Raw genomic sequence first — 544335 nt, forward strand, 5'->3', positions numbered from 1 at the left:
CCGAATCCTATCACATCCTCTGGGATGTTCCCTTTTTCCCAAATCCTCTGGGATGTTCCTTATCCCCAGTCCTCGGGAATGTTCCTTTTCCCCCAAATCCTGTGGGATGTTCCTTATCCCACATCCTCTGGGATGTTCCCTTCATCCCGAATTCTCCAGGATGTTCCTGAATCCTGAATCCTCTGGGATGTTCCCTTTTCCCCAAATCCTGTGGGACGTTCCCTTCATCCCTCTTGGATGTTCCTTTTCCCTGCACTGTCTGGGATATTCCCTTTCCCCTGCATCCTGTGGGGGATCCCTTTCCCCCCTTCTCCTCTGGGATGTTTCCGAATCTTCTGGCATGTTCCTTATCCGGAATCCTCTGGGATATTTCCCTTTTCCCATATCCTGTGGGATGTTCCCTTTTTTCTGGGATGTTCATTTCCCCCCGCATCCTGTAGGATATTCCCTATATCCCACAGCCCGGCCCTTCCTGCACCTTGTGGGATGTTCCCTTCATCCCGCATCCTCTGGGCTGCTCCCTTTTCCCCAAATCCTGTGGGATGTTCCCTTTTCCCACATCCTCTGGGATGTTCCTTATCCCCAGTCCTCAGGAATGTTCCTTTTTCCCCAAATCCTCTGGATATTCCTTATCCCACATCCTCTGAGATGTTCCCTTCATCCTGAATCCTCTGGGGTGTTCCCTTTTTCCCAATCCTCTGGGATGTTCATTTTCCCTGCACCCCGGCCCTTCCCCAAATCCTCTGGATGTTCCCTTTTCCCCAAATCCTGTGGGACGTTCCCTTCATCCCTCTTGGATGTTCCTTTTCCCCTGCATTGTCTTGGATATTCCCTTTCCCCCCTTATCCTCTGGCATGTTTCCTTCATCCCGAATCTTCTGGCATGTTCCTCATCCGGAATCCTCTGGGATACTTCCCTTTCCCCCATATCCTGTGGGATGTTCCCTTTTTTCTGGGGTGTTCATTTTCCCCCCATCCTGTGGAATATTCCCTATATCCCACAGCCCGGCCCTTCCTGCACCTTGTGGGATGTTCCCTTCATCCCGCATCCTCTGGGCTGCTCCCTTTTCCCCAAATCCTCTGGGATGTTCCCTTTTCCCACATCCTCTGGGATGTTCCTTATCCCCAGTCCTCGGGAATGTTCCTTTTTCCCCAAATCCTGTGGGACGTTCCCTTCATCCTGCATTTCCCTGCATTGTCTGGGATATTCCTTTTCCCCTGCATCCTCTGTGGGTTATCCCTTTTTCCCCTCCATCCTCTGGGATGTTCCCTTCATCCCGAATCTTCTGGATGTTCCTCATCCGGAATCCTCTGGGATACTTCCCTTTCCCCATATCCTGTGGATGTTCCCTTTTTTCTGGGGTGTTCATTTTCCCCCCCATCCTGTGGAATATTCCCTATATCCCACAGCCCGGCCCCCTCCCGCATCTTCTGGGATGTTCCTTATCCCAAATCCTGGCGGTTGCCCCTTTTTCCTGCACCCTCTGGGATATTCCCTTTCCCCCCCCCCCCCCCCCATCCTGTGGGATGCCCCTTTTTCCCGAACCCACCCCAGAACCCCGGATTTGGGGTTTTTAGGAGGAAATCAGGCAGGGTGGGAGATGAGGGAGTCCGGAGGGTCCCCCAGAGCAGTTTGTGGGGCTGCAGGGGGGGGGGAGCTCTGCAGGGACCCCGACCTGCCCCCGGGGCACAGAAAGCAAAAAATTTCCCAGAAAAAAAAACCCCAAATTTGGTGCCAGCTCCCATCTGGGGGCCTCTGCTGGCAGGGCAGGGATTGAGAGCTCATTTAGTGACCCCTCAGGGTCTCTGACACCCCATCGGGGACCCCCTTTGTCCATTGGAGGCACCCCTGCCCCACTGGGGACCTCCCTGACACATCAAGGACATCCCATCCTGCCCCCATCGGGGACCCCTCTGCCTCACTGGGGACACCCCCTGCCCCATCAGGAACATCTCCTGTCCCATCAGGGACACCCCTGTCCTGTTGGGGACACTCCTGACCCCCCCTGCCCCCATTGGGAACACCTCTACCCCCATCAGGGACCCCTCTGTCCTATTGGGGACCCACTTGCCCCATCGGGGATCCCTCTTATCACATTGGGGACCCCCTGTGTCCCATCGAGGACCCCTCTGCCCCATTGGGGACCCCTCTGTCCTGTTGGGGACACCCCCCTGCACCATCGAGGTCACCCTTTGCTCCATCAGGGACCCCTCTGCCCCATTGGGGACCTCCGTGTCCCTCTGGGGACACTCCTGCTCCATCGGGGAGATCTCTGTCCCACTGGGGACACCCCTGCCCAATCGGGGACCCCCGGTCACATTGGGACCCACTCTGTCCCACCAAGGACCCCCCCCCATGCCCCCCCTGGTGACCCTCCTGCCCATTGGGGACACCCCCTACCCCCATTAGGGACCCTCCTGTCCCATCGAGGTCACTCCCTGCCCTCTTGTCCCATCAGGGACTCCCCTGTCCCACTGGTGACCCCCCCTGCCCATTGGGGTCACCCTTTGCTCCATCAGGGACACCCCCTGTCCCATTGGGGGACCCCCCCCTGTCCTATTGGTGACACCCCTGTCCCATTGGGGACCCCCCCCCGTCCCATCGAGGACACCCCTGTCCCATTGGGGACACTCCTGTCCCATTGGGGACCCCCCCTGTCCTATTGGGGACACCCCTGTCCCATTGGGGACCCCCCCTGTCCTATTGGTGACACCCCTGTCCCATTGGGGACCCCCCTGTCCCATTGGGGACACCCCTGTCCCATTGGGGACCCCCCCTGCCCTATTGGTGACACCCCTGTCCCATTGGGGACACTCCTGCTCCGTCAGGGACATCTCCTGTCCCATTGGGGACCCCCCCTGTCCTACTGGTGACATCCCTGCTCCATCAGGGACATCTCTTGTCCCATCAGGGACCCCCCTGTCCCATTGGGGATCCCCTATCTCCTTGGGGACACCCCTGTCCCATTGGGTGACACCCCTGCCCATTGGGGTCACCCTTTGCTCCATCAGGGACATCTCCTGCCCCATTGGGGACCCCCCCCTGTCCCATCGAGGACACCCCTGTCCATTGGTGACACCCCCTGCTCCATCAGGGACACCCCTGTCCCATCAGGGACACCCCCTGCCCCATTGGGGACCCCCCCTGTCCCCATTGGGGACACTCCTGCTCCATTGGGGACCCCCTGTCCTATTGGTGACACCCCTGTCCCATCAGGGACATCTCTTGTCCCATCAGGGACCCCCCTGCCCCATTGGGGATCCCCCATCTCGTTGGGGACCCCCCTGTCCCATCAGGGACCCCCCCCTGCCCTATTGGGGATCCCCCATCTCGTTGGGGACACCCCTGTCCCATCAGGGACACCATTGCCCCATTGGGGATGCCCAATGGGGGTCACCTGTCCCATTTGGGACCCCCCCTGTCCCACTGGGGACACTTCCTCCCCTATTGGGGACCCCCTGTCCCCTCGGGGACCCCCCCCTGTCCCATCGAGGACACCCCTGTCCCATTGGGGACCCCCCCTGTCCTATTGGTGACACCCCTGTCCCATTGGGGACACTCCTGCTCCATTGGGGACCCCCCCTGTCCCATCGGGGACCCCCCTGTCCCCCCCCCTGCTTTGGTGTCCCTGTCCTGTGCCCAGGGTTGTCCCCACACCCAGGGGGTTCCTGCCTCATGGCCTGGCCTGAGCTGCAGGAATTGCCCTTGAAGTGAAGAATTTCCCTTAAAAAAAAAAAAAAAAAAAAAAAAATTAAATTAAAATTTAGGAAATTTTAAAATGAAAAATTTGAAAATGTAAAAATTAAATTAAAAAAAATAATTCCAGGGAAAATCTGCCACTTTTCCGGGGGAAAAGTTGCCAGTTTTCCTGGGAAAATCGGCCCCCTCATACATGGAAAATCTGCCCTTTGTCCCAAGAAAAAACCTGGCACTTACCCAGGAAAAAAATTAACACATCCAGGGGAAAATCTGCCAGGTTTTGAGGGAAAATCTGCCACTTCCCAGGGGAAAATCTGCTGCTTATCCAGGGAAAATCTGCCATTTACCCAGAGTAAATTTGCCACTTTTCCAGGGAAAATTTGCCAGTTTTCCTGGGAAAACCTGCCATTCATCCGGGGAAAATCTGCCCTTTATCCCAGGAAAAAAACTGGCACTTACCCAGGGAAAAATCTGCCAGTTTTTGAGGGAAAATCTGCCACTCATACATGGAAAATTTGCCCTTTATCCCAGGAAAAAACCTGGCACTTACCCAGGGAAAACCCAACACATCCAGGGAAATTCTGCCACTTCCCAGGGAAAATCTGTTGCTTATCCAGGGAAAATCTGCCATTTATCCAGGGTAATTTTGCCACTTTTCCAGGGAAAATTTGCCAGTTTTTCTGGGAAAACCTGCCATTCATCCAGGGAAAACCTGCCCTTTAATCCAGGGAAAATCTGCTCCTTATCCAGGGAAAATCTGACACTTCCAGGGGAAACCTGACACTTTTCCAGGGAAACCTTGCCCTTTATCCTGGGAAAAATCTATCACTTATCCAGGGAAAAACCTGCCCTTTATCCAGGGAAAATCTGCCACTCATACACAGAAATTTTGCCATTTTTCCACAGAAAATCTGCCACTTTTCCAGGGAAAATCTGTTCTTTATCCCAGGAAAAAGCCTGGCACTTTTCCAGGGAAAACCCAACACATCCAGGGAAATCTGCCACTTTTCCCAGGAAAAATCTGTTGCTTATCCAGGGAAAATCTGCCAGTTTTCCTGGGACAATCTGCCACTTCCCCCGGGAAAACTTGACACTTTTCCAGGGAAAACCTGCCACTTATCTGGGGGAAATCTGCTGCTTATCCAGGGAAAATGGGCCACTCATACATGGAAAATTCTCCACTTACCCAGGGAGAAATCTGCCAATTTTTGAAGGAAAATCTGCCACTCATCCAGGGAAAATCTGCCACTTTTCCAGGGAAAACCTGACACTTTTCTGGGGAAAATCTTCCATTTCCCAGGGAAAATCTGCTGCTTATCCAGGGAAAATCTGCCACTCATCCAGGGAAAATTTGCCCTTTATCCCAGGAAAAAACCTGGAACTTACCCAGGGAAAACCCAACACATCCAGGGTAATTCGGCCACTTCCCAGGGAAAATCTGTTGCTTATCCAGGGAAAATCTGCCATTTATCCAGGGTAATTCTGCCACTTTTCCAGGGAAAACCTACCACTCATCTGGGGGAAATCTGCTGCTCATCCAGGGAAAATGTGCCACTCATACATGGAAAATTCTCCGCTTACCCAGGGAAAATCTGTTGCTTATCCAGGGAAAATTTGCCAGTTTTCCTGTGAAAATCTGCCACTTCCCAGGGAAAACCTGACAGTTTTCCATGGAAAATCTGCCACTGATCCAGGGAAAACCTGACACTTTTCCAGAGAAAACCTGCCATTTATCCAGGGACCATCTGCCTCTCATGCATGAAAAATTTGTCACTTTTCCAGGGAAAACCTGCCACTTATCCCAGGGTAAATTTGCCACTTTTCCAGGGAAATTCTGCCCCTTCCCATCCAAGCCTGGCTCAGCCTCCTGCCCTCTCCCAGCTCTGGGATGTGCCTGGGAATGCTGAGAGCCAGGGAATGGGGCTGGAGCCCGGCTGGGCACCCCAACCCTGCTCCTGATGATTTTCGGGGTCCCTGGAGCCCCCCAAGCCCCCCCAGGCCCGCAGGATGCTCCCCTGTCCCCACACCCACCCTGGCGTGGAAAAGCCAAGCTCTGAACGGCACCAGGGGCCGATGTGGAGCCACAAAAGCCGTGAAATTCAGAGTTCAGGCTCAAAAATCCGCTTGACACCCGGGCGTGAGGCGTGAAAGGAGCTGAGGCTGGGAAGGGCTGGTCCCGAACTGGGGGACAGGAGGGGACAGGGCTGGGACCCCACCTGGGTGATGGTCTGGGGACAATCCCGGCAGCCAGGGCAGGGCTCTGCCCTCCCTGCTGGGGTTTGGGGTTCTCTCCTCCCTCCCAGGGCTTTGGGGTAGGTTTGGGGCTCTCTCTCCACCCTCCTGGGGCTTTGGGGTGGGTTTGGGGTTCTCCTTTCCAGGGTTTGGGGTGGATTTGGGGCACTCTCTCCTCCCTGACAGGGTTTGGGGCAGGTTTGGGGCTCTCTCCTGCCTGCTGAGGATTTGGGGTGTTCTTCTCCCTCCCGGGGTGTGGGGTTCACTCTCCCTCCCTGCCATGGTTTGGGGTGGGTTTGGGGTTCTCCCTCTCCTCTCTGCCAGGGTTTGGGGTGGATTTGGGGCTCTCTCCTCCCTCCTGTGGCTTTGTGGGAGGGGAAGTCTGGAATTCTCTCTTCCAGTGTTTAGGGTGGATTTGGGGTTCTCTCTCCAGGGGTTAGGGTGGATTTAGGGCTCTCTCTCCTCCCTGACAGGTTTTGGAGTGGATTTGGGGTTCTGTCCTCCTTCCTGGGGCTTTGGGGTGGGCTTGGGGTGGGTTTGGGGCTCTCTCCTGCCTGCTGAGTATTTGGGGTGTTCTCCTCCCTCTCAGGGTGTGGGATTCTCTCTCCCTGCCTGGAGTTTGGGGTTCTCTCCTCCCTGACAGGGTTCAGGGTGGATTTGAGGTTCTCTCTCCCCCCTTCTGGGGGTTTAGGGTAGATTTGGCACTCTCTCTCCTCTCTGACAGGGTTTGGGGCTCTCTCTCCACCCTGCTGTGCTTTGGGGCAGGTTTGGGGCTCTCTCCTCCCTGCCAAGTTTTTGGGTGCATTTGGGGTGGGTTTGGGGCTCTCTTGTGCCCAGATTGGGAGCGACACCAATGAGAACAAAGGGGGGTTGGTTAAAGCTGAAAGGGGCAGGGGGGGGTGGAATGGGATTTGGGGCAGGGTGGGACAGGATTTTGGGAATTAGGAATTGTTCCCTGTGAGGGTGGGCAGGCCCTGGCACAGGGTGCCCACAGCAGCTGGGTCTCCCCTGGATCCCTGGCAGTGCCCAAGGCCGGGCTGGATGGGGCTGGGAGCAGCCTGGCACAGTGGAAGGTGTCCCTGCCACGGCAGGGGTGGCACTGGATGGGCTTTAAGGTCCCTCCCACCCAAACCATCCCGGATTCTGAACGAGGCCCCTCCTTTTCCTGCCTCTCTCCCCAGGCAGGGGAGCCCCATTTCTGCAGAAATGCAAAGCTGGGTTGGTTTTACTGAAAGGTCCCAAATCCTGACCCCCCCCCCGCCTCGCTCTTTATCTGACAGCAACCTGCAGAAATCACTCATAAATCAGCACAAAGAGCCTTGAAAATGAATTTATTGCACGTTGTTGCAGCTGAGCCAGGACGCAGAGCAGCCCCAGCCGCTCCTGCAGCCCTGCACAGCCAGGGCTCACCTGCCAGGGGCCGCTAATTGGGCGGTTAATTGGGCAGTAATTAATGCTGGGGTTAGAAACAAACAGGTCTGGGAATTAGGGCTGAGCTGGAGGAGCAGGACCGGGTCCAGAGCCTTCTGCTCACACTGCAGCTCCCAGCCGAGCCGGGTCAGGCCTGGTCCAACTCCACATTTAGGCCTGGTTTAATTTTAAATCCTCATTTAAGGCCTTGTTTAATTTTAACTCCTCATTTAAGGCCTGGTTTAACTCCTCATTTAAGGCCTGGTTTATCTCCTCATTTAAGGCCTGCTCATTTGAGGCCTGGTTTAACTCCTGATTTTAGGCCTGATTTAAGGACTGGTTTAATTTCTACTCCTGGTTTAAGTCCTGGTTTATCTCCTGGTTTAACACCTCATTTATCTATGGGTTTATCTCCTGGTTTAAGTCCTGATTTTAGGCCTGATTTAACTCTTGTTTAAGGCCCGATTTAATTTTAACTCCTAGTTAAACACCTGGTTTATATCCTGGTTTAAGTCCTGATTTAAAGACTGGTTTAATTTTATCTCCTGGTTTATCTATTGGCTTATCTCCTGGTTTAATTTTAAGTCCTGAGTTTAGGCCTGATTTAAAGACTGGTTTAACTTTAACTCCTGGTTTATGTATTGGTTTATCTCCTGGCTTAAGGCCTAGTTTAAATCCTGATTTTAGGTGTGACTTAAGGACTGGTTTAACTCCTCATTTAAGGCCTGGTTTATCCACTGGTTTAATTTTAAGTCCTGACTTTAGGCCTGGTTTAAGGCCAGGAGATAAACCAGGAGACCTAATCAGGTTTAAGTCCTGATGTTAGGCCTGATTTAAGGCCTCCTTTAATTTTAACTCCTGATTTATCTCCTGGTTTAACACCTGGTTTATCTCCTGGTTTAATTTTAACTCCTGGTTTAATTTTAACTCCTGGTTTAAGGCCTGGTATGAGGGCTGGTTTAAGGCTTGGTCTTGGCAGCTGGCAGAGCCCTGGGGCTGGGCTGGGGTGGGACGGCAGCTCCCAGGGTGGGAGGGCTGTAGCCCTTGCATTTCCTGCAAGCCTCTGCATTTCCTGCAGCCCCAGCCTCTCACAGGGGGGCAGTGAAGATTCCCCCTCCCCAGCAGCTGGAGCAGGACATTCCCTGCACATTCCCTGCACATTCCCTGATGCCCCAGTGCCAGCAGCTCTCCCCTCCTGCCAGGGCACACCCAGGGATGGGAGAGCAGGGCCAGCCTGGCCTTGGCACCAGGGGCAAAGCTGGGCACAAAGAAAAGGAGGGTGAGACTGCCCTGGGCCAGCCTGAGCCAAGCTGGGAGGGCTGAGGGCTGGGATGGGGCTGGGATGGGAATGGGGATGGGAATGGGGATGGGGCTGGGATGGGAATGGGGATGGGATGGGATTGGATAAGGCTGGGATGGGGCTGGGGATGGAATGGGGATGGGATAAGGCTGAGATAAGGCTGGGGATGGGGCTGGGATGGGAACTGGCAATGGCATAAGGCTGAGATGGGGATGAAAATGGGGCTGGGATGGGAATGGGGCTGGGATGGGAACTGGGATAAGGCACTGGGGCTCGCTCCAGGCAGCTCCAGAGCTGCTCTCTCCAGAGCTGCCCTCTCCTGGCTCGAGGTTCCTGCCCAGCCCAGGGGCCTCAGGCTGGGGACAAAGCCCAGCCCAGGGGACAGAACCAGCCTGGCTGCCCTGCACACCCAGGGATTGGGGCTGCTGGGGACAGGGAGGGACACGGCTGGGGACAGGTGACAGGGACAGTCCCAGCTCCTGCTCAGCCCCTTGGAGAGGGAACTGCCCCAGGGATGGCAGACCAGGAGGAAAAGGCAGGAAAAGGGAGCCGGGTCCAGCTGTGCCTCTGCAACCACCCCTTAATTAATTAATGACCTAATTAAGCATACTCACACAGAACCACTGAGGTTGGACAAGACCTTTAAAGCCCCCAAACCCAACCAGTGCCACACTCACCCTCATGTCCCCAAGTGCCACCCGACCCAGGACACACAGGAGCTCGGAGCTTCACCATTGAACAACGCTTTGTTTTTTTTTTTTTTTCTTTTTTTCCTTTTTTAAAGACCTCTCAGGAGGGGAGGGGGGGTCGGGGTCAGTAGTGTGAGTGCTGTGGAGGGTGGCAGTGTCCCCAGGCTGTCCCCAGGCTGTCCCCAGGTCACTGCATGTAGGCGTAGCGCCAGTCCCCCAGCGGCACGTGCGTCTCCTTGATGGCCTGGGGGGACGTCCAGCGCAGCAGGTAATGGGGACCCCCGGGCTTGTCATTGGTGCCTGTGGGGACACACAGAGGGTGGTGACACCAGGGGGGTGGCAGGGACATGGAGGGACACGGGGGACGAGAGGACATGCGGTACAGGAGGGACACAAAGGATGGGGACACGGAAGGACATAGGGCACAGGAGGGACAAGGAGGGACAGGGAGGGACACAGAGGATGGGGACATGGGACACAAGAGGGACACAGAGGGACAGGAGGGACACAGGAGAGACAGAGAAGGACAGGAGGTCCAGGAGGGACATGGAGGGACTCAGAAGGATGGGGACATGGAGGGACATGGGGTACAGGAGGGACACAGAGGGACAAAAGGTGCAGGAGGGACAGGAGGGACACAGAGAACAAGGGGTACAGAGCACAGGAGGGATACAGAGAGATGGGAAGGACACAGAGGGACACAGGGACACGGGAGGGATGGGAGGGACACAGAGGGACACAGGGACATGGGAGGGACACCGACACAGAGGAGGGGGACATGGAGGATGGGAGGGACACAGGACACAAGGAACGGGAGGGTCACGGAGGGAAGGGAAGGACACAGAGCACAGGAGGGATGGAGAGAGATGGGAGGGACATGGAGGGATGGGAAGGACACGGGACAAGGGACACGGAGCACAGGAGGGATGTGGAGGGGTGGAAGGGACACGGGATAGGAGGGACATGGTGGGACACAAGGCATGGGAGGGACAGGCAGGGATGGGGACACGGAGGGATGCAGAGCAACAGAAGGGACACACAGGGATGTGGAGGAAAGGAAGGACATGGAAGGACACAGGGATGGGAGGGATATGGGACAGGATGGACAGGGAAGGACATGGAGGATGACAGGGACAGGACACAGAGGACAGAAGGGATATGGAGGGACAGGATGGACACAGAGGATGGGGACAAGGAAGGACATGGAGGGACAGGAGGGACATGGAGAGACAAGGAGGATGGGAGGAACAGGAGGGACACACAAGGATGGGGACAAGGAAGGACATGGAGGAACAGGAGGACAAGGGACACAGAGCACAGGAGGGACACAGGGGGGACACAGGGGGGCTGTCCAGCAGCGCTGGTGTCACCTGAGATGCGGGCACCCCCAAAGGGCTGCTGGGCCACCACGGCCCCCGTGGATTTGTCGTTGATGTAGACGTTGCCGGCGGCGTGGCGCAGCAGCCTCAGGGACTCCTCGATGGCAGCCCTGCCAGGGACAGGGACAGGCTGAGTGTCACACACATCTTTTTATGAAAAAGCCTTTCCTTAGGTTTTTCCTCCTGAGAAGCTGGAAGGCCTCAGGAACAAAAAGTAAACAATGGTTATCTGCTGCTGTGGAATGTAACAGGTGCATCTGGGATTGGTCTCGTGTGATTGTTTGTAATTAATGGCCAATCACTGTCAGCTGGCTCAGACTCTCTGAGCCACAAACCTTTGTTATCATTCTTCTTTTTCTATTCTTAGCCAGCCTTCTGCTGAATCCTTTCTTCTATTCTTTTAGTATAGTTTTAATGTAATATATATCATAAAATAATAAATCAAGCCTTCTGAAACATGGAGTCAGATCCTCGTCTCTCCCCTCACCCTCAAACCCCTGTGACACCGTCACACCTGAGCACAGCCCAGGGGCTGCAGAGCTACCAGACTGCACAAAGAGGGGCTTGGGTCCCCTCCAGAAGGGTTTGAGTCTCCTCAAGAGGAGTTTGTGTTCCCTCCACGGGGGTTTGTGCCCCCTCCAAAGGGGTTGGTGTCCCCTCCATCAGGGTTTGTGCCCCCTCCGGAGGGGTCTGGGTCCCCTCATGCTCAGTTCCTGCCCTCAGGGGTTTCACACACACACAGCCCCTGCATTTTCCCTCCTTTGAGGTTTTTTTACAGTTTCTTTCTCTGTTTACATTTCATGGGTTGTTCTCCCTCACTGTCCAGAGCAGCTGTGGCTGTCCCACCCCTGGCAGTGCCCCAGGCCAGGCTGGAGGGGCTTGGAGCTCCCTGGGACAGTGGGAGGTGGCCCTGGATCAGCTCTAAGGCCCCTCCAGCCCAGAATTCTGTGACAATTTTGGGTGATTCTCTCTGAGGTGACACCAGGGGTTCACCCCCACGTGCTCCAAATGTTCCTTTGGGATAATTCCTCACTGAAAAAAAAAAAAAAAAAAACTTATTTGGGCTAAGAAACCCCAAAAAAACTAACTAAGCTAAATTTCCAAACCATCCCTTTCCCTTCTTGCAGGAGGAGCAGAAGGAAAGGAAAGGAGTGAAGGAAAGGAGTGAAGGAAAGGAGTGAAGGAAAGGAGTGAAGGAAAGGAGAGGAGAGGAAAGTGAAGGAAAGTGAAGGAAAGGAAAGGAAAGGAAAGGAAAGGAAAGGAAAGGAAAGGAAAGGAAAGGAAAGGAAAGGAAAGGAAAGGAAAGGAAAGGAAAGGAAAGGAAAGGAAAGGAAAGGAAAGGAAAGGAAAGGAAAGGAAAGGAAAGGAAAGGAAAGGAAAGGAAAGGAAAGGAAAGGAAAGGAAAGGAGTGAAGGAAAAGGAGAGAGGGAAAGGAAAAGGAAAAGGGAAGGAAAAGGAAAAAGGGAAGGAAGGGAAAGGAGAAGGAAAAGGAAAGAATGGAAGGAAAAGGAGACAAGGAAGGAAGGAAAAGGAGAAGGAAGGAAAAGAGAGAGGGGCAAAGGAAAAGGGGGAAGGAAAAGCAGGGAGGAAAAGGAAAGAAGGGAAAGAAAATGAGAGAAGGGGAGGGATGGAAAAGGAGAAAAGGAAGGAATGAAGGGAAGGAAAATGAAGGGAAGGAAAAGAAGGAAGGAAGGAAGGAAAGGAAGGAAGGAAGGAAGGAAGGAAGGAAGGAAGGAAGGAAGGAAGGAAGGAAGGAAGGAAGGAAGGAAGGAAGGAAGGAAGGAAGGAAGGAAGGAAGGAAGGAAGGAAGGAAGGAAGGAAGGAAGGAAGGAAGGAAGGAAGGAAGGAAGGAAGGAAGGAAGGAAGGAAGGAAGGAAGGAAGGAAGGAAGATTGATATGATATGATATAGGAAGATAAGAAGGAAGATCCGTGGCTCAATGCAGATGGGTAAAGCACCCCCAGCCGCTTTTTGGGGGAATTTTCGGCAGTTTTGGGACTCACTTATCCTGAGCAAAGATCGCCCCCGTGAGGCCGTAGGGGGTGGAGCTGTCGATGAGCTCCAGCACCTCCCGGTACTGATACTCGGGGTACACGAACACCGTCAGGATGGGCCCGAAGATCTCCTGGGGAGGCAGGAAACGCCACAAAACGTCAGCACTGACCCCAAAAACCCCATACACACTGTCAGGGTTGGCCTGAAAATCTCCTGGGAATGCAGAAAGTACCAAAAACCATCAGGATTGGCCCCAAAAATCCCATTAAAAACATCAGGATTGGCCCCAAAATAAAATCCCATAAAAAACATCAGGATTGGCCCCAAAATCTCCTGGGAATGCAGAAAGTACCAAAACCCGTCAGGATTGGCCCCAAAAATCCCATAAAACCCTCTGGATTGGCCCCAAAAAACCCATACACACTGTCAGGATCAGCCCCAAACCTACACACCCTGTCAGGATCAGCCTGAAAATCTCCTGGGAATGCAGGAAACACCACAAACTGTCAGGATTGGCCCCAAAAACCCCATAAAAAACATCAGGATTGGTCCCAAAATCTCTTGGAGGCCGAAAAACCCATATAAACCATCAGGACTGGCCCCAAAAATCCACACATCCCATAAGGATTGGCCCAAAATTTCCTGGGAGTTCAGAAAATCCCACAAATTGTCAGGATCGGCCCCAAAATCTCCTGGAGCCCAAAGGATGACACAAACCAGCAGGATCAACCCCAAAAAACCCCACACACACTGTCAGGATCAGCCCCAAATCTACACACCCTGTCAGGATTGGCCTGAAAATCTCCTGGGAATGCAGAAAGTACCAAAAACTGTCAGGATTGACCCCAAAAAACCCACTCACACTGTCAGGATTGGTCCCAAAATCTCCTGGAGCCAGAAAATGCCACAAACCATCAGGATCAGCCTCAAAAACCCCACACACACCCTGTCAGGATTGGACCCAAAAATCCTACACAAGCCATCAGGATTGGCCCCAAAAACCCACACACCTCATAAGGAGGGCTCAAAAATATTTCCTGGGTTTCCAGAAAACACCATGAACCATCAGGATCAGCCCAAAAAAACCAAAACACCCCATGAGGATCAACCAACCCCAAAATCTCAGCCCAAAGTCTGGGATCAGCCCCAGGAAGGAGCAGGAGCTGCCCCACCCCAAAGAGCCCGACCCCAATGCAGGAACCCATTCTTGGGGAGCCCCCCCAGAGCAGGGATTGGGGCTGGGGATCCCACAGGGATTTGGGATGGGATCCCCCACACCTCCCTCATTTGGGGTCCCACAGGGATTTGGGGTGGGATCCCACACCTCCCTCATTTGGGGTCCCACAGGGATTTGGGGGTGGGATCCCCACGTCTCATGTGATGAGATCTGGGATTTGGGATGGGGTCCCAGGATGCCCCACAGGGGATTTGGGATGGGGATCCCCCCTCACCTCTCTCATGATGGGGTCCTGGGGGTCCTCACAGGGATTTGGGATGTGATCCTGCAGGGATTTGGGATGGGGATCCCCCCTCACCTCTCTCATGATGGGGTCCTGGGGGTCCCACAAGGATTTGGGATGGGGTCCCTGCAGGGATTTGGGATGGGGTCCTGGGGCTCCCACAGAAACTTGGAATTGGGATCCCCCACACCTCTCTCATGATGGGGTCCTGGGGGTCCTCACAGGGATTTGAGATGGGGTCCCACAGGACTTGGGATGAGGTCCAGGGGTCCTCACAGGGATTTAGGATGGGGTCCCAGGGGTCCCACAGGGACTTGGGATGAGGTCCCAGGTTTCTCCACAGGGATTTAGGATGGGGTCCCAGGGGGTCCCACAGGGATTTAGGATGGGGTCCCAGGTTTCTCCACAGGGATTTAGGATGGGGTCCCAGGTTTCCCCACAGGGATTTACCTCTCTCATGATGGGGTCCCAGGGATCCCTGCAGGGATTTGGATGTTGTCCCACCCAGGATGGGGTCCCCCTCACCTCTCTCATGATGGGGGTCCTGGGGGTCCCACAAGGATTTGGGATGGGGTCCCACAGGGATTTGGGTGGGGATCCCCTACACCTCTCTCATGATGGGGTCCCGAGGGATTCCTATAAGGATTTGGGATGGGGTCCCTGCAGGGATCTGGGGTGGGGTCCCAGGTTTCTCACAGGGATTTAGGATGGGGTCCCAGGGGTCCCACAGGATTTGGGATGGGGTCCCACAGGGATTTGGGATGGGTTAGGGTCAGGTGCCCACCTCTCTCACAATGGGGTCCCAGGGGGGATTTGGGGTGGGTCCCCCTCACCTTTCTCATGATGGGGTCCCTGCAGGGATTTGGGATGGGATCCCAGGTTTCCCCACAGGGATCTGGGACAGGGATCCCCCTCACCTCTCTCATGGTGGGGTCCTGGGGGTCCCACAGGGATTTGGGACGGGGTTAGGGTCAGGGTCAGGTGCCCACCTCTCTCATGATGGGGTCCCTGCAGGGATTTGGGGGTGGGGTCCCAGGTTTCCCCACAGGGATTGGGATGTGGTTGGTGTTAGGGTCATGGTTAGGCCCCACCTCTCTCATGATGGGGTCCTGGGGGTCCCTGCAGGGATTTGGGATGGGGTCCAGGGGGATTTGGGATGGGGTTAGGGTTAGGTCCCACCTCTCCCATGATGGAGTCCCGGGGGTCCCTGCAGGGATTTGGGGTGGGTCCCCCTCACCTCTCTCATGATGGGGGTCCCAGGGGGATTTGGGGTGGGGTCCCAGGTTTCCCCACAGGGATTGGGATGTGGTTGGTGTTAGGGTCATGGTTAGGCCCCACCTCTCTCATTATGGGGTCCTGGGGGGTCCCACAGAGATCTGAGGTGAGGTTAGGGGTTGGGGTCAGTTGCCCACCTCTCTCATGATGGGGTCCCAGGTTTCCCCACAGGGATTTGGGACAGGGATCCCCCTCACCTCTCTCACGATGGGGTCCCGGGGGTCCCTGCAGGGATTTGAGGTGGGCTCCCAGGTTTCCCCACAGGGATTTGGGGTGGGTCCCCTCACCTCTCTCATGATGGGGTCCCGGGGGTCCCTGCTCTCCACGATGCAGGGCTCCACGTAGAAGCCCACGCTGTCGTCGCAGCCGCCGCCCGCCAGCACCGTCAGGTTGGGGAGCTGTGGGCGTGCTGGAGCCAGCTCTTGATCCTGGCAAAGGGACTAGGGACAGACAGGACAGGGTTGGGGGGCTTAAAAGGGGGGTTTGGGGGCTTAAAAGGGGGATTTGGGGTCTGCAAGGGGGGTTTGGGGGCTTGAAATGAGGGTTTGGGGGTTTAAAAGGGAGGTCTGGGGTTTGGGAGGTGGGTCTGGGGGTGTAAAAGGGGGGGTTCGGGCTCTGCAAGGGGGGGTTTTGGGGGTTTTAAAGGGGGGTCTGGGATTGTAAAAGGGGGATTTAGGGGTTGTAAAGGGGAGTCTTGGGTCTGCAACGGGGGTTTGGGGGTTTAAAGGGGGTTTGGGGTCTGCAAGGGGGGGGGGGCTGGAGGTTTTAAAGGGGGTTTGGGGGTCTGGAAGAGGGGCCTTGGGGTTTAGAAGGGTGGGTTTGGGGTCTGTAAGGGGGGGCTGGGGGATTAAAAGGGGAGTCTGGGGGTTTTAAAGGGGGGTTTGGGGTCTGGAAGAGGGGTTGGTGTCATGCAGGGCAGTTTTAGGATATAAAAGGGAGTTTGGGGTCTGGAAGGGGGTTTGGGTTAGGAACAACAGGAAATGAGGGGTTTGGGGGTCTGGGGGTTTAAAAGGGGGGTTTGGGACCTTAAAAGGGAGGTTTGGGGTCTGGGGGCTAATAACAGGGGTTTTGGGGGTTTTAAAGGGGGTTTGGGGTCTGCAAGGGGGGGGCTGGAGGTTTTAAAGGGGGTTTGGGGGTCTGGAAGAGGGGTCTTGGGGTTTAGAAGGGGGATTTGGGGTCTGCAAGTGGGGGGTCTGGGAGCTTAAAAGGGGGGTTGGGGGATTAAAAGGGGAGTTTGGGGGTTTTAAAGGGGGGGTTTGGGTCTGGAAGGGGCATCTGGGGGTTTTAAAAGGGTGGTTTGGGGGTCTGGAAGTGGGGTTTGGGTCTGCAAGGCGGTTTTAGGGTTTTAAAGGGGGTTTGGGGTCTGGGTTGGGACTGACAGGAAATGAGGGGGTTTGGGGGTCTGCAAGGAGGTTTGGGGGTTTTAAAAGGGAGTTTGGGGATCTGGAAGGGGGGGTTTGGGGGTCTGGAAGACAGGATGACAGGAAAAGAGTGGGTTTTGAGGTTGGGAAGGTGGTTTGGGGGGCTGAAAGGGTCTTTGTGGGTCTGGAAGGGGGTCTGGGTAAGGAATTACAGGTAAAGAACGTATTTTGGGGGTCTGGGAGGGGGTTTAGGGATTTAAAAGGGGTGTTTTGGGGTCTGTCAGGGGGTCTGGGTCACTCCTCTCAGTGCCCACCTGGCTCGGAGGAGGAGCAGGAGCAGGGAATGCACACAAAACCCTCAGACAATTTCTGGGGAAACTCCCAGAATTTTCACCAGCAGGGCACACAACACTCAGCCACAGGGCAGCTCCAGCTGATCCCTGTCCTCATCTGTGCAGCAAACCCCACCTGGGGCTGCTCTGGCTCACCCTGATCCCCATTTCTGCAGCAAACCCCACCTGGGGCTGCTCTGGGCTCACCTGATCCCCATTTTCTGCAGCAAACCCCCACCTGGGGCTGCTCACGCCCTGATCCCTGTCCCTACTTTTGCCCCCACCTGGAGCTGCTTTGGGCTCACCTTGATCCCCATCCCCACCTGTGCAGCAATCCCACCTGGGGCTGCTCTGGGCTCACCCTGTCCCCACTTCTGCCCCCAAGCTGGGGCTGCTCTGGGCTCACCCCTGTCCCCCATTTCTGGACCAAACCCCACCTGGGGGCTGTTCTGGGCTCACCTTGATCCCCATTTCTGCAGCAAACCCCACCTGGGGCTGCTCTGGGCTCATCCTGTCCCCATTTCTGGACCAAACCACCACCTGGGCTGCTCTGGGCTCATCCTGTCCCCATTTCTGGACCAAACCCCACCTGGGGCTGCTCTGAGCTCACCTTGTCATCGATCACGGCGGCCGAGAGAAAGTGCCAAAGTCCTGGGTGGGCTGTAGGAGGCAGAAAGGAGGGGATGAGAGCTCACCCCAGCACCCAGAGCTCTCTCAGCACCAGGGCCAGGCAGAGAGGAGGGGATGAGAGCTCACCCAGCACTCCCAGAGCACCAGGAGCAGGCAGAGGAAAGGGATGAGAGCTCACCCAGCACCCCCAGAGCACCAGGAGCAGGCAGAAAGGAGGAAAGGGGATGAGAGCTCACCCTGCACCCCAGAGCAAAAGAAGCAGGCAGAGGAAAGGAGGAGGAAAGGGATGAGAGCTCACCCAGCACCCCAGCGCTCCCTCAGCTCCCCAAACCCGTCCCGGGAGCTCGGGCAGAGCCGGCCCAGCCCTCCCCTAGGAGCGGCTACAAGTTAATTTCTAATCAGGGCCCAGGAGCTGCGGGGCGGAGGGGGGGATGAAAAGCCGGCTTCAATGGGAATTAGCAGCCGGTCCCCGCAGCCCCTAATCCCATCAGGCTCCCGCTGAGCCGCAAAGCCCTTCAGCAGCCCGGGCAGCTCGGCCTCACATCTCCCACTTTGATCTTGCCGTGCTCCTCCAGCAGCTTCTCTTTGATGTGGGGCCACAGCGAGGCGGGCGCGTAGAGCCCGCGAGCAGGCGGAGCACTTCTGCCCGCCGTACTCGAAGGCCGAGCGCAGCGTGCCGTTCACGGCGCTGCCCACGTCGGCCGAGCGGTGCAGCACGTGGAAGTTCTTCCCGCCGCACTCCTGAGGGACGGAGACGGAAACGGGAGGAGCTGCCGGGGCGGGGCACAGCCCGCAACGGGGCTGGGGGGCTGCGCCCGCCCCGGGGGGGGACGGGGGAACCGATGGCTACATAGGTGTTGGTATGTAATTAAATATGAATAAAGGACGTAAATGTTAATATAAATGTAAATAATGTAAACGTGACTATAAATATACTATAATATAATAGGGACTGATGTGTATATATGTTTATATCTAATGGTATCTGTAAATAATTATAAATAAATAATGAATATATAAATAAATAATAAATAAATATGTTTATATATATTATATATAAACATATAATTATGTTATATTATATATTCTATATATTGTAGTCATTAAATATTATATTATATTATATTATATTATATTATATTATATTATATTATATTATATTATATTTATATATTATTATATTATATTATATTATATTATATTGTATTATATTTATTACATATTAATTAATATATATTATTATATTATATATTATGTAATTAGAGGGTAACGGGTGTCTATACATATGTTTTATATCTAATGCTATCTATAAATATATAAATAAATAATGACGTCTAGATGCAATATAATATTATATATAAACATATAATTATGTTTATATTCTATTCTATATATTGTAGCTATTATTATTATATTATATTATATTATATTATATTATATTATATTATATTATATTATATTATATTATATTATATTATATTATATTATATTATACATATTAATTATATATATAATATATTATATATTATGTAATTAGAGGGTAACGGGTGTCCTATACAATATGTTTATATCTAATGCTATCTATAAATATATAAATAAATAATGACGTCTAGATGCAATATAATATTATATATAAAACATATAATTATGTTTATATTATATTCTATATATTGTAGCCATTATATTATATTATATTATATTATATTATATTATATTATATTATATTATATTATATTATATTATATTATATTATATTATATATATTATATTAATAATATATATAATATATTATATATTATGTAATATTAGAGGGTAACGGGTGTCTATACATATGTTTATATCTAATGCTATCTATAAATATATAAATAAATAATGACGTCTAGATGCAATATAATATTGTATATAAACATATAATTATGTTTATATTCTATTCTATATATTGTAAGTCATTATATTATATTATATTATATTATATTATATTATATTATATTATATTATATTTATATTATATTATATTATATTATATTATATTATATTATATATTATATTATATTATATTATACATATTAATTATATATATAATATATTATATATTATGTAATTAGAGGGTAACGGGTGTCTATACATATGTTTATATCTAATGCTATCTATAAATATATAAATAATGACGTCTATATACAATATCATATTATATATAAACATATAATTATGTTTATATTATATTCTATATATTGTAGTAATTATATTATATTATATTATATTATATTATATTATATTATATTATATTATATTATATTATATTATATTATATTATATTATATTATACATATTAATTATATATATAATATATTTATATATTATGTAATTAGAGGGTAACGGGTGTCTATACATATGTTTATATCTAATGCTTATCTATAAATATATAAATAAATAATGACGTCTAGATGCAATATAATATTATATATAAATATAATTATGTTTATATTCTATTCTATATATTGTAGCCATTATATTTATATTATATTATATATATTATATTATATTATATTATATTATATTATATTATATTATATTATATTATATATATTTATATTATATTATATTATATTATATTATATTATATTATATTATATTATATTATATTATATTTATTATATTATATTATATTTAGTATATATATTATATTAATAATATACATAATATATTATATATTATGTAATTAGAGGGTAACGGGTGTCTATACATATGTTTATATCTAATGCTATCTATAAATATATAAATAAATAATGACGTCTAGATGCAATATAATATTATATATAAACATATAATTATGTTTATATTCTATTCTATATATTGTAGCCATTATATTATATTATATTATATTATGTTATGTTATGTTATGTTATGTTATGTTATGTTATGTTATGTTATGTTATGTTATATTATGTTATATTATATTATATTATATTATATTATATTATATATATTATATATATTATATTAATAATATATATAATATATTATATATTATGTAATTAGAGGGTAACGGGTGTCTATACATATGTTTATATCTAATGCTATCTATAAATATATAAATAAATAATGACGTCTAGATACAATATAATATTATATATAAACATAATTATGTTTATATTATATTCTATATATTGTAGCCATTATATTATATTATATTATATTATATTATATTATATTAATTTAGTATATATTAATTATATATATAATATATTATATATTATATAATTAGAGGGTAACGGGTGTCTATATATATGTTTATATCTAATGCTATCTATAAATATATAAATATATAATGATGTCTATATACAATATATTATCTATAAACATATAACGATGTATATATTATATATAATATATTATATATTATATAATTAGAGGGAAACTAATGTCTATATATGTTTATATTTAATTAAATATAAATACGAATATAATATAATAGGAACTGATCTATATATATGTTTATATTATTATATATAAATATAAATATGTTATTATAACATAACCAATGTCTATATATGTTTATATATAATTAAATAAAAATCAAGAATACAAATACAAATCTAAATACAAATATAAATATGTTATTAAAATATAACATAACAGATGTCTATATATGTTTATATCTAATGCTATCTATAAATATATAAATATATAATGATGTCTATTTACAATATAATATTCTATATAAGCATATAATGATGTGTATATTATATATTACATAATTAGAGGGAAATGGATGTCTATATAGGTTTATATATAATTAAACATAAATACTAATATAATATAATAGGAACTGATGTATATATATGTTTATATAATTATATAGAAATAGAAATATGAGTATGTTATTATAACATAATGGATGTCTCTATATATGTTTATATCTAATGCTGTCTATAAATACATAAATATATCATGATGTCTATATACAATATAATATTATATATAAATATATGTAATGATGTTTATATTCTATATTCTATCTTATTAGAGGGGAACTGATGTCTATATATGTTTATATATAATTAAATAAAAATACATATAATATAATATAATATAAATATAATATAATATAATATAATATAATATAATATAATATAATATAATATAATATAATATAATATAAATATAATTAATAATATATAATAACATATAATATAATATATTTTTTATATCTATGTCTATATCTATATTTAGAGGTGAACTGATGTCTACATATGTTTATTTATATAAACATATAATTATGTTTATATATAATATAATACTTATTATATATGTAAAATATATATAATTAGAAGGGAAACTGATACCTATATGTTTTTATATAATGATATATATAAATATATATATATATACAATGATGTTTATATATTATATAATAAAATATATTCTATATTAAATATATTTTATATGTTTCATGTATTTGTGACCCTGCAGTTGTTTAGTGTGTAACTCCAAACCCACAACACGCAGTGCCAGCTGCTGTTCTCCCCGTTTGGGGCAGACACAGCAATTCCTCTCCAGGCCTGGCACTCAAGGAGCCCTCACTGCCTCAGGCCCCCAGAGATTCAACAAAAGGGAGCCAGGGGAGCAAACTTGGGGTGAATGACTTCATTAGCTGAAGCTGTAATTGGAGGATTAACCCCAATATGCAAATGGACAAAAGTTATCCCCCAAAAAAAGGGATACTCCAATGGGAAACCCTCCAAAAATGTGAAAACCTGTGAGCCGTGGTCCATTTTCGGGTACAGCCCTGCCTGGGATGTACCTGAGGGCCCTTCAATAAATAAATCCACCTGCTTTTAATTCCCTTCACTTGGTCTGGCTCTGTTTTTAGGCAGCCCCAAAAGGCATCAGGACAGGGAGAGCTGTGACCACAGGGACACAACCCTGGAGCAGGCGAATAAAACCCATGGAAAAGGGAACAAAGGGACCAACCTCAGTTCCCAAAGGGACCAACCCCAATTCCCAAACTTTGGCACCCCAAACACTGGGGTCCAACCACCACCTCCCCACCCTAAAATCCCACCCCCACAGCTCTGAATGTCCAGGGATTTCCTGCACCCCCTTGCCCTCAGGGATGGGAACGCTGCCCTCTTCCTCCCAGGCACAGGAGAGGGGCAGCATTTGAATCCTGGGGGCAGATTTGGGTGCCCCAAAAGAATATAAATCTATTAGAGAGCATCCAAAGGAGGGCTGCAAAGGTAGTGAAAGCTCTAGAGGGAAAGCTGATGAGGAGTGAAAGGTTTAGAGGGAATCTGGATGAGGAGTGAAAGGTCTGAAGGAGAATCTGGATGAGGAGAGGCTGAGGTCACCTGGATTGTTCAGCCTGCAAAGGAGGAGACTGAAGGAGACCTCACTGCAGCTTCCCCATGAGGACAAGGGGAGGGCCAGGCACTGACATTGATCCCCTCTCTGGTGACCCAAGGGAATGGCCTGGAGCTGTACCAGGGGAGGTTTGGGTTGGATTTTAAAGGTTTTTCACCCAGAGGATGGCTGGGGGCTCCCAGGGGATGGGCACAGCGCGGAGCCTGGCAGAGCTCAGGAAGGGTTTGGAGCTGCTCCCAGGCACAGGGTGGGTTCTTGGCACTGGCCTGGACAGAGACAGGACTTTGCTGATCCTTGTGGGTCCCTTCCAAAATATTCTGTGATTCTATGAAGCAAAGAAACACAAAAATAAAAAATGGGGCAGGGGGGCTGGTACCTCCAGCCAGGCGCGGGAAGTTGCGGTAGCGCTCCAGGTTCTCTGACACCTGCTTCCAGAGCCGCCGGAATGTTCTGGAACACAGCAAGAGGCTGCTCAGGGCTCTGCTGCACACAGGGTGATGGGAAACCCTCTAAAACAAATGGGAAAACCCACCCCAAAAAAAAAAAAAAAAAAAAAAAGGGATGCCCTGATGGGAAATCTCCTGAAAAAAAGGGATGGGAAATCTCCTGAAAAAAGGGATGGGAAATTCCCCAAAAAAAGGGATGGGAAATTCTCCGAAAAAAAGGGATGGGAAATTCCCCAAAAAAAGGGATGGAAAATTCCCTGAAAAAAAGGGATGGGAAATTCCCCGAAAAAAGGGATGGAAAATTCCCCGAAAAAGAGGGATGGAAATTCCCCGAAAAGAGGGATGGGAAATTCCCCGAAAAGAGGGATGGGAAATTCCCAAAAAAAGGGATGGGAAATACCTCGAAAAAAAGGGATGGGAAATTCCCCCAAAAAAGGGATGGCCCGATGGGAAAGCCCACGAGAAAAAGGGATTCCCTAATGGGAAACCCCCTAATAAAAGGGATCCCCTGATGAGAAAGCCCCCCAATAAAGGGATGCCCTGATGGGAAACTCCACAAAAAAGAGGGATGGGAAGCCCCCCAAAAAGAAGGGTGCCCTGATGGAAAATCACCCAAAAAAAGGGATGCTCTGATGGGAAACTCCATAAAAAAGAAGGATGGGACCCCCACCCACTCTAAAAAAAGGATGCCTCGATGGGAAATCACCCAAAAAAGGGATGCCCTAATGGAAACCCTCCAAAAAAACGGATGCCCTAATGGGAAATCACCCAAAAAAGGGATGCCTCGATGGGAAATCACCCAAAAAAGGGATGCCCTGATGGGGAAACCATCCAAAAGAAGTGAAGCCCTAATAGGAAACCCCCTAATAAAAGGGATGCCTTAATGGGAAACCCTCCAAAGAAACGGATGGCCCGACATTGAACACCCTAAAAAAAGGGATGCTGCGATGGAAAAATCACCCAAAAAAGGGATGCCCTCATGGGGAAACTCCCTAAAAAAGAAGGCTGGGGGAATGTTAAATCACCCAAAAAAGGGATGCCCTCATGGGAAACTCCCTAAAAAAGAAGGCTGGGGAATGTCCCCCCAACACCCCCCAAAAAAAGGGATGCCCTGATGGGAAACCCTCCAAAAAGGGATGCTCTGATGGGAAACTCCACAAAAAAGAAGGATGGAACCCCCACCCACTCTAAAAAAAGGGATGCCTCGATGGGAAATCACCCAAAAAAGGGATGCCCTAATGGGAAACCCTCCAAAAACACGGATGGCCCGACGTTGAACACCCTAAAAAAAGGGATTCTGTGATGGAAAATCACCCAAAAAAGGGATGCCCTCATGGAAACCCCCCCTGCACAGGGCAGTGGGACTGGAGCACAGTATCACACAAAGGCTGCACACAGCAGCTCCACAGCTTTAAAAATGAGCTGTTGCAGGGAAGGGCACGCAGAGAGCATCCAGAAGTTTCTGTTCCTCCCCTCTCCCCCCTTCCCTCCAGGCCTCACTGTGACAAACCCCTGGGCTGGAAAACAATCAAAATGGAAATGGGCTCGCAGCAGGAGGCTCAGCCACAACACAGCAGAGCTGTGAGCTGTGAGCCCCCACCTGGGCAGCCCCTGCTCACCCGGCCTGGGGAGGGGTCCCGGGCTCTGACAGCCCCTGCAGGGACCCCCAGCTCCTCTGAGAGCCCATGGGACACAGCAGGGCCCAGGGAGCAAAGCCAGCTCGGGGGAAACCCAGCTGGGGGCAAATCAAACATAACTGGGGTACAAACCAAACCCACCTGGGGCACAAATCAAACATAACTGGGGTACAAACCCACCAAGGGGCGCAAACCAAACCCACCTGGGGTACAAAACCCACCAAGGGGCAAACCAAACCCAGCTGGGGCACAAATCAAACATAACTGGGGTACAAACCCACCTGGGGGCAAATCAAACATAACTGGGGTACAAAACCCACCTGGGATGCAAACCAAACCCACCAAGGGGCAAACCAAACCTACCTGGGGGCAAATCAAATCCACCTGGGGGAAAAACCAAACCCACCTGGGGGGAAATCAAATCTAATGGGGGTACAAAATCCACCTGGGGCACAAACCAAACCTACCTGGGGGGAAACCAAACTCAACTGGGGTACAAAACCCAGCTGTGATGCAAACCCATCCAGGGGGCAAACCAAACCCCACCTGGGGTACAAAACCCACCCTGGGAGCAAAACAAAGCCATCTGGGGGGAAAACCAAACCCCACTGGGGTACAAAACCCACCCTGGGAGCACACCAAACCCACCCGGGGTGCAAACCCACCCACAGCACCCCCGGGAGTGTCACTGCCCCTCTGGCTGTCCCCGTGCCCCAAGCTCAGCCCCAGAGCTAAAACCACTCCTCCCCCAGCACCAAAACCCTGCTCAGCCCCTTTTTGTCACGACTTTGAACCTCCTGTTTGGATGTAACCGTGCAACCACGTCCTGCCAGCTGCTGCAGCCCTGCCCAGGGCCAGGAGGAGCCCCCAGCCCCTCCCTGTCCCTAGATCCAAGAGGAGCCCCCAGCCTCTCCCTGTCCCCAATGTCCCCATTGGAGCCCCCAGCCCCTCCCTGCCCTGTCCCCAATGGAGCCCCCAAGCCTCTCCCTGTCCCCTCCTGTCCCCAGTTCTCAGAGGAGCCCCCAGCCCCTCCCTGTCCCCAATGTCCCCAATGGAGCCCCCATCCCCATTGTAGCCCCCAGTCCCCCCCTGTCCCCAGCTCACATTGTAGCCCCCAGTCCCTCCCTGTTCCCCCTCTGTCCCCAGTTCTCAGAGGAGCCCCCACTGGAGCCCCCAGCCCCTCCCTGTCCCCAGTGTCCCCATTGTAGCCCCCAGCCCCTCCCTGCCCTGCCCCCAATGGAGCCCCCATCCCCATTGTAGCCCCCAGTCCCCCCCTGTCCCCAGCTCACGTTGTAGCCCCCAGCCCCTCCCTGTCCCCATTGGACCCCCCCAGCCCCTCCCTGTTCCCCCTCTGTCCCCATTGGAGCCCCCAGCTCCTCCCTGTCCCCACCAGTTCCCAGTGGAGCCCCCAGCCCCTCTTTGCCCTGCCCCTGTCCCCAGTGGAGTCCCCAGCCCCTCCCTCCTGTCCCCAGTTCCCATTGGAGTCCCCAGCCTCTCCCTGTCCCCAGTGTCCCCATTGGAGCCCCCAGCCCCTCCCTGCCCTGCCCCCAGTGGAGCCCCCATCCCCATTGTAGCCCCCAGCCCCTCCCTGTCCCCGTGTCCCCCCCCAGCCCCTCCCTGCCCTGCCCCTGTCCCCAATGGAGTCCCCAGCCCCTCCCTCCTGTCCCCAGTTCCCATTGGAGCCCCCAGCCCCTCCCTGTCCCCACTGGCACCCCCAGCTCCTCCCTGTCCCCCCCTGTCCCCAATGTCCCCAGTTCCCATTGGCACCCCCAGCTCCTCCCTGTCCCCCCCTGTCCCCTCCTGTCCCCAGTTCCCATTGGAGCCCCCAGCTCCTCCCTGTCCCCATTGGCACCCCCAGCTCCTCCCTGTCCCCCCCTGTCCCCAGTGTCCCCAGCTCCCATTGGAGCCCCCAGCCTCTCCCCGTCCCTGCCCTCCCCCTGACCCGCTAGCCCTTCCCTGTGTCCCCCTGTCCCCGTGTCCCCCCCAGCCCCTCCCTGTGCCCCTGTCCCCAACCTACGGCACGCTGCCGGTGAAGTTGAGGCCGCAGAAGTGCTCGGAGCTGGTGACGGTGTCCCCAAACTCGGGCCCGTCCGAGGGCACGAACTGCACCACGTTGGGCGGCAGCCCCGCCTCCAGCAGGATCTTGTACACGGCGTAGCTGGAGAGCATGGCCGTGTCACTGGGCTTCCAGAGCACCACGTTACCCTGGGGACACACAGAGCAGGGCCATGTCACTGTGTCACTGTGTCACTGGGCTTCCAGAGCACCACGTTACCCTGGGGACACACAGAGCAGGGCCGTGTCACTGTGTCACTGGGCTTCCAGAGCACCACGTTACCCTGGGGACACACAGAGCATGGCTGTGTCACTGTGTCACTGTGTCACTGGGCTTCCAGAGCACCACGTTACCCTGGGGACACACAGAGCAGGGCTGTGTCACTGTGTCACTGGGCTTCCAGAGCACCACGTTCCCCTAGGGACACACAGAACACCCCAGCTGTGTCACTGGGGACACAACACCTCACAGGGCCACATCACTGTGTCACTGGGCTTCCAGAGCACCACGTTACCCTGGGGACACACAGAATTCTGAACAGGGCCACGTCACTGGGGACACACAGCAAACACCTCACAGGGGCCATGTCACTGTGTCACTGGGCTTCCAGAGCACCACGTTCCCCTAGGGACACACACAACACCTCACAGGGCCGTGTCACTGGGGACACAACACCTCACAGGGCCATGACACTGTGTCACTGTGCTTCCAGAGCACCACGTTACCCTGGGGACACACAGCACCTCAGCAGGGACATCAGAACTCCCTGGAAGCTGTCCCAGAGCGGTGGCACCTCGGGGACACACAGCCTTTATGTCTTTCCTGTGCTCCCTATTATCCCATATATTCTCCACACACACACACACGTGTGGCTCTGTAGGATTAGTGATTGCACTTCCCAGTATTTTTCCATGGCCTTTCCTGAGGCAGAAAGACAAAAATCCCCAAACTCAAAGCCCCAGGGGTACAAGGCCCCAGAGCTGTCCTGGTTCTTTCAGGGAACCAAAGGTGAGAACAACTCCTGGGATATTTCATGGACACCCAGCCTTTATTTCTTTTCTGTGTTCCCCTATTATTCTCCAACACTCATGTGTGGCTCTGTAGGATTAGTGACTACATTTCCCAATACTTTTCCATGGCCTTTCCCAAGGCAGAAAGACAAAAATCCCAAAGCCCCAGAGGTACAAGGCCCCAGTGCTGTCCTGGTTCTTCCAGGGAACCAAAGGTGAGAACAACTCCTGGGATATTTCATGGACACCCAGCCTTTATGGTTCCCTATTATTGGTTTATATGGTACATCCCATTTTTGGGATATTATTGGTTTACATGGTATATCCCATATTATTCCTGGTTCCCTATTATTCCATATATTCTCCACACATATCTAGCCCATTGGATTAGTGACTGCACTTCCCAGTATTTTTCCATGGCCTTTCCTGAGGCAGAAAGACAAAAATCCCAAAACTCAAAGCCCCAGGGGTACAAGGCCCCAGAGCTGTCCTGGTTCTTCCAGGGAACCAAAGGTGAGAACAACTCCTGGGATATTTCATGGACTCCCAGCCTTTATTTCTTTTCTGTGCTCCCTATTATCCCATATATTCTCCACACACACACACATGTGTGGCTCTGTAGGATTAGTGACTGCACTTCCCAGTATTTTTCCATGGCCTTTCCTGAGGCAGAAAGACAAAAATCCCAAAACTCCAAGCCTCAGGGGTACAAGGCCCCAGAGCTGCCTTGGTTATTCCTGGGAACCAAAGGTGAGAACAACTCTTGGGATATTATGATGTTTATACATAAATATGATATTATTTCATGGGCAGAGCACAGCCAGTGCTGAGGGATGCTCCAGACCAGGGGGGCTGCATCACTACTTATCCTCCTAATTGGTGCTTTTTATCAATTTTGCTGATTTCCTAAAATCTGTAAAAATGTTCTCATCCCTTTGGGGTGGGCTTTTGGGGACATCTTTCCATCACTGCCCCTGAAGGCCTTCAAATAAAGATCTGCCCTTTTACTAAATCATCTCCAGTTTCATTTCCAGGGTGGCAGCACCACCTTCACCCCAGCACTGTTTAGGCAGGGCTGGGTGTGCCCTGCTCAGCTGAGGGCACAAATCCTCCCTTTTCCTCTCACCAGGTGCCTGTGCCAGCCTTCCCCAAGAGGAGCTGGACACCAGGCCCTGTTCCTGCCTCAGGACACAGGAATGTGCTCCTGATGTCACCAGCACTGCCACCAGCCCCAGGCAGGGCCAGCAGGCAGGGCAGTGAAAACAAAGATTAACCAGCACAAACAGCACAAGGAGCTGGAGAACTCCCCAGGTGCCACCCCCTTGGCCCTGTGCCACCCCAGCCCTGGGCCCTGTGACTGCCCCATGTCCCCTGTCCCTGTGTCACACGGCTCAGCCTCCCCTGCACGGGGTCACAGCCCTGCACGGGAGCTTTGTGTCACAGACATCTTTTATGAAAAATCCTTTCCTTAGGATTTTTCCTCCTGAGAAGCTGAGAAGCCTCAGGAACAAAATGTAAACATTGATTATCTGCTGCTGTGGAATGCAACAGGAGCATCTGGGATTGGTCTCATGTGGTTGTTTCTAATTAATGGCCAACCACAGTCAGCTGGCTCAGACTCTCTGTCTGAAACAGAAACTTTTGTTATCATTCTTTCTTTTTCTATTCTTAGCTTATTCTGATGAAATCCTTTCTTCTATTCTTTTAGTATAGTTTTAATGTAATATATATCATAAAATAACAAATCAAGCCTTCTGAAACATGGAGTCAGATCCTCATCTCTTCCCTCATCCTCGGATCTCTGTGATCACGGTCACAGCTTTGCACTCCTGGCTCCTGCTTCCCAGGGATTTGCTGGGCAGGAAAACTCCCCTGGGCACAGCTCATGGGCACAGCCCCTCCAATCCCCCACTCCCAACACTGCCAGAGCCCTGCAGCAGTTGGGAAATCCAGGCCAGGCTGGGCACTGCATTCCCAGCAGCCTGGATTGCTCTGATGCCAAGGAAATCCCATTGCCAGGACTGACTGCTGCACCTCTCACCCCTCCGTGGGGACAGAAACTCTGGGGCTCTCATTAACATTCCCAATTAATCAGTGTTTTCACTGGGGCTGTAATTAACACTCCCCAATTAATCAGTGTTTTCTCCTCACTGTAACTCCAGGTGCCCCCTGCTGCTGAGCTTCCCAAGGCACTGCTGGTGTCCTGCTGCCTCCTGCTCCCAGCCCAGGGCAGGGATCCATCCCCCTGCAGCATCCCGGGGGGAATTCACTGCCATGGAATGTCCCCCGTGTCACTCAGAGCTGCCAGCAGGGGTTTGTGCCATCCCAGCAGGGCTCAGCCTCTCTGGGGTGAGCTCATGCCCAAATTCCCCAAAGCCAAGGGTGTCCTTCAGGTCCCGGGCACCTCTCTGCCCAGGTTTTGGGGACCTCTCTCCCCAGAAACCCTCCAGTTCCGTGGTGCCTTCACCCTCTCCTTGTCCCTCCACCCCTTCAAATGTTTCACTCAAATACAGCTTTAAATGTGATGTTCCCAAATTAAAAGCTCCCCAGCCTCTTTGGGGCCAGCAGGAAATCTGAGCCTGATTAGCAAAGAGCTGAGGACAATTGGTTGGGGTTTTTTTTCTTTCTCAGTGCAACAATAAATTAATTATTGCTGGCCCAAATTCACCAGGTTATTACAGTCTCTCCCAAAATCCACCCTGCAGAGGCAGGAGCTGCTGTGCTCCATGGGCTGGGACACAAATGGGAATGTGCAGAAATGCTTTTTACCAATACTTTTTTTATATATATATACTTTCAGACCTTCTGTGCTCTCCTGTGTGCCAGTTCAGAGCTAAATGGCAGAGCCATGCCCCTAACACACCCACTGCACCCAGAAGTGTCATCCCAGAGGAATGTGAGCAGCTCCAAACTGGTTACAGTCATGTCCCAACAGCACCCCGAGCCCAGGTAGGAATCAAACCCTGCTGTGGTAATTCCCAGATCCCAAATCCAGCCTGGGAAGGAAAAGACCCCTTGGTCAGAGCAAAAACCCCAGGAGGGCAGGTTTGGGCAGTTTGTGCTTTTCCACCACGCTGGCAATCCAGACCCTGGGTGTTTAATTAAAGCCTGAATGCTGAGTGGGTCAAGGGGTCCAACAGCCCCAGGAGTGTCTGGGGAACAGCCCCAGGGGGGCTCAGCTCCCTCCTCACACACCCCAGCCCAGCTGAACCTGAGGGCTCGGATCCCTGTCCCAACCTTTCCTTGGACTGTCCTGCCCCCCTGCCCCTCTGTGTCCTGCTCCCTGTCCTGTCCCCCTTTCTGCCACCCTGCCCCCTTGTCCTGTCCCCCATCCTGTAACCCTGTCCTGTCCCTGTGTCCTGCCCCCCTGTCCCATCCCCCTGCTCCCCGTTCTGTCCTGCCCTCCCTGTCCCCCTGCCCTGTCCCCTTGTCCCCCTGCCCACAGTCCTGTCCCCCCATCCTGTGACCCTGCCCCCTTGTCCTGCCCCCTTGTCCCCATGTCCTGTCCCCCTGCCCTGTCCTGCCCCCATACCCTGTCCCCCTATCATGTCCCCCATCCCGTCCCCTTGTCCCCTGTCCTGTCCCCCTGTCCCACTCCCCTGCATATCCCCCTGTCCTGCCTCCCTGCCTGTCCCCCTGTCCCACCCCCTCAACCTGACCTGCTTCCATTTCCTGTCCCCCTGCCCTGTCCCCCTGTCCTACTCCCTGCATATGCCCCTGTCCCCATCCTGTCCCACCACCCCATCCTGCCCTCCTATCCTGTGACCCTGTCCTGTCCCCCTGCCCCGTCTCCTTGTCCCCCTGTCCCCATGTACTGTCCCCCTGCCCTGTCCCATCCCCTGTCCTGTGACCCTGCCCTGTCCCCCTGTCCCATCTCCATGCCCTGTACCCCTGTTCTGCCCCTTATTCCCCTGCCCTGCCCCCCTGTCCCCTACCCTGTCCCCCAGCACTCACCATCAGCGCCGGAGCCCCTGCCAGGTTGCCACCGATGGCCGTGAAGTTGAAGGGGGACACGGCAGCCACGAAGCCCTGCAGGGACACAGGGACAGGGACATGGGGACCCTGCTGTCCCCAGGGCGACCCCGAGGGGCAGGGGGCCCAGCTCACCTCCAGCCCCCATGGAGCACAGGGACATGGGGACCCTGCTGTCCCCCAGGGTGCCCAGCTCACCTCCAGCCCCCATGGAGCACAGGGACATGGGGACCCTGCTGTCCCCCAGGGTGCCCAGCTCACCTCCAGCCCCCATGGAGCACAGGGATAGGGACATGGGGACCCTGCTGTCCCCCAGGGTGCCCAGCTCACCTGCAGCCCCCATGGAGCACAGGGACATGGGGACCCTGCTGTCCCCCAGGGTGCCCAGCCCCCATGGAGCACAGGACAGGGACATGGGGACCCTGCTGTCCCCCAGGTGCCCAGCTCACCTCCAGCCCCTATGGAGCACAGGGACAGGGTGCCCAGCTCACCTGCAGCCCCCATGGAGCACAGGGACATGGGGACCCTGCTGTCCCCCAGGGTGCCCAGCTCACCTGCAGCCCCCATGGAGCACAGGGACAGGGACATGGGCACCCTGCTGTCCCCTAGGGTGCCCAGCTCACCTGCAGCCCCCATGGAGCACAGGGACATGGGCACCCTGCTGTCCCCCAGGGTGCCCAGCTCACCTGCAGCCCCCATGGAGCACAAGGACATGGGCACCCTGCTGTCCCCCAGAGCCCCAGCTCACCTGCAGCCCCCATGGAGCACAGGGACATGGGGACCCTGCTGTCCCCCAGCTCACCTCCAGCCCCCGGTAGACCATGGAGTTGGTGCTGATGTCCACGCTCAGGGGCTGGCTCTGCTCCAGCTCCAGCGCGTACTTGGCGTTGAAGCGGAAGAAGTCGATGAGCTCGCCCGCGGCGTCGATCTCGGCCTGGATCACGGTCTTGGCCTGCGGGGACAGGGAGGGGATGCAGCAATGGGTGCATGGGGGGATGCAGCAATGGGTGCATGGGGAATAGGTGCATGGGGAATGCAGCAATGGGGCATGGGGAATGCAACAATGGTGCATGAAGGAATGCAGCAATGGTGCATGGGGAATAGGTGCATGGGGAATGCAGCAATGGGGCATGGGGAATGCAGCAATGGTGCATGGGGGGGTGCAGCAATGGTGCATGGGGAATGCAGCAACAGTGCATGGGGAATAGGTGCATGGGAAATGCAGCAATGGTGCATGGGGAATGCAGCAATGGGTGCATGGGGAGTACAGCAATGTGGCATGGGGAATGCAGCAATGGGGCATGGGGGAATGGGTGCATGGGGGAATGCAGCAATGGGGCAGGGAACAACGTAGCAATGGGGCATGGAGCAATGCAGCAATAGAGCATGGGGGGTGCAGCAATGGGGCATGGGGGAATGGGTGCACGGGGAATGCAGCAATGGCACACAGGGGATGTGCAAGAGTGCATGGGGGGTGCAGCAAGGGTGAATGGGGATGCAGCAATGGGGCATGGGGGAATGGGTGCATGGGGAATGCAGCAATGGGGCATAGGGGGATGCAGCAAGGGCACATGGGGGAATGGGTGCAAGGGGAATGCAGCAATGGGGCGTGGGGAATGCAGCAATGGGGCAATGCAGCAATGTTGCTGAGGGGTGCAGCAATGGTGCATGGGGGAATGGGTGCACGGGGAATGCAGCAATGGTGCATGGAGAATGTAGCCATGGTGCATGGGGGAATGCAGCAGCGGTGGATGGGGAATGCAGCAATGGTGCATGGGGGTGCAGCAATGGCACACAGGGAATGCAGCCACAGCGCATCAGGGAATGCAGCAATGGTGCATGGGGGAGGGAATGCAGCAATGGTGCAGTGCTGGCTGTGGGTGCCCCTCTCTACCAAATCAGGACACCCCCCAAATGAGGGGAGAAGAAATTATGTATCTGACTCTACTGATATCAAAAGGCTAATTAATGACTTTATTATACTATATTATCTGTATTATATTACACTGTATTACATTACATCTAAACTGAATCAGCCCAGCACTCAACTCTGCACGCACAGCATTTTGTGACCATCCCCCAACAATCCCAACACACACACACATCTGACCCTGACAGGCCAAGGAAACAAACCACCATCACTGTGGGTGAACAATCTCCATATTGCATTCTACTTTTGCCCAAACACAGGCACAGCAAGTGATAAGAATTGCTCTGCCTTTCTCTGAGGTTCAGAGAATGTGAAACCCAGAAATATTCTTGGAAGAGCTGTGCCTTGCTCTTCTCTGTGAAGAGAAATGTGGCAGCACCTCCCGAGCTCAGTTCCCAAGGGTGGGGCCTCGGGCACTGCCTCAGGCTGATCCTGCTCCCAGGAGCTGCAAGGAGTGAGGATCAGCCTGGATCCCCCCACAGAGCACCTCCAGCCATTCCCACTGCCAAAAACCACCCTGGCAGCCCCTCCTGCCCAGCCCAGCTTCTGCAGCACCCCTGTCCTAGGCTGGAAATGGGGGTGTGTATTCTGTTCCCAACTGTCAGAGGTGGGGCAAAACCCCACAGATAACTGCCCAAGGAACAGGAGATAACAGCTCCACAGATAGGAACAGAACACACACTCCCATTTCTGACCTAAGACACGGGGATGAGCTGGGAGCATTCCCAGCTCCCTCTCCCATCCACAGGAGGTCTGAGGGATATTCAGGATATTCTGTTCACGGGGCAGTTTTCTTTATCTCTTCCACAACCAATCTTCCCTTGTTGCCTGATTGATAAATGACACAAAACTCGGATAAGTTTTGTGGGTGCTTTATTAAGGGCCCGGGGAACTGGGGGACTCAAAGTCCGAGCCCCCAAATTCACGTATGGGTGCTTCCCTCTTATCCATGCAATTCACAACAAAGTCTCCAAGAAACAGTTCCCTGTTCCCCTTGCCTGGTCACAGACCCCTTGTGATACATTCCTTGGTTCACAAACAAGATCATTAATCCTCTGCTTATCTTATTCTAAGAGCATTGTATGCTGCCTCCAGACAGGTTAGCATTCTTACTTTCCTGCACTAGTTTAATTATTTATTAAATCCCTAAGACTACCTGCTAGGTTACACACAAAACCCAACACACTTTCAACGGCTACAAAACTACTTTTTAACAAACCAGTTCACACACAACTCACTCTAATGAAATATTTTGCTAAATTTCATTTCTTTTCCAACACCCTCTAGGAAATACCTTCTGTCCATGGCCACTGAGTGTCCCTGCATGGCTGATCCAATTCCATCATCCCATGGGGAGTTGCTCTGCCCAGGGGAGGAGCCAAGCATTCCTACCTGGATCCAATCTGAGCTTTGGGACACCAGGGCAGCCTTTGCCCCCTGCATTCCCAGAGGAGCAGCTTTCTGCTGCCCTGCATGGCCAGAGGGAGCCCAGGCCCATCTGCAGCAGCCCTGGAGCTGCAGAGGAAAACTCCCCCCTTGTGCAGGATCCCTGCTGCAGCAGAGCCACAGCTGGCACTGCAGGAGGGCTGAGCCCCCATGGGATGGGGCTGGGACACCCCCTGACACACAGGGGGTCAGATCAGATTCTCACTCTGACAATAGTTTTTTGTTGGCTTTTCTTTGTTTGCGCTACTACATTTGTATTTTAATTTTCCTAGTACAGAGATGTTATTCCTACTCCCATATCTTTACCTGAGAGCCCCTTAATTTCAAAATTATAACAATTTGGAGGGAGAGGGTTCACATTTTCCATTTCAGGGGAGGCTCCTGCCTTCCTTAGCAGACACCTGGCTTGTCACCAGCCCATCCCGACCTGTCCCACCATGGTCTTGGCCAGCACTTCTGCTCTCCTCGGGCCACTCAGCATGTCAGCTGCCTTCAGGAAGATCTGGGCTCGATCCTGCACAGGCTTCAGGTCCCACTCCTTCCTGGCTGCCAGGGCAGCGTTAATGGCCTTGTTAATGAGCTCCTGTGGAGGCAAAGGGGAAAAGGCAGCAAGCAGGAGCCTCTGCAGGCTTTCACAGGGCATGAAAGAACATTGTGGTGGTGTTCACAGGGGTCTCAGGTTGAGGGAAGAGATGAGGATCTGAATCCATGTTTCAGAAGGCTTGATTTATTATTTTATGATATATATTATATTAAAACTATACTAAAAGTATAGAAGAAAAGGTTTCATCAGAAGGCTGGCTAAGCTAAGAATAGAAAGGAATGATAACAAAGGTTTGTGGCTGGGACACAGAGCTCGAGCCAGCTGACTGTGATTGGCCATTAATTAGAAACAACTTTATGAGATTAATCCCAGATGCACCTGTTGCATTCCACAGCAGCAGATAACCATTGTTTACATTTTGTTCCTGAGGCTTCTCAACTTCTCAGGAGGAAAAATCCTAAGGAAAGGATTTTTCATAAAAAGATGTCTGCAACAACAGACATTTTCATAAAAAGATGTCTGCAACAAGCTCACACTGCTGTTCTCAAGGTGAAGAAAAAAAGGGAAGTTTATTTTCTGACTCTAACATTAATAGTTTTCTAAGAGTGACAGTGGATTGGAGGGTGACAGTGCCACCTCTCCAATGACACTGGGCAGACCAACAGTCTATCAACATTTTTTCTTCTCCTGTAAAGGAATGTAAAACAATGAGTTATTTACAGGAAGTGTGTGAGAAAGTTTGCTACAAGAATGTCAACATCAGAAGGCTTAGAAAATCTTCAAAAACCAGAACAACGCTGCCCACCACCAGCTCACAGGGAAAACGAGGGGTCACCCACCCCAGGCACAGACCACTGGTGCCATCACAACCCCAAGGTGGGTTTGTTCCAGGATCCCTGGGGCTTGGAAAGGCTCTGGAGCCTCCCTGCTCACAAAATTAATTTCACTAGCTAAACCAAGGCCAAGTGCTGCTGCTTCCCAAAAAAAAACCAGCCAGGAAGAGGGGGGACAGAGAGGTGCACTCACCTTGTTGGCATAGCAGTACTTGGCCACCTTGTGTGCATGGTTGAAGGGCTGGGGAGAGAAGAAGAAGCTCTGTAGGAACCAGTCCCGGGGTTCTCCTGCAGGGCCCCCCCTGCTCTGCTCCCCCCCATTCAGTGAGACCCCCCTGACTCACCGAGACCTGGTACCTCACTGTGGGGGTCCACACCTCCTCCCCCCCAATCACACACGGGATGTCCTCGGTCTTGTCCTTCAGGTCAGCCAGGGCCTGGCAGAGAGGAGAACGTGGTGGGAGCAGCTCCCAGCCCCTCCAGCCGCCCTCCATCCCCCTTCCCACGGGCAGAGGGAACTGGGAACAGGCTCTGGGCACGGGGCAGGGCAGGATGGGGCTGTCACACCAGGGAGAGCCTGGGGTGCCCTGCAGCACCTGCAGCACAGCCCAGGGCCCCCCCAGCCCCCAAACCCCCCAAACCCTGGCAGCGGTACCTTCTGGAGCGCCTCTCGCTCGGGGCTCCCCGGCTTGAACTCCAGGATGGGCTCGTTGGTCACCTGGATGGCCGGGCCGTGCTGCCATCGCCGCCTGCGACGGGGCAGGACAGGAACCACTGCAACCCTGCTGTTCCTGCCTTCCCCAGCACCGGGGACAGCTCGGCCACGGGGACACCTCGGTCCTGGGGACACCTCCATCACGGGGAACATCTCAATCTCCAGGGAACACCTCAACCCCTGGGGACACCTTGGTCCTGGGGACACCTTGGTCCTGGGAACACTTCAATCATGGGTGACACCTCCATCCCAAGGGACACCTCGATGCCAGGGGACACCTCGGTCATGGGGACATCTCCATCACAGGGGACATCTCAATCCCCAGGGGACACCTTGGTGCTGGGGACACCTCAGTCCTGGGCGACACCTCAGTGCCAGGGACACCTTGACCCAGGGACACTTCAATCATGGGGGACATCTCAATCCCCAGGGAACACCTCAGTGCCAGGGCACACCTCCATCACAGGGAACACCTCAGTGTCGGGGGACATCTTAATCCCCAAGGGACACCTCAATCCCCGGGAGACACCTTGATGCCAGGGGACACCTCAGTGCTGGGGGACATCTCAGTCCCAGGGAACCCCTCAGTGCCGGGCGACACCTCCATCCCAAGGAACACTTCAATCACGGGAGACATCTCAATCCCCAAGGGACACCTCCATCCCGGGGAGCACCTCAGTGCTGGGGGACACCTCAACCTCTGGGGACACCTTGGTCCCAGGAACACCTCGGTCCCGGGAACACTTTGGTCCTGGGAACTCTTCAATCATGGGTGACACCTCCATCCCGAGGGACAACTCAATGCCAGGGGACACCTCGGTCGTGGGGGACACTTCAACCTCTGGGGACACCTCAGTGCCAGGGACACCTCGGTCCTGGGGAACAGCTTGATCAAGGGGACACCTCGGTCCCAGGAACATCTCAGTGCCAGGGGACATCTCGACCCGGGGACACTTCAATCACAGCGGACACCTCGACACCAGGGGGACACCTCAGACCTCAGTGCTGGGGGACACCTCGGTCCCCAGGGACACCTCCATTGCAGGAGACACCACGGTCCCAGGGACACCTTAATCCCCAGGGGACACCTCGATCCCGGGCTGCCCCCCAAACCAGCCCCTGCTCCATCCCTCCCGCTGGAGCCGGGAGCCGAGCTCGGCCCTCACCCTTAGCCCAGCACCCTTCCCTCGCTCGGCAAAAAGCGCTGGGACAGGTGTTTTAAAGGAACGAGGCACAGGATCGATTTTTAAGGAAAAAGGAACAGGATCGATTTTTCGGGAAAGAGCTGCGGATCGACCCGGGCTGCTCCAGCGCTCCGGCGGCTCCTGGCAAAGTCCAGGGGCCAAAAGCCGGACGGGCACCCTGAGCTGCCCCCGGTCACCGGACCTTGGCACTGACCAGCCACAGGAACGGGATACGCTGGCCAGATCAGAGATAATGCCCGGAAAAGGGGGGAAATGGGAGAAAAAGGAGGGGGAAATGAAGGGAAAGAGGGAGAAAACGAGAGGGAAAGGGGAGAAATGAAAGTGAAACGGGGAGGAAACGAGAGGGAAAAGGGAGAGAAACGAGAGGGGAAAGGGGGGGAAACGAGAGGGAAAGGGGAGAAACGAGAGGGAAAGGGGGAAAAACGAAGGGAAAAGGGGAGAAACGAGAGTGACAAGGGGGGAAACGAGAGGGAAAGGGGAGAAACGACGGGGAAAAGGGGAGAAACGAAGGGGACAGGGGGAAAAACGAAGAGGAAAGGGGGGAAAACGAAGGGGAAAGGGGGGAAAACGAAGGGGAAAGGGGGAAAAACGAAGGGGAAAGGGGGAAAAACGAAGGGGAAAGGGGGGAAAAACGAAGGGGAAAGGGGAAAAGCGAAGGGAAAAGGGGGAAAACGAGGGGGAAAACGAGGGGGAAAGGGGAGAAACGAAGGGGAAAGGGGGAGGAAAAAGAGCAAACAAGGAGAAAAGGAGAAGACAAGGGAGAAAAGGGGGAAAGCAAGGGGAGTAAAGGAGGAAAACCAATAGGAAGCAGCGGAAAACAGGTGGAAACAAGGGTAAAAGGGAAAACAAGGGCTAAACTGTGGAAAGCGGGTGGGAAAGGAGAAAACAAAGGGGAAAACGAGGGAAACAAGGGCAGAAAAAGGAAGAAGGAGGGAGGAACAAGGGGGACTGAGGGCTGGCAGTGCCCGCAGCTGGCAGCGGGACAGTGCCCGGGGATGGCAGGAGCGGCAGCGGAGCCCGAGCCCGCCCCACGCGTTGGAAGGGGGCAAGGGAAGGGAAGGGAAGGGAAGGGAAGGGAAGGGAAGGGAAGGCAGGAGCCCTCACTCACCCGCAGCCCCTCAGCGCCCGCAGCCGCCGCCACATCCCGGCCCCGCCGCGCTCCCGGCCCGCGGCCGCCACCACCCACCGCGCGGGGGGAGGGAGGGGCGGGGAGGAGACGCAACCATCTATTAATTAATAAATTAATAAACCCCTGAGGGCGGCGGTCTGGAGGGGCTGCCCCGCGCCCGCCGCTCGCTGTGTGTGAGGGTGCTGGCCCTGTCCCCCCTCTACCCGTGGGGTGCCCGTGGGGTGTCCCCATTGGCGTGTGTCCCCCCCCCCGCGCGGTGATGGTTGCGGCCGGAGCGGGGGGCGGTGGCGCGCGCGGCACGTGGGAGGGGGCGGGGCGCGGGAAGGAGCCAAAAATCCTTTAAAAAAGGGAAATTCGGGAAAAACAACAACAAAAGCGGCCCGAGGAGAGGCAGCGGCTGGGACTGTGCCCGGAGCTCAGCGGGTCCGAGCTGCCCGAGAACACATGGGCGGGGAGAAAGATAAAAGCAACTGAGAATCCCTTTGGGAACTGAAAATTACCGAAAATTTGATGATTTTAACCCAAAGGAGGTGCCTGGAACGGAAAATTACCGAAAATTTGATGATTTTAACCCAAAGGAGGTGCCTGGCTGGGGCGTAGGGCCAGGAGGAAGCTGAGGTGTGCAGGGGATGCTTTCGTTTCCATGCAGAGCCATGTCTCAAGAGCTGCAGCTGAAGGACGCTAATTTTGAGGGGATTTCGAGCTATTTTATGTTCCCAAATCACCTGGGCTGGGCGGATTTCCAGACCCGAGGATGCTCCTCCCTCCCCAGACCCAAATCCTTCTGCTGTGGAGACGTTCTCCACCCCAAGAATGAACACGCGGAGCCGTTCAACCAGGAGTTTGGTGTTTATTTTATAGTTTTTTGTGGTTTTTCATCGTCACCAGAGACCGACTGGGGCCTGTTCCATGGGCAGGGCAGGTACCGAGGGCTGAGCTCCGGCCCGGGCTGGACGGAGGGATGGGATGGACACCGGCTGGACATGGGATGCACCTGGGAGGGGATGGTGGGCTCGGTTTTGGCACTAAAAAAAGGAAAAATGGAGCAAATCCGCCGAGCTCAGAGGAGATTGGGATGTTCTCGGGGCTCCTGCTGCCGTGGATTGGATTCTCGAAGCGTTTCGTGGTCCCAAATCCACTGGTGGTGTGTCCCATTCCAGCCCCAGGAGAATCCTCCAGCCTTTCCCCACCCAACAGCATCATCAGTGCAGTCTTTTCTGTTCCAATGAGCTAATATACAGAATATAAAGCACGGTATTTACAGGGGACGGTAAACCAGGGGCGTTCCCACACCATCAGTAGTTCATTGTCACGGGGATAACAGAAAATCTCGGGTGACCTAAAGAGGAACCGACAAGAAGTGACACAGCAGGAGGGAAGAGGCATCAATGCCTCCCGCTCGAACACGATAAATAATAAATAATCTTTTTTTTGGCAGAAGGTCGCTACATTTGCTTTAACCACAGGAAGGTGTTTTAGGGACTGGATTGCGAGTTTTTTGGTGAAACACAAAGGAGTGTGTTTAGCGAGGTTGGACCGCCCTCAAACCCTCTCCGATAAACAGAAATTTGGGGTTTTGGGGTGGCAGTCTGGGCAGCTCCACCGGGTTGGTGGCACCGAGGTGCTCTGGGCTGTGCTGCCACAGAGACGACACCGGTCTGAAGCCACCCCGGGGGTTGTTTTAAGCTTTAACATCATTTCCCTCCAAAAAAAAAGGAGCTGGCCAGACCCACAAGCACCCCCTCACCGAGTGCTTCACTGTTGGAGTGCCTCAGAATAGGGGGGAATGCTGATTTCTGCAATCAAACACCCACATTTAAACACAACTTATTGCTCCTTCAAAAGAGAAGCTCTGAAAGGCTCCTGCAAGCACAGAAGGGTCTGAGGACGATGAATTCACCCCAGAACACACAGGAGGGAAGGCTCAGGTGTTTCCTCATGCTCTGCCAAGGGCCTGGCCCGGCCCCGAGCGTTCCCTGTGCGGGGAGAGGGGCTGGGATCCCATTCCCATGGAGAATTCCCAGCAGTGCCCCCAGCTCCCCTCTGCTGCCATCCCCACCAGGACAGCTCCTGCTGCCTCCTTGGTAATTTTATTTCTCGGTTAAAACACAAATCACATCCCACTAAAAACCTCAAAATCCAGGTTTGGGTGGCAGCCCCAGAGGCAAAGAGCTCTAAGGGCTGTGTGCTCCCCTGCAGCCCAGCAGGAGGACAAAAACCCCAAAATTCCTGAAATTTCCTGGGAAATCCTCACTGAGCGTCCCTGCCCCATGCAAGCGCTGGGATGTCTCAATTTAACCGGGATAAATCATTCCTTAAACACTCAGCTCTAAAATGAGGCACTCCAACGTGAAACCTCCCAGCTCTGCAGCTCTTCCAACACAAACATCCTTCCCCTGTTCCCAGAGCCAAGGGAAACACCAGGAACAGCTCTGGGAGCACCCACGGCCCTGCCACAGCCAGCTCCTGTTTTTGCTGGCAGGAATGACCATGGAAAGGAAAATTAATATAATCTCACTTTAGAAGCAGCTCTGGATGCGGATTCAGGCACTATTCCCATCTGTTGTTCTGTTTTGTTGAGTTAATCCCGATTTCTACAGGTACAAATTGAATTCATAATTTAATTTTTTATTACCCAGGCAGAGTTTAACCCCTGTCCTGCCACACTGCAGAGACCCAGGAGGTGCTGACCCTTTTCCAGGAGCATCCTCCCAGTGAGGGGAATGGAACAAAACCGCAGGGAAGGGAATAAAATCAATTCAGCAGCAATTCTGCAGAGGCAGAGGAGATGCTGGAGCTGCAGCCTCCCCTGCAGGAAGCCACTGTGAGTGCTCCACAGCCAAACCTGCCCTGGTTATTTCCATGTTGACTCCTGGAACCATCAGAGGATTTGGGGGTCCCATGAGAGCAGGAGAGACTTTACAAGGGAACAATTGCATCTGCCAACAGAAATCTGTTTGCACTTTAAAAACCTCTGATAAAAATAGAATATATACTGTGTTTTTATAAATAGATTACACATTTAGCTTACATGAGTTTCATTACATTCCCCCCCAAACTTTTTTTTTTTTTTAAAGAATTTTGCTTTTTTTCCTTGTGTGAACTAAGATGATCGTCACTAAATCTTTGAAAAACATGTTTGTACCACATTATTCTTTAAAACATTTGTACCACATTATTCTTTGGACATTTTTGAACAACATGCATCCACAAACTGCCATTTGTTTACTGAAAACATTTTTTTTTTGTACAAACCCAGTTTAGGAATTTGATGTATTATTACACTGCTAGCGAGCAAAAAAATTTGCTTCCTTGAAATCCCCTTTTAAAAAATGAGAAACGATGAGGAGGATTTTCTGACTGGAAATCTAAAAAAGTGTCAATATGACACCGCATTAAGAATAGAAAACGAAAATAAAGTATTTACAGCTTTACAAAGGAAAAAAGAAAGAGGTCATCAAAATCATTTCCAGCATTTTTACAATTAAATTCCTTTTTTAAATTTTTTTTTTTTTTTCCTCCTCTGGCAAGCTTTGATCTGGTGCCACACACACGGAGCAGGAGCAGCAGCACAGCTGGACTTGGACACAACGACCTCCCAAAACCCCCAAGGACCAACCCCAGCTGCCCCAAAGGGCTGGCCCAGCCTAAATGAACATAAACCCCGAGCATGAAAACACCTTTTCTGCTTCAGAAATGGATCAAATGTGGTCACAGAAAGACACCGACACCCATGGGAACCTCTACTGTCCTACACACATCACCACCGTGCACGTGAGCTCTACACCCTCTGCTACACCCACAGCCCCCTCAGCCACCCCAGTGTGGGGTCCTGCCCACCCCACACCCCAATTCCTGATAAGGGAATTCCCACTGTGGGTGCTCCTGCCCACCCCACACCCCAATTCCTGATAAGGGAATTCCCTCAGCACCCTCCCGCCCACTCCACACCCCAATTCCTGATAAGGGAATTCCCACTGTGGGTGCTGCTCCCCACCCCACACCCCAATTCCTGTTGTGGGAATTCCCTCAGCACCCTCCTGCCCATCCCACACCCCAATTCCTGATAAGGGAATTCCCACTGTGGGTGCTGCTCCCCACCCTACACCCCAATTCCTGATATGGGAATTCCTTCAGCATCCACTGTCCATCCCACACCCCAATTCCTGCTTGGGAATTCCCACTGTGGGTGCTCCTCTCACCCCACACCCCAATTCCTGCTTGGGAATTCCCTCAGCACTGACTGTGGGTGCTCCTGTCCATCCCACACCCCAATTCCTGATAAGGGAATTCCCACTGTGGGTGCCCCTTCCCCACCCTACACCCCAATTCCTGTTGTGGGAATTCCCTCAGAACCTACTGCCCACCCTACACCCCAATTCCTGATAAGGGAATTCCCACTGTGGGCGCTCCTGCCCATCCCACACCCCAATTCCTGTATGGGAATTCCCACTGTGGGTGCTCCTCTGACCCCACACCCCAATTCCCAATACGTGAATTCCCTCAGCACCCACTGCTCACCCTACACTCCAATTCCTGCTACAGGAATTCCCTCAGCACCCACTGTAGGTGCTCCTCTCACCCCACACCCCAATTCCTGACATGGGAATTCCCTCAGCACCCACTGCCCACCCCACACCCCAATTCCTGATATGAGAATTCCCTCAGCACCCACTGTAGGTGCTCCTCTCACCCCACACCCCAATTCCTGATATGGGAATTCCCACTGTGGGTGTTCCTACCCACCCCACACCCCAATTCCTGTTGTAGGAATTGCCTGCCCTCAGCACAGCAGCTCCTGCCTTTGGGAACACTCAGCCTTTTTCCCTACCAGAAAATTCAGTTTTAGAGAAAAACAACAAACTCAGAGTGGAAGGGAAGCACAACCTCAACAGCTGCTGGGGCTGTGGGGCCTGGAGCATTTTGGGGTGAGGGCAGGGCCGGGAGGGGACAGCCAGGAGCAGCTCCAGGAGCATTCATGGGGTGAGGACAGAGCCAGGAGCAGCTCCAGGAGCATTCATGGGGTGAGGACAGAGCCAGGGGCAGCTCTGGGAGTGTCCACAGGATGAGAGAAGCCAGGGGCAGCTCCAGGAGCATTCCCGGGTGAGGACAGAGCCAGGAGCAGCTCCAGGAGCATTCCTGGGGTGAGAGGTGGCAGGGGGAGCTCCAGGAGCATTCCCGGGTGAGGGCAGAGCCAGGGGCAGCTCCAGGAGCATTCCCAGCAGGAAGGGAGCCAGGAAAGGAGCCAGGAAAGGAGCTGGGGCAGGCTCCAGGAGCTGATTCACTGTGCTGAGCAATGCCTGCCCCAGCCACTGAAGCATCACAGACATCCAGACTTGGCAGGCGCTCCCTCAGCCTCGGGAGAGGCTCCTCGGGAGCAGCTGAAGTTCAAAACCCTTCAAAACCCTTTTCAAACATGCAGTCCCAGCCCAGAAAATACCCCAAATCCCCCCCCTACCCACCCCCCAGCTTGCAGCCCTAGTGAACACCACATTTACCACTTTGGCCACCTATGAAATAACAGGAATGAGCACTTTGGAATGAGGTTTCTCTTCCAGAGAAAAGTTATTTACAGGACAGACCAGGCTTTGGAAAGCCCCTCACCCCAGGAGCCAAGGAGTTGTCACCTACTCTGCACTGAGCATTGCCACCAGTAAGGACATCACAGGGATATCCCTGGATCCACCACAGGGATATCCCTGGATCCACCACAGGGATATCCCTGGATCCACCACAGGAATAACCTTGGATCCACCACAGGAATAACCTTGGATCCACCACAGGAATAACCTTGGATGCACCACAGGAATATCCTTGGATCCACCACAGGGATATCCCTGGATCCACCACAGGAATAACCTTGGATCCACCACAGGAATATCCTTGGATCCACCACAGGAATATCCTTGAATCCACCACAGGAATATCCTTGAATCCACCACAGGAATATCCCTGGATCCGCCACAGGGATATCCTTGGATCCACCACAGGAATATCCCTGGATCCACCACAGGGATATCCTTGGATCCACCACAGGAATAACCTTGGATCCACCACAGGAATAACCCTGGATGCACCACAGGAATATCCTTGGATCCACCACAGGGAAATCCTTGAATCCACCACAGGGAAATCCTTGGATCCACCACAGGGATATCCTTGGATCCACCACAGGGATATCCCTGGATCCACCACAGGAATAACCCTGGATCCACCACAGGGATATCCCTGGATCCACCACAGGGATATCCCTGGATCCACCACAGGGATATCCCTGGATCCACCACAGGAATAACCCTGGATCCACCACAGGGAAATCCTTGGATCCACCACAGGGAAATCCTTGGATCCACCACAGGAATATCCCTGGATCCACCACAACAATCATATTTATAAGGCTTTCCTGTTTCATCTCCCCCATCAGGAATATCCTTGGGCTTGGACAGAATCCGTCAGCTGTGGTCCTGCACTCTGTAGATCCTGATGGATCAGTCTGGCCTCTCCTTTCCCAGCCTGGAAACCTCAGGGAGCTCCTCTGACCCACGTGGCCTCAAAGCTGCTCCATGTCCATGTCCAGCAGCACAGGAGGGGAACATTCCTGTGCCCACATTTCCACCAGGAACACCCCAAGTCCTGCCCCACTCCATGGCCATGCCAGACTGAGGGGTTCCAGCCAGGAATGAGCCATTTTCCAGGACACCTGTGCTCTCTGGAATGGAGCAGCAGGATCTGCAGCTCCAGAGATGCAGAGGCTTGGGCACAGCACTCTGGAAGCTCACAGGATTGGCCACTTTGCCTTTCCCTAACACTGAGAGGCTGCAGAAATCAGGATTTTCCCTGTCCAGCCCCAGCATTGCTCCTGCACAGCACATCCTGGCAGGCAGAACAAACACATCTGGAATTTACTCTGAGTTCCAAGCACTGCTTAACCCCACAGCTGGCTTTGGGCAGTACCAACTACGCTCTCAATCTTGGTTTAAAAACAAACAGAAAGTTATTGGCTGAGGTTTATACCCTGTTTTTACCTGGCTGAGGTGCTACAATTCCCATTTTAACTGTGAAGAGCTCGGTGGGGCTGGAGTTTCCTCAGCCACCACTGTGTGATCCAGCTTTGATGCTGCTTCTCCTGGGTAAAAATAATGATGGGTAAAGCCAAGGTCTTGCCACTTTCTCACAGAGAAAGCACATGGCTGTTCCTCCCCAGTTCTAGGGCAGCAGCACTTTGGGGTTCAGTTTACTACACCCTAAAAAGGGTGACAGCATTTCCCAGTGCTCAGCTTTCCCCAAGAACAGTGGGCAGGAGCTCTCTCAAGTCACGTCTGCAGCCTAACCTAGGTCAGTTTATCCTGATGCTTCACCTGCACATCATGGAAGCAGCATAAAATGGAATTATCTCTCTGTCTGCAAAGGAAAATCTGCAAACACTAAAAAAAAAAAACCCTGAAAAAAAGACACAAACCAGGGCTGACTCCCCTCCTAACCCAACCACTGGAAACAAAGGCATTGTGATACAACATTCCACCTCAAAAGAAGCTCTACAGACATCTAAGTGTGCAAATGTGGGTTTAGCTTTCCTTTTCCCAAGGGATAACTGTAGCCCAGCAGGGACCAAACATTCCATATAAATAAGGCGAGCTTTTTTTTTTTGTTTTTGCATAGAAGTTACTCAGTGATAGTCCCCCCCCAGTGCCCCCTCCTGTGCCCCCCTGCTTTGCCACCGAGCTGAGTCCTGCTCCTCCAGCTCCTGGAGTCCAGAAGAAACCTTGGACACATCCCAAAGGCTCCCTCACCCCAGAAGGTGGGATGGAGAAAACCCTCTGAATTTTACTACAAGCTGTCTCCAAACCCACTGTTGTTTTTAAACATTTGCAGTTCAATTTGGAGGCAATTCTTTTTTGTTTTCTTGTGCCAGACATTTGTAATTGCACCACAATTGTCTTGGTTTTGCTGCCCTTTTTGCCAATGTTGCTTTTGCCAATCAGTGCAGCAGCTCAATAAATCCAGCAGCTTATTGAAGTACCCAGAGCCTCTGCAGCACCATCCTCTGCTGCCAACAGCTTTGGTTGTGTTTTTTGTTTTTTTTTAATAATATATTTTATAAAAACACCTGCTATTAATATTCCACTGGAGCTCAAAGTGGCTCAGCTTGGGGCAAAGGCACAATTAAAACACCGTGTTTTCCTACAGGACTCTGCATTTATGGTTTGTAGAACAATAGAAATGTACAGCACCAATCCTTGGCTGGGAGGGGATGCGTGTAGGAATGAGTCCTCAGAGTCCCCCTGCAGGGGCTCTCGAGTCTTTCACCTTTCCCCCAGCAATTGGTTTGGAATTTTTCTTCTCTCTCCATCTCCCCCTTGGCTGGAATGCTCCCACTTGCTATCAGCTGACCATGGGCTCCACGTCCGTCTCTCTGTCCAAATCATCCTGAATTTCATCTGTGTTTCCTGAGTCACTGCTGGCTACAGAGCTGGGGGATGGAGAATTCCTGCAGGGAAACACAGGGAAAGGTGCAGCAAAAAAAGTCAAATATCCATGACTGAAGGAAGAAAAAAAAGTCTTACAAGAAAACAGTCAGTTTCCCTTCCCAACACTATTGAAAAACCTCTTTATTAACATTAAACATTGGAATTTCCCCAAGCTATTCAAAAAAACCCTTTAATAACATTAAACTTTTGCTTAAACAGCAAATATCAGTACAAAAATCAAGGTGCCACCCCAGCCATGCCCAGCTCAAACACAGAGGCTGTCCCAGGTTTGCTGACGGGGAAATGGAGAGCAAAGACTCTCAGCAGCCCTAATACCCAGAGCCCTGAAAATTGAAACTTTATCATCTTGTTCTACTGGGGTTGAGCAAGAGATAAGAGAAATCCCTCATAGTGTAAGGTTCTTAACACATGAGAAGATTAAAAAACAAGTTCTTCACGTAAGTCCAGAGTCGAGATTTAATTTGGGGTTTTAAGAATTGTAAATCTGAGATGTTAAAGACTGGAAGTCCAGCTGAGCTGGAGCTCCCTGTGCTCAGGAGCAGCTGCTGAGCCCTTGGGGACCCCAAATTCCCCCTTCCAGGGCTGATGTGGGACACAAGATCTCCAAAGGACAAGGCCAGCAAGTGACAGTGCTGACTTTAGCCCAGGCTGGCAGGAATTGATGCTTTAAGTTTCAGCTTTTGTATTTCCCTGATTTTGTGCTGCATTTGTGTATAACTGAACTTCACACAGAGTGTTAGCAAGTTCTCCTCACAGTTTAGTCAGACAAAACAATTCTTTTCCAGCCCCAGAACCAAGGGGAACTTTTGCAGCTTCAGGCCCAAAAAGTGCAAACAAAAATGAATTGGGGGGAGCAAACTTGGGGTAAATTACTTCATTACCTGAAGCTGTAATTGAACAACTAACCCACAATATGCAAACGGACTAAACTTTAAAAAGTGTGAAAACTGATCCCCCATGGTCCATCCTGGATGTAGCCATGGCCAGGCCCTTGCACTGCCCAAAGTGTATCTTTGAAGGCCTTTTAATAAATCCCGACTTTATTTAAATGAAGTAGGGATTTATTAAAAGGCCTTCATATATTTAATTAATCCCTACTTTTTTATATTTTATCTTTTTTATATTTTTAATTAATCCCTATACTTTTTTATATTTTTAATAAATCCCTACTTTATTCCTGTAACAGCCTCTGCTCTAGATGCCCTCTCCAGCATCAGACCAGGAAGGCTGTGCTGGTTTTCAGCTTCTTTTTCTACCTCTGAGGTCAGGATGGAAGGCACTGGAGCTGACAGTTTTTGTGCTCAGATTTAGGTGTTTATTATTTCTCATCAGTGTTACAGTCTCACAGCAGTGAGTTCTGCAGCTCTTCACCAGCAAGGCTCTAAATGGCCAACAATCTTTTGCTACAAGGTCTTTTAAGGCTAAACTGTCCAAGTAACAAATTACACCTGAATTATTTTTACTTTTAACCCAATAATTGATCCCTCAAAGTCTGCAATGCAGGCTTTTCTGTCCAGTTAGAAAATATCACTGAAACCCATGGAGAAGAAGGAAGTAAAAGGTGAAGAAGGTGAAGAAGGTGGAGAATGTAAAGAAGGTGGAGAAGAAGGTAAAGAAGGTGAGGAAGGTGAAGGTGAAGAAGGGGAAGAAGGTGAAGAAGGTGAAGAAGGTGAGGAAGGTGAAGGTGAAGAAGGGGAAGAAGGTGAAGAAGGTGAGGAAGGTGAAGGTGAAGAAGGTGAAGAAGGTGAAGAAGGTGAAGAAGAAGGAGAGGCCTCCACCCTAAAACCTCCATCTTGCTCTATAATTATTACTATATTCCAAAACCCCAAACTCTGAGTTTTCCACCCTGTGATACTACACACTTCTAATCAACTCTAATCAACCACAATCCCAGTGTTATCGATCAATTCTGGAACCTTCCCCACGGCCTCAGGTCAATGCAGGGCTCTCCTGGGGGCAGTGCCCGGCAGCACAGAAAGGCTGAAACTCTCAGCATGCAGGAGGGAGCAGGAAGGAGCAGGAGGGAGAAGGAGGGAGCAGGAGGGAGCAGGAGGGAGCAGGAGGGAGCAGGAGGGAGCAGGAGGGAGCAGGAGGGAGCAGGAGGGAGCAGGAGGGAGAAGGAAGGAGAAGGAAGGAGAAGGAAGGAGCAGGAGGGAGAAGGAAGGAAAAGGAGGGAGCAGGAAGGAGAAGGAAGGAGCAGGAGGGAGCAGAAGGGAGCAGGAAAGAGCAGGAAGGATCAGGAGGGAGCAGGAGGGAGCAGGAGGGAGCAGGAGGGAGCAGGAGGGAGCAGGAGGGAGCAGGAGGGAGCAGGAGGGAGCAGGAGGGAGAAGGAGGGAGAAGGAGGGAGAAGGAGGGAGAAGGAGGGAGAAGGAGGGAGAAGGAGGGAGCAGGAGGGAGCAGGAGGGAGCAGGAGGGAGCAAGAAGGAGCAAGAAGGAGCAGGAGGGAGCTGCTAGGGCAGAGAGGAGCCCTCACCTGTCAGCTGAGCCCTTGATGAGCCTCCTGCAGGTTTCCATCTGCACGTCCAGGCCCCGTTTCATGCTGCACATCTCCATGTACTCGTGCAGGTGCCGGTTCATGTCGCTCTTGGCCGTGGCCAGTTCCAGCTGAAGGGCAAAGAATCGGCTTCAGGGCAGGAGCAATCCCACTTTTCCTGTCTTCCTGCACTCCTCATACTGCCTCAGCTGCCCAGAGCCCACCCACACACCCCACAGTGCCCATTTCACTCACTGCTCCTGGCTGCCAATGCACCCATGAGCCCAGGAAGGGCAATCACAGCTCCACGCTGGCTCTGAACAGCCCTGGTCTGGCTTTTTATTAAAAATTTTCTGTTTCTAACACTACCACAAAAGCCATCCTGCTGATTTTATTGCTTTTAAAGTAGCTGAACTATCTTAAGTGTAATATAAATCTCCAAGAGCTTATAAGACTAGCTCAAAAAAAAAAACATATATCACCCTGGAGGGCTTTTCCTGCACTTTGTTTGTCAACAGGCAATTAATGAAAGCAGCTCCAGGCAGGACAGAGATTTTGAGAAGCTCCAGCTGCTGTTTCTGGCCACCTGTGAGGCCACATCAGGGGAAGCATTTCCCAGAGTGAGGGTGGATATGCAGAACAAAGGAGTAAAAAGAAAAATAATGTGTTTTATTCCCTTTGTTCTGCAGGTTCTCTCTCCACCAGCCTCAGATTTACGCTCAGTGCTGAAGCACGGAGCAAAAATAACCCAGAGAATGGCATTTAGAAAAATCCCCAGGGCAAGCCAGAGGGAAATGCCTTTGCATTGCTGGATGTATGGACGTCCCTGCTTCCCTCTGGGACAGCTCTGTGCTGTGTCCATCCACCAGGAACAGCTCCCTCACCTCTATCTGCCCTATTGTCTCCTGGTATTCCTTGTCTCTCGTTTTGAAGAAAGACTCTGTCTCGTGGATCAAGTTTCCCAGGTTTTCTTCCTGCAGGGGAGAGGAGGACACAAAAAAAATCAGCAAGGAAATAAAGGAATTCAGGAATTCTCAAGTTTCCCAGGTTTTCTTCCTGCAGGGGAGAGAAGGACACAAAAATCAGCAAGGAAATAAAGGAATAATTCAGGAATAAAGGAATTCTCAAGTTTCCTTCCTGCAGGGGAGAGGAAGACACAAAAATCAGCAAGGAAATAAAGGAATAATTCAGGAATAAAGGAATTCTCAAGTTTCCTTCCTGCAGGGGAGAGGAAGACACAAAAATCAGCAAGGAAATAAAGGAATAATTCAGGAATAAAGGAATTCTCAAGTTTCCCAGGTTTTCTTCCTGCAGGGGAGAGGAGGACACAAAAAATCAGCAAGGAAATAAAGGCATTCAGGAGAGAACTGGAGATTTTATTTAACCTCTTTGGAAATGCAGGTTTATTATGTTCCTTCCTGCACTGATCTTTTAAAGACACTGTTTTCACAGACTAGGAATATTCTTCAGTCTGGAATACCAGGAAAACACATTTCTGTGCCATGAGCACAGCTCTGGACACACAAAGGCAAGGTCTGATCAAGGCTCCAGCAATTAAACCCATGCACCTGCTGCATTCCAAAGCACCAACCCCCTGGATTTTCCTGAGCCTTTCACAGCCTGATCTCACTTGGACAGACTGGATTTGCTTTCCAGCCATGAAACTTTTAATTTTCCCTGCATTGACCACGCTGTTACTCCCAGCTTTGCACTGGAATTCTCGTTTTCCAGGTCCATATCATCACTCTCCAGTGCACACAGAGATTCCCACTGGAATTCCTGCACTGCTGGATAAAGCAGGAACAGATGCTGTCCCACAGGAAAGCTCCTCCTTTGGACTGACAGCACAGCCTGGGCTCCCAAACACACAGAGCTGCTTGGTGCTGCCCAAAAAGGCACCACAATGTCACTGTTCCCTCTTTCAAGCCTCCAACCACCTCAGTTTTCCATTAAAAAACGATCCCCAATTTAGCACAACTGCAGCAATGAGTGTTACAGGGGTTTCCATGCTCTGGCCACATCTGTGGCAGATTTACAGAGCTCATTGCTGGTACCCACACCAGGCTAGCCAGCCTGGAGTTACAAGAATCATCCCTCTGATCCTTTTATATGCAGAAGAGCTTTAAGGAGGAAGGTCATAAAAGAAGGTGGTGAGGGCAGCGTGTAAGAACTTGAAAGGAATAAAACCCACGGAAGGAAGATTCAGGCATGTAAAGCACATGTTAAAGAGCAGGCACAGCCGGAGCAGCCTTTATTCTGAACCTCCATCTACAAGCCAAATCTACCCTTTCCTTGTATAATTTTCATTTAGAAGGATTTAAGCTTCTTAAAATCTTTAGAGTTTCCCCCGCGCGGGGCCCGGGCTCGGCGCTATCGCAGCGCTTAGGCAGGCACGCCCGGCTATGCAAATCAGCTGTCATTAATTCCTGCACGAGGCTGCTCGTTAGCACCCTGCCACCCTCCCTCTGCTCGTTATCGCTGCCATTCTGCTGCTCCTGCTATCCCTGTGCCACTCTGTTATCCCTATGGTGCCACTCTGTTATCCCTGTGCCACTCTGTCCCTGTTATCCCTGTGCCACTCTCTGTCCCTGTTATCCCTGTGCCACTCTGTTATCCTGTGCCACTCTGTTATCCCTGTGCCACTACTCTGTGCCCCTGTTATACCTGTGCCACTGTCCAGCCATTATCCCTGTGCCATTCTGCTCCTGTTATCCCTGTGCCACTCTCTGTTACCCCTGTGCCACTCTCTGTCCCTGTTATCCCTGTGCCACTCTGTTATCCTGTGCCACGCTGTGCCCCTGTTATCCCTGTGCCACTCTGTGCTCCTGTTATCCCTGTGCTACTGTCCAGCCATTATCCCTGTGCCATTCTGCTCCTGTTAGCCCTGTGCCACTCTGTGTTCCCATTATCCCTGTGCCACTCTCTGTTATTCCTGTGCCACTCTCTGTCCCTGTTATCCCTGTGCCACTCTCCTGCTCCTGTTATCCCTGTGCCACTCTGTTATCCTTGTGCTACTCTGTTATCCTGTGCCACTCTGTACTCCTGTTATCCCTGTGCCACTCTCTGTTATCCCTGTGCCACACTGTGCCCCTGTTATCCCTGTGCCACTGTCCAGCCATTATCCCTGTGCCATTCTGCTCCTGTTACCCCTGTGTCACTCTCTGTTATCCCTGTGTCACTCTCCTGTCCCTGTTATCCCTGTGCCATTCTGCTCCTGTTACCCCTGTGCCACTCTGTTATCCCTGTGCCACTCTCTGTCCTTGTTATCCCTGTGCCACTCTCTGTTATCCCTGTGCCACTCTCTGTTATCCCTGTGCCACTCTCTGTTATCCCTGTGCCACTCTCCTGTCCCTGCTATCCCTGTGCCACTCTGTTATCCCTGTGCCACTCTCCTGTCCCTGTTATCCCTGTGCCACTCTGTTATCCCTGTGCCACTCTCCTGTCCCTGTTATCCCTGTGCCACTCTGTTATCCCTGTGCCACTCTCCTGTCCCTGTTATCCCTGTGCCACTCTCTGTCCCTGTTATCCCTGTGCCACTCTCTGTCCCTGTTATCCCCGTGGTTTCTGCAGCCCCAGCAGTTCCCAGTAATCCCCAGAGGCTCCCTGAGCTCTGGATGGATGATCCAGGAGCAGGAGGTGGAACAGGAACACAGCCAGACATCCCCAGGCTGCTGCCTCAGCATCTTCCCTGCCTGGGAGGGATCATCTCCCATCCCCGGCCCTGTGCTGCTCAGGATGCAGTGACAGCCACTCCCTGCCATTCCCTCATTCCCAGCTATTCCCAGCCCCATTCCCAGCCATCCCCAGCCCCGTTCCCAGGCCAGTTCCAGCAATTCCCAACCCATTCCCAGCCTGTTCCCAACCTATTCCCAGCCTGTTCCCAGCCCATTCCCAGCCTGTTCGCTGCCATTCCATCATTCCCAGCTATTCCCAACCCCATCCCCAGCCATTCCCAGCCATCCCCAGCCCCGTTCCCAGGCCAGTTCCAGCAATTCCCAACCCATTGCCAGGCTGTTCCCTGCCATTCCATCATTCCCAGGCTGTTCCCTGCCATTCCCTCATTCCCAGCTATTCCCAGCCCCATCCCCAGCCCCATCTCCAGCCATTCCCAGTCCATTCCCAGCCTGCTCTCGGCCATCCCCAACCATTCCATCATTCCCAGCTACTCCCAGCCCCATTCCCTGCCACTCCCAGCCCCATTCCCATCCCTTCCCAGCTACTCCCAGACTGTTCCCTGCCAGTCCCAGTCCATTCCCAGCCCATCCCCAGTCCATTCCCAGCCCCTTCTCAGACATCCCCTGTCATTCTCATCCCATCCCCAGCCCATTCCCAACCATCCCCAGCCCATTCCCAGCCATTTCCTGTCATTCCTAACCATCCCCAGCCATTCCCAGCCCTCTCCAGGCCGGTTTCAGGAGGCTCTGCAGTGCCTGGATTAGCTGCCTTTCCCTGGGATTTCAGGATTAAAAGGAAGCTGTTCATTATCCAGCACTGCCAGCAGATCCCCACTGGCTGGGCAGAGGGAAGCCCCAAGATTTCACAGGTCCAGAGGATCCCTGGGGTTTTTTATGGCCCTGCCACCACAGGTTCTGTGTCTGGGATGGGATTTACACCTCTCAACACCTCCCCAGACCACGCTGAGGTTGCTCAGCTCCCCACAGGAACAGCTGTGCAACCCCATGCCCTGCACATGTTATCATAACCAAGTGTGAATGATAATTCAGATAGAAAGTGAGGGGCTGTGGAAAATCACAGAATCTCAGACTGGTTTGGGCTGGAAGGAACTTAAAGTTCACCTAATTCCACCCCATCAATGGGCAGGGACACCTTCCACTGTCCCAGACTGCTCCCAAGCCCATCCAGCCTGGCCTTGGGCACTGCCAGTGATGGATCAGCCACAGCTTCTCTGGGCACCCTGTGCAGAGCCTCTCACACCCTCCACCCTATTCCTTTAGGGAAGGATTTTTCCCTAAAATCAAATCTAAACCTCCCTCCTGTCATCCCAGAACTTTAGAGAAAGCTCTGAAGGGTGACAAATTCCCTGCTGGGCCTGGAACAGACACCTTGGATCCTTCACCTCTCACTCAGGATTTTAAACACTCACTCTGAAGGAGCCAAGGAAGTAAAGTTTGGCCAATAAAGTGATTGCACAGATTGCAAATCAACCACAGAGAGGAAGCACTAAGAGGACTTTAAAATCAAAGTCAGTCTGTGTGGCAAACTAGCTCACCAGTGCAACACCCACAGGCTCAAATGGTGTAAAGGAGTGGCTGAGGGGGAGTTTGTGCAGGGAAGAGTTGGAGAAAACAACGAGGATGAACTCACCTCTCCTTGGAGGTCGATGGAGGGGTTGCAGTTGGTGAAGTCCTCCCAGAGCAGCAGCGTCTCCTCGTTCTCCTCCCACGTTAAACTGTCACAGTCGTCGTCGAAATCAAAGGTCTCGCGGCTGGGAGAACAAAGAGCCATCACTGCAGCCCCACTGCCTCAGTCCTCTAATTAATTGTCTAGAAAATGGGCTATGAGAGCTGAATGGGGCACAATGCAGCCTGGAAATCCTCACAGCTTTTACCAACAGCCTGTGGCACTGCCAGGGCCTCTCTGCTGGGCTCCCTGCCACCGCAGGGCTCAATAAAAGCTCCTTGTTGGAGCACCAGCCTGGCTCTGCCCTGCGGCTGGAGCTGCACAGGAGCCTCCCCTGCCTGCAAAAGCACAGAAATGTCTGGAGCTGTTCTGTCCTCCAAAGGAAAGGAGCCCAAACACAGCTCAGGGGGTGTCACAGGGCTCAGAAGCCACAAGGATTTCACGGGGGAGCTCAGCCAAGGGCTCCCCTGCAGCCTTGGAACACAGCAGGGCTGGAAGGAACCAGGGCTGAAGGAACAAGGGATGGAAGGAATCAGGGATGGAAGGAACAAGGGGTGGATGGAACAAGGGATGGATGGAACAAGGGATGGATGGAACAAGGGATGGATGGAACAAGGGATGGAAGGAACAAGGGATGGATGGAACAAGGGGTGGATGGAACAAGGGGTGGATGGAACAAGGGATGGAAGGAACAAGGGATGGAAGGAACAAGGGATGGAAGGAACAAGGGATAGAAGAAACAAGGGCTGAAGGAAGAACAAGGGATTGAATGAATCAGGGATGGAAGAAACAAGAGATAGAAGAAACAAGGGATGGAAGAAACCAGGGCTGAAGGAAGAACAAGGGATTGAATGAATCAGGGATGGAAGAAACAAGGGATGGAAGAAACAAGGGATGGAAGAAACAAGGGATGGAAGGAACAAAAGCTGAAGGAAGCAGGGCTGGAAGGAACCAGGGATGGGATGGAAGGAACCACCAAGGCTGGAAGGAACAAGAGCAGGAAGGAACAAAAGTTGAAAGGAACCAAGGCTGGAAGGAACCAGGGATGGAAGGAACAAAAGCTGGAAGGAACAAGAGGTGGAAGGAACAAGGATGAAAAGGCTGAGCCCCTGAGATGTGCAGAGCAGCACAGACACTGCTGCAGGCACTGAGGGCAGAGCACAGGGCAGGAGTGGCCTTTCACACCCTTCTCTGCCCTAACCTTGTGCAATGAAGGAAAGCTGCAGAGCACACAGCAGCAGCTGCTCCTCATCTCTAACCCTGTGTAATGAAGGAAAGCTGCAGAGCACACAGCAGCAGCTGCTCCTCATCTCTAACCCTGTGCAATGAAGGAAAGCTGCAGACAGAGCACACAGCAGCAGCTCCTCATCTCTAACCCTGTGCAATAAAAGAAAGCTGCAGACAGAGCACACAGCAGTAGCTGCTCCCCATGGGGGTTAAGGAGCCCTGACCAAGAGCTGGAATTCCTCCCTGAGCAGCCTGGATTCCAGGCTGATGCATTTTTATGGCTTTAGCTCACTTCCTCTGAGCTGATAACATCTCAGGAAGGAGCCTGGCGCTGTCCCAAGGGCCAGGAGGTTTGTCTGGATCAGCAGCACTGTAAAAATGTCATTTTAAACACTTGGACACTCCTGATTGTGCTTTTTGCCATTCCACCTCTTCAAATTGTTCTCTTTTTCCAGGATCTGTCCTGGTCAGAGAGCACAAAGGCTCCTGAGCTGACCTCACACAAAATCCACTGCAGTTCTGATTTTGTGCTACTTATTGTTAAAAATTCAGTTCATTACAGCTAAAAGGCAACTTGGTTTGTTTCTGTTAATGATACCAGCTCCTCTATTTATTTCTAAGCTATTATTTTCTGCTTCACAAAGACCCCAGGCCCATCCCCACCAACATTTTCACCCCAGCTTGACAGAACACGGCTCCTGTAGCACTTTGTGCCACAGGTAACAGGACATGGACACAAGAATTTCATTAGCAGGACCAAAACCAACTGGGTGTCACAGGGCAAGTTTGGGAACAAAATTAAAACTTAAATGCATGACCAACCTGGCAGGTACATTTAACTTCTTGCTTTTTGAAAAAAAATCCACACACTGCCTGCTGTCACACTGAATTTAGCAGTGGAAAAGTCAAAATTCTGTATTTATGACACTGATTATTACCCTAACACCAACCCTAACCCTAAAAGGAGCCCAGACAAGGGGAATCATCAGAGCTTTGGCAAAACCCATCCCTCACACACACGGGATTCAGGCAGAAAGGAGGAAATGCTCCCCTGAACCAGAACTCCAAAAAGCCTCACCAGGCTGTATTTGTGGATATTTTGGGGTGTTTTAGGAGTGTTTTGAGGGGTTCTGGGGGTCCTCACCTGCGTTTTGAGGTTCCCTGGAGGTTTGGGGGTCTCAGGGTTTGATATGTGGATATTTTGGGGTGTTTTAGGGGTATTTTGGGGGTCCCCACCTGCATTTTGAGGCCCCCAGAGTGGAATTTGGGGATATTTGGGGGTGTTTGAGAAGGATTTTGGGGGGTCCCAGAAGATCTCAGGCTGGGGTTAGGGGATATTTGTGGATATTTTGGGGTGTTTTAGGAGTATTTTGGGGGGATTTGGGGGTCCCCACCCGCATTTTGAGGCTCCCAAGGTGGAATTTAGGAATATTTGAGGGTATTTGAAGGGATTTGAGGAGTATTTTGGGGGGGGTTGGGGGTCCCCACCTCATTTTGAGGCTTCCAGGGTGGAATTTTGGAACATTTGTGGATGTTTGAGAAGGATTTTGGGGACTTTTGGGGGTCCCAGGAGATCTCAGGCTGGGGTTAGGGGATATTTGGGGGTATTTGAGGAGTATTTTGGGGGGTTTTGGGGGTCCCCACATGCATTTTGAGGCTCCCAGGATGGAATTTGGGGATATTTGGGAGTATTTGGGAGTATTTGAGGAGTATTTTGGGGGTCCCCATATGCATTTTGAGGCTCCCAAGATGGAATTAAGAAATATTTGGGGGTATTTGACGGGATTTGAGGAGTATTTTGGGAGGGTTTGGGGGGGTCCCCACCTGCATTTTGAGGCTCCCAGGATGGAATTTGGGGATATTTGGGAGTATTTGGGAGTATTTGAGGAGTATTTTGGGGGTCCCCACCCGCATTTTGAGGCTTCCAGGGTGGAATTTTGGAACATTTGTGGACGTTTGAGAAGTATTTTGGGGACTTTTGGGGGTCCCAGGAGATCTCAGGCCGGGCTTTGGAGGTATTTGAGGAGTATTTTGGGGGTCCCCACCTGCATTTTCAGGCTCCCAGGATGGAATCTGGGGATATTTGGGAGTATTTGAGGAGTATTTTGGGGGTCCCCACCTGCATTTTGAGGCTTCCAGGAGGTTTGGGAGTTCTAGGGTGGGGTTAGGGGATATTTTGGGGGGTTTGGGGGTCCCTACCCTGGCCCTGATGGGAGAAGGGGACACAAAGCAAACCTCCAGCCACCTCCCTGAACTGCTCAGACAGCACCACGTGCTGAGAGTCCCTCCTGGGCTGCTCCAAACCTCCTTCCTGGGAGGAATGTGGTTTGGGGTAAAGCTTCAGGCAAAAATATTTAGTTCAGGGGTAAAGCTTTAAGTAAAATAAACTCCAGTTCTTCTTAGGCAAAATAAACTCCAGTGTGGGAGACTGGACTTTGCAGCAACAGCTGACAGCACCAACATTCCTGACATCTATAAATTGTTGTCCACTGATCTTTCAGACACATCCACCACTCCCTTTTGCCTGCAGCCCAACTGAAAAACCTCCCAAAAAACCTGAGAGGTTTGTACCACCCCAAGCTGAGCTTTCAGTTCAAATGCTACCCAGCCAAGCAGCAGCAACTCCAGAAACCAATTATTCAGCCCAAGATGCAGAACAGACTCCTGGTTTTGACTCTTTTTTGTTGCGATTTTTGCAACAAAAATTTTGTTGCAATTTTTGCAGATCAGCAAAACCAATTTGCATTTTTTTATATCTCCGTAGTTCCTCCCGCTCGAGGGAGGAGCAGAAATCCGATCATTTCATTTGAGCTTCCCCAAAACCTCCGTGCTGCCAGCTCAGAGATTGCAGGCTCAGGCTGCTGCCAGGAGCAGCTCTCGGGGGTACTCACAGCTGGTTGAACATCCTCTTCATCTCATCCGTGATGTTGAGGGAGCAGCTGACCTCGTCATCCGAGAAGCGCCCGTTATCGGCGTCCTGCTCCGACAGCTCCTCGTCCGACGGCAGCTTCCTCTCCTTCTTCTTGGAAGCCACCTGGGGGGCACAGACAGCACTGACTGCGGGGCTGGGGAGGGAATCGGGGTGCAGGGGGAGCAGAGGGGTGAGGGCTGAGCCTGGGGTGGGGCTGAACCCCTGCCCGGCCCGAGCAGCGCGCGCGGAGCACAGGAAGCGGCTGAAAGAGCAAAGCGAGCTGTGGGGGCTGCCAGAGCTCTGGGGGTGGCACTGAGCCAGCCTGGCACCTGCTGGCACCTGCCAGGGGCCATGCACAGCCTGGGGGCAGCCAGGGAGAGGCTGGGATGAGCCAGGGCAAAGCACGAGGGGCAGCAGCGCCCGGGGAACAGAGCAGGGACAGAGAACTCTCCCTCTCCTGCCGCCGCCACAGGGGTGGCCTCCAGAGCAGAACCCCAGCAAGGAACAGACAGGAAACCTCTCAGAGAGCCTTAATTCCAAAGAGGAACACCCAGAGAGCCTTAATTCCAGAGGGGAACACCCAGAGAGCCTTAATTCCAGAGGGGAACTCCCAGAGAGCCTTAATTCCAGGGAGGAACTTCCAGACAGGAATTTCCAGGGAGGAATTTCCATAGAGCCTTTATTCCATGGAGGAATTTCCAGAGAGGAATTTCCAGAGAGCCTCTATTCCAGGGAGGAACTCCCACAGAGGAATTTCCACAGAGCTTTTATTCCATGGAGGAATTCCCAGAGAGCCTCCATTCCAGGGAGGAACTCCCACAGAGGAATTTCCACAGAGCTTTTATTCCATGGAGGAATTCCCAGAGAGGAATTCCCAGAGAGCCTCTACTCCAGGGAGGAACTTCCACAGAGGAATTCCCAGAGAACCCTTTGTCCCAGGGAATGAATTTCCCACCCCAGCAGCAGCAGCAGCAGATTGAGGATCCTCAGCACACAAGAAGGGTTGGCTGAGCCATGGAAAAGCCTGGAGAGCCCCCAAGAAATGAAATTCAGGGAACTCGAGGGACAGCCCTGCAAGGGGCACAGAGGGAACACACAGGATGATCCCAGAGGATCCCAAAGGGATGGGAACACACAGAATAATCCCAGAGGATCCCAGAGGGTTGGGAACACACAGAATGATCCCCAATCCCAGAGGATCCCAGAGGGCTGGGAACACACAGGATGATCCCAGAGAAATGGGAACACACAGGATGATCCCAGAGGATCCCAGAGGGATGGGAACACACAGGATGCACAGCTGGTGCCAGAACCTCAAACACACAATCCACTCCCACCCTACAGCAGTTTTCCCTCTCCTTGGCACACAGACTATCCCTTGCTGGCCTTGTTCTCCTGGTCATTTTAACCCCTGCAGGCCTGAGCAGGAGTGTGCTCTGCACTCACCTCTGAGCACAAAGACTCAGCAATTCCCCTCAGAGACAAGAAAGAGGCACTGGCACCATACAGTGGCTCAACTTGCCAGAGAAATAATTCTCCTCTGAGGAGGTTTGAGTCTTTTGGGGAACACAAGGGGAAAAAACCATCAAACATTTCACAGCTTCACCAGCAGAGTCCACAAGGATCTTTTACAGTGTTTCTGACAGCACTTGGCACACTGTGTGCTATCACTGCACACAGAAAAAGCATCAGATTTACTGCAAGCCTGAGCAAGACACATTGAGATGGAAGCAGAAGGAAGGTGGGTTAGTCAGAGCTGGAACTGCAGTTGTGACAAGACCAGCTGCACTGGGAGTGACAGCCCTGATCCAGCAGAGCTGTCACTGCTCCTTTGGGAGCAAATTAAAGGACTTTCCTTTGAGCCCCAAGGAGCTCCAAGGAAAGCAACTGGAGCAGCCAGAGCTCACCATCACACAAATGTTATTTCTGGCCACAGAGCTTGAGCCAGAAATAAGAACATGCAGATGACAATTCCGTGAGCTTAAAACCTGTCACTTGTGAAGGGAACAAATGGGAGGGAGGAATTACACAAACCTAAACCTGTAACACTGCTTTTTTTCCCCTGCATTCAGTACAGACTAACATCAGGCTCACAGCACAGCTTAAAGATCACCCTGAGACTCCTTTTTATGTTCAACTCTCTGCACTTTGTGCTCCTGGTGCTGCAGCAGAGCTACCCTGACAGCCAGCGGGGGAAACACAGCCACAGAGAGAGAGAGAGTTCAAGAAAAGGCAAATGAGCTGGACCACACTGCTCAGCACTGCTCCCTCCTGCCCTGCCCTGTGGGAAATTCAGGGCCTAATCACCTGGAAAATCTTGGAAACGTCTTCCGAGTTGCGCTGCTGCGCGACATCGCACAGCTTGGCCGTGATATCGATTCGGCGGCAGATGTCCATGTCCACCTTCATGGCCTTTTCTTGGATCTTTGTGTCCAGGTCTGTCATGGGCTGCAGGAAGGACAGCAGGGATTATCTTCTATTATTAGACAGTTCAGGCAAGAGGAGATACCCCACAGTATCTCTGGAACCCCAGTGCTAAACGTCACACCCTGCTCTGGGGCACAGAGCAGGGACAGAACTCTCCCTTTCTCCTGCCACCACCACAGAGGTGGCCTCCAGAACAGAACCCCAGCAAGGAACAGACAGGAAACCTTTCCAGAGAGCCTCTATTCCATGGAGGAATTTCCAGAGCCTTTATTCCATGGAGGAATCTCCACAGAGCCTTTGTTCCATGGAGGAATTTCCACAGAGCTTTTATTCCATGGAGGAATTTACACAGAACCTTTGTTCCATGAAGGAATTTCCAGAGGGCTTTTATTCCATGAAGGAATTTCCACAGAGCCTTTATTCCATGAAGGAATTTCCACAGAGCCTTAATTCCATGGAGGAATTTCTAGAGGGCTTTTATTCCATGAAGGAATTTCCACAGAACCTTTGTTCCATGAAGGAATTTCCACAGAGCCTTTATTCCATGAAGGAATTTCCACAGAACCTTTGTTCCATGGAGGAATTTACATAGAACCTTTATTCCATGAAGGAATTTCCACAGAACCTTTGTTCCATGGAGGAATTTCCACAGAACCTTTGTTCCATGGAGGAATTTCCACAGAGCCTTTATTCCATGGAGGAATTTCCAGAGGGCTTTTATTCCATGAAGGAATTTCCACAGAGCCTTTATTCCATGGAGGAATTTCCACAGAGCCTTTGTTCCATGAAGGAATTTCCACAGAGCCTTTATTCCATGAAGGAATTTCCACAGAACCTTTGTTCCAGGGAATAAATTTCCCATTGGGGCAGTCTGAGGAAGCTCACTCCTGATTCTAACAAAGTTCCAACTCAGAGGGATTTGCCACCTAAAAAATACCTGTACCCAGCCCAAAACTGCTCAGTGTGGCAAGGGGAGCCTCAGTGGGTCAGGAACAGGGCAGGACAATGCAATGCCCAGAGAAATGAGGCTGCCCCAGCCCTGGAAATGCTCAAGGTGGGCTTGGAGCACCTGGGACAGTGGAAGGAGACCCTGCCCAGGCCAGGGGGTGAGGCTGGATTGTCCTGAAGGTCCCTTCCATCCCAAACCACTCTGGGATTCCATAAATAACCCTTTGAAAATGGAGGGCATCCCCTGTGTAGCAGAGCAGAGTGAAATGTGAATCCTGGTGAGGATGCAACGCTTCCCCTCTTGCAGACACAAAAGTTGTGCCTGCACAGAGGAGCTGCTGAAAAACCAGAATCCAGGTTCCACACAAACTGCACACAGAGCATGGGACTGCAAATCCTGAGTGGATCCAAAGAGATCCATGAAAACCTTGGCACAGAGAACACTCCTCACTGGCACTGACCTGGCTCCCAGCCCAGCTAAAGCTCTGCATGAAAATTTCTGTGTGAAAACACTGCCTGGTAGTAGCTCTAATTTCTGAGATCCTCCCACTCAGACAGAAAACGATCTGGCTCCTTGTGAAGGAAGAAACATTAAAAAAAACCCAAAGCATATTTTCCATCCTAGCTGAGACTTGCTGTCCTGGACAGCTCCACTCCTCAGCAATGCCTCCACCTGGGACACAAAAGTGCAAAAACCCTTTGCAGACCATTCTTGAACATAAATCCCCTTTCTAAGAAAAAAACTTTGGGCTTTTTGTTGGTTTGATTTGCTTTTCCCCACCATTTTTAGTTTTAAATTATTACAGACTCTTCTCCAGGCCCTGTGAACCACCTTCAAAATCTGATATTGTTGTTTTAAATTTTGACACAGAGTCCTCTCCAGGCCCTTTAGATTTTGAGATTTTTTTGGTTTAAATTTTTACACAAGTTTTCTCCAGCCCCTGTGAAGCACCTTTAGAGTTTGAGATTTTTTAGTTTAAATTTTTACACATTTCTACTTCTCCAGCCCCTGTGAATCACCTTTAGAATTTGAGATTTTTTTTGTTTAATTTTTACATAGTCTTCTCCAGCCCTTGTGAAGCACCTTTAGAATTTGAGGTTTTTAGTTTAATTTTTTACACAGACTCTTCTCCAGCCCCTGTGAAGCACCTTTAGAGTTTGAGGGTTTTTGGTTTAATTTTTTAGACATTTTTACTTCTCCAGCCCCTGTGAACCACCTTTAGAGTTTGAGATTTTTTTGATTTAATTTTTTACACAGTCTTCTCCAGCCCCTGTGAACCACCTTTACAGTCTGAGTTTTTTGGTTTAATTTTTTACATAGAGTCTTCTCCAGCCCCTGTGAACCACCATTAAAGTCTGATATTGTTGCTTTAAATTTTTACACAAGTTTTCTCCAGCCCCTTTGAAGCACCTTTAGAGTTTGAGATCTTTTGGATTAATTTTTTACACAGTCTTCTCCAGCCTCTGTGAATCACCTCTGGAGATTTGTGCTTTCCAGACACTCAGAGCAAAATAAATCTCTCAACACTGACACAATCTCACTTTGCTGAGCTGCTGATCCTTATCTGCAGGAAGGAAAGAGCCACGTGCCAACATTTTTGCACTTCTCTATTCTAAATATTTGCCCAGTGAGGCTCAGAGGAAGCGCTCCCAGTGCTTTCCCTGGGCTCCCAGATCCCTCAGAGCCTGCCCAGAGCACTTTCCCTGGCCCAGAGGATGTTTGCCTGCAGCAGCTCCTGGTGAATGGAGCCAGGCCCCAGCCCCTGCAGGCTCACACCCAGCACAGCCACCCCTGATTAACCACACAAGGACACACAGCTAATTGCCAAATTTCCCATGAGCAGATCTAGTGGCCCTGAGAGAATGGATTTGACACCTGGGAGCGGGTTCTGCAGGTTTCTGTGAAGTCAGGAGAAGGCTGTTTGTGCAAAAATTACAGAATAAATCAGCGTAGCGGGGTTTATTCCTCACACAAATGGCTTCAGTACTGCCTCACACTTACTGAGAAAGGCACTTTAATATTCACCTGGCTTATCTTTCCAGATACCTGCATGATCTCACTTCTAAATAAAAGAATTTTATGCACTCAGGGCCTAAAAGATCCTGTGGCTTTGAAGAGAGCTCAGTGTCTAATGAGACATGAGGAAATTCCTGAGAAAACAACACTTTTTTTTGTTTTTTTGGTTTTTTTTTTTTTAATAAGCCACGAGGTTGAACCAGCCCTGGAAGCAAAGCAAATACCTGAACCAGGATCTATCTTTTCATTGTTCATTAAGGGAGATGGAAACACTTATTCCTCGCTGTGAGGGTGGGCAGGCCCTGGCAGAGGTGCCCAGGGAAGCTGTGGCTGCCTGGGCCTGCCCACCCTCCCAGGGAGGAATAACTGTTTCCCATCTCCCTTAATGAACTCTGAAAAGATGAATTGGTTGAACCAGCCCTGGAAGCAAAGCCAATACCTGAAACCAGGATCTATCTTTTCATTGTTCATTAAGGGAGATGGAAACACTTATTCCTCCCTGGGAGGGTGGGCAGGCCCTGGCAGAGGTGCCCAGGGAAGCTGTGGCTGCCCCTGGAGCAGCCTGGGCCAGGGGAAGGTGTCCCTGCCATGCCAGGGCTGGAACAGGATGATCTTTAAGCTCCTTCCAACCCAAAGCAGCCCGTGACTCCATACAATGTGTTCCTTTAGGAACAGGATTTGGAGCAGAATTTGTTCCTGCATGGCTCCAGGCAAAGTCTCCATGCCAGCAGCTCCTGGAGCTGCCCAGGGCTGGGGCTGCTCCCCAGGCTGGGACTTTTCCAGCCCTTTTCTCCCAGCAGCTGTGGGGAGGGAGGGAGGGAGGGCAGAGTCCTGGTGATGGTAAGCAGCAGTTAATGCATCTCCACACAGACCAGACAGGAAGCAGGGGAGGGGGATCTGTCTGATGCATTGATCCCAGCAGCCATCGCTAATTACACAGCAGCACTCGCTAATTACACAGCAGCACTCGCTAATCACCTGGCTGGGGGTGAAGCCATGTGCAGGACACGCTCCCACAGAGGGGCCCTCTGTACTTACATCACTCATCAGACCCTTAAACACCACCAGCTCTGCCTTCAGCCTCTCGATCTTCTCGTTCAGCTCCTCCTGCAGAGCTTCTGCCTCCTGAGCCTCCTGCAAGGGAAACAGCCGGGGGTGAGAGCCCAGCCCTGCTCCCCACTCAGCTGAGCAGGCTGCTTAAAAAGGGGCTTAGAATGGAACTTCATTCTTTAATGGAATTTAATTGTTACCCTCTGTTGTAAATTCCACTCCCTCCTCCCACTTTGTGACAAACTTTGTCATTTCCTGCTCCAGCTTCCCAGCATTAGCCATGTCCTCTACAGCAGCACAGCTGCTCAAGCCAAAGGGCAAATTTTTAATTAAATGACAAATAAAATGCTGAGCAGCATGAGGAGAGCTGCACCTTTCACCCCACACTGCCCACACCTCACCTCTCTCAAGGTTTCCACCATGGATTCCAGGCTCATCCTCCTGGTCAGCTCCTCTTCCCATCTGAAAGACAAGAGGTGCAAAGGGTTAATTACAGAGAAAAGCGGCTTTTCCCCTCAGAATGACAAGTTCTGATGGCTGTGGGAGGAGATGTGACAGTTTCTGGAAATGCAGAGCAGATGGGCTCCCTCAGACAGAACAGGGAGTCTGTGAGGGAAGCAAAGCTGTCTCCACTTTTACTGGGACCAGCATTCCTCCAGCGGAGCTTTGGGCTGGGAGGGAGCTCCAAGATCCCATCCCAGGGATCCAACCCCTCAAAAATCACCTTCCACCGTCCCAGGGTGTTCCAGCCTGGCCTTGGACACTGCCAGGGACTCAGGGGCAGCCTCTGGGCAGCCTGTGCCAGCCCCACCCTCACAGGAACAATTCCTTCCTCATTTCCAACCTAAATTTCCCCTCTTTCAGTTCATTCGATATTTGGCTGCAAACGAGGTGGGAAGATTTTGGTCCAGAAAGAATCAGGGAAGTTATGTCAATCAAAAATGTTACGATTTCCCACTTCAGACCAAGCAGTCCATGTGTTTCTGTGCCTTCTGTATCCAAATCCTCACTGATCTCCATGTCCCAGCCCTCCAGCTGCCAGGAGAACACTCCAACAAGTCCCCAAGTGCTGGGGGTGCCAGGGAAGGAGACAGAGCTGAAATTGTTTAATTAAAGTGGCTGAGGTCATTATGGGGCTCTGAGCAGCCTGGTCTATGAAAGGGAGTGAAATAAAATGACTTTAAGGCTGCTTCCAACCCAAATCGTTCTGGGCTCCTACAATTATTTTTATAATTGTATTTTATATTGTATTGTATTTTATATTGTATTGTATCTTATATTGCATTTTGATATTGTATTGTATTGTTGGGGGGTTTTTTAATTCTGTTTTCAAGCACTGAAACCCTTTACAGCAAACCCCAAATCTGACAATTTTAACTGGAAACATTCTGGAAAAAAAGCTGATACACACCCACAGACATGGCCATGGTTTGAGTCTGGCAGGACTCAATCCTGAGTGGATCCAATAAACTGCATTTTGGACACAATAAACTGCATTTTGGATACAATAAACTGCATTTTGGACTGGAGTGCTGGACTCCACCTGGAGTCCCACATCTCTCATTCAGGCTCTTACACAGCAGGACTTGTTGTGCATCTTTTTACCAGCATGGATTCACTGCCAAGCAGGGGAAAATATTTAGGCTGCAATTTGCATTTGTCACCAAACGTTGCAGCTCGGATTTCCGTGCCCTCGGTGGGTTTGTGCTAATTAATGTGCATTGCTATAAAAATAGCAGCTTTGCCTTTCTAATATCAGAGGCAAGAAGGTGAAATTAATTAAAGCAGGCAATTATATTGGCAATGAGTGAGCTGCTTCTCCTGTTCCAGGGCAATCATCCCTCCTGCCTCTGCTGCCAGTGGTGGATGGGAGTGGAGCAGACACTGCAAAAATTGATCTGCTGCTTCTCAAGGGTTGAACTCCTGGCAGGAGGGAGGGAGGGATGCTGGCTGCATGCAGCCCTCCTGCTGAATTCCTGCCTTCTGCAGAGGGAGGGAGACAGGGATTTTTGGAGAACGTCACCTCTGTGTTTTCCCTGACTCTGCCAAAAGGCAGGAGAAGGGATTTGAGTTCCTCCCCAGCAGGTCAGCTGCCAGAATTACACATCCCATCCTGCTCAGACCAACCTCCCCCATCCTGCAGGCAGCCCAGCAGCTCCATTTCTTTCCTTGGTGCTTTTTGCAGATTTACAGCCCTGATTCCTGCCCAGCAAACCCAAAGCAGAGTCTTCTTCAAGGGAAGAGGAAAGGTGCCACCTTCCACACAGCCTCCCACAGTCCCTGTGTTTCTCTTAATTACAGCCAAAATAAAACCATCAGGTGATTTTTAATCAGTTCCAACCAGTTTTTAACCAGATTTTTTAAAAAGTTCTTGCCTGACTGAAGGGAATTTTCACAGGTGTGACAAGGAGAAGGGATTTGAGTTCCCCCCCAGCAGGTCAGCTGCCAGAATTACACATCCCAGCCTGCTCAGACCAACCTCCCTCATCCTGCAGGCAGCCCAGCAGCTCCATTTCTTTCCTTGGTGCTTTTTGCAGATTTACAGCCCTAATTCCTGCCCAGCAAACCCAAAGCTGTGTCTTCTTCAGGAGAGGGGGAAACTGCCACCATCCTCCCACAGTCTCTGTGTTTCTCTTAATTACAGCCAAAATAAAACCATCAGTGATTTTTAATCAGTTCCAACCAGTTTTTAACCAGATTTTTTTAAAAGTTCCTGCCTGACTGAAGGGAATTTTCACAGGTCTGACAAGGAGAAGGGATTTGAGTTTCCCCCCCCAGCAGGTCAGCTGCCAGAATTACACATCCCAGCCTGCTCAGACCAACCTCCCTCATCCTGCAGGCAGCCCAGAAGCTCCAATTCTTTGCTTGGTGCTTTTTTCAGATTTACAGCCCTAATTCCTGCCCAGCAAACCCAAAGCAGTGTCTTCTTCAGGAGAGGGGGAAAGTGCCACCATCCTCCCACAGTCCCTGTGTTTCTCTTAATTACAGCCACAATAAAACCATCAGGTGATTTTTAATCAGTTCCAACCAATTTTTAACCCAAATTTTTTAAAAGTTCCTGCCTGACTGAAGGGAATTTTCACAGGTCTGGCAAGGAGGGTCCTGCTAACCATTAACAGCAAATTCTTAACCCCAGAGCACACTCCTCCCACCCACCACCAAGCTGATTAACCTCATTTACCAGCTCCAAATGCCAATCTTACTTTCCCCTCACACTTAAACCTCAGGAGAATATTCCCAGTGAGGAGAGGACACAGCCAGGCAGGGGGTGACAATGGAGAGGAGGATTAATTGTGCATCTCAACTTCCAGGGAGGTGAGACAATAAGAAGATTGCTCATTCTGTGATCATCCTGTGTTTGCTGCAGCACAGCCGACTTTAAAGGGACCTTGGCAGCTGTGCTGCTGCACATTCCCAAAATCCAGGAGCCAGGGCACTGAGAGGATGCTAATTATGGCTCTGCTGCCTTTATTATTCACCACACTCCATTATTCCCCTGGTCATTTACATTAATCAGTATTTCTCTCCTCAGTTGCCATCTGAGGTCAGACTGTAACCCCAGCAGGCTGTGGGTGCCCCTGTGCTGCTCCCTGGCACACAGAACCAGGGCAGGCAGCCCAAAAAATGCCACAGAGGGACCCAACAGCTCAGGAGCCGCCTTCAACCCAAGGGATTGGGGAGCACCTCCAGTTCCAGGGGGGAGAGGAGCAAATCCATCCCAAAGGGAGAGGGGAGCAAATCCATCCCAAGGGAGCACCTCCAATCCCAAAGGGAGAGGGAAGCAAATCCATCCCAAGGGAGAGGGGAGCACCTCTACCCCAAGGGATTGGGGAGCACCTCCATAGCAAGGGAGAGAGGAGCACCCCCAATCCCAAAGGAGAGGGAATCACTCCAATCCCAAGGGAGAGGGGAGCACCTCCAATTCCAAGGGAGAGGGCAGCTAATCCATCCCAAGGGAGAGAGAAGCACCTCCAGTCCTAAGCAAAATGGGAGCACCTCCATCCCAAAGGAGCATCTCCATCCCAAGGGGGCACTCCCAATTCCAAAGGAGAGGGGAGCACATCCAATCCCAAAGGAGAGGGGAGCACCTCCATCCTAAGGAAAAAGGGAGCACCTCCAATTCCAAAGGAGAGGGGAGCAGCCCCAATCTCCAGGAGCTGCCTCCATCCCAAGGGAGAAGGGAGCACTTCCAGTTCCAAGGGAGAGGGGAGAACCTCCATCCCAAAGGAGCATCTCCATCCCAAGGGAGCACCCCCAATCTCAAAGGAGAGGGGAGCATCCCCAATTCCAAGAGAGAGGGGAGCACCTCAAATCCCAAGGGAGAGGGTAGCAGCCCCAATTCCAAGGAAAAAGGAGCAAATCCATCCCAAAGGACAGGGGAGCACCCCCAATCCCAAGGGAGAAGGGAGCACCCCCAATCTCAAGGGACATGAGAGCTCCTCCATCCCAAAGGAGAGGGCAGCACCTCCAATCCCAAGGGAGAGGGGAGAACCTCCATTCCAAAGGAACATCTCCATCCCAAGGGAGCACCCCCAATTCCAAAGGAGAGGGGAGCATCTCCAATTCCAGGGGAGAGGGGAGCAAATCCATCCCACAGGAGAGAGGAGCACTCTCAAGGGAGCTTCTCCAACCCAAGGGAGAGGGGAGCACCTCCAATTCCAAGAGAGAGAGGGGAGCACCTCCATCCCAAGGGAGCACCTCCAGTCCCAAAGGGAGAGGGGAGCAAATCCATCCCAAAGGAGAGGGGAGCACCCCCAATTCCAAAGGAGGGGAGCAAATCCATCCCAAAGGAGAGGGGAGCACCCCCAATTCCAAAGGAGGGGAGCATCCCAAAGGAGAGGGGAGCACCCCCAATTCCAAAGGAGGGGAGCATCTCCAACCCCAAAGGAAAGGGGAGCACCCCCAGTTCCAAGGGAGCACCTCCAGTCCCAAAGGGAAAGGGCATCACTGCCATCCCAAAGGAGAGGGGAGCATCTCCAGTTCCAAGGGAGAGGGGAGCACCTCCAGCTCCGCACAGCAGGAGCTCCCTGATCCCTGAGGGTCCCTTCCAGCCCAGGAGACCCCAGATCCCACAATTCTGCAAGAGCCAAACTGCTGGGAAGGCAGCAGCCTCCCCACGGCAGCAGGGGCTGAGCTGCTGCTGCTGCTCCCCAAGCACGCTTCATTTCTTGGCTCACATGCAGCAATTGCAATGGTTTCCAGCTGCATCCAAAAATCCTTTTCTGACTCACAAACGTTGCCTTCCAAAGCTCCCAGACTTTGAGGCTTTTTATTACATTTTTAGTTCTTTCTTCTAAAAAAAGCTCAGCGACATGAATTTGTTCATGCCTAAGCCAGGCTTTTTTATTTTTTTCCCCCCCCTTCTTTCCCACCTTCCAAGGACGTGTCAGTCCCATCCAGCCACAAATAAAGGGCAAGCCTGACTTTTCTCTGAAGCCCTTTTTTTCCCAGATGTGACACATCACATTCTCACATTCCAGGGCCATTCCGTCACTCCTTCAGCCCTGCCTGGCTGTCTGAGAGCAGAACAAAGGGAGCCCGGGAAGGACACGGGGCAAACAAACCCCCGGAGCAGCCAGGATTAGCAGGGCTCCGAGCAGTGCCCTTGTACAGCTGAGTCACAGCTCAGCTCTGCAAAGAGATGGACACACCTCGGGATAACAGCCCTGAAATCTTCCCCAGCTTTTCCAGCCTCGGTGTTCATGGAATTGCACCGAGCTCTGTGCTGGCACCAGCCCCAAAACGCTTTGCCACCGATGATGCCTCAGGTTTAGATTTTCTGGTTTTCAGATTCCGTGCTGATATCTCAGGTTCAGCTTTTCTATTTTTCACATTCCGTGCTGATATCTCAGGTTCAGCTTTTCTATTTTTCAGATTCTGTGCTGATATCTCAGGTTTAAATTTTCTGGTTTTCACATTCTGTGCTGCTTTGGTGCGTGGGTCTGGGCTTCACATCAGGGCACGGTGAGCTCTGCACAGAGCAGGGAGACAAAACAATTCCTGCTCTGCTGGCACCAAGGACAAATGAGCCAAATCTCAGCCCAGGAGCACAAACAACGTGGAATGGAGAGAGAAAAACAAGGATGGGACTGCATGGGCTAAAGCTGGAATTGGACAATGAACTGCAAGATGCAAATGGAGCAGAACTTAGAAAAGTTGAAAGACTGTGAGCGGTTGTGCATTTTGGGTTCATTTTGTGCCCATTTTGGTTCATCTTGGGTTCATTTTGTGACCATTTTGGGTTCATTTTGTGACTGTTTCGGTTCATCTTGGGTTCATTTTGTGACCATTTTGGGTTCATTTTGTGCCATTTTGGTTCATCTTGGGTTCATTTTGTGACCATTTCAGTTCATCTTGGGTTCATTTTGTGACCATTTTGGGTTCATTTTGTGCCATCTTGGTTCATCTTGGGTGCAGCCCTGGCTGGGCTCTTGTGCTGCCCAAGGTGGGTCCATTGAGGAGATCTGGGACCGTGTTCACAGGGGTCTGAGCATGAGGGAAGAGATGAGGATCTGACTCCATGTTTCAGAAAGCTTGATTTATTATTTTATTATATACATTATATTAAAACTCTACTAAAAGAATAGAAGAAAGGATTTCATCACAAGGCTAGCTAAGGATAGAATAAGAAGGAATGATAACAAAGGTTTGTGGCTCGGACTCTCTGTCCAAGCCAGCTGGGCCGTGATTGGCCATTAATTAGAAGCAATTAACATGGGCTAATCAAATATCTACCTGTTGGCATTCCACAGCAGCAGACAATCATTGCTTACATTTTGTTCCTGAGGCCTCTCAGCTTCTCAAGAGGAAAAATCCTAAAGAAAGGATTGTTCATAAAAGATGTCTGCGATAGAGATCCTTTCAATAAATCCCTATTTTATTCTTTAGCTCTGTCCAGTCTCTGTTTTAGCTCAGCCTTCCCAAGGCATCAGCACTGCCTCAAAACCCCTCTCAAGGAATGGGATCCTCTTCATTCCTTGAGACCCAGTGCCATGTGCAGCTCAGGGACACAGAGCAGGGAAGGGCAGCAGAATCCCAAAATCCCCTGTTGTCTCTTTCTCGGCTGTTTGATGGCCTGGAAAAGCCCGGGGTGGCCTTGGGCAGCCCGCGCTCCAAAGCACGAAAAGAGTCTTCAGGTTTTTTCTCGGTCTCGGTGTTTATTAATTGTTTATCTAAAAGATTTTCTCTCGGCCCGACGGAGTCTGCACAGCAGCCAGCCTTGAGCACACTGAGAGCCCCCGGGGCGGTCACCTATCTTTATACTCAAAATTACGTATACAATATTTATCATTTTTCCCCAATACCTTTCACGCTTATTGATCAGTGCACTTTTAGTAATAACCAATCCCAAAGTGCCACCACCACCACAGAAGATGGATGCCAAGAAGAAGAAGGACGGGACATGCCCTGTTGTATTGTAGTGCATATTTCTCGAGTCCCATATTCTTGTTATGATATTCTTAAAGTCCATACCTTCTTGCTGGTCCTATTATGCAGCTCCTCTCTGCTGTGCAGTCCCTCATGGCTTCACAGGAGCTCCTTCTGGGCTCTCGACCCAACCCCTTTTATCCCAGAGGCCTTCATGAGCTACAGCTGCTGCCCAACCAAGGACCCCGCAGCTGTAGCTCATCCAGAGCAACAGGACCCACCTATCCAATACACAGGACTCTCACTACATACAGATATTCACAAGGACTCCTACTATACTTCAGTTGTTGTATTCTTGTTGTTGTTATAACAATACATATATTCAGGCCCCTACAACGCCCCAATTCCTCCATCTTACTTCTTTAGACCCCCCTGTACAGAAATCTTAAACCCTGTGTTTCACACTCTAACTAACTTATCCCTTCACCATTCACCCAGTGAAATCCTCCCATCCTCATACAGGTGTCGTCTCCTGTGCAGGATCAAAGTGCAGCCACCAGACACTGCTGGCAACATTCCAGGACTCCCGAGCCCCCCAAGGGTGGTCTCGGTCACTCTGCACATCAGTCCTGAGTGCTGAGATCCCACACCCTGTGGAACAGCACATCAGCTCCAGACAAGTCTGCCTTGCCGAGAGCTGCTCTGGAATTGCCTTTTGCAGGGATTTGAGATGCCTGGCTTGATTTAACCAGGGAACAAGGTGCTCACAGGAGGCACCACGTACAAACATGCCGGGCTCAGGATGGTTTTGCTCAAGGCAGAAAGGCACAAACAGAGCAGCTGATCGTTAATGACGCCTGATGGTATCAGCTGGATTATCCCTTCATTAAAAATATCCCTCCCTCAAGGAATAAAACATTCAGCAATGAATGTTTTACTGAATGACAAAGTATTTATTCCGGAAGCAAAACTCGTCAGGAAGAGCCTTTTTGTAGGGTTGGGGAGGGAAGAAAATCCCCAAAATGAGGGATGGGATGGGATGGGGATGGGAGGGGAGGGGAGGGGAGGGGAGGGGAGGGGAGGGAAGGGAAGGGAAGGGAAGGGAAGGGAAGGGAAGGGAAGGGAAGGGAAGGGAAGGGAAGGGAAGGGAAGGGAAGGGAAGGGAAGGGAAGGGAAGGGAAGGGAAGGGAAGGGAAGGGAAGGGAAGGGAAGGGAAGGGAAGGGAAGGGAAGGGAAGGGAAGGTTTGAGAAGGGCTCCAGAGCTTTCAGGTTTAAGTCTCAAGGGGAAGCTGAAGCGCTGCTTTGAGCAGTACCCATGAAATGCCCATGGAGACAGGAACAGTTCCCAAACACCAACCCCCAGGACACTGAGCACCCCAGAACAGAACCATTGCACATCCCTGCCCACCCCAGAGTGGCACCAGCTGCCCCCAGCCCTGCTCTCCTGGGCACAGCAGCCCCTCCCCTCCCCTGGCACGGCACGGATGCCCCCGAGGCCGTGCCCCATCCCAGGGCTGGGCTGCCCCAGGGCCCAGGGGACACCCACAGGAGCTGGGCATGAGCCTGTGCCCACAATGGCACCGAGTGGCACTCACAGGATCCCTGAGCACGAGGTCATGCCTACACTGGCACCATGTGGCACACATGGCCTCAAGCACAAAGCCCTCTTTGTGCTGGCACCACGTGGCACCCACAGGAGCCTGAGCACGGGGCGGTGCCCATAATGGCACCGTCTGGCACTCACAGGAGCCTGAACATGAGGCCACGTCCATGCTGGCACCACGTGGCACTCACAGGAGCCCCATGAGGCCATGCCTGCACTGGCACTGTGTGGCACCCGCAGCAGCCTGAGCACAAAGCCCTCTTTGTGCTGGCACCACATGGCACCCACAGGAGCCCTGAGCACGGGGCTGTGCCCACATGAGGCCATGCCCACGCTGGCACTGTGTGGCCCACGCTGGCACCGTGTGACCCGAACTGGCACCGTGTGACCCACCCTGGCACTGTGTGACCCATGTTGGCACTGAGCGACCCACGCTGGCACCGTGTGACCCACCCTGGCACTGTGTGACCCACACTGGCACTGTGTGACCCATGTTGGCACTGAGCGACCCACGCTGGCACCGTGTGACCCACCCTGGCACTGTGTGACCCACCCTGGCACTGAGTGACCCACACTGGCACTGTGTGACCCACCCTGGCACTGAGTGACCCACACTGGCACTGAGCGACCCACACTGGCACTGTGTGACCCACACTGGCACCGTGTGACCCAAACTGGCACCGTGTGACCCACCCTGGCACTGTGTGACCCACCCTGGCACTGAGTGACCCACACTGGCACTGTGTGACCCACCCTGGCACTGTGTGACCCACACTGGCACCGAGTGACCCACACTGGCACTGAGTGACCCACCCTGGCACCGTGTGACCCACCCTGGCACTGAGTGACCCACCCTGGCACTGAGTGACCCACACTGGCACTGTGTGACCCACACTGGCACTGAGTGACCCACACTGGCACTGTGTGACCTGAACTGGCACCGTGTGACCCAAACTGGCACCGTGTGACCCACACTGGCACTGTGTGACCCACACTGGCACCGTGTGACCCACGCTGGCACCGAGTGACCCACGCTGGCACTGAGTGACCCACACTGGATTTCATTTTAAATAAAGAACTCTCTGAAGATTCTTTACTTTCCATGGAATCCCAGAGTGGTTTGGGTTGCAAGGAGCTCAAAGACTGTCCCACTGCCCCCCCGCCATGGCAAGGACACCTCCCACCATCCCAGTGTTGGAAAAGAAATGAAATTTAGCAAAATATTTATTTAGAGTGAGTTGTGTGTGAACTGGTTTGTTAAAAAGTAGTTTTGTAGCCGTTGAAAGTGTGTTGGGTTTTGTGTGTAACCTAGCAGGCAGTCTTAGGGATTTAATAAATAATTAAACTAGTGCAGGAAAGTAAGAATGCTAACCTGTCTGGAGGCAGCATACAATGCTCTTAGAATAAGATAAGCAGAGGATTAATGATCTTGTTTGTGAACCAAGGAATGTATCACAAGGGGTCTGTGACCAGGCAAGGGGAACGGGGAACTGTTTCTTGGAGACTTTGTTGTGAATTGCATGGATAAGAGGGAATGGGCTGGTGACAAGCCAGGTGTCTGCTGAGGAAGGCAGGAGCCTCCCCTGAAATGGAAAATGTGAACCCTCTCCCTCCGAATTGTTATAATTTTGAAATTAAGGGGCTCTCAGGTAAAGATATGGGAGTAGGAATAACATCTCTGTACTAGGAAAATTAAAAATACAAATGTAGTAGCGCAAACAAAGAAAAGCCAACAAAAAGCTATTGTCAGAGTGAGAATCTGATCTGACCCCCTGTGTGTCGGGGGGTGTCCCAGCCCCATCCCAGGGGGGCTCAGCCCTCCTGCAGTGCCAGCTGTGGCTCTGCTGCAGCAGGGATCCTGCACAAGGGGGGAGTTTTCCTCTGCAGCTCCAGGGCTGCTGCAGATGGGCCTGGGCTCCTCTGGCCGTGCAGGGCAGCAGAAAGCTGCTCCCCTGGGAATGCAGGGGGCAAAGGCTGCCCTGGTGTCCCAAAGCTCAGATTGGATCCAGGCAGGAATGCTTGGCTCCTCCCCTGGGCGGAGCAACTCCCCATGGGATGATGGAATTGGATCAGCCATGCAGGGACACTCAGTGGCCATGGACAGAAGGTATTTCCTAGAGGGTGTTGGAAAAGAAATGAAATTTAGCAAAATATTTCATTAGAGTGAGTTGTGTGTGAACTGGTTTGTTAAAAAGTAGTTTTGTAGCCGTTGAAAGTGTGTTGGGTTTTGTGTGTAACCTAGCAGGTGGTCTTAGGGATTTAATAAATAATTAAACTAGTGCAGGAAAGTAAGAATGCTAACCTGTCTGGAGGCAGCATACAATGCTCTTAGAATAAGATAAGCAGAGGATTAATGATCTTGTTTGTGAACCAAGGAATGTATCACAAGGGGTCTGTGACCAGGCAAGGGGAACGGGGAACTGTTTCTTGGAGACTTTGTTGTGAATTGCATGGATAAGAGGGAAGCAGCCATACGTGAATTTGGGGGCTCAGATTTTGGGACGTGAGTCCCCCAGTTCCCCGGGCCCTTAATAAAGCACCCACAAAACTTATCTGAGTTTTGTGTCATCTATCAATCGGGCAACACCACGGTGCTCCATGCCCTGTCCAGCTGGCATTGGACACTGCCAGGCACAGGGCAACCACAAACTCCTGGCTCTTGTTAAATAAAACAAAGGACCAAAAGAAAAAGAAAAAAAAAAAAAAAAGAACACCAAAAAAAGGCAAAAAAAACAAACTCCCAAACCAACCCAAAACAAATGAACAATTCACCATTCTCTCTGATTTTGGAATCCTTGCCCAAGAGATCATTTTCCTCCCAGTTTTCATTTTGCACTAAATTAGACAGAAAATTGCACCAACCAATTAGATCCTTCCCAATTGCTACCTCTGTCTAAATGAGCATTTTGAGCATGCTGCACAGCAAAGGGATTGCTCCTGATTATCCCAAGCACTGATCATGCTGATCCCACATGCCCAACCTCATTGAGGCAAATTAAATGTTGCTTGATGGGCTCCATGGAGAACACATTAATTTAATGGGAAGGGCTGATTCCATTAGAGCCTGGCTGCAGCAGAGGACGCAGCACTCAGGGAAGTTGTGTTGCTGCCTGTTGCAACACCCTCTCACCGAAGCTCTTTTGCCAAAAACCATTCCAAGCATCCAAATTCCCAAATATCAGAGTTATGGGGGAGTTTATCCTGAGTCTCTGTGGTGAGAAATCAAATCTCTGCAGAGCAGAACTTCCCAAACATCAGAGCCATAGGAGAGTTCATCCCTGAATCTTTAATGTGGGACATCAAATTTCTACAGAGCAGAACTTCCCAAATATCAGAGCCATGGGGGAGTCTGTCCCTGAGTTTCTTGTGAGACACCAAATCTCTGCCCAGCAGAACTTCCCAAATATCAGAGCCATGGGGGAGTTCATCCTGAGTCTGTGGTGAGACATCAAATCTCTGCAGAGCAAAAATTCCCAAACTTCAGAGCCACGGGAGAGTTCATCTCTGAGTCTTCACTGTGGGACATTAAAACTCTGCACAGCAGAACTTCCCAAATATCAGAGCCATGGGAGAGTTTATCCTGACTTTATTGTGAGAAATCAAATCTCTGCAGAGCAGAACTTAACAAATATCAGAGCCATGGGAGAGTTCATCCCTCAGTCTTTACTGTGGGACACCAAATCTCTGCAGAGCAAAAATTCCCAAACACCAGAGCCATGGTGGAGTTTATCCCTGAGTTTGTGGTGAGCCATCAAATCCCTGCACAGCAGAACTTCCCAAATATCAGAGCCATGGAGGAGTTCATCCCTGAGTCTTTACTGTGGGAGATCAAATCTCTGCAGAGGAAATTTCCCAAATACCAGAGCCATGGGGGATTTCATCCCTGAATCTTTCTTGTCAGACATCAAATCTTTGCAGAGCAAAACTTCCCAAATATCAGAGCCACAGGGGAATTTGTCCCTGAGTCTTTACTGTGGGACATTAAATCTCTGCAGAGCAGAACTTCCCAAACATCAGAGCCATGGGAGAGTTCATCCCTAAGTTTGTGGTGAGAAATCAAATCTCTGCACAGCAGAACTTATCAAACATCAGAGCCATGGGGGAGTTTGTCCCTGAGTTTATTGTGAGGCACCAAATCTCTGCAGAGCAAAAATTCTCAAAAACCAGAGCCATGGGAGAGTTCATCTCTCAGTCTTTACTGTGAGACACCAAATCTCTGCAGAGTAAAACTTCCCAAACATCAGAGCCATGGGGAAGTTTATTCTGAATTTATTGTGAGACACCAAATCTCTGCCCAGCAGAACTTCTCAAACATCACAGCCATGTGAGACTTCATCCCTGAGTCTTTACTGTGGGACACCAAATCTCTGCAGAGTAAATCTTCCCAAATATCAGAGCCATGGGGAAGTTTGTCCCTGAGTCTCTGTGGTGAGACACCAAATCTCTGCAGAGCAAAAATTCTCAAAAACCAGAGCCATGGGAGAGTTCAGCCCTCACTCTTTACTGTGGGACACCAAATCTCTGCCCAGCAGAACTTCCCAAGTATCAGAGCCATGTGAGAGTTCATCCCTGAGTCTTTACTGTGGGACACCAAATCTCTGCAGAGTAAAACTTCCCAAACATCAGAGCCATGGGGAAGTTTATCCTGAATCTATTGAATCTATCTCTGCAGAGAAATCAAATCTCTGCAGAGTAAAACTTGCCAAACACCAGAGCCATGTGAGAGCTCGTCCCTCAGTCTTTACTGTGGGGCACCAAATCTCTGCCCAGCAGAACTTCCCAAACACCAGAGCCATGGGAGAGTTCACCCCTCAGTCTTTACTGTGGGTCATTAAATCTCTGCCCAACTTCCCAAACACCAGAGCCATGAGGGAGTTTGTCCCTGACTCTCTGTGGTGAGACACCAAATCTCTGCAGAGCAGAACCTGCCCCCTTTGCACTGCTCCCGTGGGGTGTTTCCCCATAAAGCAGAGCTTTAATATTAAAGCCTTCTTCCAGAGCTGGGCTCTACTTAAAGCAGCAAGCAGACCTTTGAACAGCAATTCCTTGTGAAGAAAATTGCTAAAAGGAGTTACTCTGCAGGGAAACATCGCCTAATTACAGCCCCTGATTACAGCCAGCGAGGCAGATGCTGCAGCCTGTCAGTGGAACCACAATAAAAATCCTCTGCAGGTTCCTTTGTGTCTCCTCCTGCCCACACGGGCTGTTCAAACAAACCCACCTTTAATGACACCACAGGTCAACAACATCAAGTAAAAGCAGCAGCTGTGCCTGCATTCCTTCAAGGGAAAATTATGGGGCTCTGAGCAGAGCAGGAGGAGCCAGAGGGGCAGTGACACCCTGCAGAGTCACCGCTCCCCTGTGAGCCATCCCTGCACCACAGGGCTCTGCCAGGCTGCTGGGGAACGTGGAACAGGAAAGCCTTATAAACATGAGGGGCTGGGAAAAGAGCTTGAGAATATGGAAATTAGAAATGAGATTGAAGTGAAAGCAAGCTTTGAGATCCCTCAGTTACTGAACAACTGGAAAACAATGGTGTGGCCAGCTGAAGGTGATCCCCTTTTGATGGAACAACACCCTCTGCTTGCAGACAGGCCCAAGGGTCAGAGCAGACCCTACAGCTTGGAGAAGGGCTCAAAGAGGAGTTTTTAGGGTTTAAAATGTAACACAGTGTGGTAATGTAATGATTCTTATAGGCTGTATAGAACTGCTGTAAGATTTGTATCTTGTGCTAGATTGGTTAGTGAGAATTAGAATATTCAGCACAGAAGGAGATTTATGGTATTGGAATGGGAACTTCACTCTCTTACCCCTCTACACACACTCTTACCTTTTTTACTCTCTCACCCTCTCTGCCCCTCTCCTCTCACTCCTGCTCCAGCTGTGTTTGGCAGCTCCCAGCAGGTCCCTGCACTTGGCCCTTTGCAATAAACCTCAAGTTCCTGACCTGGCTGCAGAGATCTCTGCTCTCCATCCATCCCATAGATTTGTATATTGTACTGGTTTGGTTAGTGAGAATCAGAATATTCAACACAGGTGCTCTGGGCTGTGTGCAGGGGTCTCTGAGCCCCCCAGTGGGGTCCTGGCAGCTCTGGACACCCAGAGGGATGCACTGAGCTCTGACACCACACAAGGGAGGAAACCCCCAGGAGATCCCCTGGCCTTGCACAGAGCTGCTGATGGGGAATTGATGTTTGCCCAGTCTCACACCCAGCCAAGTGAAGGAAAATGTGATCACTGTCCTGTGTCAAAGCCATTCCACATGAGAGTCCAGAGCTTCTGCAAGTAGAAGTCTGGACAGAAAAGATTTTTACATCTCAGCTTCTTCTTTCTTCCCTTCCTAATCCCATTCCTTACTCTCCTGGAGAGAAGCTCAGGCTGAAGGCAACAGAACCCAGCCTGATTATCACCACTGATGTGCCTTTCCACAGCTGGAAATGATTTTTAACATTGTTTACCAGGTGAAACCCATGAGGATTGTCCAAAGCCACAACTCCCACCCACTATGGCCAGGAGTACACACTCCTGAGGAGAACCATGGGTATTAATTCCTTAGTTAGTTCCTTCCCAAGGTTTCATGGAAGCTCACAGCATCTGTGCACTGCAGCCTGGCCCTTCTGCTGCTCCTGAGCTCAGGAAATCAGAGCTGCTCCAGAGCAGTTTCATCCTGAGGAGCAAAACCACAAAAGGCCTCTGCCTGTGCAGTCTTTATAAATAAAATATCCACGCTCAAGAAATTGGATGTAATTAAAAGCACATTTTATCACACCTCCCACCGTTGTGCCATGGCAGGAACACAGAGTTTCCTGCAGAGAGAGGATCTGGGGTTAGTCACAAACTGCTCTGCCTGATAAGGCACCACCAGGTGTGCAGAAAGGCTCAGGCTGTAATTGGTGATGTGATAAGGGACACAGAACAGAGACACAGAACAGAGACACAGTGAGAACTGAACTCTGCTTTCTGTCCCTTCCCTGCACATCTGTGCCCAGCCTGAGCCACAAGAAGTAACAGACCAAGCTGGATTGGATTTCCCAGAATCCCAGCATGGTTTGGGCTGGGAGGGACTGGCACAGAGCTTGCAAGGGTTGCAGGATGAAGAGAGAGGTGAGAATGTTGACTTCATGTTCAGAAGGCTTGATTTATTATTTTATGATATATATTGCATTATTACTGTGCTAAAAGGAATAGAAGGAAAGCTCTCAGAAGGCTGGCTAAGCTAAGAATAGAAAAGAATGATAACAAAGATCTGTGTCTCAGCAGAGAGTGAGACCCAGCTCTGCCATGAGTGGTCAGTAAATCTAAAATTCACTCAAGACCAATCCCAGATGCACCTGCTGCATTCCACAGCAGCAGATAACCATTGTTTACACTTTGTTGCTGAGGCCACAGCTTCTCAGAAGGGGGAAAAAATCTTAAAGAAAGGATTTTAATGAAAAGATGTCTGCGACATGGGACCTGAGAGCTGATGCAGTTCCAATCCCTTTGCCACCATGCAGGGACACCTTCCACTGCCCCAGGCTGCTCCAAGCCCCGTTCAGCCCAGCCTTGGACACTTCCAGAGACCAGGAATCCTCAGCCTCTCTGGGAGTCTGTGCCAGGGCCTCCCAGGGAATGACTTTTCCCCTCTATTTTACCCCTGGCAGGCTGCAGGCAGAGCCAAGGCTGGTTTTTATTTTCCCTCTGCACCAGCGACTTAAAATTCATTTTTCACTGCTGTCAAAACCTTGCTGACAGTGTTTACAAGCCCTGAACAAATGCATGGCTCTTAAGCACGAACAAATCATTCTGCAGTGGGATCTGCTGCAGTTTCTGACAGCTGAAATGCAGGTTTGGGGGAGGCAAAGCTGCCAGGGAAGGGGAGAGGGATTTATCCAGCTCTGCCTCCCATTCCCAGCCATTTCCTGGGACTGCAGCAACCCAGAACTGCTCCCAACAAAAGAACCTGGTGGGAAACAGCAGCCTGGGAAAGGTCTGCAGCAGGGCCTGGCTTTGGGGGAGAGGGAAATCCCTGGGAAATCATGGAAAAGCAGCCGAGAGAACAAGCACAAACAAGTCCACAATGAGAAAAACATCAATGGAAACGCTGGACAAAAACATCAGTGGGGATGGGGAAAATGGGCAGCACAGAGAAGAGGAGCCTCTCCAAAGCCAGATACCCCTAAAAAGTTAAAAAAAAAAAAAGGGAAATATGGTGATGAACTTTAAACTCTAAACTCCCAATTTCTGAAACTGGCCCCCGTTTGTTTGAGACAGCCTTGGAGCAGAGGCACCCCAGGGACATGTGAGCTGCCAAAAAACTGAATTAGCCAATTATTTTTTTCCCTTTCTCTACACAGACTTTTGTTAACAGCAAAAGGCAAATTTAAAGTGGGCACATCCTGGTTTCAGTTTGAGAGGATGGCATCACATTTATCACATTTCCAAGGTTTTCTCCTGTGCTGGTGTTCCCTGAGGGGTCTCAGGGCGCTGCTGGGAACAACTGGGGAACACAGAGGGAAAGGAAAATGGTTTGGGTAGGATGGCACCTTAAAAACCCATTGATTCCAACCCTGCATGGAAGGGAGAGGGGAAGTTCCACAGAACTCAACTAAAGCTGGGAAGAAATCCCATTTTGCAGAGCCCCACCAGTCTCTGTATCACACTCTGGTCAAGCCATTTTCTCCCCAAGAAAACCCCCTGCATTAACACACATCAGCACACATTTATTTACATTTCTTTTACAGCTCTGCCTCTTGACAAGCTGCAATTCCATGGGATTTAGTGTGGGTGCATTCAGGTGTTTTGTCCCAACACTGTGGCACTGGCAAATATCAAAAACTGCTGGGAAAATCCAGCTGAATAAACTCACTGATGACCAAGCTCCTTGAAGAAAATACTACCAAACCTCAGCAGCAATGCTTTAGAATCATTAAGGGTGCAGAAGATCCTGGACTCCTACAAAACTTCAGCAAAGAAGAGAGATGCTGAGCCTGAAGAAAGCATTGATTTAAGTAAATATTTTTTAACTTCCTGCAGAATTCCCAAACCCAGCTATTCTCTGCTGAGCCTGAAGAAAGCATTGATTTAAGCCAATATTTTTTAACTTCCTGCAGAAGCTCCAAACCCAGCCATTCTCTGCTGATCCTGAAGAAAGCACTGATTTAAGTAAATATTTTTTAACTTCCTGCAGAAGTCCCAAACCCAGCTATTCTCTGCTGAGCCTGAAGAAAGCATTGATTTAAGCCAATATTTTTTAACTTCCTGCAGAATTCCCAAACCCAGTTATTCTCTGCTGAGCCTGAAGAAAGCATTGATTTAAGCCAATGTTTTTTAACTTCCTGCAGAAGCTCCAAACCCAGCTATTCCCTGCTCCTGAGAAGGTGCTCTGTGTCTCTCTCTATGGCATGCAGGGGTTAAATTTCACTGTGAGGGTCTGGCAGCCAGGCCCAGGCAGCCCTGAGCAAACCAGAGGCAGGAGCTGGATGCCTTGAAGGAGTTTTTCTGCCAACCCTGAAGAGCAGGGCAGGAAGAAGAAGCCCATCCACTGCTTTTAAATCCCATTTCACTCATGTGATCCTTGGGATGGCTGCCTAGAACAGAGGCTAAACAAGATTGAGAGAATAAAAGTGAATATTTATCAAAGGCCTTCCACAGATACACCTTGGGCAGTCAGAAGCCTCCAAGGCTACACCCAAATGGACAATGGGCACGAGTTTTTCAGACAATTATAGATTTTTAACCCAATTTGCATATCAGGAGTTAATGCTCCAATTACAGCTTCAGGTGATTAAGTCATTTACCCCAAGTTTGCTGCCCCCCAACTCATTTTGTTTATATTTTTGGGCCCTGAGGCTGGAGGGTGTCCTTGAGTTTCAGGCCCAGAGGAATTGTTGTGTCTGAATAAAACAGAGAACAGCAGCTGAGAGAGCAGGCTGTGGGGTTCAGAGCTCTGCACTGAGGCAGAGCAGGGGCTGAAACACAGAAAAGCCAAATCCTCAGGCATCCAAAGGACAATTCATCACCTGCAGCTCTCCTGCAAGTGCGATGGGAGAAACTTGTGGGGAAGGTGAAAAGCAGCTCAGAGAGCCGGGGCAGGCAAAGGGGAGGGAGGGAAGGGAAGGGAGGAAGGCATGGCACAGCACGGCATGGCACAGAATGGCACAGCACGGCATGGTACAGCACAGCAAGCATGGCACAGCACAGCATGGTACAGAATGGCACAGCCCAAAATGGCACAGAATGGCACAGCACTGAATGGCACAGCATGGCATAGAATGGCACAGCACAGCAAGGTACAGAATGGCACAGCATGGCACAGAATAGCACAGCACAGCATGGCACAGAATGGCACAGCACAGCATGGTACAGAATGGCAAAGAATGGCACAGCATGGCATAGAATGGCACAGGACAGCATGGTACAGAATGGCACAGGACAGCATGGCACAGAATGGCAAAGAATGGCACAGCATGGCATAGAATGGCACAGGACAGCAAGGTACAGAATAGCACAGCATGGCACAGCACAGCATGGCACAGAATGGCACAGCATGGCATAGAATGGCACAGGACAGCAAGGTACAGAATAGCACAGCATGGCACAGAATGGCACAGCACAGCATGGCATAGAATGGCACAGAATGGCACAGGACAGCAAGGTACAGAATAGCACAGCATGGCACAGAATGGCACAGCATGGCACAGCATGGCACAGCACCGAATGGCACAGAATGGCACAGAATGGCACAGGACAGCAAGGTACAGAATAGCACAGCATGGCACAGCATGGCACAGAATGGCACAGCATGGCACAGCATGGCACAGCACCGAATGGCACAGAATGGCACAGAATGGCACAGGACAGCAGGGTACAGAATAGCACAGCATGGCACAGCATGGCACAGAATGGCACAGCCCAGCCCAGCCCACGTTGTTTACAAGGCAGCTCCCAGCAGAACTGGAGCAGTGCTTGGAAGGGGGGATCTCTGGGAATGGGAACTCTGGGAAAGGGCCAAGCACCCCAAGAGCTTTGAAATAAAATCCAGAACACAAAACTGGACTTGATTTTCAAGGCTCTCCCTCAACTCTTTAAGCAGCATGAGAAGAACCCATATTTTTTCACATACACCTGCATTTCCCCTTCTCTCACCTTTCCTTTTTCTTTTACCCTGAATTCTCAGTTCCTTTTTCTGGTTTGTGTTTTGTTCTTGATCCCCAGACTGCAGGAGACTTCCAGAGCTGACACAAACATCAGCACAGGGGAGGAGCACAAAGAACGAGAGAAACAAAACCCACAACAAAACCAAGTTTGAAATCCTAATGAAGAACATGCTGTAACAAAACAGAATAATCCCCCCCAGCTCCAGCCTGGCAGCCACTCTGAGGAGGTGACCTCAGAGCGTGCTCCAACACACAGCATCACCCTTTTAAAAATACATTTGTGTTTTTATGGTGCTCAGGACATTTCCTTTGTCATTTCTCACCTCCTACCGCCACTGAGGCTCCCAGCACAGCACAGACTTGGCCACAGCTCTGGCAGCTCAGACGAGGAGCTCCAGCAGGGATTTCAGGCCATAATAAGGTCTAAGCTGTCGGAAAGTCCAGGCAAACTTGTGTGGCATGTTTTTTCCTTTCCCTGCCCTATAAACAGCCCGTGGAAGCTGTGCTGGAGGCTGCCAAGGCAGCACAGAGCATTCCCTCAGCTGCTGCACATGACTCTGGGCAAGGCTCCTCCGTCACAGCTCCCAGCATTGTGGCTGACAGGAAAGCTTGCCCATGTAGGGTGAGGATTATTTTGTTTCACAACTGGTTTTGTTACGCTGCCTCGTGACTGCAGGGCTGGCTGGTTGGTGGAGAGGGGAACATTTGGGGGATGTCTGAGTGGGGCTGTGGGTCTCCTGCTCTCCAGACAGAGCTGGGATTTCCCTGGAACTGGAATTGCTGCCACCAAGGTCTCTGGTGAGGAGGGTGAGCCAGGACAGGTCTCGGTGTGACCCTGGAGCAAACCAGGTCTGCCAGAGCTGGAAATCCATCCCAGGGATTGCTCTCAAGGACACACACCTGAAAGGGAGGAAAGAAATCCCTGGTGTGACCATGTTCACAGGGGTCTGAGGATGAGGCGAGAGATGAGGACCTGACTCCATGTTTCAGAAGGCTTGATTTATTATTTTATGATATATATTATATTAAAACTGTACTAAAAGAATAGAAGAAAGGATTTCCTCAGAAGGCTGGCTAAGAATAGAAAAAGAAAGAATGATAACAAAGATTTGTGACTTGGACTCTCTGTCCCAGCCAGCTGACTGTGATTGGCCATTAATTACAAACAACCACAGGAGACCAATCCCAGATGCACCTGTTGCATTCCACAGCAGCAGATAATCATTGTTTACATTTTGTTCCTGAGGCCTCTCAGCTTCTCAGGAGGAAAAATCCTAAGGAAAGGATTTTTCATAAAAGATGCCTGTGACAGCCTGGGATGGCACAAACCTGTCGAGGAAGATGAAACAGGAAAGCCTTATAATAAATATGATTGTCTGGGAAAAGAGTTTGAGAATACGGAAACTATAAGCAAAATTGAAATGAAAGCAAGCTTTGAGATCCCTCAGTTACTGAACAACTGGAAAACAATGGCATGGCCAGCTGAAGGTGATCCCCTTTTGATGGAACAACACCCTCTGCTTGCAGACAGGCCCAAGGCTCAGAGCAGACCCTACAGCTTGGCAGAAAGGGCCCAAAGAGGAGTTTTTAGGGTTTAAAATGTAACACAGTGTGGTAATGTAATGATTCTTATGGGCTGTATGGAAATGCTGTAGGATTTGTATCTTGTGCTAGATTGGTTAGTGAGAATTAGAATATTCAGCACAGAAGGAGATTTATGGTATTGGAATGGGAACCTCACTCTCTTACCCTCTTACTCTCTCACCCTCTCTCCCCCTCTCTCCTCACTCCTGCTCCAGCTGTGTTTGGCAGCTCCCAGCAGGTCCCTGCACTTGGCCCTTTGCAATGAACCCCAAGTTCCTGACCTGGCTGCAGAGATCTCTGCTCTCCATCCATCCCACCCCGCAATGCTCCCCTACCCAACCCCCCCAGGGCCAGCCCCCCTCCCACCACCTGCAGCCTCCACCAGCACCTGATGGAACACCTGAACCCAGGGATGCTCCATCTCCTGCCCCCAGCACTCAGACAATTCCCCATTTCTGGGAAAGGCTGATCCATCCTGCAGTGCAGCACTGATCTGTGCCATGAAATGTGCACGGGCTGAGCTCAGCCCTTAGAGTGGAACCTGCACAAGGCTCAGAACGCCGGGGCTCAACATCCTCTCTCATAAAAGGCTTTATTTACTTTCTGATTCCCTGAGTAAATGCTGTCTATAAATAGCCCTCCCTGCCCAGCCACAATGCTGTTATCACCTCAGTCACTGGGAAAGGCCCTGATAAGACCAGGTGATAATAGATCAGGATCACCCTTCTGTGGAAAGGAACCTGCTGGAATTCATTTTCATTCCCCTCTGCAGCTCTTCAGCCTGAAGCAGCAAAAATAATGGAGTGCTCATGCCCTCCTCACCTTGTGTTTGGGTTTATCTCCCTCTTCCACCACATCCTTTAAGAACCAGCCTCAAAACAGAGCCAAACTCAAATCTCAGAGCTCAGCTCACCCTAATCTCTGTCCCAGCCCTGAATACTTGTACAGAACCTACTAAAGAACAAAGAAAACAATGAGATAAAGCTTATCTGCTCCCAGGAGTCAGGAGCACAGGTGGAATACACACCTAGGGCACAGCAAAGCCCCCAACACTGCCCTACACATGCATTATCTCTGTGTGAAGAGCTTTATGACCTTTGGAAAAGTAAATATATTTAAGTGCAGCTTTTATGTGCATTGTGGAGGTTCTGACCTCAAAAGAAATAAACTTTTCTTCAAGGGCTCCGCTGCCACTGGAGGGAATGCACAGCACTCCTACACAGCTCCTATGGATCCATTATCTACAGTCCCAGAGTTTTACTGCCTTTGAAAATGGAAATATATTGAAGGGTAGCTTTCATGTGCAGTGTCAGGGCTGTAAGAACATGAGGATTAACCAAGGGAAGAAATAAAAAGCTCTTCAAGGGCTCCGAAGACACTTGAGGAACACACAACACTCCCAAGAGTGCTCCTGTGGATCCATTCCCTTATCTGCATTTGAGGAGCTTGATTACCTTTGAAAATGTAAAAATATTTTCTGTGCAGTGCCAAGATCGTAACAACACAAGTTAACAACACAAATGTTAACACAAGGTAAGAAATAAACTGATCTTCAAGGGCTCTGAGGGCCTTGAGGAACACCCAGGAGCTCTACAGTGCACAGCTCCTACAGATCCATCCCCATATCTGCATTTAAAGTTTTACTGCCTTCACAGAGGTAAAAACATTTCATGTGCAGTGCCACAATTGGAACAACACTAATGTTAACACAAGGTAAGAAATAAACTGTTCATCAAGGGTTCCCATGGCCTTGAGGAACACCCAGCACCCCTGCACAGCTCCTATAGATCCATTCCCATTTCTGCATTTAAAGTTTTACTGCCTTCACAGAGGTAAAAACATCGAATGTGCTGTGCCACAATTGTAAAACACAAATGTTAACACAAGGTAAGAAATAAACTCATCTTCAAGGGCTCTGATGGCCTTGAGGAACACCCAGCACCCCTGCACAGCTCCTGTAGATCCATTCCCATTTCTGCATGGGAAGAGTTGCATTTAAAGAGTTTTAAATCTGCATTTAAAGAGTTTTACTGTCTTCACAAAGGTAAAGACATTTCATGTGCAGTGCCACAATTGTAAAAACACAAATGTTAACACAAGGTAAGAAATAAACTGTTCACCAAGGGCTCTGATGGCCTTGAGGGACACCCAGCACAGCTCCTAGAGATCCATTCCCATTTCTGCATGGGAAGAGTTGCATTTAAAGAGTTTTAAATCTGCATTTAAAGAGTTTTACTGTCTTCACAAAGGTAAAAACATTCAACGTGCAGTGCCACAATTGGAACAACACAAATGTTAACACAAGGTAAGAAATAAACTGTTCACCAAGGGCTCTGATGGCCTTGAGGAACACCCAGCACAGCTCCTAGAGATCCATTCCCATTTCTGCATGGGAAGAGTTGCATTTAAAGAGTTTTAAATCTGCATTTAAAGAGTTTTACTGTCTTCACAAAGGTAAAAACATTCAACGTGCAGTGCCACAATTAGAACAAAATTAATGCTAACACAAGGTAAGAAATAAACTGTTCACCAAGGGCTCCCATGGCCTTGAGGAACACCCAGGAGCTCTACAGTGCACAGCTCCTACAGATCCATCCCCATATCTGCATTTAAAGTTTTACTGCCTTCACAGAGGTAAAAACATTGAATGTGCTGTGCCACAATTGTAAAACACAAATGTTAACACAAGGTAAGAAATAAACTCATCTTCAAGGGCTCTGATGGCCTTGAGGAACACCCAGCACCCCTGCACAGCTCCTGTAGATCCATTCCCATTTCTGCATGGGAAGAGTTGCATTTAAAGAGTTTTAAATCTGCATTTAAAGAGTTTTACTGTCTTCACAAAGGTAAAGACATTTCATGTGCAGTGCCACAATTGTAAAAACACAAATGTTAACACAAGGTAAGAAATAAACTGTTCACCAAGGGCTCTGATGGCCTTGAGGGACACCCAGCACAGCTCCTAGAGATCCATTCCCATTTCTGCATGGGAAGAGTTGCATTTAAAGAGTTTTAAATCTGCATTTAAAGAGTTTTACTGCCTTCACAAAGGTAAAGACATTTCACGTGCAGTGCCACAACTGGAACAACACAAATGTTAACACAAGGTAAGAAACAAAGTGTTCTTAGGGGCTGCAGGGGCACCTGAACACCCACCCAGGAACAGAATGTGCCCCTGCTCAGGCTGCCCTCATCACCTCCAGGGCTTCCAGTAAATCATGGGCACTACAGAATTACCATTAACCCACAGCACTCTGCCATTGAGAGGGAAGCATATGAATAAAGGTGACAGCATGGGTATAAAATTCAAGATGAGGCATTTTTAAATATTTACATAAAGGCAGAACAATCTCCAACTCACACAAACACACCAGGTGCTTTTGCTGCCCCAGTTGCACAGATCTCCAAGAACTGGAGCTGTTTAGTGCTTCAATTTTTAGCAGAGGGGGGACATAAACAGCCAGGGCAGGGGCAGCCCTGGGGTATTTGTAGAGGGGTTAGGGTATGGGATTTATAGGGTAAGGCACCTGCAGAGCAAACCCACCTGGCTTATTTGTTTATAGGCCAATCTGCAGATGGCATAAAGAATAAGCTGTCAAAGATGGGTGAGATGCATGACATAGGTAAATTGTTGAATACAGCCTGAAAGATACATCAAAATAGAGATTCAACAGACAGGAATAGATGCCAGCAGAATAGAAGGGGTGATCAGGGAAAGTCATCTAATGTGTTGAAAAGGAGTATTCCTCTAGACAAAGGGTACCCCCAGTACCTGAATTAGCTGTGAATGGGAACGGATGCAGACTGAAGGGACTATCCCGCCCAGCACAATCTTTGGTTATAGTTAAGCTGGGGAAAGAGGACGCTGAACTTTGGTAAATATAGGGGAACATATTCTGTGTTAAATGTTAAAGGGATGGGCAGCAGCAGAGTTCCAGTTCAGACTTGGTTTTCATGGAAAACCAGACTGGGACCTTAAAGCTGATCCAGTGTCACCCCTGCCATGGCAGGGACACCTCCCCTGTCCCAGGGTGTTCCAGCCTGGCCTTGGGCACTGCCAGGCATCCAGTGGCAGCCACAGCTGCTCTGGGCACTCACAGGGAAGGATTCCTGCTCAAAATCCCATCTAAACTGTCCCTCTTTGTTTAAAACCATTTCCTGCCCTGCCCCTCCATCCCTTGTAAATAATCCCTCCCCACACTTCCTGCAGCTCCCCCGGGCACTGAGAGGCCACAATTAGGTCAGTGCAGAGCTTCTCCAGGATGAACAATCCCAATTCTCCCAGCCTTTCCCACTGTACCGGGGCTGCAGTGAGCGAGGCAGTGACCTCATTCCCCTGCCCCACAATTACAGGAGCTGAGTCACGGACCCAACCCCCCCAAAGCAAAGCAAAGCAAAGCAAAGCAAAGCACAGCTCCCCCAGGGAATCAACCCCTGCAGCTCCAGCTCACTGGGGATTTCACAGGAGAAAGAGCAAACTGCAATGGATGCTCCACTGAAGGCTGGGAAAAGGAAAACCTCTGCCTTTGGAAACAGGGGAGGGCTGAGACAAACCCAGAGCAGCTCAGCGCTGCTCCACACCAGGCTCCCACCCTCCCCTCCGTTAAATAAGAAGGGGAAAACAGTGAATTCCTTCTTCCAGCCACCAAAGGAGAGCAGGGAAGGGCCTGCCTGCACTGGACATGCACTGAGAGAGGGATCCCCTGGCCCCAAGAGAAACCCCAAAGGGAAACCTCCAAGAGAAACCCCAAAGAGAGAGAAACCCCAAAGAGAGAGAAACCTCCAAGGGAAACCCCAAAGAGAAACCCCAAAGAAAGAGAAACCCCAAAGAAAGAGAAACCCCAAAGAAAGAGAAACCCCAAAGAAAGAGAAACCCCAAAGAAAGAGAAACCCCAAAGAAAGAGAAACCCCAAAGAAAGAGAAACCCCAAAGAGAAACCTCCAAGGGAAACCCCAAGGAGAAACCCCAAAGAAAGAAAAACCTCCAAGGGAAATCCCAAAGAGAAACCCCAAAGGGAAACCCCAAAGAAAAAGAAACCCCAAAGAAAGAGAAACCTCCAAGGGAAACCTCAAAGAGAAACCCCAAAGAAAGGGAAACCCCACAGAAAGAGAAACCCCACAGAAAGAGAAACCCCACAGAAAGAGAAACCCCACAGAAAGAGAAACCCCACAGAAAGAGAAACCCCACAGAAAGAGAAACCCCACAGAAAGAGAAACCCCACAGAAAGGGAAACCCCACAGAAAGGGAAACCCCACAGAAAGGGAAACCTCCAAAGAAAGAAAAACCCCAAAGGCAGTGTGTTGTTAGTTTTAAGATGTTTATAAGAAGGGTGTTGTCCTAATTAAGCAATAATATAAAAAGCAGTGATTAAACACCAATCAAGTTCACTTTTATCACAGCTATCTATAAAAGAACATGTGGTTCCTAATAAACTCAACATTTTACCTTCTGAGACTTTATAAATCACTTTTATTTATTTTTTTAGTTATCAAATTCACTCATCCTGATGCAGTAACAACAGGAAAGGGGTTTATTTGAGATTTCTCTGTGCTGCCCCCGGGGAGGCTGCATGTGGGACAGCATCCCCAGGGTGACTTTGTCCCTGGACAGGGACAGGGCAAGAAAAGCTGCTCTCCTGCTGCCAGCCAGCAGCTCTGTGCCAGGGGGGAATACAGCAGATTAACAGCAACACATTTTCCAGGGCATCAGGGAATTTTTAACTCCTCTGTTCTCTCCCATTTCTCCCTCTCTTGAAACAAAATAATTAAAAAAAGAAAGGGGAAAACATGTAAAAATAAAAAAAATACAGATTTTTAAAAAATAATAATAAATAAATAAATAAAAATTGCAGAAAGAGCCAAAGGTGAGGTGATTCTGGCATAGTTATTTGGGGAGAAAAATTGATAAAAGACTTGGGAAAATATTCCAGACTGCCCAATGCTTCGGCACAAAGAAGAGAAGGAAACGAAGATTTCTCTTCTGCCTGTGAGAGGGGGAATTTCTTACAGCAGTTTAATGACAGCAGCTGTTTGAAATATTTAATATTGATATTTAAATATCCGCATTGCTCCCCTTCTTGAAACAAAATAACAAAAAAGAGAGGGGAAAAATAAAAATAAATAAATACAAATAAATAAATAAATAAATAAAGATTGCAGAAAGAGACAAAGGTGAGGTGATTTTGGCATAGACATTTGTGGGAAACATTTGATAAAATAGTTAGGAAAATATTCCAGACTGCCCAATGCTTCAGCATATAGAAGAGAAGGAAATGAAGATTTCTCTTCTGCCTGTGAGGGGGGGAATTTCTTATAGCAGTTTAATGACAGCAGCTGTTTGAAATATTTAATATTGATATTTAAATATCCCCATTGCCTCCCTTTCTTGAAGCAAAATAACAAAAAAGAGAGGGGGAAAAATTTTTTAAAATATAAATAAATAAATAAATAAACAAACAAATAACAAATGCAGAAAGAGCCAAAGGTGAGGTGATTCTGGTATAGACATTTGGGGGAAACATTTGATAAAAGAGTTGGGAAAATATTCCAGACTGCCCAATGCTTCAGCATATAGAAGAGAAGGAAATTAAGATTTCTCTTCTGCCTGTGAGAGGGGGGATTTATTGTAGCAGTTTTAATGACAGCAGCTGTTTGAAATATTAAATATTGATATTAAAATATCCCCACTGTGATTCAATATTAATGCCCCCCCTGCCAATTTATGGAATTCAGTGAATTTCCACCAGTGCCTGGTTTTCTCTTTAGCCAGATGTGACTGGTCAGGGTCACATTCTGTGCCTGATCTGCCACGGGCCTGCTCCATTCAACTCTGTGCTCTGTGGCAGAGGGAGCTGCATTTATAAAAATAAATTAAAATGGCACAGTTGTATTTTCTCCCCTCAGAGACAGATTTCACCTGTAAGAATGCACAGGCAGAGACTCCTGCAGTGGAACCCCAGATCTGGAATAAAGGATCCCTTTGATCTCAGGTCCCAGCCTGAGTCACTGCACTGAAGGGAAGGGGGATGCTGTAAATCATCACTTCCCTCAGCATTCCCCGAGTGAGCCACTGCAAATGACCAACTTCCCTTGCCCACATGAAGAGCAGCGAGTTAATTCCTCCTCTTTTCAGTCCAGGATCGTGGAGCTGTCAGGTTTTCCAGCTCTGATGTCTGTGCACACACAGCAAACAAAGCCAGGCGCCCCTGAGTGCCCAAAGCACCAAAGAGAAAACCCGGAGAGAGAGAAACCCGGAGAGAGAGAAACCCCCAGAGAGAGAGAAACCCCCAGAGAGAGAGAAACCCCCAGAGAGAGAGAAACCCCCAGAGAGAGAGAAACCCCCAGAGAGAGAGAAACCCCCAGAGAGAGAGAAACCCCCAGAGAGAGAGAAACCCCCAGAGAGAGAGAAACCCCCAGAGAGAGAGAAACCCCCAGAGAGAGAGAAACCCTCAGAGAGAGAAACCCCCAGAGAGAGAAACACCCCAGAGAGAGAAAGCCCCAGAGAGAGAGAAACCCCAGAGAGAGAGAGAAACCCCCAGAGAGAGAGAGAAACCCCCAGAGAGAGAGAAACCCCCAGAGAGAGAGAAACCCCCAGAGAGAGAGAAACCCACAGAGAGAGAGAAACCCACAGAGAGAGAAACCCCCAGAGAGAGAAACCCACAGAGAGAGAGAAACCCACAGAGAGAGAGAAACCCACAGAGAGAGAGAAACCCACAGAGAGAGAGAAACCCCCAGAGAGAGAGAAACCCCCAGAGAGAGAGAAACCCCCAGAGAGAGAGAAACCCCCAGAGAGAGAGAAACACCCCAGAGAGAGAGAAACCCACAGAGAGAGAGAAACCCACAGAGAGAGAGAAACCCACAGAGAGAGAGAAACCCACAGAGAGAGAGAAACCCACAGAGAGAGAGAAACCCCCAGAGAGAGAGAAACCCCCAGAGAGAGAGAAACCCCCAGAGAGAGAGAAACCCCCAGAGAGAGAGAAACCCCCAGAGAGAGAGAAACCCCAGAGAGAGAGAAAACCCCAGAGAGAGAGAAACCCCCAGAGAGAGAGAAACCCCCAGAGAGAGAGAAACCCCCAGAGAGAGAGAAACCCCCAGAGAGAGAGAAACCCCCAGAGAGAAAAACCCCCAGAGAGAGAGAAACCCCCAGAGAGAGAGAAACCCCCAGAGAGAGAGAAACCCTCAGAGAGAGAAACCCCCAGAGAGAGAGAAACCCCCAGAGAAAGAGAAACCCCAGAGAAAGAGAAACCCCCAGAGAGAAAAACCCCCAGAGAGAAAAACACCCCAGAGAGAAAAACACCCCAGAGAGAAAAACACCCCAGAGAGAAAAACACCCCAGAGAGAAAAACACCCCAGAGAGAAAAACACCCCAGAGAGAAACCTCAGAGAGAGAAACCCCAGAGCTCTGGATGAAGCTCACCAAACCCTGAAGAGTGGGAAATTTTAAGTTGTCTGCCCACAGAACCCAGAAATTTGGGAAGTTACATGGAACTGAGGTGCAGGCTGGAACACCAAGCCTTGTTTTTTACTAGATTTCAGTGCAAACTCACAACAAACCCCCTGAAATGAGCAGCACGTTGAAGATTAAACCCAAGGCTCTGATCACACACAGGGCAATTCCACCTCAAAGCAAGGAATGGTGCTGCTCCCAGGCAGGAAAAGCCAGAAAAGAGACCCCTGAACCTGTCCCCAGCGAGAAGGAGCAGCACAAAGAGCTGAGGGGACGTGGTGAGTCCCAAGCCCCCTTGGGAAGGGCTCCAGAGGAGCCAGGTTTGGGGAAGTGGGGCACAGGGAGTCACATGGAGCAGGGCTGGATGCAGGGACAAAGAAAGGGCTGCAGGGACTCTGCTGGGATTGCAGCCCTGGCCTGGCTCCCTAACGAGCTGGGCACTTCGTTAGCGGGCACAGAGCCCCATTCTGTGCCAGCCTCCCCTCCTGCAGCACAGAGCCACAGCTGATGTCACCCTGATGGCACACGGAGCAGGGGCACGGGACAGGCGCCCAGGCCTTCCAAACCATGACTGACAATTCAATTTTGAACATTTTTAATTTTCCAAACACAGCACCTTGGTAATCCACTGGTGGTAAAAATGTGTGTGTGTCTGCCACAGCTCTGCAGAATGTCAGGGAACCCTTCCCAAGTTTGCTGAAAATGAAAAATTTTTCACATTTGTAATTTTCCAAACACAGCAGCTTGGTAATGCAGAGCTGGTAAAGATGTGTGTGTGCCCCAGCAGCCACAGCACTGGAGAGTGTCAGGGAACCTTTTCCAAGTTTCCTGAAAACTGGAAAATTAAAAATGTTAAAAATTTTTAAACACAGCAGCTTGGTAATGCAGTGGTGGTAAAAATGTGTGTGCGTGCCCCAGCTGCCACAGGTCTGCAGAATGTCAGGGAACCCTTCCCAAGTTTGCTGAAAATGAAAAATTTTTCACATTTTTAATTTTCCAAACACAGCACCTTGGTAATGCAGAGCTGGTAAAAAATGTGTGTGTGCCCCAGTTGCCACAGCACTGGAGAATGTCAGGGAACCCTTCCCAAGTTTCCTGAAGTCAGGTAAATCACCTGGTAAAATCCAGGTTTAATTGGAAGCACGATGATCTGATAATCAGGATAATCTGATAATCTGATGATCCAGGACCAGAAGAGCCCCTGGACAAGGTGACACCAGGGCTTAGGAAGCACCAGACAAGTTCTTGGTTTCTTTGGCATCTAAACCAGATCCCCCCACCCCACACAATCCCTTCAGCACCAGCAGGCAGCCAGAACATCCCCAGTGCCACATCCACACAATTCTGGAGCATTCCCATGGATGGTGACTCCACCATTCCTGGGCAGCCTCTGCCAGGAATTTTGGGAGCTTTCCCATGAGGAAATTTTCCCTACATCCAATCCAATCCTCTGCTGGTGCCACACAAGGCTGTTCCCTCTCCTGCCACTGCTCCCTGGGAGAAGAGCCTGACCCAAATTAAGGCGTTTTTGACAATAAATCTGAAATTCAAGAAGCTCTCAGTGTGCCCAGGCTATTGCCCTACTACAATCATATTCCAAATTTATCATCGAGTGGAGGCAAATTGCTTCCCTTTAGATGTAAGAGAGGGAGGTTCAAGGTTAGAAATGTGAGAAAAACAAACCCAGCTGTGGCTGCCCTGGATCCCTGGCAGTGCCCAGGGCCAGGCTGGACAGGGCTGGGACAGAGGGACATGTCCCTGCCATGGCACAGGGTTTGGATTGGGATCTTTAAGGGCCATTCCAACCCAAACCACCCCATGATTCCATGATTTCCCTGTTCCCCCACCCAGTCTCATGCCATTTCTTATCATTTATTGCCTTTTATTATCACTTCTCACTAATCCCTCCAGGGCTCTTGGAGCAAGGTAATTTTTTAATAGGAAGAGGTCACAAGGCTGTGCAGGAGTTTCAGCCACTCTGAACAATGCACACACACAGACACTGTGAAAGCTTTTAAACTTAAAAAAAACTGGAAGAAATCTCTTCTTTTCTCATACAACCACACACAAAAAAAAAAGAGCTGGTTTTAAAAGAGATGATTTTAAAAGGGGTTTAAAGGAGCTGGTTTTAAAGGGGCTGGTTTTAAAGGGGCTGGTTTTAAACACCAAGATGGAGATTTAGAATCAGAATATCCCAAGCTAGAAAGGACCCATAGGGCCCCTGCAGGACCAAAACACAACATCCTGTGAGTATTTCTAGCACAGGAAAAAAAAAAAAAAAAAAAAAAAGTAAATTTAGTCAGAGAAAAGCAGATGCAGGAAACCAACCCAGGAGCTGGCAGAGCAGCACCACAAAGGCTGAGCCACAAAACAGCAGCTGCTGAGCTGGAGGAGGCTCAGAGCCCTCCCTGGCCTCAAATTCAGCACTCCAGAGGCATCTCTGCCCCAAAGACCCAGGAGAAAAGCTGGAATTCACTGGTTATCACTGTTCCTGTGTTTGCTTCCACCTCAGCAGCCCCTGGGAAGATTCTTTGGGTTTAGGATCTGAGCTATGTGAGGGGTTTGCTCCCTCAGAGCTGAGCTGAAATCTGAGGTTTGATTGCCTTCAGAAAGCCCAGAGTGAGTCACAGCAGGAATCAAAAGGTAAATTCTAAATACACACACACAGTCCTGTGGTTCTCTTGCAGCAGGGGAAGCTGCTTGAGAAACAAGGAGAAGTTTTTTCCTTTAAAACTCCAACCACAACACGAGGGGGGGGGGATTTTTCTCCTCACTGAGTTCATCTACAAACTCATTATGTTAATTCTAATTTAAAGACAAAGTTCAGAATAACAGCAGCTCCTCCAAGTCACTCATAACACACTCAGCCCTCCCATCAGCTGAAGGCACACACAGAGATTTCTTTGTCTATGAAAATTTCCAAGCACAGCCCCAGCCCCACTGTGGAGAAATCAGGATCAAAGAGAAATCCTCCCCACAAACCTTCTCCTGCATCCCTACAGCCCAGAAATCCCAGTTTCCAGCTGGAAAAAAAAAGAAATAAACCTGAGATTTGTGAGACATACCGTGTGTACCCTAAATGTGTGTCTCTGCAGCAGCATTTTAGAATAAAAGATGGAATTATTTAAGGAAATTTTACTCTTATGGGGCTTCACTTGCACAGCTCCAAGCAGAGCCACTTTCCACCCAGCAATTACAGCTGGATATTTGTGCCACACAGCCAAGGGGTTTTTCACATCAGGCAGTTTTATCCCTTCTCCACAAGGAAAACTGATGTTCTCCCAGGCCAGGGAAAAAGGGGCTTTTCAAGCCTGAGTCTCAGGTTTCAGCAGAGCCAGCATTTAATATCAAACTTCACATCTTGTAAGAGGCAGCCAAAAATCCCCCAGACCAGGGATTTTCCACTACTCTGGAAGCGGCGGAAAATCCGGAATTTCTGCGAAAAGCCACATCGAAAAACAATTATGCCTCTGAAACAGAAAAAGAAAAGCAGGAATAGCAGAATTAAAGAGGTGGCTTTGCACAGAGATTGCTCCTGCCAGCCCTGTGACCAATCGAGGCAGGGACAGGTCTGCCACGCTGCTTACATTCCTCCAGGGGGATGAAAAAATTATTTGTTTTTGATTGGCTCTATGCAGAACATTTGCATCTTGTTACTGCTGATATTTTAGCCTTAAAAGTTCTCAGACATTCCTCCAGGGCTTATCTTAAGCACATTTTTATTAAGTTCCCCCTCTCTAAAAAAAAAAACAAGCTGCAGTGAGTTTTGACGCGCGCTGCCTTTGACAATGATAATCTTTGTCCTTCCCAGCTGCAGCAAATTTAAGATAATCTCTTTTCCAAGTGGACTTTATTAATCTTGCCAGTGAAATACCATCCTGAGGTAAAACAATTATTTCCAGTCCAGCTCTGAGTGCCAGCTAAGCCTGTGCTGGGAAAGACAAGCAACATCTGGCAGACTCAATATCTGCAGCAATTACAGGGAATGGTGGAACCAGAGATGTACAAATGTGTGCTGGGCTGGCCTTGGGGACAGCCACCAAAGCAGGGAATGGCTGCAGCCAGCTGGGCTGCCACACGCAGGGACACTGCCATTGTCACAGGGACACGGCCACTAGCACAGGGGCACTGTCATTGGGGCACTGCCCACTGTCATAGCAGTGCTGTCACTGGCACAGGGGCACTGTCACTGTCACACCTGTACTGTCACTGCCACTGGGGTACTGCCATACCTGCACTGGCACTGGGGCACTGCCACTGTCACACCTGTACTGTCACTGCCACTGGGGTACTGTCATTGTCACACCTGCACTACCACTGTTACTGTAACTGGGGCACTGCCACTGTCACACATGCACTGCCACTGTCACAGGGGCACTGCCACTTTCGTAGCAGTACTGTCATTGTCACACCTGCACTGCCACTGTCACACCTGCACCGCCACTCTCACAGGGGCATTGCCATTGTCACTGTCACAGGTGTCACAGGGGCATTGCCACTGTCACAGCAGCACAGCTACTGTCACACTTGCACTGTCACTGTCACACCTGCACTGCTGCTGTCACCATCACAGCAGTACTGTCACTGTCACACTTGCACTGCCACCATTACAGCAGTACTGTCACTGTCACACCTGCACTGCCACTGTCACCATCACAGCAGTACCATCACTGTGACATCTGCACTGTCACAGCGTCACCACCGCTGTCACCATCACAGCAGTACTGTCACACCTGCACTGCCACTTGTCACTGCTGCTGTCACAGATGCACCGCCACTGTCACCATCACAGCAGTACCGTCACTGTCACACCTGCACTGCCACTGCCACCATTACAGCAGTACTGTCACTGTTACACCTGCACTGCCACTGTCACCACTACAGCAGTACTGTCACTGTCACACCTGCACTGCCACTGCCACCATCACAGCAGTACTGTCACTGCCACACCTGCACTGCTGCTGTCACCACCACTGTCACAGCTACACTGCCACTGTCACCATCACAGCAGTACTGTCACTGCCACACCTGCACTGCTGCTGTCACCACCACTGTCACAGCTACACTGCCACTGTCACCATCACAGCAGTACTGTCACTGTCACCATCACAGCAGTACTGATGCTGTCACAGCTGCACCACCACTGTCACTGCCACACCTGCACTGTCCCCATCGCAGCACCACCACCACTGTCCCTGTCACCGCCGCTGTCCCCGCGCTCTCTGGGGGCTGTGCCAGCTCAGCCCAGAGGCAGGGACACATCCCAGCTATCACTGCCACACCTCGCACCGTCACAGCAGAGCCCCCTCGGCCACTGATTAACAATAATTAATTAATTAGGAGGAGAATTCCCGGGCCCTCCCTGCGGTGCCCCGGGGCTGCTGCGGCTCCCGAGTGTCCCCACATGGGGACAAAGATCCCCAAAGGAGCCGGGCCAGGCTGGGCTCACCCCAACTGCTCCCCCAAAGGCAGATCAAGATAAAACCTGAATTTTCTCCTGAATAACCTGAGGGGACCAACCCCAAACCCGGGGATACAGAGCCTGGATCCCAGCCCTGCTCGGGCTCACCTCCGAGCACCTGAAGCACCACGGCTGATTATTATCATTATTTTCATTATCACTTTTATTATCAGTATTAGTATTTTGTCTAGAAAAAAAAAATCATTTCACCTCAGTGTTTTAAATTTCAAAATGTGACTCTGCTCTGTTTTAAATTAGCTGTCCCTGGAAATGTTTTTTTTTATTGAGCTGCCTTGACTGCAAAAGTGCAATCTTGCAGAAACAGTTTTGCTTTTTCCTGCTAAAAGGGTAACAAGAGGTAAAAATTACAAAATATCCGATAGATAAACAATAAATTATCTGATTTGGAGTCAGATCTATGTCCAAAAGCTCTTCTAAATGCAAGTATAGCTGGAAAAAAAAAAAGAAAATTAATTTAACTTCCTTTTCCCTCTAAAACTCCTCCAGTTGCTGCACTGAAGTCACAATCTTGTGTAAAATCATGATCATTGCTAAAAACAATATGAGATTAAGGCATCACAATGAGTAGAAAAAGTTACACATCATTTGAGTAAAATATCATCACCTGGAGGAAAAAGCAAAAGCAGTTTTGGACTGACGTATCTGCTGGGCTCCTCATTTTGCCTCAAACACATGCCTCAAACACAAACAAAAGCCAGGGTAAAATATGATCAGCGTGCTCGACTGACTGTGCCCTCTCAGAGCTCCAGTTTGCTGTGTGACAACGTCCAAGGAAAATTATTTGAGGGAACAGAACAAAGAAATTCACCAAATTTCCCCCAAATGAAGCCATTGCTAATCCCAGAAACTGCACAGGCACAATTCCATTGGCAAGAACATCCTGGGTGATCTCCCACCGTTGTTTCACAGCAGCAAGGCTGCTTTTCCCTTAAAAGAAAGGAAACAAAAGGGATTATTTCCCCTCTGGGCTGCACCAGTTCCCAGGTGGGACGTGTGAGACATCCCAGGTGAGCCCTGCACGCCCAGCACTGCCCTGGTGTCCCTCTGATCCCCTGCCTGGCTTTTCCTCACAGCCAAACACTTCAAACCACAAACCTGTGGTGGCCACAAGCTCCTGGGCCAAGCAGCCACCCTGGAAAGGGGGGAAAAGCCTCTCTTGCCCCAGGAGATAAATGGAATTATCAATATCTGCTTAAGGGCTGGGGGCTGCTGGGTGAGGTGACAAGGCCTGGCTGCTCCACAAAGGCTGTGGGCTCTGCTGGCTCTCAGACTGAGCAACAAAAAGTTCTTTTCCTTTTCTTTCCATTTCTTTCTCCTTCCTTCTTGCCCTGCTCACACACCTGGGCTGGGGGCCTGTGCTGGTGCCCAGCTCTCCATAAACCCCAGACAGGCACAAGGCTCCTCCTGCCCCACCTGGAGCTCTTTGGGCTCCCTAAATAAACCCAGAGCATCCAAGGGATGCCAGCAGGGTGAGGGAACCCCAAAGAGGGCATTTAGTGCACACACAGAGAGAGAGGTGCCAGGGCAGCCCAGCCCTGCACAAACTCCATGCAAGCCCTGCAGCACCCAGGGAATTCTCACAGCTCACTCCTGCTCCCTGAGCCCACCCAAGGCACCTCAAAGCCCCGAGGAAAAAGCCAAACCCCCAAAAACAAGGGTGTGCTGTCCATGTGGGACTGAAGGTCACAGAACCAACTCCAGCTCCAGAGAAACGAGCACCCATCCAACGCACGCTGCAGACACAACACCACCAACGTGGGGTGGGACGTGTTGATTCCTGTTAATTACTTTTGTTTTCCCCACAAGGAAAACACCTTTCAAGGGCAGGAATAAAATCTGAGGCTCCCCTTTGCTCTGCTGAATTTATCTGGTTTATGCAACCCTTGAGTGTGTAAGAAGGACTGGTGGGAAAATGTGCTTTACACGAGTGAGTAAAAGCAGTAAACCTGAACCTCAAGGCCCACAAGTCTCCTCTTCCCCCAGAAGCAGGAATAAATGAAATATCCATGGAAAAACGAGAAGCAGCTCCAAGTTTTGCTTAGAAAACCCACACCCCACACGCTATGGGATCTCCTTTCCCCATCCAGCACCACTTTTTGTGTTCCCTGCTCCTCCCATTCCTCGGGACCGGCCACAGAAACCAAAACCAGCCCTTGCCACCACAGCAGCGGGCTGGAAAACAGAGAGCAGCTCCTTTCTCCAGCCACGGCAGGGACAGAGCACCCGAGGCACCTCCAGGGACAGGCACCAGCCCAGGACAGGGGCACAGAGCCCAGCTGGGGCACCAAACCCTCCTAGGAAATGTTATCACCTCCCTGTCCAAATGTCATCACCTCCCTGTCCAAACCCACAGCCACATCAGTCTGGAAATATTTCATACTGTTCTGATCTGACAAACCAAGCTGGAGCATTGCAAATCAAATAAAAAAGGGACAAAGGAATGATTAAATACAAAGCAGCTTCTACATTAAGACTGAATGGGATTCCTCAGTCTAGGAATCAAATGGGAGATAGATATGTGAGAGGTTTGCAACAGCGTGAATGGCCTAGGAAATGGGGGCAGGGGAAAATTTGTTTGGATTTGTCACAAAAAAGGAACTAGAGGGCCTGAAAATGTTGTTAGACAAAAACTACATCTATGTGTAAGGGCTACATAGAAAAAGGGTCTGGAGAGGCAGCATATGGGACAGAGGTGTGCAAGAAATCCATTGCATGGCATTGATGGAGACCTCACCTAGAGCTGATTCCAGGCTGTTACAAAAGCTGCCCTGAGCTCACTGCAGTCTGCAAAGCCGGGCAGGCCACGGAGCCGGGAAATAATGCGGGAAATGAGGCCGGATCCGGGGGGCTCTGCAGGGAAAACCCCGGCCCCGAGAGCAGGAAATGCATTTTGAGGCTAAACCCGCCCAAACTGCGGCCGGGAGAGCGCACGGCAGCCCCGAAGGGCAGCAGCTCCGCACACAATGCAGGAATCTCCTGCAGAAGCCCAAGTACATTTTTTTTCCCCTCTGGCCTCCATCTCTGCCACACAAACAGCGATCCAAGGGAACGCCATCCATCACCATTCCAAGCCCATCCACAGGCCAGGGGACACCCCCAGACCCGCCGGCCTTACAAAGGCTTTTGTTTTGGCCAATTCCGAGCAACCTCTCGGAGTGCAAACCCTGCCCTGCAGTATTTGCAACCCAAATATTGTAGCGCTGAGCTCATTTCAGGGAGCTGGCACACACCGGCGACTACTGGAGTAATCAGACCAAAAAAAAAAAAAAAAAAAAAAAAAAAAACATGAAGGCGAGCTAAATTTAGGAGTAACTATGCGATGCAATATTAATAATGGATTATTTCCCTTCCAAACAAAATATATATATACGTATATATGTGTGTATATATATATATATATATGTATGTATATTGTTTTTTAAGTTAAGCTGACAATTTTCCTTGCACGATCCAGGCTCTCCATCCCCGCAGGGATGCACCCCACAGTTTTCTGGGTATCAAAGGACGTTCAACCCCCAAACCCCGGGGGCGAAAAACCCCTCCAGGACCCTGGGGACGCAGCGAGCCCCGGGCAGGGGGAGCCGGTGCCCGCTGGCCCCGGGCGCTCCCGGGGAGGGCTGGCCCCGTTTCCCCGCAGTGCAGCGCGGACCGCCCGCATCCCCCATCACTCACTTCCTCTTGTACTCGTCGCGCTCCCGCTTGACTTTGGCCAGCACGTTGTAGAGGGCGCGGATCTCGGGCGTGATGGTGTCGATCTGCACCCCGACGCCGTCCGGGTGCACCCAGGACACGCCGGGGCCCTGCACGGTCTCCAGGCCGCCGCCGCCGGTGCGCCGCACCTGGGTGTAGCTCCAGATGGTGCCGGGCAGGCGCCCGTAGTGCGGCGGCGACGGCAGCGGCCCGTGCCCGGGGCCCGGCGGCGGCACCAGCGGCGGGGTCCCGCCGTCCGTCTGCACCGCCTGGTCCCGGGAGAAGGTCTTGTAGCGCAGCCGGCGGTCGCGCTCGCTCTGCTGGGCCGCCAGCTGCTTCTCCAGCAGCCGGTTCCGCCGCTCCAGCTCGTGCACCTTGGCCAGGAAGCAGCGGAACCGCACGTTCAGCCCCTTGAGCAGGTGGATGTTGGAGCCCAGGTCGTTCCGCAGCGCCGCCGTCACCGGCGGGCCCCCCCCGGCCGCCGCGGGGCCGCCGCCGCCGGGGCCCAGCGGGCAGGAGGAGGCGGCGGCGGCGGCGGCGGCGGTGGGGGAGAAGGCGCGGGCCATCTCCCCGAAGAGCAGCGAGTTCATGGCGGAGGGGCGGTGGCGGAGGGTCTGGCGGTGATGGACGGGCCGGCGGTGGCGGAGGGGCCGGCGGTGATGGACGGTCCCGGCGGTGCGGAGCGGCCGCGCTGGTGCCGCCGCTGTCTCTGCGGCCGCCGCCGCGCTCCGGGGGCTCTGAGGGCTCTGGGCGGGAGCGCGGGGCGGGACCGGCCCCGCCTCCACCGCCCGCGCCGCGGCCGAGGCCCCGCCCATACCCCCAAGCCACGCCCTCTATTTCCATATACACACCCTCATTTCCATAACCACGCCCCGTATTTCCATACGCAGCGCTTCATTTACATAACCACGCCCCGTTACCGTATCCCTGTGCAGTCCCATAGCCACGCCCCTCACCATTACAATGCAGCTCATTTGCATGGCCCCGCCCCGCGGCGCAGCAGCCGCTCCCTCCACGTGTCCGCGGGTTCGCTGAATTTTGGGGAGCCCGCGGGGTCCCCGCATTGAGCCGGAGCCGGGCGGGAGAGCGGGAATGTCCCCCCGAGAATGAATGATCCCCCCGGGGAGGAGAAGGGGTGCGGGGACACCGCAGCTCCTCCGGGGATGGAGGGAGCCCGCAGGAGGAGCTGCATCGGGAGCTGGGCTGGCCGGACAGGGGCGAACGGGTGAAAACGGAAGGAGGGAAATTTTGGGTATTGGGCAGCAATGTGATTGTGGATATCGGGCAGCAATGCCCGATATTGGATATATTGGATATATTGGATATATTGGATATATATATTGGATATATTGGATATCCAATTCTGGATATTGGGCAGCAATACAATGGTAGATATCAGGCGCCGATGTAATTTTGGATATTGGGCGCGACATAATTGTGGGTATCCAGCAGCAATATAATTGTGGATATTGGGACGCAATATAATTTTGAATATTGGGCAGCAATATGATTGTGGATATCAAGCAGCAATACAATTGTGGATATTGGGCACCAACGTAATTTTGAGTATTGGGCAGCAATATAATCGTGGATATTGGACAGCAATTCCATTTTGAATATTGGGCACAACATACTTGTGGATATCAAGCAGCAGTATAATTGTGGATATTGGGCAAAATATAATTGTGGATATTGGGAACAATATCATTGTGGATTTTGGGCACCAATATAATTTTGAGTACTGGGCAGCGATATAATTTTGGATATTGGGCAGCAATGCAATTGTGGATATTGGGCACAATATAATTGTGCATATTGAGCACAATATAATTTTGGATATCAGGTACCAATATAATTGTGGGTATTGGGCACCAATATAATTTTGGACATCGGGCACCATGCAATTGTGGATTTTGGGCACAGTACAATGAATGGTATTGGGCGGCCTGTGAGGGTGGCACAGCTGGCACAGGGGCACACAGAGCCGTGGCTGCCCCGGCTGTGGTGCCAGCTCTCAGGGCAGGCTGGGAGGGTGGGATTGGGATTGTCCCATCCGTGGCAGGGCTGGGGACAGGAGACATTTCAGGTCCATCCCAACCCCTCGGCGCTCTGTGATCCCACGGTCAGGCCAGATCAGACTCAATTATAAACCCTGGGTTTTGTTATCCCGCAGCAGGGCCCTGCCTAAGTGCTAAATAACACTGATATTATAATAATTAAGTTATTAAATGAACGTTTCCCAACTGTTGCTCCCAGACCTCTGGGCAATCAAAGGATATTGTTTAATTGAATGATGTGATCGTTGCTCTGCTGGCAATGGTGCAAGGGAAACACGGGGACAGCTCTGTCAGGATGGTGCAAAGCTGCAGGAACACCCAAATGGCATTTCTGAAATAAAACCGTGGGACTTGCTGGTTGTATTTATATTTATATATTCATATGTATATTATATATATTTATATATATTTCATTTATATAATTATTTTTATTTTTATATATTTCTATCTTATTTTTGCATTTATGTTTATATTTCTATATTTTTGATATATCTTATTCATATTTTCTTTTTTATTTTTTTATATTTTATATGTCATTTTTAATTTTTGCATTTAGATTTCTATATTTTGATATCTTTTATCCATATTTAGATTTATATTATATATTTAGATCTTATATATAGATTTAGATTTATATACATCTTGTATATATTCAGATTTATATACATCTTATATCTATTTAGAATATATTTATATATATTTAGATTTATAGTTAGATTTATAGTTAGATTTATTTAATATTTTACATTTTATATTTTATATGTCAATATTTTAATTTGTCTTTATATTTCTATGTTTTGAAATACCGTATATATTTAGATTTATATTTTAGATTTATATTTTAATATATAAATACACGTTTATAGCTTTGCATCATTTATGCTTATATTTATATTTATATTTATATTTATATTTATATTTATATTTATATTTATATTTATATTTATATTTATATTTATATTTATATTTATTTAACCCCGCTTGCTGAAACTCCCGCAGCACCTGCAGCCACGCTCAGCACCGAAACCGGGGCTCTTCAAAGGGCTCTGTTATTTCATGTGTCACTAACCTGTGTTTTGCCAGCACCTCCTGGAAAAAAAAAAAAAAATTAAATTAAAGTGCTGGGTGGAGGTGCCTCATTAAGGGAGTGACTCAGAGCAGCACCTGAAGGATTTGTCTGTGCCCTGGGCCGCCCTGCAGAGCCACAAAAACACCCAGAAAAGGCAAAAATTGGCTCAAACTGCCCAGAATGGGGGCAGAGTTTGGGGCAGCAGCCGGCCAGGGGTGGGTTTGTCCAGATTTGGGAAATTCCAAGGCTTGGAACCACCTGGGGATGGGATGGGATGGGATGGGATTCAAGGTCCCTTCCAGCCCAAACCCTGCAGGATTTTATGGATTTCCCTGGGTTTGGCACCTCACTGGTGCTGCTGGAAGGAGCTGGGGGATTGCAGAGCCCTGTAGTCAGCAGCTGAGTTTTGGTTTCATTTTTTATAATTTTTCTCCCTTCCCTTTAATTTTTTATCATTTTTTATCATTTTTTCCTTCCCCATAATTTTTAATCATTTTTTGGTTTCATTTTTTATCATTTTTTTCCCTTGAGAAAGCAGGAGAGCCCCCGAGGGGGGACAAACCAGGCAATGAAAGGTTTGGTTCCTGCCCCGTGGTCCTGCAGCTCCCTGGATCCACCAGCACCCATCCCAAGGTCATTAAATCTAATTAATCCTTTCCCTAATGAGCTCCAGCCCCTCCCTGGGGCCCCCACGGTCACCCCCAGGCTCCCCCTGTGCTGTGGCCCCACTGAATCCCCCTGAATTAATGACAGACATTAATTGATTAATTAATTAATTAACCCTGGCAGGGGGAGATGGGAATGGCCACCCTGACGATGCCAACCGTAATAACAACACATTTGTTTGTTTCTTTGGGTTTCTGTTTGTTTGTTTGATGGGTTTGCTCCCAGCTGCTCCACCCAAACCCAGGCTGGAGCAGGGATTGGGGTCTCCAGGCCCTTGGATTTGGTTTTGCACTAATTTATTTTTTGGTTTTGCACTCTTTTTTTTTTTGGTTTTGCACTCATTTTCTTTTCCCTGTGGCAGCTCCCTGCACTCCGATTTTTAATGTGAATTTTCCTGCATCCTTTGAGGCTCTGTTAGCCTGGCACTCATGGAAGGTTATTTTTTCCTGGGTAAAATCACCATTTTCCGGTCAAACTGAGTGTCCTGGGGTGACTTTAGGATGCTTGTACCCTCATTTGTCTGTTTAGCCCAGAAATGAGTTTTAAGGCTGGCTCTGAGAGCTTTTCAGAAACTGCATTTTCTCCCCCACATCCCTGTCCTGGGCTGGGCTGTCTGCAGCACAGACAGACAGACAGACAGCAGGACAGAGCTCTCCTTTGCTTTTAGTTAGTTTTCAGCTCTCTGAGGCAGAGAAGTTCCCTGGACTGTGGTTTTTTTCTTTTTCTTTGGACATTTTAAATCTGCTCTGCATTGAACGCCCCAAAGAGCACAGGGAGCTCTCCCCTGTGGCCACCTGGGCCTGGAGGGGCTGATAAGAGATTGATAAGAGACTGATAAGAGACTGAGTGAGCTGAGGCACAGCCCACTGAGGGATTTTCTGAGTTTGCCATCTCTTCAGAGCACTGAGAGGTTCTATAGTTTATTATTGTTCATTTTTATGCTGGTGAATGCTTTGCCTGTTAAATAAAAAGGGGTTTTTTTCTCTTTTCCCAAACCGGTCAGAGGAGGGGCTGCTGGAATCTGCTTTTCTAGAGGAGCCCCTTTGGAGGTTTTCCCCCAGATTTGCCCCAAACCAGGACAGCAACCCAAACCCACCCCAGGGGCTGTGGCATCACCAGGGTTGGTTTGTGTGTGTTTGCACAAACCTCCCTCTGAAACGAGCAAAATTCCTCTGGTTCAACACCCACAGAACTCCCCAGGCCCCCAAATGCCCTCAGTGACTGCAGAGGCTCCAGCTGGGCCGGGATTTTCTCATCATTTTCTCATTTCTCACATCAGGTGAGGCTGCAGCCCCTGACCCTCCCTCGGGCCTGTGGGATTGCCTGAAAACAGAGCCAGACAAAATCAAGGCAAATTATTTATTTATTGAAGGGGTTTCAGGTACATCTCAGGAAGCCCCAGGGGCTGCACCCAAAAATGAACCACGGCTCACTCACAGGTTTTCACACTTTTATAACTTTGGTTCATTTGCATATTGGGGGTGAATCCTCCAATTCCAGCTTCAGCTAATGAACTCATTCACCCCAAGTTTGCTCCCCCCAGCTCCCTTTTGTTGAATCTCTGGGGGCCTGAGGCAGTGAGGGCTCCTTGAGTGCCAGGCCTGGAGAGGAATTGCTGTGTCTGCCCCAAACGGGAGAACAGCAGCTGGCACTGCGTGTGGGGTTTGGAGTTGTACACTAAAGAACTGCAGGGTTATAGTACAAATTACAAACTGCAAATACAAATAAAAAAAAAAAAAATCTTAAATAAATATATGAAATGCTGATGCATCAGCTCCACTCAGTGCTGCTGTCTGAGGGACCAGAGGTGCACCCTTGCACCTTTCCTGGCTCAGGGTGTTTGTCTGAAAGCAGCAGAATCTTCAACAGCCCACCCCAAAATGGTTGGGTTTTAGCACAGAGCCCGTGATGGGGCACGAGCATCAGCAGGGGGTTGTCACAGACATCTTTCATGAAAAATCCTTTCCTTAGGATTTCTCCTCCTGAGAAGCTGAGAGGCCTCAGGGACAAAATGTGAACATTGATTATCTGCTGCTGTGGAATGCAACAGGTGCATCTGGGATTGGTCTCCTGTAGTTGTTTCTAATTAATGGCCAATCACAGTCAGCTGGCTCAGACTCTCCATCCAAGACACAAACCTTTGTTATCATTCTTTCTTTTTCTATTCTTAGCTTAGCCAGCCTTCTGATGAAATCCTTTCTTCTATTCTTTTAATATAGTTTTAATATAATATATATCATAAAATAATAAATCAAGCCTTCTGAAACATGGAGTCAGATCCTCATCTCTTCCCTCATCCTCAGACCCCTCTGAACGCGGTCACAGGGGGTGGCATCAGTCCCATCCCGGTTGGGATTTTGGCAGCAAAGCCTCTCCCAGCCCAGCAGCTCCGGTGGGAAGGGGGCAGGAGCTGCCCTGCCCTGCCCGGGCACGATGGGCAGAGCTGGGCACAGCCCCGGAGCCTTTGAATGGGCACAGCTCGTGGGCACAGGGGCAGGCACAGCCCCGGAGCCTCTGGGTGGGCACAGATCGAGGCACAGCCCCGGAGCTGACTCAGCACCACCGAAACCCCGATGGTGCCACCAGGGCCAGGCCCTCCGGGTGTCACCGGCCGGGAAGGGTCACCCGGGTCAGCCCCGGGCGGTGCCATTTAGGAACCTTTGGATGGTGCCAGGGTCTCCACCCGGGCTCGGAGGCGTTTGTGCCGCTGGCAGTGCGTGGGAGGGATGAGTCCCACAGGGCAGCAGCTTCTCCTCCTCCCCGCACCTTTCTGCCTTTAAAGGAGCTTTCTCCTCCCCAGGCCGTGTTTGCTCCCCGGCTTTGTCCCCTCCCTGTCCCGGCAGCTCAGGGACGGAGGAGCCGCTGCCGAAACCCAAACCCGGCACCTCCTGCCATTGTCACTGCAGGGCACGAAACAGCACCATGGGCACACACCGCTGCTCAAGGCAAAAAAGGGAAGTTTATTTTTTGACTCTAACATTTATAGTTTTCTAAGAGTGACAGTGGATTGGAGGGTGACAGTGCCACCTCTCCAATGACACTGGGCAGACCAACAGTCTATGAACTTTCTCCTCCTCTATAAAGGAATGCAAAACAATGAGTTATTTACAGAAAGTGTGTCAGAAAGTTTGTTGCACTAATGTAAACATCAGAAGGCTTAGAGAATCTTAAAAAATCAGGGCAACAGGCTCGTTCCTGCACTCACAAACCCTCATTTACCCGCATTTTTGGGTTTTGGGGGGTCAGCAGCACAAACAGACCCAGCAATAGGAGGGAGGATGCTCCGGCACAGCCCAGGGCCGGGGATGTGCGGGAGGGACCGGCCCAGCCCGGCCGGGCTGATCTCCTCCATGGAGAGCTGTCAGTGTTTAGCAAACAAAGCCGAGGGTGCAGCCGCGAAGGGAGTGAAGGAGGAGATGAAGGAGGAGGTGAAGGAGGAGATGAAGGAGGAGGTGAAGGAGGAGGTGAAGGAGGAGATGAAGGAGGAGATGGAGGGGATGAAGGAGGAGATGAAGGAGGGGATGAAGGAGGAGATGAAGGAGGGGATGAAGGAGGAGATGGAGGGGATGAAGGAGGAGGTGAAGGAGGGGGTGAAGGAGGGGATGAAGGAGGAGGTGAAGGAGGAGATGAAGGAGGGGATGAAGGAGGAGATGAAGGAGGGGATGAAGGAGGAGGTGAAGGAGGAGATGAAGGAGGAGATGAAGGTGCCGCGGAGCATCCGCGCTCGGGGCGCGCCGCAGTGTCCCTGGAGACGCTCTCTGCTTCCTTAGGAACCAAACACTTCACCCGCCCTGAGTAACGCGGCAAATACGCGGGACGGGCCCGGACAGGCGGCCCGGGGCTGCCCCGGGCGGGATCGCTCCGGCTGCGGCTCCGGGACCGGCCCGGGATGCGCTGCGGGACCCGGGCGTGCCCAGCCCCAAACGCTCCAACTCCGCCTTCTGCGGGAGCACGGACGGATGAACTCAGCTGCGGGATGGTTTTAAACTGAGAGAATAAAAATGATTCCTGTCTTGTTGTCGCCCCAAACTTTGCTGGATTGAGCGGCGCCCAAAGCTCCGAGTTGAATTGGGATTTATTTTAAACTCCCTGTCCAAGCCTCCCCTCCAGAAGCCATTGGCTGCTTCTGTTCCTTGCTTGGGGTTTCAGCCTGACGGGTTTTGCAGGACACGGGGAAAAGAAAAACTTCCCGGTGGGAGCTGTGAGGGATCGGGGCGTGATCGGGAATGCGGGGCTGGGGCTGGCCCGGGGAGGGGACACGGGGACACCCACAGGGACACCGGGGGGCTGTCCTGAGAGGGGACATCTTACCCGGGGCACTGACAGGGTCACCAGGACATTTCACCTGAAGCACTCACAGGGACACCGGGACCTGTCCGGGGGAGGGGACATCGCACCTGGGGCACTCACAGGGACACCGGGGTTTGTCCTGAGGGGAGACATCACCCCTGGAGCACCCACAGGGACACCAGAACATCACACCTGGAGCACCCACAGTGACACGGGGACCTGCCCTGAGAGGGGACAGCACACCTGGAGCACTTACAGGACACCAGGACATCTCACCTGGGGCACTCACAGGGACACCAGGACCTGGCTGTGGGAGGGGACATCACACATGGAGCATTCACAAGGACACCGGGGGTTGTCCTGAGGGGGAACATCTCATTTGGGGCACTCACAGGGACACGGAGACTTGTCCGGGGGAGGGGTCATCACACCTGGAGCACTCACAGGGACACCAGGGTTTGTCCTGAGTGGGGACAGCACATCTGGAGCACCCACAGTGACACGGGGACATCTCCCCTGGAGCACCCACAGTGACATGGACACATCTCCCCTGGAGCTCTGGGGTCCCCCCCGGCCCCGGGGATGCTCCGCCCGTCCCCGCGGTGTCACTGCCGTGTGTCCCGGCGCTTTGGAGCGGTTCCTCCCGCGGTTCCCTCCCTCCTTTCCCGGCTCCCCGCTCTGGTTCCGCGGGCTCGGAGCTGCCGAAGCTGCTGCAGGAGGGGCCGGGGCGGTGAGCGGGGTTCCGGTGCCACCCTCGGTGCCCGGTGTCGCCCCTGGCCATGGGCTGGCTGCCACCAAGCGTTAGCGATAATTACAGGATGCTGCTGGGTCCGCTCGTTAAATGGGATTAAAAAGCGCGGCCGGGAGAAGCCGCGGGGATGGAGCCCCGGGGAGTCCCAAACACGGACACCGAGCTGGGAAACTCGAACTGCTGCGGGCCGGGACACGCACGGACAGCCCCGAACCCACCCGGGATGAGCACGGGATGAACACGGGATGAGCACGGGATGAACACGGGGCTGTCACCGGGGCCGAGCCCAGAGGGCTCCAGGCTCCACCCTGAGCCCTTTCCCATCCCGATCCCCCATCCCAATTCCCCATCCCGATCCCCCATCCCGATCCCCCATCCCGATCCCCCATCCCGATCCCCCATCCCAACTCCCCATCCCGATCCCCCATCCCGATCCCCCATCCCGATCCCCCATCCCAATCTCCCATCCCAATTCCCCATCCCAATCCCCCATCCCGATCCCCCATCCCGATCCCCCATCCCAATCCCCCATCCCAACTCCCCATCCCGATCCCCCATCCCAATCCTCCATCCCGATCCCCCATCCCAATCCTCCATCCCGATCCCCCATCCCAATCCCCCATCCCGATCCCCCATCCCGATCCCCCATCCCAATTCCCCATCACGATCCCCAATCCCCCATCCCCATCCCAATTCCCCATCCCAGTCTCCTGTCCCAGCCCAGGGCAGGTGCTGGGGTGGCTGAGGCGCTGCTGGCACCACACCTGGGAAAGCAGAAGCGGGGCTGTGGTTAATGACAGCAATTACCGGGTTATCTTCATTAGGGCAGGGATCTCCCTCTGAGGCACTCGGGCCCCAGAGCCCTTTAATGAGAGGCTGTCCCTGCCCTGCCCCAAATCCAAACATCTCCTTCATCCTCCTGCAGAGCCCCGTGGTCAGCAGCTGGGAAAATCCAGCTGAGTTTTGGGTTCATTTTTTATCATTTTTTCCTTTAATTTTCTATAATTTTTTTATCATTTTTTGGTTTTTTATCATTTTTTCCCTTGGGGAAGCACGGCAGGGAAAAGGTGGGGAAGGAGTCAGACCCAACATCCCTGGCAGGAGCAGCCAAGACTAAACACGATGTTCTTTATTTATTTTTAAAGCTCAGCCTCTCTCCATATGCCAAAGCTGCATTTAAAGCACAAACACCTGAATTTATTCAATTTCTATTTAATATTTTGCCCCGATTAACGTCACACACCCACTGGAGAAGGGCTGCAGGGAAGTGTTATCCCGATTCTCCAGTGGCAAAGCAATCCCAGCACATTCCCCCTGCGCAGCAGCCCCAGCAGAGGCAGGGCTGGGCTGTCACCATCCCCAGCTCTCCCCAGCTCCAGGGACATCTCTGGGTCCCTTGGGCTGCTCCAGCCTTGCCCGGGCTCTGCACGGCCCCGTGATTCACCCACACAGCCTTGAGTTCCCAAGGGAAGGGACCCGGCTGAGTCAGGCTGAGGAGCGCCGGGGTGGGGATTCCTTCCCTCCTCCCCAGAAGGAAAACTCTGAATTTTGGAGCACTGTGAGCTCCTGGTGCTCCCAGGGGGAAGGGAAGGGGCAGGAAGGCTCTGCAGCGTCCAAGGGCGAGGATCAGGGAGCAGGAACGTGTCTGATCCCCCCTGGGCTCTGTGGGTGAGGGAGAAAATCCCTGTGGGACAGGAGGGAGGTTGTGATTCCCACCCCACACCTGGGACCTGCAGGAACAGCACCGAGCACGGGAGGATCCTGCTCAGGAAGGTTTAACAAGCACCAGGAAAACAAAATCCTCCCACAGGCACATCCAGAGCTCCTCACACACCCCTGAACCTCTTTGGGGGCAATGCCTGAAGGTCCCCAACCTGCCTGGGGTGAAAGCACAGCACAGGGGCCTCCCCTCCACGTGTCCTTTGTACCATTTGATGGAGAATTTTCCCCAAAAACTTCTCCTTGGGAGAGGAGGGGGATCCCTGCTGATCCCAGGGTTTGGATAAAGGGCTGGAGCTGGTTCCTCCCCAGCTGCTGATGTGAAGGGTTGGGATCAATCCTGAAAAGAAATCTGCAAATAGGGATTTAATAATTTTTTTTCCCTATTGGAAAGAAGGGAGTGAGCATTCCTGGAGTTCAGGTGGCTGCCCCTGGTTTTGCCATCAACACGGAGTGCCACAGGTGATGTCCCTGAGGTGATCTTGTCCTCAATGCACCCAGGACCCTTTTCCAGCCCTCCTGTGAGCTCAGAGCTTGTTTATCCCCAATCCTTGATCCCTCACACCTGAGCTGTGACTCAGCCCCACCCGGATGGGAACGGAGTCAAGGCCAATCTGATTTTCCTACCAGGGAGCCCAGACATGACCAGGGGTGGCTCCTTCCAACCTCAGGAGGTCTCTGGGTGCCTTGGGAGCCTCCTGGGGCTGCAGGGGGCTCTCATGGGGGCTCTCCCAGAGCAGCTCCAAACCTGCCTGGGCACACCAGGAGTGAATTTGGGAGCCTGGAATTGGTGGCTCTGAGCTCCTTTGTGTCCCTGGAGGGTCCCTGGGTGTGCCCTGAGCAGGAACCAGCCCAGGGCTGCCCCAAAGGGAGGTGTCAGAGCTCAGCGCATCCCTCTGGGTGTCCAGAGTTGCCAGGACCCCACTGAGGGGCTCAGAGACCCTGGCACACAGCCCAGAACACCTGGGGATGTGATTGTGACCCCTGGAGCGAGTTTCCAGCTTTGTATGAGGACATGAAAGTCACAGAAGTTTAAATAGTATAATAATAAAATGATCACAGGGTGAAAATGTAGATTTTAGGATTTTTTGGTATGGGGGTTATGGGGACAAGATGGAGGAATCTGGGCATGTCCAGCCTTTCTTCTTCTTCTTGCTCTCCATTTTCTGCAGTGATGTTGGCACTTTGGGATTGGTTTAGAGTAGAAGCTCACTGTCTAACACAGGTGATGGGTATTGGGAATTCAGTGTAAATATGTTCTACGTAGTTTGTAGTATAAAAGGACAACACAGAGTGCCTGTGGCTGCCCGGCTGAGCAGATCTCTGCTGGGCAGAAAGAAAATTTCATAGATAAGAATTAATAAACAACCTCAAGATTGAAAAGTGAAGAGTCCAGACTCATTCTTCAGTTGCACGGGTTGAAACAGAGACAGAGACAGAGACACCCTGCACATCTGGGGGCAGCAATTATCAACCAAAAATCCGAGAGCGTGGAGCCCTGCAGCATTCACCCCATGGGATTTACCCTGTAGGATTCCCAGTGTGCACCCAGAGCCTGCAGGCTCCAGCAGCATGGCCAGAGCATCAATCCTGCAGAACCTGGAGGGAAATGTGGGATTCCATCCAGCTCTGGGGCACTGCAGCCCCAGGATATCCCCACCGCGTCCCTCGAGCCCTGCCGTGTCCTGGAAGGTGCCACAGATCAGGTCCAGGGAGGAAATTCCTTTTCCTCCACTGGAAAAAGCCCAGGGGATGTTTTGTGGCACTGGAACTCGCTGTGTTTATGGGCAGCAGCTCCAGCCCTGCCGGGCTGAAAACATTTCCGGGGAATTGCAGAGAGACAAACAGGAGATCTGGGTGGGCAGAGAGCAGGGCAGGCCCTGAGCCGAGCTGGCAAAGGGAATTCCAGGGCAGGGAAAGCAGCACAGAGCAGCCAGGGGAGCTCAGGGCTCTGTGTCACCTCAGCAGCTGGGGGGGCAGCAGCTCCCTGCTCTCCCCATGGTTAATTAAGCCCCACATTAATTAAATCCTGCAGCCCAACCCAGCGCAGGGATGTCAGAAATTTGAGGAGCTCTGCCCACAGTCAGGTTCAAAGCAACCCCACAACTCACCCAGCCTCTCCTGCACCACCAAGGGCTTCTTTCCCCCAAATAATGTCTCTGGCAAATAAATTAATGTTTTTGGAGAGGGGGTTGACTCTCTGTTGTTCAGCTCATGGTTCAGTTCATCACTTTGAGTAATTTCAACCATTCTGAGGCATCTTCCCTCAGTCTTCTTAATTAAACAACAAACTCCCCAAAGTATTTGCTGAGCTCCCAGCCCAGGGGATTTTGGAGCCTTTGTGCAGCACTGAGAACGTTGGAGCCTCTCTGTGTGTCCTGGACCAGCTGAACTTTCCAAACCACTTCCCTCTGGCTCTTGTCCCTGCCCACCTCTGTTGGGGGTGTTATTGTCACCCTCAGTCCCTCCCAGCCCCTTCTGCTCCCCAGCACTGTCAGGATGCTCCCACCTTCTCTCCTGGGCAGGGAGCACTGCTTGCACCACCTTTATTGTCCATTTATTTTCCAAAATCCATCTTTGGGCCTCTGCAGAGCACCCAGGACAGCTCTGGGGAGCTTTTGCAAGAACAGTTCCAAAGCTGCCTCTGAGGTGCCCCCTCCTCGGTGTCCCTGATGCTGAGCAGGGCCCAGGTTGTGCTGCTGGGAGCCCTGAGGCTCTGCCCCAGCTGAGGGAGGAGCTCAGGCTTTGCCTGCTGGGAGCTGAATCTCTGACAGGAGCTGAATCTCTGAATCCTGCAGCTCCTGAATCTCTGACAGGAGATCTGGGCCAGCACAAGAGGGGCACAGCCACAAGTGGATTCCCAGCCTGGGGAGTGCAGGAGGGGCTGCTGTGGATTTGGAGGCTCTTTGGAGCAGCAACCCTGCACCTCTGCTGCCCTGGAAGCACATCAGAGAGCAGGCACAGCTCTGGGGGAGCCCTGCAGAGCCAACAGAACCTGCTCCAGACTGAGCTGGGCTGCTCGGGGTGGCTGCAGAGTCACTGGGGCAGCCTGGGCAGTGCCAACACCCCTGGGCTGGTCAGGGGGCTTTTCCTTTGGCAGGAGCCAGGGGAACCCAGCTGCCCTTGGCAGAGCTGGGGGCACCAGAGCTGCTCTGGCCAGCACAGACCCTGAGCAGGGAAGGGAGGCAGGGAGGCAGCCTGGTGCTCCTGCAGCTCCCACACCTTCCCCAGCCCTGTTCCACAAACGGCAGAGCCAGAACACGGCGAGGGCTCAGTCCTGACCTTGCTGAGAGCCTTGAGCAGCACAGCCCCACAGCCCAGGCCCTGGGGCAGCTCTGCGGGCTTTGGCACTGCCCAGGCTGCCCCAGTGACTCTGCAGCCACCCCGAGCAGCCCAGCTCAGTCTGGAGCAGGTTCTGTTGGCTCTGCAGGGCTCCCCCAGAGCTGTGCCTGCTCTCTGATGTGCTTCCAGGGCAGCAGAGGTGCAGAGTTGCTGCTCCAAAGAGCCAAATCCACAGCAGCCCCTCCTGCACTCCCAGGGCCAGGCAGAGACATCAGCCCTGCCCAGCTGTGGGATCTCAGCACTCAGGACTGATGTGCAGAGTGACCGAGACCACCCTTGGGGGGCTCGGGAGTCCTGGAATGTTGCCAGCAGTGTCTGGTGGCTGGACTTTGATCCTACACGGGAGACGACACCTGTATGAGGATGGGAGGATTTCACTGGGGTGAATGGTGAAGGGATAAGTTAGTTAGAGTGAAACACAGGGTTTAGGATTTCTGTACAGGGGGGTCTAAAGAAGTAAGATGGAGGAATTGGGGCGTGTCCTGTCCTCCTCTTCTTCTTCTTCTTCTTGGCCTCCATCTTCTGTGGTGATGTTGGCACTTTGGGATTGGTTATTACTAAAGGTGCACTGGTTAATAAGGGTAAAAGGTATTGGGGAAAATGATAAATATTGTATACGTAATTTTGAGTATAAAGATAGGTGACCGCCCCGGGGGCTCTCAGTGTGCTCATGGCTGGCTGCTGTGCAGACTCTGTCGGGCCGAGAGAAAATCTTTTAGATAAACAATTAATAAACACCGAGAGCGAGAAAAGACCTGAAGCCTCTTCTCGTCCTTTGAAGCACGGGCTGCCCAAGGCCACCCCGGGCCTTTCCAGGCCACCTAAACAGCCAAGACACCGACACCCAGCCCCTGTGGGCACCAACAGCCCAGAGGTGAGAACACAAACACTGCACCTTCACCCCTCTGCTAATTGCCAATCCCAGCACCAACACCAGGCACCAAAGGGCTGGGGAGTTATTCAGCCTCTAAATTATTATTATTATTATTGTTATTGTTATTTCTGGGCTGGGGCTGTGCTGGGGAATTCAAGTTCAAACAGAGATGAGGAAGCCAGGGAAGCTTTATTGGATTGCAGCCTCACCAGGTGTCAGCAGAACTGAGGAAGGGAAGGAAGGGGAGGTTTGGGAAGGGAAGGTTTGGGAAGGGAAGGTTTGGGAAGGGAAGGTTTGGGAAGGTTTGGGAAGGTTTGGGAAGGGAAGGTTTGGGAAGGGAAGGGAAGGCTCCTTGCAGAGCCCTGAGGCTCCAGCCCCACTCAGACCCTGCCCAGCTGCTCCCTGGGACTCCCAGGCCTGGACAGAGCAGCAGCTCTGCAGGGAAATGTGAGGAAATGTGAGGAACACCTCGGCACTCAGGTCCTGCCTGGTTCAAGCACTACTCAAGCCCATCTTACCCATTTGTTCTGTTTATTTAACTTCAAAGAGGTGCACACTAAAGCATTAGGATTTACTGGTTTGGATTCCTCTCTGTACAAGTTCTTTCAAACAGCTTTGAATGCACAAGGCTTTAGAGATAGAAGCGCTGAAACACAAGATAAAACAAATCTAAATTTCAAATCACTCCATGAAGAAAAATTGTAGAAAATAAAAACAAAACAAAACAAAACAAAAAAAAAGGAAACAAAACAAAAAATATTCCAACAGAAAACTGCAGCACTCCTTGGGAAAGGGACAGACAGCACGAGGAGGGACACAGAGGGTGGAAGGCAAGCAGTGCCCAAAGCTTCTCCGTGCTGGCAGCTCAGGGGATGGAGTTCAGGAGGTCCTGGAGGAAGCTGTCAGGATCATTGATTTCTGACAAGAGTCCTTTGAACACAAGAAGGCAGAGAGAAGGATCAGCCCCTGCTGGTGCTGCCCAGGGATTTGTGCTGGGCCATGTGTGAGCCACTGACAGCTGCAGGGTTATTTTAGGGCTGGACACGAGCAGGGCAGACCCCGCTGGCTGCAGGAGCAGGAGGGACTGAAATGTGAATTTATTCAAACACTGAATCCACATGGAGCTGCTCTGGGGCTCCCCAGCTCTGCTCCCTGTGCTGGGCAGTGACAGACTGGCCTGGGGCAGGTTTTGAGAGAGGAAAGAGCAGCTCCAGCTTCCCTGCAGGTTTTCAGCATCCCCTGACTCCTGGAGGCACCAAAACCCAGGGGGAGCAGCTCTGGCTGCACCCACCTGCTGCAGGTCCCATCTGCTCAGCAGCCCCAGAAGCCCCAAACCAGCCTCCAGCTGTGCTCCAGATGTGTCACAGGGCGGGGGGCAGGTTTTCCTGCCTCAGGTGAGTGTCCCAGCAGTTTGGGATCCTGATCCTCCTCTCCCTTCCCCTCCCCAGGAGCTGCAGCAGTGTCAGGAATGCTGCTGGCTCCAGGCACCAGCTGCACAAGGCAGCCTATAAAAGGTCAGGCAAACACTCACCAGCCACATCCAAAAACTCAGAAAAGGTTTCCACTGGCATGAACTCCTCCTGGAAGGTTTTCAGGGCCTTGTCTGCAGCCTCGTGGATGGGCATGTCGTTGTGTCTGATGAACTCAGCCAGAGAGAAGGACCAGCCTCCCTCTGTGTTACTGGTAGGCACCTTCTGGCAGGGCACAAACACACCAAATCAGGCCAAAAGAATGAGTTAATTAAAAAAAAAAAAAAATTACTGCAAACCCTGGTGCCTTCTCCCATTGCTCCTGGATTTCCATCCCTGGCTCCTGCAAACAACCAAGAGAGGAGGAAATTCCCCGACTGCAACTTCATGATCCTTTTCTGCAGGATGAAACAAGGTCCCAGGCATTCTCTCACCCTGAGCACTGAGCCCTCTCTGCAAGCTGCAGGTTTCTGTCTGTCCCTGGCTCCTTCCTCACCCAACCACTTCCCTGGCACGGCCTGGAATGTCCTTCCTTCCATGAACAATGAACAGGAGAAGTAAATAAATACACAATACAGGAGTGCTGCCAGCTGGAGAAGTCTCTCAGTTCTTCAGCTACTGAACTGCAATGGCTTCAATGAGCACAGGCAGCTTCTTGTGGCCTTTCTGCTTTTACAAGGTGCAGAAGGAAAAAGAAGGAAAAACCCTTCCCTGGGAGGGTGGGCAGGTGCCCAGAGCAGCTGTGGCTGCCCCTGGATCCCTGGCAGTGCCCAAGGCCAGGCTGGACAGGGCTGAGAGCAGCCTGGGCTATGGAAGGTGTCCCTGCCCATGGCAGGGCTGGGATGGGATGAGCTTTAAGCTCCCTTCCCACCCAAACCATCCTGGGATCCTGTGAAGTTCCATTTCCAAGGACCTTGGAGAGAAGGGCTTCAAATTTTGATTTCTATTTCAAGCTCATGGCATGGCTCAGGTAGGAAAGCTGAAGTGGGGCTGAGCTGGAGGTGCTGCAGAGGAGCTGCAGGGCTCTCCTTACCTTGAACATGTTGTAGATGAGATCCACGAGGGCCCAGAAGAGCAGCCCCGAGCGGTACGTGGCGTATTCCTTCACTGCCTTGTCTGTCAGTCTGGGGAGGGAGAGCAGCTCAGTTATCACTCAGGTAATCTTTCTGTCATGGTGGGGAACCCAGAGCATCCCTCTGGCTGCCCTGGAGGCTCCAGACCCTGGCAGGGGGCTCAGAGACCTTGGCACAGAGTCACAAACACCCGTGCCTTCAGTTTTAACCCATGGAAACAATTCCCAACTTTGTGTGAAGATGTGCAAGCCACAAGAGTTTGAGTAGAATGTTAGTGAATTTATCACAGGGTGAAAAAGTAGAATTTTGGGGTTTTTAGAATGGGGGTTCAAGAGGCAAAATGGAGGAATCTGGGCATGTCCTGTCTTTCTCCTTCTCCTTCTTGTCCTCCATCTTCTGCTGTGATGGTGACACTGTTTGATTTGTTTAGAATAGAGACAGACTGTCTAACATAGGTGATAAGTATTGGAAAATTATTGTCAATAAAGCACACCTAGTTCTTGGTATAAAAAGCCAACATCACCCCAAGGGTGTCAGTGTGCCACAACCTGACCTGCTGGACAGATCTCAGCAGGTCAGAGGAGGAATGTAACAGATAAGAGAAAATAAACAACCTTGAAAAGCAGAGCTGAGGAATCTCGACTTTTTCTTTGAGCACGGGGCTGGGAAAAAATACTTTTTAATACCTTGGGAGCCATTCCAGCAACAACAAACCCGACATGATGGGGCTTTGGTACCCCCCTGATGGCAGCAGGAGCAGCCAGAGCCCAGCAGTGACAGCAGGGAGGGCTCTCAGGGAGCTTTGCTGGGTGTTCCAGGGAGCTTTGGGCACCTGGGGCTGTGCTGTGACCAGGGCAGCTCTGCCAGCCAAACCTCCTTCCATGGAGGGAAACGAGCACAGAGGGAACTGAAGGGCTGAGACCACACAGGAAATCAACAGCAAAATGGGGAAAACAATGTACAGCCCTTGTTTGTGTGTCACTGCAGCAGATTCCTAAAGGAATGACCAAATCCAGGGGGTATCAATGACACAACAGCTTTGTGCTTCCAACTCATAAAAGCATTTCTGCAAGACTCTGAGGGAAATCTCTTGAAGAAATGGAGGAATTTCCATTTAATATATCCTTGGTTATTCTCCTGCCAGGAAAGGACTTCTGGAAATCCAGCACCTGGGTTTGGAGCAGCAGGAATGCCCTAAAAGGTGCAGAGCTGTGCTGGGACAGCAGCTCCCAAAGTCTGCAGGATTAATCACAAACAGGTTCTGGCAAGGAGGAGCCTCCTGCCAGCAGCTCTCATGGCTTTGGAATTTCTGTGCCTGTGCTGCTCAGGTACATCTGCCCCATCATGTGCTGCTTCCTGCTCAACACTCCAGAGCTCTGGAAAAACAAAAATCCATTTTTTGTGCACCCAGGAGTCACAACACAAACAGGGGCTCCCACTGCAACTGCCCCAGCCTGGGCTTTTCTGGGGGGAAATGAACATTGTGCTGCTCTTATTAAAAAGCTCCATTTGTGTGTGTGTGTGTGCCCTTAAAACAGACATCTGAGTAGGTGGCAGCCTGCTCAGGCAGCTCAGCTTAATTATTTAAAGGAAAACCAATTAGTAAAGGTGACTAAATTTCCATGGGATGAAGAGACTCCGAGCGAGGCTAATTCTGGCCTCCCAAATCCTGCAAGCCAGACTTCTCCTTTCATGTCAATGGGTTTGATCTAATTGCAGTCTGCTCCTTTAATTGAAAACTAAAAGGCCCTTGTGGGTTAGGGCTGGGAGTTACCTTGAGGAGCAGCTGCTCCATGCAGGAGCTGCTGGTTTCACTCCTGCAGCTGGACAGGACAAAGCACAAAGCCACACTCTGGGCAAGCCTTGCCTTCCCTCTGGGGTGTTTTAGAGAGGTCACAGTGGGGAGCAAAGGGAAAACAACCAAAATGGGCTTTTCCTCCCCAATTCCATGTGAAAGCTACACTGAAAACCAGGATTTTTAGCCAGAATTTATGGTTCAGTAACAATAAATGCTTGATTCAGTTCTTTGGGATCTGTAAGTTGTATTTACAAAAACTCAGAATTGAGATCCATTCTGGGAATTTCATCTTTGGGTTTAAATAGGAAGTGTTACCAAAACAAGGGAGGTGCTGAGCATCTCCCCCTGGTTCCTGGGGTACCACCCCTCCTGGCAGAGCCAGAAGCCTTTTTTGGCTCAATTCTCCCCAAATCTGTGTGACCCTGGCTGGCCCAGCTGAGGAGTTGCATGGGCACCTCCCCATGGGTGGGATTTGCTGCCTTGGGATGAGGGAATGCAGAGCCCTCCTGCCCTTCCCAGGATTTACAGGAGATCCTCAGCTTTTTGGAGAAGCACTGGGGTCCCTGCAGTGGTTCCTGCCCCTTTTTAAGATGCTCTGGGGGTTCCTGCAGTGGTTCCTGTCCCTTTCTGATATATTCTTGGGGGTCCCTGCAGTGACTCCTGTCCCTTTTTAAGATGCTCTGGGGTCCCTGCAGTGACTCCTGTCCCTTTTTAAGATGCTCTGGGGTTTCTGCACTGGTTCCTGTCCCTTTTTGGAGAAGCTCTGGGGTTCCTGCAGTGGTTCCTGTCCCTTTTTAAGGTGCACTGGGGTTCCTGCAATGGTTCCTGCCCCTTTTTAAGATGCTCTGGGGTTCCTGCAGTGGTTCCTGTCCCTTTTTAAGATGCTCTGGGGTTTCTGCACTGGTTCCTGCCCCTTTTTGGAGAAGCTCTGGGATTCCTGCAGTGGTTCCTGTCCCTTTCTGAGATATTCTTTGGGGTTCCTGCAGTGGTTCCTGTCCCTTTTTAAGATGATCTAGGTGCTCCTGCAGTGACTCCTGTTCCGTTTTGGAGAAGCACTGGGGGTTCCTGCAGTGGTTCCTGTCCCTTTTTAAGATGCACAGGTAGCAGTGAGTCCTTGGCTGTCCCCAGCCCTCACCCCAGTGCTCTGGGAATGGAGCTGCTCCCAGCCAACACCCTGAACATGGAATGCTAATTTTAATGCTTTGCATGCAGACATTTCCCTGGTGTCACAGCCAGTGGCTTCCTCTCTGCCTCAGCCTACAAATTCAAGATATTGGCACTTATCTGCAGAGCCTTTCACCATCCATCACCCTCTTCCTGATTTTCCACAAGAATAAATAAGCACAGAGCTTGGAAATCAGAACTGCCATATTGCTATTTCTGAGAGGCTTTATCAGAGGGAGGCTTTGTGCTCCCTTAGTCTGCAGAGATTAAAGAAAGCCCTTGAATAAACCTTGACATAATTCCTGAGCAGTTTCTGAGTGTGCTCCCCTGAAATTCCAGACATTGGATGCTTTAGCTGGAAGTTCCTGGCTCTGCCTGTTCCAAAGTGCTTTTATTGCAGCACCTGTGCTTGGGGAAGGAACAGAACATCCAGGGAGGTTTAAAAAGCAGCAAACCCACCCTGGCCTTAGCTCTGCTGCACCCCCTGAGGCTCCAGGACATGCCCTGGGTCTGTCAGACCCCCAGGAAATAGGAAACAGGAGCCAGGGGAGGCTGAAAGCAGCACAGGGATCAATGGAGGAGCCCTTTCAGGGCTCTCTGCCTCTTCCAAGAGCACTGGTTCATGCTGGGTTTGTGCAACTACAATGGAATGACTTTATCAAACACCTAATTAATGTCATCAGCATAAAAATGCCCTTTAAGGCGACTTAGAATAATAATGAATTGATTCCTAATTATGACAGCTATTTCAAATCATCCTTTCAGAAACTGGAATTCCCTTTCCCTCTCTGGCAATATTGTGCCTTTGTCAGGCAGGCACAGCCACTTATTCTTGTGCTTCAAGTGCCTGACAGCTGCTATTGATTTTTTTCTTTTTAAAAAGCAATGGCATTTGACTTCTATTTCTATTTTTCTATTTGAGGGAGGCTGGAGCACTGATCAAAAGGGCCCAGAAGGAGCTTCCTTAGGGAGGCAAACAGGGATGAGGCACAGCTCAGACAGCCCTGGGGGAGGAAGAGGGAAAAGCTTCATTTCCATGGATCAGTTCATTGATCCACTCCAGAATGAAATCTCCTGCTCAGAGCAGCTCTGGGGGGCAGCTGCAGCCACTCAGGGCCAGGCTGGACAAGGCTGAGAGCAACCTGGGCTGTGCTGGCTGTCCCTGGGTGTCCCTGGGCTCTGGGGCTGTCCCTGAGCTGTGCTGGCTGTCCCTGGGCTCTGGGGCTGTCCCTGGGCTGTGCTGTGGGTGTCCCTGGGCTGTGCTGGCTGTCCCTGCCATGGCAGGGGGTGGCACTGGGGGGGTTTCAGGGTCCCTCCCAAGCCAAGCCAGGCTGGGATTGTGCAAAGGTTACTCAGAGGGGCTGACAGCTGGTGTAAACTACACACACTCCATTGGCTGTGAGTGGGGCTGTGACACGAGCAGGTGGGACAGCGACACCAGTGGCTCTGTGAAAGTAACACAAGTGGCTCTGTGACAATGACAGGAGTGGGTGTGACAGCGACAGGAGTGGGTGTGACAGTGACCCCAATGGCTCTGTGACAGTGACCCCAGTGGCTCTGTGATGGTGACACAAGTGGTTCTGTAACAGTGACATGAGTGGGTGCGACAGTGACACAAGTGGGTGTGACAATGACACGAGTGGCTCTGTGACAGTGACATGAGTGGGTGGACGGTGACATGAGCAGCTCTGTGACAGCGACACAAGTCCTGTGCCAGTGACCGTGGGGCTCTGTGACAGTGACATGGGCAGGTGTGCCAGTGACCCCAGTGGCTCTGTGCCAGTGACACAAGCAGCTCTGTGCCAGTGACCCCAGTGGCTCTGTGCCTGTTCCAGTGCCCGTGGGGCTCAGTGACAGTGACACGAGTGACTCTGTGCCTGTGCCTGTAACATGAGCGGCTCTGAGTGACACAAGCCCTGTGCCAGTGCCCCAGTGCCCGTGGGGCTCTGTGCCTGTGCCCCATGGGGCACTGTGACAGTGACCCCAGTGGCTCTGTGACAGTGACCCCAGTGGCTCTGTGACAGTGACCCCAGTGTCTCTGTGACAGTGACATGAGTGGCTCTGTGACAGTGACCCCAGTGGCTCTGTGACAATGACCCCAGTGTCTCTGTGACAGTGACATGAGTGTCTCTGTGACAATGACCCCAGTGGCTCTGTGACAGTGACATGAGTGGCACTGTGACAGTGACCCCAGTGTCTCTGTGACAGTGACATGAGTGTCTCTGTGACAATGACCCCAGTGGCTCTGTGACAGTGACATGTCTCTGTGACAGTGACATGAGTGGCTCTGTGACAATGACCCCAGTGGCTCTTTGACAGTGACCCCAGTGTCTCTGTGACAGTGACCCCAGTGTCTCTGTGACAATGACCCCAGTGTCTCTGTGACAGTGACCCCAGTGGCTCTGTGACAGTGACATGAGTGGCCCTATGACAGTGACCCCAGTGTCTCTGTGACAATGACCCCAGTGTCTCTGTGACAGTGACCCCAGTGGCTCTGTGACAATGACCCCAGTGTCTCTGTGACAGTGACCCCAGTGTCTCTGTGACAGTGACCCCAGTAGCTCTGTGACAATGACCCCAGTGTCTCTGTGACAGTGACATGAGTGGCACTGTGACAGTGACCCCAGTGTCTCTGTGACAGTGACATGAGTGGCTCTGTGACAGTGACCCCAGTGGCTCTGTGACAGTGACCCCAGTGGCTCTGACAATGACCCCAGTGTCTCTGTGACAATGACCCCAGTGTCTCTGTGACAGTGACCCCAGTGGCTCTGTGACAGTGACATGAGTGGCTCTGTGACAGTGACCCCAGTGTCTCTGTGACAATGACCCCAGTGTCTCTGTGACAATGACCCCAGCGTCTCTGTGCCCGTGGTGCTCTGTGCTGTGCCCAGCCGGGGGTGGCACTGACCTGCTGGCCCCTCCGGGGGACACCACGCGCGCGTGGGCGGTGACGAGCAGGCGGCGCAGGATGTCCCCGCGGATGGCGCGCCAGCGCTCGGGGGGACACACGTGCAGGGCCAGCACGGTGTAGTAGTGGGGCCCGTCCACCTCGAAGGCGCTCTCCACCCACTTCTCCCGGGGCTGCTCCAGGAAGCTCTGCAGGTTCTTCTCCTCCCGCGACGTCGCCCGGGTCCTGCAACACACAGAGAGCCTCAGAGGGGCTCAGCTCCAGGTGCTCAGCTCCAGGGGCTCAGCCTGTGCTCCCCAGCTCCAGGGGTCAGCTCCAGCTCCAGGGGCTCAGCTCCAGGGGCTCAGCCTGGGCTCCCCAGCTCCAGGGGCTCAGCCTGTGCTCCCCAGCTCCAGGGGCTCAGCTCCAGCTCCAGGGGCTCAGCCTGTGCTCAGCTCCAGGGGCTCAGCCTGTGCTCCCCAGCTCCAGGGGCTCAGCCTGGGCTCAGCTCCAGGGGCTCAGCCCGTGCTCAGCTCCAGGGGCTCAGCCTGTGCTCAGCTCCAGGGGGCTCAGCCTGTGCTCCCCAGCTCCAGGGTCAGCCTGTGCTCCCCAGCTCCAGGGGCTCAGCTCCAGCTCCAGGGGCTCAGCCTGTGCTCCCCAGCTCCAGGGGCTCAGCCTAAGCTCAGCTCCAGGGGCTCAGCTCCGGGGGCTCAGCCTGTGCTCCCCAGCTCCAGGGGCTCAGCTCCAGCTCCAGGGGCTCAGCCTGTGCTCCCCAGCTCCAGGGGCTCAGCTCCAGCTCCAGGGGCTCAGCCTGTGCTCCCCAGCTCCAGGGGCTCAGCCTAAGCTCAGCTCCAGGGGCTCCGCTTCTGCTCAGCCTGTGCTCAGCTCCAGGGGGCTCAGCCTCTGCTCCCCTGGAGCCCTGGGTGCTGCCCCTGCACAGGCACACAGCTGGGCTCCCCCAAATTCACCCCCTGACTGAGGATTCGTTCCCAGTGGGCACCACCAGCTTCCCCCAAACTCATCCCTGGTTAAACATTTTCTCCCAGTGGGCACCATCAGCTTTTCCCAAATTCTTCCCCTGGTTGAGGATTTTCTCCCAGTGGGCACCACCAGCTTCCCCCAAACTCCTCTCTGGCTGAGGACCTGCTCCCAGTGAAGCAAACACATTTTCCTTGGAGTTGTGGGTGGTACTAGAGGTCTGCCAAACAGCTGCCATTGCCCCAGTGGAAGGTAACATCACTGTAGAGGAATATTTCCACTTTTTTGAGAAAAAGATGAGTGGAGCCAACTCCCACGGGACACCCCACAGCCACTGCAGCTCCTGCAGCCACACCTGGATCCATTTATAAAATTCCTCTACTGCAAAAGCAAAACCTGGGAAGACACAGGCCAAATTCAACCCTAAAGACACTGCACTTCACTGCCAGCTTATATAAATATTTTATCCTTTTCCTCCTTTCCCTCAGAGCTCCAGTGTCCCAGGAGTCCTGACAGCCCAGGGGTGACAGTGCAAAGCACGTGTCACAGGAGACTCTGGGAAGCTGCATCACACTTTGCCACATCTGTGGCTCTCCTGCAGCAGGCAGAGGCTGCCAGCCAGGTCAGACCTGTGACTCTGCAGTGAGATAAACTCTCCCTGTCAGGCATCAAGCAGCATCCCAGCAGATGAAGCTGTCAGGGCTGTGTGACCTTTTCATCTGCTAAAAGATGCAGCTGGGAGCCAAGTTGTAGCTCTTTATTTTCTCCATTTAATATTAAAAATTCTGTCTGGGAAGTACAGAAGGCTTTTTTTCCACGTCTGCCCAGCGGGTTCTGGGCTCTGTGGTGCCAACAGCAGCCTAACAAGATGAAACAAATAGTTCCATTTATTTGTCTCCCAAAGGATTGGGAAAACAATAGCACAGGGATCTGGAGATAGATATTAAAAACAAAAGAGAAATTGTATTACAGCCAAAACCTTGATTAGTTCCAGGCGGGAAAGTGAGAGGGATTTCACTGCACTGCATTTGGAGTGACCTTGGTGTGTATTTTAATATTTATACCCTCATCTAATTAGTATTACTTACTAATATCTAACTCCTCCAATAGAGGATAGACATGGGCAGCCCATTTCTGCAGGATCAGAACAGCTCATCTATTCCAAAGCATCTGGGTGCCCATGGATGTGGCCACACAGCCTCAGGCAGTGCCAATGCACTGCTGCTTATGGGCAAAAATAATAATGGTAACCTCCCAAAAAAATTGAAAATATCAGGAAAATCTGGTGGACCTGAACCCTCCTCCAGGATGTCAAATCTGGAAACCAACCTGTGTTATTTGAACACTGAATAAAACTGCATCAGGGTTAAGTTTTCAACTAACAATGATTTCATCGCAATGTCTCTTCTGCCTGCTCAGGAGAAAATTAAGCTGGCAGAGTTGCTTTAATGTAATAACCCTGTTGCTCACCCCAGAGGTAATAATTACATCTAAAATGGAAAGAGAAGCTAATTCCCAATTGCTTTTACTCAATAGGTTCCCTGTTATCCGGCATGTCCAGGCTTCACTCCCAACAATGCAAATCCTTAACAACCCACTCAGGATGCGCAACCCTCCCAAAACTTTATGTGATTTCCCATCTGTGCTGGCCCGTGCAGAGCTGGGGGAGGGGGGCAGGGGTGGCACTGACGTGTTGAGCACATAGAGCACGGTGTGGATGATGTAGGGGATGAGGTGGATGTTGCTCTCGCGGCCGCCGCCCCCGGTGTCGATGCTGAACGACTGCTCCATGGCGAAGCGAAGGAACAGCAGCTTGATGTCGTGCACGTTCAGCTGGTACGTGGGCTCCCTCTGCCCCGTGCACTCCTGCAGGTACGTGTTGTGCCTGAAAAACACCAGGGGGCCTTCAGAGAGCTGCTCCTGCCACGGCACAGCCCCTCCTGCAGGTTTGTGTTGGGCTGAAAAATACCAGGAGATTTCAGAGAGCTGCTGCTGCCACAGCACAGCCCCTCCTGCAGGTTTGTGTTGGGCTGAAAAACATCAGGGGGATTTCAGAGAGCTGCTGCTGCCACAGCACAGCCCCTCCTGCAGGTTTGTGTGGGGCTGAAAAACATCAGGGGAATTTCAGAGAGCTGCTGCTGCCACAGCACAGCCCCTCCTGCAGGTTTGTGTGGGGCTGAAAAACATCAGGGGAATTTCAGAGAGCTGCTGCTGCCACAGCACAGCCCCTCCTGCAGGTTTGTGTTGGGCTGAAAAATACCAGGAGATTTCAGAGAGCTGCTGCTGCCACAGCGCAGACCCTCCTGCAGGTTTGTGTGGGGCTGAAAAACACCATGGGGCTTGCAGAGAGCTGCTCCTGCCTCAACACAGCCCAGGAGCACAGCAAGCACGGCACAAAAACTCACAAAGGCAGCCCGGCTACCTTGGAGTAACCTCCCCAAAGGGAGGCTTTCAGCTCACTCTGGCAAATCCAATTCCAGCTGCAGATATCTGTGCACACATCAATACTGTTTTCCCATGCCCAGGACCTGGGATACAGCTCCTGGCTGAAGTGCTTCCAGGATGTTGCCACTCTTGATTCCACAGAATCACAAAATGGTTTGGGTTGGGGACATTAAAGATTTTCCAGTCTCAACCCCTTCCATGGGCAGGGACACCTTCCACTGTCCCAGGTTGGTTCAAGTTCTGTCCAACCTGGCTTTGGACACTGCCAGGGATGGGGCATCCATAACCTCTCTGGGCATCTTGTGCCAGTGCACACCTCTACACAGGGAAGACTTTCTTCCCAATATCTGATCTAAACCTAACCCCTGTCAGGTTCAAAATTTCTAATGTGACATTACAAACCCAGCACAAGGTAAAGCAGAATCCTGACATCAGCATCTCCATCTGCTCCAGACAGCTGCTCAAGTACCTCAGTACCATCCAAGAGAAGTCTGGAAATCTACACCAGGGAATCCACTGGTGTCAGAAGGTTTCTTTTGTACAGTAGGGGCTCACTGGGCACAAATGAATCAACACTGCATCTTCAGCTGTGACTGGGGGCTAAGGAGGCTCTGAAATTATTTACATGAAGCCAAGGAACAAACAGACATCTGCACTTTTTTAGGAGATTCACTCCTGATGGTAGAACCTGAAATGGCTCCGTTTCACCAAGATTCAGCTGCACCACCTCTGATCCCAGGATTTCAGGGGAGTGTGTGGCAAGGATCTGACTCAGCCAGATGCAACCAGCTGGGGAAGAACCTGCCTGTACTCACCGTGCCAAGCACGTGGCAAAAGCAGACTCTGGCACGTGGGGCCCCCACACTGGCAGGAGCCCATTGCACTTGGTGTTGGCATTTTGCAGGGCTGCACTCTCCCACTCCTCGCGGCCCCGAGCGAGCCTGCACAAAGAGACAGAGCACACCAGGCAAGTCAGCAGGATGCAAGCTTCTGTCTAAGGAAACATCCCCAAAATGACAATTCCACAGCTTCTCTCAATGCTGGACTTGGCAGAGTCCAGGGCTGAGCAGTGTTAAAGCAGACCCCGATGGAGAAGCCCTGCGGAGTGATCAACAACCCAGCCCACCCAGAGTCCCACAGTGATCCCAAAGCACCTGGAAAGGCCTCCAGCCCAGGCTGAGGGGCTGTGTGGGTGTGGGCACATACCTGACAGCTGCCAGGTGGCAGTCATAGTGCACAATGTTGAAGTGGGACACGGTGCTGTAGCCCTGCTGCTTGCGGGGCTTGTTCTCAAACTCCTCGAGCGCCACGCGCTTGGTGAAGGTGTAAATCCCCAGCACCTTGGTGGGCTGCAAGGACACACAGCTGCCTTAGCAAGCTCTGCTACTCATCTCCTGCTCTTTCCACACCACACTGAATTGAACCTCTTCCACTCCCAACCTTGTGGTATTCACACATTCTTTGAACAGAGACATAATTCTCTCTCCCAAGATTTTTGCTGGAGAAAGCTCAGAGAAAGAAGAAAACAATTCTTATCTTCTCTTGCTGCATCTGTTGTTTGGCACATGTGGGATGTGTTATGCAGATTGTTTGCTGAAAAGGGATTTGTTAATTGGACACTGGTGATGGTTGTTTTGACTGATTGATCAATTAGGTCAAAGCTGTGTCGTGACTGTTGGAAAGGGTCACAGGTTTTTGTTTGGTATGGTATTAGTATAGTATGTAGTATAATATTATATAGCTTAATAAACCATTTGTTCAACTGAATCACAGAGTCAGAGCATGCTAGTCCCCATTTTGGGGTTCCTTGCATTGATACCAATCTCAAACTTAAACTGGTCCTGTGTTTTTCCAGCTTTCACTGAAAACACACTTCCCTTTCCCAGCCACCTCTGGAATTACTGATCTGAAGAACCAACCCTGAGACTTCCTGATCCTCCAGTGCCAGCACTTGTGCAACCAGATACTGGCAAGTCCTATTAGGAGCTGAGAGGGCTCTGAAAATGTGTCTCCCTTCACCTGGAACTTCAATCTCCCATCACCATTACCTGAAACTCCTAGCTCCTACTACCTGGAACTTTTAGCCCCCACTACCTGGAACTCTTAGCTCCCAGTACCTGAAACTCTTAGCTCCCACTATGCAAAACTTTTAGCTCCCACTATGCAGAACTCTTAGCTCCCACTATGCAGAACTTATAGCTCCCATTACCTGGAACTCTTAGCTCCCATGACCTGGAAGTTTTACCTCCCACCACCTGGAACTCTTAGCTCCCACCACCTGGAACTCTTAGCTCCCATGACCTAGAACTCTTAGCTCCCACTGCCTGGAACTTTTAGCTCCCACTATGCAGAACTTTTAGCTTCCACTACCTGTAACTCTTAGCTCCCAGTACCTGGAACTTGTATCCCTCCCGGCAGATGCAGCAGGTCAGTCCTGGCTCCTCTATCAGCTCCTCCATCTGTTTAAGCAGCGCAGTCTTGGTCACCACCTGGCCCTTCTCATTTGTCTGGAAGACAGAAAAGCTCAAGCAGGTTAAAAACAATGACAAACCACACCATGCCCACCACTGGCACTGGAATGCCCATCCCATCTCCTCTGTTCCCTCCTGGCAGCACCAGGCAAACGGGGAGGCTGGAGCTGTGCAATATCCATCAATAAATCACACATTTCCTGCTGAGGCAGCTTGAGCAGGGCAGGAAGGAAAGCCCTGGAGGAGCAGAGCCCCCAGCCATTACCGTCATGCCCAGGGTGCCCAGGGCCTTCTGCCTCATGGCCATGGCCATCCTCTTCTTCTCGGCGCGTGTCTCCTTCCGCGCGGCGTCAATCTTCTTGTTCACCTCGGGGTGCTCCCTCAGAGCCTCCAGGAGGTTCTCTGCCAACGTCCCAATGCCTTCATCACTCGACACCTGCTCCAGTTTGTGCAGGTTGGAGATGGAGTCTGTTCCTATTAGCACCTGGGGGATGGGAGCACAGCACTGCTCAGGAGGAGGGGACTCGGGACAGTGACTGTCCCCCCTAATCCTACAGGGACAGCTGGGCAGAGCACTGAGCTGCAACCACTGTTCCTTCCTTTTTTAAGGCCCTAAAAACTGTGTGTCAGTCTGGGGCAATTTGCCTCTCCACTGGTCATTACCAGCTCAGATGGGGATGTTGGATGAAACGTTTATTTTGTGATAAGACATTGTATTGATGCCTTCAAACACCAACAATCACGTCCTGGGGAGCTTATCAATAATTACCTTCTCTTCACACTGGTGTGTCAATCTCACACCACACAGCAGGAAGAAATATTCAAATCAGAATCTCTGACTTTTCCAGATGGATGCCTGAAGCTGCCCAGCAGAGGCTCAAGGCACCAAGACAAAGACACAGAGTCATGTTCCCAATCTTCTCATGTGACACACAAAACTCAGAGGATGCTCTGCAAAGGCAGAACTTGCCCAGGGAATACTTGAACAGCTTCCACATCTATGCCTACTTTAAGATTCCAAACAGAATTAACAATTCTTATAAGAATTTCACATTCTTATAAGAAAATTTCACATTCTTATAAGAGGTAAGCTCAGGAGAACTGGATTTTCTCTCTGCTTTATCCCCCAAACAGAATTCCCTTCAGACTAGGACCAAAACCTTCTGGTGGAAAAAAGTTGTGAGCAAAACTGTTCCAACTGTGATGAGGATGGCAAAACAAAACCCATCAAAAATGAGTGTAGAGCCAACTCTTAGAGGAGTTTCTGCTCAGGTGCAGCCCCAGAGCAGAGTGCCAGGGCCCTGGGCTCACCTGTGTTGCAGGGTGCTGCGTCGCGAGGCCTCGGAGCAGGCGCAGGATAAAAGGAAGTGCAGGTCGAGATAAGAACCTCTTCCATATGTCTGCATCCAAACTGCATGGAACACAAAAGGCAGCAGCTGGGGGAGTGTCCCAGACAGCAGCGTGGCTCCAGGCTGCAGGGAACACTCCCTCCCCCCTGTGTCCCTGCTCAGCTCATTAATGAAGGGACAGTCACACTCCCACTCCCATGCTGTGCACGGCCACGGTGCCAACTCTGAGCCTGGGGATTTGTGTTCATGAGTTGGCTACCAACAGCACAAACTCTGTTGCTGTGAAACAGGAGAGGACAGGCAGGAAACACAAGGATTGAGATATCCAAGAAATCAGCTTGGATGGGTATCAAATGGGAAGATTTCAGGGTTTTTAGGTCATCTCTATACGAGCACTGCCTCACCAGACCTCAGCACCACAGCTCTGAATGCTCCTGAATGGGAACTTGTTCATGGATTTCTTGGGAGATTGTGGTGATGGGATGAGGAGGATGTCCAGGGCAGTCACACACATTAACCACACACATTAAATAGTGACTCTTACTTCTTTGCACTTGGAATGTGCTTTTTCATGTAATCCAGGGCATTCTGTGTAATCCCCTTCTGCAGGATGAGATCTTTCAGCTGATGGCCGTTGCTGTTGTTCTTTATTCCTGCTGCTATTTTACAGAAGCAGTCCAGGAAAACTTTATCATCTCCACTGTGCTCCTCATCATACCTGAACAAAGAGAAGAGATGGTAACTCTGCCTGTAATTCTCACTGAATGGTGTACCTGCCCCAGCTCAGAGACTCAGAAAAGCTATTCAGGCCCCTGTCACCTCAAAATGCTCTCTCTGAAGACCTATTCCTCAAGCTAGACCTCACACTTTTATGTCAAAAATGGCTCAGAAGTGAGAGAGGAAATGAAGCTGAAGCCTGGCTGTTGGGATTTTAGTTGACTAGAGACTGGAAAAGTACAAAGCTGTAGCTAATATTGAGTTTTGCACTTGTTAGATAGCGTGTCCTTAAGCCTAGCTGTAGTATGATAACAAATAGTGAAGGAACATGAGAAAAGAGAGATGTAACCTGTAACCCCTAAAGAACGGAGAAGAGCTAATGTTGTAGTGTAACCAATAAACAGTGTAAATTACAGAATATTCATGAGCTTATTACTTGCTGTATAAGTGTCTAATGCTCTCTTCCATAAACAGAACTTGCTAATAACTCATATTAAGCCCAGAGTTTTCCCTGCATTAGACTGGAGTAGCACCAATGAGGAGATGAAGGCAGAGACGTGTCACCAAAACCATTTCAGGTGCCTTTAGCTGAGCTGTGCCAACATACTTATCAAAGTTGCAGTAGGGCTTGAAGCGATCCACCAGGATCTGCATCTTCTCCATCTCCCCGAAGCTCAGGTAGGGGATGATGCGCAGCAGCCCCTGCAGCACGCTCAGGTTGGAGCGCACAAAGGTGCTGTTGATCTGGTCCAGCAGCATCACCAGCTGGTCCTTGTCCCCTGTCAGGAGGAGGTTGCCCTGTGAAGCAAAAGCAGCAGGATTTATAGTCAATAAATCTACAAGGAAATTCTCACTCTGGGAGGTGGCGGGGTACTCCTGTTGTGAAGGGGTGGTCACTGATAAAAATAAAATTTAGTCTTGTTCTCAGAGGTCTCATGGAATGGCTGCACCAACCCCTGGCTTATTCCACGTGCTGTTAAAGCATTTTCCAGCCAAAAGTCTAATAATTCCAACCCAAAGCACACCAGATTCCTGTTCACCCACAGCTTCAAAAGATGAGTGAGAAGCTCTTCTTGTTCTCAGTCTAGATGAGAAACAGTTTTATTCTCAATTAGCTGGAAAATCAATCATGTTTTCAACACATACAAAAACACTCCAAAAAACAAGGCCAAGCTGTGTCTTTTCTTGTCTCTCACTGGCCCGTGGCCCAAAACAGGCAGGAAAGGATCCAAGCAGTGCCTAACAACCCTCACCCAACCATGCAAGACTCATCCTGACGCAGCCTCGCAGTGCTTTTGGTTCAGGGCCCTCCTCGAGCCCTTCCCCAGGGCCTGCCAAGACCTGCCAGAAGTGGAACGAGGGTCAGACTCCACCAGCACTCCCCTCCTGCTCCTGGAGCTCAGCATCCCTGTGAGCAGGGCTGTGCAAGGCCTGAATCCAGGGAAAGGAGCCACTCACCTTGTCCTCGCTCAGGGGCTCCGCGTTGGATTCATCCAGAATGATCTCCATGATGCTGAGCACCTGCTCTGCCACTGCTGCTCCCCCGCTGTCCTTGCTCTCCTGCTCAGCCACCAGAGCCTGCAAGACATGGGAGTGCTCAGGGGAACAGCAACAGTTACTGGTTTGAGGTGGGAAGGGGCACTGGGACACCAGCAGTCACTGGTTTGAGGTGCTCAGGGGAACAGCAGCAGTCACTGGTTTGGGGTGGGAAGGGGCACTGGGACACCAGCAGTCACTGGTTTGAGGTGGGAAGGGGCACTGGGACACCAGCAGTCACTGGTTTGGGAAGGGGCACTGGAACAGCAGCAGTCACTGGTTTGAGGTGGGAGCAGTTTCTGGGACACCAGCAGTCACTGGTTTGAGGTGGGCACTGGAACACCAGCAGTCACTGGTTTGGGGTGGGAAGGGGCACTGGAACAGCAGCAGTCACTGGTTTGGGGTGGGAAGGGGCACTGGAACAGCAGCAGTCACTGGTTTGAGGTGGGAAGGGGCACTGGGACACCAGCAGTCACTGGTTTGAGGTGGAAGCAGTTTCTGGAACAGCAGCAGTCACTGGTTTGAGGTGGGCACTGGAACACCAGCAGTCACTGGTTTGGGGTGGGAAGGGGCACTGGAACACCAGCTGGTTTAACTGCCCCCACACTCCCACCCATAACAGATAAGGAATGTCCAAAGGATAATTAGCAGTGCCAGCACATCAATATTTCCCATCTCACGTAGCTGTCACAAGGCAGCAGGGCAGGCAGAAGTAGCTTAAATTCATTGGAATCCATGGAAAACCACTTCTGGAAGTCCAAGCTGTCCTTACCAAGTTGAGAGTCCCCAGCATGACATTCAAAGTGTTCATCTCTGGCTTGACCAGCTGCTGCCGGTTGATTTTCACCTTCACACAGTAACTGAAGAGTTTTAACAGCACCTGCAAAATACAGAAAGGGATTCTCTGTGGGACTTCACAACGAGGGGGGATTTTGCTGAAACTGAAGCAATAGTTTAATACAATAATAGACCTGATATCCAGACTGCTGGGATACAGTACACCCCAGATTTTCACATAAATATATATGTGTGTATATCTTAGCACAGCTTTGGTTTTCAGATATGGCCAAGGCAGAAAACAATTCCTCCAACAAGACAGGATTTGGTCTTACCAACTCCTCAGGTTCTAGACATTTGAAGTTTTGTAAGGAATTGTTACCCAGAAAGAACAGGAGAGGGAAGGAACTGTTCCAGCTCAAGGGAGATTGTCTAAACCTCAGGGGTGTCTGTGGAATTTTCCTCCCCATAACTCCTGACCCCGGCGCCAAAGGGACACTCACGGTTAAGAGGTGCCGGCCCTGCTTGAAGTCCTTGATGCCAGTCAGTCTGTTGAGCATGCACTCCAGGCCTCCACATGGGGCCATCACCCCTGCCATCTTATACACCTCTTCCTCATCCTCCTCCTCATCTGCAGGACAGACACAGTGGTGAGGACAGGAGCAGCCCCACCGGGACACGCAGAAATGGAGAGCAGAGCAGCACACATTTCCCAGCAATTCCAGACACTTCAGTTGTATTGAATTCAAAAAGAATTAAGAGCAGAGATATGAAGAAGGGCTGGGCAGAATGGTCCCCATGCCAAGCAAGTGCTCACATCTGAAGCACAGCTTTAAAGCGCTGGTAAAATCCCCCTTCACTCGAGGTGAAGCAGGTAAATGCAGCAAAAGCAACGTCAATCAACTTTAAGCTCACTGCTGTGAGGATAATAATGTCATTGCTCTGCAGCAAACCTCAGATTTCAAATCTAATCCCAGCTTTCAGCAGACAAATGCATTACCAGTGGTGGAGTCGAGGGACTCGATGAATTCCTCCGTGGCATCTCCCAGTAACCCCCGCATGCGGTAAATGATCCTCATGGGCTCCCCCTGCAAGAGCACAGCTTTTAATTCATTCTGTCTCTGGCCACTTGGACACAAGCCTGGCTCTGGTTTCAGTGTGTACAGACACTCCAGCCCCAGCTCTCCCTCGTGCTGTTCCACCTGCTGATGGTAGCATGGGGAAATCTTTCACTCCCTCATTTTCCTGTTCCTGAGATGAATTAAAAACAACAGAGCCACCTGCAAAAACATCAGTAACTCATCCCTTGGTCTGCCCAGCTTTTCTTGGCATTGCCAGTTAATTGATAGACTGGTGATAAACAGTCTCTTCCTCCTCCAGCTTTCCTTCAGCACCAGTGAAAGATGCAGCCATGGAAAATGGGTTCACCTGCTTACCATGGCAACCTCTCCTCTGGGGTATGGCACAGCATACCTGGGAAATCCAGGGAACAGGCACAGCCCAGGAAATGAAGCAGGACAGGCTAATTGGATGAAAGCTTTCAAAGAGATAAAATCTGCAGCGATGGCAAATGGAAGAGGAGTAAAAGGCAATTTAATGAGCTTTCAGTAAGACAGTACATCACTGATACAGCCAAGAAGCTGTGCTGTTACCCTGAGAAAGGGACACTTTTCCAGATGTATTTCCAGCTGGAAATACTGACAGCATATCATGAAACTTTCCATTTTTAATCCATAGGTCTGAATAAAAAGCAGAAAAGAAAAATCCCAGATTTGGGAGCAGGAGACCTTGCAAGAGAAAACCTGTCAGGGATCGTGCTAAGCCTAATGTGGAATAAGCAGTGCTTAATGTCACAGCAAATACATAAGCACAGGGAAAGCCCCGGGGGGAAGATCTGCTCAAAGGCCACGCTGGCGACCAGCAATTAACACCACAGGGGCCCTGGTAAAACGGCAGATGAACAAAAAAAGCCACTGAGAGACAAGGGAAACAAAAAGGGGCCTGAGGTTGCGTTTCTTGTGAGCCTGTCGCTCCCAGGGAACGGGAGCTGCGGCTCCAGGAGGTGCTCACAAAGGAAGACAGATGAAAGCTGTTCATCCCCAGGAATGCTGAACAAACTCTGCCTTTCAGCAGCTGAGCTGCTTCCCTCCGGGAGAGCTGCACGCCCCGCATCCCACGGGAACAGCTCCTGCAGGGGCAGCATGGGGAACATTGCACCAGCCACTCGGTCAGAATTCAAATCAGAACTCACAGATTAACACCAGCACCTCATCTCCCTTTCCAAGTGGGTACCTCGTTAAAAATTATCACTGTCACAAGGTTTGGGCTCGATTTTGCAGTACTGAAGGCTTTGTTCCTGAAATAAAGCTTAATGAGACCCATTTTATCATCATTCACTGCTAACTGGCACTTTGTTTGAATAGTTCCCACAAATGGCTTCAGAAATGGAAGTTTCAAAGGTGATTTGAGGCCAGGAGGAAATGAGGAATGACCAAGAAATGGTGGACAAATCAGTCTTGTTTTATGATCTCAAGTGCCTCTAAAAATATATTTGCAGTGGGCAAGCTTGAGCCTGGTGGTCTCAGTGGGAGTTATTTGAATGGTCACAAGGAAAGAAGGGAAGAGCTTGTTCTGGACACATCCACCTCTGGAACAAGCTCAGTGTGACATGGTGGACTGGACCCTTAACACTGCTGGGTCCATTTCTTCATGTGAAAAACACTCAACACATACAATGAAAACCAAAAGAAAGGATGAATCTGCCAAGTGCTTGAGATCCTGATGGAAAACATGAGAGCAGAAGTGCAAATATGGAGAAGCACTGGGTGCTCTGTGCATAAATAACTTGGGCTCACCCTCCAAGCACAGACTGATGGAGCAGTCTGGTGTCCTTGTGTGCACACACACAAAACTTTTGTGTGCAGATGGAGTGTGAAATGTGCTCTGAAAGGCACTGAAACGCTCAGCTCTCCCCAGGGGAGCACAGGGAGAGCTGTTCCTCAGGAAGAGTCACTGTGACACAGGACACAGCTCACCTGGGGCAGTGCTCTGCAATCACTCACGTTGCAGGGCCATGCACAATGTGTCCTAACAGAGCACCAAAAGTTGCTGAGCAGTTACACCCAATAAATTATATGCCAGGAAATAAATCCTGACGCGTGTGGTTTTGATTTTTCCCCATTTTTTTTTGTTGATGTGAAGGACAGCTGCTCTGTGCTGTTAACTTGAACAAAGGTAACACACACCTCGTTTGTGGGACACCACACCTTCTTGTAGACCTCAGCCACAGGCAGATCCAGACTGATGATCTTGTTGTTCACCAAAAGCTGAAAGGGAGAGAAGAACAAGTCAAGAACAAGCTCAGGTTGTTACATCACCACCCCAGCAACCACCAGCTGCCCAAAACCAGCATCCCACAGGTCTGTGCAAGCAATCCCCACTTCCAGAAATTCTCACCTCCATGCCACTGTCATCCTCCAGCAGAGCCACCAGGTCACAGTCCTGGCAGATCTTGTTCTTGATGTCCCTCATGAGGGGCCCGATGCCAGGCTCGTTACTGCTGTAGGGATTCCCTGGCATCCTGCCCTGCAGGAAATCTTCCTGCTGGGGATCTTTCTCCAGGGTGACAAAGAACTCAGTGACTTCATTCTCCTCCTAAAGAGCAGCAGCAGAGACACAGTGAGTAAGTTTTTCCCTAGCCATGCTCCCATTGCTGCATTTTAATGGGAGAATGTTCCTAAACCTTCAGTCCTTTCCCCACTGGTGCATCTGCTCTGCATGCCACACTGAGGATGGCCAGGATCACTGAGTAACCAAATTCCTCAGGGAACCTGAACCCCCCAAAGGGATACACTGGGGTACAGCTCTCCACAGGCTAATGGTGAATCATGACTGCAGACACAGCTGCTCCTGGGAAAAATGAACCAGATCTAGGGTGCTGGAGGTGCTTGGTGCTGATTCTCCTCCTCTATCATGAGACTCCACCTGGAGCACTGCACACAGTTCTGGTGTTCTCAACATGAGAACTCGTGGAATTGTTGGAGCAAGGGCAGAGGAGGCCATGGAGGGGACTGGAGCACCTCCCCTATGGAGACAGGCTGAGACATTGGGAATGTTCAGCCTGGAGAGGAGAAGGTTGTGTGGAGACACCACAACACCTTCTATGGTGTAAAATTGACTGCAGAGAGAGACTTTTCATCAGGGGCTGGAGTGACAGGACAAGGGGGAAAGGGTCAAAATGAAAGAGGGAAAATCTGGATCAGATATTGGGAAGAGTGGGCAGGCCCTGGCACAGGGTGCCCAGAGCAGCTGTGGCTGCCCCTGGACCCCTGCAATGTCCAAGGCTGGGCTGGCCAAGGCTGGAAGCAGCCTGGGATCATGGAAGGTGTCCCTGCCATAGCAGAGGCTGGGACTGGACCAGCTGGATCTTTAAGCCCCATCCCAAAGCATTTCAGGGCTGTGTTCAGGCAGTGTGCCCCTGCCCCACTCACAGGGTAGATGATGCTGCAGAGCCTCTCAAAGATGAACACTGGGGTCCTGTAGTCATCGAGGCTGTAGCGCTTGGCAGTCTCTATGCACACAGCCATGAATGCCTTGGTCTCTGACTCTGTGCCTGCCAACAAAAGGAAGCTTTAAAATGGACTCTGCAGTCAATTATATAGATTTCCCTTAAAGTCAGCACATGCAGTAAATCCTTCTGCAGCCAGCCCCACAATTTGGTGCTCTCTCCTTTTGTGAATCCACTCTGTGAAAGATGGAAGGTATTTCTTAGGTAGGGTTACTCTGCATGGCTGGGCTGCAGTAAAACAGCCCCATAAAAATGAGGAGGCTGAGATTCCTGGAAGATAAGAGGTGACTAGGAATGCTGTTCAACTGCTCTGTGCCAACAGAAAATACTGGAAGCCATAAACCCCTCTGATTACAGCAGTCATTTAGAGAATGTTCGGCTTTTCCATCTTGGTTGATCCTAAAGCTGGATTCATGGAACAGAGGTGGTTTTACCTGTTGTCATGTCCTCCAGCATCTCCAGCAGCATGTCCTGGGTCTCATCAATCAGCTTTGTCCTCTGCACCACCAGCTTCCTCAGGCACAGGTACCCATTGAGCACCGTGCCCACCAGGCGGCTCTTGAAGTGCCTCTTGATGGACTCCACCTCCACAAAGGAAGAGAGGAGACCTGGAAAGACACAGAAATGCAGGCAGTGTAGAAACCCAGGGCACAGGGAATATTTCTGTGTCTGCTCTGGGGTGTCCTGACCCCCAGGGCAGCACTGACTCTGACCCTCATTCATGGAGAAAGTTTCCCAGACTTCAAGACAGACTGGAATCCACAAAGGTGTGAAATAGATTATAGAGAGCAGTGTAGGTGGATCACCTGGTTAGAAATTGTTATGTTGTGTATGGCAGCAAGATGGAGGGCACAGGGTGTCATCCTGGGTTTCTTCTTCATGCTTCTTCCAACTTCTTTTTCATGGGTTTGGGTGGCATTTTGTAATTGGGCAGAAAAGTCTGCATTGCAGCTCTTTGGGATCAGTTATTGGGTTAAAAGGGAAAATAATCCAAGTGTCAGCCCTTAATTGGATAGTTTAGTCTTAAAAGACCTTGTAACAAGAGATTGTTGGCCCTTTTGTGCCTTCTAATGAAAAGCTGCTGAACTCATGGTTGTGAGACTGTTTTACTGATAAGGAATAATAAACACCTGAGTGTGAACATGAATTACTGTCTCCAGTGCTTTCAATCCAGACCTGGGGAAACCCACAACTGGTACCCTGGTAACTGGGACCCCCACAAGGCAGGTGGGAGAAATTTGATTTCTAAATTTCAAAGCTGCAAACAGGGCACAGTATCATAAAAATGGCTTGTTCCAGCTCCCATCACTCCGGGGTTTAATACTCATTCCTGTGAACTGGGTGGTTGCAGGCAAAAGCCTTGGCCTGGCTTGCAAACTGTAACACATGAAAACCAGTTTGGGAATGAGGAAAGAGCCTAAGGAGTTTCCTGTGTGCTTGATACAAAATTCTGCACTCTTTGGCATTTTCCTGTCACAAGCTATTCCAAAAGCAGATGACTGCTCCTCTTGTCATACTTCTAATACCTCTGGTGATGTGAAATGAGTTATCAGTGACATCAGCAAACTGGTCACTCCTACAATAAAGCAAAGAATCAGCAAACACAAGGATTCTTTCCCATGACACACTGATCAACATGCTGCTTCTTGCAAGAAGCCAGGCTTTATGGATTCACCCACTAATGGCTGAAGAATGTGACAGAGGATACAAAAATCAATGATCTAGTTCATGAGGTATTTCCATTTCCAACACATTTTTGTAAAAGGGTGTACACCCTAGAAGATAAAAGCAAAGCTCCCATAGAATTGGGAGGTAAGAACAACAGGTAGGAATAAAGCAGCAGTGTTTACAGTGGTGCCAGGGATTATGTAATAAAGTGAAATGATGAAGCTTGCCTGGTGTGTTACCACAGTTCAGCTAAAAACTCTTACTGACCACAAAAAAATTATGGAAAAATCCATTTAGAGATTAAGTGCTAAATCGATGGCAAAAATCCAGTGCTGACAATGGCAACACAGCTGAATGAGATCTCTCTGAAATTCTGCCACAGCTGTTAGAGAACAATGATCCCCAGCTCTAACCCTGCTGCAGGCCCACTGAATACCTGTGAGGCTCTTCAGGGCATATCCCTGCTGCAGGTCCGTGCTGAGTGTTGCTTCCTCCAAGGCCAGCAAACGAGCTATTTCCTGAAAATAATTAAAATCATTAACAGCCTGTTAGGCCAAGACGGCCCTGCAATGCCAAATAACCATTGGGGTGTCTAACACAAGGTGCAGAGAACTCAGAAACTGAAAGCACAACTGCAAGAGCAGGGAGGGAAGGGGAAAAGGAGAGGAAACCTGCCACAAATATCCCTCTCATTTTCTCCCTGCTAGCACTGCTTGGCTCTAGTGGCCCTCCAGGAGCACTCACAGCCACCACTGATAAGGAGAGAGCCACCTGCCCCTCTGGAGTGCAGAAAACTCCCACCACTGTGAACACTGTAAACCCTGAGTGCTGCTCCTCCAAAGGCTGTTAATTCCCATTTCTATAGCAATGGCAGCACACCTGATCCTTCCCTGTCCCCAGGGGCTCTCAGAGCCCAGCCTGGGAGCTGCACAACAGTGCCAAGGCAGTGCAGCAATATTGACAATCCCAGTTAATTAAAGTGTTAAAGAATTCTCCAGCTGGGGCTAAAACCCCCGTGGCTCCCTCTGTTCAGAGGTACCAACACTGAAGTGTGAACTTGAGAACCTTGGCAGGGTCAGCAACAGGGCACTGAACAAAGGGATGGAATTTCAAAATCAAAAAAAAAAGCCAAGCTAACAGGTCATTTCCTGCACACAAACCCATACCTTAGTGATGAGGCTGCCAATGTAGGGCAGAACCCCTCTGGCTGCCAGGTAGACCTTCCAGTGGGCAGGTTTGATGAGCTTCTGGTACAGGGCCAGGTACTCAGCAGCACATTCACCAGCAATGCTCAGCTCATCCAGGTAGCTGGGAGAGAGAAACACAGGCTGACAACCCAAAGGGAAACACAAGCTGACAGCCCAAAGAGAAACACAGCCTAAGGACAGTGTGGAAAGGAAGAAAAAGCCTCCAGAAATCCATCAATCCATCCATCCATGGATTCCATCCATCCATCCATGGATTCCTTCCATCCATCCATCCATCCATCCATCCATCCATCCATCCATCCATCCATCCATCCATCCATCCATCCATCCATCCATCCATCCATCCATCCATCCATCCATCCATCCCCTCCTGAGGCAGTGAGGTCTCCTTGCTAACAGCATCACTGATATTCATTACTTGCTGGCTAAAATCAGTATTTGTCCCCAAAAGAAGCTTTCTGTGCTATCAGTATGAGCTGGGTAAGTTATGCCACAGCAGCTGGAACAGAGTTCACTCATTATTCTGTCACTGAAGAGGGGGAAATGTTGGCCACAGAGCTGAACAGCTGATCCTTACTGCTGGAAAAGGTACAGACTGCAAGAGCTCATTGCCAGGCAGCAAACCCCAGTTCTCCCTAAATCTATACCCTCCCAGTTAATTAAGTTGAAAAATCCAGCTCAAAAAGAGCCCTGAACTGCAGGCATACAGGGAGAGGTGTGAGAAAAGCTGCAAGAAGGGAGAGATTCTGCTGGGAATTGAAGACAAACACTGGTGGAGCTCTCAGGAGTGGCAGCACAGCAATACCTGGTGAGGAGATCCAGGACCTGCTGCTTCCTGCTGGGGATGGTGGCCAGGGCCTCCACGATGGTGCAGGCAGCCTGCCTGGCAGCCTGGGTGGCAGGAGTGAACAGCACCTGGGCCAGGGGCAGGAAAAGCCAGGTCAGACCCATGGGCACAGATGAATTTGTGACAGCTCACAGAAGGCACAACGTGGGGGCTGTTGGGTGACATGGTGGCAGCGTTTTCTTGGTTCTGTGACAATTCCTGCTCTGCTCAGCACCAAAGTGTTTAAAGAGTGCATGGAGCTGCTAGCCCACACACAGGAAGCAAAGCTTTGCTCCAGGACCCTCAGAGGTGCAGCTCATCAGGCACAGGAGCACCATGGCAATCAAAGGTTCACAGTTTAGCAACCCACAGACTCCCAGATCAACGTTGGTGCAGCATTTCTAAGGGAGCACAGCTGCAAAGCTGACTTGGCATCAGAGGCAGTGAGTGCCAGCCTCCCCAGACAGCAAACACCCACAGTGTGTGACTGAGCCTGGAGCTCTCCCCACCTTTACCTGTCTCAGCCAATTGTTGTGTCCCAGCTTGAGATCCAGAGGACAAGTTCTCTTCCCACGGCGGCTCATGAACTGCTTCCACTTCCAGACGTATTTTTCTGACAAGTAGAGCTGGTGAAGCTCAGCTTTGCTGGGAGTTTTCCCATTGGCATCTGCACCTGCAATGTTGAGCAGAGCCCAAGAGAGCTGTCAGCAGTCATGAGCTGCAAACTGCCAGAGGATTTTTATTTTATTTATTCCAGTCTTCCTACTGGAACTCGCCAAACTCCAGCTGGGAACTGAGTGCTTCCCATCTCCTCCTGCTGCCATTTTCACTCCTGTAGAGCCATGCTCAGTTCCAAGCCTCATGAAAATCCCAGAGCCTCTCTCAAGCAATCCCATCAGCTTTCCAGCTGGCTGCTATCAATTTAAGTAAGCAACAAGTTTCATTTTTTACACTCCCTGATTCTCTTTGGGCACAGAGCATTTTCTGTTTAGGGTTTGAGGCACACAGCCCAGAAAAGTCAGTGCTACAACTCTAAAGACTAAATGTGAGGATGGAATCAGATGCCACAGGACAGAAGCCAACACAACTCCACAGAAGCTGATTCCTTATAAAATTAATATTCCTATTAAAACATTCCTATTAAATCTGGGCACAGGGCTCACCTCTGGCAGGGAGGCACTTCTTCCAAGCTTCATAGGATGCCTTGGGGTCCCTCTTGAGCCACAGCTGAGCCTGTGCATGGATTTCATTGCTGTAAGGCTTCACAGTGGTGAGAGCATCCATGGGCACATCCTAACAAATAAAAAAGCTCTGTGATTCTTCAGAAAGCCACAGTCTGCTCCCAAAGAGCAACCCCTGGGGCTGGGACAGGCAAATGAAGAGGCAAATGCAGCTCTTGGACAGCAGCAGGGTAATGCAGTGTCTGTTACTGGTGAACTAAGAGAGATATTCCAGTTCCTAACGAAATATCAATAAACCCATCGCTGACACCCATCTATGATTATCAGACAGGCAGATCAAAGCAGAAAAATACCTTCTCTCCTGCAAATCTAACCCTAAATGAAAATCAACAGCAGTCAATCAATATATTTTAATGAGAACTGTAGCTCTGTATTTAAAAATCTGAGTCAAAAGTACTTGATTCTTTCAAATTTAGGTACCTGATTCTACAAAGCTGCTGAAAGCCTAAAGCCTGCCCAAAATAACTAAGCTGTGGATTTGAAGTAGGTCTACCCCCCCCAGATCTGAGGGGAAAACAGTAAACCCTCAACAGCTGTGGTCAAAGTCACCAAAACCCAGTGAAAAATCAAGTAGTCATCTGTGATTTGCAGTGTGTAATGACCAGAGTCACAGGGCTTGTGCTTCCCTAGGAACAGAGACCAGGAAAATCAAGTCCTGCCTTCCTCACAAACTAATTCCTCACTGAGATCAGCGTGCCAGACTCCAATCAGCAAATTCTCAAGGTTTTGCTCAGCCTCGAGGCAGTACCTTGTTCTTCTTGCTGGTAGGAGCAGGTGGCTTGATGAGCTTCTGCAGGATGCGCAGGCACATGAGGGTGATGTTCTCAACAACCACCGGGGTCTTGATGTTCACTGCCATCAGGAAGAGGCTGAGAGCTGCAAGCAGACAGGGGTGTTCATTATCCTGGGAGAGCTCTGGGCAGCACTTGAGGTGGGTTTAGAGGTGGCAGTGCTGCCCTTGCTGGTGCCCACACTCACCGCAGCGCAGGCGCAGCTCCCAGCAGCTGTCCTCCTTGGAGATGGAGTCTGTCAGCAGCAGCATCTCGTACTGGAGGCTGCTGGCCTGCAAACACACACAGCTCCAGCTCCTGGGGTGCCCCACTCCCTGCTGCCCTCCCAGCTTTAACCAGCTCAGCTTCAAAACATATGGATCCAGGTTAGCTTAATGCCATGCACGCTGGGGGGACGTGACCTGCTGGAGAGGTACAAGCAAAGCCAAGGCAGGGAACTGCCTGAGGAAGCTTCAGCAGGTACCTGTGCACAAGATTTTGTGCTACATTCTGACATTTATGTCATTTCCTGTGGAAACCCAGGGCACTGGGAATATTTCTGTGTCTGCTCTGGGGTGTCCTGACCCCCAGGGCAGCACTGACTGTGACCCTCATTCATGGAGAAAGTCTCCCAGACTTCAAGATAGACTGGAACCCACAAAAGTGTCAAACAGATTACAGAGAGCAGTGTAGGTGTATCACTGGGTGAGGAATAGAGGTTTTGGGGTTTTTAGTATTTTGTGGATGGCAGCAAGATGGAGGGCACAGGGTGTTGTCCTGGGCTGCTTCTTCATGCTTCTTCTTCTTCCTCCTTCTCCATGGGTTTGGGTGGCATTTTGTAATTGGGCAGAAAAGTCTGCACTGGGGGCTCTTTGGGATCAGTTATTGGGTTAAAAGGGAAAATAATCCAGGTGTCAGCTCTTAATTGTATAGTTTAGTCTTAAAAGCCCTTGTACCAAGAGATTGCTGGCCATTTTGTGCCTTCTAATGAAAAGCTGCACAACTCATGGTTGTGAGACTGTTTCACTGATAACAGACATGTTCACACCTGAGTGTGAACATGAATTACTGTCTCCACTGCCTTCAATCCAGACCCAGAAAAAACCAACGACTGGTACCCCCTCCCCATAATTTCCTATTGAAACTCAATTTTTTTTCTTACAAACAGACCATAGGAGAGAAGATGCAATGATTAGAGAGGCAGAACAAAGAAACAGGAAAACACTGGAGTCTCTCACCAAGTCTGGATTTGCCCAGTGTCCCTTCAGAGCTGCAGAAACCTTCCCAATGATTAAATCATTCATTTGCTGTGTGGCCTCTGGATTGTCCCTGATTCCAGGAGGAAAAAGACAACACTGTTATGCTCTGCTTGTACTAAATGCCAAAAGCTTCTGGGATTCCAGCTCAGCTGGTACCAAGTGCACAGGGAGCTGGGGGTTACACTTTGCTGCCGTACAACACACCCATGGCAGCGGAGGGACTCAGGTCCCTTCCAACCAAGACCAATTTGTGATTCTAAGGTAACTCTCCCTGTGAGGCTTTCCCTTCCTGAGGGGCCTATCCTGATGCCTTTTTGGGACTACCCTAAAATAGAGGCCAGACAAAATTAAGGGAATAAAAAGTATTTAGTGAAGGGCCCTCAAGTACATCTCAGGCAGATGAAGCCCCACAGGGGCTGCACCCAAAAACGGGCCACAGGTTTTCACACTTTTATAACTTTGTTCCATTTGCATATTGGGGGTTAATCCTCCAATTACAGCTTCAGATAATGAACTCATTCACCCCAAGTTTGCTCCCCCCAGCTCCCTTTTGTTGAATGTCTGGGGGCCTGAGGCAGTGAGGGCTCCTTGAGTGCCAGGCCTGGAGAGGAATTGCTGTGTCTGCCCCAAACGGGAGAACAGCAGCTGGCACTGCGTGTGGGGTTTGGAGTTACACACTAAAGAACTGCAGGGATATATTACAAATTACAAATAATAAAAAATATATCAAATGAATATATGAAATCCTGAGGCAGTGAGGTGTCTTTTGTGTCACAGACATCTTTTATGAAAAATCCTTTCCTTAGGATTTTTTCTCCTGAGAAGCTGGAAGGCCTCAGGAACAAAATGTAAACAATGGTTATCTGCTGCTGTGGAATGCAACAGGTGCATCTGTGATTAATCTCATAAAGTTGTTTCTAATTAATGGCCAATCACAGTCAGCTGGCTCGGACTCTCTGTCCGAGACAGAAACTTTTGTTATCATTCTTTCTTTTTCTATTCTTAGCCAGCCTTCTGATGAAATACTTTCTTCTATTCTTTTAGTATAGTTTCAATATAACATATATCATAAAATAATAAACCAAGCCTTCTAAAACATGGAGTCAGATCCTCATCTCTTCCCTCATCCTCAAACCCCTGTGATGCAGTCACACCCTTGGCTGCCAGGCCTGGAGAGGAATTGCTGTGTCTGCCCCAAACGGGAGAACAGCAGCTGGCACTGCGTGTGGGGTTTGGAGTTGTACACTAAAGAACTGCAGGGTTATATTACAAATTACAAATTGTAATTATTACAAAATACAAATAATAAAGAATATATCAAATGAATGTATGAAATCCTGAGGCAGTGAGGTGTCCTTGACTGCCAGGCCTGGGGAGGACTTGTTGTGTCTGCCCCAACAGCAGCTGACACTGTGCGTGGAGTTTGGAGTTGTACACTAAAGAACTGTAAAGTTATGTTACAAATTACAAATTCTAAATACAAATAATAAAGAATATATCAAATGAATATGTAAAATCCTGAGACAGTGAGGTGTCCTCGACTGCCAGGATGGAGAGGAATTGTTGTGTGCGCCCAAAATGGGAGAACAGCAGCTGGCACTGCGTGTGGAGTTTGGAGGTCACAAATACGTGGAAAATACACAGAAAATACAAAAGCAGAAGCCCTCAGGCACCACCCCAAGCACGACGCTGCCCAGAGCAGCTCTCACCTGGTCAGCAGGCACATGAGCTGCCGCACCTCCTCGCGCATGGCGGCCGCGCCCCGGCGCAGGTTGTAGTCGAAGAGCTCGCGGATGAGCCCCTGCGCCACCAGGATGTGGCGGATGGCGCCGTTGGTGGCCAGGGCCCGCAGCAGGGTGATGCAGTGCTCGGTGACGGCCGAGGCGCAGCCGTAGCACTTGGTGGACGAGGTGTGGCCGCAGCCCAGCACCGACAGGGCCCGGTACTGGCTGGCCGTGAACGTGGGCAGCGCCGAGCTCCGCGACGACTTGGTGGCCGCCTCGCGCTGCTGCAGGTCGTACTCCAGCAGCTCCTTCCGAGAGGCAAACACTTTCTGGAGAAACACAGGAGCCACTGTCAGCCAGCTCGATGCCACCCCCAGACACTGGTTATCTTCACTGAGCATTTCGGGGAGAAATGTTTTTGAGAGGAACGAGGGATTTTTGTCGCAGACATTTTTTCACAGAAATCCTTTCTTTCGGATTTCTGCGTCTTCTGGAGGGCAGAGGCCTCAGAAGAGAATGTAAACAATTGTTATCAGCTGCTGTGGCATGTAATGGGATGCACCTTGATTGGCTCATGCTTCTTGTTTATAATTAAGGGCCAATCACAAAGTGCAAGCCGGGCACTGAGTCCTTGGACACAACTTTGTTAGAGATTTCTTTCCTTTCTATTCTTAGCCTAGCAGCAGCTCTGCAAACGTCTCTCTTTATTTTATTTAGTATAGTCATAATGTATTATATATGATATATCAATAAATCCAGCCTTCTGATCAAGAAACAAGATTCTCCTCTGTCTCTCACCACCAGCGACCCACTCAGGACACTGTAATAGGATTTGTCTTTACAAACAAGCTGGTAGATAAACTGGCACTGAGAGATAAAAGAAACAATGAGAAGGCTTCCACTGATTGGAAAAAGATATTTGTTTCTACAAATAAACTTTAGGTTTGCTGATAAATGAAACTGGATACTGAAAGATGAAAGAAACAATGAGGAAAAACTCTAAATTCCATAAGAATTAAAAATTAAAAGGAAGGGTTATACATTAGAGGGGAATCTTCAGGATCGGGGGTTTTGGGAAGTCTGCACCTCTCAAGTACCTCCGAAATGGGGAAAGAGAGAAGGGAAATGCAGCTGGGAAATTGGGATAAAAAGGAGGCTGCATCCTCCAAAAACTGGAGAGACCCCAGGAGAATGCCCCATGGCCTCTCCCTTTATTTAAATTAAGTAAAAGAACTCCTCTGTCTCCTTTTTGGACATAAACCTGATGTTTGAGGATTAATTTCCCTAACACTTTCACTGAGTATTTCAGGGAGAAATATTCTGGAGAGGAATGAGGGATTTGTCTTTACAAGCAAGCTGGTAGATAAACTAGCACTGAGAGATAAAAGAAACAATGGGAAGGATTCTACTGATTTAAAAAAGATATTTGCTTTTGCAAATAAACTTTATCCAATGAAATTGGATACTGAAAACAATGGGGAACCCCCTAAATTCTGTAAGAATTAAAAATTAAAAGGAAGGGTTATACATTAGAGGAGAATCTTTGGGATCAGGCATTCTAGGAAGTCTGAACCTCTCAAGTATCTCAGAAATGGGGAAAGAGAGAAGAGAAATTAGGATATAAAGGAGGTTTCACCCTCCAAAAATTGAAGAGACCCCAGGGGAATGCCCCATGGCCTCTCCCTTTATTTAAATTAAGTAAAAGGACTGCTCTGTCTCCTTTTTGGACATAAACCTCTGGTGTTTGTGGATTAATTTTCCTGACATTTTTAACCAAGTGTTTCCAAACTTGAAATCCTACATGGCAAGAGAAGACTTGGGAAATCCATGAGGAATATCAGCCTAACTCCCATTTATCACAGAATTCACAGAATCACTGGGTTGGAAGAGACCTTAAAGACCATTGAGTCCAACCCAGCCCCAACATCTCAACTAAACCCTGGCACCCAGTGCCACATCCAGGCTTTGTTAAACACACCCAGGGATGGGGACTCCACCACCTCCCCAGGCAGAACATTCCAGAGCTTTATCACTTCATCCTCCCTGCTGTTTACACTACATGCAATATAATGCTGGAAATGTGACAAATCCGTAGTATTAACTACTACTAATACTGGCAGAGGAAGTCAGAGTAAATTATTATTTATAGAGAGAACCAACTATTTAATATGCTTAAATATCACAGCCAAAAGGACATTCATGATGTAGCAGGTTTGTAGCAGGTTTTGCAGTGTTTATGTGACTTGTTGAGCACAAATAAATGTATTTAATTTATAAAACACTTCTGTAGGTCACCCTTCAGACTGGTGTGTTTTCAAACACTTGATACATGCAAAAATTCAATGCTCCTTAATTAACCATCTGTTCAGTCTCCTGCTCTTCATGATGGAGCTGCTGAGAAAAACAGTTTCACAAGCTAGCTGAAAATTTAGTAATTAATACCTAGCTTTTAGAAATTATTATTATTTCCCTGCAAATATGCAGCTGATCACCTGCTGTTAATGATATCATTAAATGAAGAATGGCAACATCTTGGGGTTTTTTTTCCTAACAAAACACCTGGCCCAAATCCAAACCAAAGCACATTGTACCTGGATGATTTTGGACAGTTCATCGAAGGAGTTCTTGCAGTCCCCACAGTACTCCTGGGCTAACTGCAGGATGTACCTGTTGACACTGGCTGAGGTAGAACTGATCCCTCCACTGCTGCCAGACTCATCCTGGAACAGGGAAAGCAAACAGGAATCACAAAGGGAGACTCCACACAAAATAACAACAGCAGAGCAGCACCTGAGGCAAGGACTGGCCTGGGCAGAGCCAAGGGCAGAGTGTGCCCAGCCTGAGCTCTGTGCCAGCTGCACCTGGCCCTGCTTACCTGGGGCTTCTCAGGGGCTGCCTCGTTCACCTTGCACAGCAGGTTCTCCAGCTGTGGTCGGTGTCCCATCAGCTGGTGATACACCCTGTCAGCCTTGTCCAGCAGAGTGTTGATGTTTGTCACTGCCTAGCCAGGGAAAAGGAAAGGAAACTCTCATTTCATTTTCAGAACCACAACCACCAAGCTCCAAGTCTTCTCTTTTGCTTTTCTTCTGGGGGGAAATCACTAAATTGTGACCCTGCAGCCTGGTTCTGCCCTGAGGAGCACTGTGGTGACACTAATGAGCACACCCTGTGGTACTACACTGAGCACACCCTGTGGTACTACACTGAGCACACCCTATGGTACTACAGTGAGCACACCCTATGGTACTACAGTGAGCACACCCTATGGTACTACACTGAGCACACCCTGTGGTACTACACCGAGCACACCCTGTGATACTACACTGAGCACATCCTGTGGTACTACACTGAGCACACCCTGTGGTACTACACTGAGCACACCCTGTGATACTACACTGAGCACATCCTGTGGTACTACACTGAGCACATCCTGTGGTACTACACTGAGCACACCCTGTGGTACTACACTCAGCACACCCTGTGGTACTACACTGAGCACATCCTGTGACACTACACCGAGCACATCCTGTGGTACTACACTGAGCACACCCTGTGATACTACACTGAGCACACCCTGTGGTACTACACCGAGCACACCTGTGGTACTACACTGAGCACACCCTGTGGTACTACACTGAGCACATTCTGTGATACTACACTGAGCACACCCGGTGGTACTACACCGAGCACATCCTGTGGTACTACACCAAGGACATCCTGTGGTACTACACTGAGCACATCCTGTGGTACTACACCCTGTGGTACTACACTGAGCACACCCTGTGACACTACACTGAGCACACCCTGTGGTACTACACTGAGCACACCCTGTGGTACTACACCGAGCACACCCTGTGGTACTACAGTGAGCACACCCTGTGGTACTATACCAAGCACACCCTGTGATACTACACTGAGCACACCCTGTGGTACTACACCGAGCACACCCCGTGGTACTACACTGAGCACATCCTGTGGTACTACACCGAGCACATCCTGTGGTACTACACTGAGCACATCCTGTGATACTACACCGAGCACCCTGATCCTTTGGGACAGGACACAGAGTGCACAGGGCTCTTCATTCATTAGCAGGGCTGCTCAGGTGGGATGGGAAGCCAACAGAAGAACCCAAATCCATCCCCTGGTACAGCAAGGCAGGGAGATGCAGTCAGTTCATTTGTGAGGCACTGAATGATGCCTTTGGAAGAATTACTTGTCTGGTGGAGCAAGACACAAACTCAGAATGCATCGGTCAGTGAGGAGCCTTGAAGGAACACTGATTTTGACAGGGGATGGAGCTCTGATTTTCACAGGGGATGGAGCCCTGCTGTCCCCACAGTGTCCCAGAGCCCCAGGAGCTCCTGCCAGCCCCACCTTCTTGCGATCCTCCTCGTTCTCAATGGGGTCCACAGCACAGCAGGGCTTGGCGTAGAGCATGAAGTCGAAGCGGGCGTATTTACAGAAGCCACAGGCATTGCACAGGAAAGGATCCTTCTCATCATAATTGATGGACCTGCAAGGAAGGCAGCAGCTCAAAACCTGCAGCTCCAGGCAATGGAACAAACTGAACAGACTGGGTGACTCAAAACACCTCGGTGACCAGACTGCTCTGGGGAAGGGAAATACTGGAGAATCAAAACCTACAGATCAGGCAACAAAAAAAGTCCTCCCAGCAGTGCCATGTTCTGGCTGGAAAAAGCAGCAAATTGTTCCTAACAATTCCACTTTAATGACAGCAATTCCCGGTAGAAAGTCAGGCTGGGGCACTGTGTCCTTTAGGAGAACACAGATGAAGGAACTGTTCTGGTTTGTAGGGTTTGGCCTTTGCACTGGGACTGACTGCAGCACTTCTCCCCACTGCAGAGCAGGGCAACAGACAGAACTGATTTATGGCTCCCAGAGCTCCAGAAGGGACATGGAAACCTTTCCACACACCAGCAATCCCCAGCAAAGAGCCTCCCAAACACCTCGAATCCCATGAGAATTAGAGAGGAATAGGGACAACAATAAGGGGAAAGAGATACCAGATAAGGAGACAAAAGTGACAAAAGAGAAGGATTTCTAAGGCTGTAGTAGAAGTGTGAATAGCACACAGTAAATTACCCCTGAGCCTGCTCTGAATGAGCAGAGCACAACAAAAGCCATGAATGGAACTGTCTGTCCAGCCCAGGCAGGGATCCTGGGGGAAGCCCTGCAATCCCCCAGCTGAACTCCAGCCTCCAGCCCAGGCAGGCCAAAAATAACCAGCTCCAGGGAATTCTGTGCTGTGAACTTCGAGGCTGGATGTGAAACTTCAGCTGGCTGAGAATTGTGCTCCCAGGCTCCCTTTGTTAGCCTGCATTACATTAAATCCCTGTAAGCCTGTTTTATACTTCCCCACTAATTTGATTGTGTGCTTGTATTAACCAGAATGGGGGATTTACATGGCAGGGGGTGTGGGGCACCAGGGAGGGCTCTGGGGGACACTCACACCTGCAGCTGGGGCACTGCTACACACTGGGGACACAGGGGGACACACACAGAGCTGCACCTGGGGCACTGCCACACACTGGGGACACAGGGGGACACACACAGAGCAGCACCTGGGGCACTGCTGCACACTGGGGACACACAGGGACACCCACAGAGCTGCACTTGGGGCACTGCCACACACTGGGGACACACAGGGACACACTCACACCTGCACTTGGGGCACTGCTACACACTGGGGACACACACAGAGCTGCACCTGGGGCACTGCTACACACTGGGGACACACAGGGACACACACAGAGCTGCACTTGGGGCACTGCTGCACACTGGGGACACAGGGGGACACACACAGAGCTGCACCTGGGGCACTGCTGCGTGCTCTGGAGACACTGGGGACACAGTGACACTGGTACATGTTCTAGGGACACACAGGGACACCCACAGAGCTGCACTTGAGGCACTGGTAGCCGTTCTGGGGACACACACAGTGACACTCAGTGACACTGGGGACACACACAGTGACCCTGACCTGCACTTGTGGCACTGGTAGACGTTCTGGGGGCACACACAGTGACACTGGGGACACACTCAGTGACTCTAGGGGCACACACAGTGATTTTGGGGACATTGGGGACACCCTGACCTGCACTTGTGGCACTGGCAGACGTTCTGGGCACACACACAGTGACACTCAGTGGCACGCTGACCTGCACTTGTGGCACTGGTAGACATTCTGGGCGCACACACAGTGACTCTGGGGGCACACACAGTGACTCTGGGGGCACACACAGTGACTCTGGGGACACTGGGGACACCCTGACCTGCACTTGTGGCACTGGTACACATTCTGGGGACACACACAGTGACTCTGGGGGCACACACAGTGACACTGGGCACACACACAGTGACACTCAGTGGCACGCTGACCTGCACTTGTGGCACTGGTAGACGTTCTGGGGGCACATACGGTGGCTCTGGGGGCACACACAGTGACACAGTGACACCCTGACTTGCACTTGTGGCACTGGTAGATGTCCTGGGGGCACACACAGTGACACAGTGACATTGGGGACACACAGACCTGCACTTGTGGCACTGGTAGCCGTTGTGGGCACACACACAGTGATTTTGGGGACACAGTGACACAGACCTGCACTTGTGGCACTGGTAGCCGTTGTGGGCACACACACAGTGATTTTGGGGACACTGGGGACACACAGACCTGCACTTGTGGCACTGGTAGCCATTCTGGGCACACACAATGACACAGTGACATTGGGGACACACAGACCTGCACTTGTGGCACTGGTAGCCGTTGTGGGCACACACACAGTGATTTTGGGGACACAGTGACACAGACCTGCACTTGTGGCACTGGTAGCTGTTCTGGGGGCACACACAGTGACACAGTGACATTGGGGACACACAGACCTGCACTTGTGGCACTGGTAGCTGTTCTGGGGGCACACACAGTGACTCTGGGGGCACACACAGTGACTCTGGGCACACACACAGTGACACAGTGACACAGACCTGCACTTGTGGCACTGGTAGCCGTTGTGGGCACACACACAGTGATTTTGGGGACACAGTGACACAGACCTGCACTTGTGGCACTGGTAGACGTTCTCGCCGCAGTTGCCGCACACGCCGGGGTTGGCGGGCACCGAGGCGCTGCAGCGCGGGCACTGCAGGGTCTCGGTCGAGGCCTGGTAGTTCTCGTAGAAGTCGGCGAACTCGATCATCAGGTTGGAGGCCACGATGGGCAGGGGCAGATCGATCTTCACCTCCGTCTGCCCCGGCGTCAGCTGCACCTTCTTGGCCTTGTGCCAGCGAGCTGGCCTGCAGGAGGGATGGAGGGGAAGGTTGGGAAAGGGAAGGTTTGGGAAAAAAAGGAAAAAGGAAAGGAAAAAGGAGATGAGAGGAGAGGAGAGGAGAGGAGAGGAGAGGAGAGGAGAGGAGAGGAGAGGAGAGGGAGAGGAGAGGAGAGGAGAGGAGAGGAGAGGAGAGGAGAGGAGAGGAGAGGAGAGGAGAGGAGAGGAGAGGAGAGGAGAGGAGAGGAGAGGAGAGGAGAGGAGAGGAGAGGAGAGGAGAGGAGAGGAGAGGAGAGGAGAGGAGAGGAGAGGAGAGGAGAGGAGAGGAGTAAAGGAAAAGGGAAGGTTAGGGAAGGTTTGGGAAGGAAAGGGAAAGGAAGGTTTGGGAAGGTTTGGGAAGGGAAGGTTTGGGAAGGTTTGGGAAGGGAAGGTTTGGGAAGGGAAGGTTTGGGAAGGTTTGGGAAGGGAAGGTTTGGGAAGGTTAGGGAAGGTTAGGGAAGGGAAGGTTAGGGAAGGTTAGGGAAGGGAAGGTTAGGGAAGGGAAGGGAAGGGAAGGTTAGGGAAGGTTAGGGAAGGGAAGGTTAGGGAAGGTTAGGGAAGGTTAGGGAAGGGAAGGGAAGGGAAGGGAAGGGAAGGGAAGGGAAGGGAAGGGAAGGGAAGGGAAGGGAAGGGAAGGGAAGGGAAGGGAAGGGAAGGGAAGGGAAGGGAAGGGAAGGGAAGGGAAGGGAAGGGAAGGGAAGGGAAGGGAAGGGAAGGGAAGGGAAGGGAAGGAAAGGAAAGGAAAGGAAAGGAAAGGAAAGGAAAGGAAAGGAAAGGAAAGGAAAGGAAAGGAAAGGAAAGGAAAGGAAAGGAAAGGAAAGGAAAGGAAAGGAAAGGAAAGGAAAGGAAAGGAAAGGAAAGGAAAGGAAAGGAAAGGAAAGGAAAGGGGAAAGGAAAAAGGAAAAAGGAAAAAGGAAAAAGGAAAAAAGGAAAAAGGAAAAAGGAAAAAGGAAAAAGGAAAAAGGAAAAAGGAAAAAGGAAAAAGGAAAAAGGAAAAAGGAAAAAGGAAAAAGGAAAAAGGAAAAAGGAAAGGAAGCAAAGGAAAGGGAAGCAAAGGAAAGGAAAGGAAACCACAGGAAAGAAAGGTTTTCCAGAGGGAAGTTCCCTCCCCACCCACGTGTGAGGAAAAGCCAAATGCAACCGTCTCGGCTCCAAATCTCCTTTAACTGGGATGAATGGGGAGCAGTTCTAGGATTCGTTTCCTTAGCTTCTGTATTGACATGATATGTAGCCAGAAATACATTTTAAGCCTTTATCCTCTTCATAGAGAGAGACTGTTTGGGATTAAAGAGCTGTTGATGCCTCATGGAAAAACTTTAATTCTACAGACATTTTCTAGGGATTTTCACCTCCATTTTTTTATTAGTAAGGACATTTGCATGAAAACAGGATATTTATTTCTTAAAGATCTCATCTGCTCCCACTGCTTATTCTCAACCTGAAGTCAGAATCCTCTCTTTGTGACATCATAATCCTCTCCACAGCAGCCACTTGTGATGTCACAGAGGATTAAGACTTCAAATAAGCAATAAGCGGCGGGCAGAGATTAATCCCTAAGCCAGAAAGATCTGATTCTGGTGAGAACATCTCAAGAAGTAAGAAGGGGAAGCACATAAGCAGGACTGGCTCCAGACTGAGCAGTGTGTTGAAAAGGAGCCATTTCTGGTAGGTAAAGCAGAGCTGAGAGTGAGACCATCCAACTTCTAATTTTAATTCTACTCTATGGCTTCAAAGAAACAATGTTAATGCTTTCAGCATTCCTGGACATGCTGCAAAGACCAAATCCCTTTTGGAGTCAAACTACCCATGAAGTGCTCTCAGTATTACTGCTGGTTCCCACACAATTAAGTCAGGTGCTTTAAAGCGAGCCCGGACAAAATCAGAATCCACTAATTTTAAAGACATTCTTCAAGCTTCAGAGGAAATCTGGATCTTTGCTTCAACAATTGTAGGGGATTCAGAACAATCCCACCCAATGTGGGCTGAGAGTGATGAGTAACAGCCTAAGGAGGAACCTTGGGGAAGAACAAGAAGCCAAGGGAACGAATCTGATTCAGAGACTGCACAGAAAACTTGATGAACATACTTGTTCTTCAGCTCCACGATGGCCTGCACGGTCCTGTTGTTGTAGTAGAGGTTGATGGTTCTCACCATCTTGGTTCGTTTCAGGTCCCCAATCTTCACTGTCACCTTGCTGATGGTGTGGCTGCCAATGAGCTTCACCACCTGCTGCGTGGTCGTGTAGCGCGTGTCCACTTTGATGGACGACAGCTTGATGTACTGGGGAGACAAAGCAAGGGCACCCTGACTGTCTGAGGGCACCCCAAAACCTCAGGGACAGGGATTGGGATCCCTGATGTACTGGGGAGACAAAGCAAGGGCACCCTGACTGTCTGAGGGCACCCCAAAACCTCAGGGACAGGGAAAACCAAGGACTGGGATCCCTGATGTAGTGGGGAAACAAAGCAAGGGCACCCTGACTGTCTGAGGGCACCCCAAAACCTCAGGGACAGGGAAAACCAAGGATTGGGATCCCTGATGTACTGGGGAGACAAAGCAAGGGCACCCTGACTGTCTGAGGGCACCCCAAAACCTCAGGGACAGGGAAAACCAAGGATTGGGATCCCTGATACACTGGGGAGACAAAGCAAGGGCATCCTGACTGTCTGAGGGCACCCCAAAACCTCAGGGACAGGGAAAACCAAGGATTGGGATCCCTGATGTAGTGGGGAAACAAAGCAAGGGCACCCTGACTGTCTGAGGGCACCCCAAAACCTCAAGTATACAGGAAACCACATCTGGAAAGGGTTGGGATCCCTGATGTAGTGGGGAAACAAAGCAAGGGCACCCTGACTGTCTGAGGGCACCCCAAAACCTCAAGTATACAGGAAACCACATCTGGAAAGGGTTGGGATCCCTGATGTACTGGGGAGACAAAGCAAGGGCACACTGCCTGTCTGAGGGCACCTCAAAACATCAGGGGCACAGGAAACAAACCACATCTGGAAAGGGCTGGGATCCCACCACTGGAAAGGATTTAATAACAGCAGTTAATGTTGGTGTCATGCACAGCTGGAGCTCTGTCAGGAGGATTTAGGCTGAATCAGGGAAAGGTTTTTGCCCCAGAGGGTGCTGGCACTGCCCAGGCTCCCCAGGAATGGGGACAGCCCCGAGGCTGCCAGAGCTCCAGGTGACACCCAGGACATTGTTGGGATGTCTGTGCAGAGCCAGGGTTGGATTTGATCCTTGTGGGCCCTTTCCAGCCCAGGACATTCCATGGCTGTGTGACTCCAGGGTTACTTACACAGAAAGGCACCTCGGGGTTGTTGCAGACAAGGCAAGGATCACTCTCCAGGTAGTAGCCATCAAATTCCACAAGCCCAGACAATGTGCTGGAATGAGGAAACAACACTGACACATGGACCTGGGCATTTGCTGCTTTAAACTCAGCCATTCAAGCAGAATCACTTTAATTTCCCCCATTTCCCAGTCCCAGTGTGTAACAGAACTGCTACAATGTAAACCACATTGGAAGTAACAGCTTCTAACTCAGCACTTTTATTCTAATTATCAATGGCCAAGGTGGGACCAAGAACACCCAAAACTGCAAATCTCTGTTCTCCAGCTGGGCCTAAGATTTTATAGCATTTATTGAGCAGAAGAGGTCAAGCCAAGCTCTGCTGGCAGGGCACAATGGCAGGTTTGCATGTGGCAGGAGGATTCTGCTGCTCTCCCAAGCCCAGCAGGCACAAACCTCAGCAGGGCCCATCCCACCACCTGCCCTGGGTGCTCCCCATGGATGGAGCTCAGCTGGAAAGCCCTGCAGAGACCTGGATCCAAGGCACAAAGACTCACTTGTAGATGTTGGAGTTGGGGTGGTTGGTGAGAATGTGGTTTTGGGTCCGGAGGATCTCCACAGCCTTTTGGGAATATTCCTTCAGCTGAAATAAAACCAGGAAAAGACAGCCTTCAAAACAATGCTTTTATTCCTACACAGACACAAACAACCTCATCTTGTGGTGTTCCAGGTGCCCCAAAAGAAGCACACACCACACCCACAGGAATTTATGTGCTTAAATCATTACCCAGGACTGTAATTGATCCTAAAATTTGAGATTGACACAGTAAGTGCTGTTTGTCAGTCAATCCCTGCAAATGCCTGCCAAGATTTGTACAGCATTCCCCTTTAAACTCTTTAAACATACTCCTGCAAGCATCAATGGGTCTAAATTATTTGTTCTCAATCCCACTGATCCCCTAAAAGAGGCCACAACTTCCTTTGTTCAAAAGTCATGGTTACAAAAGATTTCTAGGAGTTGCAATATCAAAAAAATCTAAAAACTGGAGCTGCCAGATCCACAAAGCCTCCTGTGGGAAAGAGATATTTTTTCTCAATAAATAAAGAACTCACTAGCACAATTTCATCCCCAAAACAATAAAACAAAAATCCCACACTTCCAAATTCTTTAGGATTCTGCTTTTTTTAACATTAAACTTCTAATAACAAGAGAAATTTCCAGCACAAGCTCTTCTGACAGAAAATCTGTGCCAGGTGTATCATAAATGAGCACGAGGGATGCTGTACCTCCCTTCTGGAATGTCACTGTACCTTTTTCTCAGTCTGCTGTGTTTTCAGGGAGAAGTATCCCAGGAGATCCACAAACTGGGCAGCCTTCCTTCCATAGGCTGGGAGCTCTGGCCAGATGGACCACATGAGATCCAGCAGTAACTCCTGCTGGGACTTGTTGGAGTTCCTGTTGGGGGGATTACACACAATCAGGGCTCTTGTGCAGAAGGAGAACATAAGCTCCACTCCACCAAAGTGGGAAACCATCATCTTGCAGAGCTCACAGAGCTGAATCCCACCAGCACAGTTCTGTTTTCCAGCACTCCAAAACAAAAGCAGCTGTCCTGCAACAACTGAACAGAGCTCTGAAGGAGTCCAGCCCCCTAAAGCACTCCTCTCCCCACACAGCTCCCAACTTCTCATGGTGGGAGTCTGGATCTGCCTCAGAAATTCACTTTGCCCACAAACACCTGCTCCTGGCCATGACAGGAGTGAGATTTTGCAGGCAGAAATGAAGTGCTCCTTGCAGGTGACAACTGAGATGGACCATGGGTAAGTCACAACTTCACCTCCAGCCCCAGTAACTGCAAACCACGAGGGCAATTCCAGAGGAACCCAACACCTGCAGGCTCCAGCATCCTTCAGAGAGGGGCTCTGGGCCTGAGGCAGCCCAGGCTCACCTGTAGATGTGCAGGGCCAGGCAGTGGGCCTGCCACCTCACTGAGGAGGAGTTGGATTCCAGCAGGAAGCAGCGCAGGAACTGGATGAGGGTCTCCTTGTCAGCAAACTTGTTCAGCTGGTTCACCAGGGCTGTGCACAGCTGGTCCTCCTGGCTGCCTGAACCCTCACCTAGGGACACAGGGAAGGCTTTAGGGAGACCATAAATGCAGCACCTCACAGGCAGGCCACTCTGCTATTTCAGAGTCAGGATAATGGGGACAAATTATTATGTTTCAGGTAACAAGGAAGTTTAATATTCCTGTCTTTTTCAACAATATAACCCAGCACTCCTGGCTAACAGGAAAAAAACTGCAGGAAAACTTGCCAGTGAGGACGTGAGAAATGTGCTACACATCCTGATAAAAAGAAAGGACTGACCATGAGGCAATGAAAAGCCTCACAGAGAACCATCTGATGGTGAAAGCCAAAGCGGCTCCTTGAAGAAAAGCCAAGAGAGAATTTATGCCCGTGACTTTTATAGGGAAGCTTAATTACTTTCCCAGGACTGTGGATATTCATTAAGCAGCAGCCCTGGCTCCAGAAGAGCTTCCAAGGCAGCCAGAGGAAACAAGTCTGAACACAATCACTGCAGAGCACAGCTAACTGGGTGTGCATCCCCAGGACTTGTTTTAATCCTCGTGAGCCTTTCAGCCTCCTACAGCCCAGGACAGGCAAGTTAAGTGGAAGCTGCTTCATCACTAGGTTAGGTAACACCATTAGACAACTTCAAAGCCACTCAAGGCAATAAATACAGTGAGTTTGGGATGTCCTCAGCACGTGGTTTCAGCCCAACTCTCAGGACACTGCTCCACCCTAGTCCCCTCTGCACATGGGAAAACTGCTCCTCTCTCCTGACTGTGGCTGTGGGTGCCCTTGCCACGAGCCATGACCCTTTCCCAACAGCAGGATTTATCATCCAGCTCTTTCTGAACAGAGTAAGAAAGGCTGCGAGTGTTGGGGAAGATGAAACAGGAAAAACTTATAAATATGATTGCCTGGCAAAAGAGTTTGAGAATATAGAAACTATAAGCAAAATTGAAATGAAAGCAAGCTTTCAGATCCCTTAGTTACTGAACAACTGGAAAACAATGGTGTGGCCAGCTGAAGGTGATCCCCTTTTGATGGAACAACACCCTCTGCTTGCAGACAGGCCCAAGGGTCAGAGCAGACCCTACAGCTTGGCAGAAGGGCCCAAAGAGGAGTTTTTAGGGTTTAAAATGTAACACAGTGTGGTAATGTAATGATTCTTATAGGCTGTATGTAAATGCTGTAGGATTTCTATCTTGTGCTAGATTGGTTAGTGAGAATTAGAATATTCAGCACAGAAGATTTATTGTATTGTGACGGGAACCTCACTCTCTTACCCCTTTTACTCTCTTACCTTTTTTACCCTCTTACTCTCTCACCCTCTCACCCTCTCTCCCCCTCTCTTCTCAACCCTGCTCTGAGCTGTGTTTGGCAGCTCCCAGCAGGTCCCTGCACTTGGCCCTTTGCAATAAACCCCAAGTTCCTGACCTGCCTGCAGAGATCTCTGCTCTCCATCCATCCCCACCACCCCACCCCCAACACTCCAACATGTGAGGAGCAAACTTGCTCCCTAAAACCACAGGCCAGGGCCCAGCTGCCCCTCACCCTCTCGCTCCTTCTCCTTTTCCTCCTTCTTGCTCTTTTTGGTGGAGGATTTGCTCTGCGCCGCCGCCTGCCCAGAGCCTGATGCTGCAGGAGCAGAGCTGGAAGAGGTGCTGGAAGCTCCAGAGGATGAAGCCACAGACAGCACTTTGCTGCCACACAGAGCACAAGACAACAGCTGCAGGAGAACTGGGGACACTCCTTCGTCTACCAGGAAGCTGACTTGGAGCAGGAAATAGAGAACGGCTGTGGAGGAAAGGGGAAAATGTTTGAATCACACAATCATGGAATGTCCTGAGCTGGAATTGAATCCAACCCAGGTCCTGCACAGACACCCCAACAATCCCGCCCTGAGTATCCCTGGGAGCTTTGTCCAAACAGTCCTAGAGCTCTGGCAGCCTCAGGGCTGTGCCCATTCCCTGGGGAGCCTGGGCAGTGCCTGCACCCTTTGGGGAAAAACCTTTCCCTGATATCCAACCTAACCCTGCCCTGACACAGCTCCATGCCACTAAAGCCTGAATTAAAAAAGAAAAAAAAAAAAAGAAAAAAAAAAAAAGGAAAAAAAACCACCCAGCCTAAACCAAAAGCCTTTGTATACAAGAACCAAACTTCCAGGACTGTCCTGTCCCTGGACCATAGAAGCCTAACACTGGAGTACACCAGGTACAGTGGCTCATCCCAAATGACTCCCTGGCACAATGGCAGCACAAGCAAGAGAACACAGATCTCCTGTTCTTCTAAGTTATCCATGACACCACATTTTGCTCTTTAGCCAAGGACCAGATGCAATTAGGGCACTGGGATAATGAGTACTGGAAACAGTTCAGTCCTATCAAAACCCTCATCTGTGCCGAGCTTCCCCATCTGAGCCACCTCCATCCCAACCATGACACCACTGCTCCCCAAACCCTGTGAGACAGAACTCACAGTCATCCTTGATGCAGAATTTCTGCCAGTTCACCGTTCTCTGCGTGGCAATCTCTGCACAAGCCTTCAAATGCTCCATCTGCAGGCACAAAGGGATGGGATCAGAGCACTCCTGTCACACCAACACCACCCTGAGGCCTTTCCCTTCTCCTGCCCTTACCAGGGAGATCAGGGTGTCATACTGCAGGGCAGAGCCTGAGCTGGCTGTCACCACACTGGCCCTGAGGAAGATGCCCTGCTCCTCCAGGAGCTTCTTGATGCCTCTGACGTGCGAGTCCAGCGTGTGCAGGTCCCGCAGCTGCCGGTATTTGTCCTTGGAGCCGCAGATGAACAGCAGCAGCTTCCGCACCTGGCGCCGCACGAACGGCGTCTGCTGGATCATCAGGTACTGCAGGGGAAGCCAGGGCACAGTGAGATCACCACCAAAAATGAGAGTTTTCTTCCAAAAAGTAAACAGATAGGAGATGAGTTCACCCAGCTTTAATCCTCTAAGTCCCAGGCAGAACAGACACTGCACAGCAGCACTGCGCCGCTTGCTGGAAACCATCTCCAACCTCAAATAAACACCCAAGCAAGGCTAATTAAGAAATCCTAACTCATACTTGTGTAAATGTAAGATAAGTTGTTATGTAAAGTAGGAAGCAAACTGAGAAGACAAACACCAAATGTCTTCCTGATTTCTTTTTTAAGACCCAAGTACCAACAGCTGAGCATGATGTTACATTATTTTCCATCTCACAGCAGGTTTTCTCTCTAAGCTTTGTGGCAGCAACCACTGAGTTCCCAGAAATAACAGCAACCTCATTTTTCATGTATGTTTTCCTACAGATTCCCGTTCAACAAGAATGCACAAAGCCAACAGTTCACCTTCTTTTAAGGGGATTAAAAATACAAGATGGAGCTGAGATCAGCTCTGCAAAAGCTCATCTCTCCCATGCAAGAAATCATTATTGGAGTTTTCCTGTGGAAATCTGCAGGTGTATCATGTTTTTGCTTACCTCAGACAAAAAGTAGAACCAGGAGTGATCAAAGATGGGTGGGGGGATGCGAGAGTTGGTGTCTGCAATCTTCTTGATCTGGTAGGGCAGGCGCAGCACCATCTCTGTCAGGAGCTGAGTGTAGGCCTCAAAAACATCTGCAGCATGACCCTGGCAGCAAGAGAAATCAATCCCTCAGGCTCTGAGCACACCCAGCGTGGTGCCATGATGAATGACAGGGTGCTTTTGCTGATTTTATAAAAACAAGGGATTTCTGCCCCTTTGCAGCACAAAGAATGCTCCCATATGATGAATAAGAACCTGCAAAGGCCTTGAACTGGAGGGCAGCTGTGAGGATGCACTAAGCTAGTTTGGAGTAATAAAGCAGTTCAACTCAGGAGACATTCTTACATTTAATCAGGCTTTTTGCACAGCACCTGTACAAACACCAAACCATGGCATAACGGCACCACAGTGGTGGAACAAGCCTGGGAATTACTGTGGAAACTCCCATCCACCATTCCACTTCCTTGGCACACTAAGTTCAGGAATTCTGCCTGCCAAGCACAGGAGTCATGGGCTGGAGCAGCTTTTCTTCAGGATGATTAACAATTCCTCCAGGAACAGCTCCACAGAACTCCTGGTTAGGAGTGCACCAAGGGATGCAGGGAGAGATGGGAGAAGAGCTGGGCTGCCCAGAGAACTCAGAGCACTCCCAGTTGTAACTCTGTGCCACAAGATGGATTTTGGCTGCTCTTCTAAGGCCAAACTCCTCATGCAGGGCTGCTTTCCATGCAGCCCCCCCTGAATGCAGGCCCTGCCCAGCTCCCAGCACAGAGCAGGACTCACCTTCACGTACTGGCGGAGGAAAAAGGGGCTCATGTCAGGGGGAGAGGAGGTGGTGTGAGGCTTCAGCAGCTGGCTGGTGGCCACGGGCTCCTCATCGTTCTGCTGGCTCTTCCAGTACTCCAGCAGGGACTTGAGCACGTGCAGACAGTAATCAACAGCACCAGAGCTCAGCAAGGCAGCTGCTGTGGCACTGGAGATCAGGGAGGAAGCCTGGAACAGAGGGAAAGAGCTGGATCAGGAACACACCTGGGAGAGCTGGGGCAGCCCCGAGCACCTGCTGACAGTGTGGGCAAGAGAGCAGGTCTGGATGAAACTTTGCAGGCAGCTTTTAAGTTTGGGGTTTGTTTGAGGTTGGGGTTTTTTGGGTTGGGTTTTTTTTTTTTGTGTTTATGAAAAGCAACTCAAATATTTACAGAGACTCTTTTGAACAAGTGCTTAGTAAAGGAAAACAAATAAAATCTCCTCTTAAGTCTAATCTCCCCTCAACACATGTGCCAGAGGCCACTCTGCTGTGGATTAGATGACTAGGGCTTTCTTCCCTTCTTTTTTCCCCCTTCTTTTTTTTTGTTTTTAAGTTGGGATTTCTATTTGTTTATCTGGGATTTGGCCAGCTGGGTGTGAATCCTGGTAGAGAAAGAGTCCCTGTTGCAGCTGCCTCTCACAGGCTCTGCTCCACCCAGGTATTGCTCCACCTGCATTCTGCAAGACGAGGAGCTTTGATTTCTGTGGGAAGCTCAAGTGAGTAACAAAGGCTGGAGAAAAAGCTACTGTAAATAAAACTATTAAAGCAGCCCTGTAAATCCAAACAAACCCCACAGCTCATAAGCTCATTAAAATTTGATGCAGTTCAGACTAAATTTTTTAACCTCTATGCTTTTTTATTAATCTCCTTCCCACCACACATACTGCTTTTTATGCCTTATTACTGTACCTTTTAGCAACAAATATCTAAGGAATCCTCTTAGCGACTTTTACGTTGACACAGCAGCATATTGCTTTCCAATAATCACATTACAAATCCTCTTTAACCCCTTCAGCACTGGTGAGATGCAAGGGAAAAAATCTGCCAGACTGTTTTAAGTACCATCATTAATGTGCTGCCCTGAGCTCAGTCTGGAACCATGCACAAAACAAGAGCATCCAATTGTCTTTCCACGGCTGCTTCCTCCAGCCCTAGTTTCAAAACTCTTTTTCCACAAGAGTTCAGTAACACTACACGTTCCCTATAAATTTTTCCAAAGCACTCTCAAGGATGTTTCAGGTTTACACCTGTTATTTCAGTTAGCAGCTTTGTTTTTGATGAACACATCATGGAATCCCAGAATGGTTTGGGTTTGAAGAGACCTCTAAGTTCATCCTATTCCACCCTCTGCCATGGGCAGGGACACCTTCCACTGTCCCACATTGCTCCCAGCCCTGTCCAGCCTGGCCTTGGGCACTGCCAGGGATCCAGGGGCAGCCACAGCTGCTCTGGGCAATCTCCACCCTCACAGGGAAGGATTTCTTCCCAATATTGGACCTAAATTTTCCCTCTTTCAGCCTGATCCTTTCCCCCTTGTCCTGTCACTCCAGCCCCTGATGAAAAGTCTCTCTCTGGCTTTCCTGCAGTCAATTTTACACCATAGAAGGTGTTGTGGTGTCTCCACACAACCTTCTCCTCTTCAGGCAGAACATTCCCAATGTCTCAGGCTGTCTCCATAGGGGAGGTGCTCCAGTCCCCTCCATGGCCTCCTCTGCCCTTGCTCCAACAATTCCAGGAGTTCTCATGTTGAGAACACCAGAACTGTGTGCAGTGCTCCAGGGGGGTCTTGTGAGAGCTGACTAAAGGGGGAGAAAATCATCCCCTGACAAAGCATATTGGAAAATGTACCTCACAAATGGAAGTCTTGGATCCTGACTTGGTCCTGGACATGAAGACACTGAGCAGCCTCATCACCACCAGGTGCACCTCGTTCACAGGGGAGCGCTCGTTCTTCTTGGACACATCCTGCAAGCAAAGACACATCCTGCTGCTCAATCCCAGAGCTGAGCAGCGTCCCAAGCCTCTCAAGTTCAGTGCTCTGATCCTCAGGAAGCATTTCTAATTTAAGCTCTAGCAGTAAGACTGAAAAAGCAGCACAAATGCCTCAACAGGAGGGTAGGCAGTGGCCTGGCTGCCAGAGAACAGTCCCACACAAATAAAAGCTACATATGTCAATCATGCATTTACTGATCATGGCTCTTCTCAGAGTTTAATTCCAGCAAAACACATTTTCATGCTCGCTTGTGGATGTCAGACCCAGCAAACAGTGGGAGTTCCACTCATGTCATTTTCCACCTTATGTGAAAGGAGGCAAGAGGAATGAACTGCCTGACCACATCCACACAGCAATGTTTCTGTGACTCCCAAGCATTTAATTCCTCCAAGAAAAGAAAACCTGTCTAGAGGGAGCAAATTGAGAGTATGAGCCCACACTGCACTTTACCTTTTTGTCCATGCCCAGCTCTGCAATCAGCTGGGACAGAAGGTTATCCAAAGCTCCCTTGTCTTTCTCATCCTCCCCATCTAGGTCTGTTGTGAGCATCAGAATAACCTGAGAAAAGCAGTCAGAGAATTATTAGAGGGCAGGTTCCACAATATCAAGATAACTATTTATCTTTCATGAAACAGCACTGATTTTATCTTGATTTATTTGTGTTCTTTCCCAAATCCAGCCTGTGCCTCACATCCTAATATGAACATTCAGCATAAACCCACAAGACCTTCCCAAATACAGTGGAGCTCAAGGATTGGAGCCCTCAGGCTCCTCAGTCAGCTGTAAAGTCACACTGAGAAAGGGCACAAGTCCAAAAACCTGTGGGTAAGGAATGCTGTGCAACAGATGGACTCACACTGTGACTGGGCAGGAAGGAGAAAAGCACATGCAAATAGAAATCAGTGACTGAACTGTTTGATTTGGGCTTAACTGTGAGCCCTCCTCACTCACCTGCATGTAAGGGATGGCCCGGACCCCCCCCACGTTCCTCAGCTGGGGCAGGTTCTGCAGCAGCCTCTCCAGCAGCATCAGCCTGACCATGTGCAGCCTGGGGATTCAGTGAGCAGCATCAGACACAGCCCAGGACACCCCACACCCAGCAGGGTCCCCAGGAGAGCACTGCAATCTGCCCCACAAACCCTAAGCCATCAAATCCTCCCAGGGGGAACAGGACTTGCTCAGACTTCACAGGGGAGAGAAGCCAAAGATGCAGAGCACCTCTGACAGTGGAGCCACACTGCCCAGGCCTGGCCACCTGGGATTGCAACTGCATGGGAACATCCTGCAAATCAGCTCCACACTGCTTGGAGAGGGGACTGAGCACCTGCTCCCACACAATGAAAAGTGTCCATGTTCCCAAAGGACACTGGCACATGCTTTTGTCCTAACAGTGAATTTGTCCTAACAGTGAATTTGTCCTAACAGTGAATTTGTCCTAACAGTGAGGCTCCCAAGATTTCACTGATTCTGTGTTAACTAGACTCATGGAGCATTTTTTCATCACTTCCTAGAGGCAGCAGTTTTGTGGGACACACACCGGGTGTGTTTATCACACCACATGATGATTGCACAGAGGGTGCACTGCCCAGGCTCCCCAGGGAACAGGCACAGCCCTGAGGCTTGCCAGACCTCCAGGAGCATTTGGACAACATTGGGGTGCAGAGGGTGGGATTGTTGGGATGTCTGTGCAGGGCCAGGGGCTGGACTGGACGACATTTGTGGGTCCCTTCCACCTCAGGACACTCCATGATTTTGCAATGGCAGTTTGCTCTAGGCTGTGTTTCTGACTTTCCACTCTGGTTACCCAGCAGTCACAAATCCCACTCCTGGCACTGCAGCCCCCTCCTCTGCAACCATCCCCAGAGCACAGAGCTGCTCTCCCTCAAGAGGAAACAAAGTCTCTTGCCTGTTGCTGGTGTGGACGTCCCCCTCTGCCTCCCCTTCCCCCTCGGAGCCCTCTCCCTCCTGCTGGCCCGTGGTGGTGCTGATGGCTCCCGTGCTGGAGCTGACGCTGCCCGGCCCCGCCGCGTGGCCCTCGGCCGCCGTGTCCCCGTAGGCGCTGCTCCGGCCGGACACTGGGGAGACAGGGGAACAGGGAAACCTCAGTGATTCAACAGGGAAACACACACAGCCTCAACAACCCACCAGGGAAACACACACAGCCTCAGGGATTCAACAGGGAAACACACACAGCCTCAGGGATTCAATAGGGAAACACACACAGCCTCAGTGATTCAACAGGGAAACAACCTCAGCAACCCAACAGGGAAACACACACAGCCTCAGTAATTCAACAGGGAAACACACACAGCCTCAGCAACCTAACAGGGAAACACACACAGCCTCAGTGATTCAACAGGGAAACACACACAGCCTCAGCAACCCAACAGGGAAACACACACAGCCTCAGTGATTCAACAGGGAAACACACACAGCCTCAGCAACTCAACAGGGAAAAAACCACAGCAGCTCAACAGGGAAACACACACAGCCTCAGTGATTCAACAGGGAAACACACACAGCCTCAGGGATTCAACAGGGAAACACACACAGCCTCAGCAACCCAACAGGGAAACACACACAGCCTCAGTGGTTCAACAGGGAAACACACACAGCCTCAGGGATTCAACAGGGAAACACACACAGCCTCAGTGGTTCAACAGGGAAACACACACAGCCTCAGTAATTCAACAGGGAAACACAACCTGAGCAACCCAACAATGCCTCCTTCATATCCACCAGCACAGCTGAGCTGCACTTTGGAATGAATTGTGGTTCAAAGGAGATGCTGGCTTTGGTTCTCTTCTGAAAGCCACAGAGAGGCTGAAGGTGCTTTTGTAGAAATCTTTTCTTTGACATCCTCATCTTTGTGGCCCAAACTGAACTGGTCCCACAGCAGCAATTCAAACTCAGTCAGACAATGCTTGGATGGGCAGTGTGGACAGTCAGACAACTTTTTTAAATAAGAGTCTGTGATTATTTTACCTGGGTATCAGTCCCAAACCAAAAAGAGTGCAATTAATCCTATTTCATTCAAACTTTACCAGCAGCATAGTGAATTGTCTCAGTTTGCTCTAGGCATTCTGAGAGGCAAGGGCTCTGGGGAGACCTTGCTGTGGCCTCCCATACCTTACAGAGTACTGGGTACTCATGGTACTTATGAAAAGCAGGGAGAGGGACTTGTTATATGGGGAGAGACTGACAGGACCAGGGCAGTGGCTTTAAACTGAAGAAGGGCAGGATTAGATGGGATATTAGGAAGAAATTCTTTACTCAGAGGGTGATGAAGCCCTGGCACAGGTTGTCCAGAGAAGCTGTGGCTGCCCCTGGACCCCTGGAAGTGTCCAAGGCCAGGCTGGACAGGGCTTGGAGCAAGCTGGGGTCATGGAAGGTGTCCCTGCCTTGGGGTCAGTACAGGATGATCTTTAAGGTCCCTTCCCACCCATACCACTCTGGGATTCAATGATTCTGTTATTACAGCCCAGCAAAATCTGCTGCAGATTCCACACTTCCAGAGAACCACAAAAGGCAGACAACATCCTATCTGTGGGCACTGGGGCAGAACCCACGAAATGACAGATGGCAGCAGCTACTGGGAACTGAGACTCCCTGTGTGCCAGGGATCACCCACATGCTGCCATGGTGGGCAAGGCTGTGGCAGCAGGGAGGGAGCAGGGGCTGCAGCAGAGAGGGGAGCAAAGGGTGCAGCAGGGAGGGAGCAGGGGCTGCAGCAGGGCAGGAACAGAGGGTGCAGTGGGGGAGTCGCAGACATCTTTTCATGAAAAATCCTTTCCTTAGCATTTTTCTTCCTGAGAAGCTGGAAGGCCTCAGGAACAAAATGTAAACAATGGTTATCTGCTGCTGTGGAATGCAACAAGTGCATCTGTGATTGGTCTCATAGAGTTGTTTCTAATTAATGGTGAATCACAGTCAGCTGGCTCGGACTCTCTGTCCCAGCCACAAGCTTTTGTTATCATTCCTTTCTATTCTTAGCTTAGCCAGCCTTCTGACGAAACCCTTTCTTCTATTCTTTTAGTATAGTGTTAATATAATATATATCATAAAATAATAAATCAGCCTTCTGAAACATGGAGTGAGATCCTCATCTCTTCCCTCATCCTCAAACCCCTGTGACACCGTCACACAGAGGTGCAGCAGCAGGGGATGCAGCAGGTACAGGAGGGGTTGCAGAAGGGGTGCAGCAGAGAGGGAGTAGGAGGTGCAGCAGGGATGCAGCAGGGGCTGCAGCAGGAAGAGTGCAGCAGGAAGGGTGCAGCAGGGAAGGAGCAAGGGTGCAGCAAGGGGTGCAGCATGGCTACAGCAGGGGGTGCAGCAGGGAGGAAGTAGGGGTGCAGGATGGGATGCAGCAGGGGGTGCAGCAGGGAAGGAGCAGGGAATGCAGCAGGGGCTGCAGCAGGGAATGCAGCAGGAAGGGTGCAGCAGGGAGGGAGCAAGGAATGCAGCAGGGGGTGCAGCAGGGGTGCAGCAGGAAGGGTGCAGCAGGGAGGGAGCAGGGAATGCAGCAGGAAATGCAGCAGGGGGTGCAGCAGGGGGTGCAGCAGGGGGTGCAGCAGGGGGTGCAGCAGGGAATGCAGCAGGGGCTGCAGCAGGGGCTGCAGCAGGGAGGGAGCAGGGAACACAGCAGGAAGGGTGCAGCAGGGAATGCAGCAGGGAGGGAGCAGGGGATGCAGCAGGGGCTGCAGCAGGGGGTGCAGCAGGGGGTGCAGCAGGGGGTGCAGCAGGGGCTGCATCAGGGGCTGCAGCAGGGGGTGCAGCAGGGGCTGCAGCAGGGGGTGCAGCAGGGGCTGCAGCAGGGGCTGCAGCAGGGGCTGCAGCAGGGGCTGCAGCAGGGGCTGCAGCAGGGGCTGCAGCAGGGGGTGCAGCAGGGGGTGCAGCAGGGGCTGCAGCAGGGGGTGCAGCAGGGGCTGCAGCAGGGGATGCAGCAGGGGATGCAGCAGGGGCTGCAGCAGGGCTCACTCACCGCTGTGCTCCCCGGCCACCGAGTCCACGGCGCTGCCGCCGCTCTCGGAGCCCACGCTGCCGCCGTGCTCCGCGGGCGATGTCCGCAGCGTGGAGCCGTCCGTGGCCGCCGTGCTGCCCTCGTCGTCAGAGGCTGGAGCTAAGAGAATAAAGAGAGCTGTTACAAGTAAAAACACTGCCTGGGAACAACTGCAAACGACGCTCTCGCTACCAGGGAAAGGCTACAGGGGTTGAGGATGGCTACAAAGGGAAAGGGAGCTTGGGGTGACCAGCAGGATGGTTAAAGCAGTGCAGGGGAGATATCCCGAGAGGAAAGCTTCTCTATCAAACACACAGGCATGCACAGTTACTTAAAGAACCATGTCTGGTTGTTTAGAAATGCAAGGGAAATACAGCACATGCTTTGTTTTGTCTGCTTAAGTTTAAAGAGCAGAAATAACTTCCTCAGAAGTCTACAGTGAGAGTCAATCAAAGCAGGAAAAAGCTGTAAGTACACTCTCAAATATACAAGAAGCCAATAGTAATAACTGGCTCTTCCAAACCAATTTTAAGGCATTACTTAGGTGAGAATGTGAAAAGAAGCTGCCTTGCAGTGAACAGTTACCTGATGCTGTTGTGTCCGAGAGAGTTCCGGCGTCCAGAGAGGAGGAGCTGGGAGCTTGGCCCGACAGCCCCAAGCTCTGCAGCCCAAGGGCACTGCTGCTGCTCCCTGCAAGCAGAGAACAACTTAGGGGCATGTTTCTCTGAGAGACTAAGTTAAGTCTGGCATTTTCTGTATATTTCATAGTTCTGCTATCTTTGGTTCACTGGTGATGACACCAACAGCTTTGCCTCATTTCTTTCCCAGTTTCCATCCCCTCTTTGCCTCCCAACAGTGCCCACATCTGACCTTGCTGATCTTGTTGCAGGCTCAGGGCAATAGCCAACTCCACCATTGTCTCATCATCTGCATCTGGAGGGATATCCAGCATCGGAGGGAATCCCTCTGCTCCAGCCAGGAGAGCCTCCAGAGGAGAAGGATTCCCATTATTCACGTTCTCAGAAGTCTCCAGAACCATGGATTCAGACTATGGAGAAGAAACACAGTGAGAGCTTTCCCCAGACCATCACCACTAAGGGAGCACTACAAGCAGGTTCATCAGAACTAAATTAAATCCTGGCACACTTCAAAGGCTCCAAGGAGAAGCTCTGGACTCACCACCATCTCAAAGTCCCCGTGATCCACCTCGCTCTGCTCCTGGCTCTCCTGTCGGATGTGCTCTCCATTTGCTATCCCAGAGCTCTGCAGCTTGTCTTCTGCATCGTCATCATCATCATCATCCTTATCTCCTGAGTGGCAAAGCACAAGTTCATAAATGCACAGCTCCTCATCCCATCCCAAACCAGGCTGCTAATGCTGGGAAAAAACCCAAACTACCCTCAGTTACTGAGAGACTCCTGACACTACAATCTGCTTCAATACTGAAAAACCTCTCTTGGATAGAGCTCTGGTAATTTTGACCTGCACACATCTTTGACTGATTTATTAGAACCTGAAAACATGCATAGAAATACTAACTCTAGATTACTACTCTGTAGATAAAATGATCAGATTTTCCTATCATTGAAAGGGGAATATCTCAGAGAGATTTCCTTTTGGGATTCACAAATACCAACAAAAAGGTGAGAGTTTATTAAACAAAAGGAGTTTAGGGGGCAAGGGAGAACAAAAGAAAGGAATAAGGCTGATTTTAGTCTTTTTTAGTCTCAGTTTCTAACAAGACCACTTTATTTTCCTGTCCCTTCTGAGCAGTCAAAAGGCCCTGCTGGTTTAAGCAGGGTGCCCTGGCGTACCCATGGGGGTGTTGCTGCGGGGGGACGAGGGCAGGGTCACGTGGCGCCGCTTGTTCCGGGGTCTCAGCACCCTGATCAAGGCTTGCTTGCAGGAAAAGCTCACTGCTGGGTCCTGCAGGGTGAACAGTTCAGCATTACACTCCTTCAGCTCCAAGTCCTTTTACACAGCATTTGGAAAAATGGCTAAAAATCCACTTGTGACTCTTGTCAGTCATGGTTCATGTAGGACACAAGCCACCTCCCACTAAGCAACGCTTGTAATTCCACATGCAGCACATGGCAAACATTACTAGAACACAAGGAGAGGGAGAATTCTCCTCCATTCACTTCTGGCTGGGTGGTTTTGGCTGTATTTTGTGTCTGTACCGTGTATTTGCATTATGCCCACATTTATTTTTTTCCCCACTATAGAATCATAGAAACATTTAGGTTGAAAAAGCCCTCTGAGATCAAGCCCAGCCATAAACCCGACACTGCCAATCCCCCTAACCCATGTCCCCAAGTGCCACATCTACACTTTTAAATCCCTCCAGGGGTGGGGACTCAAGCACTGCTCTGGGCAGCCTGTGGCAGGCTGGAACACCCCTTCCACAAAGAAATGTTTCCAGATGCCCAACCTAAACCTCCCCAGGTGCAACTGGAGGCTGAGGCAGAGAAGAACAAGGTGACATACTGGGCAAAGTAACATCTGCATGTAGATCTTGGAAGCAGTGTGGATACAGTCCAGCTCACACGTGCAGTATCCATGGATAATATCCACCAAAGCATTGACTGTGGCTTCAACATGAGTGAGACCTAGCAGGAATAAAAGCAGGACTGAAATCAGCTCTCTCTGTATTTCAGCACAGAGTGAGGCACTGCAGGAAGCATCTTTTGCTTGCAGACTTCAAGGCACAATGTTAACAGCACAAATACATTGATTTTCAATCCAGACTGAGCCAGTCTTGTCTGTCTGATGGAATATTGTGAACTCCATACACCAGCACCACTGAATATCCTCTAACACCACCCACAAAGACAAATGTGGGTAAATCAATCATCAGTCCCTTCTTCCTGGCACAATACACGTGGCCCTGAACAAAAGCTTTGAAGCAGAATCTGCACATCACAGAGCCCTCAGAGCAGCACTAGCATTGAAAAGTCACGTTCTCTGCTTACAAACTTAAAACAGGCCCCTTCAGAAGCCACAGGCTTGCCAACAGCAAAGGAAGAGCTCTCCCACCTGGCAGGCAGGCAGGGGCCAGGAAGGCATTCTTGGGTTTTGATGCATGGAGCTTCCAGAAGTGGTTCACCAGCTGGGTAATGAAGGTGCAGCCCTCTCCTTCCACGTGTTTCTGGGCCTCCTGCCCTTCTTCACTCTCTGCACAGATTAAAAAACATCTCTCAGAAATGTGCAGGGGAAAACCTTAATGAGGGTAACACCAAGTTTATTTGAAATGGCTTTTTCCAGAGGCTTTGATGTTCTCACCAGCAGGATATCACACACCTACCAAATCTGTCACATACAGTCTCTGCCACTCTGAACCCAACACCCCAGCACAGCTTCAATTACCACAACAGAAACTTAGAGAAAATTACAGACTTATCTACCTGTTTCCAGCTGTGGCAGCTTTGATTCTGTGTAGTGCACCAGATTGTTGGGTCTCATGATAGCAATGGAGCGAGCAGTGATGACCAGCCTCTGGAACACCTCAGGGTCGAGGTCCTTCCCTTCTTTGGTTGAGGAGGTCAAATACTGAATGGCTTTGCTTAGCAGTGCTTGATCCTGTACAGTGAGAGATAACACAGGCAAAGAAAAACAACTGATTGCAGCACTGAAAGCAGCTGAAGCACAACCAGGGGACAGATCCTGGGGAAATCCAGCACTCCTCATCTAAGGAAGGGCAACCAATGCAAAAAGGTGACAGAATCACACAACCCTGGTGCAGGGCAGGCAGCAGGAGATAAAGGGAGATGAGACAGGAGGATTGTGCTGCATGAAGGAAGGGCTCTTCAGGGCTCTGCTGCACCTCAGCCATGACCTGGCAGGTTCCAGGAGCCCCAAATCCATGCCCTGGGCAGTACCTTGTGGTTGTGGTAGGCTGAACGGCTGGTGTGCAGGCTGGCCAGCAGGCTCTTGGTCTGCTGCTGCACGCTGGAAGGGGCTGGCATGGACAGCAGCACTGTAGCCAGTTCCTGAGCTGCAATCTTACTCTTCTCCTAAGAACACACAAACCCCATTATTCAGTATGTTTACCATCACCCAGTGTACCTACAGCTCCCTTCCCTCAATACCCTTTTGATGGCCTCTCTCCATTTACTATTGACATTTAGGGAACACTTCACATGTCTCCACAAGAAAAGTCCCTTTGAGATTTATGGGCTCCCACCCTGCTGTTTCTGTAAACGAGGTCACTCCCGCAGCACAAAAAGCCCACCAGCGCTAAATGCAAATGCCAATTGTCATTCTAAACTAGTTTCAAACGCTTTTGGCTAAGGCAACTTTCAGATCAGTGCTCTGAGCAAAAGGGATGCGGCTCTGCTCCTATCAGGCCCCCGGGGCTGCAGGAGGTAGTGCTGAGCTGGCCCCTCCTCCCCCGGCTCCAAAGCTCAGGAATGTATTCAGAAAGTTACTTGCCTTCTCGTTGACTGGTCCCACAGCAAAGCAGCTTTCCAGCGCTTCTAAAGAACTCACAACTAGCCTGGAGGGAGAGAGGAAAGCAGGCTTGAGTACAGCAACCCTTCTCTCTCCTTAGCACTTTGCTTTATGCAGGCTACAGTCATGAGTAGCTCAGAGACAGCTAACGAATGCCAAGTACAAAATCAAAGCATGATAAAACCTGCCACAGGCACCATGCATATCATTTCATTGTGTTACAGACCAGAGTTAAACCTGGCTCACGCTCACAGACAAACTTAGGACTGCTTTAATAATCCACAGCTGAAAGACAGGGGCTTTTCTCTCCCAAAGAGGATAAAACATTTCCTTACGCAGCCTGCAGCAGGGATAACTTGGATTGTCTTGACAGTCCCAATTCACCATGGCCCCCAGACGTACAGATGACTGCAGATCAAGGCTGGCTATGACACATGGGAAAAAGCGGAACCGACTTTGCTCAGGGAGTAACGTTCTACTCGCTTGCTATTTTCACACAGGTTGCTCTTTCCAATTTGGAGTTTCAGCACAAAATATTCCAGAGGAAAATTAACTCAGAGCACTGGGTGTGACCCCCCAAGTGAGGGATGCTGAGGTTTCAAGCAGGCTGGGAAAACACTTGTCCCCAGGGAAAACCTGATTTACAAGTGGCAGCAAAGTCCCTGTAGCAGCACTCCATGCCCCCAGGTGGAACTACCTGAAATGCCATCTGACACACCAGAAGGAGCAGGAAGATACAGGAAAAAGCAGGGAAGAGAGAGCATTAAGGGGAAAAATAGCAGTGTAGGATTGGAAGGCAGAAGAAACAATTGTCTGGTCTGGTGGTGATAAATAACATCCCCCTCCCCACAGGCACCCTCACAAAGCTTGGAGGGAACAGAAGTGGGATAAGAAGGCACAAGGAAGGAACAAAGCAGAGAGGAGTCTGTCAAATAAGCAACAGTTATGCTGTGTAGAGCAAAAATCTGCAAACCACCTCATCTTTACATTTGCTAAACCATCTGCCATGCAATGACCAGAATGTAAAGAAGCAAATGTCACTTGGAAAACAAAAAAAACCCTGGTCACCAAAAGCCACACCATGTGTTCTGTCTCTGACACACACTCACTCGTGCAGAGAAAAGGATGCCATACTAACCGGTCCAGGGTGGTTAGGGACTCAGTGTCAGAACTTTGGGGGAGCAAAGAAAAAGGAAAAAAAAAAAAAAATGTGTAAAGCTCACAGAAAAACTCCCTAGAACACATTCTAAGCAAAAGGCAAATTAAATTGGGAAATCAGGAAGCCGGGGGAGCGTCAGTCTAAGCAGGGTCTCTACCTGGGCAGCACACACTGGTCTGGAGCAAAACAAAGACAGAGATGAGCCAGGTCACCTCACACAGAGAAGCCAAGCACCACTTAAAGCACCACCCAGGCTTAAATTGGAGTGCAGACACCACATTTGCATAGAAAAGTGCCTCCTGCCTGCCATCAGCTGTTCCTACTCCAGAGGCCCTTCAGAAGGTAACATCAAATAGGAAGAATATTTTTTTTTTCATATCTGAATTTTTAGAATATAATCCCACTGCTCTGAAAAACCAGAGAGCATGTCTGTGCTGAGAGGGACATCTTGTGGGGATGTCACAGCAGAGGAGGGAAGGAGAGGGAAATAAACACAGAAAAAAATCCCATGAACTATTAGACAAAATATTAAAGGATGGCTGAACAGGTCCTTCAACTGGGCCTAAGTGGCACTTCAAGCCCTGAGCCTCTACCAGAGAATTTCAGTCAGACAAACTTAACCAGCACTTCCTCACAGCTGAGCAGTGATTGCTTCCCCTGAGATGCTCATTTTTCAGCAGTACCAGTTCCTCTTTGAGCTGTTTCCCTCCTGTCCTTGCTGCTTTTACAACCCTCATGATACAGACTGTATGGGTTCAAAGGAAACACAGCATGGACATCAGAAAGAACACAAGTTCTGTTTATTCACTAAATTTATGTCCAGGTCACCCTTGGGGTTTGGCTCTCAGCAGGGATATGGGGAAAACCCAAAACCTTCCCCAGCACAACAGCTCAGCCTGAGGCACGTGGGCTACAAGGCAAGTTGTGGGAGCCACAAGCCTAAAGCAGGGTCACACACAAAGCCCTCCTCAAAACTGAGCTCAGCTTCCGAGAAGCCTGACCTCTGTGAGCGCCAGAGACCAAAAAAGGTCCAGCTTGAAATGAGAGAATGTCCCAGGGCAGCAGGAATTGCTTTGAGCTCCTTGAGACTGCTGAAACATGAACTAGGCAGCACAAGCAAGCACACAGATCTACCCAGCTACTGCACCAGATCAACCAAGAACCACCACAAACCCTCCTACCAAGATAATCAACCCCTGTTTTCAGCTGTTGCTGTGGAAGGCAGTGAGAACAACTCACTAATTCCCTCCAGTTCTCCAAGTCAGGAAAAGCACACAAGTGCACCCAAGTGCCCACCACAACAACAACAACCCATTTCCAAGGAGAAATAAGGGAAAGACTGTGGAAATACCTCTCCAGGACAGTCCCACTGGCAGCAGCAGGGGCAGCTGACTCGGTGTCCCCAGTGCCGTTGCCCTGGTTGAGGTTTGGGGGACACACGTTGCTCACGGAAGCAGACGGGAAATCCTCGGGGGGCTCGTCAGGCCAGCCAAACTGCTCCTTGGTTTTGCCATAAATTTTGATGGAATCCATCATGGTGACTCCAGCAGGATCCACAGAAGCTCCAACTGTAGTGATGAGAGACATTTCTTAAAAACTGAGAGAACTGTTGCTTTGGGATACAAACCAGCCTCATTTCACAGGACCAGGACAGCAATTTACCATCATTAATACACAGCCACTGACAGTTGTCACAGACATCTTTCATGAAAAATCCTTTCCTTAGGATTTTTCCTCCTGAGAAGCTGGAAGGCCTCAGGAACAAAATGTAAACAATGGTTATCTGCTGCTGTGGAATGCAACAGGTGCATCTGGGATTGGTCTTATGTGGTTGTTTCTAATTAATGGCCAATCACAGTCAGCTGGCTCGGACTCTTTGTCCAAGACACAAGCCTGTTATTCCTTCCTTTTCTATTCTTAGTCAGCCTTCTGATGAAATCCTTTCTTCTATTCTTTTAGTATAGTTTTAATATAATATATATCATTAAATATATATTTTAATAATATTAGTTTTTAAATAACAATATATTAATATACTATTATATATGCTATATTAATAATTTAATAATTTTAATCAAGCCTTCTGAGACATGGAGTCAGATCTTCATCTCTTCCCTCATCCTAAGACCCCTGTGAACACCATCACACACAGTGCCATCTCCTTTGCAAGGTCACTTTCCTTCTCTCACCTCAGCACAAAATCATTGAGTTGAACTACTGAACATTCACTCAAAGCAGCACAAAACTGGGCCATAAATAAAGTCACCAAATATTACTGCGCCTGAGTGGGTCGCAGCTGGTGATAGAGAGACGGTGAATCTTTTATCTTGATCAGAAGGCTTGATTTATTAAGATATTATATATAATACATTATGACTATACTAATAGAATATAGAGAGAGGTTTGCAGAGCAGCTAGGCTAGCTAAGAATAGATAGAAAGAATCTATAACAAAGTTGTGGCCAAGGACTCAGTCCCCTAGCTTGCACTGGTGATTGGCCCTTAATTATAAACATAGGAAATGAGCCAATCAAGGTGTCCCTGTTGCATTCCACAGCAGCTGATAATAATTGTTTACCTTGTCTTCTGAAGCCTCTGGCCTCCAGAAGACGCAGAAATCCAAAAGAAAGGATTTCTGTGGAGAAATGTCTGCGACAACCAAATGCTCAGGGCTCCCCCCCCTCAGACAGTTTTCACAGTCAGGACAAACGAATGGATTGTGGCAGCTCCCAGCTGTGAGGCGAAGCAGCTCCATCCCACCCAAAGCAGCCCACAGCTGCTCAGACCAAGCAGGGCACCCAGCCTTACTGAAGATGGTGAGCTTCTTGTCAGCCTGCAGGGCCTCCTCGCGGGTGAAGGGGAAGTCGAACCAGCGGGCGCGGGTCATGTTGAGCTGCATGGTGCGCCCGAAGATCTCCAGGTAGGAGGGCGCGCGCTCGATGGCCTGCGTGCCGATCTGGATGCGCATGCCCGTCATCACCATCGTGCTGTTGTTGTTGGTCACCTCGATGGTGAAACCCCCGGGCTGCAGAGAACAAAGCACAGCTCAAAAACTGCCTCTGAAGCCAAGGACGCTGTACAGAGGCGACCCCACTGTTTACTGAATTACAGAATCACCAGGTTGGAGGAGACCTTAAAGATCACCAAGTCCAACCCATGCCTTAAACACCTTAACTAAACCATGGCACTGAGTGCCACATCCAGTCTTTTTTTGAACACATCCAGAGATGGTGACTCCACCACCTCACCAGGCAGACCATTCCAATATTTTATCACTCTTTCTGTGAAAAACTTCTTCCTAATATCCAACCTATATTTCCCCAATGCAGCTTGAGACAGTGTGCTCTGGTTCTGTCAGTTCCTGGAGAAAGAGACCAACCCACCTGCCTACAACCACATTTCAGGGAGTTATAGAGTGATAAGGTCACCTCTGAGTCTCCTTTTCTTCAGGCTAAACACCCCCAGCTCCCTCAGTCGTTCCTACCAGGGTTTGTGTTCCCAGCCCTTCACCAGCCTTGTCGCTCTTCTCTGGATGCACTCAAATGTCTCAACGTCCTTCCCAAACTGAGGGGCCAGAGCTGGACACAGCACTCAAGGTGTGCCCTCACCAGTGCTGAGTACAGGGGCAGAATGAGCTCCCTGCTCCTGCTGGCCACACCATTCCTGATGCAGGCCAGGAGCCATTGGCCTTCTTGGCCACCAGGGCACACTGCTGGCCCATGTTCAGTCTGTTGTCACCCAGCACCCCCAGGTACTGCACATGTGTGGGGTCATTTGAACAAAGCAGACTCCTTAAGGCAAGGCATGGTGACAACATGAACAGTAACGTCACCCAGAAGCCCAACAGAGTGCCCAGACTGCCCCACTCACCTTTGTGTTGGCCACGTACATGCCCGTGGAGTTGAGGCGGTGCTTGATCTGCTGGGCATTGTACACCTGCAGCAGGTCATTGCCCCCAAACTCCACGTCTGTCAGCTGCTGGTTGTGCTCAAAGAAGTCAATGGGGAAGTTCACTTGGCTGGATGTGCGAGTTGCTAAAAGGGGAAAGAGATCTTTGTGACAAAAGATGTTCTGAACAGGCAAAGTTGTGGTAAAAAACCTGCAGAAACAACTCACCTCCTTTGGAAAGTATTTCTGTGTGCATCTGTTGGATTTTTTACTACTCAAACTTATGAAGAAGAAGGTGAAAAAGAAGGACTACTGTCTGTCTTAAAACTTCTCTCTTGTTTATAGATGTTACAATATTTTAAAATTTTAAACTCTAAGTTTTCTACTATGTGATATCATACACTTTTATTTAAACTGTGCACTAATAATCTTAGTTTTGTCATTTAATTTTGGAAGCCTTCTCTACAGCTTCAGGTGAAATGTAGTGTTCTCTTGAGGGTCAGTGCCTATCAGTACAGAAAGCCTAAAATTCTCAGTAACCAGGGTTCCAACATCCATCTATGGAAACATTTTATCCACTTAGCCAGTATCTATGTAATAGTCAGAATGAGTGTTGTAAGTATTTAGATGATGTAGATCAATCTTTACATCTCCATTAGTGCCCTGGATTGCAAGATAAGTGTGTATTCTATTTGCCATCTGTTAGAGGTGGAACAGCTCTGTTCATGGGGCAGTTTTCTTTCTCTCTCCCACAACCAATTCTCCCTCCAGGAAATATCTTCTGTTCATGGCCACTGAGTGTCCCTGCATGGCTGATCCAATTCCATCATCCCATGGGGAGATGCTCCACTCAGGGGAGGAGCCAAGCATTCCTACCTGGATCCAATCTGAGCTTTGGGACAGCACAGCAGCCTTTGCCCACTGCATTTCCAGAGGAAGACCAGGCCCATCTACATCACCACTGAATCTTCAGAAGAAAACTCAACCCTTCTCCAGGATCCCTGCTCCAGCAGAACCACATCTGTCACTCCAGGAGGGCTGAGCCACCATGGAATGGGACTGTGCCACCACCCTGACACACAGGGGGTCAGGTCCTGTTCTGACTCTGTCAGTGTTGTTTTGTATTACTGCATTGTTTATTTAATTATTTTTTATTTTCTTCCCTAGTAAAGAACTGCTATTCCTGCTCCCATATCTTTGCCTGACAGCCCTTTAATTTCAAAATTACAACAATTCAGAGTGGGAGGGGTTCACATTTTCCATTTCAGGAGGCTCCTGCCTACCTCAGCACACACCTGTCTTTTCAAACCAAGACAGATTTTGGTGCCTTGATCCTGTTCTATTACCCGGAGATAACTGCCACACCTCTAACAGATGGCAGACAGAGCACACACTTATCCTGCAGTCCAGGACAGTGAGTGACAAAGTGATGTGAGGAGCCCTTACTGATGGCGGCCGCCTTGCGCTTGCGCACGGGTTTCATGATGCTGATGACGCTGCTGGGCTGCAGGGAGGGCTGCAGCCAGTAGGACGTGTTCTCCACGTTGGCCATGTAGATCCTCAGGCTGCCATCCTCACACAGCAGGATCATGGTGGTCCTCTGCTGCTCGTTGCAGGCCGTGTGACGGATGGCCACCATGTCCTGGATCTGCAAGGCAAGGCAAGGCAAGGGCTTGGCAACTCTCGCTTGGAGGAACAAACTTTTTGTATTAGAAAAGCTGCCAAGACTGGAGATCTGGTTGACAAGAACAAGAAACCAAATTTTAAGAGTCAAAAATACAGGGAACCCTGACTAACCTTTGCTTTGGCTGGCAAGGTCTTAATCTCCTGGATGAGGAAGGTGTCTGGCTTCACCATCACCACCAGTGGGACACCCGTGGTCTGCTGGACACAGCACACCAGGCCAGGGTGGTTCATCACCTCAGACCACTGACACAGGGCTGGAGAAGTCTTACTGCCACCATTGGAACTGTGAGAGACAAAGGGCACAATGACATTCATTTCAGGAGCAGCACAAGGAAAACCACAGAAATTTCATTGTGCTCAAATCAGTTAAAGCTTTGTCCTGAGCAGGGTTCAAGCACTGCATCAATGAACAGTGTCTGGTTCACAGGTGAGCAACCTGAAACAGTCACCACAGTGGGCAGAAACCACAAGCATCCCAGTCCTCAGCCCTGATCCCTACCCTGCAAACTCAAGGAAAAACTGGCTTAGTGTTGCATTTGATGCCTCAAATCAAGGAGGCAATTTATAAATGGCTTTCAGCAATGTTTTTATCTGAATGGATGAACAGTTTCATGTTTCAACACACCCAGCAGCAATAAGCAAAGATCAGTGCAGGAGAGTAAGTGTCTGCTCACTGGAAAAAGTGGAAACAGAGCTGCAAAAAGACTAAGCCAAACTCAACTGGAGTTCAGGAGCTCTTGGAACCTGACCTCCTTCAGAGCCCCCTCGTGACAGTGGCTTTGTGCCAGGCCAGTGAAGAGTCTGTGGCCTGAGTGCCCAGCACTGTGCATCAGAACACACAACAGAACTGTCTTTTTCTTGCCACATCCATAGAGTAAGAGATTGGTTTCCCTCAAGGGAGTCTGAAAATCAGCCTTAACATGCACAATGCACAAGGTCCACTGCAGCAGTGGTGCTGAAAGGAAACAAAGGCTCCCTCCTCGGCCGCCCGGGTGAGGGCGGATAATCCCATCGGTTCCAGTGGCTGCACCTCGGGCAGCTCACTCTGGGCAGCTCCACTGCTCTGCAGACACCTTTCTGCTCTGCAATCCTGCTGGGAGGACAAAATGCATGCATGGCCCACTGCTGAAACAGACAGCTTTGGTTTCTAATTATCCTGCAACTGGGATATCACAGAATTCCTGACCCACAAGGATCATCCAAGTCCATTAGGACACAAGAACCATGAAAAGTAGCAAGAAATCATCAGCCAGCAGGGAATTGTCACCACACAGTTTGGCCATTCAGAGCTGGGATGTTTAATAATAAGCAATATTTATTACAAAAAGAAAGCAATAAAAATGCAGGGAGTGTCCCCCAGGATCCTCACCTCTTGATGTTAATTGGGAAGAGGCGCTGCACTTCCAGGCTGGCCCGGCTGATGGTGGCTGCGAAGGATTTGCCTTGGCAGTAGCTGAAGAACAACATCTGCAGCACGTGGGAGTAATAGACTGACACCCCACCTCCTGCCACCTGGCCATTGCTGTCCTGGGGGATGCAGAGAAATGCCAACATTTAACATAAACACAAATATCCCCACACACTGTCAGGATTTTACATTTGCAATGGAATTACTCCCAAAGCCGCCCCTCCTCCCCAGCAGTGAGAGAACAGAGCCCTAAATGACAATTTTCTAAGCTGAACTCCTGGGTGAACTCATCCATCAGACACTTCAAAGGCTCTGGGAGGGGATGCTGAGCCTGCACACCCGGAGGCTGTAGGTAACACCCTGAGCTCCCGCAGCTGTGAGCCTCAGCTCTGTGTGACAGTGTCACATGGAGCATCCCCTGGATGCCCAGCTCATAAAAGACCTTCCTGAGAGCCTCCTTCTCATCTATTCCTGTTTTGAAGCAGGCTAGGGTAAAAACACTGGAGAGATTTTAAAGGTCATCCTCAAGAGAAGAAACAAAGGCTGACTGCAGCTCTCCAGCCCCAGCCATGGTGATTTATCCCTTCTGCTCCTGCACTTTTGGAGTGCCTTGCTCTGAGAACAGCACTGCTCCGAAGCCATCTCCCTGCTGAGAAATCCTGCTGGGCATGACTTCAGAGCCAGCCATGGAAAACATGCTCCATTTTCTAGATGAAAGGATCAAGGGGTTTAATTTTCACCCCCACCTCCTTTTACTGTAAGGATATTTCTCTCTTTAGAGGAATGAGAAAGCTCCTTGATCTAGATCAGGGGGCTTAAAAGGAGAAGGAAAAAAAGAAGGAAACTTCTGCCTTCAAATGGAAGATGGAAAAAAGAGAGAAAGGGAAGTCACCAGCACCTTCAGGTCCTCGTGGTTGACTTCAAGCACATTGGTGACATAGAAGGGCCCGTGCTGGGCACTGCTGGCCTCCTCCATGAGCTGTGTGTAGATGTAGCCAGCAGAGGACATGATCACAATGATGTTCTTCCCCTCCTCATTGAACAGGAAAGTGACATCCCTGATTTTGGAACTCGGCAGGAGGAAGTAGAAAGTTGGGCTCAAGGCGTCTACTGAGAGGTCATAGATCTGTGGGGAGAACCAAGGAAATAATTAACCACAATGATTATCAAGGCAGTAATTAACTGCTATGATACAAAACAGTGCAAATGAACAAGAGCTGAGATGAGGGAATCCCCATGACATGTTATAGTTTGGGGCTTTTTTTCTCTTTAAGTACTTTGGGTTTACTTTTCCTGGCAAGAAATATCCCAAATTTATATTTCCAATTCATTTCTAAGAACATTACCACATTCTCCCACATGCAACTCCTCGAGGATCCAGACTCTGATGCCTGCCAGGAGCTGTATAATCACCAGCTCGTGGCCTGACATACCTTCACAAAGTCTGCAGTGACAATGGCCAGCTCTGTTTGGGATCCTGGCAGCCACACGGCTTTGATGATGAAATTCCCAGTGGCCAGTTGGGGATGAAGCACCAAATGATCAGAGACTGATCCAGAGCTGCTGAATGTTAGCACATGGCAATCCTGGAGTAATGGAGAAAATTGATTAAATATTAAAACAAAGTGTTCGCAAATATTTGAAGCCAAGAATGGAGTTAAAACTCAGCATTTCTCTTACAGCAAATAATGATTCAGAGAATTTAAATCTCAATTTCCTGCAGTGAAGATAAATAACATGAAGATTTGAAAAGAAAAAGCCACAGAGAGCCCAGTTTTTTCTCAGCTAAATAACACATCTGTAGATTCTGCACTGGGAAAACTGAATCTAAAATTGGGGGAATACAAAAAAGAGGAGTCCTTGCCAAAGAACACTAATTGTTACAGACTAGTTTTAACACACTAAGTTTGGAGGTGTTTTGCTTTAAGACAAGAGCCAAACATTCTTAAATACATTAAGAAATACTATTTCAAGGCACTGTCTCATTACTTATATTGTTCATCTAGGTCCTGCTTCTTTTACCTTATCTGTCTAGTAGGAAAGTGGATCAGGAGCTGAATTAGTGACAGAACTTTGGAGGCAGCTCTGTGCTAACTCCTCAGAGGAAATAAACACAGTTGGCTTTCAGCTGATGTTTGCAGCTCCCTGGAACAGGGTTTGGCAGGCACTCACCTTCAGCCCACACACAGCCAGGTAATCCTCCTTGCAGGGATTCCCAGTCAGGCTCAGCACAGTGAACGGGACGGGCGCCGATGCCAGGCGGGTGAGGGTCAGCTTCCTTTTGCTGGAGTCAGCTTGTTTCAGCAGGGCTGAGAGCTGGAGCACTGTGATCTGCACCACAGAATGAGCTCAGTTACCTGACTGCAACTGGGGGGAGTCAGGCATTTCCAGTTCCAGATCCCAGTTACAGAACCAGAACCACAGAGTGAACTTGGTTATCTGACTCTGTAACTGGGGGGAGTCAGGCATTTCAGTTCCAGATCCCAGTTACAGGACCAGAACCACAGACTGAACTTGGTTATCTGACTGCAACTGGGGGGAGTCAGGCATTTCAGTTCCAGATCCCAGTTACAGAATTACAGACTGAACTTGGTTATCTGACTCTGTAACTGGGGGGAGACAGGCATTTCAGTTCCAGATCCCAGTTACAGAACCACCACAGACTGAACTTGGTTATGTCACTGTAACTGGGGGGAGTCAGGCATTTCAGTTCCAGATCCCACAGTTATTCAGTTGATTCTGAATCAGAACCACAGAATCATCAAAGCTGGAAGGGATCCATGAGATCACTGAGTCCAGCCATCACCCCAGCACCACCATAATCATCCCTGAACCACGTCCCCAAGTGCCATGCCCAGACACCTCCTGAACACTTCCAGAGTTGGTGACTCTACCACCTGTCTGGGGAACTTATTCCAATGTCTAACCAACCACTCCTGCAGACAAATTTTTGTTTCTAGTAACTAATTGGAAGCTCCCTTGGTGCACCTTTAGGTCATTTCCTCTTGTCCTTTCGCTGAATCATGGCCCCCCACCTGACTCCAGCCTCCTCTCAGGTGGCTGCAGTGAGGTGGGTGATGACAGTGAGCTGTTCTCACTGTTCCTGCTGCAGGAACTCTTTTTCTTTAACGGTTTTCCCTACAAGAGGTTCCCCATAGCTACACAACACTTCACACCAGATCTCAAGATGCACAGAACAAACCACAGCCCTGCCTGTTCCTCAGCACTTCTCCATGTCCCCTGGGAAAACCAGGATCCAGCACTGCTTCATTTCCCTGGGAACCCAGTGCATCCAGCACTGTTCCACTTCCCTTGGGGACCCCAGGATCCAGCACTGCTTCATTTCCCTGGGAACCCAGTGCATCCAGCACTGTTCCATGTCCCCTGGGAACCCCAGGATCCAGCACTGCTTCATTTCCCTGGGAACCCAGTGCATCCAGCACTGTTCCACTTCCCTTGGGGACCCCAGGATCCAGCACTGCTCCATTTCCCTGGGAGCCCAATGGCTCCAAGCACTGTTCTACATCCCTTAGGAACCCAGCAGCTCCAGCACTTGTTCCCTTTCCCTGGGACCCCAGCAGCTCCAGCACTGCTCCACTTCCCTCAGGAACCCCAGGATCCAGCACTTTTCCACTTCCCTGGGAACTCAGCACTGCTCCATTTCTCTGACAGCCCAGCGGATCCAGCATTGTTCCATTTTCCTTGGGAACCCAGTGGATCCAGTACTGCTCAATTTCCCCTGGGAACCCAGCAGCTCCAGCATTGCTCCATTCCCTGTGGGAGCCCAGCAGCTCCAGCACCGTTCCCCTTCTCTCAGGAGCCCAGTAGCTCCAGCATTGCTCCATTTCCCATGGGAGCCCAGTAGCTCCAGCACTGCTCCATTTCCCATGGGAGCCCAGTAGCTCCAGCACTGCTCCATTTCCCATGGGAGCCCAGTAGCTCCAGCACTGCTCCATGACCCTTGGGAACCCAGCACTGTTCCCCTCCCTCAGAAGTCCAGCAGCTCCAGCACTGCTCCATTCTCTGTGGGAGCCCAGCAGCCACAGCACCGTTCCCCTTCTCTCAGGAGCCCCAGCACTGCTCCATGTCCCATGGGAGCCCAGCAGCTCCAGCACGGTTCCCCCTCCCTCAGGAGGAGCCCAGCAGCCCCAGCACCGTTCCCCTTCTCTCAGGAGCCCAGTAGCTCCAGCACTGCTCCATTTCCCATGGGAGCCCAGTAGCTCCAGCACTGCTCCATGACCCTTGGGAACCCAGCACTGTTCCCCTCCCTCAGAAGCCCAGCAGCTCCAGCACTGCTCCATTCCCTGTGGGAGCCCAGCAGTCCCAGCACCGTTCCCCTTCTCTCAGGAGCCCAGCAGCTCCAGCACCGTTCCCCTTCCCTCAGGAGGAGCCCAGCAGCCCCAGCACCGTTCCCCTCCCTCAGGAGGAGCCCAGGGCTCCCTTGGCTCACCTTGCCCTTCTCGTGGCTGACAGCCAGGTGCTGGCGGCGGCCGTGGGGCGAGGACAGCACGCACATGGCCACGCGGCGCAGCACGTGCGCGCTGATCAGCTGCCGGATGGTCTGGCCCTGGTCCCCGCTGTAGTTCATGCGCACGTTCTCAAAGGCGCCTTCCTGCGAGCCCAGCGTGGGGACCTGAGCCAGGGAAAGCATCCACAGGGTGTCACTGCAATGTCTCTGTTCCAAAGCCACTCCCCCCATCCACACTCTGTTCATTCCTTTTGTACATACCATCAGCTGATCTGTCATTTCTACTGATTTGTCCAAAGTGTGGAGCTCGCTGAGAGCCTGCTGGGCACGGCTGCTGCTCCCCATGGCTGAAGCCTGCTGGAAGTTCACCTGGATGGCATCCATCAGGAAATTCAGCATCTCCAGCACCAAAGGTGCAAAGGAGAAGTTGGCCTACAAGAAACAGATCAGGCAAATGAGGAACAAGATGCTCCTGGATGGGAGCTGCACATAAACTGCTTTTTAAAGCCTGACACCCCTTTGTGACCCTCTCATCTCAGCTCACAGCCAACCCAGCCTGCCCAAGATGCTCATGATAACCCATCTGTGTTTAGCAGCTGACAATTATACCTGGGACTGCAGCTCCTCTCGACAGCCCTCCACGTTTCTGCACAGGCTGCTCTTCTTGGGCTTCTCCTCATCAGGGCCCTTGCCCTCGCTGATGGTGACCTTGGCCTTCTCAGCTGGGGACGTGCTCGCGTGGCGGATGACGCTCTCGGGCACGCGGGGCTCGCTCTGGAACGCTGATTCCTTCATGGTGGAGCTCATCCCACTGCTGGGAGTTCTCTTCACCAGTGCCTGGGAATGACAGAGGAGCACTAAAACCCCAAACCAGGCTCAACCTGGCTACTGATGAAGTGAACACAGATTGTAAGAGCAGCAATTCGAGCACAGTTCTAAAGAACTAACATCCTGCATGTGACTCTCCACCCAAGGATTAAAAACTTTCCATATTTAAGGTATAATTATTTCATTTGCTGCTAGTGGAAAACATGGGAAAAGGTGTTCTTTGCTGTGCAGCAAATTCTGTAAAGACAGGTGGAATCCCAGGGGTCACTAGGACACAGATTTACCGATGCTCTTATTTGGTGCAAAAAAAATTAATTTCCAGGCAAGCTGTAAATTCTGAGTGTTCGTTATAAAGTCAAAGCCTTCAAGTCTTAGCACTCCTGCATCCATAAATCTTGACATAACTTACTGCAGAATGGAAAAGGACTTGAAAATCTGAAGACATAAAGAATTTACCAGGCAGCTGCCATCCTCCTTGGCTCCACAGTCACAGAAGAAGGATCCGTACTTGGCGTAAGAAATCTCATGATCCTTGTGACAAACTTTAGCACAAACTGTGCAAACACCAACCCCATCAACCATCTTGCAAGTGTGACAGTGGTACCTGCCCAAAATAAGCCAGGTGAGTTTTGACAGGCAGTGCCTTGAGGCTCACAAACCACACTGGTTTCTTTCCCAATGGCCAGAAATACCAGGCTAAAACTCGGAACACAAGATTCTTACCAGTGTTGATTCATGAATTCTTTCTGTGTGATGGTGAAGGTACACAGTTTGTTACAGAGAGAATCTTCGTCCTATCCAAAAGAAAATTGTTTTAGAAAGGTGTCACAACTGCAGCTACAGTGAAGTACATGTACAGAATAAATTCCCAAGAAACCAAAGGTACATTTTAACAGCAAATTTTAGCAACAGAGCTAGAAAGCAGCTGGTATCAAACCACATGGAGAGAGGAGATGGTGACACATTGTAGTAACGTGAAATAGTTAACAAGAAAAAGAAACAGTAACAAAAATATTGATAAAAAATAAAGGATACACCCTAAGAGCTTTTTTTTTCACCACCCAACAGTACTTAAAGTATTAATCAAAGCTGCTTGCTGATAGAAAAACTAGTAACTGCCAGCCAACCAGTAGGAACAAACCCATTTTATTAAATTTCTTCCATTTAATTAAAAATTAAATAAATAATATTTATAAATATTATTGAAAATAAATACATAATATTTATAAAATATTAAATTTTTGTTGACATCACAAAGCCAACACATCTAGTCAGGAATGACAGATCCTCTCCTCCAGACCTGACATGTAGGGTCCTTCACTCAGTGAACACAAACTCTCAGCCGATAAACTGAGTGATTTGGGAGGTGCCACACAAGCCCTCCTGTCCTCTGCAGCCCCCACTGTGCCTGCTGCCTACCGAGTCCTCAGCCTGGGAGTCCTCCTCCTCCACGGCCAGCTCCTCCACCCAGTCCGAGTCCACCTCGATGGCGCGCTCCTCGCCGTCCACAGACAGGTGGCTGGGGCCCTGCCCGCTGCTCTGGCTCAGGGCGTTGGTGACATCGGCCAGGTAGGACACGATGTGGCACGTGCACTCCAGGATTGTCACGTGCTGGGGAGCAAAGGCAAGGAAAATCAGAGCCCCAGAGCTCACAGCTCACAACAGCTGCTACAGGGCATGAATACGGGACAGACACCCCCTGGCCAAATTGGTTGAAAATTCCCACCAGGTTTTGTCCCACCAAATCAGGACAGCTGAACCCAGGCCTGGGAGTCCTTCCAGCAAGCACAGCACCAGCACAGGCCTTACCTTGCCTTGCATGACGTTGGCATTCATTTTCTCTACCACGTTCTTTTGAGACAGGTATTTCTTGCTGCAACACACAACACTGGGAATTACTACAGAATGGCTCAGGATGGAAGGGACCCTAAAGCCCATCTCATCCCACCCCTGCCATGGGCCAGGACACCATCCACTATCCCAGGCTGGACTAAAGCCCATCTCATCCCACCCCTGCCATGGGCCAGGACACCATCCACTATCCCAGGCTGGACCAAACCCTATCCAACTGGCCTGGAACACTTCCTGGCATGGGGAGTCCAAAACCCTTCACTCCAGCTGACAGCCTTTGGGAAGTATAAACTCAGTCCTGACCAACTGCTTCAAGCATTCAGTTTGCTTTAGATTAACAACAGGGAATGCATAATTGCAGTAACTAAACCATCCAGAGTAAAGAAACAAAACGTGATTGTTTGGAACACATGGACACAGAACTGCCTCCCTCAGACACTTTGTATCCCAAACAACAAACAATAAACTAAGAGAGAAGGGATTATCTGTAAACACAAATTTCTGTCCCTAAAACACCACAATGTTATAAAACTCCCACAAATGAAGCCTCAGCAGTACAGAGCTCACTCTTACCATCTGCCCAGCCAGTCCACAGCAGCACCATGAAGCTGGAGGTGTCCTGCCCCTTGTCCTGCACTGGCCAAAGTTGCCATGACCACCATCAGCTCAGGAAAGCCCGTGCCATCCCCATTGGCCAACATCTCCGTTGCCATTGGAATCAGAGTGCTGAGCAGAACAGTGCACACGCCTTCCCCCACTTGGCTGAGCAAAAACAGGAGAGGAGTTTCACACAGGTACCACCAAGAACCAGCAACAACTCACATGAGATTGTTCTGGAGAGCAAGAGGAACTCAGAGCACACACAAGACAGGACCAGGGCTGTGCTTTACCTGTTCTCCCTAACAATGTACGTGGTGAGGAGCTGCAGCAGCTGCCTGTTCTCCTGCACCACATCCAGCTGGTCCGAGTCCTTGGGTGGGGACATGGTCATCCTGGTGAGCCAGGCCTGCAGCCTCACAGGCTCCACACAGGCCAGCTGGGCCAGGGAGCCGCAGAGGCGCAGCAGGCTGGGGTTGGGGCTCTTCTCAGCTGGGGGGAAAGGGACTGTCACTGACAGATGCTCCAAGGAACGTGTGGAAATGGCTTTCCTTGAAAGCAGGAAGCTGTGATCCCACTCCCTCCCACAGATTTTCTTCCAAGCACCTTCCAATCTCAGGCAACATAAGAACAGTGTGAAGTGGAAAGGCAGGAGGGAGGAGATCCTACTGGCACTTACTCAGCTGGAAGAGCTTGGTGAAGAATTTCAGCACCCTGTTACAGAACTTGGCTGAGAGGTTCTCGTTGGCCGTCGCCATCATGATCTGCACCAGCTCTCCACTGTACAGAGGGGAGGATTAAATCAGCTTTGTAAAGAGCAGCCCATTCCCCTTTCCCACTGGCTCCACTTCTCTCCACCCTCACGTTTCAGACTGGCAGGAGTTTGTGTTAGCACTGCTCAGCAGCCAAACCACAGAAACTGCTTTCAGGCAAACAGCAAACCCAGCCCAGAACAAAACTCATAAATGGGCTCCTCAGTAGCATCTCAGCGTTCTCTACTGACTATATCCAGTCACAAAAGGGCCTGAACTGGCTCCAAAACAGATTTTCTTGCTTATCTTTCTCTTCCATACTAACAGTGTACAGCCACCAGGCTGCTTTCATTCTGAACTGTTCAACAGGTAGAGAGAAAAGCCAGGCAATGGTCAGCCTTCTGATGGAGAAAGCCTTTCCTCTTGCTCACCTCACACTCAGAACACTGTGGTTGTGCTAGGCTGTTTCTATCACAGCTGTTCTAGCTGTTCTAGGCTGCTGCCAGCACAATTTATCCTTATGGTTCTAACCCCCCTCCCCACTCTTAAAATTATCAACCTGCAGCTCCACAGAAGCACTGAGAGAATTTGGGATTTTGCAGCTTGGAGCAGCATCTCTCAGAAAGCTGCTCTGACAGAACAATCACCCTGCAAGATTCCCCACTGATATTACTGTGAGGCCTCACTGAGCATTTGATTTGGACAAAGATCCAAGTCCTCACCCCCTCAGAGTCTCTTCCCACTCTCCTGAACTGCCTGAAGGATATCCTGGCTCTACAGAGTCTGTATTTTCCTGCACAATGGCATTAACATCACCTTGGTGTCTACACTGACAAGCTAACAGAACAAGGATGAGAAATGCAGTCCTTGGAATACAACTTCCATGGTGACTTCACCTCTCTGAAAAGAATTCCTCCATGGCTTTTCTGGCCTGGCTGCTCTCCAGCTGTTTCTCCAGGTGCTGCAAACATTCCTCCAAGATGGACTCATCCAGGCCACTGAGGATTAAAAGAGGAATAGATAAGGATCAAATACATGAGGATGAAATAAGAACATGTAGAAACAATTTCAACAATCACAACAGTTCTGAGAGGCCAGAAGTTATATATTTGCCATTACAATTCCAGTAATTGCTCCACTAATTGAAAGTGGAACAATTCTTCCAACAGACAGGAGAAAAACAATTGATGAACAACTTTACATAAACACCAACAAATCCACCAAGTTAGAACAAAGGGACAAATGATGCTGTAAAGCAAGTCCCAGTCAGAAACCTAAAATAACCCAGACCTTTCTGACACCTCACACACAAATTCCTATAAAGAGCTGCTCCTTTTACAATTTAAGTCTCTTCTATTGTTACTCCTCCCCTTTCTCTCTCGCTCTCACCCCCACTCCACAGTTCTGGCAATATGAAAGAAATATCTCATATTTAAAGTATACAAGTACAGAAGCTTTCAACAGATAAAAATAAGCAGGTTTTTTCTGTTCCAGAAGCATCCCTGCTGTAGCAAATCTTTGCACACAGCTTTGTTACCTGTTTGGGTCAGAGTGATGGGCCAGTATGTTATAGCACCCCGTGATCAACTTCTCATAAACACGTGCCAGGAACTCATCCGAGTCTGCTGGGCCCAGGATCCTTTCCAGGGAGTTGCTGCTGATTTCTGCCACACTCTCTGTGCTGCTCTCCAGAAGGAGGGGCAGCAGGGAATGGATCACCTGGGGTGGGTTGGGATCATCTGACCAGCTTGAAAAGAAAAGGACACAAGTTAATTCTTTGCATGATGTGTCACAGATCATCCCTGCTGGAAACCAGAATTCACATTAAGTGAGGCACAACTCAGGATGGAAGTCAGTGATGAAACTCTTTTTGGAAAGGTGGGATAAAAACACTGGCCCAGCCATTTTCCCCCTCAGAAAAAAGTCACTCTTTGGAAAATTCTACATGTTACTTTTGCACATATACAGTTACAGCATCTGCCTAGACAGTCCCACTATCATACATTGTGGCTTTGGGGCTTGTCTGCAGTGTCAACAACTACTTTTTGGTTTCAGAGTACTTTAGACTAAGTCCCTGAAAAAAATGGCATTTCACTTTTCCTTCAACATTAAAAACTTCACACAAGTGAATGATAACAAAACACAAATGAATTAGTTAGATTCCTATCATGTCAGTTTATATCCCCCTTTCTTCAAGTCCATATTTGATAAAAAGGTTTCCCTCAGGGAGCTGGACTTTTGGAGATACCATAGAAGACAGAAAGACCGTCTGTCACTCATTTGGTATTTGGAGCTGTGAACTGGAAGGTTTATGTCAGAACCAGCAGCAGGTCAGTAAGTGTTGCACAGACACAGAGCAAAGCACCCAGCAGAGTGTGGAACACACAGTGTAACACAAGGCCTGACTTACATGATGAGATCCCCAGTGAGCCTGACCAGGGACAGCAGGGTGTGCTTGAGGGAGGCTGCCAGGGGCAGGCTCTGGCTGCACAGGGTGCCCAGGTGAGCAGCCTGCACGGCGCTGATGTAGCTCTCTGCAGGGATGGTGTCGTTGGCAAAGGCGTTGCGCTGGGGAGGGACACACACAAACACACACACACACACACACAAACACATATCAGAGTCTGGATCTGGGACAGGGGCACACACTGCCCCCAATCCCAGCAGTGCCTGCAGCTGCACTCACACCACAGCAGGCCCTGAACCTGGACTCACCCACGAACCGATGTTGGGGAACTCGTTGGTGTGGATGTTGTTCCAGGATTCACACAGGGTCTGCACAGCTGATGGCAAGTTCTGAACAAGGGTTGGACCTGCAGTTACACAGAACAATCAGGCACTGAATAAATGCAAAAGTCTACAAGTAAAAATCATCCCTAAGTGTTTAAGAGCATCCTAGCTTCATTCGCTTCATTAAAACTGCAGAAAACATGGCACAAATACTAATGCCAACATTTCCTAGTTCCCCTTGTTATTCCATGCCACCAGCTCCAATATGGTTACAAAAACATTTCACTGATCCAAAGGAGCTCACAATTCTTTCAAGGTTTGCCCAACTGTTTCAGCTGGTAGGATACTGAAGAGACTTTGCAGTGTGCTTTGTATATACCTAGCAAAAACTAACAGTTAGGTTAGGACTAAGCCTTTTGTCCTTGGGTGTGTGTGGCAGCCATCTTGACATCCTCAGTGTCATGCTTTCTATAAGCTACAAGAACGTAAAATTTGGTGGGTGGTCGGTCGATGATTTATCATCATGATTTGTATTTTTGTTTGGTTTTTGGGGCGGGGGGCAGTTCTGGGGTTAATTCTATGTCTGTTTGGGTGTGGTTGTATGTTGTGGTGTGCTGTAATGTCCCATTTTGGCCTTCCAGGTCACTTCCCCAGGTGTGCCTATACCTCTCTCCCTTCCCCCTTGCCCCCATGCTGAGTGAGTCCTGTCAATCAGGCTAAACGTTCCAGCAAGGCGTCGTGTGGTTGGTCAAGTTCAAAGGATGCCCCTGTGCCCAGAGGTCATTGGCCTGTCTGGGTGTCATCTTCCCCTGAGACCCTGCCCCTCTCACCTGGTTGGTGGCTCACCTGTACCTCCCCTCCCCCTGTCCCTGAGCTTAAAAAGGTGATCAGACCATGCGGCCAGGTTCTGTTGGAGCAGTTGCTCACGTTCAGACCTCTGTAACCATGGAATAAACCTCTGGACATTAAACCCTCCAGCAGAATCCTCTCCTTTTTCTCTTCACCATCGCCTGAAGCTCTCCTCCTGAGGTAAACGGGGTTCCTAACAAGCCTGGACTTGTTCAGTGCCCAGCTGCAACCACCAGCAAGCCAAGGTATCTCTGGGGTGATACACCACAGCTGCTGCCTTTGGCCCAGCAGCGAGGGTCAGACTGGCCCAGGCACTATTTAACTGGTAATATTGGGAGCTTTTTTCCAATAGTTGTAGAGTGATGGAAGCATTGTGGGAAGATGCACCCTGAGGCCAGCAGTGGCCTGCCCTCACCCAGAGTGTTGGCCTTGCAGCGGCCGGAGCCGATGGCCAGCACGGCGGCGTAGCCCCGCAGCTTCTCCTCGCAGCCTCTGCTGTCCGAGCTCGCCTCCTCCGAGAGGCTCCGCAGCAGGTAGGACCTGCAGGAGGGAGAGAGGGAGGGGATTCACCTCAGCTCTGCAGCTCACAGCTGAGGGTGTCACTGGAGTGACAGATAAAACACAAATTTCTGAAGTTCTGCCCCACACTTCATCTCACACCACTAAGGGACTTCTGGGCTTTTATCCCCTTTAAGCTACTTAGCAGGAGAAGTGCCCAAAAAGAAAAAGCTGATTTACTTTTGCTTTCTTCTACACAGGTTCTAACGAGAGTTTGGAAGAATTTAAATATTTTTAATGTAAGAATTAACCACTCTTCTCTTTCTTGATGGTCTGACAGCCCTCAGTACTATGCCAGAGAAATAACCCTAAGTAGCACTATCCTAGAGCGTGGTTTTATCTTTGGAGGAAAAGCTGGTTTTGCAAACTTGCAAGGAAGCCTCGGAAGATCAGACAAGAAGGCTACTCAGAAACAACAAAGTCCCATGCATGGCTTGAGAAGCTACTTGCTATTCTTCTTTTAAAGCAATGGATCCTCTAGAGGACACAAAGTAATTACTTCAGACTATAAAACTCCCAGGCACTTCTAAGAAAACAACACACAAAATGCACACAAAGCACAGCAAGAAATTGTATTCCTGCTGGAAATTCCAAGGACTGTACCTGGTAAAAGTAGCATAAGTGTCAATGAGCTGCAGTGTAGCAGGGAGGAGGTTCTTGGTTATCTCTGAGGACTTCTGGGGATCAGTTTCTGCAGCTGACTTGGAAAAGTGCTCATCTAGAGAAACCTGGATCTTGGAGATGGCAGCATCAAGGGTGTAAATGGATTGTAAACTGGGGACTTCGTGCAGCTGGAGAATGGTTGTGCAGTCAACAGCACAGAAAGAAGAGATCTGCAAACACAGAAGATGGAGCAGTAAGTGCAATCATCCCACAGAAACAGAAGTTTGCAGGTCCAGCTGCACTCCCACACCTCACCTGTCGAGCAAAGTACTCCTCTGCTATTTCCACGTCGTACTTCACTGAGATGCACTTGCTGGAGGTCAGCTCAATGAGAGGAGTAGCATGCTCAGCCTTCATGCCCTGCTTGATAAGGTGATCCTACAAATGGCAAAACCCAGATCCATCACACCTGAACAGTGCTCTGCAATTAGGAACAAGTTCCCCCAAAACAAATCCCACGTGCAGTCAGCACGGAGGGACTGTCACTGTCACTGTCACCACCCCATGGAGCTGAGGCTGTACCTTGATCCACACGACATAGGAGGGGATCTGCAGGCGGGAGGACCAGCGCAGGGTGTGCAGGAGGTCACAGTCACTCATCTCAGGGGTGTTCATGGCCAAATGGTGCATGTAGCTTCTGGAGGGAGGCAAAATCCCCAGGATGCGCCACAGGATCAGGAAGTAGTACTGAAGGGCACAGGCTTCCTAAACAGAGGAAGAACAGGTGGAAAAATTACTACAGAAGATTCCAGTCTCCATCATTACAGCCACAGAAATATCTCCTCAGGGGCTCCACACTCCTGCAGATGTGCCAAATCACATGAACACATTCTGGACTGAGTTTCTGTCATATTAAACAATAAAATATGCAACACAGGAGTGAGAAAAGAAAAAAGAAAAATGATACAATTTTCTCCTGTTTAATAGTGTTCTAGCCACATCTCCTGGAATTACCATGGACTTACAGCAAGTCTGAAGCACATTATGAATTAAAAGCTCAAGAGATGTGCAGGCACCACAAACACTATGGTCAGCTATGAGATTTTTAAGTTCCTCGTTACTCCAAGCACAGTCCAAAATACTTTGGTTAAATACTTTGCTTGAAAATACTAAGTTTGAAAACCTGTTATTCCTCAACACAGGCAGCGAGACAGTCTTACCAGTGCAGTGACATTTTTGTTCTCCCTCCTCCTGAGTGTATCAAACTGGGAGCCAGCAGCCAGTAATGAGGTGAGGGCTGCGTAGAGCTCGTCGTACTTCGTAGCCCTGGAGAAAAGGACCTCACACACCTGCAGGAGATGAGAAACCAGGACCCTGCTTTGCACAGCTCTTTAAGCATTCAGAACACCCACAGCCCAAAACCTTGCAAAATGAACTTCAGAGAGAGGTTCTGTTGGGACTGAGGATCAATGGACTGGAGATAAGGAGCAGGCAGGAGAGCCCATAACCCTGATGGTAACAGAACCCAGGAAGAAGCTGGAGCAAAGTGATGAGAAAACAACTCTAATGTGTCTTTGTCTGAATCCCAAACATTCCTGCAAGTACTACAGCAGATCTTCACAGATTTTGCACAGTGACTGCTCTGACATCCAACTAGGGGTAAGAAGGAATCCCATGTTATCTTATGTGGCCACTCTTCTTTTACCCATTCAGTGAAAGATTTCTGGTCCCTCTTTTTAACCAAGTCTTCCCTTCTTGTCTGTTCTCCCTGGCACTTGGCAAACCCCCGTGGCCCAGCAGAAAGTCTCTACCAGCAGCACCATACCGTGCCATCCAGACGGTTCAGATCATCCTCAGAAGCTTCTGGAGACAGGATGCAGTAGAACCTGGGCTGTGGAGCAGAGTCTGTAATGTGAGAACAAAAAATAACCTTCAAGTGGCAGTTTAAACAGGCCACACTGTGTTATACCCTCTCCTCCATCCCCACAAAAATTGTATGACCCCTAGCAGATCCCAAGCCAGCTCCCTGACCCATTACAGGTGCTCTAAGCTGTGGGATAGGCAGCCAAAGCTTTCCTACTCCTACAATCCTGGCAAAATAAACACACACTTATTTTTAATTACTTGTTGCATACTCCTAGGAGAGAACAACTTTGAATTTTGTTTAATAAAACAATTCTTGCGTTATGACATGTATTTTTATTGTAACTATGGCCATTAAAAGCAGGAAAAGATGCTCAAACCAAAGCACAGAAAAGGCTCTCATTTATTTATAAAAGCAAATCTTGCAATAAAAAATTCCTTACATTTTCTTTCTTACCTGATGAACAGTGTTTGGTCCAGTTTTCTTCCACTTCTTTAAAGCCATGATAAAGTGGGACAGATGCTCGTCTGCTGCTGTCCTGGGATCCACTCACCCAGCCAATGGGTGGAGTCAGCAAATTATATTGTACCTGAATTTAAAAAAAACAAACAAAACCAACCCATGGCATCCTTGTCACTGAGGAGTGGGGGGGAAATACCACCCCACAGGGAAAGAAACACAAAACAGAAACTGTCCTACTCAAAACACAATATTCCACTCTCCTGGAGGAAGGCCTGGACCCTCCCTGATGGTTTTTATTCTGGACTAAGCAGTTTAAATCCATGGCCAAGCTTCCTACAGTTGGAAAAGCCAGGCACAAAGCACCATATTGTCCCATTAATGAGGACAGTCCCAAAAACCTCCATGGTCAAACATTAAATCAAAGAAAGTACAAAAGGTATTCATGAAATAAACAGCCAAATACTCGAGATTTTAAAGATATGGTGGGACAATCATCCTGTCCTTGCTAGGATGTATTAAGACACCAGTCACACCAGGAATTTACACTTCAACTGAACCTGCTGCTAGGAACTTAATCAATCATTCCTTGGAACTCCAAGGGTTGGTAACAACATCAAAACTGATTTACCCACAAGGGTAATGGAGGGAACACAGCAAATGAGTGCCCATCACAGATTCCTGCTGGGTGAGCAGTTCAATATCCAGCTGTCAAAGCCTTACCTGCTCAAACAGGTACACGGGGGCCTTGGAGTACTGGTGCAGCAGGTAGTCAAACACCAGCAGCAGCCGTGCCACGATGAGGGGCACAGAGCACTGCTGGGTCTCCATGTTTGCTGTCAGCTCCACAATGGTCTGGATACAGAGCATCATGATGGATCTGCGGCCCCTCTCGGAGAAATTGTGGAAAATGAGCAGCAGCAGCTGGAGATGCTCCACGTTCAGATCCTCTGTGTCACTGGGGAGAGTCCCCTGCAAGGCGTTTTGCTTCAGGGTGCCCACAAACCTGGCAGCAGGAGAGGAAGTTTGCCAAGTTTATTTTCCTCTTTAAAATCTCTTTAATCAGAAATAATTTTATTTTTCTGCTTACTGTTCTAATACTGGCAATTTCACAAATTATGTATTGGAATGAGACTGTGTGAGCAGTTAAACCTCAATTAAATCAGTGGCAAATATATTTAGTGGAAAACAGGAACAATCATTCAAATGGAGAAGGGGTGATTCAAACCTGTTCATCAGAGCTTTAAACCAACTAAACCCTATCAGTGAAAGCCAGGTGATGGCAGAGGGGAACAATCTCAGCACCACCCTAACAGGACCTATCAGAAACCTGCTGAAAAATAAGAGATCCTCCTTCCCTTTTTACAGCCAGCCTTGCTGCAATTCAGCCTGCTCCCACCAAACTCCCGAGTGCAGGAATCATTTCCAGGCCTGTGGGTGAAGGATTCCCAGCACAGCATTGACCCTCTGCTCCCCCAGGGATCCCAGATCAGTGAACACACTCACTTGGAATGCTGGGGCCAGAGAATTCTCACTTGACAGGAAATGAGAGGTAAGAGATGAGTGATTTCCAGCTTTACATGAAATGATCTCACCTTTCCCAGACTTTAAGGCACTCTGGAACATCAGGATCTCCCTGGGCAGTGGCTTTATGCTGCCAGATCAGGAGCAGTCGGGACAGCACAGACAGACTTTGAGGGTGGATGTAGAGAGGCCATGGACCTTCAGAAAAAGGGGCAACTCCCAGCTGCTGGAGAAGGGTGTTCTGGAACAAAACAGGCTTGTTGGAAAGAGGCAAATCCTGTCTGATGCTTTAATTAATTACAAGTATGATCTGAGCATACAGTTGACAGTAACTAGCAGGGCTCTCAGCTCTGCTCACACAGCAATGCCTCTCCTGTCTCAGACACAGGGCAGAGCTGCTGAGAGACACCCAAAGCTGTCACTTCACCACCTAAACACAACAAAGTCTCAACACCAAGGCAGAAAAAATGGCATTAATGAGTTTTTCTCATTCACTGCAATATCAGAACAGGAGAGACTATGCTACTGTGTTCAGAACCTGTGAATATGCAAGAAGAGCCCTTTGGCTGATCACAGCAATATTTTCTTCTTTTCAAATGTAATAAAAAGTAAAAAAAAAAGTAATAAAAATGTAAAAAAAATGTAAATAAATGTAATGAAAAGTCCAACTGCTTTTAAAAATTAACAAACAACAGAGTGGTTTCTAATATAGTAGAAAACAGCCCACAAAGTATATGGGTTGAATTCAGTGATGGTGAAGCAGATTCAGAACCTCCAGGACAGGGTTAACTCAGGTCAGCCCATGACCCAGCAAAGAAACCTAGAGGCTACAAAGTTAGGACATGAAAGCAAAAGGATTAAGTTGATTCTCTCCTGAGAAATTCCAAGGCCTTTTGGCATGAGTCCTGACATCAGAGCAAATCTGCAGGAATGTCTCTTGATAAACTCATGGATAGAGGCAACTCTCCAAGACAAAATATACAAACTCTTTTCCTTCTCAGCTTTCATCACCTTCAAAGTCCAGTGGATTAGTCTGAATTCTAAATGTTAAGTTTACACTGTGCAGGATGCTTTGTGCTGGATGACTGCAAAGGTCATTCAAATCATGGGACTCAAGATATTCCAACCTGTTTTTGCAGAATATACTCAAGGCCAAATGGAACAACCAACACACTACTCAAGGCGTGGAGAACCCATATAGAGGCATAAACAGACACCAACACTTCTTCATTTTACTGATGCATTCAATCCCAGCTCACCTGCAGGGCAGGGGACTGAAGATCTGAGGTCACTAAGGAATGGTTGAAGTGATACAGAGCAGCAGCAAACTCCTCATCTGACGTGCCTGTAAGACAGGGATTGAGAGCCCTTACCACCTTTGCTCTCCACTATCTAAAACTTTGACATGAAACTAAAAAAAAACAGAGACACCTCTGGGCTATACCAGAGCTAGGTGAGCTCACTCACCCTTCAGGCCATCCTTGTCCACCTCCTTGATGATGCTGGCCAGCGTGGCCATGTGCTGCTCCGACAGGGACACGCTCAGGTAGTTGCGAATGAAGTTATTCCTGGAGTTCAGCATAGAAGAAGTGATAAAGTTCAAAATGTTTGAAGCTAGGCTCAAAAACTGAAAAGAAAAGAGAAATACACTATAGAAACAACAAAAGCAGAGGGACAACATTAAACATAAACTAAACCACCAGCAAAATAAATCAAGTCCCTTAAACCTCACCCCCCTGCAGTGGAGGAAAGGTTGCACTCATGGCAATCCAGCTCCCTGCACTGTGGTCTGCACCAGGACTGATTCCAGAACTCTCTGAGAAGGTTGGAGGCCTCCAACTTCTCCACTGCAGTTCTTATTTTTGTCTTTACCCAATGGAGCTGGAGCTAAAAGCATTCTATCAGCAAGTCACTCGCTTGCAGCTCTGCCCCCATTTTCCCTCTCCCTCTGTAACCCAAACAGAGAATCTCCAGCCTCTGCTTCCCTGGCAGCAAAACTCCTGAGACACTGCAGAGGAGAGGGGGAAGGAGACGGATCCTTCTCCACAGCCACAATGCTCCCCGATTTCCCTGAGCAGAGCATCAGAAGTCTCTGCTGCTTCCAGCCCAGCAGTCCCTGGCAGGAGCAGGGTGCCAGGGGCAGTCAGTCCCTGGCAGGAGCAGGGTGCCAGGGGCAGTCAGTCCCTGGCAGGAGCAGGGTGCCCAGCCCAGCAGTGCCTGGCAGGAGCAGGGTGCCCCAGCCCAGCAGTCCCTGGCAGGAGCAGGGTGCCAGGGGCAGTCAGTCTCTGGCAGGAGCAGGGTGCCCCAGCCCAGCAGTCCCTGGCAGGAGCAGGGTGCCCAGCCCAGCAGTGCCTGGCAGGAGCAGGGTGCCAGGGGCAGTCTCTGGCAGGAGCAGGGTGCCAGGGGCAGTCCCTGGCAGGAGCAGGGTGCCCAGCCCAGCAGTGCCTGGCAGGAGCAGGGTGCCAGGGGCAGTCTCTGGCAGGAGCAGGGTGCCAGGGGCAGTGCCTGGCAGGAGCAGGGTGCCCAGCCCAGCAGTCCCAGGCAGGAGCAGGGTGCCCCAGCCCAGCAGTCCCAGGCAGGAGCAGGGTGCCAGGGGCAGTCTCTGGCAGGAGCAGGGTGCCCAGCCCAGCAGTGCCTGGCAGGAGCAGGGTGCCAGGGGCAGTCTCTGGCAGGAGCAGGGTGCCCAGCCCAGCAGTCCCTGGCAGGAGCAGGGTGCCCCAGCCCAGCAGTCCCAGGCAGGAGCAGGGTGCCCAGCCCAGCAGTGCCTGGCAGGAGCAGGGTGCCCAGCCCAGCAGTCCCTGGCAGGAGCAGGGTGCCAGGGGCAGTCTCTGGCAGGAGCAGGGTGCCAGGGGCAGTCCCTGGCAGGAGCAGGGTGCCCCAGCCCAGCAGTCCCTGGCAGGAGCAGGGTGCCCCAGCCCAGCAGTCCCTGGCAGGAGCAGGGTGCCAGGGGCAGTCCCTGGCAGGAGCAGGGTGCCTAGCCCAGCAGTGCCTGGCAGGAGCAGGGTGCCAGGGGCAGTCCCTGGCAGGAGCAGGGTGCCAAGGGCAGTCCCTGGCAGGAGCAGGGTGCCCAGCCCAGCAGTCCCTGGCAGGAGCAGGGTGCCAGGGGCAGTCAGTCCCTGGCAGGAGCAGGGTGCCAAGGGCAGTCCCTGGCAGGAGCAGGGTGCCCAGCCCAGCAGTGCCTGGCAGGAGCAGGGTGCCAGGGGCAGGCAGTCCCTGGCAGGAGCAGGGTGCCCAGCCCAGCAGTCCCTGGCAGGAGCAGGGTGCCCAGCCCAGCAGTCCCGGGCAGGAGCAGGGTGCCCAGCCCAGCAGTCCCTGGCAGGAGCAGGGTGCCCCAGCCCAGCAGTCCCTGGCAGGAGCAGGGTGCCCAGCCCAGCAGTCCCTGGCAGGAGCAGGGTGCCCAGCCCAGCAGTGCCCCCCAGCCCCCAGGGCAGGCTGTGGCCGTACCAGCTCGGGGTCCTTGCGGCTGGCCAGGATGTTCCCGTTCTCCCCAGCACTCTGCTTGTTGGGGCTCTTCACCCTCGGCGAGCTCTCCAAAGGAGGGGGTGGAGGGGGTGGTGGTGGTGCCACTTTCTCCTTGCTGGGAGAGATTGTCTCTTCAAACCACTGCCCCAGGATTGGCTCACTGTCGTCATCTAGCACACAGGGCAGGAACAACAAACCCATACTGTTAAAAGCAAACACCTCACAAAACTACCCAGCCTGAGAAAGGCCTAAAACAGAATTTCACTGAGCAGCCTAAAGGTGTCTGCTAGCTTCTTTTCTTCTGTCCAAATCACAAGGCAAAGCCCTTTCACAGAGGTCCAGCAGGAATTTACACAATGAAATTATTTCCACTCTCCTCTTAAGCAAATACTGTCAAATCCCAGCCACTCAGGCTTCAGTTTACACAGAAGAGTGCAGTCAGCACTACTCCTGCCACACAGACCTTACAAACTGCTCTGTATTCTCAGTGTTACAAGCCATAGTCTGAGAAGGCAACAGCACAGCAGCCAGGTTTCCATTAAATGTAAAAAGCAGTGTAAAACCCTGAGCTGCTGCAAACTCTCCTACCTTGGCTGCTGTCCTCCTCAGTGCTGCTGAAATCATCCTCATAGTAAGTGTTGGAGTCAGTGGAGGCACTGGCATCGCTGCTCATGGAGCCCTTCCTCTGGCGCTGCAGGACACAGGCCTAAAGAACAGCACAACCAGGAAAAGTCTGGGATTATAAAATAGAGTCATTTGAAAATAAGAGTAACTTCCTCATGCCTTTTAATTGTCTTCTAGCAAATTTGTCTCAACTAGTTTATTAACAGTTTTTCAAGGTTTAAGTTGTACTAAAAAATACACAGGATGGTTGAAAATAAACAATCTACACCAAAGCTCGTAAGCAACACTTGAAATAACAGCTCTAATACAAAATGATCTGTTACCAATGCAGCCTTCTCACCTTCCCACTAAAATCACCAGTACCACTGAACATACAAAAAAGTGCATTTTCATTAGCACAAGTTTGCCAAATTTACATCTCTGAAAAGAGGAAAGAGAAAGGCCCTGGCTGATGACTTTTGAAAGAAGAATTGTACCTTCTCAGCACAGCCCATTTGTTAAGTGCTGACCATCTGGAGTGGCTCAGCTCCAGAAGTTCTCTAGCTGTGTGCCAGTTCCTACCTTTCTGTAGGAAGTGGAGAGCAGAGTCAGCAGCAGATTAGTGAGTGGCACAGAGTCTATGAGCCGCTGGATCCTCTGGATGGACGTGCTCTGAGCCATGATGTCCAGCACTGCTGGAGGGCCATCACTCTCCCAGCCCTGGAGGACAGAATTTCAAATTGAATTGAAAGAAAAATAAATTGGTAGGAGAGTTCCAAGTGTGCATCACTGGAGAAGGCAGAATGCCTCAGGACAATGCCTGTGCTACCTGCATACCTTGTGCAACGCCTCCACCTGCAGATCTTGGAAAAGAGATGACAGCAATTTGATGGCATGATTTGCCAGCACCACTGACAGCACTCCAAACCCTTGATGCCTGCAGAAACAGAAAGGACAGAATGTCATTTCAGGGGGAAAATTATAAATTAATAAATAGTCAATAAAATTACTGCTTTGCTAAACTCGAGACAACAACTTCTCTTCTTTCCAAGACTCAGGACTTGAACTGCAAATAGAGATAAAACTTCACAAGACCAACAAGACTCTGCAGTGGCTGCTTGCTGGGGCTGGTCAGACCCCTGGCCAGTGCTCCCTGCAGGGGTGTCACCTACCCTTTGCCAGGGCCCAGCTTGGGAGACCCCACGCCCTCCTTAGTGCGAGCAATGATGTCTCTGACACGAAGAGCAGCCAAGGGATCCTTCTCCTTCCCCTTATCAGCCAAGGCCGTGGGGCTGAGGTTCAAGATGAGGAAGAGGCTGTTCAGCAAACACCAAGCCCCGAGCAGCTGGAAGTTCTGATAATGCTATCGTGCCCAAAGTCGTGGGGAAGCGGGGAGAAAAAAGCACCAAAAAGACAAAACACCGTCAATCCAAAGGCCAAAGGACAGCGGTGCAAAAAGGGTGAAAAAGGTACTGAGATGGAAATCTTACCTCCCCCCCTGCACGGCGTGAATTACTGATGGCTTGTCCAATCATTTCATAGATTTCAAGCTGCAAATAAAACCAAAACCGTAGTAAGGCACCCCACCAGACAGCAATAAAAATAAAAACTCCAAATGCAATTGTATTTTACCCTCTATCCCTTTAACTCCTTTACCAGCGATGGCTATGTCCCAAAATCATAGCTGTGTATTGCAATGCAAATAAACACAAATTCTGAGCTCTTTGCTTGCTGAGGAGGAAAACAATGAACACTCTGTGGTTCACTTACACATTTCTGTACAATAGTAGCAGCATCATTTTCATAATCTTCTTCTTTGGAGCTTGTTGACCCGGTTCGTACCTGCTGGGTGCTGCCCACGTGCAGGATGGCCATGCAGGTGGCCACACTCACACCTCAGGGAAAACAAGTGCAGGGACATTCTTAGGAAGAGCCAGTCTTGGCACAAAATGTTCCTACTTAGCACATTAAGACATGTGTATTGAACGTGTCCATCAACTTGACGGAGCAGGGAATGCTCAGTATTACAGCGAAAGATTAAAAAAATCTTTAGTACCCTCAAAACAGTGAAGTTTTCCCCTACAGAAACACATGGGAGCAGTTAAAGGAGGTAATGTTTCACCATGTAATTCAATACCATTTTTAAGACAATTGTTAGACTTGAGTGCCACAGCTCCTTAAAGTCTCCCCCACACCAATTAAACACTCAGGATTCTGGTGTGCTTAAACCACTCCTGGGAAACAAGGCTGATTTGGGGCTATGACAAATTAAGCTGAAGCCTAAAGTGAAAATGTATTATGCTCTGAATATAATAAGAAAGAGCAGAAATTACAGGCTGTTAAGAAAATGTTGAGTCAGTCTGTCTTAGATACTGACAGGAACAGGGGCAGAACACATCAGTAACAGCTTCAGTATTAACCCGATCACCACACTGTGCTGCAGAGCTTCAAACTCATGAGAAATAAAGGCTGCTTGTGGGGTGAGCCTTGAACATGCAAAAAAAGCTCCAAAAAACTTCTGGAGATCCACTCACCTGCATAGAGACAGCTAAGAGCAAGAACAGTCACATCCTGAAGGCGTGTGGGCGTCAGGGGCTCCAGCACGGGCAGGGACAGCGTATCCAGAGCCATGGTGACATCGATCACCAGCGAGTGGAACCTGCGGGCAGCACACAGGGTGAGCCCTGGGCAGACCCAGTGAGCTCCCCTGGCACGAGGGGACAGCCCGGGCAGGGTGGCACTGACCCGTTGCGCACGGCCGTGGCATCAGCCACGGTGGCTGGCATGATGAAGAAGGAGTTGGCGGACACGGCGTCCTGGAAGCGGTTGATGTAGCGCAGGAAGTAGGGCAGGTTCAGGCACACGCGCAGCAGCTTCTCAGAGCCACCTGCCGAGCACAGGGGCTGTGTCACTGCTTCAGCCAGCCCTAAGGGCCCTCAGACATTGACTTAATTGTTCTTGGGGGTGAGAAAATGCCATGGGAGGTGAGGGAATAGGACAGAGTGCTTTGCAACAGCAGCTGCTGAAGTTTGCAGGCCACACTTCTAAACGGGGGTCACCAAGCTCTGTGTCCACGGACCTGACGATCCCAAAGGTCTCTAAGAATCCTGTGATTCTAATCCACATCTACTCAATCCATCCCATAAGGTATTTCATACTGTGCACCTAATTTACCCATCCAAACACAAACACACTGCAATAAAAACTCCCTTCCAGCCACAACCTCCCTTGGTGAGTGACTAAGCAACTCAGGGAACCCTTCAGGTCAGAGTTTATTCCCACTCAGAGCTGTGAGATGTAACACTGGAGAGACATTTTTCCAGTACGTTTTTGGCCCCAAGCTAGAAAGCTGATTCTCACCAAGTTCTTGCAGGCTGGCCACATTCTGAGCAATGAATATGCTCTTGGTCTTTGTTGCAGAGGTTTGATCTGTGGCAGATTGATCCTCGCTCTCTCCTTCCACCTAAAGCAAGCACATACTAAATATATTATGGAAGCACTAAAAATACACAGCATTTCTCTAAGGAAGTAATCCTAATTTCTCTAAGTATTTCTCCAAGTCTCTGATACAGAATCAAGATGTATCAGCAGCACAACTCCAAAGAGCCATGGATGTCACTGAATGCTGCATTCCATGAGGAAACAAATCCAGTATTGCCAATGCAGCACAATCAGTACTTGGCTGTTTGCCATTTATCCCATGCAAGCAGGATTTATGTACTTGAGGAAGGTTCTCTTTACACCTGTATCAAAAAGTACCACTTAGAGCCCTCTGTCCTTCCCTGCACTGTGTTAATAATGTTGAAATTCAGACTGTTTCTGTTTTAGAAGGTTTTTTACCTGTGTCTCTGTTGTGATTGATGGTGATGAAGAGACTCTGGGGTTAAAGACTGATGTCAATTGGTTGAGGAAGTTCATCTGCACTTCCTTCTGTCTCAACTCTGGGCTCACTGGGGAGGCCAATTCCTTCTGGTCCTCAACTGCAGGGAAAAACAACAACCCCCATTTCAGAGAGCAAACCTCAGATTTTCTGGGCCCCACTCCAGTGCTGCAGTGAAACACACACAGCTGAAGCCCCTCCCTACCATCAGAGAGGGTTTTGACAGTCTGAGGCAGCTTGGCTGATTTCATCATCGCTGTGAAGGTGATGATTTCTGTGCGGTCCAGGCGGCTGCAGCCCGTGCACAGCCCCTTGATCAGCAGAATGAGGTGTTTCTGCAGAAAAGAGACATCAAGGACCATTTAAACTCTCTCAATTCCAATCCCTCCTCCATATCATTTACTCTAAGCAGATGGATTAAGAGTAAAGCAACTTCAGCTGCTGAGGCCACTGCAACAGCCCTGAGCCACTCAGATCTCCCCCAAGGATGGAGACAGATCCCTGAGTGCAGGTAATCCAGGTCACTGACACTGCTGTGCTTCCCATGGAAAACACCTGGAAAAGCTCTCTCTGCTGTGACACACAACATTACAGGAACTCCTCACTGGCCTTCCCTCTTTCAAATATATTTAAGCTTTCCCACAAGACAGAAATACAAGCAGGTAAAAAACATCTTTACAAACTCTACAGATAGCTGTGACCCAGGCTGTTGCACAAAACCAAACCAGAGTGCAGGAAACAAACTGAAGTAGCCAAGGCTTCAGGTCACCTTTATTTCGAGTTGTGAGCGAGCTTTGATTCTGACTATAGAATGCAAAGGGGCAGGAATCAGAGTCTACCAAAGTGTACACCTTAAATATTTGAAGAGTTTCATTAATTTTGCTTTATGCATTCACCACCAGAGCAGGTATCTCAGAATTGGAGCCCAAAGTCCATCTGCCACTGAGGCTGGCCCAGGAGGCCCAGCCCTGTCTCACCTGTGAAACAGCACATGCTTCGTCTGGGTTCTCAAGCCGCAGCAGGGAGAATTCAATGAGGACTTTACAGGCAGCTGCCACTGACTGCAGCTGGTTCCTGGGTACTGAAAAAAGCACATCCTTGTAGTCAGAGTAAGTTGTAAAACAGCCCAGTGCAATAAGCTCCCAAAGCTGTCAATAAAGCAGGATGCTCTGCAGTGTGGGTACACACACACTCAATCTCTCCTGCCTAACACAGATGCAATACAAACTGAGCCTCATTACAATGTAACCCAAGAAATGTCAGCAAAGTGAGGATAATTCCTTCTCCCAGACAGGGGAATGCAGACAGATAAAGCAGTTTCCCCAGCAACATTATTTAATGCTGACAGAAGCTCTGAAGAACATGAAACAAGTTCACAAAGCCCATTTTTTTGTTGAAATTGCTAAATTGTCAGCCAAAATAACAGAAAATATTTTGAGTCACAATGTTTTGATCATTAACTCCAACACAGTAACGTAACTACAGAATGGTTTGGGTTGGAAGGGACCTTAAATCCCATCCTGTCCCACCCCTTGCCATGGCCAGGGCCACCTTCCACTTGATCAGGTTGCCCCAAGCCCCATCAAAGCTGGCCTTGGACATTTCCAGGGACTGCAAATAACCATGGCAGTGTTCTAACTGCTGAAGGATAATCTAAAATGCCTGAACACTGATTTAAACACTTGGCCAAAAATTCAGTCAGGTCAATGAATAAGCAGCCAAAAAGGCAAAGTTGTCCAGGAGTTGGTGGCCAAACACTCCCATCAACAAGCTTCCCTCTCCATCAGAGCTGACATTTCATGGTACAAAAGGCAGCAATGTTGGCTCTAAAGTCTGATTCAGCAAGAGGGTAAAAAACAAATACAAAAATCAACAGATCTGATTTACTTTTACTGCATCCAGTCATTCCACAGCAGCAAGAAAAGCAGAGGAACACTTACTGAGGCCACACACAGTAGTGATGTAGTGTGTGGAAAGTGCAACGAAGGAGGAGTAGAAAGGCTCATACTGCTTGTCATGGTGCAGGATCTCAGATTCACTGCAAGGGAGAAGGGGACAGAGGTCAGCCAGACCCAGCAGAGCAGCAGCACCACCCAGCATCCCAATGTGCCCCATAACAGGGGCAAGGCGAGGTGACAGCTCTGGGAACACAAGCCTCGTGTCCCCAGGGCTGAGAGCTCCAGCAGCAGCCACACCATGGCATCAGCACCCCTGCCCACACAGGAACTGGAAGGAAATATTGTGCTGCCAGTGTTTCTCCTCCACAGCACCAACAGGTCAGGCTCCACCAGCCACACTCCCTGCCAGAGGCTCATTAACCTTTAAGTTGTTCTAAACTCAGCTGCCCAGAGAGCCTGGACTGTGTGTTCTGCTCAGGCTGGCAGGATTTGCCAGGCCTGGAGCACAGGCATGCCCTCCCCAGCATGGCACCAACTGCAGCTTGTGCAGGGCTGCAGATCAGAGGGGTCAGAGCAGAACCACAGCACAAACAGGCACAGCACAGACAGCACACAGGGCACACACACAGGCATACACAGCACACACACACACACACACACAGCACGCACAGGCACACGCAGCACGCACACAGCACACACACAGAGCACGCACACAGCACACACACAGCACACAGAGCACGCACACAGCACGCACAGACACAGCACACACACACACACAGTGCACACAGGCACACACACAGCACACACACAGCATGCACAGAGCACAGACACAGCACGCACACAGCACGCACAGACACAGCACACACAGACACACACACACACATAGTTCACACAGCACACACAGGCACACACACAGTACACACACAGGCACAGCACACACACACACACAGCACGCACACAGCACACACACACAGCACACAGACGGCACACACAGGCACACACACATAGTACACACAGCACACAGGCACACGCACACACAGACACAGCACACACACACACACAGTACACACAGCACACACACACACATAGCACACAGAGCACACACAGGCACACACACAGCACACACACACATACACACAGCACGCACACAGTATGCACACAGCGCACACACACACAGCACACAGTACACACAGCACATACAGGCACACACAGCACCTGGCACCACCTGGGGAACGTGGGCAGGTAAGGCAGAGTCCCTGAGGCCTCTCAGCTACACCCACTGCCCTCAGAGATCAGCCCTCTACGGCAGAGGTGACACCTTAAGGTGTCCCAGCACATCCCAGCTGCACAGACACAGAACACAAACTCCTCTGCCCCCTCACCTACTGTTTGCTCTTGTTTCTCCTGTGACAAGTCAAAGGGATGTGCATATCTGCCTCCTAATCAATCAATCCAATTTACTTTCTTTCACATTTTCATGCAGAGAAACAAGCAGGCTGGAAGAACAGACTATCAGAGTCACTTTGCCTCTCCAAACCCAGCCAGGCTTGTCTCCCTCCAGGCCAAAGGTGATTGCTGGAGGGCAGCAGCCCCTGGCACAGGCTGTACCCAGCTCCAGCCGCGATTTCACCATTCCCTGCTGACCTGAACAAAGCCCAGTTTATGCCCAGTCACCTTCCCTTCATGCACCCTAAGCCGTGGTTCCCAGCTGGAACAGAAGGTGCAGCTACAACAGAAACAACTCTGGAACAGAACCACTGCTCCACAAAAACGAGCAGAAATAAATACTTGTCAGCTTTAGCTTGATTTCCTACGTCTAGAATTTTTATTTAGTCTGCCTAAAAAGCTGAAATACAAACAGAAAAATAAAAAAATGAAGAGAGGCTTTACTGGAGTATATTCAGCAGAGTCACACACGAGTTCCAACACCTCAGGCCTGAGCTCACCCTCCCTGCCAGCAGTGCCCTGGTGAGGAAGGAGCCCAGGCTCTGATCATGCAAAGCAGCCCCTGCTCTCTCTGCTCACACACTCGTTCTGCTCACCCTCCTCTCAGCCCAGCTCCAAGGCAGCAGCAGATGTATGTAAGCATTGTCAGGAGAACAAATGAGAACAATTTGGGAATAACAGAGTACAGGAGAGACTGACAGCTCCTAAATTACTGCACAGGTCAAGCTGTGCACCACACAGTGCCCAGAGGGTGTAAAGAACACAGAGGTGCAGAATCCAGCACCAGATAGGGATTGGGCAATGGGAGGCTGGAGTTAAACACACTGTGGATGTTATGATAATGCAAAGTGGAAGGCAGCAGTCAAGTCACCATCAATCCTTGCAAATAACCATGGACAGAAGATAACAGCTCAATCTGGGATGTGCTGGAGCACACAGTGAGCTTTAATGATGAATTTTCAGCCTCTGGACTGTAGTTTATTGCTTGGAGGGGTTCTGCTTCCCAGGGAAGCTCAGTGGGAAGAAGTGAGAGAAGTCTGAGTGTCACTGTGTAAGTCAATCAGCACCAAACCCCAGCTCCTGCCTCAGCTCTGCTCCCCAGCCCTGGCAGCCCCACACAGAGCCTGTCCCCAGCCCCACACACAGCCTGGCCTCGGGGCAGGGGACACAAAGCAGCCTCCTCCTCCTCCTGGGGAATGCACTGCTCCACATGAGTTCCTCCTGTGGAAACCCCTTCCCCAAAAACCAGCCTGGAGAGATTTCACAGACCTGGAGTTCCCCTCTACTGCACTTTTCCAAGCCAGAATTTCCATCATTTATGTCAAATAAAGGCCCAATTTCTGTCAGGTAGTAACAGCTTCTAACTGGTAACTCCTCCTTCTTGATAACACCTGCTAACTGGTAACTCCATGGTGCTTAAACTTATACATGAAATACCAGAGTAGTTAAAAATGAGTTTATTGTTTTATTTTGAAAAGAGTAATACTGGTGATTTCCCTGTCATTGCACCAAGTTTATTTAAGGGGAAATCCAGCCACTTTGGGCTTGGCTGACACCATCAAGAGCTGAACAACTGCCTCCTAAAAATAACTTGAGCACATAAAAGATTTTCTGTGAGAAATCTAAAGATAGATTCTTGTTCAGCACAGAAAGGCAGAGCTCCAGACAAGTTGTATTTATTCCTTTGTCATTTAGCACACCCCACCAAGGCATGAAACAGAAAATACCATCCAAATCCTGCCAGACCACCACACACACAACCCCAGCCCCAGGCAGAGCTGCCTGGAGGAACAAACTGCTGCCCCAAGTGGAAATCAGAGCCAAGGTTGCCTCTGAAGGAGGAGACAGCCCTCTCCCAGAACTCAAGTGGATCCACTCCAGTGTCCCTGGGATACTCGGATGAACACTCCACTGATGAGCTTCAGGCACAGGGACAGCAGAGCTGCTGGGCAAAAGTGACACTGGAATGGTTCCTAAAACAAAGAATGGCCAAAGAACTGCCCAAACCCATGGACACCGAGGGTGCAGCTCCGGGGGGAACAACTGCTCTGTGAGCAGGCACAGAACTCCTGCAATTCGCTCTGAACCTGAAGCATCACCCACTGCACACTCATTGTGCATTAAATAAAACACCTCGAGGCATTATTTTACCACCTTCCTCAGTGCGCTGGTTATTTTATGTTTTCTAACAACTTCTTGTGGCCGGGGTTATATCTCTGTAACTGAGCATGGTGCTGTGGCACTCACATCTCGTGTTTTAGCTCATAAAACAAGCTGTAAGTTGAATTAAGGAGCTGCAGTGGGTACTCGTATGAACTGACTCCAACCTGTGCGGTTAAGACAAGGCAGACTTGATTCAGTTCTGCTTTATTTCGACTTAAAACAGGAGAAGCACTGCAGTGGAAAAGACTCAGAGGGAAGTCTGGTCAGCCCCGAGCCCGGTGAGCCAACACTTCCCACGGCCCAAGCGGGCACACCGTGACACGCCTGGACAAAAGCAAAACCACAAGAACAGTCCCGAAGCCTCTCGGCGGGCGCCGGTCCGAGGTGCTGCGGCCGGGCGAGCACCCTGAGCCCGTTATGGGGCCCGAGGGCACCTCCGGGAACACCAGCAGGAGCCGGGAACCGAGCTCGGGGCTCTGCCCGGGCAGCCGCAGCCCCGCCGGGCACCGAGCACAGAGCACCGAGCCCCTCACACCGGCCGGGCCCCGCCTCAGCCGCCCCTCAGCCGCTCCCACAGCGGCACCCCCGGCGCTGCCCCCGAGCGGGCGACCCCGAGGGGCGGCAGCCCCCGCCCGCGCTCGCTCACCTCTCGATGACCGAGGCGAGCAGCTGCGGCAGCTCCTTCATGTCGAAGGCCGAGTAGGACGCGGAGAGCAGCGGCCGCACGGCCACGTCCCAGCCGGGCCCGGCCGCGGCCCCCGCGCCGCCCGCCGCCATCTTGGGCTGCGCTGGGCCGGGGGCCGCGGCGCGCACAGCGCCCCCTGCCGGCGGGGCGGCGACCGCGCAACGTCGCGCCGCCCCATTGGCCCGCGGCGGGGGCGCGTGCGCACTGCGTGAGTCAGCAACTTTTGGCGCGCGGCGCGTGCGCGGCGCGGGGAAGGCGGGGCGGTGCTCCGCGCATGCGCCGTGCGAGCGCCCCGCCCCCGCGGCTGCCCCGGGGCAGGGAGGGCTCGGAGCGGCCCGAGGGATCGTCCAAAAACCCCAAAAACAGCGAATAGCGGAAAAAAACCGCTTCAGGAGTACCCCAAAACACTTAAATAAGGAAACAACGCCATCCCCACGTAAATACCTATAAAACCTCACTTAAACAGCCAAAAATCTCCACTTAAGTAGCTCGAAACCCACTGAAATAGTCCCATAAAACCACTTAAACAGCCCCAAAACCCACCTCAGTGCTCCCCAAAAAACATCTCAACAGGCCCCCAAGACCCACCTGAATATCCCCAAAATCCACCTAAGTAACCCCCAACCCCCACCTAAACAGCCCCAAAAAACCTCACCTAAGTAACTGCTAGAAAACACCTAAATATCCCCCAAACCCACTCAAAAAGCCACAAATGCCCACTTAAATACCCCCCGAGCCCCTCAAATAGCCCAAGAAACACTTCAGCAGCCCAAACCTGCTCCCTGCTCCTCAGCTTTATTTTGGGATCTGGACCCTGGGGGTGTGGGGGACACAGCCACTCCCGGGGACAAACTCGATGTTAAAATTTACAGTGCTCAGAGCTGTGAGCCCGCTGGAAACGCTGAGAGGCTCCTCCCCCTGAACCACCCCACCTCAACATCATTTCTGGACACAAAAAAAAATGCAGGAAAACTTAGAAACAAATGGCAAGGAGCTGATGTTGTCATAATAAATAAAGAACATGGAGAGGCTTTAGGTTCAAATTCTTCCCTCACTCTGCAGGTTTGTCAGTGGCTCCATGAGACCCTTTCCTACTGCCAGACACCCAAATCCCAACATTTTCCTACAGAAATCACCCAAGGTCTGTTCCTCACAGCAGGAGAAACTCTCCTGTCTCTGCCAGATGTGGGGCACACCTGGCACAAACAACTCTCCTCTCTCTGCCAGATGTGAGGCACAGCTGACAGCAAGGCTGAGCTGAGAATGAGCAGGACACACATCCTCAGGGTTCTCTTCACCAACACCAGGGAGACACTGATTTTGGGGCTTTCAGGGAGGTTTGGGAGCTCCTTTTTCAGTCAGACCAGATTAACAAGTCTCTATTTTTCATCTCTTCCATTTCTCCTCGCAGGACACACGTGGGCAGGGCAGGTTTCATTCCTCCAGCAGCTTTTCCTCACAAATCTCTTTTCCTCACAAATCTCTTCCAGCCCAGTGGAACAGAGGCCTGTGGGTCCATCCCTGGGGGGGCTGGCATCCCTCCCTCAGCGCCAGGCCCTGTTGAGCAGCTTCACCTGGGCCAGTCTCTTGGTGATCATGGTGGCAAAGACCAGCCCAAAGAGGACACTGCTGATGAGCACGTAGTCATAGTCATCCTTGAGCACATCAAACTGCTTGGAGGGGTACACCCGGGTCTGGAAGATGTCCAGCCCATAGGCCACAACCTGCAGGGGGCAGAGCAGGAGCTGGGGGGTGCAGCTTGGAGCATAAAACCCCAAATGATCCCCTCAGGGTGACAGTTAGAACAGAAAGGAGGGATGGTTATACTGTGAGCAGCTGTTATGGGAGTTACAGGATTCAGATCCACCCCCAAATTGCACCTTCCCTCCCCCCTGCACTCACCAAGCAGGTGGACTCGAGGCCAGAGGGGGCTGTGTAAATGCCCCTCATCCTGGAGATGGTCTGGTTGTAGTTGATGAACCTCTCAGCGTGGATCTGCACGTCTGGTGAGTAGGGGATCAGGTTCTCCTCCCTGCAAGGCACCATGAGACACCAAACCCCAGCCAGGCAGCACACAGCAGGTGCCACCAGTGTCTCCTGATTACCAAAAGTTACCCTAAACCAGCAAATCTGGGAGCTTTTCCCAGTGCAGGTTCATTACTGCTGCATGATGAAAATCAGATGTATCAGGTAAAGTTTTACAAGTAAGTGTAACTCAAAAATCCATTTCCTCTGAGTGCTCCTCCCTGAGAATACAGACACCAGGCTGGTTTAACCACTGACCTGCTGTAACACAGACAAATGCATCCCATCACCACAGACTGGGAACAGAAACACAGAATCCTCCAGCTTGGGAAAGACCTCCAAGATCATCAAATCCAACCTCTGAGCTGAAGGAGCTTCCCCTTCATTCTGTGCCAAGACTCCTCTGAGTCCAGGCAGGACAGGTTGCTCCTCTTCATACAAATCCAGCCCTCCCCAGAGCCCAGAAGAGAGAGAGAGGTTCTCATCCCTCCCCAGAGTCCAGAAGGTTCTCAATCCTCCCCAGAGCCCAGAAGGTTCTCAATCCTCCCCAGAGCCCAGAAGGTTCTCAATCCTCCCCAGAGCCCAGAAGGTTCTCAATCCTCCCCAGAGCCCAGAAGGTTCTCAATCCTCCCCAGAGCCCAGAAGGTTTTCATCCCTCCCCAGAGCCAGAGGTTCTCAATCCTCCCCAGAGCCCAGAAGGTTTTCATCCCTCCCCAGAGCCAGAGGTTCTCAATCCTCCCCAGAGCCCAGAAGGTTTTCATCCCTCCCCAGAGCCAGAGGTTCTCATCCCCCTCCCCAGAGCCAGAGGTTCTCATCCCTCCCCAGAGCCCAGAAGGTTCTCAATCCTCCCCAGAGCCCAGAAGGTTCTCATCCCTCCCCAGAGCCCAGAAGGTTCTCAATCCTCCCCAGAGCCCAGAAGGTTCTCATCCCTCCCCAGAGCCCAGAAGGTTCTCAATCCTCCCCAGAGCCAGAGGTTCTCATCCCTCCCCAGAGCCCAGAAGGTTCTCATCCCTCCCCAGAGCCAGAGGTTCTCATCCCTCCCCACCTGCTCTGCTCCGTGGGGATCTCCGGGCGCCGAGGGTCCAGCAGGGCCTTGGGAAGGGACAGGATGGCCCCAGAGGGAAGCCCAACTGTGCATTAAAGGAAAAGCATCACAAAAATCACAGAATGCCAGAAAAGCCAGGGTTGGAAGGCTCTTCTAGGGATCACCCAGGCAGGGTGGACCAGGAGCAGGTGACTCAGGAATGCACCCAGGTGGGTTTGGAATGGCTCCAGACCCTGCCTGGGCACCTGTGCCACTGCTCTGCCACCCTCAAGGAAAAGCTCTTCCTCATGTTGGGGTGAAGCTCACTGGGTTTTAGTTTATGGCCATTGCTGCTCTGGAAGGAGCACCTCATGGCCATTCCTGCCAGCATTTTCTGACAGCCAACACAGACACACTCCTGATGCTTATCCCTGCACTTCCATGAGTCCAGCACAACCCCAGGCAGGGCTTTTTGGCAGCAAAGTGCATTTTGCTGGATTTCAGAGCTCCCCTTTCCCCGAGCAGGCACTCACCGAGCAGGTGGCGGCTGGTGATGCCCCTCTCAGTGATGGTGGCCTCCATGGCACTGATGGCAGAGGGGAAAATGTAGGATTGCTGCAGCACCTGGGGCAGGATGGGGCGGTCCAGGGAGCTGAAGGCTGTGGCATTGTACTGCTCTGTGCCCTCGTAGAGCTCCAGCACCGTGAACTCATTGCGCCGGGCCTTGGTGTTCCAGTACTGGTACTGCAAGCAGGAGTTCCAGGGGGATCAGGGAATATCCAATAATCCCACTAAAAACTGCCTCCATGCCACAAAGATTTTGGCTTTTTATCCGTTTTCCATATATATGTAGCTCTGTAGATTACTATTAAATAGTTACATAGCTCCTTAAGCAACTGTAGCACCTTCCTACTCCTCCCTTAGGTTTTAGAACAATAAGCAAATCTTGCTGGAATCTTATTTAGTCTTTGCTACATAGTGACCCAAGGACATCTCATTCTCTATCACAGCCATAGTAAATGAGGAGGTAGAAGCTAGGGGGGGCTTCAGTGAGGCCAGAATTGAAAGGGAGGGATTACTTCATTCACTGACCCTCTAACTGGATGGTTTTTAAGTATGTGTCCTGATTTGAGAGGAAGTGAGTTTTTTGGGATGCTGTAGTCAAACCAGTAGGTGTTCAGATTTGAATATTCTGTGTGATTCTTTTTACATATAGTTGTAGGTTAAAAAAGTTTTTTCTTTATCCCTAAGCTGGAGCCTGCTTTGCTCTATTCCTGGTCACATCTCACAGCAGACACCAGGGAGAATGTATTTCCATGGGGGCACTGGCATTGTGCCAGTGTCAAACTGTGACAGTATGCTAATTTGTTAAACTTACAAAACTGTCAGATCTGCCATTACACGTGTATTTTGTCATATTTGCACCACGAAGGACCTTCATTACTGTTGTGGTGTGCTGTAATGTCCCATTTTGGCCTTCCAGGTCATTTCCCCAGGTGTGCCTATACCTCTCTCCCTTCCCCCATGCTGAGTGAGTCCTGCCAATCAGGCTGAACATTCCAGCAAGGCGTCGTGTGCTTGGTCAAGTTCAAAGGATGCCCCTGTGCCCAGAGGTCATTGGCCTGTCTGGGTGTCATCTTCCCCTGAGACCCTGCCCCTCTCACCTGGTTGGTGGCTCACCTGTCCCTCCCCTCCCCCTGTCCCTGAGCTTAAAAGGTGATCAGACCATGCGGCCAAGGTTCTGTTGGAGCAGTTGCTCACGTTCAGACCTCTGTAACCATGGAATAAACCTCTGGACATCAAACCCTCCAGCAGAATCCTCTCCTTTTTCTCTTCACCATCGCCTGAAGCCATTCCTCCTGAGGTAAACGGGGTTCCTAACAAGCCTGGACTTGTTCAGTGCCCAGCTGCAACCACCAGCAAGCCAAGGTATCTCTGGGGTGATACACCACAGTTGCTGCCTTTGGCCCAGCAGCGAGGGTCAGACTGGCCCAGGCACAATCTAACTGGTAATATTGGGAGCCTTTTTCCAATACATTACAGGTCACTGCTTTTTACCACCTTACCATTCTCCAGCAGGTGATTTTAGGGGTACCCCAAAGAAGCAGCAGCTTACCACCACCCAGTTCTCAGAGTGCACCATGTGCACGGGCCCCTTGGCCTTTTTCTGCACGGAGGAGTGGATGATCCTGCCCGTGACCCCGTCCATGAGGTAGATCCCGATGAAGGTGCGCTCGTGGTGCGTGTCCGTGCTCTCGGTCACCACGGCCAGCAGGTTGGGGTTCAGGGACTAGGGATGGAGGAGAAACAGCTGAGACCCCCTGTCAGTGCCACAGACACCTCCTTCCTTCTCTTCATCTGGCATTGGGCATGTTGTGAACCAATTAGCATAAATCACCTTAAGAAATCAAGCTGCTATTTCCACAATTTCAGACTTTGACTGACTTAACTGCTGCATTAAAATATCAAAGTGAGCGTTCTTCCACAGAGACACTGCTGCCCAGAAAGAAAACTGGCACCACCAGGCAGCTCATCCCAATGTAGGGAATGGTATACTGGGATCCTCCCATGGGATAAACCCTCAACAAAAAGCCAGCAGCACCTTGTAGAGGACGCTGCGGTCGCCCATCACGCGGCCCTGGGAGTGCACGTGCTCGTTGGACCTCTTCCCCTTGACAGCCACAATCCTCTGCACCTCCGTGGGGATGGCCACCTCCCAGCTCTCCTCTGTGCTCAGGTCCTGCAGGGAAAAAGCATGTGGGAGCTTGGATCTCACCTTCCAAGGGCACCATCTCCACCAGCACGATGCAGATTTCCCCTTGCTTTGGGATTTCCCAATTCCTTCAGTGCGTTTTGAGGCTGAAGGTTCAGCAGAGCAAAGCTCCACGAAGGAAACTGAGATCTGCCATTATCCACAGGGCATTCAGGGAAGTGCAATGGGCCTTCCATACCTTTTTCAGCCTGAATCCAGAGAGTTTTCCTTGCTCAGCATCAACTAGGTAAAAATAGATGGAATGGGCTATTTCTTCTAACTGGCGAAGGACATTTTTAGTGGCTGGGAAAGGTGTAACCTGGAAAAGAAAAATTAGCTTAAAAACAACTGATACAGACAAAACCTCCACCCCAGAATGAACCAGAAAGATAACTTCTAACGTGTTTATCAAGATAAGGTCAGTCTTACCAGAATAACCTCATAGTTTTGTGTGAAATGTGGCTCAATGGCATTTTTTTCCATATCTTGTTCCAAAAGGGAGGGGAATAATTAACCTGAATGTAAAAGAAAATTGCCTCCAGGCAAAGCAATTTACCTTGTACTCATCATCAATCAGCAGCAGCACTTTGGCATAGTCTTGATCCATAATGGGCAGAAGCAAAGTCTGGAGGATGGGACGTTTCAGAACAGGAGGAGCTACCTGGCTTCTCTTCCCAAAGATGGGGTTAAAGACGTACAGAAAACTCATCTTGGTTTCCTGAAAAAAAGAGGCAAAACTTGCCCTGTTTAAGTCCAAAAAAAAGAGTAGTTTTTTAACTCTTACTTGCTAGTGTTGTTGACAATTCATACTCTGTGTTCAGCTACTCCATGCTGAAAATAATCTGTTTGGAAACACACATTTGTCCAAACATTTATCCTGTATTTGTCCACAACAGCCACGATCATCCCAAGGCTTCTGTGTCTGCTTCCCTCCAGATCTTTCTCCCCTGCCATGCCCACATCAGTGACAAGCAGATGATGCCCAAGAAGATGGTTTTACTGCCCTGTCCAAGGGCAATTTCCATGCCCATGGAGGGGCAGGAAAGGGCCTCACCTTGTCCTTGACAAGCAGAGTGCACTGTGGAGGGTGGGGGAAATGAGCTGTTGTTCTCTGCACCATCAGCTTGAAGGAGGAGCCTGGTCTCACATTCCTGAGGTATTGCTTCCACAGGATGGTGCCAGAACTGCTCTCAATGCCAAAAAGCTGAGGAAAAACACATGGGAAACATAGGAAAGCCAAAGTTTAGGAAACACCTCTCCCATTCAAGCATGACATCCTTCTCTGTCACATCCCTAAGAAAGCTGAGTCTTAGTCTCCCTTTAAAGCCACCACAAACATCCTGTGCATCTTCCCATCATTTCTGCCCAATTCAGAGCTTTGCTCCAGCCTGGAAACAGATTCCTGCCCTGGCCTCCTCACCTTGCCTGAGGCAGTGACCATCACCATCATTTTCTGGAGGTTGAACTCGTCTCTGGCCAAATTGTCAATATTAATCTCATTTTTAATCTGGCTCCGGGGCTTCCTGGCATCGTAGAACATCTTCCAGAGATGGGCAGTCCAGGCTTGCAGCAGGATGAGCTGGGATGAGAGTCTTTTCAGGAACATTCCCAGCAAACCATCTGCAAGGGGCACCACAGTGAGAGCAGGAGGGAAATCACACCCACCCCACCCCAGAGCTGAAACTGTGCTGTCAAACGCTGCCATGCACAAACCTGGGCTGGCTCCTTGCCTCCCCCTCTGCAGTGAGTTACAGTTGCCATTTCTGTCACAGATTCTGGCATTTCCCAACCTTTCCCACTCCACACTCATTGCAAAATATGCCCTGATAGACTGAGAGCAAACCTTCATGCAGAGGATTTTGTGTTCCTTCTCACTGTGCCCACCTACATCTCCCCCACCTCTACAGAAATCCCTCAGAGCAATTAAAAATCCTTCATTCTGCCCAATCAGGCTTTGTATTCAAATCCTTAAAGTAACCAAAACAGATTTCAACTCTATTTCACCCCTGAGGAGAGCAAGCAGAGGGGAGCAGTGGCACCAGAAGCTTTGGACAGGAGCAGAGCACACTCCATGCAGGGTGGGGTTACCTTGGATGGCTGCATCCAGGACAGCAAGGAAAGACAAAACAAAGCAAAAAAAAAAACCTATTGGAAACGAGTCTTCCAGAAAGAGCCATAAAAAACAGTCAGGAAACATGACCAAAAATCCCTCCTACTGCTGCTGATTTTTTTTTTAATGTAACAATGTAATATATTCATGTTATCTGGGTTGGATTTCCAAAGTTTAGACAGAAAAGGGTTTATTTCTGCTCATTTTAATTGGCATCAGTAGAGATTTAAATTAATCTCTCATCTCAGAGTAAAAAGAAAACAATAAACACATTTATTTAGGAAGGAAAACCAACTCACAGAGGTAACTCTGTGAAACTTACCTGCTTTTTTTCCAAATTCTCCCTCCAGCTCAGCCTGTGCTCCTGTCAGAGGCAGATCCACCATCTCCAAGCTCACCACCTCTGCCAGTGACTCCTCTCTACTCCACACAACTTTTCCTGCAAAGAAATAAGAGCAGAATATTGGAAAAATCAACTCAATATTTGGGAATTGACTCACTCAGTATTAGAGTATCTTTCAGTGCAACCCTGAAATGCAATCACCTCTAAATAAAATGCAAAAAGTGTATTAATATCTACTATAATTAACTTAATTATTTCATAAAAGATAAATACTTCATGCAACAGGAGCCACTTCTAGGAAGAAAACCTCAGGATCAGTAAAAGCAATCTGGTGCTTTAAAAGGGTTCAGTCATTGAGTCTATTTAAAACAAGAGATTCACAGTGTGAACCCCTGGATTCCTTTAGAGCCCCACAAAATTCCTGTTGCTGAGATGGGACTTTCAACACTTTCTGCAAATTAACATTTTTGCCATGAGATTTCTGAAAATCTCTGAGGAAGATCCACAACAGAACTTACACTCTCATCCTACAAAAAGAGTTTTGAAATTTGCAGACAGCCTCTGAAATCCAAAGGCTCTGCCCACACAAAGCAGGGCAGAATTGTTTGTCCAGGTGAGGGTGAAAGAGTCTCCTGTGTCTTTTGTGAGACTCTGGAGAGTTAAATTAATTTTTTCAGCTTCCAAGGGAAAGTAATGATGAAATTCAACCCTTGAGAACACAGAATTTTCTCCTGGTGACTGTTACAAAGGGAGGAAGCTGTTTTTGGGAGTCACCTGGCTGCTGCAGGAACATGAGCATGTGGTCCTCTGTCTGCACCAGGGCTCGATAGCCCACGGAGTCATCCTTCTTCAGGAAAACCTGGATGTACAGCTGGGAAAGAAACAAAACAAAACAAAGGCAAGGAAACAGCAAAATTAATGATCACATCATCTCCTTGAAGACAGAAGAAATCAGGTGAAACCAGAGCAAAGTGATGCTGTAATCCCTGGAATGCTTTTTCCCTTGGAAAAATTCCAAGATCCCTGGAATGCTTTTCCCCTTGGCTGCCAAACCAGGGAAGGAGGAGCACTGAAATAACCCCTCCCTGCTCACCTGCTGTGGCTTGGCCCCTCCTTGCTCCAGGGTGAAGGTGATTGTGGTGTCCAACAATCTTTGCCCAGTCTCAACCAGGTAGAGGTTTATGTTGTAGGTTTGATTGGAGCAGGTTAAGGAATCCTGTAGCAGTGGGCAGAAAAGAGGGGTTACACCCACACCACACCAAATCCTGCAGCAGGATTCCATCCCCACCAAAAACTGGGGCTTCAGGATATTTTTAGGCTGTGCTTTTAGGTTGTAGAGCTGGTGTAAGAGCTCTGTCATTCTGCTCCTGCAGGTGAAGGAATAAAATGGACTGACAAGAGCTTGGGAACAAGAGCACCCCATACCTGCCTGCGGGCATCCTCCAGAGTGCTGCCAGCTTGGAGCCCATCAGAGATTCCAGGTTTCTGAAGTGAGGATGAGAGGAGATGTAACATGGCTTCAGACACCAGTAAAGTAAAAAAAAATTAGGTTTTCAATTGCCTGACAAATCTCAGCTTGCCTGTGATATCAGGCAGGAAACAGCTCTGCCCTGTTCTGATAAAAATAAAGTATGTTTGATACCCCCAAGAACTGAAATCCTCTGTGGATCAGGAAAGCCAATTCCTTGGCACATGCCCACCTTCCACAGGGCTGAAACAGGATATTCACTGAGCTGGACATAATCAAGCCCTGCTTGTGTTATCACTGAAACTTATCAAATCCTCCTCTTCCTCAAGGGGCTCCCCATCCCTGGGCCTGTGAAACCCCAGTGGAGCCCAGCCCCAGAGCACATCCCCAGAGCTGGGCTGCTCCCAGAGGACAGGAACTGTGCTCACCAGTTCATTCCTGCATGTCAGCACAGCAGCCACTGTCTTCTCCCCAGTCGTTGCAAAACTCACTAGAGCTGCCTGGAAAGGGAAAAAAAGTAGCAAGAAATCATTAAAGAAAACTCTCAAGAAACCCCTAAACCTCACGAAAAAGTACTTGTGAAGTAAATAAAACCACAGTGAAATTAAAAGCAGGTGAAGTGTCACAGCCAAATTTAAAATTGTATATACAGGAAAAATTCTACTTCTCCTAAAGATGGGAGCAGTTGAGCTGCTAAAAGTTTTTGAGCCATGGTGCCCAGAGTTCCTGAGACTTGCAGACCTGCTGGCCCAGCAGGGTGAAGGATGCTCAGCTGCCCCTGGCCCTGTCCCTGGTCCATCTCTCACCTGCTGGAAGTCCCGGAGGTGGCTGAGCAGCCCCTGCTTGTACTGCAGCAGGGAGAAGTGGCTTGGGGACAGCTGCAGGAAGAACTGAGTCCGTGAGGCGCCGGTGACACTGGGCTGAGTGGCCAAGATCCTGGCCTGGAAGTCATCTGCAAACTCCAGCTCCAGGGACTGCAGGGGAGACAAGCACATGTGCTGGGGAGCCATCCTGCAGTGGGACCAACAGCTCCCTCCCCTCAGCAGCAGCCAGAGATCCCCTGAGTCAGGGGGCAGAGCAGGAGCAGGGAAGGCTGAGGCTCCACTGGAGCAAAGCTCAGAAGACATTGATCCAGAAGGAAGAACAGACAAAAAGATTTACCACCCTCCCCTCAATTTACAGAGCATGACCCATCATCTCCAATCACCCCCCAGTTCACCAACAGACTGGGGAGATGTCACCATAACGGGTCAGGACCAGGTAATGAGTGACAGAGACTCTCAAGACATTCACAAAAGGCTAATTCACTTTATTAAGAAACCTAGAAGGCTAATTCACTTTATTAAGAAACCCAGTGCTTTTTATACCCTAATTCACTACAGGTGGACCTGACTGGGCCTTTAATTAAAACATCATCCCATTGGCTAATTAAGAAGCCACCCTTTGGTAAAGAAACTTATAAGCAATACAGCTTATTACAAACACCAGGTGCAGATTGTTTAGAATTCTCTCTCTCCAGCTCCCTCACATTTCCCAGGCTGATTCCAGGAAAACTTATTTATTTATCTAGCTTTGTCTCTCTGTGACCAGGCTGTCACCACAGGGAACCAGCTGCAGCTGGGTGAGGAATGGCAGCAGTGCTCACCTGCAGAGGGATGCTCCTCATGTCCTGCTCCGTGTCCAGGGCACAGACGTGCAGGGAACGTGTGGCTGTGTCCACACACACCAGCACAGCCTCCCCCACCACGGCACAGGGGCCCTGCAGAGCCCCCAGCCACGGGGCTGCCACCCTCACCTGCAGAGAGACACAGCCAGCTCAGAGCACACAGCCTGCACAGCACACAGCCTGCACAGCACGGCAAGTCAGTTCTTTTTAGTCCCAGTTGAGAAAAACTACCTGTCAGCCTGAGGGTTGTGGATAATCTTGGCTAACAGCTGCCAGCCTGCCTCAGTTTGGCTTCCAGGGCATTCAGCCATGGAATCCCTGGCGTGGAGGCAATGCCTCAGGGAAAGGGAGGGGTCTCTGTGGCACAACAATTGATTTCTCTGCCCACCACACCACAGGGTTGGAAGTGCATTTGTTCACATCAAATCCAGCTGTTGTCACTATAGTGCAAGAGCTCTGTTGTGATTACATTGCAAGGGTTCCATATTGCTAGAGTTTTGATGTTTCTTGTAGGCAGCTCCTCTAGGCACTGACTCTTCCTTGTCCCTGCAGTAAACTGACTCCAGTTCCCCTCAACCAACCAATCCACTCTTTCACAACACTCTTCTTATTGCCTACAGCTGTGGCCTGTTACCATCAGGCCTGCTCCTAATCCTCAATAATTAACCCAGCTGCAACTCTTTAGGGGGTAAGATTACTTTCTATGCTACCTTTATTTACTATATTCTATCCCCCTACATTGAGCACTCTGGCTGCCCTACCTGTCTGGTGATTTCCCCATCCTCCACGCTGAAGGTCAGCACGCTCAGGTGGCTCTGGGGGACGATGCCAACCACGTGGATCACCCCGGTGCCACGGGAGTACAGCAGCTCGTACTGAGTGCTCTCACTGCAACACAGGAGCAGCCATGAAGCACCACCCTCCCACTCACACTGCAGTCTGCAGCAGCACAAGGCAGGGGCAGCCCCGTGCCAGGGGCTCACAGCTCTCCTTGGAGGGGTTCTCACCTTTCAGGCAGGTGTTCCACCCACTTCTGGTGCCCGTTGGACAGGTAGTGCAGGGACAGGGCTGCCTTCTTCAGCACTGCCACGTACTTCACTGCCTCAGGGAGCCCCACCAGGGCAGCCCCCTGGAAACTGAGCACAGGCACCAGCAGTTAGGGAATTATTTTCCTTTTTTACCCTTGAGAAGGGGCTGGAGCACCAGGAGAGGCTGAGGGAGCTGGGAAGGGGCTCAGCCTGGAGCAAAGGAGGCTCAGGGGGCCCTTGTGGCTCTGCACAGCTCCTGACAGGAGGGGACAGCCAGGGGGGTTGGGCTGTGCTCCAGGGAACAGGGACAGGAGCAGAGGGAACAGTCTCAGGCTGGGCCAGGGCAGCTCAGGGTGGGCACCAGGAGGAATTTTTGCATGGAAAGGGCTGTCAAGCATTAGAAGGGGCTGCCTGGGGAGGTCTGGAGTCCCCATCCCTGGAGGTGTCCTAGACGTGGCACTCAGTGCTCTGGGCTGGGGACAAGGTGGAGATTGTCACAGCTTGGACTTGATGGTCTGGGAGGGCTTTTCCCACCTCAGTGATTCTCTGCAAGGTTCAGCCATTCACAAAGAATTCGCCCAAAATTTGCTCTGGAACCTTTACATCTGACTAATCTTTCTCTACAATACAAGCCCAGATTGAGTCCATGACCCGTTTTTTCCTTCCCAGAGCAGCCCTCCAAGGAGAGCAAACCCTGCAGGCAGGAGCTCCCACCTGCCAGTGTCCAGGGAGGTTTCCCAGTTCAAGCCCCCAACGTTGGTCTCCCAGGAGCGCAGAATCCGCCCAGCGTTGGACACGGTGATGGCATCTGGGGAGGAGGGGAGGGGACAAACACGGGGCTGGCACCCAGCAGGGACCAGCAAAGGGACGCCCAGCCTGTGCTCCAAGGCTGGCTCCACACCCCAGGAGTCCCCCCAGCCCTGGCACTGTGAGAAATAGACACTCACTTTGCAGAAACTGAGAAAGGTTCATTAAACCTTATCAAAAATACAACGGAAGGCTGAATAGAGAAAAGGCTACAGTGCCAGGAGCAGAGGATTTTCCCTGGGAGCAAAGGATTTTCCCCACCGTGTGCTCACCCACACAATGAGGGTTTGGCCTTTTAACCCTTTAACCCCTCCCTCCCAAAGTTCTGTCCATCCACCCCTTCCTCGCTGTCCAGTGGTGGAGATCTCTTCCTCAAATCCCGACTGGAGCTCAGGTGCTCCATAGTGACAACCCCCCAAATGTCCCAGCCCCAGCTGTTCCTTGATAACCACACTAGGGGGTAAAAATATAAATCTATAAAATCTATAAAACTTTATAAATCTATAAAACTTCTCTTAGCATGTATACATTACATTTGTCTGTTAATTGTGCATTACTCATCTATCACAGCCTTACCCTGCCCGTGGATCAGCATGGCATCGATGACTCCTTCCGCGGTGCCCTTGTCCACATGGCGCCACACTGCGAGAAACAGAGCAGGGGGAGGGTGTTTGTGCCGGCAGAGGCGCTCCTGCCTCACCGACAGGGGTTAAACCCGGGCTGCCCACGGAGCCAGCCCTCAGACAGGGGTTAAACCCCGCTGCTCACACAGCCGGCCCTCAGACAAGGGTTAAACCCCGCTGCTCACAGAGCCAGCCCTCAGACAGGGGTTAAACCCTGCTGCTAACAGAGCCAGCCCTCAGAGAGGGGTTAAACTTGGCTGCCCACAGAGCCGGCCCTCAGACAGGGGTTAAACCCTGCTGCTCACGGAGCCGGCCCTCAGACAGGGGTTAAACCCGGGCTGCTCACGGAGCCAGCCCTCAGACAGGGGTTAAACCCCGCTGCTCACGGAGCCGGCCCTCAGACAGGGGTTAAACCCCGCTGCTCACACAGCCGGCCCTCAGACAGGGGTTAAACCCCGCTGCTCACAGGGCCAGCCCTCAGACAGGGGTTAAACCCCGCTGCTCACGGAGCCGGCCCTCAGACAGGGGTTAAACCCCGCTGCTCACAGGGCCAGCCCTCAGACAGGGGTTAAACCCCGCTGCTCACGGAGCCGGCCCTCAGACACGGCTGTGAGCCACCGGGCGAGCCCTCCCGCCCGCCGGGGCCGCACGGCAGCGTTAAACCAAAGGCACCCGCAGGGACCCTCAGAGTTAAACCCCGGCACCGCAGGGACCCCGAGTTAAACACCGGCACCCCTCAGTGACCCTGAGTTAAACACCGGCACCGGCAGTGACCTTCGGAGTTAAACCCCGGCACCCCACAGTGACCCTGAGTTAAACACCGGCACCCCACAGTGACCCTGAGTTAAACACCGGCACCCCTCAAGGACCCGGAGTTAAACACTGGCACCGCAGGGACCCTCAGAGTTAAACCCAGCACTCCACAGGGACCGTCAAACACCGGCACCCCTCAGGGACGCTGAGTTAAACCCAGCACCCCACAGGGACCGTCAGAGTTAAACCCCGGCACCCCGCAAGGACCCTCAAAGCGGCCACTCACGGATTTCGCCGCTCCGCGAGTTCAGGGCGGCCACCACGTTCTCCTCCGTAGCCACAACGAGCTTCTTCGAGCCCTGCGAGGCCTCCAAGGAGGCGAACTTGAGCTTCCCCACGTACTGCTGCCTCCTGCGAGAGGGAACGGCAGCAACGCTGAAATGGGACCGGGGCCTGTCCGCGGGAGCGGGGAGCGAACCCGGCGGGAGCCCGGCACTCACCAGTCGAACTTGCCCACTTGGTCCTCGTAGACGGCGGCGGCCAAGGGCAGCAGGAGCAGGAAAGGTAACAGGAGCAGGACGGGCTGCAGCGCCGCCGCCATGACAGCGGCCCCGGCGCCCGGGGGCCTTCTGCGCCAACGGGCCGCCCGCGCCGCCGCCTGAGCGGGGAAAGGGCGTCCAGCGCCGCAGGAAGCGCGCAGGCAGCGCGCGGGGCAGCCCCGCCGCTCCCGGCAGCCCGCGCGCGGCGCGGGGGCCTCGGAGCACGGCGGAGCCATGCCCAAGTCCAAGCGGGACCGCAAAGGTGCGAGCGGGGCCGGAGCGGGGCTGTACCGAGTTCCTGAGGGGCGCATCCCTGTCCCCCCCATCCCTGTCCCCCCCATCCCTGTCCCCTTTCCTGTCGCGTTCTCATTCCTGGATCCCATCCTTCATCGCCCCCTTCCCTACTCCTACCCCCTTCTCCGTCCCTTTCTCATTCCTCGATCCCATCCCTCATCGCCCCCTTCACCGTCCCCTTCCCTACTCCTGTCCCCTTCGTCGTTTTCTCATGTCTCGGCCCCATCCAACGCCCCCTTCCCTCTCCCCGTCCCCTTCCCTTGTCCTTTACCCCATCCCTATCTCCTTGCCCATCTCCGCTCCCTTCTCCATTACCATCCCCTCCCGGTCCCCTCTCCCATTCTCCATTCCCACCTCCATCCCCTCTTCCATCCTCCATCCCCTCTCCCATTCTCCATCCCCTCTTCCATCCTCCGTCCCCTCTCCCATCCTCATTCCCCCCTCCATCCCTGACGCTCTCTCCGCTGCTGTCCCCGCAGTGTCCCTGACGCGGACGCCCCGCAAGGGGCTGGAAGCCAAGCAGGCGCTGATCGCCGAGGTGAGTCTGGCCCCGAGCCCTCTGCCCTGTCCCCTCTCCCTGCCCTGCCCGTTCCCCCCGTGCCCTGTGCCCATCCCGGTCCCGGTAACGGCTCCCCCGCAGCTGCGGCGCTGTGTGGACACCTACAAGTACATCTTCGTGTTCTCGGTGGCCAACATGAGGAACAACAAGCTGAAGGATGTGCGGAACGCCTGGAAGCACAGCAGGTGAGCAGGGGTGCTGCGGGGTGGGGATGCCCAAGGGGGGAAGCTCCAGGGCTGATCTTCCTCCTCCTCCTCCTCCCGGGCAGGATCTTCTTCGGGAAGAACAAGGTGATGATGGTGGCGCTGGGCCGGGAGCCGAGCAGCGAGTACAAGGAGAACCTGCACAAGGTACCTGCTGAGCTTCCTCTGGGTGCCCCAGAGCTTCACCTGGTGCATCCCCCATCCTGGGGAACATCCTGCAATCACATCCTGGGGTCACCCTTCTGTGGGGGTGCTAACTGGGTCCAACCATGCCCTGCCAGGAGGGCTCTGTTGGGTGCAGCAGTGCAGGGCTGAGTCCCTGCTGCTCCCCTGTCCCCATGGATGCTCCTTTCTTCCAGGTCAGCAAGCACCTCAGAGGGGAGGTGGGGCTGCTCTTCACCAACCGCACCAGGGACGAGGTGGATGAGTGAGTACCAGCCTGGCACAGCCTTTTCATTGCCACAAAACCCCAGTGAGCCCTGCTGCTTCCCTTACAGCAGGGATGCTCTCGTGGGCCTTTCCCAGCCTCTCCTGTGACAGCAGAAACCATGGAAGGGTTTGGGCTGGGAGGGACCTTCAAGCCCACCTCATTCCACCCCCTTGGGCACTTCCAGGGATGCAGGGGCAGCACAACCTCCCTAAGCAGCAGCAGCAGAGCCTGGGGAGGTGTCAGGATCTGTCCTAGTGAACAGATGACCTGATGGTTCATAGGAGTGATCTCAGAGTGCAAAAACCAACACAGTACAAGGGGGTTTGCAGTGATAGTCAAAACAAATGCAGTTTTATTGAAATAGCCACAGCAGAAATGCGACAGAGAGGGGTTAAGGGAAAGAAAAAGAGAGAGAAAGAGAGAGGAGAGGGTGGGGATATAGCTACCAACACAGAGACAAAGTCCTTTGGTGCAGTCCACCTGAGGGTCTGCCTGCTATGCTGGAGAGATCTCAAAGGCTCTGGCTAACTCAGAGGTTTTTATTACTGAAAATTGTGAGGGGGCGGGAAACAGATACAATAGGGAATAGATGCAACAGGTAGTCCATGTTCTCAGCAGTAAATGAGAGCCATTGTTTTCTTGCTCCAATGGTCACAACCTGCAGGCAAACATCTCGCTTTGGTCAGCTTGCATCCCCCACACACCTCCCCCAGGTTTGGGGTCTCAGTTCCCAGTCCTTGGAGGGAGGAGAAGGGTCTTTTAGGAGTTTCATATCTCAGTCCTTGATGGAGAGGCTCCTTACATCCCAGTCTGTCTGTCATGGTGGTTGTAAAACAGGTGAGGATCTTCTGTGGGACACACCTGAAACTCAGGAGAAGTCCAGCCAGGCCGAGAGCTGGGACAGCTTCCAAGGCTATTGTTGCAAATGGGGCACTGTGCTCCCCCTTCTTAGCATAGAGCAAACAACACCTCTGAAAACAATAGCTTAACACTGAGCTTTCAGGTCTCAGGGCCTTTGGCGAGCGACTTTCTCCTTCAGAGCCAGAGATTCTAGACAGGGGGGATCTTCTCTTCAGTGGTCTCCCAAGGATGATCGTGAGGCAGATGAGGGAAAATTCAGACAGACTCTCACAGGAGGCTGTGCCCAGTCCCTGTGTGAGCCCAGGGCTGTTCCTGCCCCAGCTGAAGCTCCTGTTGCCCCCCTGTGTCCCAGGTGGTTCTCCAGGTTCCGGGAGCTGGACTTTGCCCGTGCTGGGAACAAGGCTCCCTACGGGGTCAGCCTGGACACGGGGCCCCTGGAGCAGTTCCCCCACTCCATGGAGCCGCAGCTGCGGCAGCTGGGGCTGCCCACGGCGCTGAAGAAAGGTACAGCAGGGCCAGGCTGGGGTGGCTGTGCTCCTGGGGACACTGAGGGACAGTTCTACACACACAGCAGCTTTGGGGAGGCTGAGGTGGCTGTGCTCCTGGGGACACTGAGGGACACTGCTGCACACACAGCAGCTTTGGGGCTGGAGAAACCTGAGGGACACCTTTGTCCTTGTGGGCTGGGGCTAGAACTCCTTCTGTCCTTGTGCTGTTGTTCCCAAAGTCATGACAGAGGCTGAGTAAAGCCCCCAGATTTCTGCAGAATGCCTTCCCTTTCCAGCAGAAACAGCTCAGAACCCACTCAGGAACCAGGGGTGGGGTTTTGGAGCTGATCTCTCTCCTTGGGGTGCTCTGATGCTGCATGGGAAGGTGTCAGCTCCAAGGGGTGGGTGGTGTTGGAGGGAGTGCTGGCTCTGCCCCTCGTTCCAGGGCAGCCCCAGTGCCTGGGACCCCATTTCCTGTGCAGCCCCAGTGCCTGGGATGCCATTTCCAGGGGATGCAATTTCCAGGAGAGCCCCCAGTGTCTGGGGTCCCATTTCCTGTGGAGCCCCCAGTTCCTGGGATCCCATTTCAGGGGTTCCCCAGTGCCTGGGTCCCATTTCCAGGGGATGCAATTGCCAGGGCAGCCCCAGTGCCTGGGATCCCATTTCCTGTGGAGCCCCCAGTTCCTGGGATCCCATTTCAGGGGAGCCCCAGTGCCTGGGATCCATTTCCAGGGGACCCCCAGTTCCTGGGGTCCCATTTCCAGGGGACCCCCAGTGCCTGGGGTCCCATTTCCAGGGGACCCCCAGTGCCTGGGGTCCCATTTCCAGGGGACCCCCAGTGCCTGGGGTCCCATTTCCAGGGCAGCCCCCAGTGTCTGGATCCCATTTCCAGGGGTCCCCCAGTGCCTGGGGTCCCATTTCCAGGGGATGTAATTGCCAGGGCAGCCCCAGTTCCTGGGATCCCATTTCCTGTGGAGCCCCCAGTTCCTGGGATCCCATTTCAGGGGTCCCCCAGTGCCTGGGATCCATTTCCAGGGCAGCCCCCAGTTCCTGGGATCCCATTTCAGGGGTCCCCCAGTGCCTGGGATCCCATTTCAGGGTGTTGCTTGCAGGAGTGGTGACGCTGCTGTCGGATTATGAAGTGTGCAAGGAAGGAGATGTTCTCACCCCAGAACAGGCCCGAGTGCTGGTGAGTAACAGCAGCCCTGACACAAAATAACTCATTAACACATCTCCTAAAACCCAGCAGCAATTATTTTGGTTCCTGCTTTGCTCCACTTCCCCCCTAGAAGCAGAATTTATGTTTTGCTGGGCTGGGCACAGAGACAGTAAAGCAGGAATGATGGATTTGTGTCCTCTCCTAGAAACTCTTTGGCTATGAGATGGCAGAATTTAAAGTCACCATGAAGTTTCTGTGGAATTCTGAGACAGGAGACTTCCAGAAGCTCGTGGGAGATGCAGCAGAGGAGGAGGAAGAGGAGGATGATGATGATGATGACAGCAATGAGGACTAACAGCTTGGCCACCAGCCAGTTCTATTTTAGGGACAAAAAGAAGAGGATATTTCCCTTCCCTGGGTACACCTGGACTGGGATGATCTTTATAGAAAATGACCTACCTATGCTTTTTTTATATTTATATAAATATCTATGTGAAACTTCAGACAGTTGTTGCTGCTGTTGCTTCTGTTAGTGATGGTGGATCCTGGGATCTGAGGAAATGCCAGCTCAAACATGAAAACTGGGCAGGAAGGGTGTAAATGAAATGGAATTTTGATAGAGCACAAAGGGAAAGATACTGAGGTTTGTTATTCTGAGACAGAAGATCCTTAGCTCAACCCTTGGAATTTTGCCTTATCCCTGGCAGTGTCCAAGGCCAGGCTGGATGGGCTTGGAGCACCCTGGGATAGTGGAAGGTGTGGGGGTGGAACAATATGGGATTTAAGGACTCTCCAACCCAAACCATCCTGATCCTCTGTGATTCAAAGTCCCCAAGTGCTGCCGAAGAGATGCCACGTTCCAGGCACAGGTCAGACATGGGCTCTGCACTAGAAAGAGATTTTATTCTTCTATTAATTATTTAAGATTTCACATTAAAGCAGAACAGGGGCCTTCCCCTCGTTAAGGTGTTCATTTTCCTGATCAGCTGCATCCTGAATCACGGGCTGAGTGAGGGGCTGGCAGGGAGGATAAGGCACGGGCATGGATCCTACAAAGCTTCACTGATTCAGGAAACCCCCAGAGCCCTCCAGCCGTGGGTGGGAGGGCAGGGTGGGCAGGAGCTGTCCTGAGCCTGTGCCAGGTGTGCCAGGTGTGCCACCCTCCCTCCCTAGCGGAAGTAGTTGGGGCAGTCGTGGGCGCTCAGGTTCCAGGCCTGCTCGAACGCCTGCACCACGGGCGGCAGCAGCGGCCCCTCCTCGCTGTAGTTGAGGTTCTGCTCCAGCTGCTCCATGTTGGACATGCCAATGATCACTGCATCTCCAAGAGAACCCTGGGAACACATGTGTTGTGGTGTGCTGTAATGTCCCATTTTGGCCTTCCAGGTCCCTTCCCCAGGTGTGCCTATGCCTCTCTCCCTTCCCCCTTGCCCCCATGCTGAGTGAGTCCTGTCAATCAGGCTGAACATTCCAGCAAGGCCTCGTGTGCTTGGTCAAGTTCAAAGGATGCCCCTGTGCCCAGAGGTCATTGGCCTGTCTGGGTGTCATCTTCCCCTGAGACCCTGCCCCTCTCACCTGGTTGGTGCTCACCTGTACCTCCCCTCCCCCTGTCCCTGAGCTTAAAAAGGTGATCAGAGCATGCGGCCGGGATTCTGTTGGAGCAGTTGCTCACGTTCAGACCTCTGTAACCATGGAATAAACCTCTGGACATTAAACCCTCCAGCAGAATCCTCTCCTTTTCTCTTCACCATCGCTTGAAGTTCTCCTCCTGAGGTAAACGGGGTTCCTAACAAGCCTGGACTTGTTCAGTGCCCAGCTGCAATCTCCAGCAAGCCAAGGTATCTCTGGGGTGATACACCGCAGTTGCTGCCTTTGGCCCAGCAGCGAGGGTCAGACTGGCCCAGGCACAATCTAACTGGGAATATTGGGAGCCTTTTTTCCAATACACATGGGAAGAAGGGTTGCTGATCCCAAAAGGAAGTTCGTGTCCTGAGTACTGTGGGCCAAACAAAGCATTTCTTTCCACTAAAGAACTCCTGAAGAAAGGTACAGCAGGGCCAGGCTGGGGTGGCTGTGCAGCTGGGATTCCTGAGGGACAGTTCTACACACAGAGCAGCATTTGGGGCTGGAGAAAACCTGAGGGGACACCTTTGTCCTTGTTGGGCTGGGGCTAGAACTCCTTCTGTCCTTGTGCTGTTGTTCAAAGGCTGAGTAAAGCCCCCAGGTTTCTGCAGAATGCCTTCCCTTTCCACTGGAAACAGCTCAGATTAACCCACTCAGGAACCAGGTATGGGGTTTTGGAGCTGATCTCACCCATCTCCTTGGGGTGCTCCAGGAATTAAGCAACTGACACCACAAATTCTGCTCACTAGGCCAGGACGTTCCCAAGGCACCCCAAATCCTCAGAAGCTGCCAAATCCTACTTTATGATGGGCTGGAAGAACATTTGGGGAACATCAGGAATTCTAAGCATGAGGTTCCTAGTCCAGTGAAAGGTCAGTCCTCTCCTTGCAGGGAAGCCAGGATCCCAGTAACTGGCACCTAAAATCTTCCACTTAAAGGTTCCAGCTCTGACCACATGGGAAAAGGCAGAGCTGCCTCACTCCTGCTGCCTGCCAGAGTCTGTACAGCAATATTCACTTTGGAATGCCACAATGCCATGGGATTAAAAGACACCTATGCTGAAATTTCTCTGTTTGTGGGTCATGGCAGCAGTGCCCAGCCAAGCTCTCACCTGCAGTTTGGAGTGGTGGTAGAGCCAGCGCAGAGCAGCAGAGGCCAGGCTGGGTGCAGAGGAGCCATAAGCCTCTTTCAGAGCTTTTTCTACTAGTGCAATTCCCTCAAAATTGTGTTTTTTCCAGTACCTGCCAAAAAAGAAAATAAAATCATTGTTACTGCCCTTGGGACCTCTAGTCAGTGGTACATCTATATTCCAATCAAAAGGCTTTCAGGAAGCCTCATACAACTCTTTGTAGCCTCTGAGGACTTCTGCAGTCTCCCTTGGGAGCTGTGAGGAAGCTGAGCCTAAAGCCCACCCTGCAGAGCTCAGTCACACACCACAGCCCCAACCACGTGTGCTGACATGACCCCAAGCTCTGGTCAATTCTGCCTCCTCTCAGCTGACTATCAGAGTGTTTTTTTTTTTCATGCAGCCACTCCTGCTGGTCTGCCAGCTCAGCACATACCTGTCCCTGTAGGCCTGAGCCCAGTCATTCCCAAAAAACCTCCCGGTGGGCTGGCGCGTGTCCTTGTCCTCGTACTTGTACTTGCCGGTCAGCAGCCCCCCTGGGAGGGAAGGGAGCAGCAGTTTTGGGGTTGGGCTGGCTCTGCAGAGCCCCCACTCCTCAGAGCTCTGTCCCCAGCCTTGTCCCTGTACCTGCCAGCGGGTTGTAGGCGTAGAAGCGCAGCCCGAAGTGCCTGAGGCAGGGGAACAGCTCGGCCTCCACCTGGCGCGTGGTCGCGTTGTACATTCCCTGCACGGGGTGGGAGAGGCCTCACACAGAGCTCAGGGCACAGCTGCTGCCCCTTCCCACCCTTCCCTGGCAATGCCCATCCCAGAGAGCATTCTCAGGTCACACAAGGTGATGATTTCCTTGGGAACAGACTCGCTGAAGGACTGTAAATAACTGAAGTGGCAGGGGAGTTGCTGGCTCCAGCAATGAACACACTGGGCTGTTTCTGAGCAGTGATCTCCCTCAGCTTCCTGAACTTCCTCACTGAAAGGGTGCTCAGGCCTTGAAGGGGCTGCCCAGGGAGGTGGTGGAGTCCCCATCCCTGGAGGTGTCAAAGGAAGGCCTGGACGTGGCACTCAGAGCTCTGGGTTGGGTGACAAGGTGGGCACTGGGCACAGCTGGGACTGGAGGTTGCTCCCAACCTCAGTGACTCTGTGACTTCCCAGACTAACTGCAGCAGATTCCTTCTGTGTTTCTATCTGGCACACTGAGGCTGGTGCTAGATTTGGGGAGCCCAGACCCAAGCCTCCCTCCTCCCTCACCTGGTACACAGTTGGCATCACCCAGTTGTTGTACTTGCAGATGGTGCAGATTTCTGCCACCTCCCATGAGGCGTAGTTTGACAGGCCAAGCTCTTTAAACTTCCCCTGCAGAGGAATAAAAGGGAATTCACAGCCAGTGTTTCAAAGTTCATCTGGACCCAGACAGCACAAGATGGGTACAGTGAAAAGGACACAAATTTTAGTCCAGAAGGGTTAATTCCTGTCTCCCTTTTCTGACAGACTATGAATTATTAAGACATGACAAAAATATTCCCCATTTTCTGTTCATTTGGAATTCACACCTTCTAGTTTAAATGATATAACCAGATAATTGAAACTCAGGAATTCTTTACCCATTACCAGCACTAATCTTAACCCAGACTGTTAACAGGGCTGGAAGCAAAGTCCAGATGTTCCAAGAGCTCTTGGGAACAAAGTGCACCACGTGAGCACACAAAGAACAGTGGCTGCTCAGCTCTGCTCCCCTTCACAGAGCTGCACAAACCCAGAGCTGCAGATGAGCACAACAAGCAGCCCTGGTTTAAAAAAAGCAGTGGGAAGGAGGGAATCAAGGATTGTCCAGCCTTGGACTCTGCACTTCACCTCTTTGTGCAGCTCGTTGCAGGCACGCAGGGTTTCCTCCACCGGGGTGCCGTGGTCAGGAGCGTGGAGGTAGAAGAGCTCCACACTCGTCCTCTGCAGCCTCTCCAGGGACGTGTCCAGCTGGGAGCGCACGCTCTCCGCCTTCAGCGTCTTCCCGTCCCACGGGTTGGCCTTGGTGGCCACTTCCACTGGCAGAGAGAGGAGGAATGAGCAAGGATGTTTCCACCTTGAGGAGGGGAGTGGGGATAAGTGACATAAGTGTTTGAGGTGTTTCCTTTGCTCAGGAATCCCATCAGGGGATTCTTCTCTGGAAGGAGCTCTTCTCTGCAGGGACTGAGGGTCTGCCCCAGGCAGGGAAGATCTGCTCCTCAAGGTTTTGGGATTCCGCACTAGCACAGGGGTCCCTTTCCCTCAGGCATGGAATCAGCAGGGAAAACTCTTGTCCTAAGGGGATGGGCCGGGGGCAACTCCATTTTCCTCAAGGAGGGAGTCAGCCAGACAGGGAAGATCCCTGTCCTCAGGGAATGGACTCTGGGGAGGGCCCTTGTCGCTGGGAACAGCCTCAGACTGGCAGCGAAGACCCTTCTCTTTCTCCTTGCCCAGGGAAGCGCCATCTCCTCAGGGAGGGCATAGCCTAACAGGGAAGACCCAGGGAAGTCCCATCTCCTCAGGGAGGGCATAGCCTAACAGGGAAGACCCTGCTCCTCAGGGAACGAGTCCTGGCCAAGCCTCGTCTCCTCAAGGACAGTGTCGGCCTGGCAGAAGAGATGAGCTCCTCTCCTCAGGCACGACCCTCCTCAACGGAGCACCCTCTCCTCAGGGCACGGTTCCCAGCAAGTCCCCTCTCCTCAGGGAAATCCCTTCTCCTCAGGAAAGACCCCTCCCCTCACAGATGGAGACCCCTGGCTAAGTTCCTTCTTCTCAAGGACAGTGTCAGCCTGGCAAAGCAGCCCCTTCTCCTCAGGGCAGCCCCTCTCCCCCGAGGGCAGCCTGCCCTTCGCCGCCCTACCGGGCTCGGTGCCGCCGGCCAGCAGCGTGCCCAGGATGCGCTCGGACTCTCCGCCCGCGTACATGAAGGCAGTGTCGACGAGGCGGTACCGGCGGCGCAGGAAGGCGCGGAGCAGCTCGGCGCTCGCCTCGGGCCCCGCTCGCCGGCCCATCTCCATCGCGCCCAGCACCACCGCGGGCCGGGCCCCGCCGCCCGCCACCGCCGCCATGGCCGCCCGCGCCGCCCGCACCGCCATCGCGCCTGCGCGGCCCCGCCCCGCCCGGCCCCTCACACGGCGGGGCCGGGACCGGGCTCCCCGAGGTCGGGAAGAAACAGCAACTTTGGGAAAGGCAGGGCTGGGAACCCGCGGGGAAATGCAGGACTTTGTGAAAAGGCTCGCTGATTTCACACTGTGAAAAATTGCCGGTGTGCGGCAAGTTCCTGAGAAAGCAGCAGAGGAGCGGCGGGTTTGGGACAGCGTTAAAGGAAACCCGGCAGGGTTTGAGAGAGCAGCGAAGGAAACTGGGCAGGGTCTGGGACAGCGGCGAAGGAAACCCGGCGGGTGTCTGAGGAGTTGTGGATTCGCAAAGAAAAACAGCCCAAGTTTCAAAGAGAGCGGGGTTTCAAGGAAAAATACAGTTCCGAACCGCGTCGGTGAGGAGGCGAGTGCCGCTGCTGCGAGGACAGGTTGGGTTGATTTCGGCTTCTTTTATTTATTCTCCCCCCCCCACTTTTTTTCACTTCTCCTTTTCTTCCGCCTTTTTTTTTTTTCTTTCCCCCTTCCATTGCCTTTTCCCCTTTCCTTTTCTTTTTTTCTTTCTTTTTTTTTTTTTTTTTTCCAAATTTTTCCCTTCCTCCCTTCTTTTCCTCCTTTTATTCCCTTCTCTTTCTTCTTTATTTCTTCTTCGTCTTTAATTCCTTCTGTTTCTCCTTTGAGGCCAGACGCTGCCTGGCTGGCAGCAAACCCAATAAAGGTGAATTATCCACTAACGATGCATTTTTCCAACATGAGCCAGTACCCGGAGCATCCCCAGACCTGTCCCTCCCGCAGATCTTAGGTTCCCCATTGTTATTAATTTTTCCCTGTGTTATTCCCTTTTCCCCAGCGTTATCCCGGCAGTTCCATGGCTGCGCGGCGCTGGAGGGGTCTCCCCTCGGGGAATCTCTCCGATTGTCCCAATGGCTCCCGCTGGATCATGGATGTGTTCCATGAGTGTGCCCAGGACAGCCGGGATGTCGCCAGCATCGTCCTGGGGCTGGGCTCCATCGGCTGCTTCATCGCCGCAGCCTTCCCGTGAGTACCGATCCCGAATTTATGGGTGCCGATCCCGAATCCCTGAGTACCTCTCCCGAATTTCTGGGGACCGCTCTCAAATCCCTGGGTAAGGCTCCCAAATCCCTGAGTATCAGTCCCGAATTTCTGGGGACCGCTCCCGAATTTATGGTTGCCGCTCCGGAACCCTTGGAATACCTCTCCCGAATTTCTGGGGACCGCTCTCAAATCCCTGGGTAAGGCTCCCGAATCCCCCGGGGACCGCTCCCAAATCCCTGAGTATCAGTCCCGAATTTATGGGGAACCGCTCCCAAATCCCCGGGGACCGCTCCCAAATCCCTGAGTATCACTCCCGAATTTCTGGGGACCGCTCTCAAATCCCTGGGTAAGGCTCCCGAATCCCCGGGGACCGCTCCCGAATCCCCGAGTATCACTCCCGAATTTATCGCGACCACTCCCGAATTTATGGGGAACTGCTCCCGAATTCCCGAGTGCCGCTCCCAAATCCCCGAGTATCGCCCCCTCATCCCGGGCAGCCCTTCCCGGGGATAGCAGACACCCTCTGGCGAGCACAAGGTGCCAGAATCATCGAATCCCCGCGGCACAAGCAGCGAGGGCTCGGCAGGGTGAGGGGAGCGCAGCCCCAGAGCCCGGCGGTGGCCGCGGTGTTGTCGCCGTGCCCGAATGTCCCACGTCAGGCACGTGCAGGGCCGGCAGGACAGGTCACACTGCAGGAGGAATGTCCCCGTCCCCAGGAGCCCTGGGGTACTTGGAATTGCTGACACAGGGGTGGCAGGCAGGCACATGAGGAGTCACGGCTCTTTCGCAACCGGAGGGGAGGATCCTGCAGCTGGGATCATCCTCCCCTGCCTGCGATCATCCTCCTGCTCCTCCCACAGGGCTCTCAGTGAGCGCCGGTGGGGCTCAGGAGTTCTCCCTGGGGCCGGGGGAGCGTGTGGCCTTGCTTTTCCTCCCGTGACTGCTTTGGGATGCACAGAATCCTGGGGATGGCTCCCGGGTAGCGCTGAAGGCGCTGAGGTGATGTTTGTTCCCCTGCCCAATGCCCTGCAGGCAGTTCTACCAGGCCTGCCGAACGGGCATCATGGACCAGGCCCTCTCCATCTATTTCCTGCTGGGATGGCTGGGCGGAGACCTCCTCAACCTCATCGGCTCCTTCCTGGCTGATCAGCTGCCCCTGCAGGTACTGGGCTGGCTCTCAAACAGCCCAGCTCCGGGGAGGAAGGACGGGCTGGCAGCTGCTGTATCCAGAGCAGAGCCAAAACTGCCGGGGATGCTCCCTCTGCCCCCTAGAGATGCTTCCCTCTCCCATGCTGGGCTTGCTCCCTTTTCCCCCCGGGTGTGGTCCATTCTCTCCCGGGGATGCTCCCTCCTTCCTCCCTGGGGATGTTCCCTTCTTCCCCTCTTGGTGTTTTCTCTTTTCTCCCAGGGATGCTCCCTCCTTCCCCCATGGGGATGTTCCCTCCTTCCCCTCTTGGTGTTTTCCCTTCTCTCCCTGGGGTTGCTCCCTCCTTCCTTCCCCTGTGGGGTTGCTCCCTCCTTCCACCCTGGGGTTGCTCCCTCCTTCTTCCCAGGGATGTTCCCTTTTTCCTTCGTGGGGATGTTCCCTTCTTCCCCTCTTGGTGTTTTCTCTTCTCTCCCAGGGATGCTCCCTCCTTCCCCCATGGGGATGCTCCCTTTTTCCTCCTCCCCGGGGATGTTCCCTCCTTCCTCCCCCGGGATGCTCCCTCCTTCCTCCCCCGGGGATGCTCCCTTTTTCCTCCCTGTGGGGATGCTCCCTTTTCCCCCTCTTGGTGTTTCCCCTTCTCTCCCAGGGATTCTCCCTTCTTCACCCCCGAGTTCCTCCTCCTTTCCCTCCCTCCGGCGTTGCTCCCTCCACCCCAGGACCTCCTTCTCTCACAGGGTTTCTCCCTCCACCCCAGGACACTCCCCTCTCCCCCAGGAGGGCAGGGAGCAGCCCCGTGGGAGCCCCCCAGCTCCCCGTGGGTGTCCCCAGCCTGTCCCCTCCTCTCCCCACAGGTGTACACAGCCATTTACTACGTGCTGGCAGACCTGGCCATGCTGTCCCTGTACTGCTACTACCGGGTGAAGAACAGGGGCAGAGCCTGTGAGTTGGGGCACAGGGGAGGGCTCTGCTGCCCTGGGCACTGGGAGCAGAGAGGGGGAATTCTCTGGGAGCCTGGGAGATTCCAGGCACAGTCAGCAGATGATGCCTCTTGTTGCTTCTGGGTTGGTGGTTTGTTTTTTTGGGTTTTTTCCCTTGGATAATTTGAGCCCCTGGGAGAGGCAAAGCCAACAAACCCCTACAGGCTGGGCCTGGGGCTCCTGCAGACCCTGCAACCCCCACTGCAAACAACCCCCCATGAGCCTCAGAGGGTACAGAAACAAATAAATCCCCCACAGTTACGTGGTGATTCCACCTCAGAGCTGGGAATCACAGAACTCCTGGCTCAGGCAGTGCTGGAAGGGAATGGGGGAAGTTTTCCCCACTGTTTCAGGCCAAAACTTGACAGGGAATTTCCTCTCTGTTCAACTGGAGTGAAAAGGGAACCTGAGCAGTTCTTGCAGGGTTTAAATAGACAGAGAAAATCCCCTTTCCAGCACTGCTGAACTCCAAACAGGCTCCTTGGAACTGGAGTGATTGTTTAACTTAGAAAAGACATGTAAAGTTATTGCCAGTTGGTATTTCACCCATCAGATCCATGGTTTTGTTAAGGTGGGGAGCTTGCTTACTGAATATAATCACTAAAAATTACTGAAAAATAGGAAATTACTACTAACAAATAATCCACAGCAGGGCTTATTTGTTGCTAGGGTTAGGAGTATGAATCCCTGCTCTGGCAGGGATTTGAGAGTGACTTAAGACAGTGAAATTTTCTAGTGGGGATGATTCTATAGAGCCCTAAACCCAAAGAACCCAAGATAGGAGCAGTTTCCTCCCTGATAAGGCACAAATTGGGCACATCCCTGGCAGATAAATCACACCAGCAGCCACTGCCCCATCCCCTGGTGAGATAAGGGAGAGATCAGAGGTTGCTCAGTCCCTTGGTGAGATAAGGGGGAGCTTGGAGGTTTCTTCACCCCAAGGGGGTGCTGGCAGCCCCAGGGCTGTTGGGGTTGCTGGGCTCTCCCTGGCCAGGCTCTGTTTGCTCTCTGCAGTCCCTGCTCCCATCAATGCAGCCTTTGTGTTCCTCTCCGTGGGGTCCCTGCCCAGCCTCTCCCTCCTGGGCAGTGCCAGCCCCGAGGCTCCAGGGGCTTTCAAAGGGAGATCTCTGCTGTCAGCTCCTGGGGACGAGCTTGGAGCAAAGGTGAGCCAGTTCCTAAACCTGGGAGATGGGAGAGAGGTCTGGGTGGGGATGCCCTGCTGGGTGCTGTGATCCCAAAAATCCACCCTGCACCCCACCATGTGTTTTGGAGTCAGGGGCTGTTCCTGTTTTAGGGCCAAATTGTTCTCCAGGAGACTGACAGAGTCTAGGAAGGTGGCACTGGAAGAGGAACTTTTTCAAAGATTCCTCCAAAATTCAGGAACAGTTTGCTGCAGGATTTCAGGGCATTTCAGGGCATTTTCACTTCACATTTCAAGCATTCTATGGGCCTGCTCAATAGTCAGCAAACCTCACATTTCCCACAGACATTTCCACATTGCAAACAGCCTTTATCTCAGGTAGCTGCATAGGATAAACAGTCTCCAAAAAAAAAAATGTGGTTCCTGTGTTGAGGAAATTTGTAAGACTTCTCCCCTTTAATTCTTTTTCCAATTATCCACATTTATATAAATTACTGAAAATCAAACAAGCAAGAAAGTGCAGCAAGGTGTAACTCAGTTGGCTGAAACTGACAGTGGGTTTGCAGGATGGTTCTGCTCTGGCAATAGAAAAGGATCTCCGAGCAAAGCAAATGAAGCCAATTCCCGTTATAACAGACTGCCCTGGGTATTTTCCTGTGGCGCGGTGAAATGTTAATTAGCAGCTGTAATTATCAGGGGCTGTCAGAGGAGGGCAGCGGGGCGCACGCGGGGTGGGAGTGGCCGTGCTGTGGCTCTGAGCACGGGGGCTGTCCCTGTCCCTGTCCCCGCCCCTGCCTTGCAGCCTTTCTCCAGGACTGAAATCATCGGATTTACCATCGGCTCCGTCTCCTCCGTGCTCTACCTGTGCTCCCGAGTGCCCCAGATCTGCACCAACGTGAGTGCCCAGCCTGGGGCTCCTCACCTGGCACTCCCTGCGGGCTGGGGACTCTCCTTTCTCCCTGGGGGAAGTTCTCCTTTCTCCTCTCTGCTCCCAGGTCCCAGGCCCCATCTCTGACCATTCCATAAGGGACCACTTCTCTGTATTTATTTTTCTCCCCTCCCTTTAACCTAGCAATATTTTGAGGGTGGGGCTGTCATTTTGTCTCATTTACAAGCCAAAGGGGAACTAAAAGTCTCCCAGCACTGAGTCACCACTTCCCTTTTTACTGCTGGGGATGAGCATGATTAATAGCATGATTAAATTAATAGTTGTAGAGAGATTTAGGAGAGCTGCACCCAAGCTCCTCTCCTCTCCCTCTTTTCCCAGTACAAGAGGAAGTCCACCAGTGGGGTCTCCTACTCTCTCTTTGCCCTGGTGATGCTGGGCAATTCCCTGTATGGGCTCAGTGTGCTCCTGAAGAACCCAGAGCCAGGCCAGGGCCAAGGTGATTACATCCTGCACCACCTGCCCTGGCTGGTGGGCAGCCTGGGTGTGCTGGCCCTGGATGTGGTTGTATCCTTTCCCCTGAGCTGGATCCATCCTGCAGGGCCTGCAGGGAGTGGGATTTGGGGCTGGGCAGGAGGGAGGGTGGTGCTGCTCCCTCAGGGGTCTGTGCTGCTGCTCCCTCAGGGATGTGTGCTGCCTCTCCCTCAGGGATGTGTGCTGCTGCTCCCTCAGGGATGTGTGCTGCCTCTCCCTCAGGGATGTGTGCTGCTGCTCCTCAGGGATGTGTGCTGCTGCTCCTCAGGGATGTGTGCTGCTGCTCCCTCAGGGATCTGTGCTGCCTCTCCCTCAGGGATGTGTGCTGCTGCTCCTCAGGGATGTGTGCTGCTGCTCCCTCAGGGATGTGTGCTGCTGCTCCCTGGGGATGTGTGCTGCTGCTCCTCAGGGATGTGTGCTGCTGCTCCCTGGGGAATCTGTGCTGCTGCTCCTTGGGGATCTGTGCTGCTGCTCCTTAGGGATGTGTGCTGCTGCTCCCTGGGGAATCTGTGCTGCTGCTCCTCAGGGATGTGTGCTGCTGCTCCCTCAGGGATGTGTGCTGCTGCTCCCTCAGGGATGTGTGCTGCTGCTCCTCAGGGATGTGTGCTGCTGCTCCCTCAGGGATGTGTGCTGCTGCTCCCTGGGGATGTGTGCTGCTGCTCCCTGGGGATGTGTGCTGCTGCTCCCTCAGGGATCTGTGCTGCTGCTCCCTCAGGGATGTGTGCTGCTGCTCCTCAGGGATGTGTGCTGCTGCTCCTTAGGGATCTGTGCTGCTGCTCCCTCAGGGATCTGTGCTGCTGCTCCCTCAGGGATGTGTGCTGCTGCTCCTTGGGGATGTGTGCTGCCTCTCCCTCAGGGATGTGTGCTGCTGCTCCCTCAGGGATGTGTGCTGCTGCTCCCTCAGGGATGTGTGCTGCTGCTCCCTCAGGGATGTGTGCTGCTGCTCCCTGGGGATGTGTGCTGCCTCTCCCTCAGGGATGTGTGCTGCCTCTCCCTCAGGGATGTGTGCTGCTGCTCCCTCAGGGATGTGTGCTGCTGCTCCTCAGGGATGTGTGCTGCTGCTCCCTGGGGATGTGTGCTGCTGCTCCTTAGGGATCTGTGCTGCTGCTCCCTGGGGATCTGTGCTGCTGCTCCTTAGGGATCTGTGCTGCTGCTCCCTCAGGGATGTGTGCTGCTGCTCCCTGGGGATCTGTGCTGCTGCTCCCTCAGGGATCTGTGCTGCTGCTCCCTCAGGGATGTGTGCTGCTGCTCCCTCGGGGATCTGTGCTGCTGCTCCCTCAGGGATCTGTGCTGCTCTTCTGGCTGGCAAATGCTCAGCCCCTGCTTTGCACTGAGCTCCCTGTGCTGCTCCCACCTCTCCTGGCACAATCTCGGGGTGCTGACCCCCAGAGCATCCCCAGCTGCCCCTGTGAGTGTGCAGAGCCTTGACCTCTCCCCAGATCTCCTTCCAGTTCCTGGCCTACAGGAAAGGACGGCCTGGCAGCCTCGAGGAGAGGGGGGCTCTCCTGGGGGAGCCAGAAGAGAGCCCTGAGAGCTGACAGAGGGACCTGCCCTGCACGGAGAGGAGGAGGAGGAGGATGCACATGAGGAAGGCACGTGCCTTAGGGCTGGCCAGACCAGCCCCTCCATCCTGGTGGCTCCTGGCAGAAGAGGCCCTGAGCCTGTGGGTGACACGTTGTGCTGCCAAGGTGGTGGCAGAGGATGCTGCTGGGACACCTGGTGCCTCTTTGATACCAATGATGCTTTCAGGATAAAAGGGAATTTTTGGGTACCTCAGCTGCTCTTTGCTGCTCCAGTGCCCCACAGCTGAGCCTGGGCACTGCTGTGTCTGCCAGGGCTGATCTGGAGCTTCCTTGGTGCTGGAAAACGTGGGGAGGGGACAGAGTGACTGACCTGCCACAGACACAGCCCTGTGGACTCACAGCTGCCCCCCCAGCTCCTTCTGGAGACACACAGGGCTGGATCCAGTGGGGAAGGAGCAGCAGAACCAAAGTGCTCAGTCCACACCTGTTTTAATTAGCACGGCTCACCCATCTATAAAACACATCTTTCCCCACCTGCCTGCCTTGGTTTCATTTTGCTGCTTTGCTTGGCAGCTCCTGCCTCTTTCCTAATGAGTCTCACAGTCCCATTCTCTGACTTGTCATTTTTTGCCTCACCCATGTTTTAATTGCATGGATTCCTTGGGGAAGTTGCTCCATTGCTGTTCCCCAGCAGAAGAGCAGAGCTGCTCACTCTGCTTTTCAGCTCCTGCCCTCTATCCTTGATGAATTTATCAACCTGACAAATTTATCCTCAGTCTGATGAGTTTATCCTCATTCTGATGAATTTATCCTCAACCTGTTGAGTTTATCCCTGGCACTGATGAGTTTATCTGCCACACTGATGGGTTTATCCCCTCTGGGGGCCCTGAGCTCAGCCAGTGCTCCCTCCTCGAGCAGGGAAGGTCAGGAATCAGGGCTGGGCTGGGCTGGCAGAAGCTGTGTGCCCAGCAGGAGAGAGTGCAGCTGTAGCCAGGCTCCCTCCCTTGGGCTGAGCTCCTCTGCTGGGGATGAGCAGCTCAGTCTGCCTGGGAAAATGAGGAAAAGCAACCAAAGCTTGGAGACCCTTCAGGAAAACAATCACAGGTTGGCCTTGTGAAAACCAGAACTTTCCTTTTCCTGCAGTTCCTATCAGCTCTTCCTTTTGCTTCCCTTCCCCTCTCCAGTTCCCCTCCTGATACTCAGCATTGTGTCCCTTTTGGCTTTATCATTAATTTATGATTCCTCAGCCAGTCCCTGCCATTTGTCCTTCCCAAGGAAGTTGCTCTGCTTTGTCCTCACACTGAGGACACCAATCCCTGGATCTCACATTAAATGGGATTCCAGCTGCTCAGTTCCCCCCAGGCTGCAGCTGCAGGTTCATGGAAACACAAACTGGGCAGTTCTTGGGGCTGACCCAGCTGTCTTCAGAAAGGAAATGTATTTTACACTCTCTCTGAGCCCTTTGAAACAAGTGAGTGAGTTTTTACTGGGTTAATTCACAGCTCCTGGGGATGAGCTTGGAGCAAAGGTGAGCCAGTTCCTAAACCTGGGAGATGGGAGAGAGGGTGGGGATGCCCTGCTGGGTGCTGTGATCCCAAAAATCCACCCTGCACCCCACCATGTGTTTTGGGGTCAGGGGCTGTTCCTGTTTTAGGGCCAAATTGTTCTCCAGGAGACTGACAGAGTCTAGGAAGGTGGCACTGGAAAGAGAACTTTTCCAAGATTTCTCCAAAATTCAGGAACAGTTTGCTGCAGGATTTCAGGGCATTTTCACTTCACATTTCAAGCACTTCTATGGGCCTGCTCAAGAGTCAGCAAACCTCACAAATCCCACATCTCTGTTTGCAAACAGACTTTATCTCAGGTAGCTGCATAGGATGGACAACAAAATGTGGTTCCTGTGTTGAGGAAATTTGTAGGACCTCTCCCCTTTGATTCTTCTTCCAGTTATCCACATTTATATAAATTACTGAAAATCAAACAAGCAAGAAAGTGCAGCAAGGTAACTCAGCTGGCTGAAACTGAAAGTGGGTTTGCAGGATGGTTTTGCTCTGGCAATAGAAAAGAATTCACAATTCTGCCCCTCCAGATTCACAGGCACAGGGGCTGCTCACCTCATCCTGAAGCAGCAGCATTTCCTGTCCTGTAGAACAATTCAGATCTTGTTTTAATCCAAACCATGAGCAAATCCCTCATCTCTGCCACTCACAACACTGAATAATTATCACATATTGGCTTTTCTTAAAGCTGGACAAAGAACCTCTGCCATAAGGAAGAATTTATATATATATTTATATATACATTTATATTTTTATATATAAATATAAACATCATATGGAAGGGGACATCACACCCCCTTCCACACAAACATTTCTGGAGTGAGACAAAAAACAAAACCCCAAGTAACCCTACAAGGAAGGAAATTGAAACAAGGAGGACACGATCACACAAACATCTTTCTGGGATTTTTTTTTGTTGTTTTTATTGTTTTAGTCTTTTTTTTTTCCTTTTATTTTTTTTCCATTTTTTAGTATGGAGGCTCAAGTATCAGATGTAGATTCAATTTAAGCTTTACAAAAAAAACAAAAAATCAAAACAAAAACCCCTTTTGCATTCCATAAAAATTGACAGAAAAGCGCCTTGGAACCAGGCTATAGAAGAGCAGAACTTTCAGCAGGTCTCGAAATCACCATCTCCTGCACATCTGGGTTACTCAGTATTGTACAACCCCCAGAACACCCTCTCTTCCCTCCCTCCCTCCCTCCAGCCAGCCCCTGTGCCCAGCCCCCAAACATACGTGGAATAGATTATTTTTCTTTTTTTTTTTCGGTTTTTTTTTTTTTTGTTTTTCCAGTTCTTCCTCTTTCACACACCACAGTATTTTAATAAATTTTTGTTTTACATTTTTTACACCAATGTAACAAAAGGCAGGAGGGGGTGAGGGAGGAAAAGACAAATGATGATCTGTGGTGATGCATATAAATGGGGGAGGGTGGGAAAGGGGGGGAGGAGAAAAAAAAAATAATACATGGACTTCTACAGGAACATAGCCTAAGGTCTTAATAGTAAAATGTGGTGCAAAGTAGGCGTCAGAGACTGAAAAAGTTTGTACAGCTTTATTCATGGGGAGAGGATGGCGCTGCATGGAGAGTATTGGATGCAAATCGTGACGTGACCAACAGAAAAGGGCGGGGATGATTCTCTAGGAAAGGAATCTAACGAGTGCATGGCATGGCTGGTTAGCACTGACAGGACTTTTAACTTTGCTGCTTCCTCTTCAAAGCCTCCACCAGGTCGTTTTTAAGAGCTTCTTGTTTTGATTTGTCTGCAAAAGTCTGCACAGACCTGTGGGGAGGAAGGAAAGGGGGTCAGAGGCAGGGAAGGGCTGGGAGCAGAACGGGAGTCAGGAGGAAGGAGAAGCCCCTGAGCCAGGCTCAGCTGTGCCTGCTGGAGCCCAGGAAGCAGAAATGACCACTCTGAGAACACAAAGCCAAACTCACTCTGGCAAGGAAGGCACCCAAGGCTGCCCCAGCAGCTCCGCTCGGCCCCGGCTGCCACAGGAGAGTCCCAAGGTTTCTGTCACAGACTGCAGAGCCCAGCACCCCACAGAGCCAGGGGGGCCAGAGCTCCTGCTCCTGCTGCCCCCAGGGCCAGAGAGAACCCAGCCCCACCCAGAGAAGGGCCAGGCTGGGGAGCTCTGACCCTTCTGATCACCCCAGAACCCACACCAGCCTCTGCACCGCTGGAAATGGCAGCTGGAGGTTCTGCTCTCAAATCTGCCTTTCTTTGTACCTTCCCTAAGGAATGAGTGATCAAAGCAGCTGAAGAAGAACAGAGACACTGTCACAGGGTTATTGCAGGGATTCCCTTTGCCTGAAGTACAGAGGAACAGCTCCACCTGTCAGGAATCACCTGGGATCGCTGCCCTGGGAGATGCCTGTGGAGGAACCTCTGATTTCAATAAGACAATGAGAAATTGCCACTTTTAAAAAGGCCCCTCTTCAATAAATTGATAGAATGGGTTCTACTCAGGACCAAACTTTTCCAGAGTGGCTACCACAGAGAAGTGGCAGGATGCAGTTGGGTGGAATTTCTCCCCACTTAAATCACATTTCACAGCCTTTACAGCACCTGGGAGAGTGGAAGAGCTCCCTGTCCATGGCAGGGGGTTGGAACTGGATGAGCTTTAAGGGCCCTTCCAACCCAAACCAGTCTGGGATTCTGTCATTCAGAGCAACCTCATTTTCCCTGGTTGCTGTCTCCTGTAAACAAGGCTGCTCTTTGTGGTGGTGATTTTCCAACCATTTTTGTAACAGCATTTCCATTCTCTTGTCTCTGGACACTTCTGCTGCTTCAATAAAAACATATACATTTACATTTGCATTTGTCACAGGCTGAAGAAGTAGTTCTTGGCCACCATCAACAAACAGTGAGTATCCCCCTTTGCCAGATGAAAGAACATCTGTAACTGGTTAGGAAGGGGAGTGGAAGGTTAAGGAGGCTCAGGTTAGTCACTGCCCTGACACTCAGAGCTCCAGAGCAACGAGCACAGCACCAGATCCCTCTGGAGGCCGTGCAAGGGGAGGCTGCCCATGGCTGAGTGAGCCTGAGCAGGACTGAGCTCCAAGGCAGCTCAAACCCCAGCAGGCTCACGGGGAAGGTGTGTGGGTGAGCACACCTTGACTCTGAACTCATGGCAAGAACCAGAATCTTTTTATTTCCAAACTGTGACACTCCCAGGATTTCACTCTGCAGGGAGCACACTGGGATTACAGGGAATTTCTTCATGGAAGTGGAATACCAGAGGTGTAAAAACTGCTGGTGCCCAAGGGGCAGAGTCCTGGGAATGCTGGATGGAATCAGCCCAATCCCACAGCACTCCACGTGCTCCTTTCCTGCTCCCAAGCCAGAGTGCAAAGTGGGAAATCCTGCCCCAGTTCCGAGCGTGAGGATTCCATGAGGGAGGAGAAAACACTGAAAACAGAACCCAGCACTGAGGCAGCCCCAGGAGGATTCCATGAGGGAGGAGAAAACACTGAAAACAGAAGCCAGCACTGAGGCAGCCCCAGGAGGCTGGGCTGGCTGCTCCCTGTGGGATTAGGGGTTAGTTCTTCCCGTTACCATGCAGGGGCTGGGCTGGTGAGTCCTGGTTTAGTGCTGGCTCACACCTCACAGGCAGCAGGGGTACCTGGATTGGTTTAGTTATCAGGCTGGATGTAGATCTGGCGCTGGGTCAACACTTGAGAAAGTTCCCTCTGCAACTGCTTATACTTTTGGTTGTCAGGAATAGCATCGATAGATCTACAGAGAGCAGTGGGAAACCAGGGAGCAAACAGGGAAAAGAACAGTCAGAAGAACTTGGTAACACAGAGCTGGGGCCTGGGAAGCTCCAGGGAGGAGAAGGGGACACACACACAGGAGAGAAGGAGCAGGGACAGGCTGGAGGGGCTCTGGGGGGCTCCTGCACACAGGGCCAGGACTCTGAGGGATGGGGACACAGCAGAGATCCAACCACAGCAGCTCAAGGCAACATTCACAAGAGAAAGGTCCTATTACAGATTCCCTCTGGTGTAATTAAAGCTTCCTTTAATTATTAATTATTAATTCCTGAACCCTGCTCAGCACAAAGGAAACTGAGGCTGGTCTGACCTGGGCTTGGGGCAGAACCCAGAACCCTCCCACAGGTCCTGCTCTGCCCATACAGCAGCACCAATATTGAATTAACACCATTTTTTCTCTCTTCTTCCACATCTCAGTGTGTGAGGGAAGAGCAGAGCATTTATTTGTGCCCTTTGGTTATTGTACATTACCACACTGTGCTGGGAGGTCTCTCTGTACTTTAAAATGAAGTGATTTGGCATCACAGTGATTTCCTCTGTGAGCACAAGAATTACCAGCTTGGGATTTCCATGTCCAACTCCTGTCCAGGAATGAGCAGGGGCTGAACAGCCCAGCACAGTTTCCCCACAGAAAGGCACAGGGAATTTAATCTCTTCTCATACACTGTATTTTGGCTAGTGGTGTTGAGAGAACAACAGAATTTAAAACAAACTCTAAATACCACAAACCACTCGTGTCATGACTTAATTCTGGGACTATTTTTAAGGACAGTAGAAAAAGAAGACAGAATTTAAGGACTGTGAAGATTAAAACAAATGAAAAATAATCCAGAAATACAAGTGTTAGTTGGGCTGTTTGGCTCCTGGTGAGGAAACAAGGGATTAAAACATTGGTTCAGATTTCTGCAACAGAGGAGTTCCCTGAACTCCACACAACAAAAACTGTCCCACAGCACAGGGAGGGGAAAACCAAGCAGCTCAAGGCTGGGGTGGCACTGCAGGGATGCAAAGGGTCCCCACCCACTGCAGGTCCCTTACCTCAGCCCATTCACGATGTCCTTTGTCTTTCCAAAATAAATCTCATTCAGTGTACTTCTGATTTTGTTTTCCATGTCCTGGAAAAGAAAACAGCACAGCAGCTCTTCAGTGCCCTCAGATTTCTGTCTGCAGGGCTGCTGCAGCACCAGGGCCACTCTGAGCCCAGAGCCCTGGCCCAGCCCCTGCTCCCATCCCAGCACTGGGGCTTTGGCACTGCCACATTTTCTGGAAAAACCCCTTTGCCAGGAATTCTTCTCCTGGGAAGCTGAGAAGCCTCAGAGAAAAAGGAAAACAATATTATCTGATTGCTCCTCCTGTGTTTTGCTGCTTTGGAATGTGGTTTGGAGATTGTTTATCCAACAGGTGCTTGTTTGATTGGTTTCATGTGAATTGTTTTGAATTAATGACCAATCACCATCAGCTGTAACAGAACTGGAGCATCACAAGTTTTAATTATCATTCTTTGTAACCTTCTGTCTGTGTCCTTTCTCTATTCTGTAGTATAGTTTGAGTATAGCATAATATATAATATAATATGATATAATATAATATGATATAATATAATATGATATGATATGATATAGTATAATATGATATAGTATAATATGATATAATATAATATGATATGATATAATATAATATAATATAATATAATATAATATAATATAATATAATATAATATAATATAATATAATATAATATAATATAATATAATATAATATAATATAATATAATATAATATAATATAATATAATATATCACATTATATCACATTATATCACATTACATCACATAATATAATATATTATCATATAATATATTATAATCATATATAATATAATAATGAATTAGCCTTCTAAGAACACGGGGTCAGATTTCTCAACTCCTCCTCGGTGCTGGGGGCCCAGCAAACCCCTCAGGGCTGTGCTCCTGCTCTCCCAAGCCATGGGAGCTCTGTGCACCACCAGAGGGCAGCTTCTCCCCAGCTCTGCTCACAGGGAAATGCACCAGCCCAGCCTGGCCTGGCCCTGCCAGGATAACCAAGAGCCCAGAGCTCTGTGCTCAGGGTGGTTTGGAATCCTTGACTTGCTCTTTACAGCTGCCCCACAGAGCTCTGAGAGAGATCTTGCAACAAAGCAGCTTTTTTTTTTTTTTTTCATTGCTTTCACTCAAGCAAACAATTTTTAAAAAGGGATTAAAAAATAAGCAGCTGCCTTTCTTTAATTTCCCAGTTCCCTAAAAATGCATCAGAGTTGAGAATTTCCTCCTTTCTTGGCCATAACAATGAAGGAAATCTGGAACACCCTCGGTCAGGACAGTGCAGTGAAACACAAAGTGGTGCTGCACCCTCTGAGCAGCTGCCACAAAACCCAACAGCAAACCCAATTCCAGGGGGTTTCATAAGCACTTGATACACACTGGACTGTCAGCCCAAGGGACAGTGCTGTAGCAACCTGTTAGAAATAATAATTCCCCCCAGAAGTGGCTGCAAAAGCAAATCTGAGGGCAGGAAGTTGTTCACTGGTGCTCAGGAAGGGAACACCCATTCTCTCACCACTGCGGGGCTGAGCAGGGCACAAGGGGCAGCTTTGGGGTGGCTTTGTACCCACAGACAGCTGGGGGGGATGGAAGGAGCAGCACTGAGCCACCACACACCCAGCAACAACAGGAATCAGTAAGTTATTGGTAACAAAATTCAAGGGGGCAGAGAAGCTGCACTCACCTCTACCAAGCGGCCGATGTTGGCTATGTGTGGGGAGGAGTCACTCACAGTCTCATCCTTCTCCATCTGCAAAGGAAAGCACAGATCCATCCATCACAGGGAGCTGGGGCAGGGGGAATCACCACCTCCCCCATGTGCACACACAGCACAAGGGGCTGAGAAACCCCAGCACCCACCACAGGCACAGGCTGGCAGGGGAGATGTGGGGAATAACAAACCAGGAATGGGAAGAGTCCCTGCTGCAGAGAGGGCCACGAGAGCCACCCCCTCCCCACCACAGAACAGCCAAGTGTCCTTTGCAGGGGAAATTCAGAGCTGGGACAACTCAGGAGTGCAGAGACAGCACAGCCCCAGTGCAGGACTCCTGAGGCAGCTGAGATCTCCCAGCCCAGCAGCAGCACTGGGAGCTGCAGCATCCCCTTGATTCCATCTGACTGTGCCTGATGGAGCCCCCAGCCCTGCCCTGCCATGGCCTGTGTGCTCTGGGTGCACCACTTCTGGGTTTCCCTGGCTCTGCACTGAAGGCACTTGGGTCAGTAATTCATGTTCACACTCAGGTGTTTATTAGAATTTCTGATCAGTGAAACAGTCTCAGTACTGTGAGTTGGGCAGCTTTTCATTAGAAGGCACAAAATGGCCAACAATCTCTTGATGCAAGGGCTTTTAAGACTAAACTGTCCAATTAAGAACTGACACCTGGATTATTTTCCCTTTTAACCCAATAACTGATCCCACAGAGCTGCAATGGGGACTTTTCTGCCCAATTACAAAATGCCACCCAAACCCATGGAGAAGGAGGAAGAAGAAGCATGAAGAAGAAACCCAGGACAACACCCTGGGCCCTCCATCTTGCTTCCATCCACAACACACTAAAAACCCCAAACCCTCAATTTCTCACCCAGTGACACACCTACACTGCTCTCTATAATCTATTTCACACTTTTGTGGATTCCAGTCTATCTTGAAGTCTGGGAAACTTTCTCCATGAGTGAGGGTCAGAGTCAGTGCTGCCCTGGGGGTCAGGGCACAGACACAGAATTATTCCCTGTGGTGCCCTGGGTTTCCTCAGTGTGCTCAGCAAAGTCCATCCTGCCCAGCTCCTGTGGCCAGGACACAGCCAAGTGCTGAACTGTGAACATCAGGAACCTCAGCAGGATCTGCTGAGACAGCAAGAAAACAACACTGGGAGACAAATGCAGTGGGAAGAACACTCTTCAAAGGGTTTCACTAATCCCACTGAATTCCCTCATCCATCTGCTCCTATCCCTCCCTCAGGGCACAGTTTAAAACCTGGGCCAGCCACAGGTTTGTTCTAATAAGCCAAGGCTGGAACAGGCTTGGGGAAGCGTGGAATTTAACTGGACCCCTGAAGGCAAAGGACAACCTGGGAGAGAGAGGGGGAGAAGGAGCAGCAGGACGTTTCATTTTGCCTTCAGACTGTTCCATGGAATGGAGACACTGCCTGGAGAAGGGTCCAGCAGCACTGCAGGACAGTGACCCACACAAACACATCCATGGGGAGCTGGAACCTTCAGCAGAGTGCCCCAGTCTGGGGCAGAGGGGCAGGCACTGCCACGGGCTCCCTGCCTGCCTCCTCACACCTGGACAGGCCCAGCTCTGCTTAAGGAGCAGAATCTGAAAATAGATTTTTTTTTAATAAAAAAACCCCCGTATATTATTACATCTCCATAAAAACTGCTGCCAGAAGGAAAACATTTTTATGTGCTCTGGAAGGCCAGATGTTACAAGAGGCTGTTTAATGGAGTGCAGAGTCAGGATCAGCCATGTCGTACAAACAGTTGGGGTTTGTTGAGTTGTTGGGGCTTTTAAAGGTTCCTTCCTGTGGCTGGCACTGCTCAGGCAGCAGCAGAATTTCTGCTGCTTAAATAAAGCTGGGCTTGCTCTGAGGGGAAATTCCCTCTGCAGGCTGAGTTCAGGAGCTGCTCATCCTCCCAGGAACATCAGCTCATCCTCATCCTCCCAGGAACATCAGATCATCCTCCCTCTGGCACTGCCCACTTCCAAACCCAGGGGGAGCCCAGGGGGAGCCCAGTCCCAGCTCAGCTCAGTCTCAGCTCAATCCCAGCCCTATCCCAGCCCAGTCTCAGCCCAGTCCCAGTCCCAGCTCTGTCCCAGCCCAGTCCCAGCCCTATCCCAGCTCAGTCCCAGCTCAATCCCAGCCCAGTCCCAGTCCCAGCCCATCCCAATCCCAGCCCAGTCCCAGCTCAATCCCAGCCCAGTCCCAGTCCCAATCCCAGCCCAGTCCCAGCCCAGTCCCAGCTCAATCCCAGCCCAGTCCCAGTCCCAATCCCAGCCCAGTGCCAGCCTCAGCCCAGTCCCAGGCCCTGGTTCCTCTCCTGGCTGCCCCAGCCCTCTGCTCCAGGCTGACTCACAGGGACCCTCACTACTCTCACTGCTCTGGGCTGCCTGCTCCCTTGGGATGTTCCCTGCAGGGAATAAAGCAGCTGCCTGGGCTTTCTGTAAACATTATGTGGAGGAATAATGTGAAGAGGGACGTTTAAGCTGGATAAACATTTTGTTTCATCGTGAAAGTGTCTGAAAACACCAGCAAAGGTAGAAGGGAACTCATCCTCCATTTTGCTCTGGAAAGCCAACAACACCCACAGCTGCTCTGGCCACGGAGCAGAGTGAAAATCCCTTTAATGAAACACAAACAGCAGTGTGTGCCAGGGGCTCCCAAAGCCACAGGCAGGCTGAAGGCTCCAGGTGGAAAATATGTGGAATTATTTGGATATCAGTGAGGCAAAATGTGGCCTGCCCCTCCAGCACTCATTTCAAACTACAGGCAATAAGTGAAGGCTGTGATCTCTGCAGGGCTTGCAGCCTTGCAGGAATCAGCTGAGGACTGAGCCCACCCCTCCACAGAGTAACCAAATTTCCCATTCCCTTTGCCAAACTGTCCAGGCAAAACCAGGGGCAAACCTGGGCATGCTGCACAACCCTCACCTGCCCCCACTGCTCTGCTCCCTTCTTCTCATTTATTACAGAACTGAACCTCTGTGAGACCCACAGGGAGCTCAAAGCCCCCCCAGTGCCAGCCCTGCCATGGCAGGGACCCCTTCCCCTGTCCCAGTGGCTCTGAGCCTGCCTGGGGCACTGCCAGGGATCCAGGGGCAGCTCCCACCCTCATGATGGAGGCAGAAATAATTCCCTGGACAGCCCCTGGCAGCAGATCCCTGCTGTCCCTGCCCTACAGAGACTCCAGGGCACTGCAACTGCTGAGGGGGAGCTCAAGGATCACAAGAAGATCCCAGTGGTGGAAGAACAAAGTTACAACATCTGGAAGTCGGTGGGATGGGCTTTCCCATGATGGGAATGGATGAGTGTCCTGATTGCTGAGCACAGGGATCTCCCTGGGTGATAAATGGAGAATGGCTCTGCTGGGGTTTCACTGAGCAGCAGCAGATGCCAGGCCAGGGACTGCTCTGTCTGCACAGCCCAGCCTTCATCCAGCTCTGCAAAACCTTCTGCCCTCACTAGAGAGAGTTCTAAGTTCAAAAATCAACCTCTGTGCTCCCTTCATCCCAAATGCCAGGCCTCAGGAATCAGCCTCCTCCTCCTCCTCATCATCATCCTCAGGAATGGATTCTTTCAGTTCCTCTATTGAGTTCCCTGTGACTCTACACCCTCCCCTTCCCACATCTCCCCATGTACATACACTCCAGGATGGAGCCAAGGTCCTGCTCAGCACATTCACCTCCCCAGGCTCCTCCTGGCCAGGACCCTCAGAGCCAGGCTCTGTGCAGGGACACCTCAGGAGGCAGCTGCTGGTGCTGCTGCTGCCAGGAGGGGCTGCAGAGCCCTCAGCACAGTGCAGGGCTGACAGCCTGCCAGGGAAGGGGAGCCCTCCCCATCTCCTGTGCACAAGGGAAGCAGATCCCACAGCTGCTCTGCCCCCCAACAAAGGGCAGCCCAATGAGCTGCAAGAGACACGAGCAGCTCCAAGGTACACACAGGGCCAGGAGCCCCAGAGCTGCCAGGGAACAACATCTGCCAAACATCTGGCCCCAATCAGCAGGGCTGGGAGGTACCTGCAGTCCCCAGAGAACTGCAAGGTAATTGAAAAGCTGCTGGCACGTTTCATTTCCCTGCAAGCCCTGCTCCCTGCTCCTCTCTGGCACTGTTCATGCAGAAAGAACAGCACTGATTCCTAAAAATTCCAGCCAAACCCCCTGGGCAAAGGGGAGGCTGTGCCACACTCTGCAGCCAGGACATAATGAGCTTCCAGTGTCAAGATGTCACCTCAGCTTTAACTGTCCCAAAGTTTAAAGGGCAGAATTAATCCATGGATCCTCAGTGCCTGGAGCTGGCTAAGAACTGCTCTCACTCTCTGCAGGTAAGTGAACCTCTGCACACACATGAAGCAATTATGCCAATTATGCCTTTATACAGGTAAATTGTGCAAAGGAGTGGGTGTGACAGCACCCAGGGGTTTGTGCTGCACCTCCTGTGTGTGTATAAACCTGTATAAACCTGTATAAACCTTTATACAGGTAAAGTGTGCAAAGGAGTGGGTGTGACAGCACCCAGGGGTCTGTGTTGCACACTCCTGTGTGTGTATAAACCTGTATAAACCTTTATACAGGTAAATTGTGCAAAGGAGTGGATGTGACAGCACCCAGGGGTTTGTGCTGCACCTCCTGTGTGTGTATAAACCTGTATAAAGCTTTATACAGGTAAATTGTGCAAAGGAGTGGATGTGACAGCACCCAGGGGTTTGTGCTGCACCTCCTGTGTGTGTATAAACCTGTATAAACCTTTATACAGGTAAATTGTGCAAAGGAGTGGGTGTGACAGCACCCAGGGGTTTGTGCTGCACCTCCTGTGTGTGTATAAACACCCATTGCTCTACTGCATCAGGACAGAATCTGAAATTCTGTAATTGAACTGATACAGCCGAAGCCTGAAATTCCAAAATCCACCAGGTCAAGTAAATTAAAGCTACACCAAGGGGAGTTTTCAGCTTCCCAAAACTGAATCCTCTATGTCTCCCCCTTTCCTTATTCTCTCCACTCACAAATGCAAAATGTTTGTTTCTTCCTTATAAACAGAGACAATTCTTATTGTAGCAGACAAAAAAACTGCACTGGGGAAACCAAGGGAAAGCAGTTGAAGGCACTGGAAGGGAGATGTCAACTCCCAGTGTATAAATAAAGCAGACACAGGCCAGGGATGTGACCTCTGTACCTGCCCAGGAGGGACCAGCACAGAATCCCACAATCCTGGAATGGTTTGGGTTGGAAGGATCAAATCCCATCCAGTGCCACCCCTGCCATGGCAGGGACACCTTCACTGCTCCAAACCCCATCCAGGCTGGCCTTGGCACCCCCAGGGATCCAGGGGCAGCCACAGCAACAACACAGGGTCTTGAGAGAGGAAAAAATCCTTTTCAAAACTGAGTGCAACATTTAGGAACAGCCCAAGTGGAGCCTTACAGGAAGGAGCCTGGGGATGTTCAAGACAGGCAGAGCCTTTCCAAATGGCCTTGACAAAGGCAACAGAAAACAGCTTTTCCCAGAGCCCCACTGCAGCTCCAAGCCCAGCCCCAGCACGTGGCACCCCCTGAGCTGCTCCTCTGGCCAGCAGGTCAATCAATCCTCCCTCAGCAATGGATGGAAAGGCAGCAATGCCCTGCCTGCAGCCAGGAGGCCACAGGGGCTTTGGAGGAACCAAAGCTTTTGGCTCTGAGCAGAGCACTGAGGCTGCTGTGCCATCACCTCAAAAGCTTCCTCCCAAACACAAGCACATCTGCTGCTCTCATTTAGGATCAAAGGTGGCCAAGCAAATGACTTGACCAAAACCGTGTAAATTTACCATGGACAAAGTTTTATCAAAACATCACTGATACCTGTCATAGTGAAACTGTAACAGTTCAAGAGGAAACTCAAACCAGCTCTTGGTGCCTCATTTTGCTGCAGGCTGCATGAAAGGCTGATCAAAAAAAGGAGAAGTAAAACTTGCAGAGCTTGGGTGATGTGGCACAGTGGATTCAGAGCCAAGTCCAAGCCCTGCCCTGTCACTATAGGACATGAGAGAACACAAGCTCACACTGCTGCTCTCAAGGTGAATTAAAAAGGGAAGTTTATTTTCTGACTCTAACATTTATAGTTTTCTAAGAGTGACAGTGGATTGGAGGGTGACAGTGCCACCTCTCCAATGACACTGGACAGACCAACAGTCCATCAACTTCTCCTCCTCCATAAAGGAATGGAAAACAATGAGTTATTTACAGAAAGTGTAAAGTGAGAAAGTTCACTACAATAATGTCAACATCAGAAGGCTTAGAAAATCTTCAAAAACCAGAGTGACACTGCACTCAGGAGTTCAGTCCAGCTGCAGGTGAACTTCAGCTGGGGACAAACAGCTCCTCCTCACCCAGAACAGCTGCAGGCAGTGTGGAGAGGGCAGGTAATGAAAGGTGAAGTTTCTGCAGGTAATGGAAGGTGAAGTTTCTGCAGGTAATGGAAGGTGAAGTTTCTGCAGTTCCAGTCCCCAGTGCCTGCAGGATCCTGTCAGAGCCCAGGCTGGGATGTGCCCCAGGCCCCTGTTTGTGCATCCTCCCCAGCACTGCTCCTGCCACTGCACCACATCTGCACCCAAGGTTCTGCTGTGGAATGATGGCAGAGGCATCAATCTCCACTGCAGCTTGGACAGGAAAGTCAAACCAAACCAGGGCCAGCAGTCAGGCCAAGGTGCACTGAGGACAGCCCTGTGCACAGCCCTTGTTTGCCTTGGCCCAGCTGTGCTCAGGGCCATGGCCAGAGTCAAGCCCTTGGCCTGCACTTCACAGCTCCCATTTCCAGCATCAGCAGGGCTGGGATTAAATATTTGTCCGGGTCACCATAACTGGGGTATAATTACTGCAAAAAGAGTCAAAAAAAGGCTCAAAACTGTCTCCAGATGCCTTTTTCCTTCACTTGCTTTTCCATCAGCCTCTTCAATGTCAACAACGTGGAAAGAAAAATCACCCAGGCTGGGGCAAGCTGTGCAAGACTAACCCAGCTTCAGTCCCTCTCTGCAATCCCTGACCCTCCTTGGCTTCACCTGGCTCAAACCTGCTCAGAACCAGGAGGTTTTGAACAGAGTCTGCATTGTCCTTTGTATGGAAAGCCCCAGCCTGCCCTGGGAAGGCTCATAAAGGAGTTTCAGCTGCTGCCAATCTCTCCAGTCACTCATGACCTTACAATGTGCCTCCTGTCCTGCACAGTTTATTACTCTGCTCCATCAGTGACTGCAGAGCCCAGAGCAAGCCCAGCTCATCAGCAGGAGGAGAAGCCCCTGGCAGGTGGTGGGGCAGAGCAGCCCATCCAAGGCACCCAGCTCAGCAGATTCTGCCTGTCAGGGCCTGGGGAAACCTCCCTGCTGCAAAGCAGCTCTCAGGAGGCAGACAGAGTCATTAATGCTGGCACAAAACTCCCAGATGTTCAGGACAGACTTATCTTACTTTTTTAGATTTTTTTAAATCAGTGTTCTGGTACTGCAGGGAGAAAGCACTAAAGGAAGACACCATGTAATTGATGTCCTTAAAAAATCTTACTGTCAGTGCAAAATACAGGTTTGTTCTCAGTGGTTTAGCTGGCTTTTAAAAGAGAGGAAGGAAAGATGCCATCCTGTATTTTTATAGTCCTGTTGGAATCTTCCAGTGACAAAGAGGGCAAATCTTACAGATAAAAAAAATCTGCAACACACATGGAAGAATAAAAACTCAGGAACACCAAAAGCCACACTGAGACTTACAAGCAAGCCTGAACTCCTGCTGGATGTTTTGTATTTTTAATTGCAAGCCCCTGTGTGTCAAGCACAGCTCAGGGGGCTCTCTGGCAATCACCCACTGCATTCTCCGTTTCACTGGGCTGCAGAACAGCAGGAGCAGAGATGTTGGTGCAGCACCTCCCAAAGCCAGGGCTCTGTGCCTGCCCAGGTGTGAGGAGGACACAGCCTTACCTGTCTGGTGAGGCTCCCCCCCAGGTTCATGGTACCAGAGCCAGTTTTGTTGGTCTGCAGCCACAGCATCACTGTGGAGGTCAGCTTGTAATGGGCAGTGCGGCCACTGGACTTCTCCTGCAAGTGCAAGGGGACAAAGAGGGACAGAGACAGAGGTTAAAATCCCCCCTAAAGCTAAATGGGGGCTGGCACACCCCACAAACAACAGGCCAGGTAAATTTAATCCCCCTCATGCAGCACAGGCTCTTACAGACAATTCTAAGTGTGCTCATTCCTCTAATTTTCCAAAGCAAATCCAGTTAGAGCAATTCACTCTCCTAATACCTTGTTTTTATTACCTAATTAGTGATATTTATCTGTAGCTCTTTATGTTAAAAAAAAAACCCCACATCTCAGGATCACATGCACAGAAAGTAACATACTTTCAATTCTTCTGGGATTCTTTTTGATTACAGCCCTGACTTATCTCTATCCAAATTGCTTCGGGGCATTTTCAAAAATTAACAAGGGAAAGAAGTTTACAGGCCTGACACAGTCCTGCATTGTTCAGTGGAACACCTGTGCTCCTTAATTGTCTGGAATTAACTGGGTTTTGTTTTCACTGGGGTGTATCAGCTCCCCAGAGGCTGTACCTGAACCTCCACCACGTGGATGGAATCCCAGCATCCCTTAATCTTCTTTGATCCATCTCCAGCTTTCTTAATGAGGATCACCCCAGCAAAGCCATGATCCAGATCCCAGAGGTAGACAGAGGAGACTCCACCTTCAAAATACCTGCAGGAGGCAACCCAGAGGCAAGTTAAAAGCAAGCAGGAGAGTCAGATATCAATAATAATCATCTTAAATAAGCAGAATTTCTAAGTCCTAATCCAGATTTGTTTTTTCTTTCAGGACAGCACACTCTCTCAGTTACACACCCAGAAACACAGCACTTCAAATCACTTCATAATGCAGACTTTAATTACAAAACAACTGCACATGTCTCTGAAGGAGAATAAAGGTCTGGGGAGAACCAGAGCTATTTACAGATTTCTACAGGACTTGAGCAAACAATTCCTCTGATTCCAATTACCTACAACAGCTGCTAAAAGCACGAGCTACAAAGTGGGCTCAGAGTAAGGCTTTATTTTACAATCTGGTCTTTTTCCCCTCTTCTCCCTTGCTATTGGCAAAGTCTGGAAGTTCTTTACAGCAAAGTTCACTAATTAAGACAAAAGGGAGCAAGTAAGTAACTTTATGTTGCTGCCTCAAAAGTCTGTGTGAAGCTGACACTGATTTACTGCAAAGGGAGCTGAACTGGAACCAGGGATCTCAGAAATGTAGAGATGCTGTTGAAGTTTTATTATTCCAGCATCAGGTATGGGGAACAAGAGAAAAGCCAGACTGCCTCAATCTCAGGTGTCTTTTGCTGAAAGTAACTCAGGAAACCAACCAAAAATGGGATCTGCAGAGCCCCATTCCCTCTGGGTGCCACTGGTGCAGATGGAAATGCACTTCATGAAATAATGGTAAACAACCCATCTGTTGGAAGAAAGGAGGAATTCTGTCTTCTAGAAAACTGGAATTGCAACCACAGCATTTTATCCCTTCCTTTCTCAATTTAGCAAAGCCATGAGGAGGATGAAGGAAAAGGAAAGAATAAAAACTCTACGGCACACAACTCTCACATCTCAGGGGTGACCATGGCACACAAGGATCATGTGAAAGGGGGAGAGGAAACTTCATAAACTTCATCAACAACACAAAATGTTGGTAGTCAGACTTTTCATTGCCTGCAGGAGGGCAAAATCTCATTATCCAAAGGCATGAGGAGCAGCCAGGAGTGCAGATTAACCTGTCTGCATCCTGCCTGCCTGTCACACACACCTGGCAGTGACCATCACTCCTGCCACAGAGGAAATCATCCCTCATGAAAAAATCATCAACCCTTCCCACTCCGTGCTTCCTCCTTCCTAACCCTGGGCCTTCCAGTTGGGACTGGTGCTTAAAAGGCAATTTACTGCAATTTGGAGTGCATGGATTACCCCTAAGCACATGGATTAAAGCACACCAACCCCTCCCTTGCCAGCAGGCAGGAGGAAAGGCACTGGAAGTGAACTCCAGTGACACTTCCAGCACATTCCCTGCACCCACAGACCAGCTCAATCCCTTGTTTCCAGAGGGCAGAGTCACCCAAGAGCCCCAATTCCCTTTAATTGCAGACACCCAAACCAATGCTGACCTCAGGGAGGTAAATAATTTCCTATAAACTCACCACAGCCTTTTATTTCTAATGGGTGGCTCTGCCTCTCCTGGCCAAGCCCAGCCCAGGCAGTTCAGGACCCCCTGTCCTGGGGCACTGCCAAGCAATGATAACACAGCACTGGAAAAGCAAAGCCCAGCCACACTAAAGCCAGGCTTCCACCAGGCAACTTCAACCTAACAAACCAACACACACCCTCTTTACACCCCCTGGGGAATTCACAAATGGATTTTGGTTAAATTCCAGTCCTGCAGTGAACCTCAGCTCCAACCTAAGCCACCCTTCCTTCGGCAGTGGGAATCGGAGGCCAGAGAGAAGCAGCTATTGTCCCTTCTCAGAGGCAGATTGCTTTCAACAAATATATATAATATATCCTTTTTCATACACAGAATCAGTGAATTCACTCCAAATGAGCTGGCAGTCACTGAGAACATTGCAGTATGCACAGACAGTTTCCCCATTACTCACTTTATGACCTTGCTATGAGCATGAAACATTAATTAAGAGAGGGACCAAAACAAGGTTTTGGGAAATTTCTTCTTACCTACTGTACTTTGATCCTAATGACATGAAACAGGAAAAAATAATCTTTATGTGGTTCACCTTTATGAGATCTTACATAAAGGCTTTTGTGGGTATTTTAAGAATGTGCTAAAATGTTGTCTGAAACCACATGAAGCCATGAGAGGAACCTCCCGCCAGAACCAACAGCGCACACATGGAAACGCTTTCAGTGCCTTTGGAGATCTAATGAATCAAATATAGAATTAATATTGTTTTAAATACCAACATGCACTTCCAATAAAGCTGCTCTGCCATGGCCAGGCCCAGGAACTGGAGGCTGGAGCAACAATGCCAGTGACTGAATCCAAGGCACGCCAGGATTTACATTATCCAAAGGCTCCCAAATCCCCTCCTCCTTCATGGGGAGGGAATAAATACAACTGATCACTGCACTGCCTGTCACCTTCAAACAGCACTGGAGTGGGATTTCTGAACCCCTGAAAGTCACTGTTGGATATGAGGGAACATTCCTGGGTTTTTTTTAAGTAAAAATAAAGAGGTGCCACAGGCTAATTGGTCCATAATAGAAAACGGGATGATAGATTGGGAGGAATTTAAATTGACATTGGTGGATTTGGATTTGCTGCAGGAGGGCTGGGCTTCCTCCAAGAAACCCCTTCACCATGGACTGAAACGCAGCACACACTAAGATCCAAGCAGGAGATGAACCAGCTTGGAAAAGGCCCCAGGAAGGCACAAACTGGGACCTTCTCTGGTAAAGAAACAGATGGAGAAGGCAGGGCACAGCCCCAGAGTCACACACAGCTCCTGCACTGAACATCTCCTGCCTCAGTGTCCTGTTGAGATGTCCCTGCCCTGGTCCTCCTGCACAGCTGTGCCTGGAGAAGGCAATCTGTCTCCTTTGGGAGCTGCAATCACAGAATCCTTGAGGCTGGAAAAGCCCTCTGAGGTCACCAAGCCCAACCTTGAGCCCGGCACCACCACGTTCAGCACCAACCCACACTCCCCACAGGTTTTCTGAACACTTCCAGGGCTGGGGACTCCACCACCGCCCTGGACATCCTGTTCCAATGCTTTACAGCCCTTTCCCTGAATTTTTTTTTCCCTAATATCCAACTTAAACCTCCAGGAGCTGGCACAAGCTGGGAGGCCATTTCCTTTTATCCCCTGGGAGAAGAGACTGACCCCCACATGGCTGCACTGACTCTCCCAAAACAACCAGCAGATGCTTTTGGGATGCTCGGGAGGCCTCAAGTAGGAGCAATTCCTGTTGTGGTACCTCAGAAACACCCCAAGGGACAAACCATTCTCACAGGACAGCTTCAGAGCAGAGCAATCACTGCTCTCTGCCCAAGGACACCATCAGCCCAGGACGTTTCAATCAAGATCAATCAGGCTTTACCTACAGACAAAACTTTGTTATAAAACAATGAAAAATTTGTTTTATGGTTGTCATATCCCTTTAGTAACAAGAAAAACACTGATATCATAGTTGATAACTATGATAAATGATATCATAGTTGGGTTCAGTTAGGAGGACCTCAAAAGATCATCAAGACCAAGTGACATCCCTGTCCTTGGAGAGGACAGCCAGTGCTCTATCTCTGGGAAAATAACTTTTATAAGGCTGCCCAGGAAGGTGACTAAAAGGCAAAAGGCCCAAAGCAATCATTCATTCTCTTCACAGAATTCAGAACAGCAGTTCACTCAAAATCAATTATAGTTTTAATGTCATGATCAAACACTGAGGTTTTATATCTGTTACTCATCAACCACAGAACTCCTGGAAAAAGCTGTTTTATGCAAAAAATGTCACACTTAAGACTGACCTACTTTACAAATGCAAGAATAAAAGAAAATATTTAAGCTAAGAGTGATCCAAAGCTTTATGAAGTGTTTGAAGTTGGAGCGGGTGGAGACACAGGATGGAAACTTGTCTGAGGAGCAGGAGCTGGACCCATGAAACAGAGGCTGTGGCCAGAACAAAGCTGCAACTTCAAGAGGGATGTGATAGGGGAGGAAATCCCCAGCTCCCAGCACAGCCCTCAGGGAAGCAGGGCACATTAATCACTTTGGTTCAGCACTGAAGGACGGCCCAGGAAGGCCCCATGACCCTCCTGATAATGTTCCTCCCCTCCCAGCCTCACCAAGAGATCCTGGCCACTGTGTGGAGAAAATGACTTTCCACCACACAGCAATAAAAACAAGCTCTGACTTTCAATTACACCTCAGAACCAAATCGTTCATCCATAAAAACATTTGTGTATTTTCCAGTAAGAAGCTGAGAGCCAGAGACAAAAAGTCTGTGGCTGATGGCTCTCCCAACCCCCTGATGCCAAAGCACCAGCACCTGGAACCTCAGCCTGGCTCTGAAACCTTCCAAAGCTTGCACTGGGTTTCAAACTGGCTCAATTAAAGCAGAAAAATATATTTTCTTTTATTCCCTAAAGGTCACCTAGTTATTTCTTCCAGCTCCAGGAGCTCAGCACAGAAAGGGAAAAGTCTCCAGCTATTTACATCAACAGACTTCCAAGAAAACTGGCATTTAAAAATCCTACCCCAAAGGAAAATACTGAGCATTCAGCTCACATGTTTTTACAAGAGTGACAATGACTGATGTCACAGCGTGAGCAGCTGGTGTCTCACAGCAACCCAAAACATTTCCTAAATGCTGAGGTGAGGAAGCACATTCCAGCTCTCCTGGGAGCAGGAACTGGAGTGCCAAGTGACAACTCCCACCCTGTCACCTCCAGCCAGCACAGGAATCACAACTGAAATATGAAGGAAGTGGCAAATTTGAGCAACCCACCTTTCATCAAACCCCAAACACTGCTCAGGTGTTCAACAAATGCCCTGCAACCTCACACTCAAGGAGGAGGAACAGATTCTTCAGGACATCAATAGCTGTCCCTCAATAATTGTAGCCTCCATCCAGCTGTGAGTGCTGAGGCTCAGGATCCTTTAATGAGGGGACAGGAATGAGCAGGATGTGACACTGCAAGCCCAGGGCATTTACAGCTCCTCTCTCCTTCCCTGGCCCCAGGAGCACAACTGGGGAGCCCCTCCACAATCCCACCCAGAGATTAAAATGAAGAAGGTAAAATGTCTGTGCACAGCCCAGGGGTTTTACACCCCACTTGATGAACTCAGCCCAAATTATGCTTGGGGGCTCTGTACAGGTATTTTACAGGAATTCTTTCCAGCATACACAGGTGCAAAAATCCCTGGAGCAAACATACCAATCCACTTAGGTATGTGTAACTTCAATGCCAGTTGTACTTAAAAGCACATCTGGACCACGGTGGGATGACTCAAAGTGCTCAGCAGAGCTGTGAAGTGCAGGAACTCTGCAAGGAAGGACAACAGTACCTAAACAATGGGATCCTGAAGGCTAAAAGTCTCCCAGAAGTTCCCAGTCTGTGCGTTCTAGCACCTTTCATTATTTAATCAATGTGCACTGCTCACGTTTTCCTTCCCATCTCACTGCTCCTGGCAGATGGAAATGAATGACCAAATCCCTTTGGAGAAGTCACCTGGAAACTGTTCCATGAGCAGGACAAGGGGTGCCCAAAGGAGGGAGAGCCTCATTACCTGCAGGAATCTCCCACTGATCCCAAACCCTTCTCCCATGGCCATCCCTGGGCAGCACAGACACTGCTCCAGCCACCCCCAGTGTGCCACATTCCACGCTCTGCCAGCTGAAACCCAAACGTGGACAGCAGGGAACAGACAGCAGAAATCTTCTGTGCTGTGGTTTAAGGCTGGCAAAATCTTTGGAGGCTGCAGATCTCACATGACATCAGCTCTGTGACACAATTCTGTATCAGGTCTGCCACAAGAAGGCTGCTGCTGTTTAAGTTGCTCTGTCCTCAAATTCCACCATTAAAGCACTGCACATTTGTGAGGGCATGAGGTAAATTTCTGTCCATACAATACTGGTTGTCTCATTATTAGAGACAACCAGTTCAAAAATTCCAGCTCACAACAAACTGACAGTTCAAAATTCCATCTCCTTTTTGAATGTAAGTCATTCCTTCCTAGGGATTTAAAGCCTTCAGAGAGCAGTGTTTGAGGACAGTGCTGCATCATCAGTGCTGACCTCCTAATCCAAGTGTTCAGTTTTTATGTAATTACAGAGAACCCTGGGAACCCAAGGGAAAAACTCCTCCTCCATCCAACATCTCGGATTCAGAAGATAAGAATGCAGTGTGTGCAGAGCTGCTCCAAAATGGAACTCCCAAAGAAGAAAAATCAGATGAAAAGCAACTGATTTCGTTTTCCAGCATGCCAGTACATTTCATTTTCCCCTCTTTCTAAGAAGATTCTCTAATATTTATCAACAACTTCAATATTAATTCTGCTCTGAGCTGCCCATGGGCACGCTGAGGAGGGGATCCCAACCCAAGGAAAAACAATTTCCTTGGGAAAACAGCATGGCTGTGACTGTAAAAGCACACAGACATGAAAGCAGAGAAAGTCTTGGTGGTTTAGACCTGTCTTAGGAGATTTCATCTCACCCTTATTAGGCTGGCCCAAGGCAGGAATCTCCCCTGCTGCCCCAGCCCGTGGTGCACATCCCCAGGCAGTTTCCTCAGTGCTGGGATGCACAACAAACCCATCTGGATTCAATCTGCAGGGCCCTGGCTGTGCAAGCCCCAGGAACCCCCATGCCCAGGAGAAAGGCAGCACAAAGGGCTGCAGCAGTAATGAGGAACAGGGAGCTGATGGCAATAAAGTCACTTCAAAGCTTTGCAGGGGCTCCAGCTCAGGCAGCCCAGGTTTTCATCTGAGCACAGGCACAGGGCTCACAAAGGGCTCACAGCCTAAAGCCCTCAGTGAGCTCCAGCCCCATCCAACCTGGCCTGGGACACTTTCCAGGGGTTGGGCACCCACAGTTTCCTTCTCTGGGCACCCTGTGCCAGGCCAGGCTGGGCTGAAAACCCCTGCTCACACCTCTTGCATCTGCTCTTTACTTGGTGGAGCTGGGGCTGCTCCATGCACAAAGCACAGCAAAGCTGGTCACAGATGGATGCAGCAGCTCATATAAACCCTGGGAGAAGTGCAGAGGAATTTGTGAGCTGGCCTGGGCTCCTCTGAGAGAATCCTGGGGTCTGTCAGGGGAGGAGAACTCCAATGGCACCACAGCAGATCTCAGGAACAGCCACAGCCCAAGGGCAGCACCAACAGAGGTTTCCATTTTTTCTTATCAGGACAAGTGGACTAAGGCAGTGACAGAGGTTGTTCAAGCACACAATCCAAAATAAACCAGGAAAAAGTTCAACTTTCTTTAGCTGTTTTTACCCTACCCAGTAGTTTATGGGACATGTGAACATGCTCAGAGCAGATGATGGCACAAAATGAGACATCCCTGAGCCCAGCAAAGCCAGGCTGTTCCACGAGATAAAACAAAGTAATAAAAATAAAAAATACACCCAGCCCTGAGCACTCTAAAAACCAAAGGGCCAACTCATCTGTCACTGGGACTTCACTGCTGTACCTGGTCAAAGGCTCCTAAACCCATACATTGCTGAGGCCAGGGCCCAGGAACTCCTCCTCAGAGCAGGGAGAGGCACTGGGTGCTCACCTGGCTGCAAAGAGACATCCCTGGGTTCCATCCACAGGACAGGAATGTCCCCATGCAAAGAGCACAGCCCTGGGTGCCACCTCAGCACTGCTAACACTGTCCAAAACTGGGATAACTGTCCTGGACCAGATTCCAATCAAAATTCAATAATAAAAGGATTACACACAACAAAGACATTTCAGAGGTCAATCCTCTCCCAGACCTCCTTCCACTCCTACCAAATTCCTGATCCAGAGCTCTAATATAACAAACTGAAAATGGATCAACATCAAAACAGAGACAGAAGCAGAAGTTCAAAAGGTTTCATTCTCACTCTGTTGAGGAAACTCAAAATCTTAATCAATACAAACATTTTCCAGGAACAGAATGATTAAGATGATGTTTTATCTTTTTCTAAAGCTGTTAAAAATCAAAAGACCAATAAATCCAATTTAAGCCACAGAAAAAAGGAGGAATAGCTTTCTAAATGTATGTCAGTCACTAAACCAGTCCAAAGTTGCCAAAGCTCATCCTGTTTGCAGACAGATCAGCAGCATCCTTCCCAGGGGAGGTCTATTTAATCACTTCAGAAATTATTTCTTCCAGACAACAAAGAGCCATTAGATTACTTAATTAAAGGCCTGATTATCTCCAACCCAAAACAAGGGAAGGCAGAATCTAAAATAGAGAGATTTAAGCAGCTGCCCTGGTCCTCATTATGCTTTGATTTCAATCAAGCACACACACGTCAAGCAAAGGGCAATAAATTACAACCATGTGTTGGAAGAAATTATCTTCACCATATTGGAAGTGGAAAGCCAAGGCTCTAACTGAGTGGTGTAAGATATTAGACTTCCATCTGGGAATAATAACCTACTGAACACAAACATGCCAGAGCATTAGCTCCAGGCACTGCTGGAGTTAAAGCTGGCAGCAGGAGATGGAAATGGAACAGTTGTTTTTTGGGAAAGTGACATGGATTTTGGTAAAACAGATAACCAAGAAACATGCTTGTTGTTTAACACAGAGGACAGAGAGGGAACTGAAAACTGGTGTAATTCCTCTTTAACCCAAATAGCTCCAGAAAGGAAAGGTGGGAAACTCCAGAGATACTAAAGGTAGTATGTACACTAAACCAGGCACTTAAGGCCAGTTCAGCACTGGTTCACAGGAACTGAAGGTTCAGCAGAATTACTGTTCTCCATCTTTCATGACTTTATTACATGCAGTACTACAAGACTTCCCCAAACTCAATTTCACACTACAGTCACTCAGTGGCCATTAAGCTTTTGGGGACAAAATTGAATGTTAAAGTCTCTAGCAAGCAAATCTGAGTGGATTATTGCACACAAACTGTTAACAGACCCATGCCAGGCTGTTTCCCTCAAAACACCCACAGCAGCAGGTGCCAGCCCCTTGGGAAATGGCAAACACAATGAAGTGACTCACTGAACGTAGGTGGAGACTTACCACACCTGATGAAAAGAGAAATCTAAAAAGGAAAGGTGTGTGGGCCAAGTGGGACTGACACAAGGAAGAACTGAAGCAATCTCAAGTGCTGGGAGAGGCCTGAGATGAATCCTGTGAGATATCAGCACTTTCTGTGCTAAAGGGGAGCTGATCCAGGGGAGGCTGGGACCACAGGGGGAGAGCAGAGTGGGATGGAGATGCTCCCAAAAATGCTCATTTATCTACAGATGCTGGGATGAGCTGCACCAGGTGTGTTTGGAAGCTCAGGAGGGAAGTGAGCCCTGTGCACAGCAACTGCTGAGAGACCTGGGGCTGTCCAGCCTGGAGAGAGGAGCTCTGGGGTCACCTGAGTGGGGCCCTCCAGGGCCTCAAGGAGCTGACAGGAAAGATGGAGAGACACTTTGGACAAGAGGGAATGGCTTCACACTGCCACAGGGCAGGGCTGGATGGGACATTGGGTGAAATTCCTCTCTGTGAGGGTGGGGAGACCCTGCCCAGAGCAGCTGTGGCTGCCCCTGGATCCCTGGCAGTGCCCAAGGACAGGCTGGACAGGGCTGGGAGCAGCCTGGGACAGTGGAAGGTGTCTAGCAAGTCTGGACACAAAGGAACTACTTGCTTTGAAAAACCCAGCAGAAACTCTCATTATAGGAATAAAAAGCCTGAACAGCCCAGGAAATTCAGGCAGGCTGGATGTGGTGCTCCCTGTGAGTGCTGTGATTAATTTTGTATTCACTGTTACCTCTCTTTCATAAAACAGCAGCTGTGGCTACAGAGGCAGCTCAGGAACATTCTCTGCCCCACAGAGGGACAGAAGAGCCTCTTAAGGGACTGCTGGTGAGGAGCTGATGTGTCAGATTTGAGGCTTCTCCCTCAGCACCATTTTCATCCTCTTCATCTGCAGCCACTGCACTTAAACTGGCATTTTTTAAGAATTTGTAAAGTATCAATTAGCCTGGTGTCCCCTGTGCAGGATCTGCGTGGGCAGGCAACCTCACCAGAGAGAGCAGAAACAATGAAAGCCCCTGCAGGACAGCTCAAAATGTAGATTTTCTGCACACTGCCTACAGACTGAGCCCTGTTCCTGGAGGGTGAACCTGGCATAGATCTCCCCATCTAACAGTAACCAGAATTTCCACAAAAAACACAGTCCTGAGGGCTGCCAGCACACTTAGCTCTGATTAATCCATCAAGGAGCCTGAAGTATCTCCCAGAGTGGAGAAGCTCTGCTGTGCCTGGCTCTGGAGCTGTTAAGGACACTGGCCCAGGATGCCCTGAGCCCTCCCTGCCCAGCTGCAGGAGCTGCCAGGGCAGTGACACTGCCAGGACAGTGACACCTCCAGGGACCCTGCCTGGCCCAGCCCCACTCTGCTCTACAGGCACTGCCAGGGACAGCTGCCAGCTCCAGCAGCCAGGCAGTGACACCCCTGCCACCACAGAGTGACATCCCTGCCAGTGCCAGCCCTGCCCAGGCAGTGACTGCAACCCTGCCACCCATGGGGTGACAGCCCTGCCACCTAGGCAATGACATCCTTGGCACCCAGGGAGTGACATCCCTGCTACACAGGGAGTGATAGCCCTGCCACCCACGGGGTGACATCCCTGCCATTGCCACTGCCAGCCCTCCACCACAGCCCTGCCACTGCCACTGCCATCCCTGCCACACAGGGAGCAACATCCCTGCCACCATGGGGTGACATCCCTGCCACTGCCACCTCTGCCACCCATGGAGTGGCACCCCTGTCACACAGGGAGTGACACCCCTGCCATCCATGGGGTGACACCCCTGCCACACAGGGAGTGACATCCTTGCCACTGCCACTGCCAGCCCTGCCCAGGCAGTGACATCCCTGGCACCCAGGCAGTGACATCCCTGCCACCTGTGGAGTGACACCCCTGCCACTGCCACCCCTCCACCACAGCCCTGCCCAGGGTAGATTTTGGTAAAACAGATAACCAAGATTACTCCAGCAGCTCCAGCAGCCATGGAGTGACAGCCCTGCCATCCAGGGAATGACATCCCTGCCACCATGGGGTGACATCCCTGCCACTGCCAGCCCTGCCACCCATGGAGTGACATCCCTGCTACACAGGGAGTGACATTCCTGCCACTGCCACCCCCAGAGTGACATCCCTGCCACTGCCACCTCTCCACCAGGCAGCTCCAGCACTGCTCCATGAGGAATTGCTGCAGCCATTCCCACCCCAAGGTGTTGTTGGCAAGAGCAGCACTGAGAGAAGCTGCCATTTGTTGTGACCTCTGAATTTCCACCCTCTGATCTCCAAGTAAAAATTAAGCTTCTGCTGTCAAAACATAAAAATCCAACTGTCTTGTTCAGAAACCTGCAGAGCCCAACTGCAAGAACAAAAGCCTGTTTCTACATCTCTGTTGGAGGTAAGGTACAAATCCTGATTTTAAGCACAACAAACCCTTCAGACACTGAGGTTAAGTTTCCTTAACTTTGCAAATTCTTTCCACAAATGCCACAATTTTCTTACACTGCTCAGCCAAACATTAAACCACCCCTGTCCTCTTTTCCTCCTCCACTTTTGGGATCACAACAGGCACTAAAGGGGTCTGTGCTGGCACCTGTGCCCATGGTCTGACCTGTCCTCCTGGCTGTGATCCCTCCTGGGTCCCCTGTGACCATTCCTGCCTGTAAAAGCTGCACTGACAGACAAAAAGATGGAATTTGGAACAATCACACCTTTCCCTTCCACACAATACATGGAGATTGTTATTTAAAGGTACTGCTGTACCCCACGCTGAGCAGGGCTCAGCAGATTCACCTCAGTCACAAACCTGTCCTGTGCTTGCCTTTCAGCCAATCCAAGCTGTTCAAAGAAGTTTTTGTATCCAGCCATGACTTCATGGCCATCTGAGCAGAGAGGGATTTAAAAAGACAACCTTGGTTCCATAAACCTCCCCATTTTTGTCTCAGGGTATTAAAAATCTTATTGGTACCTACTCTGTTCTGCATCTGGGGAGTAACTGCAAATTTGCCTTTGCTGAATATGCAAAATTCCTTTCTTCCACTCAGTTCAGACACCAATAACAAGTGTTACTTAAGACAAGTTGGAGAGCTATGAAAATAATGCATGAAAAGTAAAGATTTGATACCTGTAACAGAAGTGTGATGTTTAACACACTTGGACAGGCTGTATTTACACTGAGCCACAGAACCCAGCAAGGAAAGTCCCTTTTAATGTGCTTCTGTCAGCACTGTAACATGATGAACTACATCTAAGGCTGTGTTTTATCTCCCTTTTCAGGCAACAAGAGCAGCAATGAAGTTTGCTCTTTTTTTTCATGGCTTCAGGCACCTCCCTAAGAGTGTGTCCCAGTGAAGGACACACTGGTTCATTTTGCTTTCCAACACTCACTTGCTGTGCAGTTTTAGCATCACTTTCCACTCCAGCACTGCTTAGGAGACCACAGAGCCCACAGCTGAAGCTGATCCCATCCCAAGGATGTGGAGGTAAGTGCAGTGCAGGACCAGCACAGCCCCAATCTACAGAAAATTGCTCAACTGGTAACTTTAAAAATCCACTGCCCAATCTACATTGACCCCACAGAGGCTCTGTTAATTCCTTTGTTTTACACCTCTTTCACAGGACAGGGCCTGAACCAAGCACCCTGCAGCAGGAGCACATCAATCCCTGCCCAGCTGCTGCCCTTCAGTGCCTATCCTTTCACTGGGACATGTGAGAGCTGCTGCTGCTGCACACAGAGATTTTTTAAGAGTACAGCCTTGAGGGAATGGAAAATGCAGATGGTTTAAGCCAGAACTTAGAGATCAAAGAGAAGCCAGGTCATGCCAGGACAAGAGACAGCATCAATCTGTTCAAGGGGGAAGGAGGTGGGAAAGCACCTCAGCACCAGCTGACAGATTTCATCACGTCTGGCATCACAAACCCAGCTCTGCCTCCCCCCAGGGGACACAGACAGACAGACAGACAGGGCCCAGAGGGTAGGACTGACATACAAGTCTCTGTACTGGTCGAAGGCATTGTTGGCTTCCACCTCCAGCTTGCGCAGGCGAGCCGAGGGCATGGCACCGTCCTCCAGGGGAGGGTCGTACTTGTTGCTCCACGGTGACCTGCAGGGACAGAGGAAGGGACAGTCACACCAGGGGACAGTGCTCACAGGGGCTCTTCAGGTGAGGGAAGAGACAAGAATGTTGACTCCATGTTCAGAAGGCTTGATTTATTATTTTATTTTTTATATATATATATATATATATATATATATATATATATATATATATATATATATATATATATGTATATATGTATATATATGTATGTATGTATATTTATTACATTATAACTAACTAAAAAGAACAGAAGGAAAGGTTTTCTCTCAGAAGGCTGGCTAAGGATAGAATGGAAAAGAATGATAACAAAGGTTTGTGGCTCAGACAGAGAGTGAGAGCCAGCTCTGCTGTGACTGGTCACTAAATCCAAACATCCACAGGAGACCAGTCCCAGATGCACCTGTTGCATTCCACAGCAGCAGATAACCATTGTTTGCATTTTGTTCCTGAGGCCTCAGCTCCTCAGAAGGGAAAAATCCTAAGAAAGGATTTTTAGTGAAAAGATGTCTGTGACACACCAGGGGACAGAAAAACAGATAGCAGTGTCTTGGGCTGGAAATGGGGCTGTGCATTCTATTCCTATCTGTGGGGCAGTTATCTTCTGTTCATTGGGCAGTTTTAATTTATCTCTCCCACAGCCAAACCTCCCTCCAGGAGATCTCTGCTGTCCATGGCCACTGAGTGTCCCTGCATGGCTGATCCAATTCCATCATCCCATGGGGAGCTGCTCCGCCCAGGGGAGGAGCCAAGCATTCCTGCCTGGATCCAATCTGAGCTTTGGGACACCAGGGCAGCCTTTGCCCACTGCATTGCCAGGGGAGCAGCTTTGTGCTGCCCTGCATGGCCAGAGGAGCCCAGGCCCATCTGCAGCAGCCCTGGAGCTGCAGAGGAAAACTCCCCCCTTGTGCAGGATCCCTGCTGCAGCAGAGCCACAGCTGGCACTGCAGGAGGGCTGAGCCACCATGGGATGGGGCTGGGACACCCCCCTGGCACACAGGGGGGCAGATCAGATTTTCACTCTGCCCATAGTTTTTTTTTTTTTCTGTTTGTTTTTTGTATTATAACATTTGTATTTTAAGTTTTCCTAGTAAAGAGCTGTTATTCCTACTCCCATATCTTTACCTGAGAGTCCCATAATTTCAAAATTATAATAATTTGGAAGGAGGGGGTTTACATTTTCCATTTCAGAGGAGGCTCCTGCCTTCCTTAGCAGACACCTGGCTTTCCAAACTGAGACAAGGAGACAGAGCCTGCTCACAGCCCCGAGGCTGCCAGAGCTGCCAGGAGCATCTGGAAACACTCCCAGGGATTGCTGGGGTGTCTGTGCAGGGCCAGGAGTCAGCCTGGATGGTCCTTGGGGGTCCCTTCCAGCTCAGGGTATTCCATGGCTCTGAAAGGTTTAATATTGATGGGTCTGAGCTCATCCACAGATGCTGAACTTCCACAAAAACCCAAAATGTGCCCAGAGCAATCTACCTGTAAGAGCTGCACTCTCCACAGCCATTTCCAACACTGGCAAAAAGGGGGAACTGAGCCCTCAGAACTCACCTGGGGGCCATTCCCTGGCTTCAGGTTTTCTATATTAAAAAAATCAGATTTCAATCTGTTCCTTCGCATACTTATATTATTCAACAACAAGGCTTCAGCTGTTGAACATTAAATATTAAAAACTGTTTTCATGCAAATACAAATCGATTGTGTAGTTTATTTGGGATCTGACAGCATTTGAGCCAAACACTCCTGGCTATGATTAAGGTCCACATTTTCCTCCACTACTCTGCTTTGAAATAAACTCTACCTTTAGCATAACATTAAGAAACCCTTTGAACAGTCTGAAGGATTTAACAGGGTTTTTTAAAGCTGCAGGTTTTACTACAATTTCTGCAGGTGTGGAGGAGATTTTTGTGTTCTTAATGAAAGATTTGGTATTAAAAGATTAATGGAACCCTCTGCCCATCTGCTTGAGGCTTTTATAACTCCCATTCTAGAAACCTGCATTTTGCTTTTCATTTCCCCTTGGAGTAACCAACTTACACATATCACACTGCTGGCTCAGAGAAAAGCTCCTCCACCCTTTCTCTCCTCTTTCCCAGCCCCTGGCTGCAGCACCAGGTCCCAGTCCTGGCCACAGGGAAAGGTTTTTTCTCTTTGTCACTCATTTCTCAGAAAGGCAGCGGGGTCTGGTACCTGTGTGATGCAAAGCACAAAGCCCCAGCCTCTGCTTTGCTCCCACAACTCCTGCCAAACACACTTGACAGGAAAGGGGACACCAGGGAAAGTGGAGGAGTTGTGTCACATCCACCCAAGTGATGCTTTCAGGTCATGGTTCTATCTCATGGCTGTGTCCAGCTCTGGGCCCTCACCACAAGAAGGACCTGGAGGGGCTGGAGCGTGTCCAGGGCAGGGAATGGAGCCCCAGGAGAGGCTGAGGGAGCTGGGAAGGGGCTCAGCCTGGAGCAAAGGAGGCTCAGGGGGCCCTTGTGGCTCTGCACAGCTCCTGACAGGAGGGGACAGCCAGGGGTTGGGCTGTGCTCCAGGGAACAGGGACAGGAGCAGAGGAATGGCCTCAGGATGGGCATGGGGAGCTCAGGGTGGGCATCAGGAGGAATTTCTGCATGGAAAGGGTGCTCAGGCCTTGGAACTGCCCAGGGAGGGTTGGAGTGCCCATCCCTGGATGTGTCCAGGGAAGACTGGACATGGCACTCAGAGCTCTGAGATGGGGACTGGTCAAGGTTGGACTCAATGGTTTTGGAGAGTTTTTCCAACCTCAGTAATTCTGGGGTTTTGTGATTTTAAACACCTGCATAAAATGTGGCTGCTCTGGAGAGGAGTCACCAGCCACAGGATCCAGCTGGGTCAGGCTGGGAGGGCCCACAGGGCCTCATCTGGTGCCAGCTCCCTGCTCCAGCAGGGCTGAGCCCAGATGGGTCTGGAACAGCCCCAGGCAGGGACACTCAGAGCCTCTCTGGGCACTGTGTCCCACAGTGTGCCAAGTTCCTGCTCCTCCTGTTCAGCTGGAGCTCCCTGGATCATTCCCTGCCCGTTCCTCTGGTCCCAGGGAGCAGAGCCTGCTCAGAGCCCTCCCTGCAGGCAGGGACACACAGGGATGAGCTGCTCCCTCCTCAGCTCTTTCTTCACTCCTAAAACCTCTGAAATCTGGGGCAGATTCACATAAACCCCCCCCTGGTGCTACCCTGGTGCTCCCAGGTGGCTGAGCTGCTGCACAGGGTGAGCAGGAGCTCCTGCAGAACCCCTGGGAGATGCTCCAAGTGCAAACACCAAACTCTCCCCAGGCTGCAGAATGGCACTGGGGGCAGCCAGAACAGACCCTGCCAGCCAGCAGCTTGTGCCATTTTCATCCCATTCCAGCTGGAGCCAGCAGCAGCTTTACCAACAAAAAAACCTCCTAACACAGCCCGGTATTTTTTATTTTTGTGGAAATGCACTCACAACACATTTAAACACTTAACTGGAGACTATTTGAAGAAAGACAGATGGACAAGCACTTAAATTTCAAAAGTCAGACCTCTAATTTCCCCAAAAGAGAATGGTTTGTGTTTCAGCTAACAGGTTTCAGTGTTGTTGGCCCCAAATTCCCCATAAGGATTCCATTTAACAGAGTGATCAAACACACTTCGAGTGGAAATGTATGGACAAAGTCAGGGACCTTGAAGTCTAATATTAAAAAATAAAATTAATAAAAGGTCTGACTTCACAATGTGGATTCCATGACTGTTTGATATCCTTCAAAAACCTCTGCTATTCCAGGAGCACTCACAGAAGTACCTGTGAGACTCCCACAAGCAGGATTTAATAATATGAAGAAAATAAAAATTATCTATTTATGAAGATTCAAGGAGACTCCAAAATCCACCTTTTAGTCTGATCCACATTTGTCATGGAGCAAACCAAGTCTGTCTAAACATAAGGAAAGACTAAACTGTGATGGGCTAAGCATTAGGATATTCACTTCCCACAGCAGCATTTTTTCCAGGCAAATTCCCAGTGAAATTGCAAAGCCACTGGAAAAAGCCAGCCCTATAAAACTGGAATCCCATGAGGAAGTCTGAGCACCCAGCCCCACCTCTCCTGCTGAAGGACTGAGGCTCAGCTGACCAGGGAGTGCTTGGAAATACCTGGATTAAAAATATTTCTTGCTAAAAGAAATGCAATTAGCAATCTGTCCAATAGGAAGGGAAGGTGTTTAGCTGGGAGAGTGCAGGAATTGGGGATGCAGCACGTGTCAGGCAGGGAACAACATTCCCTGGGACTGCTAATCGAGCGTGTGGCTCTGGAAAATGGCTGTGGAAATATCAAAAGCTTTTAAAAGCCCAGTGAACTCCTCCTAGACCTTGGCCTAATTGATTAAATTAGTGCAAGAGGCACTTCCCAGTAACAAGTGCAGATTTGATGAGGTGAAGCAGTGTCTGGACACAGGCACAGAATGGGATTAACATGCACAGGGCAGTGCTGCTGGGGTTTCAAAGGCTTCTGCTGTGTGCTGAAGGAAAGAATTTACTCCATGAATCAGAGCTGGGACCAATCAATTCCAGAAGGAAGAATCACTTCAATCCAGAATGCCTGAATCAAAAGCCTTAGGAGCAGGATTCTTCCCTGCCAGCAATTAACACATGGTGCCTGTTCTGGAGGAACAAATGAAAGAGCTTTTCTGAAACCTCATTACTTAATAAGTCCCGAAAATTTCAAAGTGATTTCAAAAAGCAAATTCCTCCTGCTTCCTTGCAGCTATTTAACACCTTCTGAGAAAGAGATGGAGCAAATTTCAGAGGCAAGAGTGACACTGACCTTAGAGGAAGGGCTGTCATGTGCCATAATTAAACACAGGGGTCATTAGTGATTGCACAGTGTCCCATTAGTGTCTAACCAGTGCCTTTCCTGTGTCCACATCAGCAGCCTGAGCAGGATGCACAGGGGCTGCAAGAAACATCACAGCTTCAGGGAGAAAGCATCTCTTGAAGGATCCACAAGAAATTCAGGATTTAATTCTCCCTCCTGCCAGAGGGGCTGCAGTTGTGGGTGCATCTCATGGGGGGCAGCAGCTCTGAACTCTGATTTTATTTACTAATTCAGAACTGATAACATGCAAGTAGCTGCTAATGTGGATCTAACAGCTGGGGCACACAAAATTAATGCAAAATGCTTTTATAGAAGGCACCAGGCTCTTCTGTGGAAGATTGGAATAGTTTCTAAATATGAGATTAGTGCCCTAAAGAATGTGAGTGACACTCCACCTTGGGGTCCTGCTCACTTGCTGGCCCCCTGCAATAGGTTATATTTTAAAAACTCAATAGGATTTACACTCAGCCACAATCCAGAGGCACTGTCAAACTCTGCATCCACTCTCATTCTCCATCTCTTGTTTCCAGGACAAAATGTATCTCAGCATGTTCTCTGTGTAAATCATCCACACACACGTGCTTCACATTAGAGAGGGACCTTCCCTGCAACTCTCAGCAACTGAACCAATTCATCTCAAATGCTCTGCAACCTCAGCTGCTTCTACAGTGATGCCTGAGCCAGAGAAAAAAGATTTGTTGAAAAATATTTTCTGAATCTCCACTTTGAAACACAATTCTTGAAACATTCTGGCCAGATGAATGTAAAACCCTACATCAAATCTACACAGAGCAAAGTGAGATTCTTCCTGGAGATAATTCCAAGCACTAAAATGTAAATTATGAAAGGAGAGACAAGTGGAAGCCTGAGAATCATCCCCAGAAGCAGCAGGATGGCTGAGCTGGTAATTCAGTGTGGGTTCCTTACCTGACAGCCCAGCACCCTTTGTTAAGGGGAAGAATAAAAGTGCTGCAGGAGTCACAAAGGTTTCTGGCCTGTAAACTCATTATTCTTATATTAAATATCTGGAACTCTGCCACTGTCACTACAGCCATTAAGGAAAGTCAGCAATGTGAGAAAGGGAAGGGATGATTTTAACATCAATGATAAACATCATCCTAATGGCAAGGTAGAGGAAAACACATGAAAAGAGAGACTGTGCTCAAAGTGGCAGCCAAAACACTGAAACTTGATTGTACCATTCCAGCACTGCAGTCCCTCCTTCTCCAAAATTAATTATAATTATACACAGCTCATAGGGTTCAAGTATTTCCATTGGTTTTGTCTCCAGTCTTCAGAATATAGCAGCTATTTTGGTAGATGGGGATTCCTTTTCTTTGGTAAAAACTTGGGCCAAGATTTTCAAACACAACTAATGACACTGAGTCCAAAGTCAGTCAATTTCTTGTGAAATATGGAGTGAAAGAGCCTCTCACAGCTGGCAAATCCACCCTGTTTTGTACAAGCTGAAGATGATTTTGTTTAAACCCACAGCTTGCATCATTTCTTTTCTGTCATTATCCATTCCAGAGATTTTATAACTTTGCAATGGTCTCATTTCCTACCAAGGCCATTTCTGCTAGAGAATTGACTGGTTTCAATCCAGAATACAGAAAACAAGGAGAAATCCATCAGTCATCCCCTTTAGCACGATAACAACAGCACATTTTGGGCTGTAAATCTTTAAATTACTGGTATTTTTTTGGCTGAAAAGAAGAGGGAGAAGGGTCTGTCCGTGGGTGCCATTCAGAGAGCAGCAGGCAGCCCCAGCTCTGGGTACTCACCTGTAGGAGTCCCCATCTCTGTTGTAGTCACACAATAGATAATCCTTCCCCACCACCTTGTCCCGTGCAATCTTCAAGGGCTGATCCACAGAGGAGAGGAGATCTTCACACAGGCTGGGGACCTGCAGGGGGGGACAAGCAAAGGGAGGGGAGAGAGGGCAGCACGTTAACCTTGGAAGGCACTGGCACCCCTAAGAACAGATTTGGTTACTTACAGCCCACATCTGTCCCAAAGCCAAAACTGTTCAAGAAATCATCATGTCACAACAAATCCCTGTGCTCCCATCTCCAGTAATTTCAGGTGTCATGACCAAAGCACTGGTGTGGCCCTGCACACCTGAACACACACAGACACACAGATACAGTTGCAGAGACACACACACAGACAGACAGACACACACACACAGACACACACACTCTCTCCAATTCACTCTGTGCCAAGGCAGCCAGGGCAGTGACTGTCCAGGGCTGGTAGATAAAGGTAAATATTCACAGAGCAGTGGGAATGAGGGAGCTGCTGAAGGAATCCACCATCCCCAAGCTCATCTCCCGTTTCTCAGAGCAGTTTCCAGTGGCCAAGCACGACCAGGCTGGCTAAGGAGAATGAACACATCTCTGTGTGTGCACGTGTCAAATCCCACACACCTCCTGCATCCTGCACAGCCCCTCATGGATCCAGGAGCAGCTGCCCCCCTGCCCTGCCCATGGACAAAGCCAAGCTCTGCTCCCAGCCTGGCACAGGGCCTGGGATGCCCTGCAGGGACATGGGGCTCCCTGTCCTGCACACACCTCAGGCCATGTGCACCCTGTGCCCAGCCCAGGGACCAGCACCCATCACTGCTGCCATCAAACACCCAGGGCAGGGGTGAATCCTGCAGGAACACAGCCCAGATCTCACTGCCAGGAAATGGACTGGAGCAAAATGTCCCTTGCCAACAACACAACAGGACCACAGTGTGACCGTGTCACAGGGGTCTGAGGATGAGGGGAGAGACAAGGATCTGACTCCATGTTTCAGAAGGCTGATTTATTATTTTATTATATATATTACATTAAAACTATGCTAAAAGAATAGACAAAAGGATTTCATCAGAAGGCTGGCTAAGAATAGAAAAAGAAAGAATGATAACAAAAGCTTCTGTTTCAGACAAAGTCCAAGCCAGCTGGGCTGTGATTGGCCATTAATTAGAAACAACCACATAAGACCAATCACAGATGCACCTGTTGCATTCCACAGCAGCAGATAATCAATGTTTACATTTTGTTCCTGAGGCCTCTTAGCTTCTCAGGAGGAAAAATCCTAAGGAAAGGATTTTTCATAAAAGATGTCTGTGACACCACAGCACAACTGGTAAGTTCCTGAACAGATTGGTAACAATAAAACAACAATTTATTGCTAATAAAACAAGAAAGGAATAAGCAGTGTGGAATGTCCTCTACAGATCACTCTGCATCACAGAGATGAAAACCTGACTGAGAGATGAGCACAAAAGGCAATCAAGGGCAAAATTAATCATGGAGTGATGAATTCACAACTCATAAGAAATGAAAAGGGGAGGGAGGGAGGGAGGGAGGAATAAAGAAAACATGGAAATGTGCTTTCTTCTCTTCAAGCCACTGATTCAGTGAATGGATTAGCACCATTTCAAAGGAAAGAAGCCTGGAGGAGAAAAAACAAATTTGGGGTGCAACAGCCCCGAAATGATTTTAATGCACCAGACAGGACAGAGGAGATCAAACTGCCTGGAACAAAAACATTCCTAACCCCAAGTACAAGGCAGTAACACACAGAGGATGACAGTCAGAGTGAGCAGGGACACACATAAACCACATAAACCAATGTGACTATGAACAATAAATTTAAAAAAAACCTAAATGGAAATGACAAAACAAACTGTGGCTGCCTCATCCCTGGAAGTGTCCAAGGCCAGGCTGGATCAACCTGGGACAGTGGAAGGTGTCCCTGCCCCTGGCAGGGGTGGCACTGGATGGGCTTTAAGGTCCCTCCAACCCAAACCATTCCAAGGCTCTAAGATGAGACCAGCAAGTGATGCAACACCTGACCCCCACAATCAATCCTTAAACACACAAAAAATCAGAGGCAAAAAAGATATGGTTGGCAAAGTGCTGAAAAAGCTGCAAGATTCATCTGAATGTTTTATTCTGGTCTCTACAGGCTGTAACATGGCCATGAGTGAGAACTGCAGAGCCCAGGGCAGGTCAGGGTTTCACTCAGCTCAGGGCTCTCAGAGCTCCTCCTCTGGTACCAGGTCTGGCTGAGGAAGCCTCAAACCCTCAACACATTCCTGGGTAAACACAAGTGGACAAGCAACAGCAGCTTTTAGGGAAATTCCTTCTTTTCCTGAGACCAGACACCCCAAATACTTCCAGGGGCTGATCCAAATCAGCAGTGTGGGCACAAGGCAGGTGAGATGATCAGTCTGTGTCTGTGAGCACATCTGGTGGAATCCCCTCTGTCCCTTCCTTCTCCTCCCCACTGACCATTCATTTTGGGCTGAGAGCATCTCAGTGTGCCTGCCTGGCCTCAGACAGAGCCCAGCCCTGGAGCTGGGTGCAGAGGTGACAGTGGAACATCCCTTGGCCAGCAGCCCCCCAGCACAGGGACATGCCCAGGGACAGACTCTGCCTCTGGGATGAGCAGCTATGATGGAAACACAACTGGGGGAAGTGGCTTTTCCCCAGCCTCTGCTTCCACTGTGGTTCTCTGGACACAGCCCACACCCCACGTGTGCTAAGGGAGCAGGAGAGCCTCACTGTGCACTCCTCCAACCCCAAATACCCACACAAAGCCTCTCACAAAAAGCCCAACCCGAGGCTGAGATGATTCCCCTGCAGAAAAGCTGAATTTACAGCCCTTATAAAAAAACCCTCACAAGTAACTTCTAGATTTAACTCTCTTTTAAGAACAGCACGTGCCTGGTGTGGGGTTTCTGCAGGGCTCAGAGCACAATCCCATATTGACTAGAAGGAACTTGTAAGCCATTGTTTTTTTAAGATGCAATCTACTGAACTGAACTTATCTGTGGGTGATTTGGTAACAAATATTTATGAGCAGGGTCTTTCCCAATTTCTGAGGGCTGTGGTTATTCCTACAGCCATAACAGTGACTGCATTATATCACACACTTACTGCAATATAATACTGCTCTGTACTATAACCTCCACTGTAAAACAAGCTGTACACCCCATCTCCTTGTACAGACACTCCACAGGACTTCAGGCAATCTATTCTTTTCCTCTTCTCATCTTTCAGAATAAAACACAAGAAAACCCACTCATCTAGTTTGGAAATATTAGAAAATTTTGACAGCATTTATAAAAAGAACAGATATTCCAGCTGATGGAACTATTAGTGTAATTCTAATTATTGCAAAAGCACCCAAGTGTGGTACAGTTACCCCCAGAATATTATTTTTATACCATTTATTACATCAACTGCACTTTCTAAGAATGAATTTACAATTTATGCCCGCTGCCTTTCCTCTTCTACTCTTGAAAATTGCTTACAAGGCAAAGGCAGTAATTTGAACAAGGTAATTTGCAGCTTTAAACACTTCAGGTTTATGTTCATGAGATTATGATTCCTACTGAATTTAGGCCCTTTGGATTCTTTTCCATGTCGAGTGTTGAATCTTATTAAAACATTTAAACTAAATCTTACTAAAACATTTAAACTGAATCTTACTAAAACATTTCAATTACTGTTGTGCACATTCAGACTCTTGCAGGATTCAGTTTATTCTCTGATCCCAGCAAAGGCAACTCTGCTTGGAAGGCATCTGATGCTCTCAGTTTTCATCAACAGTGGATTTGTGTTGTTAATTTTTCTTGTTAAGGTTGTTCTGTGTTAACTGAAGAGCCAGAACTCACTCAGGTGCCTGAGCACTTATCTACAGCAGTCATTACATGTGGATTTTTGACTTCAATTTAGAAACACAATCAAGCCACTGCTCAGGGCAAACTGAAACAGCAAAGCAGTGATCTGGTTCCATTCATCACTGCACTACAAATAAATGTCACTGTGCTGCCAACACTGGAGGCTGAGGTTCTTTTAAAGCAAAGCCTGGGCTCCCACCTTTGTTCTGACACAATCTGTTCCCACTGCAGGCACTGCAAGGTCACATGCAGAACACAATCTGCACCTTGTATCTCCAGCTAGAGGCCAGCATCGATGTCACCTGGCCCTAGGGCACCCTTGTTCCCCAGATCAGCTCTCAGCCATCTCCTCTGGCTACTCAGGGAGTGAGACCACCCTCAGTGTAAATTGGAAAGAAAAAAAGGAGGAGATTGGGGCTCAGCCTGGAAGAACAGCAGCATCATTCAGAATGAACAGGGCACAGTGTTTGGGGGATATTTTTTTCCAAGGAGATGCACAAAGGGTGTGTAGTGCAGAGGAAAGAAAACCTGGATGAGAAAGTGAGGGAAACGTGTCAAACAAGGATGCTGTTGTCCTGTGAAACCAAACTCTCCTGCAGAGCTGCCCAGGTATGTGGACAGTGTTTTAATTAAGGCAACTGCTCTGCTATCAAGACAAATAATCACTTGTGCCAAGTGGAAACCATACCCTTTTTGGCTAAGCTCAGTCATTCCTTCTGAACTCACTTCATGGTTCAAGGAGCTCATTAGCAATTAAACAATTGCTTCTGCATTATTTTTTAAAGTATTTTTAAACAACATCTAAGAACAAATTCAAAGAGGAAAGAGGAGTTATACCTCAGTTCTCCACCTGTGACACACAGTCCCCATCCTTGCTTTGACCACAGTGAATTGCATCAAATTCTGCACTTCACACACTCAGGACAGCCAATGTTGGCTGTGTCCATTCCAGTGGAGCACACCCAGGGGCTGTTTTCTTCTGCAGCCTTGACTGAAATGTACCACATCTAGCACTGAAACAGGAACACTCCTGGTGTACCAGTCCTAAGAAAGAGTCTTTTTCCATGTTTATTCAGAGGTCAGCATCACTGACCTCCACAGGAACCTTACACACTGGAAAACTCTGCTAAATGCAGCAAAATTAAAGATTATACATTATTTTCCTTAAAGAAGCTGAAGGAACAAGCGGGAATGACTTCAAACTGAAAGAGATTAGGTTTACTTTGGAAATTAGAAACAAATTCTCTGTGAGGGTGGGCAGGCCCTGGCACAGGGTGCCCCTGGATCCCTGGCAGTGCCCAAGGCCAGGCTGGGCAGGGCTGGGAGCACCTGGGACAGTGGAAGGTGTCCCTGCCATGGCAGGGGGGCACTGGGTGATCTTTAAGGACCCTTCCAACACAAACATTTCTACAATTCTGGGAAGATGAGGCAAACTTCAATTAGCTAAGGAGCCACTCAGATCCATCCTGTTTTGAATCTGAACCTGCAGGAATCTGAACATGCCTGTGAGGAGAGCAGTTTTTAATAGAAAGCCCCATCCCACCAGGAAGGTGAGGATTTTGATCACTTGTGAATTTTCAACATTAAAGGAAGTCAGAAGAGCTGTTCCTGTATTTGGGGAAACCACTCAAACACAGATGAGCCCGTGGAAGCTCCCTGACCCTCTCACAAAATAACCCTTCTGGCACACCTCCAGCCCAGATCCTTCCTCTAATCCAGCATTATTCTGATGGTTCAGAGTCCTTGCAGAGCCCCAGAGTTTCCTGTTCCTGCAGAAGGCAGGCACAGCCCAGTAAATGCTGTGGGAGCTCGAGAAGGAAGCCTGGCTCCACTCATCCTGGGCCTGAAGCCACCAGTGAAGTCACTCCCACAAATCCACACAGTGCTAAACCTTAATTGGATCCATCACAGGTCCAAAGGCCACACAACCATCAAGCTTTGTTTAGGAAATGGCACTTAAATGGACTTTTGTGTTCAGACAAGATATAATTGATACTGGAAACAGCTCAGTGTTATTCATGTCCTTGCATTGAATTCCAGCACTGCAAGAACTGGCAAAACCAAAATTAAACCAAATGAGCTTTTCTGGAAAGACAGATGTTGCAAATCCAGGTTTGTCCAGCTAACTGTGTCATGGCAGACATGTCACATTAATTACAGAATGTTACATTTAAAAAGATGAGAACCATTCATAAAACAGGATCCCTGGCTTTCCTCCTGTGCCTTGCAGGATAAAACAGGGCTTTTGCTGGATTCCCCTTGTGAAACAAAGGCAGCCATCTGGCAGGCACAGCTGAGTGCCCTGGGCTGTGCCTGTGACCTGCAGGTGAAGCTCCAGGATCCTGTTACCAGCCCCAGGAGCCATCACAGGGTATCAGTGTCCTGGGAAGTCCTGAGTGTTTGTGAAGGGTCCAGCTGGGGCTGGAGACATCCAGCAACAATTCAGGGATATGCAGGACATTCTTTCTGCAGTATTTCTCTGTCCCAGCTTTCCCCTCCATCCTTCAGAGAGAGGTTAGGGAGGTTTCCATCTTCACACACACTCCCTTCCAATGATATTTAAACTGATATTTTAAGTGTCTCTAACACCAGCAGGAGCCTGGAAGACAAAAAGGCTTAAAAATAGAAAGAATAAATGATATAAGGCCAGAATTCAAACTCCCTTTTCCAATGTCATGCCAGGAAATGGGGTTGCTAGCTCTAAGCCAAGCATCACATTAACAGTTTACATATATTAATTGCTATCTCCAGCGACCATCAAGATATTCAAGGTAATCTTTGCTGGCTGGAAAAGCTCCTGCTTACAGCCACTCACCAAATGGAAAAACTGGCTCTCAACCACCATACATTTATTTAGAGAGCCAGAGCCCCTTTCTTTAGCCAACAATCTTCATGTTAGAAACCTGCCTGGCTGCTGGGAGCTCATCCCACAGGTCAGCAAGTCCAAGCAGAACAGCAGGTCAAAGACTCAGCTTTGAGCCCACAGGGCTGTCAAAGCACTTCTGCTTCCACCACCTCTTTTTCAGCTTTCACTGGATCTGATTTTTTGTTTAAAACATCTTCCAGCCTCACCAGACGCCCAGCTGGCCATCTGCATCCAATTATTTTATCTCTCCCTGCAATGCTGCTCAGTGCTCAGGCTCTTGGACTCCAAACACAAAAAGCTCCAGTCACATTCTCATGTTCTTTATGGTGTGTGCAGCCCAAGCAGTGCAGTTTGCCTGAGGGTAAGCTCTGTAGCTTCATATATCTTCAGTGACTGAAGGCATGCAAGCAGATTTGGGACTTGCCTGGAGCTCACATGAAGCAACAGCCTGAACTGTGCTCAAATATTTCAAAATCATCAGTTTATACATTTTAAGATTCATCACCCCAGGATTTTCTAAAAAAGTAACACATTCTACTAAAAACACTTCAGTATTCCCCTGTGATGAGAAAGGAGAGCTGATCACCTCCCAGATCTTTAATTGCAAACAGAGCCTTCAAAAATAACCAAAGCAAAGTTATGAGTGCTGTGTCTTTAAAGAGCTCTCACTTTAATTCTTCAATGGCAGCATTGCTTGGTTCTGTACTTCAGGAAAGCTTCCACTTTTGGGAATGACTGCTGCTCCAATACCAGGCTTACTGGGGGAGGAGAGGGAGAAGCTGAGGCTGTGAGCAACTCTCCCTCCCTCTCCTGGCCAGCCTGTCCATCCTGTGAGGACCATTTTCTGTCCCCACTTCATGCCAGGCAGCTGATTTTCCTGAGTCAGCTAGATTCTTCATCTAATTTGTATTATACACACCCAGGCAGACATCCAAATGAAACACTCAGCAGGAAATTTGTACTTGCTAAGGGAACCTGCTTAACTCTCACCAAGACTAAGAGTGTGTCACAGACATCTTTTATGAAAAATCCTTTCCTTGGGATTTTTCCTCCTGAGAAGCTGGGAGGCCTCAGGAACAAAATGTAAACATTGATTATCTGCTGCTGTGGAATGCAACAGGTGCATCTGTGATTGGTTTCATGTGGTTGTTTCTAATTAATGGCCAATCACAGTCAGCTGGCTCAGACTCTCTGAGCCACAAGCCTTTTTTATCATTCTTTCTTTTTCTATTCTTAGCCAGCCTTCTGATGGAATCCTTTCTTATATTCTCTTAGTATAGTTTTAATATAATATATATCATAAAATAATAAATCAGCCTTCTGAAACATGGAGTCAGATCCTCATCTCTTCCCTCAACGTGAGACCCTGTGATCACTGTCACAAAGAGTGCATCCACTTCCACACTCCAGTCAAAGCCCCAAGGCAACCCTGTCACAGATCTGTGATGTGCTGCACATGACCCATGAGGACAATAAATCCACTTTCCTTCCACCTCTGCCACCTCAGCCCTCAAAGATGTCATTGAAGCTGTGTGAAGAAAATACCTCAAAAGGACTCTGGAGACACCCTCACCCCCCTCGTCCTGGGCTGTCCCAGCAAGGGACCCTCCATGGCAGCACTGCCCAGGAGCTGATCCTTCTTTGGGGTTTCTCCTGGAAAGAGCCCAGCTAAAAGCACAGAGGGCTGACCTTCTGTGCAGCTACCTTCAGCAAAGGAAGCAGGAGAGCAATTGCCACGGACTGCTCTGACCTTCCAGGGTGAGCTGCTGGCCACTCAAAGTGAGCTCCACCAGGTTCCCTCCCTCACTCAGAGTGACTCCATGAGCCACACAAACCTCCCTGAGCTGATCCCAGGACATTTCCCTCCCTCACAGTGACTCCATGAGCCACACAAACCTCCCTCAGCTGGTCCCAGGGCATTTCCCTCCCTCACAGCTCCTGACACTCACAGTGACTCCAGGAGCCACACAAACCTCCCTCAGCTGGTCCCAGGACATTTCCCTCCCTCACAGTGACTCCATGAGCCACACAAACCTCCCTCAGCTGGTCCCAGGACATTTCCCTCCCTCACAGACACTCACAGTGACTCCATGAGCCACACCAACCTCCCTCAGCTGGTCCCAGGACATTTCCCTCCTTCACAGACACTCACAGTGACTCCATGAGCCACACAAACCTCCCTCAGCTGATCCCAGGACATTTCCAAGCAAAGAACACCCCAGAGTCCCTTTCCAGAAGGTTTTGAGAACAGATGTGATCCACAGCAGGGTTCCCTGGGGAGCACAGTGAATCAGCAGCTCCAGGACAATGTGAGGCAGCAAGGAGGTGACACAGCATTTTTGTGACACATTTAACATCTGAACTAATGCTCCAAGTGCTGTCACTACACACAGAATAATTTAGGTTGGAAAAGACCTTGAAGTTCATCGAGTACAACCTCTGACCTGGAGCATCCTCACAACAAACCCATGTAAGAGCAGAGCAATCACCTTCCTCTCTCCTCTTCTGGGATCTTCCTTTCAGCTTGGACTTGGCCCACAGGTAGCTGCTCCAAGGCTCACAGTTCCCAGAGGAGCTCCATGGAAAATTATTCCAGTTCAAATTAGTTGTCCTTAAAAAGGCATGTGCCTGCAGCAAACTTTGTAGAGATTCAGAAGTCCTCTTGCACATTCTGACAGCCTCTGAGCAGGGCATTTACAAATAATGACTAATTGAACCCCGAGCAGAGCATTCCATGCCAAGGCCCATTCCCAGCACCATGTACAGCTTCTTTCAGGCAGACTTCTGAGGGCTGTGATTGACAAGGTCCCTAATGAACTCTAATTGAAGCCTCAGCAGTCTGAAAAACCCAACAACAGATGTGGTGAAAGGGCAAACCACAAACTGTTTTGCTAATGAATGAAAAGTGTCTGGGCTGATGAGGGCCAGTGACCCAAAAATTCTCTTTTTCCACCCACCCTTTTGCTTCTGTTCAAGTTTGGGCCATTTCCCTTGCCAGCACAACACTTGGGGGCAGTCATGGACAGCCCTGGATGTACTCCATGGATTCAGCTGGGTACCAAGATGCTCCTGCATGAGCCACAGGCAGCAGAACGTGGATGGAGTAAGAGGGACCTCAGGAAAGGAGCTTGGTGTGGTTATCCTTCCCAGCAGGAACACCAGCCCAGTGTTTTAAGTGATTTTAAACTGCCACAGGGCAGGGTTAGATGGGATATTGGGAAGGAATTCCTTCCTGTGAGGGTCTGGCACAGGTGCCCAGAGAAGCTGTGGCTGCCCCTGGATCCCTGGAGTGTCCAAGGCCAGGCTGGACAGGGCTGGGAGTGAGGTGCTCTCATGGAAGGTGTCCCTGCCCATGGCAGGGGTGGGACTGGATGAGCTTTAAGGTCCCTCCCAGCACAAACCATTCTGGGACTCTGGGAAGGAGATGCCTGTTCCTTACTGTGTCAGTTTTGGAAAACTCGTTACACACAATGACATTTCTGAGCCATCTTCTCTCCTTTCAGTGGATCTTAAGCAAGCAGCCACCATCAGCTGGAGATTAAATCCTATGAAAACACCACGGCTCACTGAGCTCAGACTTCAAGTAATACCCTAAACTTCACCCCAAATATTGACATGAGCCTCTGCTTCCCACCTCCTGCACTGTGGCAGTGGACTGAGCAAGGAAACTGTTGAAGATTGCAATGCAAGTTGTTTTCCATTACCATCTGTATGGCAGATTACCTTGGTCAAGTGGGCAGTTTGCTTTATCTCTCTCTTTGAGTGACCACATTCACACCTCCCTGGGGGGGGGGACATCTGCTGATAACAGACTATTGAATGTCACTGCATGACTGATAAGAACTACAGCATCCCATTGGGAGATGCTCCACCCAGAGGGAGGAGCCAAGCATTGCTACCCAGATATAATCCAGAGATTTTTGAGACACCAGCATGGCTTTCTCCCCAGGATTCCCCAGAGGAACAGCAGCTGCCTCTTCTTCCACTGGATCTTCGGAGGAAGAATACATCCTTCTCTACAGATCCCCCACACTCCAGCAGAACCACCCCTGACACTGCAGGAGGGCTGAGCCACAATTCCAGTGGGACTGCTACCAACACCCTGACCCACAGGGTGTCAGGTTGGGTTCTGACTCTGTCACTGTTGTTCTAGTGTACTGCATTGTTTATTTTATCTTTTTTTTTTTTTTTTTCTTTTCCCTATTAAAGAACTGTTATTTCCTGCTCCCATATTTTTGCCTGAGAGCCCCTTAATTTAAAATTTACAGCAATTGGGAGGGGTGGGGAGGGTTTACATTCTCCATGTCAGGGGAGGCTCCTGCCTTCCTTAGCAGACACCTGTTTTTCCAAACCAAGACAGAAACCCAGCACAAGGGAGCCAAGAAGTCAGGGTGCCATGTTTTACAGTTCTTCCCCTCAGTTTAATGAACCTGCTCATACTCATTGAGCATTTGGAGTCTGCCCTTTCTCCTCAAGGAGGTTCTTGCCTGCTAATGGGACAGGCAGCAAAATCAAAATGACAGATGTAAAGGCTGGGATGAAATTTGCCAAAAAAAGGTCAAAAATCTATTTACTCCAGTCTGGCTCCTGGTGTTTCTGGAGCCTTACAGGTGGCAGAGCACACACTGCTCTTGTCTAACCAGGGCACACTCCAGGAGCTCAGGCTGAGAGTGGCTGCAGAACAGCTCTACAGGTGTCTCAGCAATAAAGGAACTGTGCTGGATTTAATAAATTATTCCATCTCAGCCCCAGAGGAGGGGCTGCAATGCCTCATGTGGGGGACACAGACCCTCCTCCTAACAGCCCCCAAACTGCTCTGGTTCATGTTACACTGTGAAAGGGAGCCCAGGGAGTGTGTTGCTGATGGAAAGCATGTAGAGCACTAATGAGCACCATCCAAAAGTAATTCCAGCATTTAGAGGTACCCAGCAATTTTCTGAGTCATTAAAAAACCTCAGACCAATTACACATCAAGCTTACCATGGCTGACCAAACAACTCCTTGTTTGGAGTGGTCCTGGGAGCTGCTCAGACCCCAACACCAGCTCAGTCCTCCCAATTTCATCACAAAACAAACCATGTCACACCAGATCAGATCAGAGATTTAGTTACTTGTGTCCCACCTCCAGCCACAGCCACAAAAATGATGTTTTAGGTTGCCAAGGGTTTTGGGGGCACAGATGTAGCCAATTATTAAATGGTTTCAAGAGAGAGAAATAATCCTTTCCTGCAGGGAATAATTTCTTTCCTGACCCCCAGAGCTCTCTTACCTGTACCTTGGCTTACATAAGTAAAAGAAATGTTTGATAAATTGAAGTCAGCCACAACTTTTTGACCACAGCTTACCAACACCAGCTTTAGAAGCACTTCCTAACCAAACCTCTACATGGTGAGCAGCTGCTCTTCTGCACAAATTTAGAAGCTTAGAAATAAGCAATGCATTTGGACTGGACAATAGAATACAGGTTTCCCACTAGCAGACTCTGTACAGATTAAATCCATATTTCAGTAACACCTTCAGTTACTCAGAGGCAATTGTGCCACACTCTGTTTGAAGGGACATTTGGCACTGACCAGGTTATTATAGCCCAAACATGCATCACAGGATGGGCCACTTGTAAGGAGCCTAGAAATCCTTCTTACATCAGTTTTCCTCCCTAGCAGTGTGCAAAGGACAACAAAAAGTTCCAGGGACAAGCAGAATAAAAGATATCAGACACAAAATGGTCAGCCAGGTTTGGTTTTTGACACTAGACTGCAGAACATCTGAGAAAGCACAAATTATAAATAGATTTGGGTGTTCTCCAGATGCCCAGCCCTTCTCAGCAGTGTCTCTGCAGCCTGTGGGGCAGCACAGCCACTGCAGCTCCCAGAGCTGCACACATCAGGTTGTTTATCAGGAGATAATACCCAGGTGCAAGGCCTGCACCCATCTGCACTCACTGTCCCAAATTCCAACAGCAGCCTCCAAGCTGGCACCTGGGCTGAGCTCATTAGGAGAGCTGCTAATGACTGCTCACACTCACTCAGAGTCCCTGCACACACAGCCCCAAACAACCCCTGCATTCCTGACATTGCTTGGCCAGTGGTTGTTTGCTCAACCTTGCCCAAAGACAAGGGGACAGACACATCACCAGACTGCCACTGTCACATTTGCTGGAAAAATCCCTTTGCCAGGATTTCTTCTCTTGGGAAGCTGAGGAGCCTCAGAGAAAAAGGAAAATAATAATGATCTGATTGCTTCTCCTGTGTTTTGCTGCTTTGGAATGTGATTGGAGATTGTTTATCCAACAGGTGCTTGTTTGATTGGTTTCATGTGAATTGTTTTGACTTAATGACCAATCCCAGCCAGCTGTGTTGGGACTCTGGCAGCAGTCATGAGTTTTCATTATCATTCTTTGTAACCTTCTGTAAATATCCTTTCTCTATTCTTTAGTATAGTTTTAGTATAGGGGAAGGGAAGGGAAGGGAAGGGAAGGGAAGGGAAGGGAAGGGAAGGGAAGGGAAGGGAAGGGAAGGGAAGGGAAGGGAAGGGAAGGGAAGGGAAGGGAAGGGAAGGGAAGGGAAGGAATAAATTTGTATTCCAAGAACATGGAGTCAGATTCTCAATTCCTCCATCATCCTAGGGACCCTGAAAATACCACACCAGACGTTCCAGATGCCCCAGAGAAGTTTTTACATCCCAGACCTTTGTCAGCAGGCACTTCCTGGGAAGCAGCCAGTACTCACCAAGTCAATGAGGTCACTGAGATTCTTCTCTATCTGCTGTGGAGGCAGGCGCCTCATCAAATCCAAGGCACAATCCAGCTGCTGGTCACTCTGCAGGAACAAGAAAAGAAGAGCCCTTGGTCACAAGGTGGTCAGGAAACACAACACACAGCTCCAGCAGCAGCATGCTTTGCATTAATACAAATAGAATTCTCTACATTTGATTGTGGATTATTGACTTGGCAATTTAACAGCGTGCAGTTGATAGAAAGGAGGGCAGTCTTTACCTCACCAAACTCCTTACAGTGTTTCTGAAAGTGTTTAATGTTGTGTTGTTGTGTTGTTTTATCCACACTATCTCAATAATAACCTGGGTTAGGGAACTGAAAGTTCCTTCTCCCCAAGCAGGTTTAACACTTCCTCCTTTGCACTGATCAGCTTGAGATAACCAGCACCCAAGGCAAACTCTGTTCCACCACAGAGCTCCCTCTGCCCTGCAGCTTTATCAGAAAACCAGAGTGAAATACGTACATAAAGCATTATCCATTATTTCCTTCTTCCTACAAAGCACACACCAAGAGCTGCCTGTATCTAACAAATCAGGGATCAGTTATTTATTTAGAGTCAACACAGCAGCTTTCTGCAAAGGGCTCACTGTAGCTGCTCTCATACCAATGCTGACACAAAGAAACAACCTTAAACTCCACTTCAGTGTTAGAAAATGTGACTAGACACTTGAGGAGCTGAACCATGGTCCTGACATAACCTTTAGCTGTCCTTTCCACCAACAGACACAAACAGACCCTTTCCTGATGACCTACCAGCACCCAAAACCTGCCCAAGTTCCTTTGATCCCAGGTCAGGTGAAGCACAACCAGTTTGCTCTCACTGCTCCTCCCCTCCTTTTTCTCTTTGCCATTTCCAGCCACCCAAATCCCACCAGCTGAGGTTTAATTTCACCCTCCCGTGTTCTGCCAAGCTCCCCAAGTCTTATTTAACAACAGCTCCAATACTAACACAGTTCCATTATCACATTATCCAACGGAGCAGCCCCCAGGACAGGGAGAAACAGGAAGCTGAGTTTCCTGCAATTAAGGCAAACCTGTGGAATGAGGGAAGGGGGGAATTTTGGGGACATCCATTAGGAAGCTGTCCATTAGATGGCCATGGGAAGGGAATTTTTAGCTACTGAACACCCAGACCACAAGGACAGAGACTCTGGAGGTGGCCTGTGCCTGCCCAGCTGGGCAGCCATGCCAGGAGGGATCTCCCTTCCCAGGTACTGTCCGTACCTCCTGCTGTCCCCTCACCCAGGAAGGAAACTGGTACATTGTCACAGACACTGCCACAGGGTCCTGCTCCTCACTTGTGATCATGGGGACACTCAGGGAAGTGCTCTGCCCTCCTCTGCCAGCTGGAATTGTTTAAAAGACAAAAAAGCCTGGAGAAGGATGTTAAAAACCACCACTAAAGCTGCAACCCCAGAGTGAGTATTTTACAGGGAAGCAAACTGAAAATGAAGTACACAGCATGGAGGAGAATGCACACTTGCAGTGTTTATGGATTAACCAGGAGAACCTGCAGTGACCATTTTTACCCAAAATATCCAGTAACAGCTGTGAAATACACGAGCAGGATTGTTTAAGGCAGAGATCCTCCAAGGGGTTCAGACACAGCTGACGTCCCTGGCTGTGTGCAATGGAAAAACAAAAATATGCAGGCCCATACAGTGCCTGGTACAGTGCATTTCCCTGGTAGCAGGAGGGAAAAGCAAGGCTGAGCAGCAGGACTCCTCAGCTTCTCACAGAGCACTCAGGTAATTAAACAGCTTGCCAGCAGATCTCCTAAAGCACCAAAATAAAGGCAGGTTCTGCTGCAGTTGTGTCCCTAAATCCATGATTATTCAGTCACTTTAATCCAGCATAAATCCAGCTGGAATGGTCAGAAAGGCAACACAAGCTGGCGAATCACAGAGCAAAGTGGTACCTTGGGGTACATCCTAGTTCAGAACTGAGCAGGGAAGTGAAGAACCAGGATCTTTGCTCCTGGTTCCTTCTATGCAGGTGAGGATTTAAAGGCAGGAGTGTGGTCAAACCCAGCCTCTGGCTCAGCCTCTGCCCAGCTGCAGGAGATGGAGGCAGTGACACACAGGGACAGGGAGCACATCCAGGTGCCAGCAGCACACAGAGACACTCTGTGTCACAGAGGGGGAACATCCCAGCCTGTGCTGCCACTGCAGCTCTGAGAGTGGCCCTGGATCAGAGGAGCTGAAACCCCCCAGAGTCCCCCAGAACCAGCAGAGGAAGGGGCTCTGGGGAACTCAGGACATGTCAAACCCCACTGCCACTGACACAAAAATCCTTTCACTAGGATGTTTCTCCTGAGAACCCTCAGAAAAGAAATGTAAACAATAACACTCTGATGGCTGTGGGATGTGGTCTGCAGATGCTTCACCAACAGGTGCCTCTTTGATTGGTCTCATGTGGATTGTTTTTACTTGATGACCAATCATGGTCCAGCTGTGTCAAGACTCTGGTCAGTCACAAGATTTCATTATTCATTCTTTTCTAACCTTCTGATGAAATCCCTTCTCTTTCTTTAGTACAGTTTTAGTATATAATTATTATATTATATTCTATCATATTATATTCTATCATATTATATTAATTATATTATATTAATTATATTATATTATATTAATTATATTATATTATATTATATTATATTATATTATATTATATTATATTATATTCCTTTCTCTTTCTTTAGTAGTTTTCATATATAATTACAATATATAATATAGTATAGTATTAATATAGCATAGTATAGCATAGTATTAATATAGTATAGTATAGCATAGTATAATATAATACAATACAATATAACATTATATTACAATATATTCCATTCTCTTTTTAGCATAGTTTTAGTATATAATTATAATATATAAGATATAGTATATAAAATAATATATAATATAGTATAGTATAATATCTAATATGTAATATCAACCTTCTGAAACATGGAGTCAAGATTCTCACAAACACCCCACCTACTTCTCTCAACTTCACCTGTCCTGGATTCCCACTTGCTTAATTCCTCTGTAAAACCACATGCTCATCAAGACCAGGTTTCCTACCAGGCCTCCAGACAGAACATTTCCATGGAATTTCTGCCTTTACCCAGGGGAGGCTGCAGCTCTCCGGGCAGGGGATCAGACAGGCTGTCTCCCAGGCTGGGCTGCTCCCACAGCCCAGCTCTTTGAGCCTGCAGCACTTAATGAGCTCAGTGTTTACCTGACAGGAGGTCCCTTTCCACCATTCCTGTTTCATCCAGCCCAGAACCTCCTGTGGAGGAGCAGGGAGTTCAGACAGAAATTCCAAATGAGGTTTTATTACAGCTGAAGTCACTGAAGGATTTAGAGATCATAGGAATCTCAAAAGACTAAAAATATTAGCTTAGATGAAAGCTCTTTAATAAGTTTCCTTTAAAGATGTTTGCCTATCTAGAATCTCCACTTAAGCACCTGTTACAGCATTCCCATGGCACTGCCCCAGGGAAAAAGGTTATGAGGATGTCTGTACTGGTTATTTTACAGCTTCCTTTGTCTGCACCTCCTCTTCTGTTTGGTCTCTTTGCTGTATTTAGCTTATTTACAAAAGGGAAACCCTCTCACAACAGCCACAGGTCATCTGGGCACTGTGTGTTAAAGCTCAAATGTGCTGAAAAATTAATAACAATAATTGTATAAATGTGCAGTTGTAAAGGAGCATAGCTGTGCACCTTAGTTTTAAAGGCTGAGTGTGGGCAGATGTCATTCAGCGCAGAAAGCACAAATAAAAAAATGCCAGGTAGTTACTACAGGTATGGAAATCACAAAAAATGAAACAGACAACAAGCTGGACTTCCTTTTGACTCCACTTGCCACGTCCAAAGGCCAGAGCTCCTGGGGCACAGGGTGTGCTGGAGCCCCCAGCAAACAGGAGCGGAGCCAACCCACCCAGAGCCGGGAGCAGAGAGCTGCTCCTGGCACCTGCAGCCCTGGCACAGCCCTGGCACAGCCCACGGAGCTCTTCTGCTCCAGGAGGCACATCCAGAGCCTCTCCAGCTCCAGCAGAAGCAGGAACACTTCACTCAAGTGTTCACCTGTTTGCTCTTTACACAGACACCAGCACTTGGCTGAGTTACTACAGGTATTCTGCATTTCTAAAATATTTTTACAAGTGCTTTTGACAGCACACACTTACAAAAACCCACAGGCTCCATTCCCAAGCGTGGCAATGGACAGTTCTCCACTGCCAGCTACCTGAGACTTCACCTATATTCCATCTTCCAGGAGGGCTTACACAAACCTGCAGCTCTCCCAAGGCCATTCCACTTGAAAGGAGGTAAAACACTCATTTAAAGCTCCTGGCCTGGCACTCAGCAGGAATTTGCTCCCTTTATCACAAAGGACTGAATCTCCCTCCACACCTCTGCTGGGACATTCCTGCTCATCTGAGCCTGCTGAGCACAAACAGAGCTGGGCAGTGCTTTCAAACAGAAACCCAGGCTGGTTTCACTTCTGGACTCTATTTCTGTACCAGCCCCACTGGCAACTCCCTGAGCCAAGAGCTGAGACAGCTCCGTGCTACAGCAGTGGGAGCTCCTCCCACTTCAGCCCTTCCTGGGAAATAAATAAAATTAAAAATAATCATTTGGGCCACCAAATATTTTCCACCATAAAATAATAGTAGTAGTAGTAGTAATAATAATAATAATAATAATAATAATAATAATAATTATTATTATTATTATTATTATTATATATATTAGACTATAATATAATTAAATATAATATCATAATATGATATATGATATGATATGATATAATATAATATAGTATAGTATAATATAATATAATATAATATCACATCATATATAATATCACATCATATATAATATCACATCATATATAATATCACATCATATATAATATCACATCATATATAATATCACATCATATATAATATCACATCATATATAATATCACATCATATATAATATCACATCATATAATATTACATTATATTATAATTATTATATAATTCAGGCCACCTACTCTTTTCCACCAGCAAACCCAGTACAACATTTCTGCTTCAGGCATGATGGTGCTCCCAGCTCCCTTTTCCATCTCTGATATCAGCTGAGAACAACTGAGGGACCCAGAAATTACTCAAGTGAAAAAGCCCCACCCCTGATGTGGCAGATAAACATCTTGGGACAATTCACACCCAAGTTCCAGTCAAGAGCAGCATTTGAAAGGTTACCCAAATTCAAAGTACAGGCAGCATCTGAATGTTCAGACAGCAAAAATATAAGGTAAAAACGCCGTGAGACACTGCAACCAGAACATCTGCTCAGTGCCATGCAATTCAAAGCAAGCACACACCAGAGCACTCTGGTCACTGGTCAGTTTGCAGGCAAAATATCTCTGTAAATTAATCCAGGGCCAGAAAGACACAACCAGCAAATGACTCTTTTTCCTTCCTTTCAAGCTGCAGACATAGCCAGGATTGTAAATCACATATTTCCTGTCAGTTCTCCCAACAGGAATGTCTGACTAATGTTTCAGCTTTGTGGTACTACAGCACTAAGTTTTTTTAATTGAAACAGATACCCAGCTTCCCCTCCTGCTTGTCATTTTAATCCCTGCCAACTTGCAGAGCTGCAAGGGCAGAAGATTCCCTTTTCCAATGACACAATTGGACAGACACACAACTGCTAGAAGCTGCAGCAAGGCCTGAATTATTGTAACCCCTGGGAAATAAAAAGTACAGTAGTATGTTAGGTTGCAAGGTTCCCTTCTCAGCTGTCAGCATTCAACTTTTTAGGATATTAGATGGGAACTGTCTGACCTGGGAAATCCCAGAGAAGTTCTGCACTCATGACATTTCCATCAGCTGCACATATTCCTCACAATCTGGTTTTCCATATGACTTTTCCCTTGACTATTAACCCTCCTCTGGCAGATCCTATCTAAAACCATTTGTAATGGACTCATAAATCACAGCTCTGTGACAGCAAGGTGTGCTGGGGAGGACCAGCAATAGCACAGTTAGGAAACAATCAAAGGTAATAAAACCTGAACACAGACTCTGCTGTGGACTGTCATAAAAGGTCAAAGATTATTAAAAAACAAGACACTGATGCAGACCTCATTCTCCTTCTCTCCAGCCACTTTTGCCTTTGTCTGGTTTTGGTTGGGGTGTGCAGTGGTTTTTATTATCTCCAACACTTCTGAGCACATGGAATGCTCAGGAACCAGCTCAGCCCAATTTGCTGTGGTCAAGCCCAAACAGCCCCAAGTGCTGCCACCACTCCTCCCAGGAATACCAAGTGAGAAGCATCAGAGATTAAAATAAAAGCAAGAAGTGATGGATCAGAAGGCTTTAGCAGAGGCTGCTGTGCTCTGGCTGCCCCAGGTCCCCTGTAATCTGTATTTATTTACACGTCACAGCTTCTGAGTCAGCAGATCCTCCTTGGAGATGTTTTCCTGCACATTATTCACCTCATTCTGCAGTGCTCCAGCTTCTGAGTACAACTGAGCAGCACCAGCCCCAGTTAATGACAGAACACACTCTCACAACTTGTTCCCTGAGTTCAGGTGCTGGTGTTGTACACACTGCAAACACAGCCAAAAAAAACCCACAAAAACACTGAGCAGCTTTTGTCCTCCACTGCTTCAGGAATGGAACTCAGGTGAAGTTCAGAGGGACAAGAGGGACCTCTTTGAAAAGGTTCTCTAGGAACAAGCAGCTCATCCATCTGCCCTGCAGCCTCATGAGGAGGAACTAAAATAATCCATGGGCAGGAGAAAGGCAAGGCAGCTTCACTGTCTTTGGCACCAGTGCTGCTGACACAGGACACTTCTCACCATGCCAGGCTGCCAACACAGCCAGGGCAAGTCCTGCACAGATTAAAGGAGCAGCAATGGGCTTCTAGGGCAGCCACCACAGAGATCTTCTCCTCCTCAGACAAGCTCAAGGATCAGTGTTTTGCCAAATCTTGGTTATCCCTTTAGCCTCCAGCAGCTCTTCCAAGCATCCTGTGTCTGATTTCCCTTCCTCATCCCCACCTCCAAACCAGGCCAGCTCCCTGCCCACAGGACAAGCCCCAACACCCCAGCCCAACTCTAAAACAATCATCAAGTGGGTTCTAATACACTGAAGGCACTCCCATCTATGAGCCTCTAAATAATCCATAATAATGTTCAAAAACATTTTACACCCAGGGAGGAGGAGCTACAACCCCTGAGAGCCTGGAGCAGGGCACTTGTCTGCAATTCCCTGTTTACCAGTAAGGTTCAGGCATCTCCAGGAGCACATTCTGCAGCTGTGGGTGTTTTCTGAAGGTCTTCTCTGACCAGATGCAGTTCCTGTTAGCACATCTACAGAGAAAAATTAACAATTCCTTGGCACCTCCTTCCCAGCAAGGATGTATTTCCAGGTGGCACAAACTTGGGTCTACTCTCAAAACTAATGTATCCCTTTAGTTTATACAAATCCAGGGCAGGTCTCCATCGTGTGCCCAAGGAAAAGAGGCATCACAGACCAACAGGAGAGCAGGATGGAGCAGCACCAAGGCTTTCTGGGAACAGCTTCTCATCCCGACCTTTTGCCAGGATCACTAATGATTTCTGCACTAGCATTTGTCTTCTGGGTAACAGAAACAATGTTTTATTTATTAAACTTGTCATTGAACATGACAATGCAATTTACTGGCTTTCATCTGGTGCCAAGAATTCCTGTGAAGCATAAAGTTTGCAAAAAGTCACTTCCCCATAAATCATGGCAGTGAGTGACTGTGCAATCTGCTAGCCCCACATGAAAGAGGAAAGTGGGGCTGCAGATAAAAGTTGCACAGATTGCAAAAAAAAACCATGCTTAACTTCTAATAAATGGGTTAAAGACATTGAAGTTGCCTGTAGAACCGACCAACTTTGCCAACAGGTTTTATGATTAATGTTACTGTACAGTGGGGGATTTTCCCCATTTTCAGTCTCAATTTCACAAAAATAACATTTTCTTTGTTAGCTGTAACTAGAGATAGGAAATCTTAGCTAAACAAAATGCAAATAACCTGTTAGAGCACAGCACTGAGGGACAAGGACTTGGCCTGATTTTGCAAGCTTTCCTGAGGCAGCTGCAACACCTGGTTTCACTATGAGGAGAGATGAACACAAACGTGTTTGTGCCCCAAAATGTTTTGAAATCACCCAATGCAGTAGGTCTGAGTCAGTTCACAAGCCTGGTGACTGTTTTTCACACTGTCTTCCTGCCTTCCACTCAAATCTTCCGAGGAAGAGCCCCAGTCCATCCCTAGAGAAGGGCTGCCTAATTTTTACAGGGGTCACTTCTTTCATTTTTTTTAATTGAAACCATAATTACTACAAATACAGCAGGTCTGAGATTCAGCACTGCCATTTGCCATCCTGACCATCTGCAAACATGTCATTTGTGATGCTTTCTTTTAATCCTGCTAATGCCCAATGACCTTTCCAAATGCTCTTTTCTTCTATGCACTCCTGTTTGCTTCATGCTCCAATCAGGCTGGTCACACAAGTTTTAGACCTGCTCAATTAAAATTGAGAAGTTTTTTTGTTGTGCAGAAAGAGCAAAGTTGGGCAAGTTGGTTTTGGCCTGGCAGACCCAGGTTCTCCTTGCAGTCAACTGCAACTTAAATGCAGTTTTGTGAGAAATCACATCAAAAACATTTGAGAAAACACACACTATGGAGCAGGCACTGTGTCTGAAGGCGACTGTGCTTACTGACAGCAGAACTAACAGTGTCAACATCCCAAATTCAGGATTTGCTCTATCCCAGCTCTCTGTGGAGCCAACAGCTGCCTGGCTTGAGGTGCAAACTCAGCACTTTGCAGCTCCTGGAGGCTGCAGCCAGGGTTGTAAATTCAGGAGATAACTCTGGCGAGTAACCGGATGCCTGGCAAGGCAGGCAGGGGACAGAGGATCTCTCATTAGCCCTCTTCCCTCAAAGTTCTGCCATTCCTCAAAGGTCAGGAAAGTAGGTTAATATGCCTGGTGCTTGGGTCACACATGAGATGGCTCAGTGAGTGCCCTGCAGGGCTCTTCCCAGCTGGGGAAAGGGGATTCTGCCTCAGGACACCCCAAATATTCTGCAGGGTTGGCTGAGGGCCCTTCCCAGCTGGGAAAAGAGGATTCTGCTGGGTCAGAGCCTCAGGACACCCCAATATTCCACAGGGTCAGCTGAGGGCCTTTCCCAGCTGGAGCAAAGGGATTCTCAGCCCAGTTCTGCCCCAGGAATTCCAGGTTTAAAGCAGGAAGCTCCTGGCTTTGCACACCTACAGCCACAGGAATATCACACCTAACAGCACATTCACACCTGCCACAATTCCTTCCTCTGCTGGAATTCCCAGACCTGCCCATCCCTGCAGGTTTTTCATGCCTTCCTCATCACTTCTGAACCCACCTGAGCACACAGGCAGCCAGCTCCACAGGCTCTGGGGCCATTCCCAGCAGGGTGACACTTTCTGTGGCAGCAGGGCTCACCTGGCACAGCTGTGCCAGCTTCAGCCCCCAGCAGGTTTTTCCTGAAGTTAACAGTTATTCCACCTGGTCACTCTGCACCTTCCCAAGCTCTGCATCAGCCCTGCCTGGACTCATGGCTACCTCAAGCTGCTTTTGGCCACCCAGAGGAGCAGCATCAATGCCGAGCCAAGATCACACCCAAACCTCTCTCTGCGGGGTGGCAGCACCTGGTGGATAAATACAGCTGTAGTCAGCACAATGCAGCTGATATTGTACCTCATCCCTCCATTTCATGCCTCTCTCCTCCCTTGCATTAACACCAAAAGCCCCAGCTCTTGTTTCCTGAGGTGTCTCAGGTTGCAAGCCCAGGCTGGCAGCCAGGCCTGACAGAAGCTTTTTAAATCCTGGTATTTACCAAGGCAAAAATGTCCAGGGAAGGCAGGTAACACAACATCACTGTCAAACTCAGCAGTTTGTCTAATGGAAAAGAGAAAAAAGTATCACCTAAAGAAACACAAACAGAACTCCCTGAGAGAATAAAGAGTATTTTATTTATGGTGGCTTCAGGCAACCACTAAGCTTCTGCCTTCAGTGCAGTCTCAAACATTTTTCCTTCCTCACAAAATCCTCTTACTTAAGTGCTGTTTCCAGCCTTGTTTCAGCTGATGCTGCTAAAACTGAGAGCTCCTGAGTTCTGCTTTCACCCAGGCCCTTAACACACCCACTGCAACAAGGACGTGACTGAAATTCCAAGGGAGCACAGCAGGAAAGGTCTGGGCTCCACTCTGTGAGGAGCGTGTCCCTTCAGGGAAGGACGGGACAGTCCCCTTCAGAGGCACAGAAGGACAGGACAGTCCCCTTGGTGGCCAGGGAGGGAGAGTCCTGTCCCCTCCAGAACCAGGGAAGGACAGTGCAGTCCCCTCTAGAGCCAAGGAGGGACAGTCCTGTCCCCTTCAGGGCCAGGGAAGGGCAGGACAGTCCCCTTCAGAGGTAGAGAAGGACAGGACAGTCCCCTCCAGAGCCAGGGAGGGACAGCTTAGTCCCCTCCAGAGTCAGGCAGGGACACATCAGGGAGGGACAGTCCCCTCCAGAGCCAGGGAGGGACAGTCCTGTCCCCTTCAGGGCCAAGGAGGGACAGTTCTGTCCCCTTCAGGGCCAGGGAGGGACAGTCCTGTCCCCTCCAGAGCCAGGGAGGGACAGTCCCCTTCAGGGAAGGACAGGACAGTCCCCTTCAGAGGTAGAGAAGGACAGGACAGTCCCCTCCAAAGTCAGGCAGGGACACATCAGGGAGGGACAGTCCCCTCCAGAGCCAGGGAAGGACAGTCCTGTCCCTTCCAGAGCCAGGGAGGAACAGGACAGTCCCCTATACAGCCAGGGAAGGACAGAGCCCCTCCAGAGCCAGGGAGGGACAGTCCTGTCCCCTCCAGATCAGGGAAGGACAGTCCTGTCCCCTTCATGGCCAGGGAAGGACAGAGCCCCTCCAGAGGCAGAGAAGGACAGTCCTGTCCCCACCAGAGGCAGGGAAGGACAGTCCTGTCCCCACCAGAGGCAGGGAAGGACAGGACAGTCCCCTCCAGAGCCAGGGAAGGACAGTTTAGTCCCCTCCAGGGCCAGGGAAGGACAGGACAGTCCCCTTCACAGCCAGGGAAGGACAGTCCAGTCCCCTCCAGAGCCAGGGAGGCTCTGCAGCAGGGCTGCAACCCCTGCCCTCCTGTCCCCAGGGGTTAAACCCAGAGCCAGGGCGCCCAAAGCAAGCCTGCACTGGAATAATGCAGCTCCACTGATGAAAAAAAAGGAACTTAGTGAGGTTTAATCTGCACAGAGCCAGGAATAAAGAAGGCAACTTCTGAGCAGGGCAGCCAGATAAGTCAAGTGGCTGCAAATCCATTTCCTAATTCTTCAGGCCGGCTTGGAAGGTGTGGCACAAAGAGCAGGAGCTCAAAGCAAGCTGCACATTTCCTTCTAAAGCCTCAGAGAGGGAGGGAGGGCAAAACAGCAGCACCAGAGAATACAAGGAAATTAATGCAGTGCTGGGTGCCAAGGCTCAGACCACTACTCCAGGAAACACAGCACCAGGTGGTACCTAATGCAACTAAAGTCATTCTAAATAGAAGATAATTTTGGGCACAAAACAACAGAATAGAGCCTCGCTCAAAACTTCACTGCATCAAAAACACAAGAGAAGGACAGGGTTGCACTGCATCTGCCATTCCAGGGGAGAATTACAATGATTTAGCTGAGAAACAAGCCAAGCTCCTTCCTTAAATGATAAACCCTGTCAGATAACCAGCAGAGCTTTAAAACTTCCTCAATACCACATTTCCCCTCGTGCCACACCAAGGAAGTCTCAAATGTCTCATCCAGCACACGGCCAAGAGCTGCAACTCCCCAGCACAGCCTGTCTGCAGCATCTGCTCCCATCCTGCCTTAGGACAAGGGACTAAGAAGGGAATTTTGGCCTCTGCATCAGGTCCAGGACCCCTGAATTATTGAGGTCAAATCACAAGAGTTTCTCACCCTCCCAGTGTTTCACTCACACCTTAACCAGGTTCCCACCACAGCACTTGGTCACTGCTCAGAGGAACCCCTCAGTCACAGACTATTGAATATTTAAGAAGGCATCACACCAAAGAGGAAGAAAAGGATCAGTTTATACTCCACTCACCCCCACTGCACTGCCCTGAGCTCCTGATCTTCAACTTAGAGAAGCTTTTTAATTATCACAACCTATCAGCAAACATAATTTGGGCTAAAGCCCAACTAGAGAGAGCAGGAAGCCTGGGAAAAGCTTGTGTTGGTCAGATATATTAATTACTCCTTCGGGGATGAAGCCTCTGCTGCAAAGAAATTCAAATTTGAAATCTCATGTTTTTAAGTGAGGTTTTTTTGCCCTTATTCCTGGAAATGGCAAAGGCTCAGGAAGAACTGAAGCATACACAAGCTTTGGGCCTTTCTCCTTGCATTAAGGAGAGACACAAAAATTTATTTGCTTGAGGCTTTTGAAATTCTTCAGGACTCCCAGCATGAATCAGTGGGAAAGCAGGAAATTTTATCATGCACTTTAAAAATCAGTTTATGAATCACTTTAGAAAGGGACTGACTAAAACATATTGATAAAAACAGAAGATCAGCATCTCCTTTGAGTATCTTCTACTTGTGCAATCACCTCCTTCACCTGGAAATAGAGGTTATTAAAGCACATTGGATCAAACCAGGGTAAAACAGGGCTGAGCATGGACCAGCCTGGACCAGATGGCCTTAAAGGTCCTTCCAACCCAAACTATCCTGGGATTTCACAGCCCTAAACCAGGCACAGGCACCTCTCAGAACCTCACATTTCTCCAGTAAAGCTGCTCCCTTCAGCAGGCACTGAAAAGAGTTTTATTTTACCTTGAGGTGGGTCTGTCAGGGTGTGAATCAGCTCAAATTGCAGCAAAACATTTCTCTACAAGTTCACTTTGCAGGGTAAGGAGCTCCTTGGATTTGACCAAACACCCCCTCAAAGGGCAGGCACAAGGACAAAGAGGGGCACAGGATACTGCTACAGAAGTACCCTGAGCCTAAATTTGAATTTTAAGGCTTTGGGGTGACCTGACTGGGGCTTTCCAGTGCCTGAAGGAGCTGTGAGGAAGGATGGTGACAGACTATGGACAGGGACAGGACACAGGGAATGGCTCCCACTGCCAGAGGGCAGGGATGGGTGGGAAGGAAGGAATTGTTCCCTGTGAGGGTGGGCAGGCCCTGGCACAGGGTGCCCACTGCAGCCCCTGGATCCCTGGCAGTGCCCAAGGTCCAAGTGCAGGTTGGATGGGCCTGGAGCAGCCTGGGACAGTGGAAGGGATGGAATGGGATGGGCTTCAAAGTCCCTCCCACATCAAACCATTCCACATTCTCTGATGCCCCAATGGCAAACTGGAGCAGCAGAGAGCACTGGGCAGTGCTGCATGATGATGATGATGATGATGATGATGATGATGATGATGATGAGCACCCCAGCCATCCTTCACCAGGGAAGTCAGGGATGGATGGAAAGCAAAGCTGACAGCTGTGGAAGCAGAAATTGAGGAGGGCAGCATTGTCACTTTTCCAAAGAATGTAATTTCTCAACTCCACTAACAAGGACTAAAAATAGCCCCCCAAAAGAGCTGAGCTGCACTTTCATTCTGTTTCACTCCAGATGTGAACTAGCCTCGTATCAGCATGTATATTTACCATATGAGGAAATCCTGTTTGAACAACTTCAGCTGCTGAATGCTTCCCCTGCCCAGCAAACCACAGCTGAAGCATCACTGCAAGGGCAGCATTCCCCCCTCCCAGAGATCCCCTCTGACTTGATTATTTGGGGCATTTGCAGTTTAAGATCACATTGAGCTAAGCTCACACACTTGGCTGGCCTGATCCAACACAGACTCCACAAAAGAGCTGAAGTTGGTGTTTCTCAAAGGCACGAGGTGCACAGGACTTGCTGTGGGTACTGAAAACATCCCCACACCCTCACAGCACACGGTGGAGGTACAAAAAGGACATGACCAGGTCACAGATGGGCTCTGATTCCACACAAACAAATCCTGTCCTGAAAATCTGAGTGACCCTGAGCAGCACAGGAGGTTTGTGCTGGTGTCACTGTCACATCACACACCCTAGGCTGGGCTTCACTGCTCCTTATCTGCCTCACAAATCCTACATGGATGATGCCCAGCCAGCATTGCACTAGGCAGCCTGAATTTATGGATGATTAAATCATAAATTTTGCTAAAATTGTCCTCCTTTTCCCCAAGAATTGCATAGCAGAAGAAATCCTTGCTAACATGATCAGGCCAGTTTACATAACCTGGAAATGAAGGGTTTTATTTTTACAAAGAGTAACTGGATCCCATCCATTCATAACCCACAATTCCAGAAAATCTCAGCAGATCCACTCTCCCAAGTGCTGCTTTGCCCTGAAGTGTGCATTCCATTTATTTTTAGCACAGGAGACTCCATCCATCCATCCATCCATCCATCCATCCATCCATCCATCCATCCATCCAGGCAGTTTTCAAGCTCCATGTGCTGCCCTGCCCTGTTTCCCTGAGCACCTGACTGAAATGTGGGCACAGCTCTGAGCTCTCCAAGGAGACAAAGCTCTGCTCTACACAAATATTGGTAACCCTGAGGTACCAGGAAGGTGTTTCACCCAATATCCTGCACCACACCACCTGCTCTCTGCAGTGGAAGGGCCATTCCATCCTCTCAGTGCTCCACTTCTGCTCTCAGAGCACCAAAAGCAAAGCTCCTGGAAGAACCCCAAACACTGGGTTTGCACATGAGCTGAAAATGGAGGCTTGCAGGTTCATCCCTGGAGTCCTTTTAACACTGGAAACCACCACAAGAGTGTTGGAAGTTCTGATCTAATTTCTCCTATGCCCAGTGGCCTCCACAACTAAACATGAAAAAAACAGAAGGCAGCAAAACCTGGTGACACTCAGGAAATTTCCAAAGGATTTGTGCTGCACCTCCTCCAAACAACTGGCACAGTTACATTTAAATCCTGACTGGATGTTTTTATATCCCTTCAAAGTTAGTCCCACTGTTGTTACTTTCCATGAAGCCTCCTTGTTTTCTCTGAGCTCTTTTCCTGTGACAATTTTTTGCAGTGGCATAAGTTAGGAGAGTTTGCTGGAATCCCAGTTTGAGATTCCAAGGCAGGTCCTGCACACACAGATGTCAGTGTGTTAAAATCAGGCCCACAGCTGGAATGAGATGCTCTGTGCTGGACTCAGGTGCAGCACCTGCTCCTGTCTGGACCAACACGGAACAGAACTTTGATCATAACTGTTCTTCACCTTTCACCTGACATTAAAATCTTTATCCTGCATGACACAGCTGGCTCCAGCTCCAGAGAAAGAACATAAGGCATTGCCTCTGGAATTCCTATGGATGAAGGCAAGAAGTAAAGGATTACACTGGTGTGGTTAAACTGCTGTAGAGCCAGGCTGTGGGGTGTTCCTTTGTGAGCTAAACACATTTGAACATTGCTGAATTGTCCTGCTGGAAACCCTGACTCACAAATCCCCAGGAGCATGAAGTGATGTGATTCCCTCCAAGTGCCTGAGGAGGCTCGGGAACAGCCCCTGAGCAGAGCAGGGCCCGGGCAGCGGCTGGAGGCTGCTCCCTCTGCACAGCACCGAAGGGGAATCGAGAGGGTTCGTGCCCCGGGCTAATCCACTCGGGAAACACAGCGAGACAGATCAGGGCACACGGCTGAGCAAACCGGGGCCTCTCCGGGGGAAGGGAAAGCTCCCAGCCCTGAGGGGGAGCAGCACCCAGGGCTGCAGCCCCTTTGCTCCCCACATTTCACAGCTCCAGGCGAGCCCGGCACACGCAGGGCAGGGGCAGCTCCGGGCGGGGGACACAGCCCGGCCACGGGAACCACGGGCCCGGCGGGGGACACAGCCGGGCTTTGGGCACGCGAGCCACGGCCACGGGCCGGGGACACAGCCCGGGCTCGGACACGGGAGCCACGGGCCCGGCGGGGGACACAGCCCGGTCACAGACACGGGAGCCACGGGCCCGGCGGGGGACACAGCCCGGTCACAGACACGGGAGCCACGGGCCCGGCGGGGGACACAGCCCGGTCACAGACACGGGAGCCACGGGCCCGGCGGGGGACACAGCCCGGGCTCGGACACGGCAGCCACAGCCACGGCCCAGCGCTCCCAGCGCCCCAGGCGGCACCGTTCTCCGCCAAAGCGGAAGCACTGCCCGTGTCATTCCACATCCTTCCCCCTGGAAGCACCGCCCGGTACCGGGACCGGAGGGCTGGCAGTGACCGGGCAGCGCAGCCCCGGGCGAGCCCCCCGCCCCCGGGCCCTGCGGAGCGCCGGGCAGAGCCTCCGCCAGCCCCAGCCCCCCCCCGGCAGCGCCCTCAGGCCGGGCCAGCCCTCCCTGCGCCCCGGTGGCACCGCCCGGGCCGTCCCTCCCTCCGTCCCCACCGCCCGGGGGAGGCCGGGCGAGGCCCCCCGGTGCGAGGGGGCGGTGTGGGCGCAGGACCCGGCGCGGGGGGCGGTGCGGAAGGGCGGGGGCCGCGGGCGGGGGCGCGGGGCCGGCCCGCTCTCACCATGTCGGCTGGGCGGGTGCGCGGGGCGGTAGAACGGCGGCGCCTCCCGGTCCGTCCCTGTCGCTTCGACGCCGCGGCCCGTCCGCTTCCGCCGCCGCCCGGCAGTGAACATCCGGGTCAGCGCGGCCGGCCCCGCCCCCGCGCCGCTCCCCGCCAATCAGCGCGCGGCTCGCCGGCCATCGCCAAGTATGGATGCGCGGCGGCGGGGCGGGGAGGCGGGGCGGAGCGAACCACGCCACCGGCGCGGGGGGGACGCGGCGCACGGCGGCACCAACTGCGGCGCGGGGGTGAGCGCGGCGGCCAATCAGAGCCCGGGGGCCGGCCCGGGGGCGGGGCCTGCGGGGGGCGCGCCCGCAGCTCGGGCCCGGCCCTCAGTCGGTCCCGGAGCCTCTGCGCGGGAACATCGCTCCCTAAATGCGCTTGTGGAAGTTTAAACCAAAGGCAGCACGAGGCAGGCCGGCTGCACGGCAAACGCCGCCCAGAAAAGATAACGAGCAGCAGACTCGTAACCTTAAAGGTGCGTTTTACACAGGTAAACTGCACTTTACATGCTTGTAATGCATCTGCCAGGTCTGAAGTGATGTGGAAGAATGAGCAGCCTCCAGCTGCTTAAGGCCAGGGGTAATTATTAATTATTTTTAAAAGGAAATGATAAATTATTTTAAAAGGAATTATTAGTTATTTCTAAAAGGATGTGTGTTGGTTGGGAGGTGCCTGCTGGAAGGCAGGCAGGTGCTGACACAGGCTGCTGTACCAGCGATAACGGGATCTCAAATTTGTCAGGGCACAAAGGGACCTCAGGGGACACCTGATCCAACCCCCACCAAGGCAGAGGGCCCTGGAGGTGACCTGAAGCAGGATCTCCAAAAACAGGGTATATGCACTAATAAAACATTTCTATTCTGCTCAGACTGCCCCAAAATAAAGCATTTTTTCCTATTACTGGGGTGATTCCCACTACAGTGATTTCAGGTAAGACATCCCAACTGCAGACTCCTGACCTGGCCTCGGTATGGGAATCTCAGAGCTACACCAGACAATGATCCCAGGAAAACATAAAAATCCATTAAGCACCAAGACCTTCCTCTGCACCTTCTTTTGGAACAGGTCAGGCCGGGTTTCACCCCAGTTTTATTGCCAGGACCCCAAAAAACCCCATTGGGCCTCTCTGTGCTGCAGATGTGCCCTGGGGAGCCAAAAGCTCTTCCCTGGCATTGCTGCAGGAGCTGGGAGTGCCAACGTGGGGTGAAAAATGGCTTTTTGTGGGTGTCACAGACTGGGGTGTCACACAGGGCTGTCCCCTGGGTGTCACAGACTGGGGTGTCACACAGGGCTGTCACTTGGCTGTCACAGATTGGGGTGTCACACAGGGCTGTCCCCTGGGTGTCACACAGCTTGTCCCCTGGGTGTCAAACACCGGGGTGTCACACAGGGCTGTCCCCTGGGTGTCACACAGGGCTGTCACTTGGCTGTCACAGACTGGGGTGTCGCACAGGACTTTTCCTGGATGCCACAGACTGGGGTGTCACACAGGACTGTCCCTTGGTGTCACAGACAGGGGTGTCACAGACTGGGGTGTCACACAGGGCTGTCCCCTGGGTGTCAAACACCAGGGTGTCACACAGCTTGTCCCCTGGGTGTCACAGACTGGGGTGTCACACAGGGCTGTCCCCTGGTGTCACAGACTGGGGTGTCACACAGCTTGTCCCCTGGGTGTCACAGACTGGGGTGTCACACAGGGCTTTTCCTGGATGTCACAGACTGGGGTGTCACACAGGGCTGTCCCTTGGCTGTCACAGACTGGGGTGTCACACAGGGCTTTTCCTGGATGTCACAGACTGGGGTGTCACACAGGGCTGTCCCTTGGCTGTCACAGACTGGGGTGTCACACAGGGCTGTCCCCTGGGTGTCACAGACTGGGGTGTCACACAGGGCTGTCCCCTGGGTGTCACAGACTGGGGTGTCACACAGGGCTGTCCCCTGGGTGTCACACAGGGCTGTCCCTTGGCTGTCAAACACTGGGGTGTCACACAGGGCTGTCCCCTGGGTGTCACAGACTGGGGTGTCACACAGGGCTGTCCCCTGGGTGTCAAACACTGGGGTGTCACACAGCTTGTCCCCTGGGTGTCACAGACAGGGGTGTCACAGACAGGGGTGTCACACAGCTTGTCCCCTGGTGTCACAGACAGGGGTGTCACACAGCTTGTCCCCCGGTGTCACAGACAGGGGTGTCACAGACAGGGGTGTCACACAGCTTGTCCCCTGGGTGTCACAGACAGGGGTGTCACACAGCTTGTCCCCCGGTGTCACAGACTGGGGTGTCACAGACTGGGGTGTCACACAGCTTGTCCCCCGGTGTCACAGACTGGGGTGTCACAGACAGGGGTGTCACACAGCTTGTCCCCCGGTGTCACAGACAGAGGTGTCACACAGCTTGTCCCCTGGGTGTCACAGACTGGGGTGTCACACAGCTTGTCCCCTGGTGTCACAGGGGTGTCACACAGCTTGTCCCCTGGGTGTCAAACACTGGGGTGTCACACAGCTTGTCCCCTGGGTGTCACAGACTGGGGTGTCACAGACTGGGGTGTCACAGACAGGGGTGTCACACAGCTTGTCCCCCGGTGTCACAGACAGCCCCGTTCCCAGGGAAGCACACAGATGGCCCCGGCTCGGGTTACAAAGGCGAGGCAGGCCTGCAGCACACGGATTTGCACCACAATGGAGCCCATGCACACAGAACAGCTCTCAGGGGTGGCACGAATAAATGAGCCCGGAAGGGCGGAGAGAAAACAGGAGAACGATGTCAGGAAAAACAGGAGCTGTATTACTGCACAGAAACACAAAACCACATCCAACTCCATCCAGAGCCACAACCAAACAACCCCAAAGGTGGGAAATTAGGAAATTATCCTTCCCCAGCTGGGAGAGCAGCCCCATGACCTCAGAAGGCTCAACAGAGTCCAAATTCAGTTCTCTGCCACCACTCCTCAGCCCAACCTCCTTCACTCTGCTTTGTAAGATGGAGCAATCCCAAATGGCTCCCATTTTGCAGCTCCCAGATCCTCCTCCAGCCCTTGCATTCCCTCTGAGCTGCCTCCCAGCAGTAATTAAGAAAAGCAAACCTGTTCATTACAGGCCAAATTATTCATTCTTTATCCAAGGATCCACACATCTAATGCTCCTCAGGGCTGGGAGGCCAGAACTGATAAATTTGGAAATGCCTGTTCTAAAATTCTCTCTTTCAGTCCCAAAATTCATGCAAAGTACTCCATGACAACTCCACTTGTAGCAGCTATTAGTTGGAACACAAACAGCTCCTAGCTGCTGGCTGGAGCAGCACAGCAATAGCAGAATTGGGCAGCCCAGTGTATTTCAAACAATTTGAGCTCTAAATGAATGTGGAGGCCAAGAGGATGTTTTTCTTAGTGGAAGAAATACAAGCATCCTGGATTTTGTTCTCCTGCTAATAGGTATAAAGAAGAATAAACAGCTGCTTTTTGTTTTCCCAAAAACATTTGCATTAAGAAGATCTGCAGATTCATTTGGGAAATGGATGTCACATCTTTTTTTTTTTTTTTTTCAAATGAGGAGCAGCTGTTTGCTTTGCTTGTTTAGAGCAGGCCAATTTCAGGGATTTTTGGTTGTTTATTAAGATGTAGGGCCAGCCTGCTGCAGTTTGGGGTGGGGAGTGGATCCCAGCAGGCAGAAGGTCCATAATTGTCACCCCATCCCACTTGCTGTGGGATTTACGGAGGGTTAGCACCAAATTCAGGGATGTCCCATAATCCAAGCTGTGAGGTGAGTTCCCTGTGCCTCAAGCATTCCCAGAGCTGGAAATGCATCACCCACTCCAGCAAAGAGCTCCCCAAAGGGCTCTGCAGGCACTGCCCTCTCTGAAAGGAGGGTCCATAAACAAAGGGAGCAAACAATGATGTCAGAGGACATCTTAAGGGCCCCACAACATCAGATTCATGTGCAATTAATAACAAAGCTTTTGATCCTGCAATCAGCAGCTCTAAAAGCCATGTGCTTTCCCTGTACATTTGATTACATTTGAGGAAGGAAAAGGGTAAACACTTATTAGCATTACAAAGTGCTTTTCACATTCAGCCAGAACTTCCTGAAACATTTGTGGTCCAGCACGATGTGGTTTTTATTTTATCCTCCTGCATGTGTGGTGAAATGCTATTTGTTTTGTTTATTCCAGCATTTATCCAGGACCAAGGGTGACTGTGAGAACATGCTGAGGAACAGGGTCTGAGAGAAAACCTTCATGCTTCACTGAATAGTCATTTTTTTGTAATAAAAAAAAGCAAAATCTTGACTTTTTTTTTTTTTTTTTTTTTTTTTTTTTTTTTTTTTGGTCAGAATGCCCATTTTCTTTCATGGCACTTGAAAGATAAGTAAACTTTTATTAGGAGTTCTCATAAATTGAATTTATTGCTGCAAGAGTCTTCCAGCAATGGTAAAGTTTAGCTTGCTGGGTTTTATTAGTCAGAGTCAGTAAAACAGCAGCATCACTTGGTTTGAGGCTGAAAACCAAGTGTTTCTTGGAAACTAATATAGGAAAAAGGTACCTCCAACACTACCCAATGTCTTGGAATTCTATGTTCAAGCCACAGATAGTTCTCACTATGGAGATCTCTGTACACAGTGTCAAAATAGCACACAAACAATAAAAAAGTGCCCCATCCTGAATCCAAAGCAGCTTTGCTGAGTGTGTTCTTGGAATTTAAAGTTTTTAGAGTTTCCCCATTTCCTGCACGAACTGATGAGTAACTCCAAATACCAGGTTTAATGAAAAACAACATCTCACCCATTTGGTGGGAGGTTTGAGGCATTCCCCTCCCTGCACTGAGAATGTTGAATCAGACTTTTTTCCACTCCAGCAGCACCCAAGCAGATCTGCTCCTTTGGTTAATGGAGAGGATAAAGGCAGCAGCACCCAAGGTGTCCAAACACTGCAGGACTGCAGTGTTAGCTTAGCTGCAGCTCCCAGGACACAGTTCATTCCTCTTCCTGCAGCTGCTCCTTTAACTTTGAATTTCCAGCTCAGAAAACTTGACAGACAAAGTCTTTACCCTGAGCAAAGAGAGGATTGAGGGCATTCTTGTCAAACTTGGTCATTAACTCGCAATAATGTCTGTGGCTTTTCATTAAAAAAGAATCAAGCAGAAGCTGATTAAACACAGCAGAAAGAAACAAAACTTTCCATTCCCTTACTTTTTCCTTGACACGTTGCAGTTCATTTGAAGCCTGCTAATATACCAGCCAAAAGAATTGTAAGGGCCTGCCTGGATTCTTTCTTAATACAATGGTCATGGTTCAGTAGTTAGAATCTGTGTGGAATTAGCCAGAGACATGGAAGAATGGAAAAACATACTGCAAGGCTAAAACCCAGCACTTGTTCATGGGCTGGTTCATTAGAAAACCTCATCAATACAGCACAAGGTTTCTCTTTCTGCTATTCTAAAAAATGACCACGAAATAGTACAGAAAATAAAGACATGAAATGTCAGAGCACTGCTTTTGCCTGGAATTTCAGAGCTGGCAAAAACTCAGGTCAGGGTTTCCGTGCAAGTGCTCTCCTGCTGAGCTTTTTGGGGCAAAGCTCATGTTCACAGCAAAAGCAGCCTGGAGCAGAATTAGCACAAGGGGCTGTGCCACATCTTGTCCCATTTCTCCAAGTTCTGCTTCAAGCAGCCACACCTGACAGCTGGAACCATGAACAGCACACACACACAATCCCACAGAGTGCTGTGGGAACGCAGCAGCAGCAGCAGCAGCACAAACTGTGCTCATGGATGTGGTGTGGCCCCATGCAAAGCCTGAGGGTGTGATGGTGTCACAGGGGTCTGAGGATGAGGGGAGAGATGAGGATCTGACTCCATGTTCCAGAAGGCTTGATTTATTATTTTATGATATATTAAAACTATACTAAAATAATAGAAGAAAGGATTTCATCACAAGGCTAGCTAAGAATAGAAAAAGAAAGAATGATAACAAAAGCTTCTGTTTCAGACAAAGTCCAAGCCAGCTGATTGTGATTGGCCATTAATTACAAACAACCACACGAGACCAATCCCAGATGCACCTGTTGCATTCCACAGCAGCAGATAATCAATGTTTACATTTTGTTCCTGAGGCCTTCCAGCTTCTCAGTGTTGGGGAAGATGAAACAGGAAAGCCTTATAAATATGATTGTCTGGCAAAAGATTTTGAGAATATTGAAATTATAAGCGAGATTGAAATGAAAACAAGCTTTGAGATCCCTCAGTTACTGAACAACAAAAAAACAATGGTGTGGCTGGCTGAAGGTGATCCCCTTTTGATAAAACAAGGCCCTCTGCTTGCAGACAGGCCCAAGGCTCAGAGCAGACCCTACAGCTTGGCAGAAAGGGCCCAAAGAGGAGTTTTTAGGGTTTAAAATGGAACACAGTATGGTAATGTAGTGATTCTTATAAGCTGTATGGAAATGCTGTAAGATTTGTATCTTGTGCTAGATTGGTTAGTGAGAATTAGAATATTCAACACAGAAGATAATTCATTGTATTGTAACAGGAACTTCTCTCCCTTGCCTCTTACCCCGTTTATTCTCTTACCCCTTTTCCTCTCTGATGCTTTTCCTCTCTTGCTGCTCTCACCCTCTCACCCTCTCTCCCCCTCTCTCCTCTCCCAGCCCTGCTCCAGCTGTGTTTGGCAGCTCCCAGCAGGTCCCTGCACTTGGCCCTTTGCAATAAACCCCAAGATCCAGATCTGGCTGCAGAGATCTCTGCTCTCCATCCATCCCCACCATCCTGCCCTACACTCATGAGGAAAATCCCTAAGGGAAGGAATTTCCATCCAAGCTGTCTGTGACAGGAGGGATGTTGCACTGCAGCACAGGCTGTCCCTGCTGATGCACTCAGCTCAGCCTCAGAGCATTGCTCACCCCACAGCATCCACGTGCTGCCCACAGAAAATCAATAAGGACAGCACAGGAGGCTTAATGGAGTTGCTGGCACCTTTCCCATCCCAGGGCAAAGTCCTGCTCAGGAGGGGTTTCTTTCTCCTCAGACTTTTTTTTGTTGCTCAGAGAGCTAAAAGGTTTTCAAAGAGAGAAAGAAGCATCAGTGTCTGTTGGTGAATGTGGCTTATGTTTGGAGGAAAAACCCAACACAGCAGAGTGGAGATTGAGAGCTGGAGGTTCCCACCCAGGTCTGAGCTCTCTGTAACATGAAAGAATTGTTCTGGAAGTACAGGAAACAGGGAGTGGGGGCCCACACTGAGCCTGTGTCAACCATTACAAGCAGATAACTCCTACACTGCTGCCTTCCTGTGCAGATCTTGGCAGAAAAATAAATAAAAAATAGATGTGTGGGAGGTGATTCATGTTATTTAAATTTATGAGAGAAGCTGCATGTGTATTCTTTGGAAAGGAGGAGAGCAAGAGTGTGTTGGTATCCAGTGGGGAAATGACACAAGGGATGCTTGAAAAAGTAGGATAAGAGGTGATATTCTCATGTTGGGGAAGGTTCAAGATTTAAAAGAAACTTGCTGGGAACTTTTGAAACAAAAACTCATCCTGCTCTATGGACAAACCAGAGGTAAGAGTTGAAAGGAAATCTGTTCTGTGGAAAGGGTTTGGATTCCAGCTGTGCAGCTCCAGAGGAGCTCCTCACCTCCAAGGCAGCAATGGAACCACAGAACCCTTCTGGCTGCAAAAGCCCTCCCAGACCATCCAGTCCATGCTGTGACAATCCCCACCTTGTCCCCAGCCCAGAGCACTCAGTGCCACCTCCAGGTGTTCCCTGGACACCTGCAGGGATGGGCACCCCAACCCTCCCTGGGCAGTTCCAAGGCCTGAGCACCCTTTCCATGGGAAAATTCCTCCTGGTGCCCACCCTGAGCTCCCCATGCCCATCCTGAGGCCATTCCTCTCCTCCTGTCCCTGTTCCCTGGAGCACAGCCCAACCCCCTGGCTGTCCCCTCCTGTCAGGAGCTGTGCAGAGCCACAAGGGCCCCCTGAGCCTCCTTTGCTCCAGGCTGAGCCCCTGCCCAGCTCCCTCAGCCTCTCCTGGTGCTGCATTCCCTGCCCTGGACACGCTCCAGCCCCTCCAGATCCTTCTTGTGGTGAGGGCCCAGAACTCCACAGCACTCCTCTGCATGGATCTTCCACAGGACACAAGGAAACAGCAATCTGAAGAATAAAAATGGTGCTAATTCATCTGAGATCCCCAGTGCTGCCTCTGCCTTATCAAACCCAAGCTGTGCCTAACTCCTAGTGAGCAGCTCTTAAGCCAGGTATTGTTAACAAAACTGGGGATCCAAGGGCTGAACCTGCTCAAACCAGAAGGTGACTTCCACCAGAGAAATCCAGGGCTCATTTTGAACCTTTCTGCCTTCATTTCCTCCATTTATTCCTACACTTATTTACTGGAAAGAAAGGAGAGGAGAGCACAAGGGAGGGAAGGAATCCTGGGCTGTAAAATGCAAGGAAGGTTTTTCAAAACCACATGTTCCAAACATCACCTTGGAGTCCCACAATAATAAATACTTGATATTACACTGCAAGGGCCCCACTGCCAAGTAACTATAGCAATGAAAAGGAAAGCCTGGCCTTGGACACATTCCCTCCTGCCTTAATTTGTCCCTGGGGTGGGGAAGGGGTGCAGAGAATGTGCTCTAGATCCTTCATGGCTAACGCTTTCCAGAGCCCCCTCTGATGACTCTGGGATTTGAAAGCAGCAGAGTGAACTCTCCAAAGGAAGCTGAACATTCAAAACAATGACCCTGAACTATTCCCTCCCCTTGGGAAGGTTGAATGCACCAGCTCCTGAGGTGAGGCTGTCAGGCTCCACTGAGACACAGCAACACAAGCCTTTATGAAGTGCCTCACAATGCAGCTGCTCACCAGTTCCTTCATCCCAAAAATCTGCATTTTCCAGGCACCCAGCAGCCTGAAAATGAGTAAGTGTGAAGTGAGACTACACTGAGCATTTGTTTTTGCCAACACAAGACCACATTTCTGGGCTGGTTTGAAACCCTGCCTTCTGGAATTTAATTTTCAGGATGCAAATGAAATAATTATTTTGGAGGCTTCAAGTTATCTTTCCCCTCATGATATTTTCCAGAGCTGTTTGGAAACGGGAGGGTGGAGCTGGCACTGCTGGGGCAGTGGTTTCAGAAAGCACTTCTGGAGCTATTTGGGGAAAAAACTGCTGGATCATGTTGGTATTTTTATAAGGAACTCGATGAGTGGTTCTATTTTGGATACCAACCATGCAGCAATGCAGATTGATTTGAGCAAATTGCAGGGGGAGGAAGAGAAAAGGAAGATCCCCTTGCAGAACAAGGGCTGCCTTCTCCAGGGAAACCTCCTGGACCTCCAGGGGCTCACTAAAACAGTGCCTTTAAATAAATTTATAAAAGCCATTTTGGTCTTGTAAGGAAGAGAAAATAATTAATTGGTTAATTGTGATTGTGATATGTGAAGGAATTGAACCAAACCAATGAGAAGTAAAACCTTTCCATCCTAGATCAAAGATAAATTTTTGAAGCCATTTTGGTCTTATAGGGAAGAGAAAGTAATTAATTGGTTAATTGTGATTGTGAGATGTGAAGGAATTGAACCAAACCAATGAAAAGTAAAACCTTTCCATCCCAGATCAATTTATAGAAGCCATTTTGGTTTTATAAGGAAGAGAAAATAATTAATTGGTTAATTGAACCAAACCAATGAAAAATAAAACCTTTCCATCCCAGATCAAAGATAAATTTATAGAAGCCATTTTGGTTTTGTAAGGAAGAGAAAATAATTAATTGGTTAATTGTGATTGTGATATGTGAAGGAAGTGAACCAAACCAATGAGAAGTAAAACCTTTCCATCCTAGATCAAAGATAAATTTATAAAAGCCATTTTGGTTTTATAAGGAAGAGAAAATAATTAATTGGTTAATTGTGATTGTGATATGTGAAGGAATTGAACCAAACCAATGAAAAATAAAACCTTTCCATCCCAGATCAAAGATAAATTTATAAAAGCCATTTTGGTCTTAAAAGGAAGAGAAAATAATTAATTGGTTGTGATTGTGATATGTGAAGGAAGTGAACCAAACCAATGAAAAATAAAACCTTTCCATCCCAGATCAAAGATAAATTTATAGAAGCCATTTTGATTTTTTAAGGAAGAGAAAATAATTAATTGGTTAATTGTGATTGTGATATGTGAAGGAATTGAACCAAACCAATGAAAAGTAAAACCTTTCCATCCCAGATCAATTTATAGAAGCCATTTTGGTTTTATAAGGAAGAGAAAATAATTAATTTGTTAATTGTGATTGTGATATGTGAAGGAATTGAACCAAACCAATGAAAAATAAAACCTTTCCATCCCAGATCAAAGATAAATTTATAGAAGCCATTTTGGTTTTGTAAGGAAGAGAAAATAATTAATTGGTTAATTGAACCAAACCAATGAAAAATAAAACCTTTCCATCCTAAATCAAAGATAAATTTATAGAAGCCATTTTGGTCTTATAAGGAAGAGAAAATAATTAATTGGTTAATTGTGATATGTGAAGGAAGTGAACCAAACCAATGAGAAGTAAAACCTTTCCATCCCAGATCAAAGATAAATTTATAGAAGCCATTTTGGTTTTGTAAAGAAGAGAAAATAATTAATTGGTTAATTGTGATTGTGATACGTGAAGGAATTGAACCAAACCAATGAAAAATAAAACCTTTCCATCCCAGATCAAAGATAAATTTATAAAAGCCATTTTGGTTTTAGAAGGAAGAGAAAATAATGGTTAATTGTGATTGTGATATGTGAAGGAATTGAACCAAACCAATGAAAAGTAAAACCTTTCCATCCCAGATCCAAACCAGTTGTACTTTTAAGATAAATTAGACCTATACCAACAATAACTTAATGAAATTTTTGCCAACTTCATGAATTTTTCTCTTCTGTTTGTGGCTTTGGTCTGGAATTGACTTGCAAAAGAACTTCCAGTTTTATGAAGCAGCAGAGCCTCCTCCACCTCCATAAAGAAAATTGAACTTGCAGAAATCAAAACAAGTAATCACAGCTAAAAATTGCCTCCCAGTGTGAATGGGGACATCAGCACTCAACAAACTCCCTGGGTTTTTTTCACAAGGCTTCTGGAGGATGCCTGCCAGGCAGCCTACACACCACTTGCACCACAAGAATTCACTTTAGGAGGTTTAGAGACATCCAGAGTTGTTGCTGGCCCCACAAAGCTGTAACAGGATGGGCTGAAGGCCCAGAGGTCAGTGGGAACTCTTCCCACAACTTCCTCCCCCAAAATTAGGAAATATTTAGGTACTTATTAGGAAATATATAGGTATTTATACCTATAGAGTGAACTTAAAAAATATAAAAATATACCTAGGGTGAAATTCTTCCCTGTGAGGGTGGGCAGGCCCTGGCACAGGGTGCCCAGAGCAGCTGTGGCTGCCCCTGGATCCCTGGCAGTGCCCAAGGCCAGGCTGGGCAGGGTTTGGAACAACCTGGGACAGTGGGAGGTGTCCCTGCCATGGCAGGGGGTGGCACTGGATGAACTTTAATATTCCTCCCAACCCAAACCATTCTGCAATTCTGTGATTCTCATTATCAACCTATAGTGTGGAATAACTTCTTGCATGGGACTGAATGATCTTGCTGAAATTATTTGGCTCCTTTTCTCAAATAAACAAGAATGTGGGGGGCCCAGATTGCTCTTGCTGGAATATTGATAGGGATTGACACCAGCTGTCACACACCTGCACCTCATTTCAGGCCCTGAAGAGCAGCCGAGGCCAGAGAGTCAAAATCCCTGAATTATTAGGGCTGGAGGGGATTTCTGGAGATCACTCATTTCAGCCTCCCTGCCAAGGCAGGCACACCTGCGGCAGGTGACACAGGAATGCGTCCAGGTGGCTTTGGAATGTCTCCAGCGAGGGAGACTCCCCGCGCTCCCTGCGCACCTGTCCGGAGCTCTGCCACCCTCCCGGGCTGTCATTGTCCTGCTGAGGGGACACAGGACCTGTGCAGGACAGGGAAACCCTGCGGGGAGTGTGTGTGTGCAGTGCTGTACCCACCGCTGCAGTGAACACCCGGCCCTGCAGCACGGCCCGGCTCTTACCATGGCTGAGGCGAGAGCCCTGCGGGCAGGGGCGCGGCGGGCGCGGGCCCAGCACAGGCGCCTGCGAGGAGGGAGGGATGCTGCCATAGCCTGAGGGAGACGAGGGCTAACAAGGACACAGCGGGAGCTCTAGACGGAGAGATGGAGCTGGGGACGTGGCGAGCCCGGTCTTACGGGGGTAAATGGCGTTTGGGCCGGATCCTACGGGGAAAAAGGGGATTTTGGGCCGAGCCCAAGGTCGGGCGCGGCGGCCATGACACCCTCCAGTTGGTTACCATGGCAGCGGCAGCGAAACCTCGCGAGACCTGCCGGTGCGGCCGATAGGTGGAGCACGAGCTCTCGCGAGAGTTGCGCGGGGGAGGAGGTGAGGGGACGGGCAAGATGGCGTCGGAGGGCGACCTGGGCAGGAAGTGGGACCGGTGTGTGGCAGACTCCGCCGTCAAGCTGGGTAAGGGCGGTGCGGACACGGCGGAGCGGGAGGGCCCGGGGAAGAGCAGTGGTGGTCCCCCCGGGCTCCCCGAACCTGCGTGAGCCGCCGCCGGCGTGTCCCCGCGGCGCGGGGCCCGCTGTCCCCCGCCGCCCCAGGTTCGCCTTAGGGCGGTTGCGAGCCCGCGAGGGGCTCGGGGTGTCCGGAGGATCCGCCCTCATGGCTGCCCCCGGCGTCGGGCAGAGCCGGCGGCCGCGGGACTGGCAAGGTGACCTTGGCCGCGGGCTCGGACCCCTGGCGGGCCCGCTCCCATTGCTGCGCCCCGGCCCGGCCCCGGCTTACCGCGCTCCGGCCGGCTCTGACCTCGGGCCGCTCCCGGTGCTGAGGGCGAGCGGTGTCCGCGGGAATTCGGGATCCGAGGAGATCTGGGCGGAATGAATGAGCGGCGGGCAGGCACCCACGGCTCCCGGCGTGCCCGACCTCCGGCTCTGCGGCGCCGGTGGCTTTGGGTCGGTGTGTGCGGAGCTGCTCCCCCCGCGCCGGTGGCTTTGGGTCGGTGTGTGCGGAGCTGCTCCCCCCGCGCCGGTGGCTTTGGGTCGGTATGTGCGGAGCTGCTCCCCCCGCTCCGGTGGCTTTGGGTCGGTGTGTGCGGAGCTGCTCCCCCCGCTCTGTGTGCGAGGGGCTGCGTTTGTTAAAGGCAATAGGCAGCGTGACACGCTGAGGGCTTTGGCACGTGTCACTTGTACAGCGTGTGGAGTGTGACATTGAGAGGCGCCGTCCCTGTCCCAGCCCTGTAACTCTGCCTGTTCGCCAAGCAGGGGAACAGTTCTGGTGTTTTTTTTCCCGTATTTATTTGTCCTTAAAGTGAGAGTTATGTGCCTCAGTTTTCTGCAGCAAAGCATTGCCCAGGTTTCCCCGAGCGCTGTGACGAGTAGGGGTGGTGGCTCTGGTGGCAGCACCGCGCTCACCCTGTGACCGCCGGCGGAGTGACACCAGGCACCGCCTGTGGCTTCACATAATGTGTTTACAAAGCCAAATCTTCAAATGCAGTGTCTGACACAACGTGTCGTTCCCTGCTGGTGCAGATGTCTCTTTTAGAACCATAAATAATATCTGGGAAATGTGAATGTTTATTTCTTGAGGCTGCAGGGGCCTTGTGCTTGAAAGCTGATGAGGAGCTCAGGGGTTTTAGTTGCCTAATTCTTTTCCATTAGAAAAGATGTTTAATAATTTTAAGTAAACTGAAACTTCCATTGTTTATAGCAGACCTTTGAAAAGTGTCAAGTGCTCCAGAGCAGTGTTTTTCCTTATGAAATTCTACTCAGGTTTGTCTGACAAACATATCTGGACATGTTTATGTTTCCATAGCATTGGTTGCTTTATCATAAAATATTAAGTATGCCAAATTATAAACAAGAACTTGTTCCACGCTGCAGCTGTACATGTCAGGATCCTGTGCATCCTCTGCCCTGGAGGCTGAAGGAAGTGGATGCAGGGTTGATTTCACAGAATCCCAGAGTGGTTTGTGCTGGAAGGGACCTTACAACTCATCTTGTCCCACCTTGTCCCAGGGACACCTCCCACTGTCCCAGGTGCTCCCAGCCCTGCCCAGCCTGGCCTTGGGCACTGCCAGGGATCCAGGGGAGCCACAGCTGCTCTGGGAAATCCATCCCAGGGAAGCATTTTTTCACATTATCCAACCATATCCTGCCTCTGTCACTGGGAAGCCATTCCCCCTTGTCCTGTCTCCAGGCCCTTGCAAACAGTTCCTTTCCCTCTGCTGGCAGCTCCCTTCAGGTACTGGAAGGCTGCAATGAGGTCACCCCAAAACCTTCTTTTTTTCCAGGCTGACCAATCTCAATTCTCTCAGCCTTTCCTCCCAGCAGAGCTGCTCCATCCCTCTGCTCATCCTGGTGCCTCCTCTGGGCTCTCTGCAGCAGCTCCAGGTCCTTCCAGGGCTGGGCTCTCCCCTGGGTGGGGCAGAGGGGCAGGGACCCCCTTTGCTGGGCTCTCCCCTGGGTGGGGCAGAGGGGCAGGGACCCCCCTTTGCTGGGCTCTCCCCTGGGTGGGGCAGAGGGGCAGGGACCCCCTTTGCTGCTGCCCACGCTGGGGGCTCACCCAGGGCATGAGGAGTTTGTGCCCGGGTTGTGCCCAGCTCTCACCCACAGCACCCCCAGCTGCTCCTCTCCTGGGCTCCTCTTCATCCCTCAGCCTGGATTCCTGCTGGGGGCTGTCCTGACCCTCCTGCAGGGAAATCCTGCTCATGGCATTCCCATGGGCCCCTCCTGGAGCCTGCCCAGCTCCCTCTGCACAGCCCTGGCCTTCAGGTGTGTGCAGCCCTCACCCTGATGCCTGTCCCCTGCCCTCAGCCTGGTGTCTGTCCCCTCCTGTCCCCTGCCCTCAGCCTGGTGCCTGTCCCCTCCTGTCCCCTGCCCTCACCCTGGTACCTGTCCCCTGCCTTCACCCTGGTGTCTGTCCCCTCCTGTCCCCTGTCCCCTGCCCTCAGCCTGGTGTCTGTACCTGCCCTCCTGGCTCTGCTGTGTCCTTTCATTTGGATTTGGTGTTTTCCTGCAGCCTGAAGGGGCAGCAGAAGAACGAGAACCTGCCTTGCCTCGTGCTCTGGGCTCTGCTCTGAGCATTCCCAGTGCTGGCATCACCAGGGTGCTGAGGAGGGTGCTCAGTGAAGTTGCTGTTTTCCAGCAGGCTGCCCAGAGGGGTCTGTGGTAGATAGGGAAAGGCGCTGCGGAAAACCACGCAATGTCACGGAAAGGCAGGACCCTTTGTGTCGGATTCTCGGCTGTTTAGGTGACCTGGAAAGGCCCGGGGTGGCCTTGGACAGCCCGCGATTCAAAGGACGAGAAGAGGCTTCAGATCTTTTCTCGGTCTCGGTGTTTATTAATTGTTTATCTAAAAGATTTTCTCTTGGCCCGACGGAGTCTGCACAGCAGCCAGCCATGAGCACACTGAGAGCCCCCGGGGCGGTCACCTATCTTTATACTCAAAATTACATATACAATATTTATCATTTTTCCCCAATACCTTTTACCCTTATTAACCAGTGCACTTTTAGTAATAACCAATCCCAAAGTGCCAACATCACCACAGAAGATGGAGGCCAAGAAGAAGAAGAAGGAGAACAGGACACGCCCCAATTCCTCCATCTTACTTCTTTAGGCCCCCCTGTACAGAAATCCTAAACCCTGTGTTTCACACTCTAATTAACTTATCCCTTCACCATTCACCCAGTGAAATCCTCCCATCCTCATACAGGTGTCGTCTCCCGTGCAGGATCAAAGTCCAGCCACCAGACACTTCTGGAACATTCCAGGACTCCCGAGCCCCCCAAGGGTGGTCTCGGTCACTCTGCACCTCAGTCCTGAGGTGCTGAGATCCCACACCTTTGTTCCTCTAAGATAAGAGATTACCCTAGGAATGTTGCCCCACTAACAGTAATGCCAATAACTTTCCATTCCTTACCCAGTACTTTTCCATTCCTTACTAACCATAGATAGGAAGGACAAACCCCCTTTTGACGTAGAGACCCCTTAGACTATAAGACCCCAGGAGAAGAAGTAACAAACGCCTTTTGACCGTCCATCATATTGATGTCTGTGTGTGTCACTGGCCCGAGCGGCCCTGGAGAGTGGGCTGTCGAGCTGATCCTCAGAACCAGGTCGCCTGCCTTGCTCCAGAAGACAACAAGGGTCCCCTGTGCTGCCTCTCTTTATTTCCCCACAGCCAGGGGTGGGCTCACACGTGGTTCTGTTCCTGTGGCAGGGCACATTTCTGGTGTGTGTGCTTTTGCAGTGGATCAGCGTTGAAGTGAAGGGAGAACGACCATCCTTTATTGCATCGAACTCCAATTTACTGATCAATCAGCCACTTTAAATAATAGTGTTAACGAACTTCTGTGGAGAGATTTATTCATAATTGGTTAGCTGAGAAAGGCCATACTGACATACTGGACTTGATGATCTTATAGGTCTCTTCCAGTCTTGAACTTCTGTGATTCTGTGACATAATGCTGCTGGTTAAGCTGAAGGAGGAAAGTCAGCAGTCAGCAAGCTGAAAGGAGAGGTCAGCAGTGACCTTGCTGCAACATGAGGATAGGGAGTAGAGATTATTCCTGAATACATCCTGAGAATATGTAGAAAGTATCAAAAGTAGAACCATAGGAATGCAGAAGTAGGCGTAGGTGCTGATATGTAACTGACCAATCCTGAGCTCAACTTTTGCAATATGTATGAAGCTCATTATGAACTGTATTTAACCTGCTGTACTGATCAATAAAATCGAGCCTGTGATGATCTAATTGATGTCCTGCTCTCCTTCCGTCGACAAACTTCATGCATATTCCAAAATACAGGTTCATGATAGGCTAACAGAGGAAACTCTAACCACTCCTTTAGTTTTACAATACCGATAATTGTTTACACAAAACAAAACCAGTGTTCCCACTGTGATATGAGAGGTTCCCAAAACTTCCATATCTGTTCCCAGGGTGCCATCTTTTCCCAGAGAGGGTGTTTCACTTGTTATGGGAAGACTGCCTGAGAACCTTATTGTTTATAAAGTGATGCCTGAGAGAGTCTAATTGTTTATAGTAATTAGCCTGGGAACTGCTTTTGGAACTGCTTTGCAACTACCTTTTACTTTTCTCTCACTGTATGGCTTCATGGCCTTTTTCTTTAAGCCATGCTTGAACTAAACTCCTGACAGATCAGTAGCTGCAGCATTTGTGCTGGCAGCCTCCTGCATGAATGGTGTGCTGACAACACACATTTTTCTGTGGCATCCCAGTGGGAATGATTGTTTTCTCTGCTGGGACATTAAAACTGTGAGTGGTTGGCTTGATTGGTTTTGTAATATTACTGCAAACTTTGCTGGAGTTTCCAATATAAATTACCAAGGGTGGAAAGAAGGAAGGAAAGAAATTAATTTGTTAGTTGAGGATTTAGTTGTTACAGGGCTTGGTAAACTTTGTCAGCCTTTCCCTTTGGTGGCCACAATTTCCTTCCCAAACACTCCTTTACCTCCCTCCCAAGTGCCACAGCCAGGGAGCAAAAACAATCATTGTGATTAGCCCAGTGTTTCCCATTGCAGATTCTCTAAATAAAGCACTGAATTCCTGGAGCTGTGCATGCACAACATTTCCCAGTGTCTGTGAGAGCTGTGGACAGATAACTCCTGTGGGTTGGTTTGAGGGCTGGTGGGACATGGCAAACAGAAAAGGGTGAGAAGGGGAGGCTGAGCTCCCAGGCTGGCTTTATTTTAAAGCAAAAATGTGCTTTTAATTCCAGCTGGGGCTGTGCTGCCTGTCCTCAGCCCATCAGGATTCCCTGGGTAAGGCAGGGTCTGTCCTCAGCTCTGCTTGGAGTTGTGCAATCCTGTTTTAGTTGGAGACCAGGCTCCTGAAAAAAAACTTGATCTCCTGCCACTAATGCTTCCAAAATAAATATTTATCTTGTGTTGCATCTTTTGAAATGCTGTATTATGGTTTTGAGCTCTTGGTCACTACCTGTGTGGATCTTGTAATTTAGTATTAACTTGTTCCTGTTAGCTCCAAACAGAGGATGTTGTCAGGCGTTGTTAGGACAGGATTTCATTTACAGAGGAGCTGAACCTTTTGATGCCTGCTCAGAACATTGAGCCATTGTTACATGGAGCTGGTGTTCACCTCGTTTTTATTAGCATGATATTTATTTGTTTTGCTAATGATGAGGCTGTACCCAGGGGGTTTTGTTCCTCTGCCATTCCAGAGGCAGTTGTGAGCTCAGTGTTTGTGTGCAGAGGGCTGGCTTGTGCTTTCTTAGCTGACCTGGGGGTTTCTGATAGCCAGGTCCTGCTGCCTCTGCACCATCCTCAGGGCTTTTCACCCAGCAGTCATTTAAATAATTTAACTTTCTGTTCCTTTTTGTCATTCTGATTTTGATGCAGAAAACTCCTTGTTACTTTCTTACAGAAAACCTGGTTGTTTGGCAGGTGGGAACAGAGACTTGAACTGGCCTGGCTTGCTTTTCCTTGCCAGCATGCAAACCCTCCTCAGTCCCTGTGTCCTCTCCTTCACAGCCAATTCTTCTGTTGAAGTGAGGGGAGAACGACTAATCTTTTGATGCATCCAACTTGATTTATTGATCGATTAGCTAGCTTAAATAATAGCGTTAACGAACTTCATGCATATTTTAAAATACAGGTTTATGATAGGCTAACAAAGAAAATTCTAACTACACTTTTTGTTTTACTACACTGTTGATTGTTTACACAAAACAAAACTAGTGTTCTCACTATTATATGAATGGTTTCCAAAACTTCTACATCTGTTCTCAAGGTGCCATCTTTTCCCAGAAAAAGTGTTACACTTGTTATGAGAAGACTGCTTGAGAACTTTATTGTTTATACAATGATGCTTAAAAAAGTTTAATTGTTTATAAAAGTCAAGCTGAGAACTGTTTCACAACTACTTATTACTTTTCTCTCAATTGCATAGCTTCATAACCTTTTTCTTCAAGCCATGCCTGAACTAAACTCTCCACATTCTTCCTTTTCCTCAGTAGAGCTCTGCAGAGGAGGCTGATGAAGTAAACACTGCCATGGTCTTCCTCCACCCTGCAGGCTCCAAACCCTGTTCAAAGGGTTGGTTGGTTTGTTTAATTGATTGAGAGTTCATGGCTGTTTATTTGGAAGGACAGTTACTCCCAGAAGATTGGCAGAGGTGTTTTTTTGTTGAAAGGCTGTAATTTTGGACAAATTATTATTATGTGCTGTTTCCAGGGGCCAGAGAGGCCATAAAGGGCAGTGTGGAAGAGAGGGAGGTTTGTGTGCCCTCATGCCTTGGTTTGTTTTGAAGCTGTTGTTGTTTTAAATGAGTTGAAGGCTGTAATTTTCCTGATACTGGAGGTAATCCTAGGGAAGCTGTTTGCTTCTTGACTTGTGTGTGTGTGAAGTTGCTGTGTTGAAGTTCATTTTTTTTTTTCAGGACAGAAATGTTTTGATGTATATCTGTGATTGACCAGAATTCAGCCTGGAAGCTTGTAAATAACCCAGTGTGTGTAGTGATTTCATTTTCCTCTAATCCTCTGTTTTGACATCTGAAAATAAAATGCTTCTAATTTCCATTTAATAGGGATTTTTTTAAAAAGAAAAGGGCACTTTGAATTCTGCAACTGTTAACATGATTTCTTCTGCCTTTCATCATCTGGTCTGCTTGAATAGCTGTTCTGTTAATGGCAGGGATGAAATTGTATTGTTTGTGTCATTGCACAGATTGGATATTTCAGAAAGAATCATTGTATGGATTGTAATGTCAGTATTTTTAAATAATCCTTCATATAGTTATGAGTAGGATAAAGTCAGTCTATATAATGATAAAACTTGATTACACTTTCTGAAAACTGGATTAGACTTTGTCTAAATATACAAAAATCCTGAAATTCCTGTTTGGAAGTGTTTCTTTGCTTGGCAGTTGTATCATGGCCATCCAGTCCTGGCTACCAGGCCAGAAGGTTTGTTCCAAACTCCTTTGGGGTTTTATTTTTTTGTTTTTGGTGCTGGAGAACATGGATTTTCTGTGAGCACACAGCTGCGTTGTTGTGTGAGCTTTTCCTGGTCTCACAGAAGATCCAGCTCTGCTGGTTGTGTCTTGCAGCAGAGCCAGTAGTGTAAATATGAGCTGCTCATGGCTCAGGCTGTGCAGGGAGGCAGCACAGACAATAAAAAATGTTTTCCTTGGAAGAGGTGGGCAGTGCTGTTCTGAGAACAGGCTTGTAGTCCAAAATCTGACAGCGATTTTTAGTAATGCTGTTAGCAGAGCTCTGAATGCAATGTCCATTTACAAATTAAGGTATTATCTTCTGTTGGAAGGAAAGGCCAGGAAACTCTTGAGGAGCCCAGGTGTCCCCTGAGTGCATTGTGCCCTGCTGTTGCCTTGGCTGCCTCTGGGTGTGCCCTGCTGGGCTGTGCCCCTCCAGCTGTGCCAGCCTGCTCTGGGTGGCACTTGGAGCCACCAAGGCAACCTGAGAGCAGAGCTGTGGCAATGCACCTGCAGCCTCTGCTGTCGCAGACATTTTTCCACAGAAATCCTTTCTTTCAGATTTCTGTGTCTTCTGGAAGGCAGAGGTCTCAGAAGGGAAGGTAAACAATTGTTATCAGCTGCTGTGGAATGCAATAGGATTCACCTTGATTGGCTCATTTCCTATGTTTATAATTAAGGGCCAATCACCAGTGCAAGCTAGGGGACTGAGTCCCTGGACACAACTTTGTTTTAGATTCTTTCTATCTATTCTTAGCTTAGCTAGCAGCTCTGCAAACCTCTCTCTATATTCTATTTAGTATAGTCATAATGTATTATATATATTATCTTAATAAATCCAGCCTTCTGATCAAGATACAAGATTCACCGTCTCTCTATCACCAGCTGCGACCCACTCAGGCGCAGTAATATCCTGCAAAACCCAAACCTGAGCTCTGCTCCAGGGAAATGAGCCCACAACACCCCAACCTCCTGAACCTCAGCATTGGTGAGGTGCCAGCTCTGCCTTTGGTGGAGGTGGCATGGGGTGGCAGTGCCCAGGGGACAGGTGGCCAATGTTTTACACTTACTGAGGAATTTACTTGCTGTGCCAACTATGTCTAATTATGGACAGACCAGGACAATTTGGACTAGTGACCTGAGACATGCAATGCTAACAAAACTTCAGTCTGAAGCCTATTCTTTTTTAACCATTTCTTAAAAACCCTCTAATTTTATGAATTCCAACAACAGGGACTGCAGCCAAGTGATATCCTGGAGTTTGCTCCTTGAGAACTCCCAGCTCTAGGTGGGAACAAGACTTTGCTGGTTTTTATATCAGAAACAATTATATGAGAAAATCCTTTCAGGGCTGCTGGCACATCGTTGGTGACAATAAATGAACAGGGGGAGGTTTGAGAAGGATCAGGCTCCTTTTCCCTTCATGTCGGATTCTCGGCTGTTTGGGTGACCTGGAAAGGCCCGGGGTGGCCTTGGACAGCCCGCGCTCCAAAGGACGAGAAGAGGCTTCAGATCTTTTCTCGGTCTCGGTGTTTATTAATTGTTTATCTAAAAGATTTTCTCTTGGCCCGACAGAGTCTGCACAGCAGCCAGCCATGAGCACACTGAGAGCCCCCGGGGCGGTCACCTATCTTTATACTCAAAATTACGTATACAATATTTATCATTTTTCCCCAATACCTTTCACCCTTATTGACCAGTGCACTTTTAGTAATAACCAATCCCAAAGTGCCAACATCACCACAGAAGATGGAGGCCAAGAAGAAGAAGAAGAAGGACAGGACACGCCCCAATTCCTCCATCTTACTTCTTTAGACCCCCCTGCACAGAAATCCTAAACCCTGTGTTTCACACTAACTAACTTATCCCTTCACCATTTACCCAGTGAAATCCTCCCATCCTCATACAGGTGTCGTCTCCTGTGCAGGATCAAAGTCCAGCCACCAGACACTGCTGGCAACATTCCAGGACTCCCGAGCCCCCCAAGGGTGGTCTCGGTCACTCTGCACCTCAGTCCTGAGGTGCTGAGATCCCACGCCTTCACTCCTGCCACTGAGACACCCCTGAAACTCTCCTTGCTCCCAGTTCTGTTTCTGAGCTGGGCCAGCAGACGTCAGTGCTGGCCAGCCTGTGCTGGGTGGGTGTGAGGCAGCAGCACTGCCAGCCCTCCCAGCTGGGCTGCAAAAGCCCTGAGAGTGGAGTTTACTCCTGCTAAATCCTTCTTTTCAGTAATGTTATTATTTTTATTAGCAGAACGTGTAACTGCAGTAAGATAAGGTAAAGCTTCCTGTCAGAGGGGCATTTTCTGTGTTATGAGAAAATTGCTGATTTCTTATCCAGGAGCTTCTAAAGCAAGCACAGCCCTGATTTGTCTAAAAGCTTGGTGCATCACTGATCACAGAATCCCAGAAAGGTTTGGGGTGGGAGGCATCTAAAGCTCATCCAGTCCAACCTGGCCCTGGACACTTCCAGGGATGGGGCAGTCCCAGCTTCTCTGGGAAATCTGTGCCACCTTCCCAGGGGAGCTGCACTGGGTGAGAGCAGCTTCCACTCCTGTCCCCTTCCCCTTTTAAAGGAGGGAGAAAACATTTGTGCCTTCAGGTGTCACAGTTCATTCACCAGTCTGTGGTGTGGGGTTGGAGTTTCTGGTGCAGTGTCCCTGTGAGGTGAGGTTGGAGTTTCTGTGCAGTGTCCCTGTGAGGTGAGGTTGGAGTTTCTGTGCAGTGTCCCTGTGAGGTGAGGTTGGAGTTTCTGGTGTCCCTGGGCTGTGAGGTTGGAGTTTCTGGTGTCCCTGGGCTGTGAGGTTGGAGTTTCTGGGGTCACTGTGAGGTGAGGTTGGAGTTTCTGGGGTCACTGTGGGGTGAGGTTGGAGTTTCTGGTGTCCCTGGGCTGTGAGGTTGGAGTTTCTGGTGTCCCTGGGCTGTGAGGTTGGAGTTTCTGGTGTCCCTGGGCTGTGAGGTTGGAGTTTCTGGTGTCCCTGTGAGGTGAGGTTGGAGTTTCTGGTGTCCCTGTGAGGTGAGGTTGGAGTTTCTGGTGTCCCTGTGAGGTGAGGTTGGAGTTTCTGGGGTGACTGTGGGGTGAGGTTGGAGTTTCTGGGGTCACTGTGGGGTGAGGTTGGAGTTTCTGGTGTCCCTGTGAGGTGAGGTTGGAGTTTCTGGGGTCTCTGTGGTTCCTTGGGACCTCACAGATGTCCCTGGGTGCTGCTGCAGTGCCCCTGCAGCAGTGCTGGTGTTTGTTACCCAGGGTTTGCCTTTGAGCAGCACTTGGCCTGACCCTGAGTGCTTCAGGGTGAAAGCAACATGGGATTTTTGATTATAATGATATTTGGATATTAATATTTTGTTATTCCAGTTTTTCTCTGTTACTGCAGTCAGATGCTGGTATAAAACAAAACTCTCTTTTTTTTCTGCTTCTTTCTTGGGTACTTGGTTTATAATTTCACTGTGTTTTCTTCTCGTGTCCCTGCTCATTTTTCTGTCTGCTCTGCAAACAATCCACACCACAGGGGAGATGGGAATGAAAGCTTCAGAGTTGGTGTTTGAAGAAAATCTGATTCCTGCCACTAAGACCTTGCAGAGAGTCTGCTTAAAATGAATTCTCTCTGTAAATAAGTGATTTCATGGTCTTGGATTTCTAACTGGTGCTAAGTGCTGCCCTGTGAGGGCCCTGGTTATGAAGGCAGCTTCCCTCCACATTTTTACAGAGCAATTCTTTCTGGATCTTGTCAGAGTGGGATTGGAGGCTGAAGCTCTCAGTTTTGTATTGGTGTGTGTGGAATGGCAAAGGAAAAGAAGAGTTTTCATTTTGGGATTAAGTAATTGAAAAGCTTCCAGCTGCTATAGGAACAGCAGCACATCTGCCAGATGTCAGTGAGCAGATTTTAATCCCTCTATTTTAAGTTTCAGGCTGCTGGAGCAGAGTACATCTAGGTGTGGCTGTGTTAGTGGCTGCCTCAGCCTGCAGCTACTTGGGTAGCCCAGGGAAGAACCGTGTAGTATCACTGTTGGAGTAACTGCTGATTCAATTTATAGAAAAAGCTTTTCCCAGATGTTCTTGCAGGGCAGGAGCCCATCCTGAAGATTTGTGTTTCTCTCTGAGACACTTTTATGATGTCCTGTTGGGTATACAGCTTGTGCTCTCCTGCGTGTTAGATTGATTGGAGGCACTGGGAGGTTTTTCTTGGAAGGTGGAGGAGCCAAAAAAGGAGAAAGAAAAAGTTTTGGTGCCTGGGCTTGCTGCCTAATGCCAATTCAAGGTGGCTGTGCTGCATGGGGGGAGCAGGGCTGAGGTGTCCACACAAGTGTCCTGTCCCCTGTTGACACTGTAAATGAGTTTAGGCTGCAGTGATGAATGTGGGCTGGAAGAGGCTGTTTTTCTAGTTAAACATTTTAAACTGTCAGAGAAGGTGAAAAATGGCTTGTACTCTTTCCTGTGGCCTTTTCCTCCAAAATCTGTCAGGCAAGAAAGGGAGGGAAAATGTGCCTGGTGTGGATCAAGCCCTTTGCTTTGCCATGTTCGTTTGTTTTCATTGTAAGATAAACCTTTCATGTTTTATTGTTGTGGAGTTAAAGGCTGGCCTGGAGGTGCTGATCTCTAGGAGGAACAGCTGGAGCATCCCCTGCTCAGGTGGGAGGCTCTTTGAAGAGACATGTTGCCTCTTTAAGAGGAAATGGAGCATGTGAGAACTTCAACCTGTAAAAGTCATCAGCAGCTCTGCCATTGTTTATCTCTGCTGTAACTTTATATAGAATTAAAGTGAAATGCATTGCTTTGCTCCCGAGGCAAGATGGTTTTGCTCCCCCTTGGTCTTGGAGACACAGGAAATGACCACATAACCACAAATACTTTCTAGTGGAATGAGGATGAGTGACAAACTTCCCACAGAAAGAGGTTCTTAGCCAGCCAGGCTGAGGAATTAAATGTAGCTGAAGGCTCTGGTTTTGAGTTAAAACCAGCTCCTAACTGTTCAACACAAATAAAAAAGAGCAAAAGCTGTGCATGCAGTGCCTGGTGTGGGGGGAGAGCTGGTGTTCCTCATGGTCAGGGTGTTGTGATCACAGGCTGTGACCCAGGCTGGTGTTCCTCATGGTCAGGTGTTGTGATCACAGGCTGTGCCTCAGGCAGGACAGGGGTGACCCAGGCTGCCTGTGAGTTTAGGAAAGCTCAGGTGCTTTTTCTGGCTTTGTTTTTTCCTGCACAGAAGGCCAGAACCCATTAGCTGTCAGATCTCCTCCTTCACTTCTCTGTAGCATTTTCATTACTTAAAGCAAGGTCTTAGCTGTCCTCCCATCATTTTTGTTACTCGTTGTTGGTGTAGACTCCTTACAGCTGGAATAAAGTGCAGCGATAGCCTCTGAAATTGCACAAAAATGCATTTGCATGAAGAACAACAATCCTTTCAAATGAGCTGCTTCAGAAAAAGCTTCCTTAAGGCAGAGTAGCTTTTCCTAAGCCAGTGATGCTGGACCACATCTGTTTAGCAGTGGTGTTGGTGTGGGGAAGGCCTAGTTTGTGTTTTAGACTTAGTCTGAATTGCAGTTGACATAAATAATAAATTCTTCACCTTTTGAGTGTATCCTGCAGCTTCCCCCATGGCCAACAGGAAGCAGCATTGATGGCAGTGAGTGCAGCCCTTACAGAGGGGCTGTAATGTCAGAGGACATCTCAGGGAGGTGAGGAGAATACAAGATAATGATAATTAAATGGAAAGAAACTGTATTAATTATAGCTGCTTCCTTAGTGCAGGGTTGTGTTAAGGCACGGATTCAGCACCAGGCTGGTGAGAGGAGTGTGGGTTTGACTGGTGACATGGAAAATGTGGTGACATTAGAAACTGCCCAGGCTCTGCATGGAGATGATGCAGGATTTGTCATCCTGTAAATCATTTCTCATTGATTAGCTAAGCTGTTTGGATTGGCAGAGGGGATCTTGTAGGGACAGGAAGTGTAGGACAAGGATTGCTCCCTCATGGCAGGGCTGCTGAGCTGGGAACTTCAGACAGTCCTGGTGCTGTGTGAGCAGAGAGAATGCCCACAGAAAATCCTCACCAGCCCTGAGCAGCCCAAAGCTGGGCTGGGAATTTCAGACAGTCCTGGTGCTGTGTGAGCAGAGAGAATGCCCACAGAAAATCCTCACCAGCCCTGAGCAGCCCAAAGCTGGGCTGGCACCTCAGACAGTCCTGGTGCTGTGTGAGCAGAGAAAATGCCCACAGAAAATCCTCACCAGCCCTGAGCAGCCCAAAGCTGGGCTGGCACCTCAGACAGTCCTGGTGCTGTGTGAGCAGAGAAAATGCCCACAGAAAATCCTCATCAGCCCTGAGCAGCCCAAAGCTGGGCTGGCACCTCAGACAGTCCTGGTGCTGTGTGAGCAGAGAGAATGCCCACAGAAAATCCTCATCAGGGGATCCCCCGTGGATCTCTGAGCAGCCCAAAGCTGACCAGCTCAGGCTGTGGGGATGGGCTGGCAGAGGATCCAGGGCACCAAGCACGGTGGCTCCTGCAGGATGGTCATTATCTTGGTGGCACAAACACTGTGAGCTGAGCACAGGGAGGGCAGGAGGGCTCTGCTGGGGTTGGAGGCTGAGCTGTGCCCGGTGTCTGTTCCAGGGTGGGCATTGCTCAGTGCACAGCTCTGAACCAGCTGCTCCAGGAGTCCCTCGCAGTGTGAAAGGCACAAACCCCCAGGCTCTGAGCAGACCCCTGAGCACCCCAGGCTTTCCCTGAGCTGTGCAGTGATCAGGGTGTTAATGATCGCTGCCTGACCCTCAGTGCAGCTCTGGGATGTCTGGGGAGGTATGTCAGGATTGCCTGGCAGGCAGTCAGAGCTCTCCCTGCGTGTTTTGTGAGCCTACTCCACATTGTAATGAGCTGGTAAAGCAGTTACCTCTGGCACAGCTGCAGATCTGTAGTAAAGTGAAAAGGGTTTGCAACCCTTTTTCCAGCTCTCAGTAAATACAGAGTACAGTGCTTTGCTCAGATCATGTTTGCTTACCTCTGTCCTGATATTCAGGGGCTTATCATCAACCAAAACCGTGGGATGCTTCGTTAATGTACAAGGTGGTGCATCCTAATTACTGAGGATGTCAAGTATTCTTTGCTAATCTGTTCTTCACTAGAAACTATCAATGTACTTTTTACAAGGAAAAAAAAAATTGAAGAGCACAAAGAAACATAAAAAAAAACCCCAGCATCCTATATGCCATGAGAGTACAGGATTCCTTGGCATTGTTCTGTACTCAACCCACTGACTAATGCATTCAACAGGACCATGTGCTTTTAGGAATATAAAAAAATGATGGATTTTAATTAGCAAACTCATAACATTTCATTTCTTGTATTGAAAGGAGAGAGTTGAAACTTATAACAGGATGTGTTTGCTGCACAATAAACCTGAAGCTGTTGGTTTGTTTTTTTAATGAGGATGTGCAGGACTGATTTTTTTTTTTTTTTTCTTTCTTCAAACTTTTGTACTTCTGTGCCTTATCTAAAATTCTTCTCTTCACTGGACATAATTAAAGGTAGAATTTGCCCACTCAGCCTGAAGTTCTCACTATGATATTTATTGGGTCTGAGAGGAGTTTTGCAGACTTGCCTGACGTTTTACACAAAATCATTACCTCACCTTCAAGGAAAGTGAAAGATTATTTTTAAATATGCCGAGTTTTTTTTAGTGGTGCTGAATAATTTTGTTTCAACCGCTGCAGTTATTTCTGTGTATAATATAAGGAAGTGAAAAGTCATTCATTCCTAATGTGTTTAAATATGCTCCATAATGAATGTTGGGGATGTGAAAGATAAGCAGCCTGGAGCTTTCTTTGTAAGGTATAGGGTAACACAAAGCTTCAAAGTTCTGCTGCCCTGGGGACACACATTGAAGCACTTAAAGGAGTGAGATAAACGAAATACAATGAGATATTCATCTGCACAATGTGAAGCTCAAGGACACAATAAGTTTTCATTTAAAGTGTTTCTCATTTGCTGACAATGAGCCAAATAAATTTTAATTCCACATTGGAGATGGTGACAGAAATTCAGGAACTTTCTCTAGGATGAGAGTCAGGTTTTTTCCCCAGCTATTTCTGATAATGTACTTATTACAGATGTTGGGATTCTAATGTGAACTTATTCATATGTTGGGATTTCTGATCATGTACTTATTACATCTGTTGGGATTCTAATGTGAACTTATTCATATGTTGGGATTTCTGATCATGTACTTATTACATATATGGGATTCTAAAACTGCTCACAGTTACTTAAGAAAACAAGAATTGGTTTTTTCAGATTTGTTATGTAAGAACTCTCTGGTTGGGTGTGCTGAAATAACATGTAGCTGGATAGTCATAGTCTGAGATTCCTGAGTTGGAATCAAGACTTACTGTAAAGAACTAAATCATTTTCCATGACTTTGCTTTATTTTTGTCCTCACCTGCTGCATTTCTTCTTACAGGTGCTGGATTTGGACTAGGAATTGTTTTCTCAGTCATCTTCTTCAAGAGTAAGTACCCTGCATTAATCTTGGCTGCCTGGCTTCCCTCTGTCCATCTGTTGGAGGTCCAGCTAGAAGCCTTTGAGCCTTAATAGAAGTTAATCAGCTTGTTAGACCAATTCTGCCATTGTTTGGCCTGTCTTTTCCATGAAATGGAGTTCCCAAAACTTCTGGCTGTTGTGTAACAAGGTTGTTACCCCTGGCACCTCCCTGAGCTCCCCCTGTGCTCAGCTCAGATCCTGGAATGGCTGAGCCTGAGCCAAATCACTGGGGCTGTGCCCAGACATCAGTTTGTGCCAGCCTCACCAGGGCTTGAAAACAGAACCAGTTTCAGTAATACCTTGAATTCACACATTAATTTCTGTTAAATTCTAAACATGTTACTGTTCCTCTTCTTCTGTAGTGGGCTGGTTTGGAGGATTTTAGAACTAGAATGCATCTTCTAGTAATTTCTTTTTTCTTGGTGCTTACAGAACAATATATAACAACAGCTTTCCTTGACTTCACATGTTGCTCTGTGCTTGCCTCTCCCACAGGAAGGACATGGCCTATTGCATTTGGGTCAGGGATGGGGTTAGGAATGGCTTATTCCAATTGTCAACACGACTTCCAGTCTCCATATCTTCTCCATGGTAAATTTGTAAAAGTAAGTATCAGCGTGTCTGGTTTGGCACTGCCCAATGCCAGGCACCCAGGAGAGCCTGGGTTACCCTCCCCTGTCACAGCTGGGCAGAGGAGAGAGAAAAACATCACAAAAGGTTCATGAGTTGAGATGAGGACCGGGAGAAAAACACTTCAAGGGCAAAACAAGTTCAACTTCAAGTTGGAAAGTGAATTTATTACTAACAAAATTTGAGGAGGATAATGAGAAGTAAAATGAGGCCTTGAAACACCTTTTTTCCCCCAGCCCACTCCTCCTTCCCACTCCCAGTACAGGGGGACAGGAGGGGGGAGGTCTTGGTCAGTTCATCACCCGAGGTTTTCATCCCTTCCCCTGTGAGACCCTGGGGTCCCTCCCACAGGAGACACTTCTCCAGCATGGGTCCACTCTCATGAGCAGCAGCTCTCCCAGCCCTCTGCCCTGTGAGTCCCTCCATGGGCACACAGTGCTCCCAGCCCTGCTGCAGCCTGGTCACTCTGCCATGGGTGCAGCCCTGCAGGGACAGGCAGCTCCAGCCTGGCAGCAGGGCCCTGCCCATGGGCTGGAGCACAGCCCCCTCCAGGCATCCACCACCTGCAGTGTGGGCACCTCTGCCAGGGGCTGGGGGGGATTTGTGCACCCCCGGGGATCTCATGGGCTGGGGGTGGATCTCTGCATCCTCTGGGGATCCCCAGGAGCTGATGGGGATCCCTGCATCCCCTGTGCATCCCCAGAGGCCACAGGTGGATCTCTGCATCTCCTGGGGATCTCAGCATCCCCCAGGGATCCCCACAGGCTGGGGGGGGGGGATCTCTGTGTCCCTTGTGGATCCCACAGGCTGTGGGGGGAATCTGCATCCCCTGGGTATCTCCACAGGCTGTGAGTGGATCTCTGCATCCCTCAGGGATCCCCACAGGCTGTGGGGGGAATCTGCATCCCCCATGGATCCCCTCAGGCTGTGGGTGGATCTCTGCATCCCTCAGGGATCCCCACAGGCTGTGAGTGGATCTGCATCCCCCATGGATTCCCACAGGCTGTGGGGGGAATCTGCATCCCTTGTGGATCCCCACAGGCTGTGGGGGGAATCTGCATCCCTCATGGATCCCCACAGGCTGTGAGTGGATCTCTGCATCCTCCCTGGATCCCCAGGGGCTGCAGGGGTACAGCTGCTCCAGCCTGGCCTCACCACAGCTGCAGAGGAATCTTTGCTCCAGCACCTGGAGCACCTCCTCCCCCTCTTTCTCCACTGACCTTGGTGTCTCCATGTTGTTTCCCTCACATGTTCTCACCTCCTGCTCTCCTCTGGCTAGAAGAAAAGCTGTGCACCTTTGTTTTGGTTTCTTCTCAAGTCTGTTACCACAGAGGCATTCCCATCATCTCTCAGTGGCCCAGCCCTGGCCAGCAGCCTGTCCCTCCATCCTCAGAGCCACCAGGGACTGGCTCTGCTGGACACGCTGGAAGCTTCCAGCAGCTCCTCACAGCAGCCACTCTGTGCCCCCTCCCTGCTGCCAAAACCAGGCTGTGCAAAACCAGCACACAATGCTGCTGCCACTGCTTGGAGACTGCTTTATTACAGGGCAGATTATCCATTTACATGGATATTCCTCTGCCTTTCCCAGAGCAGTGCTGGTAGGAAGAAACTTGTGTTGCCAGAGCTGGAATGTTCCCCTGGTCTTTAATATTTGTGTGTTTAACAGTGGATTTACCACACAGAATAAATGGAATTAGTTTAACAGATCCTGCAGGTAGCTTTTCCCACAACCTGAAAACACAATAAAAATACATGTCAGAAAAGCAGAAAAACTAAACTGGTATTAAGGTTCTTCAGACTTTAAAAGAGATGAGCTGGGAAGAAACTGAGAGTCACATCAGGCATGTCAGGTAGATCTGCCTGTGGAAGCAGATCTTTGATCTTCTGTTGGGTTTTGGGTTTGTTTTTTTTTCAATATGAAGACACTGATCACTTGTAAGTTCTGTGGCTTGTTTGTCTGCACAGTAATGTAGTAGTTGTGCCCTGTAAGCAAGTTTGAATAGAATCACTTCAATGAGTTCAGTATTAACTCAGTAGTTGTACAGTTCTGAAGAAGATCATTTCAATGAGTTCAGTATTAACACTGAAGTAAAATGTTTTAAAATATTTTACCAAATTTTTAAGAATGGATTAATTTGGAACCATTTGTGCAGTAACAAACTGGCGGCAGTGCACCAGTCCACAAACTGACTCCATTAGTGTTTTCTTAATTTCTTCATGTGTCAGAGCTGGGGCTGTTCTCATGGTAATTTATCCCTGTGGCACCTGGAAACAAAAGGAATATGTGAGTCTGTGTTTTGGATCCACAGTGCCATGGCCTGGTTAAATGGTTTCAGTGCCTGTGGTGCAGGGGCATCACCAGCACATATTTACAGTTACTTTAAGGAACTTTAAGATACTTCAGAAAGTACCAAGGTAAAATATTCTGCCAGAAGCTTCTCATGCAGGGCCCAGAGTGCAGAAACCCCTCCTGTGTGACTCCTCTGCCTGCTCAGGAGGCCTCCAGGCATTTCCAGGCTTCTCCTGGTGCTTGTAGAGCTGCAAGTTGAGCCCAGTCCTCCTTGATTTACTTTTTTTTGTAGATGAGCTTTTTTACTTTTTTTACAGCCCTCCTGTTTTTACTTTTTTGCAGATGAGCTTTGGCCAGCCTCCTGCAGCCCCACCAGAAATACCTGCTTGCAAATGTTCTCTCCAGCTACCTGTTAAAGGGAAACAGTAACAAGATTCTCCCAACAATTAAAATCTTTGGAGAGCAGTGTAGAGAAACTGCCTTGGATGCAGCTGATCAGCATTGCCAGCTACTGCCCAAAATAAAAAATCTGTAGTTCTTCTGGCTGGATGTGTTAACATTAAAATGTGTTAGTAATCCACACCATCCTGAGGGTGTTCCTCCAGTTCATGTCTCCAAAAAAAAAGCTGGAGTGACAAGTCTGTGGCTTCATGTGAGTGCTGAATGCACTGCTCACATGTTCTGAGGGCATCATTCAGGGATGCTTGTTCCTAGGGAGGTTGGGCAGCCCAAAACAGTGTCTGGTCACCCTAGGAAGGGATTTTCTCTGGATTAAGGATCAATCTGGAGCAGGGAGGTCCTTGGAAGCATGAGCTAACTGCAAGGATGTGCATGGCACAGGACAAATAGTTTCCAGTGCACTGTCTCCATGGCTTTCTCTGGCACAAAGAGGCTGAGAGGGAAAACACAGGTGAAGGCATCTAAATGGTTAATGTCATTAATTCCCTCCCAAATGTCATGTCATGGGTAATGGCTCCAGGGTTATTACAACACAGTTATTTCATTTCTCTTGGTTAGAAACATGGAAGATATTGTTGCATTATCACTCATCTGGTTTTTTTCCCTAGACAAATTTGCTATAACTAAACTTTGTAGGATTTCCTTTACAAAGCTGAGTTCTGTTCAAATGCTACTTTGTCAAAAAGATAGAATCTGCAAGAAAATTGCCTTTATTAGAGGGAAATGTAACATGGAGTAACTTGGTCAAAATGATTTCTAGTTTTCTGAGCCTGTCAAGTTCACAGGATCAGAGGAGATCTCGAGTTGGAAAGGACTTCAGGGAGGTCATGGTTAGCTGTGAGGTCAGAGCAGGTAACTCAGCTGGGATTGTTGATTCTTCAGGATCAAGTTCTTAATTCTGACTCCTGAGTCAGAATGAGAGAGGACAGAGCACATTCAAGATACTGAATAATGTCCCAGTGACTTTGCAGCTGTTGTAACTTGGGTCATCACACTGCCCATCCATTGGGTGAGACATTCCACCATGAAACCCCAGCCCCAGTGCAGGAGCCATTCATCTAGACCAGAAGAATACTTAAAGTGCAGCAGAGTTCTAATTTGTGGTCAGAATATTCTGAGGCTTTTTAAGTAATTTGATCAAGTGGTTTTCACTGTGACTTCAGCAGGATTTAAAATCAACGTGTCACAATTATTTCAAGGCTCAAAATGCTATGGCTGTGAATTACACAGCCTAGATTTCCTTGCAAAATGGACAATATCCTGTTTTCAGGTTATTTAGCCTGTATTATCACCCAAACCTCACCTTTTTGTGCTTTGATAGGAATGTGGATTTATATTGATGTGCAAGAACACAAAAGGCAACTGCAGCCTTTCCTGTTGCTCTTTTGGCTTTGATTTCAGTCTGATTTCTCTTCAGCCTGTGAAGAGTTAACCTGACCAATAATATGGGGTTTTTTGAAGTATTCAGTTTATCAGAATGGAGGGTTATGCATGAAAACAGCTGCTTAATTCCTCCATGTACAACCTCTTGCTTTAGCAAAGGGTGAAACTCTCCCTTACCCTCTGGAAATGTTACAGAGCTTTGTGACTTGCTTTACATCCTGCAGCACCTTCCATGTAAGGAACCCAAATGGCTTTTTAATAATCTTAAGCCTTCTTGCTTTACAGGAACAGTGACTAATGGCTAAGACTATCCCAGTGGGAAGGAAGGAGAAATCAATGATTATTCCTCAGGAATACTGAAGTGCCCCTGGAATAAGCCAACATTCTTCAGTAACGATCACCAGTAACTCTTTATACTCCAACAAACTGTTTCTGTCTATGAAACAAAGATCTGTTGCTTGTTTTGTATCGTGTCTGAAAAGTGCAAGGAAGAGCTCTTCTGGGAAATAAATAAAAGAAAAATGGCCTTCTCTGGTGTGTTGAGTTTGTATGTGAGTGAGAGAGAGGGAGACTGGAAGGAGAGAGCTTCATTTGGAGTGGCCAGCAGCTGGGACCACCTGGGCCACTGGGAGAGCTCCTCAGCAAAGCCAGCCTGGTCTGCTCCTCCCAGTCCCGAGAGCAACCCCCATCCACATCCAGTTCAAAGAAGCCTCCCCACCTCATAAATCACCACTAGGCCCCTGCTGCTTGTGTCGCTGTTTGGAGAGGAATATAAATACTCCTATGTCCTGTTTGTACAGTTGCCCTTTAAAATTGGAATTTTGTCCTCTCAGAAGAGCAGAATCCAAACTGTGATGGCTGCAGCAAGGCCCTGCTGTCTCTTGTAGCTTTGGGTCATGGAGTGAGCCCTGTTTGAAACTCCCCAGGACAGTGGGTGAGTTGAACACATCCTCGTGCCATCTGGCTCTCAGCTTACCCTTTAGGCTGATTGTTTTTGCACCCCTCTTCTGGGGGAGAGCAGAGAGGTTTCGGTGTCTGGCAATGGGTCACAACTACTTAAAGCTCTTCATTGCCTTGGAAAGACTCTGCTCCAAGCACTCCCTTCTTTACATCCCCCCCAGTCCTTTTTGGCACATTTCTGCTGCTCTTCCCCTGCCTCGAAGCTTGTCTGCACTGCTTTGCTCAGCACCATTTCCTAGCTCTGGAGATCCTCTCAAGGATCTCTTTTCTTTGTCCCACACTGTGTGCTGTCCATGTAGCACAAGGAGGGAGTGTGTGCCTCCAGAGGGAAGGGCAGTGCTGTAGGTTGGTGCAGAACCTCCCTGCACTGAGCCTGTCGTGCTGAGTGCTGAGAGATGGGAAAGTGACAGAGCAGCTCCTCCTGTTTTGCACAGCAAATGGGAGAAAGGAAAACAAGTTGTGTGATAGTTGTTTGTTAAACCGTGCCAGGAAAGGAAGGGGATGGACTGAGGGGAAAGCTGGAGTTCAGAGGGCTTGAGAAAGTCCTGATCTGCCAGGCTGAGGTGTGGGTGCTGCTGCAGCCCTGCATCCCCACCTCTCCTGGGCACTGCTCTGGATCCTGTGCTCTGAGGAACGTGTTGAGCTGTGCCCAGAGTCAACAGAGCTGAGGAGCTCGCCTGGAGCAAAGCACTTGTGAAATCAAAGAGCTCCAGTGCCAGAGCAGCATTAAGATTGTCAGAGCATGATACCATCCAGGACCATTGCTCCAGCATGTCCTTGTTTTTCCACCTCCTCCCTTGCCGGACTGCATTCATCAGTCAGGTCAAAACAGCTTATTGAAAACAGGATATCTTGCTTTCTTCCCAATTTTGAATCATTTTATCCAGCCCCAATTTTTAATTTGAGCTATGTACTTTGGAGCCATAGCTCCTCTGTGGTTTGGAAAGGGGTTTTATTGAGTTCTCTGTGTGTGTGCTGCAGCCTGGGAAGCCATTGGGATCTGCTGGAGAGAGGAGCAGCAGCCTGGGCAAGACCCAGGAGAACCAAAGGCGGTGGCAACACCTCACACAGTGACTGTCAGTGTGCAGAGAGAGCCTCAGCTCCTGCTCTGTCCTTCAGGCTGATGATGAGTTCAGTTTTTATTTGGTGTCCCTGGTAACGAGTCATCCTGCCCTTACATGCTCTGCTCCAGCCCAAATGTGACTTCCCTGAGTTAATTCTTGCTGTGGGCTGCTCTGGCCTGTGAGCAGGTGGTTCTTGTGGCCCTGGGACTCAGAGATATCCATGGTAGATATCAATTCCCAGTGTGTCCTTTACTGCTAGAGTGAGAACAGTCAGAACAAAGGTGACCAAGTCAACATGGGTGAGTGTGGAAAAAATGCACACTCCTAAAAGTGGAATTTAAATTTGTCATTGCTCTTTAAATAGGATAAAAGCTTAACTTTTTGGTTTTCTTCACAGCTGCCTTGCTTCTTGTTGTCTGTGTTGATGTATGTATATATATATATATATGTATATGCACATATAACTACCACATGAAGAGTCTGTATTTGTTTTGCTTTATTTAATTAAAGATGTATTATCACAAACCTATTTTTGAACCTGTCCATGTAAGCTGTGCAAAATTCATATTTTTCATATTCCTTTTTCCTTCTGTGGGAAGGAGCCTGTGCCCTTCCCAGCTGAGGCTGGAGTAGGAATGGTTTCCTGCCTCTTAATTTCTAATTGCATAAATGGAAGGGGGAAAAGTGGAAATTCTAAGTACCAAAAGGCATGTTAAATTTAGTATAATACACTCATCTGGAAACTATCACATTTTTCCTTCTTTCTTAAGCCTGCTGAAATCATTGCTTCATCTGCGGCGTGATTTGGATCGGGACCAAAAAGTGCAAACAAGATAGGGCTGAAAAAGGCAGGTGTCCCTACCCAGACTTAATGAGACCTTTTAGGAGAGAACTTGTATCCCAATTGTAATTGGAGTATACAGTGAGTAAGGAAACCATATCACTACCCAGGAGAAGGGGGGAAAAAAAAAAGAAGCTGTTTGCTGACTAGAACTGGTTTTGAACGTTTAACAACTCCCCAAGTGCTCGACTGACCACAAATCTGCCTCTTTAACAGCTTGATTAGATGTCTGCTGAGGCTTTGAGATGAATAAACAAGTCACGGAAAAGCAGAGACAGCGGGGAAAGAAATATCAAGCTGCTTTTGTATTGTTTATGCGAGTTGTTCATGTTTGATCAAGATACCGTCATTGCTTTGTGTTCCAGTCCTGCCTGGAGCCGTGGCCAAGAGCAGGACCTGGCTGGATGTGGTGCTGTACACACAAATAAAAACCAGCCTCTGCCCTGGAGAATTTACAAACCAAACAGATAGGCTGCAGGGAGGTGGGAGGGTTTGGAATTCCCATTCTGGAGATGGGAGAAGCTGCAGGCAAGGTCAGGGGGAAGTGGTGCAGGGAATGTGGGGTGCAACCAGGCCCTGCCTGCAGTCCAGCAGCCCAGCCTGGCCCATCCTTCCCAACTGGTTTTTCACGTGGTGGTGGAGTCTCAGGGAAAGGCTGCCCTTCACAGACTGGGAGACTCCAAAAGTGTTTGTGCCACCCTTTGCTATTTTCAAATTGCCTCAAATTCTTACTGGCAAACCCCTGAGAAAGTTGGGAATGATGTTTTGCTGTCCAGAGGCTGATATAGAATCACTGGTAGGTGTAAACCACTGTGATCCTCAGTATTGACTTTGGTGATAATCTGAATCTGATAAACTGAGAAAATACTGAAATGTATTCCCAGTCCTTTGTGCCTCAGGGACACTCCTGTGTTATCAGAACATAAATACAATACCAGGAGGAAGTCAATGCCTTAGTAAATGTAAATATGAATTTAGGCAACAGACTGAGAAAGAGGGAGGATCAAGGAGACAGCAGCATTCCAGTACCATTGGATCATGGAGTGGTTGGGGCTGGAAGAGACCTTAAAGCCCACCCAGTGCCACCCCAGCCATGGCAGGGACACCTTCCACTGTCCCAGGCTGCTCCCAGCCCCATCCAGCCCGGCCTTGGGCACTGCCAGGGATCCAGGGGCAGCCCCAGCTGCTCTGGGCACCCTGTGCCAGGGCCTGCCCACCCTCACAGGGAAGGATTTCACCCAGTATCCAATTTAAACCTGCTCTCTTCCAGTCTGAAGCCATTCCCCTTGTCCTGTCACTCCAGGGCCATGTCCAAAGTCCCTCTCCAGCAGTGGGAACAGAGCAGTGATGGTGTAACCCAACTCTTCCAGAGAGTTCACAGGGATGGTTCTCCAAAGGAGGAGGAATTGGTTTCCTGTTTTTCTTGGGTTCCCTCTGAGTTTGGGAGCAATGCAAAAGAAATCACAAAGGTGCTGGTTTGCAAATGCAAACAGTGGGTGCACAAGTGGACTGAAGGTGTCAGGTTGTTGTTGGTGGTGATGCTGCAGCTGGAAGGGAGAGGCTTGTGGAGCTGGGGAGCCCCTGATCCATGAGTGACCTGCTGGGAAAAGCCCATTTTCCAGCAGGTTCTGACCCTTCTCCCACTCTGAGCTGGCAGGGTTTGGTACCTACCCCCACACCACACACACCCCCAGTAAGAAATGAACTTTCTCCTCCTCTCCCACGCCACTCCTGCCTTTGGAAGTAAGACTGGTGCAAATTTTGGCATGGCAGCTCTGTAGGCAGCTGGATGCAATGTGCAGTGTGTCTGTAGTGCTCTGAGAGTCCAGCCTATAGCCCACCCACAGTGAAATGCTTCCCTGAGACTGAAGCTAAATGGGAGCACAGTTTATGGAAATTCAGCTGTGGATGGCCGTGCTCTTGTGCCTTCTGGCTGTCAGCACTTTGCTGTACAGCACTGCAGGCTGCTGGAGCTGCATTTTCCTCATGGTGCTGGATACCCACTCCTGGAGCTTATAAAGATGCTTAGAAAGTTGCTGGTGACTAATAAATCACTCTTCATCTCCAGGCTTTATTGGTGGTGCTTGTAAAGCCTCCAGCTCTGCGTTAGGAGTGGATGCCCCTTCCTGGAAAAGGTCACGCCCTGATCAGTTCAAATTCAGTTCATAAATCATGCAAAGGAGTGTGTTTCTTTTTAGAGGTTTTAGAGGATATTCTTCCTCCCCCTCAGTGCTGCACTTGAAGTTGTTAGCGGTGATAAACAGCTAAACCCAAAGCCATGGCTGCTCCCCTGAGCTCTGCATTCCCTCTGGATTTGGACTGAAGGACCTGGAGCTGCTGGAGGGAGCCCAGAGGAGGCACCCAGGGTACCAGAGGGATGGAGCAGCTCCAGTGTGGGGAAAGGCTGGGAGAACTGGGATTGTTCAGCCTGGAGAAGGCTCCAGGGTGACCTAAGTGTGACCTCCCAGTGCCTGAAGGAGCCAAAAGGAAAGATGGAGAGAGACTGTGGGCAAGGGCCTGGAGTGCCAGGACAAGGTGGGCAAGGTTAGATAGGATTTTGGGAAGGAATTCTACCCTGTGAGGGTGGGGAGGCAATAGAGCAGGCTGTGTTTGTAATTTTAACTAATTATCTGGAAGTAAACATGAAAGGGTGGCAGATAAATGACTGCTGTTGGTTGGGATGCTGTGTAAGTGGAAAAGATACTGGGGCAATGTAGGTTTTGGCCCAGACAGATGTGAAGTTCAGCATCCAGGTGCAACAAATACTGATAATACCTGGGGGTTATGGAACCCTGGGAGCTGGAGGGATTGCTGCAAACAGGGAGAGCACAGTGAGAAGCAAGGATGGAGGCTGAGGCTTGACCCCTGCAGATGAGCAGTGAGGCACTGAATTACAGACTGGGATGAGCTGGGAGAGCCATGGGAAGATTTTCCAACTCCCAAGGTCTTAAATGGAAATTACTGAGCTCCACCTGGGAGTGACTGGGTGAAATCAAATGGCTGTAACACACACGGACCCAGATCTGATGATCCAACTGTGTTTGTTGGCCGTAAATTCTCCGAAACTTGTAAGGCCACAAAGGTTGCCTGCAGAATTCCTGCTCTCTGTCCCGTGGCTTAATCTGAACTAAAGGCAGAGTGATTTTAGCTGGAGGACCCTGCTTGTTAGACACTCCCTGAAGATGTCCCTGCTGTGGACCTCAGAGGGAGCACAACCTATTTCTGTGCTGTTCTTGCTGCTTTGTTCCTCAGCTCCTCCCTTTTGGACTGTTTTCCTTGGGTTTGTTTGAGGGAATGGCTGATGGTGCGAGCTCCCCTCGCTCCTTTTTCCAGGCACAGGGCCCATTTTCTGTTTCATTCTCTCTGAAGATGCCATGGTTCCCTAGATAATCTGTCAAGAGATGGCTTTTTCATATGTCAATAAATACATTTTTGGATGATGGATGGAGGCCTGGGGCTGGAGCTGCAGGGGGTTATTGGGATGGGAGTGGAGGTGCAGGGAAAGCCCACAGTGTCCTGCTGTTTGCACACAGACTGGGCAGGCAAAGTGACTGCACCGGGTTCTTTTAAGGCCTGAGAAATAATTCCTTTAAATCTTTGGGAGCATCCTAGCAGGCCACATGCTTGTGGGAGGCTCCAGTTTACTATCTGCAGAGTCATGGATTTTATATCCATATTAGGTATAAATAGAGGTAGGCTGGCAGATAGAGGCAAGGTCACTGTGACTCCTCCGAGCACCGGATGAGCCCACGATTATTTCATTTAACTCTTGTCGTGTACTGCAGCAGCCACTGCTGCCACAATTCAAACCTGAATCATGCAAAGCTGGTCTGACACAGATGTCTCAGCCTGTTCAGGAAAGCTGGGATAAGCTGAGAACTCATGGCCACTTTCATTTTATTCCTCATCAGCTGCAGTTATAGTATCAAAAATCCCAATCCTGCTCCAGGGCAGGAGGAGAGGGAGGCAATAAGCAGATTTCTCAGGGTCACACATCTCTGATGTTATGAACCAGACCCTTTAAATTATGAAAATCACATTATCACTTTGAGAATAGTATTTGCATTCGTATTTGGAAGGTGGGGGAATTGTGAGCTGAGGGCTTTAATCTGCTAACAAATGCAGATATATTCTTTTTTCTCAGTCATCCTAAGTCTAAACAACACTGATGCATTGCCGTAGCAGGACTTTTAAAAACTGGCACTTTAAGGTCTCTGGTTTTGGGTGCTTTTCTTCAAGGCCAGGGAGTTTGTGCATGAGGCTGTTCCCATGCAAGAGCAGTGCAATATTGCTCTGTGAGTCACCCCCTTTCAGGCGGGCGCTGGTTTCCTTTCAGTAATGTGCAAAATGTTCCCTGCACACATGTGGAAGTTCTAAGTTTGTCCTGCTGGTTGACAGTTTGGAGGAGCTTTGGTGCCAGAACTGTCTCTGAACACACACAAGCACCTATTGTGACGAGGCCTGAGCTTGGCTGGGGCCTTCAGGCAGTGCTGCAAGAAAAATAATTAATATAATAAGAGGTTCTGAGTGATTGCAGCAGGGGGAAGTTGTGCAGCAGAGAATAAGATGGTTATCAGAGGGGATTTAACTGGTTGCAATGGAGGTGGAGGAAACTGGTTATTTTTGAAGTAGAAAGGAAAAAAAGCTGTTTGAACTCATAGGGATGAGGGCACCTGCAAACGAAGCCCAACAGCTCAGAACTGCCCCTGCAGATGTGAACTGAATGAGAGGAGGATTCTGCACGGCCTGAGCTGCTGGGCAAGCAAAGGAGAGAGGGATGCAGGGGCCTGGAGTGCCTGGGAGTGCTCGGGCAAGGTGGAAAATGGAGTGATTGAACACACTTGGACATGCTCTGGATGGGAGGGGAAGGTTTTACTGCTGCCCCAGGGCCCCACAATGCATTGGCACAGCACAAGAGAGAAACCATGAATGGCAGCGACCAGGGGAGGGAACGGGACTCTGCAGAGGGGAAGGCAGGGCAAGGCAGGGCTGATGGGATTAGAGGAAGCAGCTGGCTGGAGTCGCAGCTGCAGGAGCTGCATTCCCGGCCGGGCAGGAGAGGACACCCCGCTGCCCAGCCGCATTCCAGGGCACTGCCGAGCCCAGATGTTTGCTAATGGCCCGATGAGAAACCTTCTCCTTCACTCCTGAGCAGTCCCTGGCAGCCAGGTCTGCCCCCAGGTCTGACCCTGCTGCCCAATGCAGCCAGATTCCCTCAGGGCTGCTGCCTTTCCTCTGCTGCACCGGGGAACCAGCACAGAGCTCCAGTCTGGGCTCCTCAACCTGATGGAGGCTGCTCCACAATTCCTGTCCTGGCTGAACCTTCCCTGAATGGCTCCACAATTCCTGTCCTGGCTGAACCTTCCCTGAATGGCTCCACAATTCCTGCCCTGGCTGAACCTTCCCTGAATGGCTCCACAATTCCTGCCCTGGCTGAACCTTCCCTGAATGGCTCCACAATTCCTGTCCTGGCTGAACCTTCCCTGAATGGCTCCACAATTCCTGTCCTGGCTGAACCTTCCCTGAATGGCTCCACAATTCCTGCCATCCTGAACCTTCCCTGAATGGCTCCACAATTCCTGCCCTGGCTGAACCTTCCCTGAATGGCTCCACAATTCCTGCCATGGCTGAACCTTCCCTCCATTACTCCCCACAATTCCTGCAGGCTGAACCTCCCCTCCAGCCTCTTCTTCCCTCCCTGCATGCTGTGAAGCTCAGGGAGTGCTCTGGGGGTCTGAAGGAGCAGTGGGTGATAAAAAGGAGAGCAGGCTCCTGGTACTAAAGTGATTTCAGCATTTATTATAAGAAAAAGAAAGGCCCAAAGCAAGGGGGCCCGGGCTGGGCAGGAGCATTCCCATGGAGGATGGAGCAGCCCTGGTGCTGGGGCTGCTCAGCAGTGATGTGCCCGATGCTCCAGGGGAACAGCACAGCTTCCCTGGGTCAGATGCCCCTTTTTATCCTGTTTTTAGTCCCTTTGGATTGGTTTCTTTTTATATCCTTCATTTGCATGAAGGTTTAAGGTGCTTGGTTGGCCATGACAGTTCTGTCCAGGCTGGCTCGTGGTGCACTTTACTGAGGTGTGTAATGGCCCGCTGAGTACTGGATTTCTTATAACTACCCTTTAACTCCTTTTACAATATAACAACCAATATATATTTTACAATATAACAACCAAACTACCAGTACATGCTTAATGATCTATCAACTATTTTACAACAGTTTCTAATCCATTTTTACAGTGGGGGCTGTTGTACCCACAGGTTTTGGGGGAACCTCAGGAAGCAAGAGCTGTCATTGTAAGGTCAGGCTCACCCCTGCCCTGGGTGCTGGGGCTGCACAGATGGGAGGGTTTGGGCTTGCAGCACTGAGAGGATGTGGCACTCACACCCTCCCTGCCACCACTGTCCCTCTCTCCTCCTACCTGAGGTGGAGATGGGAAAACAACCCTCAGCTTTTTTGGTTGTTAAATCTTTGTGTCTCTCTTCTGGCAGGAGTGCTGCTCCATTCACCCAGGGTGTGTATGCCCCTACACACCAGTTTGGGGCCCTGGTATCTTGGAGATGTGTTCTTGCTTATTTAGGAACCAAAAAGCTGGAGTTTAACCCCAGCAGGTGATGGTGTGGTGAGAGAATCATGGAATGGAATCCCTGAACAGCTTGGGTTGGCACAGACCTTAAAGATCATCTTGTTCCAGCCCCTGCCAAGGGCAGGGATGCCACTCACACTGAATCAGGCTGCTCCAAGCCCTGTCCAGCCTGGCCTTGACCAACTTTGACCCAACCTCCCTCAGAAAGGAGCTGATAAAGAGCTGTCCTTATTTCAGGGAGCAGCTGCACCATTCTGCACCCATTTGCAGATCAGATGCAGAGGTGAAAGGAGCTGCTCTGATGTGGGCAGGGTGGTCCATGGCCCCCAAATCCCTCATGGGTCATGCAAGGGGCTTTACCCCCTGAGAGCCCTTCCTTGGACCTTGTGTGGTTCATCTCAGAGATAGTGAGCAAAGCACCAGTGGGGAGGAGCTGGAACTCAGGCCCAGCTGTGGGATAAGTGCAGGGCCATTGTCCCCACCCTGCAGCCCTTCATGGGCACACACACTCAGTCCCCCCTCATTTCCCACCCACCTTCCCCCCATGTGTTTTCTTGCCTCCCACTGTGGGAGCTCTGGGCTCTGCACTGACACAAATAAAAGAAATGGTTTTATTTTTGACTTACACATCCACCCTTTTCATTCCCACGCCCACAGTGCCAGGTCCTGTCCTGACAAGCGGGGAGCCCCTGGCGCTGTGGGCGTTTGTCAGCAGCCCAGAGCAGCAGCAGAGGGTGAGGAGGGACATCCAGGCTTTCTGCTGTGTCCTTGGTGATCCAGCAGCAGGGAAGGGGCTGAGGAGGGGAAGGCATGGGGGGTGTGGATGTGGGGCACAAAATATCTGTACAGTACCTGGGGGAAAAGCAGCATGGAATGGCTGTTTGTGAGGGAGAGAGAGGAGCTGTGTCACTGTGGGAGAACATTACTGTGCTTTGGCTGTTCAGGGGCAGGCAGCAAACCCCCCCAGCCTGAGGGGAGTGGGAGCTGGTAAAACACTGGGTGATGTGTGGAGCAGGAGCCCAAAGCTGCTGCGGAGGGCAGAGCCCTGGCTGGGGAAGAGGGGCTGAGCTCGGCTCCTTCCCTCCCTGCAGAGCCACTGCTTCTGCTCTGCACCTCAGTCTGTCCAAATGACATCTGCATGCACCAGGTCATCACTCCTGGTTCTGGCTGTGATATCACATTGCCAAGGAGAAGGGAAAAGTCTTGGCCCAGGGCTTTGACAGCCTTTCAGCAGCTTCTTTCATCCCCCAGCCAAGCCGCTCTGTCCTACAGCACCTCTGCTTGTTCCTCCTGACACCAGAAAAGCTGAACCCTGCTCCTCCTGCCTCCCCACCCCCAGATCCACTGATTGCTGCTTCCCTTTCATGCTGTTTACAGAACTGGAACAGGGATGAATAGTAGGAAGCAGTGAATGAACAGCACGCTGGCTCACAGCTCCTTGCAGAGCAATCACACCCCAGTGCTGAGGATCCCACAAATCCCATCCAAACACTGAACCATGCATCCCAAACACTGAGCCATGTACCCCAAACACTGAGCCATGGACCCCAAACACTGAACCATGCATCCAAACACTGAACCATGGGCCCCAAACACTGAGCCATGTACCCCAAACACTGAACCATGGACCCCAAACACTGAACCACGGACCCCAAACACTGAACCATGGGCCCCTAACACTGAACCATGGACCCCAAACATGGAACCATGGACCCCAAACACTGAGCCATGGGCCCCAAACACTGAACCAGGGACCCCAAACACTGAACCATGGATCCCAAACACTGAACCATGCACCCTCAACACTGAGCCATGGACCCCAAACATGGAACCATGGACCCCAAACACTGAACCATGCACCCCAAACACTGAGCCATGGACCCCAAACACTGAACCAGGCATCCCAAACACTGAACCATGGACCCCAAACACTGAACCATGAGCCACGGACCCCAAATACTGAACCATGGACCCCAAACATTGAACCACAGACCCCAAACACTGAACCATGGATTCCAAACACTGAACCATGGACCCCAAACACTGAACCATGGACCCCTAACACTGAACCATGGACCCCAAACACTGAACCATGGATCCCAAACACTGAACCATGGGCCCCTAACATTGAACCATGCACCCCAAACACTGAACCATGGACCCCTAACACTGAACCAGGAACCTCAAACACTGAACCACAGACCCCAAACACTGAACCATGGACCCCAAACACTGAGCCATGGACCCCAAACACTGAACCATGGACCCCAAACACTGAGCCATGTACCCCAAACACTGAACCATGGGCCCCTAACATTGAACCATGCACCCCAAACACTGAACCATGGGCCCCAAACACTGAACCATGCACCCCAAACACTGAACCATGGACCCCAAACACTGAACCATGGGCCCCTAACATTGAACCATGCACCCCAAACACTGAGCCATGGACCCCAAATACTGAACCATGGGCCCCTAACATTGAACCATGGGCCCCAAACACTGAGCCATGGACCCCAAACACTGAACCATGGGCCCCTAACATTGAACCATGCACCCCAAACACTGAACCATGGACCCCTAACACTGAACCATGGGCCCCAAACACTGAACCATGGACCCCAAACACTGAACCATGAGCCACGGACCCCAAATACTGAACCATGGACCCCAAACATTGAACCACAGACCCCAAACACTGAACCATGGACCCCAAACACTGAGCCATGGATTCCAAACACTGAGCCATGGACCCCTAACACTGAGCCATGGACCCCAAATACTGAACCATGGACCCCAAACATTAAACCACAGACCCCAAACACTGAACCATGGACCCCAAACACTGAACCATGGATTCCAAACACTGAACCATGGATCCCAAACACTGAACCATGGCCCCAAACACTGAGCCATGCACCCCAAACACTCAGCTGAATTTCACCACAATGCCCATGGTCTGTTGCTGTGTAGCTGGTTGCAGCTACATCTTACTTTTCCTGGTGAGAACTTGCTTCAGAGTCTCAGATGTCTCTTATTTCACTCATATTATTCAGAATAAAGCAGTAGTTTACTGCTGGTCAGGCTGGCCCTGGGGAGCAGGTAGAGCATTGGTCAAAGGCCTGGGTTCAGCAGTGGGTGAAAATGCTGGGAAAACAGATTTTGGCTCCTGCTGGGGTGTGTGCTCATGGCTAGAGGCTGTTCCTCTTGTTGGCCCTTTTGCAGTTTAGCAGTGCAGTACAGTTCAGGGCTGGGTAGGTTGCATTTAGCAGGATAAGAAAGTGATATTGGAAGCAGTTTTTTGCCACCCTGTTTACAAATCCTGTTATCCTGGAGCCTGAAGGAAGTGGGCAGCAGGAAACCATTCCTTCGTGGCAGCCTGCAGCCTCCTCCAGCAAACAGCCAGCCCCAAAGCCTCTCCCCACAGCTGCTGCCAGGGCACTGCCAGCACTTCTCCCAGCACAGCTGCTGCTTCTTGCCATCTCCCCTTCCTGCTTCTCTGATCTCTATGCAAATCCTCGCACCAACAGCAGCCAGCAAAACCCAGCCAAGCCTGGCAGGTATCTTTGATTTGGGTAGTGTTTAATGTGGGGGCCTCTTCAGATTAATTGTGCCTTAACAGAAACAGAGCCCTTGGTCTCCAGCAATTATCCTATCTGAAAGAGCCGTGAATGGGGCTTCACTGGGGTTTGGCTGTTTTTTTAATGGGAGAGGAAAGAGGGAAAGAAAAAAGAAAGAGAAAAAGAGGAGAAAGAGGAAGGGGGAAAAAAGGAAAAGTAAAAGAGAAAACCGTCGTCTCTAGTGCTGGAGACCTTTCCCAAAGTCTTTTCTGCAGCCGGGACTCTGCCCCACGGATTCTCTATCACGAATTATGTTTCAATAAGAGTTGCTGGCGTTCAGTGAGCCCAGTCCGGACTGTTTTTGCCACCGCAGGAGCAAGTGCTGGGACATTCCCGTGGGCTCTCCTGGCTGAGAGAGCCCCCTCGTTTCGTGCCCGGGCGTTTCCAGCGGGCTCTCCCCGTTAGCTCGAGCCCTTGCCGGGGTTCCACGGCCCAGGTCGGTGGGTGAGCTCCGTGCCCGTGTTCCTGGGGTCCCGGCTCTGCTCTCCGCGGGGCTCTCGGTGCGCCCGGAGCCCGGCGGGGCGGGCGGGCGCTGCCGCTGCCGCCGCTCCCTCCTCCCGCCGGCCGTCCCTCCCTCCTTTCCCCTCCTTTCCTCTCCCTTGGCAGCCCGATTGTGCAATCGCGAGCGGCGGGGCCGGCGGCACCGCCCGGAGCCCGGCACCGGGGGGAGGGAGGCGGCCGCTCCCGCCCGCCCCGCGCCTCCTCCGTGGCCGCCCCGCCGCGCCGGGGATGCGGCAGCCGCCGGGCACCGCCGGGCCCCGGACCCCATGGGATGCGCCCGCCGTTCCCTGGCTGGTGAGTAGCCCTTGGCTTTGTGTGCCCCCCGCCCCCGCCCCGGACCTGCCGCTTTTCCCCCGCACCAGATTTTCCGTCTCTTTTCCTCCCGCTCCTCTTCTCCCCCCCGCCGGTGATGGATGGCCGGGAGGATGAGGATGTTGCCACGGGCAGAAATGGGTTGCAGATGAGGCGGACTTGGGGGGATCTGCTCTGCAATCGTTAAACTATTTCCACCGCCGCTTCGGCTCGAGTAGAATAAAAGCCTGGGAGCCGGGGAGCCGCGCTGTGTCGGTCGCACATCTGTGGTACAGAGTCCTTCCCTCCTTCCCATCCCTGTCGGGTTTGAAACAAAAGTGCCGAGGGAAGAACGGGAACGCTCAGTATCGATTAACCACACCACAGCGGACGCAGGGTAGTTCAACGATCATAAAAGGAAGAAGTTTTCCCGATGGCAAGGCAGTAAACTTTTGTTCCTTGAAAAGTTCATCCCGGGGATTAATTTACATCCTTGTTTCATGGAAATACTTTAGGCACTTACTGTGAAGCTTATATCTGATATATGCCTACCTGTTTTTTGAACCCCAGCGTAGCATTTCAATTTGTCTCAGTATTTGCAGCAGTTTTTATTTGTTCCGTACAATAGTGTCTGCATTTTAAGATCAGTGGGGATTTCTCTTTTTCTCTGGTAGGTGTTTTGGAAACAGAACATGCTTTAGCTTGCTTTCGGGCTGCATTACAGTTGATCTGGACAATCCCTTATTTCCTACTAACATTTCTCTTACAAGGACACCAGCAAGTTCTGCTCCACTCCACAATCTAACTTTTACATGTAGGATTAGCCAAATCAAATTAAAAATGCACCCTGTGTGTGAGAAGTGTTTGTGGATTTAGGACATGGTAGCTTTTCCATGTAGGTTTTTTTTGGGAAAAATCTGAACCCTGTTTAAACAAGTGGGAAAGATCCTAGCGAGATGGAGAGACCCAGATTTTCCCTTGTGTTTTTAGCCAAAGAACTCGGTGCTTTCTTTGCAGTGTCCAGCCAGCCAAAAATCAGCTGCATCCACTGGGCACTTCTGCCTTTTGAAGGCAGGCTCCCATCTCGTAAAAGGCTGCTCGCCTCAAATTTGCAAACCGCAGGATGGGAAATGGAATTTGCCTTCAGTATAAAAATCCCAAGTGTTTGCAAACAGCCCTGAGAAGAATCCAGGCTCTTGGCGTGACCTCCCAGCGCCGGATTCCAGCTCGGGGAGTTTGCGGTCTCACAAAAAGGGCAAACGAGCAAAGTCCTCCCGAGTGCCCGCTCGTCTTTCCGGAGCAGGGAAAACAGTGGAGCTGGAGGGAATTTTGGGTGCTCTGGAGGTGCAGGATCAAGCCCTGAGCCAAAGTGCTTTTCAGGGAGCCTTGAAGAGCTGCCCGTGTTGGAGTGACTTTGCTTGCGGCGTGCGTTGGCATTGCGGATCAGGCTGGTGCCGCCATGGGAAAGCTGCCCAAGGAGCAGAGGAAACTCCTGGGCAGTTATTCCTGCCCAAACTCCGTGCTGTTCCCATTACAGCTTTAGCAGCTCCTCTGCCAGAGCCCATATCCGACCACGGGGCGGGCAGAGCCAGGTTCTTGCTCCGTCCTTGGGCCTTGCTCCTGCTCTTTTTGTTTTGAAGTCCGCTGGAAAAATCCACCCTCCTCTGTGGTTGCACGGGCTCAGGGAGCCCCTGGGACAAAGCAAGGAGCTCAGTAACAGGGGTCCAGCATGGCTGAGGGCAAAGAAACTTCACACACGCTCAAACCAGACTCTTAAAAACCCGAACAGCTGATAAAATTGTCCTTCTGGGGGAGTTGTGCAGTGAGAGCCAGGGGTGGTCTGTCCTCTGTTAGCCCTGGCAGGGCTGTGCTCGCTGCTCTCCAGACCTTTGTTTCTTGTGCAGCGCTGTTTAGGGAGGGAGGGCCGTGGGGGCCAGGGCTTTCCTGGACATAAATTAGCACCGAGGGTGGGAAGGGAACAGCCCAGCACCCATCACAGCAGTTGTGGATCTGGGCTGGGCTGGGCTGCTTCCCTGTTCCAGGATCGCAGCCCTGCGGAGCTGAGCCTTGGAAATGGCGTCAGGATGGAGCCCTGGCCAGGGTCACTCTTAGATGTGGTTTAAGCCTCCTTCTTCTCTGACACAGAGCTCAGGCAACCTGTCCAGAGGGGGGAAGGGAGTGCTATTGGAGTCACAGTGGGATTTCTTTGTGGGCCCAATCCTGAAGTTTTTGGAGAAATGGTCTAAATATCAAGTGTGAGGTCAGCCCTGGTAGGGACTGAAAATACCAGCTGGGCCATGGGCTGTTGCATTACCTCCAAACCCCTCTGGCCTTGCACTTCCATGTGTTTTTCTGCTTTGGCCAGTGCCATGGGTAAATAACACAGACATTGGGTTTGTGCCATCAGAACTGAGGAGGCTCCTGTGGTGTAAAGCAGAGACTAAAAGAGGGCAAAAACACATCAGGTCAGTGAATTTCTGCTGCTGTGACCAAGATATGGCCTGAACGGGTATGAAGGGAGAGGGAGACAGCAGGGAGGATCCTGAAAGATCCACAGCTCCATCCACAAGCTCTTTTCTCCTTTGCTCCTTCCCCTTCTTGCTCCAGCAGCTGGGAACCTGATCCTGCAGGCGCAACCCCGCTGCGCTGGGATTTTATGCAAGTTTGGTAATGAATGACCGAGCCAGGGAAAGCCAGCGTGGTTGGCATCTGAGACAGCTCCCCTCGCTGCCTGCAGGAATTAAAAAAATCATCATCCTGGTGGCCACTCTGCACTGGAACTGGTTTTATCTGGTTCCAGTTAGGCTTGTTTTGAGTAAGACGAGCGGTGCCAGATTCTGATCTCATTTGCACCAGTGGAGTCATTTGGAGGAGCCGGTCCCAGTTTACCTCACTCCAAGCGAAAGCAGAACGGGCCCTGCTGGGAGAAGCTCTCCCTGCCCGGGGCAGTGCCCGGTGCCTGCCCGCAGATCCACCGGGGAAAAGCCACGGCTCCCGAGGCTCCGGGGCTTTCCTGCCCTCCTGAGAGCTGGGACGGGCCAGGTTGTGCCTGCGGGGACCCGAGGGACCGAGCCCGGTGCTCTGGGGGGTGCTCCGGCTCCCCATGGCGGGGAAATGCTGGGGAGGAGGAAGATCCTCCTGTCCACGCTGGGTGGGGAACTCACAGAGGTCGGGGATAGCATTGGAGAGAGCAGCACAATCCCTGTTACCCATGGAATTTCCGAAGGAGCTGTTGGACACCCTGGTGCCCGTCGGGCTGCCCTCGGCCCGGCTCTGTGGAGAGCACCAGCCCCGGCTCTGGGGGAGCACCAGCCCCGGCTCAGAGGGAGCACCAGCCCCGGCTCTGTGGGAGCACCAGCCCCGGCTCTGGGGGAGCACCAGCCCCGGCTCTGGGGGAGCACCAGCCCCGGCTCTGGGGGAGCACCAGCCCCGGCTCTGGGGGAGCACCAGCCCCGGCTCTGGGGGAGCACCAGTCCCGGCTCTGGGGGAGCACCAGCCCGGCTCTGTGGGGAGCACCAGCCCCGGCTCTGTGGGAGCACCAGCCCCGGCTCTGTGGGAGCACCAGCCCCGGCTCTGTGGGAGCACCAGCCCAGCTCTGTGGGAGCACCAGCTCCAGTTCTGTGGGGAGCACCAGCCCCGGCTCTGTGGGAGCACCAGCCCCGGCTCTGAGGGAGCACCAGCCCCGGCTCTGAGGGAGCCCCAGCCCCGGCTCTGTGGGAGCACCAGCTCCAGTTCTGTGGGGAGCACCAGCCCCGACTCTGAGGGAGCCCCAGTCCCGGCTCTGTGGGAGCACCAGCCCCGGTTCTGTGGGGAGCACCAGCCCCGACTCTGAGGGAGCCCCAGTCCCGGCTCTGTGGGAGCACCAGCCCCGGTTCTGAGGGAGCACCAGCCCCAGCACTGTGGGAGCCCCAGCCCCGGCTCTGAGGGAGCACCAGCCCCGGCTCTGAGGGAGCACCAGCCCCGGCTCTGAGGGAGCCCCAGTCCCGGCTCTGTGGGAGCACCAGCTCCAGTTCTGTGGGGAGCACCAGCCCCGGCTCTGAGGGACCACCAGCCCCAGCACTGTGGGGAGCACCAGCCCCGGATCTCTGGGAAGCACCAGCCCCGGCTCTGTGGGGAGCACCAGTCCCAGCACTGTGGGGAGCACCAGCCCCGGCTCTGTGGGGAGCACCAGCCCCGGCTCTGAGGGGAGCACCAGCTCCGGGGAGAGCAGGAGGCGGCCGGGTCCCGCTCAGGCCCGGGCATGCGAGCGAGCCCGGGGCTGGAACGCTGCTCCCAGCTGGGCTCGGATCAGCTGCACCGGGCCCGATCCGGCTGGGAACGCTCCAGGCACGACTCCAGACCGGTCCTGGCCCGTGCAGGGCTTGGGCAGAGCCCGGACCCCCTGCCCGGCCAGCTGGGGCTGCCCAGCCCGCTGCTCCCGGAGCCACTGGAGGCCGGTCCCAGGCTCGTTTTCCAGCTCCCCACACAGCTGATCTGATCCCGGGCTCGTTTTCCAGCTCCCCACACAGCTGATCTGATCCCGGGCTCGTTTTCCAGCTCCCCACACAGCTGATCTGATCCTGGGCTCGTTTTCCAGCTCCCCACAAAGCTGATCTGGTCCTGGGCTCGTTTTCCAGCTCCCCACACAGCTGATTTAGTCCCAGGCTCGTTTTCCAGCTCCCCACACAGCTGATTTAATCCTGGGCTCATTTTCCAGCTCCCCACACAGCTGATCCTTGTTCCCATCCCACTCCTCCAGCTGCTCTTGGGGGCTGCAGAGCCCCCTATGGCTCAGGAAGAGGGGCAGTGCAGGTGTGGGGCCAGGATGTGCTCCTGAGCTTTAGGTTGATGCATTTTCCTGGCTGTGATTGTTCTCAATGCTGAAGAAATGGAGCAATTGAAATAAATGGCCAGAAACTGTTTATATGACTCTTGCCTCTTCTACAGGCCATTAGTGGGTCCCTTTTCCAGCAGAGCTCCTTCAGGACCCTATCCTAAGCCCAAGTCCAGAGGTAGCTTTCCAATGAATTTTGTAGGTAAAGCATCTTGGTGATTTTTTTTTTTTTCAGCTGCAAAAAATGAGTTTCCCAAGAGCTCAGTGCATGGATGAGAAGCCAGATTAAAACTCCCAATGTACCAACATCTTTTCACATTCTGGCCAATGTGGGGAGGGCAGAAGGCTTTAAAAATGCTGCACTGCTTTTCTTTATTTCTGCAACTTGCCCAACCATGCTTGAGTGGAAATTAATATGTTACAGAAAGGGAAGCTCTAACATCTGCTTCTGAAAGGAGCAGACACAGCCAGGTCCACAGTGAGAAACAACACAGCTTTTTCTCCACTATCAGAAAGTTCTTAGGATGGATTCTTGTGGTTGTTAAATATCAAATGTCTTCCTGTGGTGGTTCCCTGTTTATTTTTTTGTAATTTCTCCCCAGATTTTGCAGCTCAGCGAAGCAAGACTGGGGCTCTGAGCTTGGAGAGATTTCTGTGCTCAGTTAAGCACTCTTGTGTCCTGCTGTCCTGAAGAATTCCCTCCAGACATTCTCAGTGCAGAGTTCTCTTCCCTCTCTCCTGCTCATATCATACCTCAATTAGATTCTTTTGGGCTGTTACAGTCACTACAGTAAGGGTCCCCAAAACTGTAAAGTTTTAGCTAAATGCAAATTTCAAAAAGGGGGAAGTATTTAATAATAGGTATTAAATAACATCTGTTGTTTTGATAGATGTTTTTCAATACACTGTGACTTCTCCATTTTTAGCAGTTGAGATTTAAGCTTTCCCTCTTAATACTGCTGGCTTATAAGTTGTTTTGTTCCATGTAAGCAAATATTATTTGAGTTGAGTTTCCTAAGAGCCAGTCCCCAGTGGTGTAGAGCAGTTACAGACCTAATCCTGCCCCTGAGGAGAGCCGTGCCCTGGATCTTCCTGGCATGTTTCTTTCCAGCTGCCACCAAGCAGACACTTTACTCTGGCTTTGCATCCTTTTAGGTGCCTCAATAATAATTTTCCTTTGAGCATTCCCTGCAGTGAGAGCAGAGATCCCACAGAGTCCCTGCAGCGCTCCCTGCCCTGCCTGCAGCGCCGTGTCTCGGGGTGACTCCCCCACACCTGGCTGTGCCCACCTGGCTTTGCCCACCTGCCCTGTGCACCCAGGGGTGTGGGCTGAGGGCTCTGGCACCAGCCCAGCCCTCCCTGCTGCCCGGGCAGCCCCTTCTCTCCAGGGGAGTTGGGTCTCAGACACCTCCCTGTGCACCCACCAGCTCCCCTGCTCCTCCTGCAGCCAGGGAAACTGAGGCACAGAGCACCTTTGGGCCCTCCTCTGCTCCATGAGGCAGCTCTTGTCAAACAGCGCAAATAACCAGAGGAACACAGAGGGCTCCTGTCCCACACCAGCCTGGGGTCACTGCTCGGCCCAGCGAGGGCACAGCTGGGTGGGGAGCTGGAAAGGAAGGACAGCCCTGTGTCCAGGGGAAGGGATCCCAGTTCTGACCCAGACTAGGAGCCCAAACCTTCCCTCTGTCCATCTCTGCTGAGAGCTCGTGTGTAAGGGCTGGGATCCCTGAGGCACAGCATGGAATGGATCCCTGTGTCTGTGCTGTGCTTACAGCCTGGGAGCCCCAGTGGTGTTTGGAAAGCTTTGGGGGTTCTTGTCTCTCAGAGCCTGCGGTGCCTCGTGTGTGGCCCTGAGCACAACCTACCTGTGTTTGTGGTTCTCTGTATTTGGCAGCATTGCAAGATCCTGGATGAGAAAAATACCTATAAACACATTAAACAACTCGTGAAACATTCCCCATGTCCACCTGCAAGCCTGTCTTGTGTTATGGTGTAAACTTCCCACTGGAAAAAGAGGGTAAAACTGATTAGATCTGTTTTATTTTCCTCCAGAAGTGTTTGGTTTCCAAATGTCTGGGAACAGCTGTGGGCTGGATGGTGGGAACGTGGCCTCCGAGGTAATTCCAGGGATTGTCCTCCAGCCCATGGAACGATGGAGATTTTCCCAGCTGCTCCCAGGCGCTGGTGTTGTCCTGCTGGGGGGACTCCTGAGAGTGCTGGCATTGCTGGGATGGGAGGAAGGAGCTCCTCTAGGTGACACAGAGCATCTGAGGTGGCGCCAGGAGATCTCCATGCTGGGAAGCTGCCGGTGGAATTGGGGTGGAACCAGTTTGAGGGTGCTGGGGTGGAACCAGTTTGAGGGTGCTGGGGTGGAACCAGTTCGGGGGTGCTGGGGTGGAACCCGGGTCCCAGCCGCCCCTCAGCTCCTCGGGCACGGCTGGAAAAGGCTCCGGAGCACGGGGCTGCAGCTGTGCTGCGCTGAGCGGTTGTTTGTGCCGGGAGCTGGGATGTGCCAGGTTCAGGGCTGAGTCATTTCTTTCCCAAATGCTGCCGGAGGGATGGAGGGGAAGCTGCCCTGGGCTCCCTGCAGAGGGAGCGGGGGGAGCCCCTCACGGGCCGGTGGCTCTGCCGGAACTGAGCTGAACTTTCTGCTTGAAGAGCTTTGACTAGCGGGGGAAAAAATGTGCCTGGGTTCGGGGGAGAGAAAGAAGCCCCTGTGTGCCGGGAAGTGGCTGCTCCCGCCGGGTCAGCCGGGGAACACACTTGTTCCTTTGGGCTGCAACGTGTAATTTAGCTTGTCACGGAGGAATGTGCTCAATGCCTTTATTTAATCGGGAGTTTGCAAACCTGCTCGGGTGCCTCGTCTTCCTTTTTGCCTTTCCTTCCCAGGCGGGGGGGGGGAGAAGGAACACGGTGCTTTTGTCTCCGTGGCCGCTGTCAGATGAATGGTGCTGGTGGCAGCTCTGTCCGCATGACTGCTTTGAGCTATGGACACGCTGCTCCCAGCCCCGGCTCCCTCCCAAACTCAGCTGCATCAGATGTTTTCCTAGGCACTGGCATAAACCTCGTTACTTACTAGAAAAGTAGCCCTGCGGGTTCCAGGACATTCCTGGGAGAAGGAAAACACCATGTGCAGGGGATGTGGTGTGCTCAGGGCTGCAGGGCATTGGGAGACGGCAGTGCTGGGTGCCCTGAGCAATGGGGGACTCTGGAACTGCTCCAGCTCCAAAGGGGTGCCCCCTTCCCCTGCTGGGAATTCCCCAGCTCCTCCCCACCCCTTGCACAGGGACAGCGGCCGTGGGGCCCTGGTTACAAACACGCCCTGCTCAGGAAAGGAGAAGCTCAGCACATGTTTAAGTGCTTTCCTGAATCCAGGCCAGGTCCTGTGCTGGAGCAGAGCACAGCCTCACTCATCTTCACAGGATGCTGGGAGAGGATCCCTCGTGCCTGTGGGTCTGTGCTGAGCAGCAGAAACACCTCCATGGAGCACAGACCCCAGGAAACAGGACCCCAGCACTGACAGGAATTTTGTCTCTTTGCAGCTGGCTAGAGATGCACAGAAACCTGGAAAGACCCCACCTTTCTTAGGAAAGAAGGAAATTGCTCTCTAATGGGGCATGTGGAAGTGAACTTGTGTGCTGGCTCCAGAGGAATTTGGGTTGTTCCCTGGGGGGTTGAGATTGCTCTCTGGGTCACATCCCAGCTCTGATCTCGGACTTGCCTTTGGGAGCAGGATTCCTCAGCACAGAGCTGCTGGCATTTGAGGAATGAGTGATGCTTGTTTCAGAAAGCAAACCAAGCGTGTGTGAGTCTGTGTGTGCAGCTTAGCCATGTTCAGAAATTGCAGAATTCCCCCACTGAAATGAGAAAAAACCTCAGGCACAAGAGTCCTCTTTGGGACAGATGTATTTAACCCCACAACTCTCATTAGTGGTGGTGCAAGCTCAGGAGTTAAAACCCTCTGCTTATCTCCAGCCAGCACCTCCTTTGTGCAGGTATTCCCACCAGGGCGCCATGGGATCCACATCCCACAGCTGCTGGGAGGATTACAAAGCCAGGGCTCTGCAGGTGCTGCTGCATTGTATTACTGTGGTTCTTATATCACCAGAAAATGAGGAAATTTAGCAGAGACCCCACAAGATTCCTCCAGAGATCCCATGAGTGAGGATGCTCTTTTCTGTGTGCCATGGAGTGGAAGGCAAGGAGGAATCTTTTTGGTCTGTCTCTTGATTCAGATCCAGTGGAGGGATAACAGGGCAAAATCCCATAACGACCTTAAAATCCCTGAGTGCTCAGGAGGTGTCTCAATCATTTAGATAAATCTGATGGTGCTGCAGCCCAGGGGGTGTGGATGAGGGCTCCAGAGGAACGGGGCATTTTTCCTTTCCTCCCAGCAAGTGTTAGAGGGCTGGGCCCAGGAGCCATGGGAATCAACAGCAGTCTTTCCAGTGTGGGCTGTGCATCATCGTCTGGATAAATAAATAGAAGGAAATAACAAATAACATGGTTCTAGCAAGTATTTTAGGAAGTATAAATGCCTTTAACCATGACTCCATCCAAACCCCACACAGGAAAAAATCTCCCTGTGTCTGTGCTGCTTTTCCATCTGCCTTTCCCCAGCAAATTGGGGGTGTAAATTCAGGAGAGCAGAGCAAGGAAACCTCGGGGGGATTTCCTGAGGGTGAGCAGCGACCTCCAATCCCACCACCTTCGTGTCCTTGTGACAAGGCCCCCCTTGTCCCGTCCTCGGAATAACCCTGAGCAGAATTTGAGTGCTCTGTGTAAATAAACGCTGTATTGTTCCTCCCTGCGGGTTCCCAGCCCTGGGCTGAGGTTTCCCCGTGTCTCTGCTGCTGCCTTGCAGCGACACCTGCTGCGCGCTCCCAGGAGGAGAGGGGACCCCCAAGGCTTCCCAGCTGCGAGGAAAGGAAGGGGGAAAGCTCGTGCCTTCCTCAAATAAAAACATTTTTGTGCTGTGGGACTTCCCCAGCCCGGCTCGGCTCGTGGCGGTGACACTTTTGGTTTGCAAAGTTCTCCCAGCCCAGCTTTGGGTGGGACATGAGGAAAAGCCTGGGAGAGGCAAGGCAGGTCCCTGACTGGCCCAGAGCTCCTTTGGAAGAGGAAAGAGGCAGAGCAGCACATCCCACTCTGGGCAGAGTTCTGGGAGCTGTGGAGGGGGATTTTAGGGACCTATCCAAACTGCCTGTGAGAGAGTGCATTTTCCAGATCACAGCTGAAGACATTAATTAAGCCTTCTGCTTAAACCCCCAGGCAGGCTGACAAAAGAGCAGGGCCCTTGGCATCATTAAGGCAGGGAAGCAAAAGACAGTGAATAGGTTGATTAGCAGAAGTGAGAAATTGGTTATACATAGTGGTTATACATACAGCAGTGTGATCTAATTACAACAGGCTTTTACAATGAAACTTGCAGTGCTGAGGACATAGCATTAGGAAATAGCATTACTACTGTGCAGGAAGAAATCCAGTTTGCATGCTGCAAGATCAAACCAGTGGTTTGATCAAAACCACCACCTGTGCTTATAACACCCAGAAACTCCCTGGGGTAGGGAAATTGGGCTGCTTGGCCAGTTTTGCTTGCTGCTAACGCTGTGCTCTCCGTGTGCAGGTGTAGGATTCTGGCAGAGCTGGCCATGATGTTATGGTTCCTGGTGGGGGCCCTGTTCCCAGCGCTGCTCCTGGCTGCCCCACCGCCCATAAACAAGCTCGCCCTCTTCCCCGACAAGAGCGCCTGGTGTGAGGCCAAGAACATCACCCAGATCGTGGGGCACAGCGGCTGCGAGTCCAAATCCATCCAGAACAGGTACAGAGCTGCCCTCGGGCAGGGCTGGAGGCACTGCTGGCACTGCAGTGCCTCTGGGCTGTGGCTGGCACCAGGCATGGTGTCCTGCTCTGTGCCAGGGAAGGTCACACCTCTGCCTTGCCTGGGAAGGGCAGCACCTCCCTGAGCCCCATCCTGCTGTCTTTGCAGGGCCTGTCTGGGACAGTGCTTCAGCTACAGCGTCCCCAACACCTTCCCCCAGTCCACAGAGTCCCTGGTCCACTGTGACTCCTGCATGCCAGCCCAGTCCATGTGGGAAATCGTGAGTATCCATCCTGCTCTGCTCCATGGGGCCCAGCTCTTCTCTGACACCCCCTCAGGGCCACTCCTCCTCCTTCTCTGGGCTTTTCCCACTCTGAGTTTCCTCCCAGGGCATCTCTCAGGTGGCTGTACCATGTCCTGAGATGCCTGGGTGGAAGGAGCTGCTGGAAGCTCTGCTGGATGATTTATTATCCTCTATTTGCAGAACCATCCTGTCAGTCCTTGCATTATTTATCCCTACGCTTATCCACATTCCTGCTGTCTCCACTGCTCCCTTTGTCCACCTGCACCCCCCTGGGAGATTTGGCTGTGTTTGATGTCCAGCAGTTCATCCTTAGACCTCACAGTTCTGTGTCACCTCTGATCCTGGCAGAGCCATAAACCCAGGTCCCAGAGCAGCCCAGAGCCAGGGAACTGGCTCTGCCCTCTGCCTTCCTTCCAGCTCACATTTGATGAGAGGGTTTAGCCCAAACTGGGCTGCTTGGCATCACCTCTTGTGGGTGAACTTTGCTGTCTCATGGACACTCCAGTGCCAGCAGTGCCTGGGAGCTGAGTCCTGCTGGAGTTGTGCTGAAGGGTGGGAGTGAGAGGTTGGTCTCTCCTGCCATGTCTCATGTGAAAGAAGGAGAGGAAATGGCCTCAGGTTGCACCAAGGGAGGTTCAGATTAGATATAAGAAAGAAAATGTCACTGAAAGGGTGGTCAGGCTTTGGAAAAAGGTCCCCCAAGGAGATGGTGGAGTCCCTGTCCCTTGGGGGTGCCCAAGGAATGGCTGGACAGGGCAGTCAGTGCTCTGGGCTGGGTGACAGGGTGGGGATGGGTCATAGGTTGGTTTTGATGGTTTTGGAGATCCTTCCCAATCTTAATGATTCCGTGATTCCATGGTTTAGAGGTGACTGTGGTGGTGCTGGGTTGATGGTTTGACTTGATGAGCTTGAAGGTCTCTTGATAATTCTGAGATTTTCCATGAATGTCTGGAACGAGACATTCCCAGAGAACTCTCAGCTTGCAGACTGACCAGGGGTTTGTTTCTATGGATAGAAACCCATCACATGTGCCCTAAAACCACCCCAAATCTGCAGGGTCTGGGGCAGGTCACACCTTCCACCACGGGAGCCTGAGCGCTGACCTGCTCTGTCCTTGTCCTGCTGCCCAGGTGACTCTGGACTGCCCAGGCAACGAGGAGATCCCCAGGGTGGACAAGCTGGTGGAGAAGATCCTGCACTGCAGCTGCCAGGCCTGTGGGAAGGAGCCCAGCCACGAGGGAGCCCTGTTCAACGTGTACCTGAACGCCGAGGAGAACATGGCCCACGAGGGGCCCGCGCCCCACCACTACCCCCACCACCAGCAGGAGCTGGAGGAGCCGCCCTCCAGCCACCACCACCACGAGGAGGAGGGCGAGGAGTGACCCTGTGGACTGTCCTGGCAGGGCTCTGAGGGCTGGGCCGGGCTTTGGGGAGGGAGGGGGGTGCTGGAGTCTTTCCTGTCAAATCGCTGCCCTCGCATTGTCCCCAACCCTGGGGGCTCAGCAGGGCTGAGGCTGGAGCTGCAGGCTGAGACACGAGGGCTCGGCCTTCCCAGATGCACATAATAATAATAATGATGATGGTGATGATGATGATGATAATATATTGAGAGGAGTGGCATAAGGGGCTCTGGCTCAGAGCAGGGGCTGGGGCTCTCCACAGGCTCCTGGCCCTGGGGGGATCCCTCTGAGTCCTGCTGGGTTCTCCTCATGCCCAGCGTGGAGGAGGAAGGGAAGCAGCCTCTCCACAGCCCCAAGAGGGACCCACATCTCTCTGGGGTGGTGGGACCAGCAGCACCCTCCTGCCTCCTCTCCCCCTGCCTGCCCACAAGGGCTCAGTGTGGGCACGCTCCTGGCACCCACGGGCTCTTGGTCCGAGCCCAACCCTTTGGATCAGGTGGCTCCTGGGGAGGGTTTTGCGCCAGGAGGTGCCTCTGGGGGCATGGGAGCCATGGTGGTCACAACCCTTACCTTGCTGTCCTCAGGGCCACCACGTTGCTCCCTGGGAATGAGGGACTTGGATTGTGAGCACTGGGACTTCACATTTTGGGGCTGCAGGGGAAGGCCAAGAGCTGAGGGGGGTCTGGGGGAGGTCCCAGCCCTGTCCCCCCTCTCCCTGCTGCACTTTCATGGTGGTGGAGGGAGAAGGGGCTGAGGGCTGGAACGTCCCTGTGCAGGGAGTGCTTGGGCAGGGCTGGGGGTCGGGGTGGGCACGGCCTCTGCTGCCCCTCTCTCTGCTGTATAAAGCTGATTCCTTGGCATTGTCCTGACAAGAGCTTCCAGAGCTTGTAATCGAATGCCTCCCCCTCCTTTTGACAAGTTTTGGGTTTTTTTTTTTTTTCTTAAATAAATTAGTTCTGACTTCCACTGCTCAGTGCTGTGCCGCCTGTCTGGTTTTTGGCGGTGCTGAGGCCAGGACAGGCAGGAGGCTCTGGGGCAGGGGAGAGCCGTGGTTCCCACAGCTTCGAGCCGTGTTCCAGCTGGGAAAGGAGCAGGGAGCTGCTGGGAGGAAAAGCGAGCCCCAATACTGAGGGTGTGGGCTGCATGTGCTGGGGGAGCTGCCCGGGGAGCTGTGGGAGCCGCCTGTGCATGAGTGTGACGGTGTTCACAGGGGTCCAAGCATGAGGGAAGAGATGAGGAACAGACTCCATGTTTTAGAAGGCTTGATTTATTATTTTATGATATATATTATATTATAACTATACTAAAAGAATAGAAGAAAGGATTTCATCAGAAGGCTGGCTAAGAGTAGAAAAGAAAGAATGATAACAAAGGCTTGTGGCTCCTTCCCACAGCTGACTGTGATTGGCCATTAATTAGAAACAACTCTATGACATCAATCACAAATGCACCTGTTGCATTCCACAGCAGCAGATAACCATTGTTTACATTTTGTCCCTGAAACCTCTCAGCTTTTCAGGAGGAAAAAACCCTAATGAAAGGATTTTTCCTAACAGATGTCTGTGACACACGGGAGCCTCCGGGGCTGCTGTGCCGCAGGGTGACAGCCGGTAGGTGACAGCCACTAGGTGCCAGCCTCGCTCCGCCGTGTCCCCGGCATCCCCGTGCTCACGGGATGCTCCGGGAGGCCGGCTCGGACAGGACAGGACAGGACAGGACATCCCTTCGGGGCACGGAGGGGCACCGTGGCTGGAGCCAGCGGGTTCTTCCCAAGGGGGTTTGGATCGGGCATTCCCTGTGCCCATGCAAACCTCTGGTCCCACTGGTGCCAGCGTGGATGTGCCCTGAGCAATGATCAGGGGAATGGATGTGCCCTGAGCAATGATTAGTGATGCTCCTTGCTCTGAGCCTGGCCCTGGGGAAGGTCCAGCAGCTCCTGGAGGGGCCAGAGGCTGTGCTGGGCCAGCAGAGAGCTCTGAGTGTCCCTTTATTGAGCTCAGCTCTCACTGCCCCTTTATTGAGCTCAGCTCTCACTGCCCCTTTATTGAGCTCAGCTCTCACTGCCCCTCACTGAGCTCAGCTCTCACTGTCCCCTTTATTGAGCTCAGCTCTCACTGCCCCTTTATTGAGCTCAGCTCTCACTGCCCCTCACTGAGCTCAGCTCTCACTGTCCCCTTTATTGAGCTCAGCTCTCATTGCCCTCCTCTGTGGGGCTCTGGGGGCTCTGCAGAGGTTGGGAGAGCAGGTCTGTGCTTTGGGGAGTGGGAGAGGCTTTGTGTTAGGCAGGAATTGCCACAGCAGAGGGGCTGACCAGGGAGGGCCTGGCAGGGCTAGAGGTGCTCTGGGTGTTGCTGTGATGTTTTTAGGCTGTGAGGTGTCTTCCCAAGGAAGGGAGCTTTACCTGAGAGCCTGGCAAAGGTGGAGAAACCATGGTGGTCACTGAGCACCATCATGGGGCCCCTTTGCTGGTGTACAGTGGAAACAAGCTGGATTCAGCAGGGGGCTGTTCCTGTGAACTCCAGGAGCTGCAGTTCCAGGTGTTCGGAGCAGGACATCTCCACCTCCATTCCACTCAAGCTGAACTCCAGCAGGGGCAGGCAGTGAGGGCTGCTGTGCAGATGAAACCATAAACTGAGGTAGTTAGCCAGGCTCTGCCCAGATTCAAACCCAGGGAGCCACCCCAGTTACAGCCTGAAGGACATCTCGAGAGAGCATTGCAGGGTTGGATGTTTCTGTGCTCAGCCCTGGACTGCTGGGGACTCACTGAAGTCTCTCAGCTCCCAGTTTGACTCTCCCTGTCTCACCTTTTTTTTTCTTTTTGCATATGTTGACACTTGGGTGGCTGTTGACAACCTGGTTTTGCTTTCCCTGCTAGTGGTGCTGGAGAGCAGAGCTGGTGGAGTCCATGATCTCTGCAGATGTGTCCAGAAATGCAGCACAGACAGGCCAGGAGAGCTGCCAGCACAGAGAAGCTTTTGCAGGGACAATGGCAGGATTTGGTCTTCATTTTAAGGCAGGTTTTTTTAAACACATTTTGTTTCAATCAGTTCAGATTTGCTGCCCCAGCAAACACATCCAAACCAAGTGTACAAAGCCTCCCATGCGTGGAGGATGTGCTGTGGGTGTTGGGAAGAGGCTGCTCAGAGCAGCTGTGGCTGCCCTGGATCCCTGGCAGTGCCCAAGGCCAGGCTGGGTGAGGCTCAGAGCACCCTGGCACAGTGGAAGGTGTCCCTGCCATGGCAGGGGTGGGAATGGAATGATCTTTAAGGCCCCTCCACACCCAAACCATTCCAGGACTCCATGATTCTGACCCAGTCTCCCCCTCAGAAGCAAAAGCTCTGCAGACAATCTGGGGTGTTCCTGGTGAGCAGCAGGGCTGGGAAGGAAGGCTGGCCCTGCACTGGGACATCATTTCCTCCCTGTGCATCCAGCTGGGATAAATCTGAGTGCTGCCTTCCCTCACCCTGCCTGGGGAGGCTGCTCAGGGTGGGGTTTCTCTCTGCTCCAAGCACAGAGAGGCTTTCCTGGGGCAAAGGCTTTTCTAAGGAAGCCTCCTGCTGCAAACAGAGCCTTGCACGTGCTGCTGCCCTGGGGCTGCTGCCAGCACACTGTGACACTGAGGGGGACAGGGAGGTTTGGTGGCAGCATCCAGGGGAGGGTCCTGGGCAGCAGAGCCTGTCCTGGCACAAGTGGCAGCAGCAGTTTGCCAGTGGCAGCCTGACCCAGAGATCTGGGGGGATAAATCTGTGTGTGTTTGTCTGGGTCCCTGCCTTCCACCTCCCCTGCCTTGCTCACAGATGGTTTCCAGGCCTGGAATGCCCATTCAGGCACTGGGAAAAGCACAACAAATGTGTTGGAAAGGTGACTGGAAAAGCAGGACGTGGTGAAGAGGCTGATTTCTGTCCCGGGGTGGTGGCTGGGGGTGTGGTGTGCACAGCTGGCTCTCACCCACACATCTGCAGCACAACTGCCCAGGGAGGCGTGCCAAGGAAAGCTCCAGTGGGCACTTGGGGAGGGCAGGGCTGGCCCTGGGAGCACAGGGTGGGTGCCAGGAGCACATCCTCAGCTCTGGTCTGTGCTTGGAGCCATTGCCCTCAGTCCTGGTCTGCCCCAGCAGAAATCACAGCCACTGGTTGGGAAAACCCCACCTTTGGGCAGCTGGGTAAGTAAAGAACCCCAGGCAGTCCCTGCCCAGACCCCTGAGGTGTTTGCCCTGAGCATGGAGGTGGCAGCACAGAATCCCCAGCAGCACACAGAGACTCAGAAGGGTTTCCTGAGCTGGGTCCTCTCCGTTGTTGCTGTGGGGCCATCCAGGACTGCCCCTCAGGCAGGGAGCTGGGCTGCCCCAAGCCACTCCAAATAACCCTGGGGCAGAGGGGCCAGGCTCTCCCTTGTCTCGGCTCCTCCATCCCTGGCTGCAGATTGCTGCAATATCTGCCAGTGAGTCCTGGGGCTGCTGCCTGGGGGCTGTTGTGGGCAGCTGTTCGTTGTGGTTTTATTTGACTTTGCAAAATTTTGCTTTTTCCTGCCCAGTGTGGAGGGTGGAGCCTGGAACTCGGAGCTGCCAGCCGGGTTTGGCAACTGACCTGCTGGCCCAGGTGCCTCCAGCAGGGATGGCAGAGCACGGGGCTGTCTCTTTAAGGCAGAAACGGGAACTCTCTGGCTGCCACTTTGTGGAGTTTAGCCCAGATCCCTGTTTTCATTAGCGCTTCCATTTCATCTCCTCCTCTCCCCCCCCAGCCCCACCTCCTCGATCGGCATTTCTGCATCCTTTGTGCGCATCCAGAGCAGCAGGTGAAAGTCGGGCTGGCACCTGCACACACCCACTGCCACCGCTCCCTGTGGGCTGGACGCTGCTGTGCCGCGGCAGAGATCCCTTCCACACCCCGCACCTTCCTCCTCCCGGGCGGGCTCGGCCGGGAGCATCCCGGTCCTCCTTGCCCGAGGCTGCTCTGCCGCTCCCGACGCTCCGGCTGCAGCAGCGGAGGAGCTCCGGGACCCCGGGCACAGAGCTCTGCAGGGCGCCCAGCCCAGCCGGGGGGCGGCAGCTGAGCCTCGGGGGGCCGGAGCATCCCCAGCATCTGGAGCATCCTGGAGTCCAGAGCATCCCCAGCGGCCAGGGTACCCTGGGTACAGAGCAGCCCTGGCACCTGGGATATCCTGGGATGCAGAGCATCCTCAGCATCTGAAGTGCAGAGCATCCAGAGCATCTCGGTGCTGTATTATTCCTTGGTCCAGTGCATCCAGAGCATCAGGGTATCCAGAGCATCCTGCCATCCCTGGCACCTTGGGAACTCTGCCTTCCAGCTCGTCCCCAGCGTCCAGAAGCAGCATCCAGGGACACCCCAGAGCAGGGGGATTTACAGGAACTGCTGTGAGTAATGGGGAGGGAACCTTGGTGCTGCTGATCGGCTCCTGGGAATGTCAGCCTGCCCTGAGTGCCAGTGAGGAGAGACAGTGGGGGAAGAGAGGGAGAGGAGGAGGAGAGGAGGAGGGAGGACAGACACAGAGCAGAGAGATGATCCTCCTTCCCCAGCGCTGGTGATGATCACGTAGCACGGGCCACGCTGGAGAAGGTGCCCAGCCCAGAGCCAGCCCTGCCCCTGGCTCCTCATGGAGGGGGACCTGGGGGCCCCCAATGCCAGCGTGCTGGGAGAGCACTCCCTGCTCGTGGGCAGCAGCTGGGTGGCCGCCTTCCTCTGCTTCATCATCCTCCTGACCACGGCGGGCAACTTCCTCCTCATCCTCCTCATCGTCAGCCAGCGCTCCCTCCGCAACACCTCCAACTATTTCCTGGTGTCCCTGTTCATGTCGGACCTGATGGTGGGGCTGGTGGTGATGCCCCCGGCCATGCTCAACCAGCTCTACGGCCGCTGGGTGCTGCGGGGGGACTTCTGCTCCCTCTGGGCCTCCTTCGACGTCATGTGCTGCAGCGCCTCCATCCTCAACCTGTGCCTCATCAGCCTGGACAGGTACCTGCTGATCACGTCCCCGCTGCGCTACAAGCTGCGCATGACGTCCTGCCGGGCGCTGGCGCTCGTCCTGGCCGCCTGGGCCTTGGCCGCGCTGGCCTCCTTCCTGCCCATCAAGATGGGCTGGCACGAGCTGGAGTTCCAGGTGCAGCCCCTGAACGTCACGGGGGGCCGGGGGGACGAGGAGCAGTGCCGGCTGCGGGTCAGCCTGCCCTACGCCCTGGTGGCCTCCTGCCTCACCTTCTTCCTGCCCTCCGCCGCCATCTCCTTCACCTACTGCCGCATCCTGCTGGCGGCGCGCAAGCAGGCCGTGCAGGTGGCCTCCCTGGCCTCCAACGTGGCCACTGCTGATGAGGCCACGCCACAGGTAAGGAGCCCACAGGGATGTGATGCCTCTGGCAGATCCCACAATTTGGGTGCCTGGGCTGTTTCTGCCTCCTGGATGGCCTCGGGGCTGGAGCCAGCTTTGACAACTGCAGGGAGGGAGATTTTGGGCAACATCCACCTCCCTGACATCCTCTGAGGTGTCCCGTGCCTTGTCCCAGCAATGGAGAGCTCTGAAGCTGCTCATGAGCACAGAAAGAGCGTGAGCACAAGCAGAGAAATAAATAAGATTCAGGCAAAAATGCTCAGCAGTGCAAAATAAGTGCAGTTTCCCCCCTCTCTTGGCTGGCGTCATCCCCGAGGGGTTTAATCTTATCTGACTTTCCACTCACAAATCTTGGCCGTGGTGGGTGTGAGACATACGGGGGAGAAGGATTTTAACTAATAGCAAATGCCAGATTCCTGAGAGCACCTTATTTTGAACAGAAGCTTCTATTTTTGTTACCTGCTCTATAACAGGAGCTGCCAAAGCCCTCCTCGTGTGCTCGCCGGTGGAACCAGAGTGTGTGGGTTTTATAACAAAAACGTGGCTGCACTTGTTTGTATTTCTCCAGGAGAAGGTAATTGCCACTAAATCTAACAGCTTTAATTCCCTGTAATAGGCTTTATTGACCTCATATCCTACAGGGAAAAAGCAAACTTAATTGCCTTTAAATACCTTGATTGAGTTTATTCTCTCCAAGAGCAGAGCCAGGACTCCGGCCAGCTCTCCCACACATGATAAGCTGCACCAGACGGTCAAAAGGAAAAGGAGAATTAAAGAATAAACACACAATATCATAAATTGTTTATTTCCTCACAGGCTGCCAGGTTTTTGGACTCCACAGAGTCAGGGGATGTTCAGGGCTTTGCTGTGCCATGCAAGAGCAGCATCCATCCCCCTGTCATTCAGCTGAGGCTCAAAACGTTCCTTGAAGACCCAAATTGGCTTAAGGAATAAGGTGTCAGCCAGAGAACCCTCAGATTCATCTTTTAACCTTTTTCATCTTAATCTAATTTTAGAGATTTTTGTTCTCTTTTTGGGCTGGAAGCTGAGTTGCAACAGGGTATCATTTAATTACAGGGGAGGGCTGAGATAATCACTTAATTTTGGATTGCAGGAGGGGACGGAGGGCTGGGTTATGGTGTTTGGAGGCTGAAATGTTTCATGTCCTCCTTTTAAAACCATAATTAGTTTGCTGCTGTAATCAGCAGCTGGAGCTGCCTGTTTAGGGCAGGCTTTATCCTCACATGGACTGAGCTGGGTTTTTCTCTAAAGAGCAGCCTAATGACAAACACACTATTTTACAGTAAATAAAATCATACCCTTAGTGTTGAGGGTTTCTATTGCTTCCCCTTCCTAATTTGTGCTTCAGGGCTCGTGGTGTGTGCTCGGCTCGTGGTGTCTGCAAAGCCCTGAACAGAGAAGGGAATTACTGGCAGGGGTTTTGCAGGATCTGGAGCACCAAATGCCACTTTTGTTGAGCAGAGGGCAGTGCTGGTGCCAGGGAGAGCTGCCCACCCCTGCCTGTCTCTGGCTGCAGGTCCCACGTGCCCCGAGCCAGCCCCTGGCCAGCAGTGAGAGCAGGAGGTTCACCAACAAGCACAGCAAGAAGGCTCTGAAGGCCAGCCTGACCCTGGGCATCCTCCTGGGCATGTTCTTTGTGGCTTGGCTGCCCTTCTTTGTCACCAACGTAGCTCAGGTAAGAGCCTGTGAGGGCTTGATGTCGGGTTTCCAGAAGCTTTCCCTTTGGAATCCAGCTGGGTTCAATTGGAGGCACCGGAAGGTCTTGCTGGACCTCTGGGACCAAGGATGCAATTCCCCAGGGAGCAACAGCAAGGAAAAAACCCTTCAAAAAGGATTTGAAGGTTTCCTCTGAAAGGGGAGTGTTGGTGTGCCTGGGAAACCCCTCTGGGTTGGTGAAAAAGACCCACAGGTCCTCAGATTAGGCTTAACCCCGAGCAAGGCAGTCCTGTCTGGATAAATCAGTCCCTCCTGGACACAGAGTGCCCGAATGCTGCTGGAAGCCGTAGCTACCTTTGGCAAGCTAAGTGATTTTCAGCTCTTTAGTGATTAGCAGCTCTCTTAGGATTTCACCAGAGGGCTGGGGGTAGAAGCAGAGAGAGAGGAGGAGGAGGGTCCTGGTGGTTCCACAGCGATGGTTTATTGAGGTGTCTGTGAAGGGTTCCAGTGACAGCTCTTCTTCTCCTGAACAGGCTAAAACAGCCCCTTTTTATAGGGTAAAGGGGGATCTAAACTTGCCCAGTAGTAAGGATTAGGGGAAAAGTGGCCTGTGGGGTTACAGAGATAAGCTAGGGTTCAAGAGGCAGAAGACAGGAGCCTATTTTGCTGTCTCAGCAGTTCCTACTGTTAAATCTCAGCACGCCATGGGGGCCTAGCCAGCTCCATGGAGTCTGCTACAGGCTGGGGCTGAGGTGGGAGGCTGCTGATCCCTGCTGTGTCCCCCAGGCAGTTTGTGACTGTGTCCCGGCCGGATTCTTCGATGTGCTCACCTGGCTGGGCTACTGCAACAGCACCATGAACCCCATCATCTACCCGCTCTTCATGAGGGACTTCAAGAGGGCCATGGGCAAATTCCTGCCCTGCTGCCGGCACCCGGCGGAGCCGCGGCCCAGCGCCATCTCCCTGTCCATGAGGAACTCCAACAGCGCCGCCCGCGCCGCCACCTCCCTCAAGAACGTGCTCACCCTGCAGGCGGAGACCGACTCCATGGACTCCGGGGCTCCGGGCAGCGAGCCCAGGCTGCCCCCGGCGCCGCGGGGCCCCGGCGCCCGCTCCGTCAGCCTCTGGGACACGGAGCCCCCGGGCACGGAGCTCAGCACCCCCGTGGCCTGAGCGGGCACACGCGGCTCTGTGCGACAGGAGGGATCCCAAGGCCCAACACTGAGGGATCCCAGGGCCCAACTCACACCCTGAGGGAGCTGATTTGCCACAAGCCATCTCCCCAGATCCCTGGTCCGGCACACGGTGCAGCTCATGGAGGGGATGGTGGCCCCAGCACTGTCACAGGGAGGATCAAACCCTGCAAAGGCAGGTGTGGCTGCTGAATTAACCTGCTTTGTCTCTCTCTCTTTCATCCCTCCTGCGCTCACCATCACCATGCTCTAACCCTTCCTGTGGCCTTTCCACCTCTGGTGAGTCTGAACCTCGGATTCCAGACTCTGTGTCTCCCTAACCTCAAGCCAAGGCTTGGCTGTGCACACACAGAGCTCAGCAGATCTCCTCCAAGTGCACTGGGGGGAATGGTAGAAAAACATCCTGTGGCTCATGGGCAAGAGGTTTGGGGCTGCTTCAGCCCATGAACATCACATCTCCCTGGAGCTGGGGCTGGATCTCCTGGCTGGAGCTGGGGTTGGATCTCCTGCCCGGAGCTGGGGTTGGATCTCCTGGCTGGAGCTGGGGTTGGATCTCCTGCCTGGAGCTGGGGCTGGATCTCCTGCCTGGAGCTGGGGCTGGATCTCCTGGCTGGAGCTGGGGTTGGATCTCCTGCCTGGAGCTGGGGCTGGATCTCCTGCCTGGAGCTGGGGCTGGATCTCCTGGCTGGAGCTGGGGTTGGATCTCCTGCCCGGAGCTGGGGTTGGATCTCCTGGCTGGAGCTGGGGTTGGATCTCCTGCCTGGAGCTGGGGTTGGATCTCCTGCCTGGAGCTGGGGTTGGATCTCCTGGCTGGAGCTGGGGTTGGATCTCCTGCCTGGAGCTGGGGCTGGATCTCCTGCCTGGAGCTGGGGCTGGATCTCCTGCCTGGAGCTGGGGCTGGATCTCCTGCCTGGAGCCGTGTCTGTCTCAGGTTGCTGTCACACAGCGCACTCCAGCTCAGCACACCGCCGTGGTTTGTCACGCAGAGCTGCACTGTGGGGGCTGAGCTTGGTGCAGAATGTCCAACACTGATGTCTGGGTGTTCAGTGGGGGTGTGGGGTGCGACTCACAGTGGCTCCATGCGTGTCTCGCAGGAGCAATGGGATCAGCTCCATCCCACAGCTGCCCACTCCTGGCACAGGACCATCTCCCTTCCCTCTGACAATCCATCACATCCTTGATGATGCAGTTAGAAAATACACTTTTCCCCCTCCTTCAGATGAGAATCTAAAGGAAAATTGTATTTTAAATGACAATGCCAGCCCCCTCCCCCAGAGCCATAAGCAGAGGGAACACTGAGTAAATGTGACAAGTGGGCACTTAAAAAAATCAATAAAAGAAATTATTTTAGTAAATCCTTTCTCAAGTGCCTTTGGGCTGGCAGTTGGCTGCTGTGCCCTCCCTGGACCCTTCACTCCAAGCCTTCTGCCTAATTCCAAGACTGTTCTCGAACTCCCTCATACCCAAATGGACACAGAGCATCCCTGGATACAGGATGCTGGAAGAAGCCAGGCCACTTTCAGTTTTCTTTCCATGTTGCCCACAGGTGTTCCAGAACTGAACTGGAGTTTGTATGACCAATCCAGCATTTCTTTGCCACAGATCCCTTGGGATGAGTGACCAGGACACGCTGAGGGCCAAGCACAGGCTCAAACCTCAAACTGTTCAATGAATTTTGCTACAGATGGAGCTTGGGGCTGGTGTTGAGCACCCAGATCAAGATGTGCATCTTCCCACAATGGCTTAATATAAACACAAGCTTGGACTACAACCCGAGTTAAAAAGGAGCAGAAAAAGGTACTGTGGAGTCTGGAAGTGTGTTAGGCACCAAATCAGCCTTGGGAGATGGACAGAGAGAGAGGCAGAGTCACCTCTTCAAGCCGAATGTTCAAAAGCAATAATTCTTTCCTGTCTCATGCAGGCAGTTCTGTGTGATTGGGTGTTTGCTTGTGGACAAAGCCTTGGATGAGCAGAGAATCCCATCCCAATCCTGCAGCACCAACAGCAGCTGGCTGAACAGCCCCAACCCCGTGGGATCCCACAGCCAGTCCCTCCCATCTCCGCAGCAAGGCACCCCTCAGGGCAGAGCTGGGCAGGTCTGAGCCCCTGGGATGATGGATTTAGGGACAGGAATTGCCAGGCACTGCATCCAAACCACGGTGCTTTGCTGGCTCACAGCATCACCCCAAACCCAGCTGAGCCTGGCTCCACGAGGAATGATCTGCAGGTAAGGTCTGCAGGAAGCTGGGAATGGGAGGGGGATTAACATGGCTGTTGGGTCAGTGGGGAGGAGGGGGAGAGCCCTGTGTGAACCAAAACTGGAAGGTGCAATCCCAGTATTTCCCTCTCATGAGTCTACAGGACCCCCAGATGGGGATGGAAGAGTTTGAACCCTCCCTTGTGGCAAAGCGTAAAACCCCAGAGTGTGATCACCCTCCTGCCACACTCCTGCCTGAGGCACTTGCCTGGGCTCAGCAGCAACACTGGCCAGAAAAGGGGCTTTTGTGGAAGATGTGCATCATTCCCACATCTTCCACATGATCCACATGATGTGGATCATTCTGGAGCTGTGCTGGCAGGGAATGTAGGGCTGGGTCCTTCCCTCTGCCCTGAGACTGGGGATGAAGAGAGTGGAGCCAACTCACTTTTATGGAAGGAGGTAGAAATCAAACAGATCCATGTTTATCCTGTGCCAAGTATTGGTTTTATTCTAAGCCAATTAAAAATATGTCTGGATGGAGCTTTTAAGGCTGGAGACGTCTGTGGGACACAAAAGGAAAGTCTCAGTGGGTTGCTGGCTTGGAGAACCCTGGATTTTCATAAACCATCCAAAACCCCCCTGGTTTTCCTGCTGCTTTCCCCCAGGGTCCCAAACACGTTTCTAACAGGGCCTCCAACCCACCAACCTCAGCCTGGAGACAGGGAAACCATCTTGGATTTGGAAAAGTGCCTGAGGCCTGGCAGCAAACCTGCAGCAGGCAGGGAAGGAAGTCTGGCAGCCCCAGCCTTTCCCCTCCTGGTCAGCAGAGCTGATGAGCAGATCCACATCTGTCCAGAGTGGGGCAGGTAGAGCCTGGAACACCCCTGAGATCCTCAAACCAAACTCATCTCCAGTGGAGAATTGTTTTTAATTTCCTATAATGAACCTTTTCTCTGTGAAATGTTTTAAATCCCCTCAGAGCCACCTGCTTCCCCCAGTCACAGCAGGGACACGGTGCCGAGGGGCACAGCTGCTTCCCGCGAGGATTTGGATGGGATCTGGCTCGGATTCCTTGGAGCAGGGCAGGCTGAGGCAGGAATGTGCCCTCTCCCGCCTCGGGGAGGTGCCGTGGGCGGCTGCTCAGAGCCTCTGATGCGGTGCCACAGCAGTGCCACACTTTGCTCCGGAGGGGCTGCAAACTGCAGCTGCAGCTCCATCCTCTGGGAATCCCGGAGCCACGGATGTGCTGACAGCGGTTTTTGTGCTGGCTGAGCTGCTCTGCCCTAGTTTGCTCCTTTCCCCACTGCCTGGTCCTTGCTGTCTGTGCTGTGTGAGCAGTCTGGGCAGGGAGCAGAGGGCTCTCCCAGGGCAGAGCTGGAGGAATTCTGTCGGTGAGCACAGCCAGCTGGGAGAGCCTCACTCCCAGCCTCATCCTCCTCCTCTTTCCTGGCGTTTTCCTCTCCCCGAGCCTCGCTGCCAGCTGCCCGCTGGGATTTCCTGGCTTGAGGGGAAAACAGACTGCCACTGCCCCTCTCTTCCAGCTGGCAGTCCTTGGTTTTAATGCCCACGGCTTTTAGGATTGTGTCCATCTGCTTCATGTAGTCCAGGTGGCCGTTTACCTGCAGGGAACAAGGATCCTGTGAGGGGGAACCTGTGACAGTGGTCACAAGGGTTTTCAGGGTGAGAGATAGACGAGAATGTTGACCTCATGTTCAGAAGGCTTGATTTATTATTTTATGATATATATTACATTATAACTATACTAAAAAGAATAGAAGGAAAGCTCTCAGAAGGCTAACTAAGCTAAGAATAGAAAAGAATGATAACAAAGATCTGTGTCTCAGCAGAGAGTGAGACCCAGCTCTGCCGTGAGTGGTCAGTAAATCCAAACATCCACAGGAGACCAATCCCGGATCCACCTGCTGCATTCCACAGCAGCAGATAACCATTGTTTACACTTTGTTGCTGAGTTGCACTCTGTTCCCCCCCACAGAGAAGGGGGGAAAATCCCAAGAAAGGATTTTTCACAAAAGATGTCTGTGACAGGAACCCACAGGGATCCAGCTCAGCCAAGCCCTTCATCCCAACAGCCACCACCACCGAGAGACTTGGGTTTGGCTCTGACACATGGAAAGAATGAGGCTGGAAAAAATCCCAGAATCATGGAATTGTTAAGGTTAGAAAAGATGTTTGTGGCCATCAAGTCCATCATGCTGAGGCCACCACTAACCCATGTCCTCAAGTGCCACATTCACATGTTTTATGTTTCCAGGAGTGGTGGAATCACCACTGGGTAAGTGTCCATCAACCAGCCTGAAGTGGCTGCAGTGTTTGGGGCACTTTGGTGCTGGATGAGTTTTCCTCTGAGAGGTTTAAAAGCTTTTCCACCCCCCAAATCCTGGGTGCCAGGGGGTAAAGGAGGAGCTCTGCCATGGGAGAGACACCCAGGCAGGAGAGTTCTCTTAGCTCAGTTGCCTGCTCTTGCAAAAGGTGTCCTCCAGGTGCCTCAGCTCCCTTGCAAAAGCCAAGATTATCTTATTTAAATTAAGGCAGAGTCATTAAAGCTCACACAACTCCCAAGCTGAGGAATTGCACTGATCCATCCTGCCCTGTATAAAACTGGGAGCCCAGGAGTTATGGGTTCATATACCAATTAAAGGTCAACAGTATGTGTAAAAACCCAGACAGTTTTATTGTAAAATGAATTCCACGACAAGATAACCCCTTCTGAGATGGATGTTGTAAAGTTTCCTTCCAATCAGGGCACAGGAGGAGAGGAAATCTCCTCTGCACGTTATTGTTCTTGATACCAAAGGCCACATGGCTGGAGAGGCTGAAATTCCTTCCCCATTCCAGGTGTCCCAAGTGCTAATGTACCAACAGCATCCCCAGATACTTCAGCCTCTCTGGTAAATCCAATTTTTAGCAGTTTAAATCTTCCTGACCCAGCCAGAGATTTGTCTTGGCCTTTCATTTTTCCAAGCCTTGCTGGTAATTAGGGAATTTCCATGGCAGGGAATACCCATAACCTCAGTCCCAGGATTCCTGCTTCTCAACACAGGGATGACACCCCCAGGAAGGGATGGTGATGGTGAGAGCTTTTCACAGAGCTCTGTACAGACCCCAGCCCTGGGCCCTCTGCTCATCTCCTGCCTGGTGCCAGAGCAATCCTTCAGCTGCCCCTGGATCCCTGGCAGTGCCCAAGGCCAGGCTGGACAGGGCTTGGAGCAGCCTGGGATCATGGAAGGTGTCCCTGCCCATGGCAAGGGGTGACACTGGATGGGCTTTAAGGTCCCTCCCAGCCCAAAGCACTGTGGGATTCAGGGCTGTGCCAGCACCAGGGTTCCAGCACACCTCTCCCAAAGCTAAAAACAACCTTTCCCCCACAAATCCAACCCCCAACCCCCTGAGCTGTTTGTGTGAAGCAGCTTTGGAGGGGCACATTTGGCTGCACTGAGGCCTTGGAGCAAACGGAAGGATTTAATCAGCACATCAGGAATACAAATATGTGACTTGAATCTGTCCAGATGGCTCAACGGGCTCTGGATGTTTTGAACAGATTAGTTAATTAAAATAATTAACCATGGAAGGGCTGGGAGCTGTAGAAAAGTACAATCCTTTTACTTCTCACTGAGGGGGCTGTAGGAAGGAATGAGCACAGCCTTGGGCAAAGTGGGCAGAGACAGGAAGGAACTGGAATTACTGGGAGCAGGGGCTGAAGGCTCTTGGTGTGCTGCACTCAGAACCTCTCCAGTCACACCATCTGCCTGCCCTGCCTTGGGAATGATCAGCCTGCTGTTACTGACTCATTAGTCAGACACAACAAATTTCCTCTGCCACCCTAAGGACTGATTTTCATTACTCCTCAGTATCCAGCAGCTTCCACTAAAACAACAGGGAATTCCTCTTCCCTGAGGGATGCTGGGTGTGAGCCATTCTGAGGAGCTCATGCAGCTGAAAGAAAAGCTGAGACCTCCTGAGAGTCTGTCCCTCTTGCAGCTCTGCTCAACCTCTTCCCAGGACACTCACTGCTGTCTCCAGGATAGCAGGGGAGAGGATTCCATAAAGCTGGACCAGAGCAGCCCCTGAGAAGTGTGAGAGGAAGGAGGACTCTTCTCTGCTGCACTGAGCCACCAGCAAAAGAGCAGCAAACAAACTGCCTTGCCTCTTTCAAGTGGGAAACCCCAGCAATCCCACTCACTAAAGCCTGTTTTCATCTTCAGTCTGAAAGGCTGAATTCCTCTGCTGGGCAGGTGGTGCTGGAGAGGGGAGGGGAACACCGACAACATTGTCAATAAAAACTTAACAGGCAAATAAAGAACTACATTTATATTTGTCAGAACAAAGTGCAGGGGGAATTTAGGACAAAAGGAAGTGTGCTTGGCACCAGAGCAAATACATTTTTGCTTGTTTTAAGGAATGCAGTGGGATTGTTTAGGTGACTTGCCCCAGACATATTTGGTTGACTGATCCCAGTCAACCATTTGACTTTATGGTTGTTTTGACTCACTGGGAGCCACGAGCCAGCTGCCTCTGGCACTGCTGCTGCAGGACTCCAGTGCCACACCAGGATCTCCAGGGGACAGAGCTGATGGGGATCCACCAGCCAGTCAGCTCAGCATGGTTGGAAAGGTTTTTAAGTCCAAATACACCCAAAAGTATAAAAAAAAAACCCTGAGAACAATCAGTTGTGACGATGAAACTGCCAGGGCAGTGTTGCTGTTGGATACAGAGGATTAAGAATTCTGGTTTCTCCCTGGTTTCACTGCCAGGAACCTGGCATGTCCTGGAGTGGGTGCTGCCAAGGGAAGGGCAGAGGAAGGGCAAGGAGAGAGGAGACATTCCCCATGATCCTGGGACTCCACTGACTCAGGGACAGGCACAACTCAGTCACAACACTGATACCACAACTCTGATACCACAACACTGATACCACAACTCTGATATCACAACACTGATATCACAACTCTGATACCACAGCACTGACGTCACAAAAATGACGCCACAGGGACAAGCTCAGTACAGCAAGATAACGCTTCATTGCTCGCTCCAGAGTCAAGAATCTTCAGCTCCCATCCAGTGCCCTTCAATAAAAGCTCCTCCACCCATCCCAAGCAGCCAGCACAGGAGTGCACATGGCTCCAAAAGCTCTGCAGGGCTGTGGAACTGCCAGAGCTCAGCTGAATGTCCCTCACCCCTCTGCTCCCTGTGGGCAGGGCAGCTCAGCTGGGCCTTCCTCCTGCTCCCCCTCACCAAACCCCCCTGGATTCACAGGGAATCACTGTGGAGGCAGCAGTGTGCTGGGGAATGCACAGGTCACTCATACACCCGAGAATTTCACTGCTTTGATGTGTTTTAAGCCCATCAAATCCTCCACAGAGCAACCTTATTCCACAGCAAAAGATCCCCTTAAGTTCAAACACCTCTGCAGAGCTTGGTTATTTCAGCAGGAGCAGCAACAACCTTGGGGGGGGATCCTTCAGGACTCCCTTTTGGCTAATGCTGTCTGTTTTTCATAGCAAATGGTATTTTATGGGGGCTGAAGGAGTTCCTGGAGTGAGCTGAAGGCTCTGGAGCTCAGTGGATAATCACAGCTCACCTCCCAGGAGCCCTCACCTGCCCTGGCTGTCACACTCAGCTCAGCCCCTCAGGTGTTGCTATTTTCCACTCTCCCTTTCCCAAAGCTACAGTGAAGGTGATGTCCAGGACAAGCACTGGAGTCCAGCCCTGCTCTGAACTGAGCTGCCAGGTCTGGGAGCTGCTGGTGCACAAGGGAAGAAGCTCAGATGTCCCTTCCCAAAAACTCCTCAGTTCTGTTTGCTGCCTCAGAACCCACACAGCCCAAAAGGTGGCACAGGCTCTGCCAGGCTGTCCCTCAAACTCCAGTCAGCTGTGCCAAGCTGGCAGGCTCCCCTGGTCACAGATATTCCCACATGTCACTGAAAGCCTTAAGTGAGACTCTGGCTACACATCCTGCATCACAGAGGGCATCCACAGAATCCCAGAGTGGTTTGGGCTGCAAGGGACCTTGAGGATCCTCCAATTCCACCCCTGCCATGGCAGGGACACCTTCCACTGCCCCAGAGACACCTACCACTGCCCCAGAGACACCTTCCACTGTCCCAGGGACACCTTCCACTGCCCCAGAGACACCTTCCACTGTCCCAGGGACACCTTCCATAGCCCAGGCTGCTCCCAGCCCTGTCCAGCCTGGCCTTGGGCACTGCCAGGGATCCAGGGGCAGCCACAGCTGCTCTGGGCACCCTGTGCCAGGCCCTGCCCACTCTCACAGGGAACAATTCCTGCCCAATATCCCATCCAGCCCTGCCCTCTGGCAGTAGGAGCCATTCCCTGTGTCCTGTCCCTCCATCCCCTGTCCCCAGTCCCTCTCCAGCTCTCCTGGAGCCCCTTTAGGCCCTGGAAGGGCTCTGAGCTCTCCCTGGAGCCTTCTCCTCTCCAGGCTGAACAATCCCCATTCTCAGCCTGGCAGAAAATGTCCTGGGGTTCCCCACAGTTTTCTGACAGCTCATGGCACAGCCCTGATGCTGCCTGGGCAGAGGAGATGGAAAATCCAGAGACAGCAGGAAACAGAAACCATTCCACACACCTTGACACAGGCTGTGCTGAATGAAGTTAGAATAGGAATAAGATTCTTCTGTTTGGATCCTCAGGAAACAATGTCAAAGTGAGGACAGTGAATGCATCCAATAATTCAGAAGCTACAATTTAAATGGATTTATTAAAAAATTGATTCAATTTGGCACCTGCAGCAATGGTGCATCCTGGGCACCAGCAGTCCTTGAGAAACTAATCAAAAATATATTTGAAGAAAAATTGATAGAGCTGAATTCATTTTGGAAATCCTGACAATGCCATTTACATTATTCCTCTTTAATGTTTCTATTTCTGCTCTGCCAAATTGAGGGAATAAAGAATTATTCTGCTGAGGCTCAGACGCTTCGCTTTCACATCATCCCTTTGCACAATCACAGTCCTTGTGGACAGAATAAGTCACTCAATTCTTATTTTTCTTCTCATTTCAAAACTCACTCGACTGGTAAAAGTTCTCCTTTCATTGCAGTGATATTTTTTGAGCCAGACTGTAATTTTTCCTGCAATCATCTTTCAGCCACAACAGATTGATCCAGTCATTGTCACTTCTGGGCTGGTAATTGAGGGATGTTTCCCTCAGACACCCTCAGGCAATTCTACACCAAGGCAAGAGTTTTTTCCAAGAGTTTTTTCCACCAAACTTTGATATGTTTTGTGATCAATGTTGAAAATTCTGAGTAATCATTGGCTTTTGCTGGATTCATCCATTGCTGAAAATCTCTGCCAGCTTTATGCTCAATTTACTTTCAGCAATTCCAAGAGGAAGATGGAGAAGAGTAAAATACAGAATATCACAAGAAAACCCAGGGAGCAAATGGAGGAATCAAGTTCTGAAGGTCTAAGGGACAAACGGAGAGCAGCTGTACATTAGTGACAACAGGCAGCACAAAAGTGGGAATTAATATTCTGAATTAGTAAAGGAGTCCTTGAAAGAATTTCAAGGGAAATGTGCCTTCAGAAATGTCCCTCTGTAGCCAGAAATGCACTCCAAGCCATCCCCCTGAAGGAAACAGCTCTTCCATTGATTTTTCAGCTGTTTGTGGAGCTGCTGTTGGCTGTTTTTTGTTGATGCTCTTCCCAACTACTGCCATTCATTTATAAGGTAGCAACAATTAAATACTCATTTTTTTGGTGCTAATCCAAGTGGAAATTATTTCAATTCAATGGTTTAAAGAGTGTTTTAAAAGACCCAGTATAAACTGTGCATATAATTATCACTGGGAAATAATTTGGACATAATGTCTTGGGCCATGGAGGACAAGAGATCCCAAAAATAAAGACTGGATTGATACACTGAACTGGAGTGATCCTAAAAAAGAGCTTTGGGGATCCAGGTGTCTGCCACTAGAAGCCACAGCAGGCCACTAGTGACCCAAAATACTGCACATATTGATAGCATTTTTATGGAAAATTATGGAAAATATGGATGATTATGGAAAATTCTTCAGGATTCCACACAAGAACATGAGATGAGGTTTGGTGTCCATAACCAGAGGGAAGCATCAGGACCAGCCTGAAGCAGAGGATGGCTCCTGCAACACCCAAAGGGGCTGTCACCCTTCCTCTCCCCATCTTGCTCCAGGAATACACAAGATTTGGCAGCTCAAACATCACCATCTCTGCTGCTTTCAAACGAGTTCTCAGCCCAACCCCACAAAACAAGACCACCTGAGATTAACTAAAGGAACTTTTTCTGATTTTGGGGACAGTGACCCGTTCTGACTCATCCCTCATAAGCTGATGGCAATCATGTGTCTGGGCAAGAAGTCTTGGGCATGTGGAAATTCCAAGAGCTGTGGAGCAGTGCCATGTCTCTCCTCAGCAATGTGATGTCCTATAAATCCACCTCATGGGGATTTGCAGGAGGTTTAAACCCTCCCCTTCCCCCAGTGTCACCAGGGCAGTGACACCTTTGTGGCATTTCAGTGACATTCAGCTCCTATCAATAATTCAGCTGCTCTAATTGCAGCATCTCAAACCCATGATGTGCACAAGGAGTGAGCAGAGTCAGCCTTCCCCCTGATTAACACTTCTAATTGCCTGCTGCCCTGGGATTTTGTTTCTATGTTAGCTGAGAAGGTCAGAATGGGAGCTCAAAGGGAGCAGAGAAATAAAACAGAATCAGTGTTGTGTTCCAGCAGAAGACAGGAAATGAAAAGCTGAATTTTGTATCCTTAATTTTCTATCCTTAATTCACCTGTCTGGGCTCTGTGTGGCCATTCCTGAAGATTCCAGCTGAGCAGCACTTTGGGACAACTCCCACAGCTTTGCTCCACCAGGGCTGGGATGGGGAAAGCTGCCTGCAAAGCCAACAGCTACAGACCTGCCCACTGCAAACCAGGAAAGAACAGGGATGCAGTGCAAACTGTCCCATTTCCACATGCAAAGTGCTCTAAGGGGGAACAGAAAATCTGCCAAAGGTGATTTGTGATGCCAGTTCTTATGTTCCAAAAGAGGAAGATGTGCTGGCATCACAACTTTGCTGGCTCTGCAAAGGAGCAGTGAATTTCCTCTGCTGGGCTGGGTTTGATGGCAATACAGACCACCTGTGAGCCACTCAAAGGTGGCACTGGTGCCCTCAGCTCTTCTGCAGCTGGAGGAGAAGCTGCAGTGCCAGGAATTCAGCCCTGCCCAGGGTGGCTGGGGGCTGTGAACACTCTCCACACACCCCACAGATGATGTGGGAATCCCCTGTGGAAGGATACACACCTGTTCCAGGCACCAAGGGGGAATGGGAAAATCCCTCCTGTAGATCTGCAGGAAACTGTGGCTCTCTGCTTGTTCCTGGTTGTGGGAATTCATTTGGGCACCAACCTTATGAAATGTGAGTCCTGTGAAATGGTTCTCTCTGCCTTTAGAAGCAGCTGAGCACCCCCAGGCTCCCACAAAGCACATCCAGCTCGAGCAGTCTGTGTGAGGAGTGAGGAGGGACAGCAGCCTCTGAGGTTTGTCAGCCACACAGCAAAAACAAACTGCAAGTTATTAACGGCCTCCTTTGCACTTTTCTTTTGGAAAAGCTTTTTCAGTTTCTTCCTCTGTTCTAACACAGTGACACTGCCAGCACTCTCTGCTTGTGTCCCAAAGGGAAAAAACCATATTGAATATGTATTTAATGTGGGATTCTTGGAGCTCCCAAATCATCAGCAGCGAGGAGCACAGAAGATGAAGCCACTGATGATTCCAGGGCTGTGGAAGCCATCCCTGTGACCTCACAGCCCAACAGGCAGATGGAATTGTTTCCACAAGGCCCTGCATGTTGCCCTGAGGGGAGAGGGGCTCTCCCAGCTCCTCCAGGCAGCTCCCTGAAGCCAAGCTCTGCTCCAAGCTCTTGTTGCTCTGATCCTGCCCTTGGGGAGGTGGCACTGCTCACTGCTCACAACTCAAACAAAGGAGCAGTGACACACTGGCAACCTCTTTTTGCCTTTCCAACTCCCCAGGGTTCTTAATTAATCCATATTTTGTAACCACAATTATTTCTTTGCTGCAAGTCTTGGGAATACAGTGGGAAAAGCCACAATTTAATGTGTTTGGAGAAAAAAAGCCTGACTCACAGAAGTGCCAAATCAATTGGATTTCATGAAATTCAGACTTTCCATCTGCTAGTGGTATTGATGTACCTGACTGCCTTGAAGCTGTCTTCCCTCATAACAGGAATTTTGGTCCCTTTTCTGAGAGCTGACAGGAGCGGGGATCCAGGGAGGGTTGGTCTCTTCTCCCAGCTGACAAGTGAGAGGACAAGAGGAAACAGCCTCAGTCTGTGCCAGAGGACATTGAGATTGGATATCAGGGATATCAGGGAACATTTCTCCATGGGAAGGGCTGTTCAGCCCTGGCCCAGGGCAAGGATGGCATTCCCCAAATCCCTGGAGGGATTTAACAGCTGTGTGGATGCAGCACTTGGGGACATGGGTTAGTGGTGGCCTTGGCAGTGCTGGGGGAACAAATGGCCTCAAGGGTCTCTTGAGAGCTTTTTCCCCCTCACCAATTCCACAATTCTAAGATCCATCCCTGCTCTCCACTGGACTTGCAACCATGCATTCTCATTGCTTCTAAACCTGAAAGTTCATCCCCAACTGCTGCTGCTGTGAAACTGCCCATTCCTGACTTGTTGCTGACTCCTGAGCCTCCCTGAAGGTGCTCCTTGAGCAGTTCTGCAATATTCAAATATTAATTCAGATTGCACTGAACAAACTCCTCTGGGAACAAACAGCAATCAGGATAATCCCCTGCAGCTCCACAACTTCCTTGGTCTCTAACAGGTGCTATCAAATAAATCCACAGAATAAATCAGCCCCTTTGTAACCACAAGGAAGGATTTTCTAACTGCATTTGCTGAGTGGGAGGATATTTTTCTCTCTGCTTTTTTTACTGACAGTCAGATAAAATCACACTAATCAAGAGAGACACGAGATGGAGGCCTTGGAGGTGAATTGCTGTTTATACTGAGGGCTCCTAATCCTCCACTCTTTTGAGGATTCTGGTGCTGCAGCAATGAGAACCAAGCTGGCTGGATACAGACCAGTTTTCATTATGGATGGACCAGGAGATGCCAAAAACACTGCTGGTGCTTCATAATATTTTCATGCTGAGCACCTTTGCATCAGCAATACTTTATTGTTCTTTCACAGCTTGTCCTTCTCCTGGCAGGGCACTCACAGGGACCTCCAACAAGGGCAACTGCAGGGGTGGAGCTGGTCCCCATAAAGAAAATACCTGTATCTCTACATATCTCTGAATATCACTTTGTATTTTTCTGTTCTGCTACTGCACTGTACTTGCAGCAAAATCCATCTTTGCTTTCTTGCCACTTTAAAAAATATTGCCTGTGGGTATTTCCTTCCCCATTCTTGCTCCTTTAATTTCTAAAATGTTCACCAGAATGCACTGTATTTCTTCCCCTGGTCTGGAAAATGGATCAAGGCAATGACACCTACTTAACATACATTTTTCCTCCCCAAAGCTTTGCAGTGAGATGAAGGAAGTGTCAATTCCTTCTGAAGGAGAGCAGCACTGGGACTGACTGCTGGCAGCAGGCAGCCAGGATGCAGACACAGAGCCCTGGGAGATGAGCAGAGAGCAGCTCTGCAAACCTTTTTCATTCAGTGAAATGTAAATCCTGCTCCTCTGAGGGGAGTGGAGAAGCTGCTGTGATCCAGGCAGGATAAAGTGTGCAGAGCTTCAGGGGGTTTCATTCTTCAGGAGGCAGAGGGGCATGAGAAGGAGGGTCTCTGAAGAGAACTCAAAAAGAGAGGGGTGGCATGGACTGACTGACAGGAAATGTCACCCCCATGCCACCACTTGGCATCTTGGGCCATTTTCATGCCAGCAACAGATGCCAGAGAGCAAATGAGTACTGGCAGCTCTGGGATGGTGAGAAAATGGATGTGGGAGTGTGGAAATGCTGACAGCCCAGAGAGATGCAAAGATGCATGGGCCATGTTTAACAGCCTCCGCTGAACCCCCTCCTCCTGGGAAGCCCCTGTTTTGTTCCTCCAAGGCTCTGTTCTCTCTGCTCAGCACCAAGCCCTGTGTGTGCTGCCAGGGGCTGTGCAGAGCTCAGTTACCATGAATGAAATGAGCTGAGAACAGTTGGGTATTTATAGGCTTAGCAAGCTGGTGCTCCAGAAAATCTAAAAGCTCTTCCAAGTGCCTTTAGCTCCAGAGCAGCACTGATGGTCCCTGCCAGCTTGTGGGGACACTTGGGAAGAAGAGATCACCATGGAAATATCCCAAGCTTTGTGTTGGGCATCTTCCAGTTTACAGAGAGTAAACAATAATTAAAACATTAAGATATGAAAAAACACAATGGCATGCCCAAGATTTCTGTGGAAATGGATGCACAAGATAAGCCCTGCCTGGTTTTCTATGGAAGAGCTCACTTCTTCTGTGGAAGAGCCAACAACGTGGTGATGAGTGTAAGATAACTGAGTTGAATATTGCTTAGATATATTGCCAGATGTTCTAACAGTGGCTTATCACTAATGACACCAGCCAGCTTTGAGGAAGTTAAATGTTTCCCAGATATAGCAGTGATTCTCTCCCTGTTTCCTGGAGACACACTCTGAAAAGGCAGCAGGACCTGGCAAACCAACCATTGCTGCCACAGAGCTTCTGTAATTCCAGAGCAGTTCCGGCTCCTGCAGCCCTGGGGACCAAGGTACAAGGGCCAGGAGCCTGTACCAGCCTGAACCTGAGCACTGTGGAGGCTCCACCAAGATAAGATAGTGGCTGGCACCTGCCATGTGCGTGTCTGAGATCCACGTTTTCCAGCTGCTGATCCCACCTCCCCAGGACCCACACTCACAGGGCCTGGCACTCAGCTCCTTCCAATCCAAACCTTTCCACGATTCTCTGACAGCAAGGCCCTTCTTGAGGAGTGACAGCATTTTCTATCTCCACTATGAGATATGTCAGAACCAAAAAACCCCAAACATATCCAAGAGGAGAGGCAGATTCTCATTGTTTTGCTCAGTGTTGAGCGCTAGTTGGGCCGACAAAATCCAGAGGGAAGTGTGGAAAAGAGTTCTCTCAAACCCAGGAAAGAGGGACAATGTACCTAGAGGGGCTCTCTTCAGTCCCCAGCTTCTCCAGGGCAGTCACTGTGGGGTTACAGTGCTGCAGGCAAAGAATTATGGAGAAAAAATGAGAATATGAGAACTTACCACAGAGGAAAGGTCCATGTTCACCATCCTCCTGTCATCCAGGTCGACTGGCTGGAGGCCTGCAACGTTGAGCTGGACAGAGGAGGTTCTGTAAACAAAGCTCAGCAGCCAGTCCCCCCTGGAAGCAGAGAAGAGTGGGAATAATCTTGTTGCCCAAGCAATGCCATGTGGAATCAAAGAATTCCAGAACAGTCTGAGTAGGAAGGGACCTTAAAGCTTATCCTGTTCCACCCCCCACCATGGGCAGGAGCACCTTCCACTAGGTCAGGCTGCTCCAAGCCCTGCCCACCCTGACCTGGAACACTTCCAGTGGGTTACTGCTCAGACCATGAGGAGAGTGGAAGTGCTGGGAAGCACAGTGATGTCTGGACCAAGACCTGCTGCAGGTCTGTGTGATGTAGCAACCACACAGGAATGACTTGCTGGATTCAGGGCAGACCCCTGGGACACGGGGCTGTAAGTCTGAACTGAATCCTGATCCATGGCTGTTGTGTCTTTACCTGCAGGGAGTTTAAAAATCTGACCCTTCTGTTTATTTCTATGTTTGCTCAGGGTTTGCACATTGACATATTTCATCTTTTTAACGTACTGCTATGTTCTCCAGGCCATAAAGCTGTAAAAGTGATGAGACCTACAACACTGATGTTGGGACATAAATATTAACTGTGAAGCTCCTGGGAGTGCTCCTGATTTATAGGTGCTGTAGAAATACATGGCTTCAGTGACAGAACTAGGAAGGGTTTGTTCCCACTCTAAAGCAGTGCCATAAGTCACTGTGACAGTTTCAGGGTAGACTGTAGCATGAGGAGAGAAGGAAACACAAAACTCTTCTGAGCTGAACAACAACATAAAATCTGGGTACCAAAATGCCACTGTACTCTACAGAGCAGATTTAAGTGGGACATGAGTGAGATTTGTGCTCTGTGATGGCAGCAGGTGAAGTGCTCCTGGCAAAGGTGCCCACTCCTGACTACTCCCAAATACTCCATACTGGGAGTTGTAAGTCTATGCAGAGCCCGGCAAAACCTTATAACACATTCACACTGCTCAGGTGTTGGTTCTTTCAAAAGCTGAGCCAGTCCAACTGATTTGGGTGAGGTTTCCCACTGGGAATTTGCAGCCCTGCTGTTTAAGTGGAAGGGGACAGCTCCAAGAGCTGACAGGGCTCTCACTCACCCTGTCCCCTCATATTCCAAAGCCAAAGGAGAACAAGGACTGAAGCTCAGCAGCTGGGCTCAAATCTGATCTCACAGGAATTCTATTCAGTGTAATTCATCCAACCTAAATAGAGTTACTCCTGAAGTGACAGAATGAGGCCACCCTTTGTGCAAGCAAGAGACCAGAGAAATCAGAATCAGGTGAGGCCTTACCACAAAATGTTTGTAGAATCTTTCTCTCTACCTCAATCCTCACAGAAATTCCCCAAATCTCTCAATTCCCTCCTCTAGCTGCCCCTCAGGTTGCCTGAATAACCCTCTGGACACACCCACACTGTATTTTATTCCAACAGCACAGGCAGGCTTAGAAACTGTAAAAATCTTTTTTGTATCTGTGTGTGTGTGTGTGTTACAGGAAATGGATACACTGAGCAGTGATACAGTGAAATTCATTTTTGTAGAACACAGACAGGAACAATATTTTCTGGGTAAACTCAGTTATATGCAATGATTTCTATGATTTATGATTTCTTGGAGGAACTCACAGCACTCCCAGGCAAGCAGCTTTTCCTTATGGCACAGGAAGAAACACTGCAAGAGGTGTTTACATCTGGCATCCCTGAAAATCCTGGGATCCAAAGAGGACAAAAGCAACAATTCCCAGCCTAGCTGAGAGATAGGACTGATAATTTGTTGTTTTAACCTTGAAGACTTTAAATTAATTTATTTAATTATTCATTCTAAGTTAAAACACTCTGTTAGAATCACAGTAACGCAGCACTTCCCCACCTTCCATGTGTGTGTGTAGGCATCCATATGGATGCATGCATGGAAAACACCAGCAGCATTTTCACCTGTCCTTGACCTGAGGGCTCACAGCTTTATAAACTGTCTTGACTTGAAGATTCTTTGTTAATTTTCTTGCCTGGTTATTTCTCAATTTATTTCCCCATGTTCTTAGTCTTCCCCGCTTATTCCTTGGTTTTAATTTCCCCTTATCTAATTGTGCTGGTAAGCAGTGTTCCTGCCACAATTATCTTCCAAGACACAGTCATTAGGTTTGAAGCTGTCACTTGACTACTTAATAGCTTTTCTGAGATTGCTTCAGCTGTTTCAGGCCTCTGAACCTCCCTCCTCTCACTCAGCAGCTCCCATAACTCTGCCCAACAGTTGTCTGCTTTTATTTCTAAAATGTTTTTCAATGTGGTTTTAAAGGGCTGGTATTTGTTTTGAAGGCAATCTTTGTGTTCTTTCATATCCTTACTAAATTTAATACAGCTATTCCAATTATTCTTCCTTTGCAAGTTAAATATCTTGTTCATGTGGACTATCTTGACCAGAAACTCACTCCAGATATAAAACCCTTCAATTTGCTTGAGCTCCTTCCCTTCCATTGTGATTTTCACATATTTTTCCCCATAAGCAGCCCCAAGTGAACTGCATCTTAAAGCTTTTATAGATTCTAATTCCCAATCTTTAAGTCAGCAAACTTAACTGCTGTATTTACAGTGCTTCACACAAAGCTGAGATTTAAAGGGCCTTCAGAATACATCAGATTACACACACAAACCCAGGCACTTTAGGCTGTGAGTGGTAGAACTCTGTCCCTCTATGAACACAGGTTTCCAGTGGCACAAAGAGCCCAAGAGCTCTGTCAAACAGCTCCAGGTGCCTCCTGAAGCTGCCATCTCAAATGGATCTGAGGCAGAGGCCTGGAGGGACGAGGCTCTGACACTGCTCAATGTCCTCACCAGCACTCACAAAGTGCTTGAAAGGGATAAATGCCCCAAAGCACTTCCAGGCTAACAAGGCTGGGCACTGAGCTCACACTGACCTGCAGAAGCCATTTATGATCCTGCCTGACACCACTCTGGTGAGAGCTCTCCAGTGCTTGGCTTCTCCTTCCACTGGAGCTCCCAGTAAGACAACGTCTTCAATGATCCCTTGTGAGTCTGTCAAGGTGAAAGCACAACAGTTCAGATTCAGAAGATGGATCAGAAAATATTCTTATGTGAAGTGTGTTCAGATGTGCACAAAAATCATAATTTAGGTGAAAATCAATTTGCTTGAAAGACAGAAACAATGGAAAGGAGGATCATAAATAAAACTTGGCATACATCTCAAGTGTCCACAATTCACCTGGAGTTAGTAAATGTGAAAAACTGAGATTCTCAGACAGTGCAAAGGACCAAGCACTGGGAAGGAGAAGTGGGCTGGCCTCTGCCCAAAAAGGTGCTGGAAACCCCTGGAAAGGTCTTTCTGCAGACTCCCTGATGTGGGTTTGCACAGAGCTTTGAAACAGGTGAAGGGGTCTGAGATCCCACAGAGTGAGCAAATGTTGTTCTACGTGAAGCATGAGGAGCTCTTCCCACAGCTGATTCTATGAAAAACATGACCTGAACATGCAAGGGGAAATCCCAAATTGTTAATATTGATTTGGAAGTAGCAACAGCTTGCCAATACCCAGTGAAGATCCATCAAACTTCTTTGATTTCCTTCTCCTGTAACATGAATGCCCAGGGCCTGATTTGCTGAACAGCATGTTAACTTTTTAAGCATAATAAATCCTCCTCACTTACCAAAGAGCTGCAGCTGGGCAATTTCAGGAGGAATAATGATTGAATGAGAAATATTGGGCAGCCCTGCTACTTTCCTAAACTCCTGAACAATATATCAGTATCTTCCATAAATCTTTGTAAAGAGAGATGAAGGCTCTGATGCCACAGCAGTTAAATGGAAGACTCATGAGCAGAACATTCCAAATCCATCCTCAGCACCTGGCTCCACAGACCTGAGCCAAACCCAACATTTGAGGGAGAGGTTCTGCCTGGGCACTTTTCAAATCTAAATCCCTTAGCTTCCTTTCCCTGATAGCAGTAAAGGATTGGAGCTGCCTGCAGTACCTGCCTCCTTTTCTGCCGTGTAAATCCCGTGCCTGACAAATCCAAATGAGCTCTCCTGGAATTATTTCTTATTGCAGAGCAATTTTTGCACCAATCAAAAAGAGCAAAGAGCAATTCAATTTTGTGAGTGTAATCTGTGAGCAATAAAGTCCTGTTCCCATAATTATGGGCAATGAAAAGGAAGCACAGAGTCTTGCAGGAAGCTTGTCCCAACCAAGGTTCTAAATTCCATGTCTGTGGTGTGAGCCAAGTGAATAAACAAGCAGCTAATTCATCAGGATCCTGAATATTTGGGCAAGGTGATGGAAGCTTTTGTTTCTCCAGTCCTTTGTCCAGTTTATTGCTTGCTTAGAACAAAAAAAAAAAAAAAAAAAAAAAAAGAAAAAGAAAAAGAAATAGCCTTGGCTGAAAAATGTTCATTTTCTTTGAATGTTGACAGGATAGAAACCTGGGAACAGATCACTGGCCTGCAGAGCAGCTGAGGCTTGAGATAAATGAAATCTATTTCACAGTTTGTAAATCTTTTAGATGATGATGAACAATAAAGTCTGTAAAAGCAGTGGAAAAAAATTACTTAATTAACCATTTACCCTCATAGAGAGTGGCTAATGAATAAGGAGTTTTATAAAGGAAAATTTCCAGTCAAGTCCAAGCAGGTGAGAATGGAGTGAGAATGAGAGGCCAAAATTCAAACCTGATTACGATGACTTCTCCAGAAAAGGTGTGGAAGAAAGAAGCTGTCCCAGACACCATAACCAGTCCTGGGAGCTGGGCTTTGCTGTGCCCTAGGGATGGAACTCACTGGGAAAGGGAAAGCACCTCAGCACATCAGTCCTGACTGCAGGGAGAACAGCACTGAATGCAGCCCTGGCTGTGTACAGATGTTCCAGGGCAGAGCATTCCCAGGGCTGAGCACAGCAGGGATCACAGCCCAGAGGGATAATGGTCACATGAGCTGTGATCAGTCCCAAACACCCAGTGTGTGACACCTCACCCCTGTCACACACAGCTGGGTCTCAAGGTTTGGTCTCTGGTGGTAACAGCTATTATCAATTTGCATTAGTTTGCTAATTGCTGAGTATTTACTGAAAGGCATGGGAATCACGATGAAGAAATCAGAGCAATGATCCTCCCACGTGTCTCTGATGGCTCATTGACTCCAGCTCCTGCCATAATGGCATTTTCTGGAAACCTGCGGAGTGATCCGTGCTGAAGTACCCCAAGGTTGTTCCATTGCTTTGCAGAGAAGCATTTGAACAGAATCTGTGTTCCTGCCATGGTGTTCCACTGGCCAATCCATCATTAGCTCTCTGTCCTCAGAAATGCCAGTGCCATCTGGATGCAGAGCCTGCATGACGAGGCCAGGCCGTGTGTTCCTTTCGTGTGAGGCATCCCAGTCCAAACCCAAATCAGTCTCAGCTGTCCCAGGTCCCAGCTCTGCTCCTTCTGTGGCTTGCTCTGGAATGTGCCTGTGAGAACGCCTTGGCAATCTGTGCTAAACATGCTGCTTTTCATCACACAAACAGCTCAGCTTGCAGAATTCAATTAAGGAGCTGAAAAATCAGTGTATGGTGGGAGCTGCTCTGATACATCACCACAGTACTTGGATTTCTTTGCAGTGGCAGCCAACCTTCCAGACCCCTAAGGATTTCCTCCCTAAGCTATGGGCTCGTGTCATTCCAGAGCCTGCAGGCTGCAATAAAAACCTGGAAATTCCTCAGCCCTTGGCATTCTCAGGACACAAAATGTGTAGATCTAGGGCCAGATTAGGATCTGGGTTCTGGCTCCGGTGTAACTCACTAAGGATTATTCTGGATTTGATTATATTTATTTTGAGAACAGAATTCCTGTATTTGAAGACTTTTATCTTAAATCAGAAGTGAAGTTCTGGCACACAGCTGTCAGTCCTGACCTTCTCCATCCTCGCTTGACTCTGTTCCCACCTTCTTGGATTTAATGGACATTTTCCTTTATAAAATTCCCTAGTTATGATTTATTGTGAAGTAAGTGGTTAATGAGTTAAATTGCAACGTGGTGGGAAGGCAGGCTGCACACACTCACTGCTGACTCAACTCCAAGATACAATTTTCATCAACTGATCATAATGATTTTACTCTTTTTTATTTTTTTCTAAATTAAAAATAGAAATCTATTAATAAACAGAACCACAATGGGTAATAAATTGGCAGATGGTTTTATACTTGACTTTGGGGGAAAATTACCATGAAAATAGCAGATGACAGTGGCATTTCAGAGACTTAAATGGAAGGCAGGACTCAGGGAATCAGATGCAAGAGCTGCAGAGAGCTCCCAAGAAAGGCAAAGCATCCTCTGCTGGGATCAGGCAGTGCAGGGGCAGCTCCAGACTGATCACAAATGTCACATTGTTGTTCACAGACCAAAATGCCCCACTGAAACCCCTCAAGTGAATACAGTGGATTTTTTCTGCTGGACTGGGGGAAATGACAGAAGAATTTGGCTCCAAAGGTATTTAAACCTTGGGTTTTTTGGGTTTTTTTTTTGTTTTATTCCTATCCTAAAAGAGCCAAGCTGTATTCTTCCTCTTGGAACAAAAATTTCTCCACCAGGAGTAAGGAAAATAAAAGAAAAAATGGTTAGAAGGTGAATGTTACCTTTTTCCTGAGCCATTTCCTGCAGGCAGAAGTAAATGACTCTGGCACCCAGGCTGAAGCCAATCAGTGTGACAGGTCTCTGGCCCTGAGAAAGAAGGAGAGGAAAAAATGCCACCAAATGGTGTTTTCTCTGGAAGGAGATCAGGCTGGAGATCCCTGAGAGCCTGAGACACAGAGCACCTGCTTGTGCATCACCTTTGAAATAGTGGAGCAATTTAGTTGGTTTCAAAGGGATCAGGTCTCCTCAAAGTTATGCCCAATTCAGTATGGAGAATGCTACATATTTGTATTTTGTATTTTTCATCTTTAGAAAATCAACTGAAAACAATCTAGTGATCAGAAGTTACAACAAAGGGGGTGTTTCAAACAGAACCAAAACAGACACTGCCCTTGGTTTGAAATTTCCAAATGAAAACCTTATTCAAGGAACAAAATTTTCCTAGAAATGTTTTCAGTACACAGAAGAAGAAGCTGCAATACAAAAATACTGACCACTTCCAGATTTCAGGCTGAGTGACAGCAGCATGTGATGGTTATAAAAGATGAGGTGGCTTTTAAGCTTTAAGCTTTTATTTTGAACAGCCTAATAAGATTTTCTGTAAGATTAAAGGGAGCCTAATCCCAACATCAATGAAAAATGGTCTTTGTAATATCCAGGGAGCAGGTGTGCAATGGACACCCCAGACATCTCATTAACTGGTTTTAGACTCTCCAGCATACTGGAATGTGTGTTTTCACAACAGCAGATGCTTAACAGGCAAGAACAAATGCCCCATAGCAAAAGAAAGGGCTTGTATGAAATAAAGTTTATTGAATTTTCTAGGATTGGGTTTTTATGAGAAATCAAGTTTGTCCCTCCTCTGCTATTCCACCTTGCTGGGACACACAGCTCTGGGGCCACAGCTCCCCTTGGGCTCCTCTGTGATCAGCAGTGACTGGTGTGAGACAAACACGTGGCCAGAAAACACCAGCTCTGGCCCAGCAAATGATGGCAGGCTCCTGGGGGGCAGAAATGCCTTTTTTTGAGCATTTTCAGAGAGACTTCTGTTACTTCTGTCAAGTACTAGCCTGTTCCCCTTCTCTGCAGGCAAAGCCACAGAGCCACTGGGCATTGGCTGCCAACCACCTTTCTCTCAGGTAGTTTTGCAGGTGCCTCTTAATGATCCACAAATATTTTTAACACTTTGTATTCTGCTTTCCTTTTCACCCATCCTCACCTCCTGCTCTCTGACTTCCACTAGGTGAGTGGGCCTGGCTGTGTTGTGACATGGTTTAGCCATAGGTCATTTATGACCTGGATCTCTTCTTCCTCATTGAGAAAAGCTTTAGCTTAAATGGAACAAATCTCAGCAGGATTTCTCTGATCCACTTGGGACCTCCTCCTTTTCCCCAGTAAGCCAAATATCTGCTGGTCACCTTCATGCAGCACTCTCTGTGTTTTTGTTTTATTAATTTTTGCCCCCTTAGAAAGATGCCATTTAACCAGCATGACTATAGAACTTCACCTCCCTGGGCCAGTCCCTTCCTGCTGTTACTCCTGGATAATTGTGGCCACTCACCTGCTGTCTGCTGAGCAGGATGTGTGCAAGGTGCTTGCCCACCTCAGCAGAGCGATGCAGGCACACTCCCCAGGGGTTGTCAATGACACTGGACACAGTCAGGAGGGATGCTGGCCAAGTCAAGGCTGTCACAATCCCTGCAACACACTGAGGTTCCTTAGAAAACATCAAAAGCAAGAGAGTTCACTGAAATTAAAGGCTAAGCCTAGGAGCTTATGTCATTTCCAGCTCTTCTTTCTTAATAGCTGTGCTGAGAAATGCTTTGCTGGACTAAAGATAAGAAAGAATTTGATGTTCTGCCACAGGGGGAATGCATGCAACCCACGTGTTGGGCTGTTCCTGTAGAGCAGTAAATGTGTAATAATAGAGGGAAATGAAGAATCCCAGGTGAAGGAAGGTGTTTCCAGCTGTAACTTTAACAGAATGATGCAATGTTATGGTGGCTCAGCAGTCCAGGAAAGCACAGCTAAATTACAGGTGTGGTAGAGGAGGTTCTCAGGTCACTTCTGGGCAATGCCAGCACTCCCCCCTCCAAAACATTCCCTCTTTGGGAAAGCTCCTTTAACACTGAAACTGCACAAGAGCTACTCAAGCAGATCTGATAGGATTTAGTTTCTTACCTGACAAGACAGTGAATTTTAGGGCTTCTTGAGCCATCATGTTGACAAAGCCATTCAGCAGGGAATCCAAGGCGTTGCCAAGCTCCATCAAGTACTTGGATTCCCAGGCCAGGCAGTACTGCTCACTCGAGTGCAGCATGCTGCTCCACGGGGCTGTGAAGCTCCCTGGGAAAGGTTGCAAAGATGGAATTCATGTTGGGAGAGAACACAATGGCAAGAGAAGCCCAACAGAGGATCAGAACAAAACCTGCAGGACACTGGAATATTCTAGCAATGCTATGAATGACAGATCAACACTGAAGGGCAGAGGAGAACTGTCATCTTAATTAATTAAAAGCCTTCCCACAGTGTTTCTTCCCCAAACAATTCAGGTCAGGTTGAGGCAGCTGCTGATCCAAGTGTCACAAGATCCCCATCATGGTCTGTCTTATTTGAGGACACATTGATTTGCAACTACTTGCAGCTCCAAAACCACAAGGTGGCAAATTCCATAAAACTCCTGTCCTCAGTCCCTCTGTTTGAAGGAGTGTGTGCACAGACAGATACTGCTGTAAGGAGGAAAATGGATGGCAACCCTAGTTTTGTTCTTTAAAACATTCTAGCAGATTGCTAGTTATGGAAGAAGAATGTGTGTCATCTGGAACTCCCTTTTACGGGCAAAGAGACACAAAATGTTCCTGGAGGGACACACTTGCCTCTCTAACCCTGCCTGGGAGCCTCCAGCTCTGAGCATTTGGACCTCTGGCAAGTGAAGAGAGAAGCCAAAGCACAGCACTGCAAAATGAGAACTTCCCTGTGACAGCAAGCTGCAGCCTGGCAAGTGACAGGGTGAGGCACCCTTCTGCATTAATGATATCCAGAGTTAATTATGGTGCTTCTCAATAAACTGGCAGCTGTTCAGTCAGCTGAAGCTGAGCACATTAGCAGACAGGTGACATATTTTATATGACAAGCTGCACTGGAAAACAAAGCACTACAGACCTTTCAAGGTTTCCCCTGTAAGTCACCTCCAGAGTGCTGTGCTTAACAGGATTTACTTGACAGAACTTTCTTGCCAATAAACCTCATTAGCTGGCAGACATGGAGAGAGCAGAACCACACTATTTTCTCTTAATTCCTGGTGGATAAACATAAGGTCTCAGAGATACTTTGTACTAGTGCTGGCAATCATCTTCCAGACAGATCTTTTCTGGCAAAACCATGCAACAGTTCCTACCAGAAACAATCCTGCTATGGCTGCTCCCAGTCCTGCTACCACCACCAACATAATGCCCCCTTTTTTTTCCTCTCTTTGCTTGGGATTGCAGATTGAGTTGCAAAGTCTTATGGTGAGAACTGATGTGGCTCAGTTACCATGCCATGGAAATGTGGGGTAGATATGGTGCTTTGTGAGCACAAACACAGCCTGGAGCAGGACACAGCCACAGCTCTTGGAGCTCCTCTCAGCTTCTCATCATGCTCTTACCATATTTGCCAGTGCACAGCCATCCAGTGATTGCTATGGTGATGTGGAGCTGCTTCCCTTCCGTAAGTGGGAGGAATTCAAACTCTTCTATGGCTCCCACACGTTTCTTCATTTTGTATCCTACACAGAGCCAGGAAGAAACACACGGCTCAGAGATGGCACAGAAAGGACACCCTCTGCTAACAGCAGGAGTTCGTTAAGAAATTAATTGGGTAATCTGGAGAGGGTTTTTTTCCTTTCCAAAACCCTCAGTCAGCCCATGCATTACTTATAGCATAGTAAGGAGCCAACATGATCTTTCTGAGCTTATGTGATCTGAGGGAATCCAGCAGAAGGGGTTTTTTTGCTGTAACAGCTGTTTTTCTCCATGGCAGCATCTTTCTAACCCAAAGCAGGAAGTTTTCATTTCCTTCATTAACCACACACCAAATATTCCTTCCCTATTTGGTCACCAGGGGCTACACAGTACCTTAATCAGCACTGAGACAAAAATCTCATGGATTCCACCTCAAATCGCTTCCCTCACTCTGCAGAGAGCTCAGTGGGGTCATTAACTGTATTTACAGGTGTGATTCTGTGCCCCAGAGGCTGAGAATGGTGTGGTCACTCTCTTACCAGTAAGACCAGCTCCTGCTGCTCCAAAAAGGGATGCCATGACAGCAATCCCAGCAGTGGATCCCAAAGCAGCTGCTCCAGCACTCCCGATGATCGCGCCAGCTCCCGCAGCAACCAGAGGGGCAGCCAGGCCTCCTGTCAGACCTGAGGATGCAGTAAGAGATATCACCAAACTATCATCCCTTAAAAACCCCAGGCAGGCATTCCCCTGTGCTGGGAGAGTGCTGCTGCTGCTGCTGCTGGAAGAACTCTTTGCATGTTCAATAAAGAGGCTTTCTGAGACCCTCCCCAGGCCCTGATTCTCTGCCCAAATTCTTTGACTGACTTCAGATAAAGGAAGAATAATTTCAAAGTCAAAGGAAGATTTTGGGGTGAGCTGTGCTCTGTTTGCTCAGGAAACATTGATCTAACCTCACACTCTTGATTAAGATCTGATCCTCTTATAACATGACAGCAAAAAAGGAGAAAACATTTTTAAGGGGTGACAACCTCAGTTTAATACTTCCCCCAGCTAGTAAAGCTACACTGGGATAACTTTTCCAGCTAACTCTTTCATGTTTATTTTTGTGGGGCTGAAAATACTTTTCTTGGAGTCAGACCCCTCTCTGTCCCTGGGCTGTGTCCCCAGAATGCCAAGGGCAGCCTCACCAATCACTGTTCCACCCCCAACAGTTGCCAGACCGATCAGCAGGTATCTTTTCAGCTTTTTCCTTTTTTCCTTCTTTTTTCTTGAGACTTCTGCAGTTCTGTGGGGGGATTAAAAGTACAAAAACAAAGGGAAAATTCCAATGCTGCATCAAAATCTGCTTTTATTCTCTTCAGTGTAACTTCCCTCCCAGGAGCAGAAAAAAGGAACATGCAGGTGTGGACTGTGACAGCACAGTGAGATTTATGAGCAAGGATTTAGAGATTTAAATTGAATGGATTAAATGGACCACAGATTTAAATTGAAACAATTTAATTGCTGACAAAAGCCAACAGATATTACTTACTCAGAAAACCCTTCCTAATAGGGCTGAAGCTTGTGAAAAAAAAAAAAAAGAAAGAAACAAAAAGTCAAAAGCATTTCATTAACTATATGCTGCCTAAGTGTCTAAAAAACCACAAGAAAGCTAAGAAGAAACAGGGAAAAGTGTTTGAAATAAAAGGGAGTAAGGGTGATTTGTACTAACAAAGATGCAATTAAACTGTTTTGCAAAAGCAGTGTTTACTACAAGCTGCTTTCTAATTGCACATCACAATATAATAATATAATAGGAATTAAACACAGTCATCAGTGTGCATTTAAGCTGTATTTTAACAAGCTTATCAGAAAGAGGTAAATAAACCAAAAATGAACAAATACCAGTTATTAGCCACTACTTTTGATTTCTCTCCAGCGTCTTTCTCTCTTACAAGAAGTGACTCCATTTCAGAGGAAAGTGGGAGAAACAGAGGATACTGGAGTGAGTTGTTTCAAGAGGAAGGTTCCTTCTGTCCTGTTTACACAGCAGTTAATCCAGGCCTTGAAATGTAACATTTATCTTGCTTCCAAACTTGGATATTTTCCCTGTTAATCCTAGCCTAATTTTGGATTTTCATGATCCATATAATTGCCTAATCTTTCCTGGAACCCCCTAAGCACACTGTAATTTTGATTAACACAATTTTACACGAGTCCCAAACAATATGCAGCTTTGTGAGGCGCAGCAGGAGGGGAATGGAGCTCAGTGGGTGAAATCCCTGAGTCACTGCACTCACTGGCAGAACTCCTATGGACCTGCATGTCATGGAGACTTTGTCTCCACAGAGCCCCTCCAAACAACCATTGCTCATTACCTTGTGCAGCTGCAAACGTGGTGTCTGCAGAGAGAATCACAAGATTGGAAGAGACCTTCAAGATCATCGAGTCCAACCCATTCCCTGACACCTCAACTAAACCCTGGCACCCAGTGCCACATCCAGTCTTTTTTTAAACCACCTCTCTGGGCAGACCATTCCAATATTTTATCATTCCTTGTGTGAAAAACTTTCTCCTAATATCCAACCTATATTTCCCTGATGCAGCTTGAGGCTGTGTCCTCTGGTTCTGTCAGTGCTGCTGGAGAAAGAGCCCAACCCCACCAGACTACAACCACCCTTCAGGGAGTTATACGGAGTGATAAGGTCACCTCTGAGTCTCCTTTTCTCCAGGCTGAGCACCCTCAGCTCCCTCAGTGGTTCCTCACAGGGTTTGTGTTCCAAGCCCCTCTCCAGCCTCGTTGCCTCCTCTGGACGTGTCTCAACATCCTTCCCAAACTGAGGGGCCAGAGCTGGACACAGCACTCAAGGTGTGGCCTCACCAGTGCTGAGTACAGGGGCAGAATGAGCTCCCTGCTCCTGCTGGCCACACCATTCCTGATGCAGGCCAGGAGCCATTGGCCTTCTTGGTCACCAGGGCACACTGCTGGCCCATGCTCAGCTGGCTGTCAAGCAGTGTGACCGTGTCACAGGGGTCTGAGGATGAGGGAGGAGATGAGGATCTGACTCCATGTTTCAGAAGGCTTGATTTATTGTTTTATGATGTATATTATATTAAAACTATACTAAAAGAATAGAAGAAAGGATTTCATCAGAAGGCCAGCTAAGAATAGAAAAAGAAAGAATGATAACAAAAGCTTCTGTCTCGGACAGAGAGTCCGAGCCAGCTGACTGTGGTTGGCCATTAATTAGAAACAACCACATGAGACCAATCACAGATGCACCTGTTGCATTCCACAGCAGCAGATAATCAGTGTTTACATTTTGTTCCTGAGGCCTCTCAGGAGGGAAAATCCTATGGAAAGGATTTTTCAGAAAATATCATGGCTACAAAGCAGTACCCCCAGGTCCCTTTCTGCCTGAGCACTGTTCAGTCACACCATCCCCAGCCTATAATGTTGCTGGGGGTTATTGTGGCCAAAATGCAGAACTCAGCACTTGGATTTATTAAACTTCATCCTGTTAAGACTCAGCCTAATCATTCCAGGTCTCCCTGCAGAGCCCTCATACCTTCCAATCGATGGACACACACTCCCAGCTTAGTGTCATCTGCAGATTTACTAATGAAAGACTCAATCCCCTCATTCATGTCATCAATAAAAACATTGAACAGGGCTGGCCCCAGCACAGAGCCCTGAGGGACACCACTGGTGCCTGGCTGCCAGCTGGATGCAGCACCATCCCCACCACTCTCTGGGCTGGCCATCCAGTTCTGAGCCCAGCACAGAGTGCTCCTGTCCCAGCCCTGGGCTGCAGCTTTTCCAGGAGTGTGCTGTGGGAGACACTGTCAAAGGCCTTGCTGGAGTCCAGACAGACACATCCACAGCCTTTCCTGCATTCACTAGGTGGTCACCTGGTCATAAAAGGAGACTAGGCTGGTCAAACATGACCTACCCCTCCTAAACCCCTGCTGGCTGGCTCTGATACCCTGGCCATCCTGTAGATGCTACACGATGACACTCAGTATAAATTGCTCTATTATCTTGCCAAGTACTGAGAGCAACACCTCTCCAATTTCTGCACAGCCACAGCTGTGCAGCCTCACAGACAAAGCAGGATTAGGCTATCAGAGAATCATGGAATCACTGAGGTTGGAAAAGATCTCCAGGACCATCAAGTCCAAGCTGTGTCCAATGCCCACCCTGTCACCCAGCCCAGAGCACTGAGTGCTATGTCCAGTTGTTCCTTGGACACCTACAGGGATGGGGGCTCCACCACCTCCATGGGAAGCCCCTTCCAATCCTGATAGCCCTTTCCATGAAGAAATCCCTCCTGATTCAACCTGAACCTCCTCTGGCACAGCCCGAGGCCATTTCCTCTCATCTTTTCCAAATGCTCTACTTTGTGCCTTAGTCACCAGTCTGAATGCTTGGCTTTGGATAAAATTGCTCCTGGAGTTCTTTACACGAGTGCTGCAGCCAGGCTGTTCATACCTAAGCTGGCAATACCCAGCAATTTCTGTTCTACATGAGCTTCATCAGCTTTCACAGTCACTGCAGTGTGTCTCAGGCTGACAATAATGACAAGAGAGCTGGAACATGCCTAACTTGGAGTCAGCTGGAATAATGAGCAGTTAGAGTTATGTGGGGACAAAGAGAGTGGCAGCTAAATCCTGCCTGCTGATGCAGTAAATAAAAGGAGAAGTTCTGCCTGTCACTGCTCCCTAATGGCTCCCCCATTACCATTATCACTGGATTACCAGGCTGCTTTTATCCACTGTGGTAATTAACTGCTGCTTCTGGTATTTCTCTACCCTCACTGAGCTCAGATGTGCAGCTTCTTGCCTGAATCACAAATTATATTCAGAGAGATTGTTATGGGGAATTTCAGGTGATTTTCCAATAAGGAAAGGTGCAGGAGCACACATCAGCAAGTGAATGTTGTGATGTTTTCCAGTTTCTTACAGAACTGTGTACAAAAGAAAGGTTCTCACCTGCAGGTCAGAGCACACTTGGTTTAACTAACACAGTTTAAGTATTTTGAGCATTATTCTTTAGAGTTTTGTACATTTAATCTCATAGGTTCTGGGCCTCAATCCAACAAATCCACATCAGCAAAGGCAGGAGCAAACCTCCTGTTAACAAATATCAGTAAAAACACCTGTGCAGGAGCTGCCAAACCCCTGGCTGGTTATTCCTGGTTCAAAACCTCTTCCTGGTCAAAGCTGGAAACATCCCAAGCACATAATGGTATTCCTAGCCCCAAAAACTGTGAGGTCAAGGTGGTGACAGGTTTATATTTTACTTCCTTTCCCCATTGACTCCTGATTTCAAACCAAAGAAAGGGTCATCAGTTCCCCACAAATCTCAGCCTTGTTTAAGCAGAGCAACAAAACTGTGTTCACACTGTGGTCTTGGGCCCCTCTTACCAAAAGGATTTTTCTTTTCTTTTTATCCAGTAGATATTTACTCCTGTGGCTTCAATTTGTGCAGAGGACAAGCCAGGAACCCCACAGCAGACACACAGGAAGCCCACAGCTGGCAGCAGGGTTTGAAATCCACAGTTCTTTCACTGTTATCAGACACAGCTTAAAGGCCCAGCACTGAGTCTGCTTGCACACACTACAGCAAAACAGTCCCCATTAATACCAACCCTTGCTCCTGCACACCAAATGTTTAGAAGTCCACGATCTTTGAGATTATTCTGACTTTTCCTTTTTACAGTGTGCTATAAAGTTAAGCATTATTTAAACACAGCTCTTACTGGAAGATACCCATCACATGCTGGACCCCATGGCAATCATCTGACCATGGCAAGGGTGTTGATTAAAGACTTTATTAGCATTCAGGGTAATCTCATAACCTGTTTGCTGAGTTGACAGATGAAAATATTTCCCTTGAAAGTCTACTACAGACATGTTTACTGCCTTAAATATTGCTAAACTGTCATACAATTCCTGCCTGATGAGAGGAATATAAAGATACTACATTTCTTAGAGATACCAAGAATTATAAATACTAATTCTATGTTAATAACATAGAATCATGAGCCAGGTCTGTACATATCTGAAGATTCAGCCTGTTGCCCTCAGAAATCTCCCTTCAATAGGAGTTACCCAGCTGTCTCTTAAAGATGCTTAAAGAGAGATCCAGAGACAATGAACAGCTGAGGATCTAACCCTGATTATCTGCAGGGACTTCATTCTGCAAGAGGCAGTTCTAGCTGAAGGATATTGGGCCAAGAGACAACAAGATCTGTGTGAGGTGTTTATACAAAATCTACAGTCTCTGAGAAGCAACTGGAAAAAGGAAAGGAGGCAGCCCAGAGCAGAACAGCCTTTACCAGTGTGCAAGGCCAGATCTCAGCTCTGATTTTAAGAATGCTGAGCTTTTCTTCTTGTCAGTGTTGTGAGGGCTCTGCAACCCTAATCAAGCCATAAATGATTACAGCAAAAGCCATGTGGGGAATAATCAGAGACTGGACTTAGGCACAAGTAATTACTGCTAAGTTTTTGAGCACTTGGCAGTGTTTTTTGATCCCATATCAACCCAAACGTTCTTACTCTGACTCTTCCTCTTTTTGTTCTTTCAGGCTCTCAAGCAGAGATTCCTCCAGGACTTCCAGATCTTCCAAGGGAATTCTCAGCAGCCAGCTGACTCGGCAGATCAACACCCTGGCTCGAGCATCATAGGATCCTTGAGGAGAGAAAAGCCCAGGAAATCAGCCTGATCAGTCTGATGCCACAGTTTAGTTAAGGAGCAGAGTACTCAAGGAATGTGTCACTGCTTCCCCCAGGTCCTCCTTTTATTCCAGGAACATGAGAAGAGACTGATAAATGGAAAATCCTTCTTCCCTGCAAACAGAGCCACCACACCAGGTAATGCCTCTGTGGCACGAAAAGGATCTCAGATCCTTTGGTCTCCATCCTCTGGGGTAGAGGCCTGCTGGCAATTTTGCAACAGGGAAATGCTGCAGCAGGACCACTGCGAACTGGAAATATCAAACATGTCTGTGTGGGTAACTGGGTACAGCCCACCTCAACTGGCATTTTGTAAAAATGCAAAAAAATCCATGCAAAAGCTTTGTCTTCTCCTTTGGTGGCAGCAAGAAGCACTCAGGAGTGTAAAGCTGCACACTAGCTCCCCCAGCAGCACCACGGACAAATGTTTGCTTTTACACTCCCTGCTGGAGATGCAGGAGTGCACTCAGACAACAGCAGATAACTGTTGTTATCTGTTATACTCAATACTCCTGGTTTTGTAAGCAGGTGTTCTTCAAGAAAAGACATCTTAGAAGAAAAAAATATCTTAAATGCTATAGATTTTAAATTATTTGTGCCAACTCTTGCTTTTTTAATGTGTTTCTCTCAGCAGCATCTACTACTTCCTGATGTTTGGCTTTTATAAAGGGTTCTTGGTGCACTCTGGGATGGAAATTTTTCTCAAGGTGGGTGAAGATACCAGCAAGACACAATTACAGAGAGTGTTTGTGATACCCGCTGCACGTAGATCAAACAGGGCATTGGGCAATCTATTAGAGTTGTTTATTTATTACCATCATTACCAAGATACCAAATCAATTCCATAGCTTTAAATGACACCCTTGGTCAGGTTTGTGCGTAGTTGAGAAACGAGGACAGGATTTATCTTCACTCCTTCCCGAAATGCAGCACGTCCTGCAAGGCCAGGCAGGGGGAACGAGCCCCCTTCTTTTTTCTGTCTGCTGACACTGCTGGGCTCTTCCTCACCAGCCTGGTGGGAAGGCAGCAAGGCTTGGAAAGAGGTTGCTCCTAAATTCCAGCTTCACAAAATAAGCGGTTTTGCAATAACTGACTTGTCAATTTTCCATTAAAAATAAAGCAAGAACAAAACTTGTTTTGTTCTGCAGTGCAACAGGCTATCAGCAACCAGTGAGTTCTTTCCTGTGAGGACATGTTAAAACACTGAGATTTAAAAAATGCAAGTAGTGATAGAATCCAGGCTTCTTTTAGAAATGAACATTCTGTTCAGCAGACAGTCTTTATTTCATTAATTTTATCAGACTAATCCATGTAATGGATTGCAAGCCAGAGAATTGTTTTATGTGTAATATAATATATGAGAAAAATCACATTTATTTATAATGGGCTTCACAGGACACTCTGGAATTTATACCCTGATTTTTATTTTTTTTTTTTTGTTCTTTTAGGCAACCAGCAGAAACTATTTTAGGCTGAGATTTTCATAACAGCTTTAGTGCCTTCCTAAAGGAAGAGATCACCTGATTCCCTGGAAACACTGGAGAAAAACCACCCCACTCCACCATCAGTTACATCTGCTTGGCAATGGATGGTGGGTGAAGGTAAGGAGGTGAAGAGCTGTTCAATTTTCAGTGGGTATTATGAACCATGCCTAAAAGAAGAGTTGTTTTTCCTGAAGGGGATGCAGGGAAGGAGTGTGCAGCTTTTGCCAGAGAGGAAGCTGAGATGAAATAGGATAGCACCTTTTTGAGCACTTCAAAGTATCAGATGTAAACTCAACTATATTATTTCTACAAAGAAAAAGTAAGCTTACCATCTTGAAGAGAGAACGACAAAAGGTCCTAAAGAGAGAGAAAAAACAAATAATGTTCAATTTTAAATTGATGATGTAGGTCTGGAGGGATCAAAATTGAGGCATAAAACCCATCACACTGACTGAATTACTGCAGCAGCTCAGTTCATAAGAGGGAAGCAGAAAGTTCCAATTCAGTGAGGCAGCACAGAGCAAAAGCAGTCCAAAATTCTCTGAAGGCCAGTACAAAGGGCTGGACAGAAGCAGACAGTGCTTGGTATATGCTAAGGCATCCTACATTTTTTTTATTTTGTTATGATCTTACACCAGACTTTAAAGTTTGGAGGAGCAGGGCTCTAATCCTCCCACTCTAATGCCTTCTGCTCCCTACAGTCACATATGCATCACTAACAGGTTTGAATGTTCCTCTAATGGCCCCTATTTTCTTTGGCATTCTGGGAACTCACAGCCTTAGGCAGTAAGGCTGAACTGGCATGAAGTTCTTTTGGATTAAGTAAGTTAAAAAACTCAGAATTTATGGACATCTGTCAAGATTGAGGGACTTGACTCCTGTGTTGGCTCTTTACCATAAAAAAATGGAAAAACAAATCAATTCAATAGATGGTTTCTATGGATAAATCCATGAAAAAGAGGCCAGTGTTTTTACAACTGTGTTCTCCTCTTTTATTGCCACTGGACAAATTCTAAGCTCTTTATGTGATTACATTAAGCACCAGCTCAGTTGAGCTGCTTCCCTCTCCTACACACAAACACAGCACAGCTGAATTTTACACAGAATCCTTTCAGCCCTCTGGGAACACAAAAAATGCAGCCAAAGATGTAGGAGGCTGCCAAAGAGTTTATGATTATTAGTCCTGTAAGCTCCCAAGCACAATTTGTATTGTAAAAACGTCTCTAACCTGAGAGTCCTACACATTGAGGAGTGCAGAATGCAGAACAAACCATCCTGAACCAACCAGAAGAGGGACAAACTGCAGGCTGCTCCCCAGGCTGGCTGGTGGGGTGTGGGAATTGGAGGCACCAGTACAGAGGGAGGGATGTAACTGGTTTCCCAAAGCCTGAATACTGGGAATGCCCAGGGATCAACTATGTGGGCACCATCACCTCCTCCTGGGGGAAGGGTTGGCACAGAGGTGTCAAAGCCCAGCAGAAGGTGCAGGGCTGGGAGCCTTGAGCAAAAAGCTGACCAAGCAAAGAGCCTTGAGTCTGGAATAAGGTGAAGCTTGTGACCTTGTTGCCATAATTTTCCATGGACTGCCATAAGCAGCCTCTGGAAGAAGTTGTTGTGGTGTGCTGTAATGTCCCATTTTGGCCTTCCAGGTCCCTTCCCCAGGTGTGCCTATGCCTCTCTCCCTTCCCCCTTGCCCCCATGCTGAGTGAGTCCTGTCAATCAGGCTGAACATTCCAGCAAGGCGTCGTGTGGTTGGTCAAGTTCAAAGGATGCCCCTGTGCCCAGAGGTCATTGGCCTGTCTGGGTGTCATCTTCCCCTGAGACCCTGCCCCTCTCACCTGGTTGGTGGCTCACCTGTACCTCCCCTCCCCATCCCTGAGCTTAAAAAGGTGATCAGAGCATGCGGCCGGGATTCTGTTGGAGCAGTTGCTCACGTTCAGACCTCTGTAACCATGGAATAAACCTCTGGACATTAAACCCTCCAGCAGAATCCTCTCCTTTTTCTCTTCACCATCGCCTGAAGCCATTCCTCCTGAGGTAAACGGGGTTCCTAACAAGCCTGGACTTGTTCAGTGCCCAGCTGCAACCACCAGCAAGCCAAGGTATCTCTGGGGTGATACACCGCAGTTGCTGCCTTTGGCCCAGCAGCGAGGGTCAGACTGGCCCAGGCACAATCTAACTGGGAATATTGGGAGCCTTATTCCAATAGAAGTGATGGCTTGTGGGCAATAAACTCTCCCTGAGTGAGGCTGTGACTGAGGTCCTGCCTGCCCAGTATCACCTGTGGCACCTCATATCACACCACCCCACGTAAATCTGGCCTAAGCATGTACACATGTGCCTTTCAAAAGGTCAGGGAGGCACGTAAGTAAACAGGTGATAAACAGCAACAACTGTTTTTATGGCATCTGTGCCAGTTAGCAAACTCAAATTTAGGCTGCAGTTTAGGCTGTGCTCGTATTGCACATGCAGGCAGCTGGAATCCTACCAGCAGTGATTAGGTTAGTTCACAACTGGTTTGTTTTCCTCCCTAAGCAGCAGTTGTTATATTGCAGCCTTACTGTGAAGTCAGTGTTTTGAATCTCCATGAAAACTCCATGACAAGACAACCACCCATATGACTGAGAAGCCTTACAAAAGAAGGGAGTCTTTATTCAGTCTTTGCCAGCTTTTTCTGAGTTGATGCAAGTTCAAAACCCACTTCCTTAACAACAGAGAGGCCCAAATCCACATTACAGTGAATGTGGGTAGGAAACCACTGGATTATGGGCATTCCAAGTATGCTGAGAGAAAAAACATATTTATAATAAGAATTTTCAACATGTAATCACCTATCACAGCTTCTACACCTCTTTTATTACATTGCCTTCCCATACAACACCCATAGCCTGCTATGACTACTATCTTGAAAGGATTCAGTTCCCACCATCTGCCTGTGTGTTAGTCATCTGCAATGACACAAAAGACACAAAGATAACAATCCATAATCCTCAGATGTTCACTGAATCAATGGTGAGCTCACATCTAATCCCCTGACTTCATGGATCATCTCTTCAGCTCCTTTGACATGAAGAGCTTTCAAAAAATGCAGCATTAGTGCCAGCAAGGCCCTGCACTGAACATGCTGAGCAATTAAAGCAGATACTTAATAAACAGTAAATATTGCATCAGCAGCTGCTGAATACAAAGGAGCACTAGAACCATAAGGCAAAAGATCAATAATTCATAAAGTTTTGTCCCCTAGCTTGTTTATTTGCAGGTAAGAAGGAGAAAGCTGATCTCAGCTTATCGTTGATGTTTGCCATACACCAGGGTTTTTTCCAGACACACCTCTGCTGCCTTGCTCTACTGAAGTCTTTCATTCTGCCTCTCCTCTTACAAAATCAATCATCTTGCCCACATGCAGATGACTGTGTTAGGCATTGCTGCTGTGGCATTAAACTGATAGTTATTCCTTATCTTTGCTTTCAACTGATCAAAGTTGTCTATGGTTTCTGTATTCCACCAAAATCCAGGGGATATCCTCAGTTTCCTGTCAGGGCAAACTCCTATGTGTTCCTGCTGATCCAGAGCCACATTTGTACAAGCACATGGAGCCCTCATGCAGCACAAGCTCAGAGCAAGCACAAGCTAAATTCCATCCTTAATAAACTCAGCAGCAAAGCAGGAAAACCTGCCTCAATGCAGGGAATCCATCCTGAGGCAGAGAGAATGAGGGAAACTGCAGGAAGCACATCAAGGCAGAAAGAATGAGTGTGGATGTATTGAATTTGAGGAAACAGCATCCAAAGAGGCACTTTTATTTCAGAAGATCTGCTCTAAATTATTAAGATTAAGAACTCTGTTGCTGTCCTTGTACTATTGTAGGACTTTGGGCACTGGAACATTTGGACGAGGAGCAGATCCTCTGAGGCATTTCATGGACTGACAGGAGAGAGAAAAAGGTGGCTGAGGAAATGGGAGCCAGTCAAGGTGACCAGAGCTGTTCACTGCTCTCTTATCTCCCCATGCACAGCCGAGTTCTCACATCTGCTGTTCTGCCAGGCCATTGCTCAAGGTGAGTGTGTGATAGCCCTTACTCAGCCAATATCAGAGCACTGGGTGCCCTTGGGGTGTCTGGCCCAGGGTGACAGTGCCCACGTTCCATGTGACACCAGCAGCAGCCTAATGCTCTCTTCACCCTGCATGGCATAACATGAGGTTGGATGAGGAGGGATCTTCCCCAGCAAAAGCAAATGCTGCCAAAATGCTTCACCTCTTTTACCCTTCCACCAGCTTTTACAGCAGAACATTATGGAGCAGTCCCAGTTTCACTTCCTCAGTAAAAGAAAATAAAGTCACAATAATTTCCTTCTGGTCAAAATGTACTCTGGAAAAAAGACTGGAAATTGTGCTCTTGGAGCATGTGTGTGGAGGTGGTTTGTGATACATATAGAGTGAAGGGGCTTTCAGACAAGTGAGAATCGTGTCTACTGTGTTCAGAGTGTCACTAAAATCTGTACAACACGTGTATGGATGGAGACCACTGCAGTAACATAGTCAAAGTAAAAACTTTCTCAGTTCTCTGTTCTGTAAAGTGAAACCATCAAAGACACAACTCAGCAGACAGTGACCACGCTTCATGTTCATAATTTCCATGGAGTCTTTATGGATAGACTGCCAGTCTCCCTACAGCTGCTTATAAATAAATGCCTATCAGAAATATTGGTTTTATTTCCCTGACTGCATAAACATCACTTCAGCTGCAAACAGACAGATATGACAAACCTCTTTTGCAAAGCAAACAAGGGCGAGGGGAGCACATGGACTTACCTGGGTAATGAGAAGTGGATTTTCTTTCAAGATGGGATCCTTCAGCAAAATTTCAGCGAAAGTTTCTGTGCCCTCACCTCCCAAGCCATCAGCAAAGGCTGTCATGGCAGGTAAGACAGCATCAGGCAGGTCCAGCCACTTCACAAAGCCCTTGATGAATTCTGTCCTGAAGGAGCTGTAAGGCAACAGAAGCAGTGAAGGCTTCACAATTGGGTATTTCAAGGCTTTACAACTGGGTATTTTTGGAAGTTTTGAGCAGTCAAATCAAAGCATCAGGAGTCAGATGAAGGTGAATTGCTAAACCAACTGGCTAAATAAACAAGGAAATAATCTGAGTGGGACTAGACCTTGCTTCAGAACATGCTTTGATGTCTGCAGTGTTAACACATCTGTTCTGTGCTGAACTGTAAAAGCCTTACAGGTGCAAGAGAGAAAGGCTCTTCCACCCCCCCCCCCCCCCAACTTCAGAGGACCCCGCACAGAGTGTGACACCAGCTCTGGCTGAGGCACCACCCAAACTCCCCCAGGCCTGCCCAGGCCTGCCTCCAGCTGTACCTTTGCTCGTTTTCAGGGAACAGCCAGGCCAGGGAAATCCCGCAGAGGGCGGCGTACGCGAACCTGCCGGCCTCGGGCAGCCCCCGGCCCAGGACAGCGCCCGGCTCCCTCTGCCCGCCGGGCTCGGGCTCCTCCCGCCGCCTCCCCTTCTCCTCCGCAGCCATCTTCACCGGCAAGGTCAAGGAGGAAAAGGCAGCAGAAAAAAACCAACAACAAACAGTTGGAAACCAGGAAGTGAGGAGACAAATTGCCGTTGTTTTCACTGCCACACTTGCTGCTGGAACACCAGATCCAGCCTGTCTGTTGTCCCCAACACACTGCTGCGACCAAAGAAGGCACAGGACACAGATGAACAATTCATCCAATTGTTCATCAATTCTCAAACTTTGCACAAAATTAGCTGACAATAAATATCTCAACCTGCAAAAGGACAAGTTCCCTTTGGGATGCAAAAGGACTGGGCTCCATTCAGGCCTACCAGTCCCACACTTACTGCAAAAATAACATGAAAATAAAAGTTCTGCCCCTGGTGCAGGGACCAGTACAGCTGCCTGGGAAATAATTTTCCTTTTCTCATCCTCAGTCCAAATTGTTCCTGTTTGTTTTGCTGACAGCATTGGGAAAGTTGAGTCCAGCTGCAGCCTCTGAGAAGGACTTGGATGTGTCCCACAGTCATTGCTGAGCTTTGTTTGTAATATTCCTCCTCTATACAACCTACCACTGCTCTTTCCCTAAAAATAAGATCCCTGCACCACACGGACTGTAAGCTGGGCCAAGGGATTATTTTTTAGACTGTAGATGTGCACACACTTCCAAGTGATGGGCTCCCAGCTGCTCCCCTGATGGTGCCAGCAGCAAACTGAGACCTCAGACAGAGGTGACAACACTTAGCTCATTTCAAATTCAACCTGGGTAACAACCTGGTCCAGGGCTCACTTCCATCACCTGAAATTTCTACTGATTACCTTAAGATCCAATCAGTTTCTAAGAGGCCCAAATCACCCATTTCATTTTATAGTTCAAATTAAAATGTTTCCTTTCTTCCACACCCTGGCTAAATAGGAATTAGGAGCCTGTGACACTACAAGTGACTCCCAGGGGATGCTGACCATTTATGGATCATTTTAGAGCCCTAAAAGAAAAAAACTTCAACAGGAGCTGCTCTTTTTAAAGAGAATTTATTATCTGCCTGCCATCTGTCATGGTCCTTTAGGAAAGGTGTCTGTCCTGCCTTCACACTCAGAAACCCTAAACATCCAGACTTCCAGACCAATTTTCCCAGGAATAATCTAACACTAAAGTTTCAATAATTTTACAATTATTTGTCATGTGTGCTCACCTCTGGTCACATTATAGGAGACAGCACTGAAAATAAAACCCCCTTCCCTGACAGGTTTATTGATCTCTTAACTTGGGCTCGAAAAGTGAAGCAGCTAAAAAAGATCCATGAGCAGTACAACTGTTTAACCTAATTTCCTAATAACATCAAATATGGAGCAATAATGGAGCAACACCACAGTAGCTCCTGGCATGCAACAAATAATTCAGAGTGCTGAGTAGCTAAAATACCCAGAGAAAGTTTCTGGAAGGCTTTGCTCTGAAGATGTTCAGATCAATATACTTCCCTCTACACAGGTATCTTTTTCCTTATAAACAGGTAGGAAAAAAAATGGCCTTGGGATTTTCAGACATGCAACATAAAAAAAAGGGCAGTGTGTGATTTACTAAAGAAAACTTGGGCCAAGAAGTTTTGCCACAAATCCAAGATGAGGGAATTGAGAGTTAGAAACATATTCCAAAAGTTATTTATTCCAAAAGTTTTTAAGTCTCATGGCACTGGAATTCTGATTTCTGCCTCAAACAATGTTGTTCAGCAATCAACAGCATTGCCATAATCTGTCACTTGAAAGAGAATTTTCTATCACTTTCAGCTCTCATTTTTCAAACAAAGCCCTTTGTTTTCTTGAGAAATTGTGTATTTTATACAGCAAATAACACAATCCTGTTTGGAAAGCTGAAAGAGAATTCCTTTGGGGATCTAAAGCTTTACGATACACGTGTTCCCTGCAGCTGAAAGAGGAAATAGAGACAGGCTGGCATCGTGTTTGTACTAAACTGTGACAAAGGCAACCAAGCCATCATCTCCACAACCTCCCAAAGTTAATGAGGCATCTCATTAACTCCAGAGGGGCGGTTGTAGGTAATAATTCAGACGGGGCTGGCCAAAGAGTTCTGTGTAAGGCACAGTGGGGACAGCAGAGCCCAGCTGTGGTTACACATCACACACAACGCTGTGACTGTGGAAACATTTGGCCAAATGAGATTTTTTGGTGACCTGCACACGGCTCCAGAGGTGCTGGGAGCACCACAGCCTCTGCTTTCAATCTGTAGATACGAGGTATAAACACGGAATGCCGTTAATTCAGTTCTGTCTCAATGCAAGAACACATGAATGCGTTATGGATGGGCCACAGGATCAGAGCCCGAGGGGACAGGGACACGGAGAAGCCCAAAGCTTAAGTAGTTGGAAAAGTGAGCGTGTTTAATTCAGTTAATCCTAAGGCTGGCACAGCAGCCGCTGAGAAGCGATGTCCTCACAGTGAAGTGAGCAAAGCTGCGGAGAGGGAACAGCACATTGAGAAGCGAGAAGGCAGCACCTCAGCTGGGGAAGCTGTGAGGGCGGACACCGCCACAGCCATGCCCGTGCTCACATTTACCACAAGTCCTTCACGTCTGAAGTCTCTGCGGTTCCAACACAGGCACTTATTTACGGAAAGCGGCGCTTCAGGCTACGCTGAGGGGAGGGAAGCAGCAGCCACAGCAAGGGAGCGGCCTGAGGGAACGGTCCCGCCCGCTCGCACCTCGACCCGCGGCGCTGCTCCCGCACAGCCCCTCTCCCACCTGCCCGGTCCCGACCTGCCGCCGGCCCGGCCAAGCACCGCGAACCGGGAACCAAGCACCGCGAACCAGGAACCGAGCACCGACTACCGCCGCCAGCGCCCGCCCCTTCCTGCCCGGCCCGGCCCGGCTCGGCCCGGCATGGCCGCCGGCGCTGCGCCATCGGCCTGGGGAGGGCGGGAGCTGCGCCCGGCTGAGGGCATGGAGGGCACTGAGGGGATCGGGGAATATTCTGAACTGGAAGGGACCCACAGTGATCATGAAGCCCAACTCCTGAAGTGAATGGGCCACAGAAGGGATCAAACCCACTATCTCGGTGTTGTCAGTACCCTGCTCCAGCCAAGCGAGCTGATCCCAGGATCGCCTGAGGGCATGGTGAGGGCTGAGGGCATGGCGAGGGATGAGGTGATGCTGCCCAGCCCCATTTATCTTTATAATTCCCTCTCTATCAGGGCACACTGTATTACCCAGTCACTGTCCGAAATCAGGAGCTAGCTGGGTAAGGTAAGCAGGACATGGGACTTCAGAGCTGAAATTTTCTTAACAAAATGACCAGCATGAATTAAACTTGAGTGCAGGCAAATCCTTTACATTTTGGAATAGGATCATATTCCCATTAGCCTTTCCTCTATAAATGTAATTGCCGCTCAGAGTCTTGCATGGTTATTGAGCCTAATTATCTTGTCCGATGGGAATGTGTTCAAAAGATAGCAGGTTCCAGAGCCCCATGACTGCCACCAGCACGGGTGAACTCTGAATCACCTGGTGTTAATGGCTCTCAGGCTGAAAAACATTTCAGTGGAACTGCTGAAGGAAAACTTGGAAGGTGCTGCACTAGAGCTCTGTGGATCCATAAGGATTCCTTCAGAGGGCCAGTCTCATCCTGGAAGTCACATTTCTGTATGCTGCCCTTTCCTGTTGACCTATTTTTTTGGCTCTGTAGAAAGTAGTGTAATAAAACAATTCTTTTGGAAGGGCAGGGTGAAGAATAATAAGAGATTTCACTGGGCATGTTCATTCTGTTTTCATTTCTTCACACCCATGTGCTGAAAACATACATGGGCTTGCAGGATCCCTTGTGGGTGATCTGTTCAGGCCAATATAAATCAGTTTGTTACAGACCCTTACAGTACCAGTCACCCACTGGTGTTGGTGAAAGGAACTCGACAAGAATATTCTCTGTGAGCTTTAAGACTTGCCCAGGGTTTCTAAAATTATTTTCAGTGCAGCTAAATATCGGATCCAGTCTTTATATTTGGAATAATACAGTATTTGGGTTTAAAACTACCTGCTTTTTTTCTGGTTGGTTATTAGCAAATGTCATATATATTCTGCAGTAAGCTTGTTGCTGTCCCAAGAGATGAGAAAATCCTAACGATTTGTATCCCTGAAGGCTCCTGTTGCTGGCAGAAAACAAAGCTGTGTTTTCCAAGACTTTAGCTGCACGAGAGCTCCTACCCTCTTAGTCTAATCTGTTTTATCTGGTGTGAGACACTCTGTGTATTTATATACTGAGCAACTGCAGGACATCAGTTTCCATTCTTATCAAACACAAATATTTACCTGATCCAAGGTCTCCTGAGATCCTTAACACTCTTAAACATGCAGTTTAACTAGAGAAATCTATTTTTTCCCCTCAGTTTAATTTTAGTTGGGTTTCAGGGTATTTTCTTAGCAACTAAGTATTTTTTAAATGAAGGAACACTCCAACACTTTACTGCTTTGCTTTACTCACCAGCTCATCTCTGCAGACTCTCTAATACTGTCAATAAGGAAACTAGGAATTGTTTTGACATAGTCAATGAGGAATTGAAACCAAGAAGTCAATGAGCAATTCATATTATTTAAATTTAATGGAGACATTCCATTTAAAAATATCACACATGGTGTGGCGCAGCAGTCACGGGATTTCTGTTTACCTCTGTGAGCATCTTCAAGGGCAATGTAAAGGGGGAAAGAAGAGAGGTCCTGCAGGTTGCCAGATAAAGGAATTCAGGTGAGAGGAACTATTTCAGTGCTAAATAATGTGGGGAATTTGGAGGGTCATGAGGTTTTTGAGCCTTGCCCTTTGCAAGCCACAAACCAAGATCAGGAGTGTTGATTTTGCCTCTTCCTCTCCAATTTTGTATGTAACTTCAAATGACATCAAACGACATCCCCTTTCCCCATCCCTGCCAGGGACTGAGGTGAAAAAACTCTTTTCCAAACACCCACTCCCTGATTTAGCAGCCTTATTTCCCACTCTGTCCCAAAGAAAGGTGTCCTTGTTTTCAGAGTGGGAGCAGCAACCCCGGGGTTTTGCAGGACATCACCTCCCAGGTGTCCCAGATAACATCCTGCAGGGCTGATCAGGAGGGGACACAGACATGAACAAAATAGCAAAAGCAAACCAACACAATTACAAAAAAAAAAAAAAAGTGTGAAAACATAAATATCAACATATAAATAGTTCATTTTGTTTGCAGTAATGAGATTTAACAACAGTGTGCCCTGGCATTGAGCCAGCTCAGCCAACTGTTGAATTTATTCTCTGAGAGATTGTTTTTAGGTCCAAACCTCCCTGGTGTGCCCAGCGTGCACCCTGGCCCAGTCCCTGATCTGTGGGACAGGCAGGTTAATTGTCTCAGGCCACAGTAACAATGTGGATCTCCTTGTCACAGGAGGCAGGGGAGTCCTTCTTGCACCTGCAGTGGAATTTAGGAGTGCAGCAAAGCACCATAGACATGAGCAAGCCCAAAGTAAGCAGGAGACAAATTACCCACTTCACCCTCCCCGAGTACATGAAGGGGAGGATGAGCAGGGCCAGGATCACCCCGAGCAGCAGGAGCAGCAGGAGTCTCTGCACAGCCAGGCTGCTGTGTGCTGGGCTGCTTTCCTCTGCGTTCAACACGTCCTGGCTGCTCTGAGTCCAGCTGTTGTTGCCATCCAGCCCCGTGGCACAGATGTACACCTCAGGGTTTGAGTCCAGGCTCTCCAAGCGCTCCAGGATGTCTTCTTTGTTCCGGAGCGTGCGGATGAGCCCTCCTGACACGCAGGTGGCTTTTCTGCAGAGAGGGCAGGTGATTGTCCAGGTGCTCCCCTCTTTCCTGAGGATCAGCTTGAGGCAGACGGCGCAGAAGGTGTGCTGGCAATCCAGGAGCTTTGGGACTCTGTAGATGCTGTACTTGTTGAAGCAGATCATGCAGTCCATGTCTGGGGTGGCTGTGTCCGAGCGCTGCAGGTTCAGGTCCAACGTGCTCATTTCAGGAGAGTTTGTGTCCGTTAGCACAGCGAGCGGCCGTGAGTTTGGAGAGTCTTGTTCCAAACCTGCTGCTTTAAAGGCAGCAGGACTGTCTCTCTCTGTTCCTGAAGGTCTCTCCATTTCTTCAGTACACTCTTCAGTGAATCCCACTCTCTCTTCACGTTTTGAGTTTTGTGTTACGGATCCTGCTCTGCTCATTTCTGCAGCACCTCCTGCCACGGGCGCTGGACGGTCTGCCTCAGCCTGCAGTGCTCCAGGAGCTGACAATCTGTTTTCCTTGTTTGGCTTGTCAGTGGATTTCTCCATGGAGATAAACCTTGGTGCAGCTTGTCTCCCCTTAGCTGAAGGATTTCCCGAGTCTCTGGCTCCTTTTATGTGTTGCTGTATTCCTGCTGTATGCCTGATTGATTAGTGAGAGCCTTAAGCCAGTCATGCTCTTACAATATGATGTTTTTATGACATGGGGACCAGAGTTAATGATTGACTTCCCAGCCAAGACAGTTTACAATGACTGATAATATCAGTGGGCAATTCCTGTCCGGAAGCAGACTCCATGGCATTAGCAGACCACTCTGACAACCAGACACGACCATGATTATTAAATTAGAACTCTCTTAGATGAAAGCAATTTCATTGTTCTCCAAACAGTGGCAGGCCTTGGGGAATTACCTGTTTCTGACATTGGTGTGCTGAATGCAGTGCTTTGATTAAAGCATATGTATCAACAGCTTTGGGCTCTTTGGGTAGGAAGTTTGCTCTTGGTTTAAAAACACTTACTACCTGACAGCACCAAGTGAAGAATGAGATTGAAATGACTAAATTGACTGTTGAATGTCCAATTGTTATTAGCTCTTTTATCCTAGGGTATCTCTTTTTTCAGCCTAGGATAACTCGTTTGTCCTGTTTGTTTTAGTAATCAGAAGGTTTCCAGTGCAAACTGAAGCATGACTGAGGTCCACACAGGATCTCTCAGAGTCCATGAAAGAGATCAGAAAACTAAAAGCAAGAGCAGTGTCCTAGAGGGTGGGACCATCTTCTTTCCTGTGGTGTTCACCAAACAACCTCATGCACTTGGGAATGCCCTTCTTGAGTGATTTTGTGAATATTCATCTCATCTGAAAAAAAAAGCCTGAACAAAATCCCTCAGTCTCTAATTTCTTTCTGCCTTTTAATTTGAGCAGTAAAATACAGATGGTTTCTCGGCAAGAATCTCATGGAAGGAATGAAAGAAGGAAGGGAAGGATCCCTAATCCCAAAAAGCCAGATGAGGTCAGTGTTAGCAGCAGAAGACACACAGTACCACACTGGCAGCCTCAAGTGCACCTGAATGCTCACACTGCCCGTGCCCCCAAGTCCCAGCCCCTCCCTCCCAGAGAGGAGCAGCAGAAAGAAATGAAACACTACAGATGAGGAGGGCAAGGAGTTCAGGAAGGCTCTAATCTCATGAACTCGCTGGAGGGGGATGAGGTGAGAAGAACTTGTTCTTATTTGCTGAGAAATAGAAGGTTTGTCGTAAGCAAACTTCGTCAAAGTGCCTGAGCCCTTCTGTGTTTTTGCTGATGTGGCATATGGTGGTGCTTGATGGACTTTTGGATTGCCCCAAATTTTAGGAGCCTGAGTATCTCTCAGTTGCAGAAGCTGGTATCAAAGTGCAGGAATGTCTGGAAGTAGGCTGGTGAACTGCAAGACTCACTTATCTTTAAAAAGAAAACTTTCTTTTGCATTTCAAATAACTCTTTGTCAGCAAGTTCATGGTGTTAAAAAGATCTGGGAAATCAGAAAACAGACTTACCATTATTACAATAGTTTAGAAACTTCAGATTTTCCCATGCCAAAAATGGAAATGTCTTAAAATCTCCTGATTTGTAATTGCTAGAAAAATATAAAAACACCTTGCAGATGTTGGAAGTTGGAACAGACACCAAGAGGGACAAATATACTCCCAATATAAAAAGTTTAGAACTGGTTGGGATGAATCTATGCTCCATGTCTATCTGCTCTGTGTTCTACCAGTGGGTGAGGGTCACTTGGCTGTCTTTTGTGCTGGAAAAACAGTTTATTGTTGTCCTCCACTGACCAAGTTTTCAGCCAAGCCCTGATTCTGGCTCCGCTTTGTCTCTGGTGTCACGAGTGATGCTCCCTGGCTGGCATGTGCCTTGTGCTTATCTGAATTGCTCGCAGCCCATTAATGCTCCTCTGGCTAATTACTGTCTCATTAATCATTTGCAGTCAGTTTATGTACTCACATTGTTTTCCCTCTTTTAGTGTGTTTGCATAACAAAATATGTTTCTATGAAATGCTTTATATGGAATTGTTTATAGCAGGAAATAGATATAAAAGAGCAGTTGTGTCATTGCCAGTAAAATCCTCACGTGCCACACGCCAAACATCCCAGAAGATCCTGGGGATACTCCCATGAGCTTCTCCCTGTGCTGAGCTGTGCTTCAGGTGGACAAGAGGAACAGAAAAATGACATCCAGCTTAGAAATCGCTGTGATGTGAAGCCTCTTCTTGCATTCCTGGGACTGTTCTGTTAGCGTTCCTCACAAAGCTGTTGGGATGTGCCCTCTGAGCTGGGAATTGGAGATTCATCGAATCCCAGATTGGTTTGGGCTGGAAGGGACCTTAAAACTCATCCAGTGGGATGAGCAGGGACACCTTCCACTGTCCCAGGGTGCTCCCAGCCCTGTCCAGCCTGGCCTTGGGCACTGCCAGGGATCCAGGGGCAGCCACAGCTGCTCTGGGCACCCTGTGCCAGGGCCTGCCCACCCTCACAGGGAAGGATTCCTGCCCAATATCCCGTCCATCTCTGCTGTCTGGCAGTGGAAGCCATTCCCCCTTGTCCTGACACTCCAGGCTTTTTTTCCACAGTCTCTCTCCCTGATGAGAAATGTACTGAAAAGCTGCAATTAGGTCACCCTGGAGCCTTCTTTTCTCCAAACGGAACAATCCCAATTCTCCCAGCCTTCCCTCATGGGAGAGGTTCTCCATCCCTCTGCTCATCTGGGCCTCTTGTGGACTCCACGTGCAGCAGCTCTGACAGAAGGCACTTTCTGTCACGATGCCAGCAGATAAACCAGAGTCACGGGCACAGCAATGCCCTGGTGGCTGCTGCTGCTGCTGGGTGATTCCTTTAACCGGTTCCTGTGGGAAAGCCAAAGAGCAGGAGGCTGGCAGGGAATCCTCCCCAAGAGCCCTGCTCCAGATAAATCACCCATTTCCAGCATCCTGTGAGGCGTCTGCCTCAGTGCTAGAGGAAGCAAGGCGCGGAGCCTCAGTTTTATTACACTTATCACATTTAATTCATCATCGCTGTCTCGGCTCGGCTCCTGCCCTGCCGCTGCTGTCAGCCCTGCTCTCCTGGTGCCACCTCGCGGGTACTCCTTCTGCTCAGCTCCCTGTTTGCTGGGGGTGCATTTCTGGGGCTGAGCAGCGGGATTGGGGCTGAGCAGAGGTGATTTGGGATTGAACAGCGGGATTGGGGCTGAGCAGAGGTGATTTGGGATTGAACAGCGGGATTGGGGCTGAGCAGCGGGATTGGGGCTGAGCAGTGAGATTGGGGCTGAGCAGCGGTGATTTGGGGCTAAGCAGGGGTGATTTGGGGCTGAGCAGTGAGATTGGGGCTGAGCAGAGGTGATCTGGGATTGAACAGCGGGATTGGGGCTGAGCAGGGGTGATTTGGGGCTAAACAGCGGGATTGGGGTTGAGCAGCGGTGATTTGGGGCTGAGCAGCGGGATTGGGGTTGAGCAGCGGGATTGGGGTTGAGCAGCGGTGATTTGGGGTTGAGCAGCGGTGATTTGGGGCTAAGCAGATGTGATTTGGGGCTGAGCAGCGGTGATCTGAGACTGAGCAGTGGTGATTTGGGGCTGAGCAGGGGTGATTTGGGACTGAGCAGCGGTGATTTGGGGCTGAGTAGGGGTGATTTGGGGCTGAGCAGCGGTGATCTGGGACTGAGCAGTGGTGATTTGGGGCTGAGCAGCGGGATTGGGGTTGAGCAGGGGTGATTTGGGGTTGAGCAGCGGGATTGGGGTTGAGCAGCGGTGATCTGGGACTGAGCAGTGGTGATTTGGGGCTGAGCAGGGGTGATTGGGGGCTGAGCAGGGGTGATTTGGGGCTGAGCAGCGGGATTGGGGTTGAGCAGCGGGATTGAGGTTGAACAGCGGGATTGGGGTTGAGCAGCGGTGATTTGGGGCTGAGCAGCGGGATTGGGGTTGAACAGCGGGATTGGGGTTGAGCAGCGGGATTGGGGTTGAGCAGGGGTGATTTGGGGCTGAGCAGGGGTGATTTGGGGCTGAGCAGCGGGATTGGGGTTGAGCAGCGGTGATTTGGGGCTGAGCAGCGGGATTAGAGCCGAGCAGCGGTGATTTGGGGTTGAGCAGCGGTGATTTGGGGCTGAGCAGCGGTGATTTGGGGCTGAGCAGTGGGACTGGGGTTGAAGAACGGTGATCTGGGGCCGAGCAGACGCGGTGGCGTGCCCGGTGCAGAGCGCCCACCCGTGAGGTCAGGGCCGGGAGCTATGCTGGGCAGCAGGGAAATGCTTTCGGGCGGGAGCAGTGCAATTAGCAGCAGAGGCCAATTAGGGGGAATCCGGCAGCTTTTGGTACAACATCGGTGACTGTGGCGCCTCCCCAGCCCTTCCCCACGCACACGCCGCTCCCGGCGCTTGGCTGCGCCATCCTTCCCTTCGCCGCTCCTGCTTTTCCATCCGCAGCCTCAGTTTCCCCCCGGGACCCCTCAGTGCCCTCTCTCCTTCCTCCTCCTCCTCCTCGAGGCTCCCCGGCGCTCACGTGACCGAGTCCCGGCGCCGCGGTCACGTGAGCCGCGCCCGGTTTTGGTCACGTGGCGCGGCCGGTGCCCGGTGCGGCGGCCCCGGCGGGGATGTCCCGCAAGCAGGCGGGCAAGGCCCGGCCCGCCGTTCCCGCCAACAGGAAGGGCCGCCGGCCCCGGCAGGCTCCCGCCGGAGCGGCCCCGGGCCCCGCTGCGGGCGGCGGCGGCGGCGGCGGCGGCGGCCTCGCCAGACAGCTCCGGGCCCTCGGCCTCAAGCTGCGGGAGGTGCCGGGAGATGGGTGAGCGCCGCGACGGGTGTCCCCCGCCACCCCGGGGACTCTCCCGACATCCAGCCCTGAAGGCTGAGGGCTTCCTCCTCCCAGGGCGATGTGAGCCCGTGTCCCCGGGCCCGAGGGCTTTCATGGATCCCGGGGTGGGAGCCCGTGTCCCCGGGGCCGAGGGCTTTCATTGCTCCCGGGGTGGGAGCCCGTGTCCCCGGGGCCGAGGGCTTTCATTGCTCCCGGGGTGGGAGCCCGTGTCCCCGGGGCCGAGGATTTCCCCCTCCCGGTTGAAGTGGGCCCTGCGCTCCACAGGGGTGTGGATTTCCCCGCTGTGCCTCTCAGGGATCTCCGCTGTTCTCTGCGGTTCTGCAGGGCATGACGGCTCGGCCAGTGCCAGCCCTGGTGCCCAGGGACCAGTGTCCAGCGGAACTGAGCTCCCGGGTCAGTTCCAACAATGGCCCCAAGAAGGGCCATTGTCACAGACATCTTTTATGATAAAGCCTTTCCTTAGGATTTTTCCTCCTGAGAAGCTGAGAGGCCTCAGGGACAAAATGTAAACAATGGTTATCTGCTGCTGTGGAATGCAACAGGTGCATCTGTGATTGGTCTCATGTAGTTGTTTCTAATTAATGGCCAATCACAGCTGGCTTGGACTCTCTGTTATCATTCCTTGTTTTTCTATTTTTAGCCAGCCTTCTGATGAAATCCTTTCTTCTATTCTTTTAGTATAGTTTTAATATAATATATATCATAAAATAATAAATCAAGCCTTCTGAAACATGGAGTCAGATCCTCATCTCTTCCCTTATCCTCAGACCCCTGTGAACGCGGTCACAGGCCATAAATGCTCTTATAGAATACTTTCACCCCCTTCTTTTCTAGAAGGTGAAAAGGTAGCAAACGTTCCTGCTGAGTACTTGCTCAGTGGGGCATTTGTTTGTCCTTTGGTGCTTTATGTCCCTTGTGTGGTGTCAGTGTGGGACAGCTGGGCCCAGCAGTTTTACCATGACACGATCATTCAGGGCACAGGGAATGAGCAGGAAATTCACAGCACAGGGGGAGCGAGCGCTCCTCCGCATTCACAGCCTCACTAAACGGGGCAGAATGAGCACAGCCCCTTTCCCTGTGCCCTGCATTCCTTCTGCTGCCCCAGGCACTCCCTCCCCTCATTCCCTCCCTGCAGGAACTGCTTGTTCCGGGCGCTGGGGGATCAGCTGGAGGGGCACTCCCGCAACCACCTGCGCCACCGCCAGGAGACCGTGCAGTTCATGGTGCGGCAGCGCGCCGACTTCGAGCCCTTCGTGGAGGATGATGTGCCCTTTGACAAGCACGGTATGGGCTCCCTGGGAGGCATCCTTGTGTCCTGCAGCTCCTTACTAAGCTGTTCCCCCTCCCAGAACTACCTTAGGGCTCCTCTCTAGTTTTTAGAAACAGGGGCTTTATGTTTAGGGCTGTTGTGGTGCTGTGGGAATCCTCATTGAATTTGTCCTGGACATTATTTAAATTTAGGAGAAACGTGGAGAAGGAAGGAGAGACTAAAAAGGCGAGGACTAAAAATTGTGTTAATCCCCATTGAATTTGTCCTGGATATTATTTAAATTTAGGAGAAACTTGGAGGAGGAAGGAGATACTAAAAAGGCGATTAGTAAAAATTGTGTTAATCCCCATTGAATTTGTCCTGGACATTATTTAAATTTAGGAGAAACTTGGAGAAGGAAGGAGAGACCAAAAAGGCGAGGAGTAAAAATTGTGTTAATCCTCATTGAATTTGTCCTGGACATTATTTAAATTTAGGAGAAACTTGGAGAAGGAAGGAGAGACCAAAAAGACGAGGAGTAAAAATTGTGTTAATCCCCATTGAATCTGTCCTGGACATTATTTAAATTTAGGAGAAACTTGGAGGAGGAAGGAGAGACTAAAAAGGCAAGGAGTAAAAATTGTGTTAATCCCCATTGAATTTGTCCTGGATATTATTTAAATTTAGGAGAAATTTGGAGGAGGAAAGAGAGACTAAAAAGGCGAGGAGTAAAAATTGTGTTAATCCCCATTGAATTTTTCCTGGACATTATTTAAATTTAGGAGAAACTTGGAGGAGGAAGGAGAGACTAAAAAGGCGAGGAGTAAAAATTAGGTGTTTTCAAAAGGAACTTAAGAAAAATTGTCTAGTTTTCCTTGAATCTTGGTGGGTATTTGGCTGTTTTGGTGAGTGGCTGATTTCTTTGGGTTTCTTTCTCCTTGGCACTCAGTATTTCCTCCTGGGAGGCGAGGGGAGGATCCAAACCAGAGACAAATACAGCTTTTGATGTATCAGGAACCATGGAGGTGATGCACAAAGGTAGTTTGGTCATGCAGTACATGGCACTCCTCCTTCTGAGGCCTTACTTTGTCTAAGGGTGGAGTGCCTTTTTTAGAGATTTCTGTGGTCCTCTAAATGCATCCCCTCACGTTGCAGCCAAGTTCTTGTTTCACAGGTGGGATTTCCCTTCCAGAATTTCTTGGGCTTATGTTCAAATCTCACCCATTGTTATCCCTCCACTGCTTTTGGAAGTATCAGAAATCAGGTTCCAACTCTTGTGAATGTTTTTTCCTTTAGTTGCCAATTTGGCCAAGCCTGGTACTTTTGCTGGCAATGATGCTATTGTGGCCTTTGCAAGGAACAATCAAATGAATGTGGTTATTCATCAGCTCAACACTCCACTGTGGCAGGTGAGACACAAAGCTTCTACATTTTTGCCTAATTTTTACCTGAGGGCTATAAATACTGTGGAAAATTTCTGATTTATTAAAAAAGAGCATTAGCTGCAATGATCTGGGCATGGTGCAGAGCTATGCTTGGTCTTTGAAGAGGGGGAACACTTGAGATTTTGGTTAGGAGGAGAGGGAAAGCAAGAAAACAGTGAGTGCATGAGAGATGGGTATGTGGGGGCAGAGCAATGTGTTGGGTTTTAAGCTGTGACCTTCAGTGCCATGCTCTGTCTCCTGAAGCTCAGAGTGCATTTGAGCTGAGTTTTCTGCCAGGAATCCCAGAATGGGTCAGGTTGGAGGGGACCACACTGGATCATCTTGTCCTGTCTCCCAGGCCCAGCTTCCTCAGCCTCTCCTGGGCAGAGAGATGCTCCAGGCCCTTGCTCATCTCTGCAGCCTCCCCTGGCCCTGCCCCAGGAGCCCAGGGCTGGACACAGCACTCAGCTGTGCCCCCCAGGGCTGGGCAGAGGGACACAGGGGCAGGGTCACTCCCTGACCTGCTGCCAGTGCTCCTCCCAGTGCACCCCAGGCCCCCCAGGACACTCTGCTGGCTCCAGGACAGCTCAGTGACCGTGGGACCCTCAGGTCCTCCCTGCAGAGATGCTCCAGCAGGTCACCCCTGCCTGTGCTGGTACTTGGGGCTGTTCCTCCCCAGGGGTAGGACCTGCATTGACCTTGTTGAACTTCAGGTGGTTCTTCCCTGCCCATCTCCAACCTGGTGAGTCCTTCTGAAGGGCAGCACAGCCCCTGGAGTTTCAGCTGGGCCTAAGGAATCCTGTGCAATAAGACTCAGGAAGGTGGAAATGAAGGTATAGCAGGGTGTTGTGTTCACTCACTGTGTTGGAGTGAAGCTCCATCAATTCTGTGTGGGATGTGGAATGCCAAGGTTTGTGACAGATAGAGAAACAAGGTTTTAAAATAATTTTTAAAACCTTAAAGTGGTGTTTAGTCAGCTCATGGAAAGAACTGTGTGGTGTGGTTTCCTGTGACAGGGACACTGAAACAAGTAATCCATCAGGTCCCTGGTTTTCTCTTTGTTGTTGTTTTCCATGGCAGGTGGAACAGGTCCATGCTCAGTCACCCTGGTCATTGAGCACGTGAGAACCTGTATTCAAGCCAGGATTGTTTCTGGCCTCTATTTACTGACAGAACCAATGAAGTGTATAGATTAAACAGGGCAATAAAGATAAAAAACCAGATGAAAGCTGTCAGTGACTTCTTAACTGCATTTAAAACAGCCTCACGTGGATTCCTGAAATCAAGCAAGTTTAAACTCTCATTTATGGGCAGCCATGGGCAGAGGCACAGGTGGGTAAAGTACCTGCAGGGGAAGTCACAGGTGGTTTTCATGTGTTGTTCCTCAGTGCAATTTTGATGTCCTGGATTCTTTTATCTCCTCTCAGTGACTGTGTCAGGGTGTCAGTACAGAGTTTGTGATGAGGTTCTGTCCTGCCTGAGCAGTGCTGTTAGTGAAGGGTTGTCTCAGGCCCTTGGGAATGGTGTGGGTTAGGAGAACTGTGAGTAGTTGTACCATCATGAAAAGCTCTTTGCAGGTGGATATCTCTGCATGGAATTTTTTGGTCTTTGAGCACCCCTTAACTTTTTTATAGTGACTCTAAATTATAGAATTGTTAAAGTTGGAAAAGACCTGTTAAATCATGGAGTCCAACTGTGTACTCAAGTTAGCTGAGATTTGTAGGTTATTTGTTGGCTTTTTGGGTAACAGGCTGGCTTTTTTTTCTCTCATTTTTTAATCAGCAGCTCTAATTTACTTACCGGTTTTAGTGTATTCATAGAATGAGAGAATCCTGGATTGGTTTGGGTTGGGAGGGACCTTAAAGCTCATTCAGTGCCACCCTTGCCGTGGCAGGGACACCTCCCACTGTTCCCGGCTGCTCCAATGCCCATCCAGCCTGGCCTTGGGCACTTGCAGGGATCCAGGGGCAGCCACTGCTGCTCTGGGCACCCTGTGCCAGGGCCTCAGCACCCTCATAGGGTGGAGTTCCTGCCCAATACCCCATCCAGCCCTGCCCTCTGGCAGTGGGAGCCATTCCCCCTTGTCCTGGCACTCCAGGCCCTTGCCCACAGTCTCTCTCCATCTTTCTTGTCAGCTGCTTCAGACACTGGAAGGTCTCACTTAGGTCACCCTGGAGCCTTCTCCAAAATGAACAATCCCAGTTCTCCCAGCCTTTCCTCACAGGAGAGCTGCTCCATCCCTCTAAACCAATATGGTGACCTCCTCTGGGCCCACTCCAGAGTGGAAAGAGGCTTCCCTAATGAGAGCTAAATTGGCTCATTTTCAGATCTTTCAAGAGCTTTGGGATTTGTTAGATACCTATTCAAGCTCTGGCAGAGGAGAAATGTTTAAAATAAATCTTACCAAGTTTCTACAGTGCAATAATTTCATAGAATAGAAAGCAGGAGTTAAGTGTAACCAATTGTTGAGTTGGAACCTGAAGGTGAGCAAGTGTAAAATATAAAATAGATGAATGGGGAATTACTTGTTGGAAAACCTGATGTCATTAGTGCAGGCAGGGCTGAAAGGTGCCTTGGTGTGTGGTCTGGGAGCTGAGATAAGGCAGTTCACAGACATAAAAGGGTTGGGAAACTCTGGAGCACTAAGCAAGGAGTTCTGGTCCTTTGCTTGCTGACGTCTGGAGAGCTTTGGGTGAACTTGGGCTGGCAGGTCAGGCCAAGCTGGTCTGCAAGTGCAGTGGGACTTTCTGCATTCCTGGCAGGAGCTGGAATGCTGTGTAGCTCTTATCTAATAGTTCAAGACACTGATAATCAGGGTAGGAACTATTCTCATATCAGTACAGATAATACTCAGAGCAAGATTTTCTGTGGAAATTGCTGTAACTTGGTGCTGATGAAGCAAAGCAACATTTGGTTGTTAACAGTGCTCCTGAATGGAGTTAATACATTTTCATGGATTTGCTTTCTTTTAAAAACAATACACAGCTGCTTGGAATGCTGTTCAAACAGCATCTTGTCCCAGCTGCAAATCAAAATTTACTCTGTTTCCACTGTTGCTGTCACTTGAATGGCCTCTCTTCCCTCGTGTTTGAGAGTAAATGACATGGTCCATTTGTGTTTGAGAGTAAAATGACATGGTCCATTCGTGTTTGAGAGTAAAATGACTTGGTACATTCGTGTTTGAGAGTAAATGACATGGTCCATTCGTGTTTGAGAGTAAAATGACTTGGTACATTCGTGTTTGAGAGTAAATGACATGGTCCATTCGTGTTTGAGAGTAAATGACATGGTCCATTCGTGTTTGAGAGTAAAATGACATGGTCCATTCGTGTTTGAGAGTAAAATGACTTGATACATTCGTGTTTGAGAGTAAAATGACATGGTCCATTCGTGTTTGAGAGTAAAATGACATGGTCCATTCGTGTTTGAGAGTAAAATGACATGGTCCATTCGTGTTTGAGAGTAAATGACATGGTCCATTCGTGTTTGAGAGTAAATGACATGGTCCATTCGTGTTTGAGAGTAAATGACATGGTCCATTCGTGTTTGAGAGTAAAATGACTTGATACATTCGTGTTTGAGAGTAAAATGACATGGTCCATTCGTGTTTGAGAGTTGAATGACATGGTCCATTCGTGTTTGAGAGTAAAATGACATGGTCCATTCGTGTTTGAGAGTAAAATGACTTGGTACATTCCTTGGGACTTCTTGCTGAAGCTGGTTCTGGGAAGATGATCAGATAACAGATAGCTCCAGTGGAAAGTTCAGGGAATAGTTCTGAGCTTTCCACAAAAATACTTTCATTCCACATTTTGTTTGTTCTGATGTAACTGCCCAATGTTTTACATCTGGCTTTCATACCTTCTTCTCTTCCTGTTTCAAATGCTCAGCAGCCACATACTTACCTTCTTCCCATCGCTGCAAAAAAACGAATACTTTGAGAAATCAGGTGCTGGAGCCGAATGCAGATGCTGATTTGCGGTTTGTTTCTTTTGTTGAGATCCGGGGCACGGACAGGGGCGGCGCCAGGGAGCTGCACATCGCCTACAGGCACGGCGAGCACTACGACAGCGTCCGCAGGCTCAGCGACGACTCGGAGGCGCCGGCACACCTTCGGATGGAGGTGGGTTCTGGTGGCATGGGCCAGCTGGGGTGGCACACAGCGCTGGGCAGTGCTGCCTCTTCGTTTCCATCCTTTGTGTTATGAATAAGAAGCTTGACTCGGCCAATATTCAAGCAGCAAGCAATTTATTGTTTAATGTGGTAAAGTATGAGCAATGCAGCGCTGGGTGCAGTGGGGGAAGTTTTTCCCTCCAGCTGCACACCAGTAATTGATGGTTACAGGTATTTATAGGGGTACTCATCAGCTTTTTTCAGCAGTTTCTATTTCCAGTCTTTTACTCATCAGCAATTTTTATTCCAAATTATTACATCACAATTCTATACACTATTGTGATTTTAATTTCTCAGGATGTATCTCAAAGGAGTATCCCCAGATGGTGATGGTCCGGTTTCGGAAAGAAGGAAGACCAATCCCATCTGGTGGGGTCCAGCTCCCCTGATGTGGGTCCACCTTTTAATTGCAGAGACTCTAAATCTCATAACAGTGATGTCCAGCTTCCCTTTGGTCAAAACTATAAACCTTTGAGGTGATGTTCATCTTCCTTTCTCAAGCTGTTTTTCTCTGCTTCAATAAGGCATGAGATAAGCATATTTCCTTTATAGATATTCCAAAGCTATAGTTTCAAGGATACAAGTAATATTCTAAAATTATACTTCAAAAGGTTATTATTGCAGAGCTCTTTATGGATTAAATCCAAGCAAAAAGCAACATCTTTAACACCTTAATTCCAATGCTCTTTATGGATTAAATGCAAGCAAAAAGCAGCATCCTTAACACCTTAATTCCAATGCTCCTAAATCAACCAGGGTTAATTGCAAACAAAAGATAGGTTCAAAGGCCCTTTTCTATGCTTTATTCTCTTCAGTTATTATTAGAATTCGCAACTATCCCATTGTCAGTGTCCACACATTTCACGTTCGCAAGTACCCAGGTCGCCTGTTTGTACCTGACACAAAACACAACTTTGCACCTCACATTTGGGAGGGAGGGAGGAGCTGGGTTGTGTTATGCTGGGAGAGCAAAGCCCTGAGGGTGTAGCTCATGCTGCTGGCTCTCTCGGAGGGGCTGTGAAGGATTTAGCCTCTGGGCTGGAAATGAATTCAAAGCTGATGCTCTGATGTGGGCTGTCTGGAAGCAGCCTCATCTAAATGGTGTAATCATGCACCTCAAATGGAAAAACAGAGGGGAGGGAGGAAAGAGCTGGAAATGCAACAGCTGGATGTAGTTGTCTTCCTCATATCTCCTTTTTTGATGGATGCTGAGGAGTAATTGTGCTGTGCTTGAGGTTCTCTGCACACAGCTGAGGTGTGGTATTGATTTTTTAAAAATATGGATATTGATCTAGTACTGATATCCAGCTGTGATGGACAAAGACTCTCTAACAGTTTAAAGTTAGGAAGTGTGTGTTTATTGTGGGATAGCTCCCAAATACACACCACAATTTACAGGTGATTACAGAGTCCTTTTATCTATACAAATATTGAATACCCAAAATACAAATGCATATTCATAACTTTGGTACATCCCATTCCCCACTTCCCATGGTAATTAGTTCAAAAGCCATTAAGCATGCCTAGTTTGTTCCTCAAAATGAGTCGGTGGTCCCTTTCATGGGGAGGAGTCCCAAAATGAGGAAATAAATGAAGTCTTCCTTGTTCTGACCTTTCTGCCTTTTCAATGCAAATATGACAAATGAGCCCTTGGTAGAACTGCTCCCTGTCTTCAGTTGGTTTCAGAACAGAGGAGGCCACAATTGTCTTTGTTCCTAAAAGCTATTTATCAGTTTCTATATTCTTCATTATAAACCCAGCTAACCAAACATTGTGCTGACAAGCAATCAATTCTTAGTTAACTACTAACTCTTAACTTCATCAAGGCCTACCCATTTATTTTAATTAACTCCAATAAAGCTTATCTCTAACTTAAACCTCAGCTCCTCTAAAATCCCTAAATTCTTTAAAGTGTATGTCTCAGTATTGTATTAAAAATACTCAATTTAAAAGCTCATTTATTGTGATTCATGTTGTTGTAGTGCACTGGAGTTTGTTCAGCAGTGCAGGAGGTGTGGGAAGCTCTCAGCCATGGTGGAAGTTACAGTTTCCAAGAGGGTTTGACACGGATGTTCCCAAGAAAAGTGTGCCTTGATAATTACTGTTGTTAGGATGTCAGACTTTGTTGGATTGCATGGGTGTGTGATCTGCTGGGCTTTGCTCTTCTTCAGATGCTTTGCAAGGACGATTCCAATAAGGCAGAGGAAGTGAAGCCACAGAAGGGCCACTCTGAAGATGAGACTGAGGTGGAGATAGAAGATGCTGTACAAAAAGTGTGCAGTGCAACTGGGTGTTCAGTAAGTAACAAGGAACCTTTCTGGGCTTAATGTTCAAACCTTGATACATGGATGTAGTCCTGGGAAAAGTTCTAAAAAACTCTCATCTTGTACAAACTTGAGTACCATGGCCATCAGTCAGGGTGCATCTCATCCTAGAGTCAGCCCTTTAATGCAGGTGAAATGCCAGCTTTTTTGTGGATGCCTGATAATTTTAGAAAGTTTGTTTTGAGGCTCTCCTAAAAATTCACTTGGAAACAAATCCTGTAAGTTCTGAAATCCTTTGGGGATATTGAAGATCCCAGATAATTGGATAATCTGTGACTTTTGGCTGTTGGCACTGTGCAGATGCACAGAACAGAAAGGGCCAAGAGGGAAGCTTACACTGAAAACAGCATATTCCTCTTTCCTGATAGCTTCAGGAGTTTAAGGTTTTCCCCCTCACCCTTTCAGAAATGAAGCACAGACCAACTGAATGATCATAAAAGCAGCAGCCCCCTTTCAGTGGTGCAGGTGTTGTTAAGTGTATGTGGGTCACAGATTTGAACTTCTTCAGTGTTCTCCTTCCCCTCTTGTGGACAGGACATGGATTTAGTGAGCCACATTCTTGAGGTGGAGGACTACAACGTGGAGTCTGCAATATTTGTCATCTTGCAGATGAAGGAAGTGGAAGGAATAGGTGAGTGCACAGTTTGTCCCCTGGGGCTTTGGGTGACCATGATGTTGGTGTTGGGGACAGGAGCAGGAGAGGTGGGGTTTGTGTGCTGCCATTTCAGCCTCCTGTGCTCAGGAAGGTTGTTAGTGAGGGAAGCTTTGATCCAGCTTCCAAAAAGCCCCAGGATTTCTGGGGAAAAGAATTGGCTGACAGTGCAACAGCTCCTGGGTAGAGCATGTCTGAGGAAACCTCTGCTGTTGGCAGGTGCTGAGGAGCAGCAGGAGCCCCCGGGCAGGGAGCAGAAACCCTGCAGCAGCACACTGTGGGAAGAGAATGGAACTGGTTCAAGAATCTTTGGAAATCAGAGCTTGCATCAAGGTGAAGCAGAGAACAGCAAGGGACAAGGTGGATCCAGGGAAGAGACCCGAGCCAGCAGGAACCCAAAGGTGTGTGAGGGGTTTGGCAGCAATGTGAGCACCCTTCAGTGGTTGTGGGATGCCTTAGCACTGCTTACCCAGCAGCTCTCTTCTCCTTTCAGTTTAAAAGAGCTCCTGCTTGCTGCAGTTTGTCACTGCTGCAGTATTACCGCGCCTGAGTGGGCGCTGGCTGGTGAGAGAGAGACGGTGAATCTTGTTTCTTGAATCAGAAGGCTTGATTTATTAAGATATTATATATAATACATTATAACTATACTAATAGGAATAAAGAGAGGTTTTGCAGAGCAGCTAGGCTAGGCCAGCTAAGAATAGATAGAAAGAATCTACAACAAAGTTGTGCCCAAGGACTGAGTCCCTGGCTTACACTTTGTGATTGGCCCTTAATTATAAACATGGGAACATGAACCAATCACCAATCAAAATAGGTGCCCCTGTTGCATCCCCCAGCAGCTGATAATAATTGTTTACCTTGTCTTCTGAGGCCTCTGGCCTCCAGAAGACGCAGAAATCCGAAAGAAAGGATTTCTGTGGAGAAATGTCTGCGACACTGCAGCTGTGGGTGCTCTGCCACAAACATTTCCTGGTGACATGCAGCTCGGAATAAAGTCCTGATAAATAGTCAGGAATGTCCTCTGGCAGCTGCCTTGCTATCTGCTTGTCTCCTTTATTACTTTTCCCTGGCTGAGCAGAGCACGTGTGGTTTGAACTTTGTGTTTTCATCCTTCCCCTGCAGGGGGCCAAGAGGCAAAGGAAGGAGCAGCAGCGGCTGGAGAAGAAGAAGCGGCAGGAGGAGAGGCACAGGCAGAAGGTCCTGGCCACCAAGGGGGACAGTGCAGACACCAGCACAGAGACAGAGCCAGCCAGCCATGTCACCCTGGTCAAGGCCATGGCTGCCCTGAACATATGACTCAGTGCTCTGATGAGAAAAGCAAATAAAACTGATGAAGACAAAATTCCCCCAGGAGAGTTTCCAGGCACCCGTGTTTATCTTGAAATCCATCTCTGCTGGGATTTCCAAACACAAGAGAGCTTCCTCTTCCTTTGCTTGTGGGGAGGACAATTGCTCATTGATTCTGCATCAACCTGTGGTGAGAAGAGCTGTTTAAACTTAACAGGAAGTAGAGACTTGGGTCTGTAATCTTGGAGTTACATGAAGGTCAGGACCTTTTCTTCACACAACGGTGTCAGATTTATTTTGACATCTCTTGATGTGCCTGATTTTATTTTGTTTTGATTTTTTTCTTTTATTTGGTTATGCCTGGAGGAGCTTTATTTTACCTCACTGTCAGGGTGTCAGACAATCTCTTAACAAATCTCAACTCAGGAATATCTCTAGTGGATCTTTTTCTATTTAAATTCAAATAAAGTAAGAAAACAGAGTCCCAGAATCCTTTCCAAAGCAAAGTGTGTCAGCCAGCACTGCTGTCTCAAACATGACATTCCTGTTTTGTTTGCCATGCAGGAATACAGTGACAAGTTTTAATCTCACTGGAACTGCTGGCAGTGCACTGAGCAGGTTCAGAAGTGATGAATACATGGAGGGAGGTGGGAATTGCTGCATCCATGCTTGCTGAGGTTTGGGATCAGCTCCTTTATGATGAGACCTGTAGGAGGGGAAAAAAAAAAACCCAAAACAATAATCCCAGTTGACTCATGAGAATGCAGAGCTGATTCTTCTGATCTGGTAAAATGTGACAGGAACAGGCTTCAAGTTTCTGATGAGTGGTGTTACTTGGACACCTGGAATCTTGTCCCCTTTGCCCTGTTCCAGAGCTTTTGGGCTACTCCAGGGCTTTAGTCCAAGTCAGGAGGTGTCAGTCTCCAAATGAAATTAGTATAGCCAAACAACCAAGAGTCCTGGGAAGAAGCTCCCAAGCAGCATTGATCCCAGGAAAACCTGCCTATTTCACTTCATAGATCAAGCTTTTTTTCCAGGGTAGGTTTTTTTTTTCTTCCTAAATTCCATTTTAGTGAGGTCACCAAATAGGATGCACAGCTTGACTCCTGTGATGTTTTCCACTGTAGGACTGAGAATTTGGATTTTAGGTGAAAGGACTGTGGGATTGATCAGCCTTTGATTTATAGCTCCCAGTGTTTCAGCTCCACTTTTTGGTTTTTGGGTTTTTGGGCTTGTAACAAGCACTAAGCTTGAGGAAAGCATGTGTGCACTTACACACTGAGACATCTCATCAGCCAGGGCAGAGGTGAGAGGGATTTTTTAAAAGTAGGGAGTGTTGCATTTGAAATACTTGTCTGTGCTTAAAAGTTTATAAATCAGCATGGAAATATTAATGGGTTTTTTACTGAACTGCCAAGAACTGGGCTGGTACTTGAAGAATAAGAAGGAAGGACTCTCCTGTAAGAACTGGTGGTGTAGGAATTCCTTTTTCTCCAAGACAGTCATTTTTACAGTAGTGGGAAGGGAGGTGAGTCACAGCTTAGTGGGGAGAAAGTGCAAATTCTTTCAGGGGGTGATAAATTGTGACAGCAGGTTTGGCAAGGCAGTGCAGGTGACTGTGTCACCCGTGTCCTGCCCTGTCCTGTGTTTTGGTCTGAAAGGCAGGTGTGTTCTGAGGTTTGAAGAGATAAGAAATTGCAGTTGTGCACTGTGAGTAAGAGGTTTGATCTCAGTGGTTTGGGTTTTGTCCTGTGGAGCCAGAGCTGACAAGGCATTCATTGTTGCCTGGAGCCTGAGAGCTGTGAAGGGAGTTGGTGTGGAGGGTGAGGAGGGAACCCAAACCTCACCCCATGGTGTGCAGGAGGAAAGGAGGGTCTGCAACAGCAGCACCAACAGCACATGAACAAAATCTGGGGCTGAAAATGCTTTCATTTCCAAGTGTAACGTGATTAAAATAAACTCTTAATGTGCTGGGCTCATAAATCTTGACAAACCAGTCAAATTCCCTTTATCTTGCCAGGGTAGCTTTGTGCCTGCACACCCATTCCATATCCAAAGATGTTAAAGCTGATTTTGTCTCTTTCACATTTTTCCTGTTGAAATTTCCACCTTCCCAATGTATGTTTTTTTCCTAGGGAATCTTTGTGCAACATTCTTCACAAAACCCAGTTTATGCAGTAAATTTGCTCTGCAAACTGATGGTGGGTTTTCCTGGGAGGAGGAAGGGAGGCAAGAGAGCAGGCAGGACAACACTGTGATTCATGCATGGTGTGTGTTTACTCCTTGGTGGAGCTGAGTGCTCCGTAATCCACGGGCCAGGGGTGGACAATGAGCCCTGGATGTTCCCCTGGGCTCTGAGGAGCATGACTGTTTGTTCTTAGCAGCTGGCTGACACATAGCAGGGTGTTCTGGCTGTTGCTGCAGCAGGGTCACTGTGAGCCTCTCAAGGGCAAATACACAGCAGGAGGATGTAGAAAACCACTGTCCCTGCCTCCTGTCTCCCTCCATCATCTTCCCTGGAATTATTTTCCCAAATTCTGCCCCTGCAGGTCAGGAATTCAGTTGACCTGAAAGTTTTAAGCAGGTTCTGGCTGAGCTCCACAAGCAAGGCTGTGGATGGGAAGGGTTTCTGCCCGTGCTGCTCCGTGTCTCCTTTCCCTTGTTCCTGCTTAGGAGCTGCCTTGTGGTTTATCTCACAGCTCTGCCACATCACCCATGGCCTCCATGCCTGCAGAGCTTTGGGAGCTGCAGAAAGGGAGAGAAATTGGGCATGAAGAATGATCCATAATCCAGTGTGGGATAAAAGAACAGGAAAGGGAGAGAAATTGGGCATGAAGAATGATACATAATCCAGTGTGCGGAAAAAGAACAGGAAAGGGAGAGAAATTGGGGATGAAGAATGATCCATAATCCAGTGTGGGGTAAAAGAACAGAAAAGGGAGAGAAAGGGAGAGAAATTGGGGATGAAGAATGATCCATAATCCAGTGTGGGGTAAAAGAACAGGAAAGGGAGAGAAATTGGGGATGAAGAATGATCCACAATCCAGCATGGGGTAAAAGAACAGGAAAGGCAGAGAAATTGGCCATGAAGAATGATCCATAATCCAGTGTGGGGTAAAAGAATAGAAAAGGGAGAGAAATTGGGGATGAAGAATGATCCACAATCCAGCATGGGGTAAAAGAACAGGAAAGGCAGAGAAATTGGCCATGAAGAATGCTCCACAATCCAGTGTGGGATAAAAGAAGGTGGTTTGTGCTGGTGTTGAGCTGTGGGGTGGTTCTTTGGAGCTTCCTGGGTGCAAGCACCAGCCTTAGAAGGCAGCATTGGCTCTGTCTCAGCTTCTAGAATCCTTATTGCCTGTAGAAAATGAGAAGAAATGGGTGGTTTGGCGTTATAAAGGTACCACATTTACTGTAGGAGCTTGAGGCAGGGATGCTGTTGCTTGTAGTGAAACACTTAACCAAGGCAGGAGCCCTCAGCACTGATGTGGAAATCAAATAAATTACTCTTAGACTCCTTTATTTTAGGCAGATCACATCTCAGAGGCAGCATTACAGCTGGAGGTGCCTCCATCAAGGCCCAGGCTGCAGCCAGCCCTGGCTGGTTAGACTTAATTAGGGCTAATTTGGGATCATGTGCAGCTGTGATGTGGGACAAGGTGGCTGCATGGAGCATGAGGAGACATCTGTGTGCAAGAAAGGGCCACCCAATCCTCTGAGACCCCACCACTGGGCTGCCTGTGCCTTCAGTGAGCATTAATTGCTATAACAGTCATTAGAGGTGGGATGGGGCTGGATTGTGGATTGAGGCTGAGCTCCTGGAGAGAAGCTGGCCTTGGAGCCTGCTTTGGGGTTAGGGTGCAGCAGCCACTTGCTGTGTCTGTGGGCTTTTTTTTTTTTTCCTCTGGAGCTCTTAAGATTTACTGGTTGGCTGCTAGAAAGTCACTTCTGATCATTTTTAAAGAAAAAATATATGCAGGAAGGAACATTTCTTCAAAAAATCAGCCCTCAATGTCCATGCTGTTACCTACCCCTTCCACCACTGATTCCCAAAACACAACACTGGCCACAATTTTGAAACATATCTTTATTTGCAGGCTTTACCTGATTTTTATGAGTTATGCAACCATGAGAAGCAGGATTTCCCTGTGCTAAGGCTCTGGGGAAGGGCACTGGACAATTCTTCAGTGCCACAGGGAAGGCAGAACCCGCCAGTTCTGATGGTTCCTGGCAGGTTTGGAGCAGGAACACGGCAGAACCTGCCAGTTCTGATGGTTCCTGGCAGGTTTGGATCTGGGGCATGGCAGGAAACCCCAGTTGTGATGGTTCCTAGCAGGTTTGGAGCAGGAATGCTCAGCAGGAGGGTGTCCTGCCCCTGCACTTGGAGTTGGGGTAGTTGCTGTAGGATTTGCGGTAGGAGCTGGCTGCCCTCTGGAAGCACTCCACAGCCCTCTTGTCGCACTCACACGCCCGCTTCTGGCATGGCTTCCCGTTTCCTGGAAGAAAATTTTGGGGGATGGAGGCAGGAGAAGGGTGTGAGGGTCAGGGGGTGTTTTCTGACCGTCCCCACAGTCCCTCTGTTGAGTTTGGGGTGTCTCGGGTGGTGTCGTGTCTGGGGTGTGGAGCATTCACATCACTTTGTCTCTGATGTGTCTGTGGGTGTTTGCCTGCATCTCTGGGATGTGCTTTGTAACAATGAGCACTCAAGGCAGCTGTGCCAGGTCCCCATCCCAGCATGGGAGGCTCCTCTCAAACCCTTGGTGTTTGGCCTCTTGGGAAGTCTCCAACCTCTGAAACTTCACCATAATCCAGCAGATACTTATTTGCCTTATTCCTGGCGCTTTTCCTCTATTTCCACCCACTTCCCTGTGTGTGATTTCCAGGCCAGGATGATCTGAAGGGGATGTTGGAAGCCAGGCTCCCCGGGTGTGGGTGGCTCCCCGCTCTCACCGCAGGTGATCTGGTTTCTTCGGAAGCTGTATTTGTAGGTGGTCGTCTTGGGGCTGCAGCCGGCGGCCACCAGTTTCTTGTAGCAGCAGTCATGGGCGTGGCAGCACCTGGGGGCAGGAGAGCTGAGGTCAGGGACAGGTGGCAGGAACCATCAGAACTGGCAGGTTCTGCCATGCCCCAGCTCCAAACCCGCCAGGAGCCATCAGAACGGATGGGTTCTGCCATGCCCCAGATCCAAACCTGCCAGGAGCCATCAGAACTGATGGGTTCTGCCATGCCCCAGCTCCAAACCCATCAGGAACCATCAGAACTGATGGGTTCTGCCATGCCCTAGCTTCAAACCCATCAGGAACCATCAGAACTGATGGGTTCTGCCATGCCCCAGATCCAAACCTGCCAGGAGCCATCAGAACTGATGGGTTCTGCCATGTCCCAGCTCCAAACCCATCAGGAACCATCAGAACTGATGGGTTCTGCCATGCCCCAGCTCCAAACCCGGCAGGAACCATCAGAACTGATGGGTTCTGCTTTCCCTGCGGCACTGAAGAATTGTCCAGTGCCCTTCCCCAGAGCCTTAGCACAGGGAAATCCTGCTTCTCATGGTTGCATAACTCATAAAAATCAGGTAAAAGCCTGCAAATAAAGATATGTTTCAAAATTGTGGCCAGTGGTGTTTTGGGAATCAGTGGTGGAAGGGGTAGGTAACAGCATGGACATTGAGGGCTGATTTTTTGAAGAAATGTTCCTTCCTGCATACATTTTTTCTTTAAAAATGATCAGAAGTGACTTTCTAGCAGCCAACCAGTAAATCTTAAGAGCTCCAGAGGAAAAAAAAAAAAGCCCACAGACACAGCAAGTGGCTGCATCTCTGCTGCTGTGCCACTTCTACAGAGACTTTAAGGACGAGCAACAATTTTCTCATTGCCGCTTCCACCCTCAAGAGCAGGAAGGAGATTGCAGCACTGCACCCAGGGAGGGGAGGAGGGCTGGGGGCTCTGCCTGGTCCCAGTACCTGTCAGTGGCATCCAGGGGCTGCTTGGAGCCGCCCCAGCCGCAGTAGCAGCCGTACCCGTTGTAAGCCAGCGCCGATTTCCCCGTCTTCTGCTTAATCATCGCTGCAAACTGGGCCAGGTTGCAGCTGGCGAGGGCCAGTCCTAGGACTGCAGAAGGTGGGTTAAGAGCACCAGGAAAAGCAACCTCCCATCCCACATCTCCACAGCAAAAATGGGCATCTCACCGTGCCCACCTGGCCGTGGGCAGGGCCTGGGAGCTTTCCCGGGGGATACTCACAGAAGAGGAGCAGCGAGAGGAGCTTCATCCTGGCAGAGGCAGCTCTGGGATTTGGTGAGCCCAAGGTGCTGCTGGTCCCACCTTTTATGGCTGTGCACCCTCAGCAGGGCCCCTCCTCTGGGGAGCCCAGAGTGGGCAAATATTGACAATGCTCGCCACACTGGTCCCGCTGCTGTGCAGGTGTCCTGGCACTGCTGGAGGCTGTGGGGTGCCTTGTGTGGGGGAGTTCTCGGCAGGAGGTTTGGGATGTGTGGAGCAGCCTGGGGCTGAGTCTGTGGGTGTCTCAGCATTCCCAGTGCTTCCCTGAGTGAAATGAGAGAACTTGAGGGAGAACAGGAACCACTTAGCATGAGGTGTCCTTGCCCGTGGTAGGGGGTGGAATGAGGTTGTCTGAAGAGTCTGTGATTCCATGATCCACCTTCTTCCTGGGTGACAGATTTTTTAATGCCTTGGCTACAAAACACCGTTCTGTGTCTTACTGTTTCCATCCTGACTTAGCTGGGCAGGGGGAAAATGCAGCCAGAGCAAAGATTCCTCCCCTTCCAACTTACCAGAGTGGCTGAGATGCAGCATTTTGAGGGGAGGAAGGTCCCATGGTCTCCAGAATGGCTGTGGCTGGAGACAGAGCTGAGCAGAGGCCATGGTTGGTGGCTTTCTTGCTAGTGGGGCTTTCTGAGTGCCCAGATGCTCCCTGCATGTGGGGATGCTCCATCCCTCTCCCCATGTGTGCTGGGCACTGTTTTACTCTCAAATATCTCATGGCATGAGGTGTGTGGTTCACCTTTATTTAGAAGCAAAATAAGGCAAGTGGCAGAGAAGAAAAAATGCAAGTGATGATGTATGATGGAAGGTGAGGGCAAACAGGCTGCTTGTGTCTTTTGCTTGGAGAGAATCTGATTAAATTTGTGGTACTGAGCAATCAGTTAGCAGATACCTTCTGGCAGAGATTGCAGCTGCTCTGTGGTGCTTTTTGGGGAACCCCAGCATGGGCTGGCCCTGAGGCAGGGGAGGAAATCCCCCCAGGGCTGGTAGGGAAACTGAGGCAGGGAACAAGGATGCAACTTGTGTGGGAATCAGAGAGATGCTGAGAGAAGGGAACTCAGCAAAATCTCTTCCCCCCTCTGCCATGGACCCTTTGCCTCATCACCTCTCTGGGCTAATTTAAGTTGTCCCCTGGGGTGGTGTTGAGTTAATTGGCTAAACCAGGATTTGCTGTAATTCGGGATTTTCCAAGTCCACAAGCTGTTTTATCACAGGGAATAAGGGATATTCTTGTCCATTAAACTGGCTGAGCTCCCCTGAGAGCCTCTGCACCCCACTCCCTCTGCCTGTGGGAGGTTTGCAGAATCCCTTTTCCAAAAGGGAAATAAGCCCCCCCAAGCCAAATGCCTCCTGGGAACCTGTGGATTTTGTTTCATAGTATGAAAACCACAACTCTTGCAGCCCAATGTATTACAATGCTCTGAGGGGCTGCAGCATCTGAGCCAAACCATCAGCATCTGCAGGATTTGTATGAATGGGTTTGTACAGCCAGATGTCCAAGCAGGAAAATTCAGGGATGGTTAAAATTCACCCAGAATTTACAAAGGGAGAGGGTGATGGAGTTTGTCCCAGCCTGCAATCTGTCTGGGCTATCCATGCTCTCGGTGAGGGTTTGATCCTTGATTTATGGCCTGCAATTATCAGCTGCTGGGCAGAGAGCTCCTTCCTCCTCTCCCCCGGGATTGCACAGGAGATTCCCTGTCAGCATCGCTGATTTCAGGGCTATTTCCTGGTGCCATTGACTGCAGCTATGGGGCAACCCAGGGTGGCAATTCCAGCTGGGCGTCAGCCCCTGGGGAAAGTGTTTTGTTGCTGTTTCTGTGGCTTTATTTCCTTGCTGAGCCCCCCTAAGGCGGTTTGGAGCCAGAGACCTGCCGGGGTCAGCACCCCGAGGCACAAATCCTGGGGATGCTGAAGTGGGGGGAAGCAGCCGCTGCCTGAGCTGCCTTTTTTCTAAGGAATGTGCTCAGGGTTGTTGCAGAATCGGGCCAAAACATTCTTTTCTGGTGAGAACTCTGTTTTGCTCAGCGCTGGGTGTGACGCAAGCTCCCGGCCGTGGTGTCACAGCAGAGATTTGGGGGCTCACAGAATGTCTCGGGCTGGAAGGGACCCACAGGGATCCCCCAGGTCCAAGCCCGGCCCTCCCACGGCACCGCGCCTGCCCCCAGCCCTCCCACCAGCCCCATTCTCCCTCTCTCAGGAAAACTGGGCATTTTCAGAGCCCCAAGGTTTAGAGCTGAGCTGAGGCAGTTCAGGGGTGAATGCGTCACCTCCCAAGTGTCGTTTTTGCGGGATACTTCAACAGGAAACCTGTCTGAGAGTGAGGGGTGCTCGCTGGGCTCAGCCGAGTCACTGCACGCTGCCAAACGCTGCTTTGGGCTCTCTGGTTTTATTTTGGAGCGACAGGAGGGAATTTGCTGAGAAGCAGAAGCGGAGGGAGCGGACGGGCTGCCCGGGGGACGCTCCCCATCCCGGGACCGGGCCAGGGGTCCCCTCCTCCCTTGTTTTGCTGTGCTGCGCCTCGGGGAGCGCCGCCGCCCCTGAGGGCTCCTGTCCTCGCCTGGAAGCCCCAAGGCCCCGAGGGGGAGATCGCCGGGGCCGCCCCTCGCCGATCAGCCCGGAGATGGTTCCGCACAGGGAGCTCTCGGTTCAGCAGCGCCCGGCTCGTCCCCGGCACCCGGCGCGGCGGCGGAGCTGAGCCCGGCCCAGCCGAGCCCGGCCCAGCCGAGCCCGGCACAGCAGCATCGCCCTCTCGCACCTGCAGGCGCCTCGCTGGCAGCGCGTCCCCGAACCTGCGGGCACCGACAGCGGGCTGGGAGCTCGGAGCAGCCCGGGACAGGGGCCGCGGACGGGGGATGGTGCGGGAAGGGGCGTCCCGAGCACTCACTGCAGGCGGGGATCCCTGCCCGGGGCGCAGAGAGCGGCTGGGCCGGTCCCGCTGGGCAGCGCCGCGCTGCCAGCCTGGCATAGCAGCAGGCTCGGAGCAGGCAGCACCTGCGGGAGGAGCAGAGCCCGCGCTCGTCGGGAGCCTGGCACCCGGACAGCCGAGAAATCCATTTCCTGCGTGCGGCCCCGGCTGCTGGCACAGGCTCTGCCAGCTCTGCCTCCTCCTGCTCTGCATCGCCCAGAGCCTGCTCTGTCCTGCCCGTTCCCACGCCTCTGCCTCCCCCTGCAAGCCCTGCCCCGCATCCCGGCTCCAGGAACGTCCCCCTGCTCTGGTGCCATCCCACGGACCGGGCGCTGTCCCTGGCACCGCCCTGCCCTCTCCGGGATGGAGTTAGGGGTGAGCCCTGCATCACCTTCCCTGCTTCCCGAAAACCTGATGCCTTCCTGCTGCTGCTGGCCAAGCACCCGGTCTGCATTTTGCAAAGCTTCGGCGGGGGCTGCTGGGGTGATGCAGAGCCCCGGGGTTACCCAGCGTTATCCCTCTGGGACCAGCGTGAGCCCTGTGGGGCAGCGTTATCCCTCTGGGGCCAGCGTTATCCCTCTGGGGCAGTGTTAGCCCTCTGGGGCAGTGTTAGCCCTGTGGGGCAGCGTTATCCCTGTGGGGCAGCGTTATCCCTCTGGGGCAGTGTTATCCCTCTGGGGCCAGCGTTATCCCTCTGGGGCAGTGTTAGCCCTCTGGGGCAGTGTTAGCCCTCTGGGGCAGCGTTATCCCTGTGGGGCAGCGTTGCCTGTACCGATCCACCGAAGCCCTCGAGGTGCCCCATCCCCTGTAGCATCCGTGGGCAGTCAGGTTTCCTACGGTGCTTCCCTCGAGTCCCGGTGTGAACGGGCGTGGGTGCTTCCCGTGCGCTGTGAACACACCTAGAGTGACCGTAAAATGTGATTTGTTTTTTTGTGAGTTATGTGCCTGTTGTGAGGCCTGGGGAGCTGGGGAGGGAAGGAGGCTTTGCTGGGAGTCCCCCTGAGGAGTGCACAGGAGTGCACACGGTTTGGCTCCCGTCTGTGGGTCGGGGATGCACTTACTGCAGGCAAACAGCATCATCAGCACCAGCAGGACCTTCATCTTCCTCTCACCTGGGCCTGGGGGGAGAAACAGGGCACAGGCTCAGCCAGGCAGCGTGGAGTTTGATAGGAGCAGCCGCGAGAAGCTTCCTCTGAAATCGGATCAACCCCAAAATCTGGAGGGAGGAAAGCAGCTGTGCCCCCTCGCACCAGCGTTGCTGCCTCTTGGCCGAGAGCGAGTGGTGTCACCTGCTGAGCATCCCCAGCTCCTGTCCCACCCCTCCAGCACCTCTCAGCTCCTGTCCCACCCCTCCAGCACCTCTCACCTCCTGTCCCACCCCTCAGCATCCCCAGCTCCTGTCCCACCCCTCAGCACCTCTCAGCTCCTGTCCCATCCCTCAGCATCACCAGCTCCTGTCCCACCCCTCCAGCACCTCTCAGCTCCCGTCCCATCGCTTTTGGCACCCAGCGCAGCTCACCCCGCTCACCGCAGCCCCGCACCGTTTCCCTCTGGAAGCGATTTCACTTTTCCCACCGGCACGGGCCGCTCTCTGCCTCCTCCCAACATCCCCCCGGATTTTTCTCCCCACAGCAGCGGAGCTGGGGAGCGGGTTGCTCACCGCTTGCTCGCTGTCCGTCTGTCCTGCCGGGCCGAGCCTGCCCTCCGTGCGCAGCCCAGCTGGAGGCTCCAGGAGGACTCGTCTGTCCCAAGCCGGGAGTGCTACGCCCCTTCCCCGGCCAGCCCCCTCTGCCGCGGGTGACGCAGGGGCCGAGCCCGAGTTCTTGGAAAGTTTTGGGAAGATGTTGATTATTTTACGGGGATTTCTCTCCCTGCCCAGCAGCAGCTCTCAGAGGACCGGGGATGTTGAACAAGAGCACTGTTTATTTCCGCGCTGGTTTAATTTACAGCGGCTCTGGTGTGGCCAGCACAGGCGGAGGGATGGAGGGCGATCCCAGCTCCCGTCACGGGCACAGATTGTTGGGATAGAATCGGTAGCGTTTCTGGTGGCTCCTGGCGTTTCGGGGCCGCATCCCAGCTCCCATCACCGGCACAGCCAGTTGGGGTAGAACCTGTAGCGTCTCTGGTAGCTCCAGGCGTTTCTCCTCAGGCACAGCGCCAGGCTGCGGTCGCACTCGCAGGACAAGAAGTCGCACCGGGAGCCCTGACCTGCGGGACAGGGGGAGCCCAGGGTCAGCCCCGGCCTTGGGGGGATGGCACCCCCTCTTGCAGGGCCGTACTCACCGCAGGAGAGCCTGCCGTGGTGCCAGCTGTAGTAGTAGGGGCGTGCCTTGGCATCACAGTCGTGCCTCAGGAGGCTGCCGTAGCAAGCATCGTGCAGCTGGCAACATCTGGAGATTGAAGCTTTAGGGAGTGGCATTTTCTCCCCCCCCAGGCCACAAATTTAAAAATATTCAAGAAGGTGTCCGTGCAGGGGTTTTTAAGTGGATTCTCACCTGTCTGTGGCATCCTTGGGCTGCCCCCTGCCCCCCAGCCCGCAGTAGCAGCCGTAGAAGCCGTAGTACACAAAAGCGTTTTTCCCTGTCGCCTGTGAGATCATCTGGTGCAGCTGCAAGAGGCTCCCGTGGGCTGGGGACAAGCCTGGAGGGAGGAAATCAGGGAGACCACACTGATTCCCTGCCCCCCAACAGCAGCTCCATCCCTCCAGCCCCCACACTGGCACCAGGGTGGGGATGTCTTAGGAATTATAACCCAACAAAGGGGAAATGTGCTCCCAGCTTGGCATGGGAGAGTTGTGGCATGTCTGGAGAGCTGGTGATGGGGAGAGGTGGAGAAATCACCAGCCTGATCCTAATTTAAATGGATGTAACTGCACAGAGAGCCTTGGTACTGAGAGAAGACACTTACCCCACACAAAGAGCATGGAGAGGCCGAGGAGAGAGTTCATCCTTCTGACGGCTCTGGGAGAGGAAACCAAACCATTCTCTGTTACACCAACCCCTTCTTTCTTTCCTCATCATCCAGAAGCAGAGGTTCTCCCTCTCTCTGGGGAGTAGGAGCAACGAGGGGGTAAAGATGCTCTTGTTTCAGCACAAAGCATCAGGGATGGGAAGCGATGGGAATCAGACGGGGGAGAGGTGGGAAAAAGCAGAATCAGGAGAAAGGGAGAAAAATTGGAGGGATGTTCAGCCCTCAAGGGCTGCACCCACTGCTCCTCTTCTGGACTGGCATCTCAGCAGCATCTCCTTCAATCCTGCTTCCCAGCATGGCACTTGCACAGCTCCTGGTGAAAGGAGGAGAAGAGGGAAAGCAATCCTCCATCCCCACTTACCCTGGGAAAGCCCTGCTGGCTTGCAGTGCCCTGCAGCCAGCTCTGCTTGCTTTATATAGCTTGCTCCCCTCTGCCTGAACCAAAACTCGCTGACTGGGCTTCCCTGCAGAGGAGAAGGTGCCATCCTTCCCCTTTTGAGGAATGCCAGAAATCCCCCGAGGCCCCAGACCCGGACCCCACGCACGGGTGGGTGCTGGGTGGGATGAGGTGGAAAAGCAGCGTCACTTCCAGCCTGAGGAGGAAGCAAACACACTCTGCACCTCAGCCAGAGATGCCTCATCCTCTGCCCTGCCCAGCACCAGGGAGCCACAGCAGGGGGAAAAGAACAGCTCTGGTTCAAGCTGGGCATGGACACAGCAAGTTTGGGGTTTCCAAGGAGGTGTAAGGTGGCTCAAGGAGAGTTATCACTTCTTTGGGCAAAGTCTGTGGGCAATACTGAAACCATCTCTAAATGTGCAGTTCCCAGAGTCACGAGGCTGGGCAGGCACCGGATGATTCTCACTCACCATGAGAAAACAGAAGCAAAATTAATCTTCTGAGGTGAGAAAGCCCAACTTCCCTTTATTTCTCTCCTTGAGGTTTTCCCACCCCCTCATTACACCCTCCTGCAGAAACCATTCAGTCATCAACTGCCCTCCTAAATTAGCACTTGTCTAATGTATGTGGTCAAGGCTTTGAAATCTTCCTTCCTCTGTGGATGATTATTCTTTAACCCTTATTTCCAAGAGTTATGGAATCCCAGACTGATTTGGTTTGGCAGAAACCATTCAGTCATCAACTGCCCTCCTAAATTAGCACTTGTCTAATGTATGTGGTCAAGGCTTTGAAATCTTCCTTCCTCGGTGGATGGTTATTCATTAACCCTTATTTCCAAGAGTTATGGAATCCCAGACTGATTTGGTTTGGGAGGTGACTTAAGGAAGGAAGGTGACTTGTCTGTGTCTTTTGTGCTAGAAAAACAGTTTTTTGTTGTCCTCCACTGACCAAGTTTTCAGCCAAGCCCTGATTCTGGCTCCACTTTGGTGTCACAAGTGATGCTCCCTGGCTGGCATGTGCCTTGTGCTTATCTGAATTGCTCACAGCCCATTAATGCTCCTCTGGCTAATTACTGCAGCATTAATAATTTGCAATTAATTTATGTACTCGTGCTGTTTTCCTGCTTTTAGTGTGTTTGCATGACAAAATATGTTTCTATGAAATGCTTTATATGGAATTGTTTATAGCAGGAAATAGATATAAAAGAGCAGTTGTGTCATTGCCAGTAAAATCCTCACGTGCCACACGCCAAACATCCCAGAAGATCCTGGGGATACTCCCATGAGCTTCTCCCTGTGCTGAGCTGTGCTTCAGGTGGACAAGAGGAACAGAAAAATGACATCCAGCTTAGAAATCGCTGTGATGTGAAGCCTCTTCTTGCATTCCTGGGACTGTTCTGTTAGCGTTCCTCACAAAGCTGTTGGGATGTGCCCTCTGAGCTGGGAACTGGAGATTCATCGAATCCCAGATTGGTTTGGGCTGGAAGGGACCTTAAAACTCATCCAGTGGGATGAGCAGGGACACCTCCCACTGTCCCAGGGTGCTCCCAGCCCTGTCCAGCCTGGCCTTGGGCACTGCCAGGGATCCAGGGGCAGCCACAGCTGCTCTGGGCACTCTGTTCCCCAAACTTCTAGCTCCACATTGGGATAGGTGTGTGAATTACACCCCTGTTGGCAGTTTTGGGGTGTCAGGAGATGGTGTGGCCGAGGGATGCAGAACTGCTCCCCAAACTCAGCAGCCACCATTGCAGTGCCTCAATCTCAGCAGCCCTTACAGAAAAACACCATGGAGAACCGGTTTGCATCCCTTTTATTGTATCTGTTATCTTTGCTGGGAAATGAAATCAAGGGAGGAGGAAGGGACACAGAAGAGGAAGCTGGTGTGACTTTCCAGGAACTGGTGGCTCTCCATCCATGGTGTGTGTGCTCTTCTCACCCTGAGCTGCACTCACAGGGGCTCTGCCTTTAGTGAGCCCCCAGCCCAAGCTTTTCTTGCTGGGGAAAAGCAAAACCTGGAGCTCTGTGTGCAGATTCGCCCTCCTCAGCACTGGAGCTTGCTGCCTTGGCACTTGAGCTTGAAGTAGAAGCGGTAGGAGTGGTTGTAGGAGGGCAGGGAGCTGGCGAAGCACGAGGCCACCGCGGTGTCGCACAGGCAGGTCTCCCTCTGGCACCAGCTCTGCTCGGTACCTGCGGGGGCAGCACGGGGCCCTGCGGTGCCTTTATCCCCCCGGGGCGAGGGGAGAGAGCAGCGTGTGCCGGGACTCGCCCTGCACACACCCTCAGCGCCCGTTTAATCAGCACGGCCGGGCGGGAACGGGGATGGATTCAGCCGGGGGGGAACGGGGATGGATTCAACCGGGGGGAAAACGGGGATGGATTCAGCCGGGGGGAAACGGGGATGGATTCAGCCGGGGATGGATTCAGCCGGGCGGGAACGGGGATGGATTCAGCCGGGGGGGAACGGGGATGGATTCAACAGCTCCCGTGTGTGTGCCCTGCTCGGGGATGGGGATGGGATGGGGCTGGGATAGGGATGGGATTGGGATGGGATGGGATGGGATGGGATGGGATGGGATGGGATGGGATGGGATTGGGATGGGATGGGATGGGATGGGATGGGGCTGGGGCTTGGATGGGGATGGGGATGGGATGAGGATGGGGATGGGGGCTGGAATGGGGATGGGGATAGGACTGGGATGGGGCTGGGGATGGGGATGGGGATTGGGATTGGGAAGGGGATGGGAACTGGAATGGGGATGGGGATGGGGATTGGGATGGGGATGGGATGGGGCTGAGGACTGGAATGTAGATGGGACTGGGAGGGGATCGGAATGGGGATCGGAATGGGGACTGTGATGGCGATGGGGATGGGACTGGGATTGGGAAGGGATGGGGCTGGGGGATGGAAACTGGGATGAGGATGGGGATGGGGCTGGGCTCGGGAAGGGTATGGAGACAGGATTGGGATTGGGATGGGACGGGGACTGGGATGGGGATGGGGGACAGGGATGGAGATGGGAACTTGGATGGAAACTGGAATGGGGATGGGGATGGGGATGGGGATGGGGACTGGGATGGGGATTGGGATGGGATTGGGAATGGGATAGGGATGCGGATGGGGATGGGTATGGGATGGGGCTGGGCCAGGGATGGAGATGGAGACGGGACTGGGATTGGGATTGGCATTGGGATGGGATGGGATGGGGGTGGGATTGGGATTGGGATTGGGAAGAGGATTGGGAATGGGATGGGGATAAGGTTGGGATGGGGCTGGGGACTGGGATTGGGATAGGAATGGGGATGGGGACTGGGATGGGATTGGGATGGGTCTGGGGGCGGTGCTGCTGCCCGCTGCCCGCTCCGTACTCACTGCAGGTGATGTTCCCGTCGCTGGCGGTGAAGCTGTACGGGGTGATCAAGGGGCTGCAGCTGCCCTCCCTCAGCCTCCTGTAGCAGCAGTCGTGGGCTTGGCAGCACCTGCGGGGACACCAGGTCAAAGCGCGGCCCCAGAGCCCCCCGGCACAGCTGGAGGCCAGGGGAAGGTCCAGCCTCAGACTGAAAGCGACCAGCGAGAGGAGGTGGCGAGGGAGCGGTGCAAACCCCCCGGCGCTGGGGGGCAGCCAGCTAGCGCATCCTCGGGGGCTGGGGGCGGTGGGGCCGCCCGGTACTCACCGGTCCGTGGCATCCACGGGGCTCCCGGAGCCGCCGATGCCGCAGAAGCAGCCGTACCAGCTGTAGGAGAGCAGCGCGCTCCTGCCCGTGGCCGCCCGGATCATCCGCTCCAGCTCCAGCACGGAGCCGCCGGCCCGGAGCAGCCCTGGGGGCACAGCGGGGCTGAGCAGGGCAGGGCAGGGACCCGCGGGCATCCCTGCACCGGGCACGGGCATCCCCCTGCGCTGGCACTGCCCAAACGGGAGTGGAACCATGAGAGGCTGTATCCTCTCCTCCAGAATTGTGGAATCATGGAATGGTTTGGCCTGGAAGGAACCTCAGAGCCCATCTGGCTTTGTTCCATCCCCTGCCATGGGCAGGGACACCTTCCACTGTCCCAGGTTGCTCCAAGCCTCATCCAACCTGGCCTTGGGCACTGCCAGGATTGGGCCACAGCCTCCTCTCAGCCACAGCCTCCTCTCAGCCACAGCCTCCTCTCAGGGAGAATGGCTTTTGCAGTCTGGCATTCACAGCCTCTGTGAATGATATTTTGCCCCCTGGACACAAGATATTTTGCCCCCTAGACCGGCTCTGTCATGCTGCAAACTGCAATCCCCCATCACCAGGATCAGCCATGGGCATGGCACAGGCAGGAAAGGTGACAGCAGGCTCCAAGGGCCTCCCAAAAGAAATCTGGACATCCCAAAGTCTCCCTTTCCCCAGCCCTCCAGGACTGCAGCAGCTCTGCACGAAGCACTAGAGAGAAACTGCCAGATTTAAACAAAACCCTGAACTGTGCACAGGGGCTCAGGGGTTGTGGGTGGATTCTGGCCTGGCCAGGCACAGCAGGGCACTTACCACAAGCCAGGAGCACGGCAAGGAGCAGATTCCTCATCCTGGGCTGCCCTGGGGAGGGAACAAGGATGGGTGATGATCCAGGAGCTTCTCCAGAGGAGCTGGGTGCCCCCGGGCAGTGCCTCAGGTGACACTGCTGTCCCTGTGGGTGCACAGCCCTGGAAGCATCCCCGGGTGAATCCTGGCTGCTCTGTACCCCAGTTTGGGATGTGGGGCTTGGCAGGGACACAGTGGTTTCTCCTGCCTGGGGCTGCTGGAGCAGCTCAGGAGCTGCAGCCTTCCCCCCCTGCCCTGAGCAGCCTGAGGAGCACCAGGGCAGTGAAATCCCCTCCTCTCACCCTGCCTGGACCCGCAGTGCAGCGCTGCCAGCTCAGCAGGGTGGGTTTATATCCCTGCCAGGCCCACCCCCTCCTGGCTGTGCTGATGGTGTCAGCTGTCCTAAGCGAGGCTTGCCTGGAGCAGGGAGCTGATTCCCATCCTTCTCTTCCCCAAAAACCACGAGTTTTCCCACTGCAGTGAGCACCAACTCTTCCTCCATCATCCTGCTCATCACTGGGCATGAATCCATCCCCATCCCTGAATGAGGCCACTCAAGGCCTTGGCCATGGCTGTGGTTTTAAAATCCATGGGATTTGGTGGCTGGAGAAGTGGGGCAGAAGTGATTTGTCACCTCAGAGGCCATTGAATCCTTGTTCCAGGTGTGGAGGCAGCACTTTGGGCTCAGTATTTCCCCAGTTTTGCCAACTCATCCCCTGAAGCCCCAAAGATGCTTTCTCTTGGCTCCGTCCTTGAAACTGCCCCCCAGATCTCCTAAATTGCAAGGGAGAGCAGCAAACACCAGGATTGCAGTTCCTGGGTCTGCAGTTTTCCTGTCCTGCCCTCAGGTTTTCAAGGCGAGGGGTCTGTGAAATTGTAGCACCAGCAGCAAAGGCTGGAAAAGCCATGAAAGGAAAAGAAAAGCCATGAAAACCCGACTTGGGATGCTTTGGGAATGCAGTTTATTTAATTACCACAGCCCAAACATGATACAGAGACACAGGGGAGACAGAAAAGCAAAGATAAGGAACAAAAGCTGCTGTTTTCCCTTGAAGCCGCGGGGCCAAGAGCAAACACAGACACAAATGCAGGTATCAGGCAGGGCCCCACCCTCAGGGATTAACCACACTCCTGGGGAAGGGAATCTGGGGCTGGGAATTGTGAAGAAATGACCTCCAGACTGGTCTGGAATTAAGAAAAGAAACCTTTGTTGAAATTCCTGAGAGCCACCAAAGCTGGCACTGAAGGGATGTCACCTCTCAGCTGCCCTCCAGGGTGGCAGAGCTGTCTGTCCCAGGGTTTTCCTTCCCTCCAACCCTTTATTTGCTGCTGCAAGTGGAATAAAACCCCATCCCAGCCTGGTAAGGATGGGGGGTGACATCTCACCGGCCTCCCCACTCACCATCTGCACAAGAAACCTCTCCAAAATACCCCAACCCCTGCTTTCCTCACCTGGCTTTTAAAACCAGGGCATCCCTAATAATAAATTAATCAATCCCTTTCCCCTGTCCTCCACAAAATATTTCCAAAATTGCAGAAGGTTTTCCCCACTGTGGTAGTTGCTGTCTGTGCTGCTCCTGCTTTGCCATTGCAGGCCCTTGGATTTGGGGGGGAAATCTGGGGTTTTGCTGTAGAGTTTTGATAAATCTGCGTGGAAAGCTTTGTCCAGAGACATAAATGGAGAGCAGAGAGCTGGGATCATGTGGATTGGGGATCCACACCTGGTTTTAACCAAATCCCCTCGTTTTAAGCCCTCCCTCTCTGTGGAGGACCCATTCAGGGGAGTGCCCACATGAGGCTAAACCCTGTCTTTAACTAACCCACAAACTCAAGGGCTTAAAAACCACCTGTAGAAGTTATTATCCCATTGGAAATGTGGAACTTTTCAGCCTTCCTATGGAGCAAGGAGAGCTGGGTATCTCCCACCCATCTGTTTGCTCAGGCCCTTACTGAAGTGCAAATACCCCGCGTGCTTTGATCTGCAACATTGCTAAACATCCTGGGCTGGGGTGAGCTGATAGCAAACTATTCCCCCACTTATTTTATTTCTTTTTAGTGCTCAGGTTGGCCTTGATCCTCCCACCCTGCAGGGTGGAGACCCCAAGTTTATGGTGGAAATTTATTGCTTGTGTCTTGCTGCCTTCGATGGGCATCTGTCAGTGGGAGCAGCAGCTGCTTAAGGAGGAGTGGGTTTGGAAAGGGATTAATGGGGGGAGATGGAAAAGGTTGGTGCTATGTGGGGTGTTCCCAGAAGGAAATCTGGGATGTTTCCCAGAAGGAAAACTGACTCAGGGATCATTTGTAGCCGGGGGAGATCAGGAGGACTCCCCCTCCCTCCCAGCTTCAGCTTTCCCAGCACAAAGAAACTCCCCCAAAAAAGTTGCTTTAGGTCCCCTTGTGATCTTGTGTGTGAAGTGTAATTTTAAAAAGGTGTTTTCCTCAGAATTCATGAGTTTGGGGTTATTTGTCTGGCTTGATTCAGTGGCCACTGAATCACAGGGAGGTTAAAGCCAGTCTTGTGCTGCTATCCTGCTGCCTTTGCTCAGGAGGGGCTGTAGCACCTTGGTTTTAAACTGTTGGCGCTAAACCCCAGAGATCTGGGTGTTTGAGCAGGGTGACACCGCTGTGGTTTTGCTTTGGCTGAGTTGGAGGAATGGGAATTCCTGCAGGAGGGCTGGGACACCCCAATGCCAGGGTCAGCTCTGGCTGGGGTTTGTGAGAGGCCCCGAGGCACCCCCTGCTCCCCCCACTCCATGTCCGGCAGGACAAAGCTTCCAGAACCTTCCCAAAGCCACGGGGCTGCTCCTGTGCCACGCCAGGCCTGGGGCTGTGTCACAGAGCCCACAGTGGGTCACGGCTGTCCCTGAGCCTGGGACATCCCCTGGGACAGCACAGCCCTGGCTCCATCCACCCGGGACAGCCCGGTTGCCACATCCCTGTATCCACACTGGGACATCCCAGCCATTCCCAGCCCTGGGGCCACCCTGGGACATCCCAGCTGTCCTTCCCCCTGGATGTCCCTGGATCCATCCCAGGACATCCTGACCATTCCTCCCCCTCTCCCCCCGATCCCAGGATCCGTCCTGGGACATCCCGACTGCCCCACTCCTGCCTGTTTCCATCTCCATCCCCACCCATCCCTGTTCTGTCTCGCATCCCTGTACCCTTTCCCATTCCCATCGCCGTTTCCATCCATCCTGGTTCTCATTCCCCATTCTCATTCCCCATTCCCCGTTCCTATTCCCTTCTTTGTTCCCATTCCCCGTTCCCATCCCCATTCCCCATTCCCATTCCCTATTCCCATTCCCATTCCCATTTTCTGTTGCCATTTCCTTCCCCATTCCCTGTCCCTGTTCCTGTTTTCATTCCCTGTCCAGGTTCCCATTCCCATTCCCTATCACCATTCCCTTCCCATTCCCATCCAAGTTCCCGTTCTCCTACCCATTCCTCGTCCCTATCCCTGTTCCCCATTCTCCATTCCCATCCCTATCCCTATTCCCTGTCCCTGTTCCTATTCCCATCCCTATCCCCATTCTCCATTCCCATTCCCTGCTCCAATTCCTGTTCCCTGTTCCCATTCCCGTTCCCTGTTCCCATTCCCCATCCCCATTCCCCATATCCCGTTCCCATCCCCATTCCCATCCCTATCCCCTTTCCCATTCTCATTCCCTGTCCCCACTCCTGTTCCCATTCCCTTTACCTGTCTCCGTTCCCATTCCCTGTCCCCATTCCCATCCCTATCCCCGTTCCCATTCCCATTCCCTGTCCCCATTCACCATTCCCATTCCCCATTCCCATTCCCATTCCCTGTCCCCATTCGCCATTCCCATTCCCTATTCCCATTCCCATTCCCTGTCCCCATTCCCATTCCCCATTGCCGTTCCCGGTCCCCGTTGCTGTTCCCATTCCCATTCCCATTCCCATTCCCATTCCCATTCCCATTCCCATTCCCATTCCCATTCCCTTTCCCCATTCCCGTTCCCATTCCCATTCCCATTCCCTTTCCCCATTCCCATTCTCTGTCTCCATTCCCATTCCCGTTCCCATTCCCATTCCCTTTCCCCATTCCCATTCCCATTCCCATTCCCATTCCCATTCCCTTTCCCCAATCCCTTTCCCCATTCCCATTCCCAATCCCTTTCCCCATTCCCATTCTCTGTCTCCATTCCCATTCCCGTTCCCATTCCCATTCCCTTTCCCCATTCCCATTCCCATTCCCATTCCCATTCCCTTTCCCCATTCCCGTTCCCATTCCCGTTCCCATTCCCATTCCCATTCCCGTTCCCATTCCCATTCCCATTCCCTGTCCCCATTCCCCATTTCCATTCCCATTCCCTTTCCCCATTCCCGTTCCCATTCCCATTCCCATTCCCATTCCCTTTCCCCATTCCCATTCTCTCTCTCCATTCCCATTCCCATTCCCGTTCCCATTCCCATTCCCATTCCCATTCCCATTCCCATTCCCATTCCCTTTCCCCATTCCCATTCCCATTCCCATTCCCGTCCCCATCCCCATCCCCATTCCCATTCCCATTCCCTGTCCCCATTCCTCATTCCCCATCCCCATTCCCATTCCCGTTCCCATTCCCATTCCCATTCCCATTCCCATTCCCATTCCCATTCCCATTCCCATTCCCATTCCCTGTCCCCATTCCCATTCTCTGTCTCCATTCCCATTCCCGTTCCCATTCCCATTCCCATTCCCTTTCCCCATTCCCATTCCCATTCCCATTCCCATTCCCATTCCCATTCCCATTCCCTTTCCCCATTCCCGTTCCCGTTCCCGTTCCCATTCCCATTCCCATTCCCATTCCCATTCCCATTCCCATTCCCATCCCCATTCCCATTCCCATTCCCGTCCCCATCCCCATCCCCATTCCCATTCCCATTCCCATTCCCTGTCCCCATTCCTCATTCCCCATCCCCATTCCCATTCCCGTTCCCATTCCCATTCCCATTCCCATTCCCATTCCCATTCCCATTCCCATTCCCTGTCCCCATTCCCCATTCCCATTCCCTTTCCCCATTCCCGTTCCCATTCCCATTCCCATTCCCATTCCCATTCCCATTCCCATTCCCATTCCCATTCCCTTTCCCCATTCCCATTCTCTCTCTCCATTCCCATTCCCATTCCCGTTCCCATTCCCATTCCCATTCCCATTCCCATTCCCATTCCCATTCCCATTCCCATTCCCATTCCCATTCCCATTCCCTTTCCCCAATCATGTTCCCATTCCCGTTCCCATTCCCGTTCCCATTCCCATTCCCTTTCCCCATTCCCATTCTCTGTCTCCATTCCCATTCCGGTTCCCATTCCCATTCCCATTCCCTTTCCCCATTCCCATTCCCATTCCCATTCCCATTCCCATTCCCATTCCCATTCCCTTCCCCCATTCCCGTTCCCATTCCCGTTCCCATTCCCATTCCCATTCCCATTCCCATCCCCATCCCCATTCCCATTCCCATTCCCATCCCCATTCCCATTCCCATTCCCGTCCCCATCCCCATCCCCATTCCCATTCCCATTCCCTGTCCCCATTCCTCATTCCCCATCCCCATTCCCATTCCCGTTCCCATTCCCATTCCCATTCCCATTCCCATTCCCATTCCCATTCCCTGTCCCCATTCCCCATTCCCATTCCCATTCCCATTCCCTTTCCCCATTCCCATTCCCATTCCCATTCCCATTCCCATTCCCTTTCCCCATTCCCATTCTCTCTCTCCATTCCCATTCCCGTTCCCGTTCCCATTCCCATTCCCATTCCCATTCCCATTCCCATTCCCATTCCCATTCCCATTCCCATTCCCATTCCCATTCCCTTTCCCCGTTCATGTTCCCATTCCCGTTCCCATTCCCGTTCCCATTCCCATTCCCTTTCCCCATTCCCATTCTCTGTCTCCATTCCCATTCCCGTTCCCATTCCCATTCCCATTCCCTTTCCCCATTCCCATTCCCATTCCCATTCCCATTCCCATTCCCATTCCCATTCCCTTTCCCCATTCCCGTTCCCATTCCCGTTCCCATTCCCATTCCCATTCCCATTCCCTTTCCCCATTCCCATTCCCATTCCCATTCCCATTCCCATTCCCATTCCCTTTCCCCATTCATGTTCCCATTCCCGTTCCCATTCCCGTTCCCATTCCCATTCCCATTCCCGTTCCCATTCCCATTCCCATTCCCATTCCCATTCCCATTCCCATTCCCATTCCCTGTCCCCATTCCCCATTCCCATTCCCATTCCCTTTCCCCATTCCCGTTCCCATTCCCATTCCCATTCCCATTCCCATTCCCATTCCCATTCCCTTTCCCCATTCCCATTCTCTCTCTCCATTCCCATTCCCATTCCCGTTCCCATTCCCATTCCCATTCCCTTTCCCCATTCATGTTCCCATTCCCGTTCCCATTCCCGTTCCCATTCCCATTCCCTTTCCCCATTCCCATTCTCTGTCTCCATTCCCATTCCCGTTCCCATTCCCATTCCTATTCCCTTTCCCCATTCCCATTCCCATTCCCATTCCCATTCCCATTCCCATTCCCATTCCCATTCCCTTTCCCCATTCCCGTTCCCATTCCCGTTCCCATTCCCATTCCCATTCCCATTCCCATTCCCATTCCCATTCCCATCCCCATTCCCATTCCCATTCCTGTCCCCATCCCCATCCCCATTCCCATTCCCATTCCCTGTCCCCATTCCTCATTCCCCATCCCCATTCCCATTCCCGTTCCCATTCCCCATCCCCGTCCCCATTCCCATTCCCTTTCCCCATTCCCGTTCCCATTCCCATTCCCATTCCCATTCCCATTCCCATTCCCTTTCCCCATTCCCATTCTCTCTCTCCATTCCCATTCCCATTCCCGTTCCCATTCCCATTCCCATTCCCTTTCCCCATTCATGTTCCCATTCCCGTTCCCATTCCCGTTCCCATTCCCATTCCCTTTCCCCATTCCCATTCTCTGTCTCCATTCCCATTCCCGTTCCCATTCCCATTCCCATTCCCTTTCCCCATTCCCATTCCCATTCCCATTCCCATTCCCATTCCCTTTCCCCATTCCCGTTCCCATTCCCGTTCCCATTCCCATTCCCATTCCCATTCCCATTCCCATCCCCATTCCCATTCCCATTCCTGTCCCCATCCCCATCCCCATTCCCATTCCCATTCCCTGTCCCCATTCCTCATTCCCCATCCCCATTCCCATTCCCGTTCCCATTCCCCATCCCCGTCCCCATTCCCATTCCCATTCCCATTCCCGTTCCCATTCCCATTCCCATTCCCTGTCCCCATTCCCCATTCCCATTCCCATTCCCTTTCCCCTTTCCCGTTCCCGTTCCCATTCCCATTCCCATTCCCTGTCCCCATTCCCCATTCCCATTCCCATTCCCTTTCCCCATTCCCGTTCCCATTCCCATTCCCATTCCCATTCCCATTCCCTTTCCCCATTCCCATTCTCTCTCTCCATTCCCATTCCCATTCCCGTTCCCATTCCCATTCCCTTTCCCCATTCCCATTCCCATTCCCATTCCCGTCCCCATCCCCATCCCCATTCCCATTCCCATTCCCTGTCCCCATTCCTCATTCCCCATCCCCATTCCCATTACCGTTCCCATTCCCATTCCCATTCCCATTCCCGTTCCCATTCCCTGTCCCCATTCCCATTCTCTGTCTCCATTCCCATTCCCGTTCCCATTCCCATTCCCATTCCCTTTCCCCATTCCCATTCCCATTCCCATTCCCATTCCCATTCCCATTCCCATTCCCTTTCCCCATTCCCGTTCCCATTCCCGTTCCCATTCCCATTCCCATTCCCATTCCCATTCCCATTCCCATTCCCATCCCCATTCCCATTCCCATTCCCGTCCCCATCCCCATCCCCATTCCCATTCCCATTCCCTGTCCCCATTCCTCATTCCCCATCCCCATTCCCATTCCCGTTCCCATTCCCATTCCCATTCCCATTCCCATTCCCATTCCCATTCCCATTCCCTGTCCCCATTCCCCATTCCCATTCCCTTTCCTTATTCCCGTTCCCATTCCCATTCCCATTCCCATTCCCATTCCCTTTCCCCATTCCCATTCTCTCTCTCCATTCCCATTCCCATTCCCGTTCCCATTCCCATTCCCATTCCCATTCCCATTCCCATTCCCATTCCCATTCCCATTCCCTTTCTCCATTCATGTTCCCATTCCCGTTCCCATTCCCGTTCCCATTCCCATTCCCTTTCCCCATTCATGTTCCCATTCCCGTTCCCATTCCCGTTCCCATTCCCATTCCCATTCCCATTCCCATCCCCATTCCCATTCTCTGTCTCCATTCCCATTCCCGTTCCCATTCCCATTCCCATTCCCTTTCTCCATTCATGTTCCCATTCCCGTTCCCATTCCCGTTCCCATTCCCATTCCCTTTCCCCATTCCCATTCTCTGTCTCCATTCCCATTCCCGTTCTCATTCCCATTCCCATTCACTTTCCCCATTCCCATTCCCATTCCCATTCCCATTCCCATTCCCATTCCCATTCCCATTCCCATTCCCTTTCCCCATTCCCGTTCCCATTCCCGTTCCCATTCCCATTCCCATTCCCATTCCCATTCCCATTCCCATTCCCATTCCCATTCCCATCCCCATTCCCATTCCCATTCCCGTCCCCATCCCCATCCCCATTCCCATTCCCATTCCCTGTCCCCATTCCTCATTCCCCATCCCCATTCCCATTCCCGTTCCCATTCCCATTCCCATTCCCATTCCCATTCCCATTCCCATTCCCATTCCCTGTCCCCATTCCCCCTTCCCATTCCCATTCCCTTTCCCCATTCCCGTTCCCATTCCCATTCCCATTCCCATTCCCATTCCCTTTCCCCATTCCCATTCTCTCTCTCCATTCCCATTCCCGTTCCCGTTCCCATTCCCATTCCCATTCCCATTCCCATTCCCATTCCCTTTCCCCGTTCATGTTCCCATTCCCGTTCCCATTCCCGTTCCCATTCCCATTCCCTTTCCCCATTCCCATTCTCTGTCTCCATTCCCATTCCCGTTCCCATTCCCATTCCCATTCCCTTTCCCCATTGCCATTCCCATTCCCATTCCCATTCCCATTCCCATTCCCATTCCCATTCCCATTCCCATTCCCTTTCCCCAATCCCGTTCCCATTCCCGTTCCCATTCCCATTCCCATTCCCATTCCCATTCCCTTTCCCCATTCCCATTCCCATTCCCATTCCCATTCCCATTCCCTTTCCCCATTCATGTTCCCATTCCCGTTCCCATTCCCGTTCCCATTCCCATTCCCATTCCCGTTCCCATTCCCATTCCCATTCCCATTCCCATTCCCTGTCCCCATTCCCCATTCCCATTCCCATTCCCTTTCCCCATTCCCGTTCCCATTCCCATTCCCATTCCCATTCCCATTCCCATTCCCATTCCCTTTCCCCATTCCCATTCTCTCTCTCCATTCCCATTCCCATTCCCGTTCCCATTCCCATTCCCATTCCCTTTCCCCATTCATGTTCCCATTCCCGTTCCCATTCCCGTTCCCATTCCCATTCCCTTTCCCCATTCCCATTCTCTGTCTCCATTCCCATTCCCGTTCCCATTCCCATTCCCATTCCCTTTCCCCATTCCCATTCCCATTCCCATTCCCATTCCCATTCCCATTCCCTTTCCCCATTCCCGTTCCCATTCCCGTTCCCATTCCCATTCCCATTCCCATTCCCATTCCCATTCCCATTCCCATCCCCATTCCCATTCCCATTCCTGTCCCCATCCCCATCCCCATTCCCATTCTCTGTCTCCATTCCCATTCCCGTTCCCATTCCCATTCCCATTCCCTTTCCCCATTCCCATTCCCATTCCCATTCCCATTCCCATTCCCATTCCCATTCCCATTCCCTTTCCCCATTCCCGTTCCCATTCCCATTCCCATTCCCATTCCCATTCCCATTCCCATTCCCATTCCCATCCCCATTCCCATTCCCATTCCCGTCCCCATCCCCATCCCCATTCCCATTCCCATTCCCTGTCCCCATTCCTCATTCCCCATCCCCATTCCCATTCCCGTTCTCATTCCCATTCCCATTCCCATTCCCATTCCCTTTCCCATTCCCATTCCCATTCCCATTCCCTGTCCCCATTCCCCATTCCCATTCCCATTCCCTTTCCCCATTCCCATTCTCTCTCTCCATTCCCATTCCCGTTCCCCTTCCCATTCCCATTCCCATTCCCATTCCCATTCCCATTCCCATTCCCATTCCCTTTCCCCATTCATGTTCCCATTCCCGTTCCCATTCCCGTTCCCATTCCCATTCCCATTCCCGTTCCCATTCCCATTCCCATTCCCATTCCCATTCCCTGTCCCCATTCCCCATTCCCATTCCCTTTCCCCATTCCCGTTCCCATTCCCATTCCCATTCCCATTCCCATTCCCATTCCCATTCCCTTTCCCCATTCCCATTCTCTGTCTCCATTCCCATTCCCGTTCCCATTCCCATTCCCATTCCCTTTCCCCATTCCCATTCCCATTCCCATTCCCATTCCCATTCCCATTCCCATTCCCTTTCCCCATTCCCGTTCTCATTCCCGTTCCCATTCCCATTCCCATTCCCATTCCCATTCCCATTCCCATTCCCATTCCCATCCCCATTCCCATTCCCATTCCTGTCCCCATCCCCATCCCCATTCCCATTCCCATTCCCTGTCCCCATTCCTCATTCCCCATCCCCATTCCCATTCCCGTTCCCATTCCCCATCCCCGTCCCCATTCCCATTCCCATTCCCATTCCCGTTCCCATTCCCATTCCCATTCCCTGTCCCCATTCCCCATTCCCATTCCCATTCCCTTTCCCCATTCCCGTTCCCATTCCCATTCCCATTCCCATTCCCATTCCCTTTCCCCATTCCCATTCTCTCTCTCCATTCCCATTCCCATTCCCGTTCCCCTTCCCATTCCCATTCCCATTCCCATTCCCATTCCCTGTCCCCATTCCCCATTCCCCATCCCCATTCCCATTCCCGTTCCCATTCCCATTCCCATTCCCATTCCCATTCCCATTCCCATTCCCATTCCCTGTCCCCATTCCCATTCTCTGTCTCCATTCCCATTCCCGTTCCCATTCCCATTCCCATTCCCTTTCCCCATTCCCCTTCCCATTCCCGTTCCCATTCCCATTCCCATTCCCATTCCCATTCCCATTCCCATCCCCATTCCCATTCCCATTCCCGTCCCCATCCCCATCCCCATTCCCATTCCCATTCCCTGTCCCCATTCCTCATTCCCCATTCCCATTCCCGTTCCCATTCCCCATCCCCGTCCCCATTCCCATTCCCATTCCCATTCCCGTTCCCATTCCCATTCCCATTCCCTGTCCCCATTCCCCATTCCCATTCCCTTTCCCCATTCCCGTTCCCATTCCCATTCCCATTCCCATTCCCATTCCCATTCCCATTCCCATTCCCTTTCCCCATTCCCATTCTCTCTCTCCATTCCCATTCCCATTCCCGTTCCCATTCCCATTCCCATTCCCATTCCCATTCCCATTCCCATTCCCATTCCCATTCCCTTTCCCCATTCATGTTTTCATTCCCGTTGCCATTCCCGTTCCCATTCCCATTCCCTTTCCCCATTCCCATTCTCTGTCTCCATTCCCATTCCCTTTCCCCATTCCCGTTCCCATTCCCGTTCCCATTCCCATTCCCATTCCCATTCCCATTCCCATTCCCTGTCCCCATTCCTCATTCCCCATCCCCATTCCCATTCCCGTTCCCATTCCCATTCCCATTCCCATTCCCATTCCCATTCCCATTCCCATTCCCTGTCCCCATTCCCCATTCCCATTCCCATTCCCTTTCCCCATTCCCGTTCCCATTCCCATTCCCATTCCCATTCCCATTCCCATTCCCATTCCCTTTCCCCATTCCCATTCTCTCTCTCCATTCACATTCCCGTTCCCGTTCCCATTCCCCTTCCCATTCCCGTTCCCATTCCCATTCCCATTCCCTTTCCCCGTTCATGTTCCCATTCCCGTTCCCATTCCCGTTCCCATTCCCATTCCCTTTCCCCATTCCCATTCTCTGTCTGCATTCCCATTCCCGTTCCCATTCCCATTCCCATTCCCTTTCCCCATTCCCATTCCCATTCCCATTCCCATTCCCATTCCCATTCCCATTCCCGTTCCCATTCCCGTTCCCATTCCCATTCCCATTCCCATTCCCTTTCCCCATTCCCATTTCCATTCCCATTCCCATTCCCATTCCCATTCCCATTCCCTTTCCCCATTCATGTTCCCATTCCCATTCCCATTCCCGTTCCCATTCCCATTCCCATTCCCGTTCCCATTCCCATTCCCATTCCCATTCCCATTCCCTGTCCCCATTCCCCATTCCCATTCCCATTCCCTTTCCCCATTCCCGTTCCCATTCCCATTCCCATTCCCATTCCCATTCCCATTCCCTTTCCCCATTCCCATTCTCTCTCTCCATTCCCATTCCCATTCCCGTTCCCATTCCCATTCCCATTCCCATTCCCTTTCCCCATTCATTATCCCATTCCCGTTCCCATTCCCGTTCCCATTCCCATTCCCTTTCCCCATTCCCATTCTCTGTCTCCATTCCCATTCCCGTTCCCATTCCCATTCCCATTCCCTTTCCCCATTCCCATTCCCATTCCCATTCCCATTCCCATTCCCTTTCCCCATTCCCGTTCCCATTCCCATTCCCATTCCCATTCCCATTCCCATCCCCATTCCCATTCCCATTCCTGTCCCCATCCCCATCCCCATTCCCATTCCCATTCCCTGTCCCCATTCCTCATTCCCCATCCCCATTCCCATTCCCGTTCCCATTCCCCATCCCCGTCCCCATTCCCATTGCCATTCCCGTCCCCATTCCCATTCCCATTGCCATTCCCGTCCCCATTCCCGTTCCCATTTCCCATTCCCGTTCCCCGTTCCCATGGGCGGTGCCGTGGGCGGTGCCAGGGGCGGTGCCGTGGGCGGGGCGTGGCGCGCGCGGTGGCCGCGGTAACGGCGCCGTGAGGCGGGCGCGGGGCAGGTGAGGGGCGGCGGGGCCGCTGCGGGACCGGCACCGGCACCGGCACCGGGGGAGGGAGCGGGGGCGGCTTCTGGGGCTCTCAGCCGCGCTACAGCGCCCGGCTCTGCCGGCGGGGCTGCGCTCCTGCCGCGGGCCCGGCCGTGGGCTCAGCCCCCGGCCCAGCTGTGGGCCCGGCCGGGCGGTGGCACCGAGGGCTCTCCTGGGGCTGGGCCAGCCCGCACCAGGACAGGGGCACTGGGCAGGGAGTGATGCCCAGGAGGTTCCAGCTGAGCATGAGGAAGGACTTCTTTAAACACCTGGAACACATTGCCCAGAGAGGCTGTGGAGTGTCCCTGCCAGAGGTATCCCAGACCCATCCGCACACAGGCCTGTGCCCTGTGCCCTGTGCCCTGTGCCCTGTGCTCTGTGCCCTGTGCTCTGTGCCCTGTGCCCCATGCCCTGTGCCCTGTGCTTTGTGCCCTGTGCTTTGTTCTGTGTGCTCTGTGCTCTGTGCTTTGTGCCCTGTGCCCTGTGCCCTGTGCTCTGTGCTCTGTGCCCCTGGCTCTGTGCTCTGTGCCCCGTGCCCTGCTGTGCCCCGTGCCCTGTACTCTGTGCCCGCTGCCCCGTGCCCTGTACTCTGTACTCTGTACTCTGTGCCCTGTGCCCTGTGCTCCATGCCCTGTGCTGTGTGCCCTGTGCCCTGTGCTCCATGCCGGGTGCCCTGTGCCCTGTGCCCTGCTGGGTCAGGGAGGTGGCACCCCATGAGCTGCCCTTGTCCCTTGCAGCCTGGCCCCGCTGGGATCCTGTGGGTCAGGGTGTGCAGTGCCCACCTCCCGGGCCCTGGGGGCACCTGTGGGCACGGCCCTCCCTGGTTGTGGTTCTCCGTGCCTGCCCTCAGCAGACCCCATTTCCAGCCTGTCCCCTCTGTCACACACCGTGCTGGGGCAGGGCAGGAGGGCCCCACCCGGGTTCTGCCAGCTTGTTTGGCTGGGGGTTCATTCTTGGCGGTGGCAGCGTTGCTGGGATGTTTGTCAGTGCTCCCTGGGAGCTGTGCCTCGGTGCCTTGTTGCCGTGGAGTTTATTTGTTAGCAGCAGCAAGCGGGAGGCGCAGCCCCTGTCCCTCCCACGGGCTCCTGGGAAGCTGGGCTGAGTCACCTGGGCCCTGTCCCTGTCCCCTTCCCTGGGGGCTCGGCAGGGACGGGTCTGGCAGTGTGACAGGTCTGTCAGCTGGGGCTGGGCAGGGTGTGCTGGGACTCTGCCTTGGCCGTGCTGAGCTGCAGGAGAAGTGAAATGTTAAATAACAAACACATCCCTGGCAAAGTGCCACCGGGGCTGTTCTCTCTGTTTGGTTTGGAATGGAGTCCCAGAAGGGTTTGGGTTGGAAGGGAACTTAAAGAACATCTTGTGCCACCCCTGCCATGGCAGGGACACCTTCCACTGTCCCAGGTGCTCCCAGCCCTGTCCTGCCTGGCCTTGGGCACTGCCAGGGATCCAGGGGCAGCCACAGCTGCTCTGGGCACCCTGTGCCAGGGCCTGCCCACCCTCACAGGGAAGTTTCATCCCAAGATCGCATGTAACCCTGTCCCCTGTCAGTGGGAAGCCATTCCCTGTGTACTGGCATTGCCCAGCCCAGCTGTGCCTGGCATTGCCCCAGTCAGGTGTGCCTGGCATTGCCCCATCCCAGATGTGCTGGCATTGCCCCAGTCCAGGTGTGCTGACATTGCCCAGCCCAAGTGTGCTGGCATTGCCCCAGCCAGGTGTGCCTGGCATTGCCCATCCCAGATGTGCTGGCATTGCCCCATCCAGGTGTGCCTGGCATTGCCCCAGTCCAGGTGTGCTGACATTGCCCAGCCCAAGTGTGCTGGCATTGCCCCATCCAGGTGTGCTGGCATTGCCCCATCCCAGGTGTGCCTGGCATTGCCCCAGCCAGGTGTGCCTGGCATTGCCCATCCCAGATGTGCTGGCATAGCCCATCCAGGTGTGCTGGCATAGCCCATCCCAGATGTGCTGGCATTGCCCAGCCCAGGTTTGCCTGGCATTGCCCAGCCCAGGTGTGCTGGCATTGCCCCATCCAGATGTGCTGGCATTGCCCAGCCCAGGTGTGCTGGCATTGCCCAGCCCAGGTGTGCTGGCATTGCCCCATCCAGGTGTGCTGGCATTGCCCAGCCCAGGTGTGCCTGGCATTGCCCGGCCCAAGTGTGCTGGCATTGCCCAGCCCAGGTGTGCTGGCATTGCCCAGCCCAGGTGTGCTGGCATTGCCCATTCCCTGGGGAGCCTGGGCAGTGCCAGCCCCTCTGGGGGAGGAACCTTTCCCTGATACCCAACCCAAACCCCCCTGGCAGAGCTCCAGCCGTTCCCTCAGGTAAATCATTCTCTGTTAAACGGAGAATTTTGGACACTTTTGGTCTCTGGAGAGTCAGAACAGGTTTCTGTGTATTGAATCAGGGATTTTCAATCTCAATGGTTTTGATACCTTTAAAATATGAAGTGAAATCAATCTTATCCCCAAATCCCCAATGGGCACTGGATCTGCCCCTGCAGGAACGGTGCAAAGGCCAGAGTTGTGCTCTGAGCTTCACTCCTCTCCCGTTTGTGCTGAGTTTTCAGCTTCAGAAGAAAGAAATCGTTATTTCCATCCAAAACTGGCATTCAGTGGCAAAGGGCACAACTCCCCAAAGCTCTGGGTCAGCTTTGCCCAATCCCTGCCAAAGCCAGTCCCTGCACAGAGCACAGCTCCCCCCCTCTGGGACCCGGCCCTTACTGCACTGCAGGGTGAGTGATGCCAGTGATACCCAGTGCTGCCCAGTGATGCCCAGTGATATCCATGTGATTGATACCCAGTGATGCCCAGTGATGCCCAGTGTTGCCCATGCAGTGATACTCAGTGCTGCCCAGTGGTGCTCATGTGATATCCAGTGATGCCCAGTGATGCCCATATGATGCCCAGTGATACCCAGTGATGCCCAGTGAATCCATGTGATTGATACCCAGTGATGCCCATTGATTCCCAGTGATACCCAGTGATGCCCAGGTGATACCCAGTGCTGCCCAGTGATGCCCAGTGATGCCCTGTGATGCCCATGTGATTGATACCCAGTGATACCCAGTGATGCCCAGGTGATACCCAGTGATACCCAGTGATGCCCTGTGATGCCCATGCAGTGATGCCCAGTGATGCCCATGTGATTGATACCCAGTGATGCCCATGTGATGCCCAGTGATGCCCAGTGATGCCCAGTGATACCCAGTGATACCCAGTGATGCCCATGTGATGCCCATGTGATGCCCAGTGATGCCCAGTGATGCCCAGTGATACCCAGTGCTGCCCAGTGATGCCCAGTGATATCCATGTGATTGATACCCAGTGATGCCCATTGATTCCCAGTGATGCCCATGCAGTGATACTCAGTGCTGCCCAGTGATGCCCAGTGATGCTCAATGATGCCCAGTGGTGCTCATGTGATATCCAGTGATGCCCAGTGATGCCCATATGATACCCAATGATACCCATATGATGCCCAGTGATACCCAGTGATGCCCAGTGATGCCCATGTGGTACCCAATGATGCCCAGTGATACCCAGTGATGCCCAGTGATGCCCATGTGATTGATACCCAGTGATTCCCAGTGATGCCCAGTGATTCCCAGTGATACCCAGTGATACCCAGTGATACCCATTGATTCCCAGTGATGCCCTGTGATACCCATGTGATACCCAGTGATTCCCAGTGATGCCCTGTGATACCCATGTGATACCCAGTGATACCCAGTGATGCCCATGTGATACCCAGTGATTCCCACTGATACCCAGTGATGCCTAGGTGATACCCAGTGATACCTAGTGATGCCCTGTGATGCCCATGCAGTGATGCCCAGTGATACCCATGTGATGCCCATGTGATTGATACCCAGTGATGCCCATGTGATGCCCATGTGATACCCAGTGATACCCATTGATTCCCAGTGATGCCCATGTGATACCCAGTGATTCCCAGTGATTCACAGTGATACCCAGTGATGCTCAGTGATGTCCATGCAGTGATACCCAGTAATACCCAGTGATTCCCAGTGATACCCAGTGATGCCCATGTGATACCCAGTGATGCCCAGGTGATACCCAGTGATACCCAGTGATTCCCAGTGATGCCCAGTGATACCCAGTGATTCCCAGTGATACCCAGTGATGCCCAGGTGATACCCAGTGATACCCAGTGATACCCATGTGATTCCCAGTGATACCCAGTGATTCCCAGTGATACCCAGTGATACCCAGTGATACCCATGTGATTCCCAGTGATGCCCAGTGATACCCAGTGATGCCCATGTGATACCCAGTGATGCCCAGTGATGCCCATGTGATTGATACCCAGTGATGCCCATGTGATACCCAGTGATACCCAGTGATACCCATTGATTCCCAGTGATACCCAGTGATGCCCATGTGATACCCAGTGATACCCATTGATTCCCAGTGATTCCCAGTGATGCCCATGCAGTGGTGCCCCAGGTTTATCTGGCATTACCTGCCCCAGAGCCCAGTGTGGGAGCCCCAGGGAGGCTGAGGGCTCCTGCCCAGTTCCTGTAACTTTTCCCTCTCTCCCACCCCACAGGTGCCATGGCCACAGCGGCTTTCCAGGACTCAGCACCAGCTCAGCTCCGCTCCCCTCTGGGCACAGCCACTCTGCTGTGGGCCAGCACCATCACCATGCACGTCTCCAGGCCCAAATCTGCCAAGGGACAGAGGCCAGGCTTGAGCCACCGTCAGGGCACGGAAGGCTGTCCGTGCCCTGTGCCAGGCTCCCCGCTGGCACCTTCTCCTCGGGAATTAGGAAGGAGCCGGAGAGCGCCGCTCACAAAAGCGGCGTTCCCACCTGCCCAGGTGTCTCCTGGGAAGATCCCGAAGCTCCTGCAGCAGGTGCCTTTGAAGACTCCCTCCTCCTCCTCCCTGAACAGGTACCGGGTGCTGCCCTCCATCGGCCGGAAGGGGGCCGGGAGCAGCGCCGTGGAAGCCTTGGCTGAACGCACCAACCGGCTGGAAGTGAGCGAGGGCCAGGAGGATGCTCCAAAAGCCACCAAGGCTTTTTCTGGAGGACAGGGATGTGCCAGCACACTGTCAGGAAGCGGCACTCCCACCGAGGAGAGCTCACGTGTCCTCTGTGCCCCTGAGCAGTGGGGAGGGCAGGGGAGGCAGGAGAGCCCCTGGGTGCTCCCTGCAGGCCTGGAAGAGCCGCAGGTGCTGCTCGCTGTCCGCTCTCCCTCTGGGCAGAGGTTTGAGCACCACTTCAAGCCCTCTGACAGCCTCCAGACCGTCCTTGCTGTGGCAGGACAGAAACTGTTGGCCAACTACCAACACTGCAGCGTTGAAACCATGGAGGTGCCCCGGAGGAGCTTCTCTGACCTTACCAAGTCCCTCCAGGAGTGCAGGATCCTGCCCAAGTCCGTGCTGTGCATCCGACAGCACGAGCAGCACGATGCAGTAGCAGATCTTTAGGCACACAGAGACACTGTGGTGCTTCTGCCCAGCGAGCTGCATTGCTTCTTCCAAAATACTGAGAGTCTGATGCTTCCTGCACCTACTTCTTAATCTTCTGTCTCCCACAAAATCCCCAGGAAGCAGAGTTATGGTTATGTAATAGTACTTGAAATAGTATTTCAGAGAATAGTATTTCAGATGGATAAACCTGATTCATACAGAACAGCCTGTGTCACCTGTGCCATCACAAATTTCTGCCTCAGCACCACCACCCTTCAGCCTTTCTGGTTTGTTGAAGTTCCTGATGTTCTTTGAAAACTCAGGTTTCCAAGACCTCTCCTCTTGTCCTTTTCCATGTTTTGGGAAGGTAGAAACAGAACTGGTTTAGCTACAGGACCACCTTCAGTAGCTTATAATTATCCTAAATGTCTTCTCAAGAGACTGAAAAGGAGATCAACCCCCAAACCCATCTGCAAATAACAGTAGTAACACAGGAATGAGTTATTGTGAAGTATTAAATTGCAAGACATTGTAAAATAGCTGTGTGGACTCAGGTGTTTCTGGATAACCTCAGTCCAGCTCTAACTGTGACTAAATCATCTTTTTAAGAAGAAATAATTATTAATTTGGCTGTCTTGGGGAGCAACAGGATTTTCTCCTTAGTTTTTCTTCTCTTATTTGGCTCGTGTGATCCATAGCTAAGAAGAGGTGGATAGTTAAGAAGGGATGTTACAGATAATTCCATTTAACCCCTTTGCACTGAAGTGAGTTAGTCCAAGGAGCAAGTGCTGCTTTGGGAATTTTAAATAAGATATTAATGGGATTTGACTGGGATCTGGCTCAAGGAGTAAGCCATCTTTGACTGCACCATCATTAAAAGGCTGGTTGGGTGACTTGGCAGGTTTAGGCAAACACAATGTCCTTGTGTTAAAAAGAGAAATATCTCCTAGTTTCTAATGGAATTTCAAAGGCAGTAATTTTTAATCTCCTTTAACAATGGACACTTGCCACACAGATGAGTGAGTTTAAATGTTTTGAGGCAAACCAAATTTGTTTTGAAGTTCAGTGTAAGTGCCAAACCAACTCTGCACAGGAGCACAAACACAAGAGGAGCAGAAAGCTGATTGCTGTGCTGGCTGAGTGTGGTACCTGATGCTAAATCAAGTGTTCAGAGTCCAGCAGCTTTGTAAAACCAGTGTCTGATGGAACAGTGGTCCCTGCTGCTGTTGGTGATGGGAATCACTCAGCAGCAGTCCTGGATATCAGGATATATGGATGCCTTCAACAAGTATTTCACTTGGTTTCAGGAAAAGGGACCATTTTCCAGGTTTCCTTCAGAGTTAGGTAGTTAATTCCCTATTTCTGCCTGTTGTGGGTACTGTATTACTCCTGTATTTCAGAGTATTTCCATCCTGTGTTAAATAAAACCTTTTAGGCTGAAACTTGAACTTTAAATGATTTACATGAGCTGAGGTTTATCCATCACACCTGCTCTTCAGAAACCTTCAGTTTGATGGCAAATACCTCAGGGGCTGCCCAAATCAGCCTTTGGATGGTCAGCTGCCCTCCACAGCACCCTCCTGAAGTCTGGATCTGCATCCTGTGCTCAGCACAAGCCTGCAGCCAAGGAGGAAGCACTCTCCATCAGTGACAAGCTGTGAGCAGCAGGCAGCTGTGAGAGCACAGGGGCTCTGAGCAAGAACAGAACCATCAGACAATTCAGAGTAACTCGGCTCACGGTGGATTTCTCACACTGCAGGATGTTCCTCCTGGTAAAGCTGGATGAGTTTGGTTCTAATCACCTCACCCAGGCTACAGCATCTCCAAAGATGGGCAAAAAGTATCAAGTCTTGATCTAGGCAAGCACAGCACAGGGAAAACTCCTCTTTTCTCCCTCAGTTCTTCTCTTCCCTTCAGAACTGTTCTGGGGAGATTTTAGCAGCAATTCTAAGTCCAGCACAAGAAGCACAGGGGGGAAGAACAATATTTATCTGACCTCATTTATTGTCTGGCATCATTTAACAAACTTCTTAGTGGGAATCTTTTAAGAATTTCAGCATTAAAGTCACAAATATAAAACTTATCAGGACTTTTGGCTGAGAATGTCCTTACTGAGGCTTTTAAACACCAACAAAGTATTCAAGCAAGAAGTCAGCAAAGGGATTGTTCAGTATGTGTTCTTTAATTCCAATTAAAAGTACATTAGAAACAGCACACAGGACCAGCAGCAGCTTCCATGACAATTCAATCCAATACTCTGCTGTCACCAGGTCATTCAACTGTACTAGGAAAGTAGGTGATTAAATCAAGTCTTCCACTCCACACGCACTCACTCACCTGCCACTTTAAATAGGATTCCAACAGAATAAAAATAGATACACCCCAGAATACAAAAAGTTTAATTTTAAGCTGTTTTTTTTTCTTCACTAAAGCCTTTATACAAATTGATAAAAGGGTGCACAATTTCCTAAAATTTTAGGTACATTTTAAATGAGCCTTTTTTTACTTGGTAAAAGGATCCATATTCCTGTCTTTGAACAGAATATGATGGCCAAAATTGCAAAGAAAACAATTCAGTTTAAATTTACAATTTATACACTTGTTTTGACATGATTCCCACGCTGAGTAGCAGGCCCATGGCTGCTCATGCATGTCCCATTTCCCCCCCCAACAAAGAGCTGTGCACCCTAAGTTCTGGTTCAGGAGCCTCCTTCTCCTGGAGACTGGGCTGGGGGACAGCCCACAGTGTCCAGCTGTGTGCACTAGAGTGGTCCCAACACACAGGAGGCATCTCCTTCCTTCTCCAGGAGCTGTGAATCCTTCCTTCTCCATGGAACACCCTGGGGCAGGGAACAACAACCTATTTTGCACTATGGAGCACTTCCCACCTGCAATTTGGCTGAGCAATTTGACTCAAAACTCTGGTACTGAAACCTACTGCAACAGGTAAATTTGGTGTACTAAGGGTACATGTTTTTGGTCAATCCAGGCTATCATGATTTGTTGGTTCTTGTAATCCTGTATCTGATGGGTGAAGCCCAACAGCTCTGTACATTACCCATGCTGAGCTTCACAGCATGGTGCATTTCATCAGATGGTGAATTTCACTCACAGAGGTGAATTTAATCAGGCAATCCATTAGTACAGTTCTCTTCATACTGCCCCTCCCAGCCCACCCACCCACACCACAGCCAGGTTAAACACCTGGGATGAACTTGTGTAGTGTCACCACCACCCCGTCACAGAGAGCGGCCATCCCAACAAATCCAGGACAAAGGAAAAGAAAATGCTGCCCAGCAAAGCCACACTGCAACCTGTGCTTGCGAGTAGGAGCTACTGGAAACATCCTCAGGACAATTTATGGAAGGAAAAGCAGGGCAAATCCATCAGAAAGCCAGAAATGAGTCTTAAAGAGCTCAGGGGAGTGACATCCTAGTTTGTACAAGTTAAGTATTTAGCCAAAAACCAGCTGCCTTGTTTGGGGTTTTTAGGTTTTCTTTTTTAAAATTTTTTTCCCTTTCCTTATGTCCGTTATATATTCAGCTGTTGGATTTAAACTGACCAGGTTAATGCTGCACATTATCCCAATTAAAGATAATAATATTTTTTTTCCTTTTAAAATTTTAGGTATTCCCTATTGCCTCTCTTTTGGCAAGTGTATTTCTCAGAATTCCAAAGATCATCCCATTTTAAGGCTAAACTAAGAAATGTTAAAAGCTTCTGTAAACATTTCCTCTTCCTCCCCATAGTTGCACAATTTGAAGTCCAACTGCAATTTTGAACATGAGGTAATTTTTGTGTACTCATATCTTGAAGAGTCCTTTTCGGGACGAGCCGAGAGGCTGTGCCAATCCAAACGTTGATCCAATTGTAGTGGGAGAACTTCCACAGCAGGGCACACACCAGTTCCAGCAGCTATTTCAGTTATTTATCTTCTCAATTTCATCCAAGTCATCGGTATCCAATTTGTTTATCTTTTTGTCTGGGAAAGAAGAGAAATAGGTCAGATTTCTTAACACTGAGCAGAGAAGGGAACACTGCTCAGCTGGACCTGAGTTTTGGTTTATCAGTGAATAGTCAGTCAGGTTTTAAAAATACAAATTAAAACTGTTTCCTTTTATCAGAGGCCCTTTTGGGTACTCCAGAACATCCACTTCAAGGACTATCCATGCAGACAGCAAACACAGCCTGATTTATTCTGCTCCTGTCCCAGGCAGCAGGTCACAATCCCAAGTGATGCTACACCAAACACTCCTGCTGTGCTCCTCTGCCACCTGTTTAAGGCTCAACAAACACCCTGAGACCTGCTCAGCATCCAACAAGTCAAATTCTGCAGTGATTCAACAGCTTAGAGAAAGGAGAAAGGCTGAGGGTACGTACTGAAATGTTCCTGGATTCTGTTGAGGATGTTCATGCTGTGCTTGCTGTCCACCATGTTAATGGCCAGCCCTCGCTTGCCGAAGCGGCCGGTGCGGCCGATGCGGTGCAGGTAGGTCTCGTTGTCTGGATTGCCATCCTTGTCCACAGGCAGGTCAAAATTGATAACAACAGACACCTGCTCTACATCAATCCCTGACAAAAAGAGAGCATCAGGTTACACAACTTCACTTAAATCTTTCTGCACTCCTCACACTCTGAAATGGAGCTTTTCCACAGTACCCTCATGGGGTGGAAATACAAGCTATTGAGTTGTTAGGGCAGAGAGTCCCACTGAAACAGCCAAAGGCACTGAAATATTCTGGAAATTCTACCAGCACTCAAGTATTTCAGAAACTCTCTCCTTCCCTGCAAAGCTCTAAAGACCACTTGTTTTTTTCCAAGTACAATCCTGTCTTAGCTGTTCTAGGATGTCAAATTACACCACAAATTCCTACTGGGATAGTGAACTGGATTTCACTGGTTTTTAGTTTTCTGTGCTTGGGGACAGGTTCACTGCAAACTGGCTTGGTGCCAGACTCTCACAGGATGGACTTTTCCATCTCAAGCAGCAGGAAGCCAACAAGCAATCCCATGTTTGCACACAGGCACACAGTGTAAGGACACCAATTCCTCCCAACTGGAACACCTGAGGATGTGAATTCTCCCTGTGAGCTGGCCAGGGGTATGTGTTATCTTAGGAAGCGCTGCTTGCAGCCTCCCTGGGATGCCTTCTCAGGCCACCTAAAAACAGAGGCCAGACAAAATAAAGGGAATAAAATGTGCGTGTATTTATTGAAGGATTTTCAGGTACATCTCAGGCAGACGAAGCTCCCCAGGGGCTGAACCCAAAAATGAACCACGGGGTCAGGGGTTTTTACACTTTTGTAACTTTGGTTCATTTGCATATTGGGGGTTAATCCTCCAATTACAGCTTCAGGTAATGAAATAATTTACCAAGTTTGCTCTCCCCAGCTCCCTTTTGTTTAATTTCTTGGAGCCTGAGGCAGTGAGGTGTCCTTGAGTGCCAGGCCTGGAGAGGAATTGCTGTGTCTGCCCCAAACGGGAGAACAGCAGCTGGCACTGCGTGTGGGGTTTGGAGTTACACACTAAAGAACTGCAGGGTTATAGTACAAATTAAAAATTGTAAATGCAAATTATAAAGAATATATTAAGTGAATATATGAAATCCTGAGGCAGTGAGGTATGCTTGGTAGCCAGGCCTGGAGAGGAATTGCTGTGTCTGCCCCAACGGGGAGAACAGCAGCTGGCACTGTGTGTGGGGTTTGGAGCTGTACACTAAAGAACTGCAGGGTCACAAATACATGAAAAGTATGAAAGCCAAAACCCTGGAGCATCACCTGGCCCCATTCCTCCACATCCTACCTCTGGCACAGACGTTTGTGGTCACCAGCACCTTCTCCTTGCCCTCGCGGAAGCGCTCGATGACGGCCGCTCTCTGCTCCACCATCATCTCCCCGCTGAGCAGGGCCACCTGGTGGCCCTCCCGGGACAGCTCGGCCGCCAGCCACCCCGCCGTCTTCCGAGTCTGCAACACACAGCCAGCCCCACGGTTGGAACGGGTTCTAATGCTGGAAAGTGACAATGAACCTCCCTGGGGGCCCACTGGAAGCTCCCTGGCTGCTCAGTTTTTGTCTCCCTTACAAACTGTATCAGAGAGGACAATACACCTCAGCCACCACAGGAGCCCCTGATTAATAAGACAGGTTTTCTTTGTGCTCTGCTCCTTGGATTTCACTCTGCTGGAGACTGACACTACATGTGTACACTGAAAACTCATGAAACTTGTCACAAAACCACAACTACTCAGCTTGGAAAATGGCAGGGTCAGACCTGAATGTGATTGTGAAATCCCACAGAGCTCTGCACAGCCTTGAATTAAACAGTTTTCTGAGCTCCAATGATGTCTTGAGACAGCCTAAAAGCAAACTGCTGCAGCAGATTCCAAACACTTTCATCCTGTCTGAGCTCACTTTGCCTGGCTGTTTGGTGCTGTCAGCACTGATTTTTCCCTAAAAATTACTATGGCAGCTTCCAGAAAAAGAAGACCAAGTCAGTATGATTCACAGTGAGATCCAGAGGTGTATCCTCAGTTACCCAAGAGAAATGAAGTCCCAGGAACAGCTCTGTATCAGCTAGAGAAGCAAAAGACTTCCCAATCCCTCATTATGCCCTATTTTCATCCATTTTCCAACCCTACTTCTTTTTCTTTTCAGTTCAGAGTTTTGGAATAATGTGCATTACTCTGATCTTTCCTTCAGAGGATTTAAGAGATAACAATGACCACTGAGGAATAAAAAAGTCCAGTGTTGTCTCTTGGATGGACAAACCCAGGAAATCAAACCAGCCAGTATTAATGTGGCTTTCAGGATTTCCCTCAAAGATGGAGCCAGAGAAGCCATAAAGGGCAATTTTGTTCTCAGCTCCTTTCTGGAGCTGTCTGGCTTGGTTTTAGCACTTGCAGACTCTGAGGGGTTACCAGGACTAACACTCCCTGGAAGCACTCACATGGCAGAAGATCATGGCCTGGGCAATGGTGATGGCCCCGTAGATGTTACAGAGAGCCCGGAACTTCTCATCCCTGTTACTGCACAGCACATAGTACTGCTTGATGGTGTCCAGGGTCTCCTCCTCACGCTTCAGTTTGATAATGTTTGGGTCAGGAACAACTTTTTGAGCAAACTTCCACACAGAATCCTCAAAAGTGGCAGAAAACAGGAGCATCTGGCAGTCCCTGGGGAGCATTCTGAAAGAGAAAGAGAAATAGGGAAGGTTCCCATACAACATGGTCATCTCATGATATCCTGATGGAATGCTACAGGCAAAGGAAAACCACAATGCTGGAACCAGTTATTTCAGTTATTTCCAGGGCTGGAAAGACTAAAACCAATCTTATCCACCCATGATCACTCCCTCATGGACCACAGCATCCAGACATACCTTCTTAAAGAGGAATAAACCCTGCTCCAGGGACAGGATTTTTATTCTGTAAGGTGGCCAAGAAGGCCAATGGCATCCTGGGCTGCATCAGGAATGGTGTGGCCAGCAGGAGCAGGGAGCTCATTCTGCCCCTGTTCTTGGCACTGGTGAGGGCACACCTTGAGTGCTGTGTCCAGCTCTGGGCCCTCAGTTTGGGAAGGACGTTGAGACACGTCCAGAGGAGGCAACGAGGCTGGAGAGGGGCTTGGAGCACAAACCCTGTGAGGAACCACTGAGGGAGCTGGGGGTGCTCAGCCTGGAGAAAAGGAAACTCAGGAGTGACCTTATCACTCTCTGTAACTCCCTGAAAGGTGCCTGTGCTCAGGTGGGGTTGGTCTCTTTCTCCAGGCAGCACTGACAGAACCTTAAGCTGCATCAAGGACCATAAGAAGACACCTTAAGGTTAAGGACACCTAACCTTAAGAAGACACAGCCTTAAGCTGCATCAAGGGAAATACAGGTTGAATATTAGGAAAAAAGTTTTATATGGAAAGGGAGATAAAGTTCTGGAACGGCTGCCCAGGGAGGTGGTGGAGTCACCACCCCTAGATGTGTTTAACAAAACCTGGACATGGCACTTGGTGCCAGGGTCTAGTTGAGGTGTTGGGGCTGGGTTGGACTCGATGATCTTGAAGGTCTCTTCCAATCTAGTGATTCTGTGTTATCCTGTGAAATGAAACTGCTTGTCATCCCCTGACACTGTGCCTCTGTGATCCCCTGGACTAGAGCTAATCTGTCATTTCAATCTTGCTTCACTGGTGAGGACACCAGTCCTGACTGCAGCCCCACTGTCCCTGTCCCTCCGTACCTCTGAATGCGGATGCTCTGGTCCTGGTGGCCCTGGGTGGCGATCATCACATCTGCCTCATCCAACACAAACACCTTGATCTTCTTGGGATCGATGAATTTCAGTTTGGAACACCAGTCCAGCACGGTGCCGGGCGTGCCGATGACGATCTGCTCCGAGATCTTCTGCCCTCTTTCCACTGCCGAGACAGAAGGAAGGGCTGCTCTAGGGGGGCTCTGCACACAGGGAGATGTTCCAGCCCTCTCTGACCGAGCCATTTCACCCCCTGACTGCCCTGGTGCACCTGAGAGAATCATTCCCTCATTCCTGTTTGTGGTGTCTCCCCTTACTCACGTTTGTTGCCTCGGACAGCATATGCAAGTTTCAGCTCTGGGTAGAAGTTTCCCATCTGTTCAATCACTTTTCCTGTTTGAAGTGCCAGCTCATATGTTGGGGAAAGGCACAAACACTGGGGGAACAGAAGGATAATGAGTGAGGTGATCAACATGCAGGGCAACACTATCACACTTGCTTTTTAAAATCCTTGTTGAAGTTTTCTTCAAGACAAATATGCAAGTGGATGAACAGTTTCTCAACCATCTTATGAGGAAATCTGATTTAAAAGTCCCTCTCTAGGCATTTTCTGCTCTGTTGTCACAGTTACCTTCTCTTCCACCCCAAAGGTACTTAGCCAATCTTCTTCAGCCTGCACTATTTCCCTGATTTAAGTCCTCCCAGAAAAATTTAATTCCTCACATGTGGGAAATGGATTTGCAGAAAATTCTCAAAGTTTGATAGAAGGTTCACATAGTATACATTTGTATGTAAACATACATTACTTAAAAATGTTATAAAATAGGATAAAAATTGTTGAGAGAGAAATGGAACAAGCAAAAAGTTTTAAAAATGACTTTATAAATAAGAGTAGATATTTTTGAGAAATAGAACTATGAAAGATATATTGTAGTAAGACTTACGAGGGGTAATTTTAGATTATTAGTTATTTGGTATTGGGTTATTTGGTATTAGTATAAGGCATTTGTAGTATGGTGTAATATAAGCTGGTAAGCTAAGAAATGCTTATAATGTATTGTAATTAAGAAATAGTTAGCTTCTGATTGTGATAGTGTGAATTATAACATGTGTATAATCTCACCCTTCACACACTCACAGAGCAGTGGCATCCTGTGCGATGCACAGGAAGGACTGACAGGAACAAGTTTTGAGCAAAATCTACATCTTTTGCACTGAATTGATAAATCCCCAAACCCCCATCCCCTTTAAGCAGCTTGAAGAAATAACACCATGGCTCCATCAAGCCATGAATTTACATCTGAAGGCCTCCAGCAGCTGAGGTTCCTCACTAGATGGCACTGCACGGCCAGGGTGAGACAGCCCCATGCCAGGTTACCTGTGGATACTTGTTCCCGGGCTCAACCCTGCTGAGCATGGCCAGCACGAAGGCAGCTGTCTTGCCGGTACCGGACTGCGACTGCGCGATGAGGTTCTGCGGGCTGGGGGCACAGCAGGCACAGCTCAGAGGGTGAAGCACCACGGGGGCACCTGAATCCTGTCACATCTACCCCTGCTCTGCATCCATGGCCAACCTGACCAGCTATGCTCCATGGGGCAGGGATTTCTTCCTGCCCAACACCCTCCTTCAGCATTTCTCAGTTAGGGAGATTTGGAAGGAGAGCTGTGGTTGTGTCTCAGTAATTTCCCATTTCACACTTCTTCCCCAGTGTCTCAGTACCTCACATGTTCCAGCTCAGGGTTGTAGAGAGGAAAATCAGCACCTCAGCTACTCCTACCCACCCAGGATTTCTGAGCCATTTCGTATTATTTCTTCCCAAACTAATGAGGAAAATGGCAATGACCTCCCAAACCCCACAGCACTGCATGCTCAGTACCAGCCCTAGGAAAAGGACAAATCCAGGGCTGCTGGCACATAGTTAATAACCACAGAAACACTGTGACATGGGAACCCTTTCTCCATACCCAGAGAGTTTCTCATCACCCTCCTCCCACCCAAAATTCAGGAGCAGTACACTGAACCTTTCAAATCCTTCTATTCTGGTAGAGAGTAGGAAGAATGTGTACATACGGTTCAGCAAGCATCATGGGCAGGGCATTCTCTTGGATTTTAGATGGTCTGTTGAAGCCCATGGCATAGACTCCTTGCAGGAGCTGTGGTTTCCTGAAAAGAGAAACTTTCATATCATGACCTATTTAAGTCCATTTAGTTTTCATTTGTGTACAAAAAGGTGAGAAAAACCCTCAAGAAGACATCCTAGAGCAGTCTCTGGTACAATCCCACCTGTGAAACAACTGTGGTCAGCATCTGGAACCATAAGTGACAGCAGGAAGTCTAGACAAGGAGCTTTGCAAAAACCCCTGGATTTAATAAGTCAGCCTGCCTGTCCCAGCTGTGTCTAAGGCCAGCACTGCTTGTTCCAAAGCAGCTTTTCAGACAATCCAGGAATCACAGAGCAGAAAGTGTTAATCCTGCCCTTCAGGCCAGTCCCATTTCCTCAGCCAGGCCTAATCTTGGTGCCAAAATTATCACTCCTTGATGACTCAAACGTGGGACAAAGCGTGAGGAACAGGATGAAGGGATCATGAGATCCTTGCAAGGACTTCAGCAGGTTATGTGGATTCTGTACTACAGCTGAGCAATGCTGGCTCAGGTAAATGATAATTAGCTCAGTTTGCTGTGACTACACCTTGTGATCTGTGGCTGCAAGCCAGCCCTCACACCCAGAACTGTGTGGTGACACTGCTGGCCAGCAAACTCTCATCTGCTGCTTTCTCTCCAGGGAGCTTTCTACTCTCAGCAGACACTTGTGTAGACAAGGAGACCCCAGAACAACCTAAACCTGGGTTATGGTGCTGGAAATTCTCAGCTGATGACCCTCAAGTGCTCCCCGGATGCTGTGAGTGCTCTCAGAAGGGCTCTCCTTTCCAAGCAGGTTACAGCTCTCCTGCCCACATCTCCCACTGCAGTAACTTCCCATTCAGCACAACATAATTTTGCAAAAATCCTGTATTGCTTTCCAATGATGGCTGGAACAAAAGCCCTTTGAAAACGTAACCTTGTGCTGCTCCAAGCAAGGACAGACAAAGCCCAACTCTGCACCAGTTGCCAAGGATACCCCGAGTCATAACAAAATGAAGACTCAATTAGGCTGGCTGTCCCTGTCATTAGCTCCCTGGGATTGTTTGCCTTTTGAAACACAGGAATGAATTAGTCTAACAGGCACTGCAGGACCTCAGCTTCTTTTTGCAGACACTCAACCACAAACACCAACAAAGCAAAACACCCTGGCATTTCATGGGGAGAAGGCTCTTCAGCTCCCATTTTGCTGCAGAGCTTGTAGAGCAACAAACCTGAGATCAACACAAGCACAGCAATCCCAACAGGATGCACCCTTCAGCATATTAATACATATATCCATAAACCATGCCCTAAACACAGTTATCCCTTGAAAGCTGCACTGGTAGAGGTTTTCAAGGGGAAGGAAGTCAGAAAATACTGGTGTCTCCAGTACATAAATCCAGTGTTGCTGGAAAAGATAAGCTGTTCCCTTTGTGCTGTTCACTGCTGTTGTTTCAGATGGAAACCCCCATCAGGCACCCAGATAAACCAACTCTTCTTGCATTTAAATAATACAAATTACACACTCACTTATTGATGACAAGTTGGCACTAACCTGATACACAAACCCATGTACTTTTAAGTGGTATCTCCTATGCCAACAGGGAATTTTTCAGGACATGAGGGAGAGGTTGATGGGCTCCAAACTCATATATGCTCTGGCAGTTATAGCAAAACTTCTCTCTATCCGAAGTTACAAATAAGGCTCCCCATGACAAACTGAAAAACCCAGTTATAAGGGAGCCTATTTAATATATCTGATCCCAGGATTTACAGCTCCATGCAGAGAAGGCTCTGGCTCATCCCAGCAGGCACTTACAGGCGCAGCTCCTCGAAAGACTTGACAGAGTAGAGGGGTGATGTGGGGTCCCTCTGCAGCACCTCCACCTGATTTGTGGTGTCAACCAGGTTACTGCGGATCAGCTTGTTCAGCAAGGACTGGGCAGCTCTGTCCTCTGGGAAAGGAGGTGGAAAACATCAATCCATCAGTCACAGCCTGTTCCAGCCCTCGCTCCCACTGAACTCCTGAGCCACTTAAAAGGGACAAAATCCCTCCAAATACTGAAATTCTTCATTAGAGTGTGATGGCTGGAAGAGCCCAAACCTCCTGGATGAGACATTGAGAGATCCCAGAGATTCCCCCATTTAACACCCAGGAAGACAAATCAAACAAGCACTGTTCTAAGGGGGACTTTAACACATCCAGATCTCTGCTTATTAAGATTCTTTGAGCTTAGCATTTACCTGGGACAGGATAAGGCCTCCTCAACCCTCACTCTGACATGTGGGCAGACACCTCCCAGGGTTTTATTTTTAAGGAAGGTTTGAGGATAAACGGTACTTTAAAAGATTTCAGAGCTGAAACACAAGGGTTGAGGCTAACAGAGATCAAAATGAGGTTAAACTGCTGCACTCTGGGGTTTTGCTACTAAATCTGTTTCCTAGAACCACCTTCTGAAAGAACGTGAGCCTTTACCCACCTCTGAGCAGCCACTGCATAAACACAACTCGTTGGTTGCTACAGCAATCCCAGCTCCAGGTTATCCAACTGCTCCTGTATCCAGTCCTGCCTTGAGGACACTGCTATCCCCTTATTTCTCTCCACTCTAATCCAGGAGTCTCCCAAGTTATTACAGGACACAAATGCCTTTAAAAGTGTTATGGAGGAAGGACATGTCTTACAATTAAGTCCTTGGGGCAGGATACAAGACCAGCGCTCCTGAGACACAAGGCAGACTTACTTTAAGTATATATTAAATCAATATAATTAAAATTAAATTTAATTCATTCCCTTGCCAAAGCTTTTTTCAGGAGGGCACTTACCCTTCTCCTCATCCTCCGTCTTCTCCACATTGTCATCTGCCTTGACAACGGCACCTGCATGGGAACAGGTGAGGGGGGCACAGGTGAGCTCAGGGCGTGGGGGCAGCCCACACCCCAGAGCTTTGGAACATCCTGAAAATCTCCAAACAGCTCATTTTCCTGAGGAGCTGTTTGGAACATCCTGGGAGCAGCTACAAACAGCTCATTTTCCTGAGGAGAACTGCCCTGCTCCACTGCTGTGCACAGGAAACCCAAGCACCACCCCCAAGTGCAGTTTAGCAACCACACCAATGGATTTTGCTCACCCAGCTCCCTGAGACACCAAAATATTTAGTCTGTGTTGCTGTTTAGTCTCAGCTCTTCTGGAATCTCATGATTTACCAGGAATTTACTTTGGCAGCAGTGCTCTGAAGCCCCACAGGGAAACATTCCCCCCTTTCCAAGCCCATCTGAGCAGCTGGGACTCACCATTGGCATCTGGTTTGGTTTTGTCATCCTTCAGGTGTAAAGTGCTCAACTAGAAATGAAGAAAACACAAAATCAGACAAATTCAAATATAGCTCCATATATTCTAATTCCCCAGCCAGGAAAACCTGAGCTTTGGATTTATCAAGTATTGCACAAACCCTGCTCAACTGGAAGGGATGAAGACATAAGAGGAACTTGATTTCAAGAATTTTAATACAACTATTTCTAAGCAGGAGTTTAAAAAAAATATAATTTTTTTAAACTGTAATGACAACACAGAGAAAGGGTTGTTTTGTGTCCTGTACCCTCCACTCCCCCAATAGCTCTGCTGATGGAAAATGGAAGAAAATCAGCATTCCAGGATGGAAATAGGATCTATGCCCTATCCTGGCTGGCACAAGCTGCCCCAGGATGAATTTGTTTCACCACCTGAAATGTGCAGGGGGAGCAGCCCTGAGGATCTTCCCCACATCCTCAGTTAGTGTTCTGTGCCCAAGCACAGAAAAAACAGAAAACAATTTTTTCTGAGGTACTAAATTACATCTTTTCATAAAAAAAAAAAATACGAGAGAAAGTGGAATTTTTTTGGATGCTGGAGTACAGAGGTGAGGCTGGGTGAGTGCCTGAAGCGCTGTAGTGTCTGGATGGAGGGCGAGTGGGATCGCAGGGACGTCTCTGCCCTTCGGATACGCAAAAAATGGATGAAGGCGAAGAAAATTTTAAAATAATGGTAAGTAAATAAATAAGTAAATATATAAATAAATAAAAATTGGGGGTTTTGCTTATAAAGGAAGAGCCCAAGCCCAGGGACAATCGGATACCCCGGGCCCTCCCTGCCCCCACGGCAGAAAATGGGGCGAAAAGCGTTTCTCGGTCGCTGCTTTCTGTGAGGAGGCGGCGGGGGCCGCGCGGCCCGGGGGACCCCGCGCCGCTGGACCGGGCCGGGCCGGGCCGCGCCATCCCGAGCCCCCGCGGGCCCCGGCGCGCACTCACCGACTCGGCCGCCGCCTCCTGCTCGTCCACGGCCAGGGCCCACGAGTCGGTGGCCATGGCCGGCCCGGGGTGGCCGCAGCAGCCGCGATGGCGCCGGGCGGGAGCGGCGCCTGCGCGCCCGCGGCACCGCCCCGGCACCGCCCGGCCCCGCGAACCGCGGCCGCGCACCGGCGTTCCGGGGACTGCGCGTTCCGGGGGCGGCGGGAGAGGGGACGGGGGGTGAGGAGTGACAGCGGGGTGCCTGCGGTGGGGAGGGGTGACACGGGGTGAGGAGTGACAGCGGGGTGTCTGAGGTGGGGAGGGGTGACACGGGGTGAGGAGTGACAGCGGGGTGTCTGAGGTGGGGAGGGGTGACACGGGGTGAGGAGTGACAGCGGGGTGTCTGAGGTGGGGAGGGGTGACACGGGGTGGGGTGAGGCTGTGACCCTGTGAGCTGTGTGCTCTGTGGGGCTGTGAGCCCCGTGTGCGATGTGGGGCTGTGGGATGAGGCTGTGAGCCCTGTGGGGTGAGGCTTTGTGCTCTGTGGCTGTGGGGCAGTGAGCCCTGTGTGCCCTGTGTGCCTTGTGGGGCTGTGACCTCTCTGGGGCTGGGAGCCCTGTGTGGGGTGAGGCTGTGGCTCTGTGGGGCTGTGAGCCCTGTGAGCTCTATGGGGCTGTGAGCCCTGTGTGCAGTGTGGGGCTCTGGGCCCTGTGCTTTGTGGAGCTGCGAGCCTTGTGGGGCTGTGAGCTCTGTATGGGGTGAAGCTGTGAGCTCTGTGGCGCAGTGTGCCCTGTTTAGGGTATGGCTGTGTGCTGTGGGGCTGTGAGCCCTGTGCAGTGCAGGGCTGTGAGCCCTGTGCAGTGCAGGGCTGTGAGCTCTGTGCCCTGTGGGGCTGTGAGCCCTGTGCAGTGCGGGGCTGGGTGCTCAGGTCCCCTGTATATTGAGGGGCACTGTGTTCAGGGGCTGAGGTCAGGACCCCACTATGATCTGGGGGTCAGCCTGTGTCTCACATGATGTGGGCCTCAGTCCCCTGTGTGATGTGGCCATCTATGGGGGTCAGGTCCTTCATGTGGGGTCGGGCTGTGCCCCATGTCTGGTTTGGGGTTGTGGGTCAGGGCCTCCATGTGGGGTGGGGTGGGGCTGTTCCCCATGTCTGGTTTGAGTCTGAGGGTCAGGCCCTGCCGTGCCATCTGGTGTGAGACTGCAGCTCCTGTTTCCCATGGAATGGAGTCCCTTTGGGAGCCAGGGCTGGGGGAGAATCACGCAGACACTGTGACATTTGTGAGGGAACCGCAGCTCCGTCTGTGGAGCAGGGGTGGAGGTGAAAACAAGGTAGGAGAATGAGTCATGGAGGTCTAGAAGTGACAGGAGCTGCAAGAGTAATTTCCGTCCTGTCTCCTGCTGTAGGGCAGGAGCCAGCTTAGACCTGGTATCAAACCTGTTCTTTAAAGGTCCTGCAATAAAGAGAAGTAAAAGGGAAAGTAGAAATGAAAGAAGCGTGGGAAGAGCCTGTGGGATTTCCTTGCTGGGCTGCTATTCCCTTCCTTGAGCTTTGTTTGACAATGCAGCTCGCAAGGACAGTCTGAATTTGTGTTTTTATTCCATGCAGCAGAACCAGCAAAATGGCCAAGCCTGCAGGCATGAGCCACAAGTTCCCAAACCAAGGATTATTTCCCTGACTCAGTATTCCCCATCTCCTTTAATGGAGGCACTTCATTTGTTCTCACAGCCTAAAACTTCCAACTGAGCTGTTATTTCTTTCTGTGCTGAGAAATCTTATCCCAGGTGGGGCTGGACCCTTCACTGTTGCTCTCTTCACACCAACCATGGTTGGTTTTTTCCTTAAAACTAAACCCTGTTCTTATCAAATATTATAATCTGATACTTTTCCATCTAATTCAGTTAACTGCATGGAGGTGGTGGCCCCATGTCCCTCAGTCTGTGGGGATCCCTCCCCAGCCCCACACGTGAACTTTGGGGTCTGTATTTGGAGCTGTATTTGTGGAGGTGACATCATGGCAGTTTTTCCCATGGCAACAGGAGGATGCTGAACACTGGAGCTGAACACAAGGAGATTTTCAATGGCAACAGAGCAGGCAGCCAAAGGCAAGTCTGAGATGTTAATTAGTTAATTAGGGTAAAAATAAAGATGAATGTGGGAAATCCCAGAGGCTGACAGGCTCATGCTTTCAGTTTAATGTTTTCTTGCTGACACACCTCCCATAAATACATTTAATCAGGATTAGTCCCATTTTAGAGAGGGGAAAACAGAGGTACTGAGAAGAAAACTGTGATCAGACAACATTGGCTGGGGGTAGATCCTTCCAACACCTCCTTTCTGCTCCTTGGCCTTGGCTGCAATCATTCCTTGGGATTTTCAGAGCTGTGCAGCCTGTCAGTGTGACTGTGGTGGGTGTTTCTCTGTTCTGCCCATGAGGAAGGACTTTCCTCCTCAGTCTCTGGAGGTGTGGGTTTCCTGTGGGTTCCATGCAGGGTTCTTGAATTTTCTGGAGACTCTGCTATCATACAGTTACATATTTATTCATTTAAACATGAGGTAAATATTCAGATTTGTTTAAATAAACGCTTATTTATTTAAACCAGCAGACTTTGGCTGTGCTGGAATGAGAGAGCTCACAATGGTGGAGGTTGGATGGTGGAATTTCATTGAAATTATCTCTGGTCCTTACACCCCAAACAGGTCAGTGTTCCTTGCCCACACACAAACCTGCTGCAGGGAGGAGGAAGAGGAAGAAGAAGAAGAGGAGGAAAAGGAGGAGGAGAAAGAGGAGGAGGAGGAGGCAATCCCTGCCCAACCCTATATTATCGCTTTTTAATCATCAGTCTCCCTACAGAGTGATTATTTGTTTCTTCAGAGCATTCCAGGCTGAGGAAAATGGCATTTACATACAGAACACACATGGAGATCATGGGAAGTGCTTGTTGCTGTCCATCCAGCAGGAGATTTGGTTTAGTATTAGTTTTTTTCTAGTTTTGGGGTTTTTTTGTAAGTTTTGAGCCCATGTGAATCTCCCAGCACAAGAGCACCACACGAGCACACTTGAGTGAGCTGGTAATGAGCCTGGAAAACCTGTTCTGTGCTTGGCCAGTCCCAGAATCCACCCAGGCATGAACCAGGACTGGGAATATTCCTCTGTGGTGGCTGGAGGTGCTGCTGTTGCCTGGCCCCAGGTGGGTAAAGCCACAGGCATTGAGATGGCACTTAGGTGACCTCAAATGTTACTTTTAGCTTGTCCCCTCCCTGGTTTTGCCCCATTTACACCCATCCCATTCCCCACTGCTGCTCCCTGGGAGGGGCTGGCCCTCATCCATGGTGGGGTGTCATGAGCAGAGCCAGCCTGGAGAGGATGAGGAGGAACAAACACCTGTGAGCTGTTCTGGGCAGCACTTTTGATCACTGTGGTGATGCAGCTTCAGCATCAGCACTAAATATCAATTCCCCCCAAACAACTCCATGTGTGTCTTCCTGAGGTCTCACACTTGCCTCATCCACCCTATCAGATGTTGCTTTATCTTCTAAACAAATACCCTGCTGCTACCACATTTGTTGGTTTGAATCCCAGGATTTCTCCTGGCATATGTTATTTTCTTCCCAGAAGCCACAAGCTGTGGTAAACAAACATTTACAGGCACTGGGAACACGGGACCTGTGTTTTGCCATGGCTGATTTATTTGTCTGGCAAGAGCCATAAATTCTGGAGGGTCAAGGCTGAAGTCAGCCCTGGGAGCTGGGCTTAGGAAAAAATTCTTGATCAGATATTTGTTTGTGGAGTTTCTTGCCATTTCCTCCAAAACACATTGTTCTTGGGGGAGAGGATGGGTCATTAGGGGTGCCACATGTCTGGTCATGCCAATCCTGCAGTGTGGATGTGTCCTTGGAGGCCAGGGGGAGAAAGAGGAGCTTTACCTTCGGTGTGCTGTGACCCAGGCTCGGTGTCCAGCTCTGCTTTGGGACAATGTCCGAGTCTGTGTCCCTCCAGCTGCCTCAGTTTCCCCTTTCTACAAGTTTTTCCAGGGTTTAAGTGTAAGTTGCTCAGGGCAGGGACTGTATCCCACCAGTGACAGCATTGCTCCTGTGGGGAGGGTCCTTGTGTACCCCCATGGGTGGGGGCTGTGCTTGAGGGGCTTTGGGGGTTCCTGGGGGGGAGAGGGTGCAGGAGCTGAGATTCGAAGGGGGGCAACAGCAAGGCTGGAAGAGACATCCAGCCTAGGGCTGCACAGGAGGCCAGTGAGCAGTGATGCACGCTGATTTTGGGGGGCTTTAGGGTGCTTTCCTTCCTTTGAATGAGAAAGGGGATGACAAAGGTGAATGCGGTGGGTTCTTCCCCTCCCGGCAGCTGCTGCGGAAAATCCCGAGGAGATAAATCGTGGGCATGGGTGAGGGGAGTTTCAGCCTCTTTTCTCCACCAGCCTGCCCAGCTCAGGGGCATCTCCTCCGCCCGGATGGGCTTCGCCCCTCGCCCGTTGTCTCCCCCGCAGCCCCCGGGCTCGGGAGGCGAGCGAGGGGAGGGGGAAGCGCCGGGGTGTTCGAGGGGATTGTCATGGTTACCTCCCTGACAAAACAAATGGCTCCACTGGGTGATGATGATGATGGTGATGGTCACCCAGACAGCTCCGGACACTTTGAGTCAGCGGCGGGGGGCAGAGCCCCACCCTGGCGGTGCAGAAGCTCCCCCATCCCAGGGGAGCCGGACCCCCTCCCGGCTCCGGGCACAGCCTCCCCGCCGGGGCACATGTTGCTGCAGCCCGTTCGGTAAGACCCTTCCTCGCCCCCCCGGGCTCCCCGGCTTGCCCCAGCCCCGCTGCCCCCGCTGCTGGGGAGGGTCCGGGGGGTGCAGCCACCGGTTGCTGAGGTGGTTGGTGGTGCAGCGCTCCCCCACCCCAAGCCCCGGCGCTTGCTCCTCTCTCCCTCTCTCCCTCCCTTTCCCTCTCTCCTCATCTCCCTCTCTCCCCGTCTTCCAGAGACAGCGCTCCGCAGCCGTGCCTGCCGCCTTCGGGATTCCTCCTGCCCCTCCTGCCCTCCCCAGCCCAGCCGCAGAGGGGCTGCAAGAGTGGGTGAAGTTGCTCCAACCCCCCCATCCCTTTCTTCCTTCTCCTCCTCCTCTCTCCCAGGAAAGGTAAGAAAAGCAGTGGCTACTCTCCAGTTGCTCCTGCACCTTTTTAGCTCCGCAGGGGTGGGTGTGAGGGGTGTGTGTGTGTGTCACTTCCCAAGGCTGTGCACGATCCCAGCACAAAGCTGCTCACTGTAGAGATCCCTGTCATAATATTTGTGCAGGCACAAGCCCACACTTTGCAAGCTGCTGCTTCCCAGCCTTGCTTTTTTCCCAGCTGGATGCTGAGTCCTGGAACATCCCATCCCTCCCCAAAAATTGTACAGACTTTAGTAGTGACTGTGTCCATCTCAGTGCAGGCAGAGGACAGGGATGGACGGGGGGATGATGCTGGGGGTGATGGGCTGTTGCTGTCCTGGGCAGCCGAGTGGGATAACCCATCTGTGGACACACTGTTTGGGGAAGGAGGAGTGACCTTGGCAGAGTGAGGAGGGCTGATCCCCCCAGAAAGGCTCAAAACACTGAGACCTGGCTGGAATCCACCACACTGGCTGGGGCAGGGCAGGACAGGGGTGGATGGAGAAGGGCTGTGCTGCTCCTGGGGGCCCCGAGTGTCTCCTTGGATCTGGATGCACCCCAGGCAGGAAGCAGCCTGCCTGGTAGGTTTAGGTGGTGTCTGGGCCAACACCTCCCCTCTGGCTCAGCCCAGGGGTCTTCCCCCCAGCTATGAGCCTGGCAAAGTGGGGGTTAATTAACCCCTGTGTCAGAAATGTGTGATTAACAGCTCTAGGAAGGGGCCTGGGACAGGAATCCAGGTCTGTGACACCCAACTCTGGGGCCAGACTGGTGGTGCAAGACACTTGCCGGGGTTATGGCTGACAGTCCCCAAAGTCTGTCTCTGCCAGGGCTGTCAGTCATGGCCCAGCCTGGCACTGTGTCACCTCTGGAAGGGGCACCTGGCTGCTTCCACTGGGTCCTGGCAGGAGAAGTTGCTTCCTAGCCTTTCCTCAGTTTCCATATCTGAGGCCTCAGGGTGTCCTTGGGGCCAGCAATCCTTGTCGCTGCTGTGGCAGTGGGGGCCCTTGCTGTCACCCTCTGGGGGCCTGCAGTGGCTGTTTTCCTGGTTTTCCATTAAGTGGGGTATTCTGCTTGCAGTTTGAGGCAAGGGGAGGCTGGAGATGGGAGAACAGTTCCTGTAGCCTTTGCTGAGAGTGTCTCACAAGTCTGCCATGGTGGATCCAGGGCTCTTCCAGATAGGACAGTGCTATGGGTGCTCTTTCAAACCCCATTTCCTGCTCTTCCTAGAGATATTTAGGGGGTTGATCCCAGTTTCCTGGCCAGGTTTGAGCCTTGTGCTTTGGAGGAAAGCATCTGGAGGACTCCTGCATGTCTTAGTCATGACCTGCAGTGATGTGGATTGGGTAGGTGAAGTCAGGGGTGCCTCAGCATCTCCCTGAGCCTTGAGGCCCTGAAAACCAGGGAGAATTCCCAAGGGTGATTCTACTTGAGAGCCCTGACAGTTTGGGAAGTGCAAGGCTTCTCCTGTCTTGGATTTGCAAACAGTGGGGGTGGTTTTTTCCCGGTGGAGATTGTCCAGGAATGCTGATGGGAGGCTGTGGTGCAACAGGCATCCCTGGCCAGCTCTGTCCACCTGAACATCTCCACAGGGCGCTCCGGCTGTCGTCATCCCGGCGAGCCACTGGATGTCAGTGTTGATTGAGACAGACGACGTGGAAGGAATATTTTACCCAGCTGCAGAAAGCCAGGCGTCCTCTGAGCAGTGGGGATGTGCCCCGCGTCTAGCTGGGACCTGGAGGCGACATCTCCAAGGGAACCAGCTTGTGGTCGGTCAGGGGTTACAGCAGGGCGGGGCAGTGATTCAGCTGCTCAAAAATGCGTTTGATGCAAGGTGTGACACCAGGGCTGGGCCTGACACGGCAGCCTGCCTGTCCTGGAGGGCAGAAGCAGCCGGGCTGCCACTGATTTCTGCCCTTCAGGCAGCAGGGCTGGGTGGAGCTGTGTCGGATTTTATCCCAGCTCCTGCTTTGACTATCCCTATCCTGTTGTCGGCTGTGGATGCCACAGATCCTGTGGTGACCCCAGCCCACTCCTGGGAGTCATGTCCTGCCAGAAGCCGGGCTGTGTGCTCACAGTTTTGCTCTGTTTTCCTTTTCAATGCATGAAAATTCACCTTAGAGGAGCATTACTCTGCCCCTGTCTTTACTCCACGGGCTCAGACAGAGTTTTTGAGGGCTCATCAGCGCTTACAGACACAGACGGACACCCAGGAAGCTCCAAGCAGTGCTTCAAGCCCCACCCCCATTTTCCAGGCACATTAACACTTTTTCCTATCCCATAAAATCCAGCCCCAGCCTCTGGGGAGTGCTGGGACAGACGCTGCAGCCCTGTGAGGGGCTGGAGCCCGTGCTCTGGCTCCAGTCCTGTGCTTCCTGTGTGTCACGGGGATGTCACAGCAGCATCAGCCCCTTCCCCATCAGTGGGGCACAGGGTCTGGTTGAGGGTATTGCCTGCAGTGGGATGATCACACTTCTGTGTCTCCCTCCCCTCCGTGGCCAGGAAGAGCAGTGGATTGTCATGGAAAGGAAGTGGGAAAAAAAAGATCAATCCACTAGCAGCCTGGTCCAGAACACAGCTGGCCAAGGGACAATGTCTGTCCCTGCCCTGAGGTGCTCCCCAGTTGATGGGATTACAGGTGTATTTTGAGGGCTGAAGGTGGTTTCCCTTTTTCCTGGGATGCCAGATGAAGTGCGAGGTCGGGAGGCACCTGGCCAGGTCTGTGGGATGGCCCTGTGCCTGCTGTGTGTGACACGTTTGGTGGCAGTGAGGTGACACTGAGGACTGAGTGTGTCTAGGGGTACTCTGTGCCGCATTAACTGTTGGTAATTTTTTTGGGATGCAGGGTCCTGCTGTTGGTAATTTTTTCTGAATGCAGGGTCCTGCCAGGTCCCACTCTGAGAGTCCAGGCCCCATGGCCTGAACGGAGACTGGGTGCACATCCCAGAGCAAAGGCAGCAAAGGCAGGATGGGGAGCAGGCAAGGGACCAGTGCTGAGCTCCTGAGTGGCACAGGGGAGAGATTCCAACCTTCCCACTGCTCTCCCTCACTCCAGCCTTTCTGCTGCTCTCCCTTTCCATGCTGCAGTCACTTGATGGCGTTGGTGACACAAGCTGTGTGGAGCAGCCCCACGGCTCAGCTGGCAGCGTCCACTGTCAAAGGGTTTTTGCTGGGAAGAGCCCTCTGAGCCCTCCCTGTCCTTGTGGGGCCGAGTTTTCAGCTAACACACCAGTGAGAGCTGGTGCCAGGCTCTGAGCCACCTCAGAGGTGCAGGAGAGGTGCAGCTTTCCTGGCTGGATTAAACAGGAGATGGCACAGGGCTCTGCATCTCACCAAGGGTCCCTTAGTGCTTGTTCTGGCCCAGGTGATGCAGAAATCCCTGCTGGCAAGTGGCTCCCGTGGGGGCTATGTCCCCAGTGTTCCATGGGTGCAGGAGATGTGAGAGGCTTGGATCTCACCCTGTACCAAGTCCCCAGTTCCAAGCTGAAGTCACGCTCCTGGAGCCCAAATTCACCCCTCTGGCAGTCCCATAATGAATTCCTGTGGTGCCAAGCTGTTAGAGAGCTTCTTCCTGTTATTATTTCTTCCCTAAGGTAAAATAATTCTCCCTCCTTCCTCCCCCACCTGGAATTTAATCACTTCCCCATACCTTGGTGGCCTCTGCCACATACTGAAGTGGGGGGACCTTCACTGTGTCTCCCTGTGGCAGGTGAACCCTTGCCAGCTCCTGCCTTCCCAGGCCCTGTTGGCATGGCTTGGAGCATCCTGCTTGGGATGGCCTCCCTTGGCTCAGCTGGGATTCCATCCATCCCCTGACTGTGGGGGCTGTATCCCCATGGATGCATCCCCAACCTCCCTGGGCAGCTCCTGGCATGAGCAGCGTTTGTGCTGGAAGGAGGGGTGGATTAAATCGGGAATTTAAGGTTTTGGGCCGGGATCCAGGGGCGTGCCTTGGGATTACTGCCCTCCATCATCATCATCTCTGCTGTTTCCTGTGCTCAGTTTCCCTGACTGCTCTCCCCCATCCTGGACAGCCCTTCTTGCTCTGCCTGGCTCTCCCTTTGTCCTTTCTCAGCGCCGTTTTCCTGCCCGAGCACTCACCGAGCTCGTGGCCTTGATGTCTTCTGTGGCATTTGCATATAAAGGTGGGTTTTAATAACGCAGGAATGAGAAACTGATGTATTTCAGTGCTGCTGGCTTCTCCTGGGCCTCGTAAATCACTGCATAGAGCGTTGCAGAGCCAGCCAGGGAGAACTGCTGCCTAGCAACTTCTCCTGGTTCTCTGGGGGAGCAGGATGGGGCCCTAAAATCTACCTGAAAAGTCTCCTTTAAAACCCTGAGGCCTGGGGGAGAGGAGCTGTAATGGAGGAAAACCTGCTTAGGGAAAAGAGTTGGAATGTAATTGGCATAAGGAGTCACTTTGCATCTGAATGTGTCGGCTGAGCACAGGGAGGAATGAGTCAGCCTGTGCAGGAAGGATCTGGAGATGCAGGACAGCAGAGCAATGGCACTTCCCTGTAATCAGCAAGGATGAGGATGGGCAAGGGCATGGGAGGGCAGCAGCGTGTATGGCTCTGCCTGCCTACTCTTCCTTCCCCAGGAGAAAGGAAAACTCTCATGATCATAGTCTTATCCTGGAGAAAGTTGTTGGTTTGGAGGATAATGAGGAGAAAGAAGGACAGAAAAAGATGTTTGCTTTTTCTGCTCAGACTCCAGCAGTGTGGGAAGTGGGGACTGTGCACCTCCAGGGCTGTGTCCCCAGCCAGGGAGGTTTCATCTGCACCTCCTCCCTTGTGCCCAATGGGGATTTGGGGCAAGGGTTTGCCTTGTCTTCCCATCGGGGTCTTGCTTCATCCCCATCCCCATCACTGCAGTCATCGAACCCAGGTCTCATCCTGTCCCAGGTCACTCAGGGTTTCAGAATGAGATGGCAGAGCCATGCAAACATTTTGGGCACTCAGGGCTCCACAACCATTCTCACCTTTCTCTCTCCAGCTCCCCACATCACCCAGAGACCCCCAGGAAGATGCCAGGGCTGATTGACCGTGGGACCCTCTCCCGGCTGCCCCTCATTGCGTCCGAGGTGACATCCTGCGTCAGTGGCTATGCCTTTGGGATGACAGCCCTGCTCACCTACCACAACCCAGACCCCCAGGCTGTGGAAGGCAAGTTTGAAGGAGTGAAGCTTGGAATGGGAAGTTTAAAGCCAGGATATGGCAGTGCTGGGTTTCTGGGCATGCCTTCAACCTTTAGATGCTGGTGGGAAGCACAACCAAATATATTGTGTCCAAGTGTACAACTTTTTAGGTGTGAAAAATCCCACAAGTGGGACTTTTTTCCCGCTTGGGAAGTGCCAAGAGGGACCTGGCTGGTGGGTCCAGGGAAGAGGTGGGTGTTGCTGACACCCTTCCTGGCTGGCAGGTCTCTTTGTGTACCCCTTGGACGAGGGCACAACTGTGGTGGGCTTCGAGGCGGCCGTGTCCCGGCGCACCGTGACAGTGCAGATCAAAGACAAAGCCAAGATGGATGACACCTACTTCAACAGCTGCAGCCTCCCCCCTGGAAGAGCTGGTGATGGAAGTGGTGAGGGGGCCGGGAGTGTTTTAGGGAGAAAAGGAGGGGAAGGGGAGTGGGGAGGTGATGGGGGTGGCTGGCTGGTGTATGCTGCTGCACCAAGGGGGCTCCTTTTGGGAAGATGAGGGGTTGTGGTGCTCGTGCCAAAAGTGTCAGTCTTATCCATCTTGGAAAGCACTGCTGCTTCTGGGCAGCCAAAGGAGTGATGCAGAAGCTGGGGCTCTTTAGAGAAAGCTGATATGTGTGCATTGGTGGCGGCTTTGGGTGTTTGATACAGGGCTGGGTGTTGTGGGAGGCCTGGAAAGGAGCATTTTCCATGGTTGCAATACCTGGCATGGTCCAATCTCTGTGCAGGAAGGCTTATGATGGATGAGGACCTGGAGAGGATTGTTTTTGTGGCCAACCTGGGCATGATTCCTCCCCTGGAAAGTGTCTCCATCTTCATCAGCACTTCTTCTGAGCTGCAGACACTGCCCAGCGGGGTGGTGAGGGTCCTTCTGCCAGCTGTGTGTGTCCCCAGGGTCCCCCAGCCCAGCCTGGAGAATGCCACCAGCTTTTCCAGCCACCAGCTCCAAATGTATGAAAAACCACGGGGTGGGCTCTGTCTGGGATTGATCCTGGAGAATGCAGGGCTGAACAAGCAGGAGCTGCAGGAGGCTGGAGAGTGGCTGCAGGCTTTACCTCTGGCAGACCTGCAGTTCCTGGGGGCACAGAACATGTTGACAGGGTTTATTTGGATTTATCTCACCATCAGGGACAAGCACCCCTGTGGATTGGGGAGCCCAGAGCAAGGGAGCAGGTTCTGCCTGACTCAGCTGCTGGACAGTGAGCCCACCAACCCCTTCGAGTATGAATTCAGCTTCCACCTGGAGATCCGGGGGCCATGTTTGCTGGCAGGTAGGAGCACTGGGGCTGCCCTGCTGCACAAGGCTGATTTATCACCTCCCTAAGGCAATGTCCACACTCCCCCTCCTCCTCAATGTAAATCTGTGTTGGCAGCTTAACTGTGCTGGGGTGGATTTTCCAGCACAGGATTGATGCTAACGTGGGTTCCTGTCCTCTACTGCCTTGTCATCCCTTCTCCCTGGTGTCCCCCACCCTCAATCCCTACTGGCACCTCGTTTTCCCTGCAGGAGTTGAGAGCCCCACACACGAGATCCGAGCAGACGCCGACCCCTCGGCTCGCTCTGCCAAGAGCATCGTGATCACACTGGCCAACAGACACACCTTCGACAGACCCGTGGAGATCCTGATCCACCCAAGTGGTAGGTGGGCTCTGCTTCCCCTCGGCTGCTCTTGCCCCTTCCTGGGATCTTCATCTGTAGCTCTGGAGAGAGCTGGATTAGTGCTGGTTTTGCAAATATTGTCAAGGTTAGGCTTCCCAATCCTGGCCTCTCTCAGGGTTTTCTGAGCTCTCCAAGCTCACAGATACTGCTGTTTTCCCGACCAAGGCTGCCTGCATCTCTGCCAGACCCAAAGTGTAGCCACAGCTGTTCTTCACACAATTGTCTGCATTTACAGAGCCCCACATGCCCCACGTCCTAATGGAAGAGGGTGACATGACCCCTGCAGAGTACGAGCGACACCTGAAGGGGAAGAATGATTTCATTAAAGGCACTAAGAAAGACCCCAGTGCCAAGAAAAAGGTGAGAAACACAAGCTGCAGGTGTTAGCTGAGGCTTTCCATGGACTGGAGCTGAGCTAGGAGATGATTCCATGTTTCCAGCATCAGATATTACATTGTCCCAATGAGACCTGCAGCATCCTCCCTCAGAGAGGGGCTTGTGTGGAGGAAGAGGAGGAAATTCAGCAGTGCTGCTGATAAACTGAGAGGGGAAGGAGCTCTGAGATGGTTATTGTGTGTATAATTAGTGCTAGTCTAGCATAGCATAATTAGAGAGGTGCATTGTGATAGTATTAAGGGTATTATAATTATTGCAATGACATAGAATAAAATATTCTTTTAATTGCTCGGTAAATGTTTACTGTTTCTGGGTAGCTGTCAGAGAGAAAGAAGTGATCTTCCTGGGAATAATGAGCTGAACTGAAGACAAGGTAGGAGAGACTTCTCTTTGTTCTGCTGAGCAGCAAAGAGAAAAATATCTGTGCTGGGATTTGTGCCTTGTCTTCCAGCAGTTCTGAAGGAATGAGTGACAGCCCAACTCTTTGGTGTGTCTGGGATCAGCAGAGAGGAGCAGACAGCTCAGAGCCCTCTGGATTTCCAGGGTGGGCGTCTTCTCCTAAGGGACAGGTTGTGCTTGTGTGGCCACAGCTGGGGCTGACAGTGTCAGCTCCTGTTTTACACAGCCAGGCCTCTCCTGTGTGCCCAGGGATGCTCATTTCCCCCTAAACTCCTTCTCCACGTGTCTGATCCTGGGTCTATCTTGGCAGAGATCCCTGACCTGCTGCAGGGGTGTCTCCCTGTGCTGCTCAGATTTCTTCTTTCACCAAAGACTTGTCAACCCTCCTCTCCTCCCTTCCCTTTGCCCTCCACTCTCTCTGGCAGGGCTGGGACTCTGCAGGCGTCTCCTCTAATTGTGTTCAGCGTGTGGCAGGTGGAACGAGATGAAACTCCCACGCTACGCCTCGGATGGCTCCCTAATTATTTCTGCACATTTAGCATGTCAAATTATCTAAGGGGGGATCATTCTGGAGACATTTCCCTGCAGGAAAGCCACCTGTGCCCCAGGAGGACTGGGAAACAACGGCAGGGAGCAGAGAAAATGCCTGGAATACCTGGGGTAGATGATGGGCTGGAATTGCTGCTGCCTAGAGCAGGACATTGGCCACTTCTTGGCTTAAATTAAATTAGCCCAGAGATTTCAGCAGTAAATGATAAGTAATTCTCCTCCCTCTGTTTGTTATGCAAAAGGCTTGGATGCTGTCAGTTGCAGGTTGGTGGGGATGGATGCTCACTGGAATCAACTTTACTCAACAAAATCTGATTAGTTTACTGTAATTGGATAATGGTTGAAGGGGAACGGAAGGGAGGTGAGGAGATGTTTTCTTTTCTGGCTAACCTGTAGCAGCTCCACTGAAGCTGTTTATTGAAGATTTGCCTCTAAATTCCCTCTAGTCAGTGAGAAATCCCAAAGTATGGGTTCATCTTGATTGCACAGGAAATTTATGTCATGGATATCCAAGAGCTTTCCAAGAAGTTGTATGGATAGGTCCAGGGCCACGATTCAGTATTTGTACAGAGGCAGCCAGGACCACTCTAGTCTGGAATGTGATAAACTGGAAAAATTGTGAAAGAAAATAATGTCATGTGGCTGGAGGAAAATGGAAAGGGAAAAAGCCCTTTGATTTCTCAGCATCTGATTAATTTATGATTTCCCTTCTACCCATAGCATAGAAGGAAAAGGCAGGAGGTTGAATGGGAGCTTGGCTTATTCCTCTGAGTGGGACCTGTCTTTTCACTGGGTCAGAGAAGCTTTGCTCAGGCAGAGGAGCTGAAAGCAGAGCTTGTGTGTGTGTGTGTGTTGAGCCACAGGGAGTTAGTGAGTTTTAGAAAACAAAGGTTGGTCATCAGCTCATAAACTGAGGAATGTGACTCATGGCTGGAGAAAACAAGCCCAGTTATCTGGGGTCTGGTTTACTCCCTGTGAAACCAACGAGAAAAGCAGCCAGAAAGAGGAGAAAAGAGGCAAACAAAGCCCCTGAGGATCGAGCTTCTGTTGAGGAGTTTTTTCCCCACTCAGACCCCGGGATGAAAGGCCATAGCTGGGCTGATGTGGGGTCCTGGAGCTCCCTGCAAAGCAGCTGAGGCCATGAACCCGTTATTGCTTGATTCACACGTAACAGCACATTATAAACCCAACACAAGAGGTTTTCACCAGTTTTATTTTATCCCATTTGTAATGAATACTTGAAATAGAAGGAGAGAAAATGCAGAGAGCAATTGGAGCTGTGTGCAGTGCAGAGATCATGAAGGTTCCTATAGAGCCATGGCCAGAGCAAACGGTTCAGCTTTCCAAAGCCTTTCAATCCCTACAAAGAAAAGTGATAAAAGAAATGGGCAGAAAAAGCAGCAAACCAGGAGCGGCAGGAATGAATTGGAGTGCTGAATGCAGCAGATCAATGGCTGCATCTCACACTTCATTAGTGAGTGACCATGGAGAAAACCTCTGGTGTGCCTCGGTGGGATGCTAAGCTGGGCTAATGAACCAGGTTTTCGGGAAGGATCTAATGAAATGTTTGGAGAATCAGATTTGCAAGGTGCTGGGTAGGGCGAGGTCTTTTGATTTCTTCTGCAGGCTTTTATCTGAGTGTGCAGTTACTCCATATAATCCCTGAATGGTTTGGTGGAGAGGACCTTAAAGCTTATCTTGTCCCATCCCTCCCGTGGGCAGGGACACCTTTCAGTATCCCAGCTTGCTCCAAGCCCTGTCCAGCCTGGCCTTGAATACTGTGGGTATGATTGGAGCAGGACATCTGGATATTGGCCCACCCTGGTGTTGTCACCTCTGAACAAGCAGATTCTGGCCCACAAAAGGCCATGCAGGCATTTTGAGCCCTGCTCTGATTCCCCTCGAATTGAAATGGGGTGGAGAAATCAACCTCTCAAGATCAACCTCTGGAGCTGTCTCCTGCTTTCTTTCAGACGGAAATCATCAGGAAGAGGCTGAACAAGGACATCCCCCACCACCCTGTCATCATGCTCAACTTCTGCCCTGACTTGAGGACTGTGCAGCCAGGCCTCCGGACAGCCCAGGGCGAGTTCATCTTCCTGGTGGACCGCAGCAGGAGCATGAGTGCTGTGAGCATCAGCCGTGCCAAGGTACCTGCAGGAGGGGAAGCACCTGCCTGTCAACAGGGATGAGTGAGAGAGAGCAGTGGGGCTGCTGAGAGCATAACTGTTCATTAGCAGGGCATGGGGGGTAATTATAGGCTGCATTTCAGTCATCTCAACCGTGGTGCTCCTTTGGTACCTGCAACAAAGGTGACTCTCCCCTGTTCTCTTCTGCTTCCTCCTATCAGCACATAAAATGCAAAATTATTTTCTTTCCCTCTCTTGCTGGCATGTTTTGTGCATCCTTTTTCCAGTTCTTCCTGTATCCAGAAGGGCTTTGGGTGATGGCTGCCTAGGAGGAAACCTCCAGGGAGCTCCAAGGCGAGCAAGGTGCTGACCATGCATTAGGAGAGGTTTTTCACATCTCTGTGAGCATACAGAAATGATTTAAATATGAGACATCCCTTTTCCAAACACAAATGGCCACCAGCAGCCTGGTGGATAGTTATGGGAGTTGTGTTGAGAGCTCTGAATACAAAATAGCATTGTCAGGATATTTTGTGGGTCTGAGGTTCCCCTGTCAGATGTGGCTCTTACCCAGAGCCAGCCCTGGTGCAGGACCCTGCACTTGGTCTGCTGAACCTCATGAGGTTCCCACAGACCCCCTCCTGAACTTGTCCATCTTCTAGCACATCTCTTTTCCCGTCTGTCTCCTGTTTCCATGGGAACTGCTGAAGAAGGACAGACACCTTCAGCAAAAAGGATTGGGATGCTGGGGAGCCTGCAGATGGCTGCAGCACATCCCCTGGGATAGGGAGGCTGTTCCCTGGGGGAACAGGATATCTCTGGGCTTGTAACCCCTTCCCCCAGCATCTTTAGGAGTCTGAGAATCTTTTCCCAGCATGGATTTGTGCATTCCAACTCCCAGCATGGCTGGGTTTGGGCACCACAGTCTCTGCAGCCTCTGTGGAGGCTGGATTATCCCCTAGGGATGGGGACCTGCAGGATCAGAGCCCTTCTCTATTGCTCCTGAAATGGAAACCCCATCTCAGGAGAGCTGTAGAAACAGGAAAAGGACCGCTCCCCTTCAGGAAAAAATATTTTGAGGGAGATTTTGGAGGAGATGCCTCAAGGGAGAAACCCACTGTCCCTCCTTTGAGTGTCCCGTCCTTGTTTGTCACTCGCAGACACCAGGGACCTCACAGCAGGATCTGTTCTGAGAGGGTTTGGGTGGGTTTTGGTTGGTGGAACCTCCTGCATCATCCTCAGCTGGCTGGATGCATGGCATGACAGGTCTTGGAGCTGTGCAGCCTCAGGATGCACTCAGGGATGGGGTGGAAGGGCCTGTGCAGAGCAGGGGGGCACCCGTCCAAAGCAGCTGGAGTGGAAAATTCAGGGATTTAAATTTCCTGCAGCCAGCTCCTTTCCCACCCTGATGCAGCCAGGGAGAGGAGCCAGGCTGTGATGGTGCTCGCTGGCAAAACTGCACTAATAACTGGGAATTGACTTTTCTAGAAGCAAACATCCCTCCTTATTGAGTTGCCATAAAGCTATGGAGTGCAACAGGATCAAGATCAATATTTACCATAAGAAGCAATAAATCTTTCTGCTTGCTGAAATAGCAAGCAGGCATCGGTTGCCCATTTTGGGAAATGCTTTAAGAGAAATATTTGGAAATTTGTATTTTTTCCCTTGTAATGAGTTCCAAGATGGGATGTCAGCACTGAGATCTGGAAGAGCCAGCATCCCGGGAGCCATCTGGGAGCAGTGGTATAAATATATCCTCGTAGGTTTGAGATAACAGCTTGCATTCAAGTACTCCAGAGCCTGTTAAAGGGCAGCCCTGCTCTTGTACATTATTCCACTGATTTTCGGTGCTCCAGCTCTGAGTTTTTTGCTGAGTCTTACAGGCTTTGGGAGCCTGTAAGGAGGAGCTTTTGGGATCCCTGCTGGACCCAGGCAGGGAGTTCGCTGTGTCCCTCTGTGGTCACTTGGTCTTTGCCACTGGTAGGACAACTCAAGGAGGCAATTCTTGCTCATTTGACCTTGGCAGCTCCTCCAGGGGCTGGCTAGAGGGTTTCTGCTGCCCTGGCAGACTGGCAGGAGTCTGCCTTGATCAGCATTTAAATAGAACTGAGCTGCTCCTGAGCACTTTGCTTTACATTTTGCTTTAAATAAACACTTTGCTTTAAATGGGTCTCCTCTCCTGCCACATAATTGCTCCTACAAGTTCAAGAGCTCCTTAAGCAGCTCTTGCCCAGTTCCTGTGATCACAAGCTCTGTCCTGGACTTGTCCACAATACCACTGTGACAATTCAAGTTGCTCTTGCCTTATGTAAAGCCCAGGAATAGGCACATTAGATAACCACCTCTGGTAAAGAAAATAGCTTAAATCTGTTGTCTCCCAGTTATTTTAATTGAAGCCAGCTATGAATACAAGAGAATTGGGGATGGGGGAGGCTTTTCCTTTTGTGTAACTTTAAGCTGTTTGTTTATTTTCTGCAAGTTTAGGCATTGAGATGCATTGCGTGTCGCACTTCTCAATTTCACACTCTGCTTCTCACCCACCAGCTCTGTGCTGCAGCACTGTGTTGCCAGCACAAATTGAATCCCTTAAAAACAAACAGAAAAAATTGTTCCGTTCTTTGTTGTCCTTTTTCCCAAAGACTCCCCATTTTCCTCACTGCTCCACGTCCCAAATATCATCAAGGGACTTTGAAAAGAGCTTGGTCATATGGAGGCATGGGAAAGAAGCAGTTGGTTTGTTGTCAGGTGAAAGTGGGAATAAGATGGGATGGCTCTGGGCAGAGCTTTTCCTGGTGAAGTTGGGGCAGCCAGGGAGGATCCAAGTGTCCTGATGTCTGTTTGCTTTCCACCCCTCAGGATGCCCTATTGGTCATTCTCAAGAGCCTGATGCCAGCGTGTCTCTTCAATATCATCGGGTTTGGATCCACCTTCAAGACCCTCTTTCCTGTCAGCCAGGCCTACTGTGAGGTGGGTGAACCCACAGTTCACAGAATCACAGGCTGGTTTGTGTGGGGAGGAACCTTACATGCCATGGGCAGGGATACCTTCCACTATACCTGGGTGCTCCCAGCCCTATCCAGCCTGGCCTTGGATGCTTCCAGGGATCCAGGGGGAGCCACAGCTTCTCTGGGCAACCTGTGCCAGGGCCTCACCACCTTTAAAGTAAAAAATTTCCTTATAATACCAAATCGAACCCTGTCCTTCTTCAGCTTAAAGCTATTCCCCCTTGTCCCATCACTCCAGGCCCTTGTCCAAAGTCCTTCTCCTGCTCTCTTGGAGCCCTCTTATGCACTGGAAGGGGCTTTAAGGTCTCTCCAAAACCTTCCCTTCACCAGGATGAGCATCCTCAACTCCCTCAGCCTCTCCCATGGCTCTCCTTGGTGCTCGGAGGGTGCTGGTGCTGACAATTCCCCTGTTCCTTTGGGCAGGAGAGCCTGCTCATCGCCTGCCAGAGCATCAGGAGGATCCGGGCTGACATGGGCACCACCAACCTCCTGTCCCCCCTGAGGTGGCTCCTCCGCCAGCCCCTCCACAGGGGCCACCCCCGGCTGCTCTTTGTGCTGACAGCCGGGGCCATCAGCAACACGGGGAAGGTTCTGGAGCTGCTGCGGGACCACTCGTGCTCCACCAGGTACAGCTCAGCCCTGCAGGGCCAGGAACTGGCACAGGCTGCCATGTGCCTCCCCCTGAGCACAGCTCCCTCTCACAGACGTCCCCACTTCAGAGACAGAGGCAGGAGAGATTGCTGCTATGAGCCATGGGAGAACCTCAAAGGGTTTGGAACGAATCCCAGAAGTTCAGATGCTTTTTAAACAATCAAAAGCAGGATAATTGAGCTGACAACTTCACAGCTCTCGGCTGATGCTTCCTGCTAGGAGAGATTGACACGCCAACAATCTTCCTCGCTTTTTTTTTTTTTTTAATTTTTTTTTTAAAGCACATCTGGGGCTGGCCCCAGCTGCTTCCAGGATGGGGCTGTGCAGAATTGAATATGCTGAAAGGCAGCAATGTAAAAAGCAGCTAATTGTGCACAAGCTCCCAGCCTGGCTCCCCAGCCCTGATCACAGGCTGTTCTGGTTTCTCCTCTGCCTCTTTAAGGAGCACAAAACATGAGAAAAATGTAAGAAATCCTGATTCCTCTTCCATCTCTCAGACTTTGGAGTTATCAGGGAAGCTGCTCTGTGGGTTTGTAACTGCACAGAGGTCTGGTTGTCTCCCACCCTCCCACCCCTCGCTCCTGCAGGGCTGGAAGGGTTAAATCAGAGCTGGAGCGTGGTCTCAGTGACCCTGGAACAGAGAGTGCTGGGCATGGCCCATCTTAAAAGAAGATCAGAGCCTTATTTAGGAGGGGTGTGAGGCTGGCCTAGGATTTGCAGGCAGCTGAGGATTAAAACCCTCCAAGAGAAAAGCCCCTTGTGCAGATGCAGTTTGCTGCTGAAGGTGCTTTCTTTCTCAGCAATCCCCTGCCCTGCCCAAATGCCATATCCCACCCATTCCCATCCTCCTGGCTTCCTGGCACATCCATCCCCACCTAGCACTGCCCTCCCTGCCTGCCAGGGCTCCAGCTCAGCTTCCAGCCTTCAGCCCAAACCAAATCCTGATTCACAGAACTGGCAGTGGAGGGGGGAGCAGCCTCACCTGGCTTGATCATCTTTCCTTGAGAAAATGTTTATTTTCGTTGCAAGCAGAGATAATTACTGGATCTTTAGTGCTATTGACCACAGCCAGCAGGGAAAAGAGCTGAACTGAGAGCAAAGCAGCTTGTTTGTGTTTGCAGAGGAGGGGAAGGCTGGAGGTCCTGCTGGGAACCCCTGAGTGTCACTGCTCAAGGCTGCTCTTTGGGGAAGGGCTTTGGGGTCTGCTGAGAGGAGGGGGCTGGCAGTTCACAAACCCCAGGATGGTTTGGATTGGAAGGGACCTTAAAGCTCATCTCATTCCAGCCCCCTGCCATGGGCAGGGACCCCTTCCATAGCCAGGAGTGCTCCAAACCCCCTCCAGCCTGGCCTTGGGCATTTCCAGGGATCCAGGGGCAGCCCCAGCTTCTCTGGGCACCCTGTGCCAGGGCCACCCTCACAGGGAAGAATTTCTTCCCAATATCCAGTCTAACCCTGCCCTTTTTTGGCTTTAAGCCATTCCCCCTTGTCCTGTCACTCCATGACCATTTCCAAAGTGCTTCTCCAGCTCTCTTGGAGCCCCTTTAGGCACCGGGAGGTTCTCAACCTTCCTGCCACATGCCTAAAAGAGGGGCTGGTTTATTCTGCTGGACACAGCAGTGGCAAAAAGCCAGAGGGAGTTTCTGCCTGAGGGAAGTGTGTGAGTACACGGGGCTGGTGGATGGCTTTTCCTTTGGATCCTGATTCTCCCTGTCCCTTTGCAGGTGCTACAGCTTCGGCCTCGAGCCAAACGCCTGCAGGAGGCTGGTGCGGGGTCTGGCTGCCGTGTCCAGGGGCGTCTCCGAGTTCCTGGAGGAGGGCGAGAGGCTGCAGCCCAAGGTACAGCCCGGCTCCTCAGGGTTCGAAGGAGGGCGAGAGGCTGCAGCCCAAGGTACAGCCCGGCTCCCCGGGGCTCGGAGGAGGGCGAGAGGCTGCAGCCCAAGGTACAGCCCCGCTCCTCAGGGTTCGAAGGAGGGCGAGAGGCTGCAGCCCAAGGTACAGCCCGGCTCCCCGGGGCTCGGAGGGGGGCGAGAGGCTGCAGCCCAAGGTACAGCCCCGCTCCCCGGGGCTCGGAGGGGGGCGAGAGGCTGCAGCCCAAGGTACAGCCCGCTCCCCGGGGCTCGGAGGATGCTCTGCCTCAGCGAGGGGGAGGCCACGGCTCCCGGGGGGCTCATTCCCCATCCTGGCCCTGTCTGCCCAATCCCCCCGCAGCAGGTGGGCCAGCGGGAGGGGATGAGAGCGCACCTCGGTGTCCGGAGGGAGCGGAGGGTGCGTTTGCCTCCGCCTGGGGCTGGGGATCGCGGTGCTGCGGCTCTGCCTTCAAAGGCAGCCGTGCCTCACATACGGCGAGGGCAGTGGGACCGGCATCAAAGCAGCCAATTAGTTTTGAAGTCGGGCTCAGCCCTGGCGTTGCTCAGGCGAGAAGGACTCGGGGTTGGAGCGAGAGGAATGCGCTGTGATGGCTTTGCTTGTTAAGCTGGCTTTAAAGCCTCTCCATTCCCTCTCTCCGCATGAAGAGTAAAACTGCGTGCTTGAAGTCTGGCATAGGGATGGCTCTGTCCCCTGGTGAATGCAGAGCCCAGCCTGTCACCTGCTGCTTGACTAAACCCAGAGAGAATTGGGTCTTTAGCTCCTAAATATCTCCAAAAAGCCAGCTTCTACCTTCTTGATCTCTCAAGGAGGAGTTCGGCAACTCCACCCTCTGCAGGAGCCTGGAGCACACAAAAACCTCTTTAAGACAGAATGGCATCAACATTTCTGATGTAAATTAAAAGCAGAGACAGTGAAGAGAGAGGTGTTTAATAAGAGCTATTAATAAGAGCTTTGCAGGCTGTGCAGCTCGGTGCCTTCAGCAGTCTGAGGCGTCAATTAATGGCCTTATAAAACACAGCCTGGTGTGTCTTCCCGAGCCTGTGAAAAAGCAGGGAACAATGGGGAATATTTGAGCTGTTCTGTCTCTAAATCTGGTGTTCAGTTCCCTTGGCATGCAGGGAAGCTCATGTAGAGGCTCCATGGGAGATTTGCCCATGAGGTATTCATGAATATTGGTCTTCTCCACATGTGTAACAGGCAGAGCATTGCTGATCTCTGGCAGTGGCTTGTGCCAGCAATGAGCTGTTCCAAAATTATCAGTGTGTGAGTGCTGGGCTTGGGACAAGGGCTGGGGCTGGGGCTCAGACCAGTGAAGGCTGACAGCATATCCTGGGTGCTAGAGGGAGCAAGGGATGCTGCCTCACATCAGAGAAAGATCCCTCAGGCCATAAGCACCCACCTTGCTCTGGGCTGGCAGTGTGTGTGTGAGATCAGCCCTGTGCCCCATCACTATCTGCTCATGGTAAAAATCATGGAATCGTGGAGTCATTTAGGTTGGAAAACACCAACCATTAACCCTGCTCTGTCAAGTATAACTGTGCCAAGGAGATAGGGGTGCTGAGATGGATGTCAGAGTAGACTAACAGGAAGCAGACTGTCAGGAGAGGGTAGGAATCAGCTGATGGGACTGTTAGAGGGAATGTTCCCCTTCCCTGCAGCACATGGCATGTGCACCATGGCTCCCACTGTGTCCAGCTGGTGTTGAAGCTCTCCCCTGCCCTTTGCAGATGATCAGGTCACTGAAGAAGGCAATGGCTCCCGTCCTGAGCGATGTGTCCGTGGAGTGGGTCTTTCCTGAGAGCACTGAGGTCCTGGTGTCCCCTGTCAGCAGCAGCTGCCTGTTCCCTGGTGACCGCCTGGTCAGCTACAGTGTCATCTGTGACACCTCCCCGTACCTGTCCAACCCCAGAGCTGTGAGTCTGTCCCAGGAGTGGGGGTGTTGGGGTGTACACAACACTCTTGGCTCTGTGCATGGTCAGGGGGTGTCCCCTGCTTCCCAGCTGTGCCCTTAAGGGAGGTGATGGGAGGGACTTTGGGGGGCAGTAGTGGCTGAGGGTGCTGCTCTCAGCTCAGGTGGACAGAGACTGTGGTGGGAGCTGTTCCCTCTCTGTGCTTCCCCCCAGGACAAGAGGCGGCAGTACAGCACGATGCATTCCCAGGAGTCGGGCAGCTCTGTTTTCTTCCACTCCCAGGAGGAGGGAGCAGGCTTGGAGAGCTGGAACCACTCCAGAGACTCGGAGGGGTCCTGCCCCACTGAGCGCTCCCCCGAGCACCTGGGCGTGGGCAGAGACCCCGGGGGAGAGTCAGACACGGACACAGGTCAGATTTCCCTCTCTACACGATGCCCTGTCTCTCTAATCAAGCTCCTGTCACTGCTCCCCCAGTTTTTTTGCCTGATTTACACATGTCTTCAGCTGCAAAGAGCTGGAGGAGTTTGCAGGAGAGATGACAGATCTCCTGAGGCTTGAGCAAGTCTGTTTGGTTTGGATGTTTTATCCAAACCTGTCAGGAAATCAAGGGAAGCCCTGGTGAGCTGTGTTCCCTGGAGATTTTCAAAGCATCTTTAGCTTTGGCCACATAATTATTTACAAGCTTCCCAAGCAGTGTGAGGAGGAGTGGAGTGAGCAAATGGGTAGCTCTGCTAGACCATCCCTGTACCTGCAAAGCAGCTTCCCAGTCAGGAGAGGGGGAGAATGGGTCCAAAGCCCTCTCCCCAGGGTGTCACTCCTCCCCACCACAGCCTGCCTGGGTGTTTGTTTCAGCAGCATGTGGCATGAAGCAGCTGGTTGCACCCTGGAGGTGGGGAAACCTCTGTTACTCATGGGATGTTCTTCCCTTTTGTTCCAAGAGGATCTGTACTGTGCATCCCCTCAAACTTGTCAAAAGCAATGAGAAATCGTGTCTTTCCAAGGCAAATTTCAGTCTTGCTCTGACAGGAGCGTGTCTGCACTAATTAAATTTCATTAGTAAACCCTTTGTCTTCTCCAGGGAGGTTTGGGGAAATGCAGTCAGGCTTTTTTCGGCTGAAAACTCCTCAGACAAAACCTCCCCAACCCGCTCTCTTGACATTCCCCAGGAATTTCGCGTTTCTATTTCCTTCTGTGGTTTCGTTGCTTTGCTCAAAACTCTGCAGGGCTGAGTGTGGCCCCCTGAGCTTCGGCAGGACCTTGGTGAGGGCTCCCTGCCTCCCACTGCTGGCTGCTCCCAGTGTGGAGTGGAGCTGACCCTGTCTCCCACCGTTCAGGAATGGATGTGAAGGCTCTGTCCAGGAGACGGGCGTACAGCACCACCCACATCTCTGAGCACGAGCCCCGCAGGAAGGTGCCCACGGCCAGCGACCCTGGCACTGCCCTGGTGAGGAACCCCCTGAGGAAAACCCACCTGCAGGACCTGCAGCAGCTCAGCCCCGAGCCCTGGCAGGTGGATTTCCAGGTAGGTGAGGCTTTGCCTGCAGGTGGAAGCCAGCAAGCAGAAGGAGGAAAATATCAGGTGGATGAGAGGCTGAAGGAAAGGGCCTGACTCACACTAGCCCTAAAATATTGATATAGATAATAGATACAGCTCTGCAGCACATCCCAAACACTGGGGAAATGAGCTGAGCAGGGAGCAGAGTGCCATCCTGATATCCCTGATATCCCATAGCAGTGCCTCCCCATGGGAGCCTGCTTTTTCCTGCTCCCCTTCTCCTTAGCAGCCTGTGCTGCTCCTCTGGTCCTTCTTACCTCCCTACAATTTAGGATTCAAACCTGCCCATGGCTGTGGCACTTCTGTGCCTGGCAGGGAAAAGGAATTCAGTGCCAAAGGAGATTCCCAGCTGGATCCATTGCCTTACACAGCATTGGGATGAGATGTGTACCTGTGTGATGATACATCTGCTGAACAGGGTTTTGTCCCCTACCTGCAGCAGGTGGAGTCTGGGGAGATTTTTCAGCTGATCTTTGGGAAGGATAGGAATAGTCTTCTCTCATCCTTGGCATTGCTGGGATGTTCTGCTCTGCAATCAGCATCTGCAGGGCTGGGAGGACCAGCAGCACTTGTGTTCCCATGGAAACTCAGAGCAGGGACTTTCATTTCCCCTCTTCTCTGGGTTAGAGATCACTGGGTGAGGGCTGGAGGGGAGATGAGGGGGCAAAGGGAAAAGCAGGGCCAGGGCTCCAGAGGGAGGGATGAGACCTCTGCCCTCAGGCTGCAGCAGTGAGGGTGGTGAATAGCATCAGTGACCAAGAACAAGCAGCTTTTAGGGGTACTGGCAGCATTCCCTGTATTAGGAAGGTCCTCAGAGCATCCTCCTGCCCTTGTTGTGCAGGCATGGGTGGAGCTGACTCCCTTCTGGGGGGCAGTAAATGGTTAACAGCATGCAGCATGCTCTTAATTAAATGCAGCCTGGTTTTGCTATCCCTCCTGCTGCCAGGGCTCCCAGCAGCTGTCCCAGCTCCCAGTCCTGCTGCCAGGGCTTGACATTTTCAGGGGTGTGAAGCCGAGCCCTCAGCTCATCTCCACGCTTGCCATGCTGGGAAGGAAAGGTCAGCAGCAGCCACGGGCAGCTTAAACCCCCAGCTCCATTCCCAGCTGGCTTCCCCTGGCTGGGAGAGAGCTCAGGCAGGAGAAGGAGCAGGTTTGGAACAGAAAGGGTCTGGCAGGATGTGTCAATATTAGCTTGGTAAATCCTGCCTGGAGCCACCTGGCTCCCGGTTTTGCTGGTGGTGTCACAGAACAACAAAATTTAGGTGGTGGTGGAAGTCATATATGTCTGTCACTCAGAGACCACTCTCCATTCTTCCATCCACTACTTTCTGTCACCTCTGTTCTTTGCTGGTGATGTCCTAGGAATATAGAGTCTCTCTGTTAGATGGATCTTCCCACCGCCCTGGGGACAGGGATGAAACCCAGACCTTGCACAGGGGAGCATCTCTGTGGAATGTGGCACCAGAGGTGCTGGAGTGGGGGATTCATGTCTCCTGAAAGTGGAGAAACAGTCTCATAAAAAAAAAAAAAAAGAGATAAAAAGATAAAAATTCCTTTCTCCCATCCCCTGCACCTGTCTCCTTTCGTTACTAAGCAACTGGTCCTTGATCTTTCTGTCTCTCTTCTTTTCTTTGGTTCCCAAGCGAAGTCATTAAAATGTCTGGAGGGATGAAACTCATATTTCACCTTCTGTATGTCTGGGGAAGGAGCCCCTGGGGCCAGGGTCCCTTGGGGACACCCCAGGGTCTGGTGGAGAGCTTTGTCTGGGCACAGATCCCAGCCAGGGGTGGGCAGAGGGAAGGACCTGGGTGGTGGCATCCCTCACAGGGGTTTGGTGGGGACCAGATGGGATCAGAGGGCACAGAGCAGGTCCATGCATGGAGCAGACAGGATCAGAGCAGGTCCGTGCATGGAGCAGATGGGATCAGACGGGACAGAGCAGGTCCATGCATGGAGCAGACAGGATCAGAGCAGATCCATTCCTGGAGCAGATGGGATCAGAGGAGACAGAACAGGTCCATGCATGGATCAGAGGGCACAGAGCAGGTGCATGCATGGAGCAGACAGGATCAGAGGGCACAGAGCAGATCCATGCATGGAGCAGACAGGATCAGAGGGCACAGAGCAGATCCATGCATGGAGCAGACAGGATCAGAGCAGGTCTGTGCATGGAGCAGATGGGATCAGATGGGACAGAGCAGGTCCATGCATGGAGCAGAGGGCACAGAGCAGGTCCATGCATGGAGCAGACCGGATCAGAGGGCACAGAGCAGGTCCATGCATGGAGCAGAGGGCACAGAGCAGGTCCATGCATGGAGCAGAGGGCACAGAGCAGGTCCATGCAGGAAGCAGAGGGCACAGAGCAGGTCCATGGATGGAGCAGAGGGCACAGAGCAGGTCCATGCAGGGAGCAGAGGGCACAGAGCAGGCCCATGCACGGAGCAGATGGGATCAGAGGGCACAGAGCAGGTCCATGCATGGATCAAAGGGCACAGAACAGGTCCATGCATGGAGCAGACAGGATCAGAGGGCACAGAGCAGGTCCATGCAGGGAGCAGACAGGATCAGAGGGCACAGAGCAGGCCCATGCATGCAGCAGAGGGCACAGAGCATTTTGTGCCATTGCCTGCAGCCAGACCCGGCTCTAACCCCGCTCTGCTCCCAGCCCCTCCCGGCCGTCCCGCCCGGCTCTGCCGGCAGGATCCGCGGCTCAGGCGCCCGGCGCCCCGCCCTGCTCCAGCGCAGCTGTGTGTCCTTCTGCCACGGCGCCACCGCCCCGGACGGGCTGCAGGAAGCCATCAGGAGCCTGCACTCCTCATCGGACAGCCGGAGCCCCGGGGATGTGGGTGAGTGGGAGAGGGAGGCATGGCCAGCCTCACCTCACCCTGTCCGTGCCGGGGTCTGGTGCCGTTGCATGGCACCCCGTGCCACCGTGTGACAACTGGGGAGCATTAATTATGGTTCTGTGGTGCCGGTGGGGAATTCAGCTCCCGGGGAGGCGATTGATGATCTGCTTCTCCCATCCCTGCAGAGGCTGCCCAGCATCCATCCCTCACCTGTGAGACAGAGACCTCCTCCGACTGGGAGCCGCAGGAGCTGGAGATGGGCGCTGCCTGCGGCTCCCCGCGCTCCCCCAGGGCCCTCTGCAGGGCACTGGTGAAGGGGCTGAGGAACAACGAGCCTGTGCAGTGGGAAGTCACGTTTGACATCCACCCTCTGTTCCGGGAGCGGGAGAGCCACGAGGATGCTGACACAGACCTGTGGAGTGAGACCTTCCACCACCTGGCAGCCAAGGCACTCATCCAGGACCTGGAGCAGCTCGCTGAGAGGGAGTGTGAAATCGAGCATGGTAATGCACAGCTGGCTGCAGGCAGACCCTGCTCGGCCTCGGGAGGGCTTTCCAGCAGTCTCAGCAGCCTCTGGAATGAAAACAAAAGCTGCTGGTGGTAAAATATTAGGGAATGTCTCGCACAACTCCCAAATAACAGCTCCCTTCAGCTGCCTTGTGCTCTTCTGCTTCTGCAGCCTTGCTGCACATGGTCATTCCTGAACTCATGTTCCTTCCCACTCCTCAGAAACAGGGGTTGGACTTGATGGTCCTTGAGAGTCCCTTCTGACTCAGTATGTTCCATGATTCTGTGATCCCTCTGCTTCATGCATGAGGTAACATGGTTATTTTTAAGGAGTTGGTCACTTGGAGCTGGGAAGTGGCATCCAACTCCAGCAGCAGCCACACATCACTGCCATGGGCCACACATGTCAACCCTGTCCTCCATGAGGTGCTCTGGCCTTGTAAAATAACAGCAGGAGCAGCAGTAGGCAGAGTTTAGAGAGATAAAGGCATGCAGCCCTGCTGGGCATGGATCCCCAGGCATGGGGGTGGGTGTGGGAGCTGGGTGTGAGGGGTGGGGACCCTTGGGGACCCTGGACTCTGACCCTGCTGTCCCTCTGTGGCAGGAGCTGGGTGTGAGGAGTGGGGACCCTTGGGGCCCATGGACTCTGAGCCTGCTGTCCCTCTGTGGCAGGGTTTGGGAGCTGGGTGTGAGGTGTGGGGGACCCTTGGGGCCCATGGACTCTGAGCCTGCTGTCCCTCTGTGGCAGGAGCTGGGTGTGAGGTGTGGGGGACCCTTGGGGCCCATGGACTCTGAGCCTGCTGTCCCTCTGTGGCAGGAGCTGGGTGTGAGGGGTGGGGACCCTTGGGGACCCTGGACTCTGAGCCTGCTGTCCCTCTGTGGCAGGGTCAGGGCGCCGGTTCCAGCTCAGCGCTGTCCACACCAGCAAGGCCTGTAACATCATCAGCAAGTACACAGCCTTCGTGCCTGTGGACCTGAGCACCAGCTCCTACCTGCCCACCCTGGTCCAGTACACCCACACAGGTAACATGGAGCTGGCACAGGGGTGGAACATTGTCCTGGCAGGGAAGGTGTCACTGGGAAACTTCTCTCAGGGCAAACCCTGTGAAGCCACAGCAGTTTGGCACCAGACCCATACCCAAGGCTGTGGTCAAGCTCTTGGTGGCACAAACCTCTTCCCATGGCCAGAGAAAAGATCTCCTCTGAGGTCTGGATACCCAGGGATGGCCAGAGAATCACATAATAATGTTTTGGGTTGGGGGAGACCTTAAAGCTCATCCTATTCCACCCCCTGCCACAATCTCCACTAGCCCAGGCTGCTCCAAGCTCTGTCCATCCTGGCTTTGGACACTTCCATGGAGGGGGCAGCCACAGCTTCTCTGGGCAACTTGTGCCAGGGCCTCACCACCCTCATATCAAAGAATTTGTTTCCAATAGCCTATCTAAGCCTACTCTCTTCCAGTTTGAAACCATTCCTCCTTGTCCTGTCACTCCAGTCCCTGACCAAGCTCATTCTGTGGTTTCATTGCCATCATGCAGTGCCAGTCTGTCTCTAAAACTGGTCATTCTCTTCTCTCATGCCAAGGGGCAACATCCAAGCAAAGCAACCAGAGGAAACAGAAGAGTTCAGGACACAGAAGGCATCGTGGCTGTTCCCCGGGACATCCTCAGTCAGCATGTGGCCAGAATGGAGACCTTGGATTGAGCAGCATGAGTAAGATTGCCTGGGGGTTTATCTCTGTAGGTTTCTTGGCTGTTTTAATGACCTGGAAAGGCCCGGGGTGGCCTTGGACAGCCCGTGCTTCAAAGGACGAGAAGAGGCTTCAGGTTTTTTCTCGGTCTCGGTGTTTATTAATTGTTTATCTAAAAGATTTTCTCTCGGCCCGACAGAGGTCTGCACAGCAGCCAGCCATGAGCACACTGAGAGCCCCCGGGGCGGTCACCTATCTTTATACTCAAAATTACGTATACAATATTTATCATTTTTCCCCAATACCTTTTACCCTTATTAACCGGTGCACTTTTAGTAATAACCAATCCCAAAGTGCCAACATCACCACAGAAGATGGAGGCCAAGAAGAAGAAGAAGAAGAACAGGACACACCCCAATTCCTCCATCTTACTTCTTTAGACCCCCCTGTACAGAAATCCCAAACCCTGTGTTTCACACTAACTAACTTATCCCTTCACCATTCACCCCAGTGAAATCCTCCCATCCTCATACAGGTGTCGTCTCCCGTGCAGGATCAAAGTCCAGCCACCAGACACTGCTGGCAACATTCCAGGACTCCTGAGCCCCCCAAGGGTGGTCTCGGCCACTCTGCACATCAGTCCTGAGGTGCTGAGATCCCACATCCTCCTTCCTGCTGTTAGAGATCTCAGTTGTAGCAGGCCATGGGCTTGCTAGGGCCCCGTGGAGAGCAGAAGCCTAAAGATAGGAAATGCCAAGTCATGGCAAGCTCCTGTCTTCCACCTTTCAGACCCCAGCTTATCTCTGTGTAACCCCATAGGTCACTTTCCCTTAACCCCTGCTGTTGGACAATTCTGGATACCCCTATACCCCATGTAATGGGTTGTTTTAACCCATTCTGGTCAGAAGAGCCGTTGCTGCAACCCTTCACAGACCCCCAGTACAGACATCACTGTGGTACTCCAGAGCTCCTTCTCTCTCTCTCTGTGTCTGCCAGCCAGCCAGCAATGCCTTAGCAAGCAAAAGAGCTGAACTCAAGAGAGCTGATAATCACTAAGGAGCTGATATCCCTTATGCTTGCTAGAGGTAGCCAGGGGCTGAGAGCTGCTCGGGTTTCAGGCAGTCTGTCCCCATAAAGGACTGAGCCATCCAGCCCGTGCAGCCTGCTCGGGGGCAAAGCTGCTCTCAGCAGGAGGCTGGGACACTCAGTGGTTTGGGGACACCTTCTCTGGTCCTTTTTAAATCCTGCCTTCCCCTTTGCATACGGTGCTCACCAGACACGTGTCAGGCTGGGGCTCATCTCCTTGAAGGGCGAGGAAGCTTCGATTTCCCCAGAGCCCTGGCAGGGCAGGGGTGCTGCTGGCAGCGCTCAGGAGTTAATTGGCAGCCGTGGTGTGGGCAACACGCAGGATGAAACGAGTGTAATTAGAGGCAGGGGGGATGTGAGACACTCACTTGTCACCAAATCCTCCACTAATGAAGACGAGTTGGATCGGGCCTTGTCTGGCACTGTCAGAGCTGGAGCTGAGTTGCAGAGCCCCAGAGAGCTCATTAACCCCATCGTGCCGTGGGAGGGAAGGTGCTGGCTTTGGCTGGGTGCTGATGTGTTTCCTTGATTGCAGATGCTGAGGAGAGGAGCCCCTCACCCTCCAGCGCCCCGTCCTTGTCTGCCTGGGAGCGCTGCCGTGGCCCTGAAGGTAGGGGAAGAGCTGCTGACACCTCGTGCAGCTCCATCAAATCCATGCTTTGGGCTTCTGCTGAGTTTTGGGGAATTTTATACAAATTGATGACCTAAAACTAGGCTTGTGAGCACAGGGCCTGACTCATTCTGAGGTGAAAAGGATGGAACTTGATGTGGGTTTTGGTATAAATCTCCCCCAGGTACATTTTTTAAAGGTATAGGAATTTTTATTATCCATATAGGAAAAATGAGGCAAGGGGAGAGGAAGAGTTTTGCCAAAGATTCAGCAGCCAAACAAGCCAGAACGTTGACTCTGCTCCCTTTTGCTCCCCTGTAGCACCTTGTAACCCCAGCACTGTGTTTCTCCCCAGGGCCTCTCCACAGCCTGTCTGCTTCCTCTGCACAAGCCCAAAAATCCATTGAGAGGCTCTTTGCTGCCAGGTATGAGCCAGCTCGACCTTCTCTGACCCCAGCAGGTGCCTTTCACCTGTGTGGGTCTGATGTGAGCACAGGCCAGGGGGAGGGGAGGGACCCCCAAGGACAGCAGCTGGAGCTGGGACTAAGCATGGTGCTGGTGTCTGGGGAGCAGGGATGGTTTGGAGGGGAGGGTGGGTGTCAGGGTGAGCACAGAGGTCACAGATATCTTTTCTTCCTTTCACAGGCTGACCCTCAATAAAACCATGCTGCTGGTTCGAGCTGCCAAGGGCTTCATGGGTAAATCTCCAAGCAGAGGGAGCAAAGCCAGCTCTGAGGGTGACAGTGAGAGCATGGACTACCTTCCCCTGGTGAGCAGCTCCTCCCTGGGCCTTGTTGGGGTTGTGTGGTCACTGCAGGCGAGCAGAGGAGGATCCCCCCCAAATTTTCCTCCTGCTGCTTCTGTAAACCACATCCAGTGACCTGCTCAGAGATGGAGAGCTGTTTCACCCATACCTGCCTTTTTCCTGAGCTACTCACAAGTGGTTGGTGCCAGAGCTTCCCTTTGTGCCCACCATCCCTTGCAGGTGTCCCTGCAGCTGGCGTGCGGTGCCTTCCTTCTGAATTCAGCCTTCTGTGGCGCCGTCAACATCCCCATGGAGAAGCTGAAGTGGACATCACCCTTCGCCTGCCACCGCCTGTCCTTCAGCCCCTCCGGCTCCTACAGCAGCAAGAGGAGCAGCTCCTCCTCCTCGGAGCCCAGCGCCCCGAGCTGCCCCCGGCAGCTGCTGGTGCCCAGCGGGCAGGGGAAGGGCCCCGCCGCTGCAGACCCGGCTGGGGGGGCAGTGCTGAGCGCCGGCCGCCCTCGGCACCTGTCGGGCAGCGCTGCCGAGAGCATCTCCAGGGCGCTGAGAGCCGAGCAGGAGCAGGAGCAGGAGCTGCGCCCCCCGGCCATCACCATCCGCAGCTTCTCCTCCCCCGCCGACAGCCGCGCCTGGGACACCGAGGGCGGCCCCGAGCTGCAGGCTGTGCTCTCAGACGTGGAGCTGCAGCAGCAGACGGAGCCCGAGGGGATGCTCTGGGCCACGGCGGTGGCCCTGGCCTGGCTGGAGCACAGCTCAGCCTCCTACTTCATCGAGTGGGAGCTGGTGGCTGCCAAAGCCAGCCTGTGGCTCAGCGAGCAGGACTTCCCCCAGGGATCCAGCCTGGCCACGGTGAAAGCTGCAGCCCAGCAGCTCTTTGTGCTGCTCCGGCACTGGGATGAGAACCTGGAGTTCAACCTGCTGTGCTACAACCCAGGCAGTGTGTAAGAGGAGGAGGAGGGAGGCTTGGGCAGATTACTGAGGGCACAGGAGCAGGGATCTATCCTTAAGGAAATGCCTCCAAGGAGCTCATCTCCTCTGCTGCAGGGATGTGTGTGTTTATTAGAGCAATCCCTGCACACAGCAGCCTGGGCAAAATCCTGCACTCAGCAGTCAGGATTTTGCCCTGGAAGGGAACCCACCACTGCCTGCAGTAGATGCTTTTTATTTTCAACTAGATCAGCACTTCCAGCCACAGCAGTTCCCTCTGATTCTGGTTTCTTCTGGTCCAAGCCCAGTTTCCAGGGCAGATCTTGTGGCCTGCTCCACTTTCCCTGTCCTTGCTTAGATGCCTCTTCCCAGCTCTGAATCACTGCCAAGCCCCCACTGCAGCCCCTCAGCCCCAAATCCCTGCTTTCCTGAGGCTCCTGCCTGGCTCCTGCCATCTCAGATGGCTTTCAGAGAAGGCAGAGGTCTGACAACATGCTCATCTCATGGATAAAAGGGAATCTGGGCTGGGGATGAGCATGTGAAGAGCAGCCCCGCTGTCACAGCCACGAGGATCAAGCCCAGCCAGGCCAGTTGGAGGCTGGGACCAAACCCCATCCCATCCACACAGTGCTGGGCTCCTTCAGGCTCTCTGCAATCCCAGCAGGAGTCTGTGAGATCCCTTGCAGCCAACGTGTGCCTTTGGAGCTTCACAGGCAGAGCCAGGGTGCCCGGGATTGAAGGATCAAGTGCCTCCAGAGGGAGTTGTGTGCCACTGTCTCCCGTGGAGCCCGCCTGGAACCCCCTGCCTTCTGCTCCCTCCCTTGGCATGTAGCAGCCTTGCCTGTCCCAGCAGGCTTCTGTCTCGTGTCTGTGTGTCTGGGGGTGACACAGGAGGGAAACCTGTGCTGGGGACCATGAGCACCCCTCTGGTGTCTGCTCTGGTGTCACCTCTCCAAGGTCCCCAGGACCATGAGCACCCCTCTGGTGTCTGCTCTGGTGTCACCTCTCCAAGGTCCCCAGGACCATGAGCACCCCTCTGGTGTCTGCTCTCAGTGTGGCCTCTCCAGGGTCTCCAGGATTATCCTTCTGCTCCCTGCTCTGGTTTCACCTCTCTCGGGTCTCCAGGAGCTTCCCTCTGGTCTCTGCTCTCCGTGTCAGCTCTCTGGGTTCCCCAGAGCCTCGAGCACCCCTCCAGTGTCTCTGATGTCCCCTCTCTGAGGTCCCCAGTGTGGCAGTGCTCAGTGCTGCTGCGGGTTTGCCGGCCGGGCACCTCGGCACAGTTGTGTTCTCTGTTGTTGCAGAAATGTTGTTGTCCCAGTAAATCACAGCCTGCTCTACTTCCCAGTGTGAATCCTTTGTTTTGGGGTGGGTTCTTGGTGGGTTTCCCTGGGCCACCCCAGCTGCTTGGAGCACTGTGTGACTGTTGAGTAAAATACCCACCAAAAAACCCCGTGATGATTTTAATATGTGAGTTTAGGTCTAGGTTTTAGTAGGGATGAGGAGCTTCCTTCCACTTTTGGGGAGTTGTGTTTTGCAAAGCCTGAATTGCACAGCATTTGGTAAACTGATGCATCCAGGATTTTAAAACCCAGGGGAAATATGATTTGATTATTCTCTGAGGCAGAGATGGAGCTGAGAAATCTGCTGTCTTTCTCTGCATAGTTTAACCTCTCACCTTGGTCAGTGCAAGGAGACAGGAATCCTGCCTTCATCCCACACCTTCCTTAATTAATGTTGTAATTTCAGGAATTGGTGAAGCAGCCATTGTGTTTTCCAATCCAAAGCAGGAGATGGGAGCTCTGCCATCCCTTATTTTCCCCTTGGCAAGCAAGGATGCCCTCCTGCTTTTGGTGACCTCTCTATCTATACATACATCACATAAAACAGACACTTCTAGCCCAATTTCCTCCCTCTGGACTGCATCTCCGGTGATGCAGCAGGTCTCAAGAAGGGATTTGGTGTCTCCAGCCCCAGCATCTCCAGAGTTCCCCTCAGAACACCCTCTTGGTGAAATCCGAGGGGATTTCACCCTAGTAAGTATTTCCCTTAAGGAAGGGCACTCCGGTGCTGTTGCCGGGGTGACCGCAAGTGTCTTATTAAGAGAAATTAATTCGAATACAGTTGTCAGCCGTGGCTTAATAAATAACCCCCTAACGCTGTGTAAATAAACATTCGCGTGCAGCGCCTGCACGGGGAGGGAGAGGCGTCCCATCCCGGGCAGCCTCGTGCCAAGGGGGTTTTGGGGAGAGAATTGGCCAGGTTGGGGTTATGGTGAGACCCCGCAGAGACCCCTCCGTGTCCCCCTGCCCGTCCCACCGCGCCGGGGAGGTTCGGCTGCCGCGCTCCGCTCCTGCCGCGGCCGCGCTCCTCCTCCGCAGGGCTCATTAGCCGGGAACCGGAGGAGCCTTTTCGTGCTTTGAAGGGTTATGAAATCTCAGGGAGAGGGGGAGGACAGAGGGAGAGCTTAAAAAAGAGCCGTGGTGTCCCCCCCCGCCCCACGAGCCAGCCGCCGCCTGCCGAAGGAAAAGGGCTGGCAGCCGCTCCGGCACAGATTGCGCCTCTGCCCCGTCCCCCGCCGACGGGCGATGCCGCGGGGTGCAGAACTCGGCTAGAAAATGACATTTTAATCAGAATTTGCCATGTTTGGTGTGCCTGTGTCCCAGTGCTGAGAGGGGAGCGGAGGGCAGAGGCCACGCTGCCATCCAGGGACAGCTCCAATGCCTTCAGCTCCCGAGCTCTCCAAATTGGTGCAACATCCACCTGCAATGCTGGGGAGCAACCCTCACCCCCAAAACCCGAACCAAGCCTCACCCCCAAAACCCGAACCGGGGAGCAGCGTGGGGCTGTCTTGTGTTAACTACAAAACAGTTTTGCTTCGGGCATGTCTTTGGCATTGATTTTCCCCATCCCAGGACCCCGGGCATGCCGGCGGGGGATGCAGCCAGTTGGTGCCGTGGGCTCCATCACTCCTGAAATAGAGCCCAGGGGCAGCTTTTGGGTGTCGGAGGCATCTGAGTGAAGTCATGTGGATGTTATGCAAGACTTGATGATAGGTTGTAAACAGCTATTAAAGTGATTGACAGGCCCAGGACGAAGTTTTGAGGGGGGGAAGAAAGGGGAAAGATGAGTAATAATGATTAAAATAATTATCAAATCGAGACATTCCTTGAATAAGGGAAAGTTTTGCGAGGATGGAGGAAGATGAAGAAATCACATTTGAGCATTTCCCTGAGCTGGGAATTGGGAGGATGGGGCAGATACTGAGCACATAAAGTTTGGAAGGGAGGGTTTTGCATCTTTAAAACGAGCTAAAAAAGCAATTTCAGCAGAAATTTGGTGCATTTGGCTTCACTGAGAGCTGCTGGGTGCTGGCACCCCCAAAACCCAAGGGCTGAGCAACCCAAGGAGAGCAGCCCTGAGTTAATTAGGAGAAACAAGCAGATTATGGGGAAGACAGCTTCTATTTATATATAAATACTCCAGTAATCAGCAGTGAAGGGCAAGGGAAATCCAATAGAAATATGTGACTGTTTAAGAAGCTTTCTGAGCAAAACGTTACACAATCGGTCGCATTTGCCTGGGTCTCGGTCCAAGTCCCAAGAAATTATGGGGAAAAAAAGAGTGACCCTGAGCAGAACAAAGGAGAAGGGATTTGTAGAAGTTTCTGCCCATCAGATGAGGGGGAATCTCAGGAGCCTAAGTGGAGATGTCAAGGATGCCAGCAGCCCCTGCCACCCCAAACCCCCCAGCTTTGCCCCCAGAACCAGCCAGCTCCACACCTCACAGTGCTGGGGGTTCACGGGGAAGTGCAGTCATACACAGGTGAATTTCACTCAGGAAAAAAAAAGCTGCCTGGAGCTTCTGTGTGTTCGCAGGGTGCTGCTGTCAGTGGGTGCTGACACGGAGCAGAAATAGCTGTGGCCGCCCCTCGATTTCACACATCGCCCTCGCTCCTCCCGCAGCTCTGCCTCACCCCAGCACAGCACAGACTCCGGGGCTGCCACACGTGTCCTCTGCTGAGAATCACCTCAACAATGCTTTCCAGAGGCAATCAGGTGGTTGGATGCTCACCTTGGGGCTTGGAGCTCTCTAAGCACCTGGGGCTTGTGTCCTTTTGTGTTGTTTCCCCTCCCGGGGCAGCTGCGCTGGGATTTTGGGATTTGTTATCTTGAAGGCAGTAAAAGGCCTGAGGCAGAGGTTTGGGGGTGTCTCAGGGGAGGGATGGGTGCAGAGCTGGGGTATCTGACCCTGCCAGTGAGCTGATTGTCCCAGTGTTGTGCCTTTGGGGTGGCTGCTGTCCCCATAGAGTCATTCCCTACACAAAGAAGGAGGATGGAAATTTTTCTCCTTGCCTGCAAGGAAGCAGCATCACTGCCCAAGGGTCACTGGTGAGTGTTTGCTGCAGCTCTGGGTGTGCCTGTGGCTTTGCAGTGTGGGTTTGTGGGGTTGGATTTAAATCAGGAGAAACAGCCCCTCTTGTGCAATGACCTTTCCTGGTTTTCTCTTTCTGTGCCACCTGTAAAATTACCTTTGCCATGGGAAGTTTGGGCTGGGAAGCACATGGGTCCTGCAGGTGCTTGTGCCCTCCATGTGCAGCCTCCTGGGGAGGTCCGTTTAATTGTTAAAATAATTAAATCTCCTCAAGACACAGATGTGATATTGCTCATACTTAAAAAGCCAAGCTAGTGGTTTGTGGGTTTCTCTGCTCATTAAATTAGAGGATTTCTTCCCTTTTTGTTGTGGTTTTTAATCCTTTCTTTGCACCGGGCAGGAAAAGAAGGGATGTGGGTTGTGTGTGGGGTGGGAAGAAGTTGGAGTCAAAGCATCAGCTCCAGTGTAGTGGGCACAGAACCCAGGAATCCTGGAAAGGAATCCTGTAAAGGGTGTAAATCCCTTGGGAAAGGTGACTGGGTTGGCACTGCAGGCTCTTAAAACCCTCTCTGGTCATGAGCTCATTGACAGCCATGGAACTGGGCCAGATCCAGAGCACCACAGTGGGCAGGAACAACGTGGTTTAGGGCATGAACAACGTGTTTTGGGGCATGAACAACGTGTTTTGGGGCATGAACAACGTGTTTTGGGGCATGAGCAACGTGTTTTAGGGCTTGAACAATGTGTTTTGGGGCATGAACAATGTGTTTTGGGGCTTGAACAACATGTTTTAGGGCTAGAACAATGTGTTTTAGGGCATGAACAACGTGTTTGGGGCATGAACAATGTGTTTTGGGGCTTGAACAATGTGTTTTGGGGCATGAACAACGTGTTTTGGGGCTTGAACAATGTGTTTTGGGGCATGAACAATGTGTTTTGGGGCATGAACAATGTGTTTTAGGGCTAGAACAATGTGTTTTAGGGCATGAACAATGTGTTTTGGGGCATGAACAGCGTGTTTTGGGGCATGAACAACGTGTTTTAGGGCATGAACAATGTGTTTTAGGGCATGAACAATGTGTTTTAGGGCTAGAACAATGTGTTTTAGGTCATGAACAATGTGTTTTGGGGCATGAACAACATGTTTTGGGGCATCAACAATGTGTTTTAGGGCTTGAACAACATGTTTTAGGGCTTGAACAACATGTTTTATGGCTTGAACAATATGTTTTAGGGCTTGAACAACGTGGTTTTAGGGCTTGAACAACATGTTTTGGGGCATGAACAATGTGTTTTGGGCATGAGCAACGTGGTTTAGGGTGAGCTGCCCTGTGCCAAAGCCCCAGGGGCTGGCCAAAGGCCCCTGGGTGCTGATGGGTGCTGGTTTGGAGGCAATGCTAGTTCCCCCCAGAGCAGGACTGGGAGCTGAGGGCTGATGCTGACCCGTGGGTGTCCTGCTCCACAGAGGCTCCCTGGGAGCCCAAGCCCCACAGGATGCTTCCCCAGCACCTGTTTGGTTAAAAGGCTTTTTAAAATGCTTTTCCTCTGGGACTAACCCCATTTCCAGGCCTGGAAGTGGCAGCAGGTGAGTATTGGGTGCTGCAGGACTGGTGTGCAGGCTGCTCGCTGGCTTTGGGGGTTCTGGCAGCCTTTTTATGGCTGTTAAGGGTTGAATTCCTGCTGTTTTCAGCCCGTCCACAAGGATGGTGAGGGGATGGGGCCAGCCCTGCTGCAGGGGGTTGTGTGGCTGCGGGATGCCCTGCTCCAGACCCGCGGCACTCGCCTGTGGGATGCGGGCTCTGCTCAGGGATCCCATCCCGGGCGTGGCTCCTGCTCGCTTCTCCTCTCTCCCTGAGGCTGCGCTCGCTGCTGCCGCTTATGCAAGCGCCGGGAGCCGGGAGCCGGAGCCTTGTGTAACCGTGTGTAACCGTGTGTAACCGTGTGTAACCGTGCCGCGGGGTGGGGGCGAGGCCCCGCCGGCATCGCTGGAGCAGCATCCCTGTCTGTCCGGGCTCCCCATGCCTGGAGCAGCATCCCTGTCTGGGCCCCGCACACCTGGAGCAGCATCCCTGTCTGTCCGTGCTCCCCATGCCTGGAGCAGCATCCCTGTCTGGGCCCCGCACACCTGGAGCAGCATCCCTGTCTGTCCGTGCTCCCCATGCCTGGAGCAACATCCCTGTCTGTCCAGCCTCCTCAGACCTGGATCATCCCTGCCCGTGCTCCCCATGCCTGGAGCACCATCCCTGTCCGGGCTCCCCATGCCTGGATCATCCCTGGCCAGGCCCTGCACACCTGGAGCAGCATCCCTGACCGGGCTCCCCATGCCTGGAGCAGCATCCCTGTCTGTCCGGGCTCCTCAGACCTGGATCATCCCTGTCCGGGCTCCCCATGCCTGGATCATCCCTGGCCAGGCCCTGCACACCTGGAGCAGCCTCCCTGTCCAGGCTCTCCCTCCCGATCACTCCCCAGGTGTGCAGTTCCCCGGCCTTCAGCACTGTAGGATGGATGCTCTGGGGTCTCGTGGCTGTTTGCTCCTGGCTAGAGCCAGGGAAGGGTGCAGCAGAGCTCCTGGTGCCCAGCTGGGAATGCTGAAAGCCCTGGAATGAGGATCTGTGCTGGGCAGGGGTGGTGGGATGGGGGCAGCCCCCCAGTGCCCCTGAAAGGGCTGTCCTGGGTTTGTGTCGGGCCACAGCTCAGCTCAGCCTCCCCTCACTCCCGAGGTGCTGAGTTGCAAAGTGATTTTCTGTACCAAACCCTATTTTTTGCTGCTCATGGGGTCCCCCCGAGCTCCCTCCTCATTCCTGCTTCCCAGCACCTGCTGCCGATCTGGGGCTGAACCTGTTGCTATGGAAACTGGTTATGGATGCTGAGGATGCTGCCAGGGTCTCATCCTGATCCTGCCTTTCGCCTTTCCTTACCCTGGGCTCAGGGACCGTGCTGTAACTTGGGATGAGGCTGGGACCAACCTGGAGAATCCCAGGAGGTCAAACACTGGGGGGTTAAACCCAGCTGTAAATAATACAGGGGAGTTCCACCCCCGTGCATTTGTCCAGATCCAGTGGGAATAACCCAAGAGCAGCTTTCCCAAGGCACCTCCCCCAAACCCAGGCATCAACTGAGGTTTCCCCCGCTCTGGGGATGCTGTGGGATGCTGTGGCTGGGGCTGGATTGCACCCAGGTGGGAACTGAGTCTCATCCCAGCTCCTCCAACGTGGTGTCCCAGAGGCTTCACCCCACCTGCGCTGGCTCTGCTCTGTGTTGGCTTCCCTTGTCTGTGACCCATGGGAATTGGTGCTTCACGTTTAAAATGATGCTAAGCTGAGAAAATACTAATTAATTAGAGCTAGCTGGAAAATCCCAAGTGCTTCCTTGACGTGGCATCAGCAAGAACCTCCTGTGTGTGTGTGTGTGTGTGTTTCCCCCTCCAAAAATGCATATTTTAAAAACACTTTAAATGCTTCAATGGTCCCCAGGCCTGGCTTCTGCGGGACACTGGTGTGTCCAGCCCTTGTGGAACCACCAGGAATTGGGGGGGCTTGAAGGGGCTGCTGCGGGCTGAGCCCCACCACGTGTCTCTTAGTCACGGAGTATTTATTTATATTTGAGCAGGTTTGGAGCAAAAATGGGAAACAGGAGTTGTGGGGGGGACACAAACAGGCTGCACCGGCTGCCCGGGCTGAGTCAGAGCTGGATCAGCCCCATCTCCACACCCGTGACTCACCGCGGGTATTTCGGAGCCTCGTGTCACATGGCCTGTTTGGGGATTTATTTCTGTGCTTTGGTTATTTTCCTTTATTTTCTTTCATTCCCCCCACCCTGAGAAGGGGCTGATGCTTTGGGTTGTGTGCACACACAGCTCCAGGGACTCTCAGATGTTCCCACTTTGCTGCCCTTTGCCCCTGGGAAAGGCTGAGCAGGGTGGGACACTTGCAAAGGAAAGGGCTCGTGCGGGTGTCACATTTATCTCTGCAAAAATTATATATATATATATATATATATATATATATACCATTGTATATATTATATAATACCATCTATATTACATAATATTATATAGTATTATATAATGTAATACTATATATATTAATAATTGAGGTGTTGTAGCATGGAGAGGAGCCCAAATTCCTCTGGTTTTCTTTGTATTCCTCCACGTTCCTGGTGTTGCATTACCAACACGAATTTAACAGGGCAATTGCTATCACAGGCACATCCTGCCGAAACTCAGGGGAGGAATTATCTTGGAAAAATCTGTGGCAGGGAATCTTCCTCCAAAGCCAGTGAGGCTGGGAACTGAGGCAGCCCTGAGAAGGCAGTGGCCATTCTCACCTGCTCACCAAGGATCTGAAAATACCCAAATGTGAGGCAGCACAGACATCCCAACCTCCCAAAAAATACAATCCCCCTCCCAAACACTGACTGTTTATCTGGGAAGGCTTTGGCCAGGTTGCAGAGCCTGGTGCTGTTCTCAGGTTTGGGTTTTATCTGAGCACCTGCTGCTGCATTTGGCTGCAGCTGGAAATTCTCTGTTTTCTGGGTGAGGTTGTCTCCCACTTGTTATTGTCATGCAACAGTTTGACACCTGGAGCTGTGTGTAAATGAAGATGTCTGATGTTTCCCTCCTAAGTGGGAACGGCTGTTTAGAATATCCTAGAAAATTTTAACTCCAGGCAAAATGAAAATGAGGAGCCTGGGGAGGGAGGCAGCTCCACTCCCAGGCTCCCCGAGGCAGCAGCAGCAGGGATCCAGGGATTTTCTTGCAGAATATTCCCAAGGTAAGGAATGCCACATCATGGGAGTGTCCTCTTGACCTCTCACAAAATTCCTGGTGAGCCCAGGAGGGATGCTGCACGTGGGGCAGCATTTCCCTGTCCTCTGGAGACGTTTACCTTGGGTAGGACCCACAAAATTCCCCCAGTGCTCAGCACAGGTCTGGGCAGCTGAGTGGCTTGGCCAGATTTGGGAAAGGTGCCCCTGTTCCCCGTGGGGTCCTGGTGTGGGGATGCCCCTGGAGACCCCAGCGGAGCTCAGGGACAGCTCCTCCCTGCCCTGCCTTTCCCCAGCTCCGCCGCCTCTGGGGATGTGCCTGTTCTGGACTTTCGGGTGCCAGTGTGTGTCCAAATGTCCTGCCTGGGTAAATCAGCCGGGAGCACAGAGCCTCAGTGGCCTCTAGTGGCTGTGGGACAAAGATCCCAGGAAAGGGGGACCCACAGCCCCCCAAGCCCCCCAAACAAGCAGCACTGGGGGTCCATCCCACCAGAATCCACTCTTCCAACGGGGAGGTCCAAAGGCAAAGGTAAAGCCCAAAAAAAGCTCCAAGGCCATGAGTGATGGGGGAGCACCCAGCAGGACAGGGCTGCACCCCAAATCCCTCTTGGCCCCATTCCCTGGCAGGGATGGATGGAGAGGTTTCAGGCAACCACTGGGTTTTTCTCATTCTTGTGTTAAAAGGCAAAAAAAAAAAAAAACAACCAAGTTTTTAAGGAAGGTAAAATTTCTTTCATGCCTTTTTCCATTTTTCATTTTTCTAAAGTGTATTTTCTGTCTGATGCCACAGTACAAAACACGAACCCCAGCGGTGAAAACAGTCGAGCCAACGGATCAAAAAGGGCTTGATTCCGTTGAAATGACCGTTTTTGTGTCTTCTCCACCAAAGGTCACTAAAGCTGCTTCCTTCTGAGTAATTGTGACTTTTCAACGAGGGAAGAGGGAAGAACTGACCCATTTTATTCCCCAAACCCACAACGTTTGGGGGCAGGATGGAGCATCCCCTTCTGCAGCCCATGCTGCTGTCCCTCCTCTCTCCCCGCCATGATAAATAAATTACTTTAGGAGTGCTGGCCTAGTTTAACATGCCCTAGTTTTGATGGAGGAGGGGAAAGGAAAAAAAAAGAGAGAGAATATTTATTTTGGGCAGTTGCTTCATGGGCGTCCTTTTGGGATGAGCTTTGGGGGACTCACCCACTCCCCCTGCTCCTCTTTGCCCTGGCTGCAACACACTGCCCTCGATTTCGGTTTCTTTTTCTGAGCTGCTGCCTAGGTGATGTGGGAAATGAGTGGTGGGGACACTGATCCAGCCCCAAAATCGTTGTCCATTGCTCTGAGCCCCCCAGGACTGGTGTCATGCCAGGGGGTTTCCATGCCTCAGAGCCTGTGGAACACGAGCAGCTTTAGAGGTGAATGAAGATACACCTGGCTCTGGGTGTAAGCAGTCAGGGTTGGCTTTGCTGCACGAGCAACTGTGTTAGCCCCTTCCCCCAGCACCAAAATCCCTGGGAAAATGGGATTCAAGTGTGTGTTTGGGCATGGCAGTGGGATTTCACAAGTGCTCTGGGTGTCGCTGGGACCTCTGCACCTCACTCATCCCTCCCCTACCCTGCTCTTCCAAAGTTGCCAAGTTTCCTCCAGTAAATAAACCTGCAAATGGCTCTTTTCCATACATTTTATTTTTTCCTCCCTTTTTTTTTCCCACCCCTGCCAAAACAAGCAGCCCATATGGGCAGGGTTGGGTGGGGATTTTTGCAGTTTCCATGGGGATTT

General features: G+C 50.6%; 20 protein-coding genes and 1 long non-coding RNA gene across 29 annotated transcripts; 9 read left to right on the forward strand and 12 right to left on the reverse strand.

The window, feature by feature from the left end:
• Positions 1–9265: 9265 nt before the first annotated feature.
• Positions 9266–40082, reverse strand: ALDH4A1 (aldehyde dehydrogenase 4 family member A1). The gene is given in 17 exon segments (XM_063176716.1): positions 9266–9630; positions 10701–10819; positions 12712–12833; positions 15726–15829; positions 15832–15878; positions 17763–17791; positions 18304–18381; positions 18383–18570; positions 23127–23575; positions 27226–27413; positions 32229–32303; positions 33049–33198; positions 36050–36205; positions 37193–37240; positions 37344–37436; positions 37655–37748; positions 40028–40082. Coding segments are annotated over 17 exon segments (2088 nt in total). The 5' UTR covers positions 40063–40082; the 3' UTR covers positions 9266–9517.
• An 8142-nt stretch (positions 40083–48224) lies between these two features.
• IFFO2 (intermediate filament family orphan 2) lies at positions 48225–106851 on the reverse strand. The gene is made up of 9 exons (XM_063177203.1): positions 106244–106851; positions 67353–67413; positions 66940–67035; positions 62817–62957; positions 60490–60632; positions 56336–56456; positions 51895–51984; positions 51011–51141; positions 48225–48536 (listed from the first exon to the last, which is right to left on the reverse strand). The coding sequence occupies exons 1-9, from the start codon at positions 106849–106851 to the stop codon at positions 48431–48433; spliced, it is 1497 nt and encodes a 498-aa protein (XP_063033273.1). The 3' UTR covers positions 48225–48430.
• A 14692-nt stretch (positions 106852–121543) lies between these two features.
• Positions 121544–220853, reverse strand: UBR4 (ubiquitin protein ligase E3 component n-recognin 4). Its single transcript, XM_063176898.1, has 106 exons — positions 220738–220853; positions 216525–216622; positions 215562–215665; positions 214790–214919; positions 214545–214684; positions 214065–214167; positions 213450–213591; positions 213239–213363; positions 212475–212599; positions 212195–212254; positions 211877–212067; positions 211542–211641; positions 211287–211424; positions 210690–210807; positions 210084–210271; positions 208107–208266; positions 207899–207984; positions 206711–206880; positions 205839–206121; positions 205113–205245; positions 204618–204697; positions 204013–204141; positions 203375–203557; positions 203108–203230; positions 202793–203022; positions 202047–202171; positions 200768–200865; positions 200463–200620; positions 199590–199799; positions 198949–199050; positions 197980–198080; positions 197594–197792; positions 197277–197465; positions 196662–196725; positions 196272–196463; positions 195576–195646; positions 195309–195456; positions 194634–194861; positions 194286–194456; positions 194007–194189; positions 191729–191887; positions 190990–191142; positions 190455–190682; positions 189518–189675; positions 188260–188431; positions 187909–188110; positions 186445–186608; positions 185383–185599; positions 183927–184143; positions 181399–181462; positions 180846–180980; positions 180372–180546; positions 180004–180141; positions 179455–179576; positions 178782–178893; positions 178147–178277; positions 177838–178015; positions 177553–177657; positions 176950–177105; positions 173875–174043; positions 172920–173016; positions 172419–172526; positions 171824–171940; positions 169954–170163; positions 169126–169275; positions 168288–168515; positions 168128–168206; positions 167204–167446; positions 165532–165700; positions 164894–165038; positions 164140–164225; positions 163589–163676; positions 162371–162564; positions 160034–160273; positions 157334–157472; positions 155832–155957; positions 155548–155676; positions 152942–153285; positions 151212–151302; positions 150182–150266; positions 149952–150079; positions 149126–149255; positions 148478–148635; positions 147942–148051; positions 147095–147236; positions 146365–146446; positions 144695–144868; positions 144184–144305; positions 143150–143347; positions 142939–143019; positions 140694–140781; positions 140197–140324; positions 139689–139796; positions 138839–138958; positions 137988–138178; positions 137208–137381; positions 136626–136725; positions 135580–135798; positions 135237–135350; positions 134050–134192; positions 133659–133784; positions 132089–132283; positions 129442–129666; positions 123532–123622; positions 122561–122723; positions 121544–121959 (listed from the first exon to the last, which is right to left on the reverse strand). The coding sequence occupies exons 1-106, from the start codon at positions 220776–220778 to the stop codon at positions 121895–121897; spliced, it is 15417 nt and encodes a 5138-aa protein (XP_063032968.1). The 5' UTR covers positions 220779–220853; the 3' UTR covers positions 121544–121894.
• A 699-nt stretch (positions 220854–221552) lies between these two features.
• Positions 221553–236002, reverse strand: EMC1 (ER membrane protein complex subunit 1). Its single transcript, XM_063177011.1, has 23 exons — positions 235876–236002; positions 235662–235786; positions 234576–234641; positions 233907–234000; positions 233172–233300; positions 232926–233052; positions 232144–232293; positions 231305–231472; positions 230927–230998; positions 230456–230515; positions 230124–230246; positions 229805–229901; positions 229010–229126; positions 227998–228197; positions 227632–227781; positions 227134–227295; positions 226777–226896; positions 226428–226565; positions 225942–226115; positions 224359–224569; positions 223847–223931; positions 222679–222808; positions 221553–222500 (listed from the first exon to the last, which is right to left on the reverse strand). Exons 1-23 carry the CDS (start codon positions 235974–235976, stop codon positions 222321–222323), a joined length of 2979 nt encoding a protein of 992 aa, XP_063033081.1. The 5' UTR covers positions 235977–236002; the 3' UTR covers positions 221553–222320.
• A 107-nt stretch (positions 236003–236109) lies between these two features.
• Positions 236110–240411, forward strand: MRTO4 (MRT4 homolog, ribosome maturation factor). The gene is made up of 8 exons (XM_063177012.1): positions 236110–236176; positions 236688–236746; positions 236849–236952; positions 237036–237117; positions 237330–237397; positions 238614–238765; positions 239862–239938; positions 240114–240411. Exons 1-8 carry the CDS (start codon positions 236149–236151, stop codon positions 240261–240263), a joined length of 720 nt encoding a protein of 239 aa, XP_063033082.1. The 5' UTR covers positions 236110–236148; the 3' UTR covers positions 240264–240411.
• Positions 240412–240790: 379 nt separating this feature from the next.
• On the reverse strand, positions 240791–245728 carry AKR7A2 (aldo-keto reductase family 7 member A2). The gene is made up of 7 exons (XM_063177013.1): positions 245512–245728; positions 244503–244690; positions 243900–244004; positions 243282–243378; positions 243091–243190; positions 242640–242769; positions 240791–241239 (listed from the first exon to the last, which is right to left on the reverse strand). Exons 1-7 carry the CDS (start codon positions 245717–245719, stop codon positions 241078–241080), a joined length of 990 nt encoding a protein of 329 aa, XP_063033083.1. The 5' UTR covers positions 245720–245728; the 3' UTR covers positions 240791–241077.
• A 42-nt stretch (positions 245729–245770) lies between these two features.
• On the forward strand, positions 245771–253543 carry SLC66A1 (solute carrier family 66 member 1). The gene is made up of 8 exons (XM_063177117.1): positions 245771–246177; positions 246597–246784; positions 247835–247964; positions 248801–248888; positions 249941–250089; positions 250870–250962; positions 251335–251520; positions 252927–253543. Exons 2-8 carry the CDS (start codon positions 246615–246617, stop codon positions 253023–253025), a joined length of 915 nt encoding a protein of 304 aa, XP_063033187.1. The 5' UTR covers positions 245771–246177; positions 246597–246614; the 3' UTR covers positions 253026–253543.
• Positions 253544–256111: 2568 nt separating this feature from the next.
• On the reverse strand, positions 256112–319837 carry CAPZB (capping actin protein of muscle Z-line subunit beta). 2 transcript variants are annotated; one of them, XM_063177118.1, is made up of 10 exons: positions 319727–319837; positions 303101–303190; positions 289611–289732; positions 282859–282972; positions 269708–269849; positions 269076–269192; positions 261111–261176; positions 259388–259464; positions 258199–258311; positions 256112–256355 (listed from the first exon to the last, which is right to left on the reverse strand). In XM_063177118.1, exons 1-9 carry the CDS (start codon positions 319727–319729, stop codon positions 258209–258211), a joined length of 834 nt encoding a protein of 277 aa, XP_063033188.1. In that variant the 5' UTR covers positions 319730–319837; the 3' UTR covers positions 256112–256355; positions 258199–258208. The 2 variants fall into 2 exon arrangements, with proteins under 2 accessions (XP_063033188.1, XP_063033189.1); XM_063177119.1 differs by lacking the exon at positions 258199–258311.
• Positions 319838–332186: 12349 nt separating this feature from the next.
• On the forward strand, positions 332187–353627 carry MICOS10 (mitochondrial contact site and cristae organizing system subunit 10). Its single transcript, XM_063177171.1, has 4 exons — positions 332187–332300; positions 348256–348303; positions 348831–348940; positions 353383–353627. The coding sequence occupies exons 1-4, from the start codon at positions 332234–332236 to the stop codon at positions 353389–353391; spliced, it is 234 nt and encodes a 77-aa protein (XP_063033241.1). The 5' UTR covers positions 332187–332233; the 3' UTR covers positions 353392–353627.
• Positions 353628–366887: 13260 nt separating this feature from the next.
• On the forward strand, positions 366888–380274 carry NBL1 (NBL1, DAN family BMP antagonist). The gene is made up of 4 exons (XM_063177170.1): positions 366888–366966; positions 377403–377597; positions 377766–377877; positions 379032–380274. Exons 1-4 carry the CDS (start codon positions 366944–366946, stop codon positions 379281–379283), a joined length of 582 nt encoding a protein of 193 aa, XP_063033240.1. The 5' UTR covers positions 366888–366943; the 3' UTR covers positions 379284–380274.
• Positions 380275–384083: 3809 nt separating this feature from the next.
• HTR6 (5-hydroxytryptamine receptor 6) lies at positions 384084–390966 on the forward strand. 4 transcript variants are annotated; one of them, XR_010030651.1, is made up of 5 exons: positions 384084–385640; positions 387181–387339; positions 388107–388792; positions 390060–390310; positions 390435–390966. XR_010030651.1 is itself a non-coding variant. In XM_063177174.1 (3 exons), the coding sequence occupies exons 1-3, from the start codon at positions 384915–384917 to the stop codon at positions 388491–388493; spliced, it is 1272 nt and encodes a 423-aa protein (XP_063033244.1). In that variant the 5' UTR covers positions 384084–384914; the 3' UTR covers positions 388494–388924. The 4 variants fall into 4 exon arrangements, 1 of the variants encoding a protein (XP_063033244.1); XR_010030650.1 differs by having other exon boundaries at positions 390060–390966; XR_010030652.1 differs by having other exon boundaries at positions 388107–388692; positions 390060–390966.
• A 228-nt stretch (positions 390967–391194) lies between these two features.
• TMCO4 (transmembrane and coiled-coil domains 4) lies at positions 391195–430829 on the reverse strand. 2 transcript variants are annotated; one of them, XM_063177173.1, is made up of 14 exons: positions 430680–430829; positions 427969–428132; positions 427414–427588; positions 422931–422958; positions 420941–421073; positions 415588–415685; positions 414940–415083; positions 414325–414444; positions 412860–413024; positions 412240–412376; positions 410681–410765; positions 406979–407096; positions 403988–404105; positions 391195–392332 (listed from the first exon to the last, which is right to left on the reverse strand). In XM_063177173.1, exons 2-14 carry the CDS (start codon positions 428130–428132, stop codon positions 391997–391999), a joined length of 1821 nt encoding a protein of 606 aa, XP_063033243.1. In that variant the 5' UTR covers positions 430680–430829; the 3' UTR covers positions 391195–391996. The 2 variants fall into 2 exon arrangements, with proteins under 2 accessions (XP_063033243.1, XP_063033242.1); XM_063177172.1 differs by lacking the exon at positions 430680–430829 and having other exon boundaries at positions 427969–428482.
• On the forward strand, positions 421065–426550 carry LOC134429810 (uncharacterized). The gene is made up of 4 exons (XR_010030653.1): positions 421065–421255; positions 421752–421824; positions 422566–422718; positions 426469–426550. It is a non-coding gene; the product is annotated as an uncharacterized LOC134429810 (long non-coding RNA).
• Positions 430830–433053: 2224 nt separating the features above from the next.
• Positions 433054–434547, reverse strand: RNF186 (ring finger protein 186). The gene has a single exon (XM_063176806.1). The coding sequence runs from the start codon at positions 434411–434413 to the stop codon at positions 433490–433492; it is 924 nt and encodes a 307-aa protein (XP_063032876.1). The 5' UTR covers positions 434414–434547; the 3' UTR covers positions 433054–433489.
• Positions 434548–438987: 4440 nt separating this feature from the next.
• OTUD3 (OTU deubiquitinase 3) lies at positions 438988–450798 on the forward strand. Its single transcript, XM_063176840.1, has 8 exons — positions 438988–439175; positions 440341–440489; positions 441751–441863; positions 445879–446001; positions 448223–448348; positions 448910–449006; positions 449247–449428; positions 450153–450798. Exons 1-8 carry the CDS (start codon positions 438988–438990, stop codon positions 450324–450326), a joined length of 1152 nt encoding a protein of 383 aa, XP_063032910.1. The 3' UTR covers positions 450327–450798.
• A 3591-nt stretch (positions 450799–454389) lies between these two features.
• LOC134429784 (basic phospholipase A2 caudoxin-like) lies at positions 454390–456613 on the reverse strand. Its single transcript, XM_063177126.1, has 4 exons — positions 456558–456613; positions 456280–456427; positions 455268–455374; positions 454390–454813 (listed from the first exon to the last, which is right to left on the reverse strand). The coding sequence occupies exons 1-4, from the start codon at positions 456583–456585 to the stop codon at positions 454671–454673; spliced, it is 426 nt and encodes a 141-aa protein (XP_063033196.1). The 5' UTR covers positions 456586–456613; the 3' UTR covers positions 454390–454670.
• Positions 456614–459506: 2893 nt separating this feature from the next.
• On the reverse strand, positions 459507–462922 carry LOC134429783 (phospholipase A2 group V-like). Of its 2 annotated transcripts, XM_063177125.1 has the most exons (8): positions 462839–462922; positions 462415–462467; positions 462003–462147; positions 461791–461897; positions 461168–461715; positions 460569–460625; positions 460280–460406; positions 459507–459593 (listed from the first exon to the last, which is right to left on the reverse strand). In XM_063177125.1, the coding sequence occupies exons 2-5, from the start codon at positions 462452–462454 to the stop codon at positions 461591–461593; spliced, it is 417 nt and encodes a 138-aa protein (XP_063033195.1). In that variant the 5' UTR covers positions 462455–462467; positions 462839–462922; the 3' UTR covers positions 459507–459593; positions 460280–460406; positions 460569–460625; positions 461168–461590. The 2 variants fall into 2 exon arrangements, with proteins under 2 accessions (XP_063033195.1, XP_063033194.1); XM_063177124.1 differs by having other exon boundaries at positions 461168–461897.
• A 1981-nt stretch (positions 462923–464903) lies between these two features.
• On the reverse strand, positions 464904–467419 carry LOC134429785 (phospholipase A2, membrane associated-like). The gene is made up of 4 exons (XM_063177127.1): positions 467383–467419; positions 466546–466690; positions 466244–466350; positions 464904–465060 (listed from the first exon to the last, which is right to left on the reverse strand). Exons 1-4 carry the CDS (start codon positions 467417–467419, stop codon positions 464915–464917), a joined length of 435 nt encoding a protein of 144 aa, XP_063033197.1. The 3' UTR covers positions 464904–464914.
• Positions 467420–480420: 13001 nt separating this feature from the next.
• On the forward strand, positions 480421–487348 carry UBXN10 (UBX domain protein 10). Of its 2 annotated transcripts, none has more exons than XM_063177122.1 (2): positions 480421–480454; positions 485044–487348. In XM_063177122.1, exon 2 carries the CDS (start codon positions 485049–485051, stop codon positions 485922–485924), a length of 876 nt encoding a protein of 291 aa, XP_063033192.1. In that variant the 5' UTR covers positions 480421–480454; positions 485044–485048; the 3' UTR covers positions 485925–487348. The 2 variants fall into 2 exon arrangements, with proteins under 2 accessions (XP_063033192.1, XP_063033193.1); XM_063177123.1 differs by lacking the exon at positions 480421–480454 and adding an exon at positions 480696–480795.
• Positions 487349–488069: 721 nt separating this feature from the next.
• LOC134429780 (ATP-dependent RNA helicase DDX19B) lies at positions 488070–500650 on the reverse strand. Of its 2 annotated transcripts, XM_063177120.1 has the most exons (12): positions 500549–500650; positions 499556–499604; positions 499088–499141; positions 498084–498219; positions 496214–496306; positions 495521–495623; positions 494464–494578; positions 494131–494308; positions 492852–493089; positions 491709–491871; positions 490287–490478; positions 488070–489888 (listed from the first exon to the last, which is right to left on the reverse strand). In XM_063177120.1, the coding sequence occupies exons 1-12, from the start codon at positions 500603–500605 to the stop codon at positions 489827–489829; spliced, it is 1440 nt and encodes a 479-aa protein (XP_063033190.1). In that variant the 5' UTR covers positions 500606–500650; the 3' UTR covers positions 488070–489826. The 2 variants fall into 2 exon arrangements, with proteins under 2 accessions (XP_063033190.1, XP_063033191.1); XM_063177121.1 differs by lacking the exons at positions 499088–499141; positions 499556–499604; positions 500549–500650 and adding an exon at positions 498745–499011.
• Positions 500651–511048: 10398 nt separating this feature from the next.
• On the forward strand, positions 511049–534764 carry VWA5B1 (von Willebrand factor A domain containing 5B1). Its single transcript, XM_063176945.1, has 20 exons — positions 511049–511257; positions 511603–511825; positions 512003–512145; positions 512382–512513; positions 512770–512894; positions 515852–516028; positions 518864–518974; positions 519436–519638; positions 521385–521499; positions 523260–523445; positions 523656–523851; positions 524777–524964; positions 527663–527843; positions 528029–528346; positions 529236–529373; positions 529936–530064; positions 531663–531737; positions 532093–532162; positions 532383–532506; positions 532723–534764. The coding sequence occupies exons 1-20, from the start codon at positions 511197–511199 to the stop codon at positions 533443–533445; spliced, it is 3618 nt and encodes a 1205-aa protein (XP_063033015.1). The 5' UTR covers positions 511049–511196; the 3' UTR covers positions 533446–534764.
• Positions 534765–544335: the final 9571 nt, after the last annotated feature.

The sequence above is a fragment of the Melospiza melodia genome, chromosome 26 (assembly GCF_035770615.1).
Source record: "Melospiza melodia melodia isolate bMelMel2 chromosome 26, bMelMel2.pri, whole genome shotgun sequence".
In the NCBI taxonomy this organism is placed as follows: domain Eukaryota; kingdom Metazoa; phylum Chordata; class Aves; order Passeriformes; family Passerellidae; genus Melospiza; species Melospiza melodia.

Bases quoted from the DNA above. Each gene is read 5' to 3' on its own strand.
- IFFO2 (XM_063177203.1), bottom strand. From the start codon at position 106,851: ATGAACTCGCTGCTCTTCGGGGAGATGGCCCGCGCCTTCTCCCCCACC. The intron at 60,633-62,816 runs GTGATTAGGCCC...TGTGCCCCCCAG, and splicing joins ACGTTTCCAAGATTTTCCAG to GTGGCTTCCAAGAAGAAGGA. The intron at 51,985-56,335 runs GTGAGTTCATCC...TCTCCCCTGCAG, and splicing joins CCATCGACCTCCAAGGAGAG to GAAGAAAACCTGGGAAACTT.
- UBR4 (XM_063176898.1), bottom strand. From the start codon at position 220,778: ATGAAGGAGCTGCCGCAGCTGCTCGCCTCGGTCATCGAGAG. The intron at 144,869-146,364 runs GTATTCAGTGGG...GTGTCTTTCCAG, and splicing joins TGCCCTGAAGAGCCTCACAG to GTCTCCTCTCTTCCTTTGTG. The intron at 143,020-143,149 runs GTGAGAATTTCT...TCTCCCTTTCAG, and splicing joins AGGATGACAGTGGCATGGAG to CTTTTGGTGAACAACAAGAT.
- EMC1 (XM_063177011.1), bottom strand. From the start codon at position 235,976: ATGGCGGCGGCGCTGCAGCCCGTCCTGCTCCTGTTACCTTTCCTGCTC. The intron at 234,642-235,661 runs GTGAGTGGCCGC...TGTTTCTCGCAG, and splicing joins CTCGCGGAGCGGCGAAATCC to TGTGGCGCCATGTGGACAAG. The intron at 222,809-223,846 runs GTGGGGAGGGAT...GGTGCCTTGCAG, and splicing joins ATCCCCACGGAGCAGAGCAG to GGAGGAGAACCTGATCCCCT.
- MRTO4 (XM_063177012.1), top strand. From the start codon at position 236,149: ATGCCCAAGTCCAAGCGGGACCGCAAAG. The intron at 236,177-236,687 runs GTGCGAGCGGGG...CTGTCCCCGCAG, and splicing joins GTCCAAGCGGGACCGCAAAG to TGTCCCTGACGCGGACGCCC. The intron at 238,766-239,861 runs GTACAGCAGGGC...TGTTGCTTGCAG, and splicing joins GCCCACGGCGCTGAAGAAAG to GAGTGGTGACGCTGCTGTCG.
- AKR7A2 (XM_063177013.1), bottom strand. From the start codon at position 245,719: ATGGCGGCGGTGGCGGGCGGCGGGGCCCGGCCCGCGGTGGTGCTGGGC. The intron at 243,379-243,899 runs GTGAGGGAGGAG...CACCCCGTGCAG, and splicing joins TGATGCCAACTGTGTACCAG to GGAATGTACAACGCGACCAC. The intron at 242,770-243,090 runs GTATGTGCTGAG...CTTTTTTGGCAG, and splicing joins GCTCAGGCCTACAGGGACAG to GTACTGGAAAAAACACAATT.
- SLC66A1 (XM_063177117.1), top strand. From the start codon at position 246,615: ATGGCTGCGCGGCGCTGGAGGGGTCTCCCCTCGGGGAATCTCTCCGAT. The intron at 248,889-249,940 runs GTGAGTTGGGGC...TGCTCTCTGCAG, and splicing joins GAAGAACAGGGGCAGAGCCT to TCCCTGCTCCCATCAATGCA. The intron at 250,090-250,869 runs GTGAGCCAGTTC...CCTGCCTTGCAG, and splicing joins GGGACGAGCTTGGAGCAAAG to CCTTTCTCCAGGACTGAAAT.
- CAPZB (XM_063177118.1), bottom strand. The intron at 261,177-269,075 runs GTAAGGCTGTGT...TTTCCTTTGCAG, and splicing joins GGGGGAGCCTCACCAGACAG to ATGGAGAAGGATGAGACTGT. The intron at 259,465-261,110 runs GTGAGTGCAGCT...TTTCTTTTCCAG, and splicing joins ACATCGGCCGCTTGGTAGAG to GACATGGAAAACAAAATCAG.
- MICOS10 (XM_063177171.1), top strand. From the start codon at position 332,234: ATGGCGTCGGAGGGCGACCTGGGCAGGAAGTGGGACCGGTGTGTGGCA. The intron at 332,301-348,255 runs GTAAGGGCGGTG...TTCTTCTTACAG, and splicing joins AGACTCCGCCGTCAAGCTGG to GTGCTGGATTTGGACTAGGA. The intron at 348,304-348,830 runs GTAAGTACCCTG...CCTCTCCCACAG, and splicing joins CTCAGTCATCTTCTTCAAGA to GAAGGACATGGCCTATTGCA.
- NBL1 (XM_063177170.1), top strand. From the start codon at position 366,944: ATGCGCCCGCCGTTCCCTGGCTG. The intron at 366,967-377,402 runs GTGAGTAGCCCT...CTCCGTGTGCAG, and splicing joins CGCCCGCCGTTCCCTGGCTG to GTGTAGGATTCTGGCAGAGC. The intron at 377,598-377,765 runs GTACAGAGCTGC...CTGTCTTTGCAG, and splicing joins TCCAAATCCATCCAGAACAG to GGCCTGTCTGGGACAGTGCT.
- HTR6 (XM_063177174.1), top strand. From the start codon at position 384,915: ATGGAGGGGGACCTGGGGGCCCCCAATGCCAGCGTGCTGGGAGAGCAC. The intron at 385,641-387,180 runs GTAAGGAGCCCA...CTCTGGCTGCAG, and splicing joins CTGATGAGGCCACGCCACAG to GTCCCACGTGCCCCGAGCCA. The intron at 387,340-388,106 runs GTAAGAGCCTGT...TGTGTCCCCCAG, and splicing joins TTGTCACCAACGTAGCTCAG to GCAGTTTGTGACTGTGTCCC.
- TMCO4 (XM_063177173.1), bottom strand. From the start codon at position 428,132: ATGGCTGCGGAGGAGAAGGGGAGGCGGCGGGAGGAGCCCGAGCCCGGC. The intron at 427,589-427,968 runs GTACAGCTGGAG...GTTGCCTTACAG, and splicing joins TTCCCTGAAAACGAGCAAAG to CTCCTTCAGGACAGAATTCA. The intron at 404,106-406,978 runs GTCAGTGTGAGC...CTCTGCTTCCAG, and splicing joins ATCATAAATGGCTTCTGCAG to GGGGGACTGGCTGCTGAGCT.
- RNF186 (XM_063176806.1), bottom strand. From the start codon at position 434,413: ATGGAGAAATCCACTGACAAGCCAAACAAGGAAAACAGATTGTCAGCT.
- OTUD3 (XM_063176840.1), top strand. From the start codon at position 438,988: ATGTCCCGCAAGCAGGCGGGCAAGGCCCGGCCCGCCGTTCCCGCCAAC. The intron at 440,490-441,750 runs GTATGGGCTCCC...TTTTTCCTTTAG, and splicing joins TGTGCCCTTTGACAAGCACG to TTGCCAATTTGGCCAAGCCT. The intron at 449,429-450,152 runs GTGTGTGAGGGG...CTTCCCCTGCAG, and splicing joins GAGCCAGCAGGAACCCAAAG to GGGGCCAAGAGGCAAAGGAA.
- LOC134429784 (XM_063177126.1), bottom strand. From the start codon at position 456,585: ATGAAGCTCCTCTCGCTGCTCCTCTTCT. The intron at 456,428-456,557 runs GTGAGTATCCCC...CACCTTCTGCAG, and splicing joins CCTCTCGCTGCTCCTCTTCT to TCCTAGGACTGGCCCTCGCC. The intron at 454,814-455,267 runs GTGAGAGCGGGG...ATTTTCTTCCAG, and splicing joins AAGAAACCAGATCACCTGCG to GAAACGGGAAGCCATGCCAG.
- LOC134429783 (XM_063177124.1), bottom strand. From the start codon at position 462,454: ATGAACTCTCTCCTCGGCCTCTCCATGCTCTTTGTGTGGG. The intron at 462,148-462,414 runs GTAAGTGTCTTC...TCCTCCCTCCAG, and splicing joins CTCCATGCTCTTTGTGTGGG to GCTTGTCCCCAGCCCACGGG. The intron at 461,898-462,002 runs GTGAGAATCCAC...TTCAATCTCCAG, and splicing joins CCCAAGGATGCCACAGACAG to ATGTTGCCAGCTGCACGATG.
- LOC134429785 (XM_063177127.1), bottom strand. From the start codon at position 467,419: ATGAGGAATCTGCTCCTTGCCGTGCTCCTGGCTTGTG. The intron at 466,691-467,382 runs GTAAGTGCCCTG...CTGTGCCCCCAG, and splicing joins TGCCGTGCTCCTGGCTTGTG to GGCTGCTCCGGGCCGGCGGC. The intron at 466,351-466,545 runs GTGAGTACCGGG...GTGTCCCCGCAG, and splicing joins CCCGTGGATGCCACGGACCG to GTGCTGCCAAGCCCACGACT.
- UBXN10 (XM_063177122.1), top strand. From the start codon at position 485,049: ATGGCCACAGCGGCTTTCCAGGACTCAGCACCAGCTCAGCTCCGCTCC.
- LOC134429780 (XM_063177120.1), bottom strand. From the start codon at position 500,605: ATGGCCACCGACTCGTGGGCCCTGGCCGTGGACGAGCAGGAGGCGGCG. The intron at 499,605-500,548 runs GTGAGTGCGCGC...CTTCATTTCTAG, and splicing joins AGGAGGCGGCGGCCGAGTCG to TTGAGCACTTTACACCTGAA. The intron at 490,479-491,708 runs GTAGGATGTGGA...TCTTTTTGTCAG, and splicing joins CACAAACGTCTGTGCCAGAG to GGATTGATGTAGAGCAGGTG.
- VWA5B1 (XM_063176945.1), top strand. From the start codon at position 511,197: ATGGATGACACCTACTTCAACAGCTGCAGCCTCCCCCCTGGAAGAGCT. The intron at 512,895-515,851 runs GTGAGAAACACA...GCTTTCTTTCAG, and splicing joins ACCCCAGTGCCAAGAAAAAG to ACGGAAATCATCAGGAAGAG. The intron at 524,965-527,662 runs GTAGGTGAGGCT...CTCTGCTCCCAG, and splicing joins CCTGGCAGGTGGATTTCCAG to CCCCTCCCGGCCGTCCCGCC.